Source organism: Ambystoma mexicanum, chromosome 13 (assembly GCF_040938575.1).
Source record: "Ambystoma mexicanum isolate Mex_15411 chromosome 13, UKY_AmexF1_1, whole genome shotgun sequence".
Classification (NCBI taxonomy): Eukaryota; Metazoa; Chordata; class Amphibia; order Caudata; family Ambystomatidae; genus Ambystoma; species Ambystoma mexicanum.
In genome coordinates, this window is record NC_090938.1 from 542531066 (window position 1) to 543089180 (window position 558115).

The 558115-nt window shown below is 49.1% G+C and overlaps 1 protein-coding gene across 2 annotated transcripts; it reads left to right on the forward strand.

Moving 5' to 3' along the window:
• The first annotated feature begins 122618 nt into the window (after window positions 1–122618).
• Window positions 122619–477785, forward strand: FAM171A2 (family with sequence similarity 171 member A2). Of its 2 annotated transcripts, none has more exons than XM_069634282.1 (8): window positions 122619–122965; window positions 294579–294806; window positions 398550–398642; window positions 410126–410290; window positions 424372–424548; window positions 427637–427753; window positions 446730–446856; window positions 470847–477785. In XM_069634282.1, exons 1-8 carry the CDS (start codon window positions 122845–122847, stop codon window positions 472417–472419), a joined length of 2601 nt encoding a protein of 866 aa, XP_069490383.1. In that variant the 5' UTR covers window positions 122619–122844; the 3' UTR covers window positions 472420–477785. The 2 variants fall into 2 exon arrangements, with proteins under 2 accessions (XP_069490383.1, XP_069490384.1); XM_069634283.1 differs by lacking the exon at window positions 122619–122965 and adding an exon at window positions 212120–212238.
• Window positions 477786–558115: the final 80330 nt, after the last annotated feature.

Sequence of the window (558115 nt, forward strand, 5' to 3'; positions counted from 1 at the left end):
AGTTCAGCATGTTGCACTGGGGTCCCATCTGCCCTTCGAAACCCTCTCCGCCCCCACCGGGCTAGACCTCCGTGTACTGTTGTCGTCATGTAGGCTGAATCTGTATATATTGTTACTGGCCATCCTTTAGCTGCATGTAATGCCTCTATTAAGGCGATAAGTTCTGCTGCTTGGGCTGAGAAATGGGACGGAAGGCGATACTGCACTAGTACTTCATATTCACCTTCTTCTAGCCTTACTACTGCTAGTCCCACATGTTTCTCTCCTGTGTCCATGTCAATCGACGCTGACCCACCCACAAAGTACACCTCTCCCTCGCTCAGGGCATTTTCACACACCACCGTGCCCTCCCCCGTTTCTCCTGTGTATGTTGCGTTCTTGCATGTCCTCTAGTGTGCATGGTTCTGTGATGAATGTCACCGGGTTTACTGTCCTGTACCTTACCAGGTGAATATTGGCACTGGACAATATTATCTCATAGGCAGTTGCTCGCTGTGTGGTCAGTGTGCTTTTTGATCTTTCAAGTATTGCAAATAACGAGTGTTCCACAAACAACGTGACAGGGCACCCCATTACTATTGTGGCACTTTTCTCAATTGCGAACGCGGCGGCAGCGAGAGACTCCTCACACGCGAAGTGGCCTTGCATCACTGCATCTAATGTGCCACTATAGTAAGCCAATGGTTTGTGTCCTAGGGAAGTCTTTTGTGTCAGTACAGCTGTCATAAGAGTTCCCTTACAATGTGAGAACAGGTAAAATTTGCGCTCATAATCAGGATTGGCGAGTACTGGGGCACTCGAGATCAGCTCTTTTAGCGACCCAAACGACCCAAACGAGTCACTCATTTCTTCTGACCACTCTATTTTCCTGTTCTCTTGCTGGGCCTCTTTGAGTGCTTGCAGTAATGGTCTGGTATAGGCTGCATAATCTAGTATCCATGCTCTACAATAGTTACACATTCCCAAGAATTTCTGCATCTCCTTCACTGTTGTTGGTTCTCTCACTGACCTTATTGCTTCTACTCTGTCAGGTATTATTCTTTTCCCGTCTTTTGATATCAGCTGTCCCAGGTACAGCACTTCTGACTGACAGTAGTGTAGCTTTCCCTTGTCCACCTTGTACTCTTTATTCGCCAGCAGTATCAAAAGTGTTACTGAGTCTTTTCTGCACGTCTCTTCACTCTGTGCGCAGACGAGCAAATCGTCTACGTACTGAATTATCGTGCTTTCAACTGATAAATTACCCAGGTCTTCGTGTAGTATGCGGTTGAATATGCTTGGACTTTCACAGTACCCCTGAGGTAGCCTGCAATGCTCGTATCTCTTTCCCCCTAATGTGAATGCTGTCAGGTATCTGCTTTCTTCTGCCAAGGGGATGGAGAAGAATGCATTTTTCAAATCAACCACTGTGAAATGTGATGCCGTTTTTGGGATGCTGCATAGTATCGAAGCAGGGTTCGGGACCAAAGGGACTCTTTCTGTATGATGTCATTTACGGGGCGTAAATCTTGGATTATCCTCCAAGCCCCTCCCTTTGCTTTTTTGATCGGGTAGATACAGGTGTTACATGGGGAGTTTGAAGGCACTTTTATCCCCTGTGCTAGCAATGCATTTATTGTCTCTTTTATCCCTTCCTCAGCTTCGCGGGACAATGGGTATTGTTTCACTCGGGGCACAATTGCACCTGGTTTGAGTTTTATTACCACTGGTGTCACTACATGCAACAAACCTACATCATGGGGGCCTGTTGTCCACAAATTGTTTGGCACCAGTCGCATGTCATCATCAAAAAAGGACGGTGGCGTTCCCACCACTGCCATCAACTGGACGGGTACTTATCTTGTCTGAATCAAAATGTCACAGGGCATTGCTATTTCCATTATTATCTCGCCATCATTTTCCGCATCAGAAAAGAGATCCTCATCAGATAAGTCTCGTAGGGCAATATTAGCATTGATGCACAGTACAGTGCGCCATTCACACCCATCTATGTCCATCCCAATCACTGCAATCCTTTTTGCTGATACCTGTACAGCATGCAGGTCTAAGGATACCACTGACCCTGGTGCTATGTCTGGGCGCACTATTGGGTGGAAGATAAATTCTGCAGGTATTTTCCACTCCAACTACTTAGGAACTACTTGGGCCGGCGTTTTTAAGCCTTCGATGAACATTCTTTCGTCCACTGGCATGCCACGTATTTCCGGTGCCCTTGTCCGAGCCTGCACCACCAGCATTACGCGTAATGGGCATATTCCTGGTGTTCAGCACACTATCCCTCTTTCTGTAAATTATATTGTCATGTTAAGCTTTCTAAGAAGGTCCCTTCCGAGCAGGTTTATTGGCGATTGTTCATAATACAGTAAGGGTGTCTTTACCGTTTTACCCCCCACTGTCACATCCAAATCTTCTGTGCAAGGAACTTCAATTACAGACCCAGAGAACCCCGGCGTCTCTAACTTCCGGTTAGATAACGGAAACCGGCCCTCACGAATACATAATTTCTCCGCTCCCGAATCCACCATGAATATGAACTGCTTGTCTCCTATCTGCGCCCCTACCAATGGTTCCTCCGCTGCATCGTAGGTTGTAGATAGAACAGGACACGCAAGTGTTCTCTGTGGGCTGTCCTATGCTGGTTGTCTCGTTGTCCCCCCCTGGCTGAAGACACTTCCTGAAACTACTGACACACCACTATAGGGGTCTGGGGCTGGTGCTCCATTGGCATTCGTTGTGAAAGGGTTGCCTGGGGTGTAATGCATAATGTCGTTGTTTTGTGGTTGATTCTGTGTTCTGTAGTGATGCGCTTGCCTTTGCTCTGGGTACCCCTGCTCTTGTTCCCTCTGTTGTCGCCCCATTGGAAGACCATATGGGCTTCCCGGGTGAGGGTTGCCATAGTATTCTATCTCTGGAAATCCGTTGTTTGATCTACTCCTGCACTCTCTGGAAAAGTGCCCCCACCTCCCGCAGTTCCAACAGCTTCCCTGCGCACCTCTGGGACCTTGCCATCCATTTCCTCCCATTCCCCCGTACCCTTGTCCACCCCCTCTGCGACCCCTGTACCCACCTCATCCCCCTCGAGGGGCCCAATCTTGCCACTGCGGACCTCCACTCTGCTCCTGCTCGTTCCACTGTCGTTGCCCTGCTCCTGCCCAATTCGTTGCCATCCTCCCCTGTATTGCTACCAGCCCCTCCTCCTCCTCTTCTCCCTCCCTGCTGTGTGGGAGCGCGGCTACTGCTGCAGCGACCTTCACCAGTTTTGTTTGTACTAACTTTGCCTCGTCTGCAATCTTTTTTGCGCTATCTCCTTTTCCCTCTCTTTTATTCGTTTACAGTGGTGAACTATTATGCTCTGTATTTCGGGCCACCCTTTTGCTTCAATACCTGCAATTTTGTCAAGTGCCTTTTGTACCTCTTTAGGGAGCCCCCTCTTTATTATGAAGTAAAATAATGATGTTGATTGATACCAGGGCGTGCCCGTTTCCGCTCTCCACATCTCCTGGAACCGAAAAATGTAATCCATAGCATCTTCCCCATCGTTCATCGTACATTGCATGACAGACTGCAAATCTGGGGTGTCTGGGAATGTTTCTCTTAATGCGTCCCACACCCTTGCACGTACTGTGTTAAAAGAGGACCCATCATGGCGATTGCAGTCTAACATTACTCCCGGGAAGCCAGCCTTTACCCATACTCTGTCAGCTTGATCCCCGACTGCTGATACTAGCAGACTTTTCACATCACCTATGGCTAGAGGTACCCCGGCTGTGTGTTTCTCAAATGCGTATATCCACTTGCTTGCCCCTCCTGATAGCAGTGGTAATAACTTTAACAGATTGGCCTTATCCATCTGAGCCCAGGGTATGCAATTCGGCCTCCCTCCTCCCCTGTGTATTAGTGGGAGTTGTAACCTCCTCTTTGTTGTCTTAATTGCACTCCCCTTCATTCCGTTCTTTCCTAGTGACGCCATTTTCCCCAACCTATTCCTTAGTCATCCTGTCCACTCTTCTTCCCTGAACATGCGCCATCCAACCCCTCACTTCCTCCTCCCATTGCCATGCTTAATCTTTCACTTTCCTCTAAGTCCTCTTCTATATCACACAATAGCTCCTCTCTACCTCCTGTGGTCCTTATCTCATCGTCAGTGTGCTCCTCCCTCTCCTCTAGTTCAATTATTCGGGCCGGTTCTTCTTGTATCCTAAACAATATCTCCCCCTTCTTCCATCCTTCCTCAATGGTTTTATCATGACTCTGTGCTCTTGATGTGAGCTCTGACCTAGCAGCATTAGTCGCAGTCTGTTCACATATGCTTTTTATCCTCGAGAGCTCGTCTTTTGCTACAGAGAGCCTGGACTCTAGGTCTTCTGTTAGTTTCTCTATGTTCACTATTGGTGTACTTACCTGGTCACGCTCTCTATGACTCTCATACGGTGGGGGTGCTGTTGGCCCTCGAGTCGTAGTGACTGTTGTTGGGGGTACATATGTTGGGTCACTGTATCCTTCTGCGGGCACTGGCTTATTTAGTATTGGGTACAACCTAGTTACCTCTACCGGTGGCTCCCCTTCCGGCAACACCTTGTCGTCTTTTGGTATCAGTAATGGATTGTCAGTGGTGGATGGCAGATCAGTACCTAACTCCCTTTTCTTAGGTGGGGGTACTTCTTCAAACAATCTCCATAGGTCTAATATTTCTCTCCTATTATGTAGCTGCTTTCCCTTGTATTTCAAATAAATGCATGTAGCTACCATATCTAGGACACTCTTGTCAAACGATCCCCCTTCTGGCCATATTTGGGGTAACCCTTCCCCCTTTAGCTCTGTAATCCACTGATCGTGATATTTCTTAATGCGTTCAGCATACCGAGGTAGATTCTTACAAATATGGGCTAATGGTGTTTCTGTCCCCATAGTTAGTGGCTGCTCGATACGGATGTATATCTATATATATATACCTTTATATAGATGTGTCACCAGATATATCTGAGTATTTGTGTATCACTGCGTGTGGGGACCTGCGTGTGCTTCCGCCACCTGAACAATATAAGAATTGCTGCGCACAGCCTTTTTTCTGTATACTTTTAGGGGGGCACATACAAAAGCAAAGCACCCTTCGTACACCACCAATATCTTCAGCAAATGTATCTAAAGAAAAAACAGTCGCCTTACTGCATTGCGCTTTTCCTTGTAAAATTTCTTCTGGTCGCACTTACCATGACCAGACCATAATTATGCACTTATGACCACTCTTATACATTCAACGTGACAAATATGTTCTGGCACATGTGATGCGTACACACCCATAGACAATACTCTATTCACGGCTCAATTTGTAATCCCTTTCCTCCCTTACTAGCTGTCCCTTTCTTTCTTAATCTGATATTAATTTGTCTTGTAGTTTTGATATACACTCGTCTTTCTACTTACATTATTATTATTTTTTTTTTGTACTAACCCTGTTTTTTCCCCGTAAACCCAGAGAGAAGAATAGAAAGAATAGCAGTCCCTAATATATTCACTGTGTCTCCTTTTTACCAGACACCTTTATCTTATTTTCACTTCCTCATATATTCCCAGTACTAGTCAAGATAGCACTATGCGGCGCCGCCTTCTACCCCCTCGCGGAGCTAGGTTCCCGTCTCTTTATCTCTTTTCACCTCTTGATCCTAATGGCCATATGCAAAGAAAAAGTAAAGAAAGTCTAGAGTGGTTCTTAGTAGTCCCAAAGTGTCCCCTTTCAAACAACCTCGTTCTCTGTCCTGTTTTCCTCCCCTGCTCCCTTTATGGTCACTCGCACTTAATACTCACGTGCCTGTCTTGAACCGAGAGTCTCCAAACTGGGTCCGTCCAGGCAATGTTGCCGTACGCTCAACGGTTAGCCCCGGCTCTGGCGAGCGGTACTCAAAGGGGATTTTTCAACCGGGATCCCGTACCCTCTCTCTGTTGAGTGCGCACTTCTGAGCGTACCGGTCGCCGTTGGCGGGCAGCCTTCCGGAGCCGGCGCACCGTGCGTATCCCTTTTCGACCGGAGATTTTCGTGCCAAAGGGGACGGTAGGGATATATATGTTAAGGAAAAATAATCATCACGCTGTCGGGGTCACCACTGAAGGCGAGCGTCCCCCCAGATAGCACTATCCTCCCCACAATGGGAGACAATAATGGACTCTCCCAAGATGGGAATAAGGCTAAGACAAAGTGCGGGTGAGCTTAAATGGGAGTTTATAAATCAGATTAGGGCATGCAAAGGACTCTGCAAACTTCGAGAGCGCTCTGTCTGACAATCGCAAAGACAGGCGTATATATTTACAAAATGCGTCATAAAAACTTACACACTATAGGGGGCACAAGTTCGTGGGGATTGGGTGGCGACAACTAACTATAGGTGCATCTGTGATGTGGTTTGCCGTGGTTGGTGGACGTCACTGGTTATCCACGTGGGCCGGAACGGGCCGGGCAGGTCAACTGGGCTCATCCGGGCGGTGTTGTTGTGCCAGCCGTGACCAGTGTCAGTGATGAACGTCTTCCTTGGCTTTCTGCCCTAAGGCCACGCATACCGCATTCAGTCAATATTACAATATTATCTTCCCCGGTAAATCTTCCAATAGGTTATTCTACAGGTTAATGCAATACAGGAGGAATGCACCTAGAGTGGAGTCTTTTTGGTGATACATCAATACATGGTTACCATCGTCCTGTTGACCGGGTACCATAGGTCGCGAGGTTGGGTCTCAGGGCAAGGGGCGGGCTGTCCAAGTTATCATGTCCCGTTAGAAGTCATTATAAATGTGTTCCTGCAGTGTTGCTATAATATTGGGTGTCCTAATTTTACAGGGGCCATTAACCTGGGGTGAGCTGGTGGGTCGTGGAGCCTAAGAAAGGGCGCCTTCGGGCCTGCGTTTATGGCTGGGGTTTACTGCTGGGTTGTAAATAATTCAGGTGGCCGGCCGTGGCCCTGGGAGCTGCGGGGGAACATGAATGTTTGAAGCAGCTCCAGCCGAATTGGGGGAGGTAAAGCAGAGCAGCACAGGCCTCTGCTTTCCGTCTGGCAGGCTTCACAGGGGAGGATGGGGGAATAGCCTTGGATATGCCCACAAAGGTATTTTCCTCATGTGTTGCAGATTAAGTGGAAGAGGCATAAATATTCATATAATGTACAATACTCATTGAGTCTTTTCAAAGCTTATGTTTTCTACATTGTTAGTGCCTTTTACATGGCCATTTCGAATGCGTTACCTATATGTTACGTATTTAACAACCACAGCATTTTGTTACATTTCTATACATGCGCGGTAAGCGAGGTAGTAGTAAGGTTGGTGGAGCACGCAGGAACAACTGGCCAATGAGACTGATGGTAGTGGCATATGGTGAGCTTGGACATACATATTGTGCATTTTCGTGCACCATTTACATGAGCTCCCAATGGGGTTGAATTTGTCTTCCTTTGCACTCTAGCAGCATTAGTTCAGTTATGGCATGGGACCTTGGGGTGCATTCTTCTCGGCGAAACATGTAACATGAAAACCCCGGGACACTCTTACCATTTGCACATAGCTACGGGAATGTGGGTACTTCAACCAGAATGTCATATAAACACACATTCTGCCGTCATCATGGAGGTTACATGTTTTAGTCAAAAAGGTCATGGAGAGAAGAGTTTCATCACAGGTAGTCTGTTCATTAGTATTTGGGGGCTCTGCTTTTGTCGGGGGACCATTTTACAGTTCTTTTCCACCCCGGCCCTGCTGGCCGGGTCATACTGAGAACAATGATACACTGCGGAAGGTGGAATGTTACAGTGTTTGCATCTAGCACTAGCTCATGTCCGTCTGTTCGTGGGAACGGGCTCTCAGCGGATCTGCCAGGGAGCTGCGGCTGCAGGGACAAGTGAGACAATCCAGGGGGGAGGTCCGTGCTGTGGTGTACAGGGCTCATGCCATTTTGATTTCACAAAATGGTTTCCAGGGCCTAGCTAAATACAGCATGTTTGGTCAATGTCTTCAGCCAGTGGTCCACCTGCCACCTGGGCCCTGGTGGCAGGGGGAACCCCCGAAGAGTGAAGGCAAGCGTCCCCACACAGCACGATCCTCCCCGCAATGAGAGACAATGAAGGACTCTCCCAAAATGGGAATAAGGCCAAGACAGAGTGCGGGTGAGCGTAAATGGGAGTTTATCAATCAGAATAGGGCATGCAAAGGACTCTGCAAACTCCGAGAGCGCTCTGTCTGACAATCGCAAAGACAGGCGTATATATTTACAAAAAACGTCAGAAGAACCTACACACTATAGGGGGCACAAGTTCATGGGGATTGGGTGGCGACGACTAACTATAGGTGCTGCTGCGATGTGGTTGGCTCTGGCTGGCAGACGTCACTGGGCAGCCTCGTGGGTTGGGCTGGGCCTGGCAGGGTGGCAGAGTTCATCCAGGCGGTGTTGTGGGGCCATCGCGGCCAGTGGCAGAGATGAATGTCTTCTCCTGACTTATTAGCCCTAGGCCATGCACACCGCAGTCATTCTGGCATATTGGTATTATCTTCTTTAGTAAATCTTTCAATAGGTTATACAACAGGTTAATGCAACACAGGAGGAATGTACATTGTGAGGGGTCTGGAGGTAATACGTCAGGACATGGTTACCAGTGTCCTGTTGACCGGGGCCATAGGTCGAGGGGCTAAGCTTCGGGGCCTGGGACGGGCGGTACATGTCTTTCTGCCTTGTTAGAAGTTGTTATGGATGTTCCGCTGTGTGTTGTCAAAGTGTTGGGTGTCCTGATTGCACAGGGCCATAAGTCTGAGATGGTCCGGTGGGTTGTGAGGTTTACGAGGGGGCGCGTGTGTTCAGGCAGAGGTTTACTGCTGTGCTGTAAATAATGCAGGTGGCGGGTGGTGGCCTTGGGTGCTACAGAGGGGGTTACAAGTCTTTCAAGCGGCTCCAGTCTAGTTGGGGGAGGTAACGCAGCGCGGCGCGGTCTCTGCTCTCATGCCTTGGCAGCCTTCGCAGGGTGGGAGGGGGAATGGCCTTGCAGGTATTTCACAAAGGTATCTCCCTCGTGTGTTGCCGATTTAGGTAAAGACATCACAAACATTTGAACACTCTATAATACTTATTTAAAACATTACAAAACATGCATTTAAACTTTGCTGGGTGTGTCTTGATTATACCCAGTCTGAGTACCTTATTCATACATTATGTTTTAACACGTGCAGTATTTAGTTATATGCATATATATTTGCAGTAAATGAGGTAGAGTTAGGGTTGGTGGAGAACATAGAAAGTAACCCGCCACTTGTTCGTGACGGTGGTGGCGCATGTGGGGCCTAGACATGCACACATGACATGCGCCTTCTCATGCATTCTTCACATGGGCCCTTTGTATGGTTACATTCGTTTTCTTGTGTCCTCTAGCAGCATTAGTTCAGTTATGGCACGAGCCCATGGGGTGTAAGTTTTCCCTTCGTACACGTAACAAACAGATTCCTGGTGCGTGCCGTTATTATTAGTACCCAACTGCAATGGTATATGCTCACCATCGCTTATATCATGGGGGCATGATCTCTTGTAATTATACATCTTAATATAAGGGATTTTATGAGAGAAAAGCATCCTTTGCAAGTAGTCTCAACATTAATATACAAAGATTGCCTGGCAAATAACGACCATTTTACTGTTCTTTTCATTTGCCTAGGCCTGCTGGCCGGGTCATGCTGGGAGCGATGATACACTGCGGGAGGTGAATTGTTACAATGTTAGTGCATTACACTAGCTCATGTCCGTCTTGTTCGTGGGAACGTGCTCGCAGCGGATCTGCCAGGGTGCTGCGGCAACAAGGATGACTGAAACCCTCCAAGGGTGGGGGCCGCGCTACAGTGCGCTGAGCTCACACCATCTTTACCAGACAAAATGGTTTCTAGGCCTAGCTAAATTTTAATACGTGTGGGCAATTAATACGTGCGGGCAATGTCTCCAGTGGGTGAACCCTCCACCACCTGGGCCCGGGTGGCATGAGGGGACGCCCAAAGGAGCCATAGTCCTCACCTGGGGAGAAAGCGTAGGCGAGGGGGGGTCTCTTGGACCAGTCCTCCCCTACATTTTCCCCCCTTTCGTTACTAAAGTAACAAATTCTTTAAATCTTCTATCCTCCTACATTCTGCCTCGTCCATCACCGCCTCATCCCATGCAGGAGTTCCTTTGATGGGCATCCATGCTCTGCACACCCCCCTTAAACTCTCACCTCTCCGGGCATATTCATCTGGGGTACACATTAGATATATGCACCCACCATCTCCTTCCAAATCTACCCAAACTTCCTCATACCATTCTAGTATACGGGGCTCTTTGATGGTGGTGTGCCACAACTTATCTACAATATCTTTATCGTGGTATATAGGCACCAGTTGGTACCTGGGCGAGTTATCTATCCCTGTTTGTACTTGTGCTTCTTGCATCGTTTTTATTGTACCGTGTGAGTTGCCCATTGTCACCATCATCATTGCACCATTTGGTACTGCGTTAGCACAAACTCGAAGACCCACCTGGCACAGGCAAAAAAGTAGGAGGAGGAACACAACAGCTGGCATTAAAAATTTCACAGTTGTTCCAAGCCATGAGGGAACCCAGGAGAAGATGTTGTCGAACCATGTACTCGCTTCTGCTCCGCCTTCCATTTTCATTTTTTCTCCTAGGTTGTGGACTGCTTCGATCACATGGGATAGGGAGCCTTTCTCTGCGTCTTCAGAAGGTACGAAAGTGCAGCAGGCACTTCCTATTTTTCGGCAAACACCACCGTCCATCGCCGTCAACAGGTCCAAGACATACCTGTTTTGCATGGTCATTAGTCGTAAAGCTCTTAGTTCCACTTTAATTATGTTGAATCCTTCTTCAGTGTCGTTTGCCAGCTGAATCAATTCCCAGCGTGTTATCTGGAGCCATTTTGCGTTTGCCCTTGCTTGGACACTTGAGACAAGTGAGGCAAAAAATGTTTCTGCTGAGCTGAATAATCGATACTTGTCTGGGATCTGAGCCAATAGTTCTGATGATGCCTTTGATATGTAATTTGATGCTCGTTTGTTACGGGTCAGCACTTCTCCCTTGCTTCCAGAAGACAGGACATACATTTGTGTCTCTGCAGTTGGTTGAGCCACACTGTGCATGCGTTCCTGTGTCCCTTCAATGTGGCTTTCTGGTATCACCATTAGGGCTGAGTGCAGAGTGGCCATTGAGCAGCTGCCACTCCATGACTGGGGGAGGTGTAGGTATGCCTGGTTGCCGCACACCCAGTACGTGTCCATCAGGGCCGCTGTCCCTTTCCTTAGGTCTGGGATGGTGAGGCTCTTGTTGCAGTTCTTGTTTGTTCCCATGGGGGTTCTCCCTTCTCCTTTAAAGCACAGTTTGTAGTCCATTTCGCTTTGCAGTTTGAACGGTTTTTCAATGGCAGTTACCCAAGTTAGTTTTGAAATGTGTTCTCTCCATACTGGTGTACATGTTTCCTCTATCCACTGCAATTTATCCGGTGCCACACCTCTTAGTGCTTCCGCTTTGCACAGTACTTCTTCATCCTTCCGCTTGTTGTCGGAAAAAAGTGTCCCTTCTATTACAAAAAATGGTTCTTTCAAACATACCACTCCTGCCGTTTTTGGGTAACACGTTTTCTCGTTCTGCAGCATTTGAAGAGTCACATCGTGTGCCTGGAAGGTGTTCTTAATTCTGCACAACGTGAGATGAAGGAGACATTGGGCATCCACAATAGGCAACTCTTTGGGTAGCAACACTTTGGGTGTACCTGATGCATGGGGGATGAGGGAACAGACATAACAGCTCTCGTTTGTAGTCTGTTTAGCGGTGGCACTCATGTCTGCATACCACTTATTTGTTTAATGGGGTGTCGTGGGTCTTCCATCTTATCTAGACCTAGCCCATAGTATTCATCATACTTCCTCCTCCCTGCTTCTCTCTTGCGTCTGTTGTTCTTGTTACTCCTGTAGTATTTCCCAACCCCCTGGGCAGTGGACCAACTAGACCCCCCTTTCTCATTCCCGCCCCCCTTGGCCCATTCATCATATAATATTTCGTGCATTGCTAGTAGCTTATCGTCTTCTTTCCTGACGTTATCTGGCAGATTGTTTTTTGGGATGGGGGCAAGCTGGCTGGTGGGGGTGTTATACAACCATGATATGGCAGACGGGTTTCGGTCATTAAGACTGTGGGCATTGTAATTGGATACCCCTGGTGGAGACACTGTGTTGCTCTGCATTCCACCATGTGGCTTTTCTCTTTGTGAGGTTACAACACTGGATGGTGTGGTATGATACCCCCACACAAGTTTAGTTCCGTCCCATATCAAAAAATCACCTTCCCTGGTATTGACCCCTGCAGTTGCATTGGGCCCGGTGGTACTGTTAATTGGTCCAGTAGTGTTGTTACTCCCTCCCCCCTCGTACATCTCGATAGAGATGAACGCTATAAACCAATATGTAACCAAGCCAAACATTATCATAAAAAACAATGTGATGCATACTGATAATCCACACTCATACGAATATCTACATCTCTCATATACTAATTCTCTCATTCTACTAATTCTATCCGTTGCAGGCTGCCCGTTAGATGCCATGGAAGCTCCTGTTTTGAGATATAAAAGTGCATTAAGTGCATGCATGTAAACGTTTTGCTGGCACCATCTGTGCCAATACATTTGACGGGGAATGGAAGCGGGTGGGGATGTGGGGGAGGGGTATTCACAGACAAGGGTATATACACGTTATAATATTATTATTTCATTAATTACATACCATTCAACAAGATAAAAAAAAGAAAGCACACACACACACAATTTTTTTTTTTTTTTTTTTGTGATATCCTTGTCAGTCATTATTCCATTCAAGTCCAGTGCTGACATACACACACACGCAAGTCGTTATTTAGCCATCCTACTCATTTGCATCATTTGCTGTTGTCTGTGCCTCCTCATCTATCTCCTCTTGTACATTGCTGTATGCTTTTCGTACGTCGGTCAAATGCACCCAGTACCTCAATCCTTTCACCTTCACTGCCGTGGGTGTGCAAAATATTACTTCGTAGGGGCCATGGAATCGTGGTGCATTCCACCGACGCACAAAACTTCTAACATAAATTGAGTCACCTGGCATCAGCTGTAGCTGTTGCTCTGGTTCCATGACAGATCCTGTTACGTTTCCCTCTTCTCTAGTGAAGGGTGGGGACAGTTGTTTTGATATGGCGCGCGCTGCTCTTGTCAATTTTCGTAAATAGTCTGTAAATTCGTCTCCCAATATTGCGGCACTTCTGTGAGCATCTGAGTGTTCGCGCAGTGGGGAGTGTGCTGTGTTCATTCTCCTCCCAGTCACGATTTCGTGCGGGGACAAATGGTGGTCTTTGCTTGGCTGATTTCTTAGTTCAAATAGCGCCAGGGGTAGACAGTAAATCCAATTTTTCTTCAATGAGAAGCATAGTTTTGATAACCTGCCTTTTAACAGGCCGTTCATCTTTTCCACTACGCCATTACTTTGGGGATGATAAATCGAACATAATTTATGTTTTATACCTAGTAATGTGGTCACTTCCTTGAAGAGTTCATTCACAAAGTGAGAGCCGTTGTCTGAGCGAATCACGTCACAAATTCCCCAGCGCGAGAACACCTCCATTACTAGGAACTTGGCGGCGCTTTTGGCATCAGGTCGCGCGCAAGGTCCCGCTTCCACCCACCTTGAAAATGGGCACACCACCACGATCATGTACCGCGAGCCATTACACCTTTCCCCCATGTCTGCATAATCTATATGTAGTTCTCTGAAGGGGCCGATGGGTTTTGGAATTGTTCCCCGGAGTGTGCGTAATGTCATTCCTGAGTTGTATATTTGGCATGTTGTACATTCCAGTGCTAATCGAGACACATGCTCCTGGAGACAGGGCACAAACCATTCTTCCTGTATTTCTGCTGCGATGTGTTGTTTGGTATTATGTGCAGGGAAGTGTAGCTGTTGGAATGCTACTTCTAGTAACTGTAGTGGCATTACCACTTTTCCTGAGTTATTTTGCCGCCATAATAGGTCTGTTCCTGATTGGCTGCATCCCCGTTTTGTCCACGTTAATTTTTCTTCTGCACTAGCTCCTTCCTGCAATTCTAGTATTTGTGATAAGGACATCATGTTGTACCCTTCTGACAGTTCTTCGGTTGTTGTGTTCTTGATCATGAACTCACCTGTGTCGTATTTCTGAAAATAGGAAGCCTCCTTGGCGGCAGCGTCCGCTGCCGCGTTCCCTAAAGACACAACGTCTGTGTTGGATGTATGGGCCTGGCACTTCACTATTGCTACAGCAGTAGGGTTTTGTAGGGCCTCAATTAATTCTTTTAACAATTCTGCATGCTGCACTGGTGTTCCATCTGCCCTTCTGAATCCCCTACGGCCCCATCTTGCTAGACCTCCATGTACTGTTGTCGTCATGTAAGCTGAGTCTGTGTATATTGTTACTGCACAGCCTTTTGCTGCATGTAGTGCTTCTATGAGCGCAATTAGTTCTGCTGCCTGTGCAGAGTAATGCGACGGGAGACGGTACTGTACTAATGTTTCAAACTCACCTTCCTCTAATCTCACTACCGCCATGCCAACGTGTTTTTCTCCCGTGTCCATATCAATTGATGCGGACCCATCCACAAAGTACACTTCCCCCTCGCTGAGAGCGTTTTCACACACCACTGTGTCCTCCCCTCCTTCTCCTGTGTGGGTTGCGCAGTCGTGATTTTGCATATCCTCTAATGTGCATGCTTCTGTAATGAATGTGGCGGGGTTCACTGTTTTACATCTCACTATGTGGATGTTGGCGCTGGACAATATGATCTCGTATGCTGTTGCCCGCTGTGTGGTCAGTGTGCTTTTCGATCTTTCAAGTATTGCAAATAATGAGTGTTCCACAAACAATGTCACAGGGCATCCCATTACTATTGTGGCACTTTTCTCAATCGCGAATGCGGCTGCTGCGAGCGATTGTTCGCACGCGAAATGACCCTGCATCACGGCATCCAAAGTACCACTATAGTACGCCAGGGGCTTGTGTCCTAAGGATGTTTTTTGTGTCAGTACTGCTGTCATAAGTGTTCCTTTGCAATGGGAAAATAGGTAAAATTCGTGTCCATAATCAGGGTTTGCTAGTACTGGAGCGCTTGAAATTAGCTCTTTCAGTGATTGAAACGATATGCTCATTTCTTCTGACCATTTTATTTTTCCATTCTCCTGTTGTGCTTCTTTGAGTGCTTGTAGGAGGGGCCTGGTGTATGCCGCATAGTCTAGTATCCATGCTTGGCAATAATTGCACATCCCCAAAAATTTCTGCATGTCTTTCACTGTCGTGGGCTCTCCTACTGACCTTATTGCCTCCACCCTGTCAGGAATTATTCTCTTTCCATCTTTTGATATGAGCTGTCCCAGGTATAGGACCTCAGTCAGGCAATACTGTAGCTTCTCCTTGTCTACCTTGTATCCTTTGTTGGCTAGTAAAGTCAGGAGTGTTGTTGAATCTTTTCTACATGTTGCTTCGTCTTGTGCACACACCAATAAATCATCAACGTACTGAATAATCGTACTCTCTACTGATAGGTTTCCCAAGTCTTCATGCAATATGCGGTTGAATATGCTCGGGCTCTCACAGTATCCCTGTGGCAGTCTGCAGTGTTGATATCTTTTTCCCCCCAGTGTGAACGCTGTAAGATATCTTCTCTCTTCTGCCAGGGGTATTGAGAAAAATGCGTTTTTCAAGTCCACTACTGTAAAATGTGATGCTGCTTTTGGGATACTGCATAGTATTGATGCAGGGTTCGGGACTAGAGGGAACTCTTTCTGTATTACATCATTGAGGGGGCGTAAGTCCTGTATCATCCTCCAAGACCCCCCTTTCGCTTTTTTGATTGGATAAATACATGTGTTACATGGTGAGTTTGAAGGCACTATTATCCCTTGTACTAGTAGTGCATTTATCGTTTCTTTTATCCCTTCTTCAGCCTCACGGGACAATGGATACTGTTTGACTCGGGGTAAGATAGCTCCTTGTTTTAGTTTTATTATCACAGGTTGTACTCCATGCAACAGCCCTACATCATGGGGGCCAGTTGTCCATAATTTGTTTGGTACTAGCCTCATGTCGTCATCAAAAAATGACAGTGGTGTTCCTACCACTGCCATCAATTGGACGGGGATCTCTCTGGCTTGGATCAAAATGTCACAGGGCATCGCTATTTCCATTACTATCTCACCATCTGCTTCTGTGTCTGAAAAGAGATCCTCATCTGTTACCTCGCGTAGGGCGAGGTTGGCGTTTGTACACAGCACGGTGCGCCACTCACATCCTTCTCTGTCCATTCCAATAACAGCGATCCGTTTCGTTGATACCTGCACAGCGTGCAAATCCAACGACACCACTGATCCTGGTGCTGCATTTGGACACACTATGGGGCGGAAGAGGAATTCTGCTGGAATCCTCCAATCCATGCTTTTTAGCTCTGGAACTATAAGGGCCAAAGTCTTTAGCCCTTCAATAAACATCTCTTCATTTTGTGGCAGCCCTCGTATTTCCTGTGTGGTTGTGTAGGCTTGCACTACCAACATTGCACGCAAGGGGCATATCCCGGGTGTAGAACACACTATTCCTCCTTCGGTAAATGATATGGTCATGTTAAGTTTACTCATAAGGTCCCTCCCCAGCAAATTTATCGGGGACTGTTCATAATACAGTAAGGGTGCCTTTACAGTCCTGCCCCCTACGGTTACATCCAAAACTTCTGTGTAAGGAACTTCAATTACAGCCCCAGAGAACCCCTGCGTCTCTAACTTCCTGTTAGATAACGGGAACCGGCCCTCCCTGACACATGATTTCTCCGCTCCCGAATCAACCATGAATACAAATTGCCTGTCTCCTATCTGCGCCCCTACCAATGGTTCCTCTGCTGCACTGTGGGTGGTAGATAGAACTGGACACGCAAGTGTTCTCTGTGGGCTGTCCTATGCGGGGTGTCTCATCGCCCCCCCTTCATTGAATACGTTACCTGAGACCACTGACATGCCGTTGTAAGGTGCTGGTGCGGGGGCCCCGTTTGCTGCTGTCGCGAAAGGGTTGCCTGGTGTGTATTGCATGCTGTCGTTGTTAGGCATGTTTTGTGGGTGGTTCTGTGTTCTATACTGGGGTCCCTGTTGCTGGCCGGCATTACCTTGGCTTGGGTTTCTTAATTGTTGTTGCCCCATTGGGAGGACATATGGGCTTCCCGGGTGGGGATGGCCATATTGTTCTACCTCTTGGAACCCGTTATTGGGTCTGCTTCTGCACTCTCTAGAATAGTGCCCCCATCGCCCGCAGTTCCAGCAACTTCCTTGTGCACCTCTAGGGCCCTGCCATCCATTTCCTCCCATTCCCCCATACCCCGTTCCGCCTCCTCTTCAGCCCCTGTACCCACCTCTTCCCCCTCGAGGGGTCCACTCTTGCCACTGCGGACCTCCACCTTGCTCTTGCTCATTCCACTGCCGCTGTCCTGTTCCCGCCCAATAAGTTGCCATCCTTCCTTGTATTGCTATCAGCCCCTCCTCCTCGTCATCTCCCTCCCTGCTGTGTGGGAGTGTAGCTACTGCTGCTGCGACCTTCACCAATTTTGTCTGTACTAACTTTGCTTCGTCTGCCAACCTTTTCTGTGCCACCTCCTTCTCCCTCTCCTTTATCCTTTTACAATGGTGTATTATTATGCTTTGGATTTCTGGCCATCCCTTCGCTTCAATGCCTGCAATCTTGTCGAGCGCTTTCTGCACTTCCTTGGGGAGCCCTCTTTTTATAATGAAGTAAAATAAAGATGTCGATTGATACCAGGGCGTGCCCGTCTCCGCTCTCCACATCTCTTGAACCCGAAAAATATAATCCATAGCCTCCTCCCCCTCATTCATGGTACATTGCATCACCGACTGCAAGTCCGGCGTATCTGGGAATGTTTCGCGCAAGGCGTCCCACACCCTAGCCCGCACTGTGTTGAAGGAGGCCCCATCATGGCGGTCACAATCTAACGTAACTCCTGGGAAACCGGCTTTAACCCATACTCTTTCAGCCTGATCGCCCACCGCTGATACAAGCAGACTTTTCACATCTCCTACAGCTAGGGGTACCCCAGCAGTATGTTTTTCAAAGGCGTATATCCACTTACTTGCCCCTCCTGATAACGGGGGCAATAGCTTTAATAAGTTGGCTTTGTCCATTTGTGCCCATGGGATATAGTTAGGTCTCCCTCCTCCTCTGTGTATCAACGGAAGCTGTAGCTTTCCTTTCTGTATAGCACCCGGACCCGATTTGGATGCTGATGTTTCTAGTGATGCCATTTTTCCCACTCTGTTCCTTAGTCGTCCCGACCACTCGTCGTCCAGTGTTCTCACTGAACATGTGCCATCCCCTCCTTCGCTTCCCCCTCCCATAGCCATGCTCAACCTGTCACTTTCTTCTAACTCGTCCCTTATGTCGCATAGTAATTCCTCTCTATCCCCCATAGGCCTTTCATCATTGTCAGGATCTCCCTCATGTGCCTCTATTTCAACTATTCGGGTTGGTTCTTCCTCAATTCTGAACAGTATCTCGCCTTTCTTCCACCCCTCTTCGGGTCTTCTTGTCTCGCCTGGCGCTCTAGACGTGCGCCCTGATCTAGTCGCATTAAGTGCTGTTTGTCCGCACATGTCTTTTATCTTTGAGAGCTCATCTTTTGCTATTGAGAGTCTTGACTGTAAATCATCTGTGAGTTTCTCTATGTCCACCCTTTGTGTACTCGCCTGGCCTCGCTCCCTTGTACTTTCATATGGTGAGGGTGCAGTGGGCCTGTGGGGTGTAGTAGTTGTCGGGGGAGGTACATACGTTGGATCACTGTATCCTTCTGCGGGTACAGGTTTTTTCAGTATCGGGTACAAACTTATTACCTCTATTGGTGGCGCTACACTTGGCAATTCTTTGATATCTTTCTGTATCATCAGTGGATTGTCTGTAGTGGATGGGAGGTCAGCATTTAATGCTGGTGCTTTAGGCGGTGGTACCTCTTCAAATAACCTCCAGAGATCTATTATTTCCCTCCTATTTTGCAACTGTTTTCCTTTATATTTCAAGAAAACGCATGTGACCACCATATCCAGAACGCTTTTATCAAATGACCCTCCCTCTGGCCATATCTGGGGTAGCCCCTCTCCCTTCAACTCAGTTACCCATTGGTCGTGATATTTCTTAATCCGCTCCGCGTACCCTGGAAGACTTTTACAAATATGTGATAAGGGTGTTTCAGCCCCCATTTCTGCGCTCTCCTAATGCTTATTTGTCTCTGTGTGTCTGCAACTACAATATGAATGTAGTATCAATATTATTTTTCGTATTCTACTTCACATTCAATGTTATACTCGGTTGGGCTCTCCCTCCCTAGACTGCACAATACGAAACTCACTGTACACAGTTTCTACTTTGTTCTCTTTGGAGGACACATACAAGAGCAACCCATCATTTATTTTGACAATAGCAACCCGGAAATGGAAAAAAAGTACCCACTCACGTCACTGTATCAACGTTGCCTTCAAAAAGTTTTATCCGGTCACACTTACCATGACCGTTTGACAATTATACATTTATAGCCGTGTTACACATTCGCAACCTCAAATTGTCCCCTGACACATACGAGGTGCACATACCTCTTGGTAACACTCAGTACACCATTCATGCTGCCCTCCCTTTCCTCCCTAGCCGGCTGTCCCTGTCTGTCTTATTTAGATAGATTAATGCGCATATTCATATATTTATATGTTTTAACCTGCTCTCCCCCTTCTAGTAGGCCCCCTTTTCTCTTACTTTCATCCCAAGTTCGTGCTAATCTTGGTTTTTATTCTCCCCCTACCCTTAAAGAAAAAGAAAAGAAAGAAGTAATAGCGATCACTAATATATTCTCAGTGCCCCCTTTTGCTGAACACTTTTAACTTATATTTCACTTCGTCATATATTCCCAGCACTAGTCAATATAGCACTATGCGGCGCCGCCTTCCACCCCCTTTCGGAGCTAGGTTCCCGTCACTTCTATCTCTTATTCACCTCGTAATCCTAATGGCCATATGCGAAGAAAAAGAAAGGAAATTTTAGAATAATCTTTAGTATACCTTCGTACCCCTTTTTCGTTCCCTGTCCTGCACTGCTCTCCCTCCTCCCTTTACAATCGCTCACACTCAGTACTCACGTGCCCGTCTTGAACCGATAGTCTCCGAAACTGGGTCCGTCCAGGCAGTGTCGCCGTCAGCTCAACAGTCAGCCCCGGCTCCGGCGAGCGGTACTCAAAGGGGATTTTTCAACCGGGATCCCGTACCCTTTCTCTATTGAGTGCGCACTTCTTAGTGTACCGGTCGCCGTTGGCGGGCAGCCTCCCGGAGCCGGCTCACCGTGCGTATCCCTTTTCGACCGGAGATTCTCGTGCCAAAAGGGGACGGTTATAACGAGTTTAGGAAGAAATAATATCACGCTATCGGGGTCGCCACTGAAGGCAAGCGTCCCCACACAGCACGATCCTCCCCGCAATGAGAGACAATGAAGGACTCTCCCAAAATGGGAATAAGGCCAAGACAGAGTGCGGGTGAGCGTAAATGGGAGTTTATCAATCAGAATAGTGCATGCAAAGGACTCTGCAAACTCCGAGAGCGCTCTGTCTGACAATCGCAAAGACAGGCGTATATATTTACAAAAAACGTCAGAAGAACCTACACACTATAGGGGGCACAAGTTCATGGGGATTGGGTGGCGACGACTAACTATAGGTGCTGCAGTGATGTGGTTGGCTCTGGCTGGCAGACGTCACTGGGCAGCCTCGTGGGTTGGGCTGGGCCTGGCAGGGTGGCAGAGTTCATCCAGGCGGTGTTGTGGGGCCATCGCGGCCAGTGGCAGAGATGAATGTCTTCTCCTGACTTATTAGCCCTAGGCCATGCACACCGCAGTCATTCTGGCATATTGGTATTATCTTCTTTAGTAAATCTTTCAATAGGTTATACAACAGGTTAATGCAACACAGGAGGAATGTACCTTGTGAGGGGTCTGGAGGTAATACGTCAGGACATGGTTACCAGTGTCCTGTTGACCGGGGCCATAGGTCGAGGGGCTAAGCTTCGGGGCCTGGGACGGGCGGTACATGTCTTTCTGCCTTGTTAGAAGTTGTTATGGATGTTCCGCTGTGTGTTGTCAAAGTGTTGGGTGTCCTGATTGCACAGGGCCATAAGTCTGAGATGGTCCGGTGGGTTGTGAGGTTTACGAGGGGGCGCGTGTGTTCAGGCAGAGGTTTACTGCTGTGCTGTAAATAATGCAGGTGGCGGGTGGTGGCCTTGGGTGCTACAGAGGGGGTTACAAGTCTTTCAAGCAGCCCCAGTCTAGTTGGGGGAGGTAACGCAGCGCGGCGCGGTCTCTGCTCTCATGCCTTGGCAGCCTTCGCAGGGTGGGAGGGGGAATGGCCTTGCACGTATTTCACAAAGGTATCTCCCTCGTGTGTTGCCGATTTAGGTAAAGACATCACAAACATTTGAACACTCTATAATACTTATTTAAAACATTACAAAACATGCATTTAAACTTTGCTGGGTGTGTCTTGATTATACCCAGTCTGAGTACCTTATTCATACATTATGTTTTAACACGTGCATTATTTAGTTATATGCATATATATTTGCAGTAAATGAGGTAGAGTTAGGGTTGGTGGAGAACATAGAAAGTAACCCGCCACTTGTTCGTGACGGTGGTGGCGCATGTGGGGCCTAGACATGCACACATGACATGCGCCTTCTCATGCATTCTTCACATGGGCCCTTTGTATGGTTACATTCGTTTTCTTGTGTCCTCTAGCAGCATTAGTTCAGTTATGGCACAAGCCCATGGGGTGTAAGTTTTCCAGTCGTACACGTAACAAACAGATTCCTGGTGCGTGCCGTTATTATTAGTACCCAACTGCAATGGTATATGCTCACCATCGCTTATATCATGGGGGCATGATCTCTTGTAATTATACATCTTAATATAAGGGATTTTATGAGAGAAAAGCATCCTTTGCAAGTAGTCTCAACATTAATATACAAAGATTGCCTGGCATATAACGACCATTTTACTGTTCTTTTCATTTGCCTAGGCCTGCTGGCCGGGTCATGCTGGGAGCGATGATACACTGCGGGAGGTGAATTGTTACAATGTTAGTGGATTACACTAGCTCATGTCCGTCTTGTTCGTGGGAACGTGCTCGCAGCGGATCTGCCAGGGTGCTGCGGCAACAAGGATGACTGAAACCCTCCTAGGGTGGGGGCCGCGCTACAGTGCGCTGAGCTCACACCATCTTTACCAGACAAAATGGTTTCTAGGCCTAGCTAAATTTTAATACGTGTGGGCAATTAATACGTGCGGGCAATGTCTCCAGTGGGTGAACCCTCCACCACCTGGGCCCGGGTGGCATGAGGGGACGCCCAAAGGAGCCATAGTCCTCACCTGGGGAGAAAGCGTAGGCGAGGGGGGGTCTCTTGGACCAGTCCTCCCCTACAAGAGCCATGGACTTTGCAAGGGGGAGAGCCTGCAGGGGAGGGGGGTCTCTTGGACCAATCCTCCCATACAATTGTGTGGTGTCATAATGCTTGTGGGGCTCTGCTCAGCAGCTGGGATGCTGGATTGTGTGGTGTCATAATGCTCGTGGGGCTCCGCTCAGCAGCTGGGATGCTGCATTGTGTGGTGTCATAATGCTCGTGGGGCTCCGCTTAGCACCAGGGATGCTGGATGGTGTGGTGTCATAATGCCTGTGGGGCTCGACTCAGCACCAGGGATGCGTGATTGTGTGGTGTCATAATGCCCGTGGGGCTCCGCATAGCACCTGGGATGCTGGATTGAGTGGTGTCATAATGCCGGCGGTGCTCCGCTCAGCACCTGGGATGCTGGATTGTGTGGTGTCACAATGCCAATGGGGCTCCGCTCAGCACTTGGGTTGTTTGATTGTGTTGTGTCATAAATCACCCGCGGCTTTGTTTGGCACCTGGGATACTGGATTGTGTGGTGTCATAATGCCTGTGGGGTTCAGCTCAGCACCTGCGATGCTGGATTGTGTGGTTTCATAATGCTCTTGGGGGTCCTCTCAGCAGCTGGGATGGTGGATTGTATGGTGTCATAATGCTCGTGGGGCTCCGCTCAGCAGCTGGGATGCTGGATTGTGTGGGGTCATAATGCTTGGGGGCTCCGCTTAGCACCAGGGATGCTGGATTGTGTGGTGTCATAATGCCTGTGGGGCTCCGCTCAGCACCTGGGATGCTATATTTTGTGGTGTTATAATGCCCGTGGGGCTCTGCTCAGCATCAGGCATGCTGGATTGTGTGGTGTAATAATGCCTGTGGGGCTCCGCTCAGCACCTTGGATGCAGGATTGTGTGGTGTCATAATGCCCGTGGGGCTCCGCTCAGCATCTAGGATGCAGGATTGTGTGGTGTCATAATGCCCGTGGGGCTCTGCTCAGCACCTGGAATGCTGGATTGTGTGGTGTCATAATGCCCTTGGGGCTCTGCTCAGCACCTGGGATGCTGGATTGTGTGTTGTCATAATGAAAATGGTGCTCCGCTCAGCACCTGGGATGCTGGATTGTGTAGTGTCATAATGCCTGCGGAGCTCCGCTCAGCACCCGGGATGCCTTATTGTGCTTTGTCATAATTATCGTGGGGCTCGGCTCAGCACCTATGTTGTTCGATTGTGTGGTGTCATAATGCTCGTGGGGCTTCGCTTAGCACCTGGGTTGTTTGATTTTGTGATGTCATAATGCTCGTGTGGCTCCAGTCAGCACCTGGGGTGCTTGTTGTGTGGTGTCATAATACTCATGGGGCTCCACTCAGCACCTTGAATGCTGGATTGTGTGGTGTCGTAATGCATGCAGGTCTACTTTCAGCACATGCGATGCTTGATTGTGTGATCTCATAATACATGCGAGGACAAGCTCTGCACTTTTTGATTAAGTGAAGTCATAACGCTAGTGGGGCTCCGCTCAGTAGTTGGGATGGTGGATTGTGTGCTGTCATAAAGCTTGTTGGGCTCCGCTCAGCACCTGGGTTGTTTGATTGTCATAATGCATGCAGGTCTACTTTCAGCATATGGGATGCTTGATTGTGTGATCACATAATGCACGCAAGGAGACGCTCTGCACCTGCGCTGTTTGATTAAGTGATGTCATAATGCTCGTGGGGCTCCACTCAGCAGCTGTGATGCTGGATTGTGTGGTGTCATAATGCTCACGGAGCTCCGCTCAGCAGCTGGGATGCTTGATTTTGTGGTGTCATAATGCCCGTGGGGTTCCACTCAGCACCCGAGATGCTGGATTGTGTGGTGTCATAATGCCCGTGGGGCTCCGCTCAGCACCTGGGATCCTGGATTGTTTGGTGTCATAATGCCTGTGGGGCTCCACTCAGCATTTGGGACGTGGGATTGTGTGGTGTCATAATGCCCGTGGTGCTCCGCTCAGCATTTGGGACGTGGGATTGTGTGGTGTCATAATGCTAGTGGGGCTCCGCTCAGCACCTGGGTTGCTCGATTGTGTGGTGTCATAATTCTTGTGGGGCTTCGCTTAGCACCTGGGTTGTTTGATTGTGTGATGTCATAATGCTTGTGGGGCTCCGGTCAGCACCTTGGGTGCTTGTTGTGCTGTGTAATAATGCTTGTGGGGCTCTACTCAGCAGCTGGGATGCTGGATTGTGTGGTGTCATAATGCCTGTGGGGCTCCACTCAGCATTTGGGACGTGGGATTGTGTGGTGTCATAATGCTAGTGGGGCTCCGCTCAGCACCTGGGTTGCTCGATTGTGTGGTGTCATAATTCTTGTGGGGCTTCGCTTAGCACCTGGGTTGTTTGATTGTGTGATGTCATAATGCTTGTGGGGCTCCGGTCAGCACCTTGGGTGCTTGTTGTGCTGTGTAATAATGCTTGTGGGGCTCTACTCAGCAGCTGGGATGCTGGATTGTGTGGTGTCATAATGCTCATGGGGCTCCGCTCAGCACCTGGGTTGTTTGATTCTGTTGTGTCATAATGCATGCAGGTCTACGTTCAGCATCTGGGATGCTTGATTGTGTGATCTCATAATGCACGTGAGAACACGCTCTGCACCTGCTCTGTTTGATTAACTGATGTCATAATGCTCGTGGGGCTCCACTCAGCAGCTGGGCTGCTGGATTGTGTGGTGTCATAATGCTCGTGGGGCTTCTCTTAGCACCAGGGATGCTGGATTGTGTGGTGTCATTATGCCCATGGTGCTCCGCTCAGCACCTGGGATGCTGGATGTTGTCGTGTCATAATACTTGTGGGGCTCCGCTCAGCACCTGGGTTGTTCGATTGTGTGGTGTCATAATGCTTGTGGGGCTTCGCTTAGCACCTGGGTTGTTTGATTGTGTGATGTCATAATGCTTGTGGGGCTCCGGTCAGCACCTGGGTGCTTGTTGTGCTGTGCTGTGTAATAATGCTTATGGGGCTCTGCTCAGCAGCTGGGATGCTGGATTGTGTGGTGTCATAATGCTCATGGGGCTCCGCTCAGCACCTGGGTTGTTTGATTCTGTTGTGTCATAATGCATGCAGGTCTACGTTCAGCATCTGGGATGCTTCATTGTGTGATCTCATAATGCACGCAAGGACACGCTCTGCACCTTCTCTGTTTGATTAATTGATGTCATAATGCTCGTGGGGCTCCGCCAAGCAGCTGGGATGCTGGATTGTGTGGTGTCATAATGCTCGTGGGGCTCCTCTTAGCACCAGGGATGCTGGATTGTGTGGTGTCATAATTCCCGTGGGGCTCTGCTCAGCACCTGTGATGCTGGATTGTGTGGTGTCATTATGCCCGTGGTGCTCCGCTCAGCACCTGGTATACTGGATTTTGTTGTGTCATAATACTTGTTGGGCTCCGCTCAGCACCTGGGATGCTGGATTGTGTGGTGTCATAATGCCCGTAGGGCTCCGCTCAGCACCTGGGAGGCTGGATTGTGTGGTGTCAGAATGCTTGTGGGGCTCCGCTCAGCACCTTGGGTGCTTGTTGCGTGGTGTCATAATGCTCGTGAGGCTCGGCTCAGCACCCCGGATGCTGGATTGTGTGGTGTGATAATGCATGCAGGTCTACTTTCAGCACATGGGATGCTTGACTGTGTGATCTCAAAATGCACCCGAGGACACGCTCTGCACCTGCGCTGTTTGATTAAGTGATGTCATAATGCTCGTGGGGCTTCTCTTAGCACCTGGGTTGTTTGATTGTGTGATGTCATAATGCTTGTGGGCTTCGCTTAGCACTGGGGTTGTTTCATTAAGTGATCTCATAATGTTTGTGGGGCTCAGCTCAGCAGCTGGGATGCTGGATTGGTTCGGTGTCATAATGCCTGTGGGGCTCCGCTCAGCAGCTGGGATGCTGGATTTTGTGGTGTCATAATGCTCATGGGGCTCTGCTCAGCAGCTGGGTTGTTTCGTTGTGTGGTGTCATAATGCATGCAGGTCTACTTTCAGCACATGGGATGCTTGATTGTGTGATCTCATAATGCACGCAAGGACACAATCTGCACCTGCGCTCTTTGATTAAGTGATGTCATAATACTCGTGGGGCTCCGCTTAGCACCAGGGATGCTGGATTGTGTGGTGTCATAATGCCAGTGGGGCTCCGCTCAGCAGCTGAGATGCTGGATTGTGTGGTATCGTAATGTCCGTGAGGCTCCGCTCAGCACCTGGTATGCTGGATTGTTTGGTGTCATAATGCCCGTGGGGCTCTGTTCAGCACCTGGGATGCGGGATTGTGTGGTGTCACAATGCTAGTGGGGCTCCACTCAGCACCTGGGTTGTTCGATTGTGTGGTGCCATAATGCTTGTTGGGCTTCGCTTAGCACCTGGGATGTTTGATTGTGTGATGTCATAATGCTTGTGGGGCTCCGGTCAGCACTTGGGGTGCTTGTTGTGTTGTGTCAGAATGCTTGTGGGGCTCCTCTCAGCAGCTGGGATGCTGGATTGTGTCGTGTCATAATGCTCATGGGGCTCCGCTCAGCACCTCGGTTGTTTGATTCTGTGGTGTCATAATGCATGCAGGTCTACTTTCAGCACCTGGGATGTTTGATTGTGTGATCTCATAATGCACGCGAGGACACGCTCTGCACCTGCTCTGTTTGATTAAGTGATGTCATAATGCTCGTGGGGATCCGATCAGCAGCTGGGATGCTGGATTGTGTGGTGTCATAATGATCGTGGGGCTCCGCTGAGCAGCTGGGATGCTGGATTGTGTGGTGTCATAATGCCCATGGGGCTCCGCTCAGCACCTGGGATGCTGAATTGTGTGGTGTCATAATGCCCGTGGGGCTCTGCTCAGCACCTGGGATGCTGGATTGTGTGGTGTCATAATGATCGTGGGGCTCTGCTCAGCAGCTGGGTTGTTTGATTGTGTGATGTCATAATGCTCGTGGGGCTTCGCTTAGCACCTGGGTTGTTTGATTGTATTGATGTCATAACGCTCGTGGTGCTCCGGTCAGCACCTGGATTGCTTGTTATGTGGTGTCAGAATGCTCGTGGGGCTCCGCTCAGCACCTCCGATGCTGGATTTTGTGGTGTCATAATGCATGCAGGTCTACTTTCAGCACATGGGATGCTTGACTGTGTGATCTCAAAATGCACGAGAGGACACGTTCTGCACCTGGGTTGTTTGATTGTGTGATGTCATAATGCTCATGGGCTTCGTGTAGCACCTGGTTTGTTTGAATAAGTGATGTCATAATGCTTGTGGGGCTCCGCTCAGCAGCTGAGATGTTGGATTGTGTGGTGTCATAATGCCTGTGTGGCTCTACTCAGCCCCAGGATGCTGGATTATGTGGTGTCATAATGCTCGTTGGGCTCCGTTTAGCACCAGGGATGCTGGATTGTGTGGTGTAATAATGCTTGTGGGGCTCCGCTCAGCACCTGGGTTGTTTGATTGTGTGATATCATAATGCTTGTGGGTCTCTGGTCAGCTCCTGGGGTGCTTGTTGTGTGTTGTCATAATGCTTGTGGGGCTCCCCTTAGCAGCTGGGTTGTTTGATTTTGTGATGTCACAATGCTCGTGGGGCTCCAGTCAGCACCTGGGGAGCTTGTTGTGTGGTGTCATAATGCTTGTGGGGCTCCGCTCAGCAGCTTGGATGCTGGATTGTGTGGTGTCATAATACTTGTGGAGCTTCGCTCAGCACCTGGATTGTTTGGGCTGTGTGGTGTCATAATGCATGCAGGTCTACTTTCAGCACATGCAATGCTTGATTGTGTGATCTCATAATGCACGCAAGGACACACTCTGCATCTGCGCTGTTTGATTAAGTGATGTCATAATGCTCGTGGGGCTCGTCTCAGCAGCTTGGATGCTGGATTGTGTGGTGTCATACTGCTCGTGGGGCTCGATCAGCAGCTGGGTTGTGTGATTGTATGGTGTCATAAATCACCCGGGGCTTTGTTCAGCACCTGGGATGTTTGATTGTGTGATCTCATGATGCACTCAATTCTTCTCTCAGCACCTGTGTGGAATGTTTGTATGATGTTATAATGCTCGTGGGAGTACTTGGAATACTTTGCGTGACGTCATAACGCACAAGATGTGTGATTGTGTGATGTTGTACCGCCTGGGATGCTAAGCTCAGCACATGGATATTTGTTTGTATGATGTCATAGTGCATGCGGGGCTCCGCTCAGCACCTAGGATGCTGGATTGTGTGGTGCCATAATGGTTGTGGGGTTCCGCTCAGTGCCTGGGATGCTGGATTGTGTGGTGTCATAATGCCTGTGGGGCTCAGCTCAGCACCTGAGTTGTTTGATTGTGTGGTGTCATAATTCATGCTGGTCTACTTTCAGCACATGCAATGCTTGATTGTGTGATCTCATAATGCACGCAAGGACACGCTCTGCACATGCGCTTTTTGATTAATTGATGTCATAACACTAGTGGGGCTCCGCTCAGCAGCTGGAATGCTGGATTGTGTGGTGTCATAATGCTCATGGGGCTCCGCTCAGCACCTGGGTTGTTTGATTCTGTGGTGTCATAATGCATGCAGGTCTACTTTCAGCACCTGGGATGTTTGATTGTGTGATCTCATAATGCACGCGAGGACACGCTCTGCACCTGCTCTGTTTGATTAAGTGATGTCATAATGCTCGTGGGGCTCCGATCAGCAGCTGGGATGCTGGATTGTTTGGTGTCATAATGATCGTGGGGCTCCGCTGAGCAGCTGGGATGCTGGATTGTGTGGTGTCATAATGCCCATGGGGCTCCGCTCAGCACCTGGGATGCTGGATTGTGTGGTGTCATAATGATCGTGGGGCTCTGCTCAGCACCTGGGATGTTTGATTGTGTGATGTCATAATGCTCGTGGTGCTCCGGTCAGCACCTGGATTGCTTCTTATGTGGTGTCAGAATGCTCGTGGGGCTCCGCTCAGCACCTCGGATGCTGGATTTTGTGGTGTCATAATGCATGCAGGTCTACTTTCAGCACATGGGATGCTTGACTGTGTGATCTCAAAATGCATGAGAGGACACGTTCTGCACCTGCGCTGTTTGATTAAGTGATGTCATAATGTTCTTGGGGCTTCTCTTAGCACCTGGGTTGTTTGATTGTGTGATGTCATAATGCTCATGGGCTTCGTGTAGCACCTGGTTTGTTTGATTAAGTGATGTCATAATGCTTGTGGGGCTCCGCTCAGCAGCTGAGATGTTGGATTGTATGGTTTCATAATGCCTGTGGGGCTCTACTCAGCCCCAGGATGCTGGATTATGTGGTGTCATAATGCTCGTTGGGCTCCGTTTAGCACCAGGGATGCTGGATTGTGTGGTGTAATAATGCCTGTGGGGCTCCGCTCAGAAACTGGGATGCTGGATTGTGTGGTGTAATAATGCCCGTGGGGCTCCACTCAGCAACTGGGATGCTGGATTGTCTGGTGTCATAATGCCCGTGGGGCTCCGCTCAGCACCAGGGATGCTGGATTGTGTGGTGTCATAATGCCCGTCGGGCTCCGCTCAGCACCTGGGATGCTGGATTGTGTGGTGTCATAATGCCTGTGGGGCTCCGCTAACCACCTGGGATGCTGGATTGTGTGGTGTCATAATGCCTGTGGGGCTCCACTCAGCACCTGGGATGCTGGATTGTGTGGTGTCATAATGCCCGTGGTGCTCTGGTCAGCACCTGGGGTGCTTTTTGTGCAGTGTCAGAATGCTCATGGGGCTCCGCTCAGCACCTCGGATGCTGGATTGTGTGGCATCATAATGCCCATGGGGCTCCGCTCAGCACCTGGGATGCTGGATTGTATGGTGTCATGATGCCCGTGGGGCTCTGCTCAGTACCTGGGATGCTGGATTGTGTGGTGTAATAATGCCCGTGGGGCTCCGCTCAGAAACTGGGATGCTTGATTGTGTGGTGTAATAATGCCCGTGGGGCTCCACTCAGCAACTGGGATGCTGGATTGTCTGGTGTCATAATGCCCGTGGGGCTCCGCTCAGCACCAGGGATGCTGGATTGTGTGGTGTCATAATGCCCGTCGGGCTCCGCTCAGCACCTGGGATGCTGGATTATGTGGTGTCATAATGCTCGTTGGGCTCCGTTTAGCACCAGGGATGCTGGATTGTGTGGTGTAATAATGCCCGTGGGGCTCCGCTCAGAAACTGGGATGCTGGATTGTGTGGTGTAATAATGCCCGTGGGGCTCCACTCAGCAACTGGGATGCTGGATTGTCTGGTGTCATAATGCCCGTGGGGCTCCGCTCAGCACCAGGGATGCTGGATTGTGTGGTGTCATAATGCCCGTCGGGCTCCGCTCAGCACCTGGGATGCTGGATTGTGTGGTGTCATAATGCCTGTGGGGCTCCGCTAACCACCTGGGATGCTGGATTGTGTGGTGTCATAATGCCTGTGGGGCTCCACTCAGCACCTGGGATGCTGGATTGTGTGGTGTCATAATGCCCGTGGTGCTCTGGTCAGCACCTGGGGTGCTTTTTGTGCAGTGTCAGAATGCTCATGGGGCTCCGCTCAGCACCTCGGATGCTGGATTGTGTGGCATCATAATGCCCATGGGGCTCCGCTCAGCACCTGGGATGCTGGATTGTATGGTGTCATGATGCCCGTGGGGCTCCGCTCAGTACCTGGGATGCTGGATTATGTGGTGTCATAATGCCCGTGGGGCTCCGCTCAGCAGCTGGGTTTTTTGATTGTGTGATGTCATAATGCTCCTGGGGCTTCGCTTAGCACCTGGGTTGTTTGATTGTATGATGTCATAATGCTCGTGGCACTCTGGTCAGCACCTCGGATGCTGGATTTTGTGGTGTCATAATGCATGCAGGTCTACCTTCAGCAGATAGGATGCTAGACTGTGTAATCTCAAAATGCATGCGAGGACACGCTCTGCACCTGCGCTGTTTGATCAAGCATGTCATAATGTTCTTGGGGCTTCGCTTAGCACCTGGGTTGTTTGATTGTGTGATGTCATAATGCTCATGGGCTTCGTGTAGCACCTGGTTTGTTTGATTAAGTGATGTCATAATGCTTGTGGGGCTCCGCTCAGCAGCTGAGATGTTGGATTGTATGGTTTCATAATGCCTGTGGGGCTCTACTCAGCCCCAGGATGCTGGATTATGTGGGGCGGGGATGTTGGATCTTGTGGTGTAATAATGCCCGTGGGGCTCCGCTCAGCAGCTGGGATGCTGGAATGTGTGGTGTCATAATGCTCGTGGGGCTCCGGTCAGCACATGGGTTGCTTGTTGTGTGGTGTCATAATGCTTGTGGGGCTCCTCTCCGCAGCTGTGATGCTGGATTGTGTGGGGTCATAATGCTTGTGGGGCTCAGGCCAGCACCTGGGGTGCTTGTTGTGTGGTGTCATAATGCATGCAGGTCTACATTCAGCACATGCGATGCTTGATTGTGTGATCTCATAATGCACACGAGGACACGCTCCGCACCTGCGCTGGTTGTTTAAGTGATGTCACAATGCTCGTGGGGCTCCAGTCAGCACCTGGGGTGCTTGTTGTGTGGTGTCATAATGCTTGTGGGGCTCCGCTCAGCAGCTTGGATGCTGGATTGTGTGGTGTCATAATACTTGTGGAGCTTCGCTCAGCACCTGGATTGTTTGGGCTGTGTGGTGTCATAATGCATGCAGGTCTACTTTCAGCACATGCAATGCTTGATTGTGTGATCTCATAATGCACGCAAGGACACACTCTGCATCTGCGCTGTTTGATTAAGTGATGTCATAATGCTCGTGGGGCTCGTCTCAGCAGCTTGGATGCCGGATTGTGTGGTGTCATACTGCTCGTGGGGCTCGATCAGCAGCTGGGTTGTGTGATTGTATGGTGTCATAAATCACCCGGGGCTTTGTTCAGCACCTGGGATGTTTGATTGTGTGATCTCATGATGCACTCAATTCTTCTCTCAGCACCTGTGTGGAATGTTTGTATGATGTTATAATGCTCGTGGGAGTACTTGGAATACTTTGCGTGACGTCATAACGCACAAGATGTGTGATTGTGTGATGTTGTACCGCCTGGGATGCTAAGCTCAGCACATGGATATTTGTTTGTATGATGTCATAGTGCATGCGGGGCTCCGCTCAGCACCTAGGATGCCGGATTGTGTGGTGCCATAATGGTTGTGGGGTTCCGCTCAGTGCCTGGGATCCTGGATTTTGTGGTGTCATAATGCTCATGGGGCTCAGCTCAGCACCTGGGTTGTTTGATTGTGTGGTGTCATAATTCATGCTGGTCTACTTTCAGCACATGCAATGCTTGATTGTATGATCTCATAATGCACGCAAGGACACGCTCTGCACATGCGCTTTTTGATTAATTGATGTCATAAGACTAGTGGGGCTCCGCTCAGCAGCTGGAATGCTGGATTGTGTGGTGTCATAATGCTCGTGGGGCTCCGGTCAGCACCTGGTGTGCTTGTTGTGTGGTGTCATAATGCTTGTGGGGCTCGGCTCCGCAGCTGGGATGCTGGATTGTGTGGTGTCATAATGCTTGTGGGGCTCCGGCCAGGACCTGGGGTGCTTGTTGTGTGGTGTCATAATGCTTGTGGGGCTCCGCTCAGCAGCTGGGATGCTGGATTGCGTGGTGTCATAATGCTTGTGGGGCTCCGGTCAGCACCTGGGTTGCTTGTTGTGTGGTGTCATAATGCTTGTGGGGCTCCGCTCCGCAGCTGGGATGCTGGATTGTGTGGTGTCATAATGCTTGTGGGGCTCAGGCCAGCACCTGGGGTGCTTGTTGTGTGGTGTCATAATGCTTGTGGGGCTCCGCTCAGCAGCTGGGATGCTGGATTGCGTGGTGTCATAATGCTCGTGGGGCTCCGGTCAGCACCTCGGGTGCTTGTTGTGTGGTGTCATAATGCTCGTGGGGCTCCGCTCAGCACCTGGGTTGTTTGATTGTGTGATGTCATAATGCTTGTGGGGCTCTGGTCAGCTCCTGGGGTGCTTGTTGTGTGTTGTCATAATGCTTGTGGGGCTCGCCTCAGCAGCTGGGTTGTTTGATTGTGTGATGTCATAATGCTTGTGGGGCTCTGGTCAGCTCCTGGGGTGCTTGTTGTGTGTTGTCATAATGCCTGTGGGGCTCGCCTCAGCAGATGGGTTGTTTGATTGTGTGATGTCACAATGCTCGTGGTGCTCTGGTCAGCACCTGGGGTGCTTGTTGTGTGCTGTCATAATGTTTGTGGGGCTCGGTGCAGCAGCTTGGATGCTGGATTGTGTGGTGTCATAATACTTGTGGAGATTCGCTCAGCACCTGGGTTGCTTGAATGTGTGGTGTCATAATGCATGCAGGTCTACTTTCAGCACATGCAATGCTTGATTATGTGATCTCATAATGCACGCAAGGACACACTCTGCACCTGCGCTGTTTGATTAAGTGATGTCATAATGCTTGTGGGGCTCGTCTCAGCAGCTTGAATGCTGGATTGTGTGGTGTCATACTGCTCGTGCGGCTCGATCAGCAGCTGGGTTGTTTGATTGTGTGATGTCATAATGCTTGTGGGGCTCTGGTCAGCTCCTGGGGTGCTTGTGTGTTGTCATAATGCTTGTGGGGCTCGCCTCAGCAGCTGGGTTATTTGATTGTGTGATGTCATAATGCTTGTGGGGCTCTGGTCAGCTCCTGGGGTGCTTGTTGTGTGTTGTCATAATGCCTATGGGGCTCGCCTCAGCAGCTGGGTTGTTTGATTGTGTGATGTCACAATGCTCATGGGGTTCCGCTCAGTGCCTGGGATGCTGGATTGTGTGGTGTCATAATGCCTGTGGGGCTCTGGCCAGCACCTGGGTTGCTTGAATGTGTGGTGTCATAATGCATGCAGGTCTACTTTCAGCACATGCAATGCTTGATTATGTGATCTCATAATGCACGCAAGGACACACTCTGCACCTGCGCTGTTTGATTAAGTGATATCATAATGCTTGTGGGGCTCGTCTCAGCAGCTTGGATGCTGGATTGTGTGGTGTCATACTGCTCGTGGGGCTCGATCAGCAGCTGGGTGGTGTGATTGTGTGGTGTCATAAATCACCCGGGGCTTTGTTCAGCACCTAGGATGTTTGGTGGTGTGATCTCATAATGCACTCAGTTCTTCTCTCAGCACCTGTGTGGGATCTTTGTATGATATTATAATGCTCGTGTGTGGGTGCGATTTCTCGCCGTCACCATAATCAGTACAAAAGGGACCCTATAAAAACTCAAACAGAAAAGAGTTGAGTAATCATTGCTTTATTAACACACAAGCATTCGCGAATGGGCCACAAGTTCAACCGTCTCGCAAAGCAAGTCGTCAAAGTGCCGCCCTTTGCCCTGCACATCGTGGTCCTTTTATACCCATCTGTTTTACATTGTCATACATTGCTGCACATAGATTATGTCCACCACAAGGCGGTTCCTCCCAGTCATGACTTTGCAACAACGGTCAACAGTTCAACATCTGCTATTGTGGTTTCCTGTTATCTGTTATTCGCTCTCTCTCGTGCCCCTCTGTGTCCTTATCTCTGTGCACGAGGCTGTGCTTACTCATTCCTTCCCCACCCGTAATCTGCAGATAGTTTTAGCAGGCTCAGCATGCTTCGACATACAGTGACCAAACACAATTCTTCTGTTAAAAACAAGTTCTTGCCAGGTCAGCAGGTCTTAAATGCCGCTGTATAAAGAGAAGGCCTCTTCTTTTAACAAAAGGGTACATTCTTTTAACACATATGGTGATTAGTACAAACTCCAAGTGTGAGCACAACATTACATATGTATGCGTACCTTCAATCCACCCTTTGCTCACACTTGAGCATCAATTTAGGCATTTCTTTCCTCTTACCTTCTGTGTTTGAGGAGCATACACTTATCCGTTCAGGGACTAAACCAGCATACACGGGTGTAGACATAGTTCAGTATATGGCTCAGTATACAGCGTATATCAGTTGCAACCTAGCGATATAGCAATATCCCCTATTTAAAGCACCAGTGTCCTTATTACTCTAATAGTGGTAGGTCTCACTGAAAACCTTCCTCCGATCTGTCCCACGTCTCGTAGTGCCTGTCCCAGGAGGGGAACGCCGAAGGCCCTTCAGGCTACAAGCCCGTCGTCTTCAGTAAGGCACAATTCTGCTAAAACCAACAAGAGAGTCCAAATGTTCATCTCCCTAATGATCAAAGTTCAAAACAGTGTCCTTACACGTTGCTTGGCACATACACGTCACGGGATCGGAGACGATGGGCACACCTACTAATGGCGTCTGGCAGTACTGTTGCAACCTGGGGTTGGTTGGCTCCCTTTTCTGGATTCACGTGGTACCAGTGCGATTTGCCATCAACTTTTACCGCAGTTTGTGTTGCGAGGAGCACCTGAAACGGGCCCCTCCATCTGGGTTGCAGTCCGCTGGTGCGATCGAAGGCTTTTATAACAACCCAGTCACCGGGCTGCACGTCGTGACCTTCTCCTATCAGAGGAGATGGAGCTACTGCGTTCACCTGTGCATTAATAGAAATCAGTCTATTAGTTAACCCAATACAGTACTGTTGTAATGCAGGCCATGCTTGCTCAGACAATCTCTTAGGTGATATGGGGGTCCCAATACTTGGTGGGCGCCCCATAACAATTTCGAAAGGAGATAAACCATGTGTACGCTTAGGCATAGTACGCATACTCAATAATGCAATAGGCAATGCATCCGGCCATTTCAGTCCCGTTTCAGCACAAGCCTTTGCCAGTTTGTTCTTCAGTACACCACCTCAAAAGGGCAGGTGAGTAACTTACTGTGGCCCGCCGGGGCCGGTACACCTTTCCCCACATTATATAAAACACATATTTCACATTGTTTTGCCCATTGGCGACAATACATTCCCAATCTTTTGTTGTACCACACAGTACTTAAAACTTCTTCCATAGTTCTTGCGTTAACGTGGGTTGGACCATGAGCCACGCTCACTATCACAGGTAAGTATGCGTCAGGTAGTACCCAGGTGTTCGTTTTGGTATGTGCCCATAGCCCATCTACCGTCTCCTCATATTGATCATCCTTGTGCCAAGATAGTCTTTCTTCAATGGTTGCATCTGCTTGGATTTCCTTTACGCGCTCCTTCGTCCCTTCCATAGTCACATCCCTCCCCACTATGAGCTGTCGGGCTTCCCACCGAGTGTCCCTTGTGGCAGCTAGTTTAGCCATCTGGTCAGCCAAAGAATTTCCCTGCGTGACATAATCCAGTGTTTTTTTATGCGCTGAGCACTTCACTACGGCCACCATTTTGGGCAGCGTAAGGGCTTGCAATAATTCAGCAATCAATCGGGCATGTTTAATAGTATCACCTTGGGAGGTTAAAAACCCACGCTCTCCCCAGAGTTTACCAAAACTGGAAACCACCCCATGAGCGTAGGCTGAATCAGTATAAATTGTCACTTTCATACCGCTGCTTAACACTAATGCTCTCGTTAGCGCAATTAATTCTGCTGCCTGGGCCGATTTTTCACACACTTTCCCACTCTCAATCAACCGTTCCCCTGTAGTTACTGCATACCCTGCTGTTGTCTCCCCATTTGGCAGTTTGAAACAGGAACCATCACAGAATAATATACCCTCATTATCAACCAGCGGGGTGTCTTGCAGGTCTGCTCTACCCTTAGTGTGTTCTTCCATTTGAATCACACAATCATGCCTAATGTCATCAGGTGAGGTGGGCAAAGGAAGCAGTGTCGCTGGATTCAAAGTGTTACACCGTTCAATTTTTACATTACTGGCAAACAGGATCATCTCATACTGTGTGAGTCTAGCTGTAGTCAAATGCTGTGTATGCACTCTATTCAGAAGAACATCTACCGTATGTGGAACCTTTACTGTTACTTCACTCCCTAGGATGATACCTGCACTTTGTTTTAGGGCTGTCGCTGCTGCAGCTACTGCTCTCATGCATGGGGGTAGGCCTCGAGCTACTGAGTCCAGAGTGCTAGAAAAATATGCACATGGTCTCTGTTTACCCCCTTGTTCCTGTGTCAAGACTGACACAGCGCAACCTTCCTGTTCATCAACAAAAAGGCAAAATCTCTTAGTATAATCAAGTGTGCCTAAGGCCGGTGCGTGTCATAGAACATCTTTCATAGCTGTCAGGGCTTTTTCCATCTCAGGTGTCCATTCTAATGGGCCGTTTTCTTGTACTTCTTTTAAGGCTTTTAGCATGGGCTGGATCAATACAGAGAATTCAGGAATCCAGTGCCTACAGTAGGATAAAACACCAATTATCCTTCGGAGACCCTTTGCCGTGTCTGGACCTTTTATGGACTGTATCAAAGCAATGCGATCAGTAGACAGGGTTCGCCCCTCTTCGGACAGCTCAAAGCCTAAATAATGGACCTTTTGTTTTACATACTGCATTTTGGCTAGGGCTACCTTGTGCTTATTCTCTGCTAAGTGCATTAGCACCAATCTGGTCACATAATGGTATTCCTCTTCGGTGGCTGCACATAATAGCAAATCATCAACATATTGTATCAGAGCAGTGTTAGCGGGTAGGGCTAGGTTATCCATCTGTGTTTTTAGTGCTTGGCTGAATATGGCAGGACTTTCTGTATATCCCTGCGGGGCTCTAGTAAATCGATACTGTCTATCTCGAAGAGTGAAACTAAACAGGTACCTGCTTTCTTCGGCAATAGGAATGCTGAAGAAGGCATTTTTCAAATCAATTACCGTAAATCATTTCGCTGTTTTGGGAATTAAAGTGAGTACACTTGAAATATTAGGGACAACTGGATATCTGGGTTCTACTATTTTGTTTATCTCCCTCAAATCAATAATGAAACGATAGGGTACCGCTTCATCACCTTTCTTGTGTACTGGAAGGATCGGAGAGTTACAAGGGCTATCATTTGTTGGCTCTACCACCCCTAATCGTATCATGTCCTGTACTATTTGATATAGTGCCTCCTCTCCCTCGTGTGATATGCGATATTGTTTTATCCTGGGCAACCTGGCACCGGGCTTTAGTTTGATTACTACTGGGGAAACATCCAACACTCCTACATCATTCCCATGAGTGGCCCATAGTTCATTCGGGATGTCTTGGAGTTCCGGGGGCAGGGTTTGCATTACTCCTATCATACTCATAGGTTTGCTTATGGTCATTCTCACTCCCTGGGGGGAGCAATATATTGTGGCCCCTAGCGTTTTTAATGCATCAATACCTAACAAGTTTTCTGGGCAGTGATTGGTCAATAGCCACCCATTCTCCCATTTTACCCCATGAAGTTCCGCTTCTACTATTTCACTTACAGGAGTCTTTATTGGATTTCCCCCAAATCCAACTGATACCTTGCTTTTATCCGATAATGGGACAGCGGGGACGGCTCTGATATTCACGGAACTGTTTCCAGCTCCCGTGTCTACCAGACATCTCAAGTTTCGGTGGGGGCCGATCCTAATAGAGGCATAAGGCCCCCTTTGGTCTATAGGAACCTGCACCACTCCCGCTATCTCATTCCGGCATCCTCAGGACATATCGCTTGTGTTATCCTGAAAATCATCGTTATAGTATACCCCTTCTCCACATTCTTCACCCTGGCATACACCTTGCACTTGTGTCGTTTGTTGTGGCTGATACAGTAGATTGGGGGGGAGGCGGGGCCGGCCAGGGAACATCCCCTCTTGCTTGTCCGTCAAAGGCATTGGGTTGAGGGGGTTTAAACATTCTATTGTCTTGGTTGCCGTACCCACCAGTCCTATTTCCTGGGGCAAATGTTGTCTGTGAAGGGGGCCGTACGCCCCTTCCTCTCCCACCACTCTGGGGACACTGGGATTTCCAGTGTCCGGGTCTCTTGCAGAAGGCACATACATCTTGGGGTAGCCCATCCCTCCTCCCATATAGCGCACCTCCTTGCACTGTACCTCTTCCTGTCCCTTGGCCCCCTATCATGTTGCTACTATAGCCCTGTGACGGGCCGTTATAATTGTAGTTATACCTGCCTTGGGCCCTTGATGCAACTGTTGCATCAACACTTTGGTTTTTAGATCCTTCTCTTGTCGTGCCTTTTGTTGTCCCTTCACTCTTTCCCCTCTTTCGTAATACCTAGCCATTTCGAGGAGATCCCGGGGGTTTCTAGTCATCCATGTACTTTCTGCCCTCCTAATGTTCTCCTGAATTGGCCCGTGGAGCCCCTCTACAAAGTTTGTGGCAAAGTACCGTTGGCCCGTTTCAGACCCTATCTCTAGCCCACTGTGCGCTTTGAATGCTGCTTCATAACGCAGAAAGTACTGTGCTACTTCCTCACTTGCACCCTGTATCACAGCGGACAGTTTCTCCACATTCACATCAAATGGGGGTAACACCTTTTCTAGAGCCCTCAGGACTGCCATGCCATGCCCCCTTAGGGGTTCAGGATATTCCTCATGCAGTTTTCTATTTTTGCTCGCATCCATTACATCTTTCCATTTTATTGTTTCATTGTCTTTGGCACGAAAGGGGGTCCATATTTCTTCTGGGACAATGGCTAACAATATGTTATCTACATCCTCTACGGTAAATAACCCTGGTCTGAATAACTTTCCTACTTCTTTGTAGAATCCTGCCGGGTCTATACGGGGGTCGGGGATGGACTTGGTGATATGCATTAATTCAATTCGGGATAAAGGGACATACACATAGGTGCGCATCATGTTACCAGTGGCTGCCTCTATGGTGGGTTGGCACTCTCTCATTGGCATTAATAGTAACTTTTCCATGTCTGTTTGTTCACTTACAAGGGCCTGCGCTGGTGGCGAAACAGAGGATTGATGACTAAGAGCTTTCTCTTTTATTTTTTTATAATCTTTTAATAGTTTCTCCACCTTAGCCATCCTCCATTCTTCCGCCCCTGAATCATCCACTCTTATATTAGATAGCAGTTTCTTATCCAATTCCGTCCTAATCCTATTCCACTGGGACACATACCTAGGCTCCTTTTCCTCTTCTATATCAGCCACCCTAATAAGAAGATATTTAATTACGTTTACTTGTATAGGCCAGCCAAGGCCCTCCATCAGACTCACCAGGGTGGACATGGACTGCGAGTGTATGGATGCTATCATACGATTAGCTATGTTTTGGCCCGCCTGGTCTGCATCTTTGAGTTTAGCCTCTCTTTCCCTCACCTCTCTTTCCCATGCCCTCTTTTCCTTCTCCCATTCAACACCGCCCCTTATGACTTCTGCTATTATGTCGGACATACATCCCCATAACTGAACACTGGACGCAGTCACTGGTAGTAACGCGACAGCGTCCTGATATGCTGAGGGCAGATCCGCAGTACTCTGTCCTCTCAATTTACAGTTACCCTCATGAAAGGTATATAGTTTAGTGGCCACTGTCCTAAATTCCAAAGGTGTCAAACGCCCCAATTGGTCCCGTAGGCTGTCATTGAGGGGTGTGCCATACAGCCCGGTCATAAGGATTTGCAAGTCTCCATCTCTATCCTTTTCTACAGTAGTCGTTCTCCTATGGTCTATCAACCTATCTGGGTCTCCATACTTCATTGGGAATTCCACCCTTTCACCCTCACTGTCTGCCTGTGGAGCTGTAGCTCCTGGAAACAATAATTCAGTCGTTGTTTGTTCTGCTTCTAGCCCTATCACATCTTCATATCGAGGCACCGGCACGGCAGGATACATACCCCCACTGTTCTTAATCATCATATGTCTATCCAACTGATCTAGCCTCTCACCCTTCTCTTTTATCTCTAGATCATGTCATTTTTGATTTACTGTTCTCTTCTGCTCCTTTGCTTTTTGTTTATTCTGAGCATTGCGCCTGAGCATTGCTTCTACCCTCCATAGTCGTATAGCCTCAAACTGTGCGGGTCTGACCCATCTTTTTACTAATTCTATTTCTACTTTGGATATGCGGTCCACATCAAAGGACCCGGTGTCTGGCCATTTATGCTCAATCAAATCTTTTGTGTATTCGGACCATTCTTTTAAGAACAATGTTGAATTCAATCCATGTTTAATCAACATATCAAATGCAGGGGTTCCTTCAAGGGGGGCATAGTGTCTCTTGCCTATACCTCCCTTGTGGGAAGCCGTTTGACCCATCTTGGCGGTATACCGCAATTGCCTAAAACACTCACCTTTCCCAAATATGCACCTATTGGCTAACAATAATAATACATCCTCCTGGCGTATCTAACATATCATATCATCATTTCAACATTACTTCTTCATAGACGGACTTACCACCGTCCTCTTCACAAACCCTGAATCATTATTTCCTTATTCCATCATGCATCCGTCCATACCACTTATCTTAAGGGTCCCGCCAGAGTGTTCCGGACCCGAAGGGCGACAGCCTGCTGTTCCACCGCCAACGGAGCCGGAAAAACAAGGATGACGCGTTGGTTGCAATCAAAGGTGCGGATTCAGTTGTTGGGGCCCCGTGATCAATTCCTTCTCCGGTTCCGCCGCGGCGTTCCTCACCCAGTGACGGACTGTCGCTCCTTCGCGTCCCACTTCTGACACCAAAATTGTGGGTGCGATTTCTCGCCGTCACCATAATCAGTACAAAAGGGACCCTATAAAAACTCAAACAGAAAAGAGTTGAGTAATCATTGCTTTATTAACACACAAGCATTCGCGAATGGGCCACAAGTTCAACCGTCTCGCAAAGCAAGTCGTCAAAGTGCCGCCCTTTGCCCTGCACATCGTGGTCCTTTTATACCCATCTGTTTTACATTGTCATACATTGCTGCACATAGATTATGTCCACCACAAGGCGGTTCCTCCCAGTCATGACTTTGCATCAACGGTCAACAGTTAAACATCTGCTATTGTGGTTTCCTGTTATCTGTTATTCGCTCTCTCTCGTGCCCCTCTGTGTCCTTATCTCTGTGCACGAGGCTGTGCTTACTCATTCCTTCCCCACCCGTAATCTGCAGATAGTTTTAGCAGGCTCAGCATGCTTCGACATACAGTGACCAAACACAATTCTTCTGTTAAAAACAAGTTCTTGCCAGGTCAGCAGGTCTTAAATGCCGCTGTATAAAGAGAAGGCCTCTTCTTTTAACAAAAGGGTACATTCTTTTAACACATATGGTGATTAGTACAAACTCCAAGTGTGAGCACAACATTACATATGTATGCGTACCTTCACGTGGGAGTACTTGGAATACTTTGCGTGATGTCATAACGCACAAGATGTGTGATTGTGTGATGTTGTACCGCCTGGGATGCTAAGCTCAGCACCTGGATATTTGTTTGTATGATGCCATAGTGCATGCGGGGCTCCGCTCAGCGCCCAGGATGCTGGATTGTGTGGTGTCATAATGCTCGTGGGGCTCCGCGCAGCAGCTGGGATGCTGGATTGGTTCGGTGTCATAATGCTTGTGGGGCTCCGCTCAGCAGCTGGGATGCTGGATTGTGTGCGGTCATAATGCTTGGGGGCTCCGCTTAGCACCAGGGATGCTGGATTGTGTGGTGTCATAATGCCCATGGGGCTCCGCTCAGCACCTGGGATGCTATATTTTGTGGTGTCATAATGCCCGTGGGGCTATGCTCAGCACCAGGCATGCTGGATAGTGTGGTGTATTTATACCCGTGGGGCTCCGCTCAGCACCTGAGATGCAGGATTGTGTGGTGTCGTAATGCCTGTGGGGCTCCGCTCAGCATCTAGGATGCAGGGTTGTGTGGTGTCATAATGCCCGTGGGGCTCTGCTCAGCACCTGGGATGCTGGATTGTGTGATGTCATAATGCCTGTGGGGCTCCACTCAGCACCTGGGATGCTTGATTGTGTGGTGTCATAATGCCCGTGGGGCTCCGTTCAGCACCTGGGATGCTGGATTGTGTGGTGTCATAATGCCTGTGGGGCTCAGCTCAGCACCTGAGTTGTTTGATTGTGTGGTGTCATAATTCATGCTGGTCTACTTTCAGCACATGCAATGCTTGATTGTGTGATCTCATAATGCATGTGAGGGTACACTCTGCACCTGCGCTTTTTGATTAATTGATGTCATAACGCTAGTGGGGCTCCGCTCAGCAGCTGGGATGCTGGATTGTGTGGTGTCATAATGCTCGTGGGGCTGTGCTCAGCACCTGGGTTGTTTGATTGTGTGGTGTCATCGTGCATGCAGGTCTACTCTCAGCACATTGGATGCTTCATTGTGTGATCTCATAATGCACGCAAGGACATGCTCTGCACCTGACTGATTGATTAAGTGATGTCATAATGCCTGTGGGGCTCTGCTCAGCACCTGAGATGCAGGATTGTATGGTGTCATAATGCTAGAGGGGCTCCGCTCAGCACCTGGGTTGTTCGATTGTGTGGTGTCATAATGCTCATGGGGCTTCGCTCAGCTCTTGGGTTGTTTGATTCTGTGGTGTCATAATGCATGCAGGTCTACTTTCAGCACCTGGGATGCTTGATTGTGTGATCTCATAATGCACGCGAGGACATGCTCTGCACCTGCTCTGGTTGATTAACGGATGTCATAATGCTCGTGGGGCTCCGCTCAGCACCAGGGATGCTGGATTGTGTGGTGTCATAATGCCTGTGGGGCTCCGCTCATCACCAGGGATGCGTGATTGTGTGGTGTCACAATGCCCGTGGAGCTCCGCTTAGCACCTGGGATGCAGGATTGTGTGGTGTCATAATCCCGGTGGTGCTCCGCTTAGCACCTGGGATGCTGGATTGTGTGGTGTCATAATGCCTGTGGGGCTCCGCTCAGCACCAGTGATGCGTGATTGTGTAGTGTCACAATGCCCGTGGAGCTCCGCTTAGCACCTGGGATGCTGGATTGTGTGGTGTCATAATCCCGGTGGTGCTCCGCTTAGCACCTGGGATGCTGGATTGTGTGGTGTCATAATGCCTGTGGTGCTCTGCTCAGCACCTGGGATGCTGGATTGTGTGGTTTCACAATGCCCGTGGTGCTCCGCTCAGCACCTGGGATACTGGTTTGTGTGGTGTCATAATGCCTGTGAGGCTCAGCTCAGCACCTGCGATGCTGGATTGTGTGGTGCCATAATGCTCTTGGGGGTCCAATCAGCAGCTGGGATGGTGGATTGTATTGTGTCATAATGCTCGTGGGGCTCTGCTCAGCAGCTGGGATGCTGGATTGGTTCGGTGTCATAATGCTTGTGGGGCTCCGCTCAGCAGCTGGGATGTTCGATTGTGTGCGGTCATAATGCTTGGGGGCTCCGCTTAGCACCGGGGATGCTGGATTGTGTGGTGTCATAATGGCCATGGGGCTCCGCTCAGCACCTGGGATGCTGTATTTTGTGGTGTCATAATGCCCGTGGGGCTCCGCTCAGCATCTAGGATGCAGGATTGTGTGGTGTCATAATGCCCGTGTGGCTCTGCTGAGCACCTGGGATGCTGGATTGTGTGGTGTCATAATGCCCTTGGGGCTCTGCTCAGCACCTGGGATGCTGGATTGTGTGGTGTCACAATGCCCATGGTGCTCTGCTCAGCACCTGGGATGCTGGATTGTGTGGTGTCATAATGCCTGCGGGGCTCCGCTCGGCACCTCGGATGCTTTATTGTGTTTTGTCATAATGCTCGTGGGTCTCAGCTCAGCCCCTGTGTTGTTCGATTGTATGGTGTCATAATGCTCGTGGGGCTTCGCTTAGCACCTGGGTTGTTTGATTGTGTGATTTCGTAATGCTTGTGTGACTCCGGTCAGAACCTGGGGTGCTTGTTGTGTGGCGTCATAATACTCGTGGGGCTCCACTCAGCACTTCGAATGCTGGATTGTGTGGTGTCTTAATGCATGCAGGTCTACTTTCAGCACATGCGATGCTTGATTGTGTGATCTCATAATGCATGCGAGGAAACGCTCTGCACTTTTTGATTAAGTGATGTCATAACGCTAGTGGGGCTCCGCTCAGTAGCTGGGATGCTGGATTGTGTGGTGTCATAATGCTCGTCGGGCTCCGCTCAGCCCCTGGGTTGTTTGATTGTGTGGTGTCATAATGCATGCAGGTCTACTTTCAGCACATGGGATGCTTGATTGTGTGATCTCATAATGCACGCAAGGACACGCTCTGCACCTGCGCTGTTTGATTAAGTGATGTCATAATGCTCGTCGGGCTCCGCTCAGCAGCTGGGATGCTGGATAGTGTGCTGTCATAATGCTCATGGGGCCCCAATCAGCAGCTGGGATGCTGGATTGTGTGGTGTCATAATGCCCGTGGGGCTCTGCTCAGCACCCGAGATGCAGGATTGTGTGGTGTCATAATGCTTGCGGGGCTCCGCTCAGCACCTGGGTTGTTCGATTGTGTGATGTCATAATGCTTGTGGGGCTTCGCTTAGCACCTGGGTTGTTTGATTGTGTGATGTCATAATGCTTGTGGTGCTCCGGTCAGCACCTGGGGTGCTTGTTGTGCTCTGTAATAATGCCTGTGGGGTTCCGCTCAGCACCTGGGATGCTGGATTGTTTGGTGTCATAATACCCGTGGGGCTCCACTCAGCATTTGGGATGCAGGATTGTGTGGTGTCATAATGCTTGTGGGGCTTCGCTTAGCACCTGGGTTGTTTGATTGTGTGATGTCATAATGCTTGTGGGGCTCCGGTCAGCACCTGGGGTGCTTGTTGTGCTGTGTAATAATGCCTGTGGGGCTCCGCTCAGCAGCTGGGATGCTGGATTGTGTGGTGTCATAATGCTCATGGGGCTCCGCTCAGCACCTGGGTTGTTTGATTCTGTGGTGTCATAATGCATGCAGGTCTACGTTCAGCATCTGGGATGCTTGATTGTGTGATCTCATAATGCACGCGAGGACACGCTCTGCACCTGCTCTGTTTGATTAACTGATGTCGTAATGCTTGTGGGACTCCGCTCAGCAGGTGGGATGCTGGATTGTGCGGTGTCATAATGCTCGTGGGGCTCCGCTTAGCACCAGGGATGATAGATTGCGTGATGTCATAATGCCCGTGGGGCTCTGCTCAGCACCTGTGATGCTGGATTGTGTGGTGTCATAAAGCCTGTGGTGCTCCGCTCAGCACCTGGGATGCTGGATTTTGTCATGTCATAATGCTCGTGGTGCTCCGCTCAGCACCTCGGATGCTGGATTGTGTGGTGTGATAATCCATGCAGGTCTACTTTCAGCACATGGGATGCTTAACTGTGTGATCTCAAAATGCACGCGAGAACATGCTCTGCACCTGCGCTGTTTGATTAAGTGATGTCAAAATGCTCACGGGGCTTCTCTTAGCATCTGGGTTGTTTGATTGTGTGATGTCATAATGCTTGTGGGCTTCGCTTACCACTGGGGTTGTTTGATTAAGTGATGTCATAATGCTTGTGGGGCTCCGCTCAGCAGCTGGGATGCTGGATTGGTTCAGTGTCATAATGCCTGTGGGGCTCCGCTCAGCAGCTGGGATGCTGGATTTTGTGATGCCATAATGCTCATGGGGCTCAGCTCAGCACCTGGGTTGTTTCATTGTGTCGTGTCATAATGCATGCAGGTCTACTTTCAGCACATGGGATGCTTGATTGCGTGATCTCATAATGCACGCAAGCACATGCTCTGCACCTGAGCTGTTTGATTAAGTGATGTCATAATGCTCGTGGGGCTCCGCTTAGCACCAGGGATGCTGGATTATGTGGTGTCATAATGCCCGTGGGGCTCCTCTCAGCAGCTGAGATGCTGGATTGTGTGGTGTGATAATGCCCGTGGGGCTCCGCTCAGCACCTGGGATGCTGGATTGTTTGGTGCCATAATGCTAGTGGGGTTCCGCTCAGCACCTGGGTTGTTCGATTGTGTGGTGCCATAATGCTCGTTGGGTTTCGCTTAGCAACTGGGTTGTTTGATTGTGTGATGTCATAATGCTTGTGGGGCTCCGTTCCACACCTGGGGTGCTTGTTGTGTTGTATCATAATTCTTCTGGTGCTCCACTCAGCAGCTGGGATGCTGGATTGTGTGGTGTCATAATGCTCATCGGGCTCCGCTCAGCACCTGGGTTGTTTGATTCTGTGGTGTTATAATGCACGCAGGTCTACATTCAGCACCTGGGTTGCTTGATTGTGTGATCTCATAATGCACGCGAGGACAGGCTCTGCACCTGCTTTGTTTGATTAACTGATGTCATAATGCTCGTGGCGCTCCGCTCAGCAGCTGGGATCCTGGATTGTGTGGTGTCATAATGCTCTTGGGGCTCCGCTTAGCACCTGGGATGCTGGACTGTGTGGTGTCATGATGCACGTGGGGCTCCGCTCAGCACCTGCGATGCTGGATTATGTGGTGTCATAATGCCCGTGGGGCTCCGCTCAGCAGCTGGAATGCTGGATTGTGTGATGTCATAATGCTAGTGGTGCTCCGCTCAGCAACTGCGTTGTTCGATTGTGTGGTGCCGTAATGCTTGTGGGGCTTCGCTTAACACCTGGGTTGTTTGATTGTGTGATGTCATAATGCTTGTGGTGCTCCGGTCAGTACCTAGGGTGCTTGTTCTGTTGTGTCATAATGCTTGTGGGGCTCCTCTCAGCAGCTGGGATGCTGGATTGTGTGGTGTCATAATGCTCATTGGGTTCCGCTCAGCACCTGGGTTGTTTGATTCTGTGGTGTCATAATGCATGCAGGTCTACTTTCTGCACCTGGGATGCTTGATTGTGTGATCTCATAATGCACGCGAGGACACGCTCTGAACCTGCTCTGTTTGATTAACTGATGTCATAATGCTCGTGAGGCTCCGCTCAGCAGCTGGGATGCTGGATTGTGTGGTGTCATAATGCTCGTGGGGCTCCGCTTAGCACTAGGGATGCTGGATTGTGTGGTGTCATAATGGCCATGGGGCTCCGCTCAGCAGCTGGGATGCTGGATTGTGTTGTGTCATAATGCTCGTGGGACTCCGCTCAGCACCTGGCATGCTTATTGTGTGGTGTCATAATGCTTGTGAGGCTCCACTAAGCACCTCAAATGCGGGATTGTGTTGTGTGATAATGCATGCAGGTCTACTTTCAGCACATGGGATGCTTGACTGTGTGATCTCAAAATGCACGCAAGGAAGCGCTCTGCACCTGCGCTGTTTGATTAAGTGATGTCATAATGCTCGTGGGGCTTCTCTTAGCACCTGGGTTGTTTGATTGCGTGATGTCATAATGCTCGTGGGCTTCGCTTAGCACCAGGGTTTTTTGTTTAAGTGATGTCATAATGCTTGTGGGGCTCTGCTCAGTAGCTGGGATGCTGGATTGGTTCGGTGTCATAATGCCTGTGGGGCTCCGCTCAGCAGATGGGATGCTGGATTGTGTCGTGGCATAATGCTCATGTGGCTCAGCTCAGCACCTGGGTTGTTTCATTGTGTCGTGTCATAATGCATGCAGGTCTACTTTCAGCACATGCAATGCTTGATTGTGTGATCTCATAATGCACGCGAGGACACGCTCTGCACCTGCGCTTTTTGATTAAGTGAGGTCATAATGCTAGTGGGGCTCCGCTCAGCAGCTGGGATGCTGGATTGTGTGGTGTCATAATGCTCGTGGGGCTCCGCTCAGCAGCTGGGATGCTGGATTGTGTGGTGTCATAATGCACGTGGGGCTCCGCGCAGCAGCTGGAATGCTGGATTGTGTGATGTCATAAAGCTCGTGGGGCTTCACTTAGCGCCTGGTTTGTTTGATCGTATGATGTCATAATGCTCGTGGGGCTCTGGTCAGAACCTGGGGTGCATGTTGTGTGGTGTCATAATGCTCGAGAGGCTCCGCTCAGCACCTCAGATGCTGGATTGTGTGGTGTCATAATGCATGCAGGTCTACTTTCAGCACATGGGATGCTTGACTGTGTGATCTCAAAATGCACGCGAGGACACGCCCTGCAACTGTGCTGTTTGATTAAGTGATGTCATAATGTTCGTGGGGCTTTTCTTAGCACCTAGGTTGTTTGATTGTTGGATGTCATAATACTTATGGGCTTCGCTTAGCACCTAGGTTGTTTGATTAAGTGATGTCATAATGCTTGTGGGGCTCCGCTCAGCAGCTGGGATGTTGGATTGTGTAGTGTCATAATGCCCGTGGGGATCCGCTCAGCAGCTGGGATACTGGATTGTGTGGTGTCATAATGCTCGTGGGGCTCCGCTCAGCAGCTGAGTTGTTTGATTGTGTGATGTCATAATGCTTGTGGGGCTCTGGTCAGCACCTGGGGTGCTTGTTGTGTGGTGTCATAATGCTTGTTGGGCTCCGCTCAGCAGCTGGGATGCTGGAGTGTGTGGTGTCATAATGCTTGTGGGGCTCCTGTCAGTACCTGGGGTGCTTGTTGTGTGGTGTCATAATGCTTGTGGGGCTCCGCTCAGCAGCTGGGATGCTGGGGTGTGTGGTGTCATAATGCTTGTGGGGCTCCTGTCAGCACCTGGGGTGCTTGTTGTGTGGTGTCATAATGCCCATGGGGCTCCGCTCAGCACATGGGATGCTGGATTGTCTGGCGTCATAATGCCTGTGGTGCTCCACTCAGCATCTGGGATGCTGGATTTTGTGGTGTCATAATGCCCGTGGGGCTCCGTTCAGCACCAGGGATGCTGGATTATGTGGTGTCATAATGCCCGTGGGGCTCCGCTCAGCACCTGGGATGCTGGATTGTTTGGTGCCATAATGCTAGTGGGGTTCCGCTCAGCGCCTGGGTTGTTCGATTGTGTGGTGCCATAATGCTCGTTGGGTTTCGCTTAGCAACTGGGTTGTTTGATTGTGTGATGTCATAATGCTTGTGGGGCTCCGTTCAGCACCTGGGGTGCTTGTTGTGTTGTATCATAATGCTTCTGGTGCTCCACTCAGCAGCTGGTTTGCTGGATTGTGTGGTGTCATAATGCTCATCGGGCTCCGCTCAGCACCTGGGTTGTTTGATTCTGTGGTGTTATAATGCACGCAGGTCTACATTCAGCACCTGGGTTGCTTGATTGTGTGATCTCATAATGCACGCGAGGACAGGCTCTGCACCTGCTTTGTTTGATTAACTGATGTCATAATGCTCGTGGTGCTCCGCTCAGCAGCTGGGATCCTGGATTGTGTGGTGTCATAATGCTCTTGGGGCTCCGCTTAGCACCTGGGATGCTGGACTGTTTGGTGTCATGATGCACGTGGGGCTCCGCTCAGCACCTGAGATGCTGGATTATGTGGTGTCATAATGCCCGTGGGGCTCCGCTCAGCAGCTGGAATGCTGGATTGTGTGATGTCATAATGCTAGTGGTGCTCCGCTCAGCAACTGCGTTGTTCGATTGTGTGGTGCCGTAATGCTTGTGGGGCTTCGCTTAACACCTGGGTTGTTTGATTGTGTGATGTCATAATGCATGCAGGTCTACTTTCTGCACCTGGGATGCTTGATTGTGTGATCTCATAATGCACGCGAGGACACGCTCTGAACCTGCTCTGTTTGATTAACTGATGTCATAATGCTCGTGAGGCTCTGCTCAGCAGCAGGATGCTGGATTGTGTGGTGTCATAATGCTCGCCGGGCTCCGCTCAGCAGCTGGGATGCTGGATTGTGTGGTGTCATAATGCTCGTGGGGCTCCGCTTAGCACTAGGGATGCTGGATTGTGTGGTGTCATAATGCCCATGGGGCTCCGCTCAGCAGCTGGGATGCTGGATTTTGTGATGTCATAATGCCCGTGGGGCTGCGCTCAGCACCTGGGATTCTGGATTGTGTGGTGTCATAATGCCCGTGGGGCTCCGCTCAGCACCTGGGATGCTGGATTGTGTTGTGTCATAATGCTCGTGGGACTCCGCTCAGCACCTGGCATGCTTATTGTGTGGTGTCATAATGCTTGTGAGGCTCCACTAAGCACCTCAAATGCGGGATTGTGTTGTGTGATAATGCATGCAGGTCTACTTTCAGCACATGGGATGCTTGACTGTGTGATCTCAAAATGCACGCAAGGAAGCGCTCTGCACCTGCGCTGTTTGATTAAGTGATGTCATAATGCTTGTGGGGCTTCTCTTAGCACCTGGGTTGTTTGATTGCGTGATGTCATAATGCTCGTGGGCTTCGCTTAGCACCAGGGTTTTTTCTTTAAGTGATGTCATAATGCTTGTGGGGCTCTGCTCAGTAGCTGGGATGCTGGATTGGTTCGGTGTCATAATGCCTGTGGGGCTCCGCTCAGCAGCTGGGATGCTGGATTGTGTCGTGGCATAATGCTCATGTGGCTCAGCTCAGCACCTGGGTTGTTTCATTGTGTCGTGTCATAATGCATGCAGGTCTACTTTCAGCACATGCAATGCTTGATTGTGTGATCTCATAATGCACCCGAGGACACGCTCTGCACCTGCGCTTTTTGATTAAGTGATGTCATAATGCTAGTGGGGCTCCGCTCAGCCGCTGGGATGCTGGATTGTGTGGTGTCATAATGCTCGTGGGGCTCCGCTCAGCAGCTGGGATGCTGGATTGTGTGGTGTCATAATGCACGTGGGGCTCCGTGCAGCAGCTGGGATGCTGGATTGTGTGATGTCATAAAGCTCGTGGGGCTTCACTTAGCGCCTGGTTTGTTTGATTGTATGATGTCATAATGCTCGTGGGGCTCTGCTCAGCACCTGTGATGCTGGATTGTGTGGTGTCATAAAGCCCGTGGTGCTCCGCTCAGCACCTGGGATGCTGGATTTTGTCATGTCATAATGCTCGTGGGGCTCCGATCAGCACCTGGGATGCTGGATTGTGTGGTGTCATAATGCCTGTGGGGCTCCGCTCAGCACCTCGGATGCTGGATTGTGTGGTGTGATAATCCATGCAGGTCTACTTTCAGCACATGGGATACTTGACTGTGTGATCTCAAAATGCACGCGAGAACATGCTCTGCACCTCGCTGTTTGATTAAGTGATGTCAAAATGCTCACGGGGCTTCTCTTAGCATCTGGGTTGTTTGATTGTGTGATGTCATAATGCTTGTGGGGCTCCGCTCAGCAGCTGGGATGCTGGATTGGTTCAGTGTCATAATGCCTGTGGGGCTCCGCTCAGCAGCTGGGATGCTGGATTTTGTGATGCCATAATGCTCATGGGGCTCAGCTCAGCACCTGGTTTGTTTCATTGTGTGGTGTCATAATGCATGCAGGTCTACTTTCAGCACATGGGATGCTTGATTGCGTGATCTCATAATGCACGCAAGCACATGCTCTGCACCTGAGCTGTTTGATTAAGTGATGTCATAATGCTTGTGGGGCTCCGCTTAGCACCAGGGATGCTGGATTGTGTGGTGTCATAATGCCCGTGGGGCTCCTCTCAGCAGCTGAGATGCTGGATTGTGTGGTGTGATAATGCCCGTGGGGCTCCGCTCAGCACCTGGGATGCTGGATTGTTTGGTGCCATAATGCTAGTGGGGTTCCGCTCAGCACCTGGGTTGTTCGATTGTGTGGTGCCATAATGCTCGTTGGGTTTCGCTTAGCAACTGGGTTGTTTGATTGCGTGATGTCTTAATGCTTGTGGGGCTCCGTTCAGCACCTGGGGTGCTTGTTTTGTTGTATCATAATGCTTCTGGTGCTCCACTCAGCAGCTGGGATGCTGGATTGTGTGGTGTCATAATGCATGCAGGTCTACATTCAGCACCTGGGTTGCTTGATTGTGTGATCTCATAATGCACGCGAGGACAGGCTCTGCACCTGCTTTGTTTGATTAACTGATGTCATAATGCTCGTGGTGCTCCGCTCAGCAGCTGGGATCCTGGATTGTGTGGTGTCATAATGCTCTTGGGGCTCCGCTTAGCACCTGGGATGCTGGACTGTGTGGTGTCATGATGCACGTGGGGCTCCGCTCAGCACCTGAGATGCTGGATTATGTGGTGTCATAATGCCCGTGGGGCTCCGCTCAGCAGCTGGAATGCTGGATTGTGTGATGTCATAATGCTAGTGGTGCTCCGCTCAGCAACTACGTTGTTCGATTGTGTGGTGCCGTAATGCTTGTGGGGCTTCGCTTAACACCTGGGTTGTTTGATTGTGTGATGTCATAATGCTCGTGGGGCTCCGCTTAGTACCAGGGATGCTGGATTGTGTGGTGTCATAATGCCCGTGGGGCTCCTCTCAGCAGCTGAGATGCTGGATTGTGTGGTGTGATAATGCCCGTGGGGCTCCGCTCAGCACCTGGGATGCTGGATTGTTTGGTGCCATAATGCTAGTGGGGTTCCGCTCAGCGCCTGGGTTGTTCGATTGTGTGGTGCCATAATGCTCGTTGGGTTTCGCTTAGCAACTGGGTTGTTTGATTGTGTGATGTCATAATGCTTGTGGGGCTCCGTTCAGCACCTGGGGTGCTTGTTGTGTTGTATCATAATGCTTCTGGTGCTCCACTCAGCAGCTGGGATGCTGGATTGTGTGGTGTCATAATGCTCATCGGGCTCCGCTCAGCACCTGGGTTGTTTGATTCTGTGGTGTTATAATGCACGCAGGTCTACATTCAGCACCTGGGTTGCTTGATTGTGTGATCTCATAATGCACGCGAGGACAGGCTCTGCACCTGCTTTGTTTGATTAACTGATGTCATAATGCTCGTGGTGCTCCGCTCAGCAGCTGGGATCCTGGATTGTGTGGTGTCATAATGCTCTTGGGGCTCCGCTTAGCACCTGGGATGCTGGACTGTTTGGTGTCATGATGCACGTGGGGCTCCGCTCAGCACCTGAGATGCTGGATTATGTGGTGTCATAATGCCCGTGGGGCTCCGCTCAGCAGCTGGAATGCTGGATTGTGTGATGTCATAATGCTAGTGGTGCTCCGCTCAGCAACTGCGTTGTTCGATTGTGTGGTGCCGTAATGCTTGTGGGGCTTCGCTTAACACCTGGGTTGTTTGATTGTGTGATGTCATAATGCATGCAGGTCTACTTTCTGCACCTGGGATGCTTGATTGTGTGATCTCATAATGCACGCGAGGACACGCTCTGAACCTGCTCTGTTTGATTAACTGATGTCATAATGCTCGTGAGGCTCTGCTCAGCAGCAGGATGCTGGATTGTGTGGTGTCATAATGCTCGCCGGGCTCCGCTCAGCAGCTGGGATGCTGGATTGTGTGGTGTCATAATGCTCGTGGGGCTCCGCTTAGCACTAGGGATGCTGGATTGTGTGGTGTCATAATGCCCATGGGGCTCCGCTCAGCAGCTGGGATGCTGGATTTTGTGATGTCATAATGCCCGTGGGGCTGCGCTCAGCACCTGGGATTCTGGATTGTGTGGTGTCATAATGCCCGTGGGGCTCCGCTCAGCACCTGGGATGCTGGATTGTGTTGTGTCATAATGCTCGTGGGACTCCGCTCAGCACCTGGCATGCTTATTGTGTGGTGTCATAATGCTTGTGAGGCTCCACTAAGCACCTCAAATGCGGGATTGTGTTGTGTGATAATGCATGCAGGTCTACTTTCAGCACATGGGATGCTTGACTGTGTGATCTCAAAATGCACGCAAGAAAGCGCTCTGCACCTGCGCTGTTTGATTAAGTGATGTCATAATGCTTGTGGGGCTTCTCTTAGCACCTGGGTTGTTTGATTGCGTGATGTCATAATGCTCGTGGGCTTCGCTTAGCACCAGGGATTTTTCTTTAAGTGATGTCATAATGCTTGTGGGGCTCTGCTCAGTAGCTGGGATGCTGGATTGGTTCGGTGTCATAATGCCTGTGGGGCTCCGCTCAGCAGCTGGGATGCTGGATTGTGTCGTGGCATAATGCTCATGTGGCTCAGCTCAGCACCTGGGTTGTTTCATTGTGTCGTGTCATAATGCATGCAGTTCTACTTTCAGCACATGCAATGCTTGATTGTGTGATCTCATAATGCACCCGAGGACACGCTCTGCACCTGCGCTTTTTGATTAAGTGATGTCATAATGCTAGTGGGGCTCCGCTCAGCCGCTGGGATGCTGGATTGTGTGGTGTCATAATGCTCGTGGGGCTCCGCTCAGCAGCTGGGATGCTGGATTGTGTGGTGTCATAATGCACGTGGGGCTCCGTGCAGCAGCTGGGATGCTGGATTGTGTGATGTCATAAAGCTCGTGGGGCTTCACTTAGCGCCTGGTTTGTTTGATTGTATGATGTCATAATGCTTGTGGGGCTCTGGTCAGAACCTGGGGTGCATGTTGTGTAGTGTCATAATGCTCGAGAGGCTCCGCTCAGCACCTCAGATGCTGGATTGTGTGGTGTCATAATGCATGCAGGTCTACTTTCAGCACGTAGGATGCTTGACTGTGTGATCTCAAAATGCACGCGAGGACACGCCCTGCAACTGTGCTGTTTGATTAAGTGATGTCATAATGTTCGTGGGGCTTTTCTTAGCACCTAGGTTGTTTGATTGTGGGATGTCATAATACTTATGGGCTTCGCTTAGCACCTAGGTTGTTTGATTAAGTGATGTCATAATGCTTGTGGGGCTCCGCTCAGCAGCTGGGATGTTGGATTGTGTAGTGTCATAATGCCCGTGGGGATCCGCTCAGCAGCTGGGATACTGGATTGTGTGGTGTCATAATGCTCGTGGGGCTCCGCTCATCAGCTGAGTTGTTTGATTGTGTGATGTCATAATGCTTGTGGGGCTCCGGTCAGCACCTGGTGTGCTTGTTGTGTGGTGTCATAATGCTTGTTGGGCTCCGCTCAGCAGCTGAGATGCTGGAGTGTGTGGTGTCATAATGCTTGTGGGGCTCCTGTCAGCACCTGGGGTGCTTGTTGTGTGGTGTCATAATGCTTGTGGGGCTCCGCTCAGCAGCTAGGATGCTGGAGTGTGTGGTGTCATAATGCTTGTGAGGCTCCTGTCAGCACCTGGGGTGCTTGTTGTGTGGTGTCATAATGCCCATGGGGCTCCGCTCAGCACATGGGATGCTGGATTGTCTGGTGTCATAATGCCTGTGGTGCTCCGCTCAGCATCTGGGATGCTGGATTTTGTGGTGTCATAATGCCCGTGGGGCTCCGTTCAGCACCAGGGATGCTGGATTGTGTGGTGTCATAATGCCCGTGGGGCTCCGCTCAGCACCTGGGATGCTGGATTGTGTGGTGTCATAATGCTCATGGGACTCCACTCAGCACCTGACATGCTTATTGTGTGGTGTCATAATGCTCGTGAGGATCCACTCAGCACCTTGAATGCGGGATTGTGTTGTGTGATAATGCATGCAGGTCTACTTTGAGCACATGGGATGTTTGACTGTGTGATCTCAAAATGCACGCAAGGACAAGCTCTGCACCTGTGCTGTTTGATTAAGTGATGTCAAAATGCTGTGGGGCTTCTCTTAGCACCTGGGTTGTTTGATTGTGTGATGTCATAATGCTCGTGGGCTTCGCTTAGCACCGGGGTTGTTTGATTAAGTGATGCCATAATGCTTGTGGGGCTCCGCTCAGCATCTGGGATGCTGGATTGTGTGGTGTCATAATGCCCGTGGGGCTCAGCTCAGCACCTGGGTTGTTTGATTGTGTGGTGCCTAATTCATGCTGGTCTACTTTCAGCACATGCAATGCTTGATTGTGTGATCTCATAATGCACGCAAGGACACGCTCTGCACCTGTGCTTTTTGATTAATTGATGTCATAACGCTAGTGGGGCTCCGCTCAGCACCTGAGTTGTTTGATTGTGTGGTGTCATCATGCATGCAGGTCTACTTTCAGCACATGGGATGCTTCATTGTGTGATCTCATAATGCACGCAAGGACACGCTCTGCACCTGCGCTGCTTGATTAAGTGATGTCATAATGCTCATGGGGCTCGGCTCAGCAACAGGGATGCTGGACTGTGTGGTGTCATGATGCACGTGGGGCTCCGCTCAGCACCTGAGATGCTGGATTATGTGGTGTCATAATGCCCGTGGGGCTCCACTCAGCAGCTGGAATGCTGGATTGTGTGATGTCATAATGCTAGTGGTGCTCCGCTCAGCAACTGCGTTGTTCGATTGTGTGGTGCCGTAATGCTTGTGGGGCTTCGCTTAACACCTGGGTTGTTTGATTGTGTGATGTCATAATGCTCGTGGGGCTCCGCTTAGCACCAGGGATGCTGGATTGTGTGGTGTCATAATGCCCGTGGGGCTCCTCTCAGCAGCTGAGATGCTGGATTGTGTGGTGTGATAATGACCGTGGGGCTCCGCTCAGCACCTGGGATGCTGGATTGTTTGGTGCCATAATGCTAGTGGGGTTCCGCTCAGCGCCTGGGTTGTTCGATTGTGTGGTGCCATAATGCTCGTTGGGTTTCGCTTAGCAACTGGGTTGTTTGATTGTGTGATGTCATAATGCTTGTGGGGCTCCGTTCAGCACCTGGGGTGCTTGTTGTGTTGTATCATAATGCTTCTGGTGCTCCACTCAGCAGCTGGGATGCTGGATTGTGTGGTGTCATAATGCTCATCGGGCTCCGCTCAGCACCTGGGTTGTTTGATTCTGTGGTGTTATAATGCATGCAGGTCTACATTCAGCACCTGGGTTGCTTGATTGTGTGATCTCATAATGCACGCGAGGACAGGCTCTGCACCTGCTTTGTTTGATTAACTGATGTCATAATGCTCGTGGTGCTCCGCTCAGCAGCTGGGATCCTGGATTGTGTGGTGTCATAATGCTCTTGGGGCTCCGCTTAGCACCTGGGATGCTGGACTGTGTGGTGTCATGATGCACGTGGGGCTCCGCTCAGCACCTGAGATGCTGGATTATGTGGTGTCATAATGCCCGTGGGACTCCGCTCAGCAGCTGGAATGCTGGATTGTGTGATGTCATAATGCTAGTGGTGCTCCGCTCAGCAACTGCGTTGTTCGATTGTGTGGTGCCGTAATGCTTTTGGGGCTTCGCTTAACACCTGGGTTGTTTGATTGTGTGATGTCATAATGCATTCAGGTCTACTTTCTGCAACTGGGATGCTTGATTGTGTGATCTCATAATGCACGCGAGGACATGCTCTGAACCTGCTCTGTTTGATTAACTGATGTCATAATGCTCGTGAGGCTCTGCTCAGCAGCAGGATGCTGGATTGTGTGGTGTCATAATGCTCGACGGGCTCCGCTCAGCAGCTGGGATGCTGGATTGTGTGGTGTCATAATGCTCGTGGGGCTCCGCTTAGCACTAGGGATGCTGGATTGTGTGGTGTCATAATGCCCATGGGGCTCCGCTCAGCAGCTGGGATGCTGGATTTTGTGATGTCATAATACCCGTGGGGCTGCGCTCAGCACCTGGGATTCTGGATTGTGTGGTGTCATAATGCCCGTGGGGCTCCGCTCAGCACCTGGGATGCTGGATTGTGTTGTGTCATAATGCTCGTGGGACTCCGCTCAGCACCTGGCATGCTTATTGTGTGGTGTCATAATGCTTGTGAGGCTCCACTAAGCACCTCAAATGCGGGATTGTGTTGTGTGATAATGCATGCAGGTCTATTTTCAGCACATGGGATGCTTGACTGTGTGATCTCAAAATGCACGCAAGGAAGCGCTCTGCACCTGCGCTGTTTGATTAAGTGATGTCATAATGCTTGTGGGGCTTCTCTTAGCACCTGGGTTGTTTGATTGCGTGATGTCATAATGCTCGTGGGCTTCGCTTAGCACCAGGGTTTTTTCTTTAAGTGATGTCATAATGCTTGTGGGGCTCTGCTCAGTAGCTGGGATGCTGGATTGGTTCGGTGTCATAATGCCTGTGGGGCTCCGCTCAGCAGCTGGGATGCTGGATTGTGTCGTGGCATAATGCTCATGTGGCTCAGCTCAGCACCTGGGTTGTTTCATTGTGTCGTGTCATAATGCATGCAGTTCTACTTTCAGCACATGCAATGCTTGATTGTGTGATCTCATAATGCACCCGAGGACACGCTCTGCACCTGCGCTTTTTGATTAAGTGATGTCATAATGCTAGTGGGGCTCCGCTCAGCCGCTGGTATGCTGGATTGTGTGGTGTCATAATGCTCGTGGGGCTCCGCTCAGCAGCTGGGATGCTGGATTGTGTGGTGTCATAATGCACGTGGGGCTCCGTGCAGCAGCTGGGATGCTGGATTGTGTGATGTCATAAAGCTCGTGGGGCTTCACTTAGCGCCTGGTTTGTTTGATTGTATGATGTCATAATGCTCGTGGGGCTCTGGTCAGAACCTGGGGTGCATGTTGTGTGGTGTCATAATGCTCGAGAGGCTCCGCTCAGCACCTCAGATGCTGGATTGTGTGGTGTCATAATGCATGCAGGTCTACTTTCAGCACATAGGATGCTTGACTGTGTGATCTCAAAATGCACGCGGGGACACGCCCTGCAACTGTGCTGTTTGATTAAGTGATGTCATAATGTTCGTGGGGCTTTTCTTAGCACCTAGGTTGTTTTATTGTGGGATGTCATAATACTTATGGGCTTCGCTTAGCACCTAGGTTGTTTGATTAAGTGATGTCATAATGCTTGTGGGGCTCCGCTCAGCAGCTGGGATGCTGGATTGTGTAGTGTCATAATGCCCGTGGGGATCCGCTCAGCAGCTGGGATACTGGATTGTGTGGTGTCATAATGCTCGTGGGGCTCCGCTCAGCAGCTGAGTTGTTTGATTGTGTGATGTCATAATGCTTGTGGGGCTCCGGTCAGCACCTGGGGTGCTTGTTGTGTGGTGTCATAATGCTTGTTGGGCTCCGCTCAGCAGCTGGGATGCTGGAGTGTGTGGTGTCATAATGCTTGTGAGGCTCCTGTCAGCACCTGGGGTGCTTGTTGTGTGGTGTCATAATGCCCATGGGGCTCCGCTCAGCACATGGGATGCTGGATTGTCTGGTGTCATAATGCCTGTGGTGCTCCGCTCAGCATCTGGGATGATGGATTTTGTGGTGTCATAATGCCCGTGGGGCTCCGTTCAGCACCAGGGATGCAGGATTGTGTGGTGTCATAATGCTTGCGGGGCTCCGCTCAGCACCTGGGTTGTTCGATTGTGTGATGTCATAATGCTTGTGGGGCTTCGCTTAGCACCTGGGTTGTTTGATTGTGTGATGTCATAATGCTTGTGGGGCTCCGGTCAGCACCTGGGGTGCTTGTTGTGCTGTGTAATAATGCCTGTGGGGCTCCGCTCAGCAGCTGGGATGCTGGATTGTGTGGTGTCATAATGCTCATGGGGCTCCGATCAGCACCTGGGTTGTTTGATTCTGTGGTGTCATAATGCATGCAGGTCTACGTTCAGCATCTGGGATGCTTGATTGTGTGATCTCATAATGCACGCGAGGACACGCTCTGCACCTGCTCTGTTTGATTAACTGATGTCATAATGCTCGTGAGGCTCTGCTCAGCAGCAGGATGCTGGATTGTGTGGTGTCATAATGCTCGACGGGCTCCGCTCAGCAGCTGGGATGCTGGATTGTGTGGTGTCATAATGCTCGTGGGGCTCCGCTTAGCACTAGGGATGCTGGATTGTGTGGTGTCATAATGCCCATGGGGCTCCGCTCAGCAGCTGGGATGCTGGATTTTGTGATGTCATAATACCCGTGGGGCTGCGCTCAGCACCTGGGATTCTGGATTGTGTGGTGTCATAATGCCCGTGGGGCTCCGCTCAGCACCTGGGATGCTGGATTGTGTTGTGTCATAATGCTCGTGGGACTCCGCTCAGCACCTGGCATGCTTATTGTGTGGTGTCATAATGCTTGTGAGGCTCCACTAAGCACCTCAAATGCGGGATTGTGTTGTGTGATAATGCATGCAGGTCTATTTTCAGCACATGGGATGCTTGACTGTGTGATCTCAAAATGCACGCAAGGAAGCGCTCTGCACCTGCGCTGTTTGATTAAGTGATGTCATAATGCTTGTGGGGCTTCTCTTAGCACCTGGGTTGTTTGATTGCGTGATGTCATAATGCTCGTGGGCTTCGCTTAGCACCAGGGTTTTTTCTTTAAGTGATGTCATAATGCTTGTGGGGCTCTGCTCAGTAGCTGGGATGCTGGATTGGTTCGGTGTCATAATGCCTGTGGGGCTCCGCTCAGCAGCTGGGATGCTGGATTGTGTCGTGGCATAATGCTCATGTGGCTCAGCTCAGCACCTGGGTTGTTTCATTGTGTCGTGTCATAATGCATGCAGTTCTACTTTCAGCACATGCAATGCTTGATTGTGTGATCTCATAATGCACCCGAGGACACGCTCTGCACCTGCGCTTTTTGATTAAGTGATGTCATAATGCTAGTGGGGCTCCGCTCAGCCGCTGGTATGCTGGATTGTGTGGTGTCATAATGCTCGTGGGGCTCCGCTCAGCAGCTGGGATGCTGGATTGTGTGGTGTCATAATGCACGTGGGGCTCCGTGCAGCAGCTGGGATGCTGGATTGTGTGATGTCATAAAGCTCGTGGGGCTTCACTTAGCGCCTGGTTTGTTTGATTGTATGATGTCATAATGCTCGTGGGGCTCTGGTCAGAACCTGGGGTGCATGTTGTGTGGTGTCATAATGCTCGAGAGGCTCCGCTCAGCACCTCAGATGCTGGATTGTGTGGTGTCATAATGCATGCAGGTCTACTTTCAGCACATAGGATGCTTGACTGTGTGATCTCAAAATGCACGCGGGGACACGCCCTGCAACTGTGCTGTTTGATTAAGTGATGTCATAATGTTCGTGGGGCTTTTCTTAGCACCTAGGTTGTTTTATTGTGGGATGTCATAATACTTATGGGCTTCGCTTAGCACCTAGGTTGTTTGATTAAGTGATGTCATAATGCTTGTGGGGCTCCGCTCAGCAGCTGGGATGCTGGATTGTGTAGTGTCATAATGCCCGTGGGGATCCGCTCAGCAGCTGGGATACTGGATTGTGTGGTGTCATAATGCTCGTGGGGCTCCGCTCAGCAGCTGAGTTGTTTGATTGTGTGATGTCATAATGCTTGTGGGGCTCCGGTCAGCACCTGGGGTGCTTGTTGTGTGGTGTCATAATGCTTGTTGGGCTCCGCTCAGCAGCTGGGATGCTGGAGTGTGTGGTGTCATAATGCTTGTGAGGCTCCTGTCAGCACCTGGGGTGCTTGTTGTGTGGTGTCATAATGCCCATGGGGCTCCGCTCAGCACATGGGATGCTGGATTGTCTGGTGTCATAATGCCTGTGGTGCTCCGCTCAGCATCTGGGATGCTGGATTTTGTGGTGTCATAATGCCCGTGGGGCTCCGTTCAGCACCAGGGATGCAGGATTGTGTGGTGTCATAATGCTTGCGGGGCTCCGCTCAGCACCTGGGTTGTTCGATTGTGTGATGTCATAATGCTTGTGGGGCTTCGCTTAGCACCTGGGTTGTTTGATTGTGTGATGTCATAATGCTTGTGGGGCTCCGGTCAGCACCTGGGGTGCTTGTTGTGCTGTGTAATAATGCCTGTGGGGCTCCGCTCAGCAGCTGGGATGCTGGATTGTGTGGTGTCATAATGCTCATGGGGCTCCGCTCAGCACCTGGATTGTTTGATTCTGTGGTGTCATAATGCATGCAGGTCTACGTTCAGCATCTGGGATGCTTGATTGTGTGATCTCATAATGCACGCGAGGACACGCTCTGCACCTGCTCTGTTTGATTAACTGATGTCGTAATGCTTGTGGGACTCCGCTCAGCAGGTGGGATGCTGGATTGTGCGGTGTCATAATGCTCGTGGGGCTCCGCTTAGCACCAGGGATGATAGATTGCGTGATGTCATAATGCCCGTGGGGCTCTGCTCAGCACCTGTGATGCTGGATTGTGTGGTGTCATAAAGCCCGTGGTGCTCCGCTCAGCACCTGGGATGCTGGATTTTGTCATGTCATAATGCTCGTGGGGCTCCGCTCAGCACCTCGGATGCTGGATTGTGTGGTGTGATAATCCATGCAGGTCTACTTTCAGCACATGGGATGCTTAACTGTGTGATCTCAAAATGCACGCGAGAACATGCTCTGCGCCTGCGCTGTTTGATTAAGTGATGTCAAAATGCTCACGGGGCTTCTCTTAGCATCTGGGTTGTTTGATTGTGTGATGTCATAATGCTTGTGGGCTTCGCTTACCACTGGGGTTGTTTGATTAAGTGATGTCATAATGCTTGTGGGGCTCCGCTCAGCAGCTGGGATGCTGGATTGGTTCAGTGTCATAATGCCTGTGGGGCTCCGCTCAGCAGCTGGGATGCTGGATTTTGTGATGCCATAATGCTCATGGGGCTCAGCTCAGCACCTGGGTTGTTTCATTGTGTGGTGTCATAATGCATGCAGGTCTACTTAAAGCACATGCGTTGCTTGATTGTGTGATCTCCTAATGCACGCTAGGACACGCTCTGCATCTGCGCTTTTTGATTAAGTGATGTCATAACGCTAGTGGGGCTCTGCTCAGCAGCTGGGATGCTGGATTGTGTGGTGTCATAATGCTCGTGGGGCTCCGCTCAGCACCTGGGATGCTGGATTGTGTGGTGTCATAATGCTCTTGGGGCTCCGCTTAGCACCAGGGATGCTGGATTGTGTCGTGTCATAATGCTCATGGGGCTCAGCTCAGCACCTGGGTTGTTTGATTATGTGGTGTCATAATGCATGCAAGTCTACTTTCAGCACATGGGATGCTTGATTGCGTGATCTCATAATGCACGCAAGCACATGCTCTGCACCGGAGCTGTTTGATTAAGTGATGTCATAATGCTCGTGGGGCTCCGCTTAGCACCAGGGATGCTGGATTGTGTGGTGTCATAATGCCCGTGGGGCTCCTCTCAGCAGCTGAGATGCTGGATTGTGTGGTGTGATAATGCCCCTGGGGCTCCGCTCAGCACCTGGGATGCTGGATTGTTTGGTGCCATAATGCTAGTGGGGTTCCGCTCAGCACCTGGGTTGTTCGATTGTGTGGTGCCATAATGCTCGTTGGGTTTCGCTTAGCAACTGGGTTGTTTGATTGTGTGATGTCATAATGCTTGTGGGGCTCCGTTCCACACCTGGGGTGCTTGTTGTGTTGTATCATAATGCTTCTGGTGCTCCACTCAGCAGCTGGGATGCTGGATTGTGTGGTGTCATAATGCTCATCGGGCTCCGCTCAGCACCTGGGTTGTTTGATTCTGTGGTGTTATAATGCACGCAGGTCTACATTCAGCACCTGGGTTGCTTGATTGTGTGATTTCATAATGCACGCGAGGACAGGCTCTGCACCTGCTTTGTTTGATTAACTGATGTCATAATGCTCGTGGCGCTCCACTCAGCAGCTGGGATCCTGGATTGTGTGGTGTCATAATGCTCTTGGGGCTCCGCTTAGCACCTGGGATGCTGGACTGTGTGGTGTCATGATGGACGTGGGGCTCCGCTCAGCACCTGAGATGCTGGATTATGTGGTGTCATAATGCATGCAGGTCTACTTTGAGCACATGGGATGCTTGACTGTGTGATCTCAAAATGCACGCAAGGACAAGCTCTGCACCTGCACTGTTTGATTAAGTGATGTCATAATGCTGTGGGGCTTCTCTTAGCACCTGGCTTGTTTGATTGTGTGATGTCATAATGCTCGTGGGCTTCGCTTAGCACCGGGGTTGTTTGATTAAGTGATGCCATAATGCTTGTGGGGCTCTGTTCAGTAGCTGGGATGCTGGATTGGTTCGGTGTCATAATGCCTGTGGGGCTCCGCTCAGCATCTGGGATGCTGGATTGTGTGGTGTCTTAATGCCCGTGGGACTCAGCTCAGCACCTGGGTTGTTTGATTGTGTGGTGTCATAATTCATGCTGGTCTACTTTCAGCACATGCAATGCTTGATTGTGTGATCTCATAATGCACGCAAGGACACGCTCTGCACCTGTGCTTTTTGATTAATTGATGTCATAACGCTAGTGGGGCTCCGCTCAGCACCTGAGTTGTTTGATTGTGTGGTGTCATCATGCATGCAGGTCTACTTTCAGCACATGGGATGCTTCATTGTGTGATCTCATAATGCACGCAAGGACACGCTCTGCACCTGCGCTGTTTGATTAAGTGATGTCATAATGCTCATGGGGCTCGGCTCAGCAACAGGGATGCTGGATTGTGTGGTGTCATAATGCCTGTCGGGCTCTGCTCAGCACCTGGGATGCAGGATTGTATGGTGTCATAATGCTAGTGGTGCTCCGCTCAGCACCTGGGTTGTTCGATTGTGTGGTGCCATAATGCTTGTGGGGCTTCACTTAGCACCTGGGTTGTTTGATTGTGTGATGTCATAATGCTTGTGGGGCTCTCGTCAGCACCAGGGGTGCCTGTTGTGTTGTGTCATAATGCTTGTGGGGCTCCGCTCAGCAGCTGGGATGCTGGATTGTGTGGTGTCATAATGCATGCAGGTCTACTTTCAGCACCTGGGATGCTTGATTGTGTGATCTCATAATGCACGCAAGGACACGCTCTGCACCTGCTCTGTTTTATTAACAGATGTCATAATGCTCGTGGGGCTCCGCTCAGCAGCTGGGATTCTGGATTCTGTGGTGTCATAATGCATGCAGGTCTACGTTCAGCATCTGGGATGCTTGATTGTGTGATCTCATAATGCACGCGAGGACACGCTCTGCACCTGCTCTGTTTGATTAACTGATGTCGTAATGCTCGTGGGGCTCCGCTCAGCAGGTGGGATGCTGGATTGTGCGGTGTCATAAATCTCGTGGGGCTCCGCTTAGCACCAGGGATGATAGATTGTGTGATGTCATTATGCCTGTGGGGCTCTGCTCAGCACCTGTGATGCTGGATTGTGTGGTGTCATAAAGCCCGTGGTGCTCCGCTCAGCACCTGGGATGCTGGATTTTGTCATGTCATAATGCTCGTGGGGCTCCGCTCAGCACCTGGGATGCTGGATTGTGTGGTGTCATAATGCCTGTGGGGCTCCACTCAGCACCTCGGATGCTGGATTGTGTGGTGTGATATTCCATGCAGGTCTACTTTCAGCACATGGGATGCTTGACTGTGTGATCTTAAAATGCACGCGAGAACATGCTCTGCACCTCGCTGTTTGATTAAGTGATGTCAAAATGCTCACGGGGCTTCTCTTAGCATCTGGGTTGTTTGATTGTGTGATGTCATAATGCCTGTGGGCTTCGGTTAGCACTGGGGTTGTTTGATTAAGTGATGTCATAATGCTTGTGGGGCTCCGCTCAGCAGCTGGGATGCTGGATTGGTTCAGTGTCATAATGCCTGTGGGGCTCCGCTCAGCAGCTGGGATGCTGGATTTTGTGATGCCATAATGCTCATGGGGCTCAGCTCAGCACCTGGGTTGTTTCATTGTGTGGTGTCATAATGCATGCAGGTCTACTTTCAGCACATGGGATGCTTGATTGCGTGATCTCATAATGCACGCAAGCACATGCTCTGCACCTGAGCTGTTTGATTAAGTGATGTCATAATGCTTGTGGGGCTCCGCTTAGCACCAGGGATGCTGGATTGTGTGGTGTCATAATGCCCGTGGGGCTCCTCTCAGCAGCTGAGATGCTGGATTGTGTGGTGTGATAATGCCCGTGGGGCTCCGCTCAGCACCTGGGATGCTGGATTGTTTGGTGCCATAATGCTAGTGGGGTTCCGCTCAGCACCTGGGTTGTTCGATTGTGTGGTGCCATAATGCTCGTTGGGTTTCGCTTAGCAACTGGGTTGTTTGATTGCGTGATGTCATAATGCTTGTGGGGCTCCGTTCAGCACCTGGGGTGCTTGTTTTGTTGTATCATAATGCTTCTGGTGCTCCACTCAGCAGCTGGGATGCTGGATTGTGTGGTGTCATAATGCATGCAGGTCTACATTCAGCACCTGGGTTGCTTGATAGTGTGATCTCATAATGCACGCGAGGACAGGCTCTGCACCTGCTTTGTTTGATTAACTGATGTCATAATGCTCAGGGTGCTCCGCTCAGCAGCTGGGATCCTGGATTGTGTGGTGTCATAATGCTCTTGGGGCTCCGCTTAGCACCTGGGATGCTGGACTGTGTGGTGTCATGATGCACGTGGGGCTCCGCTCAGCACCTGAGATGCTGGATTATGTGGTGTCATAATGCCCGTGGGGCTCCGCTCAGCAGCTGGAATGCTGGATTGTGTGATGTCATAATGCTAGTGGTGCTCCGCTCAGCAACTACGTTGTTCGATTGTGTGGTGCCGTAATGCTTTTGGGGCTTCGCTTAACACCTGGGTTGTTTGATTGTGTGATGTCATAATGCTCGTGGGGCTCCGCTTAGTACCAGGGATGCTGGATTGTGTGGTGTCATAATGCCCGTGGGGCTCCTCTCAGCAGCTGAGATGCTGGATTGTGTGGTGTGATAATGCCCGTGGGGCTCCGCTCAGCACCTGGGATGCTGGATTGTTTGGTGCCATAATGCTAGTGGGGTTCCGCTCAGCGCCTGGGTTGTTCGATTGTGTGGTGCCATAATGCTCGTTGGGTTTCGCTTAGCAACTGGGTTGTTTGATTGTGTGATGTCATAATGCTTGTGGGGCTCCGTTCAGCACCTGGGGTGCTTGTTGTGTTGTATCATAATGCTTCTGGTGCTCCACTCAGCAGCTGGGATGCTGGATTGTGTGGTGTCATAATGCTCATCGGGCTCCGCTCAGCACCTGGGTTGTTTGATTCTGTGGTGTTATAATGCATGCAGGTCTACATTCAGCACCTGGGTTGCTTGATTGTGTGATCTCATAATGCACGCGAGGACAGGCTCTGCACCTGCTTTGTTTGATTAACTGATGTCATAATGCTCGTGGTGCTCCGCTCAGCAGCTGGGATCCTGGATTGTGTGGTGTCATAATGCTCTTGGGGCTCCGCTTAGCACCTGGGATGCTGGACTGTTTGGTGTCATGATGCACGTGGGGCTCCGCTCAGCACCTGAGATGCTGGAATATGTGGTGTCATAATGCCCGTGGGGCTCCGCTCAGCAGCTGGAATGCTGGATTGTGTGATGTCATAATGCTAGTGGTGCTCCGCTCAGCAACTGCGTTGTTCGATTGTGTGGTGCCGTAATGCTTGTGGGGCTTCGCTTAACACCTGGGTTGTTTGATTGTGTGATGTCATAATGCATGCAGGTCTACTTTCTGCACCTGGGATGCTTGATTGTGTGATCTCATAATGCACGCGAGGACACGCTCTGAACCTGCTCTGTTTGATTAACTGATGTCATAATGCTCTTGAGGCTCTGCTCAGCAGTAGGATGCTGGATTGTGTGGTGTCATAATGCTCGCCGGGATCCGCTCAGCAGCTGGGATGCTGGATTGTGTGGTGTCATAATGCTCGTGGGGCTCCGCTTAGCATTTGGGATGCTGGATTGTGTGGTGTCATAATGCCCATGGGGCTCCGCTCAGCAGCTGGGATGCTGGATTTTGTGATGTCATAATGCCCGTGGGGCTGCGCTCAGCACCTGGGATTCTGGATTGTGTGGTGTCATAATGCCCGTGGGGCTCCGCTCAGCACCTGGGATGCTGGATTGTGTTGTGTCATAATGCTCGTGGGGCTCCGCTCAGCACCTGGCATGCTTATTGTGTGGTGTCATAATGCTTGTGAGGCTCCACTAAGCACCTCAAATGCGGGATTGTGTTGTGTGATAATGCATGCAGGTCTACTTTCAGCACATGGGATGCTTGACTGTGTGATCTCAAAATGCACGCAAGGAAGCGCTCTGCACCTGCGCTGTTTGATTAAGTGATGTCATAATGCTTGTGGGGCTTCTCTTAGCACCTGGGTTGTTTGATTGCGTGATGTCATAATGCTCGTGGGCTTCGCTTAGCACCAGGGTTTTTTCTTTAAGTGATGTCATAATGCTTGTGGGGCTCTGCTCAGTAGCTGGGATGCTGGATTGGTTCGGTGTCATAATGCCTGTGGGGCTCCGCTCAGCAGCTGGGATGCTGGATTGTGTCGTGGCATAATGCTCATGTGGCTCAGCTCAGCACCTGGGTTGTTTCATTGTGTCGTGTCATAATGCATGCAGGTCTACCTTCAGCACATGCAATGCTTGATTGTGTGATCTCATAATGCACCCGAGGACACGCTCTGCACCTGCGCTTTTTGATTAAGTGATGTCATAATGCTAGTGGGGCTCCGCTCAGCCGCTGGGATGCTGGATTGTGTGGTGTCATAATGCTCGTGGGGCTCTGCTCAGCAGCTGGGATGCTGGATTGTGTGGTGTCATAATGCACGTGGGGCTCCGTGCAGCAGCTGGGATGCTGGATTGTGTGATGTCATAAAGCTCGTGGGGCTTCTCTTAGCGCCTGGTTTGTTTGATTGTATGATGTCATAATGCTCGTGGGGCTCTGCTCAGCACCTGTGATGCTGGATTGTGTGGTGTCATAAAGCCCGTGGTGCTCCGCTCAGCACCTGGGATGCTGGATTTTGTCATGTCCTAATGCTCGTGGTGCTCCGCTCAGCACCGGGGATGCTGGATTGTGTGGTGTCATAATGCCTGTGGGGCTCCGCTCAGCACCTCGGATGCTGGATTGTGTGGTGTGATAATCCATGCAGGTCTACTTTCAGCACATGGGATGCTTGACTGTGTGATCTCAAAATGCACGCGAGAACATGCTCTGCACCTCGCTGTTTGATTAAGTGATGTCAAAATGCTCACGGGGCTTCTCTTAGCATCTGGGTTGTTTGATTGTGTGATGTCATAATGCCTGTGGGCTTCGCTTAGCACTGGGGTTGTTTGATTAAGTGATGTCATAATGCTTGTGGGGCTCCGCTCAGCAGCTGGGATGCTGGATTGGTTCAGTGTCATAATGCCTGTGGGGCTCCGCTCAGCAGCTGGGATGCTGGATTTTGTGATGCCATAATGCTCATGGGGCTCAGCTCAGCACCTGGGTTGTTTCATTGTGTGGTGTCATAATGCATGCAGGTCTACTTTCAGCACATGGGATGCTTGATTGCGTGATCTCATAATGCACGCAAGCACATGCTCTGCACCTGAGCTGTTTGATTAAGTGATGTCATAATGCTTGTGGGGCTCCGCTTAGCACCAGGGATGCTGGATTGTGTGGTGTCATAATGCCCGTGGGGCTCCTCTCAGCAGCTGAGATGCTGGATTGTGTGGTGTGATAATGCCCGTGGGGCTCCGCTCAGCACCTGGGATGCTGGATTGTTTGGTGCCATAATGCTAGTGGGGTTCCGCTCAGCACCTGGGTTGTTCGATTGTGTGGTGCCATAATGCTCGTTGGGTTTCGCTTAACAACTGGGTTGTTTGATTGCGTGATGTCATAATGCTTGTGGGGCTCCGTTCAGCACCTGGGGTGCTTGTTTTGTTGTATCATAATGCTTCTGGTGCTCCACTCAGCAGCTGGGATGCTGGATTGTGTGGTGTCATAATGCATGCAGGTCTACATTCAGCACCTGGGTTGCTTGATTGTGTGATCTCATAATGCACGCGAGGACAGGCTCTGCACCTGCTTTGTTTGATTAACTGATGTCATAATGCTCGTGGTGCTCCGCTCAGCAGCTGGGATCCTGGATTGTGTGGTGTCATAATGCTCTTGGGGCTCCGCTTAGCACCTGGGATGCTGGACTGTGTGGTGTCATGATGCACGTGGGGCTCCGCTCAGCACCTGAGATGCTGGATTATGTGGTGTCATAATGCCCGTGGGGCTCCGCTCAGCAGCTTGAATGCTGGATTGTGTGATGTCATAATGCTAGTGGTGCTCCGCTCAGCAACTACGTTGTTCGATTGTGTGGTGCCGTAATGCTTGTGGGGCTTCGCTTAACACCTGGGTTGTTTGATTGTGTGATGTCATAATGCTTGTGGGGCTCCGCTTAGTACCAGGGATGCTGGATTGTGTGGTGTCATAATGCCCGTGGGGCTCCTCTCAGCAGCTGAGATGCTGGATTGTGTGGTGTGATAATGCCCGTGGGGCTCCGCTCAGCACCTGGGATGCTGGATTGTTTGGTGCCATAATGCTAGTGGGGTTCCGCTCAGCGCCTGGGTTGTTCGATTGTGTGGTGCCATAATGCTCGTTGGGTTTCGCTTAGCAACTGGGTTGTTTGATTGTGTGATGTCATAATGCTTGTGGGGCTCCGTTCAGCACCTGGGGTGCTTGTTGTGTTGTATCATAATGCTTCTGGTGCTCCACTCAGCAGCTGGGATGCTGGATTGTGTGGTGTCATAATGCTCATCGCGCTCCGCTCAGCACCTTGGTTGTTTGATTCTGTGGTGTTATAATGCACGCAGGTCTACATTCAGCACCTGGGTTGCTTGATTGTGTGATCTCATAATGCACGCGAGGACAGGCTCTGCACCTGCTTTGTTTGATTAACTGATGTCATAATGCTCGTGGTGCTCCGCTCAGCAGCTGGGATCCTGGATTGTGTGGTGTCATAATGCTCTTGGGGCTCCGCTTAGCACCTGGGATGCTGGACTGTTTGGTGTCATGATGCACGTGGGGCTCCGCTCAGCACCTGAGATGCTGGATTATGTGGTGTCATAATGCCCGTGGGGCTCCGCTCAGCAGCTGGAATGCTGGATTGTGTGATGTCATAATGCTAGTGGTGCTCCGCTCAGCAACTGCGTTGTTCGATTGTGTGGTGCCGTAATGCTTGTGGGGCTTCGCTTAACACCTGGGTTGTTTGATTGTGTGATGTCATAATGCATGCAGGTCTACTTTCTGCACCTGGGATGCTTGATTGTGTGATCTCATAATGCACGCGAGGACACGCTCTGAACCTGCTCTGTTTGATTAACTGATGTCATAATGCTCGTGAGGCTCTGCTCAGCAGCAGGATGCTGGATTGTGTGGTGTCATAATGCTCGCCGGGCTCCGCTCAGCAGCTGGGATGCTGGATTGTGTGGTGTCATAATGCTCGTGGGGCTCCGCTTAGCACTAGGGATGCTGGATTGTGTGGTGTCATAATGCCCATGGGGCTCCGCTCAACAGCTGGGATGCTGGATTTTGTGATGTCATAATGCCCGTGGGGCTGCGCTCAGCACCTGGGATTCTGGATTGTGTGGTGTCATAATGCCCGTGGGGCTCCGCTCAGCACCTGGGATGCTGGATTGTGTTGTGTCATAATGCTCGTGGGACTCCGCTCAGCACCTGGCATGCTTATTGTGTGGTGTCATAATGCTTGTGAGGCTCCACTAAGCACCTCAAATGCGGGATTGTGTTGTGTGATAATGCATGCAGGTCTACTTTCAGCACATGGGATGCTTGACTGTGTGATCTCAAAATGCACGCAAGGAAGCGCTCTGCACCTGCGCTGTTTGATTAAGTGATGTCATAATGCTTGTGGGGCTTCTCTTAGCACCTGGGTTGTTTGATTGCGTGATGTCATAATGCTCGTGGGCTTCGCTTAGCACCAGGGTTTTTTCTTTAAGTGATGTCATAATGCTTGTGGGGCTCTGCTCAGTAGCTGGGATGCTGGATTGGTTCGGTGTCATAATGCCTGTCGGGCTCCGCTCAGCAGCTGGGATGCTGGATTGTGTCGTGGCATAATGCTCATGTGGCTCAGCTCAGCACCTGGGTTGTTTCATTGTGTCGTGTCATAATGCATGCAGGTCAACTTTCAGCACATGCAATGCTTGATTGTGTGATCTCATAATGCACGCGAGGACACGCTCTGCACCTGCGCTTTTTGATTAAGTGAGGTCATAATGCTAGTGGGGCTCCGCTCAGCAGCTGGGATGCTGGATTGTGTGGTGTCATAATGCTCCTGGGGCTCCACTCAGCATCTGGGATGCTGGATTGTGTGGTGTCATAATGCACGTGGGGCTCCGCGCAGCAGCTGGAATGCTGGATTGTGTGATGTCATAATGCTTGTGGTGCTTCTCTTAGCACCTGGGTTGTTTGATTGCGTGATGTCATAATGCTCGTGGGCTTCGCTTAGCACCAGGGTTTTTTCTTTAAGTGATGTCATAATGCTTGTGGGGCTCTGCTCAGTAGCTGGGATGCTGGATTGGTTCGGTGTCATAATGCCTGTCGGGCTCCGCTCAGCAGCTGGGATGCTGGATTGTGTGGTGTCATAATGCTCGTGGGGCTCCGCTCAGCAGCTGGGATGCTGGATTGTGTGGTGTCATAATGCACGTGGGGCTCCGCTCAGCAGCTGGGATGCTGGATTGTGTGGTGTCATAATGCACGTGGGGCTCCGTGCAGCAGCTGGGATGCTGGATTGTGTGATGTCATAAAGCTCGTGGGGCTTCACTTAGCGCCTGGTTTGTTTGATTGTATGATGTCATAATGCTCGTGGGGCTCTGGTCAGAACCTGGGGTGCATGTTGTGTAGTGTCATAATGCTCGAGAGGCTCCGCTCAGCACCTCAGATGCTGGATTGTGTGGTGTCATAATGCATGCAGGTCTACTTTCAGCACATAGGATGCTTGACTGTGTGATCTCAAAATGCACGCGAGGACACGCCCTGCAACTGTGCTGTTTGATTAAGTGATGTCATAATGTTCGTGGGGCTTTTCTTAGCACCAAGGTTGTTTGATTGTGGGATGTCATAATACTTATGGGCTTCGCTTAGCACCTAGGTTGTTTGATTAAGTGATGTCATAATGCTTGTGGGGCTCCGCTCAGCAGCTGGGATGTTGGATTGTGTAGTGTCATAATGCCCGTGGGGATCCGCTCAGCAGCTGGGATACTGAATTGTGTGGTGTCATAATGCTCGTGGGGCTCCGCTCAGCAGCTGAGTTGTTTGATTGTGTGATGTCATAATGCTTGTGGGGCTCCGGTCAGCACCTGGGGTGCTTGTTGTGTGGTGTCATAATGCTTGTTGGGCTCCGCTCAGCAGCTGGGATGCTGGAGTGTGTGGTGTCATAATGCTTGTGGGGCTCCTGTCAGCACCTGGGGTGCTTGTTGTGTGGTGTCATAATGCATGTGGGGCTCCGCTCAGCAGCTAGGATGCTGGAGTGTGTGGTGTCATAATGCTTGTGAGGCTCCTGTCAGCACCTGGGGTGCTTGTTGTGTGGTGTCATAATGCCCATGGGGCTCCGCTCAGCACTTGGGATGCTGGATTGTCTGGTGTCATAATGCCTGTGGTGCTCCGCTCAGCATCTGGGATGCTGGATTTTGTGGTGTCATAATGCCCGTGGGGCTCCGTTCAGCACCAGGGATGCTGGATTGTGTGGTGTCATAATGCCCGTGGGGCTCCGCTCAGCACCTGGGATGCTGGATTGTGTGGTGTCATAATGCTCGTGGGACTCCACTCAGCACCTGACATGCTTATTGTGTGGTGTCATAATGCTCGTGAGGATCCACTCAGCACCTTGAATGCGGGATTGTGTTGTGTGATAATGCATGCAGGTCTACTTTGAGCACATGGGATGTTTGACTGTGTGATCTCAAAATGCACGCAAGGACAAGCTCTGCACCTGTGCTGTTTGATTAAGTGATGTCAAAATGCTGTGGGGCTTCTCTTAGCACCTGGGTTGTTTGATTGTGTGATGTCATAATGCTCGTGGGCTTCGCTTAGCACCGGGGTTGTTTGATTAAATGATGCCATAATGCTTGTGGGGCTCCGTTCAGTAGCTGGGATGCTGGATTGGTTCGGTGTCATAATGCCTGTGGGGCTCCGCTCAGCATCTGGGATGCTGGATTGTGTGGTGTCATAATGCCCGTGGGGCTCAGCTCAGCACCTGGGTTGTTTGATTGTGTGGTGCCTAATTCATGCTGGTCTACTTTCAGCACATGCAATGCTTGATTGTGTGATCTCATAATGCACGCAAGGACACGCTCTGCACCTGTGCTTTTTGATTAATTGATGTCATAACGCTAGTGGGGCTCCGCTCAGCACCTGAGTTGTTTGATTGTGTGGTGTCATCATGCATGCAGGTCTACTTTCAGCACATGGGATGCTTCATTGTGTGATCTCATAATGCACGCAAGGACACGCTCTGCACCTGCGCTGCTTGATTAAGTGATGTCATAATGCTCATGGGGCTCGGCTCAGCAACAGGGATGCTGGACTGTGTGGTGTCATGATGCACGTGGGGCTCCGCTCAGCACCTGAGATGCTGGATTATGTGGTGTCATAATGCCCGTGGGGCTCCGCTCAGCAGCTGGAATGCTGGATTGTGTGATGTCATAATGCTAGTGGTGCTCCGCTCAGCAACTGCGTTGTTCGATTGTGTGGTGCCGTAATGCTTGTGGGGCTTCGCTTAACACCTGGGTTGTTTGATTGTGTGATGTCATAATGCTCGTGGGGCTCCGCTTAGCACCAGGGATGCTGGATTGTGTGGTGTCATAATGCCCGTGGGGCTCCTCTCAGCAGCTGAGATGCTGGATTGTGTGGTGTGATAATGCCCGTGGGACTCCGCTCAGCACCTGGGATGCTGGATTGTTTGGTGCCATAATGCTAGTGGGGTTCCGCTCAGCGCCTGGGTTGTTCGATTGTGTGGTGCCATAATGCTCGTTGGGTTTCGCTTAGCAACTGGGTTGTTTGATTGTGTGATGTCATAATGCTTGTGGGGCTCCGTTCAGCACCTGGGGTGCTTGTTGTGTTGTATCATAATGCTTCTGGTGCTCCACTCAGTAGCTGGGATGCTGGATTGTGTGGTGTCATAATGCTCATCGGGCTCCGCTCAGCACCTGGGTTGTTTGATTCTGTGGTGTTATAATGCATGCAGGTCTACATTCAGCACCTGGGTTGCTTGATTGTGTGATCTCATAATGCACGCGAGGACAGGCTCTGCACCTGCTTTGTTTGATTAACTGATGTCATAATGCTCGTGGTGCTCCGCTCAGCAGCTGGGATCCTGGATTGTGTGGTGTCATAATGCTCTTGGGGCTCCGCTTAGCACCTGGGATGCTGGACTGTGTGGTGTCATGATGCACGTGGGGCTCCGCTCAGCACCTGAGATGCTGGATTATGTGGTGTCATAATGCCCGTGGGACTCCGCTCAGCAGCTGGAATGCTGGATTGTGTGATGTCATAATGCTAGTGGTGCTCCGCTCAGCAACTGCGTTGTTCGATTGTGTGGTGCCGTAATGCTTTTGGGGCTTCGCTTAACACCTGGGTTGTTTGATTGTGTGATGTCATAATGCATTCAGGTCTACTTTCTGCAACTGGGATGCTTGATTGTGTGATCTCATAATGCACGCGAGGACATGCTCTGAACCTGCTCTGTTTGATTAACTGATGTCATAATGCTCGTGAGGCTCTGCTCAGCAGCAGGATGCTGGATTGTGTGGTGTCATAATGCTCGACGGGCTCCGCTCAGCAGCTGGGATGCTGGATTGTGTGGTGTCATAATGCTCGTGGGGCTCCGCTTAGCACTAGGGATGCTGGATTGTGTGGTGTCATAATGCCCATGGGGCTCCGCTCAGCAGCTGGGATGCTGGATTTTGTGATGTCATAATACCCGTGGGGCTGCGCTCAGCACCTGGGATTCTGGATTGTGTGGTGTCATAATGCCCGTGGGGCTCCGCTCAGCACCTGGGATGCTGGATTGTGTTGTGTCATAATGCTCGTGGGACTCCGCTCAGCACCTGGCATGCTTATTGTGTGGTGTCATAATGCTTGTGAGGCTCCACTAAGCACCTCAAATGCGGGATTGTGTTGTGTGATAATGCATGCAGGTCTATTTTCAGCACATGGGATGCTTGACTGTGTGATCTCAAAATGCACGCAAGGAAGCGCTCTGCACCTGCGCTGTTTGATTAAGTGATGTCATAATGCTTGTGGGGCTTCTCTTAGCACCTGGGTTGTTTGATTGCGTGATGTCATAATGCTCGTGGGCTTCGCTTAGCACCAGGGTTTTTTCTTTAAGTGATGTCATAATGCTTGTGGGGCTCTGCTCAGTAGCTGGGATGCTGGATTGGTTCGGTGTCATAATGCCTGTGGGGCTCCGCTCAGCAGCTGGGATGCTGGATTGTGTCGTGGCATAATGCTCATGTGGCTCAGCTCAGCACCTGGGTTGTTTCATTGTGTCGTGTCATAATGCATGCAGTTCTACTTTCAGCACATGCAATGCTTGATTGTGTGATCTCATAATGCACCCGAGGACACGCTCTGCACCTGCGCTTTTTGATTAAGTGATGTCATAATGCTAGTGGGGCTCCGCTCAGCCGCTGGTATGCTGGATTGTGTGGTGTCATAATGCTCGTGGGGCTCCGCTCAGCAGCTGGGATGCTGGATTGTGTGGTGTCATAATGCACGTGGGGCTCCGTGCAGCAGCTGGGATGCTGGATTGTGTGATGTCATAAAGCTCGTGGGGCTTCACTTAGCGCCTGGTTTGTTTGATTGTATGATGTCATAATGCTCGTGGGGCTCTGGTCAGAACCTGGGGTGCATGTTGTGTGGTGTCATAATGCTCGAGAGGCTCCGCTCAGCACCTCAGATGCTGGATTGTGTGGTGTCATAATGCATGCAGGTCTACTTTCAGCACATAGGATGCTTGACTGTGTGATCTCAAAATGCACGCGGGGACACGCCCTGCAACTGTGCTGTTTGATTAAGTGATGTCATAATGTTCGTGGGGCTTTTCTTAGCACCTAGGTTGTTTTATTGTGGGATGTCATAATACTTATGGGCTTCGCTTAGCACCTAGGTTGTTTGATTAAGTGATGTCATAATGCTTGTGGGGCTCCGCTCAGCAGCTGGGATGCTGGATTGTGTAGTGTCATAATGCCCGTGGGGATCCGCTCAGCAGCTGGGATACTGGATTGTGTGGTGTCATAATGCTCGTGGGGCTCCGCTCAGCAGCTGAGTTGTTTGATTGTGTGATGTCATAATGCTTGTGGGGCTCCGGTCAGCACCTGGGGTGCTTGTTGTGTGGTGTCATAATGCTTGTTGGGCTCCGCTCAGCAGCTGGGATGCTGGAGTGTGTGGTGTCATAATGCTTGTGAGGCTCCTGTCAGCACCTGGGGTGCTTGTTGTGTGGTGTCATAATGCCCATGGGGCTCCGCTCAGCACATGGGATGCTGGATTGTCTGGTGTCATAATGCCTGTGGTGCTCCGCTCAGCATCTGGGATGCTGGATTTTGTGGTGTCATAATGCCCGTGGGGCTCCGTTCAGCACCAGGGATGCAGGATTGTGTGGTGTCATAATGCTTGCGGGGCTCCGCTCAGCACCTGGGTTGTTCGATTGTGTGATGTCATAATGCTTGTGGGGCTTCGCTTAGCACCTGGGTTGTTTGATTGTGTGATGTCATAATGCTTGTGGGGCTCCGGTCAGCACCTGGGGTGCTTGTTGTGCTGTGTAATAATGCCTGTGGGGCTCCGCTCAGCAGCTGGGATGCTGGATTGTGTGGTGTCATAATGCTCATGGGGCTCCGCTCAGCACCTGGGTTGTTTGATTCTGTGGTGTCATAATGCATGCAGGTCTACGTTCAGCATCTGGGATGCTTGATTGTGTGATCTCATAATGCACGCGAGGACACGCTCTGCACCTGCTCTGTTTGATTAACTGATGTCGTAATGCTTGTGGGACTCCGCTCAGCAGGTGGGATGCTGGATTGTGCGGTGTCATAATGCTCGTGGGGCTCCGCTTAGCACCAGGGATGATAGATTGCGTGATGTCATAATGCCCGTGGGGCTCTGCTCAGCACCTGTGATGCTGGATTGTGTGGTGTCATAAAGCCCGTGGTGCTCCGCTCAGCACCTGGGATGCTGGATTTTGTCATGTCATAATGCTCGTGGGGCTCCGCTCAGCACCTCGGATGCTGGATTGTGTGGTGTGATAATCCATGCAGGTCTACTTTCAGCACATGGGATGCTTAACTGTGTGATCTCAAAATGCACGCGAGAACATGCTCTGCGCCTGCGCTGTTTGATTAAGTGATGTCAAAATGCTCACGGGGCTTCTCTTAGCATCTGGGTTGTTTGATTGTGTGATGTCATAATGCTTGTGGGCTTCGCTTACCACTGGGGTTGTTTGATTAAGTGATGTCATAATGCTTGTGGGGCTCCGCTCAGCAGCTGGGATGCTGGATTGGTTCAGTGTCATAATGCCTGTGGGGCTCCGCTCAGCAGCTGGGATGCTGGATTTTGTGATGCCATAATGCTCATGGGGCTCAGCTCAGCACCTGGGTTGTTTCATTGTGTGGTGTCATAATGCATGCAGGTCTACTTAAAGCACATGCGTTGCTTGATTGTGTGATCTCCTAATGCACGCTAGGACACGCTCTGCATCTGCGCTTTTTGATTAAGTGATGTCATAACGCTAGTGGGGCTCTGCTCAGCAGCTGGGATGCTGGATTGTGTGGTGTCATAATGCTCGTGGGGCTCCGCTCAGCACCTGGGATGCTGGATTGTGTGGTGTCATAATGCTCTTGGGGCTCCGCTTAGCACCAGGGATGCTGGATTGTGTCGTGTCATAATGCTCATGGGGCTCAGCTCAGCACCTGGGTTGTTTGATTATGTGGTGTCATAATGCATGCAAGTCTACTTTCAGCACATGGGATGCTTGATTGCGTGATCTCATAATGCACGCAAGCACATGCTCTGCACCGGAGCTGTTTGATTAAGTGATGTCATAATGCTCGTGGGGCTCCGCTTAGCACCAGGGATGCTGGATTGTGTGGTGTCATAATGCCCGTGGGGCTCCTCTCAGCAGCTGAGATGCTGGAATGTGTGGTGTGATAATGCCCCTGGGGCTCCGCTCAGCACCTGGGATGCTGGATTGTTTGGTGCCATAATGCTAGTGGGGTTCCGCTCAGCACCTGGGTTGTTCGATTGTGTGGTGCCATAATGCTCGTTGGGTTTCGCTTAGCAACTGGGTTGTTTGATTGTGTGATGTCATAATGCTTGTGGGGCTCCGTTCCACACCTGGGGTGCTTGTTGTGTTGTATCATAATGCTTCTGGTGCTCCACTCAGCAGCTGGGATGCTGGATTGTGTGGTGTCATAATGCTCATCGGGCTCCGCTCAGCACCTGGGTTGTTTGATTCTGTGGTGTTATAATGCACGCAGGTCTACATTCAGCACCTGGGTTGCTTGATTGTGTGATCTCATAATGCACGCGAGGACAGGCTCTGCACCTGCTTTGTTTGATTAACTGATGTCATAATGCTCGTGGCGCTCCACTCAGCAGCTGGGATCCTGGATTGTGTGGTGTCATAATGCTCTTGGGGCTCCGCTTAGCACCTGGGATGCTGGACTGTGTGGTGTCATGATGCACGTGGGGCTCCGCTCAGCACCTGAGATGCTGGATTATGTGGTGTCATAATGCATGCAGGTCTACTTTGAGCACATGGGATGCTTGACTGTGTGATCTCAAAATGCACGCAAGGACAAGCTCTGCACCTGCACTGTTTGATTAAGTGATGTCATAATGCTGTGGGGCTTCTCTTAGCACCTGGCTTGTTTGATTGTGTGATGTCATAATGCTCGTGGGCTTCGCTTAGCACCGGGGTTGTTTGATTAAGTGATGCCATAATGCTTGTGGGGCTCTGTTCAGTAGCTGGGATGCTGGATTGGTTCGGTGTCATAATGCCTGTGGGGCTCCGCTCAGCATCTGGGATGCTGGATTGTGTGGTGTCTTAATGCCCGTGGGACTCAGCTCAGCACCTGGGTTGTTTGATTGTGTGGTGTCATAATTCATGCTGGTCTACTTTCAGCACATGCAATGCTTGATTGTGTGATCTCATAATGCACGCAAGGACACGCTCTGCACCTGTGCTTTTTGATTAATTGATGTCATAACGCTAGTGGGGCTCCGCTCAGCACCTGAGTTGTTTGATTGTGTGGTGTCATCATGCATGCAGGTCTACTTTCAGCACATGGGATGCTTCATTGTGTGATCTCATAATGCACGCAAGGACACGCTCTGCACCTGCGCTGTTTGATTAAGTGATGTCATAATGCTCATGGGGCTCGGCTCAGCAACAGGGATGCTGGATTGTGTGGTGTCATAATGCCTGTCGGGCTCTGCTCAGCACCTGGGATGCAGGATTGTATGGTGTCATAATGCTAGTGGTGCTCCGCTCAGCACCTGGGTTGTTCGATTGTGTGGTGCCATAATGCTTGTGGGGCTTCACTTAGCACCTGGGTTGTTTGATTGTGTGATGTCATAATGCTTGTGGGGCTCTCGTCAGCACCAGGGGTGCCTGTTGTGTTGTGTCATAATGCTTGTGGGGCTCCGCTCAGCAGCTGGGATGCTGGATTGTGTGGTGTCATAATGCATGCAGGTCTACTTTCAGCACCTGGGATGCTTGATTGTGTGATCTCATAATGCACGCAAGGACACGCTCTGCACCTGCTCTGTTTTATTAACAGATGTCATAATGCTCGTGGGGCTCCGCTCAGCAGCTGGGATTCTGGATTCTGTGGTGTCATAATGCATGCAGGTCTACGTTCAGCATCTGGGATGCTTGATTGTGTGATCTCATAATGCACGCGAGGACACGCTCTGCACCTGCTCTGTTTGATTAACTGATGTCGTAATGCTCGTGGGGCTCCGCTCAGCAGGTGGGATGCTGGATTGTGCGGTGTCATAAATCTCGTGGGGCTCCGCTTAGCACCAGGGATGATAGATTGTGTGATGTCATTATGCCTGTGGGGCTCTGCTCAGCACCTGTGATGCTGGATTGTGTGGTGTCATAAAGCCCGTGGTGCTCCGCTCAGCACCTGGGATGCTGGATTTTGTCATGTCATAATGCTCGTGGGGCTCCGCTCAGCACCTGGGATGCTGGATTGTGTGGTGTCATAATGCCTGTGGGGCTCCACTCAGCACCTCGGATGCTGGATTGTGTGGTGTGATAATCCATGCAGGTCTACTTTCAGCACATGGGATGCTTGACTGTGTGATCTTAAAATGCACGCGAGAACATGCTCTGCACCTCGCTGTTTGATTAAGTGATGTCAAAATGCTCACGGGGCTTCTCTTAGCATCTGGGTTGTTTGATTGTGTGATGTCATAATGCCTGTGGGCTTCGGTTAGCACTGGGGTTGTTTGATTAAGTGATGTCATAATGCTTGTGGGGCTCCGCTCAGCAGCTGGGATGCTGGATTGGTTCAGTGTCATAATGCCTGTGGGGCTCCGCTCAGCAGCTGGGATGCTGGATTTTGTGATGCCATAATGCTCATGGGGCTCAGCTCAGCACCTGGGTTGTTTCATTGTGTGGTGTCATAATGCATGCAGGTCTACTTTCAGCACATGGGATGCTTGATTGCGTGATCTCATAATGCACGCAAGCACATGCTCTGCACCTGAGCTGTTTGATTAAGTGATGTCATAATGCTTGTGGGGCTCCGCTTAGCACCAGGGATGCTGGATTGTGTGGTGTCATAATGCCTGTGGGGCTCCTCTCAGCAGCTGAGATGCTGGATTGTGTGGTGTGATAATGCCCGTGGGGCTCCGCTCAGCACCTGGGATGCTGGATTGTTTGGTGCCATAATGCTAGTGGGGTTCCGCTCAGCACCTGGGTTGTTCGATTGTGTGGTGCCATAATGCTCGTTGGGTTTCGCTTAGCAACTGGGTTGTTTGATTGCGTGATGTCATAATGCTTGTGGGGCTCCGTTCAGCACCTGGGGTGCTTGTTTTGTTGTATCATAATGCTTCTGGTGCTCCACTCAGCAGCTGGGATGCTGGATTGTGTGGTGTCATAATGCATGCAGGTCTACATTCAGCACCTGGGTTGCTTGATAGTGTGATCTCATAATGCACGCGAGGACAGGCTCTGCACCTGCTTTGTTTGATTAACTGATGTCATAATGCTCGTGGTGCTCCGCTCAGCAGCTGGGATCCTGGATTGTGTGGTGTCATAATGCTCTTGGGGCTCCGCTTAGCACCTGGGATGCTGGACTGTGTGGTGTCATGATGCACGTGGGGCTCCGCTCAGCACCTGAGATGCTGGATTATGTGGTGTCATAATGCCCGTGGGGCTCCGCTCAGCAGCTGGAATGCTGGATTGTGTGATGTCATAATGCTAGTGGTGCTCCGCTCAGCAACTACGTTGTTCGATTGTGTGGTGCCGTAATGCTTTTGGGGCTTCGCTTAACACCTGGGTTGTTTGATTGTGTGATGTCATAATGATCGTGGGGCTCCGCTTAGTACCAGGGATGCTGGATTGTGTGGTGTCATAATGCCCGTGGGGCTCCTCTCAGCAGCTGAGATGCTGGATTGTGTGGTGTGATAATGCCCGTGGGGCTCCGCTCAGCACCTGGGATGCTGGATTGTTTGGTGCCATAATGCTAGTGGGGTTCCGCTCAGCGCCTGGGTTGTTCGATTGTGTGGTGCCATAATGCTCGTTGGGTTTCGCTTAGCAACTGGGTTGTTTGATTGTGTGATGTCATAATGCTTGTGGGGCTCCGTTCAGCACCTGGGGTGCTTGTTGTGTTGTATCATAATGCTTCTGGTGCTCCACTCAGCAGCTGGGATGCTGGATTGTGTGGTGTCATAATGCTCATCGGGCTCCGCTCAGCACCTGGGTTGTTTGATTCTGTGGTGTTATAATGCATGCAGGTCTACATTCAGCACCTGGGTTGCTTGATTGTGTGATCTCATAATGCACGCGAGGACAGGCTCTGCACCTGCTTTGTTTGATTAACTGATGTCATAATGCTCGTGGTGCTCCGCTCAGCAGCTGGGATCCTGGATTGTGTGGTGTCATAATGCTCTTGGGGCTCCGCTTAGCACCTGGGATGCTGGACTGTTTGGTGTCATGATGCACGTGGGGCTCCGCTCAGCACCTGAGATGCTGGAATATGTGGTGTCATAATGCCCGTGGGGCTCCGCTCAGCAGCTGGAATGCTGGATTGTGTGATGTCATAATGCTAGTGGTGCTCCGCTCAGCAACTGCGTTGTTCGATTGTGTGGTGCCGTAATGCTTGTGGGGCTTCGCTTAACACCTGGGTTGTTTGATTGTGTGATGTCATAATGCATGCAGGTCTACTTTCTGCACCTGGGATGCTTGATTGTGTGATCTCATAATGCACGCGAGGACACGCTCTGAACCTGCTCTGTTTGATTAACTGATGTCATAATGCTCGTGAGGCTCTGCTCAGCAGTAGGATGCTGGATTGTGTGGTGTCATAATGCTCGCCGGGCTCCGCTCAGCAGCTGGGATGCTGGATTGTGTGGTGTCATAATGCTCGTGGGGCTCCGCTTAGCATTTGGGATGCTGGATTGTGTGGTGTCATAATGCCCATGGGGCTCCGCTCAGCAGCTGGGATGCTGGATTTTGTGATGTCATAATGCCCGTGGGGCTGCGCTCAGCACCTGGGATTCTGGATTGTGTGGTGTCATAATGCCCGTGGGGCTCCGCTCAGCACCTGGGATGCTGGATTGTGTTGTGTCATAATGCTCGTGGGGCTCCGCTCAGCACCTGGCATGCTTATTGTGTGGTGTCATAATGCTTGTGAGGCTCCACTAAGCACCTCAAATGCGGGATTGTGTTGTGTGATAATGCATGCAGGTCTACTTTCAGCACATGGGATGCTTGACTGTGTGATCTCAAAATGCACGCAAGGAAGCGCTCTGCACCTGCGCTGTTTGATTAAGTGATGTCATAATGCTTGTGGGGCTTCTCTTAGCACCTGGGTTGTTTGATTGCGTGATGTCATAATGCTCGTGGGCTTCGCTTAGCACCAGGGTTTTTTCTTTAAGTGATGTCATAATGCTTGTGGGGCTCTGCTCAGTAGCTGGGATGCTGGATTGGTTCGGTGTCATAATGCCTGTGGGGCTCCGCTCAGCAGCTGGGATGCTGGATTGTGTCGTGGCATAATGCTCATGTGGCTCAGCTCAGCACCTGGGTTGTTTCATTGTGTCGTGTCATAATGCATGCAGGTCTACCTTCAGCACATGCAATGCTTGATTGTGTGATCTCATAATGCACCCGAGGACACGCTCTGCACCTGCGCTTTTTGATTAAGTGATGTCATAATGCTAGTGGGGCTCCGCTCAGCCGCTGGGATGCTGGATTGTGTGGTGTCATAATGCTCGTGGGGCTCTGCTCAGCAGCTGGGATGCTGGATTGTGTGGTGTCATAATGCACGTGGGGCTCCGTGCAGCAGCTGGGATGCTGGATTGTGTGATGTCATAAAGCTCGTGGGGCTTCACTTAGCGCCTGGTTTGTTTGATTGTATGATGTCATAATGCTCGTGGGGCTCTGCTCAGCACCTGTGATGCTGGATTGTGTGGTGTCATAAAGCCCGTGGTGCTCCGCTCAGCACCTGGGATGCTGGATTTTGTCATGTCCTAATGCTCGTGGTGCTCCGCTCAGCACCTGGGATGCTGGATTGTGTGGTGTCATAATGCCTGTGGGGCTCCGCTCAGCACCTCGGATGCTGGATTGTGTGGTGTGATAATCCATGCAGGTCTACTTTCAGCACATGGGATGCTTGACTGTGTGATCTCAAAATGCACGCGAGAACATGCTCTGCACCTCGCTGTTTGATTAAGTGATGTCAAAATGCTCACGGGGCTTCTCTTAGCATCTGGGTTGTTTGATTGTGTGATGTCATAATGCCTGTGGGCTTCGCTTAGCACTGGGGTTGTTTGATTAAGTGATGTCATAATGCTTGTGGGGCTCCGCTCAGCAGCTGGGATGCTGGATTGGTTCAGTGTCATAATGCCTGTGGGGCTCCGCTCAGCAGCTGGGATGCTGGATTTTGTGATGCCATAATGCTCATGGGGCTCAGCTCAGCACCTGGGTTGTTTCATTGTGTGGTGTCATAATGCATGCAGGTCTACTTTCAGCACATGGGATGCTTGATTGCGTGATCTCATAATGCACGCAAGCACATGCTCTGCACCTGAGCTGTTTGATTAAGTGATGTCATAATGCTTGTGGGGCTCCGCTTAGCACCAGGGATGCTGGATTGTGTGGTGTCATAATGCCCGTGGGGCTCCTCTCAGCAGCTGAGATGCTGGATTGTGTGGTGTGATAATGCCCGTGGGGCTCCGCTCAGCACCTGGGATGCTGGATTGTTTGGTGCCATAATGCTAGTGGGGTTCCGCTCAGCACCTGGGTTGTTCGATTGTGTGGTGCCATAATGCTCGTTGGGTTTCGCTTAACAACTGGGTTGTTTGATTGCGTGATGTCATAATGCTTGTGGGGCTCCGTTCAGCACCTGGGGTGCTTGTTTTGTTGTATCATAATGCTTCTGGTGCTCCTCTCAGCAGCTGGGATGCTGGATTGTGTGGTGTCATAATGCATGCAGGTCTACATTCAGCACCTGGGTTGCTTGATTGTGTGATCTCATAATGCACGCGAGGACAGGCTCTGCACCTGCTTTGTTTGATTAACTGATGTCATAATGCTCGTGGTGCTCCGCTCAGCAGCTGGGATCCTGGATTGTGTGGTGTCATAATGCTCTTGGGGCTCCGCTTAGCACCTGGGATGCTGGACTGTGTGGTGTCATGATGCACGTGGGGCTCCGCTCAGCACCTGAGATGCTGGATTATGTGGTGTCATAATGCCCGTGGGGCTCCGCTCAGCAGCTGGAATGCTGGATTGTGTGATGTCATAATGCTAGTGGTGCTCCGCTCAGCAACTACGTTGTTCGATTGTGTGGTGCCGTAATGCTTGTGGGGCTTCGCTTAACACCTGGGTTGTTTGATTGTGTGATGTCATAATGCTCGTGGGGCTCCGCTTAGTACCAGGGATGCTGGATTGTGTGGTGTCATAATGCCCGTGGGGCTCCTCTCAGCAGCTGAGATGCTGGATTGTGTGGTGTGATAATGCCCGTGGGGCTCCGCTCAGCACCTGGGATGCTGGATTGTTTGGTGCCATAATGCTAGTGGGGTTCCGCTCAGCGCCTGGGTTGTTCGATTGTGTGGTGCCATAATGCTCGTTGGGTTTCGCTTAGCAACTGGGTTGTTTGATTGTGTGATGTCATAATGCTTGTGGGGCTCCGTTCAGCACCTGGGGTGCTTGTTGTGTTGTATCATAATGCTTCTGGTGCTCCACTCAGCAGCTGGGATGCTGGATTGTGTGGTGTCATAATGCTCATCGGGCTCCGCTCAGCACCTTGGTTGTTTGATTCTGTGGTGTTATAATGCACGCAGGTCTACATTCAACACCTGGGTTGCTTGATTGTGTGATCTCATAATGCACGCGAGGACAGGCTCTGCACCTGCTTTGTTTGATTAACTGATGTCATAATGCTCGTGGTGCTCCGCTCAGCAGCTGGGATCCTGGATTGTGTGGTGTCATAATGCTCTTGGGGCTCCGCTTAGCACCTGGGATGCTGGACTGTTTGGTGTCATGATGCACGTGGGGCTCCGCTCAGCACCTGAGATGCTGGATTATGTGGTGTCATAATGCCCGTGGGGCTCCGCTCAGCAGCTGGAATGCTGGATTGTGTGATGTCATAATGCTAGTGGTGCTCCGCTCAGCAACTGCGTTGTTCGATTGTGTGGTGCCGTAATGCTTGTGGGGCTTCGCTTAACACCTGGGTTGTTTGATTGTGTGATGTCATAATGCATGCAGGTCTACTTTCTGCACCTGGGATGCTTGATTGTGTGATCTCATAATGCACGCGAGGACACGCTCTGAACCTGCTCTGTTTGATTAACTGATGTCATAATGCTCGTGAGGCTCTGCTCAGCAGCAGGATGCTGGATTGTGTGGTGTCATAATGCTCGCCGGGCTCCGCTCAGCAGCTGGGATGCTGGATTGTGTGGTGTCATAATGCTCGTGGGGCTCCGCTTAGCACTAGGGATGCTGGATTGTGTGGTGTCATAATGCCCATGGGGCTCCGCTCAACAGCTGGGATGCTGGATTTTGTGATGTCATAATGCCCGTGGGGCTGCGCTCAGCACCTGGGATTCTGGATTGTGTGGTGTCATAATGCCCGTGGGGCTCCGCTCAGCACCTGGGATGCTGGATTGTGTTGTGTCATAATGCTCGTGGGACTCCGCTCAGCACCTGGCATGCTTATTGTGTGGTGTCATAATGCTTGTGAGGCTCCACTAAGCACCTCAAATGCGGGATTGTGTTGTGTGATAATGCATGCAGGTCTACTTTCAGCACATGGGATGCTTGACTGTGTGATCTCAAAATGCACGCAAGGAAGCGCTCTGCACCTGCGCTGTTTGATTAAGTGATGTCATAATGCTTGTGGGGCTTCTCTTAGCACCTGGGTTGTTTGATTGCGTGATGTCATAATGCTCGTGGGCTTCGCTTAGCACCAGGGTTTTTTCTTTAAGTGATGTCATAATGCTTGTGGGGCTCTGCTCAGTAGCTGGGATGCTGGATTGGTTCGGTGTCATAATGCCTGTCGGGCTCCGCTCAGCAGCTGGGATGCTGGATTGTGTCGTGGCATAATGCTCATGTGGCTCAGCTCAGCACCTGGGTTGTTTCATTGTGTCGTGTCATAATGCATGCAGGTCAACTTTCAGCACATGCAATGCTTGATTGTGTGATCTCATAATGCACGCGAGGACACGCTCTGCACCTGCGCTTTTTGATTAAGTGAGGTCATAATGCTAGTGGGGCTCCGCTCAGCAGCTGGGATGCTGGATTGTGTGGTGTCATAATGCTCCTGGGGCTCCGCTCAGCAGCTGGGATGCTGGATTGTGTGGTGTCATAATGCACGTGGGGCTCCGCGCAGCAGCTGGAATGCTGGATTGTGTGATGTCATAATGCTTGTGGTGCTTCTCTTAGCACCTGGGTTGTTTGATTGCGTGATGTCATAATGCTCGTGGGCTTCGCTTAGCACCAGGGTTTTTTCTTTAAGTGATGTCATAATGCTTGTGGGGCTCTGCTCAGTAGCTGGGATGCTGGATTGGTTCGGTGTCATAATGCCTGTCGGGCTCCGCTCAGCAGCTGGGATGCTGGATTGTGTGGTGTCATAATGCTCGTGGGGCTCCGCTCAGCAGCTGGGATGCTGGATTGTGTGGTGTCATAATGCACGTGGGGCTCCGCTCAGCAGCTGGGATGCTGGATTGTGTGGTGTCATAATGCACGTGGGGCTCCGTGCAGCAGCTGGGATGCTGGATTGTGTGATGTCATAAAGCTCGTGGGGCTTCACTTAGCGCCTGGTTTGTTTGATTGTATGATGTCATAATGCTCGTGGGGCTCTGGTCAGAACCTGGGGTGCATGTTGTGTAGTGTCATAATGCTCGAGAGGCTCCGCTCAGCACCTCAGATGCTGGATTGTGTGGTGTCATAATGCATGCAGGTCTACTTTCAGCACATAGGATGCTTGACTGTGTGATCTCAAAATGCACGCGAGGACACGCCCTGCAACTGTGCTGTTTGATTAAGTGATGTCATAATGTTCGTGGGGCTTTTCTTAGCACCAAGGTTGTTTGATTGTGGGATGTCATAATACTTATGGGCTTCGCTTAGCACCTAGGTTGTTTGATTAAGTGATGTCATAATGCTTGTGGGGCTCCGCTCAGCAGCTGGGATGTTGGATTGTGTAGTGTCATAATGCCCGTGGGGATCCGCTCAGCAGCTGGGATACTGGATTGTGTGGTGTCATAATGCTCGTGGGGCTCCGCTCAGCAGCTGAGTTGTTTGATTGTGTGATGTCATAATGCTTGTGGGGCTCCGGTCAGCACCTGGGGTGCTTGTTGTGTGGTGTCATAATGCTTGTTGGGCTCCGCTCAGCAGCTGGGATGCTGGAGTGTGTGGTGTCATAATGCTTGTGGGGCTCCTGTCAGCACCTGGGGTGCTTGTTGTGTGGTGTCATAATGCTTGTGGGGCTCCGCTCAGCAGCTAGGATGCTGGAGTGTGTGGTGTCATAATGCTTGTGAGGCTCCTGTCAGCACCTGGGGTGCTTGTTGTGTGGTGTCATAATGCCCATGGGGCTCCGCTCAGCACTTGGGATGCTGGATTGTCTGGTGTCATAATGCCTGTGGTGCTCCGCTCAGCATCTGGGATGCTGGATTTTGTGGTCTCATAATGCCCGTGGGGCTCCGTTCAGCACCAGGGATGCTGGATTGTGTGGTGTCATAATGCCCGTGGGGCTCCGCTCAGCACCTGGGATGCTGGATTGTGTGGTGTCATAATGCTCGTGGGACTCCACTCAGCACCTGACATGCTTATTGTGTGGTGTCATAATGCTCGTGAGGATCCACTCAGCACCTTGAATGCGGGATTGTGTTGTGTGATAATGCATGCAGGTCTACTTTGAGCACATGGGATGTTTGACTGTGTGATCTCAAAATGCACGCAAGGACAAGCTCTGCACCTGTGCTGTTTGATTAAGTGATGTCAAAATGCTGTGGGGCTTCTCTTAGCACCTGGGTTGTTTGATTGTGTGATGTCATAATGCTCGTGGGCTTCGCTTAGCACCGGGGTTGTTTGATTAAATGATGCCATAATGCTTGTGGGGCTCCGTTCAGTAGCTGGGATGCTGGATTGGTTCGGTGTCATAATGCCTGTGGGGCTCCGCTCAGCATCTGGGATGCTGGATTGTGTGGTGTCATAATGCCCGTGGGGCTCAGCTCAGCACCTGGGTTGTTTGATTGTGTGGTGCCTAATTCATGCTGGTCTACTTTCAGCACATGCAATGCTTGATTGTGTGATCTCATAATGCACGCAAGGACACGCTCTGCACCTGTGCTTTTTGATTAATTGATGTCATAACGCTAGTGGGGCTCCGCTCAGCACCTGAGTTGTTTGATTGTGTGGTGTCATCATGCATGCAGGTCTACTTTCAGCACATGGGATGCTTCATTGTGTGATCTCATAATGCACGCGAGGACACGCTCTGCACCTGCGCTGCTTGATTAAGTGATGTCATAATGCTCATGGGGCTCGGCTCAGCAACAGGGATGCTGGACTGTGTGGTGTCATGATGCACGTGGGGCTCCGCTCAGCACCTGAGATGCTGGATTATGTGGTGTCATAATGCCCGTGGGGCTCCGCTCAGCAGCTGGAATGCTGGATTGTGTGATGTCATAATGCTAGTGGTGCTCCGCTCAGCAACTGCGTTGTTCGATTGTGTGGTGCCGTAATGCTTGTGGGGCTTTGCTTAACACCTGGGTTGTTTGATTGTGTGATGTCATAATGCTCGTGGTGCTCCGCTTAGCACCAGGGATGCTGGATTGTGTGGTGTCATAATGCCCGTGGGGCTCCTCTCAGCAGCTGAGATGCTGGATTGTGTGGTGTGATAATGCCCGTGGGACTCCGCTCAGCACCTGGGATGCTGGATTGTTTGGTGCCATAATGCTAGTGGGGTTCCGCTCAGCGCCTGGGTTGTTCGATTGTGTGGTGCCATAATGCTCGTTGGGTTTCGCTTAGCAACTGGGTTGTTTGATTGTGTGATGTCATAATGCTTGTGGGGCTCCGTTCAGCACCTGGGGTGCTTGTTGTGTTGTATCATAATGCTTCTGGTGCTCCACTCAGTAGCTGGGATGCTGGATTGTGTGGTGTCATAATGCTCATCGGGCTCCGCTCAGCACCTGGGTTGTTTGATTCTGTGGTGTTATAATGCATGCAGGTCTACATTCAGCACCTGGGTTGCTTGATTGTGTGATCTCATAATGCACGCGAGGACAGGCTCTGCACCTGCTTTGTTTGATTAACTGATGTCATAATGCTCGTGGTGCTCCGCTCAGCAGCTGGGATCCTGGATTGTGTGGTGTCATAATGCTCTTGGGGCTCCGCTTAGCACCTGGGATGCTGGACTGTGTGGTGTCATGATGCACGTGGGGCTCCGCTCAGCACCTGAGATGCTGGATTATGTGGTGTCATAATGCCCGTGGGACTCCGCTCAGAAGCTGGAATGCTGGATTGTGTGATGTCATAATGCTAGTGGTGCTCCGCTCAGCAACTGCATTGTTCGATTGTGTGGTGCCGTAATGCTTGTCGGGCTTCGCTTAACACCTGGGTTGTTTGATTGTGTGATGTCATAATGCATTCAGGTCTACTTTCTGCACCTGGGATGCTTGATTGTGTGATCTCATAATGCACGCGAGGACATGCTCTGAACCTGCTCTGTTTGATTAACTGATGTCATAATGCTCGTGAGGCTCTGCTCAGCAGCAGGATGCTGGATTGTGTGGTGTCATAATGCTCGACGGGCTCCGCTCAGCAGCTGGGATGCTGGATTGTGTGGTGTCATAATGCTCGTGGGGCTCCGCTTAGCACTAGGGATGCTGGATTGTGTGGTGTCATAATGCCCATGGGGCTCCGCTCAGCAGCTGGGATGCTGGATTTTGTGATGTCATAATGCCCGTGGGGCTGCGCTCAGCACCTGGGATTCTGGATTGTGTGGTGTCATAATGCCCGTGGGGCTCCGCTCAGCACCTGGGATGCTGGATTGTGTTGTGTCATAATGCTTGTGGGACTCCGCTCAGCACCTGGCATGCTTATTGTGTGGTGTCATAATGCTTGTGAGGCTCCACTAAGCACCTCAAATGCGGGATTGTGTTGTGTGATAATGCATGCAGGTCTATTTTCAGCACATGGGATGCTTGACTGTGTGATCTCAAAATGCACGCAAGGAAGCGCTCTGCACCTGCGCTGTTTGATTAAGTGATGTCATAATGCTTGTGGGGCTTCTCTTAGCACCTGGGTTGTTTGATTGCGTGATGTCATAATGCTCGTGGGCTTCGCTTAGCACCAGGGTTTTTTCTTTAAGTGATGTCATAATGCTTGTGGGGCTCTGCTCAGTAGCTGGGATGCTGGATTGGTTCGGTGTCATAATGCCTGTGGGGCTCCGCTCAGCAGCTGGGATGCTGGATTGTGTCGTGGCATAATGCTCATGTGGCTCAGCTCAGCACCTGGGTTGTTTCATTGTGTCGTGTCATAATGCATGCAGTTCTACTTTCAGCACATGCAATGCTTGATTGTGTGATCTCATAATGCACCCGAGGACACGCTCTGCACCTGCGCTTTTTGATTAAGTGATGTCATAATGCTAGTGGGGCTCCGCTCAGCCGCTGGGATGCTGGATTGTGTGGTGTCATAATGCTCGTGGGGCTCCGCTCAGCAGCTGGGATGCTGGATTGTGTGGTGTCATAATGCACGTGGGGCTCCGTGCAGCAGCTGGGATGCTGGATTGTGTGATGTCATAAAGCTCGTGGGGCTTCACTTAGCGCCTGGTTTGCTTGATTGTATGATGTCATAATGCTCGTGGGGCTCTGGTCAGAACCTGGGGTGCATGTTGTGTGGTGTCATAATGCTCGAGAGGCTCCGCTCAGCACCTCAGATGCTGGATTGTGTGGTGTCATAATGCATGCAGGTCTACTTTCAGCACATAGGATGCTTGACTGTGTGATCTCAAAATGCACGCGGGGACACGCCCTGCAACTGTGCTGTTTGATTAAGTGATGTCATAATGTTCGTGGGGCTTTTCTTAGCACCTAGGTTGTTTTATTGTGGGATGTCATAATACTTATGGGCTTCGCTTAGCACCTAGGTTGTTTGATTAAGTGATGTGATAATGCTTGTGGGGCTCCGCTCAGCAGCTGGGATGCTGGATTGTGTAGCGTCATAATGCCCGTGGGGATCCGCTCAGCAGCTGGGATACTGGATTGTGTGGTGTCATAATGCTCGTGGGGCTCCGCTCAGCAGCTGAGTTGTTTGATTGTGTGATGTCATAATGCTTGTGGGGCTCCGGTCAGCACCTGGGGTGCTTGTTGTGTGGTGTCATAATGCTTGTTGGGCTCCGCTCAGCAGCTGGGATGCTGGAGTGTGTGGTGTCATAATGCTTGTGAGGCTCCTGTCAGCACCTGGGGTGCTTGTTGTGTGGTGTCATAATGCCCATGGGGCTCCGCTCAGCACATGGGATGCTGGATTGTCTGGTGTCATAATGCCTGTGGTGCTCCGCTCAGCATCTGGGATGCTGGATTTTGTGGTGTCATAATGCCCGTGGGGCTCCGTTCAGCACCAGGGATGCTGGATTGTGTGGTGTCATAATGCCCGTGGGGCTCCGCTCAGCACCTGGGATGCTGGATTGTGTGGTCTCATAATGCTCGTGGGACTCCACTCAGCACCTGACATGCTTATTGTGTGGTGTCATAATGCTCGTGAGGATCCACTCAGCACCTTGAATGCGGCATTGTGTTGTGTGATAATGCATGCAGGTCTACTTTGAGCACATGGGATGCTTGACTGTGTGATCTCAAAATGCACGCAAGGACAAGCTCTGCACCTGCGCTGTTTGATTAAGTGATGTCAAAATGCTGTGGGGCTTCTCTTAGCACCTGGGTTGTTTGATTGTGTGATGTCATAATGCTCGTGGGCTTTGCTTAGCACCGGGGTTGTTTGATTAAGTGATGCCATAATGCTTGTGGGGCTCCGTTCAGTAGCTGGGATGCTGGATTGGTTCGGTGTCATAATGCCTGTGGGGCTCCGCTCAGCATCTGGGATGCTGGATTGTGTGTTGTCATAATGCCCGTGGGGCTCAGCTCAGCACCTGGGTTGTTTGATTGTGTGGTGCCTAATTCATGCTGGTCTACTTTCAGCACATGCAATGCTTGATTGTGTGATCTCATAATGCACGCAAGGACACGCTCTGCACCTGTGCTTTTTGATTAATTGATGTCATAACGCTAGTGGGGCTCCGCTCAGCACCTGAGTTGTTTGATTGTGTGGTGTCATCATGCATGCAGGTCTACTTTCAGCACATGGGATGCTTCATTGTGTGATCTCATAATGCACGCAAGGACACGCTCTGCACCTGCGCTGCTTGATTAAGTGATGTCATAATGCTCATGGGGCTCGGCTCAGCAACAGGGATGCTGGATTGTGTAGTGTCATAATGCCTGTGGGGCTCTGCTCAGCACCTGGGATGCATGATTGTATGGTGTCATAATGCTAGTGGTGCTCCGCTCAGCACCTGGGTTGTTCGATTGTGTGGTGCCATAATGCTTGTGGGGCTTCACTTAGCACCTGGGTTGTTTGATTGTGTGATATCATAATGCTTGTGGGGCTCTCATCAGCACCAGGGGTGCCTGTTGTGTTGTGTCATAATGCTTGTGGGGCTCCGCTCAGCAGCTGGGATGCTGGATTGTGTGGTGTCATAATGCATGCAGGTCTACTTTCAGCACCTGGGATGCTTGATTGTGTGATCTCATAATGCACGCGAGGACACGCTCTGCACCTGCTGTGTTTGATTAACAGATGTCATAATGCTCGTGGGGCTCCGCTCAGCAGCTGGGATTCTGGATTGTGTGGTGTCATAATGCATGCAGGTCTACGTTCAGCATCTGGGATGCTTGATTGTGTGATCTCATAATGCACGCGAGGACACGCTCTGCACCTGCTCTGTTTGATTAACTGATGTCGTAATGCTCGTGGGGCTCCGCTCAGCAGGTGGGATGCTGGATTGTGCGGTGTCATAATGCTCGTGGGGCTCCACTTAGCACCTGGGATGCTGGATTGTGTGGCGCCATAATGCCCGTGGTGCTCCGCTCAGCACCTGGGATGCTGGATTGTGTGGTGTCATGATGCCTGTGGGGCTCAGCTCAGCACCTGCCATGCTGGATTGTGTGGTGTCATAATGCTCTTGGAGGTCCACTCAGCAGCTGGGATGGTGATTTGTATGGTGTCATAATGCTCGTGGCGCTCCGCTCAGCAGCTGGGATGCTGGATTGGTTCGGTTTCATAATGCTCGTGGGGCTCCGCTCAGCACCTGGAATGCAGGATTGTATGGTGTAATAATGCTAGTGGGGCTCTGCTCAGCACCTGGGTTGTTCGATTGTGTGGTGCCATAATGCTTGTGGGGCTTCGCTTAGCACCTGGGTTGTTTGATTGTGTGATGTCATAATGCTTGTGGGGCTCTGGTCAGCACCAGGGGTGCCTGTTGTGTTGTGTCATAATGCTTGTGGAGCTCCGCTCAGTAGCTGGGATGCTGGATTGTGTGGTGTCATAATGCTCATGGGGCTCCGCTCAGCACCTGGGTTGTTTGATTCTGTGGTGTCATAATGCATGCAGGTCTACTTTCAGCACCTGGGATGCTTGATTGTGTGATCTCATAATGCACGCGAGGACACGCTCTGCACCTGCTCTGTTTGATTAACAGATGTCATAATGCTCGTGGGGCTCCGCTCAGCAGCTGGGATTCTGGATTGTGTGGTGTCATAATGCTCTTGGAGGTCCACTCAGCAGCTGGGATGGTGATTTGTATGGTGTCATAATGCTTGTGGGGCTCCGCTCAGCAGCTGGGATGCTGGATTGGTTTGGTGTCATAATGCTCGTGGGGCTCCGCTCAGCAGCTGGGATGCTGGATTTTGTGGTGGCATAATGCTTGAGGGCTCCGCTTAGCACCAGGTATGCTGGATTGTGTGGTATCATAATGCCTGTGGGGCTCCGCTCAGCACCTGGGATGCTATATTTTGTGGTGTCATAATGCCTGTGGGGCTCTGCTCAGCACCTGGGATGCTGGATTGTGTGGTGTCATAATGCCCATGGTGCTGCGCTCAGCACCTGGGATGCTGGATTGTGCGGTGTCATAATGCCTGCGGGGCTCCGCTCAGCACCTGCCATGCTGGATTGTGTGGTGTCATAATGCTCTTGGAGGTCCACTCAGCAGCTGGGAGGGTGATTTGTATGGTGTCATAATGCTCATGGGGCTCCGCTCAGCAGCTGGGATGCAGGATTGTATGGTGTCATAATGCTAGTGGGGCTCCGCTCAGCACCTGGGTTGTTCGATTGTGTGGTGCCATAATGCTTGTGGGGCTTCGCTTAGCACCTGGGTTATTTGATTGTGTGATGTCATAATGCTTGTGGGGCTCTGGTCAGCACCAGGGGTGCCTGTTGTGTTGTGTCATAATGCTTGTGGAGCTCCGCTCAGCAGCTGGGATGCTGGATTGTGTGGTGTCATAATGCTCATGGGGCTCCACTCAGCACCTGGGTTGTTTGATTCTGTGGTGTCATAATGCATGCAGGTCTACTTTCAGCACCTGGGATGCTTGATTGTGTGATCTCATAATGTACGGGAGGACACGCTCTGCACCTGCTCTGTTTGATTAACAGATGTCATAATGCTCGTGGGGCTCCGCTCAGCAGCTGGGATTCTGGATTGTGTGGTGTCATAATGCTCTTGGAGGTCCACTCAGCAGCTGGGATGGTGATTTGTATGGTGTCATAATGCTTGTGGGGCTCCGCTCAGTAGCTGGGATGCGGGATTGGTTCGGTGTCATAATGCCTGTCGGGCTCCGCTCAGCAGCTGGGATGCTGGATTGTGTCGTGTCATAATGCTCATGGGGCTCAGCTCAGCAACTGGGTTGTTTCATTGTGTCGTGTCATGATGCATGCAGGTCTACTTTCAGCACATGCGATGCTTGATTGTGTGATCTCATAGTGCACGCGAGGACACGCTCTGCACCTGCGCTTTTTGATTAAGTGATTTCATAACGCTAGTGGGGCTCCGCTCAGCAGCAGGGATGCTGGATTGTGTGGTGTCAAAATGCTCGTGAGGCTCCGCTCAGCACCTCGTTTGTTTGATTGTGTGGTGTCATAATGCATGCAGGTCTACTTTCAGCACATGGGATGCTTGATTGTGTGATCTCATAATGCATGCAAGGACACGCTTTGCACCTGCGCTGTTTGATTAAGTGATGTCATAATGCTCGTGGGGCTCCGCTCAGCAGCTGGGATGCTGGATTGTGTGGTGTCATATTGCTCGTGAGGCTCTGCTCAGCAGCTGGGTTGTTTAATTGTGTGATGTCATAATGCTCGTGGGGCTTCACTTAGCACCTGGTTTGTTTGATTGTATGATGTCATAATGCTCGTGGGGCTCTGGTCAGCACCTCGGGTGCATGTTGTGTGGTGTCATAGTGCTCAAGAGGCTCCGCTCAGCACCTCGGATGCTGGATTGTGTGGTGTCATAATGCATGCCGGTCTACTTTCAGCACATGGGATGCTTGACTGTCTGATCTCAAAATGCACGCGAGGACACGCCCTGCACCTGTGCTGTTTGATTAAGTGATATCATAATGTTCGTGAGGCTTTTCTTAGCACCTGTGTTGTTTGATTGTGGGATGTCATAATGCCTGTGGGCTTCGCTTAGCACCTAGGTTGTTTGATTAAGTGATGTCATAATGCTTGTGGGGCTCCGCTCAGCAGCTGGGATGTTGGATTGTATGGTGTCATGCCTGTGGGGATCCGCTCAGCAGCTGGGATACTGGATTGTGTGGTGTCATAATGCTTGTGGGGCTCCGCTCAGCACCTGAGTTGTTTGATTGTGTGATGTCATAATGCTCGTGGGGCTCTGGCCAGCACCTGGGTTGCTTGTTGTGTGGTGTCATAATGCTTGTGGGGCTCCGCTCAGCAGCTGGGATGCTGGAGTGTGTGGTGTCATAATGCTTGTGGGGCTCCTGTCAGCTCCTGGGGTGTTTGTTGTGTGGTGTCATAATGCTTGTGGGGCTCCGCTCAGCAGCTGGGATGCTGGAGTGTGTGTTGTCGTAATGCTCGTGGGGCTCCGGCCAGCACCTGGGGTGCTTGTTGTATGGTGTCATAATGCATGCAGGTCTACTTTCAGCACATGGGATGCTTGATTGTGTGATCTCACAATGCACACGAGGACACGCTCTGCACCTGTGCTGTTTGATTAAGTGATGTCATAACGCTCGTGGAGCTCCGCTCAGCTGCTGGAATGCTGGATTGTGTGGTGTCATACTGCTTGTGGAGCTCCACTCAGCACCTGGGTTGTTTGATTATGTGATGTCATAATGCTCGAGGGGCTCCGCTCAGCAGCTGGGATGCTGGATTGTGTGGTGTCATAATGCTCGTGGAGCTCTGCTCAGCACCTGGGTTGTTGGATTGTGTGGTGTCATAATGCATGCAGGTCTACTTTCAGCACATGGGATGCTTGATTATGTGATCTCATAATGCACGCGAGGACACGCTCTGCACCTGCGCTGTTTGATTAAGTGGTGTCATAATGCTTGTGGGCCTCCTCTCAGCAGCTGGTACGCTGGATTGTGTGGTGTCATTCTGCTCGTGGGGCTCACTCAGCAGCTGGGTAGTGTGATTGTGTGTTGTCATAAATCACCGGGAGCTTTGTTGAACACCTGGGATGTTTCATTGTGTGATCTCATAATGCACTCAATTCTTCTCTCAGCACTTGTGTGGGATGTTTGTATGATGTTATAATGCTAGTGGGGCTGAATGCTTTGTGTGACGTCATAACGCACAAGATGTGTGATTGTGTGATGTTGTACCGCCTGGGATGCTAAGCTCAGCACCTGGATATTTGTTTGTGTGATGTCTTAGTGCACGCGGGGCTCTGCTCAGCGCCTAGGATGCTGGATTGTGTGGTGCCAAAATGTTCGTGGGGTTCCACTCAGCGCCTGGGATGCTGGATTATGTGGTGTCATAGTGCCTGTGGGACTCCGCTCAGCACCTGGGATGGTGGATTGTGTGGTGTCATAATGCCCGTGGGACTCCACTCAGCACCTATGATGCTCGATTTTGTGGTGCCATAATGCTCGTGGGCCTCCACTCAGCGCCTAGGATGCTGAATTGTATGGTGTCATAATGCTCGTGGGGCTCCGCTTAGCACCAGGGATGCTGGATTTAGTGGTGTCAAAGTGCACGCAAGGCTATGCTCAGTGCCTAGGGTGTTTGATTGTGTGGGTGACGTCACAAGGCACGCAATGCTGGCCGTAGCACCTGGAATGCTGCCTTTCGCTGTGTCATAGAGCCCTCGAGAGTCCCCTCAGCAGTTCTAATTTGTTTTGATTGTGTGATGTTATGATGTACGCAGGCAAACTCTGAACCTTTCCGTATAAATTAGAGCATAGGTATGCCACCTGCGGCTCTCCAGTCTGGTTTTGGACTAGAACTCCCTTGATCACACACCAGTGGCTATGTTGGCTAGGGCTAAAGGGAGTTGGCGTCCAGATCATCGGTACAGCCAAAGGTTGCAGGTCCCTGCATTGGAGTATCTGTTGGATGTCATCACGCTGCAAGAATACATCACTGACCTTCGATTGTGTGATGCCCCTGGGCGCGTGAGGCCTCACCGTGTGCCACAGATGGCTTTGAGTGATGTCATAATCAACGTGAGGCTACCCTGCCCTCTTCCATGAACAGCTGGAATGTGGGATGTCACATTTGTTTTGGTCGAGTATCTTTATCGCCTTGTTTACGACACTACCCCTTGCCAATGATAGGATGTGAACACGTGACAACCAATGCTGGTGCAGTCACACCCTCGGCTATCGCTTCGTGGTAAATTACACACGAATGATGCTCTTTGCGTATGGGTACAAACATGCTATGGCTGAAAGTATAATTTCTGGATATGGTTGGACCTGTACCTTTCGTGAACGGGTATTTGCGGGTATTGGAGCGTGCAGCGGCAGCGCCAAATAGGGGGCCGTTAAACCAATGGAATTAAGAGTATGCACTACTTTTAGCATGGAGTGGTGACGGGATGGGTCTGCTGGTGGTATTCCCAGGGTCTTCCACTAGAGGGGGCTCGTTCTCTATCATGCAGCGCACAGCACATATTACCGATACTAAAACTGTTAAGAACATTTAACCTAAGGAGGGGCGCGTGGACCGTACGTCGCTGAGCGCAGGGTTGCATTGATAATGAAAATACCCCTTACACACGTGTAAAGTGCTCTTTTCACCTACAGATTGAGGGGATGGGAGGGGCTCCTGTCACTGTGTGTGGTCGCCGCAGCGTTCTCCTTGAACTCGTGTCTGCTCTCTGCTGCGCAGCGCCGAGCGCAGTGCTCTATTTACTAACACCAGTGAAAAGGCACTCTATGACTGCATATGTCTGCGTGCAGCAAAGGCCTGCGAGGTAGCCATGCCGGCGACCTCCCGTGGACCGTGTCCGTTCTCTTCCGTACAGGGCCGAGCACAATACTTTATTTACCCTTTTATCAAAATGAGCAGGTGACGCAAAGTGGAACTTGCGCCTGTGACTTGGGGAAGAGGGAGCCCTGTGTGTGGCTATCGCACTTCCACCGAGAGGCTGCTGGCATCTGCTGAGCAGCGCCGGAGTACGTACTTGATCAATGTTAATAACAGTTTTGATCAGTAACGTAAAGGGTGCGTGCTTCTGCCTGGAGTATGGGGTTACGGATATTGAAGGGACAGGGATGCCTATCTGCTGCACAGCGCCGAGTATAATTCTGTTGCTGTATTAATAGTACCAATTATGCCTGGTGCTTCTGCCTAAAGTATAGCGCTTCGCATACTCCAGTCTCACTGAAGCGAAGGTGCTGATTCTATGCTGCACAGAAGAACCGAGTATAGCTCGGTCACTGTATCACTGCTAATGAGGGGTATTAGTCGGTAATACCTAGCACACAGGAGGCCACACGTGAGCTTCCAGCTAACACACGAGCACAAGGAACCCACCGTTATATACACAAGAATCATACAGGCCAGCACTCGCTGTATCACCGAAAAGCGAACTGTCCCTGAATGTAGCGCATTGCCCTACTGAACAGTGGCGTGCTGCTTGCCTAGGAAAGGGATAGTAGAAGCTACATCTTGCTATGAACCCGGAGATCGAACCTATGTTGCTTCGTGTCGTCTTGCTTCCAAGGCGAGCACGTTGCCCCTGAGCTATCCTCCCGAGCGATCTTGCTCCTCAGCCAGGATGTACACTTCGAGTCATGTTGTACTCTTACAGACTGGGACTGGAAAGTACATGGACCAGAGAGAGAATCTGGCGCTCACGAGCGAGCATTATAGAGAATGTGTTTTGCACACAAAAAAATGTAAGACATTAAAAACGGAAAAGCAGGGGGTAGATTACAAACGTTATTGATCCCCAACTCATCAGTTAAAAAGAGAAGGAGATGTTTACTGTCTCAAGAAAAAAGTGGGGGTATCTGAACATAGGACGGTACACCCTCTTATGGCCGACCGGTTTCAGCGTCAACAAGCAATTCGTTTTAAGTCGGATTCTTCAGGACCGACATTACTTTTTCTATGTTGTCTAGTTATACGTTATACTCCCTAGTACATCTGGGGGCAATTCATTCATTTAGTGTCTAATTTCAGTTTGTTCTTCATTTACTTTCTTTATAATGTGTTTTGCATTTACTGTGATTTCTTTTTTCTTGCTTACGCGCCCTGCAGATGGTAAGATAGCTCAGCGGTAACGTGCTCGCCTTGGAAACAAGATAACACGAAGCAACATAGGTTCGATCCTCGGGTCCGCGCTTAGAAACTTCTGGGTATTAAGCTCATTATAAATACGCAACAAAGACATATTCCTGTAACGGCGCCTCGATGCTCCCGGGCTGTGTTCGTGCTTTAAAAATTCAAATAAATAAATAAAAATGCAGATATTCCAATTCACCTCTTCACGGTGCCTGCACCTGAACAGAGTCTAATTGCTGCAGGGTATCATCTGCATTTCCCCTGCTTTGTGTATTCGCTGAAGGAATTATCTCCCCAGATCTACAACGATACCAAGTGAGTATAGCTAGAGACTATTGTATTAGGTATGCCAGTGCGGACTGGGGTTCACACTACGTAGTCGCTTTTCAGAGCAGCCAGGGCCCAACCAACCCTCCCGGCATACAAACGGAGGACTCAGCCAAGGGAAAGTTAGAACTGTCCTTTATTTTCCATAACAGACAGGGATCCTACAGGAGGACTAGAATTCTCCAGCAATCACAAGCTCCTAAACCCGTGTCAGGGGCTTTTGTTACGGTCTGACATCACAAAACAGGACTGTTCCAAAAAAAACGAAGAGCATGCATGATTGGTTTGTGGTGGTATCACCTATAGCCGGCACATATAGAGGTTATCTGGCTGGACCTTGCACATCAGCAAGGAGATCACCTGAACCTGCCCCAGAAACTATCTATTACATTGTTGCAGGGTCGCAGGATTACCATTGGCCCTTGCCCTTTGCCATCCACCCCTGAATTTATGTTCCCTGATTGGCTGGAGCTGATCTCCCCAGGCCTGGGACCCAGCTCTGTTCTCAGCGCTCTGAGCACCTTCTCACGGTGGTGAGAAAGACTATACGCCCCCATTGTTGCAATCAATATTACCACTTTGCCTTACAGAGTGCCTGCGGGGTTGCAACGTTGTAAAATAATACATGTATCACTTTGTGTCGGTTTTGCTAGGAACTGATCCTCTTCCCACTACGAGTAAAGGGCCATTGTTCGACTTGGCTGCACCACGTGAGTGAAGACCACAAAATTGAGCTTTCGGGTCTGCAATTAGTGAGGATTTATTCTGTTATTTGCAGGTGACTCCTTGTCTCTGGGCTTAGGAATGTTCTGCTGGTCTCTGACCTTGGTTGCGAGCCTGGCCTGGTGCTATGTGAACCCTATTTCTGCTTTGCTTCCTCTCTCGGTCTGGGGCCTGTGGCTTCATGTAATTCTACTATAATTGTGCTATAATTTCTATACATCTATATTGCATTGGTTTCCTTATGGGTTAGTGGTAATAGGTCCTTTCATGTTCCTTATACAATCCTGTAGTTCTATATGGTTAGTTGCAACAAGCCTCTGCAAGCTTGCTCTGCATCTCTTGTTTCCTTCTGTTTCTGAATTTCTGCATTTGGATAATGAGAGAAAATAATAAAGGCTTACAATAGTATTTATACATATCTGTCCTCTATCTACAGAACTGTGTAAGCATGTTCTTCGTGTGAGTGCATGTGTGTGTGTCCATGTAACTTCATGCAGGGATGAAAGTTTGCTTCATGGCTAACGTGGCTATGTCGTGGTGTTTCTAACAACGTCAGCACAGTCAGATAATTGTCATTAGTCAATCATGTCCATCGAGGCACCTGGATCCATGATCAGTATTGGGGCACCTGTATCCATAATGACGTAAGCTGGATAAGGTTTGAATGGTTGTTTGAGAGAATATCTGTTTGCATATGTATCTGTCACTGGCCCTCCTGGGCACTGTCCAAACAGTGACTGGCATCTTGCATCTCTGACTCTTCGGGCTGTCATGCTTATAGGGGTCAAGAGGGGCATTCCAGGGACCCGCTCTTCAGTCCCCCTTCTGGTCGACTTGTCGACCAAACCCCTAAACCTAGCCACTGTTGCATTTGGTAGCCATATCTTCATTATTCCTCCAAGATATTCATAGTAATTTGCATGGTCATTGAAACTCCATGTCATGTAACTGCAGTCAGCTTCTGGATTGCACCATACCCATTGTGACCAGTACCTCTTGTTGTCCACGGGATCATCGTATTTCATCATCTCGGTCGGGAATAGTGGGCACTCCATTATCTTTGTCCTTACTTTTTGTTTCTCTCCTCTACTATCTTATCTTCTTCACCGTTTGTATTTATCTCCATAATTTCTTTCATCCCTATTGTCTTCTCTGTCGTCTTGTGGCATTGTGTTATGCAGATCTTTATCACACATAGTCCTACCAGTACTATTATTAGTGCTCCTAGTAATACTTTCAGTCCGTCTGCCATCCATGTTGGCATCCATGAGAATATACACGACAGACAGCTTTGATCTCTTCCTGTTCCTTTGGCTTCCTCCTCCATTTTGGTGTGCATTTTAGACAATCTTGTTACTGCTTCACTTAGTGTGCCATTTGTTTCATTGTTTGCGGGCGCGAATGTACAACCGGAACTCCCGATCTTGGTGCAAACTTCTCCTTCCATTGCTGTGGGAAGGTCTAGAACATATCTATTCTGGAATGCCATCATCCTTACTGCTCGGAGCTCTTCTTTTATTGCATTAAAGTCATTTACAGTCAAATTTATTGTCTGCATCAACTCCCATCTCGTGATATGAAACCATTTTGCATTTGTGTATGCATGTGTGTATGTCTGTACAGCTAGAACCACTGAGTCAAAGAACATCTCTGTACTACTGAACATTCTAAGTTCAGGTGGCACATCATCCAGTGGTACTTCTGATGCTGATGAGAAGTAATTCTCTCTTTTCACTTTATTCACTTCCACTGACCTCTTCTTTCTTCTTGCAGTCTCCATCTTAAGGAAATCTATTGTCCATCTTACGGAATTCTTCTGTTTTGATGTCCTTCTGTGGTAGTACTAGTGCCAGTGCTTTGATGTGTACCAACGAACATACTCCTCCCCAGCTGGGTGGCAGCTTCTCGTACACCTTGGATCTGCACGTCCAATAGTAATTCTTTAACACTGCTGTTCCAACCTTTCTTGCTGGATGCTTTTCTGTGTACTTGCACTCTTTGTTGTCTCCAACCTTTACTGCACCATCCTTCTGGAAACATAATGCTGGTTTCTTCATCGGTATTATGGACATTGGTCCAGCTTCATTATCCACCTAGGTCAGTAATTTGTACTTGCATCCCATTCTTTCAGGCATTTATCATGTTCTGCTTCTCCTGTGTTTACTGGAGCTTGTAGGAGCGTGTATGCTTTACTGCCTACTACTCCCTTCACCCGTCCTTCAGCTGTGTACACTTGGCCATACACAAGCATCTGCGGTCGTTCCCAACATCCTGGCTCTCCTCCTATTTCTTTAGGTTCCTTCTTTTGACATGGTAATTCTTTCAGTTTTATAATTTCTGTCTCTCCTTTCTGTGGGCCGTTCCGTTATTTATTCTATAGCCTGGTCTAATTGCCAATAACTGTTCAACATGTCAAGTGTCTTCACATAACTATCTTCATAGAGGAATGTTGTCTTGGACATCCATCTCAATGTTGCTGTTGTCCCTTGGAATCTTCCTCGGGTTGTACACATGGACATGCACATAGGGCATTGTGCTCTGGCTGCTGCTATTTCAGTTGCCACAAACGTTCTGGAGGCACTCATGAAATAGGGCACTATTGAGCAGACGTAGCAGCTCTCCCCAGTGGTTTGTTTACCTACTTCAGTAATGTGCTTATAGAACATGTTTTTAGATACTCGTGCAGTATCAGTGAGATTGAGATCCCCCCCCCATGTCTGCATCTGGATCTGCACTGCGTTCACCTCTCTTTACTGTACCTACAGTGCTGACCTTTCCACCTGACATGGTCACTCCATCTGCTGGAGTCGGGGTTGGGTTAGTAGTTGGGTTAGCGGTATCTCATCATTTTTTCAAAAACTTATTTTCAAAACACCATTTTGTCGAAAACATTTAGCCAAATTTTTGTTTCGAATGTATTATTTTTTTATTTTATATGGTTTTCTTTTTGGTTTCGTAAGTTTAAAAAAAGTGTTTACAAAAAGGGGGTTTGGGGGGAAACCCCCTGATTTAAAAAATAAAATAAAAAAAATAAACATTCGAAAAAATAAATTCAGCAAAATTGTGTCGAGAAAATGACATTCAAAAATATGCCATTCGAGAAAATCACTATAAACCGGATACAGCAGTATTCCTAGCAATATATGGTACCAGTCAAAAGATAAGGGTGAAAATACTACATGAGAATAAGACACAATAATAATTATTTTAAAAATGCCCTCATCTCTTACATTTTATGGATCCTTGCGTAGTTTGAAGGTATCAGTTGCCCACCTGAAATGCGCAAAAACAAGAGTTACTGTGTTAGCATTTTATTAATTCAAGCCCTGCAAATGAAATAGTCAGCCATAGCAAGAAGGAATAGCTGTTCCCACATAGGTTTTATACTGGGGTCATGGAGTGTGACAGTACTGATGGATTTCCTCTTTCCAGGTGGGGATATACTTGGGACAAATAAGCTTTGAAGAAACAGAAATATACATTCGGATGGTGTCGCCTTGTGATATGATATGATATTTTATTTATATAGCGCTCATACACAAGTGTTTCAGAGTGCGACCAAACAAACGGAGGGGAACAAGGGAGAACAAAAACAGCGACCTTACAAGGCCAAGCAACATTTAGAATGTGCAAGTTAAGGGAAAAGGGGAACAGTGTGTGGTAGGGGGAGAAGTGGAAAGTGCGGAACAGAGGAGAGAACAGCATAAATAATAAGTGCAATAAAATAAATAAATAAAAGCAGTGAAAAGGGGTAGTGCAGCCAGCAAGTGGCAAGTGCATGATTAGACAGATAGTGTACATCTGGTAAGTGCAGAAGAATGGGGGACTCTATGGGTACAGATACAGATCCCAGTGCAAGTGGTGGCCCGGAGGCAGTGCAGGAGGGAGGCAGGGTGAGCAAGTACCTGGGCCCGAAGGCCAGAGGGTGGCCAAGTGCACGGTGCAGAGAGAGAGAAACAGATCAGCAGGGGGGAAGAGGGACAAAGGCAGAAGCGAAGAGGAAGGACTTGAGGTGCTTCCGGAAGCAGAGATGGTTCTCCTCAAGTTTCAGGGAGGCTGGGAGGCTGTTCCAAAGGGAGGCCCCAGCCGAAGACAGAGATCTGCCCCCAGCTCGTTTCTTTCAAAAACGACTGACTCTTAGGGAGTTAGAAGTAGAGGAGCGAAGGGCTCAAGAGGGGAGGTATTTACGGAGGGATATTCGAAGGTATTTTGGACCCAGGCCCCAGAAAGCGTTGTGGACAGTGCAGAGGGTTTTAAATGTAATGCTTGCATCCACTGGGAGCCAATGAGGGGTTTCAGAGCTTGAGAGATACAATCCCAGAGCTTGAGGCCAAGGACAAGTCTCACAGCCCTGTTCTGGATTAGTTGTAAAGGGCAGAGAGTAGAGGCAGGTAGATTTAGAAAGAGGCTGTTACAGTAGTCCAACCTAGAGAGAACCAGAGCTTGGGAGACAGTGAGCTTCTGAGGGAAGGAGAGGAAAGGCAGAGTACCTCTAAGAAGGTGCAATAAGAAGTTTGACTTTTTAGAGACGTCAGAGATGTGTGCTGAGAAGGAAAGTGTGGGGTCAAAGATTAACTCAAGGTTCCTAGTCTCGCAGGTAGAGGTTGGAGGAGGGCCAAGGGAGGCAGGCTAGAGAGTGATGGGAAAGGATGGTGAAGGTGTACCAATGAGGAGGATCTCAGTCTTGTTGGCATTTAGACAAAGATCGTCGGCAGCTCAACAATTTTGATTGGCGATTAGGCAATCAGAGATGAGGGAAGCCTGAAAATGAGTTGGGTGTCATCAGCATAGCACTGGAGGTATGGGCAGAAAATGGAAATGCAGTAGGCAAGGGTTGCTAGGTATTGGTTGAAAAGCCAGGGCGAGAGTTTAGACCCCTGGGGAACATCACAGGTAGAGAGGGAGATAGAGGATAGGAAGGACCCAAGTTGTACCTGGGAGGGTTGATCAGAAAGGAAAGAGGTCAGCCAGGCCGGAGCCTGATCAGTGGTACCCAGGTTGTCACGGAGATGATTGAGCAAGATGGTATGGTTGACCATGTCGAAAGCAGAGGAGAGATCGGGTGAGGACGGAGGGAATGTTAGAGTCAAGGTTGGAGAGCAGGTCTTCACGGATGTTCAGGAGAGCAGTTTCCATGCTTCTGGCAGCTCTGAATCCAGATTGGAGGTGGTGGAATGAGGCCACAGAGTCCGAATGAAGGTTAAGCTGGGAGATGGGCAGCTTTTCCAGGAGCTTCCCCAAAAAGGGAGTAATGGAAATTGGGTGATAGTTAGCCAGACAAGAGGGATCCGCTGTGGGTTTCCTGAGGAGGGGATGCACAAGGGAGTCCTTCAGAGAGAAGGGAAAAGATCTAGAGGCAAAAGAATGTTTACAGAAATCGGCAAGGGCTGGAGCAAGGGTAACAATGTAGTCTGAATGGTTTCAGAGGAACAGGGATGGACCTGTTTTGATGAGGCTTTCATAGATCGGACTTGTCTAGCAACCTCATCCATGGCCAAAAGAGGAAAGGATGAGAAAGAGGGAAGGGGGTTGCTAAGGGAGGTTCAGCAAGCCGGGACGGAGAGGGGAGAGGAGGGGGGTGGAGGAGAGGGTGGACAAGATGTCCTGGATTTTGGAAATAAAGTGAGAGGCAAGGGAATTGCAAAGAGGCTGGGAGGCGAGAGGAGAGGTGGAGACTGCAGCAGGGTTGGCCAGCTCCTTGCAAATTTTAGGGTTCAGCCGAGTTGTTAGGTGACGCAGAGACACAAACTTGAATGTGGCCTCTCTTCTTGGAGCGGACAGTGAGACAGTATTGCCTTAGGAGCAGGCGGCAGGCCAGTTTGTCAGAGGATGAGCAGGAATCCCTCCATTTCCTCTCAGCCGCCCTACACTTGCGTTTAGGTGTGGCTAGGTCAGAGTCATACCAGGAATTACACTTGGCTTTGGACCTCAAACTGATCCTCATGACAGGGGCAAGAACATCAAGAGTAGTAGAAATAGAGGAGTAGAGCAGGGACAGGGCTGTGTCAGGGTGTGAGTCAGCCTGAAGTGGGGAATGGGGGGGAGAAGGTAGCAGCAAAATCCTCGATTGACACACGCTTCATGGGCCAGATGTTTGAGAAGGTAGGTGGCAATCTTGGGGAAGGCTTCGCTTGGGGGGAGGAGATGGACAGATGAGAGGAGAGGAGACAGTGATCACTCCAGGAGAGAGAGTAGTGGTGAGGGGAGTAGAGAGGGGGAGGCCAGGAGATATCAAGACATCAAGTGTGTGACCAGCAGAGTGAGTCAGGCCTTAGCGGTGGATAGATAGGGAGAGTGAATTGCAGAAGTTGCGAAAGAGCACAGATGAGGAACAGGGAGAATCAAGATGGATGTTGAGATCACCAAGGATCACCAAGGAGGAGGAGTTGAGTGGTTAAGGCCAGGAGGGAGGAGGAGAGGTCTGCCCACTCAGAGAGAAAAGAGGTAATTTGACCATGGGGCCGGTAGAGAGTGGCAACAGTGAGAGAGTGGCAGGAGAGAGAGAGCCTGCAGACAAGGCATTCGAAAGAAGAGTATATCTGAGTGGGGATGATAGAGGCAGGAATCCACTCAGCGAGATCAGGGCTACACCCCCTCTAGGCCGGTTGGATCTGGGGCAGAGAGGATTTTGTAGCCATCAGGGAGGAGAGTGTCAAACCTTGTGACAGAGCTGGTCATGAACCAAGTCTCGGTAAGACCGAGGACATCAAGGTCATGTTCTTCTAGGAGGTGACAGATGTCAGAGGAGTTTTTGAGAGCAGAGCGAGAGTTGAGAGTGGCAAGATGAAGAAGGTTGGCAGCCTTAAAAACCTTGCGGGAGGGGTACAAATCAGGGGTTTGTGCTGCAGAGATTTGGAGAGAGCTTGAGATGGGGCACAGGTGGCAGAAAAGGAGGGCAAGGAAGCCATGGGAGGAGATTAGGGGACAACTGGAGATGAGAGGAAGTTGATGAGGCGAGGGAACCATCTATCAAAGACTAGCAGATTAGCATGAGGGCCTTGCACCATAACAGTGCGATTCTGGTAGACATTAATGATGACTCTGGAGGAGTCAAAGAAATCCATGAGGACTTCCCAGTGGGTGCACCCATTAATGGGAGAGGAGGAGACATGACAGATCACAGAGATCATATGAGGGGTCCATAGATCAGGTGAAGGAATGAAAAAGAGAATGTTAGTGAGGGTTTGTCTGGCAGAGGCACTGGAATAGGTATCAGCGATGGGGAGATCTGGGTTGGAAGCCAAGATATCTTTTTGAATTTCTTCTTACCAGACTTAGTGAGAAGGGAAGGATAGTTAATAGAGAAGCAGTTAGAGTAGATGGAAGAAACAGATAACGCCATGAGCAACTAGAGAAAGGATGGCAGTAGGAGAAATATGCAAGAAAAGCGGTAAAGAAAGGTCACTGGGCTAGCAGGTTACAATTGAGGGCCAAAAGTAATGTGAAAAACAACCCAAATTTCAATTACAAAACACACCCAGATTTGACTTTCAAAAACAACCCAAATTTCAATTACAAAAATACACCCAGATTTGACTTTCAAAAACAACCCAAATTTCAATTACAAAAACACACCCAGATTTGACTTTCAAAAACAACCCACATTTCAATTACAGAAATTGTGCTATTGGACCACCTGTCAAATTGGACAAATTGGCCTTGGAAGGTTTCGGGGTGAGGATCACGGGGAAGCATGAAAAAATGCAATAATAACAATGAAATAATAACAATCCCACTCTCAAGATTAATGCTGTCGGTGTGCAAAAAGAAAAATAACAAACGGACAGTGTTCCCTCACTCTGGATGTGTAGGAAGTCCTTTCCCTATCTCTCCTGCTCTGGAACATAGTCATAGGGTGTCCTCTGGTGGGTTGTGATTGTTAGAGGCAATTGTTTTCTGCTTCTGCTTGTGAATCGCTGGCCCTTTCATTGTTGGTGCTAGGAGAGGCCACCACTTTGTAGGGCTTGATGTCCCATATGTGATTCCAAGTGTTTTTCCCTTCAAGTTTCACAGCTCGCTCAGTGACCAACTCGACGGTGTAATGTCCAGTAAAACGTGGCTTGTCCCACTTTCTGGAAAATTTCCTTAGCAGGACTGGTCCCCCGGGAACAGCAGTGGCTGCTTTAGAAGGTCCTCTGTGTTGTTGTTCTCTTCTCTTGCTTCAGGCCTCTCCCGTTGTCCCTGAACTTGACGAGAAATAAAAGAGGTACTAGCCATCAAGGAAGCAGTGTATTCATAAGTTTCCTGACCGAATACATCAGACATTTTTTCCGCGTCTTTCAATGCCCTAGTGGGAGGAGCCAGGGGAAATTGCATGCACCATCCTGTCACCACCTCATGTGGGGTTAAATGGTGGTCAGACCCTGGTTTATTGTGCATTGTGACTAATGCTAATGGAAGACAGTGAAGCCAACTTTTATTGAGGGCCTTTTAAATTTTGACGATGCCTTCTTTTAGCAGGTTTTTGAGGCGCTCACACACCCTGTTTGCTTGCAGGTGATAGGCACAAGAAAATGTGTCTTGTATTCCTAACAAGGTCGTGATGTGTGGGAACATCTCATTGGCAAATTGAGGGCCATTGTCATACCGCAGGACCTCACACACAGCCCATCGTGGGAAGATTTCTCGAACTTGGAATATCGCCGTTCTAAGGGCATCAGGATGGGAAAAAAGACTGGCTTTCATCCATCGGGAAAACGGGCATACAGCCACTATCATGTAGCAGTACCCTTGGCATACTTGTATCATGTCGACATTGTCGACGTGTAGGTGTTGGAGTGGACCCATTGGGCGAGGTATGGCTCCTCTCACTACCCTTAATGTATGACCTGCAGTAAATTGTTTACAAACTAGAAAATTAGTCATGAATTCAGCCACGTGTTCCACCAAATTGGGACAGAACCAATCCTCTCTAATATGAGCAGCAATGTAAAGGAGGAGCCAAATACCTCTACCAGAAGTCCTGCCCCCGTTTTGCCTATATGTTCGGAACCAGAAATTGTGACAAGCAAAATACCAGTAATGATGCCTACATCAAAGAAAAACTTTGAGACAAAGTATCCATTCAGAAAACCTTATTTCATGTATCCTCAGAGAGCTGACGGTCTCTTAGGGGAGATCCCTGAGAAGAGTGATCAAAGAAGCGAGTATATGGACCTTATAGAAACTAATGACAATGTAAAGAATTGCAAAGACTTTAGCACATGGAATGAAGATTGCATGCGTGAAAAGCACTGAAGAAAATGCAAGCCATTTTATAAATGTACAGATGCTGTAACACAAGTAGACTAAGTAATCATGAAGGCTGGCTATACGTAGTGAATAGATTGTAGGCGGTGCCGCCATTATGTAGAATCTGGATATTTGATGTTGCAACTTTAGCAAGCTAGGACCCATTTCGAAAAAAGGCTAAAAGTGTGGTGCAGCAGAAGATAAACAGCTGATGATCATGGAAGAAGCGAGAAGACTTTCTGGCCCAGTGTCAAGGGTTGGGGCAGCCAAGAACTGGTAATCTATCATGGAAAGATACAGAGAACGTGATGAGCGAGATGAGCTCCTTGTTAAGTTGCGAAGAAAAGACATCATGAGTGCCAAGTTATATTCATCTAATATTATTCAATGCAGAAACTGATCTCAAACACAGTCTCCTGTCATGTGGGATGGATGGAAATATAAAATTGGCAAGCTACACCGGGACTTGAAGATAAGAGCATGCTCGCACTCCCTTCTATTCTCAGGAGCAGTGATACTTTGCAAGGCCAAGTTCAAAGACAATTCAAATAGCAGAAGGCATGAGTGATGATGGATGATGGGCTAATTGGGTGGAAAGACATGGTCAAATCCACCCACTGACACCTGGGGCACCAGCTTGCATGCTGCTAGTGAGTGGAATATTCCAGAATGGTGCAAGTGTGCCAACCAGTTATAGAGGGCCACGTAGCAAAGAGCCCTATAGTTTGAAAGCTAATGAGACGTTGTGTATTTGATGACAATGAAGATGACTTGCACTAGGGGTGGGCATAGTTGTCCGCCTGACTATAGAGACCCAATCACAATCCAATCTCTCCTAGAAAGTATACCTAGATGTTCCCCTTTAGCCAACCACAATCCCAAGTAGGTTTTCTTGGTTTGTCATGTAGCATGACGTCATGTATGATGAGTTTTTACTATAAAGGTGTATTTTTTCATGTGATGCTTTGAGATTATGCTGTGCGACATCCATTGATGTCTGTTGTATTCCCTGTTTGAGACAATTGAGATTCAAACAGATTGAGTCGGTTCTTTTATTTGGTGTAAGAGTGATTTCTGCATACCCATACATCTAATAAAGTGCTTTCTCAATTAAACGGCTATAAGGGTTCAGCAAGCACCTCCTTCCCTATATGGGTAGGATGGTGTAATTGTGTCAGTGCAGTGTGCAATAATGAAAATGGCATTACCACTTTTCCTGTGTTATTTTGCCACCTTAAGGCGTCTGTCAGAGACACTATACATCCCCCCCTTAATCCTTAACTCTTTTTATTCCTTGCATGCAGCTCCCTGAAATTCCATAATCGATGTTGCTGGTAATGTGGTATGTCCTTCTTTTAGTATTATTGTTCATGCATAATTGCGCGCTGGCGAAGAAGCATCAATTTCTAAAATGTCATCCAAGTAGGTGGTGCGTTTTGCTTCTGCATCAGGTGCCTCGTTACCCCTAGAGATGGGGTCCTCCACCATCGTGTGTGCTTGGCACTTCGCCACTGCTACGCGCTGTGTGTACTGGAGTGTCTCTATCAGTCTGCCCAATAGGAGTGTGTGCTGCACCAGTGACCCATCAGCACGTCTGAAGCCCCTTGTGACAGCCCAGAATGCACTGTGGATGTCACGTAGGCTGAATCCAAATACACTGTCACTTCCTTTCCTTTGCTGTACTCCAATGCTAATATTAAAGCTACTAATTCTGCTGCTTGTGCTGATAAATGTGATGGTAGACGTGTGCTTGTCACCACCTCGCTCATCCCGTCCTCTCTCAATCTCACTACTGCTGTGCCAGTATGTCTTTCCCCAGTCGTTTCGTCAATTGTTCATGACCCGTCAATATAAAGCATGTCTCCCCCCTCAAGGGTGTTCTCCTTAGTGTCACTAAATTCTTCTATATTTGCTGTGCAGTTGTGCACATAATCGCCTTCCTTTACGGGGCTGGCAATGAAAGTCGGTTGACAAGTCTGCATCTCACTATCTTGAGAGCTGAATTTGACAGTAACACCTTGTACCCTGATGCTCTCTGTGTTGTCAATGTACTTTTGGGTCTTTCGAATATTGTGAAGAGAGCATGCTCCACATAAAGCGTGGTGCTGCTTTCAATGGTAATACTTGCTGATTTGTCTACTGCAAATGAAACAGCAACACATGCCTGTTTGCATGCACACTGTCCTATCATTACTGGGTCTAATCTCCGACTGTAATATGCTAGAGGCGTGTGCCACATGCTCGTCTTTTGTGTCAGCCCTGCAGTCATAACCACTCAATTTGAGTGTGAGAATAAGACAAATTCACGTTGATAGTCTGGTATCCCTAACACTGGAGCTATGCATATTGCTTCTTTCAGCTCATCAAATGCCTCAGGCATCTCTGTTGTCTATTGTAACGTTCCATCTCCTCTTTGTGATTCTGTTAGTGCACCCAATAAGGGCCTAGGGTAAGTGCTGTATTCAAATACCCATGCCCTACAGTAATTACATAGTCCTTGAAACTGCTGCATTTGTCTTATGGTTGTGGGCTTTGCTGTCTTGCTTATTGCTTCTGCCCTTCCTGGTGTCACATTTCGCCCATCTTGGGATATCAGTTGTCCAATGTCCAACACTTCTTTCTGGCAATAATGTAATTTGGCCTTGTCTACCTTGTATCCCTTGTCTGCTAGTACTGCCAACATGTGAAGAGTCACCTCTACACTATGTCTCTGTTTTGCTGCAGATCAATATGTCTTCTACGTACTGTATAACTGTGCACTCTAATTTCACGTTTGAAGTACTCTGTTGAATATAGAAGGTGATTTGCAGTACCCTTGAGGAAGTATTGTATGTTTCCACCTCTTATTTCTATATAGAAATGAAGTTAAGTCTTGTAAATCTGGGTGTAGTGGTATAGAGAAGAAAGCAATTTTCAAATCTATGACTGTGACGTAGGTAGCTTCCGTTGGATTGCTACACAAAATTGTCGCTGGATCCGGAACTAAAGAAAACTCTGCTTCTACAATATGGTTCTGAGGGCGCAAGTCCTGTATAAAACGCCATGACCCCACTTGTCGCCTTTTTGACAGGGTACACCTCTGTGTTGCACAGGGATTCTGATGGCACTAGGATGTCTTGCTTCACTAATAATAATTTAATAATTTAGCATTCATATAGCGCGACAAACCCTCAGGTATCTGAGCGCTGCTTATTATTACCCACGGTCTGTGGTGCTCACTAGTGCTGCTATTGTCTCATAGATACCCTTGTCTGCCTCCCTCGACAGGGGATATTGCTTAGCTCATGGTAAAATGGCTCCTGACTTCAGCTTTATTGTCACTGCTCCTATCCCTTTCAGAAGCCCCACATCATAGGGACTTGTGGTCCATAAGATACTGGGGGCCTTTGTCAAATCTTCCTCGAGAAATGTCAGTGGTGCTTTGCGCATCATCGCCATTCTCTGTGGTACCTCTCTGTAATGTATTCTCACCCAGTATGCAATGCTGATTTCGAACACTATCTCGGGATCGGATCGGCTGTCTTTGAATAATCATTTCTACACTGTTCTTCGGCCTCACCACAAATCAATATGCCATCGTATGTGTTTGAAATGTAGATGTTACTAAGGGCAGCCAATTTGTGTACTCTACTCTGCGACAAGAACAAATAGTTCAGGAACGAAAGGAGTGTTGGTCATTGTGCTAATGACTCTGTGCTAGTAAACAGAGCCATACAAGCATTGACATATTTAATTTAACCCTTAAGTGCCAGGCTATTATGCAAGTCTATGCAAAAAGGATAAGCATACTCGTCCTTGGTGAACTCTATGATTTAATAAGAGTCTAACAGAATCTTCACACTTGATCTGGTCTTACTAGGCTTTTCTGAATGAACTAAACTAGCTTTACAACTGTCAACACAGTTCTATTAAGAGGGAGATGTGCTAGGTGTGTGGCTTAAAAACTGGTGAACATATGACTGTGCCAGCCACACGCTGCATCTAGATCGTCTACATGGGAGCACTCCGCATAAGCACTTCTCCTCAGCCGTGGCCTTTTGCCTGGCCCCTGTGGCATGACCGCTGGCTGGTGACTGTGTCCTGTTGTTGTCTTCCCTGTGCTGGATGCCCCTCTGTTACAATGAGAGTGGCACTATTCAAAATCTAGCATGTGTTTAAGGCTCAGTGAATCGGCAGCCTGCATCTCAGCGCACCCCATACTGTTGGGTACCAGGAAAAAAAGCGGGCCGTGCACAGCATTAGAATGTTTCGCTGTGTAGCTGCGGAGTGCTCCTGACTGCAGAGCCGGTGGTGCCATGTGCCAGCCAGCCCAATGGCACATATGCATGCCTGCATGTGAGCTGAACAAGTTAATTGCCCCTGGCGCCATAGCTGGCAGGCTCGAGCCATTCATCCAGCTGTGGCAGTTGTGGTGGTGACAGCGCCGTGTCATGCAGTGTGCGTGTAGGGCCAGTATGCGCACCCAGCAGTGTCATGCCCCATCTCTTCGTTGCTCAGAATACCATAGGCAACTAGCACACATGCACGCGCGGCTCATCTCCTTCATGAAGAACAATGATGCGCGCCCGATGCACAGACATGTGGCCCGGGAACACCAGTGTTGCTTGGCGTGTGACTAGGACTGACTGACAGTTAACATTGAAACGCCATATCGCAATAAGTCAACCTGGGGCCTTGGCAGGGAGGATGTGGTCCTTGCTGTGTGTATCCCATCGCACTTAGGGGTGAGCGACACATGCTTTATAGTGCCGAATACAGTGCTGTTACAACAATGATACCTGCGATATGTAATATATTAGGGGGTGCACGCCTAGAGCGCATGGGCAGGGCGGGGTGCTCGGGATGTTAGCCAACACGGTGCCCTGGGGCGGGTGATTGTTAACCATGGTACAGCGCCGAGTGCAGTGCCATTCCAATAATGATATGATACTATGGATAGATAATATATTGTTTTTTTATTTTTTTTTAGATTGGAAGAAATGGCAGGGACGACTCACATGGTCGGGCAGAAGCATGAAACTGTCCCAGACACCAATGAAAAAGAAGCCCGCAGTTCTACATGGATATTCATTCCTTTAGTCACAGACTGTTTGAATAGTACCCAAGGGGGTGCTTTGTGTTAAAATGTAAGCAAATTGTGATATTTAAAGAATATTTATTCAGCAACAATGGTCAAAATTACTAACAGCTCAATGGTCAAAATCTAACTGCATAGTAAAGTAACTCATCAAACTGGCCCACATTGGCCAAAAAGGTGGCCCATTTTAAATGGCCTACACTAGCCTTTTTGCATTTTGGATACATGCATTGCCCTATTGCCCTGTAGGCCAGTCTGAGCCTAGCGGCTCATCCATAATGGTGAGGAGGCGCCCACCCAGTGGCCCCCGCACCCATTATAGAGGAGCCAGCCCAGTGAAACAATGAGCACTCCCTCAGCTGTTATTTTCAGCTGAGGGAGGGCTCCTGGCCTGGCTGAACTATCAAAGGGAAACACTATTTCCCTTCGACAGTTCTGTTCAGTGCCCCAGCCGCACATGCTCACTGAGCCATGCAAGGCTGGTGCGTTTTGCTTTGCCAGCATTGCATAGCTCATTGGAAATGCTGGCTGGGGCACTGCATGTCTGTATGTGCGAGGCAGAGCTCCTGCGCCTCCTCGCACATACGGACCGAGCAGCCCGGAGCGGGGCATTTCAGCACCCAAGCGCAGGCCTCTGCAGAAGGTACGTTTGTGTTCATTTTTTTAATTTAAACATGTGTATGGATGAGTGTATGCTTGTGTTATGAGTAAGTGTAGGGTGATGGATGCTTGTGTGAATGATAGAGTGTTTGCTGTATGAATGTGTGTGTATGTTTGTTTGTTTTGGTCCAATGAGCTGATTTTGGCAAGTGGTGGATAGAAGGGGAAGGAAGTTTGTACAACAAATGCATTTTAAAAATGCCTAAATGCCTTTGTTGCACAATCCCCCTACCCACCTGCCAAAATCAGCTCTCCTTCTGAGGCGCTGTGGAGCCCAGGGAACATGGATGGTATTTTTTTTACTGGATTTCTATCATAGATGTCCAGTCACAAATACCATGCTTTCCCCCCTTTGCACCCCTGCGCCTTGCATACACACATAATCATGTTGATTGTGTTAGGCCCAGTGGGGCCCAGGGGACAGGGATGGTATTTTCTACTGGACATCTATCATAGATGTCCAGTAGAAAATGTCATGCCTGGCCCCTGGGCCCCCCAGCACCAATTGCAAACTGTTTGGCTATTTACCCATTTCTTTTTTTATAGTATGCTATACAATGCAACATTTTAACCCGAAGACCCCTAACCCCCTCTTGATTGGTTCAGGCTCCCTCACTGCACTCGGTCGCTTAGGCATTTTTGGGGGAAATAGTTATGCCCCTCCACTTCAAAAATTCACCAGCCGCCACTGGCCCTGGGACTGTGTTGGGAACGGGATGGGGGGAACCCAGGGACTGTGGTGGGAGCAGGATGGGCGGAAACCATGGGATAGTGGTGGGAGCAGGGTGGGGAAAGCCCATGGTGTGTGATGGGGTGTGGAGACCCCAGGGCCTGGGTAGGAATGGGATGAGGTAGACCAGCGATTGTGATGGGAGCAGGTTGGGGAGCCCAGGGACTATACTGGGAGTAGGATGTGGTGACAGCACGCAATAGTGGTGACAGCCCAGGAAGATAGCTCAGCGACAACATGCTCATCTTGGAAGTAAGACAACACAAAGCAACACAGGTTCGATCCCCGGGTCCACGCTTAGAAACCTCTGGGTCTTAAGCGCATTATCAATAACCTATCATATCATACATACTGTCCATTTTGCATTTTTGGGGGGTCCCGGCCTGCCCAAATTTTGCTCCAGGGGGGCCCCAGCCAAAAGAGTTTGAAGACCACTGGTCTAGAGCATGGGCAGGGCGGGGTGCTCGGGATGTTGGCTAACACGGTGCCCTGGGGCGGGTGTTTGTTAAGCATGCTACAGCGCCGTGTACAGTGACATTCCAATCATGATATGATAGATAAAATATTGGGGGTGTAAGTCTAGACCATGGGCCGGGCGGGATGCTCGTGGTGTTGGCTAACACGGTTCCCTGGGGCAGGTTTTTGTTAACCGTGGTACAGCGCAGAGCACAGTGCCATTCCAATCATGATACTATGCCACAGAGGTGGACTTGCCTACAGGGAACTCTGGCTCAAGGCCTCTGCACCCTGGGCAGGGGTGGACTTGACAGGGAACTCTGGAGATTCCCGGTAGGCCTCTGCACCCTGGGCAAGGGTGGACTGGCTTATAGGGAACTCTGGAGATTTCCAAGTAGGTCTCTGCACCCTGGGCAGGGGTTCTGCACCCTGGCCCATGTACAGGAGGGTGTAAGCCTAGAGCAGAGGGTGGGCGTTAGTCAACCGTGGTACAGCGCCGAGCACAGTGCCATTCCAATCATGATACTATGGATAGATAATATATAGGGGTTGTAGTACGCCTAGAGTATGGGCAGGACGGGCGTTAACTGTTGTACAGCGCCTAGTACAGTGCCATTCAAATCATGATACTATGGATAGATAATATATAGGGGTTGTAGTACGCCTAGAGCATGGGCTGGGCGGGCGTTAACTGTCGTACAGTGCCTAGTACAGTGCCATTCCAATCATGATACTATGGATCGATAATATATAGGGGTTGTAGTACGCCTAGAGTATGGGCAGGATGGGCGTTAACTGTCGTACAGCGCCTAGTACAGTGCCATTCCAATCATGATACTATGGATAGATAATATATAGGGGTTATAGTACGCCTAGAGCATGTGCTGGGCGGGCGTTAACTGTCGTACAGCGCCAAGTACAGTGCCATTCCAATCATGATACTATGGATAGATAATATATAGGGGGTGTACGCCTAGAGCATGGGCTGGGCGGGCGTTAACTGTCGTACAGCGCCTAGTACAGTGCCATTCCAATCATGATACTATGGATCGATAATATATAGGGGTTGTAGTACGCCTAGAGTATGGGCAGGACGGGCGTTAACTGTCGTACAGCGCCTAGTACAGTGCCATTCCAATCATGATACTATGGATAGATAATATATAGGGGTTGTAGTACGCCTAGAGCATGGGCTGGGCAGGCGTTAATTGTCGTACAGCGCCTAGTACAGTGCCATTCCAATCATGATACTATGGATAGATAATATATAGGGGGTGTAAGTCTAGAGCATGGGCTAGGCGGGCGTTACCTGTCGTACAGCGCCTAGTACAGTGCCATTCCAATCATGATACTATAGATAGATAATATATAGGGGGTGTAAGTCTAGAGCATGGGCTGAGCGGGCGTTAACTGTCGTACAGCACCTAGTACAGTGCCATTCCAATCATGATACTATGGATCGATAATATATAGGGGTTGTAGTACGCCTAGAGCATGTGCAGGGCGGGCGTTAACTGTCGTACAGCACCTAGTACAGTGCCATTCCAATCATGATACTATGGATAGATAATATATAGGGGGTGTACGCCTAGAGCATGGGCTGAGCGGGCGTTAACTGTCGTACAGCGCCTAGTACAGTGCCATTCCAATCATGATACTATGGATCGATAATATATAGGGGTTGTAGTACGCCTAGAGTATGGGCAGGACGGGCGTTAACTGTCGTACAGCGCCTAGTACAGTGCCATTCCAATCATAATACTATGGATAGATAATATATAGGGGTTGTAGTACGCCTAGAGCATGGGCTGGGCGGGCGTTAATTGTCGTACAGCACCTAGTACAGTGCCATTCCAATCATGATCCTATGGATAGATAATATATAGGGGGTGTAAGTCTAGAGCATGGGCTGGGCGGGCGTTAACTCTCGTACAGCGCCTAGTGCATTGCCATTCTAATCATGATACTATAGATAGATAATATATAGGGGGTGTAAGTCTAGAGCATGGGCTAGGCGGGCGTTAACTGTCGTACAGCGCCTAGTGCAGTGCCATTCCAATCATGATACTATAGATAGATAATATATAGGGGGTGTAAGTCTAGAGCATGGGCTGGGCGGGCGTTAACTGTCGTACAGCGCCTAGTACAGTGCCATTCCAATCATGATACTATAGATAGATAATACATGGGGGTGTAAGTCTCTAGAGCATGGGCTGGGCGGGCGTTAACTGTCGTACAGCGCCGAATACAGTGCCATTCCAATCATGATACTATGGATAGATAATATATAGGGGGTGTAAGTCTCTAGAGCATGGGCTGGGCGGGCGTTAACTGTCGTACAGCGCCTAGTACAGTGCCATTCCAATCATGATACTATGGATAGATAATATATAGGGGGTGTAAGTCTAGAGCATGGGCTGGGCGGGCGTTAACTCTCGTACAGCGCCTAGTGCAGTGCCATTCTAATCATGATACTATAGATAGATAATATATAGGGGGTGTAAGTCTAGAGCATGGGCTAGGCGGGCGTTAACTGTCGTACAGCGCCTAGTACAGTGCCATTCCAATCATGATACCATAGATAGATAATACATGGGGGTGTAAGTTTCTAGAGCATGGGCTGAGCGGGCGTTAACTGTCGTACAGCGCCTAGTGCAGTGCCATTCCAATCATGATACTATAGATAGATAATATATAGGGGGTGTAAGTCTAGAGCATGGTCTGAGCGGGCGTTAACTGTCGTACAGCGCCTAGTGCAGTGCCATTCCAATCATGATACTATAGATAGATAATATATAGGGGGTGTAAGTCTAGAGAATGGGCTGGGCGGGCGTTAACTGTCGTACAGCGCCTAGTACAGTGCCATTCCAATCATGATACTATAGATAGATAATACATGGGGGTGTAAGTCTCTAGAGCATGGGCTGGGCGGGCGTTAACTGTCGTACAGCGCCGAATACAGTGCCATTCCAATCATGATACTATAGATAGATAATATATAGGGGGTGTAAGTCTAGAGCATGGGCTGAGCGGGCGTTAACTGTCGTACAGCGCCTAGTGCAGTGCCATTCCAATCATGATACTATAGATAGATAATATATAGGGGGTGTAAGTCTAGAGCATGGGCTGGGCGGGCGTTAACTGTCGTACAGCGCCTAGTGCAGTGCCATTCCAATCATGATACTATAGATAGATAATATATAGGGGGTGTAAGTCTCTAGAGCATGGGCTGGGCGGGCGTTAACTGTCGTACAGCGCCTAGCTAGTACAGTACTTTACTGATGGATAATATACAGAGGGGTGGTCCCGGCTGTGGCGATCCCACTGTCTTCCTTGAGATGGAGCTGGTTCCCAGCTCAAGGATGGCTGGATGTAAAGAGGGGGGCGGGGGGGTTGAACAATCGCCGTGTAACCGGATCTGCGCTGAGCCGCCGAGAGAGGGAGGCGGCTTGCTGCCTGTCCCCCAGTCTGCCCCCCGTCCGTCTGTCTACCCCAGCAGCGCCTGAGGTCCGGGTGCCGGCGCCCCCTTTCTCCAGCACTACCTCCCTGTGAACCCCACCATGCTCGGCTGAGCAGCGTCCAGCGGGGGCGCACAGGGGCTCCGAGGATGCCAGCCCGGGGGGGCACGGTCGGCTCCCTTCCCGCCCTCCTCCTCCCCCTCCTCCTCCTGCTGGGCATCACCGGGCAGGGCGGGGGCCGGTCCCTGGCGGATCCTCCGAGCCCCCAAGGTGAGTGTGAAACCAGGGGGCTGTGGGGGAGGGGCGGCCCATTGTCTCTCTCCCATGATGTGTGCACATGGATGCACGGCTCGCCTGGGGGGGGGGGGGGGGGCGGTATAGCGGCCCGGGTGCCCTTGTCTTTCCGCTCTGCTGCATTTGAATGTGTTAAATGGCGGAATGTTTATGTGTGGGGAGGGGGCTCCCTGTTCTCTTGCCTCTCCCCATGTTGTACATCGTTAGAGGCGGCGTGTGGGCATCACACCTGGCCCAGGGTTGGCACAGTGGGGCATTCGCACTGACGGCTGGTCCTACAGCACTGGGGAGGGCGGTTCCGTGCACCTTTCCTGCGGCTGCTTATTGTATGCAGAGTCACCCCCCCCCCACCCTCACGCCCGCACCTTCGCTGTCGGTGGGGGTGACTGCCCCACCCCCTCCCTAGGGCTCGTTCATTCATAGATCTGGGTCCGACTCCAGCGGGTACCCCCAATCCCCCAGCGAATTGGGGGAGGGGCGTGCAGGTTTCCTATTGTGCACTGTAGTCTCCAGCTTTGTCTTGGTTGTGCACATTAGCCTCAGACCCAAAAGAGGATGTGTGTGTGTGTGTGGGGGGTGAGGGGGGCTTTGGGAATTAGGTGTTTGTCTGCCGTCGAAATCCAGGCAGCACTTTAAAGGATGGGAGGGGCGGTAGGCCCAGCATTGGGGGCGGGTGTCGTGCACCAATACAGGGGGGTGGGATCGTGGGGTTCCTTGGAACCGATGTAGACACTGCCTGTTATCGCTGCCTCTTGTGTGTTGGGTCTGTTATGGTGTTTGGGTTGGTGGGCGAGTGTTTGTTATCTCAATGGGGACTGTGTAGGACACAAGGTGGCAGCCGGGGGTGGGGGTGCAGTGTGCCGCGTCTGTTACATGTGGGTGGGCTGGAGAGTTTGGCAGTTCGGATAGGGGTGGTTGGTGAGGGGCTGTGTGTAACCTGGAGCGGGGGGCTACTTCTTTCAATTCGATGGGCTGGACAGCGCCAGCGGTTGGGTTGAGGGTGCTGGGGAGTAAAACACTGAGTGGGGGGTCTCTTTGCTGTCTGTTGCAGCGAGTTTAGGGGACAAGAGGGAATCGGCATGTCTCTATCCGTGGCTGAACCGCATCATACACCCCGTGGAACAGTCTAATGTCTAGTCTACATATCAGCGGCTTGCCTGTCTCTTCCTTACTTGCCTGTCTGTTTTGCGTAGCTGGGACATGACTCTATTTTTTTAAGCTGGTGGCTGTCCATTCCATGTTGTTGTGGCCTGTCTACTGCGATTCTGCTCACTATCTCTTTTAGGCAGCTGTGGACGTTCTAGTATACCTGCCTGCAAGTTGACTATTCTACTGTGTTGTTGTTAGTCTATTTCATGAAGCTCACCACTGTGTATTGTATGGGTCTGTGGACCTTTTAGCATACCGCCTGCAAGTTATCTATTCTACTGTGTTGTTGTTAGCCTATTTCATGAAGCAGATGGCAGTGTATTCTGTGCAGATTTTGGCTTTCTAGTATACCTGCACGAACGTGGTCTGTTCAGCTGTGTTGTTGTTAGCCTATTTCATGAAGCAGGGGGCAGTGTAATGTATGTAGCCCTGGACCTTTTAGTATACCTGCCTGCAAGGTGTCTATTCTACTGTGTTGCTGTTAGTCTATTTCATGAAGCTCATGACTGTGTATTCTATGTAGCCGTGGGCTTTCTAGTATGCCTGCCTGCACGTTGACTATTCTACCGTGTTGTTGTTAACCTATTTCATGAAGCAGAGGGCCGTGTATTCTATGTAGCCGTGGATCTTTTAGTATACCTGCCTGCAAGTTGCCTATTCTATTGTGTTGTTGTGTGTCTATTTCATGAACCCCAGGGCTGTGTAATCTTTCTAACTATAGACTTTCTAGTATACCTGTCTGCACGTTTTCTGTTCTACTTTGTAGTTGTTAGCCTATTTCGTGAAATGAAGCAGAGGGAGGTGTTTTCTGTGTAGCTGTGGGCTTTCTAGTATACCTGGCTGCGAGTTGTCTGTTCTACTGTGTTGTTGTTAGCCTATTTCGTGAAATGAGGTAGAGGGCAGTGTATTCGGTATAGCTGTGGACTTTCTAGTATACCTGGCTGCGAGTTGTCTGCTCTATCATGGTGTTGTTAGCCCATTTCACGAAGCAGAGGGAGTTGTTTTCTGTGTAGCTGTGGGCTTTCTAGTATACCTGGCTGCGAGTTGTCTGTTCTACTGTGTTGTGGTTAGCCTATTTCGTGAAATGAAGTAGAGGGCAGTGTATTCGGTATAGCTGTGGACTTTCTAGTATACCTGGCTGCGAGTTGTCTGCTCTATTATGGTGTTGTTAGCCCATTTCACGAAGCAGAGGGAGTTGTTTTCTGTGTAGCTGTGGGCTTTCTAGTATACCTGGCTGCGAGTTGTCTGTTCTACTGTGTTGTTGTTAGCCCATTTCGTGAAATGAAGTAGAGGGCAGTGTATTCGGTATAGCTGTGGACTTTCTAGTATACCTGGCTGCGAGTTGTCTGTTCTACTGTGTTGTTGTTAGCCTATTTCGTGAAATGAAGTAGAGGGCAGTGTATTCGGTATAGCTGTGGACTTTCTAGTATACCTGGCTGCGAGTTGTCTGTTCTACTGTGTTGTTGTTAGCCTATTTCGTGAAATGAAGTAGAGGGCAGTGTATTCGGTATAGCTGTGGACTTTCTAGTATACCTGGCTGTGAGTTGTCTGCTCTATCATGGTGTTGTTAGCCCATTTCACGAAGCAGAGGGAGTTGTTTTCTGTGTAGCTGTGGGCTTTCTAGTATACCTGGCTGCGAGTTGTCTGTTCTACTGTGTTGTTGTTAGCCTATTTCGTGAAATGAAGTAGAGGGCAGTGTATTCGGTATAGCTGTGGACTTTCTAGTATACCTGGCTGCGAGTTGTCTGCTCTATCATGGTGTTGTTAGCCCATTTCACGAAGCAGAGGGAGTTGTTTTCTGTGTAGCTGTGGGCTTTCTAGTATACCTGGCTGCGAGTTGTCTGTTCTACTGTGTTGTTGTTAGCCTATTTCGTGAAATGAAGTAGAGGGCAGTGTATTCGGTATAGCTGTGGACTTTCTAGTATACCTGGCTGCGAGTTGTCTGTTCTACTGTGTTGTTGTTAGCCTATTTCGTGAAATGAAGTAGAGGGCAGTGTATTCGGTATAGCTGTGGACTTTCTAGTATACCTGGCTGCGAGTTGTCTGCTCTATCATGGTGTTGTTAGCCCATTTCACGAAGCAGAGGGAGTTGTTTTCTGTGTAGCTGTGGGCTTTCTAGTATACCTGGCTGCGAGTTGTCTGTTCTACTGTGTTGTTGTTAGCCTATTTCGTGAAATGAAGTAGAGGGCAGTGTATTCGGTATAGCTGTGGACTTTCTAGTATACCTGGCTGTGAGTTGTCTGCTCTATCATGGTGTTGTTAGCCCATTTCACGAAGCAGAGGGAGTTGTTTTCTGTGTAGCTGTGGGCTTTCTAGTATACCTGGCTGCGAGTTGTCTGTTCTTCTGTGTTGTTGTTAGTCTATTTCCTGAATCTCAGGGCCGCCTCTTCTATGCAGCTGTGTACTCCCTAGTATATATACCTGCCTGCGAGCTGCCGATTCTACAGTTTTGTTGGGTGTCTAATTCATGAAACGCGGGGTTCTCTGTTCTGTGTAGTTGAGTGCTACATGCCCTGTTTTGCCATGGGCCTTTGAGTCCGTGCACGTGCGAGTGAGCAGTGTATCCTATATAACTGCGGGCTGTCTGGTCGGCGTCGGGGGCGCTCTTATGGGCTGTGCACTCTGTTCTTCCGAACCCACCAATCCTGCCTAGTTTGGGGAGTGTCTCTGTTCTATGTACCTGCCGGCAATCTAACCTGTATTTGCGAGCTGTCCAGTCTATGCACCCGTGAGCTGTCTAGTCTATAGTATCTGCGGTCTCTCTATTCTATGCACACCCAGGCTGCCTACTCTGTGTATTTGCGGGCTGTCTAATCTAAGCTACCTGTCGTCTACCTGGTCTCCGTACCCTTGGGCAGTCTTCTCGTTCATTTATTTGCGTTCTACTAGGTCGATGCAGCCGTGGGGTGACTATTCTATGTAGACACAGGGTGTCTATTTTCTGGATGTCTCGTCTATGTAGTTGCTTGCTGTCTGTTGTTTGCAGCGGCAGGCTATGTAGTCCAGGAAGCCGAGGGCCTGTCTATGCTGTGAAGTTTAGGACTCTGTGTGTGCCATCACATCGTTGCCTGTTTTAGTGTCAGGCTGTGGTGTGTTTACTCTGTGAAGTTGTGGGCTCGCTGTACTCGGAAGCTACAGGGCGTCTATAGATGTAGCTGTGGGCTGTCTGTAAAGGTGCCTGTAAATTCAGAAAGCCGAGGCTGTCTGCCCTGTGATGGTGTGGGCGGTCTTTTCCGAGTAGCGCAGGGCTGTCTACTCAGCAAAGCTGCGTCTTGTCTTGTCCATGAAGCTCTTTGCTGTCTGCTCTACGACGTTGCTGGTGCTCTACGAACGCCGCCAGGCCCCTGCCGTGCAGGTTGGGACCATCATGCATCACGCTGGTATTGTGTTTTCAACATGTGCAAGCATGTTGCTTTCTTAGGCTTACCATTTGCTATCGTTATTAATTCCCCAAATGATGTCACTCGTGTGACGTATGCAAGATAATTCACAAGTATGATGTCATTATGGATTGAAAATTACGCTCTGCTGGCACAATAACAGCAACCGAGCCTGGTAGATATAGAATGAGAATGTGTAGCGGGTATCAGAATACTATGGCCCTCATTACGGGGTTGCCGGAAAACCCGCCGATAGATGACGGGTGACCGGCAAACCCCCATAACACCCCTTCCACCGCCTGATATCCTGGTGCAACGGGATATCACAAGCGGCAGCGGTAAGGGTTACTAACGGTGCTGGCGCTTCAGTGGGAGACATGCCGTAGGGGCCTGAAAAGCCAGCAGGTCAGGCCTGCCGGGGGATCCGTGGGCCCTACCGGCATTCTCGTAGTAATTCGGCCCTATGACTCTATATTGCAATCAAGGAGAGGGCTTCTAAAGACATTTGACCTCTTAGTAAGCAAATGTTGATGACCCTCGAGATGGCATTAAAGGACCATAGGTAAGCGTTGTAGACTCAGCCCAAGGGCTGTACCGGGAGTTGTGGGCCTGCGCTCAGCCTTTAAGGAGGTCTCCAGGGGCTAACACCACATATGGCCTGAGAGCGGGCTCTACAAAGTTATTATGCACCGCACACATGTGGTCTGGACGGGGAGTAATACAAAGAAGAGAGCCTGGTTATTCCCTGGTTAGTTCCCAGCAACCACATAGAGCGATAATGAGGAAGGAGAGCCGGGGCGTCATAAACAGCTGGCCCGCATCTGCCAGGTGCAGTCTGGCAGAGTAATGGAGGCGGTCCAGGGACAGTTAGGAGGAGGGGCCGGCCCACGTGTGCCAAGTGTGGCCTGTCGAAGATTGCGTGCGGTGGCAGAGGGCATAGCCATCTGCCCCTCACCCCATCAAGGTAAGGAGTAAGGGACTGGGGATGGTGGATTTCTGGTGCCCGGGCCGAATCTGTCAGGTGCAGCCCAGGAGAGAAGGTGAGAAGGAGGGTGGCAGGGCTCTCACTGCGGCACTCCCGTGAGGAGAAGTGGCACGCTTGGAGCCCTGCCGGTGGCTGTGACTGGGGGAGTCACAGGGTTCCATCTCTTATTTGTCCATATCTGGTGTGGGCCTTTTGTTTGATTTCCAAGCCATACCGGCTTGGCCTATAGGGCAAATTGCCCGATCCAAAAACACCAAATGGTAGTGTGGGCCATTTTTGAGGGTGAAAGGGGGCCACTTTATGGGCCCATGTGAGCCGGTTTGATAAGTTACTTCACCATGCAGCTAGTAGTTTTAATCAGTATTACTGAATTCATATTCTTAAAAATGCACGATCTGCATCACATTAGAACAAAAACCTCCCCCCTGGGTTCTACTCAAACAGTGTCACAAAAGGAATGAATTGCCATTTGCAACTGTGGGCCACTCTTTCATTGGTGCCCAAGACCATTTCATGCACCAGTCCGACCCTACTTGTACCGGCCAGAAATTGGCCAATGGGGGAGTGCCACGCCACTTCCCGGGGTCCTAATACACATTGCACTTTATGTATTCTTATGCTACGTATAAAAGTAAAGGCTTTCCATCAAATGTTGTTTGTAATTCATCTGAATTATGTAATTCCTGAGAATTTACATTTTTAAAGCACTACTTTCTGTGCTCTCCCAATAACCAGTGATGGAAATGGAAACCATTTGAAGGGGATCCCACAAGGGCCGTGGTGGGGGCGGAGTTTGGAGGAGGGGCAGAGTTCCAAGGAGGTTCAGAGGGGGCAGAGCTGACAGTTGAACTCCGATCAAAGGATATTTGAAATTGTTTAAAAGTGGCGTCCTTTCTTTCATGGCTTGAAAACTACACAAACCATAGTAAGATACGCACTTGCGTACATTACTATGGTTTGTGTACTTTTCAAGTCACCCTCTCAAGACTAAAAATACCAGAATCTATTTGGGAAAGGCAATGATCACTGAGTCCCAATGTTTGCGGCTCGAAAATGTAATCTGTTCTGTGTGCACAGTGTGTGCTTTACCGAACCCGTGAATCTAGGGGCTCTGTGAACATTGCTCCACTAAACTCCACTAAATCCCTACTATTGGGAGACCTGAACCTTGGCCTCAATGGCCCAAAGGACAAACAGGCTAAACCTCTTGCCAAAGTGCTTCAGGACCTGGGTTTCAAACAACAAATCTCTAACCCCGCTCACTCCAAAGGACGCCCCCTAGACTTGGCAGCGGACCATAACTGCAACATTGGCATCAGCTCCATCACCCCATGTCCCTGGACGGACCACCACCTTATCCACTTCTCCATTCCCGGCACCCCAAAAACCATCACACCCATCACACCAGCGCCATCTGCCTGGGCTAGGAGCGCACGCAAACTAACTAAAAACAATATCCTTTCACTCCTAGAGATCGCAGCCCTCATTACTCGTTCTCCAAGGATCCCACTGCTCTGGCAGAACTCTACAATCATACAATCAAAGAAGCAATCGAAACGATTGCCCCTCTTGAAAAAAAGAAAACTAAAAGAAAAATGCACGCCAACTCCTGCTTCACGACGGAACTCAAAGAATAACGCTCCCTCAAATGCATAGCACTCAAAAACTGGCAATCTAACACTCAGGACATCACCCTACTGGCCTACAAGAAACTTGCCACCCAGTACAAAGAAGACATTACAGCAGCAAAATCCACCTCTTACAACACTAGAATGTCTTATGCCAAATCTGAATCGAAAGAGCTATTTGCCATATTTAAAGAACTAGCCACCCCAAACGCTAGCACCCAGGATATCGTAAAAGATTAATCCTGGTGTACGAGCATCCAGGAAGCTAGGTTCAATAAAATTGAACTTTTACAGACTAAAATCAAATCCCACCTTGCGGCCCTGCCCAAATCTGATCTGCCCACGCCACCATCCAATAACACTCACGTCACGCATAAAAACACGCTTTTTACCTTCAGAAATGTGTCTGAATCTGAAGTACTAGCCATCTTGAAAAGCCTGAAACCATTGAACTGTAAGGGTGATGTCTGCCTGGCAAATCTCATCAAAGATTGCGTAGACACACTAACACCTTTCCTGACAGCATTTATTAATGCCTCTTTTGCCTCTAGCACTGTCCCTTCATGCCTGAAAGAGGTCTGGGTTTGTCCTTTACTGAAGAAACCATTCTTAGACCCGGGTTCACCAAACAACTACAGACCCATCACCACCGTGCCCTTTCTTCTAAAAATCTTGGACAAAGTGGCATTCATTCAAATCCAACTCTTCCTAGAATCGAACAACAGCCTAGGGAAGAGGCAATCAGGTTTCCGCCTGGGTCACGGAACCGAAACTGCACTATTAGACCTAAAGAACGAACTAGGTGAAATAATGGATGAAGGAAAGCCTGAGCTTCTCCTCCTTCTTGACCTGTCTGCAGCGTTCGATCTGGTGAACCAATCGACACTCTGCAGACAGCTTATTAACTCAGCCCAATTCTCCCAAGAGGCCACGTGCTGGATTGCATCATTCCTTCAAGGGAGAGTCATGAAGGTATTCTCAGAGCAGGCCTGCACAGCTCCCACCACCATACACTGCAGTGTCCCACAGGGCTCCCGCACTTCCTCCACACTGTATAACCTCTTTACCTTACCACTTTTCAACGATCTAGACATTCTTGCCATAGCATACACAAACTATGCCGATCATACCCAAGTTCTCCTTCCCCTAACCGGCTCATATAAATCAGACACAGAATCACATTGCAAAATCTACGCCATCATCCAAGCTTGGATGGCAGCCAACAGATTATGCCTCAACAGGGATAAAACTGAGCTCCTTTTAGTAGGCCCCAAGGAAATCCTCAGCAAGCTTGACAAACAATACAACTCCTTTATCATTGACGGCCCCACGATTCAGCAGTCAAAACCCTTGGGGTATACATTGATTCCACGCTCTCAATGACGCGCCAAGTCAGCACCATTGCGTCCTCAGCCTCCCTCACAACTAAACTAATAAATGCGGTCAAAACATACTTATCCGAGACAAACTGCCTCTCCATAGCCAGAGCCACCATCATAGCCAAATTAGACTACTGTAACGTCCTATTTGCCGGCACCTCTTCCAAAAATGTGAACCGCCTTCAAGTCATTCAGTCAATGAGCTATGGGCTGCTCTCAGTATTCCCAAAAGAGAGCACATTGCCAGTGCCAGACAAAAGGCTCATTGGCTTCCAGTCAAAGAAAGGATACTATTCAAAACCATGTCCATAACCCACAAATGCCTCTAACTCACAGCCCCGCCCCATACCTGGCAGAAAGAATTACCAGAGTCACATCCTCCAGACCTATCGGGACTCACCACTCCAACCAGCTTAAAGTCCCCACCATCAAAAGAGCCAAAGCAGGAGGGACTTGCTTCACGTTCCTTGCCCCGAAGCACTAGAACGCCCTCCCCAATACCTTGTGAAATTAAACATCCTATCTAGCATTCCGCAAATCGTTCAAAACCGAGCTCTTCAACTAGCTCACACAGCACTCTTGGCCCATTCTCTCTCCCTGCATCCACGAGGCGGTCTCTCGCCGCCTCTATCTCTTTGTTTCAATTGCCACCTTTTTGTCATTGTATTGCTCACGTGTCTGGCAAAAGGTTCAATATAACCAAGACCCTCAGACAGGTGCCCCTGTCTTTTTTGCTTTGTAACTAAGTAAGCAATACTGTAACAGCGCCACGATGCCCCAGGGCCGCTTTGTGCGCTTTATGAATTCAATAAATAAATAAATAAATTGCGTTTTCCAAATGGATTTTGCTCTGTGTGCCCAGGGCATTTCTGCTCTGTCACAGGATCTTTGACCCTCGGCGAACATAGGGGTTGTCCTCGGCAGGGGAGTAGCCAGCATTGCGAGAGAGGGGGGGCGAGCTAGAAAAAAAGTCCCGCTACTTTTACCCCCAAATACAGTGCACGCAATTGCATACTGTCTCATTTGCGCCCCAATCTACTTTTTTGGTGACATTAGTGGCAGACGGCATTTTAACAAATAACAAAAATAAATGAAACTGCAGAATTATTACAGATGCAGGAAACTCATCTATAGAGGGCTCTGTCCAGGTGCTCTGGGGCAAAATGCATGCCAACCTCCTAATTTGCAGATGGATTGCACCAACAGAAGTGACTTGACAGAAAAGGACATTGCAAGGAGCATCATCAGTCTTTGATACATAGTGTCACCGTGGAATGGCTTTAGAATAAGTTGCCACAAGTAAGCCAAGTGGCAAATAACTTTCTGCTGAAAAATATCTAAATTGCACTATTATTATATATGGAGCAACTCTATAGTCATAAGCTTTTTTTAATAATAGCATGATATATTAACATAAGCTATGAAGTCAATCAGAATCACTTGCAGAGCTGCAGGCAAGACACTGGGCCTCATTACGAGTCAGGAGGTAGGGGATACCGGGCACCGGTAAGGAGACCGGTGCCGGTAATCCCCTACCGCCCTATTCCGAGGTCCCTTGGCGGGGACCGTAAGGAACGTGTGGTCGGACCACACGTCCCTTACGGGTCCCGCTAAGGGACCCCAGGGCTCAAATAACGGGCTTGCAAGTCGCGAGCCCGTTATTTGCGCCCTCCCCATTTCCATTGAGCCCTATGGGGGCTCAAATGGGAATGGGGAATGGTTGGTGCAATGGGGACTTACCGGTCCCACCAGGGTCGGACTAGACCGGTAAGTCCCCATTGCACCACACCGGACTCTGTCCCGTTATTGGTGGCAGTCATGGCGCAAACAGCGCCATGACTACCACCAATCTCGTAACGAGGCCCACAGTGTGATTAAATGATTTGCCCAGGATCACACACTTTAGTTAAATAAACATCTTCCCACGTTTAGTTGATATACGTATTTACTAAGGTTTCGCTTTGCATTTCATGTGCTTAAATAATACTTTATTTATAGCAATACCTTAGAAGCAAACCACATTACATAGTGAACTAGCCTTTCATAGTAAACTAAACATTATATACATTGTCATAGAAATAAGTTGAGCAATAGGAGTATGGCTTTAGTTTTATTCTCCCCCTCCTGCATTAAAAGTGAGTCTAACAAATGCCCCTTGGGTTTTAAAGCCATAGTCATTATTTCATTAATTTCATAAAGCATGCAACATTATGCACACTTATCACTCACATTCACATTTCTAAAGACCAGGGTCCCATCAGTGCCTAATGGCTCACATTCTAACGATCCTCTAACACAGAGCAACGTGAGAGCCCCTCTGCTGCCCAGAGCTCCTCGGGACTTTGTCCTGGCAGCGGGACGCCGCTCCCGTGCACAAAGGGGAAGGCGTCCTGCTGCCAGGACAATGAGCGTGCTGAGCAGGAATTGCTCAGCACACATTGCCCTGCCAGTGGTGCACCTTCCCCGTTGGGCACTCATTGAGGCGCCCAACGGGAGAGGCGCCCCGCTGACAAACGTCCCGCAGCTGTTCCCCCTCGGTATGCCACTGGGCCTGTAATGTGTGCACAGTGCGCTTGCATAGAGCAGATTAGATCACGTGGGAGAGCGCACTCTGCACAGTTGTTTGGCAGGGCTGGGGCAGAGGTAAGCCGGATCATGAGATGCCGGATCTCAGACCGGGCGAGAGCCGGCCCATTAGCCAGCGCTGCCAATAGCCCCATGCAGTTACAGGGAGGAGTCCGATTGTGGGCAGGTCTAACCCGCTCAGGCCGTACCCTGTCCACGCCACTAGAAGGCGATATGGTGAAGTTACAACCGGGGGCCCGTGTTTCTAAGTGCGGCTTAGAAACTTGAATGAAAAATGGTATTCTTCTAACTAAAGGGCATGGTCTCCCTGTGAACCAAAGGGCAAATAGCGCATAAGGTTAAAACCTAACTCTGCTGGCTAGTATTGCCCCACTTGCATCTCTCCCCTTGTTTCATATCCCCAGGTGTTGTCGGCTACAATGAATCACACACAAGCCTTGAGTTTGGAATTATGACTTTATTGCGCCAACCAAATGCATAAAGCCCACAGTTGTTTCACTGTGGTATAACTAGGCCAACTCTGTACAAATGGTGGCAGAGACGGGGCGAGTTCAGGGGCGTAGTGGTGCTCTCATGGGAGGAGCGCTGGGGCCGCGGTGTCTCCCGCGCTCAGAATGCCTGTCCATGGTGCTGCCTTGCTCTCTCCCGGTAAGTCTCGCGAGAGGTCGGGCTTCCGACTTCTCGCCTTTTCAGTCCCTACACCTGGTTCTGTACCAGGCTGTCTTCAAGTTCGAAAACGGGCATTGTTTCTCCTTGGAGCTTGTGCATTATAAAACACACCGAAAAAGGATCTGAACTCTAAAACACTTTAAATAATTATAGTGAATCATGGTGGCCCCTGACATCATATTGGCGTAAGCACCGATGACATCATCTATCTATCACCCGCACAGTGCAAACGCCAGCCGGCAAGTCTGAATCTTGCGGCTGGGTGACTCAGCCCCTCATCCATCCGAGGTCTATAAATGGAGCACCCCTTAATTGGGTAATATTAACACCAGTTATTACATTGCCTAGAAGTGCGAAGAATCGGACATGAAGCGCTATAGAGGAAAACAAACCAGTATCTCTCTCACTAGGCACAACATCGACAAATGGCCTCCATTCTCCTAACGGGTTCCTTCTGTTGAGCTGAACTTCCCCGGCACATAACTCTCCCAAAAGAGTTCCTGCTGGTTCTGCGGCCAGAGGATTGGTCCAGGGACATTCCGACATTTACCACAACGAAGAAAGCAGCTGCGCTCATGAAAGTCAAATCACTGTGTTTTATCACCTGGGCTGCCAACATTCCAAGAGTTTACTTGCAAGCCCGGAAGGAGCAAAGGTTTCCACGCTTTAATGCCCTTCATCAGGACCAAAGAAATGGAAATGTGGCTCATTCCACAGGGGCAAATGGCAGCGGGCGAGTGAACAGTAGTCGGATATAAGAGTGTCTGAGGGGTCTGGATGATGATTTATGATTTAGGAAAGCCTTGAAGATTTGACTGTTTGACCAATAACTCAGTCCTTCATGGTGTTCTCCTTTAACAGATATTGCCATGAAGCCACAATGCTAGCTATTTGTGCACTGTACAAATATCTTCATTATAATAATAATTTAGCATTTATATAGCGCTACAAACCCTCCAGTATCTCAGTCCACGGTGTGGTGCTCATTTATCGACCTCAGAAGGATGAAAGGCTGAGTTTGGCCCCGCCGGGATTCAAACCTGCAACGGCAGGCTCTGCACAGATGTCCAAGCGAGCACTCTACTCGCTGTGCTGCTATCGGACCAGCTTTTATAACATAACATACCATAACATAATTTAACATCATATACAGTGTTTTCCTATTCCTATTAGCACCCTAGACAGTAGCTTCGACCAATCAGATGGCCTAGGGCGAGGGCATGATGCTCCGTAACCGCCCGCATTCCTCTAGACCAGCCTGTCCCTCTCCCTCATATGCCACTCTCGAACTTTCCTCATCTCCCTGTGGCCCCTCTGGAATGCATGCCACCACACCCACGCAACTCCTTGCTTGCCTTCAGATGCCATCATCTCTGGCCCCCGCCTGCCCGGCATAATGTCCTTTTGTGATTTCCTGGAGACCATTTTAGGTTTGTATTTTTTTCAATGGGAAATTGGTGTGCGTGCAAAGGACACGACCGGTTGCCACAAGCGCATATTGGTACCCAGGCAAAGGCCCCAGGGTGCTAACAGCTACCATCCCAGTGTTTTCATGGGCAGACAAGGCCGCTATCTGAGCCCTCCCCATGGCCTTCCACGTGAGCGGGCCTACCATAGGTTCACACTTGCGGGCCCATACCGGCCATGTCTACCCCCGAATGAGGAAGTGATGCCTTAATTCTTTCCTTTGAGGAAAGTTCACGTTTTTTATATAGTGCTCCCTCAATGGAAAGTGCAAAGGCATTATGGTAAATGACATTCTGATATCCAATATTGAAGGTCATTTAGGGTTATTTAGAGTCTTTCTACAGTGGAAAATGTTGGGATTACTTACTGGTAATCTCCATTACTCCTAGTCCTACTCTTCCTCATCCCAGGATGGACGTACATCCGCTCCCATCCCTGGAAGGGGAAGGGGCCCGTGGCAAAGCTTGATATTAACTGAGGCCTTATGGGCAGGGCAGAGGTTCTACCTCTGGAGGAGGGGTCGAGTGAAGAGGAAAGAAGCTTGGAAAGGGTTGTGGAGGGAGGCAGAGCCTCTCAACACTAAGTACTGGGACAAGGAAGAGGGACATGGAGGTAATTCAAATTCATCAGGGTTCGTTCATAATCTTTGTAGAACGTGTATGTGTGTTCATAGTTTGTTCATAGTGTTTCCTCTGTGGAAAGTGAATGGACGTTCAGAGTTAATTTATAGTCTTTCCTGTGTGGAAAGTGAATGTCAATTCAGAGTTCATTTATAGTCTTTCCTCTGTGGAAAGTGAATGTCCTTGCATAGTTCATTCCTAGTCTTTCCTATGTGAAAAGTGAATGTCTGTTCATAATGTATTCCTAGTCTTTCCTTTGTGGCAAGTGAATGTGCATTCCTAGTTTTTTTAATAGTCTTTCCTCTGTGGAAAGTGAATGTCTGTTCAGAATGTATTCCTAGACTTTCCTCTGTGGAAATTGAATGTCCTTGCAAGAGTTCATTTATAGTCTTTCCTCTGTGGAAAGTGAATGTCCGTTCAGAGTTCATTTATAGTCTTTCCTCTGTGGAAAGTGAATGTCCTTGCATAGTTCATTCCTAGTCTTAACTATGTGAAAAGTGAATCTCTGTTCAGAATGTATTCCTAGTCTTTCCTCTGTGGGAAGTGAATGTCTGTTCAAAATGTATTCCTAGTCTTTCCTCTGTGGGAAGTGAATGTGCATTGATCGTTTTTTAAAGTCTTTCCTCTGTGGAAAGTGAATGTCTGTTCAGAATGTATTCCTCATCTTTCCTCTGTGGGAAGTGAATGTGCATTCATAGTTTTTTTAATAGTCTTTCCTCTGTGGAAAGTGAATGTCTGTTCAGAATGTATTCCTAGACTTTCCTCTGTGGAAATTGAATGTCCTTGCACGAGTTCATTTATAGTCTTTCCTCTGTGGAAAGTGAATGTCCGTTCAGAGTTCATTTATAGTCTTTCCTCTGTGGAAAGTGAATGTCCTTGCATAGTTCATTCCTAATCTTAACTATGTGAAAAGTGAATGTCTGTTCAGAATGTATTCCTAGTCTTTCCTCTGTGGGAAGTGAATATCTGTTCAAAATGTATTCCTAGTCTTTCCTCTGTGGGAAGTGAATGTGCATTGATAGTTTTTTTAAGTCTTTCCTCTGTGGAAAGTGAATGTCTGTTCAGAATGTATTCCTCGTCTTTCCTCTGTGGGAAGTGAATGTGCATTCATAGTTTTTTTCCTAGTCTTTCCTCTGTGGAAAGTGAATGTCTGTTCAAAATGAATTCCTAGTCTTTCCTCTGTGGGAAGTGAATGTCTGTCCAGAATGTATTCCTAAGTGAATGTGCATTCATAGTTTTTTTTATAGTCTTTCCTCAGTGGCCTATTCAGAAGATATTAATAGTCTTTCCTTTGTGGAAAGTGAACGTGCATGCCTAGTTTTTTTTATAGTCTTTCCTCTGTGGAAAGTGAATGTCTGTTCAGAATTCATTAATAGCTAGCTAGCTTCGTGGAAAGTGCTGTGTATTTAGTGTTCTTAAATAGACTGTCGAGCACTGAATGTGCTCAGGCATTCGGAGTTCCTTCGTAATTTTCCTCTGTGGAAAGTGCCTGTGGATTTCAAACTCTTTCGTAGTTTTTCCTCAGTGGAAAATGCACGTGGATTTGTGTATTAAAGTGATAAAATGATCATTATATTAGGAAAGCATGGGGGGGCGAGGTCACTGGAGTTTCTCTGCCCCACCACATGCACGCATTCTGTGTCAGAGGGCAGTAGCTGTATGCTGTGTTTAATGTGTGTGAAGCCGATGGCATACGTGCCAACATAATGTTAATGTTAATTGACATGTACCGCACACTATCACCACCGGAGTGGTCCCCTGGCGGCTCTGAAAGAGGAGGGGAGGTTGAGTTAGTGGGAGGAAGCATGAAAAGTGCAAGAGCGCAGTGATGTGCTGTTGGCGGCCTCAGCCCGGTGGGTCCGTTGGCTGGGCCTGGGGTGTTTGCGGCCGGTAATCGTTGTGTACTGTTGTGTAAGGCTAAGTGTGTTTTTGTTTTGTTGTTGCAATGTAGTGAAGTTTGTGCTGTAGGTTTTGGTTGTGTTTGGTTTGGAGTTTGAGAGGTGTATGCAGAAAGGGAAATTGTTAGTAGGGTAGGTTAGTTTGCGTCTCTATCCTGAATTGAAGCGCTCGGCTTGCGTAGTCTCCCCTGTTGCGGCTCTGTCCTGATCTGGGTCTGACTGGCATACAGGTTCCATACTCCTCTAGTCCCCGCCTCTAACATGCTCTCTCCTAGCTCTCCTTATCCTCCATTTAGACTCTAGTGGCCAGTGCATCTGCCAAAGACAACCTCTCAGGTAGTGGGGAGATTGTCAATGTCTCGATAATTCCACACCAATGTGGTACCTGGCGGTAATTAAATCAAGGGGCGGGTGAAAGTGTTGGTGCATTCAGGAGATGATAGCCCAGTCCTAGTTTTAACCTTTCATTATGAGACTTGTAGTTCCTGATTTCCCCCATTATAAATCCAGGACTACAACTCCCAGAATGCAAAGTTAAAACCAAGACTGGGCGGAATGTTGACATTCATTTACTAGCGCTAAGAAGTCATTAATGATTTATCTGCCCTCTTCAAAAAGCCATAACACAAGCAGCCAATGGCTATTTCATCCATTTGTGTGCCTGTAATGCAGAAGCTCCAGTGGGTGAAGTAAGTAAAGTTAACAGATAACTGTACTTTGCCAGTGGCCAATGCAGGGGTCTTCCGATGCCAAGGCTTGTATGGAGTGTGAATCTAGTCCATAGCCGGCGCGGGGTTCACCGTGAAAAGGAAAATGGTGAGAAGGCGAAGTGGAGGGTGGGACAACAGTGAGTGCAGGTTCGGACGTTCTTCGTGGTGGATCAAGCGAGAGGTTTCGCTGAGTAAGTAGCTTGACCCTAGTGAGACACTGCTTGTTGGGTGTTTTTGGCATGTTTGTGTACTTCTTTAAAGTGGAAGTGACGTGCATGCGGTTATGTGTTGGGCTCGAGAAGCGCCAATTGGTTGGGCGCAAGCTCCTCGCGGCCTGTTCACTCTCCTCATGAAGAGCGCGGAGATGAGAGCCTTTTAGTGACTACACCAACTGCCAAATGAAGATGTGGTGTGGTGCATGTGGTTATGTCAGGGTGTCGAGATGGGCCGGCTGCTTGGGTGCAGACTCCTCGTGGCCTATTCACTCGCCCCATGAAGAGCGCAGGGATGGGAGTCTTTTAGTGACTACAGCAAGGGCCAATTGGAGATGTGGTGAGGTGCATGTGGTTATGTGTTGGGCTCGAGAAGCGCCCATTGGTTGGGCGCAAGCTCCTTGCGGCCTGTTCACTCTCCTCATGAAGAGCGCAGGGATGGGAGCCTTTTAGTGACTACAGCAAGGGCCAATTGGAGATGTGGTGTGGTGAGGTGCATGTGGTTATGTGTTGGGCTCGAGAAGCGCCCATAGGTTGGGCGCAAGCTCCTTGTGGCCTGTTCACTTGCCTCATGAAGAGCGCAGGGATTCGAGCCTTTTAGTGACTACAGCAAGGGCCAATTGGAGATGTGGTGTGGTGAGGTGCATGTGGTTATGTCATGGTCTCGCGATGGGCCGGCTGCTTGGGTGCAAGCTCCTCATGGCCTCTTCTCCCTCCATCATGAAGCTGGAGGGATGGGGTCCATTGAGTGCAGTGGCATTTAAACCAAGTCATACCAAACCCTCCCCCCATGAGTACAAATATTGTTTCTCTCCCCCTCCCCCCAAAGGATGTCCAGGTGGAGCCTTGGCTCTTAAAAATATGAACACAATTTCTGCTGCTTATATTTCCTATTAAAAGCAGTCACCTTAATCCTTTTTTTATATTAAAAACAGTGATCTTAATTCCTTTTTAACGAGTCTGGGCCCCCCTATCCTTCGCCCCCTCCTTCAGGGGGGCCAATCCCCCAGTTTGAAGGCCAGTGGCTGTTCTCCTTGTAATACTGCAAGTGTCGGGTGAAGATGTGGGGAGAGTTCTCGGGCCTTTTGTTTCCGTGCAATCAATGGAAGCCACGAGAACACAGGTGTGTGCTCTAAACTTCATTGTACTTTTACCCATTGAAAGTTGAGGATGAGCGATAAAGCACCCCAGTGTGCATAGCGATTGGATCGGCTCCGCTTCCAGGTGCAGTGCACGAGGCTGTCGTGCTGCTTTTGGACCTAACAGCATTTTGTTGGCTTGAATCCCATTGTTGCCTAATCATTTGATGTTGCCCATAATTCGATGGCTGCTGTGCAGTGCCAGAGTATTGCATGCTTGCAACTCGACCCAGATACACAAGTGGATCTGGACATCGATTGCCTATGACCTTTTTGGAAATAAATATTTCATCCCCTGTAAATCAGAACAACAGTACCACGGGTCCCAAGTCCAATCCACAGTAGCTGCACCCACTCCAGGTCTTCAGGATAACCACTGACTAGGTAAATAACTCCCATTTACTTACACTACATTTCCCTTGTATTTTGGCGGGTATTCTTAAAACATGGAGTGGATTCAGCTATTGAGTCGCACGTGTACTCTCTGTCCAGCCAGCCTCTGGAATCGCTTAATGGCGGTCCTATTCTCAGCTATTCGATGCACTGTTTGGGTTCTGAGAGGCCAGCAAAGATAAAACATGGCGGAGCACAACATACCTCACATGATTCCCAGCCCCTCTTTATGTTTCTACTTAAAGTAGACTCTCAGAGGCATACACAGGAGCAGGGGCGTTGCTAGGGGGGGGGGGGCTAAGGGGGCTATAGCCCCTGATCTTTTGGTTGTAGCCCCGGATAGAATCTCAGGAGCTACAGCCAAAAGACTAGCTAGCCCCCACTCCCAACAGTTCCCACAACAGCTTAGCCCCTGGTCTTTTCCAGACCTAGCAACTCCCCTGCACAGGAGGCAGCGTTTAGCCACACCTGTGAACCACAGTCTTGACAAAATAATGGAGGCCTGGAACTCTGATCCCGGTGCAGCTAAGATATTGGATTTATGCAGAGTGTACATTCCATATAGAGCGCATGCGGGGATCTCACGCGTCACGAGGAACATGTCACTTTTCTGAAAGTTATAAGGCACCACTCGCAACAATCGCAGCAGGCTTTTCCAAATTCCCCATTACTTTTCCTCTCATGTTTACCGAATTGGTTCCCTTTTGAAAAACCTGTTTTAAAACATTTTAACATGGTTTTCTTCAACTTAAAGCTGTGAAAAAAGCCCTTGTTCTTTTCAATGGGATTTTTTTCAATTATCCTTAATAATACGCATGGCAAATTTCAAAAGGAGTGGTTACATTGTGACAGAAATAATGGCAAAGAATTTGCGTTGACTTTTACACTACAAATATTGGCTAACATAACGTTGACGTTGGTAAAAATCCATATATCTCACAGATATTCTGCATTCTGCGAGTCTTTAAAGGTAGGCATTCGCATGTCCAATTTCTGCCAATTCCAGGCTGATTTAGTATATTTCTGTTTGACGCTTTGAGCCAATCAAAGACCAGTGTCATCTTTGACGCAAGCCGGCTTCCTAGAGATCAAATACGAGGTGATGTAATGCTGCCTTTTACCCCATATACTCCTCGCTCGCGTTAAATCCCCCCTGGTTTTGTAGTTTTGAAATCGCAGTTTGAATTGCTTAATTATTTGCAAAAATGGGTATTGATCTGGAAATCCCCACGGGCTTGAAATCAATAATAGTGTTGTCTTTTAATACTGATTATGTACCTAGTACCTCTAAGCCAGTGCTGCGCTCTCCGATGTAAATAGTTACAAATAAAAAATTAAGAACAAAAATTGTGTTCGGTAATTGAAGTCAACTGGCAAAACTCCCCAGGGTGAGAGTACTGCGCGCAAGTGGCGGCAGGCTCTTCCTCGCGTCCAGCCTCACTGCACAGTGGATATGTAGAACATTTCAGAACAACGTGCTTCAAGTCGTCATATTTGCTGTCTTTCAGTCCTGACTCTTGACTTCACATCACTTTGCATGCTGGGAGTTCTAGGTCCATATTTTGCATCTTACGTAAAGGCCTACAGGTTCCAGGAGTCAGCTTCACTGGTGGTGATATGCCACTTGACCGCTATGGACTTTACATATCATCATTTATGTATGTTTTCAACTTGATTTTTCATGAGTTTTGAGACCATGCTATTAATGAGGCAATATGCCCCGAGGTAGCGTGCGGACCCTGTTGGTAACGGCGCGCCGCAGGGCATATCGCCATTAGCAACCGTGTAGTTAACTACGCGGGTGCTAATGGCGTTTAAAAAAAAAACAGATACCTTTTCTGCACGGCCCGGCGCTGCATCCTGGTTCACAGAGTCCATTTTCAATGTTGATGGCATTGAAAACGGACTTTGGCAACGACAGCACTGCATGGCACCGGGCCACGCAGTAAAGGTAAGTTTCATATATTTTTTTTCTTTTTAAAGACACCATTGGCACCCGTGTAGGAGACTACGCGGGTACTAGGAGCTCAGCGGGTAAGGGGAGCAGGGAAGGGAAGGTGGGTGCTGGCGCTCCAGGATGCTTGGAACGTGGGCATGTACCATACAATACATCCTACGTTCCGAGCATCCTGATTGGCCAGCGCCCCCTCCCAGGGTGCTAATGATCAATAAACTGCGCAAATAAAAATGAGAGCCAACCAATTGGTGCACGGATTTTGTGAGTGTCCCCAGTCAAAGAAGGCAGTCAAATATTTTGTATTGTCAGAACAAATATGGCTGTGCTTCATGGATTTCAGTTTATGATCTTAAACCCGATGGATTATTAGCCTGTAGGTGGAAGTTATGCCTGGTACTAGACAGCGCTGTCCCATTCTCCAAAAAGATACACTCTGCAGCTCTCTACAATTTGCAGACAGTGCTACTCCATGAACATTTACAGTGTTGCATGTCTCTTCAAAGACACTGGCCCTCATTCCGAGGTTGGTGGTCGTCATGGCGCTATTTGCCCCATGTTTGCCACCAATAACGGGTCCGGCACCGGTATAGTTCAAAGGGGATTTACCGGTGTAGTCCGACCTTTGCGGGACCGGTAAGTCCCCATTGAATATGTCATTCCCCATTCCCATTTGAGCCCCCATAGGGCTCAATAGGAATGGGGAGGGTGCAAATAACGGGCTCGCGAATGGCAAGGCTGTTATTTGCGCCCTGGTCCCTTAACGGGTCCCGTCCAGAACGGCTGGTCAGACCAGCCGTTACTGGTGGGACCCGCCAAGGGACCTTGTAGAACGGCGGTAAGGGATTACCGGCACCGGTCTCCTTACCGGTGCCCGGTATCCCTTACCGCCCATCTTGGAATGACCCCCACTGTGTTGCAGTGTCTACAACAGACAGTGCCCTCTGATAGCATTGCAGTTGTGGCATCCACCCACGCATTACGCCGCCGCCTCTTCTGCGCAAATCTCTGTGGCGTGTTAGCCGCTCCGAAAAGTGAAAAGAGGCAGCTACCCTCTCGGCTTTTAAGATAATGATCTTAAATCTGGACAGTCCCTGTGATGGACACTATCTCCGGGAGACATTGCCTCTGCAGTGGCGCGACCCCTGCAATATCTCTCTGTCTCTCTATCTCTATTTTCTTTTTTTATTTATTGAATATTTGTACGGCGCCTATACAGCAAATGGTGTTTCAAGGCGCTATCTCTCCATCTCTCGGTCGGCCTATCTATCTCTCCATCTAAATCCCTACATCACTATCCATGTTATCTCTTTTCTGAATCGTTATCAATCAATCCCCAGGTGCTTCAAGTTTGCGACTTGGGAAATAGAACCCAGCAGACTTGAAGGTTTTCCTGCAATTAACCCCTGCACTGCCACCTGCTGGCTGCACTTCTTGTTTTTTTTATGTTTCCGATCCTATGTCCGGCACTTGCTCCTCCTCCCCTTCCCACGGCACTTGCGCGATCTCAATGTCACTGGGCCTAGTAAGATCGTTGTCTTGTCCCCCTTTGTTCCTCTCCACTGCCTCGTCGAGCCTTGAAACACATGTGTATAGGCACGCTATAAATAAAATATCATATCATATCATAACACACATACATTATTCACCTTCCCTAGGTTCCCTGGGAAATAGTTGCACAGTTGTGCAGTAGCTCGGAGGCGGCCGTCAGCACGGGTCTGTTTAACATTTAGTACTATCAAAAATGGTTGCTTACTGGATCACACATTTCATGAGATGTGGTACATTGTTAGCCTCTCTTCAGGATAACTTGGCACATTCCCGTTGAGGGCCTTGTGCGCTTATACCATAACAACCGCCGGAGAACCTGTGTCCTTTGAGGTCTACCTGAACCCTTCTCTACAAGTAGATAATTTGGCATTTAGTTGTCCCAGCAAAGAAGGTATTACCATGATCAGGTGCACTCCTACAGCAGGTCCAGCGGTTCGTAGTACAATGTTCCTCTGCTTAGAATTTACTAATTCACCTTAGTAGGTTCTGGCAGCATCGCAATGGTTTAGTTATGACTTTTTCTCGAGTTTCCATGGAAAGCCAGCCCTCCAATTGACCCTTAGGGCCTGATTCACGGAGGCGTTTTATAATGGCACAATCCCATAGGAAAACACTCTGTGAATCAGGCCCTTAGGCACCGAGAGGACTCCCAAAAGAGACCACCGAGAGGTTGGAAACCCAGGATCATCTTGTGAGCACTCCCAATGCCAGGACCTGGCATCCCCTGATTACGTGGCAGTGGGACAGTGCAGTATACACTGCCAGGGGAGACAGTGATATAAAGTCCAAGATGATGTGATGCAAAACTATCACCAATTGCACAGAAGGCAGGATTCGGCAGAAGGAGGCTCTTCACAGAAGCAGAAGTCATGCTGGAAGGCAGGGCAACGAGGCAACTGGCAATAAAGAGACAAGCAGGCACAATAATGGAAAGAGCAATAGCGGCCAAGCACAGTGCCATGCAAAAGTGCGCAGGCAAGAGGAAAGAGGAAGGGAGACATACTTCACAGGGACTGGATTGAATTGGGTCCAATGTGCTTTGAACTGAAGGGAGCGTTGAGATGCACTCAGCAGCTGTCAACAGGCCACAAGACATCTGCTGGTGTACTGTGCACGGTACATTTTCACCATGGCAAACAACAACCCCTGGCCAATGGTGTGTGCCTGGTGTCTGTGGTGAACATGGCGTCCCTCAAATGGCCAGCAATGCTGTTCTGTGTTTGGAATTGTCTTGGGACAGCATCCCCAGCAGGGGAAGAAGGACCAAGATTGGACTGCCTGCGTGGGTAGACATGACAAGTAAAAATCTCATTGAATGGGATGCCATGTGGCAGGCAAGACACATGTGAAAAGTGCAAGGAAACACCCCCATCACTACCATCACCATGTGTCACAGCACGAGCCGATAAGTTCTGTAACAGCTGAAGGTGACGAATCAGGCCTTTAGGCTCAGCCAGGTAGAGCGCATTGCAATAGTCCAGCTGACTAATCACAAGAGAGGAAACAACAACAGGATGCAGATGTGTAGGTAGAAAGGGCAAAACCTTATGTAATACCTTCAATAGGAAATGCCGAGATTTGCGCACTGTGATAACCCGCGAGGCCACAGAAAGAGATCATGTCATGTTAATGTTTAAAGTATTTGTACCGCGCACCGTCACCACCGGATTGGTCCCCAGGCGCTCTGGTGGATCTGAAAAAGGGGCAGAGTGGTGGGTTAGTAGGGTGTAGTGGGAACAGGAGGTTGGACATAGTGTTTTCATGTCTTGTTGGCAGCTACAGTTCAGTTTGCACTGTTCGCTGAGCTTAAGTGCGCTTTTCAGGTCGGCGCACCTTCCCGTTGTGCTGTTGTGGCAAGTTGTGTGTTGTTTGTCTTTTATTGCAATGTGGTGAAGTGCTTGTGGATTGCTGTGCAGAGAAATGGTTGTGTCAATTTCTGTATGAGAATTTGTCTGCGGAAAGTTGAGATTTTCAGAGTTGGGCTAGCGAGTTTCTTTTTTCCTTTTCATTTAACCTCTTTAACTTTGGATATCTGCTCTCAACATCCATGATTATCCTGTGTGTTTGGTATTGTAGTTTGTCCGCCTAGTTGGCAGTCACGTTGAGGAGTTGATACCGTAAACTTAGACCAACTAGCCTCAGTCCGTGGGTAGGACAAATCCACTATCTGAGGACACATCGACTGATCCAGAAGAATCGGATCACGAATATCCTCAATCTTAGTCGGAATAAACCTAGCCATAGCGCCACAACATAACTGGGAGGGAGCTACTGTAGATAAAAACCGGGCAGTGTCCCAAGGGGCAGTCTAGCTACGATGCCCCAGAATACACTCTGCCCAAATATATTACATGGGGCATTCTTTCAATGGGTGTCCCAGAATACACTCTATCCATGTCCCAAAGGGCATTCTAGCTTTGTGTGTCCCAGGGTACATTCTGTCTAAGTATGCCCCACAGGGCATTTTAGTTATTGGTGTTCCAGAATACATTCAGCCTGACTATGTCCCAGGGGGGCATTCTAGGCAGTATTACCCGAATTGTTCGAATACAATTGAACGAATGACACAATTGACCGAATTACAGTGGTCCTAATTGACCTTCTGTACAATTGGCAGTTTGGTTATTTTTATATATATAGTGGGTTGATGTGGGTTTATAATAATATAAGGGGATTGGATGAGGGATTGGGGGGTTTTGGATTGGGTGGGGGGTTGCAGGGGGTTTCCCCCACAAATATATCCTAATTGACCTTTCAAATTCGGTCAATTGTGCAGAAGGTCAATTGTGATTCGGTAAATTCATATACAACCATTCTAGGCATGGGTGTCTCAGAACACATGCTGTATATGTGTGTCCCAAGGGACATTCTAGCTATGAGTGTCCCAGCAAACACTCTGACGAAATGTTTCAAACGAGGCATTATATCTGTGTCCCATTGTGCATTTTAGCTATGGTGTCCTACAATACATTCTGCCTGAGTGTGTCCCAGGGGATATTCTAGCTATGGGATTCCCAGAATGCATTCTAAGTCTGCGCCAGGGGGCCTTCTAGCTACGAGTGTCCCAGAATACAGTCTGTCCAAGTGTGTCACAGAGGACATTCCAGCAATGGGTGTCCCATACTGCATTCTGTCTATTGTGTCCCAGAATACTTCTATCTGTGTCCCAAAGGGCATTTTAGCTATGGGTGTCCCACAATACATTCTGCCTGAGTGGGTCCCAAGGGACTTTCTAGCTATGGGTGTCCCAGAATGCATTCTAAGTCTGTGCCAGGGGGCCATCTAGCTTTGAGTGTCCCAGAATACAGCCTGTCCAAGCGTGTCGCAGGGGGCATTCTAGCAATGGGTGTCCCATACGGCATTCTGTATATTGTGTCCCAGAATACTTCTATCTGTGTCCCAAAGAGCATTTTAGGTATGGCTGTCCCACAATACATTCTGCCTGAGTGTGTCCCAGGGGATATTCTAGCTATGGGTGTCCCAGAATGCATTCTAAGTCTGTGCCATGGGGCTTCTAGCTACGAGTGACTCAGAATACAATCTGTCCAAGCGTGTAACAGGGGGCATTCTAGCAATGGGTGTCCCATGGTGCATTCTGTCCATTGCGTCCCAGAATACTTCTATCTGTGTCCCAAAGGGCATTTTAGCTATGAGTGTCCCACAATACATTCTGCCTGAGTGGGTCCCAGGGGACATTCTAGCTATGGGTGTCCCAGAATGCATTCTAAGTCTGTGCCAGGGGGCCATCTAGCTATGAGTGTCCCAGAATACAGCCTGTCCAAGCGTGTCACAGGGGGCATTCTAGCAATGTGTGTACCATGGTGCATTCTGTCCATTGTGTCCCAGAATACTTCTATCTGTGTCTATCTGTGTCCCAAAGAGCATTTTAGGTATGGCTGTCCCACAATACATTCTGCCTGAGTGTGTACCAGGGGATATTCTAGCTATGGGTGTCCCAGAATGCATTCTAAGTCTGTGCCGGGGGGGGGGGGGGGCTTCTAGCTACGAGTGACCCAGAATACAGTCTGTCCAAGTGTGTCACAGGGGGCATTCTAGCAATGGGTGTCCCATGGTGCATTCTGTCCATTGTGTCCCAGAATACTTCTATCTGTGTCTATCTGTGTCCCAAAGAGCATTTTAGGTATGGCTGTCCCACAATACATTCTGCCTGAGTGTGTACCAGGGGATATTCTAGCTATGGGTGTCCCAGAATGCATTCTAAGTCTGTGCCAGGGGGGGCTTCTAGCTACGAGTGACCCAGAATACAGTCTGTCCAAGTGTGTCACAGGGGGCATTCTAGCAATGGGTGTCCCTTGGTGCATTCTGTCCATTGTGTCCCAGAATACTTCTATCTGTGTCCCAAAGGGCAATTTAGCAATGGGTGTCCCACAATACATTCTGCCTGATTGGGTCCCAGGGGACATTCTATCTACGAGTGTCCCAGAATGCAGTCTGTCCATGGGGGGAACAGGTGACATTTTTAGTTTGGGCTATTAGTGGAAAGAGCCGCCTATAAGCCGAAACTAATGAATGAGAGTACAGATAGGGAGACATGTCATATGAGTAGGGATAGAAAGCTTGACAGTGTTCTGTTATTTGCCCACCTAATGACTGCCCATTGCAATGCTGATCCCTATGGCCATGCCCCCCCAGTTCCTGCGTCTCCCCGCCCAAAACACTTCTTTATGGGAACTCTGTGAGCTCGCTTTATTCAAACCTTACCATCAAACTTTGCACTCAAAGTGCCTGCCAGTGTTTTTTCAAAGCAGTCTTCTTAGAGTTAATTACTCTATTGGAGCTGTAAACTATACATATGTCAAATATTTAAACTAGATCTGCCTTCAGCCACTTGGTTTGTGAACACTGTGTGTGTCCTTCATTAAAGTCCTGCTAAAAACAAGGATTGCCAAAGCCAACTATTTTGGCTTGTGTGCAGGTACTGGGCATTTGCCAGGCACTGCTATTAGGTACCCAGGTACTGGCACCATTTTTGCACCTGTTACCAGCAACGGCCAGTTAATACCAATACAGCAGTGCCTTTCCCATGCCTATACAAATGCCCAAACTGTTGGCATTGCCAATGCTTGTTTCATTCCATGTGGGCGGGCCCTTGGGTATATTCTATTTGGGGAGGCACAAGAGCTAAACCTGTGTGTTTTTCGAGTTGATCCTTAGGATACAACTATTCAATTATGTTGAATTAAAAAAGTCCCAAAGCTTTACTGTGGTTTGGCTGCCTATCCTCTGTACATATGCTGCACGGCCTTCAAGTCATCCTGGCCCTCTTCCACTTGAGGACCCCGCCCTTCAGAATCCCCCCCCCCGCACTCCCTCCCGGCTCTCGACACGCACTTGGAAGTGTCTCTGGGTCCCCCTGGGTCTTACCAGAGGAGCCTGCATCTGGCCCCGATATGCATCATGCATCGAGGCCACATGATGGAAGTGGGGTCCCTCCCAGACTGGGGGGGGGCAGCGAGCGGAGAGAGGAGGTTCATAAGGGGAGGTAGTGGCAATAGGAAAGGGGGTTCATCTTTCAGGGGGTCATTTTACAGAGAAAGCGTTCTGTACGGGGGTGGGGTCTTTCCATAGATGAGGCATGGTGTAGAGGGAGGGGAGTTTCCATAGCGGGCGCCAAACCTCCGTAGGCGGGGTGTTCTACAGGCAGAGGGGGTCTTTCCATTGTGATTCACTCTATGGAGGAGACATTCTGTAGAGGGAGGGGTCTGCAACCATTGGCACTCCAGATTGGTTGGACTACAATTCCTGTAAGCCCTAACCAGCATAGTCAATGGGAGTCATTGTCCAAAACGTCTGGCGAGCCAAAGGTTGCAGACCCCTGCTGTAGGGTCTTTCCATAGAGGGACGGGCCTTCCATAGATGGGACATTCTATGGAGGGTGGGTGACTTTCCTTAGATGGGGAATTTCGTGGAGGGAGGGTGACTTTCCATAGATAGGACATTCATTGAAGGGAGGGTGATTTTCCATGCATGGGGCATTCTGTGGCGGGATAGTGACTTTCCATAGATGGAGCATTCCGTGGAGGGAAGGTGACTTTCCATACATGGGGCATTCCGTGGAGGCATTGCGACTTTCCATAGATGGGGCATTCTGTGGAGGGAAGGTGACTTTCCATAGATGGGGCATTCCGTAGAGGGAGGGTGACTTTCCATAGATTGGGCATTCTGTCGAGGGAAGGTGACTTTCCATAGATGGGGCATTCCGTAGAGGGAGGGTGACTTTCCATAGATGTGGCATTCATGGAGGAAGGGTGACTTTCCATAGACGGGGCATTCCGTGGAGGGAAGGTGACTTTCCATAGATGGGGCATTCTATGGAGGGAGGGTGACTTTCCATAGATGGGGCATTCCGTGGAGGGAAGGTGACTTTCCATAGATGGGGCATTCCGTGGAGGGAAGGTGACTTTCCATAGATGGGGCATTCCGTGGAGGGAAGGTGACTTTCCATAGATGGGGCATTCTGTGGAGGGGTATTATGTAGCAGGGGGGGGACTTTCTCCGTAGGGTGGTTGTTTTTCCATAGAGGAGGCATTCTGAAGAGGAGACATTTGTATAAAGGGAATGGAGTCATTCTTTAGATGGTTCGTTCTATAGATGGGGCATTATATAAAGGGGGGAGGCTCTTTCCACAGGGGTTACGTTCTCCAAAAGTATTTTATAAAAGGAAGCGGGTCTTGCTCTAGAGCAGTCATTCTATGGAGGGGCTATTATGCATAGGGACACTCTCCGAAGTTCTATAAAGGGAACGGCCCTTTTATTTAGCGAGGGCGTTCTATAGTGGGACACTAAGTCTTAAGATATGGAGGGGGGCAGCAGGCATTCTGTAGATGAAAGGTTCTTTCTAGCGGGTGAGGTGTTCTATAGAGGGGGGGTAGGCTATGGGGGCCATAGTGAGGATGGGACTTTATATAAAGGAGGGAATCTATAGAGGAGGGGGTTCTTTTTTTATAGAGGCCGTATTCTATGGGAGTGTGTATTCTATAAGGAAGTACTCTAGAAGCTAGAGGCTTTTCTCCAGGGGGAGGGGGGTCTTTATACAGATGTAGCTTTCCCAGAGGAGGATTCTGCAGCCGTGGGGTCTACTCAGTGAATGAGTCATCTTAAAACCCCCAACCCAAGGGGGGGCAATTAAGCACATTAATGCAAATGAAATTCCCACAGGGGAGAGGGCTGGATTGCCATACAGGCCTTTATGTGAGCATGTGTTCATTCTGAACTATATAGAGAGAAGAGGGGTTTGTTTGAAGAGAGCTATGTGGAGCCTTTGTTTATTTAAGGTGGGCACCCAGGTTTCTGCAGGAGTCCTCGGGGCAACACGATGGTGCTTTAGTGGTGCGAGGCGCCGGGCAGGCTGATACTTCACTTGCTAGTCCTAGGAGTGGGAGTGAAGGATATGATGGAGTGGGACCTGGAGTGAGCGATGTGGAGAAGTGTGGGCTAACTTGAGGGATGCAGAGGAGTGAGTGATGTGGGAGAGTGGGCACTCTGGATATGGGGGAGTCGGGGAGGCAGTGAGGGAGATGGAGGAGTGGGAGATAGATGAAGGGGTATGGAGTGAGGGATATGAGGAGTGGTAGATCGAGTGAGCGCTAAGGACAAGTGTGAGCTAACTTGAGAGATGTGGAGGAGTGGGTGCCGGGCTAAGTAATGTGGAAGAGTGGGGGCTGGAGTGAGCGATGTGGACAAGTGTGGGCTAACTTGAGGGATGCAGAGGAGTGAGTGATGTGGGAGAGTGGGCACTCTGGATATGGAGGAGTCGGAGAGGCAGTGAGGGAGATGGAGGAGATAGATTAAGGGGTATGGAGTGAGGGATATGAGGAGTGGTAGATCGAGTGAGCGCTAAGGACAAGTGTGAGCTAACTTGAGAGATGTGGAGGAGTGAGTGCCGGGCTAAGTCATGTGGAAGAGTGGGGGCTGGAGTGAGCGATGTGGAGAAGTGTGGGCTAACTTGAGGGATGCAGAGGAGTGAGTGATGTGGGAGAGTGGGCACTCTGGATATGGAGGAGTCGGAGAGGCAGTGAGGGAGATGGAGGAGTGGGAGATAGATTAAGGGGTATGGAGTGAGGGATATGAGGAGTGGTAGATCGAGTGAGCGCTAAGGACAAGTGTGAGCTAACTTGAGAGATGTGGAGGAGTGAGTGCTGGGTTAAGTCATGTGGAAGAGTGGGGGCTGGAGTGAGTGATGTGGACAAGTGGGAGCCGGATTAGCGGATATGGAGGAGTGGGAGCTGGAGTAAGGGATGGGGGAGAGTGGGAGCTCGAGTGAGGGATATAGAGGAGTGGGAGCTGGAGTGAGGCATATGGAGTAGTGGGAGCTGGAGAAAGGGATGTGGGGGAATGGGAGCTGGAGTAAGGGATGTGGATGAGTGAGAGCTGGTAAGGGATGTGGAGGAGTGGGAGCTGGAGTAAGGGATGTACAGGAGTGGGAGTTGGAGTGAGGGATATGGAGGAGTGGGAGATGGAGTGAGGGATATAGAGGAGTGGGAGCTGGAGTGAGGGATATAGAGGAGTGGGAGATGGAGTGAGGGATATGGATGAGTGGGAGCTGGTAAGGGATGTGGAGGATTGGGAGCTGGATTAAGGGATGTGGGGGAGTGGAAGCTGGAGTAAGGGATATCCAGGAGAGGAAGATGGCGTGAGGGGCATGATGGAGCGTGAGCTGGAGGGAAGGCTATGAAGGAGTGGGAGCTGGAGTGAGAGACATGCGGAAGTAGGAGCTGGAGTGAGTCTTATAAAGAAGTGGGGGAGCTGTAAAGAGCGGGGTGGATGTGGGGAGCTAGAGTGGGGAGTATTGAGCTGCTGGAGCTGGAGTGAGGAACACTGAGGTGCTGCAACTAGGAGTGACATGGAAGCTAAGGTGAGGGATATAGAGGAGTGGGAGCTGGTAAGGGATGTGGAGGATTGGGAGCTGGAGTAAGGGATGCACACGAGTGGGAGCTGGATTAGGGGATATAGAGGAGTGGGAGCTGGAGTGAGGGATATGGATGAGTGGGAGCTGGTAAGGGATGTGGAGGATTGGGAGCTGGAGTAAGGGATATCCAGGAGAGGAAGATGGCGTGAGGGGCGTGAAGGAGCGTGAGCTGGAGTGAGGGATATGGAGGAGTGGAAGCTGGAGTGAGTCTTATAAAGAAGAGGGGGAGCTGTAAAGAGCGTGGTGGATGTTGGGAGCTAGAGTGGGGAGTATTGAGCAGCTGGAGCTGGAGTGAGGAACACTGAGGTGCTGCAACTAGGAGTGGCATGGAAGCTGAGGTGAGGGATATTGAGGTGCTGATGCTGGAAAGGGTGATGTAGATTATAGAGGGTCTGAAGTGAAGGGCGTGGGGGTGTGGGAGCTGGAGTGGGGGATATCCGGGAGATGAAGATGGCGTGGGGGGCGCGAAGGAGCGTGACCTGGAGGATAGGATATAGAACAGTGACTGCCCATCCACCTTTTCTAGTAACTGAAGACGATGGGGTTGTTTAGGGACGCCTCGGTCTTTTGTAAGGGGCTGCTGTTAGGTACGTGTGATAAGGGCGCCCCATCCACATATTAGCGACTGAACATGCATGATTGCCCCTCCCCCATCCGCGTGTTAGTGAGTTGACAGTGATGTCTGCCCCTGCCCATCCACTGGTTAGAGAATAGGCAGGCACTTCTGCGCCTCCCTCCTCCGCTTGTTAGTGAGTTGGCGGGTAGGGCTCGCCCACCCTCGTCCTTTTGCCCCTGGCCCATCCACGTGTTAGTGATTGACAGGTGTTGCTGCCTCTCCCCACCCCACCTACCTGTTAGTAAAGAAGTGGGTATCGCCGCCCCTCCCCCAGCAACTTGGGCGAGCTGCGCTATACAAGAATGAAAATAAATAAATAAATTAACGTGTTAGTGAATAGGCAGATATCTCTGCCCCTCCCCAAGTCCCTTGCTTTTGGATTCACATGTATGAACCCCCCCCACTCCCCAGCTCATAGCTGCTTGCTAGTGAAGAGACCCTTAATAGGCCCCCCTCTCCTATTGGTTCATTGCGTGTGCGTGCCCCCCTTCTTACCTATATTCTAGTCATTTTGAAAAGACAGCCGTTGCTCTCTCGCACCCCTCGAGTCACCTATCAGCGAACACGTGTTCAATTCCTGATAAAGAACAGACATGCCTCCATTCTGGGGTGCGCGCCCTGAGCTCACCCAGAGCCATGGCCTTCCTTGCTGTCTCTCGCTTTCCCCTGTAGATGGGCGCCCCTTGATCCCTCACTTAGCAATTCCTCGCCCCTTCCACAACTTCCTTGCTGCACCATGCTGGCAGTCCCAGCTGAGAGGCCCAATGCTGAATGTGCATGCAGACTGAAGGGCCTTCGAAGGCAGTGGACCAGGTTTGATGCCCAACTGATGGGCAGTGCCGGAGAAGGGTATACTACATTCTTCGCAATCCAGCTGGCACAGAATAATGCACGCTATTTAAAATCTGTACTGATGTGGAAACACCTGAACTAATTACTTGTTCCCCCACTCTTGACCAGAACTTCAACACAAACTGACACCCCACTTGTTTTTAGCTCGTTTATTTAGTACGCCTTTATACTGTACCAAATCACCACCCAGTAGTCTGAGCACTTAGGCCTCTCTGTGGAGTGTCATACTGTACTCCAGCCAGGGGTATCCAGACCCTAATCTTCTAGAGTGAAAAATAATGAGCGAGGGGAGGATGAGAGGATGGGAAATTGAAAAAAAGATGCTACAAACACAGGGGAGGCAGCAGGGGAAGAAGGTTTTGTGATAGCTTGGGTGTGTGGCAGGTAGACTGTGGTTCTGCAAAAGGGAGGAGACAGATTTAGATCCACTGTTCAAGCTTTGTGCTATTCCTCCTGGATTGGGGCAATGCCCTCCTCGAAGGTCTTCTGTCGTCCTCCCTTGTTTACCTGAGAAGTGTCCTACACGCGACTGCACGCCTCATCAAGGGTCTATGGAGATACAACCACATCACCCTGCCCCTCATCGACCTTCACTGGCTCCCACTGCATGCACAAATCACCTTCAAGTCTTGCTGCATCTTCTATAAACTGGGCTTCCCACTTCAGATTTAACATGAATGGGATCAATGGGTAATTTTGTTTTTCACACCCTGCACACACACATGGAAGCTGGGTGTTGGGGGTTAATTTCTTTGACAAATCTTTATGAATATACCGGCTCACAACACACTGGGAAAAGATTGTTGGTTTCAAATGTCAACAATACAGATTCCATGAATTAAATTGGGGAATTAATTGATTTACTTTGTAAATATACTAAGGATCTACACAGGCAAACAGGGGATTTTCAATGGGGAAATAAATAAAACAATGCTGAAAGAATCCACGGCCTACACAATCTATGGTGTTTTGTTTGGGTAGGTCTACTTACAGGAGAGGTCTGGACTGGGCATCAGGGAGCATCAGAACACACTGCTGGGACAGCCTGAGGCCAGTCAAGGATTTCCTCTGAGTCCTCCAAGAGTCCTAATCTGTATCTATGTCTCCTGCCTCCACTCCAAAATGATGCCTTTCTCTGCTGGGATGTTCTCGCCAGATTTCGGCAGCAGGTCCACTCATGTAGGAGAAGTCCAGCTCTGAGGTAAGATAGCTTAGTTATAGGGTAAATGACATCACTTACTTGTCATAATTCCCTCAACAGGGAACGGTGGAGTGTCACTACCCCCTCCCACCCGTGTGCTAATAGGACAAGGGAATGGGGGAGTGCTTTGGAACAGCTAGGGGAGGAGAGAACTTCATCATCCCACTTTGACAGATGGGCTCGGTCTGCATTAAAACTTAGAAATCTCACCACATGGCAAGTACCTTTAATGTTCACATCTTGACATGTATGAATACATTGGTTAGCACTACATTTGAATGCGAGTCAAATGAGACTAGTTATGAGTCTGCACGTCATTCCTGTGCAGAGACACAGGTTTTCTTCATTCAACACGGAACTATATCAGTGAAAAATATGGCACTTTACGGGCGTCATACTAAATATAATTGGCATGCTTTATCAACTTTTCGCATCTCTGGTAAACACAAGGAGGGCCACATCACATTTTCATTAATAACTTTAGTTGTGTTTATCCCACCAAAATCGTTTTAGCATGGTTTGAAGGGGTCAACTGTCACTTTTAATAAAATCCTAGAATGACGGTTGTGCGATGTATGCTGTCAATTGTACATGATAAAAACATTTCTCCCATTTGAAATGAATATACAGCTTCACTCCTCATCTGCTGGGCCCCCACCCTCCTGGAACACATGGCATCAGCAGAGGGATCTGCGTTTAGATTTTGCCTCCCCTTCAAGGGCTAATGGCCACTTATCTGACTTTCACTGCATTTCCCATCTAAGAGTATATTATTTCTTGTATTTAGGCTTGTATCTTTAAGAAATGGTTCTGATTGATGATGACACCCAGGCCAGATCTTCAGGGCAGCAAGGGAAAGAATGCTGGGGTCAGTTTCATTTCTGAAGAACTGAACTTTCATGTGCTCAGCCTCAAATTTCCTTTTAAACTCACATTTTACTTTTAAATAAGCTCTTAGAAGGGACACAGTTTCAGCATATATATACGTGCTACTACTAAGTTATCCCTTGCATACAGCTGTGAGAGAAGAACATCATATTCACACTTTTAGTGGTTTTGGTGAACATTTTGCTTTGCAGATTGTCATTTTGTAGGAAACACGTAATTACATTTTGTTTATTTTACACATGAAATGAACCCTGTTTCACTGCAGCTGCTGAACATGAAATGGCCCAAAATGTCGCCCTCACAACTGCAATGGCTGAAATGCCCGACTTTCTTTTTTTTTAAATACCCCCTTTACACCACATATATATGTGGGGGGGTATGGGATATTATAGTAATATGGGGGGACTGCAGGCGGTCTCCCCCTGCACTATGTGGTGTAAAAGGGGTTTCATTAAAACCATTTTTTTTAAAAAAGTCAGTATTTTCATCCGTCGCAATTATATGTGGTCGCACTGATCACATAGATCCGCTGAACACAATTCTGACATCCCATTGAGGGTTCTGTTGGCTGCTGGGTCATGGAATATCATTGCAGCTCTCCGTGGATATGTCAAATATTTCCACATGTCTTTCCTTTATGAAAAGTATTGTGCACATTTTAGCATCTTGAAGTTTTTAGGCCCACCTTCTATCCTTTTTACTTGTGTTCCATAGGCCTTATGTTGGACATAATTTCTGCGCTGGCCTTTAATTTAGGAGCATGCACACCAATGATTCTGGCCTCTTGATTTCTGGCATCCAGGGGATATTTCACCCCACACCTTGCACTCCTTCCAGGCATCCTCTTTTTATGGGACAGTCTTCCCTCAGGACATGCAGTTTCTACTTCTTTATCACAGCCTCTTTCTTCCAAGCCCACGTTGGCCCATTCTGCACATGTTTCTGCTGCACAATATGAAGGATCAAAATTTATTGAGTCTGCAGCAAGCGCTTTTCTAGTGTCCAACACCATTTGTTGGGCCTGGAGGATGCCCATTCCTCTTGTCTGAAGGTAATTAGATAATGGGGTTGTAGAATGAGATATTCAGAGATGTAACTGGGCTGTGAGCACTGTTTGGAATTTGCACAAAGCCTCGAAAATGTTTAAAGCTTGGTAACCGACATTTGAATTGAATTTGTCCATATTTGAACCAATATTATTGAGTGCTACAACCACATTAATGAACATTGCTTTGTCCAGGTTATTAAAGGAGCGAAAATATTTCCGTAGTGCTGCATCCTTTGCCCACCACCTTGTTTCTCCTATTATTTGGGCTGTGCAGCCTTCCATATACAGCTCATGCCACACATCTATCCTTTTGTAGGACACCAGGAAAAACAACAGAGCAGGAGTTTAACAGGCCTAACAAATACGTGGATTCATTTGATCCTTGTGTCCCCTCTAAAAGTACAAGATTTAATAGATGTGCATAGCACCAGGCATGTATTTGACATGGGGATACCTTACTGATCCAGGTTGTGAGACCATTGTACTGGCCCTGCTTATTTGATGAACCATTTGTTGAATTTCCAATGCACTTGCTTAGGTCAGGACCATTATCTTTAATAGCACTCTGCACCAAGTCAAACAGACCCTTTTCCAGCAGACAAAGTGCAGTTGGTTACTGCTAGCAGGTGTCCATGTACAGTGTCTGTAACATATCTAATAATTATAGAGCACTGATCATTGACTCTCACTTTGTGAGAGTATATCTGGATTGAAAATAGCCCTGCTTCCTTTATTTCTTGACTGCTTACCTTTTTTTTAATCAGTTTGGAAATGTCTTCAATCACATACCCAACTTTAGTCTTTGACATGAAGGTCAAAGAAGCACCCTGCTCTTGCTCAGTTTTCTTTTTGGATTTGGTTTGAATGGCCTCAATATATTCCTTTAGCGGTCAGTCATATTTACTTAGGAGCAGCTGGATTTCAAGGAAGTTGCCATGATCCAGCTCTTCGTTATACAGCTCAAACATGGAGTCTGTTTCCCACGAAAGCAGAGGCCCCTTTTCCCTATAATCTTTACCATGCCAATAACATGCTCCAATATGTCTCTCCTTTTTCAGATTTGCTCACTTCGAGCAAACTTCTGTTGGCTTATGTCGACCCCTGAAAATGAATCTGTGCACCTCTGATGACCTTGGCATGCCTCATGTTCAATAATGCACTGGTATATATATTACCAGTTTGTCATCCCACGGATGAAGCATCGTTCTCTTCACATTTAGCAAACGGCAAACAAACTGTGCAAAAAAAGGCCTTTTGTATTTCAGAGTAACTTAACCAATGCCATCTTTCCTCCAAAACTCTGCTTTAATTTGTTTATGTTTGGGAGGTTGAATTGGCTGGTGCTGAAAGAAATGGGAAATTTGATCTGATTTTGGACGTTGAAACAAATAATCTGCCATCTTTCCCTCGTCTGTGCCCCACACCTCAGTTCCCTGAGTCTTCTGTATGTAGTAAAGCAGATCACGATTCTTCTGAATGACTAGTACCTGCCACCTCCTCTGGGGGGATGATGATGTCTCCACTTCCTCCTTTGGGGCATCTTCAATTGTTTGTGACAGACTGGTGGTGCCACTTCCTGACAGATCCTCTAGCTGGATGCCCTCTACTATTTCTGACAGATTGCCACGTGGCTTTTTGATGGTCTGAAATGGAAACACATTTTCAATTTTTTTATTTTCTATCGAAATTCTTCCTCAATCTGCTTTTTCTTCTTGTCTCATAGCTTTTCAGCTCCTCCTTTTCTTTGTTTGGGATCCATTCCGGCCAAAAGATAACAGTACCTTAATGGGACTCACTCTTGTGTATGTCATAGTCAGTCCAAGCAACTTGGCCATAGAGGAAACCTAGCCTGGCTGTCGGACTGTATGTCCTAGAGATAGCCCATGCAAAGATCCCACCTAGCTGCCATGGCAACTTGCAATACCATAAGAAAAAACAAGTGCGTTCAGGCATTTGACTGATCTCTACCGTGGGTCAGTGGGTCAGTCTAGATGACTTTTACTGTATGCCTCCGACAGTGCCATTAAAGCAGACTTTCCATAAAAAGCCAATACTCTTCTCTGTGACTGTGTAACAGAGCCAGGTCACTCAGCAAACAGCACCAAATACATATTGTGAACTGATGTCCCAGCAAAACAAAAAGAGGGAGAGGACTGGCCAGTAAGTAACCTCCGACCTCCAAAAAGGGAACACCTACTTGGGTCGATAACATGCTGAGTGTTACAGTAATCAACTTGAGCACAATGATGGCTCAAAAAAAAATGGGTGCATTAATGCTATTTCTCCTGCTGGCCTGTGCATTGTATTATGGTTTGAAGTATGAGGGAAAAAATAACCTAAGAAGATAAAGCTGTATTATGTTGTCCACACATAACATTTTCTCAAATTGATCAAATGCAAATAATGCCATGCAGTATTGCATACATTTATAGCAAGTGTATTCCTGTTGCATGCCCACACAGTTGACATTTCTGCGACCATTCTAGTACCCCTTGCCGCTTGTGTCCCCGCTTTGGTGCCCCGCAACAGTAATCCAGGTTTTTCTTACATGTGGGGCGCAGGGCAGGCACAAATTATGGCTGGATGGATTATGCATCCCTCCCAAGAACACAACCTGACCAGATTGGAAAAAGTGGACGATTGATTGCCCAACTCTAATCTAGGCCTGGAAGATCAGGATAGGAATTCTGGCTGGTCAGTGGTCCAATCACACTCACCTGGGGTGATAGCGGGTGGGCAGACATGCCGACAAAATCAAATGTGTGCAAAACAGGACCACCTTACATCGCACTGCATTACAGGTACACAAGTAACTACTAGCGGTTGCCTACCCACCTCAATTCTGGGCTTCTCTCGCTGTTGGTGGCTGGAGTGGATAACAGAGGCTTTGCCTCGCTGAGAAACACATGAAAAAGAATACAACTATAGAATCACTCACAGTATATATTGTATACATACATATACATACAGCTCAGGGATGATTGTCACAAAGATATAATAAGCAGGGTGTAAATAAAGCCCCCAGGTAGCAGGCATCCTCCAAAAAATAGGTGCTACCCCTGCGGCTGCAGAACGAAGAGCTACTACTGCACAACATTACATTCCAGAAATCTACTCAACATGTAAACTATAACTATTCCACAATTAAATGAGTCTTCATACTGCAGCATGCCTTCAGGGTAATGAGAAAACCAACACAGCAAGCAGAATGCATACATCTGACCACACCACACAGCTGCATGCAGGCTCCCACTTCCGCCCATCCTATAATTTAACTTCTTCTATAGTGTGCTTCATGCTCACACCTGATTACTCCTGATTTTAAGTGCTGTAGAAGCAGGTGCTAATATTCCAATGAATGGCGGCCAGTATATGAACCACCTCAGAAAGATAGAAGGCCAAATGATCCAGTTTGTTTCAAACAAAGGCATCACAGCCTGACACACAGTGCCCCATCCCCCCGTGCAGGAATCTTCAACCGCTCACCCTCACACAGGCACAGTATGCTCATTAAAGGCAGCAACAGAGGGCGCCCCCTGCCAGTGCCACTCGAAATAAGCAGACCGTATCTACCGCTTGTAAACAGTGAGCTAATTAAAGGTTAGCACGGCACACACAATGTCCCCTTCCACCACAACCGTGTAGAAATTTCCATTTCTGCATACAGTCCGCCAATAACAGGTTGTCACTTGTCGCGCAGCCAACAGTTTGGCCTATTGTTATTAGGCATTGGAAATGCATTTGCAAGGCACTGCCGTAGTTCTAAGTGGCCATCAATGGTAGCATCTGCAAAATGGTGTACGTATCTGAGCAAATCATATCAGTGCCTGGCAAAAGCCTAATTCTTATAAACAAGCTAAATTTGCCGGTGTTTATTTTTAACAGGACTTCAGTGAAGTGCACGCAAAGTGCTTATAAATCGAGTGGCTGAAGGCAGACCTAGTTAAGACATTTCTTATTACATCAGTAGGGGTTGCAATGGTGGGGACCTATGGGACTTCAGAATGGGGAGGAACTAAAACCCATAATTAGGTGGGATTATGAGATATAAACATCACCACCGGCAGTACGCGCAATTCAGTTTGGCAATATTAGCAATGCCAGTACCACCAAACTAATATCAAGTCCCAGGCCCTATATACATTTTCTGGTTTTTGACCCAACCCATGAAACTCGCAGTAACAGAAAAGATAACGATAAAAACACAAACACCTAACATGACAACTCCAAAAAAAGGAGGTTCCCCCCACACGTGTTGGACAGTTCCAAATTTGATAAAATTATAATGCACAAGCTGCTTTTTGATTCTATTTTGTTGCAGTTTTTATAGTCTCAGTTTGACTTTATGACTTTTTTTCTATTTTTTATCCGACATGCTTGCCACCCGTTATTAGTAAAACTGTTTCAAAGCACCCAGAGGGCAACAGGGAGGGGACAGGGGCAGGTAGACAGTGCATTACAACAAGGATAAATAATTGAATTAATAGTACAAACAAATAATGAGAATAAGAGGGAGGGGAGACAAACCTACTATGCCTTGTGAGTGTTCAGAATGTGCAAGTGCAGAGGGGATGGGGATAAGGGATAAGTGCTGTGGTGCTCATGGAGAAGTGCTCAGGGTGAAGTGCTAAGAAGAGAAGAAGGTAAGTGCAACCTCCCGTGGAAGAGTGAGCCTAAGTAAGTGCAGTAAATAGACAGCGGCTGGGATGAGACATGCGGCGGGTCAGGGCCCCGAGGATACATCAGTACATCAGGGCCCTGCATATCAGTCACGCTACTGTATGATGAGCAGGGAAGAGAGGACGAGAAGGAAGAGGTAAAGAGAAAGGTCTTGAGGCTTTTTCGGAGGGAGACGGAGGCTATTCCACAGGAGGGAGCCCGCCGAGGAAAGTGATCAACCACCAGCTCCCTATTTAGAAAACCCCTTCACTCGCAGGGAGTTGGTGTCAGAGGAACGCACCAGTCTAGAAGGGGAGTATTTGGATAGGAAGTGTTGAAGATAGCGTGGTCCCCGTACCCAGATAGCCTTGTGGATGATACAGAGGGATTTGAATTTAATCCGTGCTGAGGCAGGGAGCCAGTGAAGGCTTTGTAGGGCAGGAGAGATGCGGTCCGTGGGCTTGAGGCCAAGGATAAGTCTCGCTGTCCTATTCTATTTCCTTTCAGAGCTGATTTTGCCACACGTATGCTTCATGGGCACCATTTCTCCGCTCCTTACTTCCTGTCAATGTCGTGACCCACAAATTCCACGGGATTAGGAAATGCTACCTCTTGGTGGGGGTTTGTTACCCGATTTCCGCCTTCTTCTCGAACCCATAACAGTTGCAGTAATGTCAAATGTTATGCCCATTGATGCTCCATGGATGAGGTTGGGGCTCTAACCTTTATGGGGTGGCACTGCTGTCCCCGGTCAGTGTAAGGTTGGTCGCCAGAGTTTCCCACTTTAGCAGATACTCAAACCTTGCTTGTTTTTTTGAGGGTTTAGAGTTTCTGTGCTGAGATTGCTGGTGGCTGGTCTCACTTGCCTATTGTTGTAGAGGAGGCTCCAGATATGAAGGGCAGCTGGCTGACTGGGGGGGGGTGTCTGGTGAAGAGTCTGTTAAACTCTCAGTAGTTCAAATGCAAATAGCCTGTTGATCCCTGTGTAAAGTACTGAAATTATGACTGTTGCTCTGGAGAAGAGGTCTGAAACTGGTGGCTCTTCAGATAACTCCCATGATGCCTCACTAATATTGAGGCTAGGATACCTCTCTCGCACAAGATAACCCATGCTGGCTTCTGGGTCCCAGCCCCCACTAGATGAACCGTGGTGGGCGGTGGGCGGCGGGCTGTTGCCGGGCCTTGCTTCATACTGTGCCCGGTCTCAGAGGAAGGAACGCAAAGGACACGCCAGCTTCCGCTTACCCTATGGGGTTCCCATGAGCTGAGGGAGCGCGTTCCGTGAGAGGGAGCAGACTCTGAAGCACCATAGGGTTCTGCCACTGCCGCTCACTTTTGGGGGATTATCCTCCCCCCAGCCTAGGTGCGCCTGCTCCAGCGCAGAAACCTGAGAGTTGCTACGAGATGGCAAGAAGAGCTCATCCAAGGCTTTTTGCCTTGGCATCTTGCGGCGTCATTGGGATCCCAGGTCTGGTGCCTATGGTGGGAAAGCACCTTGGGTGAGGAACAGGGCCCATAGAGTTATTGGGTCTGCGCATCGCCTGAGCACACAGGAAAGCTGAAGCTTGAAGCTGAGGAGTGAGAACATTGGCTCACCTGGAATAACCTACATCGGGAGGATAACTCAGGGGAAACGTGCTCGCCTTGGAAGCAAGACGACACGGAGCAACACAAGTTTGGTCCCTGGGGTCCGCGCTTAGAAACCTCTGGGTATTAGACGCATTATAAATAACCTATCATATCATCCAAGCATTTTGTTAAATTTGGGGAGGACTGCAGTTCACTTTTCTGCGTCACACACAGCCCGCTCTGGCCGGGTTGCAATAGAAACATTCTGCCATGAAAAACACCCTGCTGGATGGGCTGCCCTAGCCAACCGTGACAGAGCAGACTCACTGTAGCAAATTAAATTTGTATTGCTATTTGCTGGGGCAAACCTAGCTCAAGAGCAGGAGAGTGATTTACAAGAGGGCTGGGCTTTAAGTAGCACAGTTGAGTGGAAGCTATACCGCCACTAACACGCAGGTGATTTTCCAAAGCCATAACCGGATGGAGTGGTAAAGCAGCAAGTATTTGGTAATGCGGCCTGTTTTACCAAAGACCACCCATTTGAGCAGCTGTGTAACCTTCAATGATGCTCATAGACTAATTCTAACACACACCTGAACCTGAAGGGCCTCCCAATTAGCAGATGTGGTTAGCGCCCCAATCAAAGGTGCTTACTCTGTTCCCCTGTACAGGATGAATGGATGACTTAGCCCAACTGTGATCTGCACATGTGATCAACAGCCTACACACAGACCTAGGAAACAGGCGCATAGCCCACTGGGCTGCCTTACCAGTCAATAGGCCTCATTCCGAGTCGGGCGGTCTGGTAAAAAAGTGCTGGTATCCGTGCCGGTAACGGTACGTACCAAATGCCAGTATCCTGGCGGCTCTACCGCTAGGACACCGGCATACTCAGAATGAGGCCCAATGTTCCTTGGAGGGAACACCACATCTGAACTTCCTTGTCTCCTGCTTTGCCCGCTTTCAGGGTGAGGGGTTTGAGAGACCAGGTCCTATCTTCGGTTGAAGCCAGCAATGCCTACCCGCACTTTAACAATTGGCAGTTTCCCCAAAATGCTGATCACTCTGGCCATTCCCATCCATGTCCTGCCTCTCACTGCCCAAGACAGAGTGCTAGCCTGTGCGGCGGCAGCGCCCCGGGTGGTTTAAGAAATATGTGCCGCCCCCATTCCCGCGTGCCCCTACTCAATGCGGGGGGACATTTTTTTTTATCTCCTTGCTCCGTCACCAGGGAGTTAATCACTGGAATAGGGCGCTCATGATAACTCCATCCAGCAAGGGATGATCGAAAATAGCTAATGCCTCAATGGGGCAATCCAGCCCTTCAAGCGTTACCTTTTGTGCATGCATGCAGCCTGGGTACTTTCCCTACGCATTCTACAAATGTTTTTCAAAAGCCTGGCCATGACCCTGAACACAGAGCTATTTCCCCCTTCCCAGGTGGAAGAAAAGTGCACATAATCCTCATTACCTACTTCACCTCTTTGGGAAGATCCTGCCATCACTGGAGCCAGGTCAGATATTTGAGCTAGTACGCCCTCTAGTTTTATCATCCTATTATGGGCTGGGAGGATAGCTCAAGGATAACTTGTTTGTCCTGGAAGCAAGACACTGCAGAGCAGCACATGTTCAAATCCCTGTCCGCGCTTAGCGGCTGGTCTCCGGCATTAAGTGCGTTATAAAAGATGAATTAATAACTACGGCTTTATGCAAGCCTCTCAACAAAATCTACTAAATTCTTGCAACTGGTCCAAAACAAAGCTGCGGCGGTGACCCTGGGACTCAAAGCACGAGACTTAGGGGCCGATTCATGGAACAAACGTGCGCCGAAAATCTACGCGCAAGTAGGCGCAAGCAGGCGCAAGCAGGCGCAAGCGGAAAAAAACAGGCGCACGCGCACGCGCGCGATTCATGGAAGTCCCTGCGCGTGTTCACCGCGCGATGTGCGCCAAACCCGTGCATGGCGCACAAGTCACTGCAACATCGCGAAAGGCGTGCGCGACGGTGCGCGACGCGCACAGTGAAAGCGCACAACCTCAGCGCACACAGCAGAAAGTGGGCGGGACATGGGGCGTAACGCGCGGAATGGGGAACAACACGCGAAAATAAGGGCGTAACTGGGGATGCACTGCACGGAAGCAGAGGTAACGCCCACACGCACACGAACCACACGTATTCATGGAATGGAATAGGGCAAACCCACGCACAGGCAAAGCCGCGCACAAGCTGAAACACGTCCGCCACACGAAGGCAGGCGGTAGAGTCCCAGCGCATCAAAAAAGTGGCGCCGCGGGAAGTAAAATACGCGATTGAGCGGGGTACGTGTATTCCGGGGGTGCGCGGGAAGTTACACACGCGAATGAGCGGGCTACGTGTATTCCGGGGGTGCGCGGGAAGTGACACACGCGATTGAGCGGGGTACGTGTATTTCGGGGGTGCGCGGGAAGTTCCACACGCGATTTGGCCGGGTACGTGGATTACATGGGTGCGCGGGAAGTTCCACACGCGATTGAGCGTGGTACGTGTATTTCGGGGGTGCGCGGGAAGTGACACACGCGATTTGGCCGGGTACGTGGATATCAGGGGTGCGCGGGAAGTTCCACACGCGATAGAGCGGGGTACGTGTATTTCGGGGGTGCGCGGGAAGTTCCACACGCGATTCGGCCTGGTACGTGGATTTCGGGGGTGCGCGGGAAGTTCCACACGCGATTCGGCCTGGTACGTGGATTTCGGGGGTGCGCGGGAAGTTCCACACGCGATTCGGCCTGGTACGTGGATTTCGGGGGTGCGCGGGAAGTTCCACACGCGATTTGGGCGGGTACGTGGATTTCAGGGGTGCGCGGGAAGTTCCACACGCGATTGAGCGGGGTACGTGTATTTCGGGGGTGTGCGGGAAGTTCCACACGCGATTTGGCCGGGTACGTGGATATCAGGGGTGCGCGGGAAGTTCCACACGCGATTTGGCCGGGTACGTGGATTTCGGGGGTGCGCGGGAAGTTCCATAGCGATTTGGCCGGGTACGTGTATTTCGGGGGTGCGCGGGAAGTTCCACACGCGATTTGGCCGGGTACGTGGATATCAGGGGTGCGCGGGAAGTTCCACACGCGATTGAGCGGGGTACGTGTATTCCGGGGGTGCGCGGGAAGTTACACACGTGAATGAGCGGGCTACGTGTATTCCGGGGGTGCGCGGGAAGTGACACACGCGATTGAGCGGGGTACGTGTATTTCGGGGGTGCGCGGGAAGTTCCACACGCGATTTGGCCGGGTACGTGGATTACATGGGTGCGCGGGAAGTTCCACACGCGATTGAGCGTGGTACGTGTATTTCGGGGGTGCGCGGGAAGTTCCACACGCGATTTGGCCGGGTACGTGGATATCAGGGGTGCGCGGGAAGTTCCACACGCGATAGAGCGGGGTACGTGTATTTCGGGGGTGCGCGGGAAGTTCCACACGCGATTCGGCCTGGTACGTGGATTTCGGGGGTGCGCGGGAAGTTCCACACGCGATTCGGCCTGGTACGTGGATTTCGGGGGTGCGCGGGAAGTTCCACACGCGATTCGGCCTGGTACGTGGATTTCGGGGGTGCGCGGGAAGTTCCACACGCGATTTGGGCGGGTACGTGGATTTCAGGGGTGCGCGGGAAGTTCCACACGCGATTGAGCGGGGTACGTGTATTTCGGGGGTGCGCGGGAAGTGACACACGCGATTTGGCCGGGTACGTGGATATCAGGGGTGCGCGGGAAGTTCCACACGCGATTGAGCGGGGTACGTGTATTTCGGGGGTGCGCGGGGAGCAGCACACGTGAATTGCACGTGTGGGTCCTCCCAGGTGTACCCTCTACACCCTCCACGGCCCCTGCAGGTGGCTCACACCACAGGGGCCTACCCAGCACATGACCTGCAGGCACCCCATCCACCATGGCCATGCCCACCAGCCAACCCACATATCAACTAGCACTACTGCCCACCAACGCATGTCCCCCTGCACCCCCAGCCACCAGGGGCAGCCTCCAGCAGGCCCCCACCCATGTCTCCCCCCACCCCCCACCCCCCAGCAGTGCAGGGGCAGCCTCAAACAGGCCCCCACTCATGTCCCCCTGCACCCCCACCCCCTAGCATCCAGGGGCACCCTCCACCAGGCCCCCACTCATGTCTCCCACCCCCCAGCACTGTGGGGCACCTGCCAGCAGGCCCCCACCCATGTCTCCCACCACCCCCACCCCCCCAGCATCCAGGGGCACCCTCCACCAGGCCCCCACACATGTCTCCCAGCACCCCCACCCCCTAGCATCCAGGGGCACCCTCCACCAGGCCCCCACTCATGTCTCCCACCCCCCAGCACTGTGGGGCACCTGCCAGCAGGCCCCCACCCATGTCTCCCACCACCCCCACCCCCCCAGCATCCAGGGGCACCCTCCACCAGGCCCCCACACATGTCTCCCAGCACCCCCACCCCCTAGCATCCAGGGGCACCCTCCACCAGGCCCCCACACATGTCTCCCAGCACACCCACCCCCCAGCATCCAGGGGCACCCTCCACCAGGCCCCCACTCATGTCTCCCACCACCCCCACCCCCCCAGCATCCAGGGGCACCCTCCACCAGGCCCCCACTCATGTCTCCCACCACCCCCACCCCCCAGCCACCAGGGGCACCCTCCACCAGGCCCCCACTCATGTCTCCCCCCACCCCCACCCCCCAGCAGTGCAGGGGCAGCCTCAAACAGGCCCCCACTCATGTCTCCCAACACCCCCACCCCCCCAGCATCCAGGTGCACCCTCCACCAGGCCCCCACTCATGTCTCCCACCCCCCAGCACTGTGGGGCACCTGCCAGCAGGCCCCCACCCATGTCCAACTCATGTTCCCCACCCAACATGTCATCACAGTCCAGATCCCTGGTCTCTATGGTCAGCCCCCAAATGCAAAACACCCACCCGAGTATTGCATCCACCCACTCATAATCTGCAATTACATCACAGAACACCAATTGCAAGTTCCAAAACAAACACATGTCCCTCACATACACCCAATGGGTGTCAGTGAATCTCAAAACACATAACATGAAATGCATGAAAACAATGAGACACCACACATTGAAGTGCAACAAATAAATAATGTATTAAAGGAAAGATGAATAGAAACAAAAATGAAGAAACTGAAATGTGAATGGAAAAAAATGAAAAGAAGCATGTCCGTCCAAAAAAAAGAAAAAATCAAAGAATATAGAAATCCAAAGTAATGTACTACAAAGTCAATGTCCACCAAACAAAATCCAATGTGAAAAAAATACATAAGCCATTGATCCATGGATAAATCAAAAAAAAAAATATGTACAAGTCCACAACTATGTACAAAGCAAGAAGCCAGGGTCCATCATCCCAACAAAATAAAGGAAACCTAACTAACTACACTAACTAATAAAAAAAACTATATACAAAAATGTGGCCAATGTCCAAAAGGTCCAAATGAAATAAAAACAAAAATTAAACTTAACACTACCTACATAACTATGTACAAGGGCAGCGGGCTAGTTCCACGGCTCACTTCTGGATGTGCCGGGCCAGGGCATCATCGAACTCCTCCTCTATGTCCCGGAGGCGGTCCACCTCCATGGCCCCGAGGGTCCGCAGGGCCGTCGACGTGTCCACCTCCAAAGCCCTGCGGATTGCCTCGAGGCACTCGACCCGCCTCAGGGCCCTCTGCATGGAGTTCTCCGCCCTGACCATTGAGAGCCGTGCCTCTTCCGCCCGCTGCCGCTCCGCATCTATGGCGTGGCCCAACCGCTGCCACACGGAAGACACTTTTTGTCCTGGGTCCTCCTGCCCTCCGGCCGATGCCTGCCCCTCCGATGTCGAAGGCCCCGAGCCTTCATGGCTCCCACCATGGAGCTGCTGCTGCTGTGCCTCTGCCCCTGCACTGCCTCCTGCTGCCTGCACATCCTCCGCCGGCTGGGGTGCAGTCGTTGACGTGGCCACCCCTGCTGGACGTCCGACTCCCGACTGTGGCAGGGATGCCTCCTCCACCAGCCTGGCCGCACCGTCAGAGGCAGCTCCACAGGGCACCCAGGTGACTGATGGGTGGGAAGATGGCACAGAGGACGACTGGCGCGTAGGGGGTCCAGCTGAGGAGGGGGTCGTGGCAAGCCCCATCAGACGGAGGAATCCGGCCTGGGTGACCTGTCCCAGCAGGCTGACGTGGTCAACGAGCCATTCGAGATGACCTGCAGTCTCTTCATGAAAAGACTGCAGGTCGCCTCGCATGGCCCGTTGACGCAACGCCACTCCAGCCAGGACAGGCTCAACCCGGGCCTGGATAGCCACGTCCGCAGGCAGGGGAAGGCCAGTTGACGTCAGCTCATCCCCTGCCTGAAAACTGGTCTGGACATGGGCATCCCTGCTGGTGCAAGATGATGCAGGGACAGGATCAGAGACAGGATTGCACACAGGCACCTCCGCGGCGGCCTGTGCTGCCTCCTGTCCCTGGTCCTGCACTGCACCACTAGCACCAGTGGGATCCCCACCCCCAGACCCCGTCTCCGGTGCTTGCACGGCCTCCTCCTCCACCAAACCCCCCACCAACCTGGATGACTCTGTGCCATCTTCCCCCGTTGGGCCCTGTGGGGTCCCAGCTGCCCCTTCTGCTGCCGAGGAGTCCAACTGCAACCTCCGCCTCTTGGACCTCCCCCCGGCAGCTGCGGCCTGGGACGCGGCACCGGACTCCTCACTCCCCGACGAGATGACAACCTGGGAGGGGAGCCGGGCCTTGCGTCTCCGGCTGGCGGTCGGATCCCCGCCGCTGTGCTCCACAGCACCTTCTCCGCCCTCTTCATCAGTTGACGCTGCAGACAGGGAGAAACAAAACACAGGCATCAGGGCACTGTACAATGTACACATACACACATGACAGTTGTACATGAGTGGCATTGGCAAACCTCTGACATGTCATCACAATCCCCAACACACATGTCATTACAACTTGCACACACGAGCCATACCACAGCCATGTTGCAACTGCCAACACCATCCATACACATACAACAGCATCAGCAGGCAAAGGTGAGCCAGACATCACATGCAACACAGGAAGTGCACCACACATGTACACACACCACCACACTTGCATGCATGTGTACACCTCTGCTAAGTGTCGCAGTGTTCAGACGGGCATCCATGTCACATCTGCCAATCAGGCTTCCACATACCGCTGTCACATGCATCCATGTTGCATCACTGTTGCACCCTTGTCAAATACACACACATGCACATGTACACAGCGCTGATACAATCAGCTGAAAACAACATACATGCGTGACATCACGGACATGTCTACTCACATACACATTCATACAGACTTGTGTGCCCACACAACTGCATTTGGCATGCAAGCCCACACACACAGGCACCATCCAAGTCTCACACATTACAGCCCTCGCATGTGTCAGCCCCACGGCCCTGTACACCCGCACCCATATTCGACCCCATACAAACAGATGTGCAACCTGCACACTACTGAACAATCACCACACGCACTGCTCACAATCAGGATGCATGTACACTCACCGCTCAACTCCAGACGGGTCTGCCTCTCAAGGACCTGGACGTGGAGCGCTGGGGATATGTGTTCCAGGACCCTCATCTGTTCTTCCGACAAGTGGCCCCGGCGCCCCTTGGCATCCGCTGCCTTCAAGAGGCGCCGGGCCTTGGTCAGGGTCCTGGACCTGAAGTCCTCCCAGCGCTTCTTGACATGTTGGAAGTCGCGGACTGCCACCCCCTCCGCGTTGATGGCAGTCACGATGTCAGTCCAGATCCGAGTCCGTCCTTCCTTGTCGGCGCGGCAACTTCCGAAGAGGGCATCATACTGGCCCAGGACTTGCTCCACCAGGACACCAACTTCGGTGGCACTGAAGCTGGTGCCCCTCTGCCTCTCTGGCCGGGGGTTGTCAGTGGTCACAGATGGAGTTGGCCCCGACATGACAACCCCAGAGGCAGGAGTGGGTGGGCAACTGGGTCCTGGGGCTGGGCTGTGGAGCGATGGAATCCCAGTCGGGAGTCTTTGGTTCCAGCAGGGGTGGTCACACCAACAGCACCCCTGGCTGATGTGCAGGCAGCAAATGGCAGGGCACGTGGGCAGCAGGCAGTCAGGCAGCAGCAGATGGCAGGTGGGAGCGTGCTCGGGGCTCTGGGGGGCAGTAGTTCGGCCTTCTGGGCAGGAGCGTGGTCTTCCGTGTGCTTACGCGTGGCCAGCTTGATACGGAGTGATTAGGCACGTGAAAATTCTGCACGTCAGCGTGTAATTCGAGGAAAGGCCCTTAGCGCGTAAGCGCGTCTGCACGCATACGCATTTTCATTGGACCAAAGGCCCTCAGCGCGTGAGCGCGTCTGTGACGTGACGTGCGAGGGAGTATCCCTCATTGCACGTGATGACAGTACACACGTGGATCCCAACCAATCGCGTGTGAAAGTTCACGGGACCCCGAAACACACGTACCCAGGCCAATCGCGTGTGGAACTTCCCGCGCACCCCGAAACACACGTACCTAGGCCAATCGCGTGTGGAAATACCCGCGCACCCCGAAACACACGTACCCAGGCCAATCGCGTGTGGAACTTCCCGCGCACCCCGAAACACACGTACCTAGGCCAATCGCGTGTGGAAATACCCGCGCACCCCGAAACACACGTACCCAGGCCAATCGCGTGTGGAACTTCCCGCGCACCCCGAAACACGTACCCAGGCCAATCGCGTGTGGAACTTCCCGCGCACCCCGAAACACACGTACCTAGGCCAATCGCGTGTGGAAATACCCGCGCACCCCGAAACACACGTACCCAGGCCAATCGCGTGTGGAACTTCCCGCGCACCCCGAAACACGTACCCAGGCCAATCGCGTGTGGAACTTCCCGCGCACCCCGAAACACACGTACCTAGGCCAATCGCGTGTGGAAATACCCGCGCACCCCGAAACACACGTACCCAGGCCAATCGCGTGTGGAACTTCCCGCGCACCCCGAAACACGTACCCAGGCCAATCGCGTGTGGAACTTCCCGCGCACCCCGAAACACACGTACCTAGGCCAATCGCGTGTGGAACTAGCCGCGCACCCCGAAACACACGTACCCAGGCCAATCGCGTGTACGCTCGCTCCCCTCCGATCACACGCGATGACACCAGAATACGGGAAACCAACGAGTCCGCCCACACGGAGGCGTCCCGCGCACAGCATAAAAGTGCGCGCAAACAACAAACGCGTATATACAGCGACGATGAATGCCCCATTTGTTGCTGCAGTGATTGTGGGACACCGCAGGAGGAGGAGAATAGCCAGGCCACGCATTTTTGCACCACGGACAGGCCTTTTTGGGATGCCTGACGACCAGGTCTACGGCAGGTATAGGTTTCCACCCCATATCATCCTAGACCTGGTCAGGGAGTGGGAAGATGACCTCACATCCCCCACCCTTTGCTCCCAAGCATTGAGCCCCTTGGAGAAGCTGCTCAATGTCTTGCATTTCTTGGCCACTGGGTCGTTTCAGCGGACCACTGCCATAGTGGGGGGGGTCTCACAGGCCACGCAGTCACGCTGCCTACACCAGGTACTGGCAATCATGACAGCGCGCCCCTCAGTCCGCAGGCACATATACATGCCCAGAACACCCGCAGAAAGGCAGGCCGTTGTCCTGGATTTTTTCAGGGTGGCACACTTCCCCAAAGTGCTCGGTGCCATAGATTGCACCCATGTGGCCCTACGTCCACCTAGGGCCACTGAGCACATATACCGAAACCGCAAGCACTGGCATTCCATCAATGTACAGGTGGTATGCGATGCAAAGGGAATCATCACCTCTGTGTATGCAAACTACCCTGGCTCCACCCATGACAGTTTCATATACAGAATGTCCGCCCTGAGCCGGGCCCTGGAAGCTGGGCAGCATGGCGACACATGGCTCCTAGGTGAGTACAAATGCCCTTGCACATGCATGCAAGTCACACACAGACAAATATACCAACCCCAATAATCTGAACAATTATCACCTCCCCAGGGGACAGTGCCTACCCTCTGAGCAACCACATGATGACGCCAATCCGGAACCCCACCACACCACCCCAGGTAAGATACAACGCTGCCCATATTGCAACCAGGGGCATAGTGGAGCGCACATTCGGAGTGCTCAAGTCACGTTTCCGCTCCCTTGACCGCTCTGGTGGGCAACTACTCTATGCACCAGCAGTTGTGTGCAGGATCATTGTGGCAGCATGTGTCCTGCACAATGTTGCAACACGGCAGGGCGTCCCGGTGGACATGGTGGTGCCCCCACATCCCCAACCACAGGCACAGGCGCTGCCCATGGGAGGGGACAGGGCACGTGGCGAGGTAGCCCGGACCCAGCTTGTGGCCACATTTTTCACCTAAACTCCCACCCCTGCGGAGTGCACACAGGCCTGGCACATACAAGGTGACAATCGATGATGACAAAGTGACAGTCAACTGTCACAACCCTACCACCCTGAGATAGTTGCCATGGAAGTGCCACATCGTCTGCATCCCTAGCTACTTAAACACAAGCTATCCTGTGCAACCAAAATGCACACATATGACATGTGACATGACATGAGCCATACACAAGTATTACAAGGCACAATGAGGCGGGGGGGGGGGGAACAAGGGAACACAGAGAATGGTACTACTAGGCCAGGTGTCATTGTGATTGTGCAAGTGCAGGGGTAGGGGGAAGGGAAAAGTGCAAGGGTGGGGGGGAGTCCAGTACAGGGGAAGTAGGCCAAACAATTATACATAGGTCGCCTGGTGGCAACTGCTAAGGTAAGTGCAGACGAGTGCTGGGAAGGGAGGGCTGTAGGGATAGAGAGACAGTACTGCAGTGCAGGGGTTGCCAGGGTGGCAGTGCAAGTGGACAGTGGCTGGCCCAGGGACCGAGGTTGGTGAGAGTGGCCCAGTTGCAGCTCCTGTGCAGTTCCAGTGAATAATTCTGCAAGGGAGAGGCAGAGAGTAAGCAGAAGCAAAGAGGAAGGTCCTGAGGTGCTTCCTGAACTGGAGATGGTTCCCCTCAAGTTCAAGTCAGGAAGTCTGTTTGAGGGGGAGGGCCCTGCTGCGGAGAGAAACCTACCCCCAGCTAGTTGCTCTGAGAAGCGGATGACCTGGACATGCAAGGTGTGCATCACACACACCTGCAAAACAGGCCATGGCCATCACTGTCATGACAGTCAAACCCTCCCAAACATCAACATGACATGGCAAGCAATACCCATACACCCACCCAGTAACGATAAGGTACACATTTCCATGTCCTAAATGTACAGTGGCATCGGACAATGATGCCTGACCCGGAATCCGATGAAATGACAGACCAACAAAATGTCCCACCAAAAATTAGTCGATTCCAAATGCATTACAACAGTCGTAGACGTAACATCACAATGAATGCCTGGCTATATGCACATGATGCATTGCTAAATGAACACTGCAGCTCATGTGTGCAATGTCCTACTCCTGCATCACACTGCTCAGCGCACAGCACAGTGAACAGCCATTGTGTGTGATGCACACCCTGAGCATCACATCTAAGTGACAGACTACATCAAACATCAAATTAGGCATGTACTCGAACCATAATCGGTCACAGACCATGTGCTGGCGGGACACAGTGGCCACCAGAAGGCAAACAGTGTACACGTGGATATGCAAGGGTGGGAGTACATGGAGTGCATCCGAGTGCAAGTGTGTGGTTCTGCAAGGACATGCACTCCACATATGCATGTGCACTCAAGTGACCATCAGTGTTCCCTACACATCACATGTGAACATCCACCATGTGTACACCCCAGCATGTCAAACCACTACTATCCCCTCGCACCTGAAAGGAAAACACAACACATGAACAGGCATTGATCAGCAGAACACAACATGTACATAGGACAACAACATTACAATGTCAGAGTTCCCATCACACTGCAGGGCAACGCAACTATCAACAACAACCCCCCCCCCTCGCAAATGACCATGACCCACAGAACAACTGCACCTGGGTCATGGAGCCTCCAACCCTCATTCCCACCTGGCCACAGGATCACCTTTACCCTTCGTGTCCATCTCCCACCTTGTGTGTAAAGAGATGCCTGAACCCTCAGAATCCACACTCATTTCCAAATTCACATAATCCAAGGCATGAAAAGGAACCCAAACACCCTCCAGTAGATGACTTGACATAGCAGTACGTCTCAAAGGCCAAGTACTACCACAATGATGCAACAACCAAGGTAGCACAGCAAAACAATGTCACGACTGGATGTGAGACATGTGTGGTACATGACATAGGATGATGCACCATGAATGGATGTGTACTGGCACAGATCCCCTGTACAGGCGCTGGAGTCTCATGGAACAACCACCCACACCATGTCCCGGGTGCCTGCAAGGTCAAACTCACACAGGCCCCTGAGATCCTGGTGGGGAAAGAGGTTCAGGGACATGCAGTCTGGACAGGTGTAGACACACTGGATGACTGGAATGCGTGGCAGGTGAGGGGAGCAGGAATGACACATGAAACCAGGGAATGCACGAAAATGTACAACCTGCATGAACACATGCACAATACAAACAAACTTGGACATCATTGTCATGGCCTTCTGTAGTCCAGGCTCAGGAGTGGTACGAACCAACCACCCCCTCTAGGGTTTTGGCGCCTGCAAGTTCGGGGCTTACACAGGCATCCGCAACCCCAGTGGGGAAAGAGGGTCAGGGAACATTGCTTGGATAGGCATGGGAAGCAGGAACACCGGGTAGAGGGTACAGGTTTCGAAATTGCATAGGATCAAGGGTGATTAGGGTTAAAAACATACCAAATAGGACCACACATACATCCATGCATCAGTACACTCCCCAGCAAGCCTATGCAGGGCAGTTTGTAAGAAAATACAACAAGACACTTAGCTCTGGTTTTGAGTGCTGGCCTCCTGCCTGCGCACTCTCAGGTCCGGTTACAGGAGCACTGCAATGCTGCAAAGAGAGACACAGTCAGCAACCAGTACATGCCAATTGCACAAATACACAACACAAAACATGCCCCATAACAACATACACCTCTACAAACAGAAAATCTGTGCTCCATGCTTCGTACCCATATATAATATCAACCCTGTGACGGGTCATTCACAGTCAATGCAGTAAGTCAGCCGCTGGTGGGTGCGTGGCAAATGGAACACCACTGTGTCACAATTCACACAACATGCAATGTTCCCTGGGTAAGCAGACAGACCCATATGGCAAGCCATGACTACAGATCAAGTTGCGTACCACCATGACCAAAAGAAAGTTGCCAGTGCATTTATCATGAAGTACGTGGAATAGACATGCACTGCACCCGAGTATGTCCCTTGCTGTATGTCCCTGTGAGCTGCCCCTTTCCATGTCTTGGAAGGCTACATGGTTGATACAAGTGCCTCAATGAACCCTGGTGTACCGCAGGGTATGTGCCACTGCCCCCGCATGTGTCCCAGACAACCCTACTATCAACAGCCATCAGTCCACAAACACATCTGAGCTGCATTCTGTGCTTCAACACCAATATTTGTCTAAGCTCACCCTCAGTGCTGTGACTAAGCCTGCACGTGCAACTCGCCTGGTGCAAGCTTTGCTGTCTCGTGGCCCCCCTGTGATGCTCACCTTGCCTGGAGTTGCTTGGAACATGTCAGCAGTTCTAGGATGTGGGTCTGCAATCACTGTGGCTCTGCTTGTGCACACATGTGCATGTGGGCACCAACAAACGGGTCAGGAATTAGGTCGTCCAATGGGCCATGTCTGCTGGCAAAGGTGCTCTGATGCCTCATCCCCCTGCAGAAAGTGCATGAAACACATGATTAATGCATCAAAGTGATCTGTGTGTGTCTCATCAGGCATCTCATTACTTGACCATGTCAGAGAGTCACATCACAAATCACACCATCAGTCCGTCTTTCACCTCCAAAGTGTGGAACACTATCTACAGCATGATTTGCAACAAGCACGTGTACAGGAAAGATATGAAACATAATACACAATGCATAGCAATCAATGTCCACATTAATCATGACACGCCCCATCTAGCAAAAGCTGAACAGTGGACAATTACACCTAAATCATCCCCACTAGGGGTGTCAACACAAGTCAAAAAGCACCAGACATGCCACAGATATGACAGTCCAAAGCCCTTGTGTAAAATTCTGTTACACCGAACCATCCTTGCGAGCCCATGGATAAGGGAGGCAGGAGTGGCATATGTGAGTCAAGGAACCCAAGCAGCAAACACATACACAAGACAACCATGAAGGGCCCAGCTGGAACAGACAGTGGATGCCTTCAAAAACCACAAGGCACCGCACTGTCACATGTAAGCACAATAGACTACAAATTTTAAACTAACTCAACTATTAACTAATTACACTAACTAAGGAAAACCTACATTACCTATTTAAACTAACTATCAAACAGAAACTTAACTAACTAAACTAGAAGAAAAATCAAAAATGGCCACATACGACCCGGGGGGGAGGGGAGGCACCCAGGAGGGGGGAGGTACAGGGTGCTGCTCAACATCCACATGCGATGATGCTGAGCCAAAAAAAAATACCTCCATGGGCTCAACGCCTTCACAGCACGACCTATGTGGGAGATAGATGGTCGTCCGAGTCTGGCTCATCCTGGAAAGGAGGACGTGGCACAGTAGCCTGGCCACGCCTAGCCGCAGCTTGCCCCTCGTCGGCAGCAAGTCTGCCGGACAGGTGAGCCTGGTTCTGTGTGGCGATGTTACATAGGTCTGCATGCAGGACCTCACGTGATACACGTGCTTCCTCTTGCAAGGTAGCACGTGTAACACGGAGTTCCTCCTGCAAGTCCTGGCTGGACAACCGCTGCACCTCCCGGCAAGCCTGTAGCTCAGCCGAGATGGTGCGCTCAAGCTGTGCAAACCTCTCCTCTGCCCGCTGCCTCTGGGACATCATAAGGACACCCAGAGTGGATCTGAGGGAGGCATACTCCTCCCTCAGGGCATCCATGTGCGCCTCTGCGTGAGCAGCAATTGCTTGACGCAGAGACGACATTTCAGCCTGGCGTGCCCTGTCTGAGGCCGCCATGCCCAGCCTGAGTGAGCGGGCCGTGGACCGTGCCGCCTGCTGCTGGAGTAGCACCTGCCGAGCAGGGGGGAGCACAGATCGGGCCACACGCTCCATGCTGTCAGCGATGTTCTCCATTGCTGCCCCCTGACGTTCTGAATTGGCAGTCATGTCTTGCTCCCACTCAGTATACAGCGGTTGCGCGCGGCGACCGCGTTGCCGGGCTTGACCCCTGCGGGACCCAAGGACCGGGGGTCCTCGCTGTGTTGGCACCGCCTGCGGCTGCACGACTACATGCCCCCGTCGACGTGATGTCCCAGGCACATCAGTGACTGGTGTGGAGGGTGACCCTGCGTCCCGATCCACCACGGGCGGAGGAACCAAGACTGTCTGATCCCTCAGTGCAGGGGTCGCAGACAGAGGAGTGTCCACATCAGAATCACTCACCCCTGACACATGGACTTGATGGTCATCCAACTCAACATGGACGTCAGAGTCGTCATCAAGGCTGGACTCATAGACAGCCAGAGACAGGATGGACTGCAGCACTTGGGGGTTTTCGTGGCCTACCACCCCACGACCCCCACTAGTGCCGGGTTGATGTGGTCTTACCAACCCTGTGTCTGGCATGACAACACCATCCTCTGCATCCATTGCGTCATCACCTGAAAAATAGAGAGGAAAGGGTCAGTACACATGTCAGAAGCACACAACACACACACACACACCGACAGCAAAGGCATCTGGCAGACATGTGACACACAACATATGACCATGCATGCATGCTGGGTCTACTTAGAATAGCTTCTGTGATCAGACCTGTTGAAAGGTGGCAGTTTGCATGGAAGTGGGTCTATGCAGTGCAGAAAATGTGTAAGCCACTCACTACCTACATGTACAAGCACTCCATGGTGTGTGCCAGGAAATGTGAAGGCAGTGCAATGTCAAAATCAGACATCACGTGCATTGTGTATTCAATGTGTACCATGTCTAGAAGGCAAGCACCCCTCCACCCCAGTACCAAAGCAGGGATGCCTAGCATGGTATCAAAAGGCTGAGCATACACCTGTGTATTGACAAGCAGTGTTGACTGGCATCAACAGCTTAATGTGATTTCAATTACAACACTGCAAATGATGCTGGGACAGTGGGCAGGACACATGATGGAAGATCCGGAGGCCGGCCACGTGTGTAGAAGACACGACAGGAGTTGGACAGAGTCATTGGCCATTGAACAGGCTGAGGCCTGTGAGCCACACAGATTGTCAGAGCCTAAACATGTGTGCAACGCAGGACTGAGCCACAGTTGACATGGGGAGGCCGATAATATGGCAGGCAATGTATGTAACCAAGGACTCATATTACAGTGATCATCCAGTCAAGGACACATAGGGGCATGTGTGCAATGCACATGGAGCATGAATGGGCACTCATGTCCCTGCGGGACATCTGAGCCATGCACAGTACAAGTGGGATGCCCTGCATCGAGTACTAAGGCTGTACCACACGGCATATGTCTGGCAGTTTCTAAGCTGGAAGTTAGCATCTACACAGGACACATGAACATGAAACTACACATTGGCAAGAATGTAGCAGACCAGTGCAAAGGTGGAACTGGGGTGCAGAGTGGCGGAGGAGGGGCAAGGGGGCATGGCCACATGGAGTCCCGCATGCAGGCAGAGGAGACATGCATGACGGTGGCATTGCATTACTTACACATCAGAACCATGTACAGGTCACATGTAGCAGCAATCATGCACAACACATCCCACATGTGAAACACACACGTCCTCAACAACTACGCATCAACACTCACTGGACTGGGCATCAAAGTCCAGCATCTCTCCCACACCTTCGACCAATTCTGGTGGTATGAACTCCGCAACGAGAGCCTCATGCGGAGTGAGTTCTTCCTCCTCTGGTGCAGGCCCACCGCCAGTCACCAGAGTCAAGTTGTAATTTGAGGCACGCTTGGCCTTAGTGCTGCGCTTGATGTCATTCCAGCGCTTTTTGCACTCCTGCGCCGTGCGCACCTCATGGCCGAATGAACTGACATGTTCCGCCACATGCTTCCAGTGGGTGTCACGTTGGGCAGCCGTAGTCTGACTATTGGCACCCACTAGCATGTCACGGCTGTGTCCCCGCACGTAGTCCACGAGGAAGTCCAGTTCCTGCTTACAGAAAGGCTTCTTCCTCGACGTGCAGGAGGTCGTGGCTGTGTGTGGGGTCCCAGCCTGTGCTGCAGATGCAACCTTCCTCCTCTTGGACTGTGGCGCAGACCCTGGCTGGCTAATGCCGCCCTGACCAGTATGGCCAGTGGGTTGGGTGGATTGAGCCGAGGGAGTGGCAGGTGGAGGGATGACCAAAGGCCTGACTTGTGTCAGTGGCAGCTGGGTGCCCACTAATGGACCCTGCGCAGCAACATCAGCTGTGGCAGGGTCATTGACCGCAACGGTCCTGGTTGGCAGACTCACAACCGGGGTGCTGTTGGGTGCATCTGCCCCTGCACTTGCCAACACCCGGCTGTTCGGGGCAGCAGATGACATGACTGCCCCAGGGACACGTGTCTTGGTCTGAGCAGCCCGGCCTGCCCCAATGGTTTCCCCCCTGGCCTGTTGGAGATCTACCAAGGGCTCTTCAAGTGCCAACGCAGCCTGCGCTGGCAGACCCTGAGCCTGGGTGGCGGTGTCCACAACTGCACCTGCAGCTACCGCTACCCTTGGGCCCGTGGCAGTCGATGTAACGGACTGCCGGGTCATACGGGTGCCAGTGCCAGATGCAGGAGCTGCATCCCCCTGAACCACAGGGGGTGGTGGCATGGCTGCACCGACACATGGCACAACATTGTGCTCAAGTGGCGCACCCCTGCCTCTTCCCCCTCTGTGGCTGCCCTGGACACCCTGGAGTCCCCCTACTCCCTGGTCACCACGGCCACGTCCCCGACCACGCCCGCCACGAGGAGGACGCCCAGCTGAGGCGCCCCTCACCTTTGGTAGCCTCCCTACCATGGCACAGATGTTATAGTGCTGGCACAGATGGAGTGGTGCCAATGGGAGGTGTACAGCACAATTGACCTGGGCAATTGGGGTGAAGGGGGTGGGAAGCAAGATGTTAACAGCCCCCCTGCACCTGCAAGGCTGTATGTGACCCCGGTGATGTGTTGACGGGTCACGCAACGCTCAGGCACCCCAAAACTGCAGTAAAACCGTGCACGCAACCCTGCAGCCTACGTGCGTGGATTAAACCTCCCGCAGTACGCGGTGGCACCCAGTAACACGTATAACGCGTACGCGTGGGACACGCAGGCTACGATGACATCGAAAATGGGTGCGATACACAGGGGCACCCGCAGTGGGAAAAGGAGCGTTTGCGACTCACCGTCTGACTAGCGCGATGCAGAAAAACACGCGTAGCCAATACCCCCGCCAAAAGAAGAGATACGTCCTTGAGAGCTGTGAAGTAGATGGCGCGCGAAACAACTGGAAGCAGCAACACACGTCGGTCTCCACGATAGGCACGTACAGCGAACTGCTGGGCCCGCTCACCTTTAACCCGTGCTGAGGGAAAACGCACGCGCGCGTCAAGTCACATGCGGACGTGCACTTTTTCACGTTTGATTACGCGCATTACACGCGGACGTGCAGTTTTTCACGCGCGCACGCTTATGCATGGGCCCTTTCCTCCTATTACACGCGGACGTGCAGTTTTTCACGCGCGCTTACGCGCATTACACGCAGCGTGCAGATTTTTCACGTGCCTAATCACTCCGTATGAAGCTGGCCACGCGAAAACGCACGGAAGACCACGCTCCTGCCCAGAAGGACACTTCACTGGCCCCCAGTGCCCCAAGCAGCCTCCCACATGCCATCTGCTGCTGCCTGCCTGCCTGCCTGCTGCCACCGTGCCCTGCCATTTGGTGCCTGCACATCAGCCATCTGCAGGGGTCCAGTTGCTGTGTCCACCCCTGCTGGTACAGAAGAGTCCCGACTCAAATGACATCGCTCCACAGCCCAGCCCCAGGACCCAGTTGGTCACCCACTCCTGCCCCTGGGGTTGCCATGTGGAGCACATCCACATCTGACACCAGTTGCAACCCCCGGCCAGAGGGGCAGAGGGGCAGAGGGGCACCAGCTTCACTGCCACCGAAGTTGGTGTCCTGGTGGAGCAAGTCCTGGGGCAGTATGATGCCCTCTTCGGATCGTCCCGCGCCAAGAGGGAAGGACGGGAGAGGACGCGGAGGGGGTGGCAACCCGCACCATCCAGAAGGTCAAGAAGCGCTGGGAGGACTTGAGGTCAAGGACCCTCATGAAGGCCCGGCGCCTTGTGGAGGGGGGCCGGGGCCGCATGAGTTCCATCCAGTTGAGGGTCCTGGAACGCATACACCCAGCGCTCCACGCCCAGGTCCTTGAGAGGGAGACCCGTCTGGAGTTGAGCGGTAAGTGGCCAAGCATTGCTGTGTGAGACAGGGCATGTTGCAGTGTGCTGGTTGTCTGATACCTGCCTGTATGTGTGACATAGGCCATGTACGCATGTATGTGTGCAGGGACATCATGGTAATGCATGTGCGACCTGTAATGTGTGAACCGCATGGTTGTTGCATGTGTTTGAATGTGACATGGGGAGCCCTGTGCAGATTGCACACATGACAGCATGGAAGTCTCTGTTCCTGGACATGGGTGGGGGCCTGGTGGAGGCTGCCCCTGGTGGCTGGGGGGTGGGGGTGCTGGGAGACATGGGTGGGGGCCTGGTGGAGGATGCCCCTGGTGGCTGGGGGGGGGTGGTGCTGGGAGACATGGGTGGGGGCCTGGTGGAGGCTGCCCCTGGTGGCTGGGGGGTGGGGGTGCTGGGAGACATGGGTGGGGGCCTGGTGGAGGATGCCCCTGGTGGCTGGGGGGGGGTGGTGCTGGGAGACATGGGTGGGGGCCTGGTGGAGGCTGCCCCTGGTGGCTGGGGGGTGGGGGTGCTGGGAGACATGGGTGGGGGCCTGGTGGAGGCTGCCCCTGGTGGCTGGGGGGTGGGGGTGCTGGGAGACATGGGTGGGGGCCTGGTGGAGGATGCCCCTGGTGGCTGGGGGGGGGTGGTGCTGGGAGACATGGGTGGGGGCCTGGTGGAGGCTGCCCCTGGTGGCTGGGGGGTGGGGGTGCTGGGAGACATGGGTGGGGGCCTGGTGGAGGCTGCCCCTGGTGGCTGGGGGGGTGGGGGTGCTGGGAGACATGAGTCGGACATGGGTGGGGGCCTGGTGGAGGCTGCCCCTGGTGGCTGGGGGGTGGTGGTGCTGGGAGACATGGGTGGGGGCCTGGTGGAGGCTGCCCCTGGTGGCTGGGGGGTGGGGGTGCTGGGAGACATGGGTGGGGGCCTGGTGGAGGCTGCCCCTGGTGGCTGGGGGGGTGGGGGTGCTGGGAGACATGAGTCGGACATGGGTGGGGGCCTGGTGGAGGCTGCCCCTGGTGGCTGGGGGGTGGGTGTGCTGGGAGACATGGGTGGGGGCCTGGTGGAGGCTGCCCCTGGTGGCTGGGGGGTGGGGGTGCTGGGAGACATGGGTGGGTGCCAGGTGGAGGGTGCCCCTGGATGCTAGGGGGTGGGGGTGCAGGGGGACATATGTGTGGGGGCCTGGTGGAGGCTGCCCCTGGTGGCTGGGGGGTGGGGGTGGTGGGAGACATGTGTGGGGGCCTGGTGGAGGCTGCCCCTGGTGGCTGGGGGCTGGTGGTGCTGGGAGACATGGGTGGGGGCCTGGTGGAGGCTGCCCCTGGTGGCTGGGGGGGTGGGGGTGCTGGGAGACATGAGTCGGACATGGGTGGGGGCCTGGTGGAGGCTGCCCCTGGTGGCTGGGGGGTGGGTGTGCTGGGAGACATGCGTGGGGGCCTGGTGGAGGCTGCCCCTGGTGGCTGGGGGGTGGGGGTGCTGGGAGACATGGGTGGGGGCCTGGTGGAGGCTGCCCCTGGTGGCTGGGGGGGTGGGGGTGCTGGGAGACATGGGTGGGGGCCTGGTGGAGGCTGCCCCTGGTGGCTGGGGGGTGGGGGTGCTGGGAGACATGGGTGGGGGCCTGGTGGAGGATGCCCCTGGTGGCTGGGGGGGGGTGGTGCTGGGAGACATGGGTGGGGGCCTGGTGGAGGCTGCCCCTGGTGGCTGGGGGGTGGGGGTGCTGGGAGACATGGGTGGGGGCCTGGTGGAGGCTGCCCCTGGTGGCTGGGGGGTGGGGGTGCTGGGAGACATGGGTGGGGGCCTGGTGGAGGATGCCCCTGGTGGCTGGGGGGGGGTGGTGCTGGGAGACATGGGTGGGGGCCTGGTGGAGGCTGCCCCTGGTGGCTGTGGGGTGGGGGTGCTGGGAGACATGGGTGGGGGCCTGGTGGAGGCTGCCCCTGGTGGCTGGGGGGGTGGGGGTGCTGGGAGACATGAGTCGGACATGGGTGGGGGCCTGGTGGAGGCTGCCCCTGGTGGCTGGGGGGTGGTGGTGCTGGGAGACATGGGTGGGGGCCTGGTGGAGGCTGCCCCTGGTGGCTGGGGGGTGGGGGTGCTGGGAGACATGGGTGGGGGCCTGGTGGAGGCTGCCCCTGGTGGCTGGGGGGGTGGGGGTGCTGGGAGACATGAGTCGGACATGGGTGGGGGCCTGGTGGAGGCTGCCCCTGGTGGCTGGGGGGTGGGTGTGCTGGGAGACATGGGTGGGGGCCTGGTGGAGGCTGCCCCTGGTGGCTGGGGGGTGGGTGTGCTGGGAGACATGCGTGGGGGCCTGGTGGAGGCTGCCCCTGGTGGCTGGGGGGTGGGGGTGCTGGGAGACATGGGTGGGGGCCTGGTGGAGGCTGCCCCTGGTGGCTGGGGGGTGGGTGTGCTGGGAGACATGGGTGGGGGCCTGGTGGAGGCTGCCCCTGGTGGCTGGGGGGGTGGGGGTGCTGGGAGACATGAGTCAGACATGGGTGGGGGCCTGGTGGAGGCTGCCCCTGGTGGCTGGGGGGTGGTGGTGCTGTGAGATGTGTGGGGGCCTGGTGGAGGCTGGCCCTGGTGGCTGGGGGTGGGGGTGCTGGGAGACATGAGTCGGACATGGGTGGGGGCCTGGTGGAGGCTGCCCCTGGTGGCTGGGGGGTGGGGGTGCTGGGAGACATGAGTCGGACATGGGTGGGGGCCTGGTGGAGGCTGCCCCTGGTGGCTGGTGACTGGGGGTGGTGGGAGACATGGGTGGGGGCCTGGTGGAGGCTGCCCCTGCACTGCTGGGGGGTGGGGGTGCAGGGGGACATGAGTGGGGGCCTGCTGGGGGGTGGGGGTGCAAGGGGACAAGTGGGTTGGCTGGGGGGCATGCCCATGGTGGATGGGCTGCCTGCGGGACATGACCAGGGGTGCAGGGTAGTCCCCTGTGGTGTGGGCTGCCTGCAGAGGTCGTGGAGGGGGTAGAGGGGAGACCTGGGAGGACCCACACTGGCAATTCACCTCTTCAACTTCCCGCACACCTACGTAATACACTGCCCCACTCGCCCAGGCCCAATCGCGTGTAGAATTTCTCGCGCACCCCTGAAATCCACGTACCCAGGCCAATCGCGTGTAGATTTTCTCGCGCACCCCTGTAATACACGTACCCAGGCTAATCGCGTGTAGAATTTCTCGCGCACCCCTGTAATACACGTACCCAGGCCAATCGCGTGTAGAATTTCTCGCGCACCCCTGAAATCCACGTACCCAGGCCAATCGCGTGTAGAATTTCTCGCGCACCCCTGAAATCCACGTACCCAGGCCAATCGCGTGTAGATTTTCTCGCGCACCCCTGTAATACACGTACCCAGGCTAATCGCGTGTAGAATTTCTCGCGCACCCCTGTAATACACGTACCCAGGCCAATCGCGTGTAGAATTTCTCGCGCACCCCTGAAATCCACGTACCCAGGCCAATCGCGTGTAGATTTTCTCGCGCACCCCTGTAATACACGTACCCAGGCTAATCGCGTGTAGAATTTCTAGCGCACCCCTGAAATCCACGTACCCAGGCCAATCGCGTGTAGATTTTCTCGCGCACCCCTGTAATACACGTACCCAGGCCTATCGCGTGTGGGGACACCCGCACACCCCTGAAATACACGCTCCCCGCACTGCGTTTGCTGCTGCCCTTTGCGCTGGGTTGGGGATTTTGATGGCTTTTTCCTGCGCAAGGGGCGTTCTTGGGGGCGTAACTGACGCTGCTGCAGGGTCGCTGCGCCACTCTGCGCCACGGCTGGTTGTGGATGTTGGAATCCATGAATACGCTGTGCGCCTGTATGTGTTTCGGCGCACGCGGCTGGCGCAGCCTACGGCACGCGCACACTGTGCGCCAGCCGCGTGCGCCACTTGTGCGCCGAATTCTATGAATTGGCCCCATTGGCCCCTAAATATGATCAACACTCAAGTCCCTCCGCTGACTACCCACGGAACACAAGGTCATTTCATGAACCTCTGCATGACCCAATGTGCCTACTGGTCCAAAGGAGACCTGAATGCATGCCCATACACTCCCCCACAGATAGCTCAGCAGGTTAAGTGCCTATTGCTGAAATATATGTATGTGCCATCTGCAGGTAACAGCTTCAAGGCCCACTCAGCCTTTTAGCCTTCCGAGATCGTTGAATGAGTACCAGTGTGGATTGGGTAATAATAATGGTATATAAATATTCTATGTAAAGAGTTTTGGTGAAAGTGTTATATAAATAACAGAATTACAGATCACACTTGGGAGATGTATTTCCACCCTCTGTACTAAGAAACCACACTTAGCAAGGTGCTGCTTTCTGCTATGGTCCCCCCTTATATCAGGCCTTTTGTTCAGCTATGAAGACATCCTCTCATTAATCAGTACCCCATCAGGTGTGTGCGTGTGGTTACCTCTGCCGCTGCATTGTGTTGGGCGGGTGTTTGTCTGTACCAGTGCTTTTGGGAGGGGAGGGGGTGCCTCTGCTGGTGCATTGGGGGTCCTGAGATATACCACCAGTGCTTTGGAGGGCGCTGTGGGTTCCTCTCCTGGTGTGGTGTATGTTCCCCTGCTTTGGTGGACATGGGTTCCAGTTTGCTGCGTTCACCCAGTACAGTATTCAAATATTCAGTGGGTGAAAGCAGTAACACAATACACTGAATCGAACAGATTTATTAAGTAATTTATTTGTACATTTGTAAAGTGCCTAGACCCTGAGGAATCACGGCGTTGTCGCAAACCAATTACATGATACAAACAGCTTCAATAGAGGAGTGTCATACCGCTCCTGACACACCAGCGCATTAACAGTACAGATTAGAGCGGTAGTCATTGGTTGTGTCCTAGAAGCACTGCTAGGCAAATAGCCAGGTTTTCACGGCCTTGCTGAAGGCCCAATAGGAGTCTTCTGCTCTTAGATCTGGGGGGAGGGCGTTCCATTGGTTCGAGGCCATCGATGGGAAGCTCAGTCCACTTCCTTTGGCTCCTTTTACTTTGGGGAGGACTAGCCGATTTGCGTGGTGGGACCTTACCGGTGTGCTGGATTAAGATTTTTTGATTTTCTTAGCCAGATATTGTGGGGCTGTGTTGCTCAGGCATCTGTGGGTAATTGACAAACGTTTGAAGATTATACTTTCCTTGATGGGGAGCCAGTGCACCTTTTTTCTGGCGGCTGAGATATGCTGTCTTTTGGGAATATTTAGAGCAGCTCGGAGAGAGTTATTTTGAATAATCTGTAGCTTATTTATGTTCCGTTTGGAAGTCCCAGCAAAGAGGGCATTACAATAATCCAGTCTTGCCCCCGTGATGCTCTTGCAATGGTTGGGCACCTCTCAGGTGACAGGACTTGTCTTGCTGAAGTATAGGGCATGTATCGCTGGTGATGCTTATTCTGCTCTCCTAATTTTAAATAGCTGTCCCACCTCCCAGCAACTGGTCTCACATTTGATAAAACATGGGTATGTGTGATGATCAGGTGTCTCCTACCGTAGAACAGAAAGTTGTGACTATTATCGCATGCTATCGCATTGTCTGGATCAAAATATTCATTGGGCCTCATCACAAGTTTGGTGGTATCTCAGTGGTAAATCCACCAAATGGAATTACCGTTATTGCCACTTGGTCTGGCAGAATTACCGCCAGAATACAAGTGGTGGTAGGTGGTGTTACTCCCCATTAATTGGAGTCCATGAGACTTCATGGGGATTTCAATGGGATTACCACCATCGGTTGGGTTGTAAAGGTGGCAGTTTACCTCTGGCTCTTAACTGGAGGCGAATCTTCCTCTATGCCAAATTAATAGCTGGGCATTGCGGTAATGCAGAGGTAGTGGAATTACCACCACATTACCGCAGATTTTTACAACACAGCTCAAATTGTAATGAGGCCAAGTATGTGGCACCCCCAACACCCTCGCTTAGATTAGACTAGACGGAAATGTCTCATCGGCCCCATTTTCCTGTCTTACGATAGTGGGGGTATGTCATCTCCAATCTCTTGGGATAGTAGAGTTGAGTTAGGCATGTCCTCCCCTTCCTGCCATTCTTTCATATCTCTATGTCTCTCTATCTCTCCATCTCCATCCCTCTCTCTCTCTCACTCTCTCTCCCTTGGAGCCTTCCTTCATCTTTTATCACTTTCTGTTTTCCCTCTGCCCCCCATTTCCCTCTTTTTCTTTCCCTCCTTCTTTATTTCTCTTTCTCTCTGTTTCACTCTTTTTCACTCTCTTTTATTCGTTTTGCAAAAGGAAACGGGCATGGGCCTCGCTTTCAGCACTCTTCTCCCCACCTCTCTTATAAGGGGCCTCTAATGATGCATGGGGCCCTTTTCAAATTGATATATGATGGCCCTTTACCTACAGACGTGTGGTGCATACATTATCATAGAGATTTTTACGAATGCAAACTCCAAACGGTCATGCCCTGGTTTTCTTATTGAGGCTGCATAATACAAGCCCCACCTTGAACTGCATGCCTTTTAAAGAAGTCTGCCTGTACGTGGCAAGCATTGGCAAGCACACATTGAAAGCGGCACAGCCTTTAGTTTGTAGAGACTGATGCGTTCTTTGAGAACATGTACATACCATCAGCCCCACCCTGTGGCTTCATACTGTGGGAAAATCCTAGATAAAGCAATGGAGGGAGGGGGTGAGTAGCTGCAGATTATCACATTATAGGTTTATTGGCCACTGCATATCAGAACAAAGAAATGCAGCTAGCGGGGAGCCCCCTCCCTTCCTCCCCCATCTTCTCTTTCTCACCCCCTTCCCAGCCCCCTCCCTTCCTCTCCCCATCTTCTCTTTCTCGCCCCTTCCCGGCCCCCTCCCTTCCTCTCCCCATCTTCTCTTTCCTGCCCCATTCCCAGCCCCTCCGTTCCTCTCCCCATCTTCTCTTTCCTGCCTCATTGCCAGCCCCCTCCCTTCCTCTCCCCATCTTCTCTTTCTCGCCCCTTCCCAGCCGCTCCCTTCCTCTCCCCATCTTCTCTTTCCCGCCCTCTTCCTTGCCCCCTCCCTTCATCTCCCCATCTTCTCTTTCTCGAACCCTTCCCTGCCCCCCTCCCTTCCTTTCCCCATCTTCTCTTTCCTGCCCCATTCCAAGCCACCTGCCTTCCTCTGCCCATCTTCTCTTTCTCGCCCTTTCCCAGCCCCCTTCCTTCCTCTCCCCATCTTCTTTTTCGCCCCTTCCCAGCCCCCTTCCTTCCTCTCCCCATCTTCTCTTTTTCGCCCCTTCCCAGCCCCCTTCCTTCCTCTCCCCATCTTCTCTTTCTCGCCCCTTCCCAGCCCCCTTCCTTCCTCTCCCCATCTTCTCTTTCTCGCCCCTTCCCAGCCCCCTTCCTTCCTCTCCCCATCTTCTCTTTCTCGCCCCTTCCCAGTCCCCTTCCTTCCTCTCCCCATCTTCTCTTTCTCGCCCCTTCCCAGCCCCCTCTCTTCCTCTCCCCACAGTGGTGGAAATGGAAAAAATGTGGTGGGGGATCCCACAAGTGCCAGGGTGGGGGAGGAGTTGGGGGGGGCAATGGGGGCGTGGTCTAGAGGGGGCGGGGTTGGTAGTGGCCATCCGGTCAGATAAAAAAAAAAGCGCCCACAAAGGCAACATTGCCTTTTACCGCCGGCCAGGGCTTTTAGTGGGACGGGGCCTGCCGGGGCTCAGCCCCAACAGGCTCCGAAATTTCGATTTGAGGCAGGGCCCTGTGGGGCCCAATAATCTCCCCTGCCAGCCCCGGCCACTACACGAAAAGGATTTTTTTCTGAAGCCTGAAGCTCTCCCTCGTGTGCGAAAGCTTCAGGCTCCAGAAAAAAATGCCTTTCAGCCATAATGGTGGCGTCGCACCTGCGAGGCATCCCTTTAATCAAATGATGCACGTGGGCCGGCGCCACCATTATGGAGAAAACGTGAGGCCCCTGGAAGCAGAGGCCTTGCTTTCTAAATACTGAAGCTCCTGCGGATTTGCGGGAGTTTCATTCTTAAGGAAAAGGGCCTCTGCTTCCAGTGGCCTCACCCTTTCAGCCTTAATGGTGACACTCCCCCTATTCAGCTGGCAAGGGGCAGCGCCACCATTAAGGCTGAATAGGCGAGGCCCTGTCCCCTGCCAGGCAAGCCTATAGAAAATAAATGCAGAGATCAACACCCTCTCCCCTTAGGGAGAGGGTGTTGATCACTACAAAAGGCTGCCTGGCAAGGGTGCCAGTGGCCCATTGAGCCGGGTCTCCTCGGGGGAGCGTGGCCTAACGGGCCAGCAGGACCCCTGCAGTTAGGCCAGGCCCTCTTGATGAGGCCTGGCTCATTTGTTGTGCCAAAAAAAGAAAACGAAAAAAAAAAAACGCCCGCGAGGGGAGCATTGGCTTTTATGCTGCTCTGGCACTGGTGTGTAAAGCACAATGCTCGCTACACGTACAACTGACTCCTTTCAGTTGTACATGTAGCGAGCATTGTGAATTACACACCAGTGCCAAAGCCGCGGTAAACGGCATTGCTGCCGTCGCGGATTATTTTTTTTTCTTTTTTCCAGCGTGGTTCATGGGCTTGGGGGGCTGACTCTGGCCGGATCCCGAGATCCGGCTCCACATCTGGTGCCGGATCTCGGATCCGCCGAGAGCCGGCCCAATGACCAGCACTGTCCCCCCATCTTCTCTTTCTCTCCCCTTCCCAGCCCCTCTCTTCCTCTTCCCATCTTCTCTTTCTCGCCCCTTCCCAGCCCCCTTCCTTCCTCTCCCCATCTTCTCTTTCTCGCCCCTTCCCAGCCCCCTCTCTTCCTCTCCCCATCTTCTCTTTCTCGCCCCTTCCCAGCCCCCTCTCTTCCTCTCCCCATCTTCTCTTTCACGCCCCTTCCCAGCCCCTCTCTTCCTCTTCCCATCTTCTCTTTCTCGCCCCTTCCCAGCCCCCTTCCTTCCTCTCCCCATCTTCTCTTTCTCGCCCCTTCCCAGCCCCCTCTCTTCCTCTCCCCATCTTCTCTTTCTCGCCCCTTCTCAGCCCCCTCTCTTCCTCTCCCCATCTTCTCTTTCTCGCCCCTTCCCAGCCCCTCTCTTCCTCTTCCCATCTTCTCTTTCTCACCCCTTCCCAGCCCCCTTCCTTCCTCTCCCCATCTTCTTTCTCGCCCCTTCCCAGCCCCCTCCCTTCCTCTCCCCATCTTCTCTTTCTCGCCCCTTCCCAGCCCCTCTCTTCCTCTCCCCATCTTCTTTCTCGCCCCTTCCCAGCCCCCTCCCTTCCTCTCCCCATCTTCTCTTTCTCGCCCCTTCCCAGTCCCTCTCTTCCTCTCCCCATCTTCTCTTTCTCGCCCCTTCCCAGCCCCCTCTCTTGCTCTCCCCATCTTCTCTTTCTCGCCCCTTCCCAGCCCCTCTCTTCCTCTCCCCATCTTCTCTTTCTCGCCCCTTCCCAGCCCCCTCTCTTGCTCTCCCCATCTTCTCTTTCTCGCCCCTTCCCAGCCCCCTCTCTTCCTCTCCCCATCTTCTCTTTCTCGCCCCTTCCCAGCCCCTCTCTTCCTCTTCCCATCTTCTCTTTCACGCCCCTTCCCAGCCCCTCTCTTCCTCTTCCCATCTTCTCTTTCTCGCCCCTTCCCAGCCCCCTTTCTTCCTCTCCCCATCTTCTCTTTCTCGCCCCTTCCCAGCCCCCTCTCTTCCTCTCCCCATCTTCTCTTTCTCGCCCCTTCCCAGCCCCCTCTCTTCCTCTCCCCATCTTCTCTTTCTCGCCCCTTCCCAGCCCCTCTCTTCCTCTTCCCATCTTCTCTTTCTCACCCCTTCCCAGCCCCCTTCCTTCCTCTCCCCATCTTCTTTCTCGCCCCTTCCCAGCCCCCTCCCTTCCTCTCCCCATCTTCTCTTTCTGGCCCCTTCCCAGCCCCTCTCTTCCTCTCCCCATCTTCTTTCTCGCCCCTTCCCAGCCCCCTCCCTTCCTCTCCCCATCTTCTCTTTCTCGCCCCTTCCCAGCCCCTCTCTTCCTCTCCCCATCTTCTTTCTCACCCCTTCCCAGCCCCCTCCCTTCCTCTCCCCATCTTCTCTTTCTCGCCCCTTCCCAGCCCCTCTCTTCCTCTCCCCATCTTCTCTTTCTCGCCCCTTCCCAGCCCCCTTCCTTCCTCTCCCCATCTTCTCTTTCTCGCCCCTTCCCAGCCCCCTCTCTTCCTCTCCCCATCTTCTCTTTCTCGCCCCTTCCCAGCCCCCTCTCTTGCTCTCCCCATCTTCTCTTTCTCGCCCCCTTCCCAGCCCCTCTCTTCCTTCCCCCATTATCAGAATAGGCAGCCTACGCTCGCTTTCCTTCCATTCTCCTGTTTACATTTCCCCTTAGGGAGAGGGTGTTGATCACTACAAAAGGCTGCCTGGCAAGGGTGCCAGTGGCCCATTGAGCCGGGTCTCCTCGGGGGAGCGTAGCCTAACGGGCCAGCAGGACCCCTGCAGTTAGGCCAGGCCCTCTTGATGAGGCCTGGCTCATTTGTTGTGCCAAAAAAAGAAAACGAAAAAAAAAAAACGCCCGCGAGGGGAGCATTGGCTTTTATGCTGCTCTGGCACTGGTGTGTAAAGCACAATGCTCGCTACACGTACAACTGACTCCTTTCAGTTGTACATGTAGCGAGCATTGTGAATTACACACCAGTGCCAAAGCCGCGGTAAACGGCATTGCTGCCGTCGCGGATTATTTTTTTTTCTTTTTTCCAGCGTGGTTCATGGGCTTGGGGGGCTGACTCTGGCCGGATCCCGAGATCCGGCTCCACATCTGGTGCCGGATCTCGGATCCGCCGAGAGCCGGCCCAATGACCAGCACTGTCCCCCCATCTTCTCTTTCTCTCCCCTTCCCAGCCCCTCTCTTCCTCTTCCCATCTTCTCTTTCTCGCCCCTTCCCAGCCCCCTTCCTTCCTCTCCCCATCTTCTCTTTCTCGCCCCTTCCCAGCCCCCTCTCTTCCTCTCCCCATCTTCTCTTTCTCGCCCCTTCCCAGCCCCCTCTCTTCCTCTCCCCATCTTCTCTTTCACGCCCCTTCCCAGCCCCTCTCTTCCTCTTCCCATCTTCTCTTTCTCGCCCCTTCCCAGCCCCCTTCCTTCCTCTCCCCATCTTCTCTTTCTCGCCCCTTCCCAGCCCCCTCTCTTCCTCTCCCCATCTTCTCTTTCTCGCCCCTTCTCAGCCCCCTCTCTTCCTCTCCCCATCTTCTCTTTCTCGCCCCTTCCCAGCCCCTCTCTTCCTCTTCCCATCTTCTCTTTCTCACCCCTTCCCAGCCCCCTTCCTTCCTCTCCCCATCTTCTTTCTCGCCCCTTCCCAGCCCCCTCCCTTCCTCTCCCCATCTTCTCTTTCTCGCCCCTTCCCAGCCCCTCTCTTCCTCTCCCCATCTTCTTTCTCGCCCCTTCCCAGCCCCCTCCCTTCCTCTCCCCATCTTCTCTTTCTCGCCCCTTCCCAGTCCCTCTCTTCCTCTCCCCATCTTCTCTTTCTCGCCCCTTCCCAGCCCCCTCTCTTGCTCTCCCCATCTTCTCTTTCTCGCCCCTTCCCAGCCCCTCTCTTCCTCTCCCCATCTTCTCTTTCTCGCCCCTTCCCAGCCCCCTCTCTTGCTCTCCCCATCTTCTCTTTCTCGCCCCTTCCCAGCCCCCTCTCTTCCTCTCCCCATCTTCTCTTTCTCGCCCCTTCCAGCTCTCTTCCTCTTCCCATCTTCTCTTTCACGCCCCTTCCCAGCCCCTCTCTTCCTCTTCCCATCTTCTCTTTCTCGCCCCTTCCCAGCCCCCTTCCTTCCTCTCCCCATCTTCTCTATCTCACCCCTTCCCAGCCCCCTCTCTTCCTCTCCCCATCTTCTCTTTCTCGCCCCTTCCCAGCCCTCTCTCTTCCTCTCCCCATCTTCTCTTTCTCGCCCCGTCCCAGCCCCTCTCTTCCTCTTCCCATCTTCTCTTTCTCACCCCTTCCCAGCCCCCTTCCTTCCTCTCCCCATCTTCTTTCTCGCCCCTTCCCAGCCCCCTCCCTTCCTCTCCCCATCTTCTCTTTCTCGCCCCTTCCCAGCCCCTCTCTTCCTCTCCCCATCTTCTTTCTCGCCCCTTCCCAGCCCCCTCCCTTCCTCTCCCCATCTTCTCTTTCTCGCCCCTTCCCAGCCCCTCTCTTCCTCTCCCCATCTTCTTTCTCGCCCCTTCCCAGCCCCCTCCCTTCCTCTCCCCATCTTCTCTTTCTCGCCCCTTCCCAGCCCCTCTCTTCCTCTCCCCATCTTCTCTTTCTCGCCCCTTCCCAGCCCCCTTCCTTCCTCTCCCCATCTTCTCTTTCTCGCCCCTTCCCAGCCCCCTCTCTTCCTCTCCCCATCTTCTCTTTTTCGCCCCTTCCCAGCCCCCTCTCTTCCTCTGCCCATCTTCTCTTTCTCGCCCCTTCCCAGCCCCTCTCTTCCTCTCCCCATCTTCTCTTTCTCGCCCCTTCCCAGCCCCCTCTCTTGCTCTCCCCATCTTCTCTTTCTCTCCCCTTCCCAGCCCCTTCCTTCCTCTCCCCATCTTCTCTTTCTCGCCCCTTCCCAGCCCCCTCTCTTCCTCTCCCCATCTTCTCTTTTTCGCCCCTTCCCAGCCCCCTCTCTTCCTCTGCCCATCTTCTCTTTCTCGCCCCTTCCCAGCCCCTCTCTTCCTCTCCCCATCTTCTCTTTCTCGCCCCTTCCCAGCCCCCTCTCTTGCTCTCCCCATCTTCTCTTTCTCGCCCCCTTCCCAGCCCCTCTCTTCCTTCCCCCATTATCAGAATAGGCAGCCTTCGCTCGCTTTCCTTCCATTCTCCTGTTTACATTTCCCCGCAGCTCGGTAACCCCATGAGCCGCACCCAAAGTGATCCCAGAGCAGGCACTAACACGTTTTTTGGGAGTCTTCCATCCGACTAAGAGCACTGAGGCCATCCCCACGTGGGTGGGGGTGTGCACCCTGGGGTCCTTGTGTGGATTTTCTTCTGCCTGCTATGTTTGGCTCGACGCAGGCCCCGCCCAGGAGCGCGCAGGTCTATCATAGGCCCGCGCCCGCAGAAAGAGATGCTTTGGCATTTCTCAGAACTCTGGAAAAGACTCCCACATTTGCACTCTGTTCACAGGGCTCAAGTCGACGGTACACACGGGTGGACGGAGTCGCTCACTTTTATCATACCCCAACTTTTTTCAGAGGGCGTCCTGATATGCTAATTTCTGGTGACACCACATTCAATTGGTATGTTAATGTGCCCCCACCCCCCCACACTTTACTTTGCATGTCTCTGGATGATCACTGAAGAGGCTTCATGTGTTCGCTCTGGTTTCCTGGGCCCATTGGTCTGAGCTATCACTTTGGGACTTGAACCCTGAAGTCCAGTGATAGAAGTGTACCAAAAAAGTAGCGGAACTGTGACTGCGGCAGGGGAGAGAGTAGAAAGTAGGGGCAGCGTGCAACATATTTTTCAAGGGTTGCAGCCATGCTGGTTGGCAGCCGATTGAGTTGAAATAGATGTCAGTTTAGCTGTAACTGATATTCAGTGGTAAAGAGAAGAAGTATGTTTTAACTTCATAAAGAACAGTTCTAGAATGGTGAAAATGGTTGCAAAAAGTAGTGGAGCTGTTAACAGTAAAAAATAAAAGTAGTGGTACACCGATCTCAACTGTTCCCGCTGCCTTCGACCACTGCTGAAGTCTCATACCAAGTGTGACGGACATGCTTCTAGGGGCCTGGGACCGTGCTACATTGAGACCTTGCCTTGGCCTCAAGCCCAAGGACTGCACCTCTTGCGCCCTAAAATCTCACCACTGGCTCCCAGTGGCTGCAAAGATCAAATTCAAGACCCTCTGCATCATCCACAAGGCTGTCTGAGGCCTGGGACCACGCTGCATCCAACTTTCTTTCCCTAAATACCCCCTTGCTAGAGTCCTTTGGTCCTCTAGCTCCAACTCTCTGCAGGCCCAATGGTTCTCCAAGCAGAGAGCGGGGGGGTAGATCTCTTCCTTCTGCAGGAGTCTGCCTCTGGAATGGGCTCCCCACCCCTCTCAGACTTGAGCTGGATCTGCTTAAATTCCGGAAGCTTCTCAAGACCTTCCTTTTCTCTTCCTCCTTCCCTCTCCCCCTTCCTTGCTAAAGCCCCCTGCTACTGCGACTGGCCACCTGGTCCCTTCTGAGCCATACAGTCTGCCTCAGCATTTCCCTGCTAGCTCTTGCCTTCGGCTGCCCTTCCCTGACTAGATTACTGAGTCTGGTTCATCCCCCTCCTTGCACTAGCCCACCCCTATCCCATTGCCCTGCACACTTGCCCTACTGCCCCCCAGCACTTACCCCCAAGCACCGACCCATCCTCAGCACCCCCTTCCACCACCTGCCTCCGGGCACCCTTCACTGACTAGACCACGGAGTCAGGTTCACCCCCCTCCTCGCACTTGTCCACCCTCATCCCTTCCCCGCACACTTGCCCTCCTGGCTCCCTCCCAGCACTTACCCCCCAGCATTCACCCAGCCCCTGGGACCCACTCCCTCCTGCATCCTCCCTCCTTCTCCCCGTACCTTGCCCTTGACCTGCCCCTCCACTTCATTTCCTGTTTGCACCTGCAGGATCCAAATGTCACAAGGCCTAGTAGGACTGTTTATTGTTGTTTATCCTCCTTGTCCCCCCCCCCTTTTCTTGTGGTGCCTGGAAACACTCTCTGCTGCATAGGCGCCATGCAAATGTTCAATAAATAAATAAAATAAAAATGCTGGCTGCTCCCGCCAGCGATCTGCAAGTGGGTCGTATGTATTATTGGAGAGTGGAGGAGTTGGTGGCAATCACTTGTTGAGACAATACTAATCGCACGTGCTCTCTTGAATACCACATGGTGCAATCCTAACATCAGAGGAGAGCAGCCCAAGTCTAGACCAGCATCGCCCTCCCTGCCCTGCAATGCTACTTTCGTGCTCAAGGGGTCATCCTCCAAGGTCACACCCTGATACTAGTCTATTGGTTGGCTTGCTTTAAGTCCAGCGACAAGGGAAGGTCACTTCAAACATCAATAGCTTCATTGCTATAAGATCAAGATCTGGTCTTTCACAGGTTGGGGCTGTCTGAAAACCCGCCCACTCCAGCGTGGAGTAGAATAGCCTCCACCATAATTCCACCAAATGGGTCTCTGATTAGGTAGAATGTTAGGTTGTTGATATTTGTATTGCGCCTGGTATGACCTCGAAGCGCTGTTGTGGAGGAACGCCCTTCGGAAGACTGTGGTCCGAGCAGACATGTGCTCAGCACAGGAGCTGTGCAATGTGTGCAAACATTGATTGACAAGTCGGCGATAAGCAGCAGTAACTATGTTGCGCAATTTACATGCCTTGCATATTGCAAAGGCATATGGAAGAGTGCTGTGTCAGTGACTAGGTGACGGCTGCACCAAATGTTTCATGGAACTCAACTGTATTCTATGATTTGCCGCACGATAGAGGGCAGGGATGATGTAAGAAGCCTCTCAATCCCCAGGACATCTGTCTACAGGTGAGGGCTCTGCTGTACTTTATGTACAGGAAGCCTGCCTAAAAGGTTAATAGGCAGTTGACATGCAATTTGCATGCAGAAAAGTGATGTAAGACGCAGACCACCTTAGTGAGCCCTCTTGTCTGTACAATTCTTGGTAGAGTAGAAATGCTGGGTTGGCTTTGGGCGTGATAAAGATAATGCATAGTAGTCTATGGAAGATCGTCGTCTGTGCCATTATCAGTCTCCTGGAGTGCCGGTCCTCTTGAGAGACACCACTCACTGATCCCTCTTGATCCTCCACCTACATGAGTCCCCTGGGTGTCAGGTTCCTGCTTTGGAGGGTTCTGGCAACCTAGTCTATATTGCTAGGCCGGTAGGAGGGCTGATGGATGGGTTGTCTCGGTTGTGCGAGGGGATGGGGTGCTGCAAAATAGAAGGGTGGAAGAGGCTGACAAGGGGTCGTTTGTTGTGGTAGGTAATAGGCCCAGATTACATGTGCAGAGGCGCAGGGGGGAAGAGCCATGTTGTGCGTACTTTCCTGAAGGCGATGTGGTCCATAATGTGGCAGATGTATACAGGGAGAGAGTTCCAAATTGTGGGTGCTTGTACTGAGAAGGAGGGCCCCCCTATACAAGTTGATTTGCTCACTGGAATTACAAGTAGAAGTGATGTGCCCTTCTAATCTGAGGTTTGTGTTTGGACTGTAGAGAGTACATTTTTGCTGCAGTTATTCAGGTCCTTCATTGTAGAAGGCTTGATGAGTGATGCACATCGCCTTGAAGGAAGCATGCCTCCTGACTGGAAGCCAGTGGAGAACTCGGAGAGTGGGAGAGATGTGTTCTCTAGCACCTAATGCTAGGAGGAGTCCTGCGGCAGTATTTTGCAGCTGCAAGGCAGGAGCTCCGAAGTATAGTGCATTGGCATAGTCTAGGCGTGAAAAGATGGTTGCAGAAATAGTGGTGACTGTTTGGAAAGGTAAGGAAAGGAAAAATGCTGCAACCACCGAGTTGATGTGGTGTGACAGAGTCAGGTTCGAGTCCATAATGCAACCGAGATTTCTTCCTGTGTTGGAAGTGTGGGGAGGCCTAGAGAGGGGGTGGAGGGAGTGGGTTGAGGGAAAGGGGAGGTTTTTTCACATAGCATGATCTCGGTTTTGTCTGGGTGTCTAGAAGATGATTGGCCGTCATCCAGCCCTGAAATCTCTTAATTGACTCCCAGTGGCTGCAAGGATTAAGTTCAAGACCCTCTGCATTGTCCACAAGTTTGTCTGGGGCCTGGGCCCACAATACCTTCAACTCTCCCATCAGGAATACCTTCCTACTCGAGCTATTCGCTCTTCCATCTCCAACTCCCTTAGGGTCAGTCGCTTCTCCAAGCAACTAGTTGGCAGTAGATCTCTTTCTTCAGCTGGGGCCTCCCTCTGGAACAGCCTCCCTGCCTATCTGAAACTTGAGGCGAACCATCTTCGGTTCTGGAAGCACTTCAAGACCTTCCTCTTTGCGTCTGCCTTCTCTCTTCCTCTCCTCTGCTGATCTATGTCTGCTGTTGCAACTGGGCACCTAGTTACCCCCTGAAACTGAGCCCAGGTCCCCTGACCACCCAGCTGCATACCCGCACTGCCTCTTGGCAACCCTTGCACTTGGGACTGGATCTGCAACCCTACAGTCCCCTTACCTGCACTTATTAGACACCTGTTGTCTGCGATTAACTCTTGCACTTGTCACTTGCTGGCCACACTACTTGGCTGTATCCCTTGTTCAGCACTTTCCACTCCTCCCCGGCCCCCTGCACTCTCCCCCTTCACTCTCCCCCTTCCCTCTGCCCTACACTTGTGTGATCTCAATGTCACTGGGCCTAGTAAGATTGTTGTCTTGTCCTCTCTTGTACCCCTCCCTCGCCTTGTCGTGCCTTGAAACACTTGTGGATAGGCACGCTATAAATAAAATATCATATAATCATATTATATCATAAGGCCTATTTGGAATTTTGAAGATGAAGGGAAGAAGAGGGGAGAGATTGAATTTTGAAGATTTGTTGGGACGAGAGGGGAGAGAGAGGCACCTTGTACCCTGTGGAGGACTGGCCGAGGTACCAAAGAGAAAGGAGGCAAATTAACAATTTGTGATCTATTGGAAAGGAAGGAGGGTATCCATTTCAGAGCTATATCCCTGACGCCTAGAGTGTGTAGTCTCTTGGCCAAGATGGAGTGGTCTATGGTATTGAATGATGCTAAGAGGTCGAAGAGGAGTAGGGCAGCACATCCATCAGAGTTGGTCTGTCTTTTTAGATAGTCTCAGATGGAAACTATGGAGGATTCTCTTTCTCCTAATGATCTTATTGATCTGAAGCCTGATTGAGCATCATCCAGGATCTTGTTGGATTCTAATAGGCATTGTTGCAAAAAAGCTGCTGGGTCAACTAGTTTGGCTTTCAAGTGGTTATTCGAGATGGGTCTATAGTTGGATGGATCAAGAGGGTCTAGGGAGGCCTTTCTTACGAGGTGCTTAATGAAGGAGGTCTTAAATTCTGCTAGGAAGATGCCAGAAGTAAGTGAAAAGCTGGTGATGGATTGTGCGAGATTTCCTGCACAGGGGAATGTCAAGGTTTCTTTTAGCAGGGAGAGGAGGCAGGGGTCTCTTGGGCAGCCTCATGGAGGGCTAAGTGATAGTAGTTTGAGGAATTCTGGGGGAGAGGGGAGAGAAGGAGCCGAAAAGTGGAAGGGCAGGTGGAGGTTCTGTTACCAGGGAAGAGATGGTGTCTGTGGTGGGGGCGTGGTCGGGATTTTAGAGAGAATAGAGGTTTGTGTCTCTAGGGCTTTGTTGTGGAAGTGATCTGAGGGAGAGTCACAGAGGGATTGTCCCAGGAGAATAGCTCAGCGGCAACGTGCTTGCCTTGGAAACAGGACGACACGAAGCAACAAAGGTTCGATCCCCGGGTCTGCCCTTAGAAACCTCTGGGTATTAAGCACGTTATAAATACACAACTAAGACATATTCGGTAACAGCGCCTCGATGCCCCCTGGCTGTGTGAGCGCTTTAAAAATGTTAAATAAAAAATAAAATAAAATTGTGTGTGGTGGGGTGAGTTGGTGGAGCATGCAGAGGCATTTAATTCAGCAATAAGCTTCATGAGTTCTCTGGATGGGTCTATGGCTTTGGGGATTTTGTTCCTGTAGTAGGATGTTTTGGCTTTGAAGATTTCTGCATGACAGAGCTTGAGCTGAGAGGCGTAGGCTAGTCTGTTTGGTGAAGATGGGTCTGAACGCCATGTACACTCAAGGTTTTCAGTTTTTTGAGGGGTGGGGTGAACCATCTGGGGCAGTGGCATTTTCTGTTTGAGAAGGATCTAACCTGCAAGAGGGAGTTAGGTGCTTCTGAGAGACAGAAATCAAAGTTAGAGATGATGACCTGAGCCAGGGCAAGAGGAATGTTATGTCATGTGCTGGGGTTGCCCCTCCTGGATAATATCGCTATTAGCACCTGTGAGTTCCCGGTGGAGAATGAGGGTTGTTGACTGGGCTTCCACCCTACCATGATGGACACAGATCATGCAAGTCCTCTTTGTCCAACTGTAATGAAGACTGCCAGTCTGTGTGTGACATGGGACTCAGAAAGAGAATGTTTCCCCTCTTTTAGTTTTGGCTATTGTGTGGCCCTTTAGCGCCACATATATGCTGACACAATTGCACTGGAGTACATATAAGAGGACCTGGGATGTGAGGAGGGACACAGAGGCTGTGGGGATCGTTTGGCTATTTACCCACCCATTGAAAATGCTAATCCCCGTGGCCATTCCCACCCACTGCCTGTCCCTTCACACTCTCCTTGGATCTCTTTGTGCTAGCTCTGTCATAAAGTAATGCAAAAAAAAACTCTGTGTTGCATAGGGCCTGCCAGTATTGTTAATACAGAATCCACTGATAGGTAATAACTTCATTTCCACTGTAAATAAGTTCTTGGTGTAATACAAATGTCTTAAAGAAGTGTTCCTTCAACCTCTTTATTTACAAGCAATGTGTGTGTCCTTGCATATGCTCCTTGCACCGATGTTCTGGTAAAAAAAAACACTGGCAAAGCCAACAATGTTGGCATCGGTGTAGGTTTGTTTCCTAGGCACTGACATCACATTGATTATTGATTTATATAGCGCACCAAACCCGGGGTTATCTGGGATGCCTAGGTAGTCGCACCATTTCCCAGCTGTTGCCATCTTGTGGGCAGGCAGTACCATTGTGGCAGTGCCTCGCAAATGTCTATCCCATGCCTATACAAAAGCCCCAACTTTTGACTTTGCCAATGTTCGCATTTTAAGCTAGTGGTGCGGATGGCACAGCGGCCATCAGCAAACCCATAATGCTGCCTTGTACCAGAACATACAGTTTGTGTTCCAAGCTCTCTAATTGGCTAGCTCCCCAACAAATATGATAATTTAGCTTATATCGTAATCTATAATTTTATTCTAGAACTACCGGTATTTGGAGTCCTATACATGATATAGTGATGTTTGGAAAGGGGTCAGCACTTGCTCATTCATGGTTTGAATCTTTTCTTTCAGGTCGGTAGCAGCAGGTTAAATTGGGAGGCTGGGTGTCCGACCCTCTGGCCCGCACGTGTGGAGTGCCACGGGGGTCTTCTTCATCTCCCTTATCACTTCACCTATATCTCCATCCTTTGATGGATATCTTGAGTAAACACAAGGTATATTTTCAGTCCTATGCTGACGACATTGAGGTGTACGTTAACAAAGGTAATCTAGAAGAGTCATTCCTCAGAGTTAAGGACTGTTTGGATGAGGTCAGTAATTGGATGTCATCTACTTGGTTGCAGCTCAATGCCAATCAAACCAAGGTGGTGGTGTTCGGCTCTAAACACCATCTCGTATCTGGCAATTGCCCCCACCGACCCCATTTTCTGGGAACTAACCTGACTTTTGCTGCCAAGATTACAAATCTGGGCTTCATCTGGCGGGAGAATCTTAGTAGTGAGGCTCTGGGGAGCGCTAAGGTGCAGTCCATGCTTTATAATCTTCTTCTCGTGCATCAGGTCTTGCCCTTTGTGCCATCAAATAAAAGGCGGCAGTGGTCGGAGTACTGGTTAACGTCCAACTAGATGACTGTAACAGCCTACTTGCTGGTATTCCAGCTAAAGAATGTCAACGTCTACAGGGGGCACAAAATGGTGCAGTGAGACTGGTGGTGGGGGCGAAGAAGTCTGTTCATATTTCTGGATTCTGTCGATCCCTGGCTATCTGTGGGGGACAGAACTGACTTCAAAGTTCTCTGTCTCAAATTTAAATGTTTAAACAACTTGCCTGACTCACCCGCTCCGGTCCGAGGACAAACTGTTAATGTGAAATCTATCGTACTCCTGTGTGTCCAGGGGAGACCTGAGATTTTAAGTCAACGGACCCAAAATATGGGACAGACTACCTTTAGAAATTCAGACAGCTAAATCGTTGGCTTTTCCGAAAAGCGTAAAAGACCATTTTATTCAAATGAATCCAGTTGTGAGCTTGAGATCTTCGACATTTCTGGATTCTGGTTGTTGCCCGTTCTTTATTTTAGTTTTTCTGTTCTGTTGATGACTTTTGATGTTCCATCTGCGCCCAAATACGATTTGGTTTGTCAGGGGTGCGATATAAATGAATCAAAATCATAATCGATATTTTGCTTTGTTCCTCTCTGTCTATGTGGGTGAGAGCTGTGTAGTCAGGTGTGTGTTTGCTAAATTCACCCCAACCATTGCTAACAGCTGTGTGACCAGAGGAAAAAAAACAGATATCTTGACGTGTTGGTTGTGGGTGGAGGAGGATGCTGCGGTTTTGCAAAAGCAGCTGTTAAAAAAGGAAATAATTCCATTGTACTAACATCATAAATAAGCGCTTTATAAAAACTGTACAATGTTAATTTCTAATGATTACTTACACTATATATTTTAGTCATAATGCAAATGTTACACGTGTGTGAGAAAAGCACATTATCAAAACCTAGAATAACTATATACATTATTTTCCATTCCAAGATGGGCATTCTGGTACACTCCTGCCTTATATTTTCAAAAAACCCTTATGAGATATGAGAAAGGTGAAGGAGACAAATAACATTAGGGAGGTTTCCAGCCTGCTTTGCATAAAATCAAAGAGCATTTTGGGAAATAAAAATGACCACACACTTTATATTTATTAAATATTTCTGTGATAAAGGGTTTTGTTCTTGAATCACCAAGTATGTCGTACACACTGGGCTTGTCGCTGATTTCACTTTCACACTACTCACCCTAACCTTGAAATGGATGTAACATTGAACCATGCATACTGATCTGACAGCCTCAGGGCCTGATTCTTAAGTGGGTGTTCATTACTGATAAGCAATTAAAACCAATTCTGAAGGTGGCTCATTTTTCAGAAGTTGGACTGAATGCACCACTTTCAGAATATGGGTGCCGGTTGCTAGAAAGGGCTGAAAACCAACCGAGCAACCGGCACTTTCGTTATATGTCCTTTTAAATGGGTATTCTTGTGGCACTCCTCCAATTTCGTAAGTGCGTGAAATTGGCAGCGAAGTACGGTACCAAATTGGTGTCATACAGGAGGACTGCCACAAGAAGAGACTGCTCATGGTGACGGGTTAGTACTTTTAAGTATTGTCCCCTGTGCTAAAACCCCTCACACCTTACCTTGCACAGAGCCCACTCTACTGCACTGTGTTCCTGATAGCCTTTAAAAAAAAAAACATTGACAATGCACACTCAAGTGCAGTGAGGTGCTGTTGTGATGTTTAAAATAAATGTGGGCCATTTAAGGTATTACCCACTTGAAATCTTACAATTACCCCACAATGCCAGGACTTTAGAGCTTTCCCCCCTGGTTCTGCTCTCGGCAACAGTTTAGTTAAATAATGAATCCCTCGTTATTTAACAAAAGTGCTGCCGAGATTCGCTAATCCGCCCGTTACCGCAAGAAACAGGCAGATTGGCAGCAGAGCAGTATCGAGCTCTGTGAAGACGCCCAGGCACACATAAGAATAGCAGTGGCGCCTGTGCATCAAGAAATGGCGCAGTGGGTCGTGCTATTGAGCACGCTCACTGCGCCCAAATGAGAATCGAGGCCTGAGTGTTTTGAAGAGAAGGGTCAATTGGGTTTGGCATCGGGCACTCCATTGGGATCCATGGGTCTTTTCTTTTCCATAGCAGAATTCCTTGTCCATGCACACACTAGTCACACCTATATACAGTGAAGACTTGTCCTTTTCCAGCACACAGTCCTACACCCTCGCAAAAGGCAGCTCATGTTGTTCAGTCCACCAGCCAATCACAAGGCGGTCCTTTTGTGTTCAGCTGCTCACTGCGTGCATGCCTCGCTGGCGTCCTCTGCCTAGCAACAGCCTCTGTTCGCTCATTCAAAGCAGGCGGCGGCTTCTCTACAGATGTGGCAGGCCCTGCTCCCTTTTCCGCAGCACCGCGGGAGTCGGTGGAAGATTCTCGAAAGGAGACTTTCTACGACTGATGAAGGACAATTAAAATGTATGTTAAAAGCTGAAAAAACAGTCTTCTTTAGACTGGTCTGCTTGTGCTGCAAGGTGCTTTCACAGTGGGAGCACTCACATTGTCTAGGCAGTGATCGCCAGATGTCTACAGCTGTGGCGCTGAGTCAGCATCTTATTCCACCGCACCCCAGTGTCTGAAGGGCAGCGATCCCCTCACTTTGCAAGGTGGGTGAACAGAGGGCAGGGCCGCGCATTACCCCATTTCCTGCTCGCTTGGAAATGGCAATAGGTTGATGGGGCAGTAGTTAGTTGTGGTTAAAGGGTAGAGCATTTGCTCGTTTTGGCATTTTATGTAGTGCCTGCATGCTCCCCTCTGGCTGCTACTGTGCACTCTGAGACACTGCAGCGTGCTCCAAAGGTAGACGAATGACAGTAGTCAGTGCACTGCAATGACACGAGCTACCATCAGTGCACCGCAAGGCCTTTTCCGGGCCCTCTGGCTTAGGACCCTCACATGGCCCGTGAGTGGCCAACAAGTTTGTGAATGCCCTTAAATGAACTGTTCTATGATGGTCTGGATGTGTGCATACTGCTAAATTTAACTACAGTAAAATCACTTTTAAGAGGGTCCTAATATAGTCGTCTAACCAATCTTGTCTGCAAATGAAAACCATCTAATCTGTAGAAGGGATGCTTTACGGAAGTTGGTCCCCAAATGAGAAATAGGATTGTGAAATGCTACTTACCAACTAATCTGGCAACATAATTGAAAAAGGCTAAGTACTGGTAAAAATAGCGGGAGCCTTGGAGAATTCACTCGTCTCAATGCTAAAGTAAAAATAGAACATGTATAAAGTCGAGTAAACAAATATGGTTGAAAGAGAATGAACCAAGAGAACTCTTCGTGTGCTTATTTGCTTAATGTGTGCATACTGCACATGTGCGAGCAGAGGATAGGATGTGGGCGTGTGTGGAAATAGTGCTGATGGGTCACGGGGTGTGGCGTTTTTAATTGCATCATTTTCTTGGGTCAATAACAGGATTTTGGCTCCCATTCAGACTAGGGAGAATGGTGTGGAAAGCAGCGTGATCCCTGGCTGTCCCATCCTGCTCTGGGTACAAGCAGGGCTTTAAGTGGGCCAGGGGTAAAGGGGACAAAGCTCTGGAAATTGTGTTTCAGACTGGGCCCTGTCGGGGCCCCTTAAGTCCCCTGCTAGCCCTAGCCCTGGCCCGCCAGGGTGGTAGGAGGCAAGGCTGCTTTTGTATAGTCTGAAGCTCCAGCGTGTAAGCTAAAAAAAAAGCCTTGCCTTGTCATTGTGTCACCGACCTCTCTGCATCTCTAACAAAAGAGTCTTTGGAGGATAGCTCAAGGGCAACGCACTTGCCTTGGAAGCAAGCCAGCATGGAACAACATGGGTTCAATGCCCGGGTCCATGCTTAGAAACCTCTGGGTGCAAAGTGTGTTATAAATAACCAATTACAATTACAAAAGGGGTTTCTGTTAGGGCAGTTTTTCTAAAGTCCACTTAGGTTAAGACTTTCTAAAACTATTGTAATATCTTGGTACCTGAAGTAACACCCGGACCAGCATGTAAGATATATGTAGGTTTATTGTATGTTAGTTGCCAGGAACAACATCGGCATGTCCCACCAAGCCAGCATAGTTCTCAACTGTAAACCTTAGAACCAGCTTTCAGAGCATAACATCCCCAACACTCCACACACTCTGACATCACTACATTCCATACAGCAGTGATGTCACCCCCTCACCTCAGATACACATTACAACTATCCCATTGGTGTAAATAGCCCCAACTTCTACTATAATTCTGTACTTCTCAAAGTTTTAGTAGTATGGCAAAGCAGTCAGGCTTATCTTAGGAGGGAGATGTGGGTTGTAGGTAAGTACAAAGAGCATAGTATATAGATAGGCCCAAAGAAACACTTATACACTCGTAGTTACATCCAAATAGGACTTTATTTAATATATGTACACACAAGGCACAGATATATCTGTTAGATAATGTAAGTACTAGTTTAACTAATAACCACAATATAAAACAAATGCAATACTTCAGGTGAGTAAAACTACAATGTAAAGATGTATTGATGAATACAATTCAAGGGTAAGTGAAATTACTATTATAGTCACTTCAAATATTCCGTTGTAGGAATAAAAATGTATAAACAACACCAACATTAGCAGGTAAGTACTTTTCAAGACTCGTATTACTTTTCTGAGGCCTTGAGGCTTTAGCGATCCATCCCTATCTAGGTGTGAGTTCTTCAAAGTCCGATTGGAGAGGAAACGGGTAAGGCACAGCTGTAGAAGAGGCAAGGTTCCAAAAGATACTTCAGTATAAGTAAGCATAGAGCTTTTGTTAGTCAAAAAGAGTTCAGGGACCTCAGGAAGGCTACTGGTATGCGCACACACTTTAGGGCTGGGCGACTGTGTATGGCCGAACATCCAAAAACACCAGCAACAAAGGAGCGACAGAATGACTCAAGGTAAGTATTACCACGAGTCCCACAGTTCCTGAGGAGTGATGAAGAAGTTGCAGCCAGAGGCCTTCACAATGCAGCAGTGGTAGATCCGGTCACCTGTTCCTTGGTCGTGGTGATGAAAAGAGGGACCCTGGAAGGGATGTCACAGCAGCAGTTGAGAAAGGCCTCCCAGCAAAGGATTCTTCACGCTCCAACATCGATCAGTGGTTTTGGTGCCTTTTCATAGACTCCACAGAAGAACGGTTTTCGTCTGAACGATTCATCTCACTTGCTCGGTCCTTCACTCTGGTGAGGGGACTTTGTGGAGTGGGATCTTGCCTCTGGAGTCTGGAAGGAGTTACCAAAGTTTTGGGGGAGTTTGTTTATGGCATGATGATGCCAAAAAAATCATTGAAAACACACAAGAGGACACCGTCCACCCATGTGTTCCCTAGATTTGAGCCCTGACTATTCCACCAGAGGGTAGGCTTACAATTGCCAATATGCAGGACCTTCATTGGGCCAAGCGGGTGTGGTCTTTTGGTGCATGCTTAAATTCCTCACTTCTCCCGTGGTGTGGGTTTAGGTCTCAATGTGTGAACCTGTTTTGATCTCCTGATGTGCATGTGTTTTGCTCTGATGTGTGCAGTTTGCTCTTCTGTTGAATGTGCTTCGATCTCCTAGTGTATGTGTAGCTCTACCGATATGTGTTCAGGTGTCCTGGTGTATGTGTGGACCGGACCCCATTATATGTTCGGATGTCCCTGTCCGTGTTCAGACCAGTCTGAGCTCCTGGTGTGTTTGGCACCCAGAGTGTGTGTTTGGACCTCAAGTGCATATGGAATCTCTGGTACATAGTTGGATCCCTCAGCGTGTGTCAGGATCCCCTAGGGTCTGTTTAGATCTCCTACTGTGCATTGGATCTCTCTGTGGGTATGGTGATACAATGTCTTATGGTCTCCTGGCTTGGTTCAGATCTCCTTGATTGTATTTGGATATCCTGGTGTGTGTTTGGATCTCCCAGTGACTTCCTTGCCTTTGTGCAGATCTCAGAGAGCACGTTTTCAATCTCTTTGATTTTCTGTGGTGTGTTCTGATCTCCCACTGCGCGCGCACGCGTATGTGTATGTGTGTGTGTGTGTGTGCGCGTGCGTGTGCGCACTCAAGCCCATCAGTGTGTACAGGCCCGTTTCTTGGCCCGGGCGAGGCAGGCAGCTTCCCGGGGCGCAATTGCCCCGGTTCCTGGAACCTGTGGAGGGAATGAAATTCCCCAGTTTTTGGGGTGGCGCATCGCTGTGGGGGAATGTTCCGCAGGTCAGGCACTGGCGCTGCCCCTTCCAACTGTAATATCACGTAGTACACAAGTACTACGTGACATTACACAAGTCAGAGACTCCCTCTGACCACTTTCGCGCCACTTGGGGTGGGGTGGGGGCATAAGCACAACAATGAAAACACTTCGGGTCCCCCTGCATCTAAGACCGACCCCTCCTATCACAATGCCGGCAGGAAACTGCTAATGGTGGGCCATTAGTCATTGAATGGTTTGTGCTGGCATTGTGATGGGAGGGGAGGTGCAGTGGGCTGTGGGGAGTGGGCGTGCTTTGCAGGGACGCACTGTGGGCCCCAACACGGTACAAACGGAGACCCATTTGGGCCCATGGTACATCCCTGCAAGCCCAGAAAATGGCCAAAATAATAGGTTGAAGCGGCGCTATTCCTTTCATGCTGCTTCTTTTCCAAACTATATATCAATTACAATTTAAACCACTTCCATGGCACTGGCGATGAGTTACCTCATTATGCTGATAATAGTTGTGGCCAGTGTTGCTGAGTAAATATTCTTTAAGCCACGACCCGGTTTATTTATTTATTTATGCAATGTTTGTCGGGTACATGGACACGGATAATGTATTTATTTATGCAATGTTTATCGGATACCTGTATCAGACAAACATTGCATAAATAAATAAATAAATATATAGGTACCCGATAAACATTGCATGAATAAATAAATAATCCAGGTCCCTGTATCCTTATAACAAGTCAACAGTCAGACTTTACTGTATCAAAGCTTCCCATTCAAATAATTTTAAAGTGATTGTTTATTGGGTTCAGGTGCCTCCTTGTCATTGCTCCTTTGGCTTAGATTGCCTCCAAACCCCTTTCAGCATCTTGTGTTCGTTGTTGGTTGTATATTCTGCATCCTGTGCCATATTCATGGTCTCTTGGTGTGTCCAGTCCTGATTGTCTGGAGCCAAAATGGGACTGGTTGCAAATGGCAATTCATTCCTTGTGTGAGGGACTGTTTGACTTTGGGTAGGAGTCCCTTAATGGTGTAGTTTGGGAGTGGCGCGTGGAGTGCGGTGGGAGTGGCGCACATGGTGCGGTGGGAGTGGCATGCGGGATGGGGTGTGGGCGGGGGGGGCGCATTCCTAGTGTTTCGCCCTTGGCACCAAATGGACTAGAAACTGCCCGGAGTGTGTGTTTGGATTCCTCTGTTTGTGTGAGTCCCTCAGAGTGTTTGCATCATGATTTGTGTGTTTCGATCCCTTGCTACTAGTTTTTATCCCCTATAGTGTGCGTAGGTCCTCTTTGTGTATTCTGACCCCCTGGGATCTGGAAGTCTCCGGGTGTGGATGCAGGGCTCTTGGGGTGTGTGTTCAGATCTCCCGGTGCTCGCGTGGTCCTCTGGGCAGCGCACCGCCTCTCTCTGGTCTTTTATGTAAACTGGGTTCCTTGGACCAGAGTGAGCTCGTGCTGTTGCCTCCTTGTGGCTGTTGCTTAGCGACGCGGCAGATTTCGCCTCTCGGCAGACAGCAGCAATGGACGGCTTCAGCTCCACAGGCAACTTCCGGGGAGAATCGAGCACTTCAAATGCTCCCCTGAAAGGCTCAAGGTATGTTTTTTCTGACCCTCTCCCCCGCAAACATATTTACATGGCCTGGCTTACCCATCTCCTGTACTAGCACGTCACCCCCTTGACTATTCTCACCCACCGTCCAGCACCTCACCTAATCACCCTTTACTTTGGCTTCCGATCCCCGCCTCAGCCTATTCAGTTCACCCTGCTCCCCTCCTTTGTAATCTCAGAAGAGGTGCTATACCAGCTCTCCTGATCACCTTAACCAATACCACTTCTCCCCCCTTCCCCCCTCCACACAACCTACAGTGTCTTCCAGGGGTGTTGCTAGGTCTGGAAAAGATATTTTCTATCCAGGGCTACAGCCAAAAGACCCGGGGCTAGAGCCCAGCCAACTACCCCTTCTCCAACCTCCCCCCCCCCATTCCCGACTCCACTCCCCCAGTCCCGCAACGCCTCTGGTGTCTTTTCTTCCTCGTTCTGGATGCATCATGTCTCCCACTGAATGACATTGTTGAACAGCTCGTGCCACCGGAAGAGATCTGCATTGGTTTTTATGCAAGCGCAGCCCGGAGACAGGGGTGGGACCAAGCGTTTCTGGCATCACTGTGCAGCCTGCACTCAGGGGTTCAAATCCCTGCACCGCTGACGCTGCCTTTCTTCCTTCTGAGGACCATACATTGAGTGCCATTGAGCTTGGTAATGTTAACAACTCTTGTTACAGCTCTTAAAAGCTGGGAAATTCTGGTATTAAGCACTATGTGAAAGTGTGATAATATTAATGTGGGGAGCATCTCCTTTTATGATTCTAGGGGACTTCGTCAGCTTTTAAGGTGCCTCTTGCACAAGGCAATGTTTCTACTTCACGCACTGGGGGCGGGGGCTCTTCTTTCTGGCACCAATGGACTTTTTCACAAATCGAGGAGCTATATGCATTCAGCAATATTCCTCTTTCTGCATTTGAACGACTTCTTTGTGACGTTTCTCTTTCACAAGTCAAAGGGCTTCTTTGATATGTCAGTGTTCCTCTTTCATGAGCCAATAGGGCTCTTCACGAATGGTGGGGCCTCTTTCATAAGGCAGTGCTCCTATTTCATGCCTCGAGGAGCCTCTTTCGGAGGCAATGCGTCTCTTTCACGAGAGGAAGAGTCACCTTGACACACAGTGTTCCTCTTCCGCAAATTGTTGGGCCTTGCGTGGGGAAATGTTCCTCTTTCACAAATCGCGGGGCCCAGTTTTCAAGGGAATAGTCCTCTTTCTATGTTCACAGGGCCTCTTTCACCAGGATATGCTCCTGCTTCCGAAAGAAAGGGGCTGGGCGGCGGTTTCACGCGTGCCGTTGTGTTTGCTTCCTTGTCGCCAGTGTTATGTCCCCGATTCCGGCCGAGGCGTCGGTGGGAAGCAGGGAGGGTAGGCCCGGACAGCTAGGCCTCGCTGCGCAGCTCCCGCGGGAGCAGTAATGACACAGACACTCTTGTGTTGTTGTCCTGCCCCGGAACTGCCTCCGCGGAGCGGAGGCGGGGCTTTTATTAGAACGCCTTGTGTCACTGCGTAGTGGGACGCAAGGCGGATATAACAGTCAGGGAGCGGGCGGGGGGTCGCTTTCAGAAGGTGATGTCCTTCTTTCACAAGGCGAGGGTGGGGTCCTCGTCACAACGCCAGAGGCCACTTTCACCATCTAACGACTATTATTCCACGAGCCTCCCTCTGGTTTTATTGCAGGATTTAGAATGCGTTTCTTGTCCCCCTGACACAAGCCTCACCACAGTGTATGTACATGTGTGGTTTGTAGCGTTCTTTTAAAGTGCTCAATACCACCTTGCAGTTGATTCCAAGCACTACTGTGGAGAAAACAAGAAAGGAAGGGGGGTGGGTTATATCTTGGATGGCAGGGGAGGTGCGATTGGAAGAGAAATTAGGGAAGTTGGATTTATTTATTTATTTATTTATTTATTTATTTATTTATTTATTTATTTATGTTGTGCTAAATGACAGATCCTCCAGCTGCTAAGTGCTGGGCCGGTGGTCGAAGCCACGTGACATGGCATCGTCGTGTTCCTAAGGCGCGCCTGTTGCCCCTGAGCCGGCCTCTGCCATGGAGTTGAAAGTTAGGGAGCAATGCGAGATGGGGGCTAACTTCCGGACACTGTCCGCAGAAAGCCCCCACCCCGTTCCCTGGAATGTTCCTGTGCATTTGCTCAGAAAGTCCGGGGCAAATGTGAGTGAGAGTGGCATCTGTGCCAACCAGGGGCGCCTCCAAGGGGTGGCCAAGGGGGGCCACGGCCACCCTTATAAAAGCACGGGCCCCCCCACCGGCCCATTCATTTATGTATGTTTGTTTTGGTGTGCCACCCCAAGAATTCAAGTGTGGCCACCCCTATGAAAAATGTCTGGGGGCGCCACTGGTGCCAACCCCCAGCAGAGCGAAGCGTGTAAAGCCAAGATGCCAGCTGCTCACATCAGAGGCGTGTGGGCCCTCCGCGCAGCAACCAGAACATCGGCCCATCCCCACCGTCTGCCATTCCACAGACCCCAAATCCTCGCCCACACGCCTCGGACCTCCAGTCTCAGCCACGGCTGTGCCTCCTTCCTCGCTAGCCGCCTCGCCCACGAATGTCGCCCGCTTGGCCCCAACCTAGATAGCCAGCCCGCTGCTGCTCTCCTCTTGCCTGCTTTAGCTTGGCACCAGCCCCCGTCGCTTGGGCAGTTCAGGGGAAGGGTGAGGGTCCCATCTGTTTCATGGCTAAGATGAGAAGAAGCCTGTGACATCCACAGGTAGAAGAGGCAAAGAAGCAGGAAGAGGCTTCCAAAGGAGGGGAGGTGCTCGTTAGTGCTGCTTATTTTAACAACACTCAATTTATCAGCATCATAAAGACGAATGAATGGTTGTGTCAGTGCTAGTGGGAACCAAGACTTTTGCTGCATGTTATGCACAGATGTCTGAAACGAGGGCCCAACTCGCTAGGCTATCTTACCATGCCTCTCATCGCCGTCTATGGTTTTGCGCAGGGGCGTAGACAGGGTGGGGAAAGGGTGGGCAAAGCCCACCCAAATCTGTAAATACAGATGTTAATGCCATTGTGTGGCAAAGGGGGTGCCCAACTACATTAGCTTCAGGCCCCACTTTTTAGACAATCCTGGCTACGTCTCTAGTTTTGCGGCTTCAAAAACTGTGCCACTAACCACGCAATGACGACTGGTGTACGCCCCGCTTCTCTTGTCAGTAGCCACACCGCTCCTGATTTCATAGGGTTTCTGCGCAAATCTAAAGGGCGGCTTCAGGGCTGGTAGACAATGGAAAGTGCAGTTGTTTTCACATTATGATTCGGACATCACATATGAATTTGGCTTTCACGTCCCGGTGAGGGGGTGGCGGACATGGCCGAGCCATGGTATCCCTGAGCAAAGCTGTGGACCTTTCCTGGCCATGTCCGCTTACCCACTGCGGCGTGAAAGCCATTCTCACCCTGGGGTTCAATCGAGGTGCGAATGGCTTTCTTTTTTTCCTCTGGAGATGGGCTGACGTAAGCGACACCAATCTCAGAAGGAAAACAAAGAAAAAGAAAAAAGAAGCCAAGATGGCCGCCACATACAGAACGCGGACTAAGTCCTTTTCCATTTCTATGTTGGCCAGAGCGGGAGGTGCCCCGGACCGGAGCTTAAAACTCAGTTCCTACGGGTAAGTGGGGAGGGAAGGAGGGGCTGGGGAAGAGGTTTGTGTTTGATTTGGGGGGTGGGGGAGTAAGGAGGCAACAGGGAGAGGCTCCCTATTGCCTCCCCACATTAAAAAAAAATGGCACCACCTGCGGAATAGCCGCAGGAGGCGGGCACAGAGGGTCGGAACATGTATATTCTCACCCGCTGTTCCAGCCATCTGATTGGCTAATGGAACGTCCTGGGTGTGAATGCTATTTTCTGGCTTCTTGTTCTGTATTTAGAATGCACAAATGTTTACTTTGGGGCAATTTGAATTTCTCTCCCTTGATCACAAGTGCAATTGCTTTATAAACCTGTTCCCTGAACGCTCTCAGAGATGAACACATCTCCACTTTTCCTGCACGTTTTATGCGTTCTTTAAGGACATTGTAAAACTCTATTCGTTGACACTGTGTGCACCCAGGCCAGACTCCTCTGCCTTGTGAAGGAACAATCTGCTTCAGCTGTATAAAAGCATCCTGAACATGAGGTCCAGCTTCTCTTTCAAACTTGGGGCCCAAAACCGGTTAGACGACTAAAGGCAGAACACTTTTAGGATTGCTTAGTGCCCATTTGCTTTTTTGAAAAACAAGCCACATATGTTCTGCGAAGCAGGTGCCGAGCTAACACCTGAGCAAGCAGGGGAAGAGTGCAGAGACCGAGCTCGTGAATGCTGGGCTAGAGGGCACCTTCAGGGCGGGAGAGAAGTTGAGGCCCATCCCTGGGAAAATGCTCTAGGATGTGATATGCACTCCCATGGACGGTGCATTGGGGCTCAAGGAGGAGTGGTGGGGCCCTGAGATGGATTTAGCATTCTGGGATGTAGAGTAACTATCGGAGGACAGAGACCATGTTTTGGACAGTCTTACGGTAAGATGGAGGACCGAGGAAGCCTGACACCCATCTGCATGTTATGTTGCCTGGGAAAGTTATAATCCCCTCGTGAGGGATATCTGAGAAAGGAGGTTATCTTACATCAGGAGGGTGTAAAGTAAGACAGATTCATCCATGGGAATGGCCCCCGAAGAGGCCCCCTGGTTATAGTGACGCCCCAAGCATTGGGTGCTTGTCAGCCGACAGTCCTCTCATGAGGCCCTGAAGAGCCCAGGCATCTCTGGAGGCCCTTAAAAACCAGACTTGAAGACAAATAGACAAAAAAGCAGCGTTCCCTTCAGACTCGAATACGCTCTGCAGTAACAACCCACGAGACTTGATATAAACTACGACAAGCAAAGGCAATGCTTTATACTTTTGGATTATCAGACTTCTGGGGAAAACCAGCAAAGAACACAGCCGGGGATCCTGCCAATCGCCAGGTGCCCTCGTCTCCACGCAGCAGTACCTAAAGTAGTCTCCAGGAAGGGTCCCTCGAGGAGAGTGGGACTGAAGGGAACAGAGGAGCAGTGCACCATACAGTAAGCAAACGCCACAGTGAGGCTGAGCCACTGCACTGCTAGATGTACCCCTTTGCAGCCCGCCTCCCCATCTACAGGGCGCCTGCCCCAGGGGAGGGACCTGGACACCTCGGCTAATTGTCCTATGGGACAGGACATCACCTGGACACCTCGGCTAATTGTCCTATGGGACAGGACATCATCTGTTCTGTTCCAGGCTTGCTTAAGGCCCACTGTCTTGCTTACTTGCCTTGCTCCCTCTGCCAAGTGTACCTGGTCATGCACAGCCACCAAGAGGGTCCTGAAGGTATAGATCCCAGATAGTTTATATCATGTTCAGTTCAGATTGCTGGCATGATATAGTTCATTTTAGAGCAACGCATAGGCTCGAGAGAGACCATGGTCCACTCTGTGTCACTTTGAAGGTCTCGGAGTTCTCAGCAGATGTGCAAAATCTATAGCTCGTTAACAAAACTTCAATTTTGACTCACAATATTAAAGTGGGCTTATTTTACTACAGGGAATGTAGTTCCCAACATGTATGAGGTATTCATCCGAGTTTTGAAGTAATATTTTCATGTGGATTTTAGCGTTGCCCCTAAATTGTTGTGAGAATTCATTGTAAATATACTTAATCCTTTTTTTTAGTAAGACATTGTAAAACATTTGGTAGGGCAATTACTCACACCAGCAGCTGGTGTGACCCAGGATGTCAAGGCAGTAAGTCAAGGTTAGATCAATGTTTGAAACTGGAGAAAGATCATTGCAACTTGATCACATCCTTGCGTAGAGTCCATGGATTTGAAAGTAAAGAAGAAAAAATCCCCTGAGAATAAAAAATGGGAAGCCTTATTATACGGTTGTTCATTAAATGATATGCCGACATTCTGGCAAATAGTCCAAAGACAGGACGTTGGCGTTTATACCACGTCAGATGCCTTATAGCCTGTGAGATGCGATAAAAGAACACCCTTAACTCGTATAACAAGCCGTGGGCCGATAAGACGTTGGATCAGGAAGAGATCGTTCCATTCCTAGGGTTGATATCTCCGCCACTCAATAGCACACTGATTGAAAGTGAGATGTCTATATCCACCGAATATGTATTAAGGCTCGGCGAATCGATACATTTACCAAATTAGCTTTTTAAATGAGAGCCCGGTGTTTGGATTACACTTTTTATACTTTTTTAAATAACATCACATATAACGATTAGATCCCTAGTAGATGGCGAGGAGCCAAAATAATGCCCATACATAAGAAGGGGCAGAAATGACGTAGCTATCGTCCCATCCTTATTGCACACCAGTGCTAAGATATCTGGAAAGGCTCTACTCCAATGTCGTAGATCTTGGGTGCAAAGCAATCAGATATTATCTGACCTTCAAGCTGGTGTCCCGCTAGGAGTAAGTACCAGCGATTAGGCATGCTGCCTCTTTTTGTTATACCAGAAATATGTAGAGCTTTGTAGGCAATCACTTTAGTTGGTATTTGTTGATTTGCATCCATTATCTGATGCTGTCCCTCGTACTGAACTATGGCATCAATTAGCCATCATGGGAGTTTTGCCCGATTTAGTAGCAGTAACTCGTATCCTATAAAGCATTACAAAATTCAAAACATTGTCTGGGAGCCCCTCTCCCGAGAACCCACACGGCCAAATAACCTGTTCTCTGGGAAGGAGCTCACTCGGCAGGGCCTACAGCCACGTTTAGCTGACTGCACCTTTCAAAAAGGGGAAATATTACAATAGCTTTGCGATGGTGCGATAAGGGCCAAGGGGGGAATGTACTAATCCTTTTACAGTATCAAGGGGCGTATGATAAGACTGTGTGCCAGCACCCCTTCTATTCTGCTTGTACCTTCACACTAAAGGCAGTTAGTATGGATGCCCCCCCCACCCCCCCCCGGCACTAGGAGGTGAAAAGGTTGAGATCTGTTTCTTGGCAATGGTCCTATTTTGATTGGCCAGACGCTTATGGGCCTTCTATGTGGCTTCAGGGTGCTATGTGAAAATGTCACCAGGAAAAGGTTGCCAGTGAGAAATAATTGTATTTCCTGATCCCGAAAAAGCCTTCCCCCAACATATTCTAGGACTGGTGCTATTTACTATTTTAAACTACAGCCCTAGAATATTTAGGGAAAATGCTTGATTTCCTTCAGGGTGCACATTTGGTTAAATGTCGCAACCTTTTGCATAGCGACAATATCAATGGCTACCGTTTCAAGACCTTTGGTGACATCTGTGATGATTTGGGCTTGGAGATTAATGTGTCAAAAACCAAGAATATGGTTTGGTCGAGTAAGAAGCTGCAGGAGCGGAGACGAAGTCACAGAGGCGTCTCTGCAGAGCCTGTTACTTCTTGATCATCTGGTAGTGCGTGTAAACTGCAAAGGTTGCCGAAAAGTGGCTTAGCCCTGCCCAGATATGGCGGCGCTTTAACGTCGTCCTCGGATAGATCTAGTGGGAAGGCAACCAGTTCCACCTTACCGATTTATCGTGCAGAAGCCCGGGCCACAACACTCCATGGAGCAGACATTATTTAGCAAAAAGAGAAAGCAAGCTTACAACTATAATTCATATTACCAAGGAGTCCCCTCAGCTTTCCACTCTGGTTGGGGCTTGGCCTTAGAGGTATTGTTTATGAAGCCTTTACCAAACTGGCATAGAGTTTGGCATCACCAAAATCTTACCATTTAGCAGGGCCCTAAATAATGTAATCAGTCAACAAGACTCAACCTACTCCCTGTAAATATATTCGCCAGATAGCCTCCGATTTGCGACTACCTGTGCTATGGCAACATGCACGGTTCCCCAGTAGGGGGCGCTGCCTACACAATCTGAAATATCTTGACATTTGAAGAATGGTATTATGGGCCCGATTCATGGAATTTGTTGCCATGTTCAAAGTGACTTTGCACTGCCAACACAGACCCTGATTCATGGAACCGTGCAAAGTGTATTTTTACAGTAAAGTTTTTGTACTGCAAAAAGGACTATGCACTGACATTGCACTGCAAGAATTCCATGGGCCCTATGTGTGCAAGATTGTGTTGGTGCGTTCATCTGATGTCATTTCGAGCTATTTATTTAAACAGAAAATCTGACTGAAAAAGTCTGTGAACGATACTTGGACAGAATAGGCGAGTTTGATGGGGAAAGTATTTACGAAGTTCTGATTGGGAATTTTCCGGCTGGCTGCTGTTATCAGGAAGTGGTCAAATTCACCATTGTGTGATTGTCTTTCCTCGTTACATGGAGGTAAAAAGGACAAAACGTTTCACATTATTTAGAAATATTTCTATAAGAGCATCTTTATTCTCAAGAGGCTGTGCTATTTTGTTGTCACCGCACTGAAAGCAATTCCTTGTGAGGGAGTTCACGATTTTTGCTGACAGGACGGAGAATCAAAATGAAAGGCGGATCAGAAACGACTGCTGCAATTAATTAGATTATCAAAAGAGCTGGAACAGAAAAGCGAACTTGACGTTGGAAGATGGTATCAATCAATGTACTCAGCTCTTTTTTTCCAAATCTAATGGGCTTATTCTAAATTCTGTTTACATCACATTGCTATTTCATTTTAATGTTTTGTTATATGTAGTGTTTATATAAAAAGGCCCAATTTGTTGTTATGATGTGTTGAGTGAATTTTGTATATAACTTAACATCTCTTTTAGTCCATCATTGGTCTAACAATGCCTTACCGTGTGGTAGGGTGATTTTATTACCTTATGCAACAATTGTACATGTGTTTTATTTATTCCTTTTTTCTGTGGGGTTTTTATGGGGTTATCTTGAAATAAGACTATTAACAGCAAAAGTGTCCACCCAAGAGATCAAGCGGGATCGGATATCCACCCCTCTGTTTCTTATGGACTGCCGCCCATTTTCCCTTACTACCACTTGGGGTGGCAGCTGGGATCCACTGGCAAGAATGCCCCCACCAAAATGATCGAAAGAAAAAGACATACGTGCCCTGGTCAGGTGTAAAAAAGTCACACATCCACAAAACCTGTACGCATGCACTCACTCCATTCTCAATCACCTGACATGTAACACCACACTCCAACTGACATGCAACACCACACTACTACTAACCCAGTCTCCCCATCATCTGACATGCAGCACCACACTCCAGCTAACCCAATCCCCCATCATCTGACACGCAACACCACACTCCAACTAACCCAGTTTCCCCATCATCTGACATGCAACACCGCACTCCAACTACCCCAATCTTCCCATCATCTGACATGCAACACCACACTCCAACTAACCCAATCTCCCCATTATCTGACATGCAATACCACACTCCAACTAACCCAATCTCCCCATTATCTGACATGCAACACCACACTCCAACTAACCACAAACTCCCAATCATCTGACGTGCAACACCACACTCCAGCTAACCCAATCTCCCCATCATCTGACATGCAACACCACACTCCCAACTAACCCAGTCTCCCCATCATCTGACATGCAACACCACACTCCAACTAACCCATTCTCCCCATCCTCTGACATGCAACATCACACTGCAACTAACTAAATCTCCCCAACATCTGACATGCAACACCGCACTCCAACCAACCCAATCTCCCCTTCACCTGACATGCAACACCACACTCCAACTAACCCAATCTCCCCATCATCTGACATGCAACTTCACACTTAACTAACCCAATCTCCCCATCATCTGACATGCAACACCACACTCCAACTAACCCAGTCTCCCCATCATCTGACATGCAACACCACACTCCAACTAACCCAGTCTCCCCATCATCTGACATGCAACACCACACTCCAATTAACCCAGTCTCCCCATCATCTGACATGCAACACCACACTCCAACTAACCCAGTCTCCCCATCATCTGACATGCAACACCACACTCCAACTAACCCAAACTCCCAATCATCTGACATTCAACACCACACTCCAACTAACCCAATCTCAGCATCCAGGCATATATGGGGAACCCTTTTCTTGCTCTTACTAGGGTCAATCCCTGGCTCCTCTGATCAGAGTGGCTTTCCTTGTCCTCAGGTTTTAGAAGTATGTGTATTTGAAGGGCAATATAGAGAGGTAGAAAAGCAGCCATGAGTCCTGTTTGGCAGGGCCTGATGGCGCAGAAAAGCAGATAGGTAGGAATCTTCCAACCCAGGTCTGAGATGGCAGGTATGTTACAGTGGGAGCTTACATTGTACGAAGGAAGGGGAGAGTGGGGGTACTGTGTGTGGACACGAGAGAGCAGAGGCGGCAACATCATGGTATCTTGTGTATCATCATGTATCATGCTACACAACCCGGAGGCACCTTGAAAACACGATGTCGAAGATAAGAGAGAAGTACCGCTCGAACAAAGGGGCAAGAGTGATAAGACGGCAACATTGCTTGGTTGGGAGAGGGATGACAAGAGTGTACTGGGTGGCGGCGGTATGAGAGTGGAAAGGAGGCAGTGGGAGAGATAAGGAGGCAGCATATGTTCTGTCCTTTGCCTCTATTTCTAGCATTCTAGGGCTGCTTCAAAGCACTAGAGGGATCAGGAGGGAGGGAATAATTTAGAAGCGAGGGGAGAAAGAAGCAGGAGAGAGCAGGAGACAACCTGATGTTATGTTGCTTGTTTGGGGAAAGTTTAAGGCAGACTCAAAATACTGAAAATAAAGGCTGGAAGGGGGTAGGGATAGTAGGAAAGTGTGAAAAAGTGTAATTTTTGTATACTGCACTTCATGCCGGACTCCAGCCTCTAGGCGCAGAACCGGGTATGGGTTGTTGCTCCTTGCCGCTGCCTTGCTTCCAAGACAAGCGTCTTGCGCCTGGGCTATCCTTCCGTGTCACTGATCCTGGAAAGTGAGAGAGGAAAAGGTGAGGATGGATGAGAAACCAAGCCTGGCTTTGAGCTGGGAGTCAGGATAGGGAGGAACGAAGGATGACTAGGGAAGAGGTTTGGGGAGAAATCCAATGGTGACAGTGAAGAGTGCAGGCTTGACAGTGAGTGAGTTTAAGTGTGATGTTTTATGTCTTATGTGTGACTTTTCATTGCAAACTGTGCAAATCAGTTATTTCTATGGACTGTTGTTCATTTAGGAAATTAAGATTTGTATTGCTTCCTTGGACATGGATGGGGATAGCTGCTTTCATTGAGTGGTTACCGCTAGTTATGGGGTTCCTGTAGCTTCCCAACAAAATACATCATTCTTGCTTTACTCTGTAGGTTTCTATAGAGACTTCTTGCTTAATTTAAGATTCATTTAAAATGTGGTTTGGTACTTCACATATACGCTTTAATAAACACAAACAGCTGCATTGTCGCATGAAACAACACAATGAAATGGAGACAGTGAAATAGATACAAGTCCCGGCAGCTCATTCACTTGACTAACATGTGTGAACCTGGGCAAATCACTTAATCTCACACGAGCCCAATTTCCCTTTCTCCAATTAAGATCACCAAAAGTGATTCAGATAAGTTTGCACTATAAGTATGACAGGCATTGGGCGACTGAGTTTGCACTTGGCGATAATCACAGCGGCGGGCATATGAGGCTGTTGCTTCCAAATAATGACCATACACAGCGCATGAGGCATAACCTGCTATAAGGTGACACTATAGGGCACATGAGGTTGCACATGACATGTCATAGCAGAGCCTGGCATGTGAGGCAGTATTTAGCAAATTATGGCTACACCAGCCATGTAAGGTTTGAGCATTTTTAATATGACAGTCACTGGCCATATGAGACAATACTGGAATAAGAAAGCAGTGCCCCTGGCCAAAGATGGTTCTGCTGGGTTCGCCCCCTGCATATAATGACTGCACCCATTATATATTGGGACAGCAGCACCCTCTAGGGAGGATAGCTCAGGGGCAACGTGCTCGCCTTGGAAACAAGACAACACGGAGCAACACAGGTTCAAGCCTCGGTCCGCACTTAGAAACCTCTGGGTATTAAGCGCGTTATAAAGAACAAATCATGGTTGAAAACTGCAATAGCATTTCTTTCGGACTAGTACCATTTTTCTATTTTATTAATCTTACATTTATTGCAGCTTTTTTTTTACTTTTGCACTGTCACTTCCTGTGATGTCACCCCAGCAAAAGTCACATGAAATAACTTGCTGTAATGTTGTCAAGGTCAATGGTCACGTGATGTCATTTCTTGTGATGTCACTGGGCACGTGATGGCCCTTCCGTAACCACTGGCATTTTGGTGAATGGACGTTCCTGAGGAGAGGATCCCCATTCACCACCTTCCCCCATTGCACCTGCACACAGACTCTTCTTGTGCACCCCCACCCTCCCCAAAAACTAGCAATGCATCTGCCAACCAAATAATCTCATGCAGCCGGTGGGCAGGTGTGTGAACATGGGGTAGGTACGGTGGACCTTCAGAAGCGTGGGGATTCCTTGGCCCACATCATCTGGCTCGGTGGCTTAGGAATGTGTGTGATAGGGGATTCAGTGGGTTGAAAAAAAGTAAAACATTACAGGTTTGCTGTGAGTTTCCTCGCTTGGCACTTATCTATTCAGCAGTGTAATCATGGGCCCTTTCTGTAATTCAACAATGGGTTGGGGAGGGGGGCAGGGGGGGTTATATTGCAGTGATGGCCATATACTGTTTTACCATGATGTGCATATTCCACACTACAGTGGCCATATTCAGTCGTATAGTGATGGGACTATTATATAGAACAATGATTGACACCATCTACGGTACAATGATGTTTATCTTCAACTGTACAATGATGGGAATATTCTGTACAACAATGATTGCCACCTTCCGTGGTCCAATGATGGGCATCTTCAGTCATCCACAGATGTGGATATTCTGTAGACGAATGATTGGGCTTCTTCAGTCATCCACAGATGTGGATATTCTGTAGAAGAATGATTGACACCTTCTGCAGTCCAATGATGGGCATCTTCATTCATCCACTGATGTGAATATTCAGTAGACAAATGATTGACACCTTCTGCGGTCCAATGATGGACATCTTCAGTCATCAACTGATGTGGATATCCTGTAGAAGAATGATTGACACCTTCCGCGGTCTAATGATGGGCATCTTCAGTCATCCACTGATGTGAATATTCTGTAGACAAATTATTGACACCTTCTGCGATTCAATATGGGCACCTTCAGTCATCCACTGATGTGAATATTCTGAAGAAGAGTGATTGACACCTTCTGCGGTCCAATGATGGGCAGCTTCAGTCACCCACTGATGTGAATATTCTGAAGAAGAGTGATTGACACCTTCTGCGGTCCAATGATGGACATCTTCAGTCATCAACTGATGTGGATATTCTGTAGAAGAATGATTGACACCTTCCGCTGTCTAATGTTGGGCATCTTCATTCATCCACTGATGTGAATATTCTGTAGACAAATTATTGACACCTTCTGCGGTTCAAATATGGGCACCTTCAGTCATCCACTGATGTGAATATTCTGAAGAAGAGTGATTGACACCTTCTGCGGTCCAATGATGGGCAGCTTCAGTCACCCACTGATGTGAATATTCTGTAGAAGAATGATTGATACCTTCCACGGTCCAATGATGGGCATCTTCAGTCGTCCACTGATGTGGATATTCTGTAGACGAATGATTGACACCTTCTGCGGTCCAATGATGGGCATCTTCAGTCATCCACTGATGTGGATATTCTGTAGATGAATGATTGACACCTTCTGCGGTCCAATGATGGACATCTTCAGTCATCAACTGATGTGGATATTCTGTAGAAGAATGATTGACACCTTCCGCTGTCTAATGTTGGGCATCTTCATTCATCCACTGATGTGAATATTCTGTAGACAAATTATTGACACCTTCTGCGGTTCAAATATGGGCACCTTCAGTCATCCACTGATGTGAATATTCTGAAGAAGAGTGATTGACACCTTCTGCGGTCCAATGATGGGCAGCTTCAGTCACCCACTGATGTGAATATTCTGTAGAAGAATGATTGATACCTTCCACGGTCCAATGATGGGCATCTTCAGTCGTCCACTGATGTGGATATTCTGTAGATGAATGATTGACACCTTCTGCGGTCCAATGATGGGCATCTTCAGTCATCCACTGATGTGGATATTCTGTAGATGAATGATTGACACCTTCCGCGGTCCAATGATGGGCATCTTCTGTCAACCACTGAGGTGGATATTTTGTAGAAGAATGATTGACACCTTTGGCGGTCCAATGATGGTCATATTCTGTATTTCAATGATGATCTGCAACATGTGGCTCTACAGATGCACTGAACGCCGAACACCATGATCCCTCCCCATTGGCCATGCAGGCTAGGGCTAATGGGAGCTGTTCTTCAACACATCTGGAGAGTCAAAGGTTGCAGGCATCTGAGTGGCATGATGGTGGCCCTACTCTCTATTGCAATTATGAGAATTATCTATAGTACAATGATGGCTTTATTCTATAGTATAATTAGGGGTTTACTCTTTGAAGCTATAGTCATATTCTATAGTACAATGTGGCTCCTTTGTTGTAGGACAATGATTTAAGAATTGTGTAGTATAATGGTGCCACTGATTTGTAGTTCAACGTTGCTTATCATTTTGTGTAATAGAAGGAGGGTCATATCGTCAGTAGTCCCATTTTGGGACTTGTCAGTTGTAAAATGAGAGACTTAGTTTGGGGTACATTAATGGATATATTCATATCTACACTGATAGTCATATGTTGTTGTACAGTGGTTGGTATAGTCTGCAGTACAATGGCGATCATAGTATGTAGTACAATATAGGAAATATCCTGCAATGCAACATATTCTGCAACATAGTATTGGGTTTATCCGGCGATACAGTGCCTGTCATAATCTGGGGGACACCAACTGGAATAATGGGTCGGAAAATGATGGACATATTCTGCATTATAGAGGGGGTCAGATGTTTTAATGCAATGACAGTATGTTCTATAATATCACGATGGCATTTGTGGTGACCTCTCATTTCAATCATTCATATAATTTAAAGGTTTCTTTGACACATGGTGTGTGCCCGGCAGTCTGGTTCTTGCAAGTAGGCCTGGTCGCTGAGCACAGTTCGGTTAGCCGAGCTTGCAACCAAGCTTACACAATCAACTACCAGTTGCCAAGAGCTGGCATTTGACTTCAGTCTCTTTTTCCAGTTGAATTTGGACTTCAGTTTCTAGTAGATGATCATTTGTTTCAGTGGCACCTTCAGTAGCTGGTCTGGATCTTCAGCTTCAAATCCCACAGCATAATTGACTTCTAACCCCTCCATTAACATATTTATCCAAATGAATATTTCTCAAGTGTAAAGGAGCAGCAGGGACACTCTTAGCAGCCACCCCGATTATCAGCAAGAGGGTACTTGGGTCCTAAAAAAAAACCCTGTTGCGAGAATGGAAGCCTGAACCATGGGGCAAAGTTTACTGTCTTCATTATCAATCAAAATGATAGGACTTGCAACTGGAAAATACGATTCCACTGGCTATCGATTCCACTGGCTCTCATCCTCCAAACATGTATCACTTTGTTTTTAACCATTTTAACCACTGGTGACGTCACAACCCAAGTTACATCACAGGAAACCTATCAGGGAATTGAATTGGTTAATCAAGGAAAACTACATATACAATCTAGATGGGTTAGTCTGGTTATTGGATCACCATGTCTGGTGGCTCCTCCTAGTTACCACCTCTTAATGTCAGGAATACAAAGTTGCAGGTTGCCCTTAAGGTAATTACCCATGCAACATAGTGTTTTTAACGTGAAAGGCAGTCAGGGATTGGGCAAAACAGGTCTTCTCAGTCATGGGAGCTTGGACAACTACTAGGCCAAGTGAAACTCTACAAGGTTGGGAGCGATCCCAAAGGTGCTGTGTGTTCCCAGCAAGTTGCCATCTCTGATCGCCTACGCCCTGAGACAGAACATTCAGCTTTAAACATGTTTAATGGTTGTACCTTTCCACCTTTGGTTCGATGGGAACAGCTTTCCCCCATCCACCTCAAATAATCGGGCTCCCTCTTATGATTTCAGGTCACGTGTATAGGGACCACGAAATGGAGCTCATCTGCTTGTAATTATGAGGATTTGATGCTGCATCCCTCGCAGGTGCTTTATCGCCTTGGCTAATTGGAAACTTTCCATCTCTACTTTGCCTTGGCAGAGCTCTGTGCAGCGTCTGTGCTGGGAGCCCTGTCTGCATGCTTTGACTGGATCTGTCTCTCAGCCTTTCCCCATTCACTTCAATGCACTAATGGCTTCCATCTTTGTTTTTACTGGCGTCCATATTAGTTGCAATTAAGCATGAGCAAGCTTGGTATACATAATCTTAGGCGTCCTGCTGTTTCCGCTTAACAAAAGATATATATCTGTGTGAGTCATAAGCATGTGTTTTGCATCTATCTGCAATAAACTATCATGTAGCTTTGTGCATGGATGCCTATATGTTTCATGTTGAACGTATCTGTGTCATGGTGTCAGTGGTGACGGCGATATCAGTGATGTCAGTAATGGCGTCATCGACCTTTTCGAGGTTATAGTCAGTCAACTGGTTTGATCGAGGACAACTGCATTTCCTTCACATTGTCAATTGGGTATGGCTTAAATGGCCGTGTGATTGAATAGCGTTTCCCACATCTGCGATACATCAACGATGGTGTGGAAGGGCCCAGGAGTGATGTGCATCTCTCGTTTCTTTGTCTTTGAGCTGAACGTTGGGTGGGGGTCGTGAGGGCCACACTTGGCTCCCCTCTTCACCAGTCTCGTTCTCCCTGTTATTTGGAATATAGATTTCAAATCCCACAATGCAAAGTTTTTGCACTTGAATGTTTTTGCAGTCCCATTCTCAGAGGTGTTGGGACTATAGACAACACTGCTTTACTTTGACTGGCCCCCAACTTTTTTATTTATTTATTGGATATTTGTAAGGCGCCTATACAACAAATGGTGTTTCAAGGCGGCACAAGACAAAAAATGGGGTGGGGGGAACAAGGAACAAAATAACAATAACTGTCTTACTAGGCCTTGTGACATTTGGATCATGCAAGTGCAGTAACAAGTGCGAGGGAGAGGGGGGAATGCAGGTCTGCTCAAATGCAAAGTGCTAGTGTGGGAAGGGAAGTGCAGGGTAAAGAGGAGAAAGTGCAAGTGAGCGGGGGGGCTATGGGGACTAGGCCACAGAGGCTAGCCGAGGCGGCGAAGAGGGCCATGGGGCTAGGTGAGTGCTAAGGGGAGGTCAGGAGGGCAAGTGCCAGGGATTGCATGGGATGAAGGGGGTGAGGGTCCACATGCTAAGTGCGAGGAGGGGGTGGACTAGGCGGGGGGCTGGTGCCCTGTAGAACTGAGAGGGAACCACGCAGACAGTGACTGCAGCAGACTGGGTTGTTAGCAGGAGAGGGGGAGAGGGAAGGAAGAAGAGAAAAGGAGAATCTTGAGCTTCCGGAAACTTAAAGAGATCCGGCGCAAGTCTGAGAAGGGCAGGGAGACCATTCCAGAGGGAGGCTGCAGCGGAGGAAAGAGATCTCCCCCCCCCTAGTCTCTGCTTGGAGAAGTGTCTTATCTGCATAGAGTTGGGGCTAGTAGACCGAAGGGCTCTAGCAGGGAGGTAATTTGGGAGAGAGAGTAAGATGTAGTGGGGTCCCAGGCCCCAGAAAGCCTTGTGGATGATGCAGAGGGTCTCAAACTTCATCCTAGCAGTAACCAGGAGCCAGTGGGGAGATTTTAGGGCTGGAGAGATGCAGTCCCTGGGCTTGAGGTCAAGGAAAGGTCTTGCAGCCCAATTCTGGATAAGTTGAAGGGGGCGAAGGGAGGATGAAGGAAGATTGAGGAAGAGGCTGGTGCAGTTGTCCAGCCTAGAGAACACCGGAGCTCTGGAGACATTGAGTTTCTGGGGGAAGGTGAGGAAAGGGAGAATGCCTCTGAGGAGTTGCCGCTGGTTATGGGCCTTCTTGGCAAGGTCTGCGATGTGAGGAGAGAAGTAGAGAGAAGAATCAAAGATGACACCAAGGTATTTTCCCTCACAAGAGTGTGAGAGAAGGGGAGCATAGAGGGCAGCCAGAAGGTAGGAGGGAAGGAGGTAGCTGGGGTCCCAATGAGAAGGTCCCTCAGGGGTATTGGAAAGATAGACTTCAAGGCCCACAAGTCAACACTTCTCCATTTTCTTTGACTCTTCACACAACCTCTGCCTCAGGGGTTTTGGAAATATGGCCTTCAGCTGCCACCAGCCAACACTGTTACCAGTGAGTGATTGGGCCTCAGAATCACCCCATGGACTGGCTCTCAGGAGTGCCACTGCTCCACATTGAGGGACGCTCTCAACTGGACTGGCCGTTCCTTCCCCTCCTGGGCCTGAAATGTAGACTCCTTGCTTTCTCTTTCTCAAATGGGGCAGCTCTGCATTGCTGGCCCAGGTCCCTCTTCACATTCTACTCACCACTTCTCCATATGGGTCGTCCTTTCTATTCTCCGCATATGCACAGTGATTGTGAGTCTTTGCCTGGGTACTAGTAGTTCTCTCGCTCCCCTTGGCCTCCAGTGTATGGCTGTGCATTTCTCGGATGGGGGTTGACCAGTAGCCTCGTTGCACCTGCCAACTTGCAACTGCTGACTGCTTTAGTCTGAGGCCAAGGCGTGTATTCCTCCTCTTTCTTGCCTCCACAGACACCTCACTACTGTTTTACCGTGGTCCTCGCGCAGCTTAGTAGCTTCTGGTGTTCGCCAGACTAGTCCTTTTCCTGCCTACAGCCGCTTCACCTCTCTGTCTCTCTTCCCACGTGATTTTCCCGTGACAGGTTTCACCAGTTCTAGGGTCCTTCACCACACATAACAGGTAGTAGTACAATGATGGTCCTACTCGGCAGCATAGTGGTGGTTTTACATCATTGGGCTGGATTTTGGGCCTCATTCCAAGTTTGCCGGTATTCCGATGGTAAATCCACCAGAATACCACCAGGTAAATCCGCCAGAATACCACCAAACAGAATTACAGTTACAATCACTTGGTCTGCCGGAATTACCGGCAGATTACATGTGCCGTTAAGGGTGGTAAATCCCCATTCCAAAATGTCCTATAGGGCTCCATTGGTGGCTCCATTGGGGGGGGGGGGTTGTCGCAATTACCGGCATTGCTGGTAATAAAGGCAGTTCTTCGCCAGAAGGGGACAGATTCACCACCAGCTCTTACTGGAGGTAAATCCGTAACCTGACAAAGTTGGAGTTAGCCGGTCAGGTAAAAGTGCCAGTCAAGGTTCTGGCCGGCACTTTTACCGTGTACCAGCCAACTCGGAAGAGGCTCCTTGTGTCCCCGGATCTTGGAACCGGGAAAACCATTTACACCCTTCAAGGGTTTTTATTTTTATTTGCTTGTGTTGCCAAAGTCGGGGTTCGAGCACACGTCGAGAGACCTCTGGACTGGACTACTTGAACGTATGCTCATGATGTGTGCGATTGCACTCCGCAAACAAGTATATGAAACACTCCTCTTCTCTTGGATTATTCTCCAGGTGTTACTAAATTAGTAATGTCTTGAAATGGAAATATGTATTTATGGGGTTGGGGCACTTGGAAAAATCTCCCTCGTTCACCACATTCGCAGTGTGATGCCTCTGGACTGCTGTGTAGGACCCCTGTGGTTCTAGTCTAGTCAGCTGAACGGAGACTGGACGCTTCTGAGATAGTTATTCATATTACTTTCTTATTGATAGAGTAAGTATAAAACATATTCTGCTCCCTGACCTGTGAGACGTTAGTTAAGCATTGGCAACAGGAGACAAATATAAACTGCCCCAACGCCAACCACCTCGCCCCCCCACATTGTTTGAAGACCACTGATCTAAGGCGAGCTTCAGTGCTCACATGTTGGCCGCCTTGGCTGTGAGGGCGCGCGTCTGTGTTTATTGTGCGCGAGGCGGGTGGGGAGGAGTATGGGAGGCTCTGGGTTAAGGGGGAGGTGCCAGGCAGCCCCGCTATGACCCTGGCCTCCTTTGTTTTCTCAGCTTCCTCTGGCTCAGCCTCGAGTGCGAGTCGGAAGGAAACCAGCCGGGATGGCATAAGTTATCAGGCTGTGACTGGACTGACCTAGAATATACACAGGGTAACAACGCAGCCCCACACAGAGAAGAAGCGAGCAGACACACAGAGATACACTGCACACCCACACAGAGAAAAAGAGGGAGGAATGAGGAGAAACCACAGACAAACAGGGAAGAGAGTGAGACACACAGAGAAACACCACAGCCCCAAACATAGAAGAAGCGAGCGAGACACACTGCAGACCCACACAGGGAAAAAGAGAGAGGAATGAGGAGAAACCACAGACACACAGGGAAGAGAGTGAGGCACACAGAGCAACACCGCAGACCCACACAGAGAAGAAGCGAGCGAGACACACAGAGACACACTGCAGACCCAAACAGGGAAAAAGAGAGAGGAATGAGGAGAAACCACAGACACACAGGGAAGAGAGTGAGACACACAGAGAAACACCGCAGACCCAAACAGGGAAAAAGAGAGAGGAATGAGGAGAAACCACAGACACACAGGGAAGAGAGTGAGACACACAGAAAAACACTGCAGACCCACACATAGAAGAAGCGAGCGAGACACACAGAGACACACTGCAGACCCACATAGGGAAAAGGAGAGAGGAATGAGGAGAAACCACAGACACACAGGGAAGAGAGTGAGACACACAGAGAAACACTGCAGCCCCACACAGAGAAGAAGCGAGCAGACACACAGAGACACACTGCAGACCCACACAGGGAAAAAGAGAGAGGAATGAGGAGAAACCACAGACACAATGGGAGGAGAGTGAGAGACACAGAGAAGCACTGCAGACCCACACAGGGAAAAGGGAGAGGAATGAGGAGAAACCACAGACACAAAGGGAAGAGAGTGAGACACACAGAGACACACTGCAGACCCAAACAGGGAAAAGAGAGAGGAATGAGGAGAAACCACAGACACACAGGGAAGAGAGTGAGACACACAGAAAAACACTGCAGACCCACACAGAGAAGAAGCGAGCGAGACACACAGAGACACACTGCAGACCCACACAGGGAAAAAGAGAGAGGAATGAGGAGAAACCACATACACAAAGGGAAGAGGCTGAGACACACAGAGACACACTGCAGACCCAAACAGGGAAAAAGAGAGAGGAATGAGGAGAAACCACAGACACACAGGGAAGAGAGTGAGACACACAGAGACACACTGCAGACCCAAACAAGGAAAAAGAGAGAGGAATGAGGAGAAACCACAGACACACAGGGAAGAGAGTGAGACACACAGAAAAACACTGCAGACCCACACAGAGAAGAAGCGAGCGAGACACACAGAGATACGCTGCACACCCACACAGAGAAAAAGAGGGAGGAATGAGGAGAAACCACAGACACACAGGGAAGAGAGTGAGACACACAGAGAAACACCACAGCCCCAAACAGAGAAGAAGCGAGCGAGACACACAGAGACACACTGCAGACCCAAACAGGGAAAAAGAAAGAGGAATGAGGAGAAACCACAGACACACAGGGAAGAGAGTGAGACACACAGAGAAACACTGCAGACCCACACAGAGAAGAAGCCAGCGAGACACACAGAGACACACTGCAGACCCAAACAGGGAAAAAGAGAGAGGAATGAGGAGAAACCACAGACACACAGGGAAGAGAGTGAGACACACAGAGAAACACTGCAGCCCCACACAGAGAAGAAGCGAGCAGACACACAGAGACACACTGCAGACCCACACAGGGAAAAAGAGAGAGGAATGAGGAGAAACCACAGACACAATGGGAGGAGAGTGAGAGACACAGAGAAGCACTGCAGACCCACACAGGGAAAAGGGAGAGGAATGAGGAGAAACCACAGACACAAAGGGAAGAGAGTGAGACACACAGAGACACACTGCAGACCCAAACAGGGAAAAGAGAGAGGAATGAGGAGAAACCACAGACACACAGGGAAGAGAGTGAGACACACAGAAAAACACTGCAGACCCACACAGAGAAGAAGCGAGCGAGACACACAGAGACACACTGCAGACCCACACAGGGAAAAAGAGAGAGGAATGAGGAGAAACCACATACACAAAGGGAAGAGGCTGAGACACACAGAGACACACTGCAGACCCAAACAGGGAAAAAGAGAGAGGAATGAGGAGAAACCACAGACACACAGGGAAGAGAGTGAGACACACAGAGACACACTGCAGACCCAAACAAGGAAAAAGAGAGAGGAATGAGGAGAAACCACAGACACACAGGGAAGAGAGTGAGACACACAGAAAAACACTGCAGACCCACACAGAGAAGAAGCGAGCGAGACACACAGAGATACGCTGCACACCCACACAGAGAAAAAGAGGGAGGAATGAGGAGAAACCACAGACACACAGGGAAGAGAGTGAGACACACAGAGAAACACCACAGCCCCAAACAGAGAAGAAGCGAGCGAGACACACAGAGACACACTGCAGACCCAAACAGGGAAAAAGAAAGAGGAATGAGGAGAAACCACAGACACACAGGGAAGAGAGTGAGACACACAGAGAAACACTGCAGACCCACACAGAGAAGAAGCCAGCGAGACACACAGAGACACACTGCAGACCCAAACAGGGAAAAAGAGAGAGGAATGAGGAGAAACCACAGACACACAGGGAAGAGAGTGAGACACACAGAAAAACACCGCAGACCCACACATAGCAGAAGCGAGCGAGACACACAGAGACACACTGCAGACCCACATAGGGAAAAAGAGAGAGGAATGAGGAGAAACCACAGACACACAGGGAAGAGAGTGAGACACACAGAGAAACACTGCAGCCCCACACAGAGAAGAAGCGAGCAGACACACAGAGACACACTGCAGACCCACACAGGGAAAAAGAGAGAGGAATGAGGAGAAACCACAGACACAATGAGAGGAGAGTGAGACACACAGAGAAACACTGCAGACCCACACAGGGAAAAGGGAGAGGAATGAGGAGAAACCACAGACACAAAGGGAAGAGAGTGAGACACACAGAGACACACTGCAGACCCAAACAGGGAAAAAGAGAGAGGAATGAGGAGAAACCACAGACACACAGGGAAGAGAGTGAGACACACAGAGACACACTGCAGACTCAAACAGGGAAAGAGAGGAATGAGAAGAAACCACAGACACACAGGGAAGAGGGTGATACACACAGAAAAACACAGCAGACCCACACAGAGAAGAAGCGAGCAAGACACACAGAGACACACTGCAGACCCACACAGTGAAAAGAGAGAGGAATGAGGAGAAACCACAGACACACAGGGAAGAGAGTGAGACACACAGAGAAATACTGCAGCCCCACACAGAGAAGAAGCGAGCAGACACACAGAGATACACTGCAGACCCACACAGGGAAAAAGAGAGAGGAATGAGGAGAAACCACAGACACACAGGGAAGAGAGTGAGACACACACAGAAACACTGCAGACCCACACAGAGAAGAAGTGAGCGAGACACACAGAGACACACTGCAGACCCACACAGGGAAAAAGAAAGAGGAATGAGGAGAAACCACAGACACACAGGGAAGAGAGTGAGACACACAGAGAAACACTGCAGACCCACACAGAGAAGAAGTGAGTGAGACACACAGAGACACACTGCAGACCCACACAGGGAAAAAGAGAGAGGAATGAGGAGAAACCCCAGACACACAGGGAAGAGAACGAGACACACAGATAAACACTACAGACCCACACAGAGAAGAAGTGAGCGAGACACACAGAGAAACACTGCAGACCCACACACGGAAAAAGAGCGAGGAATGAGGAGAAACCACAGACACACAGGGAAGAGAGTGAGACACACAGAGAAACACTGCAGACCCACACAGAGAAGAAGCGAGCGAGACACACAGAGAAACACTGCAGTCCCACACACGGAAAAAGAGCGAGGAATGAGGAGAAACCACAGACACACAGGGAAGAGAGTGAGACACATAGAGAAGCACTGCAGATCCACACAGGGAAAAAGAGCGAGGAATGAGGTGAAACCACAGACACACAAGGAAGAGAGCGAGACACACAGAGAAACAGTGCAGAACCACACAGGGAAAAAGTGCGAGGAATAAGGAGAAACCACAGACACACAGGGAAGAGAGCACGACACACAGAGAAACACCGCAGACCCACACAGAGAAGAAGCCAGCAAGACACACAGAGACACACTGCAGACCCAAACAGGGAAAAAGTGCGAGGAATAAGGAGAAACCACAGACACACAGGGAAGAGAGCACGACACACATAGAAACACTGCAGATCCACACAGGGAAAAAGAGCAAGGAATGAGGAGAAACCACAGACACATAGGGAAGAGAGCGAGACACGCAGAGAAACACTGCAGACCCACACAGGGAAAAAGAGAGAGGAATGAGGAGAAACCACAGACACACAGGGAAACACAAAATACCCACGCCTTCTTTGGCTGTTTCCACCAATTTTATGACCCTGTATCCCCCAACCCGGTTTCCTCCTGTTTGTATTGTATTGTTCTACATGCGCCCTAAGGCCTACGGGCATGTGGCTCGATAAATAAGAATTTTAATAATAAATAAGCGAGAGGGAGAGAACAGAGACCGCATGCATACAGAGATAATCCAGACACACACAAAGAAAAAGAGCGGGCGGGATGGAGAGACCAGAGACACACAAGGACTGCTGAGCCACACCGGGCAAAGAAGCAGAAATTACAAGAAAGGTGAAGACTACACGGAAACACACCACGCGCTCACAAAGCAAAAAGAGAGCAATTGAGGGGAAAGGAGAGACACGACATTGAACGAGATAGACCCACAGAGAGGAAAAGAGGTAGAACACGGAGATACTACAGACACAGTGGGAAACACCGCAGACTCACACAGGGAGTCTCGAGCCTGAGAGAGAGTGTGGCGAGACCACAGACAGACAGGACAACACTGCCGACCCACCCAGGATAAAGTGAGACAGAAAGGGAGAGAGTGGACAGACCACAGGGATACACAGTAGACACACACAGTAAAGGAGATAAATTAGACCACAGACACACAGGGAAACCTGGCAACACCGCAGATCCACTCAGGCCAAAAGAGAGACAGGGTTGAGAGACCACAGGCCCACAGGGAAACATCGCAGACATACACGGGGAAGAAGAAAGCGAGTAATGAGGATAGACCACAGACACACAGGGAAACACAAAAGACAAAAAGGAGAGGGAGAGCTAGAGAACAATGAGACCAAAGGAATACAGGGATATTCTGCATACCCACACATGAAAAAAAGCGCAATGAGGAGCGTGGGGAGACCACAGACACATGGAAACACTACAGACCAACACAGGGGAAAAGGGAGCAAAGGGTGGAGAGACTACAGACACACATGGAAATACAGCAGACACACACAGAGAGAAAAAGGGAGCGATAGGGAGAGAGTGGCGTGACCACAGACACACAGGGAAACACCACTAACCAACACAGGGGGAAAAGACCGAGGGGAGGGGGAATGGCGAGACCACAAACACAAATGGAAACAAACACACACACAAGGAAAAAGGGAGGAAGCGAGTGGAGAGACCACAGACACACAAGAAACACCACAGACCAACAAAAGGAAAAAAGAGCGAGTGGGAGCAGAGAGATCACAGACACAGTAAGAAAAGGAGAGCAATGGAGAGTGCAAAGACCAAACACACAGGAAAACACTATAGCCCCACAGAAGGAAAAATAGAGCGGGAGGGAGAATGCGAAGAGATCACTGGCCACTGGCACACTGACGCACAGAAGAAAAAAAGAGAGCAAGAGGGCGGCAGTAGAATGTCTACATGTACACAGGGAAACATTGCAGACCACACAGTAAAAAGCAAGCAAAATGAAGAGAGCAGGGAGACCACAGACACACAGAGAAAACCATAGACCCACACAGGGACAAAGAGAGCAAGAGGATGGAGTGGGGAGACTGCAGACCCACGCAGGGAGAAGTGAGCAAACGGAAGAGAGCAGAGAGACCACAGACACACAGGGGAACACAGCAGACCACACAGTAAAAAGCGAGCAAAATGAAGAGAGCAGGGAGATCAAAGACACACAGGGAAAACCCTAGACTCACACAGGGACAAAGAGAGCAAGAGGGTTGAGTGGAGAGACTGCAGCCCCACCCAGATAAAATGTGAGAAAACAGAAGAGAGCAGAGAGACCACAGACACACAGGGGAACATAGCAGAAACACACACATATACACTCATGAAAGAAGATGGAGTGGGTGGAGAGAAAGCAGACACACAGGGAGCACCAGAGAGCAACACAGGGAAAAAGAGATCGACAGGGGGGAGTGGTGAGACCACAGACGCACAGGGAAACAAAAAAAAACACACCTGGAAAAATAGAGCGGGGGTGCAGAGACCACAGATTCTCAAGGAATCACTACACACTCACACAAGGGGAAAAAGCAAACGAGAGAGCGTGAAGAGATCGCAGGCACACAGGTAAACACAGCAGACTGACAAACATAAAAAGAGGTCGAAAGAGTAGAGACACGCATGGAAACACTGCAGACTCACACAAGGCAAGAGGGAGAGAGCAGAGGGACCATGGACAGAGGGAAACACTACAGACAGACACAGGGAAAAAAAGAACCAGCCGGGTGATGACTGGGGGGAGCACAGATACACACAGGAAGAAAGAGAACCAGATGAGGGCAGCAGAGAGACAACAGGCGAATAGGGAAACGCAGCACACACAGGAAAAAAGAGAGGGTGCGGGGGGGGGCAGAGAGACCAACGACGCGCAGGGAAACTATGCAGACCCACATAGGGAACACGAGAGGGAGCTGGAAAGAGTGGCGATACCACAGACACACAGGGAACCACTACAGAAAAACACAAGGAATAAAGATCAAGAAGAGTGAATAGAGAGACCACAGACACACAGGGAGACACCAAAAACCCACACTGGGAAAAAGAGAGCGAGGGAGAACACAGACACATGGAAACACTGCAGACTCACACAGGGGGAAAAGAGAATGAAAGAGAGACACCACATACCCACAGAGGAAAACACAGAGTAAGGAGGTTGGAGTGACGAGACCACAGACACACAGAGACAGAATGCACACCCACACAAGGAAAAGAGAGTGAGAGGGTGGAGGGCAGCATAACAGCCACATAGGGAAGCACTGCAGACTCACACTGGGAACAAGAGAGATGGGGCGCAGACAGAGAGACCACAGACACACAGAGAAAGACCACTGGCCCGCAAATGGCAAAATAGAAGGAGTTGGAGAGAACGGAGAGACTACAGACACACAGTGAAACAACGCAGATCCACACAGATTTTTTTAAAACAGCGATGACGGGGGAGTGGGAAGATCCTAGGCACACAGGGAAACAGTGTAGGCACTCACAGGAAAATAGAAAGCAAGAAGGGGAGAGCAGAGAGACGACAGACACACAGAGAGACAGCACAGACCCAGGCAGGGAAAAATAGGACAAGAGCAGGAAGTGGCGAGACAACAGAGAGACAACGAAAAACTACAGACCCATACAGGGGAAAAAGTGAGCAAGTGCAGGGTGCGGAGAGAAGAAAGAAAGAAAGAAAGAAAGAAAGAAAGAAAGAAAGAAAGAAAGAAAGAAAGAAAGAAAGAAAGAATGAAAGAAAGAAAGAAAGAAAGAGAGAAGGAAGGAAGGAAGGAAGGAAGGAAGGAAGGAAGGAAGGAAGGAAGGAAGGAAGGAAGGAAGGAAGGAAGGAAGGAAGGAAGGAAGGAAGGAAGGAAGGAAGGAAGGAAGGAAGGAAGGAAGGAAGGAAGGAAGGAAGGAAGGAAGGAAGGAAGGAATCAATCATTAGAGAGGCGTGGACTGGCCTACAGTGAACTCTGGCCATTTCCCTGTGGGCCTCTGCACTATGGGCCTCTTTTATGTGGTTCTTCTTGAGGTTGGGCTTGCTCACACATATAGGGCTACTATGAGAAACATTTCCATAGTCACTTTTGGTTCCCAGTCCACGCATGGAAGCACCACAGCAATACAAGCAGGAAAGGATCAGAGGAAACAACCGAGAGAGAAACCCCACTGACGGAAACACACACATACTTGAAATATATAAGACCTATAGAAGTCTATACACATGCACACGATGGCATCACACACAAAGACTACTTCAGTAACATAGTGAAACTGTATGCTTATGCACGCGCACACACACAGTGACAAGCACGGCATAAACACTCCAGAGAGACACTACACCCCACAGAAAAGCAAAAGCTGAACGCAGAGAGGTCACACACTCTTGGGTTGCAGCTTCATTCATCTCTGCTTTTCACCTTGCTTTGCAGCAATTTATAATTTATTTACAATTAGTTATTTATAACACACTTAATACCCAGAGGTTTCTAAGCAAAGACTCGCGGATCGAACCTGTGTTGCTCCGCATCTTCTTGTTTCTGAGGCGAGCGCTTTGCCCCTGAGCTATCCTCCCGAGACAGGTTTGCGGGGTGCACTCTATAAATCGGCTCCCTAATAACAAAGGCTCCCGGTTTTATGGTATTTATTTTTGCACCATTTCCGTCTGTATTTATCCGTATTTATGTTTGGGCATTATTTCGGTATTTACCCGCATTTATGTGTTGCTATGCCAAACCCGTATTGTTCCACGTGCTTGTCTGGGAGCACGTGGGTGCTATTATCACGGGACGCTGCTAGTGCTGCGTTCTGAGCTGCGTATCTGCAGCCCGGGAAACAACTTGCAAATGACATCCCTTCCCTTTTCAACCTTCCTGTTCTGTTGCGTTGCACGGCCATGCATGTTTGACAACCTAAAAACTCAACCAAGAGACACGCCTTTCCGATTGTATCCATTTTTTGCAAATAAACACTGAAAAGAAAAAGAGTGATTTCCGTCTGTACTTATGCGTTCAAATCAGTAAAAACGGAAAACAGAGAGCCCTACTCCCACATAAAGGCACTCCGTGTTCTTCCCGGTCTTGCTCCAGTCTCTCTATCCCTCCATCATGGTTCCTTCATGTCTTCTCCTCCCATCTTTAGCTTCTTGCCTCCACTTTTCTACTTCTCTGCTGTCCAAGCCCTCCCCCTCTTTGTTCATTTCTCCAACGCCCTTCCACATCCAGGGCGGAAGAAGTCCTAAAAAAGTGTTGGTGAGGGGCTCGTGCTCACAGGAAGTGAACATATCTCGTTAGAGAGGTCACAGGAAAAATGATCACTTGCATTTAAGACAATCACCAGCACCCAAAAAATACCCGAGAGGTGAGATGTTCCTCTAACGTGGATGGGAAAGTATAAAAGGTGTGAACCTTTTAATCCTAACAACTTGTATTTAAAAAAAAAAAACAGTCTGAAAAATCCTGAATGTTATTTGATGCCACTTTGGTGTGTTCTTGTGGGTGTGAGGTCTGGGGATCACAGTTTGTCCTTGACTCATGCCTTGACTGGTATATACATAGCTTCCCCTCTTCCCTCGTACTTCTTTCTTGAAACGCCATCTATCCATCCCTTCTGCTTGCTGGCTCGCCCCATTCCTCGACTCTCCGCCATGCCCAGCCCTCTCTCTCTCCTCCCTGGCTGTTTCTATCCCTCTCCGACTTGTCTTCTTTGAGGGGTTCTCTTTCGATCTTCCTCCCTCCCTGCCCTTCCTCTCCCTGCCCTCCGACTCCTCTTCTCTTGCTCTCTCATTCCTTCTTCTCCCTCTCTTCGCTACCTCTGCCTGCTCGTTTCTCTCTATCACACACTCCTCCCCACTGCATCCCTCTACCTTCAGCTCTCCGTCCACCCCTCTCTCGTCCCCCTTTAGTCTCATCTCCGCCCTCTCTTAGGACACTCTGTAGCGGTTTCTTTTTTCTCTTCCAGCTTTTCTTGTCCTAGCTCTCCATCCATTCTTCTCTCTCCCCCACCATCCCTTTCTCTCACCCTTCCTCTCCACCTTGTGTTCCTGATCCACCCTTCTTTCTCCCCTCGCCCATCCTTTCCTCTCGCACTGTGCCCACCCTCCTAGCCCCATTATTCGCCCATATCCTTTCTGTCTTTGAAATCCTCTCCAGAGTCACTTTCGTGCCATGCCAGGCCACACCGGCCATGCCAACACCTTCTCTCCGCCTCCCTGCTCCTTCCCCAGCACCCCCATATGTTTTTCTTTCACGCTACCCCTTCTCCTTCCTTCAGCTCCATTCTTTCCCCCTCAACACACCTTACCCTCCTTTTCCACTTTAATGTTCTCTTTCTGCATCCTTCTTAATCGTCTCTCTCCCCTCCTCAGCCACCATCTCTCCGTCTCTGTCCAATCCGCCTCTTTTGTCTCTCCCAATCACTCCCCCTCTCTCCCACTGCCACACGTTTGTCTTTCCCTCTCTCCATTTTATCTTCTTTTCTTTCCCCTCCACCCATGTATTCCCTGTTTCTCCATCCCCTCGTCCCTCTCCTCCTTCCCATACCTTTCCCGGTCTTTTCTCGATCTCTTTCCGCCTCCCACTCATTCTTTATCCCCTCCTTATCCGTAATTCCTCAGCCTTCGGCTCCTTCTCTGCTGGTCTCTTGGCCCAGGCTGCAAGGATCCTGTGGGTCTATTGTGCAGCTGGGGTCGGGCGGGGGGCTGCGCCTTGAAGTCATTGCTTCAGGGAGTCAGGGGAGTTGCTAGGTCTGGAAAAGACCTGGGCTAAGCTGATGTCGGAACTGTCGGGACTGGGGGCTAGCTAGTCTTTTGGCTGTAGCTCCTGAGATTCTACCCGGGGCTACAACCAAAAGATCAGGGGCTATAGCCCCCTTAACCCCCCCTAGCAACGCCCCTGCAGGGAGTGGTCGCCCAAGACCGCAGAGGAGTGTGTGTGCCAGAGCCCGCAGTGCACGCGCCTCTCATGTGTTCTCCGTGTGGTTCATCCGCTGGCACGTGTTTCTCCTCCTCTGACAGGGATGTTTTGCAGCCATTCGTTCTTTTGTCTGTGATTGGTTGTCTCGATTCGCTCTTTCTAAGAGCACTCGTTTTACTGTTTTCTCTTTTTGATTTAAGCTTTATCTCATACTTGCCAACATTCAATGACCAAAAAGGTGTAGCATTTTTCAAGTTTCAAAAATAATAATTTGCATAACAATGACATCACAGGAAAATACAAAACATACATTGTTGGCACCATTGAAGCATTCCAAAATAAACAACCCATCAAAAAGCACAACATGGAAAGATGTTCAAATGTTAAAAATGTATAATTCTGAATTGTAGATTAACACCAAATTCATTTACACAGAAGGTAATCACACAGAGCTGGCAGGCAACGTGTGCCACTGCTCTGTAGTAGCAACCTGGGCAATACCTGTCCTGCAGTGCAAGTTGAACACTGAATGACATGGCGTCTGATACCCCCCTCAGTGTGATAGGCAGATGCTGTCTGGTGGTGTTACACTCTGCCTTCACTGGTGGCTCACCTAAGGGCTGTACTGGCAAGAGAGCAGGAGAAAGTCACTTAGTTGTCAGGTCAGTGGATTGGTCTGAGCCCAATCAAAGTAATCACAAACCAGCCCACTCTACAGACAGACTAATTCAAAGCTCTCAACCATTTGTGTCGCAAAGGCGGGTGAAAACACCCGATTTTATTTTTGGCGGGTGAGAGGCCCATTGAAATGAATGGGCGTGCAGGAGGCTTGGCGGGTGAGTCAGCTGTTTACAAGGCGGGTGACACCCGCCAAAAGCGTGTGAGTTGAGAGGTATGCTAATTAATATGTTGCATGCTTTGTCCTGCAGCCTGCCCTAGAGTCACATAAATTACACGCCGCTGTAAAAAGCAGTGGGATCTGTCACCCAGATCTGTAGGTGGTAGGACTGCTTAAAAAGCAGTAGCCTACTGCCTAAATTTGTAGGGTTCGCAAGAATGCAATGTGTGTCCTGTCTGCAGTGCCTCACAAACACTGTCTGAGACGAGCCCTGGGGAATGCGAGAGTTTGCTTGTTTAGTGCTCACTGTAAACGGAACTATTTTAAGGCGCTTGGTACAAATGGGGTGGGAATTTGGTACTGGTGAATGGTGCACTATTATAGGGTGACCAGATTAAAAATGTGTTTATTAAAAAACGGAACAGGCCATAGACATAGAAGTAAGACTACAGTAAAGCACAAACAGGACTCAGATAAAACTGTAGTCCTACTTCTATGTCGCTGGCCTGTTGCCAGGGGTGTGTTCCAGGCACACTCCTCTCATTGATGGAGAGCAATCAGGGAGGGGAAGGGGAAGGAAATGGGGGCATGAAAAGCCTTCACATATAGGAAGAGTTGCGCCGGGACCCCGATTTCAGGATTTCTGATTCGGATTCCATCAAAAACCAGGACCGCAGCAACCCGCCAATCCAATCCTGGGACGGGGTTCATCAAATTAAAAAAACTCTCGAGACCCTGGAACAGAGGGCGATTTTCCAAGACTGTCCCAGGAAAACCGAGGCGTCTAGTCACCCTATCTATTGAGAGCACTGGGGCCCCAACTCTTCTACAGCAGTTCAAGCTTCTTGCACTGGCCGGAAGTGTGAGCTTCTCACATTGCCCTCCAAGGCAAGTGTGAGCTTCCACACAGCAATCAAGTGCAAGCTTCTCGCATGACATTCTTAGACTGGACACCAGTGCAAGCTTCTCACACTCAGGTGTTCCACACTGTATGCAGATGGAAGATTCTCAAACTGCCGCCACTGCACACTTCTCATACTGTCCTGCAGTGATGCAAGCGTCACAAAGAGCCCACCAGTGTGAGCTTCTGCCGATACCACCAAAAGTAGCCCACACGCAGCCCATCAGTACACCCTCCTTAAACTGGCCACCAGTGTGAATTCCTTCAAGTGCTTACCTGTGTGAGCTTCCAACACTGCCCACTAGTTCAAGCGTCCAGCACTGTCCACGAATGCAAGCATCCAACACCGCCCACCAGCGCAAAGGTCTCACGCTATTCACTGCTGAATAGCAGTGAATATTAGTGAGTCATATCATTGACCGACACTTCACATGATTGTGAGTGACAGAGGCGTGGCGCCACGCATTTTCATTCTAGTATTTGTTAGGAGCCTGGGAATGGGGGGACAAAAATCGCACACAGGCAGTGGTAGATGTGTACCAAAAATAGTAGTGCAACTGTGACCCCGGTGCGGGACAGGATAGGCAGGAGGGGAGCCACGTGCAACACATTTTTCAAGGGTTGCACCTAATGCTAGTTGACAATTGAGTTGAAACAGATTCCAGTTTCCCTGTAACTGCTATTGGGTGGTAAGGGGGAGATGTGTGCTTTAACTTCACAAAGATAAGAACGGTCCCGGAATGGTGAAAATGGTTGCAAAAAGTAGTGGAACTGTTAACGGTAAAAAATAAAAGTAGTGGAACCCCACTCCCGTCCATTTCCGCTCACTGGACACGGGGCGCTGATACTAGACCTGGGACCGGCACTGGTCTCACAGTCAGAGCTGGTATCATAGTGTCAGGCAGTCCTCATGCCCTCTCCAAAAGGCTATCGGCCTGTTCTATTGTTGGACATGACAAGGACATCCTCTGTGGTGAGGGGACACTTCCTGGTGCTGCTCCTCGAGCGGGGAATAGCCAGTTTCCTTTGCTGTGTTTTTATTTCCTTTCTGCACAGGAAGTGGCACCGGCGGGGGGGGGGGGGAATCCGGTGAGATAGGTTCTAGAGAAGGAGAGAGATAACATGAAATAGAATATTCAGCTTACTGTAATTTTGAGCCTGCAAGAAAATGAGAACATTGTCAAGGCACACAATGTGGTACTTTACCCATCTGCCGCGCATTTGTATTACTCTGGACAAAGCAGTGTTCATTCACATCAAGGAATTCTCTCTCCAAGAGATTCTCTTAAACCGGGACCCTCAATACCTACTTAAAAATGAAATTCTGTGAGTGGAGTGGCTACAAACTACCATTGTAATTAAGCATACATTCCATAACGGTATACATTAATACTTCAATATTTGTTTTTTTTGCCTAAAATCTCAATTCCCCTATATCATGCGCGTTTCGATTGGACGCCCTATGCAGGCATTGCTTGCCTTTAAACCACTTCATCCTGTGGATTTGAAATGTAGAATCCATCGGCGTGTTGAACTGGGGCGTTCAAGTCGATGGGTTGTAACACCATGTGCTGCTGTAACCCTGTTCTTACTCAAGCCCATTAACTGCTGCAATGCAGTCCATTGATGTGACAGAACGCCACCTGAAAAGGGCAGGAAAGGCTAATCTTTTTAAATTTGTATTACTATAAAACGATGCAGGTAATTCTGTTTCTAAAAGGGATGTCTGATAACCAGACCCCCCCATTCATAAATGCCCCCTGCGAAAATGATAGTGCATAGCTGTGCCTTTGCTGGGACAGCCTCTGGCTCTCTCAGCAACAGCTCTGTAGTAGCACAAAGCAGGTGCAGCGGTCAAACGTGCATCCCTCTCCACTGCTGGGACACAAAGTCGCTGCAAGCACAGATGCACCTCTAATCTATATGACATTTTTTGTGTAATTTAGCAAGTTTTGTGACAGGTAAACCTGCAAATGAACGCCATGCCTAGGTTGGCGTGGCGGCTGCTAGAGTCCCACAGCTATCAATCTACAGCAATGTGGTAGCGCACTAGAGTCAGCTCTGTGCACAGGACTGCAGCTATGAACAGGACGGGTGTGTGTATTAGTGTCTAGTCTGACTGTTTCAGCTACAGTCATATCGAGCAATGGCCAGGAGGCTGCTCCTCGGATTCTCCTGGAGAAAGGGAAACACCTTTCCACAGAACACCTCCCCCCAGGACAGAGCAACTTCCCCCAGGAGGTCTCCTGGGAACTAGGGCCTCAAAGGCCACAATGACATAACAAAGTCATTCTCACACTAGTAATTAAGGCATGAGCTCCTCCCTGTGTTCAAATACTCATTAAGCAAATTATTATGAAATATGAATGTACTTTAATTCAAATTCTTGAGAACACACATGAAAATTACACATTAAAAATGTAGGCTTAGTAAACATCAACTATTTTCGTAATTGTGTGTGTTAGTAAAGCATGAAATGATTTGGTCATTTAGTAACATATTATTTCAGACATGCGTCTTCAGTAACATAATACTTCATAGATGTGCCGACTGCATAACCATCAACTTCGCCCTAACAAGGGTTTTTTCAAGGCAAAGTATTCCAACATTCAAAAACGAAAATCCAAAGAATCAGTGTAAGTAATAATTCCTAAAGTTCAAAGTAAATTACGTGTAGTCGCGAGCTTGGGGAAAGAAAATTCCACATAGGTATCACGCCATTACATAGACAGAAATAACCAGTAATGAAATAAAAAAATTACATTCAAAGTAAAAAATTAAAAATATGAAAAATAAGAACAGAAACCAATAAATGGGAGACACAAGCGATAGAAATCTGTTATTCCAATGACTTGCAACCACCAGCGAACATTGCGGCGGCCATCTTTTTTTAATTTTCATTTTCTTCACTCAGGGTATTAGCTGCATGGCCCTCTTGACTTTCCCTTGTTTTTGGTGAACATGGGGTACATAAAGGCTGTTTTCGTGGCCGTGGATGGGCTGGAAGGCCACTAGTAGCCCGTACCGCATGGTCTTCCAGCCCATTTCAAAAACGTTTAAAATTGTTCCTTCCATGCACCACTGTGAACACTTCTATGCTCAGAATCGGCCACAAAAAGTGTTTTCAATCCATTGCTAACACGTTATGTTATGTTACATTTGTATAGCGCCTCCTGCCATGGCCATGCCACCAGGTAATGAAGGGATTTTCTCTCAGAGTGCAAAGGACGTGTGCAAAGGTCATGGCAACAATTATCAGAACTGATAATAGTTTGTTTTATATCGGTCTTCTTAACATTCTTCACATCACTGGTGTTAATACACGTTTTTACCCAGAAAGAAAAACGATTTGGCCCTTCCTGGGCTTGAATGTGCAAACTATATTGTGAACATAGACCTCAGCACCAAACAACTAACACACTGAGCTATCTGCCCTCTGGGTGAACATGAGCTGTGTAGATGTTGCTGGCTAGTGGCTGGCCCTCTGTTTACAATGACTGTATTTTGTATTGCTTATTTATAAAGCGCTTATACACAGGTGAAGTGCTTCAAAGCGCTTTCAATGTGGGAAGGTAACAAGGGAATACAGTAATCATTCTTAGGCCTTGAAGATTCCGAATGATCTAAACAGAAAAACTAGCATACTAGGCCTGACGACATTTTTCCAAGTGCAAGTGCATGAAGTGGTACAGATGAGACCAAGCTCGGGAGGGGGAGGCGGAAGACGTGGCGGGGGGGGCGGCAGGACAGACGAACTAACTGGTCCTAGTACATTTAGGTCATGCGTGCATACAGACAGAGGTGCAGAGACTGGGGGTGAGGGGTCTGGAGGGAACAAAGAGTCCAGTCCAGCAGGGCCCTGGATTAAGTGCAGAGACGTTGCCCCGTGAGCGTAAGCTGAAAGTGCAGTAATGCTGAAACAAAGTGCAGCGGCCCGGAGGCCTGAGGGGGAAGGTGCTGCTGAAAATTACACAGGCCCTTTTGCAGAGGCATTGCTAGGGGGGGGGGCAGAGGGGGCTATAACCCCGGGTCTTTTGGTTATAGCCCCGGATTGAAGCTCAGGTGCTACAGCCAAAAGGCTAGCTAGCCCCAAGTCCCGCCAGTCTGGACATTAGCTTAGCCCCTGATCTTTCCCAGAGCTAGCAACACCCCTGCCCTTTCTTGGTGCTTATGGGTGTTTTCAATGGTTGTGTTTCTGTTGAGGCAGCCCTTGGCTTGAGTGGGAAGTGGGGGAGAAGACCAGCCGTGGAGTCGTTGGTGCTGCTGGCCCACTGGGCCCACAGCCGAGCTGTTTAATGGCCGGTCTGCCCCTGACTGCACCCAATCTAGCGTAGGTCGATTCATGCTGGCCATGGGAGCAGGTAGGGCTTAGACAGCCAACTCATCCTTTTCATATTTTCCGGAAGCCTTCCTGAAGGCGGCAGGTGACGCCATGTCCAGGTCATCAGGAGTAAGCCACAGGGGGAGGGGAGTCACTCAACCGGAACTGGCAGGTCATTCATCCTGGTGACACAGCCTGGGAAGGAGGCGGACCCTCTGCTTTACTGACCAACCCCATTCAGCCCATCTTTCTCTGCCCCCTCCCCTCCACCACACATTCATGGCCCTTTAACATATTTTTTTTGCACTCCCTCGATTTAAACATCCCTTTTTTCTCTCAACCCCATTTCTGTTACCCCTCGTTCTCTCTGCCCTCCACTTCCGCCTCACTCTTTCTCTCTAAAGACTCCCTCGCCCACCTCCCTCTTGCTGGAGCGCCCTTTGCTCCCCTTGGTGTGTGTCTCTCTCTTCTCCTTTGTCTCTTCCTCTCTCTGTCACTCTCTCTTCCTCCGTCTCCATACTATAGCCGCCCCCTAACCCTCCCGCATCCTCACCCATTCCCCTCTTTCTTGCCCCCTTTAACTACATCCCAGATCTTGGTTTTGGGGCGGGGCGTGGGACAGGAAGGGGTTTGAATGAGGTCGTTACCAGGGTAACAGGAAGTCGGTCAGGGAGGGAGACGTCCGAGGCGCCCCCAGGCAGGCCTTGTTGGCGTAAATCAGCGGCCTGTGGGGACGCAAGGGCAAGAGGAGGATACCAGATAAACAGCAGCCACACCGGGCCTGGAATACAGGTCTGTATGTGTTACATATTTGGGCTTTGTAAAGAGCCGTACAATAACTGGCCTTGCTGCGCCCGACTGGGCTTCCGGTAGAACGACGTTTGAAACGTAGCGTGCATTGCATTCGCCATGACAGAGTGTTTGCCGCATTAAGCGAACGTGGAGAGAAGCCTGTCCAGTAATGGCATTTGAATAACAGACTACAGGTACATGCTATGTGTGGGGTACTGCATGTGCCAGGCTGAATTTGTGCCATGTGTTGTCTTAGTTACAGGTAGAAGGCTCTGCTCATGGTTACAGGGAGCGAGGGCCTGCCAAGGTGCAGTAGTGAGTACATAGGTGAATACATGATAATAAGGACACCAAACAGGGATTACTTTGTCCCGGACCCCAATGATGTGCGGGCTGGCAAGGCGGCCTGGATCTCCTGTCAGGTTTGGAAGAGTGGGCGGGGCAGAGAGAAAGGTTTAGTCATTGACAGGATGGTCACCAATAGGAAGGAAGGGGGCGGGGCATGTGTTTAGTTGAGCCCTGCCTCCCCCTAACTCATACAGGTGTGTTCCTCATCTTTATCAAGGACCCCATTGATGTGCGGGCTGGCAAGGCGGCCTGGATCTCCTGTCAGGTTTGGAAGAGTGGGCGGGGCAGAGAGAAAGGTTTAGTCATTGACAGGATGGTCACCAATAGGAAGGAAGGGGGCAGGCATGTGATTAGTTGAGCCCTGCCTCCCCCTAACTCATACAGGTGTGTTCCTCATCTTTGTCCAGGACCCCATTTATGTGCGGGCTGGCAAGGCGGCCTGGATCTCCTGTCAGGTTTGGAAGAGTGGGCGGGGCAGAGAGAAAGGTTTAGTCATTGACAGGATGGTCACCAATAGGAAGGAAGGGGGCGGGGCATGTGTTTAGTTGAGCCCTGCCTCCCTCTAACTCACATAGGCGTGTTCCCCATCCCTGCCCTTCCTTTGTCAGTTTCATTTCTTTCATTTTCCAGGATCCATAGAATGTCTGTATCCTTTGGCTCCACCGCTGGATGCTCGTTGGTTTCCTCGAGAAAGTACTTGTTACTCCCCAGCCTCCCCTTCTTGGATATAACTTAATGTCATGACCCCTTGTTCTACGAACACGTTTGCCAGACAGTTGCCAGTCTCTTGTCGACTCTGTATTGTGTTTGGCCCTCATTTTCCAAGTATGAAAACAGGTGTCAAACTGGGCGCAAAAGGTTGTTGTAACATTCCTGGGCGTTTTTCATTGCTTTAACAGGAGGCGCATGGAGCGGAATAACTGCTTCCGCTTTCCACCTACGCTGCGCCTGTCAAAACCTCATGTTTTCCCACCCAGATGTCATCCTATTGTGGTGGAAAAGCGTTGGATTCCCATGCAATCTTTCTGTTTTTACCACCGAACCCTGGTAGATCCCTTTGGAATCCTTTGCAAATGCCTCCCAGAAGGAGTTAGAACTTAAACTTTAGGCACACAATGGGCCTCATTACGACCCAGGCGGTAAGGGGTTTACGGCAGCGTAAACAGTGCCCACCCTTACCGCCTGAGTACGAGGTCCCTTAGCGCCATGGCGGATTTAATACCTGCTTTTAGCAGGTGTTAAAATCCATGGCGCTAAGGGACCATGTTGTTAATTACGCCACCATAATTTACGGTGGCGTAATTAACGCCTTCCCCACTCCCATTATGCCCTATGGGGGCAAAAATGGGAATGGGGAAGGGTAAATGGGGATTGGGGACTTACCGCCCCGCCAAGGTTGGAATGGGGCGGTAAGTCCGCCATCCACCATGGCGGAGTTGGGAACTTAGCGGCATGGACCATGGTGCTAATAGCGCCATGGTCCTCCGCCAAGGTCGTAATGAGGCCCAATGTGTGAAACTGGTCATCGCCAGGTTTAACGCTTTTCCTGGCACTTTGCAGTGCTAAGGACCTTAGCAGTCAACACCTAACACACTGAGCTTTCGGTATCAGGTAATATTATCCCCATAAATAATCTCGCCGGACATATAGTCGCAGGGAAACGGCATAGGCGACACTATTTATGGGGACAATATATGGGGTAAATTGGGATGGGGGTATCAGGGGTGTCCCCCGCTCCCTTTAAAGAAATATGGGGTTTGCAGGGGTGTCCCCAGTAGGTTGGTTCCATACTGCAAAATCGCCGCAAAAAAAACTAGAATGGCGCCATTTTTGCGGGGCTATTATCACATGGAACCGAGCTTTCTGCCCTCTGGATACGACCAAGTTGCACAGCAGTGGAAAAGTACGCGGTTCCTTCCATGCATTTGCACTTTATTTTGCAAATGAGGCTCTTCATTTAAATGTCTCTGTTCCCCCAGAGCTTCACTACTGAGGGCTACACCTGAGGGCCATGAATTTACTGGCATGCATGCGAGAGCCCCAAACAAAGCCACGGAAAGCTCCAAACAGTTGCCCACCTACACATAAACACACCCCCAATTGCCCCAAGGGGCAAATCACATCATTTATTTTATTTTTGCATTTATCGCAGCGCGCAAAGCCCGCAGGCAGCTAGGTGATAGTTGCAGACATTCATCCCAGCGGACCCTCGCACTGTTCTACACACACCTTCACTCTCCGCACCTTGCCTGACGATAGCCCCCAACAATCGTCCCCATTTGCCTTCTCTCTCGCTCCTCCGCAGCAGTAAGAAGCTGCCTTCCTGGTGTATAAGCACTATACATGGAGCTAGGATGGTGAGGTCTCTCCTCTTCCTGCTAAGCGCCACGGAGGGCCCTTATGTGTCGGTAATCAACCTAGATCACAGTGTCTTTCCTTTCCCCTGTCAGTGCAATGAAGAACTCTTAGAACTTTATATTTATTTATTTGCATTTTTAAAGCGCTCACAATCGAGGCACTGTTACAGAATTTTGTTGTTTTGGTCTTAGTTGCATATTTATAACGCACGTAAATAACCAGAGGTTTCTAAGCGCAGACCCGGGGATTGAACCTGTGCTGCTTCGTGTAGTCTTGCTTCCAAGGCGAGCACGTTGCCACTGAGCTATCCTCCCGGGACAATAGGCGTTATACAAGCAAGTTACTGAAAGCCAAACGGTGCCTCATAACCAGAGGCTTCTAAACCTGTGTTGCTTCGTGTAGTCTTGCTTCCAAGGCGAGCACGTTGCCACTGAGCTATCCTCCCGGGACAATAGGCGTTATACAAGCAAGTTACTGAAAGCCAAACGGTGCCTCATATCCCCTTCTCCCTTTGAACGGTTGGATTTGTATTTTAAAGCATTCATTATTTCAGCCTTTTTTCTTCCCCTTCTGCCTGGGTGGCCTCTGGAACTGGACACCATTCTCCAGTGAGGCCTTGTAGGTAGCGGGCTCCATGGGAACACGCCATCTTTTTATACTGGTCACCCAGCTTGCAGCTTTGCAATTGGGCCCCATTATACCCTTTGCTCCCCGTGTGCAGGCCTGTCCCTAGGGGCAGGCAACAGCCCAAGGCACAGATGGGGGCAGCAGTGCAGCAGGGGCAGCCTGTAAGTCTCCCACCTGGGAGAGCGGCGAGCCTTTGCATTGTAAGATCATTGTAAGGGCAGCAGTGCAGCAGGGATGGCCTGTAAGTCTCCCACCTAGGAGAGCAGCAAGCCTTCGCATTGTAAGATCAGGGCAGCAGTGCAGCAGGGACGGCCTTTAAGTCTCGCACCTGAGAGAGCGGCGAGCCTTCGCATTGTAAGATCAGGGAAGCAGTGCAGCAGGGGCAGCCTCTAAGTCTCCCACCTGGGAGAGCGGCGAACCTTTGCATTGTAAGATCAGGACAGCAGTGCAGCAGGGACGGCCTGTAAGTCTCCCACCTGGGAGAGCAGCGAGCCTTCGCATTGTAAGATCAGGGCAGCAGTGCAACAGGAACGGCCTTTAAGTCTCGCACCTAGGAGAGCAGCGAGCCTTTGCATTGTAAGATCAGGGCAGCAGTGCAGCAGGAGCAGCCTCTAAGTCTCCCACCTGGGAGACCGGCAAGCCTTTGCATTGTAAGATCAGGGCAGCATTGCAGCAGGGACTGCCTGTAAGTCTCCCACCTGGGAGAGCGGCAAGCCTTTGCTTTGTAAGATCAGGGCAGCAGTGCAGCACGGACAGCCTGTAAGTCTCCCACCTGGGAGAATGGCGAGCCTTTGCATTGTAAGATCAGGGCAGCAGTGCAGCAGGGACAGCCTGTAAGTCTCCCACCTGGGAGAGAAGCACGCCTTTGCATTGTAAAATCAGGGCAGCAGTGCAGCAGGGATGGCCTTTAAGACTCCCACTTGGGAGAGCAGCCAGCCTTTACATTGTAAGATCAGGGCAGCAGTGCAGCAGGGGCAGCCTGTAAGCTCCCACCTGGGAGAGCAGCAAGCCTTTACATTTTAAGATTAGGGCAGCAGTGCAGCAGGGGCGGCCTGTAAGTCTCCCACCTGGGAGAGCGGCGAGCCTTTGCATTGTAAGATCATTGTAAGGGCAGCAGTGCAGCAGGGACGGCCTGTAAGTCTCCCACCTGGGAGAGCAGCAAGCCTTCGCATTGTAAGATCAGGGCAGCAGTGCAGCAGGGACGGCCTTTAAGTCTTGCACCTGGGAGAGCGGTGAGCCTTTGCATTGTAAGATCAGGGCAGCAGTGCAGCAGGGTCAGCCTGTAAGTCTCCCACCTGGGAGAGCGGCGAGCCTTTGCATTGTAAGATCAGGGCAGCAGTGCAGCAGGGATGGCCTGTAAGTCTCCCACCTGGGAGAGCAGCAAGCCTTCGCATTGTAAGATCAGGGCACCAGTGCAGCAGGGACGGCCTTTAAGTCTCCCACCTGGGAGAGCGGCGAGCCTTTGCTTTGTAAGATCAGGGCAGCAGTGCAGCACGGACAGCCTGTAAGTCTCCCACCTGGGAGAGCAGCGAGCCTTTGCATTGTAAGATCAGGGCAGCAGTGCAGCCGGGACGGCCTTTAAGACTCCCACTTGGGAGAGCAGCCAGCCTTTGCATTGTAAGATCAGGGCAGCAGTGCAGCAGAGGCAGCCTGTAAGCTCCCACCTGGGAGAGCAGCGAGCCTTTGCATTGTAAGATCATTGTAAGGGCAGCAGTGCAGCAGGGACGGCCTGTAAGTCTCCCACCTGGGAGAGCAGCAAGCCTTCGCATTGTAAGATCAGGGCAGCAGTGCAGCAGGGACGGCCTTTAAGACTCCCACTTGGGAGAGCAGCCAGCCTTTGCATTGTAAGATCAGGGCAGCAGTGCAGCAGGGGCAGCCTGTAAGCTCCCACCTGGGAGAGCAGCGAGCCTTTGCATTTTAAGATCAGTGCAGCAGCGGCGGCCTGTAATTCTCCCACCTGGGAGAGCAGCGAGCCTTTGCATTTTAAGATCAGGGCAGTAGTGCAGCAGGGAGGGCCTTTAAGTCTCCCACCTGGGAGAACAGTGAACCTTAGCATTGTAAGATCAGGGCAGCAGTGCAGCAGGGGCAGCCTGTAAGTCTCCCACCTGGGAGAGCAGGGATCCTTTGCATTCTAAGATCAGGGCAGCAGAGCAGCAGGGACGGCCTTTAAGTCTCGCACCTGGGAGAGCAGCGAGCCTTTGCATTGTAAGATAAGGACAGCAGTGCAGCAGGGACGGCCTTTAAGACTCCCACCTGGGAGAGCAGCGAGTCTTTGCATTGTAAGATCAGGACAGCTGTGCAGCAGGGACAGCCTGTAAGTCTCCCACCAGGGAGAGCAGCGAGCCTTTGCATTGTAAGATCAGGGCAGCAGTGCAGCAGGGGTGGCCTGTAAGTCTCGCACCTGGGAGAGCAGCGAGCCTTTGCATTGTAAGATCAGGGCAGCAGTGCAGCAGGGGCGGCCTGTAAGTCTCCCACCTGGGTGAGCAGCGATCCTTTGCATTGTAAGATCAGGGCAGCAGTGCAGCAGGGGCAGCCTGTAAGTCTCGCACCTGGGAGAGCAGCGAGCCTTTGCATTGTAAGATCAGGGCAGCTTTGCAGCAGGGGCGGCCTGTAAGTCTCCCACCTGGGAGAGCAGCGAGCCTTTGCATTGTAAGATCAGGGCAGCAGTGCAGCAGGGGAAGCCTGTAAGTCTCCCACCTGGGAGAGCAGGGAGCATTTGCATTGTAAGATCAGGGCAGCAGTGCAGCAGGGGCGGCCTGTAAGTCTCCCACCTGGGAGAGCAGCGAGCCTTTGCATTGTAAGATCAGGGCAGCAGTGCAGCAGGGGCAGCCTGTAAGTCTCCCACCTGGGAGAGCAGGGAGCCTTCGCATTGTAAGATCAGGGCAGCAGTGCAGCAGGGACGGCCTTTAAGACTCCCACTTGGGAGAGCAGCCAGCCTTTGCATTGTAAGATCAGGGCAGCAGTGCAGCAGGGGCAGCCTGTAAGCTCCCACCTGGGAGAGCAGCGAGCCTTTGCATTTTAAGATCAGTGCAGCAGCGGCGGCCTGTAATTCTCCCACCTGGGAGAGCAGCGAGCCTTTGCATTTTAAGATCAGGGCAGTAGTGCAGCAGGGAGGGCCTTTAAGTCTCCCACCTGGGAGAACAGTGAACCTTAGCATTGTAAGATCAGGGCAGCAGTGCAGCAGGGGCAGCCTGTAAGTCTCCCACCTGGGAGAGCAGGGATCCTTTGCATTCTAAGATCAGGGCAGCAGTGCAGCAGGGACGGCCTTTAAGTCTCGCACCTGGGAGAGCAGCGAGCCTTTGCATTGTAAGATAAGGACAGCAGTGCAGCAGGGACGGCCTTTAAGACTCCCACCTGGGAGAGCAGCGAGTCTTTGCATTGTAAGATCAGGACAGCTGTGCAGCAGGGACAGCCTGTAAGTCTCCCACCAGGGAGAGCAGCGAGCCTTTGCATTGTAAGATCAGGGCAGCAGTGCAGCAGGGGTGGCCTGTAAGTCTCGCACCTGGGAGAGCAGCGAGCCTTTGCATTGTAAGATCAGGGCAGCAGTGCAGCAGGGGCGGCCTGTAAGTCTCCCACCTGGGTGAGCAGCGATCCTTTGCATTGTAAGATCAGGGCAGCAGTGCAGCAGGGGCAGCCTGTAAGTCTCGCACCTGGGAGAGCAGCGAGCCTTTGCATTGTAAGATCAGGGCAGCAGTGCAGCAGGGACGGCCTTTAAGACTACCACCTGGGGGAGCGGCGAACATTTGCAATGTAAGATCAGGAGCGGCCAGAAGTGGGGATGATAGCCAGCCTCGCCCCTGTACATCTACCCCCCCCCCATGATGCAGCTAATGGCTTCGCCTTCATCATCTGCTTTTTAAAGCCCCCCCTCCTTCTCTTCGTGAAACGATGCCCCCCTGAACTGCCTCACAACCTTGGACGGTGTGATAGATGCCCCATAGGGACACTGGCACCGTGCCATAATGGAGGGTTGGGGTTCATGGTGGGCTTGATTCTGGTATCTTAATGAAGGGCAAAAGACTGCCTGCGGGGCTAGGAGGGTACGTGGCGAGGGCTGGGAGGCATACGCGCACGGCCAAAGGATGGCATAATGTATGAGGAGGCGGGTAGGGCCGGGCATTCACTTATGCTCTTGCAGTGGGGAAAAGGCTCATTTTCTTGCACCTGTGATGTTTTAGGGCGATCAGATGAGTGACTCCACGCCACCTGGACACCGCTGGGAATATCACTGGTTTCTGAAATGTCAATGAGGATGAACCCCAAAAAACACTACATCACCCAGAATGCATTTTCTGTTACACGCACGCGCAGGGCTGGAGAACAAGCGTTCAGCTGACTTAGAGTTACCATGACAAATTATTCTCTTTACTGGGAGGCCAAAGAGTAAGTAGGTGAAAGGGGAATATTAGTGCCCAATCTCTTTGCTGCTGCAAAGACAGAGGATGCCGGAGTTGGACACATGGGAGGGTAATGGTTTAAAGCTTAAGAGAAACACTGCCTTTGCAGAGGCACTCGTGCCGGGGCAGTTTCTGTGTGTTATTTGCTGTGAAATAATTGTGTGTGTAAAGTTAGAAAAGAAGCATTGCCAAAGCCAAAGGGGTTGATTTGTGGGTAGAAACCTTGCCTTTATTGCCACTGCAGGTATTGAGGTCCCATGCCCGTGTACCCTCACAATGTGCCTAGTGTTACAATGTCATACCCAAGTTTCCATACGTGTCTAGGTTTTGCTAGCATGGGTTCACATGCAACATATTCAAGGTATACTTATCATGCAGTCAGGTACATATATCATTGGCAGGCAGCCACACACATGTACTAGGTAGCCTTTGCCATCAGACACTAGCAACTCACACACAATGTACTAGGTATTTATTCTTGCATCAGGTAACAACAAAACGGTGATTTGTATAGCGCTTCGTGCAGATGGACTGCTTCTAAGTTCTGTAATAATCGGTGTTATCACCCACTGAAGGCACTGGATTCCTCGCCCTCAGGAGATTAAAGGGCCCAGCCTGCACAGCTAGGGGTAGAGTTTATGGCAGAGCATCATCCTATTCCTGAAATGGGCACACCATTTGGCTGCTAGTGCCATCACATGCCTAAGTAGTCGTGCCATGTTCTAGATATTGCCATCCTATATACAGGTACTCTCTCTATATGGCAGACTTTATTTATTTATTTGTTTATTGTGAACTGGTTTACGAAAATGTAGCCGCACGCACGTGTCTACCATGTAGGGCGTAATTTGGCATTCGGTGCTCATGCGCACAGACCATTTGGGAGCTATTGTTCCTGTGGCAACATGGCTGCTTCGCCTCAAAGCCTACCTGCTTTCGCCTTCTCCAATAGCGCTTTGAAGCAGCTTCCAGGTACTCTTTGTTAGCTAACCTTGCTTACCATAGCTGGACATTGACAGCTTTTTCCCAAGGACCCCTCTTCCACTCTTCTCTGGGAGCAATTGGGGCGGCCTCTAAGCGCTGTGTTCACCAACTCCAGAGCGCTACGGTCTCCCGCTACACTTGCAAGTGAGAGCGACATGGTTGGAACAATTACCAAGAGTGCCCTGCCTTCAGATAATAATCAACATAAACATGGACAATGAACATACTTTAACATTGCTGTTTCGTCACTATTTCGTCACGGAGACGTGTCCATGTTTCTTTTGGCTGCGTTGATCCTCAGTTCCGCCCTCCACGCCCCACTTCCGCCCCCTTGGTGACATAATAATAGCAGGAATCGCTGTGAGAGTAGTGTTCAGGCGGCTCCTCTGCGGCAGGCTGAATGAGTGGCAAATAGCACAGGGTATTATTAGCCCACTGTATCTATCTCTGAGGGGCGAAAGGCTGCCTGCTCACTTTGGGGTTAGAACTGGAAGCTTCTTTTAGATATCAGCAGTAAGGGATCAACCCTCTGAGCTATCTGACCGCTATATAACCCCCCTTCTCTACCAGCTCCACTACATGGTCGCCAAGTGGTCGGCGGTGGACCAATGCCGCCTCATATACACACGCTCCTGTCAGCCGTGCCGTGCACCAGTCCTCTCTGACACCTGGCCATCACCCCCGGGAAGAGAGTGAGGGCCAGAGGGCAGAGCAGCGCCCCAGTGCCAGTATCCGCTCTTGTTTGGATTCTGTTACCATGTTCAGGGGAGCTGTGGCACATGGGTTGGGTGCCCTGAGGTCATTCCACAAAGCACAAACTCCCAGTAAACATTTCTCCTGCCATATGTCCAGCCAAATAGTTGGGTGCGGTCCGTGAGTGCTCGCTCGAATGCTTGGGCTACGCAGCGCCCTTAAACAGCATCTGTTTGCATGGGCCCCTCAAGGGCGGGGGCAGCACATATCAGGAAGTCCTGTCTCTCCAGGCATGGACCTTTCCGCGTTGATTCCAACCGCCCTCACTTGCAGGCCTATGCGCCCAATCGATACAACAAAACTGCAAGTGGTATTGGCTGACAAGCCAGGAGTGGACGCCTTGTCTCGGGAGGATAGCTCAGGAGCAACGTGCTCGCCTTGGAAGTAAGACGACATGGAACAACACAGGTTCGATCCCCGGGTCTGCGCTTAGAAACCTCTGGGTATTAAGCGTGTTATAAATAACCTACCATATCATACATGTGGCCTTGTTGATCTGGGGTAGGTAGCAACTGTGCAAAATCACTGTGGAGGAGAGTGGTGGGTAGCTGGGGCTGCATTGAGGGTCTCTGGTAAACCCAGTAACCCTTTGCATAGCTGGCCAGCAGTGCCCTTACAGATAATTCCTCTATTCCCTCTACTTCAAGCGCCCACGACTCCCTAAAAGATCTTCAGACTAATGAATAGTCTTTATAGCAGAGACGTGGCCGGGAGAAAAGCTCAGGGGCAACGAGTTTGTCTTGGAATCAAGATAGCGCAAAGTGACACAGGTTCAAATCCCTGTACCGTGCTTAGAGACTGGTCTCTGGTATTTAGGTGCTATACAAAATGAGAGAAGATCCTGGAACATATAGTCTTCTTCCAGTAATGTTGCAAACATTTTAACTAAGCCTCAAATACCAACTAAGGGGTTATTATCCTGGGGTAATTGCCCGTCTCCAAGTTATTGCTCGAGGTGAAGCTGAGTGCTATACACTGTGAAAGAGTCGTTATCTCAAGTAATAATGGCCCCTGCCGAGTTCTGTGAGGCTAACCGTAAATGGAGCTGTGCAATTAAAAAGGAAAGCGCTTTAATTGTGAGGAAGACATTGGGCCTCATTACGAGTTTGGCGGTAGCCGTGCCCTTAATAGGGAATGGGGATGGTCCGGGTCCGGGTTCCCTGATCTCTGGCAAAGGGGCCCTCAGTATGGAAATGGGGTGATTTCGGGGGTTCCCAATGCCTAATCATAACAGTGGCATGAAGCCCTCTGTGTGGTGTGTGTGTTCAACAGTGTGCATGTGTACTATTATTATGGTTAGCTGTGTTGTTGGAATTTGGGAGGTGCTCCCACCTGTGTATTACCTTCCATGTGATTGCATGTTGGGCGTATTGTGGTGGTTGTTCCATGTGTGACCATTATGGCTGTTTTGGAGGCCTTTCGTGCTGGGTTGGCCATTAGGTGTTGTGTTTTGCCTTGCTACGACCTGCAGAGGAGCTGGCCTGTGCACTGTTTACTCATTGTGAGAGTGCAGCTTGTCTCTGCTCTCTTGCTGCTGTGAGGACCCACAGAGCTTTCCTGTCCCGTCTACGCGCTCTCCTTTAGATTTGGCGATAAGGTGGTGCTTGGGTAGCACCTATAAGCCATAACTATTACACTGTAGTACACTTAGGAGGGGGCTGGAACGTGCGGAGGAACACACAGCTTGGGGCGTTGTTTGATTATTTGCCCACCCATTGCTTGCCCATGCTGATCCCTATGATTATTACCACCGCCTATCTGCCCCACTCCACCCAAAGCACATTCTCCTGCTGGCATCTCTCAGAGTTGGCTACATCAAGCAGTAACATCAAACATTAACCTGGCTGTTATTTCTAAGCAGTCTGCTGAGAGTTAATGGTTTCATTCTAGCTGTAAATGTGCCAGAGGTGTAATTAAAAATATCTTACCCAAGTGTGTCTTCAGCCACTTGATTTATATCTCTTCCTTGCACTGAAGTCCTGTGGACTGTAAGCAGTGACCAAGCCAACAGTTTTGGCCTGTGCATAGCTATTGGTCATTTGCCAGGCACTGTTGTCATATGCGATGTAAGCACACCATGTTCCAGCTGTTGACACCTATGGGCAGCTATCACTGTTATGGCGGTGCCTGGCAAATTCCTATCCTTTGCCTACACAAAAGCCCACACTGTTGACTTGGGCAATGCTTGTTTATTCATTTGTCGTGGATAAGTGAGTGAAGCGATACTCTAACCGCTATCACCAAAAGTAGATCCTGAAAAGGGCACATTGCCTAATGCACATTGATTTATTGTTTGGGCTATTAGGCGGCGCTACGGCGCCACCTATAAGACAAAACGATTGCGTTAGAGTACAGCTAGGTAGGAGATGACATGTGAGGAGGGACACAAATCGTGTAAGTGTTGTTTGGTTATTTACCCACCCATTGACTGCCCATGGCAATGCTAATCCCTATGGCCATTGCCACCCACTGCTTGCCCTTCCCCGCCCAAAAAACATCCTCCTGTGAACTCTTTGAGCTCACACTATCAAGCAGTCAAATCAAACTTTAGCCTGCCAGTGTTATTTCTAAGCAGTCTACTGGGAGTTAGCAGCTAATTTGCAGCATGTACATTACACACATTGAAAATGACATGAGTTGAAAGCCAAGGCTCGGAGTGAATGATCCAGGAGTGATGTGAAGTGCAGAAACTGGGCACTAATCTGTAATCGTGAACAGGTTTATTCCAATTCAGCATGTCCTCCTGAGCAGTTACTTGGCATGCAGGTTACTACTGTGTGGTGGACAAAATAACGTGTGTTGCTGCCGGCCAAGTGAATCTAACCCAAGGGGACAGGGACACTCCCATTTACTAAAAGGCTGTGGCGTTGCCTTGCTGTCACTTCATGTCCTCTGACGTCACTTCCCTTGGTGTTGCCCTCCTGTACGCTAATTACTACCCCATTTATTCTTTGAGCACTTGTTATGCTAAGTCACTGGGAATTATACCACACACCGCTGCTATTTGCATGATCTGCAGGCGCTCTGGTGAATCTGAAAGAAAGGGGAGCGGGCTAGATGTATGGGGAGTGAAGAGGAGGGGAAATAAAGAGGTTAGGAGTATAGGGAGAGAAGAGGAGGGGAAATAAAGTGGCTAGGAGTATGGGGAGAGAAGAGGAGGGGAAATAAAGAGGCTAGGAGTATGGGGAGAGAAGAGGAGGGGAAATAAAGAGGCTAGGAGTATGGGGAGAGAAGAGGAGGGGAAATAAAGTGGCTAGGTGGGTGGGGAGAGAAGAGGGGGGGAAAAAAGAGGCTAGGTGTGTGGGGAGAGAAGAGGAGGGGAAATAAAGAGGCTAGGTGTATGGGTAGTGAAGGGGAAATAAAGAAGCTAGGTGTGTGGGGAGAGAAGAGGAGGGGAAATAAAGAGGCTAGGTGTATGGGGAGAGAAGAGGAGGGGAAATAAAGAGGCTAGGTGTGTGGGGAGAGAAGAGGAGGGGAAATAAAGAGGCTAGGTGTATGGGGAGCGAAGAGGAGGGGAAATAAAGAGGCTAGGTGTATGGGGAGAGAAGAGGAGGGGAAGGGGAATAAAGAGGCGAGGTGTATGGGGAGAGAAGAGGAGGGGAAATAAAGAGGCTAGGTGTATGGGGAGAGAAGAGGAGGGGAAATAAAGAGACTAGGTGTGTGGGGAGAGAAGAGGAGGGGAAATAAAGAGGCTAGGTGTATGGGGAGAGAAGAGGAGGGGAAATAAAGAGGCTAGGTGTATGGGAAGAGAAGAGGAGGGGAAATAAAGAGGCTAGGTGTATGGGGAGAGAAGAGGAGGGGAAATAAAGAGGCTAGGTGAATGGGGAGAAAAGAGGAGGGGAAATAAAGAGGCTAGGTGTATGGGGAGAGAAGAGGAGGGGAAATAAAGAGGCTAGGTGTATGGGGAGAGAAGAGGAGGGAATATAAAGAGGCTAGGTGTATGGGGAGTGAAGAGGAGGGGAAATAAAGATGCTAGGTGTATGCGGAGAGAAGAGGAGGGGAAGTAAAGAGGCTAGGTGTATGGGGAGTGAAGAGGAGGGGAAATAAAGAGGCTAGGTGTATGGGGAGAGAAGAGGAGGGGAAATAAAGAGGCTAGGTGTATGGGGAGAGAAGAGGAGGGGAAATAAAGAGGCTAGGTGTATGGGGAGAGAAGAGGAGGGGAAACAAAGAGGCTAGGTGTATGGGGAGAGAAGAGGAAGGGAAATAAAGAGGCTAGGTGTATGGGGAGTGAAGAGGAGGGGAAATAAAGAGGTCAGGTGTATGGGGAATGAAGAGGAGGGGAAATAAAGGAACTAGGTGTATGGGGAGAGAAGAGGAGGGGAAATAAAGAAGCTAGGTGTGTGGGGAGAGAAGAGGAGGGGAAATAAAGAGGCTAGGTGTATGGGGAGAGAAGAGGAGGGGAAATAAAGAGGCTAGGTGAATGGGGAGAAAAGAGGAGGGGAAATAAAGAGGCTAGGTGTATGGGTAGTGAAGGGGAAATAAAGAAGCTAGGTGTGTGGGGAGAGAAGAGGAGGGGAAAAAAGAGGCTAGGTGTGTGGGGAGAGAAGAGGAGGGTAAATAAAGAGGCTAGGTGTATGGGGAGTGAAGAGGAGGGGAAATAAAGAGGCTAGGTGTATGGGGAGAGAAGAGGAAGGGAAATAAAGAGGCTAGGTGTATGGGGAGTGAAGAGGAGGGGAAATAAAGAGGTCAGGTGTATGGGGAATGAAGAGGAGGGGAAATAAAGGAACTAGGTGTATGGGGAGAGAAGAGGAGGGGAAATAAAGAAGCTAGGTGTGTGGGGAGAGAAGAGGAGGGGAAATAAAGAGGCTAGGTGTATTGGGAGGGAAGAGGAGGGGAAATAAAGAGGCTAGGTGTATGGGGAGTGAGGAGGAGGGGAAATAAAGAGGCTAGGTGTTTGGGGAGAGAAGAGGAAGGGAAATAAAGAGGCTAGGTGTATGGGGAGAGAAGAGGAGGGGAAATAAAGAGGCTAGGTGTATGGGGAGAGAAGAGGAGGGGAAATAAAGAGGCTAGGTGTATGGGGAGAGAAGAGGGGGGAAATAAAGAGGCTAGGTGTGTGGGGAGAGAAGAGGAGGGGAAATAAAGAGGCTAGGTGTATGGGGAGAGAAGAGGAGGGGAAATAAAGAGGCTAGGTGTATGGGTAGTGAGGAGGAGGGGAAAGAAAGAGGCTAGGTGTATGGGGAGAGAAGAGGAGGGGAAATAAAGAGGCTAGGTGTATGGGGAGAGAAGAGGAGGGGAAATAAAGAGACTAGGTGTGTGGGGAGAGAAGAGGAGGGGAAATAAAGAGGCTAGGTGTATGGGGAGAGAAGAGGAGGGGAAATAAAGAGGCTAGGTGTATGGGAAGAGAAGAGGAGGGGAAATAAAGAGGCTAGGTGTATGGGGAGAGAAGAGGAGGGGAAATAAAGAGGCTAGGTGAATGGGGAGAAAAGAGGAGGGGAAATAAAGAGGCTAGGTGTATGGGGAGAGAAGAGGAGGGGAAATAAAGAGGCTAGGTGTATGGGGAGAGAAGAGGAGGGAATATAAAGAGGCTAGGTGTATGGGGAGTGAAGAGGAGGGGAAATAAAGATGCTAGGTGTATGCGGAGAGAAGAGGAGGGGAAGTAAAGAGGCTAGGTGTATGGGGAGTGAAGAGGAGGGGAAATAAAGAGGCTAGGTGTATGGGTAGTGAAGGGGAAATAAAGAAGCTAGGTGTGTGGGGAGAGAAGAGGAGGGGAAAAAAGAGGCTAGGTGTGTGGGGAGAGAAGAGGAGGGTAAATAAAGAGGCTAGGTGTATGGGGAGTGAAGAGGAGGGGAAATAAAGAGGCTAGGTGTATGGGGAGAGAAGAGGAAGGGAAATAAAGAGGCTAGGTGTATGGGGAGTGAAGAGGAGGGGAAATAAAGAGGTCAGGTGTATGGGGAATGAAGAGGAGGGGAAATAAAGGAACTAGGTGTATGGGGAGAGAAGAGGAGGGGAAATAAAGAAGCTAGGTGTGTGGGGAGAGAAGAGGAGGGGAAATAAAGAGGCTAGGTGTATTGGGAGAGAAGAGGAGGGGAAATAAAGAGGCTAGGTGTATGGGGAGTGAGGAGGAGGGGAAATAAAGAGGCTAGGTGTTTGGGGAGAGAAGAGGAGGGGAAATAAAGAGGCTAGGTGTATGGGGAGAGAAGAGGAGGGGAAATAAAGAGGCTAGGTGTATGGGGAGAGAAGAGGAGGGGAAATAAAGAGGCTAGGTGTATGGGGAGAGAAGAGGGGGGAAATAAAGAGGCTAGGTGTGTGGGGAGAGAAGAGGAGGGGAAATAAAGAGGCTAGGTGTATGGGGAGAGAAGAGGAGGGGAAATAAAGAGGCTAGGTGTATGGGGAGTGAGGAGGAGGGGAAAGAAAGAGGCTAGGTGTATGGGGAGAGAAGAGGAGGGGAAATAAAGAGGCTAGGTGTATGGGGAGAGAAGAGGAGGGGAAATAAAGAGACTAGGTGTGTGGGGAGAGAAGAGGAGGGGAAATAAAGAGGCTAGGTGTATGGGGAGAGAAGAGGAGGGGAAATAAAGAGGCTAGGTGTATGGGAAGAGAAGAGGAGGGGAAATAAAGAGGCTAGGTGTATGGGGAGAGAAGAGGAGGGGAAATAAAGAGGCTAGGTGAATGGGGAGAAAAGAGGAGGGGAAATAAAGAGGCTAGGTGTATGGGGAGAGAAGAGGAGGGGAAATAAAGAGGCTAGGTGTATGGGGAGAGAAGAGGAGGGAATATAAAGAGGCTAGGTGTATGGGGAGTGAAGAGGAGGGGAAATAAAGATGCTAGGTGTATGCGGAGAGAAGAGGAGGGGAAGTAAAGAGGCTAGGTGTATGGGGAGTGAAGAGGAGGGGAAATAAAGAGGCTAGGTGTATGGGGAGAGAAGAGGAGGGAAATAAAGAGGCTAGGTGTATGGGGAGAGAAGAGGAGGGGAAATAAAGAGGCTAGGTGTATGGGGAGAGAAGAGGAGGGGAAACAAAGAGGCTAGGTGTATGGGGAGAGAAGAGGAAGGGAAATAAAGAGGCTAGGTGTATGGGGAGTGAAGAGGAGGGGAAATAAAGAGGTCAGGTGTATGGGGAATGAAGAGGAGGGGAAATAAAGGAACTAGGTGTATGGGGAGAGAAGAGGAGGGGAAATAAAGAAGCTAGGTGTGTGGGGAGAGAAGAGGAGGGGAAATAAAGAGGCTAGGTGTATGGGGAGAGAAGAGGAGGGGAAATAAAGAGGCTAGGTGAATGGGGAGAAAAGAGGAGGGGAAATAAAGAGGCTAGGTGTATGGGTAGTGAAGGGGAAATAAAGAAGCTAGGTGTGTGGGGAGAGAAGAGGAGGGGAAAAAAGAGGCTAGGTGTGTGGGGAGAGAAGAGGTGGGTAAATAAAGAGGCTAGGTGTATGGGGAGTGAAGAGGAGGGGAAATAAAGAGGCTAGGTGTATGGGGAGAGAAGAGGAAGGGAAATAAAGAGGCTAGGTGTATGGGGAGTGAAGAGGAGGGGAAATAAAGAGGTCAGGTGTATGGGGAATGAAGAGGAGGGGAAATAAAGGAACTAGGTGTATGGGGAGAGAAGAGGAGGGGAAATAAAGAAGCTAGGTGTGTGGGGAGAGAAGAGGAGGGGAAATAAAGAGGCTAGGTGTATGGGGAGAGAAGAGGAGGGGAAATAAAGAGGCTAGGTGTATGGGGAGTGAGGAGGAGGGGAAATAAAGAGGCTAGGTGTTTGGGGAGAGAAGAGGAGGGGAAATAAAGAGGCTAGGTGTATGGGGAGAGAAGAGGAGGGGAAATAAAGAGGCTAGGTGTATGGGGAGAGAATAGGAGGGGAAATAAAGAGGCTAGGTGTATGGGGAGAGAAGAGGGGGGAAATAAAGAGGCTAGGTGTGTGGGGAGAGAAGAGGAGGGGAAATAAAGAGGCTAGGTGTATGGGGAGAGAAGAGGTGGGGAAATAAAGAGGCTAGGTGTGTGGGGAGAGAAGAGGAGGGGAAATAAAGAGGCTAGGTGTATGGGGAGTGAAGAGGAGGTGAAATAAAGAGGCTAGGTGTATGGGAGAGAAGAGGAGGGGAAGGGGAATAAAGAGGCGAGGTGTATGGGGAGAGAAGAGGAGGGGAAATAAAGAGGCTAGGTGTATGGGGAGAGAAGAGGAGGGGAAATAAAGAGACTAGGTGTGTGGGGAGAGAAGAGGAGGGGAAATAAAGAGGCTAGGTGTATGGGGAGAGAAGAGGAGGGGAAATAAAGAGGCTAGGTGTATGGGGAGAGAAGAAGAGGGGAAATAAAGAGGCTAGGTGTATGGGGAGAGAAGAGGAGGGGAAATAAAGAGGCTAGGTGAATGGGGAGAAAAGGGGAGGGGAAATAAAGAGGCTAGGTGTATGGGGAGAGAAGAGGAGGGGAAATAAAGAGGCTAGGTGTATGGGGAGAGAAGAGGAGGGGAAATAAAGAGGCTAGGTGTATGGGGAGAGAAGAGGAGGGGAAACAAAGAGGCTAGGTGTATGGGGAGAGAAGAGGAGGGGAAACAAAGAGGCTAGGTGTATGGGGAGAGAAGAGGAGTGCTAGGTGTATGGGGAGAAAAGAGGGGAAATAAAGGCAGGATCATTTTGCTGCTGTGTTGATGCGTGCATGCACGTTGTTCGGAAATACTTGAGTACTTTGTGTGTGGGTCTGTGCCTGGCACATCGTTGTGCACACTTCAGTGGTAACAAGCAGTCAGTCCGGACTTGGTTCTGTCCATTCTCCTGTTCTTGTTTAAAATGCAGTCTCCCTGTGAAGACCCACAGCCGTGGGTGTTTCTTTGCAGTTTAGAGACATTTTTGTCTTTTATCTCTGGCCATGGGATTTGCTCTGGTGAAGACTTGCAGCATTGGGGTTTGGATGTATAGGGATGGTGGAGTGCCCGTCAGAGGGATTCATCCTATGTGGACACTGGATGTTGGATGATTTGTGCTGGCTTTTCATATACATGGCAGGTGCTCCCGCGCCGTCCCATTGTTGGGTGATCCTTAGCTTTTATGTCGATGGTGGTGCTCCCGACATGTTTGTTCATCCGTTGAAGACTTGCAGTGCCTGATTTTCCTTGGCTCCTTATATATGTACGGTGGTGTTCCTATCTACGGTCTTCGTCGTTGGAGGACAACTCTGGTTCTATCTAACTAGGACCAGCGCAGGAGTCACGGCACTAGGTTACTGATGGCTCTCCTCTAGAGCTGGGCGATGGCTATATCTAACTAGGGCCATATCAGGTGTCCTGGGACGTGATTCATGCAGACTCTCCTCTAGATCTGGCCGATGGCTCTGGCTATATCTAACTAGGACCAGCGCAGGTGTCCTGGGACTTGATTCATGCAGACTCTCCTCTAGATCTGGCCGATGGCTCTGGCTATATCTAACTTGGACCAGCGCAGGTGTCCTGAGACGTGATTCATGCAAACTGTCCTCTAGATCTGGGTGATGGCTCTGGCTATATTTAACTTGGACCAGATCAGGTGTCCTGGGACTTGATTCATGCAGACTCTCCTCTAGATCTGGGCGATGGCTCTGGCTATATCTAACTAGGACCAGCGCAGGAGACATGGCACTAGGTTACCAATGGCTCTCCTCTAGATCTGGGCAATGGCTATGGCTATATCTAACTAGGGCCAGATCAGGTGTCCTGGGACGTGATTCATGCAGACTGTCCTCTAGATCTGGGCAATGGCTCTGGCTTTATCTAACTCAGACCAGCGCAGGTGTCCTGAGACGTGATTCACGCAGACTGTCCTCTAGATCTGGGTGATGGCTCTGGCTATATCTAACGAGGACCAGCGCAGGTGTCCTGGCACTAGGTTACTGATGGCTCTCCTCTAGATCTGGGTGATGGCTCTGGCTTTATCTAACTCGGACCAGCGCAGGTGTCCTGAGATGTGATTCATGCAGACTGTCCTCTAGATCTAGGTGTTGGCTCTGGTTATATCTAACGAGGACCAGCGCAGGTGTCCTGGCACTAGGTTACTGATGGCTCTCCTCTAGATCTGGGTGATGGCTCTTGCTATAGCTAACGAGGATCAGCGCAGGAGTCCTGGCACTAGGTTACTGATGGCTCTCCTCTAGATCTGGACGATGGCTCTGGCTATATCTAACTAGGACCAGCACAGGTGTCCCTGCACTAGGTTACTGATGGCTCTCCTCTAGATCTGGACGATGGCTCTGGCTATATCTAACTAGGACCAGCGCAGGAGTCACGGCACTAGGTTACTGATGGCTCTCCTCTAGAGCTGGGCGATGGCTATATCTAACTAGGGCCAGATCAGGTGTCCTGGGACGTGATTCATGCAGACCGTCCTCTAGATCTGGGCAATGGCTCTGGCTTTATCTAACTCGGACCAGCGCAGGTGTCCTGAGACGTGATTCATGCAGACTGTCCTCTAGATCTGGGTGATGGCTCTGGCTATTTCTAACGAGGACCAGCGCAGGTGTCCTCGCACTAGGTTACTGATGGCTCTCCTCTAGATCTGGGCGATGGCTCTGGCTATATCTAACTAGGACCAGCGCAGGTGTCCTGGGACTTGATTCATGCAGACTCTCCTCTAGATCTGGCCGATGGCTCTGGCTATATCTAACTAGGACCAGCGCAGGAGACATGGCACTAGGTTACCAATGGCTCTCCTCTAGATCTGGGCAATGGCTCTGGCTATATCTAACTAGGGCCAGATCAGGTGTCCTGGGACGTGATTCATGCAGACTGTCCTCTAGATCTGGGCAATGGCTCTGGCTTTATCTAACTCGGAACAGCGCAGGTGTCCTGAGACGTGATTCACGCAGACTGTCCTCTAGATGTGGGTGATGGCTCTGGCTATTTCTAACGAGGACCAGCGCAGGTGTCCTGGTTACTGATGGCTCTCCTCTAGATCTGGGTGATGGCTCTGGCTTTATCTAACTCGGACCAGCACAGGTGTCCTGAGATGTGATTTATGCAGACTGTCCTCTAGATCTGGGTGTTGGCTCTGGCTATATCTAACTAGGACCAGCGCAGGAGTCCTGGCACTAGGTTACTGATGGCTCTCCTCTAGATCTGGACGATGGCTCTGGCTATATCTAACTAGGACCAGCGCAGGAGTCCTGGCACTAGGTTACTGATGGCTCTCCTCTAGATCTGGACGATGGCTCTGGCTATATCTAACTAGGACCAGCGCAGGTGTCCTCGCACTAGGTTACTGATGGCTCTCCTCTAGATCTGGGCGATGGCTCTGGCTTTATCTAACTCAGACCAGCGCAGGTGTCCTGAGACGTGATTCACGCAGACTGTCCTCTAGATCTGGGTGATGGCTCTGGCTATATCTAACGAGGACCAGCGCAGGTGTCCTGGCACTAGGTTACTGATGGCTCTCCTCTAGATCTGGGTGATGGCTCTGGCTTTATCTAACTCGGACCAGCGCAGGTGTCCTGAGATGTGATTCATGCAGACTGTCCTCTAGATCTAGGTGTTGGCTCTGGTTATATCTAACGAGGACCAGCGCAGGTGTCCTGGCACTAGGTTACTGATGGCTCTCCTCTAGATCTGGGTGATGGCTCTTGCTATAGCTAACGAGGATCAGCGCAGGAGTCCTGGCACTAGGTTACTGATGGCTCTCCTCTAGATCTGGACGATGGCTCTGGCTATATCTAACTAGGACCAGCACAGGTGTCCCTGCACTAGGTTACTGATGGCTCTCCTCTAGATCTGGACGATGGCTCTGGCTATATCTAACTAGGACCAGCGCAGGAGTCACGGCACTAGGTTACTGATGGCTCTCCTCTAGAGCTGGGCGATGGCTATATCTAACTAGGGCCAGATCAGGTGTCCTGGGACGTGATTCATGCAGACCGTCCTCTAGATCTGGGCAATGGCTCTGGCTTTATCTAACTCGGACCAGCGCAGGTGTCCTGAGACGTGATTCATGCAGACTGTCCTCTAGATCTGGGTGATGGCTCTGGCTATTTCTAACGAGGACCAGCGCAGGTGTCCTCGCACTAGGTTACTGATGGCTCTCCTCTAGATCTGGGCGATGGCTCTGGCTATATCTAACTAGGACCAGCGCAGGTGTCCTGGGACTTGATTCATGCAGACTCTCCTCTAGATCTGGCCGATGGCTCTGGCTATATCTAACTAGGACCAGCGCAGGAGACATGGCACTAGGTTACCAATGGCTCTCCTCTAGATCTGGGCAATGGCTCTGGCTATATCTAACTAGGGCCAGATCGGGTGTCCTGGGACGTGATTCATGCAGACTGTCCTCTAGATCTGGGCAATGGCTCTGGCTTTATCTAACTCGGAACAGCGCAGGTGTCCTGAGACGTGATTCACGCAGACTGTCCTCTAGATGTGGGTGATGGCTCTGGCTATTTCTAACGAGGACCAGCGCAGGTGTCCTGGTTACTGATGGCTCTCCTCTAGATCTGGGTGATGGCTCTGGCTTTATCTAACTCGGACCAGCACAGGTGTCCTGAGATGTGATTTATGCAGACTGTCCTCTAGATCTGGGTGTTGGCTCTGGCTATATCTAACTAGGACCAGCGCAGGAGTCCTGGCACTAGGTTACTGATGGCTCTCCTCTAGATCTGGACGATGGCTCTGGCTATATCTAACTAGGACCAGCGCAGGAGTCCTGGCACTAGGTTACTGATGGCTCTCCTCTAGATCTGGACGATGGCTCTGGCTATATCTAACTAGGACCAGCGCAGGAGTCACGGCACTAGGTTACCGATGGCTCTCCTCTAGAGCTGGGCGATGGCTATATCTAACTAGGGCCAGATCAGGTGTCCGGGGACGTGATTCATGCAGACTGTCCTCTAGATCTGGGCAATGGCTCTGGCTTTATCTAACTCGGACCAGCGCAGGTGTACTGAGACGTGATTCATGCAGACTGTCCTCTAGATCTGGGTGATGGCTCTAGCTATATCTAACGAGGACCAGCGCAGGTGTCCTCGCACTAGGTTACTGATGGCTCTCCTCTAGATCTGGGCGATGGCTCTGGCTATATCTAACTAGGACCAGCGCAGGTGTCCTGGGACTTGATTCATGCAGACTCTCCTCTAGATCTGGCCGATGGCTCTGGCAATATCTAACTTGGACCAGCGCAGGTGTCCTGCGACGTGATTCATGCAGACTGTCCTCTAGATCTGGGTGATGGCTCTGGCTATATTTAACTTGGACCAGCACAGGTGGATTCATGCAGACTCTCCTCTAGATCTGGGCGATGGCTCTGGCTATATCTAACTAGGACCAGCGCAGGAGACATGGCACTAGGTTACCAATGGCTCTCCTCTAGAAATGGGCAATGGCTCTGGCTATATCTAACTAGGGCCAGATCAGGTGTCCTGGGACGTGATTCATGCAGACTGTCCTCTAGATCTGGGCAATGGCTCTGGCTTTATCTAACTCGGACCAGCGCAGGTATCCTGAGACGTGATTCACACAGACTGTCCTCTAGATCTGGGTGATGGCTCTGGCTATTTCTAACGAGGACCAGCGCAGGTGTCCTGGCACTAGGTTACTGATGGCTCTCCTCTAGATCTGGGTGATGGCTCTGGTTTTATCTAACTCGGACCAGCACAGGTGTCCTGAGATGTGATTCATGCAGACTGTCCTCTAGATCTGGGTGTTGGCTCTGGCTATATCTAACTAGGACCAGCGCAGGAGTCCTGGCACTAGGTTACTGATGGCTCTCCTCTAGATCTGGACGATGGCTCTGGCTATATCTAACTAGGACCAGCGCAGGAGTCCTGGCACTAGGTTACTGATGGCTCTCCTCTAGAGCTGGGCGATGGCTATATCTAACTAGGGCCAGATCAGGTGTCCGGGGACGTGATTCATGCAGACTGTCCTCTAGATCTGGGCAATGGCTCTGGCTTTATCTAACTCGGACCAGCGCAGGTGTCCTGAGACGTGATTCATGCAGACTGTCCTCTAGATCTGGGTGATGGCTCTGGCTATATCTAACGAGGACCAGCGCAGGTGTCCTCGCACTGGGTTACTGATGGCTCTCCTCTAGATCTGGGCGATGGCTCTGGCTATATCTAACTAGGACCAGCTCAGGTGTCCTGGGACTTGATTCATGCAGACTCTCCTCTAGATCTGGCCGATGGCTCTGGCAATATCTAACTTGGACCAGCGCAGGTGTCCTGCGACGTGATTCATGCAAACTGTCCTCTAGATCTGGGTGATGGCTCTGGCTATATCTAACGAGGACCAGCGCAGGTGTCCTGGCACTAGGTTACTGATGGCTCTCCTCTAGCTCTGGCCGATGGCTCTGACTATACCAAATTAGGACCAAAAAACACAAACTTTTTGGACCGTTAGGTTTTCGTACCTGGCCAGCGCACGTGTCCTGGGACGTGATTCATGCTCCTCTAGATCCGGGTGATGGCTCTGGTTATATCCAACTAGGACCAGCGCAGGTGTCATGGCACTAGGTTACTGATGGCTCTCCTCTAGAGCTGGGCGATGGCTTTGGCTATATCTAACTAGGGCCAGATCAGGTGTCCTGGGATGTGATTCATGCAGACTGTCCGCTAGATCTGGGCAATGGCTCTGGCTTTATCTAACTCGGACCAGCGCAGGTGTCCTGAGACGTGATTCATGCAGACTGTCCTCTAGATCTGGGTGATGGCTCTGGCTATATCTAACGAGGACCAGCGCAGGTGTCCTGGCACTAGGTTACTGATGGCTCTCCTCTAGCTCTGGCCGATAGCTCTGGCTATACCAAACTAGGACCAAAAAACACACACTTTTTGGACCGTTAGGTTTTTGTACCTGACCAGCGCATGTGTCCTGGGACGTGATTCATGCTCCTCTAGATCCGGGTGATGTCTCTGGATATATCTAACTTGGACCAGCACCGGTGTCCTGGGACTTGATTCATGCAGACTCTCCTCTAGACCTGGGCAATGGCTCTGGCTATATCTAACTAGGACCAGCGCAGGAGTCATGGCACTAGGTTACTGATGGCTCTCCTCTAGATCTGGGTGATGGGTCTGGCTATATCTAACTCGGACCAGCGCAGGTGTCCTGGGACGTGATTCATCCTGACTCTCCTCTAGATCCGGGTGATGGCTCTGGCTAAATCTACCGACCACTAGCTCAGGAGTCATGGCACTAGGTTACTGATGGCTCTCCTCTAGATCTGGGCGATGGCTCTGGCTATATCTAACTAGGACCAGCGCAGGTGTCCTGGGACATGATTCATGCAGAATCTCCTCTAGACCTGCGCAATGGCTCTGGCTACATCTAACTAGGACCAATGCAGGAGTCATGGCACTAGGTTACTCATGGCTCTCCTCTAGATTCGGGTGATGGCTCTGGTATATCTACCGAGCACCAGCGCAGGTGTCATGGCACTAGGTTACTGATGGCTCTCCTCTAGATCTGGGTGAAGGCTCTGGCTATATCTAACTAGGACCAGCGCAGGTGTCCTAGGACGTGATTTATGCTTCTCTAGATCAGGGTGATGGCTCTGGCGTGATCTAACTTGGACCAGCGTAGGTGTCCTGGGTCTTGATTAATGCAGACTCTCCTCTAAATCCAGGTGATGGCTCTGTCTATATCTAACTAAGACCAGCGCAGGTGTCCTGGGACTTGATTCATGCAGACTCTCCTCAAGATCTGGGTGATGGCTCTGGCTATATCTAACTAGGACCAGCTCAGGTGTCCTCAGACTTGAATCATGCAGCCTCTCCTCTAGATCTGGGTGATGGCTCTGGCTATATCTAACTAGGACCAGGGCAGGTGTCCTGGGACTTGATTCATGCAGACTCTCCTCTAGATCGGGGTGATGGCTCTGGCTATATCTAACTAGGACCAGGGCAGGTGTCCTGGGACTTGAGTCATGCAGACTCTGCTCTAGATCTGGGCGATGGCTCTGGCTATATCTAACTAGGACCAGCTCAGGTGTCCTGGCACTAGGTTACTGATGGCTCTCCTCTAGATCTGGGCGAAGGCTCTGGCTATATCTAACTACGACCAGAGCAGGTGTCCTTGGACTTGATTCATGCAGACTCTCCTCTAGATCTGTGCGATGGATCTGGCTATATCTAACTAGGAGTTAGTGCAGGGTTCCTGGGACGAGGTTCACACAGACTGTCCTCTAATTTTGGGTCATGACTCTGGCTTCATTATCTAACTAGGAGCCAACGCAGGTTTCTAGGGTCATGAATCCTCTTCTGTAGGCCTGTGCGATGGCTTTGGATTTGTATCCTAAAAACTAGAAGCCAGTGTAGGCGTCTTGGCACTAGGTTATTGCTGGCTCTCCTCTAGGTTTGGGTGATGTCTCTGGCTTTATTTTTTAACTAGGAGCCAGCACAGGTGGCTTGCCACTAGGTTATTGTAGGCTCTTCTCTAGGGTTGAGAGATAATACTGGCTTTGTTATCTACCTAGGAGCTAGTTCAGGTGTCTCTAGGTCAAGGAGATGACTCTTGCTTTGTTATCTAACTGGGAGCCAGTGCAGATGTCTTGGCACTAGGCTTGTGCATTCTCTTCTGTAGGCCTGGGTGATGGCTTTGGCTTTGTTTCCTAAAAACTAGGAGCCAGTGTAGGTGTCATGGCACTAGGTTACCAATGGATCTCCTCTAGGGTTGGGTGATGGCTCTGGCTTTGGTTTCTAACTAGGTGCCAGCACAGGTGTCTTGCCACTATGTCAATGCAGGCTCTTCCATAGGTCAGGGCGAGGATTCTAGCTTTGTTATCTAACTAGGAGCCAGCTGATGACTTGGGACTAGGTTCTTGCAGGCTCTCAGGCGCTTGGTGGTGACTCTAGCTATGATATCTAACAAGGAGCCAGTGCAGGCAATTGGCACCAGGCTTGCACATTCTCTTCAGTCGGTCTGGATGATGGTGTTGGTTTTGTTTCATAAAAACTAGGAGCCAGTGTAGGTGTTTTAGCACTATGTTACTACTGGTTCTGGACTCTGGCTGTGTTATCTAACTCTGAGCCAGTGCAAGTGTCTTGGCACTGGGCTCATTAATTATCTTCTGTAGGTCCGGGTGATGACTTTGGCTTTGTTTCTTAACAACTAGGAGCCAGCGCAGGTGTCCTGGGACTACGTTTACGCAGGATCTCCTTTAGGTTGGGTGATATGGCTCTGGCTATATCTAACTAGGAGCCAGCACAGGATTCTTGGCACTAGGTTATTGCTGGCTCTCCTCTATGCCTGGGGGATGACTCTGGCCTTGTTATCTAACTCGAAACCAGCGCAGATCTCCCAGGACTAGGTTCATGTAGTATCTCTTCTAGGTCCGGTAGATGGCTCTGGCCTTGTTATCTAACTCGAAGCCAGCGCAGGTGTCCCGGGACTAGGTTCATGTAGTATCTCCTCTAGGTCCGGGAGATGGCTCTGGCCTTGTTATCTAACTCGAAGCCAGCGCAGGTGTCCCGGGACTAGGTTCATGTAGTCTCTCCTCTAGGTCGGGGAGATGGCCCTGGCCTTGTTATCTAACTCGAAGCCAGCGCAGGTGTCTCGGGACTAGGTTCATGTAGTCTCTCCTCTAGGTCGGGGAGATGGCTCTGGCCTTGTTGTCTAACTCGAAGCCAGCGCAGGTGTCTCGGGACTAGGTTCATGTAGTCTCTCCTCTAGGTCGGGGAGATGGCTCTGGCCTTGTTGTCTAACTCGAAGCCAGCGCAGGTGTCTCGGGACTAGGTTCATGTAGTCTCTCCTCTAGGTCGGGGAGATGGCTCTGGCCTTGTTGTCTAACTCGAAGCCAGCGCAGGTGTCCCGGGACTAGGTTCATGTAGTCTCTCCTCTAGGTCGGGGAGATGGCCCTGGCCTTGTTATCTAACTCGAAGCCAGCGCAGGTGTCTCGGGACTAGGTTCATGTAGTCTCTCCTCTAGGTCGGGTAGATGGCCCTGGCCTTGTTGTCTAACTCGAAGCCAGCGCAGGTGTCTCGGGACTAGGTTCATGTAGTCTCTCCTCTAGGTCCGGGAGATGGCTCTGGCCTTGTTATCTAACTCGAAGCCAGCGCAGATCTCCCGGGACTAGGTTCATGTAGTCTCTCCTCTAGGTCGGGGAGATCGCCCTGGCCTTGTTATCTAACTCGAAGCCAGCGCAGGTGTCCCGGGACTAGGTTCATGTAGTCTCTCCTCTAGGTCGGGGAGATGGCCCTGGCCTTGTTATCTAACTCGAAGCCAGCGCAGGTGTCCCGGGACTAGGTTCATGTAGTCTCTCCTCTAGGTCGGGGAGATGGCCCTGGCCTTGTTGTCTAACTCGAAGCCAGCGCAGGTGTCTCGGGACTAGGTTCATGTATGTTGCTCATAACCAAGGGGTGCCTGAGATAGACCTGCGCGCTTTATGAAGAAAGGCAGATCTGCTAGGTGGACAAACAGGTGGCTAGAAAGATGTATTGAGTGACTGAAACGGACATCTTTTTGGAAGGCCGGATGGGTAGCAGGAGAGTGCAGCAGGGCTGATGATTCTTTTGTTGTATTCACTTTTACATCTGACACGGACACACACATTCATTCAGCTTTCATGTGTAGTGGTGTCAAAGCGCCTTTCCTTGCCCTCTCAAAGCGTCCATCCTTCTCTGAGATTTTAGGGTTGAAGAGAGTAAGATGGTTATTTGGTTTAACCCAGAGTGGTGGTTTTCCTGTTATCTGTAGGCCCCAGATAGGAATTCTGGACCTGTAGATGTATGGTGCCAGGGAGTTTCATGGGACTGGCGTTGCCTCTGGCCATCACAAACAAGCTCCTTGAACCAGTAGCCCAGTGGCTTTGATCGGCTGCTAGCCACTTGATTTAAGACCATCTGCACGGAAGCCAGTTCAGCAGGCCTCTGCCAGCTTGCTTTCCGCCTCGGAGAACCAGTCCTCCCATGGCCATAACCTTGTGTTAAGGCTTGGCTGCGCATGCGCAGGAGTCTCCAGAAGAGGGCCAGTATAAATAATGCATTCCATTACACTGCGCTCGTATACTGCAGACAGGACTCGATGAATATTGATCTTTAGACATATCCCTAAACGAAGAGCAAACAAATATTACCGGTATCCTCATCTGAAAAGGTTTTGCCTTTCGGGCTAAAGAGATTTAACCTGTATTCCAGCAAGGAGCGGACTGGGTACTGCTGGGTGCAAGGGAGGGGAATAGCAGTCAGATAACATTAAAACAAATACCTACTTCCTTTTCAACGCCATCAATTATTTTTCATGCTGACATTTCTGGGGATTCCAGCTACGATACACCCCAAGTCCAGGAGAGAGTGAGGAAGGGGTGAAGGAAGGAAAGAAGGAGGGAGGAATTGAGGGATGGGAGGGAAAGAGGGAGTGAGGGAGGAGAGGGAGGAAGGGTATGGTAGCTCTCGCCTAATTCTTCTATAAATACATTTAAAACACACTCTAGTTCTGTTGAATATTCAGTTTTGTGGGTATCTTCATTTCCTTCTTGTTTAATATTTCCAATTCTATGTCCTAAGCACGCCCACCGCGCTGTTACATAATGTATTCTTCTTTAATTTTTCTTTTGTTTATTGGACGTTTCCATAATGTATTTCACTGTGATGTGCTTAGTTCCCCCGTTAGCAGGATGGTTAGCAGGTCTTTTGCGTTTCTACTTGTATGTGCTTGAACAGGCAAGCGCTTTAGCCAGCAGTGCACGATACAAAAGGGCAGTAGCAGAGATCGGGGCAATCCCATGTCTGGTGCTTCACTAAAAGGGGAAAGGGGACACGTAACCGGTGATACAGCAGCCCTGCAGATCAGGGGTGTATCCGCAATGTTTACTCTCTAAAAATGGGCAAATGCTTCCAAAAAATAAAAATAGGGAGAACAAATACTTGTACATTTGTCTGCCATGCATAAGTACCATTCAGGATGAAGGGAGTGGTTGGGTGAAGAGGTGCCTCTTCTGTGGACTTCCAGAGTTCAGGGACGTCATTTGGGGGTGACCAGGGGTTGCAGCTGCACCACCTGTGGTCTCCCTTGCGACCCCTATATTAAAATGTTAAAGAAATATTTGTTAAATCATGTTTTTTTCTTTTAAATGGCAGCTCTTTGGCTGAGGTCTGTGTCCCTCTAAGAGCCTATGTAACTTGTTCTACATTTGAGGCTTCCCAGTTCCTCTCTGTCCGATTTGCATTGTTAAAATAATAGCGGCGCACACCATTCCAAGATGGTCGACCCGCGTGCATATAATATACCGACGTCCGCTAACGGATGTTAACGTCACTTCCAGTGCAAATTATGGAAATAGCTTGTGAACGAAGCCCCAGTTAAGCTGATCACGGCGAGAGGCTGACTGTCACTGTACCCATTATGGCAGGCATTAATTCATCGTTTCCCCTGTCTAAGAAGCACTTTGGTTCTCCACGTTTAATTCGATCTGACTGAAAGCGTAGTTTCCTCCCTGAACGACTTTTTGCTTTTCCTATTTTCTGTATTTACCCTGACAGCTATTTTAATCATACTCTTATCCACTCAATAATGCACTGATGTTTAGTAATTTAAAAGGCCCCAATATCTTGAGGTCCAGAAACTCCCCATGGCACTTTAATCGTGATTGCAGAGCAGATGATGATAATCAGCTGGTCTTAAAACAAATGTCCAAAATGTGTCCACATGTTCCATATAATGATTCACAGAAGGTGTTTTTTACATCCTGATTTTGGTTTGCATACTGGGACTTGTAGTACTGTTTTTTGTCCTTATAAACACTGGACTACACATACCAGAATGCAAATAAAAAACATGCATTGGCAATTCCAACAGTTTGGGCTTTTGTGCAGGCATGGGAAAGCCACTTGCCAGGTGCTGCCATAGTGGTATTAACTGGTCATTGATAGTAGCAGGTGCAAAATGGTGCGTGTACACCGCGCAGTGCAAATGTTAACGTTCATGTTAAAGGTTTTTATACCGCGCGCAGGTGCCACTTGCATGGCATCTTGGCGCTCTGGCGGTTCTTTGAAAAAAAAGAAGGCGGGAGAAAGAGCAAGGGAGTTGTGATGTGCTGTTGTCAGCTTCAGTTTGGATGTACCGTTCACTGATCCTGGGTGCGAGATTCAGGAGGCGGACGTCACTTGATGTTGTGCACAGTTGTGTGTGCTATGTCTTGTTGTTGCAGTGTTGTGAAGTGTGTGCGGTTTGCTGTGCTGAAGAGTTCTGGTTGTTTTAGTGCAGTATGTGAGAGGTGTATGCAGCAGGTTGATTGTTTGTAACAGTTTGGGTTGTTAGTGGCCGTGGCTGATCTTCAGATTTTCCGGTTTATTAGTTGTATCTTCCCTTCTTCCGTGTGCCCTTTCTAGTTGTATCAGTAAATTCTTCTCTGGATGAAGGGTTCCAGCGCTACTTTGCTACTTAGTGTGTTTCCTGAATTCTGAGTGCAGTCCCTATTTCTGACTAGATGCCATTCCTAGCCCAGGGAGTGATCAGCTGTGTAGTGAGTTCTTTAACTGGATTCCCTTGGGGGTTAAGTTCTAGTAGGGGCGTTGTTAGTGTTTGGTCCAGTTCCCTCTTGTTGTCCTTACTCGTGGCATGCCTAGAGGTGACCCTCCCTTTCCCATTTCCATCCCTTGGCTTTCCTTGGCCTACTTCCCTGGCCCTAGCATTCCTGCCTTATCACCCTCTCTTTTCCGGGTCTCTATGTTGGCCAGGGAGGTGGGTGGGGTGTTTTTGTTTCCATTCCTAACCCTCAATCTAGATTTTCCTGGTTACTTCTCTTTTTTCCCGTGCATGGTTGATTGGGAGGTATGCGGACGTCATTCAGTTGGCTATGTTGTGCTCGGAGTTGAAGAGCCAGATTTTCAGCAATTTCCTGAATTTTGTATGGCCCTCCACGGTTCAAATTTCCCTCGGAATGGAGTTCCATAGATTCGTGGCTAAGCAGGAGAATGCTGAGCTGCCCAGTTTTTTCGGTTCCATGTGATAATATCCCCGCAAAAATGTTGCCATACAAGACTAGTGATAATATTACCTGATACCGTTTTTTCTTCCAGTACCATTTGGGTTCAAGACGAATGTCGTTGCAGGATCTGCGGGTTCTAGCTGGTTTGTAGATGGAGATTTTTCTGGGGACAAAGTCTGCTCCTTGGCCGTGTATTGCTCTGTGTGTTATGCACAGGGCTTTGAAGGAGCCAATGTAGCATCCGGAGCGCTGGTGTGATATGATCTCTTCTGCTTAGTTTGAGGAGTTGAGGAGTCTGACTGTGTATACTTATGCACAAGCCAAATCGGTTGGCTTTGCCAATGCTTCTTTTTAGAACGTCAGTGAAGGATACACATAGTGGTTCTAAAGCGAGAGGCTGAAGGCAGGCCTTGGTTAGACATTTTTTTAAACCAGGTCTGCCTTCCACCAGCATTGCGTTTACAGATCCAATTAAGTCATGAACTCTCAGACGACTGCTTTGAAAAAATACTGGCAGGCACTTCGATTGCAAAGGTTGATGGTAACGCTTGATTAAAGTGAGCTCAAAGAGTTCCCATGAGGAGGTGTTTTGGATGGGGAGGGGCAGGAACTGGGTGGGGCCAAGGGGTACATGAGGGGGAGACACGCCAGGCGTGGCTAAGTGCTGGTCGCAGGTTGCTGGCCCTAATCTGGGTTTTTTAAGAGGTGGAAAAGGGTGTCATGATTCCGCGACTCCCTAAGGCTCAGGAAAGCACCTGAACCAAGAAACTGGCCGTGTGGCGCTGGCATAGGCTTTTGCATGCCTTTGGCCCCTTCCAAGATGGCCCCCAGGTTGAACCTAACAATGGAATTCAACATGGCACCTAGAGGGCCACCGTGTTGGTTTACATGGTGGTTCTGGGTGGGCCCAGGTCTATATAAACCCCGCCCTGGGCCACACTCAGTGCTTAGCGTTTTCTTTGGCTGCTAGCGTGACGCTTGCCTGTCACGGAGCGCCTTGTCCTGCACTTCGAGTCAAAGCGTCTGCATCCAGTTCTGCATGACGTGTCAAGATCCAAACCTGCAGACTCGGGAATCAGGAACTGCACTAGGAGAGTCAAGGCTCAGGAAAAAGGAACAGCACTATGTGAGCCAAGATCCAGCATCAACCGGCACGTGCGCAGACCGCGGAACACCTCCGACTCTGCTTCTGGTCTCCCGCTGGTGTTCCACGCGTTTCTGCATCCCGCGTTCCACCACATCTGCAAGGACATTAAAAAACACAGAGTCAACAGTGTTCTGAAGATACGCTTATCCCTCCTACCACCCGAGCATACTGACCTGGCCTGAAATCGCCCAGTGAGCACCCGCGCCGACCGTCATTGAGCCACCGCACCTGGGGGAGATAAAGACACAGAAATCATTAACACAGGATTGAAAGTCAGACATTAATAACAAGTGGATAATCAAAACACGTGGAGGAACAATAAAACTGACCCAACGAGGGTGTGAGGGTGCCGCAGCGGGCCTGGGTACCCTAAGAAAACACCACTCTAGAGAGAACTGGGAGTCAGAAAAAGTCTCAGTGAAGTTACAGAACTGAACTGGTACCAGTCCCAGTGAAGGAACTGGGAAAGGACTCACTGCACCAGTGAAGGAACTGGGAAGGGACTCACCGCACCAGTGAAGGAACTGGACTTTTGGTGAAAGAAGAGCGCTCCTGAACATCCAGATCACTCCTGCTGCTCTGACTACTGGGTGTTCTAGCCTGCAGTGGGCAGAGTGGGGGGAGTGTTTTGGGCCACATCCGAAGGCATCCACAGAATGGACCCGAACCCGCCGACAGCCTGGACCTGGCACTCCTGCAGGACCCCAGAGGTAAGCGTTACAAAACGCTAAGCCCACGTTTCTGCTCTGCCTGAGTGCCATGGCTTCAGAGGTGGACCAGTTGGCTCTCCTGCTGGGTGAATTGAGAGCCGAGGTGCATGCAGCACGCTCAGAGACAAATACTGTCCAGAAGGAGTTGGTAGTGAACCGAGACAGAACCGAGGAACTGGCAAGACGCCTTACCAGTACTCGAGCAGGAGAAACCCCATTGCCAGGCGTAGCGAATGGAGCAGTGGCAGCAACCCCTCAGATACAGGTAACCACTCCTGTTACCGTCCCTTTGGCCCCACCGGAAAGATTCATGGGTGACCCACTGAAGTATGGAGTCTTCATGACTCAATGTCGGCTCCACTTTATATGCCGACCAGGTGCGTTCCCGACAGATCAAACTAAAGTCGCCTTCGTCCTATCCTACCTTGGGGGGCATGTCGCTAGTTGATCGGTTCCGTTGGTTGATTGAGACGACCCGGTTCTGCATAACTTTGTACAGTTCCAGCAAGAGATGGAGAAGCTCTTCTCCCGTCGCACCCAGGGACATGCCTTGGACGCTGAATTGTTAGGTCTTCGACAGGGCTCTCAAGACCTTCTGGCTTACATTACCCCATTTAATCGCCTGGTGGCTGAGACCAACTGGCCAAAAGACAAGAGGACCACTCTGTTCTATCGAGGTCTACGAAACGAGTTGAAGGACGTTCTTGCACAGGTCATGAACCCGCCCGATCGCTGTGCTGAGTATATAGACCTGGTAGTCCAGCTTGACCACCGCCTGCAGGAGAGGAGATCCGACCGAGCCCATTTTGACAATCGACCCTTATACGTCCGCCCCCGGGAGCCTCCCCGGACCGCTGATAATGCACCAGAACCCATGCAGTTGGGGAGTATTCGCGGGCCACTGGCCAAGGAAGAAAGGGAACGACGCAGGAAGCAACAACTGTGTCTGCACTGTGGCAAAGCAGGACATTTCTTGAAAGACTGTCCGAATAAGGTAGCACAAATGTCTTTGGGAGCTATGGAAACTACAGCAGCAACCACAGCAGGAGTCGTCGGAAAACTATCAAGCTCGGCAAGAGTAGAGACCGGCTTGTCAGGACAGGAAGAGGCGTCAGCGGTCTCGCATTTAACAACAGCAGTCATCCTATTATGCCCTGAACAGTCACAGCGGATGCACGCCTTGGAGGCATACATCGACTGCGGAGCAGTAGGTAACTACATGGACATCACCTTGGCCCAACGGATAGGGGTGCCTACCCAAAGAAGAGAAAAGGCAGCTACAGTATTGTCCGTGGATGGAACTCAGTTGACTTCGGGGCCGGTGACCCTCTGTACTGGTACTGTTGTTATGCTATGCCATGACGGTCATCGGGAGAACATAGCCTTTGATCTTATTAATGCTCCCCAGTTCCAGATAATCCTGGGAATGCCTTGGCTGGTATATCACAATCCAGCCCTAGATTGGCGAAAGCATACAGTGAGGTTCTCACCCGAATGTGCTCAAACCTGTTATTCAACTTTAGTTATGATTCACAAGGAACCTTCGTCGACGGTACAGACACCTTGGGGTCGTAGGGCATCTGCCTCCTGAGTACAGCAATTTTCAAGACGTCTTCCACAAGGAACAGGCCAATACATTGCCGCCTCATAGACCCTACGACTCTCAAATCGATCTGATCCCTGGAGCTCCATTACCATGCAGTCGTATCTATGCCCTCATTGAGAAGGAAAATTAGCACCTGCGCGAATACCTGGACCAATACCTAGCCAATGCGTTCATTCGCCCTTCCAAATCCCCCGTTTCATCAGCCCTCTTCGTGGTCCCCAAGAAGGAGGGAGACCTGAGAACCTGCATAGAGTGCAAAGGGCTTAATAAGATCACTGTAAAAAAACGGTATCATTTACCCCTGATTCCAGTACTCCTGGACAAAGTGAAAGGAGCAAAGATCTACACGAAACTCGACCTGCGGGGAGCCTACCACTTGGTTTGCGTTAAGGCTGAAGACGGCCTTCTGCATCAAGTTCGGACTGTTCGAGTACACTGTCATGCCCTTTGGGCTATGCAACGCTCCAGCAGCCTTTCAGTATTTTATGACAGATGTACTAAGAGAACTCCTGGACGTCTGCGCTATGGTCTACATAGACGACATTCTGATATATTCCGGAACCTACGAGGAGCATGTAAAACACGTAAGCGCAGTCCTGACTAAATTACGTCAATACCACATGTTTGCAAAACTTGAAAAATGCGCTTTTCACATCACCACGGTGGAGTTCCTAGGATATATACTCAGCCCCAGGGTATCCAAATGGACAAACGCAAGGTGGAAGCAATTCTGCAATGGCCATCGCCTACTTCGATCAAGACAGTCCAGAGCTTTCTAGGCTTTGTGAACTTCTACCGGAGGTTCATTGTGGACGTTTCAGAAGTAGTCCATCCAATAACATCACTGCTCAGGAAAAATCATAGCTTTCAATGGACTGAAGAAGCCGAGAAGGCTTTCCAAGAACTAAAAACTCGATTTACCACAGCGCCAATACTCCGTCATCCAAATCCAGACCTTCCGTTTCTGGTTGAGACAGACGCCTCCAATGTAGCAATGGGGGCAATATTGTCCCAGAGGGATCCAGACACCAACTGATTACATCAAGTTGCCTTTTGGTCAAGGAAGTTCAATCCTGCAGAACTAAACTATGCAGTAACCAATAAAGGAACTCCTTGCCATAAAGGCAGCCTTCAAAGTGTGGTGACACCATCTTCTAGGAGCACGACATCCAGTTGCTGTATTTACTGCCCATCGCAACCTGCAATTTCTACGGACAGCCAGGGCGCAAACGCCACGACATTTGCGATGGGCCCAGTTCTTCTCAGAGTACGATTGTACAGTGAGTTATTGTCCTGGAGTAAAAAATGGAAAAGCAGATGCGTTATCACGGATCGGTTGGAATACCGAAAAAGAAGACGCTTACGCATCTCCTCTTCCGCAGCCCATCATACCAAAAGAGAAACTCATTGGATTAATGAGTGACCACCAGACCACACTGGAAAAGCTGCATGAAGAAATCAAAGAAGCTCTGACCCCAATACAAATACAGGCATGGGCCGCTCTAGGACCACAACGCACTGTTGTTAACAGCCTGCCGTATTACCGAGGGCGCCTTTATTTGCCATATCACGAAATGCGAGAACTAATCATGGAAACCTATCACAACGCTCTTATTGCGGGCCATCCTGGCATAGCCAAAACCAGGGCCAGGATTCAACGATATTTCTGGTGTCCAACCTGGCGGAAAGACATTGTGCAACATGTAAAGTCTTGCAGTATTTGTGCCAGGAACAAAGCTTCCAGATCAAAGCCTCAAGGATTGCTTCGTCCGTTATCAATCCCACCGACCCCATGGTACACGATATCTTTAGATTTCATCACAGACCTACCTCCCTGTGGAGGTTACAATACCATATTGGTCGTAGTGGATCTTCTGAGTAAAATGGCACACTTCATTGCTCTGAAAGGAATACCTACTGCAGGACAGTTAGCTCAAACCTTCCTGACCAACATTGTCAGATCACACAGGTTTCCTTCTGTGGTAATTTCGGACCGAAGGAGCCAGTTCGTGGCCAAATTTTGGAGAGCATGCTGTGCTAAGGCTCAAATCGAAGTCTGTCTATCCACTAGCCATCATCCACAGACTGATGGACAGACTGAAAGGACAAATCAATCACTTGAACAGTACCTACGGTGCATGCTTGCCCAAATGGATCAGAACTGGAAGGAGTTACTATGGGCCGCAGAATATGCTTATAACAACACAATCCACAGTTCCACCGGCATGTCACCTTTTTTTTCCCTTTATGGGCGGGATCCACTGACTTCAACCTTGGATCCACCAGAGGTTTTTGACCCGCCATCCGTAACGACCCTGTATACCAACATTAAAGAAACCTTGAAAAAGGCTAAGCAAGCTCTTCAGGTAGCTAAAGCCAACCAGAACCGCTTTGTAGACAGGAAAAGGACACCCGAACCCCAGTACCAGATTGGAGACAAGGTATGGCTGTCTACAAAGCACATACAGCTAAAGGGACCCAGGAAATTTCACCCGAAGTACATTGGTCCTTAAATGATAAAGAACATTATTAACCCTGTGGCCATGGAACTGGATTTACCACCTGTGCTTCGTATACATCCAGTATTTCATGTCTCATTGTTGAAACCGGTCCATCCAGGAACCCGAGACACTCTTGAAAGACCTCCGCCTATGATAGTGCAGGGAGAAGCGGAATACGAGGTCAGAAGAATTCTGGACTCTAAAATTGTCTGCAAGAAACTTTACTACCTGGTAGACTGGAAGGGCTATGGAGTACTGGACCGAACCTGGGAACCTGTGGAACATCTGCATGCACCTCGCTTGGTGGCTCGTTACCATAAGAAACATCCAGAACGACCCCGCCCGGGAGTGGCTCTCCTTGGGGGGGGCTTTGAGGGGGAGTGCTGTCATGATTCTGGGACTCCCTAAGGCTCAGGAAAGCACCTGGACCGAGAAACTGGCCGTGTGGCGCAGGCATAGGCTTTTGCATGCCTTTGGCCCCTTCCAAGATGGCCCCCAGGTTGAACCTAACAATGGGATTCAACATGTCCCCTAGAGGGCCACCGTGTTGGTTTACATGGTGTTCTAGGGGTTCTGGGTGGGCCCAGGGCTATATAAACCCTGCCCTGGGCCACACCCAGTGCTTAGCGTTTTCTTTGGCTGCTAGCGTGGCGCTTGCCTGTCACGGAGCGCCTTGTCCTGCACTTCGAGTCAAAGCATCTGCATCCAGTTCTGCATGACGTGTCAAGATCCAAACCTGCAGCCTCAGGAATCAGGAACTGCACTACGAGAGTCGAGGCTCAGGAAAAAGGAACGGCACTACGTGAGTCAAGATCCAGCATCAACCGGCACATGCGCGGACCGCGGAACACCTCCGACTCTGCTTCTGGTCTCCCGCGGGTGTTCCACGTGTCTCTGCATACCGCGTTCCGCCGCATCTGCAAGGACATTAAAAAACAGAGTCAACGGTGTTCAGAAGGTACGCTTATCCCTCCCACCACCCGCGCATACTTACCTGGCCTGATATCGCCCAGTGAGCACCCACGCCGACTGTCATTGAGCCACCGCACCTGGGGGAGATAAAGACACAGAAATCATTAACACAGGATTGAAAGTCAGACATTATTAACACGTGGATAATCAAAACACGTGGAGGAACAATACAACTGACCCAAGGAGGGTGTGAGGGTGCCACAGCGGGCCTGGATACCCTAAGAAAACACCACTAAAGAGGAACTGGGAGTCAGCAAAAGTCTCAGTGAAGTAACTGAACTGAACTGGTACCAGTCCCACTGAAGGAACTGGGAAAGGGCTCACCGCACCAGTGAAGGAACTAGGAAGGGACTCACTGCACCAGTGAAGGAACTGGACTTTTGGTGAAAGAAGAGCGCTCCTGAACATCCAGATCACTCCTGCTGCTCTGACTACTGGGTGTTCTAGCCTGCAGTGGGCAGAGTGGGGGGAGTGTTTTGGGCCACATCCAAAGGCATCCACAGACCGGACCCGAACCTGCTGACAGCCCAGACCTGGCACTCCTGCAGGGCCCCAGAGGTAAGGGTTACAGAGGGGGTCTGACTGAGATGGGGTCTCCGATTGCAGGTGTCCTGTTGAACTATGTGTCTGATGTGAACCTCAGCAGTGCACAGGCTCTGATTACACATGGTGACTCCTGCTCAGTAATCATATTTTTCTTAATGTACTGAGGAACAATGCTATGTGATGCCACTTCCTGTTTTGTCAAGGGGTGAAAGGTTGTGTGCATCACTTCCTGTGAGGCCACACGGGGGTGGGGGTCAAATGACATCACTTCCTCTGATGTCATCAGACGTCAAGGGTCGTGTGATGTCACTTCCGTGACCCCTGGCATTTTGGTGAAAGGACATCCCTGCCAGAGGTCCTTCCTTATGATATGATGTGCCATTTTTAACGTGCCTGTACACAATTGTTTCTAGGCGCTACAAGACAAGGGAGGGAAGACAGAGTGAAGACAAGACAAACAAGCCTAATGGGCCTTGTGTCATTTGGATTGTGCAAGTGCGACAATGAGAAGTGCAGGGGGAAAGGAGAGGGAGAAGTGCAAGGGAGAGGATAGGGGAAGTGTGATCAGGGCAGCTTGGCTCTGAGTAAGTGCAGCCAGGGCAGCTCGGCTCTGGGTAAGTGCAATGAGACAGGGGGCTGTAGGGGGTACAGTTACAGCCCCTAAGTGCGCAGCAGGGCAGGAGGCAGTGCAAGAAAGACTGGTCAGGGAGGAGCCTTGTACCCTGTGAGACTCTGAGGGTAACAGGCAACCAGTCAGCGTGGCAGACAGGTAAGTTAGCAAAGAAGCGAGAGAGAGAAGGCAGAGGAGTGTCTTGAGCTGCTTCCGGAACATCAGGTGGTCCGGCTCAAGTCTGAGCGGGACCGGAAAGGCCCTTGGATAGATGGAGTCTTTTGAGGATAGTTGTGAAGTCAGGGAGAGAGATTGTGATCTATTTCCTGGGGGAGAGTTTGTTCCATAGGTGCAGTGCGAGGAGGGTAAAGGAGTGGATGGGCAAGGCACTGCAGGGCTGGAAAGGAACAGTGCGATTCATTTGGATTTCAGATTGCAGGCTGCCAGGAAGAGATTTGGGGAGATTCACTTTGCCAGGTGTGGGAGTCGAGGGGAATCCATGGACAGAAGGAGGACTTTGGTAAAGAATGTCTGTTCGAATGAGAGCCAGCCTGGGTGGAGTTGCTGGGCAGGTGTGGGGGAGGAGGGTGGGAGGGTGTAGAGAGTGTGCATCAAAAGGGTGAGGATTTAGTCGAACAGGGTAATGAAGGAGAGCGAACACCCAAAAGGAGGCTAGAGCAGTAGTTCAGGCCGCTGAGCACTAGAGAGGAAGTTAAGGCTTTAGGAGAGTGGTACATGAGGTGTGGGTACATTTTCCAGATCTTGAGCTGGTCCCTGCAGGAGTGTCAGTTCCCTGCCAAAAAGGACTGCAAGGTTGTGATCCTTAGGCGCAAGGTGAGTATTACAGGAGATGGAAAAGAGCCGCTCCCATAGATAAAAGAAAATCCAGTCTAGGGCTGAGTGGCAGATGCGGGTGATAAAGAGGGTGGGTGGAACCTGATGGGATGTGTTGGGGGCGGGAGGGTGGAGAGGGCGGTCAACAGTGTTGAAGGCAGCAGAGAGTTACAGGGGTATGGGGAATGTGGAGAGTTCGATGTGGTGGGCAGAAACAAGGAAGTATGAGAAGTGAGTGAATGCTGTTTTCATGGAGTGCCTGCTGTGGAAACCTGATGGCAGTGGGTCGCAGAAGCTGTTTGTATCGAGTGGCTTGAAGTAGTGCGGGCTGAGAGTGACAGGTCGATGGTTGCCAGCAGTATCCCATCTGCAGGAGGCTTTTTGAGGATGGATGGGATTTTAGCAGTCTTTTAGCTTGCGTGGCAGGTCCCAGGTGAAAAAGGTTGAAGAGAGAGGAAAAGTAGAAGCAGGTCAGAGTTCCTAGTGCCTTGATCCTCTGCAGGAGAAGTGGTTCCCAGGAGCTCAGCATACCCCAGCAGGTCTGAGGATTGGAGTCATTTCAGAGAGGGTGTTGGGAGGAAATGACCGGGGGGAAGATGGAGAAGAAGCAGGTTGTGATGGGGTGAAAGAGGAGAGGGATGAGAAGGTGGTTAGGGTGTCTCCGCGTTTACGATTTATGGGGAGTAGGGGAAAAGTAATTGTCTGAGAGTGATGACGCGATGGCGCTGGGGCAAAGGGGGCCAAGCACGGCATGTGGGGTGGAGGAATGTTTCCGGCATATGACTCAAGGTTCATTTAGCATAGTAGACCACACTGCGACTCTCCTGATGTGTTGGGCTATAACTCCCATGATTTCTCACCGTTTACTACGGCAGCTGGGGCTCTTGGGAGTTCTAGTGAAACACATGGAGCGCCAATGGCTGGAGACCCCTTTTGTTTTTGCAGAGGCAAGGGCAGTTGGCAGGAAAGTGCGGGATTCATTGTATGTGGCAAGAGGAGCAGGAATTTGGCACTTTTGGTTGAGGGGTTATAAGAGCAAGAGGGACAGTGTTTTTCAAATGGGGAGGTAAGTCCTCAATTGAAGTCCACAGAGGCGTACTCGGCAGAGCTTGCGTTGGGTGGAGAGGGGGCAGGAAGGGAGGACCTGCTTCCAGGTGGGTAGCCATGGAGTTGGGTATGCGTTCGCAGGGTGGTAGGAGGAGGGGAATCGAGACAGAAGAGTAAGCGAAGATGGGAATGCTCACATGGAATATGTGGTGAAAAAATGATGCTTTAAAAAAATGGATTGTTATATGTTATAGGTGAATAACTGTTTTACATACAATACATTTAATTTATTTATGTATTTATTGGATATTTGTAAGGCGCTTATACGACAAATGTTGTTTCAAGGTGCCACAAGATAAAAAAGGGGGGCAGGACAAGGGAGAAGATAACAATAACGGTCCTACTAGGCCTAGTGACATTTGGATCATGCAAGTGCAGGAACAAGAAGTGCGAGGGAGCGGGAGAGTGCCGGTCTGCGTGAATGCAAAGTGCTCGCGTGGGAAGGGAAGTGCAGGGTAAAGAGGAGAACATGCAAGTGAAAGCAGGGGTGGAGGAGGGGGAGAGACAGAGGGCAAGTGCCAGGGATTGCATGGGGTGCAAGGGGTGAGGGTCCACATGCTAAGTGCGAGGAGGGGGGCGGAGTGGGTGGGGGGGCTGGTGCCCAGTAAAACTCAGAGCAACCAGGCAGCCAGTCACTGAGCCAGATGGGGGTGTTAGCAGGGGCGGGGGAGAGGGAAGGAAGAAGAGAAAAGGAGGAGCTTCGGGAACTTAAGGAGATCCGGTTCAAGTCTGAGAGGGGCAGAGAGACCATTCCAGAGGGAGGCTGCTGCGGAGGAGGAGATCTCCCCCCTTAGTCTCTGCTTGGAGAAGCGTCTTATCTGCAGAGAGTTGGAGTTAGAGGACCGGAGGGCTCTAGCAGGCAGGTGTTTAGGGAGATAATATGCTATAGCTTGTTTTCTTCTTTTTTATAAAAAAAGAAACATATAAAACATCAAAATCTTGTAGACATAGTACCTCTATTAGGTAAACTGGTAATAGCTTTCAAGACCTTATTGGTTCCTTGCTCGGGCAATTATCACTAAGGATGAAACATTTCAAGAACACAAAGGTCCCCAACTCTGGCAACGGTGCAAATAACTGTGCACGGAAGAGACCTAATCCTTAAGCTGGAACGTGTGTTAGTCTATTAAAGGTATCCTCTCTGCCAATCTCATGTATTTTGGGGCCTTTCTTTTTTTTCTTTGTTAAAGCTGTACTTTTCGTTTGCATGATACAGTATTCCAATCACTTCATGATATCATATTTCATCTAATGTTCAGTTTGACCTGTTTCAATAAAATGTGGGTGGCCATGTTTAATATAGCATTTGAAAGGGCATTTCCCAACAAATTCAGAATTATGGCTACTTGTGAAAGAAAGGGACTTAACTCGCTCTATTCTTCTCCACATCGTTCCCAATTTCTATATCTACATCATCAAACTACTGTTCAGTCAGCCGGACAAACACCCACAGCGAGGCCATGCATTACTACAAGACGATGCAAGGAAATGGTTTGCACCGGTGCCCGCTAACTCCTCCTCCTCCTCCTCCTCCTCCTCCTCCTCCTCCTCCAGAAGATCCTGGATGGAATACTTTACGGTTGAACATGCACAGCCTAAACCTTCATTCACCTGCACAATAGTCTATTCATTCAATTAAACACCACATTGTAATTGATGGGATTTCTTTCTTCTTGTCTTCATGGGTGACCTCTTGCTCCCCGCAGCTTCCCCTTTCCCCCGAGGCCTTTTCCCCAATAGAGATTTTTTTTTTAAAGTGGTGTACTCCTTTAAAGAAGCAGCCATGTTTCAAGGCAAAACCTATGGCTGTCAACGGACAGGACTTGTGTTCTTAAAGCTGTGTGTGTGTGTGGACTTTTTCTAGCAGTTCTAGTGGTCAAAGTGGGCGGGAGCATTTGGGAGCAGTGCTCCTCTACTTTTTTAAATTAAGTTTTACAGTTCCTATACTTTTATTGGAAAAAGAAACTGTTCCCGAATCATTTTGTTTTAAAATAAAAGTTGAAACTTGGGTGTCGGTCAGGGACGTCATTTGGGGGTCGCCAGGGGTCGCAGTTGCGACCCCTGAGGTCTCTCTTGCTACCCCTGTGATCTCCCTTGCTACCCCTAAAAAAACAAGATGTTTAAAATGTTCATTTGTGTAACTTTTTTTTGTAATTTAAGTTCCTGTGCTGTGGCCAGTGTCATGTGGCTCTTTATTTCTGGAGTATGACTTATAGTAGTGTACTTAGGAACAATATGTGATGTCCCTTCCTGTTTTGTCAAGGGGTGAAAGGTTGGGTTCCATCGCTTTCTGTGATGTCACTTTGAGGTGGGGGGGTCAAATTACATCACTTCCTGTGATGTCAACAGAGGTCAAAGGTCATGTGATGTCACTTCTGCTACCCCAGGCATTTTGGTGAAATGACGTCCCTGGCTTCAGTGCACTGCCCTGAACGTTCCCTTAAACAGCAAGCGCATGTCTTTGGGGGTTAATATTGTGTGTGGGAGGGGCATGGGGTTTGTAAGGAGCAGGAGCAGACCAGTAGGGAACATAGCTCCACTACTTCTTTTTCGTACCCGTCGTCGACCACTGCAGTTCAGGTTTGTACAAAATCCATCCACCACTCACATTAAATCAAGAAAAGTGGATTGGAATCTGTGTGATCTTGAACCGCTGGGTCCTCTGAAGAAGCCCAAACTGGACGCTACTATGAAGTAATAATGAACTGCTTTAAAGGCACTGGTGTCCCTCCAGCTAAACCTGGGAGTTTGGGGTGTCTCAAAAGACTGTCCAAAGACAGCCCTAAAAGCATTCTGCCTGCAAGTCCCCTTTAACTCTTTATTCTCGCTGGAAGAATTCTCTTCTCTTATTGGATGAGCCATACTCTCCTGGAGCTGATTACGGCCCATGGTCGGTCGAAACTTAATATGCTCCTTCTATTTCTATTTCTATTTCAAGGAAGGATCTTGGAGGCGCTTCTACCCAAAGGTTTCTCTGCGCTCAGATAACCGTAAAGACCAAAACATACAAGATGTGAATGGCTGATGTATTCTCATTGGATCTACTCTACTCTATTAGGTAGAGTAGAGTAGACACTTGACCTCTCATTGGATTCCCCCATGGTCCTGTAATTAGACAACCACTGCTGTGTCAGCAAAATAATCTTGAAAGGGATGACCCCAAGCCAGTCTAATACCCTTTCCACTATTTGGTCGCCTTGCTCTCTGATTGGACAGCCTCTGCATGTTTACTGAATGCCCTCTTTATTGTATGGATATTTAATTTGCTTGATAATCTCTACGCTCTACATTGACTCCACTTTCTTTTCTTTTTGCAGAAATTCTCATTAAGGTTCAGGTGTACGAAAACAGTGACCTTTCTCCGTTGGCCCAGTCCGCTGTGGAAATTTATGGAAGCCAGGCACCGTTGGCGTCGGGAGTCACAGACCATGAGGGCATGGCCATGCTGACCATTGGCTACCGCTTGGGCACGTGGATTCTTGTCACCGCAGCCAAGAGAGGCTTCGTCACAAACTCAATACCCTGGCGAGTGGACAAGCTACCATGTAAGGAACCCTGCCTCACTTGTTCTGTTTCCACCTTGTAAATGCAAGAGAGTGAAGTATGATATGATATGATGGGTTATTTATAACGCGCTTAATACCCAGAGGTTTCTAAGCACGGACCCGGGAATCTAACCTGTGTTGCTGCGTGTCGTCTTGCTTGCAAGGCGAGCACGTTGCCGCTGAGGATCCTCCCGAGACAAGTAGGGACAGACTTAGCTGCACAGCACATTGTTTGATATAATAGGAATAAATATATTCATGACAACATTTTGCAGCACATGGGAGGGAGATTCTACTACAGAAAGGCCGGGAGGATAACTCAGTGACAATGCATTTTTCTTGGAAGCAAGACAACGCAGAGTAGCACCAGTTTGAATCCCTGTCCGTGCATTTTATTTTATTAAAGGTTAATTAATTAATTAGAAAGCTGGAGAATTGGATTGCATTGGGCTACACATTATTTTAGGAAGGAGATATTTAAAAAAAAAAGTAACATTTTTTATTTAAAAATCAGGAAACACACCGAAATTGGAAGCGTTGGCATGTCTCTAGATAGAAAAAGAAAATGCAGTGGGCCTTGCGATCTCAAATGGTTGAAAAGATAGAAATAGTACAGTAACAAAGATCTTCCCCGTTTGAGGTACATCTGGTGGCCATCTTGGATAAGGGTAATTCCATTCCCTGAAATGTGGCCATACTTTCATTGTGTGAGGAACTTTGTTTGAAAGCACATATGGTACAGTTTAATTTGTTGGCCTGTCTTTTGTCTTGGTGTGAGACAGAGACTGTCGTTGGAGTGCTAAATATACGGGATAGACCATAATTGCTCATTTGCACCCCCAACATCCTGTCCAATGTTGGGGGTGCAGTAGACTTGTGTGGTCATAGAGCTAAAAGGAAGCGCATGGTGTCACCATCTGTTGGCCATACTGAATGAAAGCATTTGACAATTCATTGAAGTTCAAATTCCACATGAATTACAGCCGCACACCCAACACGCTAATTAAATCATCCAGGCAATTGCAAATATTTTAATTTTAGTGCTACAATAATTATAGCAACATGAACAAATGACAATGGCTTTACTCACTATCAAACAAAAAGCATCTGATTTCAGGAATGGTTTGAATGAAAATGTATCCACAAATATCCTTATTTCAAACTTGTGCTCTCCCAGTCCATTCAAAGATGGCCCCCGTGTGCAACACACTCGGGGTCTTGCTTTTTTCTATTCGGGTGTTTTTTATCTGTATTCATGTGTGTGGATTTGTATGCCTGCCACTAAATATCAGAAAACTAAAACCAGCTTTGAAGTAGGTGTAGCAGCGCCACTGCACTCATGACACATTCGAGAAATCGCGCAGGACAGCTGCAAAATCCCACTGACTGTTAAGGGTGGGGACCATTGTGACGTCGGACCGAGCAGACAAAACAACCATTTTAAGACGTGTTTCAGTCTATTTATACTATCGCTAAAATGTAAACTTGAATAGAACGGGTTGACGAGATAAACAAGGAAACAACAGCAAGAACATCCAGATAAAAAGGAAGCAAAACAACGTCAGGCAAAGTTGCTAATATCAAACAAAATTAGACTACAAATTCAAAATGAAGACGAAAGAAAAAGGGAAAATACAGGACAAGTTCAGGGTAGAAACTCATTAAATAAAAGGTATGTCTCTCCCGTCGAATGCAAAACTAATTGTCGCCTACGCCAGAGCTCTAGAGTTTCACTCGCCATGTGTGACTAGGCCATTCAGTCCTGTTTTTTCCTAGAATTCTGGGACTTGTAGTTTTCCTAAATTTAAAATGGGAAAGAAAACCCTACAAGAACACAGGACTGGGTGGCCTTGTCACACACACAGCAAGAGGAAACTTGAGCGATCTACCTACACCTGCGCTCAACATAATAAGATTTCACATTTTTACATGGCACTTCATGTCCAATTCCCCATGTATCTAAGGGCTGTAATAATGGGTGTTAATTTTACCCAGTAATAGTTCTCTTAGATGCAAACTAGGAAATCAGGATGGGTGGGTGTTTTTGCCACTATAGGTTCAGGTTCAAGGGGGTAGAATTGCAGGGGTTGGCAGGGGCAGGAGGGAGGGTCGGGGGATCTGAGGATGATCCATCAGGAAGCAGGAGCCTAAAGTGTAAGTCACAGGCTATTGGTTTTATAATATTTATTTTTCAGATATTTCCGGTTGTATTTTTCCATGTTCATTTTTTACACACATCTGTATTTTTCCACTGTTCTTTTTTCGGTTAAAAAGGTAAAGCCAAAACTTGTATTTTTACACATGTATTTTTGATTGAAGTATAAACAACTTCCACATTGCCAGTAACACAGCTGTAGCATTAGGTCAGTTCAGTTCTGGAAATGGAAAAGATTTACTGTGGGGAGCCCCCTCCTTGGCAGGGGAGGGATTAGGGCAGTGGGGCAGGGCCAAGGGACGTGGTCCCAGGCCAGTTCACACAATACATTATTGCCCTCATTAGGAGTATGCAGGCCTGGAAAAAGTGCAGGTATTTCTGTATGCCGGCACGTTTCCGGACCGGCATACTCCAAGTTTGCCAGTGGGGGTTGATTGACTTACCTCCAGCCAGGAGCTGGAGTTAAATCAGGCCCCTACCAGCAAAAAACAGCTGGTATTTCCAGCTATACCGGGATATCATGTGCCGGTAACGGTAGGTCCGTTTCCTGGTATCACGCCAGAATTAGCAGCGGGATACCGGGAAGCCCACAAAGACCCCCTATCCCTTCATGGAACCCAATCCTATCTATTTGCATAAAAGCAAAGAGCATTTTGGGAAAAGAAGAATGCCCACCGTTTCCAATTTGAAGCATGTATGTCATTGGGTTTCAGGGGGGGGGTCTCTCCCTCTCTCTCTCTCTCTCCCTCCCTCCCTCCCTCTCTCTCTCTCTCTCCCTCCGTCCCTCTCCCTCTCCCTCCCTCACTCCCTCTCCCTCTCCCTCTCCTTCTCCCTCCCTCTCTCTCTCTGTCTCTCTCTCTCTCTCCCTCGCTCTCCCTCTCCCCCTCCCTCTCCCTCTCCCCCTCTCTCTCTCTCTCTCTCTCTCTCTCGGGGTTTCCTGCACTTATTTATGTATTGTGCATTTGTAAAGCACTTTTCCTTCAAGAAATTGTGTTTCAAAACCCTAGCCCTGCTCCTCGAGACAGAGCAGGGATCAGGCCTATTTCTTACCCTTGGTCAGTCACCAGCAAGGTGCCCACTCTTCAGTGAGCTTGTTTCTCATTCGCTGGTTGCAGTGCCTGTCATGCCCAGCCTAGTGTGAACGTGCTATCTAGTGCCCAGCCTAGTGTGAACTGTACTATCCTCTGCGCTGGTCTTGGAAGCAAGGCCACGCTGAGCAACAGAGGTTTGAATCCCGGATCCGTGCTTAGAAACCCAACCGGGATATGGTATTGGGGCACATGATAAAAAAGCAATGTAATAAATAAATAAATAAAATAGTGGGGTGCTGTCCTCTTTTCTGCATACTGAAGCATGGCAACATAGTTACCACCCTTGCCATAGTCATGATGCCCACCCTTGCCTACATTTTTTCTCTTTTGTTCCTGCATCGTACAACTAAATTCAGACAAGAAAGCTATCTATCTCCTGCGTTTAACATGAAACATTGAACATTGGGAGCGCTACATGTAAACTGCCCGCCCCAGCCCTCCCAGGCTTGCCAAAGCGGCAGCATGTCACCAAGTCTCCGTATTTGTCAGTAGGCCGGGCAGGCATCTCCATTATATGCGGCATTGCACGCGCGGCTCTGCTTCGGCGTCAGGCTGTGCTTAAAGGGAGCACTGGCGTGGTTTGCGTCTTGAAGTGCGCACCTCCGCAATGGTGGATCGCCAGCGGCCTGGGTTGCTGGAGTAGACTCCTCGGCTTCCATGCTTCCCTGTGAAATTGCGTTAGGAGCTTGCTTGAGTGGCGGGCTACATGTGTGGACATGCTAAATCAGTGTGGCGGCATCCCATTCACTGACCCCTTTGTCCAGACACAAATGGCCACACCATTTTCGGTCCTTTCCTTCTTGCTGTCCAGCGAGGCAGTACCTGGGTGTCCCTTGAACTTGGCTGCGGTGGAGATCTGCAGGGGCGTTGCTAGGGGGGGCCAAGGGGGCTATAGCCCCTCATCTTTTGGTTATAGCCCCGGATAGAATCTCAGGAGCTACAGCCAAAAGGCTAGCTAGCCACCAGTCCCAACAGTTCTGACATCAGCTTAGCCCGGGTCTTTTCCAGACCTAGCAACTCCCCTGGAGATTGTTGGGGGTCCTGACCCACGTTTAAGCTATCCTGCTACAACATTTGGTGCTGTGGGCTTAGAAAATTCAAGATGGCGGAAAACCCACATGTGTGCCGAAATCCAGGAAAGCTGCGCAGTTTGTGCGCCCACCAAAATGGTTGCCTCACTTGCCACCCACCAGTGCGAGAATGAAAGGCCGGGTTGCCATGAGGGAAATGGGTTGTCAAAGGAGAAACAGTAGCGCCGGTTAGCTTCAAAGCGCTTTAAAATCACCATTGGACTACCCGCACAGTAGTCTGAAACCATTGGGAATGGCAATGCTGATTGCCAAATGCAACATAGAAGTGTGGGGAATTCATTTCTTAAATCCCAAAAATGAGTGCAGTACCAGTACTCACCACTATCCAAAAGCCGGCGTTTTAAAACCACTCTGTGTGTTTTTCTGAAGGCAAGCAAAATGCCTATTTCAAACCTTGCAACATGTGCAAAATATTCACTGAACACCAGCAGACATTTGGCAGAATGGAGTTTTGTGTGCCTACAAAATCTGGGAAATGAAGAGCCCAAAAACAATGCTTATAACAAAAATGCTATGGAGTCAGCAGCTTAAGCCTAACTGCAACTGGATTTAAAACCACCAAAATCGAAAATGTTAAATTAAATGAGTGACCTATGTTTGGTGTCACATGCCTTTGTAACTGTTGAAATGTCATAGTTTTGCACTTAGAATCAGCATTCTAGCTGCATGTGTAAAATTACAAGTTATTTTAAAAGCAACAAAAATTTAGCTGAAGGTCTGGCTTAAGGAACTTGATTTTGCCTAGCAACTACCCATCAGGAGTGAAACTTGAGTCACCACTGTGTTCCCAGGCCAACCTTCCTTTTGCTGCCCAGGCTAAGGATATGCCATCTATCTGATAATTGAATTTCCTGTGCTCTGCCAGAGAGTGAACAAAGCCCTCTCCACTCAGGCAAAGGTTTTTTATTACAGACGTCGTAAAAAGTGGCTTCCTCCTGGAGAAGCTGGGAGGAGCACTGCCTGTGAGAAGCAAGCTGGCTTGGCAGAAACTGGAAAGACTGGTTTCTGTACCATGTGACCTGAAAAGACACACCCCTGCAGCAAGGATATGGTTTTATAAAAAGGGGGATAATTCATAGAGCGGACATGTGAAAATTTTATAAATGATACCATAATTCTTGTGATTTTTCTGCCCACAGTTTAAGACGTGGTAGGAACCGGTGGTATGTTCAGGGGGGTTTTAGCGGAAAAGTGGATATTACTCTAAATGTGTGCATGTTAAAAATCTGAAACTTCATCAGTTAATGTCCCTACCCCCTGCACACATGTATGTAAAGTTGGGTCCATGTCGGAAATTGAAAAAGCAGTTAAAAAGTCAATTATGTACACTCTTTGAATGCAAGCTCCGAGAATGAGCAGATTTGGACATAGACATGGCTAAATTCAGCCACACCATGTATATGTAATTTTAAACAAATGTGTACCTGTGCAAATATGTTTTTAGGTCAGATATAGATTGTGTGTAAAGTTGACAGGGGTGGGTTCTCTGTATCATAAACAGACCTCATCCTGATGACACTTCATTTCATTCCCCCAATCAAGTAAGAAATGGAAGTTTGACCAATTAGAAGCTGAGAGAGAGGTAGAGTCAGTGATGCTAGAACACACCCACATTCTAAACACATAAAAGCAGACAGACAGGACAGATAGGAGATTCATTTTTCATCTGCCGCTGAAAGCTCTGCCGGAAAAATCCATACTTACCTCCATCAAACTCCAGAAAGCCAAACTAGAGACTTCAATCTATCCAGAGCAGAGAGACCCAAAGAACCGGTGCCTAGCAGAGACCAGACCCCTGTGAGCAGTTCCAGAGGCCAGGCGCTGTGAGCAGAACCCGGAAAGACCTGACCAGACTGTTGACCAGATCGTGACAAAGCCGCTTTCCGGTTCAAAATCTCTTGTGAGTACTTAGCAAAACTCAGAACACATCTCTTAGTTTAAATTCATCTAATTCAATCTATTTAACCTAAGTAGAACTGCCTCCTAGCTGTCACCTGTCATTCTAGCTGCAAAAATTTGTCACTTGTCATTTTGAAAAAGTGTGCGTTTAAAATTTACAAAACCAAAAACGACCTTTACTAAATTACTCATATCTCCGCAACCGTTTGGGCTAGAGACTTGCAATAACTTTCATTTGGAAGCTGAGATCCCAGGCTTTTCTAGGACCCCAAAACGGTAGAGATAGTCCTTGCGGTTCCTTTGTAATAGCGCTCGGCGCATCCGCGAATTTTACAGCGATTTGCAATTTCTTCACATGTAAAAACTGCTGCTGTTTGCTTTCCATTGGCCAGAAATTCGTTTAACCTGCTAACTATCCCTGCATCATTGCTAGTGTGAGCCTGGACTAATATTAACTAGATACCACTCACCCTGAACCTCTATAAGGGAATTAAAAGCAAATTTAGCATATTTCTCATTCATTGCCAGCACATATCCAAGCATTGCCTGTGTTTTCAAAACTCCTATCTGTTTTCTGTAAGCTTGCTGGGATTGAACTGAATTACAGTTGATTGCATTTCTGAGGACTGTGTGTTTTCCTTCCATTTCCTTGCATTGCATAAAGAGGGGGGGAGGGAATAGCCCGAGAAAAGTGATTACATTGTCTGGTTGAATCATATTGCGTATTTTCTGTACTGCATTCATTGAATATTGCATCCACCTGAGCTACATAAAGCATCCTCTACCACATTATACTTGTGTTCCTATTTACCAGTGTGCTACCTTATCCATTTCAGGTCAACTCATTAGTCATTATAAAGAAGTGTGCTAGTGCCAGATACTCCGTTGTTAATATTTACCATATCAGATTAAGTGTGATATTCAATTATTAATTTATTATAAAGTGTGATATATATATTTTAATTTATCAAATAAACCTTTTAACCTTGCAAAACAGAACTACTTCTTGGCTCAGTGGGGTCAGGGGGATTCCAAGAGAGGGGTGTTATACAAGGGTAGTCATCCAGGGCGCATGAACTGGACCTAAAGATATATCAATAAGGGTTTTCATTCAGTATTCTAGACTAGGCGTTAACTTGGCTGTAGTGCTGAATTGAATCCTCTTACAAAGTGGGGGCTCGAGCCGAGACGTTGGGTTAGATTTACCATTTGTGCAGATTAATACAGTGTGCTAACTGACGGGATACATATATCCGGTCGGATCACCACGCTGCATTACGCTGTGAAGCATTCCTCAAAAGGGACACTCCAAGAAAAGTTCTGTTCTGCAAAAATAAATTACTAACTTCTGTAAGTCAGGACAGAGACCAATCTCTAGAATGACGACCTTAGTAGACATGAAAATAGCCAGAGAGCACCTCTTGCATAAGCTATTTGTGAGAGGTGAATGGACCGAACAGGGCCAGGATGTGTGGTTGCAGGCCATCACACAACAGGTCACTGAAACAGGGTCAGATATATATAGAGATCAGGGTCCCTTACATGTGGCCCTGAGTGAACTATATATGGCTCCTAAAGCCAAAGAGGAACACAATAAGATCGCCAGGATAGCAGCATACCTGTACCTATATATGGGAGACATGCAGGATAGATGTGCTGAAAGCCAAAATCTGGCAAATAGGCAACAGATGGCATTACAGAAGGTCCAATCTGATCTGGACTCTTCTGAGCAGAGGCTGCAGAGGAGCCAGGAGTCAGAAAATGACAGCAGACTGTACATTACTAAAATAAAGGAGGATATGGATGTGCTGCAAAAGGAAAAGTCAGAACAGGATACCAGATTTCTGGCCTTGCAGAAGGAACACCAAGAAGGTTTGGACTCCCTACTGCAAAGCCAGAAAAAGCTGGAGCAACAGTTAGACTTTAACAGGGCATGCACGGAGCAGGTAGCCACCCTGCAAAGTCATCTAGATAGAGTGAAGGTAGAGAGCAACAAGCTGATCTTGAAAGACCTGGATACCCAGGCAGAGTTTGATGAAGAACGCCAGAAAGCTGGTGCCTTTCAAAGGCAGAGGGACGACCTGGCGGCACAAATGCAGGCTCTTAGTCAGGAAAGAGACGCCTTAGGCCAGGAAGTCTGCCATTTAAAAAGGAAAATGGAAGAAAATCACCTGGCCCACCAGGGGCTGGGTGACCTCCAAAAAGAAAACCAGAACTTGGTAGAGCACACCAGAAGGGTGGAGGATGCTCTAGCAAGAAAGGAGCAGGCCAATAGGGACACAGCTCAGGAGGTAACCCTCCTGCAGCAAAGACTGGCCCAGTTCTCCAGGACCAACCAGGAAGCACAGAGGGAAAATGAGGCCCTCTGTCAACACAATGATAGGCTCCAACAGCAGGTAGCGATGCGGGAGAAACTGATAGAGTCGAGTAAGGCCTTAACAGAGGAACTGAAAGCACAAATGCAGGCTCTTGCATTGCAACAGGGAGCAGGGGCGGATAGAGATGAGGTCCGCTGGGAAAGAGAGACTCCTGACCATAACCGCAGGAGCCCTAACACCAGGGGCCTTCATCTTCCCCAGTCCCTGGACTCTACCACCCCCGTGTCCCCTGGCGCACATGAGCACAGGGCCACAGGGATGGCAGATTACTATCCAGCTAAGAGTATGGGGCTCATAGGCCAGTACCATCCAGGAATGGAGGGGTGGGCATCCGGGTATGGGCACCCAAGTACAATACAGTTCAGTGGGGAACCCCAGGAGAGTAGGCCCATTAAGGGCATCCTGAAAACCTCTGCCCAGTTAGGTCAGTGGAGGGGGTACCCATCAAATCCTGACAGCAAGGAGGAATCTGAAGACTCCTCTGAACTGCGCAGGACACAGGAGACCAGGTCCCCACATTCTGCCAGCCATTCCCAGGCTCGCAGAATCCGGGAAAACCTGGAAGAACAGACGGGAACCTCTGGGAGCAGTGCCTCTGAGTCCGACGAAGAATGGACAAGGGTTACCCGAACCAAAAAGGCCAATAAGGCAAAAAGGGCCTTGCTCAAGGACCCCTTAAAGCAGATTAAGGCGATCAGGAGCGTCATCACGCCTTACCATAAGAACGCTAAGTATTCTGTTTGGGAGCACTTAGAGTTGTTTGAACAAATGATGGAGACTTTCCATTTGAAGGACAGCCAAAGCTGCATTCAATATGTAAAGTGGACCTTCTCCCCGGAATACTCCAGTTTCTTTGCGGGGCTGGAGGACCAAAATCATTTAAGATGGTCCACCTATAAGGCGGCCATCCTGAAACATTTTTCTGTTCACAGAAATCCTCAAGAGGCTCGCAAGGCAGCCTACAATTTGCAATGTGGGGAGGATCAGGCCCCACAAGAATTTGTGCAGGAGTTAAAGCGGGCTTTTGCACAGACCACAAGAAGGGTGCGCACGGATAGCCGTGAATTTATAAACACGTTTTTCCATGCCTTGCCCAAATATATCATGACCCAGCTCGTGAGGGATTTTCACGAGAAAAGATCTTTAGACTGGGTCATTGAACAGGCTACCCGCATCTATGAGGTGCAGAAGCCCATAGAAAATAAAAGCAATGCCCAGAAAAACCCCAAAGCCAACAGCACCCCTGCTGCTGCCAAGGTGGCAGAGGTAAAGGTCACCCCCGTTTTGGATTTGGAGATGGGGGGGCCTAAAAACCTACCTGCACCTAATAATGCTAGGCCCAGAAGGTCCTCGGGCCAGTCGCAGACAGGGAGCCAGGGAGGCAGCCCCACAAATGGGGTCCCTCGCTCTCCTGACTATGTAAGTCCTCGCTACAAAGGTAATCGACCCATCCTGGGTTATGTGTGGACTCCTCCAGCCCAAGGGGGGGGATCCAGACAAGCACCTAACCCAGGGAACTTCCCTCCAAACTTCCCACAGGAGGGCAGAAATTTACCAAACCCTGGGCAGAACTTTTTCCCCAGATATCCTCCCGACTTTCAGCCCCAAAACCATCCATCCTTCTTTCCCCAATTCCCTGAGCCCAGACCACTGAATCCGGGAGAGGGGAGGCCAAGGGTGGAGGGGTACCCAAATCTTCCCAACCCGGGGTATTACCAGAGGAGGGACAGCTACCCTTCCCGGGATCAGCCCAGGGGAGAAAACAGGGCCCCGTATCAGCCTGAGCGGGTTTCCCAGTTAGAGCGCCAGGTTCAAAACATGGCGCGGGACCTGGGTCACATACTGAGGGCTCAGCAGAACCCTCAGATGGGCGTGCCGGCGCAGAACGCACCCAACTCTGGACCTGGTGCTCCAGAACAATGACGGGGGCAGCACCCCGATAACTCACCGGTTCCCAGGGAGGAGGCACAAAGGGAAGGGGGGTGTAAAGCCTTGGAGGAAGCTTCCTTCCTCACTTGTAAACAGCCCCTGGAAACCCAGGAACCGGAAACAAAATCTCTTGCCCCTGAAAGTCTGCCTCCTAAGGAGCAGAGGGGGGGTAGGAGAAACAAAAGACCCAAACAGACTCAGTTTGAGGAGGAGGTACAGATCTTCCAATTTGAGGGAGAGGGATCCTCAGAGGATCCTGGGAAAAGGATCTTCTCCTTCAGAGAGGGGGGAACTCCTCCCAAAGAAAAATGGGTCCCTAGGGATGCAAATCCAGACTGGGGAGATGTGGAGACTGAGCTACCGCCGCCCACCATCTCATCCCAGAACCAACAGCAAGAAAATCCCCTGGTTCAAACCCATCCTGGCGACTGCCTCCAAAAAAAGGGGGGGCGGCCCAGAAACGGAGCCAGGGGAACCCACAATGGCTCTGATCTCCAGTTGCCAACTCTTTCTTTCAGATTCCCAAGGCTCTCCACAGAATTCTGCCCAAAATTCTTCTCTCGCGATGTCCAAAACCAGAAAATTTGCCCACCAGTTGTCCAAAAATGTACATTATCTGTGCCCCCTTGAGGAGAAGGAGGGAAGATATTATGCCCCGGTACAAGTACAGGGACAGGGTACAATTTTGGCACTGGTGGACACTGGATCTCAAGCTACCCTTCTGTCCAGAAGGGCCTTTGATGAACTGAATGCAGGAAGGGGAGAGAATTACCAAATTCCTCTCACCTCACTTCCTGGACAACTACAGAACTTTGACGGGAAGGAAATTCCCGTTGAGGGGACTGCAGACTTGGACATTAAAATTGGGCGACACAAGTTGAAACACCCGGTCATAGTTGTGACCCCAGAGGGCACCCCTTGTTTACTAGGGAATGACCTCCTGAGAAGGTTGTCACCCCTAATAGATTGCGTAAACAAGGTCCTCTGGACCCAGACTAGCCGACCAATAAAATTAAAACAGAGTGTCAACCATGTTAGTTTAAACGGCACATGCCACATGGTTGAACAAAAATCTGACCAAGTAGAATTTCACTTCCAGAATAGCCAAATTCCAGACGTGACAGTAATAGCAGTAGGACAACAGACTGGTGATGGGGGGTCCTCTCTATTTCTGAAAATCAACCTTCCTTCCAGTCTAAAGTGGTACTCCACGCTGGAAGGAAACACTCTGAGATTCTATACCAATCCACAATCTGAAACTCCCACTCCTATCGTCCAGAAAGATGTGAAATCAGCTCAAAGCCTGGCTGCTATTCAGCAAATTTGAGAGCAGTTGTTCATCCCTGTTCAGTTAAATGATGGGAAGGACTCTGTTCTCGCTCGAGTGTGTGTGAACAACGGTAAGAGCTTCATCAGCGAAGCCATGTTTCGCCAACTCCCAAAAGATCCAGCCATTCCCACCTTCAAACTGATAGACAAATGGGAAATGGACCTGGAAGCACCTAATTCCAAACATCTCCTGCCAAGCAGGTGTATGCTCAAAATCTCCATTGGCAACAAGAGCATAGTCCACAATTGTTGGGTCGTGCGAGACGTCCCTGCCGCCTTTTACTTAGGCAGTGACATTCTCAATCGCTTTGCCATTAGTTTGGACCTAATAAACTTCAAAGCTTGGTCCCGATTAGCGGATAATCCCATGGGCTTTGATGATCCAGAAAAAGCATTTAGGTCAGCTCAATTGCTACCTTATGCAGTTGAAATTCAGGTTAAAGAGGAAGTCACCATCCCAGAAAGGACCCGACAATTCTCCCTGGAAGTGAAAGTTAAAAGGGGACAAGAGTTGAAAAACCCTGATGCTTACATACATCTAAATGCTTCTCTCCAACAGCAAGGGTTGGGGGTAAACCCAACTCCATTAGTCAACATAGAACATGACACCATTCCAATAGAGGTGGATAACAGCGACTTAAAGAGTATTACTCTAGCCGCAGGCACCATTATTGGAATGGCGGTTGATGACCGACATTTCTCCATTGATCTTGTAAATGAACTGTTAGGACCAATCCCCAAGGACTGTTTTGACAGTGACAGTGAGGACCATACAACACCAGACAGGATTTTTACCCGGCATGGGGGGAACTTCCTGGTGTACACTTCCTGCCCCTATGGTAAGGAAGATGTGACGTGTGACTTCAGGAGGGATGAGGTGATTTTCCAGGTACATGAGGGCTGCCTTGCCCACCTGAAGCCTCCGGTCCAAATCAGCACTCTGACCAGGGACTTCTCCACCCAGCTGGAGGAGGCCGCGGAGATAGCCCAACCAGAAGTCTTTCCAGGCTTCAGGCAGATGGTGGAAGAGAGAGTCAACCTAGCTGATGCCTGTGTGACTCTGGAACAAAAGCAAAAGTTGAAACAAGTTTTCTTGGATTTCCAAGATCTCTTTGCGGTAGACTCATATGACTGTGGCCGCACTGACATCCACACAACAACAATCCCCACGGACCCTGGCATGACTCCTGTATTTGTGAAGCAATATCGTTTGCCTCTCGCATCAATGGAGTCCCTTACTGAAATAATTAAGAACCTTGAGTCCCGGGGAATAATCCGTCCAGTCCACAGCACCTTCAATAATCCGGTGCTGGGAATATTGAAGCCAAACGGCCAGTGGAGACTCTGCGCTGACCTCAGGGAGCTCAACAAACGGGTCCACACTTCCCGATGGCCTCTTCCCTACATTGACCAAGGGCTGGCCCAGATTCAGGGGTCACAGGTATTCACTACAATAGACCTGACCAATGGATACTGGACCGTGCCTGTCAGTAGGGAGGACCAATACAAGCTGGCTTTTACCTTTGGGGGCCAGCAGTACACATGGACCCGGACTCCCTTCGGATACCTTAACTCCGGTAATGAGTTCAATATTTTCCTACATAAGGCCATGCCCGACCTGGGTACGAGGGGTAACCTGGCTTATGTAGATGATGTCCTCATCAAAAGCTCAACTGTTGAGGGACACATAGCGGAGATCCGTTATGTTCTGACCCAGTTGAGGGCCGCCGGAGCAAAACTTTCCTTTCAGAAAGCACAGTGGTGTAGAACCCGTGTTAATTTCTTGGGGCATGAGATTACTCCTCAGGGTCTCTGTCCCCAGGAAAAGAAAGTGGAAGCACTTCAGAAACTGAAAGACCCCACAACTCTGCGGGAACTAAGGAGCCTCCTTGGACTGACTAATTACAGCAGAAAGTTCATTGAGGGCTACGCGGAGATCACCAGACCCCTGATTCATCTCCTGAAGGGGGGGGTCAAGTGGGAATGGGGTCCAGAACAAGCCGAGGCAGTAAAACAACTCAAAAGAAGCCTCTCACAAGCGCCTTGCCTAGCTTACCCTGTCAGAAACAAGGAGTTCTTCCTGGAGACGGGGTTCTCTAATACGTGCTTGACGGCAGTATTATATCAAAAGCATGACAAGGTCAATAAAGTAGTCTCCTATGCGAGCAAAACTTTATCCTCTGTGGAGGAAAAATTCAACGATTGTGAGAAGGCACTCCTGGCAACGGTGTGGGCATTGAAGAATTACCGCCCGTTTATCCAGGGGGAACACATCATAGTGGAGACTCCACACCAGCCTCTGCAATATCTCCAAAGTGACAGAATCCGGGCCGGAAATGTGAGTAATTCCCGAATTACTTCCTGGATTCTGTCAATGCAAGGCTTTCCTGTGGAGGTCAGATATGGCCAAAACAAGAAGAGTCCCCTCGCGCAAGGTCTGGCTGACTTGCATGATTGTGCCAGAGAAAACTGTCTCGAGGACGAAAGTCTAAAAATCAAGGACAACATGGAGGCATACCTTAATTCCCCACACAAAGTCTTTGAAGAAGACAAGTGTGAGGGAATGCCCACTGTGTATGTGGATGGATGCTCTTACCATGTTGACAACAACGGGGAGAAAGAACTGGTGGCCGGCGTAGGGAATGCATGGGTGAATGAGTCCCCAGAACCCTCCGCTGGATACAAAATTGGTCCCCGAAGTAGTCAGGTGGCAGAATTGATGGCTGTGCATCAGGCCATCCGCTCTGCTGTCCAGCATCACCTCCACGAACTGGTCATAATCACAGATTCGGATTATGTACGGAACGGGTTCGTGGAGCACCTGGTTAATTGGAAAACCAGAGGCATGTTATGTGCTAACAACAAACCCTTGAAACATGGGAAGTTGATCCAAAACATTGATGATCTGGTCACCTCGAATGAGATGACCATCTATTGGAAAAAGATCAAGGGTCATTCCAAAGTAGAGGGACCAGACAAAACTGGAAATGACTTAGCTGATCAGCTGGCCAAAACCGGGGCCATCCAAGGGGATCTAATTGAGATTGAGTCCCTGTTGGGGGAAATCCAGGTCACCGCTATCACTAGGTCCCAGACAAATGCTCACAACGACCTCTCAATTGCACAATGGAGTAAGGAGACCCCTGATGCTGATTTGATTACTGCTCAGAAGGGGGATCCAATAATTGGTAAATTTTACCAGCACCTTGAGGACCCTGAGAACTTTCCCCTGACGGATACCGATTACATTGGGAAAGAGGACCTAAGAGTGTTGATGAAATGTCCAAAAATGTTCCGAATCCAAGACGGTTTGCTGGTAAGGAACTCCAAAGCTGGCCACGATCAGTGGGTGGTTCCTACCTCATTCCGAAGCCTGATGTTAAGTCACGCCCATGATGCGGCCACCGCCGGTCATAGGGGGTTTCACACAACATTGGAAATCTTAAGAGAGGTTGCATACTGGCCACACATGGGCCAGGACCTCAACCAATATTTGAAGGGTTGTCTTGTGTGTGCACAATTTCAGCCATCATCCCTCACGCACCGGGCGCCTTTACAAAAGAGGGGAATGACACTGCCATGGTCAGATTTACAAATCGACTTTGTAGGCCCTGTGATTCGCTCGGCTAGGGGGAATAAGTACATGTTGACTGTGACATGCTTGTTTACCAAGTGGGTGGAATGTCTCCCAGCCCCAAACTGCAAGGCAGAAACTGCAGCTGCCTTGATGATTAACCACATCTTTTCCCGTTTTGGTCTACCTCAAAGGATTGAGTCGGACAGAGGTAGCCACTTCACCAGTGAAGTAATGACAAAGATGTGGGAGATACTGGGGGTCAAGAGAAAGCTGCATATTGCTTATAGACCAGCTTCTTCTGGGGCAGTAGAGAGATATAACCGGACAATTGTGAGCATATTAAAAAAGTTTGTGGCAGATTCTGGGCCAAGTTGGGATATCCGATTACCTCTGGTCCTAATGGCCATCAGATCTACCCCTTCATCTGCAACCAAAATGTCACCATTTGAGTTGATGACTGGGCGCAAGATGGTGCTTCCCCAGCATTTGCTCTACAGGACCCAAGAGCAGACACTGATAAATGCCTCCACTACTCATGAGTATGTAGAGAATTTAAGGAAACACCTCCAACATGCTTTTGCTTATGCTCAGCGGAATCTAGAAAGATCGGCTGATAGCATGAAGACCCATTATGACCTGAAAACTTCCAGGAAGGAATATCAGGTGGGAGACCGGGTCTATCTATACAACTTCCAAAGGAACCAGGCCAAGCAGCGCAAATTTTTGCCTACATGGAAGGGACCCCTTGAGATCGTCGATAAGATCTCCCCTGTGGCCTACAAGATCCGCATCCCCAAAGGCGGTTCGGTAGAGGGGGAAGACAAGTGGGTCCACATAAACCAGTTGAAATGTTGCCATCCCAGGCACACTCTGCAACAACTGGAGGAATCCTCTGGAATCCTAGCGGGTACTGTATCAGACTAATTCAGTTCCAACCATAAAACATACCACATCTAGTCTCGAAATTATTGTGAGTGCATGAAACTGTCTCTTAGTTATATATTTGTTTTTTCAAAATAAGAATGTAATGTTTCGTTATGATAAAATGCATATGCTGCCCCACTATCTCAACAGTGGTGGAAAAAATCGCCTATGAGTAGATATTGCCGCTTTTGCTTTATCATCCTAGGAGAGATGAAACCATGAAGGATGACCAAGAAGGACGATCCGGAGACCGGGAACGGAGATCCAATGGGCCCAGTGGACCGCCCAATATTCACATCAGGACCGGCGAGGAGAACCCATCGATCAGTACCGGATGGAGAAGAAGATGCTGAACTGTGCCATCTACAGAAGAGGAAGAAGATTATGCGGACAGACCTGTGCATGGGTCAAAACCCTTGTGCACGCGACTCCCCATCGTCTCAAAGTCAAGGGGCAGTCACGTGGGGGGGACTTGTTGGGGGTCCTGACCCACGTTTAAGCTATCCTGCTACAACATTTGGTGCTGTGGGCTTAGAAAATTCAAGATGGCGGAAAACCCACATGTGTGCCGAAATCCAGGAAAGCTGCGCAGTTTGTGCGCCCACCAAAATGGTTGCCTCACTTGCCACCCACCAGTGCGAGAATGAAAGGCCGGGTTGCCATGAGGGAAATGGGTTGTCAAAGGAGAAACAGTAGCGCCGGTTAGCTTCAAAGCGCTTTAAAATCACCATTGGACTACCCGCACAGTAGTCTGAAACCATTGGGAATGGCAATGCTGATTGCCAAATGCAACATAGAAGTGTGGGGAATTCATTTCTTAAATCCCAAAAATGAGTGCAGTACCAGTACTCACCACTATCCAAAAGCCGGCGTTTTAAAACCACTCTGTGTGTTTTTCTGAAGGCAAGCAAAATGCCTATTTCAAACCTTGCAACATGTGCAAAATATTCACTGAACACCAGCAGACATTTGGCAGAATGGAGTTTTGTGTGCCTACAAAATCTGGGAAATGAAGAGCCCAAAAACAATGCTTATAACAAAAATGCTATGGAGTCAGCAGCTTAAGCCTAACTGCAACTGGATTTAAAACCACCAAAATCGAAAATGTTAAATTAAATGAGTGACCTATGTTTGGTGTCACATGCCTTTGTAACTGTTGAAATGTCATAGTTTTGCACTTAGAATCAGCATTCTAGCTGCATGTGTAAAATTACAAGTTATTTTAAAAGCAACAAAAAGTTAGCTGAAGGTCTGGCTTAAGGAACTTGATTTTGCCTAGCAACTACCCATCAGGAGTGAAACTTGAGTCACCACTGTGTTCCCAGGCCAACCTTCCTTTTGCTGCCCAGGCTAAGGATATGCCATCTATCTGATAATTGAATTTCCTGTGCTCTGCCAGAGAGTGAACAAAGCCCTCTCCACTCAGGCAAAGGTTTTTTATTACAGACGTCGTAAAAAGTGGCTTCCTCCTGGAGAAGCTGGGAGGAGCACTGCCTGTGAGAAGCAAGCTGGCTTGGCAGAAACTGGAAAGACTGGTTTCTGTACCATGTGACCTGAAAAGACACACCCCTGCAGCAAGGATATGGTTTTATAAAAAGGGGGATAATTCATAGAGCGGACATGTGAAAATTTTATAAATGATACCATAATTCTTGTGATTTTTCTGCCCACAGTTTAAGACGTGGTAGGAACCGGTGGTATGTTCAGGGGGGTTTTAGCGGAAAAGTGGATATTACTCTAAATGTGTGCATGTTAAAAATCTGAAACTTCATCAGTTAATGTCCCTACCCCCTGCACACATGTATGTAAAGTTGGGTCCATGTCGGAAATTGAAAAAGCAGTTAAAAAGTCAATTATGTACACTCTTTGAATGCAAGCTCCGAGAATGAGCAGATTTGGACATAGACATGGCTAAATTCAGCCACACCATGTATATGTAATTTTAAACAAATGTGTACCTGTGCAAATATGTTTTTAGGTCAGATATAGATTGTGTGTAAAGTTGACAGGGGTGGGTTCTCTGTATCATAAACAGACCTCATCCTGATGACACTTCATTTCATTCCCCCAATCAAGTAAGAAATGGAAGTTTGACCAATTAGAAGCTGAGAGAGAGGTAGGGTCAGTGATGCTAGAACACACCCACATTCTAAACACATAAAAGCAGACAGACAGGACAGATAGGAGATTCATTTTTCATCTGCCGCTGAAAGCTCTGCCGGAAAAATCCATACTTACCTCCATCAAACTCCAGAAAGCCAAACTAGAGACTTCAATCTATCCAGAGCAGAGAGACCCAAAGAACCGGTGCCTAGCAGAGACCAGACCCCTGTGAGCAGTTCCAGAGGCCAGGCGCTGTGAGCAGAACCCGGAAAGACCTGACCAGACTGTTGACCAGATCGTGACAAAGCCGCTTTCCGGTTCAAAATCTCTTGTGAGTACTTAGCAAAACTCAGAACACATCTCTTAGTTTAAATTCATCTAATTCAATCTATTTAACCTAAGTAGAACTGCCTCCTAGCTGTCACCTGTCATTCTAGCTGCAAAAATTTGTCACTTGTCATTTTGAAAAAGTGTGCGTTTAAAATTTACAAAACCAAAAACGACCTTTACTAAATTACTCATATCTCCGCAACCGTTTGGGCTAGAGACTTGCAATAACTTTCATTTGGAAGCTGAGATCCCAGGCTTTTCTAGGACCCCAAAACGGTAGAGATAGTCCTTGCGGTTCCTTTGTAATAGCGCTCGGCGCATCCGCGAATTTTACCGCGATTTGCAATTTCTTCACATGTAAAAACTGCTGCTGTTTGCTTTCCATTGGCCAGAAATTCGTTTAACCTGCTAACTATCCCTGCATCATTGCTAGTGTGAGCCTGGACTAATATTAACTAGATACCACTCACCCTGAACCTCTATAAGGGAATTAAAAGCAAATTTAGCATATTTCTCATTCATTGCCAGCACATATCCAAGCATTGCCTGTGTTTTCAAAACTCCTATCTGTTTTCTGTAAGCTTGCTGGGATTGAACTGAATTACAGTTGATTGCATTTCTGAGGACTGTGTGTTTTCCTTCCATTTCCTTGCATTGCATAAAGAGGGGGGGAGGGAATAGCCCGAGAAAAGTGATTACATTGTCTGGTTGAATCATATTGCGTATTTTCTGTACTGCATTCATTGAATATTGCATCCACCTGAGCTACATAAAGCATCCTCTACCACATTATACTTGTGTTCCTATTTACCAGTGTGCTACCTTATCCATTTCAGGTCAACTCATTAGTCATTATAAAGAAGTGTGCTAGTGCCAGATACTCCGTTGTTAATATTTACCATATCAGATTAAGTGTGATATTCAATTATTAATTTATTATAAAGTGTGATATATATATTTTAATTTATCAAATAAACCTTTTAACCTTGCAAAACAGAACTACTTCTTGGCTCAGTGGGGTCAGGGGGATTCCAAGAGAGGGGTGTTATACAAGGGTAGTCATCCAGGACGCATGAACTGGACCTAAAGATATATCAATAAGGGTTTTCATTCAGTATTCTAGACTAGGCGTTAACTTGGCTGTAGTGCTGAATTGAATCCTCTTACAAGATCTGATATTGCAGGCTTCACGGTTACCCCGCCTCTCTGCGGGATGGAGTTGGGGCCCCGTGCCCTGATGGGTCTGCCGCACCTTGCTCTTCTTCTCTCTCATCCCGTTGGTTCCGGAGCTGGTACTGTCTCTAGCGATTGTCCATCTCGTTCAGATCCGCCATCCCAGTGGTCCCATTCCTTCTGGGTCTGGGTTCCTGCCACCGCTGTCCCTTCAGCCTTTCAAAGGCCATGAAGTTTCCAGTGACTTCTCTTGCCAGGGCATTCTCCGTACCATAGTGCCTTTCTTTTATGTTTCCTTAAGTAGAGCTGTTCACATGCTCTACTTAATTTGCCTTTTGTGTGTCATATTCTCATGGTGAGTATCTAGCCAAACCTTTGGCTGTGCCTTTACGGTCTTCTCCCCGCTCCCGTCATCATTTCTTGGTCTGATCCTCCTTTCAACAGCGTGGAAATCGGTGGGTGGAGTCGACCATGTACTGTTGGTTTGAATGGTTGATGTCACCAGGCTCCTAGCATGAGAGTTGCGAGAACATGCCCTGTGGGAGGGTGTCACATTGGTCATCATTTCCGGGCAGTCTGTGGGTTTCCATGTTGCAGTCCTGTCTCCTTTTGGCTGGGATGGAGATTGGGTTATCCAGTGTCCTTGTAGCTCCTTCATCACTAAACCTGGGACCAGATGAGTGTGATCTACCAGTGCAAGCCCACATAACACATGGCTCAAAAGATGTGATTTCAATCTTTATCTCTGCTCAGTCGAGATTGGGCCAAATGCCCACGCAGGCTCGGACTAGCTCATAGGACAATAGACCCATGGGCGAACCAAAAATGCAAACTGATGGTGTGGGCCAGTGTTTTGGGTCAAAGTGGCCAGTTGTTTTGGCCAATGTGTGCCAGTTTGATGATTTACCTCTCTATGCGTCTAATAGTTTTGACCAGTTTTGCCAAATAAATATTCTTTAAAATGTACAATTTGCATCACAATGTGTCAAAAACCTCCCCCTTGGGTACTATTCAAACAGCGTCACAAAAGGAATGACTTCCCATTTGCAACTGTGGGCCACTTTTTCGTTGGTGCTCGAGAGAATTTGATGCCCCATCCGACCCTGTGCCCATGGATACCAGGTGGCTATCAAAAAAGGTGCTCCTATCTTGCAAGTGTCTCAGCAAACGTTGTCAGGAATGGTTGGGGCAATCGATGCCCGGACTGTTGGTAAGACCTGCCCTGCCATCTGTAACGCTTGGGAGCGCTCCCATCACACGTTACTCCCCAGAGGCCTGCGTGCAGTGTTTCCTTTCTGGGGCTAACATTGTACGCGCCTTGGTATCTGCGGGCATGTGCCCTCTTTGTGCTGAGTGTGTGACCATCCAAGTCTGCCGCCCCCCGTCCCGTGCTGTGGTGTCTATGGGCCCACCCCACTGCAGGTACGTGCATATTCACGTGGCCAGGGGCACGTGTTTAGAAAGATGTTGGGCTCAAGTGATGGGATGTGGCAGCACAACTGCACACGTGCACCCAAGCCACGAGGCCTAACCAAAGGGCAGACAAAAGCCCTCTTTTTCTGCATTACAAATGTGTGCAAATCCGGGGCTTTTCCTGTGCACTTTAAAGTGCATGTCGTATTCAGAAATAAGATGTTTAAAATGCACAGAAAACAAAGATATTCCACTGCAGAGATTTGAAACAGGTGCATGGAAATGCGCAGTGCGGGGCAGTGCATTTTTTTTTGTTTTTAAATATAAAAGCAGAAGTATATACTGCTGCTGTCCAACTTGCATTTCTATCTCTCAAACGGGGATAAAAATGCTTTGTTCTTTTGCTTTTTAGCATTTCAACGCGGCTGGCCCTTTAAGGACCTTTCACTGTGAAGCGCACTCTGGGAGCCAATCATACTTTACTGTCGGGAGGATGTAAGCAAAGGGGTGGCCAGCTCATTGTTGAGCTCCTGTCCAGCCTCCACGATTGCGCAAGTCACCTTTGCGAATAAGGCGACCTGCACATTTCTATAACTGACCCAAATAAATCAAAAAGTGCATCCTCTGTGCTTTTTTCATTTGCTTGCGTTTTTTTCTGAATTGGGCCCCATGTGTTTTAACAGAGCTGGGGGAAAATGCCATTCTTGTATTTGTATTTATTTTATTTTATTTTATTTTTATAGCGCAAACCAGGCCCGGAGGCTACCGGGCGCATATCTTAGGACAACGGTTACAGGCACAGTATTACATTGCAAAGGACATTTAAATGAGCAGAGGATTACAATTACAATAAATAATGGACAAAGACAGTGCATACATAATCACATTGTTTAGCGTGACAATTGGTCGTCTGAGGTGATTAGCCAAAGTTTAGCTTTGTGTTTGAATAGGTTCAAGGAAGGCAGGTTTCTAATCGTGAGAGGCAGCGAGTTCCACAGTTTGGCTGCCAAAACTGGGAAGCTAGCCCCACCGGCTGTTTGGCGCTTGTATCTAGGGATTAGTAGGCTCTGGTTGTGGGTAGATCTTAGTGACCGAGGTGGGGTATATTGAGTAAACCGAGAGGATAGGTAGGAAGGGGCTTGGTTATTCAAGCATTTGTAGGTCAGGGCAAGAGATTTTAGGGAAATCCTTTGGGAGACTGTCAGCCAGCGAAGGTTTTTCCTTGCCTTGGAGCTGTTGAGGGGTTTCATCATCCAGGGCTGTTTATCCTTTGCATTCTGGGAACTGCAGAGTTCATTTTTCAGTGACAGTGCATTTGTAGAATGTCTAGAATGCAGAAACACAGGACTGGGCAAGTGAAAGCCTTTCATTGTTTACCAGACGCATGAGTTGCAATGACTTGACCAGATTGGGCAGGGTGTCAGAGGGCACCGAGTCAGTCTTCACAGCTGCTGACACCAGAGACCAGCAGGGGGGCCCGTGTGCCTCGTCTTCACTGCACACCCTTCTGATCCTCTGAGAGGCATGCCTAAATAAAAAGTAAATGAAACACGCGAAGAAGCCAGCAACCCAATTTACAAAGGAAAGGGGGAAGTTCAGAGATGCTGATGTGCAGTTTTCCCACCAGCACTTGACCAAAATGCCCAAATGTACGTAAGTGTGCAAACATAAATTGTCTTGGAGCAATGGGCGCAGTAAAACAAAAAGTCCACAGCAATTGCATTATAAGTACACAACTGAAGGAGACCACAACCAGAGAAGACGACTTTTGGCCGAGAGTGCCGGCTTAATACCCAGTGATTTCTAAGCGCGGACCCGCCGGGGATCGAACCTGTGTTGCTCTGTGTCGTCTTGCTTCCAAGGCGAGCATGTTACCCCCCCCCCCCCCGAGCTATCCTCACATAGCCTGCATCTCTGTGATATCTTCGTGTTCTGGCATTCCTCTCTCTGTGCCCTCACCAGGGTGATGGATTGCTGTCTACGGCTGAATCTGGCATATGCGGGGAGCTGGCTGTGCTTATCCTATTGCCACTATACGTGGCATATGGCGGCAGTCCTCAGACATATTAATCTGCTGCCCTTGGCACAGAGGCGTTGCTAGGGGGGGCTAAGGGGGCTATAGCCCCTGGTCTTTTGGCTGTAGCCCCGGATAGAATCTCAGGAGCTACAGCCAAAAAACTAGCTAGCCCCCAGTCCTAACAGTCCCGACATCAGCTTAGCCCCGGCTCTTTTCCAGACCTAGCAACACCCCTCCCTTAGCATATCATGGTAGTGCCTGTGCCTAGGAAGCAGCACCTTGCATATGAGGATTACATGTGGCATGTGGGGCTTTAGCTGGCATAAGGTGCTACTACCTGAGCACGCGCACTTGCAAATGGCATACGATAGACAGACCTGGGCCGACGTGGCTGTATTTAGCATATGGAAACTATAGCTGGCATGTGAAGCAGTCCTTGTCCTATGATGCAGGTAACATGCCACATAAGGCTGTACCGGCAGGGAAGGCAGTACCTGTAGCCTAGGAGGGCATAGCAAAGCTGCACCCTGGGCATATCAAGCCAGCACAATACACATAACAACATGTTTTGCATTAGTAGCACTGTATTCTATTTAACCTACACAGATTAGAGTGTGACCATGAGTGGTGTCCCTTCCACTCATGCCACCGGGCTCAAGGGTTATATGACATGGCTTCCGGTGATGTCATTAGCTGTATGATGTCAGCCCACTGTTCCTGGCATCGGTGGGGAGAATTGATGTCCCTGACACGATGGCGCTTTGTTCTAAAGATGGATGCAGGAGGGACTGGAATAAGGTGTTGGGGGCAGGACGGGTCTCCCAGCAACCCTGCTGGATTACTGCCATTGGTCGTGGGTATGCAGTCTGCTATTGAGAATGGATGCAGTGTTTTTAGCGAGAGTGCCTGGCCTCTGGTCGGTGGTGCTTCCATTGTTGCCACTGATGGTGGTGGATCTTTTTTTGCCTAGGTAGGATGGCATCTGTCACGTTTAAACCTGCCATCCATCAATTCATGGTGGTGGAATGCAGAGTATCATTGGAGTAGGAGGCACATGCTTGTGATGTCACTTCCCATTATGTCACTTTCCATGACATCATATGGGTCCAGGGTTATGCCATAAGGCACTCCCCCTCCCACTGTGAATTTTAAAGTTGCCACCATTGGAAAGTGAGTTGTCAGTGTGTTGGTGGTGCCTCATGCCTGAACCATTTAGTTATCACTTCCCTATAAATGCATAAAATGTAGTAGCAGTGATCATTGTGTGCTTGGCTCATTTGACCCGGATGCCCTGAAATAATTGCCCATGCCCAATTTGAGCCCAACCCATAGCACACCTTGGTGGTGCTTGAGAGTGTAGATGTAATTGCTTGTGGCTCTCAGAGGCTAACTTCTGAGTTCAGCATTGCTTCTGTTTCAAGCACAATAAGAGAACCTGGTCAGTGCAGGGCCTCACACTATGGTCTTTCATATATCTGTCTAAAGAGTCTCCTTGAGATCAGCCAGCATAGCATTTTAAAAATGAAGCCATTATTGTTAGATGCGAGTAGACACAGCAGTGAATGGGTAATTTGGAGCGACTCTTGTCTGTGGCGGCCTCGCCCTTAAGAAGTGTGTATGTTGGGTGGTTAGAAAAGGGAGGAGTGCATAACAAGCTGTATGTTGCCTGAAACAATGGCAAAAAGCAGATGAACGTATCATCTATTTCCTATCACTGTGTCTGTAAGCATTGATAGTAAAGTTGTAAAACCCAGAGATTGGTTCAGACTCACATTCCTTTGCATGCGGGTCTTTATAAACCTCTATTCAGGATGGTGAAAATAAAACTACAATTATTCTAATTTTGTTCAACATGTTATTTTAACACATTGTATTGCTGGTTTATTATGTGATTTGTGTACTTTTCAAGTCCTCTCTATAAAACAGCGTATTGCCTTAGCTCTTGAAACCCACACATTAACAAATATGTTTTGCAACTGGTCCTAGAAAAATATGTGATCCAGTGCCTATTGCAAACTGGACTCAAATCCCAGTTTCACCAGCTAACCAAATCATGTGATCCTTGGCAAATCATGTAATCTCACTTACCTTATCTGACAAATTAGGAGTCAATAGAAGTGATTCACTTTGCACGTTATTAAAAAAAAAAAATCTCACTCATCTTCGGCTTGACTATAGTGTTGCATTGACGAAGGCGACATGCATGGCTTGTGGATAGTGACATTTTTGTCTTTGTTGCTTCCCATAGACTCGCATAAAGAAATCTTTTCTGCTGCCAAATGTGTGGGCCGACTAGAGGCTCTTAGTTACATTTCCAGTTGATGTTGCTGATTATGAGGGCACCTGTAGTGGACTGATGAAAACATATAAACTGTCTTTAATAGATCAAAATTGACTATTGGCTCTTGATATACTTTCAAGTTGAACAAAATGATCAAAACAGTAGATTACCCAGCAGCAACAAACCCTTTTACAGAAAGCAAAATGGAGAAGTGTGCACTTTTTGAGACAGTAATCATGTACATGATATAACAAAAGTTAATTGTTTTTCTTTGCTTTGATTACTTACTACTTTTAAGTACTTTAATTGCAAGCTAATGAAACCAGCTTTTTTTGTATTGTATTGTTTTTATAATGTTAGGACGTTTGTTTGTTTGTTTGTTTGTTTGTTTATTTATTTGTATTGCGCGCCAGACCCAAGGGTAACCGGGCGCAGTGAACAGAATATACGAAGCTTACAATGTTGCATAGAAATTACAGTGTTACAGCAAATTACAATGTTACATAATTAAAAATTTACAATAGTGATAAGTCTTTGATGGTACATATATACATTCAGATAAGTAACATAACACAAATTAAAGTCTTTCAAACCTTACATGTTGTTGTCAGTGAGGTGTTTGATAAGATTTGTTCTAAAGTGAGGGAAAGGTTGGTCTGATCTAAGGTTGTGTGGCAGGGCATTCCACCATTTAGCGGCTACCACAGGGAAGCTTGTGCCACCAATTTTAGCAAGTTCAGATCTTGGAATTTCCAGACAGTTGGAGTTGGGAGTTCTTGTAGGTCTGCTAGAGATTTTTCTTCTTATTTTGTCCGTCAGGTAAATGGGGGCAGCGTTGTTGAGGGCTTTGTGCGTCAAGGAGAGCATTTTTAGGTGAATTTTATTGTCGTTGGAGAGCCATTTGTATTGTTGTCTAGTGGAGGAGATATGTTCCCTTTTGTTTATGCTTAAGGCGGCTCTAACAGTGTTGTTTTGTAGGATTTGTAGCCTTTTGGTGATAGTTTTGTTAGCGCCGCTGTAAAGGGCATTGCAATAATCGAGTCGTGATAGTATTAAGGCTCTCGCTAGGATCATGCAACTGTTGTTAGATAAGAAAGGTTTACCTGCTCTTATTAATTTGCAGGTATAGGCTGTCGTGGAAGCTAAGGAGTTAACTTGTTTGGCAAAAGACATGGTGGAGTCGAGATAGAATCCTAGTGTTTTCACTTCACTCGAAACCTTGATGCTATTGCCATCTATGTTAAACGTGGAATAGTCCTTGCCTAGTTTGTTGATATTGGCCTGCATGCCCAGAATGATCAGCTCAGTCTTATCATCATTCAGGCAGAGGCCATGTGATGCCATCCATGCCTGAATGATGAGGTACACCCTATTCACCAACTCCCTGTCCTTGCTGTGATCCCCAGAAAGCGGGAGGAGATTCTGTGTATCATCTGCATAGTTAGTGTAGATGATACCTAGAAGGTCCGGATCGTCGAAGAGGGGTTTAGTGAATATGCTGTACAGGGTTGGTAACATACAGGAGCCTTGAGGGACGCCGCACATGATTGGAAGAGGGTCGGCTGCTGCCGAGGGGGAGAAGACTCTCATTGTTCTCTCACTCAGAAAGGATTCAATCCATTTGGTGGCATGCGTGGAGAAGAGTGCAGCAGTGTCTAAGTGTTTGCAGAGGACCCTGTGATCCACAGATCAAAAGCAGCTGAGAGATCAAGTAAGAGGAGGAGTGCCGTCTTACCTTGATCTCTCAGTTCGTCTATTTGGGTCTTTAGATCAGTGAGTGCTGTTTCAGTACCGTGGAGTGGACGGAAACCAGATTGTCTGGCTCCCAGTAGATTGTTTAATTGTGTCTTTGAATTTGTGTATAGGCAACCTTGTCTAGTATCTTCAGTAGGAAAGGTACGGTGGTGATGGGCCGATAATTAGTGGGGATGGGGGGGTCAAGAGTCTGCTTCTTGAGAAGTGGGAGCACCCATGATTGTTTTAAGTTCGCCGGGATATTACCTGTGGCGAAGGATGAGTTGATCAATTTTGAAATGAACGGTGAAAGGTCTCTGGCAGCGTCTTTTATTAGTTGTGCTGGGAAGATGTCACCTTTGCAGTTCGACGGTTTGAGGGAAAGAATGATTTTCTCTACCTCTAGGATGGTAGTTTTTGTGAAGGAGAATTTGTTGGTTGGGTCGTTAATGGTGTTGTTAAGTGGCGGCTTGTTTGTGAGGTTTAGGGAATCTTTTTTTAGTTGGATTTTGTTTTGCAGTGTGGTGATTTTATTTGCTAAGGCTGTTTGGATATCTATGCACCAGGTCTGGTCTTTGATGCTGGTATCAGGTGTGGCAATGGGGGACCCAAGTTCTTTCAAGATGGAGAAGAGTTCCTTCATACTTGAGTTGGCATTGGCAATGCGAACATTGTAGGAATTACGTTTCGCTAGACAGATTTCATTTTTATAATGCCGAGAGATATTAGTTAAGTTAGCTTTATTCTCTTCGGTTGGACATAATTTCCAGTTGGATTCGCATTTTCTTTTGTTTAGTCGCAAGGCCTTAAGTTCTGGCGTGAACCACTTGTTTACATGTGCCTTGGGTTTGCTTGTTCGCATTTTGAGAGGGGCGACTATGTCCATAGTGGTGCGCATGATGTTGTTGAATTCGTTGACCAATGCACTAAGGTCGAGGGTGTCTGGCAGTGCATTTAAGGTAGGAAGGATCAGGGGAATAATATTATCCGCTGTAATATTCTTTTTGTTTCTTGTAGGGCATGGTGGAACTGGTTTGGTGGTTAGTAAATTAAAGGACACCAAGGAGTGGTCTGTCCAGGAGAGGGGCGTAATAGAGGATACTGTGGCTGAGCAGTTGGAATCAGCAATCCAGTCAAGTATTCTACCCTTTGCATGTGTGGGGGTGCTAACTTTTTGGGTAAGTCCCAAGGTGTGAAGGGTATTGGCAATAGTGGAAGCATGGGCATCTGCTTGGTCATTGAAGCCAAGGTTAAAGTCCCCTAATATCAGCAATTGGGAAGTAGTTTTGGTATTGTTGGACAGAAGGCTGTGCAGGTCCTCCTCGAAGGTTCCAAGTGGACCCGGTGGTCTGTAAATTAGGTGCATTGAAAGAGTTATGGGAATTTTGGCAGTGAGAGTTTCACAGGATTGCATAGTTGTGGTAGGGACTAGGCGTAGTGATAAGTTTATTTTGGATATAATGGGGACTCTGCCTCCGCGGGAGCCTTCTCGGTCCTGCCTAGATATGGTGTAACCGTCAGGAATGGCCAACATGAGCGATGGGCCTGCCGCATTGTGTAGCCAGGTCTCAGTTATAGCAATAAAGTCTAGATTGGCTTCTGTGATTAAGTCAGCTAGGTCAATGGCGTGTGCCACCAGGGATCTTACATTAAGGAGTGCTCCCTTGAGGGAGTGTCCTTTAGGGTCCATTTTGGTTATGGCCGAGTTGGATGAGTTGGTATTTGTCTTAAGCATGTTTATATTCACTGATGGGGGGATTGAGGGGGTGCAGTGCATATTCTAATGTGTTGGTCTTTTGTTGTGCGTTTTATAGTGGGGAGGGATCTTTAAGAGGTTCATAGAGTTTAGTAAGTCTGGTGCGTAATTTAAGGTTTCTCTCGTGAGTTGGGGTCAGCTGAGAGGTGTAGACTAGTTGGCCTGGCATGGCCTGGTGCGCGGGGCTGATGTGGCCAGGGTAGTTATGTGTCTTGGGTGTGGTGAGTAGGAGAGGAGGCGTGAAAGCTGGCTTGCAAGGGGGAACTTCAGTGTGGCTGTTCTTAGGGGAGGCGTGCAGTGTGGCCATAATCATTAGAAGGTAAATGTTGAGTGAGCTAGACATAGTGCGGAGCTATTCCTATTAGCTAGTAATGCCACTTGGTGTGTGTGGACTAGGATAACTGGTCGTCAAGGTACTAAATGTTGGTAACTGTGTCTAAGGCTGTGCGGCTAGATCTGTAAGGTCTAGGCACCATTCACTAGTAGGGGCACAAGTATATGAGGCATGAATGGGAAGTGTCTAGGGTACAAAGCATGGGAGGCACCTAAATACGCCTGTTCCAACAGGGCTAAAATATAGAGGCTAAGGGCACCTAGATATGGCAATCAAACAGTGACTATAATGCATAGCGTGTGAGGCTAGGACATAGCACAAATCACATGTGGTCTATTAGCGACCATAAGGCACAACACATGTCAAATGTGGTCTATTGGCGACCATAAGGCACAACACAAGGCAAGTGTGGTCTGTTAGTGATCCTGAGGTGCAGCACAGGGTGCAGTGTGGCAGCATCTATAGTATATGGGCAGGGTTAGGCAACGCCTGGGTTCGGAGAGCACTTAAGCCAATAAGCCAAAGGGCGGCCACTGAATATAGGATTGAGCCTAGCGCTGCAAAGCTAGAGTGTCATGTATGAGGCAATCTAAAGGCACAAGCTAGTAGGTGCAAAATTAGGCAATACCTATGTGCTAAGGCTGGTAGCAATTGTGGACGAACAAACTCAAGTTCAAGTTATGAGGCACAACACGCATGGCGTGTGTTCTGCTCGGCTGGACGCAAGCAGTGAGGCCTTAAAGCATTAGGTGCTACGGATGAAAGGCGTGCACGGTGGACGCATAGAAAGAACGCCGTAATACAAAGTTAATAGTATAGGTTAATGGCGCTTGCAGGATTACCTTGCAATGCACGTAGACAGACACCGCTGGTTGGCGGACAGGAAGGGCACTGGAAACGTGGTTGCAGCAATTTGAAGATAGGGACGTCGCCTGGCGCTGGTAGCGCTCGGTCAGCTCAGTCAGAGCCTTCTCACGAGGGCCGGCGATTCGTGGCAGGTATGAGACGAGGTACCTGGCCAATCAGCTTACGCCTACCAGCTGTGGGGAAGCAGGCAGAAGAAAGGACAAGGTGCCTTGGTGGCGGCAGCCATCTTAGAGATTGGAACCCCTCGTGTGTTCCAATGGTGGGGGTGCAGTTTTCCCTGGAATATGGGCACCTGCATGAGAATCGAATCTGGATGGCACGCTGAATGAAAAGAGACAGCTTCCCACGGCGGATTCCAGAATTTAGATAAAGTGAAGCACGAGGGGCACACAGCAGCTGGTAATATGCTGGTGGCCTACCTCTGCATCCTGGGCACATTGCTGGGGGGGAGGCTGCTCCTGCAGCCTGCCGCATCGCTGGGGAGCTCCTGCTCCTTCGGTGGTGAATGGTGGGACGTGGTACAGGGTTTTCAAGATGGGGTGGGGGGATTGGTGGCACATTATATTGTTTTACCCTTGGCGCTATATTGTGTGACACCGGAAGGGCATTTATGGGCGCGCCCCTGCATGTGCACGCTCGCGCTTCTCACACTCTCAGATACACCTTCACTCGTATACTCTATCTAATAAAAGATACTGGTGCGCCCTCTAGTGGCAAGGCTTTAGAATAGATAGAATAGAACACGTCAGGAATTGAAACGGGATTATCGATTGGACCCAAATGGCCTTAATGTAAATCAGCTCACAGGGGGGGGGGGACGGAGGGGTGCATGCTTCTTTTCGGGGGCAGAGCAGGGTTGGTTAGTGCTGTGTCCCCCCTCCACAGCCGCTTCGCCACCTGCCCGCCCTCACCCCTGCAGGGCCTCGTCAGGCTTTACATTCTGTGCCATTTGCCCTTTTATTTATACAGCCGGCTACAGATGTCTCGCGCAAGCCAGGGTCTGGGAAGGTTTATTTTCAGCTAGAACAGCTGGAAGTGACAATCCGAGGTCAGCGGGGTTTGGCCAGAGGCCAGAGGAATTCACAGCCACGTGCCCAGAGCGGTCTCCCTATTAAAGCACGTGTGCTCTGCCCTCCCCGCCTCGTGCTCCTCTGGGGCCAGAGCGCGCGATCTCCATCCAGCTCGACCCGGATCTCACAGTTCATTCCAATCCATTGGCTCGATGTCTCTCACGCTGCAGCCCGAGTCCGCCCACACTGGTGACGCTGCGTTCCTTCCTTCCTCTCCCCCCTAGACCCCACTAAACCGGAGCCCCTTCTCTGATGCACTCCCTTTATGTAGTCACAGTAATATACCCGTGGGCTCATCCTTACATGCTATGCTACGCCTCCCAGGGACCCATCCCCACTGACCATATCCCTGGGTGGCGCAAACCCACACCCTATGCCTCCAGGGGCCCACTTCACATGCTGTGCCCTGATGGGTCCATCCTCTTATGCTGTGCCGCCGGGGGGAACCATCTGCACACGCTATGCGCCCAGAGGACCTACGCCTATACACACACCCTGCCTCCTGGGGCTGTCCTTCGATGCTTTCCCTTCTATTAACACTTTGTCATACACTATGCCTCCTGAGGACCTACGCCTATACACACACCCTCCCTCCTGGGGCTGTCCTTCGATGCTTTCCCTTCTATTAACACTTTGTCATACACTATGCTGAGGACCTATGCTTACACACACCCTGCCTCCTGGGGCTGTCCTTTGGTGCTTTCCCTTCTATTGGCCCTTTATCATACACTATGCCGCCTGCGGACCTATGCTTATACACAGCTTGTCTCCTGGGGCTATACAAAGATACTTTCCCTTCTATTGACCCTTTGGCATACACTATGCATCCAGAGGACCTATGCTTTTACACACCCTGCCTCCTGGGCTGTCCTTAGAAGATTTCCCTTCTATTGACCCTTTGGCATACACTATGCCTCCTGAGGACCTATGCTTAGATACACCATACCACTGGGACTGTCCTTAGATGCTTTCATTTCTATTGACCCTTTGTCACACACTATGCTTAGGACCTATGCTTGTTCACACACATTGCCTCCTGGGGCTATCCTTAGATGCATTCACTTCAATTCACCCTTTGGCATAAGGATCTATGCGTATGCACAAACTCTGCCCCCTGGGGCTGTCCTTAGATGCCTTACCATCTATTGACCCTTTGGCATACACTATGCCTCCTGAGGACCCATGCTTAGACCCACTCTGCCTCCTGGGGCTGGCCTTCGGTGCCTTCCCTTCTATTGACCCTTTGGCATACACTATGCTGAGGACCTATGCTTACACACACCTTGCCTCCTGGGGCTGTCCTTAGAAGATTTCCTTTATACTGACCCTTTGGCATACACTATGCTGAGGACCTATGCTTACACACACCCTGCCTCCTGGGGCTGTCCTTCGATGCTTTCCCTTCTATTGACCCTTTGGCATATACTATGCTGAGGACCTATGCTTACACACACCCTGCCTCCTGGGGCTGCCCTTCGATGCTTTCCCTTCTATTGACCCTTTGGCATACATTATGCCTCCTGAGGACCCATGCTTAGACCCACTCTGCCTCCTGGAGCTGTCCTTCGGTGCCTTCCCTTCTATTGACCCTTTGGCATACACTATGCTGAGGACCTATGCTTACACACACCTTGCCTCCTGGGGCTGTCCTTCGATGCTTTCCCTTCTATTGACCCTTTGGCATACACTATGCCTCCTGAGGACCCATGCTTAGACCCAATCTGCCTCCTGGGTCTATCCTTGGGTGCTTTCTCTTCTATTGACCCTTTGGCATACACTATGCCTCCTGAGGACCTATGCTTAGACCCACTCTGCCTCCTGGGGCTATCCTTAGAAGATTTCCCTTATACTGACCCTTTGGCATACACTATGCCTCCCAAGGACCTATGCTTATACACACCCTGCCTCCTGGGGCTATCCTTAGAAGATTTCCCTTATACTGACCCTTTGGCATAAATTATGCCTCCCGAGGACCTATGCTTATACACACCCTGCCTCCTGGGGCTATCCTTAGAAGATTTCCCTTATACTGACCCTTTGGCATACACTATGCCTCCTGAGGACCCATGCTTAGACCCAATCTGCCTCCTGGGGCTATCCTTGTGTGCTTTCCCTTCTATTGACCCTTTGGCATACACTATTCCTCCTGAGGACCTATGCTTAGACCCACTCTGCCTCCTGGGGCTATCCTTAGAAGATTTCCCTTATACTGACCCTTTGGCATACACTATGCCTCCCGAGGACCTCTGCTTATACACACCCTGCCTCCTGGGGCTATCCTTAGAAGATCTGTCCTTCGGTGCCTTCCCTTCTATTGACCCTTTGGCATACACTATGCTGAGGACCTATGCTTACACACACCCTGCCACCTGGGGCTGTCCTTCAATGCTTTCCCTTCTATTGACCCTTTGGCATACACTATGCCTCCTGAGGACCCATGCTTAGACCCAATCTGCCTCCTGGGTCTATCCTTGGGTACTCTCTCTTCTATTGACCCTTTGGCATATACTATGCCTCCTGAGGACCTATGCTTAGACCCACTCTGCCTCCTGGGGCTATCCTTAGAAGATTTCCCTTATACTGACCCTTTGGCATACACTATGCCTCCCGAGGACCTATGCTTATACACACCCTGCCTCCTGGGGCTATCCTTAGAAGATTTCCCTTATACTGACCCTTTGGCATACATTATGCCTCCCGAGGACCTATGCTTATACACACCCTGCCTCCTGGGGCTATCCTTAGAAGATTTCCCTTATACTGACCCTTTGGCATACACTATGCCTCCCGAGGACCTATGCTTATACACACCCTGCCTCCTGGGGCTATCCTTAGAAGATTTCCCTTATACTGACCCTTTGGCATACATTATGCCTCCCGAGGACCTATGCTTATACACACCCTGCCTCCTGGGGCTATCCTTAGAAGATTTCCCTTATACTGACCCTTTGCCATACACTATGCCTCCTGAGGACCCATGCTTAGACCCAATCTGCCTCCTGGGGCTATCCTTAGAAGATTTCCCTTATACTGACCCTTTGGCATACACTATGCCTCCCGAGGACCTCTGCTTATACACACCCTGCCTCCTGGGGCTATCCTTAGAAGATTTCCCTTCTATTAACCCTTTGGCCTACACTATGCCTCCTGAGGACCTATGCTTACACACACCCTGCCTCCTGGGGCTATCCTTAGAAGATTTCCCTTCTATTAACCCTTTGGCCTACACTATGCCTCCTGAGGACCTATGCTTATACACACCTTGTCTCCTGGGGCTATCCTTAGAAGATTTCCCTTATACTGACCCTTTGGCATACACTATGCCTACGGAGGACCTATGCTTATATACACTATGCCTCCTGGGGGACTCTCACAAAGCAGTCAAGAATCAGACATAAGCCTGACGTCACACATGTTTTTCAACACTTCTTTATTCGTTTTTATTTATGGTATACACTGTTTATATCAAATCTTTTTTATTGAATGCCCATATATCGAATATTTTATAGTGAAAACCCTTATAGTGAAAACATGGGGATGGGCGCTCAGGATCCCAAGTAAATCATAAAGAATGCCACAAACAATATCGCCCACAGGTCTTCTTGGCATTTCTGTCCCCTTGCATCTTCTCTTAATCTCGTCCTGCTCTTTCTCCCGGCCCTCATGCTTCTCCTACATCTCCTCGCTGCGTTGCTTTTGGTTTGTACCTCCACCCATCACAAGCTTCCCCTTGCATCTTCTCTTAATCTCGTCCTGCTCTTTCTCCCGGCCCTCATGCTTCTCCTACATCTCCTCGCTGCGTTGCTTTTGGTTTGTACCTCAACCCATCACAAGCTTCCCCTTGCATCTTCTCTTAATCTCGTCCTGCTCTTTCTCCCGGCCCTCATGCTTCTCCTGCATCTCCTCGCTGCGTTGCTTTTGGTTTGTACCTCCACCCATCACAAGCTTCCCCTTGCATCTTCTCTTAATCTCGTCCTGTTCTTTCTCCCGGCCCTCATGCTTCTCCTGCATCTCCTCGCTGCGTTGCTTTTGGTTTATACCTCCACCCATCACAAGCTTCCCCTTGCATCTTCTCTTAATCTCGTCCTGCTCTTTCTCCCGGCCCTCATGCTTCTCCTGCATCTCCTCGCTGCGATGCTTTTGGTTTGTACCTCCACCCATCACAAGCTTCCCCTTGCATCTTCTCTTAATCTCGTCCTGCTCTTTCTCCCGGCCCTTATGCTTCTCCTGCATCTCCTCGCTGCGTTGCTTTTGGTTTGTACCTCCACCCATCACAAGCTTCCCCTTGCATCTTCTCTTAATCTCGTCCTGCTCTTTCTCCCGGCCCTCATGCTTCTCCTACATCTCCTCGCTGCGTTGCTTTTGGTTTGTACCTCAACCCATCACAAGCTTCCCCTTGCATCTTCTCTTAATCTCGTCCTGCTCTTTCTCCCGGCCCTCATGCTTCTCCTGCATCTCCTCGCTGCGTTGCTTTTGGTTTGTACCTCCACCCATCACAAGCTTCCCCTTGCATCTTCTCTTAATCTCGTCCTGTTCTTTCTCCCGGCCCTCATGCTTCTCCTGCATCTCCTCGCTGCGTTGCTTTTGGTTTATACCTCCACCCATCACAAGCTTCCCCTTGCATCTTCTCTTAATCTCGTCCTGCTCTTTCTCCCGGCCCTCATGCTTCTCCTGCATCTCCTCGCTGCGATGCTTTTGGTTTGTACCTCCACCCATCACAAGCTTCCCCTTGCATCTTCTCTTAATCTCGTCCTGCTCTTTCTCCCGGCCCTCATGCTTCTCCTGCATCTCCTCGCTGCGTTGCTTTTGGTTTGTACCTCCACCCATCACAAGCTTCCCCTTGCATCTTCTCTTAATCTCGTCCTGCTCTTTCTCCCGGCCCTCATGCTTCTCCTGCATCTCCTCGCTGCGTTGCTTTTGGTTTGTACCTCCACCCATCACAAGCTTCCCCTTGCATCTTCTCTTAATCTCGTCCTGCTCTTTCTCCCGGCCCTCATGCTTCTCCTGCATCTCCTCGCTGCGTTGCTTTTGGTTTGTACCTCCACCCATCACAAGCTTCCCCTTGCATCTTCTCTTAATCTCGTCCTGCTCTTTCTCCCAACCCTCATGCTTCTCCTGCATCTCCTCGCTGCGTTGCTTTTGGTTTGTACCTCAACCCATCACAAGCTTCCCCTTGCATCTTCTCTTAATCTCGTCCTGCTCTTTCTCCCGGCCCTCATGCTTCTCCTGCATCTCCTCGCTGCGTTGCTTTTGGTTTGTACCTCCACCCATCACAAGCTTCCCCTTGCATCTTCTCTTAATCTCGTCCTGCTCTTTCTCCCGGCCCTCATGCTTCTCCTGCATCTCCTCGCTGCGTTGCTTTTGGTTTGTACCTCCACCTATCACAAGCTTCCCCTTGCATCTTCTCTTAATCTCGTCCTGCTCTTTCTCCCTGTCCTCATGCTTCTCCTGCATCTCCTCGCTGCGTTGCTTTTGGTTTGTACCTCAACCCATCACAAGCTTCCCCTTGCATCTTCTCTTAATCTCGTCCTGCTCGTTCTCCCGGCCCTCATGCTTCTCCTACATCTCCTCGCTGCGTTGCTTTTGGTTTGTACCTCCACCCATCACAAGCTTCCCCTTGCATCTTCTCTTAATCTCGTCCTGCTCTTTCTCCCTGTCCTCATGCTTCTCGTACATCTCCTCGCTGCATTGCTTTTGGTTTGTACCGCCACCGATCACAAGCTTCCCCTTGCATCTTCTCTTAATCTCGTCCTGCTCTTTCTCCCGGCCCTCATGCATCTCCTGCAACTCCTCGCTGCATTGCTTTTGGTTTGTACCGCCACCGATCACAAGGTTCCCCTTGCATCTTCTCTTAATCTCGTCCTGCTCTTTCTCCCGGCCCTCATGCGTCTCCTGCATCTCCTCGCTGCGTTGCTTTTGGTTTGTACCTCCACCCATCACAAGCTTCCCCTTGCATCTTCTCTTAATCTCGTCCTGCTCTTTCTCCCAGCCCTCATGCTTCTCCTGCATCTCCTCGCTGCGTTGCTTCTGGTTTGTACCGCCACCCATCACAAGCTTCCCCTTGCATCTTCTCTTAATCTCGTCCTGCTCTTTCTCCCTGTCCTCCTGCTTCTCCTGCATCTCCTCGCTGCATTGCTTTCGGTTTGTACCGCCACCCATCACAAGCTTCCCCTTGCATCTTCTCTTAATCTCGTCCTGCTCTTTCTCCCGGCCCTTATGTTTCTCCTGCATCTCTTCGCTGTGTTGCTTTTGGTTTGTACCTCCACCATCACAAACTTCCCCTTGCATCTTCTCTTAATCTCATCCTGCTCTTTCTCCCTGCACTCATGCTTCTCCTTCATCTCCTTGCTGCGTTGCTTTCAGTTTGTACCTCCACCCATCACAAGCTTCCCCTTGCATCTTCTCTCAATCTCTTCCTGCTCCTCTGACTCCCCTCCTCATGTTCCTTTCTTACTCCTCATATGGCTCTCTCTCTCTCTCTACAGCCCCCTGGGGCCCTCTTTCTCCCCAGCCTACTGAAGCCCTCTCCAGCTTCCTGGGTCTTTCTCTCCCCACACCCTATCTCCTTCTCACCGAAGCCTCCGAAGCCCATCTCTCATCCAGCCTCTTGCCTCCTGCTTCAACTTCTTCTGCCTTCTTTGCCAATCGTCCCCAAATGAACTCCTTCCCCAGACTCTGACCCCCGTCTACCATTCGAAAACCCTTGCTCCAACTTGCATCCTCACTTTGTCCTACGTGGACTCAGGTCGGTCTCCCTTTGCAACTGGTATGGAGATTGGGTGATGGCCCTCTCCCTTGGGGTGAGTTAGAGTTTTGATGTGGGGCTTGGGGTTGGTAATCCCTCCCCATGGCCTGTCCTCCCTCTGCTTGATACACCATGTCCTTGCCTTTGGGGGCAACTCCCTTAACCTAACAGGCTGTAGGTTTATGTTTGTAGAGATCTCGTAAGGTGATTGCTCAAGCTGTCTTTCTGTCACGCTCCACCCCACTGAGGTTCTGTGGTACAAGCATATAAGAGCATGTTCCATCATTTTACTTGGATTTCCGCACTCGTGCAAGAACAGGCGCTACCTTCTCCGCAGCTCATGACCGGTGTCCTGAAAGAGACCATCTAAAGTGATAATGTGACTAGTCCCTGCCTCCCGCGTGTGGCATGGGGAGTAGTCAGAGACTCCTCCCTTCATTGCCCCCATGCCCAGCATCACCTGCCTTGTGGTGGCACTGGCACCCTGGACTACCACACCATCCACCAGCAAGGTTAGGCACGGAACTTCACCATAGGACCGACCCTTCTACACCATGTCTCCTCGGGCCCCACACTCATGCACAATGCCTTGTGGGGACCCGCACTCATGCAGTATGTTTCCACGGCACCCGTCTGCACACACTATGCCTCTTGTTGCTATCCTCGGCACAGTAAAAGAGGGGATGGCTGGAATGTTTAGAATAAATCTTAACCTCTGGCATTGCTCTGGGCAACTCTCCAGACCATCATTCTTCATCTGCCAATCCTTTACAGAAAGGGGAAAGACCATATATAAATCAGGCTGCCCCCACCCCAAATGGGACAGTCCAGCCCGAACAGTATGGTCACAACCCTTCTGCACGAGACTACAAACAACATCAGACATGTTTCAGCCTCACTGGGCGTCATCCCTGAGGTGTAGCTTGGGTCCCTATGCCCCGCAGGGACGGGACCCATGTCTGGGAATACCCGTCCCACTCAGGGGGAATTCCGCACAGCAAAAGATGGGATAGCTGGACATCTTAACCTCTGGCATTGCTCTGGACAACCCTCTAGACCACTGTTCGTCACCTGCCAAGCCGTTACGGGAAGGGGAAAGACCACTGTGCTTCCAGGGGACCCACCTCACACAGCTTCCTTCGTACCTGCCAGAACTTATGTGGGCCCATCCTCACACACTGTACCTCCTGGGGACCCACCTCACACAGCCTACTCTCTGCATTCTATCTTTTCTGTGGGCCCAGTCTGCCACACTAAGCTCCCTGGTGACCTACCCTCACGCACATTACACTTTCCGAGGACTCCCCTGTTATGGGCTTCTCCCGCACTCGTTCGCGCGCATTCATGCTAATGATATGCAGAGCCCTTGATAACGTTAACCTTCTTTATTCCCCTTTACATCTTGACTCCCCGTTCCCTTCCTTTGTCCCTCCCCTTCCGCCCTCCTCCTGCCTTGGTGTGTGTGTCTTTTCTTAAAGGGGCTGTGTCCCTTTTTCTTCACGTACAACACCTCCCCCGTGCTTAACATGAAAGTTAGGATCACATTTGCTCGATGAGTCTCACCGGTCTCCTCACTGACCTGTGGGGTCTGCCTGGGGACTCTCTGCTCTCGCCAATTGCTTCAACTGAGGGTCTGCATCGTCTTCATCTCCTAGGTCCTCGGCAGCTATTTCTGGTGCTTCTGGATCATCGAGATACAGCCTTTTGAAGAATGATGCATTCCTGGTAATATCCCCTGGTTCTCCAGTTGCAGTTATCATGGGTCCTTTTATGGCCGTGATGATCCGAGGTTCTGTATTATAGCGGGTGTCCGTTTTCTTTCTCTGGATTTGTCGTACCAGGATGGTTTGTCCTACTTCTAGCTGGGTGTCTCTTGCCTTCCTCTTTTTGTCAGCCCATTCTTTGGCTTTCTTCTTCTTTTCAGCATCCCGTTCCCTTATGGCTGCATCTTCTGCTGGTGTGTAGTCTTCCCACTGGGGGATGCGTGTTCGGGGTCGGTATCTCACCATTAGTTCGGCAGGTGGTTTTCCTGTTGCATCATGCTGGGTCTTCCTGTAACTTCTGAGCATGCTGCAGATGGCTTGTGCTTGAGGTACCTGCTCAGCTAGGGCTTTCTGCCTGGTTAATGTAATGGTGACCATGAACCGTTCAACCATTCCTTTGGCTTGGGGCCAGAGTGGTGTGACCTTCTGATGATGGAAGCCAAGGTGGTCTGCGAGTTTGGCAAATTTGCGTCCTTGGAACGGGGATTCATTGTCTGTCTTGACGATGTTGGGGATGCCCCATTCACTGAATAGTTCATCTATGATGGGTGCTGTTTCAGAGAATGATGTCGACGGTGTTTGCTTGATGAAAGGGAACCTTGAGTATTCATCGATGATTACATGCAGGTATCCTCCTTCTTCGAGGGTTCCATAGAAGTCCATTGCAACCTTTTGCCAGGGCCTCGCTGGAAGTGCTGTTGGTTGTAGGGGGTTTGGGGTTGATCCCTTTGCTGCTAGTTGGCAGGGTTTGCAGTGTGCCATCATGTCTTCCACTACGGTGTCCATGTAGGGGAACCAAATGTGATTTCTTAGGATCTTTTTTGTATTGTCAATCCTCCTATGGCCCTCATGGGCTAGTGTTACTAGCGTCTTCCGTAGATCTTTTGGAGCCACTAACCTGCTTCCACGTAGCAGTATGCCTTGATCTGTGGCTACCAGTTCCTTGTGTATTTTGGCTAGTCGGTATAGGTCTTTCTTGTCTGCCCCCTCCCTTCCGTTTCTTCTTTCCTGGCACTCTCGCCATTTGTTGGAGCAGGTGAGGCGTATGGCGGCTTTGATTGTCGGGTCGGCCCTGCTTCTTGCTACGAATGTGGCCGCTGATATTGTTGGTGGCATGGCATTGGAGGATAGATAAGAGATGTATTCTTCGGCCTCATGGGCTAGGGCATCGTCACTTTTATCAGTGGGTGCCTGGACAGGTAGTCCACTGGGTTGGCCTCTCCTCCAGGCTTCTGGACGATCACATAGTCATATTCTTGTAGTCTTATCCCCCAGCGCTCAATTTGGGGAGGCATTTTTGTTTTGGGATTCCCAAATATTGAGAGGAGTGCTTGATGGTCTGTTACGAGGGTGAATTTTCGGCCAATTACAAAGTGGTATTCTTCGGCCTCATGGGCTAGGGCATCGTCACTTTTATCAGTGGGTGCCTGGACAGGTAGTCCACTGGGTTGGCCTCTCCTCCAGGCTTCTGGACGATCACATAGTCATATTCTTGTAGTCTTATCCCCCAGCGCTCAATTTGGGGAGGCATTTTTGTTTTGGGATTCCCAAATATTGAGAGGAGTGCTTGATGGTCTGTTACGAGGGTGAATTTTCGGCCAATTACAAAGTGGTAAAACCTTTCTCAGGCCCATACTGCTGCAAGGCTTTCCCGCTGGGCTTGAGAATAAGCTCTCTCGGTGTGGGCTATGGCGCAGCTGGCGTAGGCCACTGCTGCATGTTGTGCGTTGTCCTTGGTGTCGGTCTGGGCTAGGATGGCTCAGAGACCAACTGGGCTGGCATCCACCGTGATGATGGTGTGCCACTCTGGATGGAAGTATGCTAGCTTGCGGTGGTTGGTGAGGTTCTCCTTTATGGTTGTGAATGCCGCCTGGCAATGTGGGTCCCAGAAGAATGGTTGGTCCTTTTTTAGGAGGATTCGAAGTGGGTCAGTGATCGTGGCGTAATTTGGGAGGTAGCATGCACAGTATCCTGCCATCCCTAGGAAGGAGCGCAGTGCCGCAGTTGTCGTGGGGGCCTGGATATCAGTTATTGCTTTTATCTTGTCTGGGTCGGCTTTTGTACCTCTGTCTGAAAATATATGTCCAAAGAATCTGAGGCTGGTCTTATTGATGTCACATTTGGGTCCATTCAGAGTTAGTCCTGCTTCTTGGAGGATCTTGCAGACAGATATGCAGGCTCAATCATGTTGTTCCTGGTCCCTCCCGAAGATCAGAATATCATCGCTGTAGTTTAAAGCGTTCCCTTCGGATGATATTAAGAGTCTGATTTTCTCTTGAAAGGTGTCTGTGGCGGAAGATGTGCCGAAGTTGAGCCGTTTATATCGAAAGAGCCCATTGTGTGTCGCGAAGGTGGTGATGGCTCTCGAGGCCGGGTCTAGAACGAGCTGGTGGTAGCCCTGATTGAGATCTAGTTTTGAAAAATGCGTTCCTTGGTTCAGCCTGATAAGCATGTCCTGTAGGCTTGGACCTGGGTGCCTCTCTCTTTGGATGGCGGTGTTGGGGATGCGCATATCGACGCATATATGTAGGCATCCATTGACCTTGGGCACTATTACTATGGGGGATACCCATGGTGTTGGTCCTTCTGCTTTTTCAATGATATCATTGAGGAGGAGGAGTTGGATCTCTTTTGGAACTTGTGCCTGGAGGTGGAAGCCCACCTTGCGGGAGTGTTGTGGCACTGGTGTGATCTCAGGGTCAATGTGCAGTCTGACAACAGAGTCTTTGAGCATACCTACTCCTTCAAACAGTTTGGGGAATTGAGCCTTGAGACCCTCTTTCATGAGGGGTCGGCACGTTATTGACATGATGGCTTCGCGTTCTGACGGGAGTCCCCTTATTACTTCAGATTGGTCGTATTGTAGGTCAATAAGTGCTAGGGCTCTGGCCGTTTGGTAGCTGAGGAGGCAGCAGCCTACAGAGGGACTCCTTATGACGTGAATTGTGGAGGTTACTGTGAGGTCGCGATGTGTCAAGTCACTTTGGAATTGTCCTTTGGATGTCATGGGCAGGGCCGCTCCCCACTGGAAGATGTGCATTTTGGATTTCCGCAGAGGGTAGAGGGTGGCAATGTCATGGTATAGTTCTTCATGACGTTTACCACCGCTCCGGTGTCAACGACGAATTGGTTCCTGGCGTCCCCCATCTGTATAGTAACTCTGGGGGCTAGCGTGTCCTCGATGTCGACACTGAGGAGTCGGACGTATTCCCTGTCGTATCCGTCCTGTAGGTATTGGGGTTGTTGAATCTACTCTTGCTGATATCTTGGCGGGGAGTTAGCGTAGGGATCTATGTCAGAGGAAAGGATAAGAAGTGGCTGTCTTGCTTGTGAGGTGGCAGGGGGTCCTTCGTGTATATTCTCTCTTGTGCTGGCATTTGCACTGGGCCATGTTGGCGGATGTCGTAGAGCTCATGATCTTTCCTGTCGGGTTAAATTTGTAGTCCTTCCAGCACTCTCACTGTGTTTGGGCGTTGGTAGATGGACATGGGGTAGGTCACCCCTCTTTCGACGGGGCGTTGGTCATGTTGTTCTCTGTTTGTCTCTGGTGTGCAGCTCGCAGTCTGTTGTTGGTTTGTGTTCCCTTCGGGGAGCTGTTCCTTGCACATCGCTTGAAAGTGGTTTTCCTGCCCACATCATAGACATTGTTGGCTAATAGCAGGGCATGGTCCACTGTGTGGGTATACAAACCCGCAGCGGTAGCATCGACGGTCGCTCTGTGTTCGTTGTGAAGAGTATCGTGGATTTGATCTGTTTTGCGAGTTTGGGTATCGGGTGTAAGGGTTTACGGCTGCGATGATGTCACCCTTTTTGGGGTTTTCAATGGCCGCCGCCTGGACGTCAATTCTTTTGTATACCCTGGCCAAGTCCAGTACTTCTCTGAGGGAAAGAGGCTTTTTTAGAAGATGTTTCCTGAACATTGAGGATCTGCACCCTTCTATTATGTGCAGTCTGATTGCTTCATCGTCGTTGAAGTTGGCGAAGTCGCAATTGGTGATTTTTCTTTGAAGGCGGATGACGAATTCCCCTATTGATTCATGAGGGAATTGAGCACATTGATTGAAAGTATATCGCTCATAGACACAATTGGGTGTTATGACAAGTTTCTCGTTGATGGCTTCTAGAAGTTTCAGGTAGGTGGCACGGTCTTGTGGAGGAATCATGCGTATTATGTTTTTGATTTCTCTCCCTGCGACGTTGATAAAGATACTGATTATGTTGGGGGGTGCTTGCGTACCAATGGCACCTACAAAGTCCTCAAATTCTTTGACCCATTCTTCCCACCGCTGGCCCTGGTCGTGGTGCGGGTTAAGCGTGAATGGCATGGGCCTTCTCTTTAGGCTGGCATGTGAGGAGAGGCCTCCTGGCAGTGGTGGCGGGGCATTAGCGTCGGCTGCAGTTGGAGCAGACATGGCGATGCTGCTGGGTGTTTAGTGTGTGGTCAGGCACCGCAGTGCAAATTTAGCAGTGCACAGGTGCGTGTGCGCACACTTTTGGATGGTAACATTTCTTGTCACCTTTAGCTGGGGGCAGGGTGCTCTTTATTGCTGCCTGTGAATGCAGTATGAAGTTGGGGTAGGTCCCTCTGTGCAGGGTCACCACTGGGATGTTAGTTATTCACTTTGCATCAATGTCGTGTCACACCATGGGAAACACTGGGTTGCGTGTCCGTGGCTGTTTGCTTTAATTGTTAGTCACTTAATGGGAGACACAGGGTTCCGTGTCTGTGGCTGTTACTTGTCTTTCCTCCTCCCGCTGGTGCCGCTACCTGGTTGCGGAAGGATACACGACGGTCCGTGCTGGCTCTTCTGCAGGGCTGGAGCCTCGCGGTCAGTGGGGTCAGCACTCCGCAAGCTGTCACTCTATCCGCACCGATGCAGCGTATCACCACTTTGGCCAGACGCGAGGGCCTGTGGATGCCATCGGGCACATGGGCCCACACAGGCTCACAGTGTCTGTTGGGCTCTTGGGCCCCTTCCCAACACTTTCACTTCAGGGTTTACAGGCCCACGTTGCCTCCCGGGTTCACGGGCCTATGACCTGGCCCCACCTCTGCTGGGCTCACAGGCTCGCGTCGGGCACACGGGTCCTTCTCTGCAGGGCTCACGGGCCCTCGTAGTTTGCCGGACTCACAGGTCCTCGTCTTGGCCCCACCTCTGCTGGGCTCACGGGCCCACATCGACTGCTGGGCGCACGGGCCTCCTTATTCACTTCTCCTGTGCAGGGCTCACAGGCCCACCGTTACTGCGATAGAGCGAGGGCCCGTATTAGCTTCGTCGCCAGTTGTTATGGGCTTCTCCCGCACTCATTCGCGCGCATTCATGCTAATGATACGCAGAGCCCTTGGTAACGTTAACCTTCTTTATTCCCCTTTACGTCTTGACTCCCTGTTCCCTTCCCTTTTCCCTCCCCTTCCGCCCTCCTCCCGCCTTGGTGTGTGTGTGTGTCTTTTCTTAAAGGGGCTGTGTCCCTTTTTCTTCACGTACAACATCCCCTCACGCACTATGCTTTCCGGGGTCTCACCTCGCACAGCCTCCTCTGTACATTCTATTGCTTCTGTGGTCCAAAGCTCACACACTACGCCTTTTGGAGACTTACCCCACACACTATGCCACTTGGGACCTACCCTTGCACACACTATGCTTTCTGGCGACCCACATCACCCACCATGCTCCCCTCTTCACACACTATGTTTTCCGGGAACCCACCTCACACAGCCTCCTTTGTACATGCTATTGGTTCTGTAAGCCCATCCTTACACACTATGCCTCCTGGGGACCCACCTCACAAAGCATACTCTGTGAATGCTGTCCTTTCTGTGGGCTCAGTCTCCCCCACTATGCTACCAGGGAACTTTTCCAGACACATTATGCTTTCCGAGGACCCACCTCACACACTATGCTCCCCTGAAACACTCCTCATATGCTATGCTTTCCAGAAGCCCACCTCACACAGCCTCCTCTGTACATGCTATTGGTTCTGTAAGCCCATCCTTACACACTATGCCTCCCGCGGACCCACCTCACACAGCCTCCTCTGTACATGCTATTGGTTCTGTAAGCCCATCCTTACACACTATGCCTCCTGAGGACCCACCTCACACAGCCTCCTCTGTACATGCTGTCCTTTCTGTGTGCCCATCCTCTCACTCTATGACTCCAGGGAACCCATCCTCACGACCACTCTATTCCTCTGTTGGTCATCCCTTCCACGGGTCCACCCTTACACTTTATCACCACTGTGCTATGACTCATCGTCACATGTGTTTCCCTGTAGGGCTGAGGCCGCTTGAGAAATGAAGACAAGGCCACTTTCTTGTTGAGTGCTGCTGGCCGCCTGCCATTCCCTTCAGTCTCAGTTCCAGCCTTTTAATAAGTCTCCCTCATTCCCCCGCTCTCCCGCCGCACTCCCCCGCCTTTCTGCCCAACACTTGTGCTTCCCTAGGGAAAAAAGTGAACCCCCCCTCTTTGGAGGGAAGCCATGCCAGTGCTTAGCAGCTCCTCTCTCCAGCACTTGGCTGACATGCAGCGAGCACACACACACACACCTCTGCACCTCAACAGGATGGAAGATAAGACCCCGCCTCGTCCTTTGGGGATGTTACCCCTCTTTCTGCGTTTATGTCATTCCCACAGTGAATGTCAGTTTTCCCCCCATCAGAAGCTATCACCCTAACTCCTCGCCCCTGCTTTGATGTCAGCCCTCTTCTCCATAGGATGAGTCAAGCACCCACCGATCAGTGGATGTCACCCCTGAGTGGATGTCATCCCTGAGTGTCCGGTAGCTCTCTCAGTGGATAGCACACGCTCAGAGCAGGTCACTCCTTGAGTGAGTGCCACTTGCTTGGATCCCATTCCCATCAGTCAATATCAGCCTCATTCAAGTTCAGAGCCACTCCCAGTGGCTGAAGGAATCCCTTTACTGGATGTCAGTTACCGCCTGCCCCATTGTATATCACATATCCTAGTACATGAGAGCGCTTCCAAGGATATTACTACACTCAGTGTATACCAGTGCCCCCCTCCCCCCAACCAGTGGTGACCTGTCACTGCCACTATGGACGGGGGCCCCCTCCCATCGCCTGAGTGGCAGGCTGCTTCCTCCCATCAGTGGCAGGCAGCACAGTGCCCTGTGTGCTTTATCTGTTTATCCGAACGGGGGACTGTGGGGCCTGCCTCTGAACAGGGGCGCACCCCCCGCTGTACATTTTTTTTCGTATGTAGTGCATAGTAATGGGAACATAGAGGTGGAGGCTGCTGGAGGCAGACTGGCCTACATCCATGTAGGAAAGTCTATCCATGTAATAACACTTACCTTTGCTTTACAATTGATTCACAGTTCATGTGCATCAAGGATAAAGCAAACATGATAAGTGTTAATAACACTTATATTGGCAGTCACAAGGAAGGTATACAGGTATAATTTGTACAGCCTACAGTATAGATGCAGGACACTGATCAATAGACATATGAGAAAGGCACACATACCCCAGCATAGCATCACATGGATGGTACATATACCAGAGCACATGACTAATGCATGTAGAAGGCAAAAGGAAGGGTACCCATCCCTAGCATGGATAATGGGCACAGATTAGGAGCCGTGTGAAAAGCATATGTGCTTTAACAAATGTACAGGGCGTGGATTGGAAGCTAGGAGAAAGGTATGCATAGGCCTGTCATATAGATGCAGTACACAGATTAGCATTCTCACAGAATGTACAGGTTACATGCCTAAGCGTGCATACTGGGGACGGATTAGAAGCAAGGAGGAAGGAACAAAACCCATAGAATAGATAGAGGGTACGGATTAGAAGTTACTAGGAAGGTGCACGTATCCAAAAATAGACTGGGCATCATCAAGAGTTGGGCGCTAGCCCTTAAATGCAGCAGTACTGGAGTTACTGACGCATTTAAGGGTCTGCCCAATCATGAGTATGGCGTTTTTACCTCCAGCTCAGAGGTGGGGGTAAATATGCCAGAAAAATCCTGATTTCCGGTGCAATTATCGCGCTGTAATACTGTTGGCGGTAATTTCACCAAAAATTAATGGGGAATAATCTTTACCGCCCAACCCGTGATCTGGCGGTAATACCGCCGGACAGGTGGGCAGTAACGAAAATAAAGTTGGGCGGTATCCCAGTGGGGTTACCGCCTAACTCGTGATGAGGCCCACTAAAATCAGAAGAGGGCCATGGTTTTCAAGTGGTGTTGCCATGAGTGAACTAAGAAATGATTTTCTAGTGAGCAAAATAGAAGTGATATCTGAAGGAACACTATGGTTAGTGAAAGCACAGTCTGGGGACATTTAGGGACTTTTGGAAGATTAGTCACTATGAGACTGAATGAGGTGCTGAATATCACACACTTTAAAGTGGAGATGCTGGGCTTTGAGCCCAATCTTGTACTGTGTGTGTTTAACCACATTGTTTCCCAGTCCTTATCCTAGAACAAGGTGCAATTATTTGTGCATATTTGATACTGAAGATCTGGAATAGCATGATCTTTCCGCTTTTTTTCTACATTGTCGGATTGCTTGAGCTCATTTGGAGCCCACCACAAAACCGCACACCCCCAAATTGCCAATAGAACACACTCTATATCCAACTTTACCTCCGCGCTTCAAGAAATAAATTCCAGCCAACATGCACTTGCTGAACTAACACTACCCACATATGTTCTGTCTTTAAACCCCACTAACCCAGAGAGTTGTCCTTTTCCCTTAAAAGCATGCGCCCCCAAACAGCACGATCCTCCCCGCAATGAGAGACAATGAAGGACTCTCCCAAGATGGGAATAAGGCTAAGACAGAGTGCGGGTGAGCGTAAATGGGAGTTTATCAATCAGAATTGGGCATGCAAAGAACTCTGCAAACTCCGAGAGCGCTCTGTCTGACAATAGCAAAGACAGGCGTATATATTTACAAAAAAAGTCATCAAAACCTACATACTATAGGGGGCACAAGTTCATTGGGATTGGGTGGCGACGACTAACTATAGGTGCTGCTGCGGTGTGGTTGGTCTTGGCTGGAGGACGTCACTGGTCACCCTCGTGGGTTGGGCTGGGCCTGGCAGGTCGGCTTGAGTTCATCCGGACGGTGTTGGTGTGTCGAGGCGGCCTGTGGCAGAGATGAATGCCTTTTCTGACTTACTTGCCCTCTGCCATGCACACTGCAGTCATTCAGTCATTTACAGTTTTATTCTCTTTAGTAAATCTTTTAATAGGTTAATGCAACACAGGAGGAATGCACCTTGTGAGGGATCTGGAGATAATATAGCGTGGCCTGGTTACTTGTGATCTGTTGACCGGGACGATAGGTCGAGGGGCTAAGCTTCGGGGACTGGGGCGGGTGGTACATGTCTTTCTGTCTTGTTAGAAGTGATTATGGATGTTTCGCTGTGTGTTGTCAAAGTGTTGGGTGTCCTGATTGCACAGGGCCATAAGTCTGAGACAGTCTGGTGGGTTGTGGGGTTTATGAGGGGGCGCTTGAGTTTAAACTGAGGTTTACTGCTGTGCTGTAAATAATGCAGGTGGCTGGCCGCGGCCTTGGGTGCTGGTGTGGGGCTACAAGTCTTTGAAGCGACTCCAGTCAGGTCGGGGGAGGCGTGATAGCGCAGAGCGGGGCTCTGTTCTCCTGTCTTGGCAGCCTTCTGAGGGAGGGAGGGGGATACATCGAGACCTTGTACGCTTTCACAAAGGTATCTCCCTCGTGCGTTACGGAATATAAGTAAAGACATCGCAATCATTTGAATACTTTCTATAATACTTATTTAAAATCACTTTGAAACATGCATTTAATCTTTGCTGGGTGCGTTTCGATTATACCCAGTTTGAGCATCATACTTGTACATTAGACTCTAGCAGCTACAGTGTTTCAGTTACATGCATATACATTCGTAGTAAATGAGGTAGTGGTTAGATAAGTGGAGTACATAGAAAACGAACCGCCACTGTGCGTGACGGTGGTGGCATATGAGAGGCTCAGACATTCACACATGATACGTGCACTCTCGCGCATTCTTTTCATGGGTTCATAGTATAGTTGCATCCGCTTTCTCGTGTACTCTAGCAGCATTAGCTTTAGCTATGGCGCGAAACCACGTGAGGTAGGCTGCCCAGTAATACACGCAACGAACAGATCCCTGGAGCGTTCCTTTATCATTGGCATCCACCAGTGATGGTGCGAGCTCGCCATAGCTTATATCATGGGAGCATACTCTCTCATTTTAATACATTCTACAGGTATTTGTATTTTGTGGAAGAAAGAAATAATGCAAGAGGTCTTGACATTAATATATACATATATATAAAGACTGTCTTCCATCAGAGGACCTTTTACTGTTCTTCCCATTGTCCAGGCCTGCTGGCCGGGTCAGGCTGATAGTGATGGTACACTGCGGGAGGTGAACTGCTACAATGTTGGCGTATTGCGCTAGCTCATGTCCGTCTTTTTCGTGGGAACGTGCTCGCAGCGGATCTGCCAGGGTGCTGCGGCAACAGGGATGTTCTCCAAGGGTGGGGGCCGCGCTACAGTGCGCTGAGCTCACACCATTTTTACCGGGCAAAGAATGGTTTTTGGGCCTAGCTAAATTTGTGTTGTGATCAATACATGTGGGCATTCGATACGTGTGGGCGATGTCTCCAGTGGGCGGGCCCTCCACCACCTGGGCCCGGGTGGCATGAGGGAACGCCCAATGGGCCATAGCCCTCACCTGGGGAAGAAACGCAGGCGAGAGGGGTCTCCTGGACCAGCCCTCCCCTACATTTCCCCCCTTTCGTTACTTAAGTAACGAATTCTTTAACTCCTCTATCCTTCTACATTCTGCTTCATCCATCACCGCCTCATCCCATGCAGGAGTTCCTTTGATAGGCATCCATGCTCTGCACACCCCCCTTAAACTCTCACCTCTCCTGGCGTATTCATCTGGAGTACACGTAAGATATATGCACCCACCATCTCCTTCCAAATCCACCCACACTTCCTCGTACCATTCTAGTATGCGGGGCTCTTTGATGGTGGTGTGCCAAAGCTTATCTACAATATCCTTGTCGTGGTACATGGGCACCAGTTGGTACCTGGGTGTGTTGTCTACCCCTGTTTGCACTTGTGCTTCTTGCACCGTTTTTATTGTACCGTGTGAGTTGCCCATTGTCACCATCATCATTGCACCATTTGGTACTGCGTTAGCACAGACTCGAAGACCCACCTGGCATAGGCAGAAAATCAAAAGGAGGAACACCACAGCTGGCATCAAAAACTTCATCGTTGTTCCAAGCCATGAGGGGACCCAGGAGAAGAGGTTATCGAACCATGTACTATCTACTGCTCCGCCTTCCATCTTCATTTTTTCTCCTAGGTTATGGACTGCTTCGATCACATGGGACAGGGAGCCGTTCTCTGCGTCTTCAGAAGGTACGAAAGTGCAGCAGGCACTTCCTATTTTTCGGCAAACACCGCCGTCCATCGCCGTCAACAGGTCCAGGACATACCTGTTCTGCATGGTCATCAGTCGCAAGGCTCTTAGTTCGACCTTTATTATGTTAAAACCTTCTTCGGTGTCGTTCGCCAGCTGAATTAATTCCCAGCGGGTTATCTGGAGCCATTTTGCGTTAGCCCTTGCTTGGACACTTGATACGAGCGAGGCAAAAAATGTTTCTGCTGAGCTGAATAATCGATATTTGTCTGGGATCTGGGCCAATAGTTCTGATGATTCCTCTGATATATAGTTTGATGCTCGTCTGTTGCGGGTCAGCACCTTTTCCTTGCTTCCAGAAGACAGGACATAGATTTGTGACTCTGAAGTTGGTTGGGCCATACTCTGCTGCATGCGCTCCTGTGTCCTTTCGCTCCCCTCGATGTGGCTTTCTGGTATCACCATCAGAGCTGAGTGCAGAGAGGCCATTGAGCAGCTGCCACTCCACGACGGGGGGAGGTGTAGGTATGCCTGTTTTCCACATACCCAATACGTGTCCATAAGGGCCGCAGTCCCTTTTCGTAGGTCTGGGATAGTGAGGGTTTTGTTGCATTTCCTGTTCGTCCCCATGGACGTTCTCCCCTCTCCTTTGAAACATAGTTCATAGTCTATTTCACTCTGCAACTTGAAAGGCTTTTCGATGGGCGTAACCCAGGTTAGTTTTGAAATGTGTTCTCTCCATACGGGTGTGCATGTTTCTTCTATCCATTGCAATTTCTCCGGTGCCACACCCCTCAGTGCTTCAGCTTTACACATTACTTCTTCATTCTTCCACTTGTTATCAGAAAAAAGTGTCCCTTCGATTGCAAAAAATGGTTCTCTCAGACATACAACCCCTGACGGTTTCGGGTAGCACGTTTTCTCGTTCTGCAGCATTTGAAAAGTTACTTCATGTGCCTGGAAGGTGTTCTTAATTCTGCACAACGTGAGATGAAGGAGACATTGGGCATCTATAATCGGCAACTCTTTGGGTAACAGTACCTTGGGTGTACCTGATGCGTGAGGGATGAGGGAGCAAACATAACAGCTCTCGTTTGTTGTTTGTCTAGCTGTGGCACTCATGTCTGCATACCACTTATTTGTTTGGTGGGGGTGTCGCGGGTCTTCCATCTTATCTAGACCTAGCCCGTAGTACTCATCATACTTCCTCCCTCCTGCTTCCCTCTTCCGTCTATTGTTCTTGTTCCTCATATACTTCCCAATTCCCTGGGCTAGAGACAAACTAGACCCCCCTTTCTCATTCCCGCCCCCCTTCACCCAGTCATCATATAATATTTCATGTGTTTCTCTCATTCTTTGATTCTCTATGGCCGTGGGGGCAGGTTGGCTGGTGGGGGTATTATACAACCAGGATATGGCAGAAGGATTTCGGTCGTCTAAGCTGTGAGCATTGTAATTAGACATCTCAGGTGGGGACAGTGTGTTGTTTTGTCTTTCACCCTTTGGCCCTCCATCGTGTGAGATGACAACATTGGATAACGTAGTATAGTAGCCCCACACAAGTTTAGTTCCATCCCATATCAAAAAATCACCTTCCCTTGTAGTTGCATTGACACTTGCAGTTGTATTGGTCCCAGTAGTTGTGTTACTCCCTCCCCCCTCGTTCATCTCGATAGAGATGAACGCTATGAACCAGTATGTAACCAGACCAAATAATAATGTAAAGAACAATATAATGCACGCAGATAGTCCACATTCATACGAATATATACATTTCACAGTTAACCATTCTCTAAGTCTAGTAAATCTGTCCGTTGCAGGCCGCCCGTTAGATGCCATGGAAGCTCCTGTTTTAAGATATAAAAGTGCATTGAGTGCATACATGTAAACATTTTTGTTGGCACCATCAGTGCCAGTATACATATGACGGGGAATGGAAGCGGGTGGGGATACGGGGAGAGGTATTCACAGACAAGGGTGTATACAAGCTCATAGTTTGGCATTTTATTCAATATATATATACATACATATTCACACTCAACAAGATGAAAGTTAAAACAAAATTTATCAGTTGTGCATTTCTTAAAATTCAATACCAGCACATACACGCAAGTTCATATTCAGTCATTCTGTTCAGTTGCAGCGTTTTCTGTTGTCTGTGCCTCCTCATCTACCTCCTCTTGTACGTTGCTATATGCCTTCCGTACATCGGTCAAGTGCACCCAGTACCTCAACCCTTTGACCTTTACCGCTGTAGGCGTGCAAAATATTACTTCATATGGGCCATGGAATCGTGGTGCATTCCACCGACGCACAAAACTTCTGACATATATCCAGTCGCCGGGCATTAGCTGTAGTTGTTGCCCTGGCTCCGTGTCAGCGCCTGTTGCGTTTCCCTCTTCTCTAGTGAAGGGTGGGGACAATTGCTTTGCTATCACGCGCGCTGCCCTTGTTAGTTTCTTTAAATAGTCTGTGAACTCATCTCCCAATATCGCGGCGCTTCTGTGAGCGTCTGAGTGTTCGCGCAGTGGTGAATGTGCTGTGTTCATCCGTCTCCCAGTCACGATCTCGTGCGGGGACAAATGGTGGTCTTTGCTTGGCTGGTTTCGTAACTCGAATAGCGCAAGCGGTAGGCAGTAAATCCAATTCTTTTTTAATGAAAAGCATAGTTTTGATAACCTGCCCTTCAACAGTCCGTTCATCTTTTCCACTATGCCGTTACTTTGAGGATGATAAATTGAGCATAATTTGTGTTTTATTCCCAACAATGTAGTCACTTCCTTAAAAAGCTCATTCACAGAATGAGTGCCATTGTCTGAGCGGATCACGTCACAAATTCCCCAGCGTGGGAATACCTCCCTTACTAGGAACTTGGCGGCGCTTTTGGCATCGAGGCGCGCGCAGGGTCCTGCTTCCACCCACCTTGAAAATGGGCACACGACCACAATCATGTATCGTGCACCATTACACCTTTCCCCCATATCTGCATAATCTATGTGTAGTTCCTTGAATGGGCCAATGGGCTTAGGGATTGTTCCCCGGAGAGTACGTAATGTCATCCCTGAATTGTATATTTGGCATGTTGTACATTCCATTGCCAATCGAGACACATGCTCCTGGAGACAGGGTACGAACCATTCTTCCTGTATTTCTGCTGCGATGTGTTGTTTGGTGTTATGTGCAGGGAAGTGTAGCTGTTGGAATGCAATCTCTAGTAGCTGAATTGGCATTACCACCTTCCCTGAGTTATTTTGCCTCCACAGCAGGTTTGTTCCTGACTTGCTGCACCCTCGCTTTGTCCACAACAGTTTTTCCTCTGCACTGGCTCCTTCCTGTAATTCTATTATTTGTGGTATGGGCATGGCATTATATCCCTCTGTGGGCTCTTCGTTTGTTTTGTCCTTGAGCATGTATTCACCTGTGTCATTTTTCTGAAAATAGGAAGCCTCCTTGGCGGCAGCGTCCGCTGCCGCGTTCCCTAAAGACACAACATCTGTGTTGGACGTATGTGCTTGGCATTTGACTATGGCTACTGCAGTGGGGTTTTGCAGGGCCTCAATTAACTCTTTTAACAATTCTGCATGCTGTACAGGTGTTCCATCCGCCCTCCTAAAGCCCCTCCGCCCCATCTCGCTAGGCCTCCATGTACTGTCGTTGTCATGTAAGCTGAGTCTGTGTATATCGTCACTGCACAACCCTTTGCTGCATGTAGTGCTTCTATTAGCGCAATCAGTTCTGCTGCCTGCGCGGAGTAATGTGATGGGAGACGATATTGTACCAGTGTTTCATACTCACCGTCTTCTAACCTCACCACTGCCATGCCAACGTGTTTTTCTCCCGTGTCCGTGTCAATAGATGCGGACCCATCTACAAAGTACACTTCCCCTTCGCTTAGAGCGTTCTCACACACCACTGTCTCCTCCCCACTTCCTCCTGTGTAGGTTGCGCAATCGTGGTTCTGCATGTCTTCGAGTGTGCACGCTTCTGTAATGAATGTGGCGGGGTTCACTGTCTTGCATCTCACTATATGGATGTTGGCACTGGACAGTATAATCTCGTAGGCAGTTGCCCGCTGTGTGGTCAGTGTGCTTTTTGATCTCTCGAGTATGGCAAATAATGAATGTTCCACAAACAATGTCACAGAGCAGCCCATTACTATTGTGGCACTTTTCTCAATCGCAAACGCGGCTGCAGCGAGTGATTGCTCGCACGCGAAATGGCCCTGCATCACGGCATCTAAAGTGCCACTATAGTAAGCCAATGGCTTGTGTCCTAAGGATGTTTTTTGTGTCAGGACTGCTGTCATCAGTGTTTCCTTGCAGTGTGAGAATAGGTAAAACTCGCGTCCATAATCAGGGTTTGCGAGTACTGGGGCGCTTGAAATCAACCCTTTTAGTGCTTGGAAGGAGGAACTCATCTCTTCCGTCCATTCCACCTTCCTGTTCTCCTGTTGGGCCACCTTTAGTGCATGTAATAAGGGCCTGGTGTATGCTGCATAATCTAATATCCATGCTCGGCAGTAATTGCACATTCCCAAAAATTTCTGCATGTCTTTTACTGTTGTGGGTTCTTGTACTGATCTTATGGCTTCTACCCTGTCTGGTATTATTCTTTTCCCATCTCTCGAAATCAGCTGTCCTAGGTACAGGACCTCTGTCAGACAGTATTGTAGCTTTCCCTTGTCCACTTTGTACCCCTTGTTGGCCAGCAAAGTCAATAATGTTATTGAATCTTTTCTGCATGTCTCTTCGTTTCGTGCGCAGACTAGTAAATCATCTACGTACTGAATAATGGTGCTCTCAACTGATAGGTTTCCTAAGTCTTCATGTAATACGCGATTGAAGATGCTCGGGCTCTCGCAGTAACCCTGTGGCAATCTGCAATGTTCATACCTTTTACCCCCCAGTGTGAAGGCGGTAAGGTATCTACTCTCTTCAGCCAGGGGAATAGAGAAAAATGCGTTTTTCAAATCCACTACTGTGAAATGTGATGCCTCCTTCGGGATGCTGCACAGTATTGATGCGGGGTTCGGGACTAGAGGGAACTCCTTCTGAATTACATCATTGAGGGGGCGTAAGTCCTGTATCATCCTCCAAGACCCCCCTTTTGCTTTTTTGATCGGATAAATACACGTGTTACATGGGGAGTTTGAAGGCACTATTATCCCTTGTGTCAGTAGGGCATTTATTGTCTCTTTTATCCCTTCTTCAGCTTCACGAGACAGAGGATACTGTTTAACTCGTGGTAAAATTGCTCCTTGCTTTAACTTTATTACCACAGGCTGTACTCCATGCAACAGCCCCACATCATGGGGGCCTGTTGTCCATAAGTTGTTTGGTACGAGCCTCATGTCGTCATCAAAAAACGACGGTGGTGCTCCTACCACTGTCATCAAGTGGACGGGAGTCTCCCTTGCTTGTATTAAAATATCACAGGGCATCGCTATTTCCATCACTATTTCACCATCCCCTTCTGAATCTGAGAAGAGATCCTCATCTGTTACCTCTGGCAGGGCGATGTTGGCGTTTGTGCATAGCACTGTGCGCCACTCACACCCTTCCTCGTCCACTCTGATCACAGCTATTCTTTTTGCTGACACTTGCACAGCGTGCAAATCTAACGATACCACTGACCCTGGTGCTGCGTTGGGGCATACTATGGGGCGGAAGAGGAACTCCGCCGGGATCCTCCAGTCCATGCTTCTCAGCTCGGGAATTATGAGGGCCAGAGTCTTCAGCCCTTTGATAAACATTTCCTCATTTTGTGGCAGTCCTCGTATTTCCTGCGTGGTTGTGTAGGCTTGCACTACCAGCATTGCACGCAAGGGGCATATCCCGGGTGTGGAACACACTATCCCTCTCTCGGTAAATGATATGGTCATGTTGAGTTTGCTCAGGAGATCCCTCCCTAGCAAGTTAATTGGGGAATGTTCGTAATATAATAAGGGTGCCTTCACTGTCTTACCCCCCACTGTCACATCCAAAGCTTCTGTGTAAGGAACTTCAACTACAGCCCCAGAGAACCCCTGCGTCTCTAACTTCCTGTTAGATAACGGGAATCGGCCCTCTCTGATACATGATTTCTCCGCTCCCGAATCAACCATGAATATAAACTGCTTGTCTCCTATCTGCGCCCCTACCAATGGTTCCTCTGCTGCATTGTAGGTGGTGGATAGAACTGGACATGCAAGTGTTCTCTGTGGGCTGTCCTATGCGGGCTATCTCGTCGCCCCTCCCTCAGTAAAGACATTTCCGGAAACTACCGACATGCCGCTGTAAGGCGCTGGCGCGGGGGCCCCGTTTGCTGTTGTCGCGAAAGGGTTACCTGGCGTGTATTGCATACTGTCATTGTTTTGGGGGTGGTTCTGTGTCCTATACTGGTGTCCTTGTTGCTGGCCCGTGGTACCCTGGCCGGGGTTTCTTAATTGCTGCTGTCCCATTGGGAGACCATATGGGCTTCCCGGGTGTGGATGACCATAAGTCTCCCCCTCCTGGAACCCATTGTTTGCTCTACTTCTGCACTCCCTGGAGTAATGTCCCCATCGTCCACAGTTCCAGCAACTCCCTTGGGGGCCCCTGGGACCCTGCCATCCATTTCCTCCCATTCCTCCATACCCCTGTCCACCTCCTCTCCGGCCCCTGTACCCACCTCGTCCCCCTCGAGGGGTCCACTCTTGCCACTGTGGGCTTCCACCTTGCTCTTGCTCAGTCCACTGCCGCTGTGCTAGTCCTGCCCAATTAGTTGCTACCCTTCCTTGGAGTGCTATCAGCCCCTTCTCCTCCTCATCTCCCTCCCTACTGTGTGGGAGCGCGGCTACTGCTGCTGCAACCTTCACTAACTTTGACTGTACTAACTTCGCCTCGTCTGCCAATCTTTTCTGCGCCACCTCCTTCTCCCTCTCCTTGATTCTTTTACAATGGTGTACTATTATGCTTTGAATTTCTGGCCATCCCTTTGCTTCAATACCTGCTATCTTGTCAAGCGCCTTCTGCACTTCCTTTGGGAGCCCTCTCTTTATAATGAAATAGAATAAAGATGTCGATTGATACCAGGGCGTGCCCGTTTCTGCTCTCCACATCTCTTGGACCCGAAAAATGTAATCCATAGCCTCTTCCCCGTCATTCATTGTACACTGCATCACTGACTGCAAGTCCGGTGTGTCAGGGAATGTTTCGCGTAAGGCATCCCACACCCTGGCACGCACCGTGTTAAAGGATGCCCCATCATGGCGGTCGCAGTCTAACGTTACTCCCGGGAAACCGGCTTTAACCCATACCCTTTCAGCCTGGTCACCTACCGCTGATACGAGTAGACTTTTCACATCTCCTATGGCTAGGGGTACCCCGGCAGTATGTTTCTCAAAGGCATATATCCACTTACTTGCCCCTCCTGACAAGGGGAGCAACAGCTTCAATAAATTGGCCTTATCCATCTGTGCCCATGGGATATAGTTAGGCCTCCCTCCTCCCCTGTGTATCAATGGGAGCTGTAGCCTTCCTTTTGTCGTTCCGTCCGGACCCGTTTGATCTGTTGATGTCCCTAGTGATGCCATTTTTCCCACTCTGTTCCTTAGTCGCCCCGTCCACTCATCGTCCAGGGTTCTCAGTGAACACGTACCTTCCCCCCCTTCGCTTCCCCCTCCTATCGCCATACTCAACCTGTCGCTTTCTTCTACCTCGTCCCTTATGTCACACAGCAACTCCTCTCTAATTCCCCCCCTTCTTTCTTCGCTTGCAATATCTCCCTCTCCGGGCCCTACTTCTATTATTCGCGTTGGTTCTTCCTCAATTCTGAACAAAATCTCGCCCTTTTTCCACCCCTCTTCGGGCTTTCTATTTTCACCTTGCGCTCTGGACGTACGCCCTGATCTAGTTGCATCTAGTGCTGTTCGTTCACATATGTCTTTTATCCTCGAGAGCTCATCCTTTGCTATCGTCAGTCTCGATTCTAAATCATCTGTGAGCTTCTCTATATCCACCCTTCGTGCGCCTGCCTGGGCTCGCTCCCTCGTGCTTTCGTACGGCGGAGGTGCCGTGGGCCGAAGGGGTGTGGTATCTCTCGGGGGAGGTATGTAAGTGGGATCACTGTACCCCTCTGCGGGCACAGGCTTCTTTATTATCGGGTACAAACTTATTACTTCTACTGGTGGCGCTACACTTGAGCCTTCTTTGACATCTTTTTGTATTAGCAGTGGATTGTCTGTGGTGGACGGGAGATCAGGATTTACTGCTGATGTCTTAGGCGGTGGTACCTCTTCAAATAACCTCCAGAGATCTAATATTTCCCTCCTATTTTGCAGCTGCTTTCCTTTGTATTTTAGATAAATGCATGTGGCCACCGTATCCAGGACACTTTTATCAAACGACCCTCCCTCGGGCCAAATCTGAGGTAACCCCTCCCCCTTCAGCTCGGTCACCCATTGGTCGTGATATTTTTTAATCCGCTCCATGTATCCCGGGAGATTCTTACAAATATGTGATAAGGGTGTTTCAGCCCCCATCTCTGTGCCCTCCTAGTGCTGATGTGCCTCGTGTGTTTGCAACTACAATGTGAATGTAGTATCAATATTATTCTTTATATTTTACTTCACATTCAATGTTGGGTCCCTTTGGGCTCTCCCCCTCCCTGACTGCTCAATACAAAAACTGGCCGTACACAATATCTATTATGTTCTTTTTGAGGGGCACATACAAGAGCAACCCATCCTTTGGTTTGACAATGTCAGACTGGAAATCAAAAAGGTACTCACTCACTCCACTATATTGGCGTTGTCTGAAGAGAGAAAAAACTTTTATCCGACCACACTTATTATGACCATTTAACTATTATGCACTTATAATCGTTCACACATTCACAACGTCAAAATCTCCTCTAGCACGTACGAGGTGCACACACCTCTTGGCACCATTCACCATTCAAGCTGCCCTCCCTTTCCTCCCTAGCCGGCTGTCCCTAATCGCCTTATTTGAGTATCTAGATGCCCATATGTATATAGATATTAACCCGTTTTCCCCTCCTTCTAATAGGACTCTTTTTCTCTCACTGTCTCCCTAAGTCTGTGCTAATCACAGTTCTTTATTCGCCCCCCCCTACCCTTAAAGAAAAGGAAAAAAAGTAATAGCGGTCACTAATGTACTCTCAGTGTCCCCTTTTGCTGAACACTTTTATTTTATACTCCACTTCTTCATATATTCCCAGTACTAGTTGAGATAGCACTATGCGGCGCCGCCTTCCACCCCCTTTCGGAGCTAGGTTCCCGTCACTTTTATCTCTTATTCACCTCTTAATCCTAATGGCCATATGCAAAGAAAAAAGCAAGGAAAATTTAAGATGATCTTTAGTAGATCTGCGTACCCCCTCTTCGTTCCTTGTCCTACACTTCACTCCCCGCTCCCTTTAAGATCGCTCGCACTCAGTACTCACGTGCCCGTCTTGAACCGATATTCTCCGAAACTGGGTCCGTCCAGGCAGTGTCGCCATCAGCTCAACGGTCAGCCCCGGCTCCGGCGAGCGGTACTCAAAGGGGATTTTTCAACCGGGATCCCGTACCCCCTCTCTATTGAGTGCGCACTTCTTAGTGTACCGGTCGCCGTTGGCGGGCAGCCTCCCGGAGCCGGCTCACCGTGCGTATCCCTTTTCGACCGGAGATTCTCGTGCCAAACGGGGACGGTTATAAGGAGTTTAGGAAAAACTAAAAATCACGCTATCGGGGTCACCACTGAAAGCATGCGCCCCCAAACAGCACGATCCTCCCCGCAATGAGAGACAATGAAGGACTCTCCCAAGATGGGAATAAGGCTAAGACAGAGTGCGGGTGAGCGTAAATGGGAGTTTATCAATCAGAATTGGGCATGCAAAGAACTCTGCAAACTCCGAGAGCGCTCTGTCTGACAATAGCAAAGACAGGCGTATATATTTACAAAAAACGTCATCAAAACCTACATACTATAGGGGGCACAAGTTCATTGGGATTGGGTGGCGACGACTAACTATAGGTGCTGCTGCGGTGTGGTTGGTCTTGGCTGGAGGACGTCACTGGTCACCCTCGTGGGTTGGGCTGCGCCTGGCAGGTCGGCTTGAGTTCATCCGGACGGTGTTGGTGTGTCGAGGCGGCCTGTGGCAGAGATGAATGCCTTTTCTGACTTACTTGCCCTCTGCCATGCACACTGCAGTCATTCAGTCATTTACAGTTTTATTCTCTTTAGTAAATCTTTTAATAGGTTAATGCAACACAGGAGGAATGCACCTTGTGAGGGATCTGGAGATAATATAGCGTGGCCTGGTTACTTGTGATCTGTTGACCGGGACCATAGGTCGAGGGGCTAAGCTTCGGGGACTGGGGCGGGTGGTACATGTCTTTCTGTCTTGTTAGAAGTGATTATGGATGTTTCGCTGTGTGTTGTCAAAGTGTTGGGTGTCCTGATTGCACAGGGCCATAAGTCTGAGACAGTCTGGTGGGTTGTGGGGTTTATGAGGGGGCGCTTGAGTTTAAACTGAGGTTTACTGCTGTGATGTAAATAATGCAGGTGGCTGGCCGCGGCCTTGGGTGCTGGTGTGGGGCTACAAGTCTTTGAAGCGACTCCAGTCAGGTCGGGGGAGGCGTGATAGCGCAGAGCGGGGCTCTGTTCTCCTGTCTTGGCAGCCTTCTGAGGGAGGGAGGGGGATACATCGAGACCTTGTACGCTTTCACAAAGGTATCTCCCTCCTGCGTTGCGGAATATAAGTAAAGACATCGCAATCATTTGAATACTTTCTATAATACTTATTTAAAATCACTTCGAAACATGCATTTAATCTTTGCTGGGTGCGTTTCGATTATACCCAGTTTGAGCATCATACTTGTACATTAGACTCTAGCAGCTACAGTGTTTCAGTTACATGCATATACATTCGTAGTAAATGAGGTAGTGGTTAGATAAGTGGAGTACATAGAAAACGAACCGCCACTGTGCGTGATGGTGGTGGCATATGAGGGGCTCAGACATTCACACATGATACGTGCACTCTCGCGCATTCTTTTCATGGGTTCATAGTATAGTTGCATCCGCTTTCTCGTGTACTCTAGCAGCATTAGCTTTAGCTATGGCGCGAAACCACGTGAGGTAGGCTGCCCAGTAATACACGCAACAAACAGATCCCTGGAGCGTTCCTTTATCATTGGCATCCACCAGTGATGGTGCGAGCTCGCCATAGCTTATATCATGGGAGCATACTCTCTCATTTTAATACATTCTACAGGTATTTGTATTTTGTGGAAGAAAGAAATAATGCAAGAGGTCTTGACATTAATATATACATATATATAAAGACTGTCTTCCATCAGAGGACCTTTTACTGTTCTTCCCATTGTCCAGGCCTGCTGGCCGGGTCAGGCTGATAGTGATGGTACACTGCGGGAGGTGAACTGCTACAATGTTGGCGTATTGCGCTAGCTCATGTCCGTCTTGTTCGTGGGAACGTGCTCGCAGCGGATCTGCCAGGGTGCTGCGGCAACAGGGATGTTCTCCAAGGGTGGGGGCCGCGCTACAGTGCGCTGAGCTCACACCATTTTTACCGGGCAAAGAATGGTTTTTGGGCCTAGCTAAATTTGTGTTGTGATCAATACATGTGGGCATTCGATACGTGTGGGCGATGTCTCCAGTGGGCGGGCCCTCCACCACCTGGGCCCGGGTGGCATGAGGGAACGCCCAATGGGCCATAGCCCTCACCTGGGGAAGAAACGCAGGCGAGAGGGGTCTCCTGGACCAGCCCTCCCCTACACCCTCTAACCCCAATCCTCCCCGTCCCCCTGCCAATGTCTTTTCCTGCTACAGACTCGGGTTTGGTAAAGCGGGCATGAAGTCGCGGTGCCCAACGTCCACTACAATGGAAACTGGCGCAGTACAAATGATTATGACACTACATTACATGTAAGCGGAAGTCTACACATACCATCATCCCAACGGAAGCGAGCCGAAGCAAGGTCCCCTGGGCTTCACTACTGTGTCTACAAGAATGAACACATGAAAAGTGTCAGCTGATATAGTGAATGTTTGACGCAGACCTGCAGATATGGAAAAGTACATTGGAAATTCCAGAAAAGGCTCGTTTTTTTAGATCAAATGAATAGACCTGAAAACAAGGGTGCCAGAGGCCTGTGCCATTGGTTCGTCTGTTTCCCGTCTAGGGCCCCCTTCTACTTAAACAGCCTTAATGCAAGGAAAGAGCAGGCAAAGGGCTTCTTCGGATGCCACCAGACTATGAGGAGGCAAAATGTTTCTCCAGAGCCATTATGATACCGTACAATGAGATAAGATGGTTTGCCAGGATCACACTGTCATCTGAGGCTAAGCCGGGATATGCGGCCCCATTGTGTCGAGTTGGGAATGGATAACGAGCCACCGCAGCAGACTGGCGCATTTTGCTGTTCGTCGGTGTGCTACTTTTTTTTCTTACTGCTAACATTAGGAGGGAATAAGCTCCCGACCTGCACCTTGCTGGTGCTGTGTTGGTTTTAATATCCAGCGCTTTCTGGCGCAGGTGCGCTGCTTTGTAGCGCAGTAGGGCCCTCATTACGACCCTGGCGGATTTTTTCCGCCATCGACGGACTTTCCGGCCATGGCGTAAAGTCCGTTTACGCCATGGCGGATGGTGGACTTACCGCCCCATTCCGAGGTCGGCGGGGCGGTAAGTCCCCATTGACCCATTTACCCTTCCCCATTCCCATTTCGGCCCCATAGGGTATAATGGGAGTGGGGAAGGAGTTAATTACGCCACCGTAAATTACGGTGGCGTAATTAACACCAAGGTCCCATAGCGCCATGGATTTCTCCGCCCGCAAAAAGCGGGCGGAAAAATGACCATGGCGCTTTGGGAACTCGTAGTTGGCGGTAAGGGGTCGGCGCAGCTAACGCTGGCGTAGACCCCTTACCGCCAGGGTCCTAATGAGGCCCTAGGTGTTTATCACCACAGTTTATAGACTCGACTGTACCACCGTAAGAAAGGAAAGGCTGGGTCGGCCATGCCAGGATGTGATGCTCTGATCTGGCAGGAAGAATACAGATCTCTGCAACAAGTGCGTAACATACTGAGCTATCTTCTTAATAGTCACGATACACAAATTTATCAAAAGGAATTTTAACTTTGGTTACTGAATGTGATCAATGTATACCCTAAAAAAAAGGTCAAAACGATGCCAAGCTGTGCTAGAGTGAACGAACGCACTTCACGTACTGCAGACAACGTAAAACAGATTATTGGATTACAAGCTCAGGTCAGAGTTTCAACTGTCAACAACAGCAGGGAGCAGGCAGCCAGGTGGGGGCTGCTCCAAGGTGGGTGGGGGGGGGATTGGGCACATGCCGCTTTTGTCCACTTATTAGGACACCTCTGGCCGCTTAGTGGAGGACGTCTTCCCTGGCGTCTCCCTTTCTGGTGTCTTGCAGCCCCCCCCACCCTTCCAGTGGCTCTTGGGCCGCGCCCCTCAGAGGCCCCACCGCATTTGGACCTCCCCCGCTTGCAAACTCCCTTCACACTTGGCTTGCTCCATCACCAAGGCATTTTTCCCGAACTGCCCCTCGCCCCCCCCAACGCCTACCCCTGTGTCTCCACCACCCCTGCTTCTCCCCCCACCCGTTTCATTACGTCCCCCACACCATGTGCTGTTAGGCTGAGTAGTGTAGGCTCGCTTTGCTCCTCTTACCAGGTCCCTACCTAAATAATAAAGCACAGACCAATTATGTTCATGGAAAAGTTGTAGGCAGTAGGCATTTTTATTTTCTTACAGAAAATACAACACAACAAATATCAATACACTGCCATATGCTTTTGGGCACCTTTTGTCCAGTTTCAAAGCTGCCCAAGGCTCCTCCCGAGTCTTTGTTACCCCTCGGCCTTCGTTCCTGGGCACATGCCGCCTACGACGTGTCTTGGACCGTGTACCGAAAGAGTACTCAGTGTTCCCACTTCTGCGTGCTCCCTCTTTTTGGACCGTGTACCGAAAGAGTACTCGGCGTTCCGGCTCCTGCCTGCTTCCTTCTTCTTCCGTTATCCTTGTAGGGTGGGTTGGGTGGCAAACGTTTTTACTTCCCCTTGACCAGGCAATAAAAGCCTACCAGAGAAAGGTGAGCTCTTTACCTGGTTTGTGCCGCCTCTCCTTTCCTGGCTTACTTATACCCCCCCAGACCTTTTGTTCCTTCTTGGGGGCTGGGTGCCCCCCCTAGCCCCTTGCTGTTATATTTCGCACCTTCCCCAGGTGCTGTTTCCTGCCCTTTCCTGGACTTTTGTTTCTTTTGGCGCCATTGGGATGCCCCTCCCTACTGCTTTTGCGCCGTTTCCCCCCACCCCGCGCCTAAACTCCCAGGCCCTCTATCGGCCCGCATTTCATGCGGCCCGGGGCCTGGGGCATAGGCTGTGTAGTGTGGGCTCGCTTTGCTCCTCTTACTAGATCCCTACCTAAATAATAAATCACAGACCAATTATGTTCATGGAAAAGTTGTAGGCCGTAGGCATTTTATTTTCTTACAGAAAATACAACACAACAAAAATCAATACACTGCCATATGCTTTTGGGCACCTTCTGTCCAGTTTCGAAGTTGCCCAAGGCTCCTCCCGAGTCCTTGTTACCCCTGGGCCTTCGTTCCTGGGCACATGCCGCCACACCTGAGCGGGTGCTATTCGCGCCCGTTCAGGTCCCCCCCAAAAGCACTCTACCTACAACCCCGTTCCTGGAGTGCCCTAAAAATGTTGTCGGAAAAAAACCCCATCCCCTTGCTTGATAGGTACACCCCATCCTGGTGAAACATTTCCGGATTGTTCTGTTGTAGGCCATGTTTTATGAAGTGTAGCCCTGTGCTCTTGCAGTACTTTTCCACTGATTTATTTAATTTCTTTCTGGCTATCTCGATTGCGTGCCTCCTCTGTGGCCCGTACCAGACCCTTCTTGGTATTATTTCCAACATGAAAATCTCAGTTTTCCACCAACTGTGAGCTATGCTGTGTAGCGACTCGCAAATGGTCCTCTGTAACTTACCCCTATTTGTGCTCACCAGGTCGTTCCCCCCGAGGTGTATAACCAGGTACTCGGGGGGGTCCCTGAAACCTATCAGGTCCGACAGCCTGTCGTGAATGTCCTCCCAATGCATCCCCGGGAGGCCCCACCAGGATGTGATTGTGTTTTTGAAATGCAGTCCTTGCTTCACTTCCTCCAGCCACCTGCCTGCCCGGGTCACAAAGGAGTGCCCCACTATCCATGCCGATTTGTAGGGCCCAGTCTCTATGGAAACGGGGGAGATAAGCGTTTATATCAATTCCTCCCTTATGTATTTTTTAAAACATTGCGACTTCCACCCCCCAATCCTTTTCACTGCCTTTGCTCCCAGGCCCCCCGCCCATGCAGAGGTTGCCGCCCCTATCCTGAATGAGTGTGTTCCAAATTCGTCTGGATCCCATCCTGCTTTGGCCACCGCCTGTTTTAATACCGCCTGAAACTGGTACCTGCTGAGTGCGCTGCCGTCCCTATGCATTAATAGCTGCCCGTCGACCTCTGGTCGGAGATCTAGGAATTCTTGGGTGATGCATCTGGGACAGTGGTCCCTCTCTTTGATGCAATTGAGGTCTATTGCTCTCCCCTTCCCCGTTTGGTCTGTTTTAGATTTCCTTAACATTATAGACATCCCCTTGCTTCCCATACTAATATCCCTCCTTGCCAGGCCATTTCCTGCCACTGTATTGCTGACCACCAGCTCCCCTACCCTGAAAGCCCCATAATATGCCAACGCGAACGCTGCCCTGAACAGCGCAGTTTCGTATATGCTGCTGCATGTATCTCGGAACACTTTTAACAAAATTATTAACTTCCTAAAGTTCACTGGCCTTCTGCTATCTGGTTTCTTCCCCTCTAATTTAGGCCATCCTCTCATAGCATATTTTATTCTAGTGCTGTCGGTTGGATCCGGTATGCCCGCCACTTTTGTGGTGTATGCCACCGCCGCTAGGTGTGCCGCTGCCCAGCTTTTCTTTCTCCCTTTGGCAAATGCCCCTTCCAGAAATTCACACATTTTTTCTGTTGAAATTTTCCACACATCTTGCACACCTGTTTCCACCAACACATCTTTTACATGCTTTTCGTACTGCTTACCCGTTTTGTACGTTAGGGCGTTCCCGGTCAGTTTGTCAATGACCCGTTCCGTTCTCCGTGTTTCTCCCACTTCTTTAGAGTCGACCTTGTAGCCAAAAGTTCTTTCCTTTCTAGTGCTTTCAACGGGACCCATGCCTTCTGCGGCGTGGGCGTTCTTTCCCTGTTGGCGTCCGGTCTCAGATCCCTGAATCTCTCGCACTGAAAACGAGAGATTGCATCAGCCACCACGTTTGCTTCTCCAGTGATGTGCCTCGCCTGTATGCATGTATTCATTTTTAGGCTTTCCAGGGTGATTGCCCGCATTAATTCCAACACTATTGGGCATGACGCACTCCCTTTATTTAACACGTGCACCACCGCCATGTTATCCGACCATACTGCCAACTCTTTGTTTCCTAGCTCTTCCACCCATGCGCACAACGCGACCCTGATTGGGAAGAGTTCCAGCAGCGTTATGTTTTTTGTCCATTCCGCCACAGGCCATGTTTTTGGCCATTTGCCTGCACACCACTGACTCCCCAGTATTGCGCCAAAACCAAGGCCACCTGCTGCATCGGTGAACAACACCCTTTTCCCTTCCTCGTTTATGGGTGAGCGCCATATCACTGACCCATTGAAATACCTCAGGAATTCTGCCCACACTTCCAGATCTCTCTTGATTCCTCCCCCTATCCTGACTCTGTGGTGCCCCATTGTAGCCCCTCTTGTTTTCAGCTCAATGCTTCTCTGGAACGCCTTCCCCTGTGGTATGACTCTCCCTGCGAAGTTCAGCTTTCCTGCCAGCGCTTGCAATTCTCTCACTGTCACTTTGTTTCTTCCCTGTAGTTCCTTTATTGTCTTCAGCAGATCCGTCACCTTGTCATCCGGGATCCGGCACACCCCCAGGCTTGAGTCAATTTCTATCCCTAGGAATTGGATAATCTGTGTTGGGCCCATTGTTTTCTCCCCCGCCAGCGGAAAACCCCAATCGCTTGTTATCTCCACAAATTTATCCAGGGTTGCTTTGCATAGCTTTGAACCTTTGGGCCCTACGAATAAAACGTCCTCCAGGTAATGTACCATCCTGGCCTCCCTCATCTCTTCTGTGACTGCCCATTGTAAAAATGAACTTACCCTCTCAAAATATGCACATGAGATGGCGCACCCCATCGGGAGACACTTGTCGATGAAGTATTCCCCCTCCCAATGCATACACAACCAACTCTGAGATTTGCTGTTGACTGGCAACAGCCGGAATGCTGATTTAATGTCTGCTTTTACCATCCATGCGCCTCTTCCTGCCTTCCTGACTAGTTCTACCGCCTCCTCGAAATCTGAGTATGATACTGTTGCAGCGCTCTGTGCAATACCGTCATTCACCGAGGCCCCCGGGGGGTATGATAGGTGGTGGATTAGCCTGTATTCCCCTTCTTCCTTTTTTGGCACCAACCCCAGTGGAGAGCATATAAATTCTTCAAATGGTAAGGCTGTAAAAGGTCCCTCAACCCTACCCAGTTCTACCTCTTTTCGGATTTTATTGGTCACTATATCCCTATTCTCAGTAGCAGACTTCAGGTTTTTGGGAATGTCCTGCGTTCCTCGCCCGGTAAACGGGATGTTACAACTTTCTCTAAAACCTTGCCTGATCACATTTGCTGCTTTTTGGTCTGGGTATTTCTGGAGCCACCCTTCCATCCTCTCAATTTTTACTGGTGTGGCCTCCTTCCCGCCCCAGTTCTTATTTCTGCATCTCATCGTTCCTGCCGCTTGGAGCTGCGGCCCTTGTGCACTTGGAGCTGCTGTGGTCACCCTTACATCTCTCGCACTTGTGGCTGTACTTGCACTTCCATCCCCAGCTACAGGGTACTCCCTTCTCAAAATTCCGACATTGCCCTGGTTCTGCCCGCGTTGCCCCCGTGCTCCCACTGCCTTCACCCTGCGTGGTTGGGGGCAGGCTGCTCTGCCACCCTCTCTGTGACCCATAGTTCCTGCTCCGAAAATTTTGGTCTCTATTTCTGTCATAGCTGTGCTCATATCTCCTGTTATTGTATCTATAATCAGCTTTGTACTCATTCTGCCAATACTGCCTCCTCTGCTGCCCTCCTTTGCTTCGCTCCTTGGAATCCCATTTCTCCTTCAGAACATTAAATATGTAGAGATTCAAATTCTCCTCATCCCATCCCGTATCCGGAAAGCAGTCCATCTTCTTTCTGAACTCGTGATCATACTCCTGCCATGCGTCTCCCCCGAATGCCGCGTGTACTTTCAGCACCCTCTGCTGATACGCAACTAATGCTACCCCGTCTTCTGGGAATTTCTGTAATATAATTGTAGACATTATATTAAAGGCCGCCATCCAGTTGTCAAAATTCCTTACTACTGGCCCCCTTTTTAGTAGGCTTTTCTCATCCTCCTTAATGTCCTCCAGTGCCACATTCATCCCCCTCTTTTGACAATCTAGCAATGTGTAAATATCAATTAATTCCTTTCTCCATATTTTTTCCTTTACTTTGTCATTTATATACCAAGCCATTGCCTTCATTGACCTGCCCTGTGCATCTTTACCAATGGTTGGTCTGCCATACTTGGTCATGATTGGTCCCCCAACCTCCGTCGCTACCATTGGTGGTACCGCCCCCTACGGCGGGTCCCCCGCCACTGGTGCCCCTGTTGGCACCACCGGTTGTGGGTTGGGCCCTTGCGGTGCCCATCCTGTGTTTGGCTCTACTGGTGCCCCCTGTGGCGCTGGGATCGGGGTTTCCCTGGGTTCTTCCCCTATCCCCCCTGCCCCTCTCCACTTCGCCCTGCTCACCACCCCTCTCCATTTTACCCAGGGCAATGGAAAGGCAACTGTTTGTGGTCTCGATGTCCCACAGCAGGCTTCTTTATGCTTCCCTCCCATTTTTAATCACCCACCATTTGCACCTATTAAGAAACCACTTCTAGCTGCTCACTGCTGCTGTGTCTGCAGCCATCAAACCTTTACTCTACACTTTAATGTGCTTCCATTCAAAACAATAGCACGCAAGCCAGAGCGGGGTTCCTTGACTTTGGAATGTCTCTGGTCGCTGAGAACAGCTGATCCATGTGGGGCAGTGTATTAGAGCGGCTCAGCAGGGGTGCAGGCTCTTTGTTTTCCTGGATTCGGGGTCTGTGGAGAAATTTTCTGGCATAATCCGACTCCCTTTTAGCACTACGGGCACACACAATGGAGGAGGGCCAGCCTATGCAGCCCTTTCCAGCGTTTGTGATCACTCATCGGGACTCATTACAAGTTTGCCTGTGCTCAGGCGGTAAATCTGCCAGAATACCAACAAACGGAATTACCGATACTGCCACTTGGTCAGACAGTATTATCTCCGGCGGTAATGCCGCCAGTTTACAAGCGGTGGTTTGGCTGTGTAAATGCCCATTTTTGCCGGCATTACCTGCGGCTGTACCACAGATCTTTAGAGGTAAAGTGGGGGAGTTACCTGCAGCTTGAAGCCTTTTGTGGGGCTGGTTTATACCGCCACGGTGGCTGCTTCAGCCATGCTGATGGGGTCAGGGCGCCTCCCAACACATTGAGAATGTTGCAGGCAGTTGGGCGCACTCTGCAGTGAGCTGCTCCGTGCTTAATAGCCGGGCTGTTTCTAAGGTTTCACAGATATGCCTGCATTTAGGTAACTGATGATAAAAGTGAAGTAATAATGCTTATGCCGCTCATTTAAGGGAATGTCTCCAGGAAGATCAGCTTTCAAGAAACCAGGGGCCAGCCTTGCTCTAAAGCAGCTGGTCTGGCCGGATCTATACGGTCACTGCCTGCCCGAAAATACCGCAAATGGAAATTCCGAATGCAAAAATGCGGGCGCAAAGTGATCACGTAGCTTGCACATCTTGTCTCGAGAGGATAGCTCAGGGGCAACGTGCTCACCTTGGAAGCAAGACGGCACGGAGCAACACAGGTTCAATCCCGGGGTCCGCGCTTAGAAACCTCTGGGTATTATGCGTGTTATAAATAACCTATCGTATCATATATCTATGGTACAATGGCACAATCCTGGCCTTGCGACTGCGGGGGACTCCCGGCAACCCCCAAACACCTCATCAGTGTAAGCAGGGCGTGGGACACCCCCGCAACCCCTGATCCGCTTGTGCGGTATAACAGGAATTCGACATTTTCGTATATTCAGTATTTTGTAGTGATGCTGTCTGGCCCACGGGATTGAGGCCTAACATAGGTCATGTTACTATTGTTCGCCGCTCATGCGTCGCCTCAAAACACTTGGGTGGAAGCGGCATTGCAGCAGAAAACTCAGACACCGCCCCGCAAGATGTGACGTGGGGCCAGTGTGATTCCTACCGCCTATAGAAGCACGAAGACCTGACGGAGGGGGCTGGAAGGACACATTAAAAGTACATTCTCGGCGATCACCCAAACGCCCCTTAGGAGTGTCCATGAAATATGCCTAAACGTTTCATTAAGTGTTCTCTTTCACTAATGCCCTACGTTCCCAAGTACCAACATATATGCTGGCCACACCTTCCTTTTTCCAGTCAACATGCATGTCTGGTACACCTTCATATGCCCAGGATGGACCTTATGCTCCAATGTGCACCAACATATGCCAGCAACACCTCCAAATGAGGCCATTTTAAATACAAATAACTTTTGGTGCTCACTACCACCGTGTTGATGCTTCATAGCATTGTAACATGCAATAGCACACGCATGACCACTCATGTGCTGTGGGAGGATGAACAGCAGAGATGTCTCTGACATATTTCAAACATAGGCACTGGAGCACCCGGGCAGCATGCAAAGGACAGCGGGCGCAGAATTAATGATAATGGCATAACATATATGCCACCTGTAGGCTGCACAAAGATCTCAGCAGATCTGCATGGGGACCTGGCGAACTACATGTGTGTGAGGCTGCTCCAGTGGTCGAAGTGAGCGGGAACGGTTGGGGCACAGTTCCAGTACTTATTTTGGTACACTTCTACCACTGGCTTGGTCCCATGGGAGGGACTCACTCCAACATCAGTGGTAAATGTGTTATGTTTCACTGCGCAGCAGTAACTTGCATGTGAAGCAGAATAGCACAACCCCAGAAACATGCAGAGTTCTAAGAGCTGTGAAGCTTTTCTCCCCTAACCTCACTAGTCAGAAGCATGTCCAGTGAAGCTTGCAAGTCATATTCTGCAGTCCGAGCTTTTTTTAACATGTAATTTTGCCTTGTACAGTACTTTTAGTTTTTGCACATCAAAAAGGTAGGATTATAAGTAACAGAAATGTAATATGAAAGCCAGGCAGTCAGGACTGACTGAGTTAACAACTGGTATGAGACAACTTGAGTTACCTGCAATTGCATTGCAGGGTACACTAGCTTCAAACACTAGCTTCAAGGTATAAAATGAATGTGTGAGAAAGTCACCTGCTTGCAGTCATTTTTGGCACAGACTTGCAGCTTATTTTGAAGGATATGTGGATTGAAAAGCCAACTAGATGTCTTGAAATACTTATGTACCATATCAGCGATAATGACACGACATTAAAATTCAACAGAATCCGCAAATTGTCAGAGCATAGTGTCTCTCCCTTAATTGATTTATCACTGATTAAGGTGTCATCCAGAGCCTGTATTACGAGAGCGCTTGTTGAAATAAAGAGGCTGTGTGAAAAAAGGCAAAATAATTGTATCTAATTTTTAGGGCAAGCTGGGTGTGCAATATCGCCAAACCCTGTGATGACTCTGCCCGGGGTCATCTTGTGATGCTTCTGTCCATTTTATTTTAGTGTGGGGGGGGGCTTCTGCTCCCTCACAAGCCAGTGCTCAGTGATGCCCTCATAGGTGAAGCCGAGGGATGGAGACCACCTAATGTTCTGTTATATTACACGCGCCGCTTGCTTATGCTCAACAGGTAGAATGCTGCCCATTGTGTTAAGACTGATCCTGTACTCTTGAAATAATGGGCGCTTCCATCTTCTCACTATCTACACAAGAAAGAATAGGCCTCCATTCAAAATTGTCAAGTGATTTCTCATTTCCAACCAAGCTCAAAGTAGCCCTGAACATGTAGCTGGCCTTGAGAAAGCACAGGGAGTGCACGAAGCACGCGTCAGCATTTTGTATTTAGAAAATAAACTTGCACCAATGAAACTCTACCGTATGTAGTCGTGAGATCTTTTGGAACTGAATGTGGCAGTGCTAAAAGAATATACTTCTCATCCACTGCCCCTAATCCTCGGCCCTTGTCCGCCCCCACAGACTCTTTTTCCATCCGGCCCTCTGTATCACTGTCCCCTTTTCTGTCTACTCTAGTGTCATCCACTCTATGTTACCCTCACTGCTAGCAGGCGCACTGTAACCACGAACCGCAGCCAGTCTGTTTCTCTTCTCTCTTCCTTGTCTTACCTCCCCATTGTATTTTATCTCATGCAACCAGTGGAAACAATGTAACTAAGTAAGCCTTCTTGTAACAGCGCCACGATGCCCTTGGACTGCTTGTGCGCTATATAAATGTAAAAAATAAATAAATAAATAAATAACTGTGAATCCAAGAGCCCAAGAGCCTGAAAACTGGATCTTCAGTTGTACTTATGGACGTGAAGCATCTCGAACAGATTATGAATGAAGTCTTGCGGAATGTATTGAAAATTCCTCATGTGCACATCACTTTCACTCCTATGGTCAGAAAGTGGCCCTATGCTGACTGGGTATATACCTGCATCCTCAATCGCATCTATTTAACTTAGCTTTAAGATACCCAGGAGCATAATGTACCCTAGTTCCAATTCGCATGCCAACCCGTTAGGGTGGTTTACCAGTAACATGTCATATGTGTTGCTTGTATAGAGCATTCAGTGGTCTTAAAGCAAAGGTTTGTTAATGCCCGAGTCGGTCAGTCTTTGGTCATGGTCACGTCGCCCTAATCATGTCAAAAATCGACTATGCAAAAAGCCTCTAACTTGGAATACCAGAATACCTCCTAAAGAAACTGCAACGGATCCAAAATGCAGCAGCAAGACTACTCCTCAAACTATCCAGAAGAGACCACATCACTCCAGCCCTAAAAACACTACACTGGCTCCCAGTAAAACAATGCATAACCTTCAAAACAATGTGCATAACGCACAGGGCAATCAGCGGACAAGGATCAGAATTCCTACAAAAGAAAATAACAGTCTACAAACCAACGAGACCCCTCCGATCAAGCAACAAAATCCACCTGGAACTCAAACCATACCTTAAGAAAAAACTTGGAGACACCTCCTTCTACCACTTAGCCGCAAAAACCTGGAACAACATCCCAAAAGAAATAAGAAACACTGAAGATCACCTATAATTCAGGAAATCACTAAAAACCTGGCTCTTCAACACCACAGATTAAACCTTGAAACCAAAACCGGAAAAAGGACGAGTAATCCGGAAAGGACACGGACATCCCTGACCCGAGAGGGTAGCTCCCACGGCACCTGGACGGGTGACACAGGATAGGTTGGAACACAGGCGGCACGCGCAGAGACTGGATCAACTATCCCAGACAATCCCACCAACACTTTCGCCCGCCCCTGAGTTACCGCCAGGTACCACAGTAGCGCGGAATTGTCAAGATACTGGCAATCACAACACTACCTGAGAGGCTGACATAGGCAGGTGCACCGGCCAGAGGAGTATGAGGGGAGGATAAGGGGAGCTATGAAAGAGCATGTTAGAGGTGGGGGCCAGAGGAGTAAGAAACCTTGTATACCAGTCGGACCCAGATCAGGGCAGAGCCGCATCAGGGGAGACTAAGCAAGCCGAGCGCCTTAATTCAGGATAGAGACGCAAATTAACCAACCCTACTAACAATTTCCCTTTCTGCATACACCTCTCAAACTCCAAACAAAACACAACCAAAACTTACAGCACAACAAACCGCACAAACTTCACTACATTGCAACATCAAAACAAAAACACCCATAGTCTTGCACAACATTACACGACGACTACCGGCCGCAAACACCCCAGGCCCAGCCAACGGACCCACCGGGCTGAGGCCGCCAACGCACATCACTGCTCTCTTGCACTTTTCCTGCTTCCTCCCACTAACTCAACCTCCCTCCTCTTTCAGAGCCGCCAGAGCGCCAAGGGACCACTACGGTGGTGATAGTGCGCGGTACAAAGTACAAATGTCCTTTAACATTAACATTAACATTGTTGCACCATATTTCCCAAACAATTTGGCAAATATTTTAATTCGCAGAGCCAGTGGTGGACCTGGCCGTCTACACCAGGGGTCTGCAACCTTTGTCTCTCCAGATGGTCTGGACTACAACTCCTGTCATCCCTAGCCAGTAGTGAGGAATCATGGGAGTTATAGTCCAAAACATCTAGAGAGCAGCAGTTTGCAGACCCCTGGTCTACACCATTGGCTTCTTTAGGCTGGTTACACTGGCACTCTGCTGCTCTTAGCCTCTCTCCCAGTCACCACAGTGACTTCCTTCTGCTCAACCCCACGAAGCCGCATGCTATTCTGCACTATTAACACTTGCATCATTCAAGCTTATTTTTATGTTGAACTACGTTTAAATCTCCATGTAGGGAAAATGTGCTTTAAAGTACAGCATCTGCACCCGTCTTTCCAAATGCCCTTGGGCAGAGAACACCAACCCCTACTTACAGGGGTTGGTCGTGCCTGCCACTTTCACCCCCACCGTGCAATATGAAGCCACGCCCAGGACCAGTTTTGGCTCCCAGTCCACCCCTGCCCACAACAAGGTGGATTAGCATTCTATTTTGAAAAGCATATTTGTGCCAGCACCACACAGCCTCATAGCAAATATTGATGTGCATTCCACACCTGCGACAGCGAGACACAATTCTACTTCAAAATAAGAGCCAAGGTGACCCAAGACCCAATTGGCTCTAACCATGCGATCACAAAACGTAGACATTTATTACAGTGCTTAAAAAATCCATGCAATGGTGTAACACAATACTGAACATAATCACAATTCTGAAAGCAAAACTCCTGCCATCAGATCCGACCCTTCCCACCCATCCATCCGCAAGAAACTCAAAATTGGTAGAAATGTCCCACATGCACTCCCACCACCAGTACTCCTGGTTCCCTCCGCACTCTGTGTTTATGATCCAACTGTACACACTGCACATACTAGATACTGCTTGCAATGCACTCCTTGTAGTTACTGCCTGAACTGTTTATGTAAAAAGATAGTGTTTTTCATGTGTTGTCCAGCGCCCAGATACCTACGGGTCTGGCGCGCTTTACAAATGCTAAATAAATAAATAAATAAAAATAAAACAAACAACATCAATCGGGGAAAATCCAGGCGAAAAAAGTAGGTCTTACAGCGCGTCCGGAGTAGCCGTTTAACCCACCGTTGAAGGATTTTTTCCCCATACCTTCATATTGGAACAGGAGAAGGGTTATCGGACATGCCCACCTGTGTACTTTGCAGTCCCTGGCGCCACCCTGCGGGCTACCTCCTCGGTGTGGATCACCTTTCTGAAGGACGTTTAAATCACATAGTGCTTCTGCTGGGAAGACAAGGGACCCTCTAGGGGATTGGCCCCTCCATAGGGGCCCGAGGGATGTCCAGGGGGGCAAAGGGGGAGGGGGTGCAAGCGCTTTAAAAGTGATTAAGATGACTGTTTGTAATATAAAAAAAGGATGAAGGTGACTGCTTTTTATAGAAAATCTAAGTGGAAAATCTGCTTATATTTTAAAGATCCTGTTCCTCTCTCCCCCCCCCCCCCGGACATCCTAGGGGGGCTAACACCTAGGTGGGGGCCCAGAAGCAATATTTGTACTCGATGGGGGAGGGGCTTGGTATGAAAAAGTTCGAATACCCCTGCTCTAGGTCAAGGGCGCACAAGTGATTTAGCTGCAAGGCCTAATTCGGTGTACCCTACAAGCCTCACGCGGTGGGCTGGACTGTCCATGTGCCCAAGCGGGTGCCATGTGGTCGGTGAGCGAATATGAAAAAAGAAAACTGTCATTTTGAGGTGTTCATTGTATTTGTTGCTCTTTATTTTAACTGTAAAAAGAATATTACATATTTTATATTTATAGCATTTCCTGAGAAAATGCCTTATATTTCCTAGAAACATAACAGACACGTGAATGGACTACAGAAGAAGTAAGGCAGTAGTAAGCAAAACATGAACGATGAGCCCAGTTCAATAACACAGCTAGTTCCCATGCCGCCATTGTGACACACATTACGTACCAATCGCCAATTGCTGAGTAGACAGTTTTAAGGGAACAGTAGATAGGTTGCCAGGTATGAGCGTGTGCCAGCAGGACATACGTGTGTCTTTCGCCTTATAATAGCTGTGACACTTTCCCTACATTATGGAAGTGAAATCATGTTTTTAAATAATGATGTGTTATTTATATAGCGCTTTTGCCCAAGTGCTTTACATACAACATATTTACATATAAAATAACCCACCAGATGTTGATACTCATCTACCTCGGAAGGGTGAAATGCTGAGCTGGCCTTCCAGGGAGTTGAACCTACAACCTGCAGATACCACACACAGATTGTAGTAGCAAGTGCTCAACCCGTTGAGCTACCTTCCCGGCTATAAATAAAAGTAAAACTGCACTTAGCAGAACACAAAGAAAAAAGAGGGCTACAGAAGCTTTTTGTTCCTGACATGGCACATCTTCAGAGCTCACACAACACCCAGGTTAGGTGCTTTGGGGATGATGAGCTTGGACGCCTCCCCTAATTCGAGAGCGAGTGAGCCCCCACACTGTCCAGACTGCCTTTGGAGAGCAAGGACCCAAGGTCCTTGACCCGTGAACACTCCACCCCTTTATACATAAATACAGCCAGACGCCCCATTTTATCTTGGCCCATCACTGCACAGGCAGGGAGAAAGAATGAAGACCGGTTTTAGGCGTGAAAGATGCAGGCTAAACTTCATCATGTGACCCCGCAGGGCCATACATCATGCTAAGGACATATGCCGCGCACCCTTGCTCTAGCTACCTCGGTGTGACCCTGGACAGCAAACTCAACTGGAGAAGCCATATCGAGAATACTCAGCAGAAGGCAACAGGAATGATGGCAGTGCTGTACCCACTCCTGAAGAGCAAGTCCATGCCCCTCCGGACAAAGATCAACGTCTACAAGGCGATCATCAGAACTACCCTGACGTACGCTTCCCCAGTATGGATGACCCGCCATGAGCGGCACCGGAAGAGTCTTCAGATAGTCCAGAACAAGGCCCTGGAGATATCGCCTGGAGCTCGATTCTCCACAAGGATAGCTGACCTTCACAGGGAACTGGACATCAAGAGGTTGGACGAACATCTAGCGAAGCTGAGTAAGAACTTCTTCCAAGGACTGGATCAGAACCCAAACCCACTGATCAGAAGACTCACGGCCACCACTGCAAACCCCTTTGACCGCTACCCGCGGCCCATCACTGCGAAGACCCTGTGAAACCAGCCCTACTATGACAAGTCCACACAGACCATGAAGAATCCTAACCCACGACTACACACGTAATTTACGGTACCGTTATTAGCACCTTCCCCATTCCCATTGAGCCCTATGGGGGCTCAAATGGGAATGGGGAAGGGCCCTGGTGAATGGGGAATTACCGGTCCCTCCAACCTTGGAATGACCGGTAATTACTCCATTCACCAGGGCGGAGTCGGAACGATTTTGGAGGCAGCCATGCCGCAAATAGCGGTGTGGTTACCTCCAAAGTCGGAATGAGGCCCATTGTCTGTCTGGGTCCTCCAGCTCTCCCTGGAGTCAGAGGCCCTTCCAGATCAAACTCCACGGTAGTCTCTTTTTTGGATTTCTTCACAGTAGCAATCACAGCCGTGCTTTCTGGTATCAAGCTAGTAGAGTGAAATAGGGTGGCCAACTCTTTGATAGTATTTCGCGGGACACTTGCCCTCAATGCAGTGATGACGTCACAACGTCTTTCACGTTTGGCCCGCCCCTTTTTAATTTACATGTTTTTAATGGATCTTAATTCCTGGCTTAATTGAAATACAAATGGTTTGTCCTTGGGAGGTGATGGTCACGTTTTTTAACTGCAAACATGACCATCAAGACCCCAGGAAGAAAGCATTAGCATTAGAATTAAGCCAGGTCGATCTGTAGGCTCAAAAGGAGCCAGGGCTGCAGAGCTGCCTGGGGAAAGAAAGCAGCAGGCAGGCTGTGGAAATGGCCACTTCAGTTTGCAGAGTCCCGCACAGCCACTCTGCAAACTGCAAGACAGCGTCCCTAATTGCGGGACAAACCCGTGAAATCCGGGACAGTTGGCCACCTAGGGTGAAGGTGCCCTGCCAGCTCGTCGGCCCTCCTCACCCCTTAAGCAAGGGGCCCTCTGCCAAACGCTGTGCAGTACTGACCTTACCTCTGGAATCAGGTCTGCTGTATTAAATCCCCATAGGGCACTAAATATACCCTACATATTACAATCAGAGATTCAAAATAGAGTGCAAAAAAAGCTAGCCACAGTGTGCAATAGAGCCCTTAAAAACGCCTGGCCCTAAAATGGCTGCTAACAGGGATGGACAGCAATCCTGCCATACAACACCCAGGGTCTGCCTCTGCCTCTCATAGCCAAACCTGCATCTCTGCACAGCCATAGCAGCACTTCTGCCCCACATATAGGGTGCACTGGAGTGTGCCAACATGAAACTTGAGTACATGACTGGTGCCACGCCAACTCATGGCGAATCACTAGGGTGACCAGCCTATTCTTTTTTTAAAACAGGACAGGTCATAGACATAGAAGTAGGACTACGATAAAACGGCAGTCCTACTTCTATGTCGCTGGCCTGTTGCAGGGAGGGGGTGTGCTCACAGGCGCACTCCTCTCATTGGAGGAGAGCACCAAGGAGGGGAAGGAGGAGGAAATGGGGGTGTGAAAAGCATTAACGCCCCCATTTACGTGCAGGAAGAGTCGCTCTGGGACCGGATTTTGGGATTTTGAAACCGGATCCCGGCAAAAACAGGGACCGTAGCAGCCTGCCTTCCAATCCCCAATTCCCTGGACCCCAGGACGGATGGTGATTTCCCCAGACTGTCCTGAGAAAACCGGGATGTCTGGTCACTCTACGAATCACACACACCAGATAATAGAGAGCAGCCGCTTCCAAACTGGGCTTTGTTACTATTATCACGTTTTTACGTAGTGGGTAATCCAGGATTTCTCCTGCTCCTAGGCTCAGCAATTGCAGGGGCTATAATAAATGGGAGACTGTAAGTTTCGTATGAATGTTTGCAGCTTATTTTTTTAAATCGTGTCAGGGGTTGCTGTTGGTACTCTTGCTCAGAGGAGATTTGCCTAGCATTTCGGTGCTGGCCTGCCCTTGTGGGTGGGACAAAGACTGACCTACAAATGGAATTTCTCCTCTGTGAAAGGTACAGTGAGCTAAAACGTGGTTGTAGACCCTCCCGGGTGGGCACCTTCCTATAGAGAAGGTTGTTTGGCCGTGTTCGTTCTCGGTAGAGGGGCTCCCAGACTTTTTTGTGTATTTTCTTCAAGTGAGCTGTGATCTGACATCTTGCACACCTCTTATCTCACACACAGGTGGAGGATCTCACCTGCCCTTCAGTCAGTTTACTCAACCAGCAAGCCACTTACACGCCCATACACTTCAATGGGCTCCCACTCGCCAAAAGTAAGATCAGTTGTTTTCACCCACCCTGGGGGCACACAAGTTTGATAGATATGTGTCTTGCATCGAATAATATAACAAATCAACGAACCAGGTGCAATAGATGATTACAGCCGTACAGTGACATCACAAGTTCCCCTAACATTTCCAGCACCATCTTCATTCTGTGATAGATTGGAAGAATTGGTGCTAAGCTGGAGAGATGTTTGTTTCCATGGGAGGATCTCCTTGATACAGGAGAAGGGTAAAGGCCCTAATTAAAAAGAAATACAGCAACAGTGGAAAAGAAAAAAAGAGGGAGAAGACATAAAGAAAATTGAAATGTAGCGAGACTAGAGCTAGAAAGATGGACAGAAAATTATGGAAAATTAAATGAGACGTGATTGTAGAACAGGACATATGGAGGGGAATAGAGATGTAAAGACGAACAAACTGAAGAAAAAACATATACTAAAGAGTGACATAAAGGGGGAAGTGGGGAAAGGACACAAGATAAAGTGGTGATCAAATTTGAAGGGAACGAAAATGACAAAACGGCGTTAGAAGAGAGGATAAAACGCAAAGAGACAATACAAAAAATTAAAAGGATGTGGAAAGAAACAGATAAACTTGTTTTTTTGAATGGGGTAACCATCCCCAACTGTATGCAAAAAGTTCCTGGTTCCTGCAAGGGTATTCAGAGTTCTGTGATTTAATAAAGGTGCTCTGCCTGTGGTCTCATGGCCTATATGGTCACGGAATAATTCCTCTGTGACTTCCAATTTCCTTACTACATACAATACTGATTTTCCATACTAGCGTTATAGAAAGTCAAAATTCTATTAAAGACATGGCGGCAAAGAATTATGCTCTTTTCCCTTTACTACATTCTCGAGCAGCATTATAAAAACAACAGTGAACATAAATAAACACAAAAAAGAAAAAACTACATTTCCCAATAAAAGAGTCTTATAGTCCATTTATGATAGGATATGTATTGGAACATGTGATCGTTTCCACCAATCTCCTCTCTACTAGTCCATAACCTCAGCTTCATTTCGCTGACCTCTTTCTTTGCCTCGAGAATTTAAAATTGTGTGCCCCAACCAGTAGATGCTGAAACATAAGGATCTCTTCCCCCTGCCTTTCTCAGGATCCTCCTACCTTAGTCTCTTCCTGTCGAATAATCAAATAACAAGGCTGAGTCTAGCTATGATAGGGTGGGCAATCGTTTGGACACAATTCCTTGTAATAACAATATTGCTTAAGCATAACGTCCATATATCACTTACAATTCATACAACGAGTGATTGGGTGGGATAATCCTTTGCCCATGTGTCTTGTTTAGAATCTTGGATTTCTAGAACGCTAGTATGGAAAAATCAGTATTCTATGTCAAGACCGGAGGCTTGGATTATGCTTGTTCAAAGCTTTCTCTTCACCAACGTAGACACTTGATCTATCCGGTCCTTGAATGTAGACTTGTTCAACAAGTCTGCTGCCTTTAAAATGTCCTCTAAGCGTGCTCCAGCGTTATATGCTTTAGACACCATTGCTTCTCTAACTGAAATGGGCCCCATAGGTCCCGATGTCAATAACCGCCTGTAGCATACTCCATTTAAGCCACCTAGCCAGGATTGCCACAGACACTGCAGCAAATGGTCTCCTTAAAGCGATCAACAATTGAGTCACCCCTGCCGGTCTAATACTGCCTGTCATAGCTTCATAAGTCTTCAGACAATGTCCCGGACATAGCTTGGGTTGATCTGGGAAAGCTGTGTATGAAATGGTTTTGATACCTGCCTTAGTTCTCTTGTTAACATAAAACGTGACCCTGCTAGTGCTCTAACATCCAACACCCTTTTTCATGATATGAGGGAAAGCAGTGTAGCAAGTTTAGCTGATAACGCCTTCCTTGAAAGCTGATCATTGTCTGGCCAGTTAATAAACAAATTCAGGATGACATTTACGTCCCATGTTTGAGAGTACTTCATACAAACATACTTTGTTGGATTCAAAAGCCTTACCCCTCTAAGGAGTCTGCATACTAGCGGGTGTTCCCATACTGGCATGCCCTCTATCTTAGGGTGTCCTACTGATGTGGCTGATCTAAAGGTTTTATTTGCCCTGAGCTGTCAAGGATGCGAAAAAATTCACTACCTGAATTATGTTTTCTCTAGAGGGATGCATGTGTTGTACCACACACCAGCTATTCCATCGTGACCAAGCTGACCATTAGGCTTTCGTGGTACCTAGTGCCCATGCCTATTCAATTAATTTCTGAGTGTCTTCCGGAAGTTCTGGCCTCTGCCAGGCTCCCCGGAAACCGCCAAGGCTATCAGTCTTAGGTTGCCCTCTTCTATCAGGGGATGAATCTCACCCACTGGTCCCTGAATTATCGCAGCAGTAATAGTGGCTTGTCGGTTGATAATTCTAGAAAGTTCGGGAACCATACTTGACTCTTGCAGTCTGGGGTCACCAGAACCAAAGTTACCTGCTGTCTTCTGACTTGAGCTTCCGTTCTCGGAATCATTGCGAACGGTGGAAACGCATACTCTCTATCTGCCCCCACTTCTGTAGAAAGCGTCCATTGCTTCCGCTGCTGGGTCCGGCCTCCAGCTGAAAAAACGCATTAGCTGAGTATTCAGCCTAGATGCGAACAGATCCTTCCTGCATGGACCTCTCAGATTCATTAGGGTCTGAAATATTGTCCTGTCTAATTGCCAATCGCTGACGTCTCTCAGGTGTCTGGAATTCCAGTCTGCCACCTTGTTCTGAAGGCCTGGGAAATATTCAGCTGTAACACTGATCCTGTCCTGTAGGCACATGTGCCAATAATCTTTTGCTAGCTCTGTGAGCATCTTGGACTTTGTCCTCTCCAACCTGTTTATGTATCATACTGCGGAGACGTCCATTTTCAGTAAAACACAACAGTTCACTCTGTCTTGGGTCTAACACCTCACCGCGAAGGTCTCCGCCATCAACTGTAGGCAGTTGATGTGGAGCACTAGCTCCTTCTCTGACCAACTGCCTCCTGTGATCATCTCACCACAGCGGGCTCCCCAGCCCCATTGGCTGGCGTCCGATTCTATGATGAGGTGCGGGAATGAGCCAAATATAGCTCTCCCGTTCCAAGATTCCATGTGCTTGAACCACCATCATAACTCTGTCCTCGCATCCGTGGAGATCGGTACTCTCTGTTCGTAAGATAAACCTCTCCGGAGGTGTTGGATTTGTAGGCATTGCATTGCCCTGTAATATAATGGCCTGAGAAAAATCGCCTGAATGGATGAGGCCAGTCTCCCAGTGTAGCTTTAATCTATTGCAATGTTTGAAAATTACTTTTTAACTGTTTTTTGTTTCCCCTTTCGAGCGCTGATATTCCACACCACAGGACGCCTCTCACGGAAGTGACACAGTAGAGGCGCCGGAATCACAATCCCATCGTGCCGCTGTGCCTTCCGTGAGAAGGCGCCCTCTCCAGAGTTGGGCCTTGCACTGGCGGACCCTTGCAAAGGCCCATCGTGCCTGCAGACCCTCCGCGGTACACAGAAATGCTCCGTCAATGGACCTGCTGAGCCAGTATAAGCTGTTCACACGCGCAGGCATGTTGTCTAATCCAAATCAGTAAATAGTTAAATGAACACTTCTACACACACACACATCAAAGAGAGTAAAGTGAAATAGTAACTGCTTAACTGCTACCCGAGCAGCATAGAAAGAGGAAAGACAAGGAAATGAAGTTGAGGTCATGGACTAGTAGAGAGGAGATTGGTGGAAATGATCAGATGTCCCAATGCATATCTTATCATAAATGTACTACAAAAAGACTCTCTCTTTTATTGGGAAATGTAGTTTTTTCTTTTTTGTGTTGATTTATGCTCATTGTTGGTTTTATAATGCTGCTCGAGAATGAAAGAAAAAAGAGCATAATTCGAGCCTCTGGTCTTGACATAGAATTACCGGCCCTTTCTGCCATATTGGCCAATGACTAGCACTCCTGCATCAACCTCCGAAGGATGAAGAGCTGAGTCGACCATGCTATGATTCGAACTTGTAATTGCAGGTTGCGCACAGATCTCTGAATGCAGCTGCTGCGCTTATCACGCTGATCTACCACTACAGAAAAGGAGTGCCAAAGGCAGGCCTGTCATTGGAGCAAACATTGATTGCAACGGGCTATATTGGTATCAGACAACAACAAAAATTGGACAACCCATAAATCCCAGGTTACGTTAGGGCTGAGTAGCAAATCTAGACCTGGTGCTTTCTTTGCACGTTGAGGCCTGTAAAATGTTATTTGTGATGTGAAACGCCAAATATAAGGTCCAGAATACAAAGAAAAGAACAAGAGTGGAACAACTGCATAGCCTCTCACTGGAAAATGTGATCAGCTGGAAATAAGCAGCTGTGCAAAAAAAGTCCATGAAAAAACGCCAAACTGCCCTAAGGTAAAAAGCCTGAACAACTGAAGCAGACGGATATGGGTTATTTGACCTAAAAAAAAACTTGACCTACTGGCCATTTGAGCTAATTAGTTTGTACCTAATTTTTTTTTTATTCCTGCGGACTACTGCAAATGGAGACCTCCGAACCTCCTCAAATGCGGGGGAGCACCCCTGCGCCCCCCCCGACTGCCACCCACCTTACCCCACACCACAACTATTTTTTTATTGAAGGGTACCATTTCACCTACCGAATGTGGTCATAAAGTTGCAGTCAAATGGGAGTAGGTCAAATTGGACAATACCGAACAAGAGGACATCACGAAACATGAGCCAAAAAGCCCATGGCTGGAAAGTCTGTTAGGGAGAATTCTCTGTTTAGGCTGAATTTCCCTACCTAGTGAGTCCCCCAGCAGCTTTGCTGGATTGCTGGGGTTTATTTTTTTTCTCCTGCCAAGAGTGAGACTCTTTTACCCTCACTCTTGGGCATGTTGAAGTGTGTTTTCTTGGTTAAACCTGGTGTTGAATGGGCTATGGGGTCTTTTACTCCATAGGGCCTCATATATTTTTGTGATGTGGGTTACACAGCACCCTCTGTGCCGTAACCCAGGGGTGTCCTAGGGACTCCCCAACATAGACTCCATACCCTGGGACTGACTACTGTCTCCCAGGGCATGTAAAGTCACCAAAGACTTTACTAGTCTTAAATCCTGAACAGAACCAGTACAAACCATCATATTGTGGACGTACTGGCTGGGGCAATTCGATTGCCCCAGGGTCTGTTAGTCGAGGGGGCACGTCTCCGTCCCCCCTGATCGAGTTTTGGCTGGTGGCAGTGGAAACTACGTTTTATATTCGACCGCGAATATTTTCCTATGGGATTTCCCATTGTTTTAGGCTAACACATTTAATTATTTATTTACAGTAGCCTTAAACATACCGCCGGTTTATATATTTATTATTATAACTCCGGTTGGGATTTTTTTTGCCAAAACTTGATGCTAAAATGGCGTTGGCATTCGCCTCTGTAACTCTGACCCAAAGTGGAGCCCTTTGTCCCACTTTTGGCGGGCTTCTCCACAGAAGCCCTCCAAAGTGGTGCCACTCTGTCTGGGGTACTTAGGAGGGGTGGAGGGGGATTTAGGCACCCTGGACTGAGTTACCTAGGTAACTCAAGTCGCACTCCGTCCTGATTGGCCCAAGTGGTGAGCCGGCCGGCTCACCACTTAGCATGTTTGAGTGACAGCTAGGCTGGGTGAATGGGGGTTTGCTGCATAAAAGAAGGGCTTTGGGGACTGGAACTTCAGAAGTCGCCACAGGACCTAAGAATCCAACGAGGGACGAGCTGAGCTGATCTGCTACGACGACACCGCCGGTGGAGCCCTGCTGAACCATCTCACCACTTTTCCCGACGACCGAGGAGAACTCTTAACGGAGTGGCTCCTTCCCTTGACTGGTGGGGACAACCAGTTTTCACCTTCTTTCCGCTCTTCGAGGTATCTCGTGGCCGCCTTGCCAGTGCCAAGCACCCCGGCAACCGGAATACCCACCACTTTTACCCCAACCGCGAAAGTCGGTACAACCCTTTAACCGGAGGACTCCGCGGCTGGTTTCTTCCCGGGCAGTGCAACGACCTTCTTCTTCTGCTCTTCAGCGAGATCTTCTTCTCCCCTGACCGACGTCGAGCCTTGCTGCCACTGCCTGGAACAACTGCCCCCGCTGGAGGATCCTTTCCGTTAAGGTACCGTGTTCCGCCTGGCTTCCCTTGCCACCGACTGTACGGGGTAGTTTTAGCCCCCGGCTTTCGATCCTGGGATTGCCTGGGACACTTTGGCTAAACTTTCTAAGCCTCTCTAACTCTTTTCCGAACTCTTTTGCAAGACTCTGAATCCCTACCAACTGTGTGATCTTGGGCACGTTTTCGCTCTGTCTGCTCTAAGAGTGGGCCCTGCTTAGTGACTTTTGCTCACCTGTGACTTTGTGCTTCTTTGAGCTTACAAAAAGTGTTCTTAACCTTAGAGTGGTGTGTTTATCCTAATTCTGCTCCTTCTCCCTCCCTTCTTTTTACCTACTAGAGTGTCATCTAACGTTAAGCGCTCACCTCTGTTTGAATTATGTGGTGTTAACCTAGAGTTGTCTAGATAGGAATAAGGATTGGGACTGCTTTCCATATAACTGTGTTTAGAGTGTTTTACTATATTTTGCTAGAGTGTTTTCAACTTATGTGTTCTTGGAAATAAATAACTATATACTTTTGAAACCAAGCTCTGGTCAGTGTTTGCTTGTGCTATTGTGTCTGAGTACATATTGTGTATACTTTGCATACTGCCTAACTCTTCTTGAGGGAAGTCTGACTGCTCAGCCACAGCTACCAGGTAAATCTGGGTGGTGCGGACTGCTACCAAGTGGGTTTACTGCTATAGCTGTAGTCTTAAATCTTTTGCAGTGTTCCCCAAGGGAACTGCACAGGTTTCTGCCTAACACTGGTGGCAGCGGTGGGATTTGTATTGAGTATACATTTTATCGTGCTTTAGATACCTTAGTGCAACTAACCACAAAGCTTAGCACTGTAAAAGTAATCCTCTAACATGTCAGTTATAGAAAGCTATAGTCAAGAGTCCCTTGCAGCCAAAACTGCTGATTGTTTAAGAGTGCTCTGTAAACATAAGGATCTCCTGACTAAGGGCAAGAAAATGGAGCTGATTGAAAGATTGTTAGCTAACCAAAGTCTGGGTGATGGTTCAGAGGAACCTACCACTCCAGCAACTGTAGATGACAGTATTGAAGTTAACATGGAGCAAAATGTTGATGATTCTGAGGAAGAGTCAGAAGAGGAGGGTGAGGCTGTTGTGACTGTCTCCCCTAGGCCTCTGCCTGCTCTACCTGCTGTACCTACTGGACCTTTACCAGGTCCCACATTTAGTCCTCAGTACTTTGAACTGGAGAAAATGAAACTAGAATTGGAGTATAAGAAACTTAATGCTCAAACTGACAAAGAACTAAGGCTAAGGGAAATGGAGCTCAAGTATGACTTAGAAATGAAGAAATTATCTGTTGAGAATGCTTCTCTCTCTGGCTCCTCTAGAAGTTCCAGTCCTAAAAGAGCCCGGATGCCTAAATAATTGGTTGGTATGTATGAGCCTAAGTTGGATGTGTTGGATTGGTTGTCTCTGTTTGAATATAATCATGGGCTCCAGAACATCACAGGAAATGACTTACTCCCCTGGTTGTTCTCTAGGCTTCCCCCTGTTGCAACTGATGTGGTAATGGAGATGGGGGAGGAGGATAAGAAGGACTATGAATGTGTGAAGCTAGCTTTAATAGCTAGGTTTGGGAAGACCCCTTCCCAGTATCTTAAGAGGTTTAGGAGCCTCAAAAAGCATGATGGTACCCCTTGGGCTACCTGGGTGAGTGAAGGGTTGAAAAACTTAGAGGGATGGATTAAGGGTTACAAGGTGAACACTTATGAAGGTATGAAGAATTTGTTTATGTTGGAGACTATTTATGATGCCTGCTCTCCTGAGCTCAGACAACACTTGGCTGATTCCAGGGAATTAGATTCCCGGAGACTAGCTAAGGCTGCTGACTTGTGGGTTGCCAACAGGGCCACTCACAAGGATTCTGGGGTAACTCAGAAGAAGGATGGGGAGAAACAGCCTAAAAAGGACTCCAAAGAGAATTCTAATACTACAAATTCCAAAGAGGGCCCCAAACAAAACTATAAGGGTAAGCCACAAGGGAAACCAAATCAGGCTAGTGTACCTTCTGGTCCCAGACCAGAAGGAGGTCAGAACAAGCCTCCATTCCAGCGAGCCTTTGGCTCATGCTTTGTTTGTAAGGCTACTGACCATGTGAAAGGAGATCCCAGATGTAAGGGTAAACCTTCAGGGGTCCAGCTTGCCTCCTTAGCCTTCGCTCCAGAAGAGGAAGTACATATGGCAAGTGGAAACTTTCTACTACTAGCTGATGAACCCACTGGAGTCTCAGCTAGTGTTTCTTTAGTCTCTCTGGGGTTGTGGGAACAACAGAATTTAGATGTCTATAACTCTATCCCAGATAATACTAAAGAGTATTATAAGGACAGTGTCCAGGTGAATGGTCAGGAGACTCCTGCCATTAGGGACACTGGAGCCAGCATAACTGTGGTGGATGAATCATTTTTCAAGGCAGAGGATGTTGCTAAGGCACCCAAATGCCTCACCAAGTTAGCTGGTGGGCCTGTGCAGATGTGTCCCCAGTTACCAGTTCTCATCCAATGTAATGATATGGCTGTAAAAATACCTGTCAGTGTACAATGTGAAGTGCTAGGTAGGGTTCTGTTGGGTAATGACCTCAAAGCTCTTGGAGTTGTGTCACATACCCCCAGACCACCTAGCAAAAGGTTACAGGAGCTCACAAAACCTGCCAGAGAGAAAACCCTGCGAGGGTTATCTCAGGAGATGATGACAGAAATCACTCCTCTCCCACTGGAGCAACTTACTGCAGTAACTACCAGATCAGGAGCAAAGGGGCAACCCAAGACTCCTAGGAAAAAGCCAGCAGCAAGCACTCCAGTGCTTCCAACAAGGACTTCCCCTAGGTTGTCCAAAGTTACACCTGTAACTCCACCTCCAGCTGAGGCTGAGAGGGAGGTACAACCCTGTGTGGTTGAGCTAGACTCTGAGGAAGAGCTAGAAGGAGGCCCCAACCTTATTGGAGATTTGGACCCTGAGGACCATCCTGAGCTGCAGTCTTTACTGGCAGAAGGTGGGCCTAGCAGGGCAGCTTTTCGTAAGGGGCAAAGAGAATGTCCAACTCTGGAAGGTCTCCGCCACCAGGCAGCTTCTCAGGCTGATGGGCAAGAGCCTGGGAAGTATAGGTTACACTGGGAAGATGGCCTCTTCTACAGTGAACCGACTGAGTCTGAACCTGGAGACTACAAACGCCTTGTAGTCCCACAAGAGAACAGACAACAGTTCTTACAACTAGCCCATGAGATACCTTTGGCTGGTCACTTGAGTTTCAAGAAGACCAAGGAAAGGCTCTCTCTCTACTTTTATTGGCCAAAGATGGGGGCTGAGGTAGATAGATATTGTAAGAGCTGCCACACCTGCCAGACTTCTGGTAAGGTTGGTTCCAAGAATGTGGCACCTTTAGTGCCTCTCCCAGTTGTGGGAGTCCCATTTGAGAGGGTAGGGATTGACATTGTTGGTCCCCTTGATCCCCCAACCTCCTCAGGCAACAGGTTTATCCTTGTTGTAGTAGACCATGCTACTAGGTACCCTGAGGCAATTCCTATGAGGACTGTTACAGCTCCGGCTGTGGCTAAGGCCCTCCTTGGTATTTTTACCAGGGTTGGGTTTCCTAAGGAGGTAATCTCTGACAGGGGGTCAAACTTTATGTCCCACTACATGAAAGCCATGTGGAAAACCTGTGGAGTTACCTACAAGTTCTCAACCGCATACCACCCTCAGACAAACGGGTTGGTTGAAAGGTTTAACAGAACCATGAAGAGCATGATAGGTGCTTTAGAAGAACCCCTTAAGAAAAAGTGGGACCTTCTACTGCCATGCCTTCTCTTTGCTTATAGAGAAGTCCCTCAGGAGGGAGTAGGTTATTCTCCCTTTGAGCTTCTCTATGGCCATCCAGTCAGAGGTCCATTGGCCCTGATTAAGGAGGGATTGGAAGGTGCTCCTCCCCTCAAGCCAGTCAGAGTGACTGACTATGTGATAGGTCTCTGGAGGAGAATGTCACACATGATGGCAGAAGCAAGTGACAACTTGAAAGCTGGTCAAGCTCTGGTCAAACATTGGCACGACCAGAAGGCTAACATGGTTGAGTTTACTCAAGACCAGCTAGTTCTAGTTATGCTCCCGACAAGGCAGAGGGCCTTGCAAGACAAATGGATGGGACCCTTCAAGATTGTGGGAAAACTTGGAGAGGTCAACTATCTGGTGGATCTGGGCAGACCCAGGGAAGCTCCTAGAGTCTTCCACACCAACCGACTAAAAGCATACATCTCCAGACCTGATGTAGGAGCCTTGCTTCTAGCTTCAGCTGCAGAGGAAGAAGAGAGTGAATCCCTCCCTGATCTCCTCAGAGGTGTGCCTTTAGATGAAAAAGTTGAAGGAGTCAATCTCTCTTCAGACCTGACACCTGAGCAACAAGAGGAGTGCAAATCTATGTTAAATCAGTTTGCCTCCCTGTTCTCACTGTCACCAGGCTTGACCCCTTGGGGCCAGCATGAGATACTCACTGGTGACTGTCTGCCAGTCAAAAGCAGAGGATACAGAATGTCAGAACATATCAGAACCCACATCAAAGGAGAGGTCAAGAAGATGCTTGATCTCGGGGTAATAGAGCCCTCTACTACTCCATGGTCTAGCCCAGTTGTGTTAGTACCAAAGGCAGGATCCAAAGACTTGAGATTCTGTGTGGACTATAGAGCTCTAAATGCAGTCACCAAGACTGATGCCCACCCTTTGCCCAGGACAGATGAGTTGGTGGATAAACTTGGTGCAGCCAAGTACCTCAGCACCTTTGACCTGACGTCAGGCTATTGGCAAATAGCCCTGACAGACCATGCCAAGGAGAAAACTGCATTTTCAACCCCAGTTGGCTTGTACCAGTTTAAGGTCATGCCTTTTGGACTAAAAAATGCACCTGCCACATTCCAAAGGATGGTGAACCAAGTTCTAGCTGGGATGGAAGACTTCTGCATGGCATACTTGGATGACATTGCAGTCTTCAGCCACTCCTGGGAGGAGCATGTGAACCACCTAGGACATGTGTTGCAGGCCCTTGAACAGGCCCATTTGACAATCAAAGCCAGTAAGTGCCAGATTGGTCAAAGTAAGGTGGTCTACCTTGGACATGAGGTAGGAGGTGGAGAAATAAGGCCTTTGCTCAGCAAGATTGAAGCTGTGCAAAATTGGACAACACCAACTACTCAAACCCAAGTGAGAGCTTTCCTAGGCCTCACTGGGTATTACAGGAATTTCATTGAGAACTATGGGACCATAGCTTCTCCACTGAATGTAATCTCCTCTCCCAAATTCCCTAAAAAGGTAAAATGGAATGAGGAGTGCAATCAGGCCTTTGAAAAACTGAAGAGAGCTCTTTGCCAAGCTCCAGTGTTAAGAGCTCCTGACTACCACCAAACTTTCATTGTACAAACTGATGCTTCCAATGTAGGTATAGGTGCAGTTCTAAGCCAACTGAATGAGAAGGGTAGGGAGCACCCCATTTGCTTCATCAGTAGGAAACTGAAGGATCCTGAGACAAGGTGGGCAACTATCGAAAGAGAATGCTTTGCTATTGTGTGGGCACTGAAGAAGTTTAGGCCATACTTGTATGGTTCTACTTTTGTTATTCAGACTGACCACCAACCCTTGAGATGGTTAATGCAAATGAAAGGGGAAAATCCAAAACTATTGAGATGGTCAATCTGCCTGCAAGGGTTTGATTTCACCATTGAGCACAGGTCAGGGTGTCACCATCAAAATGCTGATGGACTCTCTAGGATGTATATCATCGACTAGAGGTATGAGGTTCATCCAGGAGTGGATTAAATCCTCCTGTCCCTTAGTCTGGGGGGGCGAGTGTTAGGGAGAATTCTCTGTTTAGGCTGAATTTCCCTACCTAGTGAGTCCCCCAGCAGCTTTGCTGGATTGCTGGGGTTTATTTTCTTTCTCCTGCCAAGAGTGAGACTCTTTTACCCTCACTCTTGGGCATGTTGAAGTGTGTTTTCTTGGTTAAACCTGGTGTTGAATGGGCTATGGGGTCTTTTACTCCATAGGGCCTCATATATTTTTGTGATGTGGGTTACACAGCACCCTCTGTGCCGTAACCCAGGGGTGTCCTAGGGACTCCCCAACATAGACTCCATACCCTGGGACTGACTACTGTCTCCCAGGGCATGTAAAGTCACCAAAGACTTTACTAGTCTTAAATCCTGAACAGAACCAGTACAAACCATCATATTGTGGACGTACTGGCTGGGGCAATTCGATTGCCCCAGGGTCTGTTAGTCGAGGGGGCACGTCTCCGTCCCCCCTGATCGAGTTTTGGCTGGTGGCAGTGGAAACTACGTTTTATATTCGACCGCGAATATTTTCCTATGGGATTTCCCATTGTTTTAGGCTAACACATTTAATTATTTATTTACAGTAGCCTTAAACATACCGCCGGTTTATATATTTATTATTATAACTCCGGTTGGGATTTTTTTGCCAAAACTTGATGCTAAAATGGCGTTGGCATTCGCCTCTGTAACTCTGACCCAAAGTGGAGCCCTTTGTCCCACTTTTGGCGGGCTTCTCCACAGAAGCCCTCCAAAGTGGTGCCACTCTGTCTGGGGTACTTAGGAGGGGTGGAGGGGGATTTAGGCACCCTGGACTGAGTTACCTAGGTAACTCAAGTCGCACTCCGTCCTGATTGGCCCAAGTGGTGAGCCGGCCGGCTCACCACTTAGCATGTTTGAGTGACAGCTAGGCTGGGTTAATGGGGGTTTGCTGCATAAAAGCAGGGCTTTGGGGACTGGAACTTCAGAAGTCGCCACAGGACCTAAGAATCCAACGAGGGACGAGCTGAGCTGATCTGCTACGACGACACCGCCGGTGGAGCCCTGCTGAACCATCTCACCACTTTTCCCGACGACCGAGGAGAACTCTTAACGGAGTGGCTCCTTCCCTTGACTGGTGGGGACAACCAGTTTTCACCTTCTTTCCGCTCTTCGAGGTATCTCGTGGCCGCCTTGCCAGTGCCAAGCACCCCGGCAACCGGAATACCCACCACTTTTACCCCAACCGCGAAAGTCGGTACAACCCTTTAACCGGAGGACTCCGCGGCTGGTTTCTTCCCGGGCAGTGCAACGACCTTCTTCTTCTGCTCTTCAGCGAGATCTTCTTCTCCCCTGACCGACGTCGAGCCTTGCTGCCACTGCCTGGAACAACTGCCCCCGCTGGAGGATCATTTCCGTTAAGGTACCGTGTTCCGCCTGGCTTCCCTTGCCACCGACTGTACGGTGTAGTTTTAGCCCCCGGATTTCGATCCTGGGATTGCCTGGGACACTTTGGCTAAACTTTCTAAGCCTCTCTAACTCTTTTCCGAACTCTTTTGCAAGACTCTGAATCCCTACCAACTGTGTGATCTTGGGCACGTTTTCGCTCTGTCTGCTCTAAGAGTGGGCCCTGCTTAGTGACTTTTGCTCACCTGTGACTTTGTGCTTCTTTGAGCTTACAAAAAGTGTTCTTAACCTTAGAGTGGTGTGTTTATCCTAATTCTTCTCCTTCTCCCTCCCTTCTTTTTACCTACTAGAGTGTCATCTAACGTTAAGCGCTCACCTCTGTTTGAATTATGTGGTGTTAACCTAGAGTTGTCTAGATAGGAATAAGGATTGGGACTGCTTTCCATATAACTGTGTTTAGAGTGTTTTACTATATTTTGCTAGAGTGTTTTCAACTTATGTGTTCTTGGAAATAAATAACTATATACTTTTGAAACCAAGCTCTGGTCAGTGTTTGCTTGTGCTATTGTGTCTGAGTACATATTGTGTATACTTTGCATACTGCCTAACTCTTCTTGAGGGAAGTCTGACTGCTCAGCCACAGCTACCAGGTAAATCTGGGTGGTGCGGACTGCTACCAAGTGGGTTTACTGCTATACCTGTAGTCTTAAATCTTTTGCAGTGTTCCCCAAGGGAACTGCACAGGTTTCTGCCTAACAGCCTGGACACTGAAAAATAGGTGTTTAATTGAAGCAACACGTACTACGTCACTTAGGAGTCGCCAGAGATCGCAACTGCAACCTCTGAGGTCTCCCTTGCAACCTCTGTGGTCACCCTTACGACCTCTAGGAAAAAAAAAGAAAACCTTTTTTTTTGTAATGCAAGCTCATGGGCTGTGGCCAGCACCATGTGGCTCTTTAGTTCTGGAGTGGCTGGCTTTCTTGTTCAGGCCCCTTAAAAAAAGAAAAAAAAAGAAGAAAAGGAGGGCCACAAGTCTAACACTTTCAGCAGTGACCCTAAATAAGAAAGAATGGGAATACCAAATAATGTGTCTTTCTGGAATTCTATACAATAATTGCTAGACTCATTAAAGGTTTATTTCAGGCACACTTCAGGGGGTGAGTCAATGATTTAGTCTGTTCTTAAACGCCTCAACTCAGCCTTTCATCCTTCTGAGGTCGATAAATGAGTACCAACACAGGTTGGATGACATTGGGTGTGTATTTTTTTCTATATAAAATGCTTAAGCGCAAGTGCTATATAATAACACATCATTATCATTTGGTTTTGGACGTCTGATTACATTCACAGTAATTTGGTAATATGAACCTATAGACACTGATCTTAACGATACATATGGCGATCCATTCTTGTATGAAATGTACATCACATTATAATGATATCATAACCATATTTTTTGTAGCGTACAATGCTATGTGATAGCACTCCCTGTTTCTCAACGGGTGAAAGGTCGCATTCCATCGCACCCCGCGATATCACTTCGGGGTGGGGTCAAATGACATCACTTCCTGTGATGTCACTAGGGGTCAAGGGTTGTGTGATGTCACTTCCGCTATCCCTGGCATTTTGGTGAAATGACGTCCCTGTACCATGTATTGCCTTCTGCGTTCATAGCACAGCTCTGTTCATCTCTATTTATTTGTTATAATTTGAGTTACTAATATAACATATGATGGCGTGTATAGAATCTTATTATAACATTGTTGCTTTTATGGTATTATGCTGAAATAAATCATTACTGGCTGACTGAGGGTGGACAGGTATTAGGCCACCCCGTTTTAACTCCCACGCTTCCGTTTATTAAATGATTGTTATATGCATGCTAGTCCAGTCCTGTTTTTAATTTAGTTATACAAAGGTAGCGGGCGCCCCTCTCTCGCAAGAACAGACATGATAACCTGTTCAGTGGTTATTAACCACTTGAGAGTTCGCAGCCACTGCTTTTACTCACTGTGCCTTTCACAGATGGGAAATATCCATTTGCATATCAGTCTTTGTCCTGCCCAGGGGCAGTCCAGCACCGAAATACAATGGCAACTCCAATCTGAACGAGAGTACCACCAGCAACCCCATACACGTGTTTCACCCTTGTTGGGGATCATCAGTGAGGTGAAGCTGATGCCTCTCTAAGCACAGTGAGAGGGAGACCACGTCTGGTTGCCCCCAGGAGACCTAGGGTTACCAATCCCAGGTTCCTTAAAAAATAGTTATACAAAGGTAGCGGGCGCCCCTCTCTCGCAAGAACAGACATGATAACCTGTTCAGTGGTTATTAACCACTTGAGAGTTCGCAGCCACTGCTTTTACTCACTGTGCCTTTCACAGATGGGAAATATCCATTTGCATATCAGTCTTTGTCCTGCCCAGGGGCAGTCCAGCACCGAAATACAATGGCAACTCCAATCTGAACGAGAGTACCACCAGCAACCCCATACACGTGTTTCACCCTTGTTGGGGATCATCAGTGAGGTGAAGCTGATGCCTCTCTAAGCACAGTGAGAGGGAGACCACGTCTGGTTGCCCCCAGTAGACCTAGGGTTACCAATCCCAGGTTCCTTAAAAAATAGTTATGCAAAGGTAGCGGGCGCCCCTCTCTCGCAAGAACAGACATGATAACCTGTTCAGTGGTTATTAACCACTTGAGAGTTCGCAGCCACTGCTTTTACTCACTGTGCCTTTCACAGATGGGAAATATCCATTTGCATATCAGTCTTTGTCCTGCCCTGGGGCAGTCCAGCACCGAAATACAATGGCAACTCCAATCTGAACGAGAGTACCACCAGCAACCCCATACACGTGTTTCACCCTTGTTGGGGATCATCAGTGGGCAGGACAAAGACTGATATGCAAATGGATATTTCCCATCTGTGAAAGGCACAGTGAGTGAAAGCAGTGGCTGCGAACTCTCAAGTGGTTAATAACCACTGAACAGGTTATCATGTCTGTTCTTGCGAGAGAGGGGCGCCCGCTACCTTTGTTAAACTATTTGTTAAGGAACCTGGGATTGGTAACCCTAGGTCTCCTGGGGGCAACCAGACGTGGTCTCCCTCTCACTGTGCTTAGAGAGGCATCAGCTTCACCTCACTGATGATCCCCAACAAGGGTGAAACACGTGTATGGGGTTGCTGGTGGTACTCTCGTTCAGATTGGAATTGCCATTGTATTTCGGTGCTGGACTGCCCCTGGGCAGGACAAAGACTGATATGCAAATGGATATTTCCCATCTGTGAAAGGCACAGTGAGTGAAAGCAGTGGCTGCAAACTCTCAAGTGGTTAATAACCACTGAACAGGTTATCATGTCTGTTCTTGCGAGAGAGGGGCGCCCGCTACCTTTGTTAAACTATTTGTTAAGGAACCTGGGATTGGTAACCCTAGGTCTCCTGGGGGCAACCAGACGTGGTCTCCCTCTCACTGTGCTTAGAGAGGCATCAGCTTCACCTCACTGATGATCCCCAACAAGGGTGAAACACGTGTATGGGGTTGCTGGTGGTACTCTCGTTCAGATTGGAATTGCCATTGTATTTCGGTGCTGGACTGCCCCTGGGCAGGACAAAGACTGATATGCAAATGGATATTTCCCATCTGTGAAAGGCACAGTGAGTGAAAGCAGTGGCTGCGAACTCTCAAGTGGTTAATAACCACTGAACAGGTTATCATGTCTGTTCTTGCGAGAGAGGGGCGCCCGCTACCTTTGTTAAACTATTTGTTAAGGAACCTGGGATTGGTAACCCTAGGTCTCCTGGGGGCAACCAGACGTGGTCTCCCTCTCACTGTGCTTAGAGAGGCATCAGCTTCACCTCACTGATGATCCCCAACAAGGGTGAAACACGTGTATGGGGTTGCTGGTGGTACTCTCGTTCAGATTGGAATTGCCATTGTATTTCGGTGCTGGACTGCCCCTGGGCAGGACAAAGACTGATATGCAAATGGATATTTCCCATCTGTGAAAGGCACAGTGAGTGAAAGCAGTGGCTGCGAACTCTCAAGTGGTTAATAACCACTGAACAGGTTATCATGTCTGTTCTTGCGAGAGAGGGGCGCCCGCTACCTTTGTTAAACTATTTGTTAAGGAACCTGGGATTGGTAACCCTAGGTCTCCTGGGGGCAACCAGACGTGGTCTCCCTCTCACTGTGCTTAGAGAGGCATCAGCTTCACCTCACTGATGATCCCCAACAAGGGTGAAACACGTGTATGGGGTTGCTGGTGGTACTCTCGTTCAGATTGGAATTGCCATTGTATTTCGGTGCTGGACTGCCCCTGGGCAGGACAAAGACTGATATGCAAATGGATATTTCCCATCTGTGAAAGGCGCAGTGAGTGAAAGCAGTGGCTGCGAACTCTCAAGTGGTTAATAACCACTGAACAGGTTATCATGTCTGTTCTTGCGAGAGAGGGGCGCCCGCTACCTTTGTTAAACTATTTGTTAAGGAACCTGGGATTGGTAACCCTAGGTCTCCTGGGGGCAACCAGACGTGGTCTCCCTCTCACTGTGCTTAGAGAGGCATCAGCTTCACCTCACTGATGATCCCCAACAAGGGTGAAACACGTGTATGGGGTTGCTGGTGGTACTCTCGTTCAGATTGGAATTGCCATTGTATTTCGGTGCTGGACTGCCCCTGGGCAGGACAAAGACTGATATGCAAATGGATATTTCCCATCTGTGAAAGGCACAGTGAGTGAAAGCAGTGGCTGCGAACTCTCAAGTGGTTAATAACCACTGAACAGGTTATCATGTCTGTTCTTGCGAGAGAGGGGCGCCCGCTACCTTTGTTAAACTATTTGTTAAGGAACCTGGGATTGGTAACCCTAGGTCTCCTGGGGGCAACCAGACGTGGTCTTCCTCTCACTGTGCTTAGAGAGGCATCAGCTTCACCTCACTGATGATCCCCAACAAGGGTGAAACACGTGTATGGGGTTGCTGGTGGTACTCTCGTTCAGATTGGAATTGCCATTGTATTTCGGTGCTGGACTGCCCCTGGGCAGGACAAAGACTGATATGCAAATGGATATTTCCCATCTGTGAAAGGCACAGTGAGTGAAAGCAGTGGCTGCGAACTCTCAAGTGGTTAATAACCACTGAACAGGTTATCATGTCTGTTCTTGCGAGAGAGGGGCGCCCGCTACCTTTGTTAAACTATTTGTTAAGGAACCTGGGATTGGTAACCCTAGGTCTCCTGGGGGCAACCAGACGTGGTCTCCCTCTCACTGTGCTTAGAGAGGCATCAGCTTCACCTCACTGATGATCCCCAACAAGGGTGAAACACGTGTATGGGGTTGCTGGTGGTACTCTCGTTCAGATTGGAATTGCCATTGTATTTCGGTGCTGGACTGCCCCTGGGCAGGACAAAGACTGATATGCAAATGGATATTTCCCATCTGTGAAAGGCACAGTGAGTGAAAGCAGTGGCTGCGAACTCTCAAGTGGTTAATAACCACTGAACAGGTTATAATGTCTGTTCTTGCGAGAGAGGGGCGCCCGCTACCTTTGTTAAACTATTTGTTAAGGAACCTGGGATTGGTAACCCTAGGTCTCCTGGGGGCAACCAGACGTGGTCTCCCTCTCACTGTGCTTAGAGAGGCATCAGCTTCACCTCACTGATGATCCCCAACAAGGGTGAAACACGTGTATGGGGTTGCTGGTGGTACTCTCGTTCAGATTGGAATTGCCATTGTATTTCGGTGCTGGACTGCCCCTGGGCAGGACAAAGACTGATATGCAAATGGATATTTCCCATCTGTGAAAGGCACAGTGAGTGAAAGCAGTGGCTGCGAACTCTCAAGTGGTTAATAACCACTGAACAGGTTATCATGTCTGTTCTTGCGAGAGAGGGGCGCCCGCTACCTTTGTTAAACTATTTGTTAAGGAACCTGGGATTGGTAACCCTAGGTCTCCTGGGGGCAACCAGACGTGGTCTCCCTCTCACTGTGCTTAGAGAGGCATCAGCTTCACCTCACTGATGATCCCCAACAAGGGTGAAACACGTGTATGGGGTTGCTGGTGGTACTCTCGTTCAGATTGGAATTGCCATTGTATTTCGGTGCTGGACTGCCCCTGGGCAGGACAAAGACTGATATGCAAATGGATATTTCCCATCTGTGAAAGGCACAGTGAGTGAAAGCAGTGGCTGCGAACTCTCAAGTGGTTAATAACCACTGAACAGGTTATCATGTCTGTTCTTGCGAGAGAGGGGCGCCCGCTACCTTTGTTAAACTATTTGTTAAGGAACCTGGGATTGGTAACCCTAGGTCTCCTGGGGGCAACCAGACGTGGTCTTCCTCTCACTGTGCTTAGAGAGGCATCAGCTTCACCTCACTGATGATCCCCAACAAGGGTGAAACACGTGTATGGGGTTGCTGGTGGTACTCTCGTTCAGATTGGAATTGCCATTGTATTTCGGTGCTGGACTGCCCCTGGGCAGGACAAAGACTGATATGCAAATGGATATTTCCCATCTGTGAAAGGCACAGTGAGTGAAAGCAGTGGCTGCGAACTCTCAAGTGGTTAATAACCACTGAACAGGTTATCATGTCTGTTCTTGCGAGAGAGGGGCGCCCGCTGCCTTTGTTAAACTATTTGTTAAGGAACCTGGGATTGGTAACCCTAGGTCTCCTGGGGGCAACCAGACGTGGTCTCCCTCTCACTGTGCTTAGAGAGGCATCAGCTTCACCTCACTGATGATCCCCAACAAGGGTGAAACACGTGTATGGGGTTGCTGGTGGTACTCTCGTTCAGATTGGAATTGCCATTGTATTTCGGTGCTGGACTGCCCCTGGGCAGGACAAAGACTGATATGCAAATGGATATTTCCCATCTGTGAAAGGCACAGTGAGTGAAAGCAGTGGCTGCGAACTCTCAAGTGGTTAATAACCACTGAACAGGTTATAATGTCTGTTCTTGCGAGAGAGGGGCGCCCGCTACCTTTGTTAAACTATTTGTTAAGGAACCTGGGATTGGTAACCCTAGGTCTCCTGGGGGCAACCAGACATGGTCTCCCTCTCACTGTGCTTAGAGAGGCATCAGCTTCACCTCACTGATGATCCCCAACAAGGGTGAAACACGTGTATGGGGTTGCTGGTGGTACTCTCGTTCAGATTGGAATTGCCATTGTATTTCGGTGCTGGACTGCCCCTGGGCAGGACAAAGACTGATATGCAAATGGATATTTCCCATCTGTGAAAGGCACAGTGAGTGAAAGCAGTGGCTGCGAACTCTCAAGTGGTTAATAACCACTGAACAGGTTATCATGTCTGTTCTTGCGAGAGAGGGGCGCCCGCTACCTTTGTTAAACTATTTGTTAAGGAACCTGGGATTGGTAACCCTAGGTCTCCTGGGGGCAACCAGACGTGGTCTCCCTCTCACTGTGCTTAGAGAGGCATCAGCTTCACCTCACTGATGATCCCCAACAAGGGTGAAACACGTGTATGGGGTTGCTGGTGGTACTCTCGTTCAGATTGGAATTGCCATTGCATTTCGGTGCTGGACTGCCCCTGGGCAGGACAAAGACTGATATGCAAATGGATATTTCCCATCTGTGAAAGGCACAGTGAGTAAAAGCAGTGGCTGCGAACTCTCAAGTGGTTAATAACCACTGAACAGGTTATCAGGCCTTGTTCTGTCGAGAGAGGGGCGCCCGCTACCTTTGTTAAACTATTTGTTAAGGAACCTGGGATTGGTAACCCTAGGTCTCCTGGGGGCAACCAGACGTGGTCTCCCTCTCACTGTGCTTAGAGAGGCATCAGCTTCACCTCACTGATGATCCCCAACAAGGGTGAAACACGTGTATGGGGTTGCTGGTGGTACTCTCGTTCAGATTGGAATTGCCATTGCATTTCGGTGCTGGACTGCCCCTGGGCAGGACAAAGACTGATATGCAAATGGATATTTCCCATCTGTGAAAGGCACAGTGAGTGAAAGCAGTGGCTGCGAACTCTCAAGTGGTTAATAACCACTGAACAGGTTATAATGTCTGTTCTTGCGAGAGAGGGGCGCCCGCTACCTTTGTTAAACTGTTTATAATTTAGGCAATTAGGTGGAACTTGAGCGCCATCTATGAGCTAAAGCTGTTGCATTCGAGTACAGATAGGGAGAAATGGCACATGAGGAGGGACGCACAGTTTGTAGGCGTTGTTTGGTTATTTGTCCACACATTGACTGCCCTGGGCCATGCCATCTCCACCCAGTTCCTGCCCCTTCCCACCCAAAACACCTCCTCGTGGGAATTCGTTGAGCTCTCTTTAATCAAGCCTTCCCATCAAACTGTGCATTGTAAGTACCTGCCAGTGTTTTTGAAGCAGTATTCCGAGAATGAATGGCTTAATAGGATCTGTAAACCTGCTGCTGGTGTAATAAAAATGACTAACCAGGTCTGCCTTCAGCTACTCGATTTATAAGCACTGTGCATGTACTGACTGAAGTCCTGTTAAAAAAAAACAGCATTGGTAACGCCAACAGTTTTGGCTTGTGCACAAGTATTGGGCATTTCTCAGGCACTGCTATTAGATGCCCATGGAGTACTGGCACCATTGTGCATCAATATCCAGTTAACCCCCTACCGCAGTGCCAGCCAAATACCTTTCCCATGCCTACACAAAAGCCCAAACTGTGTTGGCATTGCCAGTGCTTGTTTTCTTTACATTCTGGGACTCTTAGCCCTGGAATTCCCACTAATAAATCCAGGACAAAAAGGTCCCAGAATGCAATTAAAAAACTGGACTGGATTCGCTCTGCTGAAATGAATGGGGCATGTTGACCTGCATACTGTCCACAAGGTTTTTAGGTGAATGCCTTCAACTGAAGCCACCGCAACACTACATCTCCAAGAAATCCCGCTTGAAATGTTGTGTGCGGTTGTTGACATGTCGAGTGGGCCGAGTTAGGTTGCTTTTCCTTGCTACCATGTGTTACCTCACGTTTTCCTGGTGCAGCCTGTCTCTTTAGTGGGGTGCTGGGCCCCCGCGTCTACTTCACACCTGCTCAGCCCTCTGTGATGGAACCGCATTCCACACTCTTGGACTCTCATTCCAGCGTAAGTGACGCTAGGCCCCTCCTGCCCCTCCCCCGCCAGTGACGGGGCGATGGCGCAGGGGGTGACAGCTGTGAGAGGGTGGCAGCAGAGAATGGGGGCAGCCCCTCAATTGTGCTTATGTCGGCCTGGTCTCCGGGGAGTGAGCTGACCCTCTGTTTTCTCTTCCGCAGTGTACGCCTCCGTCAGCCTGTACCTGGTCCCCGAGAGGCCCGCCACCCTAATCCTGTACGAAGACGTCGTGCAGATATTGCTGGGGTCCCCAGGTAAGTGACGGCCGCCCTGCGGGTTCTGACTGGGGCGTTGGGCGGGTTGCATTGGGAAGGCGAGGCGGGGTCGGTGGGAATGGCAGGGTTTGGTAGGGCCCGCGGCCTGCACACGGGGTTAAGAATGGGTTCAGTGTCCTGACGCCTCAAAACATAGGCCACAAGGTGGTGACGAGCTTGTCTATGGCGCTTGAGGCGGATAATGGGACTGCTGTGCTGCGAGGCCTGTACACGGGGCTTACAACGGATCCCGCGCGCATAGCCTTAGAAGGGGGTGAACCGCGCGTAGGGTCAGAAGAGGGAGGCTGCGTGTCTCTAGAGGAGTGTCTGCCACCCCATCCCCCAGCAGGGGGCTCGAAGGATGCCGGGGGAGGGCCAAGGTGGAGGGCGGGGGTCCTCAGGTTGAGGGGGCAGCAAGAATAGTTTTACTTACGTGGGGACTCTGCAACATGTGCCCGTGGTCCCCGATATGGGGGGGGGAGGGGCTCAGCGTAAACCCGTTTGAATATCATTGCTCTAGAATCAGAGGATATTGGACCTGCGTCCAGCACACAGGCCACTAGGGGGAAACACGCCTGTGTCTAGGCTCTGAGGAGGGTAACAGTCCTGCTGCTGACACATGAGCTAAGAATGGCCGTTGACATTGAACGTGGAGACGTGGTTGTCTGAGATGCATGAATTGACAAATATGGAGAGAGTGATGTATAGGAGACTTGGTACATTGGCTTTATTTGAGAAAATATGGGGTAGATTTTTGCAGTTGTTTTAAATTGACATTATAGTTGTTTGGTGGGGGGGTAATTGAGAGATGTATTTGAGATGTTGGCGATTTAGGGTATTGTATATCTCGCTGTGTACATAGTACTGTGTAAAATGTTGTGCTTTTCTTGTGTTTTTTCCATGTGTTATTTGATATACGCTGATTGTATTGGGATTTGTTATGGATGTTGTGTAAATAAAGTTTAAAAAAAAAAGAATGGCCGTGGGGCCCGCGCTGAAGGCCAGGAGGGGTTGCCAGACTTGCACACGGGGCTTCGACTTCAGGATCCCGCAGGTAGGGTCAGAAGGGGGCGGGGAGGGGGGATACACCCTCTAAAAGATTCCTAATTGTATGATAGGTCCGCTGCCTGCATACATATTTAGGAGGAGTGGAGAGACCTGCACAAAGGTCCAGGGGGGTGTTCAAATGCCCTTGCTTAGAGTTTAGACAGTGCTGCTTTAGGCAGGATCTCCAATATGGGGCCAGGGGGCATCTGAAGGGGTCCAAATGAGTGTGGTGTGGGGTCAGGCCTCCACATGGGGTCAGGAGGTGAGAGGCTCACACTTGGGGCCTGAGGGGGGAGTGGATCAAGCCCATGGGGTTGGGAGATGGGAGGGGATTGCACAGTTTGTCACAGGAGGGGATTGCCTTTGTGTGGGGTCAATAGTCTGAACTTGGGGTTAAGAGGCCCCGTATGTGGCCAGGGAGTTGGGAGGCGCCATCAGGCAGGAATGAGGTTGGATGGAGGAGCTCTGTCCTGAGTCAGGTAGGAGTATTCAGAGGTCATGGAAAGGCTCCTGTTGCAATCTCGTGCCTGGCCTTCCTGGCTGCCCACACTGCACGGTGGCAGCAGGCGCCTAGAGGCCCCAGGCAGTGGGTCTAGCTCCGTGAGGTCCTGCCGACCTCATTCTCCGGCCTTCTCAAATCAATCCGTGCTCGTGCGACGGAATCCACCCACATCTAAGGGGGGTGGGTCCTGAGAGCGTCCTCTGCCCCGGTGCCCCCCTGCAGTGAGAAAGTGATTCAGTTTCCAGTCAATCATCAATTCTCCATGAATGCAGACTAGCTCTGCCTGGGAGGTACGGTCACTCCTGTGCAAAGAAAGTGGAAATCAATCTTTCTTTCTTTCTTTATTTCTTTCTTTCGTTCTTTCTTTCGTTCTTTCTTTCTTTTCCCCACTGTGTTCTTATCGCCCTTTCTCGTCCTGACTTCTCCCTCCCTCCCTCCCTCCCTCCCTCCCTCCCTCCCTCCCTCCCTCCCTCCCTCCCTCCCTTCCTTCCTTCCTTCCTTCCTTCCTTCCTTCCTTCCTTCCTTCCTTCCTTCCTTCCTTCCTTCCTTCCTTCCTTCCTTCCTTCCTTCCTTCCTTCCTTCCTTCCTTCCTTCCTTCCTTCCTTCCTTCCTTCCTTCCTTCCTTCCTTCCTTCCTTCCTTCCTTCCTTCCTTCCTTCCTTCCTTCCTTCCTTCCTTCCTTCCTTCCTTCCTTCCTTCCTTCCTTCCTTCCTTCCTTCCTTCCTTCCTTCCTTCCTTCCTTCCTTCCTCCCCTCCTTCCCTCCCTCCTCTTGGCAGCTGGCCTGGAATGTGCTATTTAGATCCAGTGTAAGTGCAACTGTTGGCCACAGCCCTCCACAGAGACCCCCAGCAGATGTTTCTGCTAACAGGCATAAAAGCAAATTGCCGAAGGATCAGTAATACATTTAGAGAAGCTTAAATCTGTTAAAAAAAACATTTAGAAAAGCAAATTCTCTCCAATGCTGTCCCTGCAGTGCTCTTCCCACCCTTCACCCTTCCCAGTCGCTCTTCCACTCGATCACTTTTTTGTGGCTATAGTCGTACTCTTCTCATTTTATCTCTCAGAGGAACCTTTCCCGACTTCTCTCCCTCTCTGTCCTATGTGATTTCTCCATCGTGTCCACCTCTTTCCACGTCCCGCTTCTCTTCTTATCCGTCTCTCCACTGTACATTCTTTCACTGGGACAGAACCTTGCCCGTCACCAGCTTGAATATCATGTGATCACCACTGGCACTCACACACACACACACACCACTGGCACACACACACCACTGGCACAAACACACACACCACTGGCACAAACACACACATCACTGGCACAAACACACACCAATGGCACACACACACACACACACACACACACACCACTGGCACACACACACGCACACACACACCACTGGCACACACACACGCACACACACACCACTAGCACAAACACACACACCACTGGCACAAACACACAACCACACACACACACGCACACACACACACACCCACTGGCACACACACACACCACTGGCACAAACACACACATCACTGGCACAAACACACACATCACTGGCACAAACACACACACACACCAATGGAACACACTCACACACACACCACTGACACACACACGCACACACACACCACTAGCACAAACACACACACCACTGGCACAAACACACACACACACACCACTGGCACACACACACACACACACACACACACACACCACTGGCACAAACACACAAACACACACACACACACGCACACACACACACACACACACACACACACCCACTGGCACACACACACCACTAGCACAAACACACACACCACTAGCACAAACACACACACCACTGGCACACGCACACACACACACACACACACACACTGAGCACTGCCGGAAGGCTCTGCGGGTATCAACCAGTGACAGGCTGACTCAAGCGCCTTTGGAGTTGGATGCAAGCCAACTGGCTCTGTCTGGCTCCATCGAAAGTCAGCGTCCGGCTCTGCCGTCCCATCGCCCTGTACCACTCTTACTTTCAGTTGGGCACCACCTTGGAAGCCTCCTGTGCCAAAGCAGAAAATAAACAATCTGGGGGCCATTATGCGTTGTCAAAGAGTGGATCCTACCCCAAGATGGCGCTGCAGCAGAGAGAACCTTGTGCAACCTGCTCATTCCGCTAGGAATCCTCCCTCGGTTGCTCCTGCTGCACACAATCAGGCTGTTACTTTAAGTAGTAATGTCCGGTCTCGACTATTGCACCAACCAATCACAGAGAGCCCAGAACAACCTCTCAACCTTTTGAGTGGCTCTGCTGGGTGGAACCGAAACTATTGAAATGTATGGATTGGAATGAAGCTGACTCCATTGCAGGTGTCACCAGCCAAAGGCGTGTGAGTTGAGAAGGATGCCTTCGGCAGCCTAGGACAGGCCCAGGGGGGCGATGCCTGAAGGGCTGCCTACATAAGCCAACATTGGCCTGTTTCCTGGTGTGACTCAAGCAGCTTGTGAAAAAAACACAAATTCGGCACAGGGAAGGGTGCTCAGTCAATCAGGTGGCTGAAATTGTGGGCGAGAACTGTCAGTGGACCACCCACATTCTACCAGTCACCTGAGACCCTTCCCCTGGGTGGTGCCATTTTTTGTAGGTACCTTGAACCCCCCTCCCCATGCCATTTCAATGCCCTGCCCTCCCCAGCAGCAAATAACCCCCCACTCTAATTACCTGCTGGAGCTCCCGCTCAGGCGCTCTTTCCCGTTTTGGGCTGTCACCATAGTAACGGAAAGGGGACCTGGTCCTTTTTTATGGATGCAGCCATCTTTATTTTCATGGGCAATTGGCTCGTCTCCCTTGAAAAGGAAGAAAAACTATTCACAATCCGGGCCGAGCCCCTGGTGCGAATAGCTATCACCCCCTTGCAGGGGGTGTACCGGGCCCCTAAAGGCATTCGTCCCTCACCAAGGCTATTGCTTCAAGGCCTGCCTAGGCTCCAGCTGGTGGACTCTTTTGGTCCCGAGGACAATTTTTTTTTTCGCCCCAGTCCGTTTTGATGTGCTTAAACTCAAGTAGCATAGCCAGGAAATCCCTACCCTCGCTACCAAATAAAGAGCTTTGGGGTTTCAAAGCTCTATATCTGATCCACAAAGCACTTCATTTCCTCTCCCCAGTGGGCCCCATCCATACCAGCTGACTAGAAACTTAAGGTCGGAGCCCAAAATGAAATATAAGTGTATCAGACACAGATTCCTGCCATCCAAGGCGCCACGCTCTGGAGCCCTCTCCCTCTGTGTGTTTGACCTTGAACCAGACTGCATGATGTTCTGAAGAGCATGGAACACCCATAAATGCCACTCAGCTCATGGAGATCATTAATGACCAGGTATTCCACCAATCAGAATGTCCGAAGTGCAGTCAATAACTACTGGTATTAACTGTATTCTGAACATTATGTCTTCAAAAACATAAAGGGAAACAACAATGCAATTTGCACGCATTTTTTTTTTAAATAACACTCGCCTCCATTGCAGCATTCAATTCAATGTGCCAAAGAGATAATTAAAACATGAGAAAGGGCGTTTGCTTTCTTATGGAGAAAGCGCTAACTTTACATCACACCTAATGCATTCTTATATTAAACCAGTTCCAATTGTAAAATGCTTAACGTTTAAAGATAGCTTTGTTATTCATATACCACAAAAATAAAAACACATTTAATTTACTAACTCAGCATGTCTATTTACCCACTATTAAACTAACGTCTTTTTTACTTTACCACCAAAACTTGCTAGTACCACCATGTGCTAACGGCCCTCTAGAGCTCTGGTGCTCCCATAGGATAACGACCCTTGCACAGTTTGTGGGCCCCAGCAGTCATTATCCTGTGTGAAAGAGCCCCCCCTCAGTCTATAAAGCTATAGTAATCTCTCTGACTTCATCCCTAACAAGTTCCCCACTCCCCATAAACTTTGCTCCACCGCCCCATCTCACCTGGAAAAGTGCTGTGATGCCCTTGTCTAAGGGCACAGTCGCTTTGCAAAACTCTGTTAGAAAATATTTTTAAAAATGATTCCTACACCCACTTACTTTTATGTTCCCAACAAATCTTTCAGCCATTCTTACACTTCTTGCTTTTCGCCCTCACTCTGAATTTTCTGCCTCTCATTTTCTCATGGACGCTTTCTGCATCTTCTCACCCTCAATTAGCCCCAATCACTCAAAATCTCTCTGCTGCTCTTGTCATATTCTTTCTTTTGCACACCTTTATTTTTCCCTTTATCTTTGTGTCTTGTTCCCCACTGGATTATTTCTTTCACTATTTTGCAACTTGTCTCTTTTCTTCTTTTATTTTTTCCTCCCTCCTTGTGTACTTTCATTCTCCTGTTTCACAACTTGTTTTTCTCCTATGGCTCACCATCTTATTCCTTTGCCTTGTGTTTCCTTCCTCACTTTCTAAATGTTTTCTCTTATTTCACAAATCATTCTTTCCTTTGCTCTCTGTGTTTTCTCGTTTCTCTTTCACGCCTTGTTTGTGCTCTTCGTTTTCCTACCTTCTCTTTTATTTCTTGCTTTCTCCGCCTTTTGCCGTTTCATTTTCTGTCTTGAAATCTCCACGTTCACTGTCATTTCACACAAGCTTTTCTCTCTGGCTTTTCCCACCCTCTCTGTTACACTTTCTTCTTTGTTTTCCCTATCTATCTCATGTTCTCTCTCCTTCCACACATCTTTTTCTCTCTTGCTTTCTGCTCCTCCTTTTCCAGTTGTGCCCCTTCTCTTTATCTGCTGTTAGGTAAAATTGCACGTATTTTACCTCTATATTTGTGGACCATCACAAACTTTTTGCTTTTGTTTCAGCCTCCTGACCTGACTTTTGCCAGTGGAGTGCAGCCTTCAGCTGCACTCCACTGGGCTTTTGCTGATTGTTATGGGGAAACTGACATGTCCTTCAGACAGTCAATACTGGGAAACTTTGTTTCTCTTAGTCTTATGACTTAGTTGCCACTTTTGGCAACTGTATTTCATTGCGCAAAGTATATTACAGTACCGTGCAATGGGGGCCTTGCATTTTCGGGCCCAAGACATCCACTAACGTTTTTTTTGGTAACTGGACAATGTGCCTAGGAGTAGACCGGTGGGAGCAGAAGACTTGTCATGTATTTTTATGGCCGTGCAACAAGGTCTTTTGTCATTTCATTTGTCCATTTTGTCAGTTGGCATTCCTCATGATCTTTGTGACCCTGGAGTCCTTATTTGGGCATGCATTCACCCGTAAAAGCCGCCGCTTTTCGCGGACTAATGCATGTCAGTAATGTGGGAACCCAGGAAGTGGGCTATGACTGTCTGGTCCCAATCCACACTACTGGTGCCAGGATGTCTGGTGTGCACGAGGGCATGAGAGCTGCAGTGATCCTTGATTGGAACACTGATGGTGTGCCGAGTGGGGCAGATCTCCTCAATGGCCAGCTGGGTGCGAGCGCTTACTGGACTTGTGGATATGAGAAGGGGTCCTGAATGCAGACCTGCAGATCATCAATAGGTCCGAATCGACCTATACATAGAGCCAAGTATCCAGAAGAGCCGAGCAGACCAAAGGACTATCCAGAACCATGCAGAAGAAAGTTGGCACCCTGAGCCTGCTGTTGTCCAGGTAGAGCCCTGTTCTGTACTCGATCTATGAAGACCTGCAAGGGTGCTTCAACCGCTTGGAGTAGTGGGACCAAACACTCTCGAATTCTTCTTGTTGCCCTGCAAAAGAGCCTTCTCGGAAGTGCCCCTGGCACTCCAGTGGAGTGACCAGGTCGAACCTTAGCAGCTGCGAGGTAGCATTGTCTTATGTAGTTTTACGCAAGCTTTGGGGAAATTGTAGTTCGCACTGCAAAGCATCTTCTTGCCAAATTTCTTTATCCCAGCTGCCTTGGGCAGCGAGAGAGAAGCATGAGTCGGACCGCAAGACTTTAGTGCTCCTGCGACACTGTGCGACAGTGGCCGTCGTTGCTGGGGACTTTCCCACCTTTCTGTAAGTGTCCTGAGACCAGCTGCATCAGTGCTTTCTTTGTTCTGCAATCAAGGCGAGCGATTCAGCTCCTGTTGTAAGCCGCATCTGCACCCGCAGCGCCTGTGCACTTTGAAGCTTAACCAAGAGTGGGATTTCATACTCCAGGTGACCCTCTCCAGAGCTGCCGCGGTTGGACCCAGAGTGAGCTACGGCTGGTGAGGAATCATACCACTTATCAGTGGCCCCTAGTTCATCCATTGCATTTTTATGCACAAAGGATCCCATGTGGTCCTTGCCTTGGCTTGGGTGGCCTCTGCTTCCTAAAGTGGTACAAATGTTGGGAATAGCTCTGTTCTCCGCAGCAGATCCTCCCCTGACTCTCAAACCCATTTTCTACACTTCAGAATCCTCTCCCTAATTTTTCCACCCTCTTGAATATTGTACTTTGTGTGTTTATGCACGACTGAGCGCTTTTACGTGCTCATCTAACATTGAGCACAAGGCTCTAATCTTCGTAGGGCTGGATTTATAAAGTTAGAGTTATGCATCTCTGGAGTTTGCCAATGTGATAAAGTTTGTCTGCTTTCCCTCCTTACTGGTTTCGGCAGGATTCCGCACTTTACCGCATTGACTAAATGTGACTGTACATATATTTTACATAGAGTTTGTTTAAGTAGTGATATTACTGTGTTTTTCTTTATTCACTTGTGTCAATTCCTTGGCCTAATGAATTGTATATTTTCTATATACTACTAAGGGTAATTCTTGTCGTCCTACTGTCCCAAAATAACCAAAGCCAGAGAAAACATCATTAACTGCCAGACCACAAATACCTCAGTCAAGACCCTCCTTCTAGAACATAACATTAAGACAGAAGTCCCTAAATTTCAATTTCAACCCATCACAGTCGACACAATGAAGAAAACACTATCCACTATGAGGTGTACCTCGTGCTTAGAAAATGTTCTTCCCCCTAAGCTCATTCTTGAAAACCCTGATATCTTTGGTCCCTTTCTCACAAGAATGGTAAATGCCTCATTCAGAGATCACACTGTACCCAACACCATCAAAACGGTTACGGTCACCCCCCTACCAAAAAAAACAGACCTCAATCAACAGGACCCTGCCAACCTCAGGCCCATCACAAATTGCAATTTTCTGCTGAAAATTATGGATAAAATAGCTACTGACCAACTTCAAAGCTACATAGATGAAAACAACCTACTTCATCCACAACAATCCGGGTTTAGATCCAGTCACAGCACCGAGTCGGCATTATTGGACCTCCAAACTGAAATGCTCTCCATTTTGGACAAAGGCAAGTCGGGGCTGCTGATACTGCTAGACCTTTCAGCGGCGTTTGACTTGCTAGACCATGTCAAACTCCGCGAGGCCCTTGAAAAATCAGGCAATTGTTCAAAGGGAGCCATTGAATGGATCGCCTCTTTTCTGCAAAACAGACAATCTAAGATTGTTTGGGGAGACAAAACATCTAGCGCTAAGCTAGTCGACTGCGGGGTCCCTCAGGGAGCCAGTTTCTCCCCACTACTTTTTAATCTCTATATGCGATGCCTATGCACTATGTTATCACAGATGGGCATATTTTTTACCAACTTCGCTGACGACACCCAATTGGTGTTTGAACTCAGCGGGAACCATCAAATAGACAACGATAAGCTTACTCTCCTTTACAACACCATCGAATACTGGATGAAAGAAAACTGGATGTGCCTAAACGGCTCTAAGACCGAGCTCATGATCTTCGGATCCACACAAGCCAGAAGGAAATTGAGCCCTGCCTTTAATTCATTTACCATCAAAAACATCCAGATCCCAATATCTGTAAAAGTAAAGACCCTAGGTGTGTATCTTCAAGCCTCTCTTGGCGCTGAAGCACACACAAACTACCTTAAAAAAAACTGTCAATATCACCAAATCCTCCTTAGAAAGATCAGGCCACTGTTAGACCAAAAGAATAGTACCATCATTGCTAGGGCCACTATACTATCTAGATTGGACTAAGGAAACTCCCTACTCTTGGGAGCCAACAGCAAGTGCCTGAAAAGATGTCAAATCATCCAAAACAACGCTATCAGAACGATCACTGGAAAATCATGGAGAGAACACATCTCCGGAGAAAGGAAAGCCCTCCACTGGTTGGCTATGGAGGAGAGAATCTCCTTCAAGTCTCTCACCATAGTACATCGCTGTCTCTATGGCACAGCCCCGGCCTATCTCAAGAAACAGTTTAAATGGTATGAACCATCCAGGAGCCTTAGATCATCTAATATAGGCAAACTTCAAACCATTATCACTAAAAAACAACATGGCCTTGGCAAGGCCTTCCCGACAATAGTCATCGGTAAATGGAATGACCTACCCACTTCACTAAAACTTGAGCCTAACTATCTCATCTTCAGGAAAAAACTGAAAACCTTTCTTTTTAAGTAAATCCTAGAAACACATTGTATCTTACTGAGTTAATTTAGGCCTCTCCCGACTAGTCCCGTCTTCTTCCTTTTGTTGTCCTGTCTATGTGTCAGCGCTCTGATGCCCGCGGGCTTTAGCGCTATATAAACAAATAAATAAATAAAAAAAAAAAAAATACTGTGTGTGCTCATCCAAGACCTCAGATCACCCCCACTACCCCTGAGACTTAGCCTTGGCTGCTCTCCAAGCTACCTGGAATTGTCCTGGCTAAATTCCCAGAAATGTTCCCTGTTTCACTAGCCTGAGTGGCCTCCTAAACTTCTGTTCACCAGAGCAAAGTTTAGAAATCCATTCTAACATCCACCTTCTCTGTCATGTCACGCCATATCTTACTCTTTCATACTGCTCACATATCTTCTCCCTTGTTCCAAGCATTGTGTTCCCTCTCTTTTTTTCTCCCATCTTTTTATTCAGGTTTCACACATTGTCTTCTCTTTTTCACTTTCTTCGTATTTTCTCTGGCAAAACGCCTTGTCTACCATGCCACACCTTATTTACCCTCTTCCTGTCCCAGGGAATTGTTTTCTTTCATTTTTTCCCATCGTTTCCCTCGTGTCACACCTCATTTAGCCTTTTCTTGCTCTCTCCCTCTTTGGTTTGATTTCAATCCTTCATGTTTCATCTGACCTTTCATAACCTCTCTCTTTTTCTTGTTTGGCTCTTGTTTTTCTCTCTCGCTTTTGCCATCTTTGCTTATTTCACATTCTGCTCTCCTTGGAGCGGTCCATTCCAATCATTTGATGAATGTTGAACAATCCTTGGTCACTCATTTATTTCCGAGGCAACCATTACCAATCGTTTTGTAGTGAAGATGTATTTTATAAAAGGTACAGCGTTCCAGGAACGCAACCTTCTGTAGCGCACGCAGATTTCATCTCTTTCTTCCTTCTACCCCACCCGTCCTTCCTCTACTCCCTATTCTTCTTGCCCCCTGCGCTCTGACGTGGTCCTGCAAGTAGCACATTAAAGAAAGAAATAAGTAAGACATCAAATTACATGTGTCAGATCCCTGTGTGTGGGCAGGGTCGGACTGGGACATAAAATCAGGCCAGGCGCAATGAAAAAGGGGTCCACAATCACAAATTGAAATGGACTAACTTTCAGAACAGATTAAATACTTGCCAAGGGGGAATGCTGTTAAAATATATTTAAAGTAGTGCATTTGAAGAATATTTTCTTTGCAACATTGGTTAAAACTATTGTAGTAACTTATGAAACTGGCCCACTCTGGCTAAAAGGTGTCCGATTCTAGCACAAAAAAACGGTTGCACACTGGAATCATGGGCCAGTCCGAGCTTGTGTGTGGGGCACCACTGGGTCGATGCCAAGCCGCAGTCTGAGTAGTAACAGTTCTGGATCATGCAGGTCCAGGGGTGCATGGCTCCAGAACTTGATCCCAAACCCGTGGGCTGCAGAGACCTCTCACCCTGACTTGCTCTTGCCTGCTTGCCCTTTCCAGGTGCCAGAAACCAGCCGTGGGTCCAGTTTCAGAGGAAGTCTGTCCGCCTGCCCAGGAGCTCCACCTACAGCCAGCTGTCCGCCTCGCTGACCACCGGCAACAATGAGCAGGAGCTTCGGGGCTTCCCAGCCTTCATAGGGAGCGAGAGTAACGCCACCGGAGGGGGTAAGTGCTGAGGAGGGCGGAAGTAAGGAGAACTGGAGGGACGGGTTCATGCGAAATGATGGCAAACCAGATGGCGACAACGGGTTGGTGGGAGAAGGGGAGCGGGGACAGATAATGGCACACGAGAGGTAAAAGAGAAGGTGTACAGTGGGTGAGCAAGAAGGGAATAACATAGACAGGGCCTGCTCACGAGTTGGGCATTAGCCTTTAAATGTGGCAGTAATGGTATTACCTCTGCATTTGAGGGCTGGCCCTATCACAAGTCTGACTTATTTACCCCCAGCTCTCAGCTGGGGGTAAATTAGCTGAAAAAATTTCCTTTTCGGCACAATTACCGCCAGCAGTATTACCACACAGTAATTGCGCCGGAAATTCCCCTTTGGCTCCAATGGGGATTAACAGCACCCAACCCGTAATCCAGCAGTAATACTGGTGTACGGGTGGGCGCTAACACTAATATAGGTGGGCAGTATTGCAGCCGGGGTACCACCCCACTCGTGATCAGGCCCACGGAGGAGAAGAAAGAACATTTATTAGAGGAGAATGTTAAGTTGCCTTACTTTCACAATGGTCGCTAGACTGAGGAGGGCCTTAAAAGCCTAATGCATCGAAGTCAGCGCCAAAGGAAAAGTCTAGATCGGCAGAGTCAACGAGACTACCTAAGGCAGGCATAACCAACTTGTGACCGGCCAGATATTTTGGCCTCCAACTTCCATGGTCCCCCACCACTGACTGTGGTGCATGGGGATGATGGGAGTTGTAGGCCAAAACATCTTGAGGGTGGCAGACAGGTTACCCCTGTATTGAGGTCACCAAAACAACTCACCTCCCTCGGCCGGTCGACCAGGCTCAAGGTTTGTCTTTGGGTGGTCAGTTATGAATCGAGTGCAGTTTAAGCAAAATACAAAGGAATGATAGACTTGCAAGACAAATACACTTAAAATACAAGCAAGTTATTACATAACATAAGTCACCCATGAAAGACGGCAAGAGAGGGACAAAGAGCCAGACATGGTGGGTTAAGAGGAGGGGAGAACTTTCCTCGTGGCGCAGAGGAAGTCGGGAGGGTAAGAGATTTGTCTACAGGAAGTTCACAATTCGAGCTCCTTTCGATCCTAAACATATCACCCTTCTATTTATACAGTTTTTTCATGGATTCTGATTGCGCAACCCTAGCCAATGTGGCAACAGACCGAGTACATCCAATAGTGGAGAGGACAGCGCTGCGCCAAGAGCCAGGAACACATGTTTTCAGACACTAATGAAAAGCCTCAGAAAACGGAGTAATCCCACACACACACGTCTGACAGGCATCACACGGCGAAACGCAATGAGGAACTAGACGCGGGCTGATCCCAGAAAGCCTGCCCATGCTTGTGGCTGATTGGCCGATACTGACACGTGCCCAGTGCTAACACTCTGTGAAGCGGGAAAGTGTCCTCCTTGCGGGCAAGTGTCTGGAGAATTGTATTTGCATTTATTAGAGTTTGGGGGAACGCTTCGCCCCCCAGAACTGGCTGTTCCCAGGGACGAGAGCTTTACATTGTTAGGGGTTTAAAAGTCGTAATGGCAAGTGGAGCAGTTGTGGAAGAAGGAACGTTGTTGCATAGAATAAGCATAATGCCTATTGATAGAAAAGTTGCAGAGAAAAATGTACAGTAATGTACATTATTTAAGGCGTGTGCGGTGGTAGATAAACATGGGTATCCGTGGGTGGTACTGATGTTGGAAGATGGCAGGGGTGTCTCCTTAAAGCATATTAAAAGCACTGGAGAGCTGTGATATTTTTTATTTCTGGGGAATAGTGTGTTCCAGTGGAAGGGTGGCAGGGATGATATGGAGTCGAAGCAAGAAGCAACACGGCATTGATGTGGTCGAGGCTGGGGGCGGGCGATGGGGGGTGGTAGGAGTCAGAGTTTGAGTAGTTCTTGAGTGCAAACGGTGAGACTAGCGGGGATGGAGTTAGCTGGGTGTGGAGTGGATCAGTACACGAATAGGCTCATAAACGAGGAGGATGACGAATTTGAAGATGGATTGACAGCGCAGAGTTCGAAACTGCTGGGAGCTACTTAGCTCCTGCTACTAAACTAGTTGAGCCCGGTTACCTTGGCACCAACAGCTACCAGGAACTACCTTTAGTTCCCCATGCTAAAGGGTGCCTTACAAACATAACTATGTGACATTCGCTTTGGGGATTTGGTAATGTGTGCACAGAAGTAATGGGACACATCTAGAACACATTTAAAGGCAATCACCCAAAAAGACCATATATAAAATCCCAAATGGGAGATTTGGCCAAATTTCGGCAGTTCGAAAATTCCGAACAGCCAAAAAGTTCGACTAAATCCCCCATTCAGCTGCAAGGGTGTCCCCCGCACCTGTGTTCACTATACTGTGATTGGTGGGTGTGGGGGTGTCTCCCACAGCCGTTCCCATAAAAAATTTGTATAAACCATTTTTCAAAATAAATGTAATGGACCTTACGCCGCTGGTTCCCGATCACGGAAGTGAAAGGGAACAGTTGTCGGAGGGTCACAGTGAGTCAGCGGCACACAGCGAAGTGTGCCGCCGCAAGGTAAGTAGGGTGCTGGGGGCAAGGGCATACTCTGAAATGTTCTGGGGAGAGAAGACCAAAAATTATATTCGGAAAAATAACTTTCGGTCTTTTCTCCCTCGAACATTTCAGCCACGGTATTTCAACCCAAATCCATTTAAAGCACAGTAGATCATACATAATGGACAAAAAACTGAAATTTGCATCTCATTTCAAAGTTAGATGTGTGGGAGGCTATGTACTAGCTTCTGGTACCCCAGGGGTAGCTCACGCCTACTGGCTAATACCCAATAACCAGGTGCTCGTTTTAGCTCCTGCTCATCAAATCGCAATTTGGAATCCTGAGCACCACCGTGCAGCAAGGAGGCAGTAGGAGGAGGCCGGGGCTGGGTGGAGATCTGCGAAGTTTGTAGCGTGAGGGAGCAGCAAAGTTGAGTACTTTGAAGGAAAGGAGTAGACTATAGCAGTATGATTGAGGACACGTTGCCAGGGTTCCATGGAGCAATAAGAAGGTTGCGGGCAGATTTTCTCCTCCTATCCGCTGTGGCTTCTCTAGGTCATGATTGCAGAAGCCTAAAACCACTGTCAGAGGAGCAGGAGGCTGCAATCCTTGGGGGAAGACGGGAGGGCACAAGGTGGAAGGCAATGGGGTGTGGTAGTAGGGGCAGGCAATAGAGGAGTGGCGGTAGATTACTTCGGTATTGGAAGGGTAGAGCATGAGCCACCAAAGAGGCGCCCAGTGGCGGGTGGCAGACAATGAAGATCCCTATTGCAAGAGAGATGCAGAGGAAAGGGAAGAGGTGAGAATGGGTGACTGCTGAAAGGGCTTTGGGTGTCTCTAATGCAAAAAGGTCCAGAAGAGCATTAGCAGTCTGATGACGGGAGCCAGCTCATTGGTTGGTGCGCTTGAGAGGCCTATGGGGGTGACCTTTGCAGAACTGGAGCGCCCACTGGAGACAAAATGCCTCATTACAAGTATGGCGGTAAGGCAACACCGGCGCTGATATCGCTACTGGCACCGTTGCTACTGTACCGCAATACTAGGAGTTCTGCTCGCGGGTGCCGTTGCAGTCACCAGGTCTGACCTGGTGGCCGTACCGGCACCCGAAAGCAGAACATGATGGTAGCGTACCGGTACTACCACCCTGCCCATTCCCATTGAGCCCTATGGGGCTGAAATGGGAATGGGATGTACCAGGCCCGGCACCCGCAAAAGGGGAATTACCGGGTCCGGCTGGGCCAGAATAGCCCGGTAATTGCCATTTGCGGGTGCCGGACCCGGATGCGAGTTTGGAGGTAGCCTTGCCGGTAAATCCGGCAAAGCTACCTCCAACCTCATAATGAGGCCAATGTGTTTTCTGTAACCATCAGCTCAGGTTCCCCCAAAGCCTCTAGAACTGCATGCATGCTAGCTTCTAGATTTACTGTGAGAGGTTGAGGGACAGGGGGGAGATGAAGGGGCCAGTGCTAAGGTGCAGCTTTAGCCCCTGCTGGAAATGAAGTCATAGGAAACAGGCAACATGTCCCAAACAAACCAAACCAAAACCAAGGAACTCGGACGTGCCTGAGCTTCAAAATCACCCCTGTTTAGACCTGACAAAAAACTGTTATCCTCCATCCATTTGATCGTTAATGCTCCGAAGGCATGAACTAAGGTAAAGGGACTTACCATTAAAAATGTTAATCGCACTTTCTTTGGCGACACATAGCTCTGAAATGGTCCCTTGTGAGGGTTGGTTGATTGATAGTTTATTTGTATAGCGCCTATACACCCATGTGTTTCAAAGCGCTTCAGATGTTCTGACGGTGCTAACCATTTATATCATGTGGTTCTGTATTCTAGCACAGAATTGTAGTTTGTGCCCTCTACATTAAAGACACAACTACAATTAAAAGGGGGCAAAGTGATTGTAGCATAAAAGCCAGGACTGACATAGCATCTGGCACCCGACAGGGACCAGCTTGAGATGCCTGTAAACTCACTGCTGTGTTATACCTTTGTGATAAAGTGACATGTACTTAGTCATTGTTGTTCACAGGCGTGCAGCTTTTTATTATGCGTCATGGAAACACAAGTCGCAGCACGACAAAAAAATAATTTAATGGAGGCTACGGAAATCAAGTAATAAAGAAAAACGCCCTCCCTTTTGCTTCGAAATCTTGTTTCTACTCTTGCGGCTTTGAGCCACAAACATAAGACTTGCAGCATTTCTCAGGGCGTTCAGACTTGACCTTTTCCTCGTGTCTCTTAGTTTCTGGAGCAGTGCTTATTCTGCACGTTCAGTGCAAAGAAACCACTTCTGATGTTTGTTAATCTGCTTAGAATCACATGCTGTGCATAGGTCCGACATCCAGTGGTCACTGCGGAGTATTGCATTTTGTTTTTCGTAGTCGAAAAGGGGACGTCGACAAGGCGTGTCTGTAACACTATCCCTATAGTGACGTGCGTTGTACCCATAATCCCTCACGCGTCGAGGTCCCTCAGATTGTTTTTTTCCGCCCAGCTTCTGGTCGCCTTACGCGGAGCTCCTAGAGAGACATTGCAAATACTTACTACGGACCGCAGTCCTTAATTTTACTTATTATATTGTTAAAGATCCCTCCCCTCGACGTTAGCTGTGAAGCTGTTCCTCCGCCGAGCAAGTTTTCGAAGGAGGGGAAGAGACGGAGGAGATCCTTCGGCGCTGCCGAACACGTGGCCTGGCCTCGCCGGCCAACATACAGTAGGGAGAGTGGGGATTCGAACTTTAATCTTCTCTTTGAGAATGTCTTTCTTTCTCCCCTATCTTTCCCTTGGGGTTGTTATCACCAGTTATTATTGCCTCAGCTATGGAGAGGACACCTTTTAAGTTTTGCCCACGCTGTAGGGGCAAATACACTTGGAAGGACAAACACAAGCTCTGTAATCGTTGCTTGCCCCTCGATCATAAGGAGGACAGCTGCGCGGCCTGTAAGCTCTTGAAACCAAGAACTCTTAAAGAACGCAAAGTTAAGAGGTGGGCGGACTACGCTATGTCGAAGTCGGTTTCCTCACCTGCCACCGCTGTTACAGAAAGTGACGAGGAGGGTGATAACTCGACGTCCGTTACGGAAGTCATTAACCCCCAGAAGCAGCGTTCGCGCTCCTCGACATCCGTCCCCGGCCCCGACGGGCTCGGCTCACGCCCTGCTCATGGGGATGAACACCCCGACGACAAGGACGCCCACAGACCCCATAGGCCTAGGCACACAACCCACGGCTCTTCTTCGTCGAAGACGAAGGATCCATCAGCGCCGAAGGGGACGCAGGGCACTCCGGCGTCTACCTCAGACCGTAAGGGTCTCAAGCCCCACCCGCAAACGCAGTCGCGACCAGCGATTGGGCTTTCATCAAACACGGGCGCTACCCCAAAATCATCCGACGTAACGCTCCATAGAGCGGCCGTCGAGGAACAACGCGTAACGCAGGCAACGTCGACACCAGAGTCCTCTACTGACAACCTCGTTGTCGAGAGCCTGGCGAGAATTGTTTCCGAAGACAAACGTAAGCGGACGACGAAACAAACGTCGAATACTGCACAAAAAGCTATGGAAACGCCGAAAAAGCACAAGAGTAGCCAGGAACTTCCCCCTTCATCTAAGGGCACTTCTGAACTACCGGAGGGCTTTTCAGAGGGCGACGGAAACCTTTCTTCGACGTTGTGGGAGCGTTCTAAGCGTTTTGAAGGTGAAAACACTGATTTCCCCCCTCTAGACTATTCAGGGGTCCCCCATGAGACCCTTGAAAGACTCCATTCTTGTATGGAGAAAATGGAAAGGTTTTTGGGATACCAAAACCCACCCACACCCAAAAGACCAAGAGAATGGCCCCAGGATGACCCTAGGGTCAAGATTCCTAGGCTGTTTCCCCCTTCTACAGACGTATATGACCTCACTGAAGAGGAGCAATACCTCCAGGAAGATGAGGAGTGTTTGGGTGGAGAGGAAGAACATGAGGAAGAGGGGTTTGAAGAAGATCCTTACACTAGTGCAGGAGCTTTCGAAGAAGATACAGCTACCTCGCAGCCCTGGCAATCCCCATCAGTGCAGCCTTGGCAATCCCCATCAGTGCACTCAGACCCTGATGTCTTTCACCCTTCTCCTCCCAAGGATTCACCTATTGGAAACACCTCTCCCCTAGATGACCAACCTTCACTTAATGCACTATTGCGCAAGGCAGGGGAGACTCTTCCTGACATAGGGCCTCATTACACAGAAGGCGGTGATCCAGGGTGCTATTAGCATTAGCTATTAGCACCCTGGACCATGCCGGTAAATTACCGGCACCGCCTTGGCGGAAAGGGGATTTACCGCCCCATTCCAAGGTTGGTGGGGCGGTAAATCCCCCTTCCGCCATTGCCCTTCCCCATTCCCATTTCTGCCCCATAGGGCTCTATGGGAATGGGGAAGGCGCTAATTACGGCAACGCAATTTTGCGGTGCCGTAATTAGCTCCGAGGTCCCTTAGCGGGTTGGTTTTTAACGCCTGCAAAAAGCAGGCGTTAAAGCACCAACCCGCTAAGGGACCTCGTAGGAAGGCGGTAATGGTTAACGGTCACCGTTACCATTAACGGTGGCCGTTAACCATTACCGCCTTCCGTGTAATGAGGCCCATAGACTTTGTAGAGAAAGTTATTAAACAAAAAGCCCCTGTTAGTCAGTCTATTCCGCTCCTGGCTTCTATAAAGAGAAGAATAACTCCTTCCCTTTCCAATCCTGCCTTAGTCAGAGGGGTCAACCCTCGGATAGAAAAGCTCTTCAGCCCTTCGTCCTCTGACCCTTTGTACATCAGAGGCTATTCTATTCCGGACTCCCTCGTAGTTACTAATACAAGGAAAAGAGCAGGGGTACCACTATCCACTAGTGAGGCACCACCTGACAAAGAGGGCAAAAAGCTCTATGCACTTGGGAAGAGAATCACGACGTCCGCCGCCTTTTCAACTAGGATTGCAAATAACAATTCCCTACTAGCTAGCTACGCAGATGCACAGTGGAGCAAGCTGCGCAGCGAAGCAGAGGACGCACCAGAACCCCTGCGTTCACGCCTGTTAGCTACAATCTCAGAGGGAACTCTTGTAAACCAGGGCATCGTAAAGAACTCCTTAGATGCCGCAGAGACGGCTGGCCGTTCCCTGGTTCAGGGAATACTTCTCAAACGCCATGTCTGGCTGCGCAATTCGGGATTTAAGCCGGAAACCCAGGCTTCCCTGATAAATAAGCCCATAGAACAAACACATCTGTTTGGGAAAGCAGTTGATGAGGCCCTAGAACATGCGAAGAAAGAGTTTGATACCATCAAAACTCTTGACCAAATTTCTAGGCCCCCTAACAGACGCGGCTATGGCAAAACCAACAGCAATTTTACTCTGCTACCAACTGGCCCTCTAACCAGGGTAACAACACCCAGTTCAGTCAAAGAGGCCAACGCCGTGGCAGAGGAAGAGGTTGCGGCTCCAGCCCCAAAGGTTCCACGCCCAATACCAACAAATGACCCGAAGATTCGGGTCCCCTCCATTGCATCACCGGTCGGGGGCCGGCTAACATCGTTCCTTTCAGCATGGGAGGGAATATCGTCAGACCGCTGGGTATTATCCACCATAGCCCACGGATACTGCATCGAATTCAACGGTTCCCCGAAGTACAGACCCCCACGGAACCGACGCATGACACTGGAACACCTCACCATTCTTCTTCAAGAAGTAGAAGAGCTACTGAAAAAAGAAGCTATAGAGGCTGTCCCCCTATCTCAGGTAACAGAAGGTATTTATTCAGTGTACTTCCTTGTACCCAAAAAGGACTTAACCATGCGCCCTGTATTAGATCTGCGCCCAGCGAACAAGTTTGTCAAACCCCAAAGGTTTCGTATGGTGACCTTGCAGGAAGTAATCCCACTGTTATCACAAGGGGATTACATGACAACACTAGACATGAAAGATGCATACTTTCATATTTTAATGTTGCCAGCGCACAGAAAATACCTCAGGTTCAAGATAGAGAACAAACACTACCAGTTCAGAGTACTACCCTTCGGGATAGCATCTGCACCAAGGGTATTCACGAAAGTACTGGCAGTGGCAGCGGCCCACCTGCGCAGGTTATCCATCCCGGTATACCCTTACCTCGACGACTGGCTCATAACAGGGGATTCTTACGAAACATGCCTCTCCAATACGCAAAAGACTGTAGACCTTTTGTTCCAACTGGGCTTCTCCATCAACGAAAAGAAGTCCAGCTTAGACCCCAGCCAAATCAAACAATTCCTAGGGGCTCTAATTCGAACAAAGGACGGCCTCGTCTTCCTCTCCAACGAGAGGGTCCAAAACATGCTGTTTCAGATCCCCCATTATGTGGCAGGTCGAGAGGTGACGGTACGCAAAGCAATGCGCTTGCTAGGGATGATGGCGTCATGTATTTATTTGGTACCTCACGCGCGCCTGCGCATGTGCCCAATGCAAGAGTGGCTCAACAGCCAGTGGTGTCAGGCCAGCGGACAATGGGACGATCTAGTGGTGGTCTCGCAGGCCTTGATTCTCTCGCTACGGTGGTGGACAAAAGAAAACCTGTTATTAGGGAAAACTTTTGCCACACCCGCAGTGGAAGCCACTCTAACCACAGACGTATCCCTTACAGGATGGGGGGCTCACCTATCCCATCAGACTGCTCACGGAGCGTGGACTCCGAGCTTAGCATCCAAGCATATAAACCTGCTGGAACTACTAGCGGTGTTCAAAGCACTGAAAGCCTTTCAGGAACACCTACAAGGAAAGACAGTGATGGTCCTCACAGACAGCACCACAGCCATGTACTACCTCAACAAGCAAGAGGGCACTCACTCTCCAGGACTGTCCAAGCTGTCCCAGAACATCTGGAAGTGGGCTCTCAAACACAACATGTTCCTACTATCACAACATGTACCAGGGGAACTCAATCTGCTAGCAGACAAACTCAGCAGAGACTTCCCCCTGCCCGTAGAGTATGAATGGCGGTTACAAGAAGACATCGTCTTCAACGTCTTCACACAGTGGGGTTTCCCAGAAATAGACCTGTTCGCAACTCTGGAAAACTCTCAATGCCAAGATTACGCCTCCAGGTACCCCCAGAACCAGTCCAAGGGGAACGGTCTATCGATTCCATGGTCAGGGAAATTTGTTTACGCTTTTCCCCGACTCCCCTTCTCAACAAGATAGTGCACAAGATGCACCAGGAACAAGTTACCATGATACTGGTGGCCCCTATGTGGGCCCGACAGCCATGGTTCGCTCACTTGTTGAAGATGTCTCTATCTCCTCCAGTGAGACTGCCCTGCCCGTACAACATGCTGTCACAAGACAGGGGCAGGACACTGCACCCATGCCCTCAGACCATGAACTTAGCAGCCTGGCTCCTGAGGTCATAGAATTTGGACATTTACAACTTCCACAGAGGTGCATGGACATCCTCAGAGAGGCCAGAAAGCCTAACACTCGTCACTGCTATTCTAGCAAATGGAAAAGATTTGTCATCTGGTGTAGAGGGAAGAGTATCAACCCCGTTGACTGCTCTCCCACACAAATTATTCTGTGCCTGACCCATTTACTGGACTCGGGTCTAGTATTCAATTCTATTAAAGTACACCTGGCAGCGCTTTCGGCTTACACCACTTCACAACTCAAAGTATCGTGGTGGAAGATCCCAGTAATCAAAGCCTTCATGGAAGGGGTAAAGAGAATACACCCTCCAATAGCAAACCCAGCTCCTGGCTGGGATCTAAATGTGGTACTCACCAGGCTCATGGGGTCACCCTTTGAACCCATGCACAAGGCAACTCTTAAAGATCTCACTCTTAAGACTGCTTTCCTAATCGCTATTACCTCCATTAGGAGAGTAAGTGAACTACAGGCCCTTTTGGTTTTAGACCCCTTTGTAACAGTTCACAAAGATAAAGTGGTTCTACGCACACACCCAAGGTTCGCACCGAAATTCATCTCCAAATTTCATGTCAACCAGTCTATAGAACTACCAACGTTCTTTCAAAATCCTTCAAATCTAGGAGAAAAAAGCCTGCATACACTTGATGTGCGCAGAGCTGTCATGTTTTACATGGAAAGAACTAGTACACTGAGAAAGACTAATCAGTTCTTTGTCTCGGTGGCAGCAGGAAGAGAAGGAGATGCAGTTTCAAAATCCACTATATCTAGATGGATTGTACAATGCATCACTCTCTGTTAGACTCTTGCTAAGAGAGAACTACCCTTCAAGCCAAGAGCACACTCTACTCGAGGCACTGGGGCATCCATTGCAAATGTTCCCCTTGAGTCCATCTGCAAAGCGGCAACCTGGAGTTCTGTACACACCTTTACAAAACACTACTGTCTAGGTGCCCACTCTAGATCTGATTCCCAGGTGGGACAAGCAGTATTAAGACATCTTTTCTCTACTGTTCCTTCTCACAACCCACCTCCAACTCCGGGTACTGCTCGCTAGTCTATGCACAGCATGTGATTCTAAGCAGATTAACAAACATCAGAAGACAATGCATTACTTACCGTAAAAGCATTTCTGATGGTTGTATCTGCTTAGATTCACATGCGCCCACCCTTCCTCCCCGCTCGGATGGAAGGAACATAGACATCCTTTTCTATATCTCTCTCTTTTCTGTACTCACTCACGTCTAGAAGGCTCCCTCAGGGCAGAAAAATACAAACAGAGGGACCTCGACGCGTGAGGGATTATGGGTACAACGCACGTCACTATAGGGATAGTGTTACAGACACGCCTTGTCGACGTCCCCGTTTCAACTACGAAAAACAAAATGCAATACTCTGCAGTGAGCACTGGATGTCGGACCTATGCACAGCATGTGAATCTAAGCAGATACAACAATCAGAAATGCTTTTACGGTAAGTAATGCATTGTCATCTTGGTGTATATGCAGACTTGAACACCAGGGTCGGCCTGGGGCATAAAGTTGGCCTGGGCACCAATGAAAAAGTGGTCCACAGCCGCAAATGGCAATTAATTCCTTTTTTGACCGACTGAGAAGTACCTAAGGGGGATTTTTATGGTAAAATGTGTAGCAAATTGTACATTTTAAACAACATTTCTTTAGTAGCTCTGATCAAAACTCGTAGCTGCACAGTGAAGTAACTCATCAAATTGGCCCACTGTGACCAACAATCTGGCCACACACTGGCATGTCGGCCTGCACTTTCGGGCCCTGCCCTATGGGACAGTGCGTGCGGTTGAACACTACATGACATAACAGGGGAGCAAGGGATCTGGAGAGGGAGAGCAAGACCTGCGAATGGGGAGTGGAGAACAGCAATAGGATTTTGGCAGGGAACAAAATGGCCGAATGAAAATTCCAGAAAGAGGGTGAGGGAGGGACATGGGCTGGCTACACAAAGAGCGTAAGTGTGATATGAAGACAGAGTTATGTTGTGTTAAAGGGTCTTGTACTGTGCACTGTCGCCAGTTGCGTGGTCTCTTGGCGCTCTGGTGGATCTGCAATGGGAGGGGTTTGGGGGTTTGTTAGTGGGGTGGAGAGCAGGGACGTCATTTGTGGGTCGCCAGGGGTCCCCTTGCTAACCCTCTGGTCGCCCTTGCTACCCCTAAAACATTTTTTTTTAACATTTTTTTATTGAAGCTCCTGTGCTGTGGCCAGTGCCATGTGACTCTTTGTTTCTGGAGTGGCTGGATTTCTTGTTCAGGCCTCTTAAAAATTTTTTTTAAAAAACTGGGATTTCTACACAGTGACTAGGAACAACAAATTATTTGTAGTTCTCGAATTCTATACAATAATTGCTAGACTCATTAAAAGTTTATTTCAGGCACACTTCAGGGGGTGAGTCACTGATTTAGTCTGTTCTTATACACCTCAAATTCACAATGCAGACAAAAACTTCCAAAAAGCATTTAGAGTAGAATAAGCATCCATTTCGCACTATCTGCCTGATTCATGGAATTATTTGCGTGAAAAACGCAGATTTGCGCGTCTTCCTGCCCGAAAATCCCCATACTTCAAACAGGGATTTTCGGGCAGAAAGGCGCGCAAATCTGCATTTTTCACGCAAATAATTCCATGAATCAGGCCTTATGTGTTTTGCTTTTCGCAAGTTTCAGTTATAGCATGTTTTTTCTGCCATTGTCTATGTTACGATCATAACAAGACACTCCATCTCAGTGTCCTCGGTCACTTGACTAAATCCTTGTGCCTAAACGCTTGTGTACAATGTAGAAATGTTTGACCATAGCACAAAAGGTGGCCCCTGATATCATTGTTCCACAATTAATGCTTTGTTATAATGTGTCTATCTGTCCGCTCTCCCTGGTATGCTGTTCAGGATGTTTGTTTGCATGTATGAGGTAACGGGCGCCCAGAGTATGGGATGCCGTGTGAGTGCGCTGCTTTCCCTGCGCTACTCTAAATTCTTTAATATACAGCTATGAACCCTCCCAATGGTATGTATTTTAATTTGACAACCTCTGAAGCCTGAAAAGTAGATCCACACAGACTTGGCATGAAGCCACCTTTGTGTCAGACCTGCAGATGAACTGGCCTGCTGTTAAATCTCAGTCACTGGGGTAATACTATCCAGTACAGGGGGTAATTTACTTTTTTGACTTTGACAACATTCGGACATGTAATTGCTAATTTTACTATAGCCGGTAAAACAGCCATACCCAGTAATATAGCTCCGTAGGTTGAGCGCTCAGTGCTGCGATGTGTGTGTGATCGGCAGGTTGCAGGTTCGAATCCCGGCAAGGCCAACTCCGGCTTTCATTCTTCTGAGGTTTATAAATAAATACCAACACAGATAGTGTGATATTGTATGTATATTTCTTCTATGGCGTAAGTGCTATATAATAACACATCATCATTTGGCCTTGGACGTCAGCTTGGATTCACATCAATTTGGTAATATGGGCCTAGGCACACTGATATTAATGATACATATGAGGTTCCATTCTTGTATGGAATGTTTATCACATTACAGTGATATCGGAACAATATTTTTCGTAGTGTACAAGGGAACAATGCTATGTGATGCCACTTCCTGTTTTGTCAAGGGGTGAAAGGTCGTGTTGCATTGCTTCCTCTGATGTCACTTTGGGGTGTGGTCAAATTGCATCACTTCCTGTGATGTCATCGGAGGTCAAGGGTCATGTGATATCACTTCTCCTACCCCTGGTATTTTGGTGAAATGACGTCCCTGTTTCAGAGAGGCAAGAGCAAGAGAGCTTTGATGTGCTGTTGGCAGCAGCAGTTCAGAGAAACCGGTCACTGAGCGTTGGTGCGCTTTCGGTCGGTAGCCGTCATGTTGTGTTGAGGTTTGGTTGTGTCTGGTTTGGTTTCATGTTGGGTGAGGGAGAAAGGGAGAGACAGACAATTCCAGTGGTAATGAATGAAATACGCTGAGAAGTTGTTTTTGAAAAGGGAGGGTGACGGAGGGTTGGGACTTCTGGAAAGAAAAGCGCCCGTCATTCCTCCTCATCCCGCTAATGATGGCCCTCACTTTTTTCATCCTCAGCGAACAGCAGCTGGGTGGAGCTGGTCCCCATTGCCGCAGCCAGCGTCCACCTCTTCACCGGCAACGGGACTGAGGTCCAGCTCTCCGGCCCAGTCCACCTGTCCATCCCTCTAGCCGGCGACATGGGGCCCCTGACTCCCGGCAGCACGCCAGCGTGGAGGTTCGATGCCAAGAGCGGTATGGAACCCGAGGTTCTGAGCTAAGTGACGGGGCTTGGGTGGGAAGGGGGGGGTGGGAAGGGGGCGGGAGGGGGGGTGGGAAGAAGGAGTGTGAAAGGTTAAAGGTAAGAATGCTGTCACAGCAGGAGCCTACAGATTACTTTGGTTGTCCATTACCAGAACTGCTTTGGGGGTACAGCAGCAGGTAAGTGTCTCTGAGCAGTGTGACCTCTGCATGGCCCCATGACTACAGGGGGTGCTGCAGTAGATAAGTGACTGGGTCCCTGAACAGTGTGACCTGCCAGGTGGCCTGGGCCTGCAGAGAGTGCAGAGGTAGGCAAGCGCCATGGTCCCTTAGCACTGTCCCCACTGGAGGAGGACTGGGACCGCAGGGGGTGCCCCAGTAGCTAAGTGCAAGGGTGCCTAAGTTATGTGATCTCTGCAGCCCTGGGACTACAAGAGTGGGGTGTGCAGGGGGTGTGCTGCCGTAGGCATGTGCCATGGTCCTTCAGCTGTGTGACCACTGGAGGAGGACTGGGGCCGCAGGGGGTGCTGCAGTAGCTAAGTGCCAGGGTGCCTAAGTTATGGGACTTCTGCAGCCCTGGGACTAGAGGAGTGGGGTGTGCGGAGGGGAGGGGGGGTTGCTGCCGTAGGCATGTGCCATGGTCCCTCCGCTGTGTGACCACTGAAGCAGGACTGGGGCCGCAGGGGGTGCTACAGTAGATAAGTGCAAGGGTGCCTAAGTTATGGGACTTATGCAGCCCTGGGACTAGAGGAGTGGGGTGTGCGGAGGGGAGGGGGGGGTTGCTGCCGTAGGCATGTGCCATGGTCCCTCCGCTGTGTGACCACTGAAGCAGGACTGGGGCCGCAGGGGGTGCTACAGTAGATAAGTGCAAGGGTGCCTAAATGATGTGACCTTTGCAGAGCCCTGGAATTACTGGGGTGCTGCTGTAAGCAAGGTACAGGGTCCCTGACAACGTGACCTGTCGGGAGACCTGGGCCTGCAGAGAGTGCTGCAGTAGGCAAGTGGCAGGCTTATGTGGCCTCTGCAGTCCTGGGACTAGGGGAGGGGTGTTGCTGTAGGCAAGGGACAGGGACCCTGACAACGTGACCTGTCGGGAGACCTGGGCCTGCAGAGAGTGCTGCAGTAGGCAAGTGCCAGGCTTATGTGGCCTCTGCAGTCCTGGGACTAGGGGAGGGGTGTTGCTGTAGGCAAGGGACAGGGTCCCTGTGCAGCAGACCGGGGTCCCTAGATTATGTGACCTCTGCAGCTCTGGGAGTAAAGGGGGGAGGGGTGCAATGTCGGCAAGAAGAGACGGGGTCCCTGAACAGCGTGACCTGTGCATGAGATCTGGGCCTTCCGAGGGTGCTGCCGTAGGCAAGTGCCGAGGTCCCTTAGCTGTGTGGCCTCTGCAGAGCCCTGGGCTACGGGGTGTGCTGCTGCTGCTAGCAAGGGAGAGCGTCCCTGGATAGTGTGGTTTGTGCAGGTGAGCGTGGCTTGTAGAGGGCGCTGCGATGGTCAAGGTCCCTTAGCTGTGTGACCACTGCATAAAGTGTAGTTGAATGACAGAGCTGTGTGAGGAGCCATAGCCCGTGGCTGTCTGTAGGGGGCGCTGCAAGCAAGGGCAGTGTGGGTAGCATTGGCATAGTTCTGAAGCAGCCGTCTTGTCTGGGATCGCTCGGGCGCAGCAGGTAAATTCAGCAGAAGAGGGTGTTCTAGGCCATGGCTGAGACATTGCTTGTAAGATGGGGGTGGCGCATGGGGGAGGGGTTCTCCCACATCCAGTCTTAGGACAATACACGTTTAATTACAAATGACTGCGAGTGTAGAGCACCCATATCAATAATGCTCACTGTGTTCATCAATTATGGTATTTTTCTCCTTTCTGTGTTCATTTTCGTCAATGCTGCGAAGTTACGGTAATCCCCCCCTCCCCTCCTCCTGCCGCTCTCCCTGGCGGCGACGATGATCTTCCAGAGGAACTGTAGCATAGGACCTGCTGTCTGCACACAGACCACTGCTGCATTTGCTTTGGCCACTAGGCTAGCTTGCCTTGGATGCAGTGGTTCTCGTTGCTGGCCCTCGTCGCCTTCTACGCATTATTTGGCAGGCCTGCATTCTTTATGAGTGTGGCTTTGGTCCCAAGTTCCCAGGATGCATTGGGGAGGAGGAGGAGCGTGCGGGCCCAGAGAGCATGGGATTTGGCTAATGGGACCTTCTCTGGCGCCGTCCTCTCGCATCATGCTCCTCTCGCGGGATTTGACTGTGCGGGAAACCAGGCCTTTGAAGGGCAGGTGGGGCTCCTCGTGGAGAAGCGGGAGCTGCGGCCCTGCCTCCCCTCGCCCCCGTGCCCGAGATCGTAAAACGTAGAGGGGGATATTCCAGGCAGTAATAAGCTTTAAAAGCTGTGGACGGCGGCGGCAGTAATGGCTGCTCTGCAGTGGTGCATGTACAGGATTAATCTGTCCCCGTGGGCCCTCCTCCAGCAGCTCAATACTCCAGCGCCCCCTGAGACTAAACAGGTTCAGGGTTAACCCTTCCTCGCCCGTCCGCTGCATGGAGGTCTGCTCTCGCGTCCCGGGAATCTGTTTGCACTTGCTGATATTGGATGTCTCTCCCTCTTTCTCACTTTCTTCTTTTTTTCTCACTTTGTCCCATGCCTATGCTTTCTCTTTTCTCCTCTTTCTACTCCTTTTGTTGCTCTCTCCCTTTTCTCTCTCCTCTTTCTTTCATTCTTTCACCCTCTCATCTTTCTGTCTTCATTCCTTCCAAGCTTTTTTTCCCTCCTTCAACTTGCACTTCACCCCTCTATTCTTTTTCAACCTTTTTTCCCTCCCGCACTGCATTCCTCCTGCATCTTGCTCTGTTTCATCGCTTCTACTCCCTTTCCGGCACCTTCCCCACCTTATTCGTTCGTCACCTTTCTTCCCTCATCCCCACCCATTCCTGAATCACTGCTGCCCCACTTCTTCCATGCCCTCTTGCCTCCTTTCCTTTTATGATTCCCTGCTTTCTGCGCCCGCCCTCCTGTTTCCCCATCTGGTTCCTGGCTTGCTTTCCCTCCTACCTTTCTTTCCTCCTTCTCTTCCTCCCCTCCATGCTCTAGGTGTGTGGATCCGCAATGGGACCGGCCTCATTAGGAGAGAAGGGCGACAGCTGTACTGGACTCTGGTCTCGCCGCAGCTGGGATACTGGGCTGCAGCAGTGCCATCGCCAACAACAGGTGAGATGCGGCAGGGCACGTTCTGGCTGAAGTCTGAGCAGGGGAGGTGTGGCAGAGCACGAGAGGCTACCTTCCCCGACACGGAACTAGTGAGCTGGTGCATGAACGTGTCGGGCAGGAGGAATTACCCCACCCTCTCACCACAGCTGGAAGGAGGTCTTGCAAACAAGGGAGATGTGGCATGGCAAGTAGCGTAAAGCCACAGACAAGAGAAGTGTGGAGCAGAGCCGTTGCTGTGGGGGGCTGAGGGGGCTATAGCCCCGGGTCTTTTGGTTGTAGCCCGAGTAAAAACTCAGGTGCTACAACCAAAAGTCTAGCTAGCTCTGAATCCCAACAGTCCTGACATTGGCCTAGCCCCAGATCTTTTCCAGACCTAGCAACACCCCTGGTGTGGAGTGAAGCCGCCTAACAGCTAAGGTGCAGCAAGACAGAATGTGGTTTGATGTGGCATGCATGTGAAGTGAGTCCTCAGCAGTAGGGATGCGGCTGAGTAAATGGAAAGAAGCTGCCCAACTGGTGAGGTGTCTTGTGTGGCAGAGCACAAGAGCGATTCTCTGTGGCAGTGGTCAAGTCCTAACAAAAAGTGCCGGGACTCATTAACAAATTGATCTGAATGGACGTATCTGGCATTTCAAGACTTTCACCAACTGCCTGACAAAATGGGTGGTATACAGTTTTAAATGTCCGTGCGGACAGATATATACTGGTAAAACAAAAAGTTCAATCAAACAACGCATATGTGAACATCGATCAGCCGTAAGAAATGAAACTGCAGATAAACCTTTGGTGGCCCATTTTAAAGAAGACAAACACACACATAATGATATTTACTGGTTTGTCCTTCAAATAATGAGAGCCCACCCTCGGGGTGGTGACAGAGATCTAGCCCTTAAAAAGCTAGAACAAAAACGGATCTATGACGTGGATATTGTAAAGACGGGACTCAACTCTTTTCATCATCAAGAATGGGAAACAAACACATGCTGAAGTTTCTTGTATAAGGGACATGCCAGGGGCACCTCCCCCCAGAAGCTCAATGTCTCCAGAGCTCTGGTCCTCTCAAGGCTTGACTACTGTAACAACCTCTTCCTCAATCTGCCTCTCTCTTCGCTCCATGCTCTTCAACTAATCCAGAATAGGGCTGCAAGATGTATCCCTGGCCTCAAGCCCTGGGACAGTATCTCTCCAGCTCTAAAATTTCCACACTGGCTCCCGGTTACTGCAAGGACAAAATTCAAGACCCTTTGCATCATCCACAAGGCTGTCTGGGGCCTGGGACCATTCTACCTGCAACCCTCTCTCACTAAATACTCTCCTTGCAGATCCCTTTAATAGTATTGCCCCAAGTCTCTGCTGATCAAACGCTTCTCCAAGCAGAGAGTGGTTGGCAGTTCTCTCCTCAGCTTGCTCCCTCCTATGGAAGAGCCTCCCTTTCACCGTCTGGAACTGGACCACCTCAGGTTCTACAAACAACTCAAGACCTTTCTCTTCTCCTCCTTCCCTCTCCCCCTCCCTTGCTAACCATTGCCTCTGTTGCTGAGAGTGGCGGCCTGGTCCCTCAAGAGTCAAATAGGGTCCTGGCCTTCTGACCAATTGTCCCCAGAACACCCCTACACTGCCCTCTGGGACCACACCCACCTGCCACGTGGGTGCATCCGATATGCACTTACCTTTGGCCAGTAGACCTACCTCGCCTGGGATGTTTCCGCCCATGCACTTACCTGTTGCTTCCCCAATGGGCACATCTGGCACTTCCTCCCCTAGGGGACCCGGATAGCACTTACCCCCACCCTATCCCCCCTTTCTTTTCTTTCTCTGCACTTGCACGCTCCTAATGTCACAAGGCCTAGTAGGACTGCTTTCCTTTCTATTTACTCGTTGACACTTTCATTGTTTATTTCCTCCCTTGTTCCCTTCCATTATGCCTTGTGGCGCTTTGAAACACTGTCTTGCAGTATAAGCGCCTTATAAATATCCAATAAAATAAATAAATAAATACAAATAATGGGCAAGGTGAGTGTCCATAAACAGGAATGGACAAAAACGTAACCCCTCGGATTGGATAGGCATGAACAATGGGAATGTTAGAATTTTATATTCGACTGCAGAAAAGCAACATTTTTTCAAAGTTCACAAAACAAACGCATTACATAAGAGATGCTCCAGATAATAACTTGGGAGCACATTTTAGCTGTCAAGAAACCAGTAACAACCTATTCAGTAAACAGTTAATTTCAAGAATGACCACAGCAGAGACCCTGGTGGAATCAAATCGGTAGGGATAGCCCCCGCGCAATTACGTATTGGAAGTGGAAATAGAGAAGAGGCAATCACGTATAGGAAGTGGAAATAAGAAGGGGCAATCACGTATAGGAAGTGGAAATAGAGAAGGGGCAATCAACTATAGGAAGTGGAAATAGAGAAGGGGAAATTACGTATAAAGAGTGGAAACAGAGAAGGGGAAATTACGTATAAAGAGTGGAAACAGAGAAGGGGCCCTTAGAAAGTGTGAAACAAGTCTAATATTGAAGTATCACTCTGCGTTCCCAGAGGGCTAAATACTTACGAAGGGTAACATTTATTCTCACAGTAAAATGAATCCTTATTTTACTTTCCCTCACCTTCTTGTACCCTCTAAGAGACATATTTGTGATGTGTGCCTTCTTTCCAGCCTCTATGGCAACCTCTTGAGATGTAGTTTAAAGAAATTGACATTTCATGAAAACGATTCTACATCTCCTTCTAACAGGAAGTTGTGTATGAGAATATGATGAATTACATTATAAAAAAAGAAATTAAATTGTTGTGATGAAATGATTGAAATTTGATCAGATGCTGACCAAAACAGATCTAAATATAGTATATTTTGGTTCTATTTCTATTGAGGGCAAAACAAAGTGCATGATGGTCATAGTGGTTTCAGTAGTCGGAGAAGGATTCTACATGTATTTAAATGCAGAAGGAAATGGAATTCCTGGTACATTGTCACTTTGTGCCCATGGTTGAACCAAGGTAGTCAGAAAACCTTTGGGCTCCAGCATTAATGTTATGATGTTTAAATCAATGGTTTAGCAAAGGAAAATATGTGGCAATGCTCCTCCAACTTACCTGCAATATTGGGCAGTCGCATAACCCACTGCATACACTGCAGAAGAGGGCTGCAGTTATGGTGTGCCATTGCTCGCAAAATGCCTAAATGTACATATTTCTTAGCATGCCCCTGGTTTTGCAGTTCCATGTGATTTTTTTCAAATATTAAAGGCTGTGTTTCAAAAAGATAGTTTCTTTGGGTTGATTTGGTGAGGGCTTCCATCTTCGTAAATATCACTTTACAGTGGGTTCAGTCCTCTGACCCCCACTCCCATGCTAACCCCACCGCCCTCAACCTTTTAATCAGTTCTTTTCACCTCCCAAATCCTCCTTTCTTCAAACAAACACAAACACACGCACTTATTCACCCACCCATCCCCTCCCTGCCACGCAAATAACACTGCCCACAGACACACTCTTTGGTTCATCTGTCATAGGTAAGAGACCATCAATAAATCAGTGTGGCAAGGGAGGGGAGTCTAAGATGTGCATCCCGGATGAGCCCCCATGTCTACCCCTCCGGTCCAATTCAAGAAGACACCTTTGGCAAACTCAAGTGTCGGAGTGGAAGCAGAGCCTGCAAGGGTACGCTTAGGCTGTGTTACAGCATATGTGAACTATTGTGGATTCTGACATATGATTTCATAATGTACATTTCTCAAGTCTTACTTCTAACCCACATCAGTGTGTGATATCATTATATCTGTGTACATGGCTGGTAGATCCTGGCCCTTTCCTTTCCCAAAGCTCAGATACTGGAGTTGATATAGGTCTGAAATAGCAGGACCAGAAAGGAAATGAACAACACTGTAAGAGCAATGGAAGAGCATGCAGCATGGCACAACAGTGCCCTTTTTTGCATTGTGCAATTGGGATTAGGCACGTAACGTGTCAAAACGTCCATTCTACAAACAAGGAAGCAAAAGGTACTTGGGGATGAGTAGTAAGTGGGGAGAAGTGGGTTGGGGAGGTTGGCAAATGGCCCTGGGAGTGGAGGGGGATAGGGAGAGTGGGTAGGGGGAAGGATGGTGGTTCAAGGGATCTAACCCGGATAATGGGAGAGGGGAACTAGGAGTGTGGGAGCGGAAGGACATTGATTTCACGGGTGTCCCCCAGAGAGTGAGGAGGGTTGAGGGGAGGTAGGAAGGGTGACAGCCAGTGTGAGAGATCCATTTCGGAACTCTTGTTGCACAGAAAACAGGTCACCTCAGGACATACAGTCAGCCACCACAGCTCATTATCACAGTTCCCTATCTATTGCTGAGCTGATGAGAAGCGGAGAAGGTGTGCAAAACATGGTACCTTACATGCTGTGCTTGGAATTAGCCGCCATAAGCATGGGGGCAGTGAAGCAAGATCCATCAACGTCCTTCTCCCCCGCCTGCTGCCCCTCCTTCCCAGCCTCCAAACATTCCCCTCCATCATAAGTAGATACACACATGTGCGCGGCAGGGGTACAACAGTTACACTTAGAAAGACTGCTCTAAATCTTCACTCCACATTGCGTTTGCATATTAAAAAATAATGAGGCAAAGCCAAGTGTTCGGTAGAGAGTATTAAGTTAATTTTCAGCATCATTAGTCCTTTTACTGAAGGCTTTATTTATCAAAGTGACCAGTTTTCAAAGACTGACTTTGGACATGAGTGGTAAAATTGAAAGAATCGCCCAGATCAAGGTCAAAGCTATTACCAGAAATGTTGTAATATAGTCTTAAAAAACTTAATTTGAATAGTGTCAGAAAAAAACTGTGAGATCAGTGGGGCCCCTGGAAGAAGTATTGGTGCTGTTTAATCAGAAGGAAAAGAAAACCAAACGCAGAGTGACGGTCAGCATCCTGGCTAGACTTTCTGGGGATAAGAACGCAAGAAAATAACCCACTGGAAGAAGGCTTGTGTTTTGATCTCAATTGGATAACTAGGACATAGAGAGACAGGGGTTAGTCCCAGAATAGCACTACCTGTATGTCAGCAAGTCTGCGGAAGAATTACCTTTTTGTTGAATAGTCATATATGGATTTCGCCTCAATGCCCCATGCTTATGACAACTAATTCCAAGCACAGTGTATAAGGTACCATGTTTTGCAGATCTTCTCTGCTTCTCATCAGCTCAGGCGTAGATAAGTGACTGTGATAATGAGCTGTGGTGGCCGACTGTATGTCCTGAGGTGATCTGTTCTTTGTGCAACAGGCATTCCAAAATGGACCCCTCACAATAGCTGTCACCCTTCCTACCTCCCCGCATCCCTTCTCACTCTCTGGGGGATACCCCCAAAATCCCCGTCCCCCCCCTTGAACCCTAGTTCCCCTCTCCCATTATCCAGTGTACAACCTTGGAACCCCCATTACTCCCCTTACCCACTCGCCCTACCCCCTCCACTGCCAAGGCCATTTGCCCACCTCCCCAACCCACATCTCCCCATTTACTACTCCCCAATTACCTTTTGCTTTCTTGTTTGTGCAATGGGTGTTTTGACACGTTACATGCGTAATGTCAATTGCACAATACAAAAAGGGCACTGTTGTGCCATGCTGCATGCTCTTCCATTGCTCTTACAGTGTTGTTCATTTCCTTTCTAGTCCTGCTATTTCAGACCTACATCAGCTCCTGGATCTGAGTTTTTGGAAAGGAAAGGGCCAGGACCTACCACCCATGCACACAGAAATAATGATATCACACACTAATGTGGGTTAGAAGTAAGACTTGAGAAATGTACATTATGAAATCATATGTCAGAATCCACAATAGTTCACATATGCTATAACACAGCCTAAGTGTACCTTTGCAGGCTCTGCTTTCCAGTCTGACACTTGAGCTTTTCAAAGGTGCCTTCATGAAGTGAACAGGAGAGGTAGACATGGGGGCTCAACCGGGATGTATAGCTGAGACTCCCCTGCCTTCCCACATTGATTTTGTAACGGTCTCTTAAGTGTGACAGATGAACCAAAGAGGTGCAGTTTCCTTATGACGACAGACGTGCACCACCCCACCTTTTGCTCCCTGATAAAAATATCTTCCTTGAACCGCCTGCCCGCCCTCTATTGGGGCCTATATAGCTTCATGTGGGTTCCTGCCTATGAGTATTATCTCTCTGGAACCTTCCTAACAAAAAGCCATGGATGGGAGCGCCTCGCAAGTCCAAACAGCACAATTTGGGTACTCATTGTTTGAAAGCTCAAGCTATGGAGTTACTCGATTTCAGAAATGGCTACTAAGTGCGTTATCCAGTGATGAAGTTGCCTGGGAAAAGGTTGCCAGGGGGCAGCATTTCCCCAAATGTGCACTCCCAAGATAATTAAGTACTGGCCCCAAATATTCTAGCAATGGAGTTAAAATAGTAAATAATACCGTCCTAGAATATATTGGGGGAAGACATTTAGGGGTTCAGGGAAAGAAATCACCTATCTGGTGGCTTTTTCCCAGTGGACATTTTCACTATACATTTCCCCGAGTGCTGCATAGAGACTCAGTGAGTACTGATTCTGAACAGCAACGAATCCAACCTCGGTCCCTCAGGCACTTCTCCGCGCAAGATTGTGCAGAGAAGCACCATTTAAAAAAAATGTATTTATTGATTTTATAAACACAAGCATAAGGAAGAAACCAGTACTGAGGTGTCCAACAGCACAGTAATAGGACAAGGATATATTGCACAAGAAGGTTATACACATATCTCTACAAACTAGGATCTATAAATTGTCACAGTCCACAAGAGATGTCGTAATAGAAACCTATGTCAAGTATTGCATATACGGGCCCCAAATATCTGGGGGGGCGAGCATGTAATGGCATAGTAGGTACAAATGCAACATCCAGATCGTGGCAGTATGCTATGTCTTCCATCCAATCTTCAATCTGAGGCAGTGGCCCCCTCCGCAGAGTAGAAAATATATAGAACCTTTCCGTAGGGGCAATAGCAGTGAATGGGGTGCAGGGGGGAAACACGGCCCGAGGAAATGTCTGCCCATCTCCCTAAAGCCTGTCACGAGCACACAGAAGACCTATGATAGGAGGTTAAATACAGTACCAGCCATTGCACTTCTTCCCAAGTCCAATTAGGGAATCAGCAGGTTGAAAAAATTACAGCATTTTTTAAAAACATTCCTCAAGGAAGCTAACTCCTATTCTTTAAAAAAACAAATACATGTAAACGAAGCAAATGGCCTTCATATGATTCGAAGACGAATAAAAGAAAGAAATACATGATTTTGTAGCAAATAACTGTTTTTGGTGAAAGCTAGATGTCGAATCCATACTCTTAAATCCGACATCTTGCAATGCAATGAGTGTACTTTGTGCACAGGAAACGGAAATGAAGTTGTGTTCTCACCTGGGCCAGGCCGTACAGTTGCCATGTTTTGCATCACCCCCTGGTTGTTTTGCTTGACCGCTTCTGCTATGCAGAAAGAGTATGCAATTAAGGTTACAGGGAATATGCGTTTCCATCTTCATACCCCCAGGGTACGCCGTTCGAAAAGCTCTCCCTGCTAGCTAGCAGTGTTGGGCCCCGTCAAGAAATATGCACGATAGCTCCAACGTTAAGAGATTTGAGTTTGGGTGTTGAGGACAGGGTGTTCAGACATCAGACAGATGTATGGATGCTAGGACGAGATGTGTTCGTTGTCTGGTCTGAGAGGCTATACAGCTTCACGGAAGGTTCCGGTGCCAACAGGGGTTGCCGTGCCCAGAGGTGGTCGGTGCATTACCTGTCTAAATACATTTAAAGGTTTAGGAGAAGGTTCAGGTGTGAGGGGGAGGTTCAGGTGTGAGGAGGAGGTTCAGGTGTGAGGAGGAGGTTCAGGTGTGAAGATGAGGCTCGGGTTCTAAGAAGGGGTTCAAGTGTTTGGAGAGGGTGCTTTAGTTGTCTGGAGGAGTATAAACCTTCAGACGGATGCTCAGTTGTTAGCGGAAGGTTCTGGTGCTAGAAGGATACTCCGGTCCTAAGAGGAGGAATGTAAAGCTTCAGGAAGAGCTGCAGATGCAGGGAGAGGTGCAGGCACTATAAGGAGGTCCAGATGCTTAAGGGTAGGCGGAGAGGCTTCAGCAGAGATTCAGATGCCGAGGAGGCGATTTAGATGCTTGGAGGAGGCACTGGGGCTTGTAGGAGGTTTGGAGGTGGAGGGGCTAGGGGGAGGTGCGGGTGCGAGGAGGAGATCCAGGGAGTAGGATGAGGTAAATTATTTGCTTCAGGGAATTATAAAGCCTTAGGAGGTTCAGGTGCTGGGGGGAGGTTCAGAGGCTTAGATGGGTGCTCAGGTGCTATTCAGAGTTGTGGCTACGAGGAGGAGGGACCGATGCGAGCAGGAGGTCCAGGATGGATGTCCAGTACTGTTATGCACCTACTGACGACTATGTTTATGTAATGCTCAATAAACAGATTATAGAAAAAAAGAAGAATCCGGTGTCGCAAGGAGATTCACGCATTGAGAAATGGTTTAGGAGTTAGTAAGAGGTTCAAGCTTTGGGACGGGAGGGATAGGCATTGATAGAACGGGAGGGATAGGCCTTGAGAGGTGGTGCAGGTGAGTGAGGAGGTTACATCAGGTGGAGGGATTCTTTTAGTAACTGTATTTTGGTCTATGTAGGACGTTTTATTGGTATTCATATGCATACAAAACCTTAGCGCTCACTCACAAATGTCTTTCCAACACAGCGCCCAAATACTTGACTTGCAAATTCACTAGAAACCTATCCAATAGACCTACTAGATCGACACAATCACACTGCCTCAACGTTCCCGGATGTAAACTAGTAAAAGCTGGAGGCAGTAGCTCCCCTGTCTTGCCAGCTAAATCCTGGAACTCCCTGCCGGCAGCCTTAAGAGCTGAACCATCCTACGATTGTTTTAGGAGAAATGTCAAATCTTGGCTCCTATCTCAGGAGGCACCTTAAATGTCCACTCCCTTCTAGTAACCTGTATATATTCTGCAAGCATTTGTATTTATCTTGTATTTTCTTTCTTCAGCTGTATTGTACCTTATCTGCCTGTCGTGTAACTAAATGTAGCCTATGCAATGCGCCCAGATACCTCAGGGTTAGGTGCGCTGTACAAATAATAAATACATGAATAAATATGAGACTTAAGCATCAGGTGCTTTGCTGTAATGCACACGATTTAGGCATTCAGCTGAGAATTGGGGATTGTGCGAAGTTTATGGTCTCGGAAGAAGATTTTGGTCTTGGTAGGCGACTTCAACATTGGCAGGAACATTGACAAAAGGTTTAACCTTTGATATGATGCTTAAACAGGTAGAATAGGAGTTTTCTGTGGAATTCGAACGTTTTGGTGAAGATAGAAGGTTTCAATGGATGTGGGATGTTCCAATGAGGAGCCTGGACGCATATGGCATTCTGTGAAAGCTATGACGTCAGTAAAAGGCTTTACTATTGACAGATTGTGTATTTCATTCTGAAGTTTGTGCAGCGGGAGAAGGTTTCTTGTTATTGGGAGGAGGCTTTTGTATAAGGTTTCACTGCTCGTAGGAGGTCTGGGTGTCTAGTTTTAATTTTGGTAGGTGATTTTGTGCCAGAAATAGATTCTGGGGAACATTGTTTTATTGGCATAAGCTTTTGGCATCAAGTAGAGGCTGTGAAATAGGTGTAATATTATTATAGTTGGAAGCATATATAGACAACAGGTTTAGATGTGTTTAAAAGGTTTTGATGTAGGATGGAGTATGCAGGTAGGAGTCTGTGCTTCAGGCGGGGGTCTGTGTCTTTTAGGCATCTGTAACTTGGGTAGGGGTCTCTGACGTGACTTAGGTCGGGGCCTGTGATTTAGGTAGGTCCCTTTGATGTAGTCAATAATATTTAATACATTTGACTGTCTTTTGTCGGAAGTAGGTGGACCTGCTGTACATGGGGGATTTTGAGGTAGAAAGTGTTTTTTTGTGTAGGTACAGTCTTTAATGTAGGTGGCAGTCTTTGATTTAAGTCGCAGCCTTTGATGTCAATAGGAGATTTTAATGAAGGCAGCAGTATTTGATATAGGTAGCAGTCTTTTGTGTAGAAACAAGAATTTGCTGCAGACACACAGGTTTGCTGTTTTATTAGGTCTTGTGGTGTAGGGGAGCAAGGTTTGGCATAGATAGGAGGTTGTAGTGTACGTAACAAAGGTTTGCTGTGTATTATATCTTTTGGTGGTTTTAGTCAGGGTCGTACTGGGCCAGAAAATTGTCTCGGGCATCAATGAAAAAGTGGCCCACAGTTGCAAATGGCTATTCATTCCTTTTGCGACACTGTTTGAATAGTAACCAAGGGGGAGTTCTTTTGATACAGTGTGATGCAAATTGTGCATTTCTAAGAACATTTATTCAGCAACACTGGTCAAAGCGACTAGCCGCAAAGTGAATTAGCTCATCAAAGTGGCCCAAATTGGCCAAAAAAGTGGCCCACGTTGACCCACAAAACTGGCCCACACCAGCATTTTGTGTTTTTGGTTCGGCCATGGGCCTATTGCCCTATTGGCCAGTCTGAGCCTGGTTTTGGTATACTGGCATTGTCAATGTACCCTTATCAGCTTGAGTCGTGGGAAATGTTGCACATGCGTGTGTCTAGTTCATTGCCTTTCAGTGCTCGAGTGGAGTTGGGGAAACAATCCCGTAGCCGCGGCAGACTTGACCACTCCACCCAATCCCAAGCAACGTGGTCTCCATGTCCTCAAAGAGCTTCCTCCAGACAAAGCAGTCTGCGTGTCTGTGTGGAAGTTCCCTGAGGGTGTAGCAGGCTCCTGTCTGTGTGGGAAGTTCCCCGGAGGGAGGTGCAGTCTCTGTGTCTATTGGAAGCTCCCCCAGGTTAGAGCAGTCTTGATGTCTGTGTAGAAGAGCCCCTTGGGCCCTCAACACTCTGTGATCAGAATATGGCGGGAGTTAGCGGCCCTGTGAGACCTTGAGTGGCAGCGAGGACATTATAAGCCGCCAACACACTGGGGAGGCAGAGATGCTGGCAAAGAGACCTGAAAATAAGATAAGATATACAGGAGACCATAACACGGGGACATGGAGATAACGATACACTGAGAGGAAGGGTTAATGGCAGCAAAGAAAGACACATCGAGAACTGCACACACAGTAGAAAGGAGAAGAGGAGTTCAGAGACATTGAGGGAGTGCTGGTCCACTTAACCCTCTTATGCCGTTCAATATGTCACTATGCTCTCGCCTGTCCTTCTGATTTCACTATGCTCTCCCAAGTCTCCCTCTGGCGTCATTTTGCCCTCTCGCTCTGATGTCACTATTTGAGCCCATGCGCACCCGTGTCCCCACCTGATGTCACTGTGCTCGTCGATGCCCCTCTTTGAGGACATTGCGCTCTCCCACGGTGCTCTCCCATGTCTCAGCCTGATGTCACTGGGGCCGCTCGTGACCCCTGACCACAAAAGTGATGGGTGGAAGGTTTCGAATTAATCTAAACCACTGGCAATTGCTCTGGGCCAACCTTCCACACCACCGTTTTTTAGCCCGTCTGCGCCATTGCAAAAGGGGACCAGCCATGTGCAAATCAGTCAGCAGCTGCCGCCACCGAAGTTAGCAGCCCAGCCCGAACTGCTAGGCCAGGTCCCCTCTGCACAGTACACCAAGCAACCCCAGACATGTTTCGGCCTTGTTGGACCTCCTCAGTGAGGTGCAGCCTGGTTCCCTGTGGCGCAGCGAGCAAGAGACCCACGTCTGGGCATACCCTCTCTCACAAGGAGAAACAAACTGACCACAAAAGTGATGGGTGGAAGGTTTCGAATTAATCTAAACCACTGGCAATTGCTCTGGGCCAACCTTCCACACCACCGTTTTTTAGCCCGTCTGCGCCATTGCAAAAGGGGACCAGCCATGTGCAAATCAATCAGCAGCTGCCGCCACCGAAGGTAGCAGCCCAGCCCGAACTGCTAGGCCAGGTCCCCTCTGCACAGAAAACCAAGCAACCCCAGACATGTTTCGGCCTTGTTGGACCTCCTCAGTGAGGTGCAGCCTGGTTCCCTGTGGCGCAGCGAGCAAGGGACCCACGTCTGGGCATACCCTCTCTCACAAGGAGAAACAAAACTGACCACAAAAGTGATGGGTGGAAGGTTTCGAATTCATCTAAACCACTGGCAATTGCTCTGGGCCAACCTTCCACACCACCGTTTTTTAGCCCGTCTGCGCCATTGCAAAAGGGGACCAGCCATGTGCAAATCAGTCAGCAGCTGCCGCCACCGAAGGTAGCAGCCCAGCCCGAACTGCTAGGCCAGGTCCCCTCTGCTCAGAAAACCAAGCAACCCCAGACATGTTTCGGCCTTGTTGGACCTCCTCAGTGAGGTGCAGCCTGGTTCCCTGTGGCGCAGCGAGCAAGGGACCCACGTCTGGGCATACCCTCTCTCACAAGGAGAAACTAACTGACCGCAAAAGTGATGGGTGGAAGGTTTCGAATTAATCTAAACCACTGGCAATTGCTCTGGGCCAACCTTCCACACCACCATTTTTTAGCCCGTCTGCACTATTGCAAAAGGGGACCAGCCATGTGCAAATCAGTCAGCAGCTGCCGCCACCGAAGGTAGCAGCCCAGCCCGAACTGCTAGGCCAGGTCCCCTATGCACAGAAAACCAAGCACCCCCAGACATGTTTCGGCCTTGTTGGACCTCCTCAGTGAGGTGCAGCCTGGTTCCCTGTGGCGCAGCGAGCAAGGGACCCACGTCTGGGCATACCCTCTCTCACAAGGAGAAACAAACTGACCACAAAAGTGATGGGTGGAAGGTTTCGAATTAATCTAAACCACTGGCAATTGCTCTGGGCCAACCTTCCACACCACCGTTTTTTAGCCCGTCTGCGCCATTGCAAAAGGGGACCAGCCATGTGCAAATCAGTCAGCAGCTGCCGCCACCGAAGGTAGCAGCCCAGCCCGAACTGCTAGGCCAGGTCCCCTCTGCACAGAAAACCAAGCAACCCCAGACATGTTTCGGCCTTGTTGGACCTCCTCAGTGAGGTGCAGCCTGGTTCCCTGTGGCGCAGCGAGCAAGGGACCCACGTCTGGGCATACCCTCTCTCACAAGGAGAAACAAACTGACCACAAAAGTGATGGGTGGAAGGTTTCGAATTAATCTAAACCACTGGCAATTGCTCTGGGCCAACCTTCCACACCACCGTTTTTTAGCCCGTCTGCGCCATTGCTAAAGGGGACCAGCCATGTGCAAATCAGTCAGCAGCTGCCGCCACCGAAGGTAGCAGCCCAGCCCGAACTGCTAGGCCAGGTCCCCTCTGCACAGAAAACCAAGCAACCCCAGACATGTTTCGGCCTTGTTGGACCTCCTCAGTGAGGTGCAGCCTGGTTCCCTGTGGCGCAGCGAGCAAGGGACCCACGCCTGGGCATACCCTCTCTCACAAGGAGAAACAAACTGACCACAAAAGTGATGGGTGGAAGGTTTCGAATTAATCTAAACCACTGGCAATTGCTCTGGGCCAACCTTCCACACCACTGTTTTTTAGCCCGTCTGCGCCATTGCAAAAGGGGACCAGCCATGTGCAAATCAGTCAGCAGCTGCCGCCACCGAAGGTAGCAGCCCAGCCCGAACTGCTAGACCAGGTCCCCTCTGCACAGAAAACCAAGCAACCCCAGACATGTTTCGGCCTTGTTGGACCTCCTCAGTGAGGTGCAGCCTGGTTCCCTGTGGCGCAGCGAGCAAGGGACCCACGTCTGGGCATACCCTCTCTCACAAGGAGAAACAAACTGACCACAAAAGTGATGGGTGGAAGGTTTCAAATTCATCTAAACCACTGGCAATTGCTCTGGGCCAACCTTCCACACCACCGTTTTTTAGCCCGTCTGCGCCATTGCAAAAGGGGACCAGCCATGTGCAAATCAGTCAGCAGCTGCCGCCACCGAAGGTAGCAGCCCAGCCCGAACTGCTAGGCCAGGTCCCCTCTGCACAGAAAACCTAGCAACCCCAGACATGTTTCGGCCTTGTTGGACCTCCTCAGTGAGGTGCAGCCTGGTTCCCTGTGGCGCAGCGAGCAAGGGACCCACGTCTGGGCATACCCTCTCTCACAAGGAGAAACAAACTGACCACAAAAGTGATGGGTGGAAGGTTTCGAATTAATCTAAACCACTGGCAATTGATCTGGGCCAAACTTCCACACCACCGTTTTTTAGCCCGTCTGCGCCATTGCAAAAGGGGACCAGCCATGTGCAAATCAGTCAGCAGCTGCCGCCACCGAAGGTAGCAGCCCAGCCCGAACTGCTAGGCCAGGTCCCCTCTGCACAGAAAACCAAGCAACCCCAGACATGTTTCGGCCTTGTTGGACCTCCTCAGTGAGGTGCAGCCTGGTTCCCTGTGGCGCAGCAAGCAAGGGACCCACGTCTGGGCATACCCTCTCTCACAAGGAGAAACAAACTGACCACAAAAGTGATGGGTGGAAGGTTTCGAATTAATCTAAACCACTGGCAATTGCTCTGGCCAACCTTCCACACCACCGTTTTTTAGCCCGTCTGCGCCATTGCAAAAGGGGACCAGCCATGTGCAAATCAGTCAGCAGCTGCCGCCACCGAAGGTAGCAGCCCAGCCCGAACTGCTAGGCCAGGTCCCCTCTGCACAGAAAACCAAGCAACCCCAGACATGTTTCGGCCTTGTTGGACCTCCTCAGTGAGGTGCAGCCTGGTTCCCTGTGGCGCAGCGAGCAAGGGACCCACGTCTGGGCATACCCTCTCTCACAAGGAGAAACAAACTGACCACAAAAGTGATGGGTGGAAGGTTTCGAATTAATCTAAACCACTGGCAATTGCTCTGGGCCAACCTTCTACACCACCGTTTTTTAGCCCGTCTGCGCCATTGCAAAAGGGGACCAGCCATGTGCAAATCAGTCAGCAGCTTCCGCCACCGAAGGTAGCAGCCCAGTCCGAACTGCTAGGCCAGGTCCCCTCTGCACAGAAAACCAAACAACCCCAGACATGTTTCGGCCTTGTTGGACCTCCTCAGTGAGGTGCAGCCTGGTTCCCTGTGGCACAGCGAGCAAGGGACCCATTCTGATGTCACTGGACTCTTCTGTGTCTCTCTCTCCAGTTTGTTGTTTCCCTCCGCTCTCTGGCTCGTGTGGATGTGCCCTCCCATGTCTCATGTTACCATTCTCCCACATTTCTTTCCCCATCAAAGATCGGGAGGGTAACTCAAGGGCAACACGTTTGTCTTGGAAGCAAGACAACGCATAGCAACACCGGTTGATTCCCCGTCTCGAGCTTAGAAACCATCCCCGGAATTAAGTGTGCTATAAAAGAACAATTATTATAAATCAATGTGCTCTTTGGGATTCTGCCATGAAGTCACTGTGGTCTTCTGTGTCTCCCACCGATCTGACTGTGCATTCTATGCCCCCCTCTGTCATTTTCCACTCCCATGTCACCCGCTGATGTCACTGTGTCCTCCCATGTCTCAATCTGACGTCCCTGTGCACTCACTGTTTCCCTCTGATGTCATTACACACTCCCATTTCACCCTCTGGCTTTTCTGTGCTCTCCCATGTCCCCTTCCGATGTCACTGTGTACCCCATGTCACACCCTGATGTTACTGTGGTCTCCAGTATCCCCCGGCCCCTTGCGGCTCCGCTCTGTTCTCCCCTGTATCAAAGGAGTGTGTGAGCCCCTCTACTGAGAACAGACATGGGTCAAATACCCTGTTGTATGGAATTGCTTCCCCTCAGGAGGGTCTACAAGCACGTTTTAGCTCACTGCACCCTTCACAGAGGAGAAATATTGTTTGCATATCGGTCTTTGTCCCACCCACAAGGGCAGTCCAGCACCGAAATGCCAGGCAATTCTCCTCTGATGAAGAGTACCAACAGCAACCCTAGATGCGTGTTTCGGCCTAGTCTGGCCTCATCAGCGAGGTGAAGCTGAGCTTCTATAAGACACAGTGAGCTAAAGGTCCACGTCTGGATTACCCAGGGTTACTTAGGGTGAAACCCTATGTTTTACAAAGTTACGGAGTGGGGAAGCCCCTCTACTGAGAACAAACATGGGTCAAAAACCCTGTTCTATGGAATGTCTTCCACTTAGAAGGGTCTACAGCCTCCTTTGAGCTCACTCCACCCTTCACAGAGGAGAAATATCAATTTGCATATCAGTCTTGGTCCCACCTACAAGGGCAGTCCAGCACCAATATGCTATGGCAATTCTCCTCTGAACAAGAGTACCATCAGCAACCCCAGACACGTGTTTCGGCCTTGTTGTGCCTCCTCAGTGAGGTGAAGCTGAGCTCCTCTAAGACACAGTGAGCAAAGGGTCCATGTCTGGATTACCCTGGGTTACTTAGATGTCTCCCTCTGATGCCACTTTGCCCTCCTATGTCACCCTATGAGGTCCCTCTGCTCTCCATGTCACCCTCTAATGTCATTTTTTTCGAAATTGTCTTTATTTATTGTGAAACTGGTTGCACAATTCAGCGTTACACAAAATAAACAAAAGTACATAATTAACAATCACATAAAATAGCAATTTGATCATCAATACCTGATTTAATAACACAATCTAATCATTCATTTGGATAATTATTCTGTTTCATTGAGTAAAACATTTTTTTTTTAAAACCATTTAAAGCAACAAATGAGAGATGGAAAGACTCACTGTGTTCTGTACACCTAATCACTACTAGTAATAGTTGCTATTGTCAAACTGGTCACCACTCCATCCGCATGCTGGAGGATGAAGTCACCCACATTCAGCTGAGAGGCGTTGTGTGCCTGGCCGCTAATGGGTAACTTGCTCCGTCCTTGCAACCGCTGAACCCTCCACCATAATGGGCCTCATTCCAAGTATGGAGGTAGTCATGGCGCTATCTGTGCCATGACTACCTCCCATACCGGGTCCAGGTCCAACCTAATTCAATGGGGACTTACCGGTCCATTCCGACCCTGGAGGGACTGGTAAGTCCCCATTGAAAAATCCATTCCCCATTCCCATTTGAGCCCCGTAGGGCTCAATGGGAATGAGGAAGTACCTAATAACGGTACCGCAAGTTGCGGTACCGTTATTAGCTCTCTGGTCCCTTAGCGGCTCCCGCTAAGGGCGCCTGGTAAAACCATGCGCCCATTGCGGGACCCGCTAAGGGACCTCGGAATAGGGCGCAAAGGGATTACCGGCACCGATGTCCTTAACGGTGCCCGGTATCCCTTTGCGCCCACCTCGGAATGAGGCCCAATGTGTCTCCTTGCCTCCAGCATTCCCCCCTTGCACAGTTCCCTATTTCCCCTTCACCCACAGCTGCTCTACTCTACAAAAGTCACCTATCAACAGGGCGTCTAATGTGTACCTCAAAAACGGACCCGCCAGTATGCATTCGGGAACTTCTTGGGGTGCATAGGCAAGACACCAAAAGGCTTATCCAAGAGGCACAGGCTCTTATGTCATGTCAATGATCTTACTCCATCTCTTGTCACTAACCAATCCTGTCTGAAAGGCCCGTCTTTCACCCCCTATGGGATGCACCACTAGAGCTTCCCCTGTCTGATTACAGCCGGATAGGACTGAGCCTGCACTCCCTCTCAAATGTATCAATGTCTAAAGCGAATTCTGCTTCAAAGTACCGTTCATATATATAAAAAAAATCCAACTGGAGGGTCCAACAAAATGTCCAATATGGTGTTTACATGTTCCAATCCAGATACCATCTGAACGATAGCAGCCCCGGTTCGAATCTCAGGGCGGCTATCGGCAAACAATCGGGCGAATGTAAAACTCTTTGCCAAATCTTTCCTAGTCTATGTCCTTGTGACAGTGCAGAGTTCCACGCTCACAACAATGCTGGTAGAGCTTTTATTTGATAAAACTCTGTCAACTGAAGTATTGAAAAGCATCAGTACTTCTGATTAACCTTTTTCATTTGGCTGTCAATGTAAGTGCTTTAGCAGGAATACGAGCACATGAAACCCCCTACTCTCTTCCATGTCACCCTTTGACAGCCCTGCGCATTCCATGTCACCCTCTGATGGCACTGTACCCTCCCGTGCCACCCTCTGATGGCACTGTACACTCCATGATGCCCTCTGATGTCATTTTACACTCCCATGTCGCCATTTGATGTCATCATTCTCTTCCACGCCTCCCATTGATGTCGCTGGGCACTCCCATGTCTCACTATGATGTCACGGTGCTCTCCCATGTCTCCCCCTAATGTCACTGTGCTCGTCTATGTCTTGCTCATGTTGATGCACCCCCTGCTTCTCATGCCTCTCCCCTGCCACTGTGCTCTGCCCTTTATCCCCATACTACTGCACTCTCCCATAATTTGCTCATGTCGGTTTGCTCCTTCCTGCCTCTCTTTTGTTGTCTGCTTTTCTGTGCCTCTCTCATGTCACTGTGCTCATTCCTGCCTCTCCTTTGTTGTCGTGCTTTTCTGTGCCTCTCTCGTGTCACTGTTCTCCATCCTGCCTCTTTTGTCGTGCTTTTCTGTGCCTCTCTCGTGTGACTCTGCTCATTCCTGCCTCTCTTTTGTTGTCGTGCTTTTCTGTGCCTCTCTCGTGTCACTCTGCTCATTCCTGCCTCTCTTTTGTTGTCGTGCTTTTTCTGTGCCTCTCTCGTGTCACTCTGCTCCTTCCTGCCTCTCCTTTGTTGTCGTGCTTTTCTGTGCCTCTCTCGTGTCACTGTGCTCCATCCTGCCTCTCTTTTGTCGTGCTTTTCTGTGCCTCTCTCGTGTCACTCTGCTCATTCCTGCCTCTCTTTTGTTGTCGTGCTTTTCTGTGCCTCTCTCGTGTCACTGTGCTAGCCAGAGACACACTCTTGTCACCATAATCTGCCGGACCTCTCTAATGACTCTGATCTCTGGCCACTCTGTTGTAGCTCAGGCCTTTGTCCCATCTCTGTGCTCTCCCACGTGCCAGCTTTGTAGATGTGCCTCCTGCCCCTTTCACTGAGTTTTACTTTTGGTTTTCTCTCCAGGGTTCCTGGGCATCGGACCAGGGATGAAGGACTTCACCGCCTACCACACCATCTTCCTCCTCACCATCCTGGGGGCTCTGACAATGCTGGTGCTTATCCTCCTCTGCCTCCTCATCTACTACTGCAGGTGAGTCAGCTCCACAGAAGCGCTTTGAAACACTTTGTGTGTGTATAGGCGCTATATAAATAAAACATCACATCATACCGTTTCTCTTCCCTCCGCCGTGCCTACAGCTCCACTGCTGCAGTGCTTACTCATTTCTTGCACTGCTCATGCCATGTCCTTTGCAGTGCCCACCTCCGTCAGTGCTTATCCTTCGCCCCCTGCATGCCCAGCATTCCTGCAGAGTCATCCCGTCCCTATCAGTGCCCATCCTTCCACTCCTGCAGTACCCACCCTAACTCTCCATTGTGCCCGCCGCCCTTGTATTGTCCATCTTTCACTCCTGCCTTTTCCTTTGCAAGAATTGCCCCATGTGCAGTGATTAGTGACAGTCAGGGCACTCCATGCTACACATGCGGCCTGGTACCGGATATAACCATGACTACCATTTTCCTGCACCATGTTCCTGCACCAGTTCCTGCACCAGTTCCTGCACCAGTCCCTGAAGAGGCTGTGATCAGCAATGCCATGCTGGGCCGGAGGAATTTAAATTCAGAGCGGAGATCAAGCGCCCCACCCGTGGAACCTTTAGCGTGGTGCAAAGTGACTTTGCACCGGCAACAAACACCCTAATTCACAGAGCGGTGCAGAGTGTATTTTTGCAGTGCGAAGTGACTTTGCACCACTTTTGCACCATTGCAAAGTGACTTTGCACTGCAGAAATACACGTTGCACCACTCTGTGAACCAGGGCGTTGGTTGGCAGAGCAAAGTCCTTGTGCGCCACGCTAAAGGTTCCGTGAATCAGGCCCGAAGGGTTTTTATCCTAGCTTCCCTTCTGCCGCTAGACTACTCAAGCTTTAATACTCTACGGCGATTCCACTCCAGAAGAAAAGGTAGGATGCGTCCCCAGATTGCGGTGGTCCACCAGATAGGTTTTTCCACAAGAGCTGCGACAGCGCAGGACAACGGAAGAGGCTTGAGGGTGAGGCTGACCGTGGGCTGTTAGAAGATATGTCCACTCTGTAGTCGGCCAAGGAGGCAGGAAAGCTGGCATCGCCCAGCACACTCCAGCCAATGGCTTTCTTCCTGTCACTGAGCAATCTGCCAACCTGCCGGCAGAAGGGTTCCTTTCTAGGATCGGATTAGACCTTGCTGGCCTACACCCAGCGCAACCCTTTATGCAGAAGAAACGCGTCGGAACGTGCGCGGCCGGGGTCACAGAATTGTAGCAGGGCTGCGGTAAACAAATGTACTGTTACGTTCCGCCCTGCGTCCCGCTGCGCGGTGACGCAGGGCGTCCTAATAAAAGCCCCGCCCCCGCGTTCGGGAGGCAGTTCCGGGGCAGACCCAACATCAGCGTGGGTGTGCATTCTTTCCAGCTCCTGCTGGAGCTGCGCCACAGGCCGCGCGGCCTCTCTGATCAACGCCAGCCCCCGCGCGTAGGCCGCGGCCCGCGAACATAACAATGGCGACGAGGAGAGACGAACCTCAGGAAAGGCTCGGTGCTCGGAGAGCACAATAACACCACACAGCCATCGGCTAAATTTTTGGACACCCGGTGGGGGTGCCATCACACACGTGACCCCCCCACCCAAAAAAAAAAAAAAAAACAAAATTTTTTTTTTTTGTCTACCTCATCCATTCATGCTCTCTGCCACCAAGTCCACTTTTCTTCACTCCAGAATCGAGAAAACCAGATGGCATCGAACTTCCAACACAAGGGAGCAGCATCACGGCGGGTAGGGAAGGCCAGGCCCTGAGTCGTAACACGGTGCCTGGATACGGCGGCACCTCCAAGGTAGGCCCAACGTCGCTGCATGGGTGGCCGTCAGAGACCACTACGACAACACGGATCAGGTCCACGCCAACATGGCGGCCGGCGCATCCACGCCTGGGCCCTCCACGCCGTCCAGAATTGCAGCAAACCTGTCCATGACGCCACCTCCACCTCGAACACAAGGCACTTCGTCGACACTGGTCCAGCCGTTTGACCCTTTCACGGATCCGTCGTCATGCGGTCCCAGATGGCAGCTGTGGATCCAGAAGTTCGAGATGGCGATGGAGTGCAAAGAGATCACTGCGCCCAGGAAACTGAAGGCACACCTTCTACTCAGCGTGGGTGACGAGGTACTGCGCATTTTCAATTCCCTCAACGTTGATGATGGCCTGGATGGGTACCGAAGCGCGAAAGACGCCCTCACCGATCACTTCCTCCCTCAACTAAACCCAGACTATGAGACGTTTCTCTTCTGCACCACCTTACAGGCAGCGGAGGAAACCCTTGATGCATACCACACCCGCCTGAGAAAGTTAGCCATGTCCTGTGAATTCACGAACGTGGAGAAGGAAATCAGGAGGCAGATCATCAACGGGATTCATTCGGAAAAATTGAGGCGCCTGATACTTAGTGAGAAGGGTATTCCCCTACAGCGGATCCTTGAACTAGGACGTCAGAGGGAACTGGCACACACCAGAGCGGCCAACATGGAGGCCACACTACACAGGCTGCAACCTGCTCTGAACACAGCTATGGTGGCCCGCGTCACCAACAAACAACCCTCGAGAGATGACAACAGTGGTGGATACGGCCAAAACAGGTGGCAACCGCGCGGTCCGGGATCCACAGAGTGTGGCTGGTGCGGTGGCCCACGACATGGCCGTCGCAACTGTCCTGCTCAAGGCACCACATGTGGAGCATGTGGCCGGAAGGACCATTACGCGAAGGTATGCCGATCGACGGACACCCCCATACAGCCCCCGCAGAACCAGCCGGAGAAGGCTGCGACTAAGAAAAAGAAGCAAGCCAGTGCCAGAAGGGTCGCAGTGGCCAGCTCTTCCACGGAGGATGAAGGGGATGATATCTCGGCGATGCTGCAGGCCCCCTCCAAGGACACAGACAGGAAAGGAAGGAAGGTATACATGGTGTCTGCACTATGCCAAGACCGAGGACCTCGCAGAAAAGCCGCCCGAAGGCGCAAATGCATGGTATCCATCCAAAACCAGTGCATTCTGATGACCATCGACACAGGCGCTTCGGTGAACGTCATGCCTGAAAGCATTTTCCTGACCCTAAGTCCTACACCAGAGCTGAAAAGCACCGACACTCTGTTGTATGCATACGGCTGTCGAAAGCCCCTGCTGGTCATTGGCAGGTTCCGCACCACGCTGGAACATGGAAAAAACAGACTATGGTCCAAAGTCTATGTGGTGAAGGCAGGTGTTGAGAGCCTCCTGAGCGGGGACGCAGCGGAGGATCTGGGGGTGGTCCAATTCATCGGCCATGTCAACGATGAAAAGGAAGTGGAGCAGATGCTGAACCAGTACCCTGACCTGCAAGAAGGCATAGGCTGTCTGAAAGGCAAAACCATCAAACTTCATATTGATGAGACAGTGCAGCCGAAAGCCGTCCGGCACCGGAGAACGCCTTTCCACATGAGAGAACAAGTGGAGCAGGAACTCAAGGCCCTGGAAGAAGCAGGTATCATTGAGGAAGTCACAGGGCCCACACCCTGGGTCTCTCCCATGGTGGTAACACGGAAGCCCAAGCAGCCTGGAAAGGTACGGATCTGCATAGACATGCGCCTCCCCAACACCGCCATCAAAAGGGAACGCCACATAACCCCAACAATCGACGAGATTGTGGCTGACCTCACAGGGTCGAGCATATTTTCAAAGATTGATCTAAAGGCGGGGTATCACCAACTCAGACTCCACAGAGACTCTCGATACATAACAACGTTCTCTACACATTTGGGGCTACGGAGATACAAACGCCTGAGTTTTGGAATATCGTCTGCCGCGGAGGTGTTCCAGCAGACCATCCAAGAGGTCATCAGGGGCATCCCCGGTGTCCTCAACGTGAGCGATGATATTCTAATTCACGCCCCAGACAAAGAAACACACGTCAAGAGGCTTCACGCCCTACTGGGCCGACTACAAGAGGTTGGGCTCACAATACACCGGGAAAAGTGCGAGTTCCTCAAATCCGAGATCACTTTCTTCGGCTACAAGTTTGGCAGCACAGGCATCTCACCTGACCCGCAGAAGGTCGCAGACATCCAGGCGGCAAGCCCACCGATGACCCCCACGGAAGTGCGCAGTTTCTTAGGCATGGCCACCTACTGCGGGAGGTTCATCCGAAACCTGGCCACACTATCTGAGCCGCTGCGGGAACTCACGAAGGCCAACGTCAAGTGGGAATGGGGGCCAACATGCCAGGACGTGTTCGAGAGCATCAAGGACTCCCTCTCAGCTGACACCAAGATGGCCTACTACAACACTGAACTGCCCACAGAGCTATTCGTAGATGCCAGCCCCGTAGGGCTCGGAGCCATCTTAATGCAAGTCACGAGAGAAGGGGAGAAGAGACCGATTGCGTATGCGTCGAGAGCCCTCACAGAGACCGAACAAAGGTACTCACACATCGAAAAAGAGGCCATTGCCGTGCTGTGGGGGTGCCGACACTTTCACCTCTACCTCTATGGGCGTCATTTCACAACAATCACGGACCACAAGCCCCTGCTACCAATCTTCATGGGAACATCTGCACACCCTCCGGCCCGAATCACCAAGTGGTTACTGCACCTCCAGCAATATGACTTTAATCTCGTCTATCAACCAGGCAGTGGAAACCCAGCGGACTATCTCTCCAGGCATCCGCGAGAGGCCACTCAACAAGAGATCCAAGTGGCGGCAGAAACAGAGGAACACATATGCCAAGTAGTGCGCGCAATGAGACCCAAGGCGGTGAGCATCGAGGAGATCGAGGCGGAAACGCACCAGGACCCGTGTTGTGACTTAGTGAAAAATGCCATCCTTTCCGGTGATTGGAAGACTTTCATGAGACACACACACACAACAGAACAGCGGAAGCAAAAGGGTTTCTGTCCGGCATATTCACAGTGCGGCAAGACTTGTCAGTCACGGAAGGTGGACTGTTGCTACGGGGAAACCGCATAGTGATACCTCTCAAACTACAGGACAGGATAGTGGCCCTAGCACATGAAGGACACCAAGGACTGGTGAGGACGAAAGCCCGCATTCGGCACCGAGTATGGTTTCCCCAGATCGAGGAGCGGGTCGAGACACTCGTTGCCACATGCCTACCCTGTCAGATCACGGGGGCCCCGCCAGACCCGGAACCTATCATATCAGCAGAACGGGGCCGCTCTCGCTGGGAGGCCATCAGCATTGACTTCTGCAAGCTCCGAGAAGGCCTCCACCTGTTGGTGGCAGTCGATGATCACTCTCGATACCCGGAAGTCGAGGTAGTTGAGTCCACAGCAGCGGAAGTGGTAATTCCGGCACTAGAGAAAATGTTCGCGACTCACGGACTACCTATCTCAATCAAAAGCGACAATGGGCCGCCGTTTACAGGGGAGGATTTCAAAAAGTATCTACAGGAACTCAATGTGAAGTATCATCACATCACTCCAAGACACCCCCAGGCAAACGGGGATGTAGAGCGATTTATGAGGACTATCAATAAGGTGCTCAGAGTATCTAAGGCCAACGCCAGCCCCTGGAAGGTTGACCTCTTCCGATTCCTCCGAAATTACCGGGTCACGCCTCACAGCACAACCGGCATTCCGCCAGCGGACCTCATGTTCGGCACCGTCATCAGATCCTCAATCCCGCATCACCCAAGCAGAACCCCGGACACAGTGAACGAGGAACGCACAGAGAGAAGGAGAAGGGATGCCAACGAACACATGAGTGGCAAGCGGAGAGCGAGGCCGTCCCATCATCAAGTGGGTGACCAGGTCATCATGCTACGAAACCCCTCCAAGTCTAAACTGGACACCAGGTACGAGGAACTTCCATGGACCGTCAGCAACCGGCATGGAACCATGGTGACGGTAACACGGGGAAGCCGCCAAGTGACGAGGAATGCGTCATGGTTCAAGGCCGTACCACGTACACTGTGGACCGACAAGGAGGGCCACTGTGAAGGCGAGGACACTCCTCCCAGTGAAGAAGAGCCGGAGGCCATCCCTGAGGACAACGGAGCGAGGGATGGAGACTGGGAGCCGGTGAATGAACCCGGCCTCGAGGACCCGAACCGCGAAGATGGAACAGAGCCGGAAGCAAGGGGGGGTGACCCCCGCGAAGGACGATACAGACTGAGAACAACAACAAGACCGCCAGCTAAGCTAAGTGACTATGTGTGGTAGATGGTACACTGGTGCCCTGAACCCTACTAGCGGGGCGGCTGAGTGTTGAAGACGGACAGTTGTTGTTGGACCTCGCAGTTGTTTGGCAGTTATAGTTATGTGTGTTGTTTTGTAATAAAGGAGGAATGTTACGTTCCGCCCTGCGTCCAGCTGCGCGGTGACGCAGGGCGTCCTAATAAAAGCCCCGCCCCCGCGTTCGGGAGGCAGTTCCGGGGCAGACCCAACATCAGCGTGGGTGTGCATTCTTTCCAGCTCCTGCTGGAGCTGCGCCACAGGCCGCGCGGCCTCTTTGATCAACGCCAGCCCCCGCGCGTAGGCCGCGGCCCGCGAACATAACATGTACCTGGTCCCGGCCATGTTAACATTGGACTATTCCTTTTCATTAGTTAGGTTGCACCGCACAATCCTTCGAGAAATCTGCTTGGTGTCTCCAGAGTGCCACGCTGTGGGCCTGGGGCGCCGGTGATTCTCAAGTAGGTCACAGCCGCAGCTGCACCCTCGTGTGAGCCCTGCGACGCTCTTGCTCGTGATAAATGAAACCGGGCCACCAGCTGGAGTCTCTTTCCACTCTCCACTCGCACTTGCTCTTCTACTGTGGCCACTCCTCCTTTTCCCAGAGTGCCTCTCCTTTTCTGTAATGCCCACTCCTCGTCGCCTGTGCTGCCCTGGCCTCTTGTCCTTTGGCTTCCACCAGCAGTTTCCCTATCTCCTTGCTTGAGGTGCTCAGCCCTCCTCTGTTGCGCTGGCCACCACTGCCCGTCTCCTGCATTACCCATCGCTCTTCTCTCACAATTCCAATCCATTGTTTACTGCAGTCAGGCCCAGCGGCAAAAAATGCCCCCCCGCCCCGTGTGCCCCTGGTTATGAGAGGGGGCCGGTGAGGGCACCACACTTTTCAATAGGCGCCAGTGTGAAAGCATCATCGCCGCATTGTTACTAAATGCGCTCCACTCCCGAGAGCCGTGCCTTCTCCCACACCGCCAGCTCGGGGAGACCTTGAAAGACTCCCCCGACGTGGCGTGGCGGGGGTCTATGGGCATTGGGCACCCCGGGTAGATGCTCGGACGGCCCTGACCTAAGGCCAGCCCTGTCTGCAGTGCCGACCTCTCTTCTCTTGTAACTCTCGCCCTTGTGCCCTACAGCGCCGGCCTCGCATCCCCTGCACATCTTCTGCCCGCTGCCATGCATGGCCTAGTCGTCCCCTGCTGTGCCAACCATCATGTCTTGCATCCCTATGGCGCCACTTCGACAGTGCTGACCCCTCCCTTTCTCCAATAGCCACACTTCCCTCCTACACGCACGCACGCACGCTCGCACACATATATGTAGGTCCTACCCTTCCTTCAGCACCGACAAACTGCTTCTTTCGCGCCCACCCTGTGTTGCTTGCATTGGGCACGCCTCATCCAGTGCAACGCCTTCTCCTGCCTGGCACTGCCCGCCCCTTCTCCTCCGGTATTGTAGCTTCTTCTCTCATACAGGGCCCCACGCTTCTGTCCACAGTGACTTTCCCAACTCCAGTGCATACCTCCCCTCCTCTGCATTTCTCCACCCCCTCTCCTAAGCGGCAATGCCCATTCAACAGAGCACCCCCCTACTGCAGGGACCACCCCTCCACTCCTGCAGAGCCCATGCCCTGCAGTGCGCGCCCCATGTCTCTCACCTCCTCCAGTGCCCACCGCCTCTCCTGCAGTTCTTACACATCCTCATCATCAGTGTCGACCCATGCATTTCTGTGATGCCCAACCCTCTTTCCCTGACGTGCCCATAATACATCACTGCAGTGCCCATCGCTCCTCTCCTGAACTGATGCATTCTGCCCTCCTGGAATGCCCACACCCGTCCTCCTCCAATGCCCACACACGTCCTCCTGCAATGCCCACTCCCCTCTCCTGCAATGCCCACTCCCCCTCCTGCAATGCCCACACCCGTCCTCCTGCAATGCCCACACACGTCATCCTGCAATGCCCACTCCCCTCTCCTGCAATGCCCACTCCCCCTCCTGCAATGCCCACACCCGCCCTCCTCTCTTGCAGGGCATTTCCGTTCATCTCTAAGCAACCATGTCTTTCAGTGACCTCTGCCCTCCAATGACACCGCTTTGCCTTCAAATACCAGCTCTTATAAACAATGCTCTCTCGTTCTTGGGAATCCCTCCATTTTAGTGACCTCACCTTATGTCCCACAATGCTCTTCGTCGTAAGCCCTGCTCCCTTTCAGCCTCCCATCTATTCTCTCTGCCCAACCTCAGCGGCCTCTGCTGGCTAACATTCTTCCTCTGATGCCCTTCCTTTAAGTGGCCTCTGCCTCTAACACCCTTGCAGTGACCTCTGCTCTCTAGCACCCTCCTTTTCAGGTCCCAATGCTATCCTTTCAGGGATCTCTTTGCCTTAATACAGGGATCGGCTACCCCAGGGATCGGCTACCATTGGCTCTTAAGACGTGTTGGACTGCAACTCCCATCAGCACCAGCCAGCATAGTCAATGGTGAGGTAACATGATATTTGTAGTCCAAAACATCTAGGATCCAAATGACCGTTAAGTGACCTCTATGCCCTCTATTCCAGTAATATCTGCCCTCACTCTCAGTGACACATCTTTTAATTCTCCCTTTTACAGTGACCTGCGGCACTTAGAATCTCAAACTACTTCGCCTCACTATAAGGCAGGCTGAGCGCAAATGGCGGCTGCCATATGACCCCAACCTAAAATTACATTATAAAACATGTGCCTCTGCATACTCTGCAGCCATTCTATCTGCAAAAAGAGCTTTCTTTACTCAGAAAATAGAATCTGCCATTTGTCAACCTAGATCACTTTTTACAGTGGTGAGATCTCTGCCTTCAGCATTTAGATCGACTCCTGTAGCTGCGCCCACTCATTTTTGTGACCTTTTGGCTCAATCTTTTATCACGAAGATCGATACAGCACGTACCAATATAGCGAAGGCCACCACGCTAACTACTACTGACCGGCATACTGTGCCTGTACCACGCTCTTCTATGAGCCAGACAGTACTCAAGGGTTGGTCTACTTTTTCATTGTTTACAGAGTCCGACGTTCTTTCTGCTATCCATCGTATTAAGTCTGGATCTCCTTCAGATCCTATTCCTCTGATCATCATAAAAGATATTTCTACTGACTTACTCGCTGAGATTACCGGCACAGTCAATAACTCTTGTCAAACTGGCACTTTTCTAAGGCTGCCACGATGATCCCTCTGCTTAAGAAACCCTCTCTTGATCCTTTGGTGCCTTCTAATTACCATCCTATTTCACTTCTTCCGTTTCTTATGAAACTCTTTAAAGTCTCGTGTCTCCCCTTTGTTGTCATCTTATATGGAATCCACGCAGCTTTTTGATCCGGCCCAATATGGTTTCAGGCCAGGTCGGGGGACCGAGAGTGTTCTGGTCTCGGTTCTTGACGATATGGCCAGGTTGGTTGATACAGGAGGGGTGGGTGCCCTGATTTTATTAGATCTGTCAGCGGCATTTGATACCTTTGACCACCCATTCCTGCTTGACCGCCTGGCCCAAGTCGTAATCTTGGGCCACGTTCACACCTGTTTTTCCTCCTTCCTGGCAGAGAGAACTCAGACTCTTTCACTTCCTCCATTTCTTTCTGCTATTTTTGCACTTCTTTGTGGTGTCCCCCAAGGTTTCGCCTTATCCCGATTCTCTTCAATATTTACATCTGACCCCTTGTGTGTCTTATCTGCTCCTTCGTTGTCAGGTGCTACTCGTATTCCAACGGCTCTCAGATATGGATCCGCTTAGATCTAGATCAGACTGATGTCGTGCCTGCGGGAGTTCTGGCCGCTGTGGGGGAGTGGATGAACCACAACTGGTTGAAGTTGAACGGGGATAAGATGGAGGTGCTGGTGGTGGGCTGGCCACCTGATCCTTCACTATGGGTGTCTTTTTTCTAGCCTTCTTCCCTGGGTCCCCTTCCTGTGCCGACTGACAAGGTGCGGAATCTGGGGGTAATAATCTCAGTCACCCAAGTTGCCACTGTTTGTAAAGCAGGGCATTTTCACCTTAGAATCCTGAGGAAGGTTCTACCTTTGCTACCCCCTCATCTCCATTCTGCACTAGTGGCTGCCCTTGTGCTTAGTCAGCTCGACTACTGTAACTCTCTGTATCTATATCAACCTAAGGGTCTTATTCAGCGGCTTCAACAACTACACCACTGCCTCTCCCTATGTTGCCCATATATCCCCTGTGTTACGCTCGCTACACTGGTTGCTGGTTGCCCAGCGCATTGTTGGTTTTAAAGCTCTATGCCTGGTCCACCGTGCTCTACATGTTCAAGGTGCCAAATATGTTTGTGACAAGTTCTCCCGCTACCTTCCCACATGTTCCTTGCGCTCGGTCACAGCTGGCCTTTTTGTTGTTCCTGTGTTTCGACACTGTCGTATTGGTGGTCGTGCTTTTTCTGTGGCTGCAGCTCTGCTATGGAATGGCCTTCCCCTGTTTATGAAAAACTTGGAAAACCGCCTTAGCTTGAGAAAGGCCTTGAAAACTTATCTGTTTTAGTAGTTGTCTGTAGGTTAGGCTGCTCTCTCTCCTTCCGACAGTGCCATGATGCCCTTGGGTGAACGAGCACTTTATAAATCTCCTTAACATAACATAACTTAACATCTGACCCCTAAAACAACCCTTTAACTGCTAATGTTCTTCATTTCAGGGATACCAGACTTTTAATACGCCCTTCCCCATGTCAGTGACTGTGCCGACACTGGTAAAATGGCCACTGGATGTGTCCTGTTAGTGGTCTAGTCCCTCATGTCAGTCCTTTCAGCGATGTTGCTCTTCTACTGCCCCCTCTTTCAGTCACCTCAGTTCCCCAAGAGGCCCCTATTTTCATTGGGCTTCATCTTCTAAGGCCCTCTAATGTGGTCACATGTGCCTTTTAGTATCCTCCCCTTCACTGACTTTTGGCCTGTAATACTCTCTCGAAAGTTCCCCATATGTTCCTCTTTTCTCTGTGCCTCCAAAACGTTGTATAGACCTCTTTCCTCTCTGCGTCCTTCTCTCTACCCTGATCACTCACCTCTTACTTATCTGTTAGCCTTCTTTCCTTTCCTTTCACCCTGGTCCCACCTCGCTCCTTCTCTGCTTTTGCATGTCCCGTGATCCCTTGCACCCTCCCTCTCTTCTTTCATCCTTCCCTCTTATCATTCTGACTTCCTCCTTATTCCCCACTTTTACTTTCGAACATTATCCATTTCCTTTTCCCACCTTTCCTATCCTTCCTCGTCCTTTATTCTGTAAATCAGCTCCTGCTTCCCTGTATCCCCACCTGCATCACTCTGTGCCACCCCCCCTCAGTCCCTAGTTCAAGCCTCTTTGCATTCTTTCCTGCCTCCTTCACTATTGACCCCTCCACGCCGCCTTTCTCAGGTTCCCTCTTTCCTGTTTCTGTCCTACTCTCCTTCTCTCCTTCCTCCTGCTTGGCCTTTCTCATTCCCAACTCTTGTCCCTCCCTAGTTATTATCGTCTAGGCCATGCCTATGCTGGACAGTTTAGGTGCATCACATATGGATGCTATACTGGAAGTGTGTCAGATCCCATGCCCCTCCCTCTTCATTTACGACTCGATTCATATTAATGCAGCATCAAGCAGGGCCATGTCTGGCCAAGTGCCCTTCCTGGCTCTCAGGGTAAGGGGTGCTGTGACCACGGGAGCCTGGCACTGCCAACTGCTAACCCGCTCCCCCCATACCCTATACTATTTGCTTGTCAGGGACTTGATTCCAAAAATGGGCTCTGCCATTGTAGGGGCCCGAACATATTCTGCCAAAGGCTTACCAGGCTGGTGTTCCGGCATGAGCCCCACATCCATGTAAACCTATGGATGGGTGGTGCCATGACTCAAGAACTCAGGAACACCAGGAAGAGCAAGGCTCTGCTGTGTGGCAGAAAAACGAAGCAAGTATAGTGCTGACCACAGATAACAGCAGTTCGGTTGTAGAAGCTGCGCGAGGAACGGGAGAGGCCCACCTTGCCACCCAAGGACAGCACGAGTATCCTAACAAACCGATCCCAATCCCTGAATATTTATCCTACCCACCTGAAAATGATCCACAAGTGGAGGTCGGGCTATACAGGGAGAGGTCCCAAAAATGGAAGGGAAGAGCCGGCAGAAGGGTGTGGGAGTCTGGTTGTGGAGGAGGAGCTTTCAGGAGGCGCGAGAAGCTACACGCAGGAGGCTGGAGTGCGGGTGGGTGGAGGAGAGAGGGGGGTTTGGAGGAGAGGATGTGCTTTGGAGTGAGAGAGAGAGAAGGTTGTGGAAGAAAACAGGAGAAGGCGGAGACACGAGAAACAGGAAGATACAAGGAAACCTCAGAAGGAGGTGGGGAGTTGTCAGGAGAAGAAACGGGAGGATTTGTTTGGGGTGTCAGAAGGAAGAGAAGAGATATCAGAAGGAGGTACAACCGTGTTAAAATCTGTCTAGCTCAGCAGAGGAACATCCGAGGGGTAATAAGCGAGCGGGGGGATGGAGGTGAAATATCAGGAGAGAACAGGTAGTAAGTCGTCTAGCAGAGATCCTACAAGTCAAGAGGTGACGGAGTCAGCAGTGGAGTCGAGAGGGAGCGGGAAGATCCTGCCTATGGAAGCACAGGCTTAAGCCGCACAGGGTGAGCTACATGCCCGCACACCACTGCGGTGGGTGGCAGGTGGAACAAGCATGTGGCAAATCAACCAGGTCACGATAGGAGCTCAGAGTAAGAAAGAGGAAGAGGAGAGGGTCCTAGATGCACAAGACTGTTGTGGAGGCAGGAGGAGTTTAGCAAGAAGGGGGGAGGGGTTGTGTGGGAGGAGGTGTGGTCAACCCCTAGACAAACGCTAAAGAAACCTCCCTCAAAACCAGCCAACCAATCAGAACCCAGAGAGGGACTTTGGTACTAGGTTTGACAACCACCAGCCTCTTTCTAAAGGTCACCTGGAGCCTGACATCATGCGACACCCGAGCAGGACCCCAGAGAAGAAAGCAAGCAGAGAAGAAAACAGCTGCCCATGGAAAATTGGAGAACAGTGCTGATAACTCGTCAGCTACCACATAAATCCCGTTGCTGTCTGGAAAACCTCAAAGGATACTGGTGTTGGTGTAACCTCTGGATGTAACTTCAGTAGCGTGCCCTTGCCTCGTAGAGGGTATTCTCTAGGGCGAAGAGATACATTAACACATGGTCATCTTGATTGGCCTCCTCTAAACCAATTAGAATGCAGCCTCTCTCTTTTTTGACCTCGTTCCAAAGATTCTGACCCAAGCAGCGGCCTAACAGTCAGCCTGATATGCACCATTTTATTTTAGCACCCTTTCTGGAGCGTTGGCTTCCCCTCGGCCAATCAGGATGCAAGAGTTCTGAGCACCCTTCATCCGGCAGCTGCTGCCCCTAGGCCAATCAGGATGCAAGAGTTCTGAGCACCCTTCTTCCGGCAGCTGCTGCCCCTGGGCCAATCAGGATACAGGAGTTCTGAGCACCCTTCATCCAGCAGTTGCCTGGGAATCCGGCTCGCCTGTGTGCAGCCAAAGCTCTTTCTCTCCCCTGCCCGCCTGTGCTTACCGCTCAGTCTGCCCACAGGTGCCCTCCCACTCTCTGCCCAGGCAGCTGCCCGCTGCATTCCACCTCGCTTTCTCCAGGCTCGGGTAGCTCGTCCATCTATCACCCGCACTCTGCTTGCCCACGTGTGATGGCCCAGCCCGTGCTCACACTCCCTGGTTGCTTTCTTCATGGCGCCCCTTTTCTGGGGTGATGAGTCACATTGAAAACCCTGCCCAGCTGAGTCACTGCAGACAATATTTCCCTTTCCTTTCTGGCTGCAGAGTGAGGTCTTCTTTACGTGTCTTGGCTACAACCATCAGGGGTGGACTGGCCTGTAGAGATCACTGGAGATTTCCTGGTAGGCCTCTGCACCCGGGGTCTCTTTTGTGTGGTATTTCCAAATTTTCCCATAGGAAAATGGTTGGCTTGCTGAAAAATGGGTAATATGGAGCCACTTTGAAAATTATTTCCAGGGCCACTTTTTGTTCCCTGTCCACCCCTGACACCCACACCTGCGCTGGGGGCCAAAGGCCTTATCACTCTCTGGGGATAGGAATACCATCCATTGGGTGAATCTCTGTCCTCTGTTAATGGCCCTCTATGTGTTGAAGGCTGTGAAGTCGGGCTTTCATGGAACCCGCCCCCATCGGGACTTAATGCAAAACCGTTTTACTACAAAACGCTATGGCCTTATTGTTCTCATGAGTGGTCATTACCCCTGGGATAATGCCCTTCCCCAACATATTGCCCTTTCTTAATGCAGTAACTCGGGAGTGGGCATTTTTCCACAGTATTGTCCCCACCCAAGTTCGATAGGTTTTAATTAATTAACTAAAGTCCAATTTGCTTCTAAGTGGTGCTCGCATCATTAGATCTGTGCTAAATATGGGGTCTCTGGGGGCCATGGCTAGGTAGGTAAATGACCTACGAAAAGAAAAGTGTTCCAGGGACTCTTAGGCCGTTATAGCTTGTAACTTTCTGCCTGCCTCAATGATGCCGAGAGACTGGCTGTCTTCTTTCTTGCTGATAGAATGTATCCATCAGCTATGAATTTTGGATATCAAGGCTTGAGCCTCATTACTCCATCTTCTCGGGTTGAGTGTGCAGTCGTGGGTTAGGATTCTTCATGGTCTATGTGGACTTGTCACAGTAGGGCTGGTTTCACGGGCTCTTTGCCGTGATGGGCTTTGCAGTGGTGGCCGTGAGTCTTCTGATCAGAGGGTTCGGGTTCTGATCCAGTCCTTGGCAGAAGTTCTTACTCAGCTTCGCCAGATGTTCATCCAACCTCCCGATGTCCAGGTCTCTGTGAAGGTCAGCTATCCCTGGGAAGATTCTTGCCGAGAGGCGTAGCTAGGATTGTCTAGAAAAGTGGGCCTGAAGCTAATTCAGCTGGGCCCACCACAGTGACATTAACATCTGTAATTTCTCACGCCGCACTGCTGAGTGGGCATTCACAGATTTTGGGTGGGCCTTGCCCTGCCTATGCCTCAGAGTAGCCAGACTTTATGCATCTGAGGGTCACATTGTTACTCTAGCCGTATACACAGTGGGCTCTGGGTGAATTGAGATATTACATACTGGTAATTGACTCCTCAGAGGTCACAGAGAGTTTTGGGCTGGAATCCCAGCTCCTTTCTGCCCATTATCCCATTTCCCCTCCACAGATCCTGCCCCCCACTCATTTACAGCGATGCAAGAAAACATAGTTTGGGTTCTGTTGTGCTCATGTGGGATATCAAGAGGTGCCAAGAATGGGAGTTGCAGACTTCGCGATACGTGACACTGAGTACTTGGGCAACTACAGTCATAAGGATCTGTCATTTGTATAGCACTTTCGCCAAACCGCTCTGCATAGAACATTTACATGCAGTTATCACCCAGCCGCAGTTGGTACGCACTTATCGACCTCGGAAGGTTGAAAGGCAGAGTTGGTCTTGTCACGATTCGAACCTGTGACCTGCAAATCACACACAGATCGCAGCAGCAAGGGCTCAACCTGCTGAGCTATCTTACCTGCTGTGGTTTGGCAAACGGGGGAACGACGGATATGGGGTACTCCTGCAGTGAGAGGCAAATGGTACAATAACATAATAATATAATATGACATTGATATATATCACTTCATGCTGGATTCCTCCCACTTCTAAATCACTGTACCACTAGATATTAATATGACCTAATGTGATGATATCAAAGTAAAATGTTCTGAAAGATGAAGGGCTGAGTGGGCTCTGCTGGGATTCAGTCTTGCTAAGACCAAGCTTCCCAGGACTGAGGTGAGCGCTTATCTCATGAGTTATCCACCCTGGCATGGAGAATTGGACAGACAGAACATAGATTAAAAAAGGGAATGGCTGGGTATAGTGAGGGACAAACTGCAATGATGAAAATTCGATTACCTGAGGAGTGTGAGGCACAGAGGTCCAATGCAAGAGTGGGGACTATTGGGAAAGTGGGCGCAGGGGCCAAACAAAGCGAAAATAAAGTGTGGCAGATACTGCGAAAAGGGACAAATGGACCAATGACGAACAGCTGGAACTGCCCAGCAGAATGAGAACCAAATGGAGCAACACAGATGAGGGGTCTTTCTGTGGAGGGCAGAGGCTAATAGAACAATGAAGAAGAGCCAGGGCGGTGCTGTAGAAGAGGAGACAGTAACCAAGCATTGACCAAGGAAGAGGAAATTTGCCGATGGTGGGTGCGAAGTAGAGAAATAATGAAGAGCGGCTGGCGAAGAGCATCGAAAAATCATGACGAGTGGGACTGCCGGGTAGAGTGAAGAGACACACAAAGCAATGACGAGGAGCAAGGGCTGTTGGAGACAGGCAAAGAGCAACGAGGAAGAGTGGGATTGCTGGGTAGAGTGAAGAGACACACAAAGCAATGATGAGGAGCAAGGGCTGCTGGCGATAGGCAAAGAGCAACGAGGAAGAGTGGGACTGCCGGCTAGAGTGAAGAGACACACGAGGAAGAGTGTGACTGCTGGGTAGAGTGAAGAGACATACAAAGCAATGATGAGGAGCAAGGACTGCTGGAGACAGGCAAAGAGCAACGAGGAAGAGTGGGACTGCCGGGTAGAGTGAAGAGACACACAAAGCAATGACGAGGAGCAAGGGCTGCTGGAGACAGGCAAAGAGCAACGAGGAAGAGTGGGATTGCTGGGTAGAGTGAAGAGACACACAAAGCAATGACGAGGAGCAAGGGCTGCTGGCGATAGGCAAAGAGCAACGAGGAAGAGTGGGACTGCCGGGTAGAGTGAAGAGACACACGAGGAAGAGTGTGACTGCTGGGTAGAGTGAAGAGACATACAAAGCAATGATGAGGAGCAAGGACTGCTGGAGATAGGCAAAGAGCAACGAGGAAGAGTGGGATTGCTGGGTAGAGTGAAGAGACACACAAAGTAATGACGAGGAGCAAGGACTGCTGGAGACAGGCAAAGAGCAACGAGGAAGAGTGGGATTGCTGGGTAGAGTGAAGAGACATACAAAGCAATGATGAGGAGCAAGGACTGCTGGAGACAGGCAAAGAGCAACGAGGAAGAGTGGGACTGCTGGGTAGAGTGAAGAGACACAGGAGGAAGAGTGGGACTGCTGGGTAGAGTGAAGAGACACACGAAGAAGAGTGGGACTGCTGGGTAGAGTGAAGAGACATACAAAGCAATGATGAGGAGCAAGGACTGCTGGAGACAGGCAAAGAGCAACGAGGAAGAGTGGGACTGCTGGGTAGAGTGAAGAGACATACAAAGCAATGATGAGCAGCAAGGACTGCTGGAGACAGGCAAAGAGCAACGAGGAAGAGTGGGACTGCCGGGTAGAGTGAAGAGACACACAAAGCAATGACGAGGAGCAAGGGCTGCTGGAGACAGGCAAAGAGCAACGAGGAAGAGTGGGATTGCTGGGTAGAGTGAAGAGACACACAAAGCAATGACGAGGAGCAAGGGCTGCTGGCGATAGGCAAAGAGCAACGAGGAAGAGTGGGACTGCCGGGTAGAGTGAAGAGACACACGAGGAAGAGTGTGACTGCTGGGTAGAGTGAAGAGACATACAAAGCAATGATGAGGAGCAAGGACTGCTGGAGATAGGCAAAGAGCAACGAGGAAGAGTGGGATTGCTGGGTAGAGTGAAGAGACACACAAAGTAATGACGAGGAGCAAGGGCTGCTGGAGACAGGCAAAGAGCAACGAGGAAGAGTGGGATTGCTGGGTAGAGTGAAGAGACATACAAAGCAATGATGAGGAGCAAGGACTGCTGGAGACAGGCAAAGAGCAACGAGGAAGAGTGGGACTGCCGGGTAGAGTGAAGAGACACACGAGGAAGAGTGTGACTGCTGGGTAGAGTGAAGAGACATACAAAGCAATGATGAGGAGCAAGGACTGCTGGAGACAGGCAAACCACAATGCGGAAGAGCGTGGAATGATGGGTAAGGGTTAGAGCCTACCTTAACTGCCTGATTTGAAGGGGAGCTTTAAGGTTAATATCCATCTTTTCATTTTTATGAATTACTTGGTGCAAAGAATTATGTAATCCCATAAAATATCTGTTTTAGAGATAAAGTATGATCATACTCACCTCAAAAATATTCCCACTATAGAATTTGACTGAAAAATAAGTTTACTTCCAACTTAAAAAAGGGGGAATAAAATACTGCCACTTCAAAATCTTACCTGCAGGCCCGAGTGAACCAATGTATTGTTGATAAAAGCAAAATCCCAAAATACAAGTAGCTAAAGGGCGAGTATTTGCATAGAATTGCATAGAGCTCAGCATTTAAGGGGTTACACCTTTCGGAGTAAAGCCGTCCCCAGTTTCTGGAGGAGATGAAGAATTGAAGGAGCAAGTCTGGGAGAAGCAGGCAAGGAATTCCAGCGGTGAGGCCTTTCCACAGAAAATGCCCGATTAGAAGGCTATGCTTTCCTGGGCCGAGGAATATCATAGCAAGCCACAGGCCTGATACGGGTGGACAGAGGTCTGCCAATGGACGCCCATTTTTCGGCCGGATTGGAAGTCTGATTCACCAGAAAGTCTTTGAAGGCCAGACAGTTGAGCTTAATGCGGACACGTGACTCCAGGCAGGCAGTGTAGCTCGTGAGGCACCGGGGATATGTAATTCTACTGCACCCATTGCCACCGAAGTAGTCTCCTGGCATGGAGCCCTGTCCAAATGGATAAGGAGCATTGTGCCTACTCTTTGGTTTCCAGACCTTGGTCTTTGTTAGGAATATGAGGGAGTGAGTTTCAGAGGGAGTTGGGGGATACGCGGGTGAGCGTTCTAGTTCACTGATCAGGTGGGCAGCGCATTAAGGCAGTGCCTTTAAAGGCAGAAGTGAAAGTACTGTTGGGAAAGGGGGAGCTGTATGGGGGGCAATGCAGAAGACCAGGAACTGCTAAAGAGGATGATAGTCAAACGGCGAAATGAGGAAGAGCTTGACCTACTCAGGCGGGAGAACTTAACGCAGTGTCAAATCATTGAATTTAGGAAATGGCGAGGAGCTCTTTGTTTCTGAAAAAAGGAAAACAAGCAATCATTCATCTCGATGGCACGTTACCCGTCATAGGCTAAGATATGTTGTTTTGCGGTTGACACTCAGATGACATGTTTCAGTGTTATGCAGATGACACTCGGCTCTCTTTCAGGCTCCCCTCACCCTCTTCTCCTCTCTCGCTGATTCCTGACCGTCTATCCGTGATTCAGGATTGGTGCGCCTCCAACTATCTCTGCCTTAATGCCAGTAAGATTGAGATCCTTCTCATTGGGACGCCTGCTCCCGCTTTCCCTCTCTCACTCGGGCTGCCTTCCTTGGGCCCTCTTCCTTCACCTTCCTGTGAGGCAAAAAACAATGGTGCCATCTTCGACTCCACGCCCTCGTTCTCACCTCACATCACAGACCTTGCCAAGAAGGCCCACTACCAGCTGCACCTCCTCAGAGATATTCTTCCTTTTCTCACTTTCCCCCAGAGGCTCACTGTCTCCAGAGCCCTGTTTGTCTCTAGGCTGGACTACTGCAATAACCTCTTTCTCAATTTAATTTGCCTTCCTCTACTCTCCGTCCTCTGCAACTAATCCAGAACAGAGACCTCTTCTGACGAGACTCATCCTTGACCTTAAGCCTAGGGACCATATCTCCCCAGCCCTGAAATCTCTCTACTGGCTCCCGGTGTCTTCAAGGATCAAGTTCAAGACCCTCCGCATCGCCACAAGGCTTTCTGGGGCCGGGGCCCACACCACATCCAACTCTCTCTTCCAAAACACCTTCCTTCTTGAGCCCTTTGCTCAGCCACCTCTAACTCTCGTTGGGTCAGACGCTTCTCCAGGCAGAGCATGGGGGTAGATGTCTCTCCACTGCAGGTGCCTCCCTCTGGAATAGCCTCCCTGCCCCTCTCAAACTTGAGCCGGACCACCTGAAGTTCTGGAAGCAGCTCACTCAAGACATTCCTTTTCTTCTCTGCTTTCTCTCTCTCTCTCCCCTACTGACCTACCTGTCTACTGGGCTGACTGGTGGCCTGGCTACCCTCAGAGTCCCACTGGGACCAGGCTCCTCCACAAGCAGTCGCCCCTACACTGGGCCCACCGCACACTTAGGGGCTGTAATTGTAACCCTACAGCCCCCTGCCTCCTTGCACTTACCCAGATCGGCGCTGCCCTGGCTGCACTTATTCAGAGCAATGCTGTCCTGATTGCACTCCCATTTCCCCTCTCCCTGGCACTTTGCGTTATCACACTGACATGATCTGAATGACACAAGGTCTAGTAAGATTGTTTGTTTTGTCCTCCCTACCTTGTCTTGTTGCGCCTAGAAACACTTGTCATAAATGACTTATCATATAATTTTCAATCTTTTAATAAGAAATGGGGGCCTACATTGGTCTGACGGCTTACTAATCAAAATGTGCCCCTTTAGATGTTTTGGACCACAACTCCCATGATCCTTCACCACTTACTAGCCTATCTATAACATCTGGAAGGCCACATAATGAGTAACCCAGTGTTAGCCAAGCAAAGGTACCACCCTTATAGGATTGCTTGCTGCCTGTTTGCATTTTTTCCAAGAACAAACTGCACTTTTCTTTTGACTAACACCATGCACCCTAGCTTTGGTAACTTGTGAAAAAATAGATGTTTTAAGAATACAAGAACTCCTCCAGGGAGGCAGTTTAGGAAGACAGGGGGCCTCATTACACGGTATGAGGTAAGGGTATACCGGTACCGGTAAGGGCACCGGTACCGGTAAACCCTTACTGCCTTACTACGAGGTCCCTTTGCCAGACCCGACCTCAACGGCTGGTTTTACCAGCCGTTAAGGAACGGGCCTGCAAAAGGACCTTGGTGCTAATTACGGTACGGCAATTTGCGGTACCATAATTACCTCCTTCCCCATTCCCATTGAGCCGTATGGGGGCAAAAATGGGAATGGGGAAGTGCCTTGGTGAATGGGGAATTACCGGCCCCGCTCACCTTGGAGTAGGGCGGTAATTCCGCCATCCACCAAGGCGGACACAGTAAAATACCGGCTAATAGCGCCATGGTTACCGCATACCGTGTAATGAGGCCCAGGAAGTTTAGCTGGAAAGAGAAGGTAGGAATGCACAGACAGCCCAGACGTGGAAAACCTATTTTGAATTGTTTGACATAATGGGCCTCATTATGAGTCGGGCAGATTTAACATTACCGCCGGTGAAGCCTCGAAAATGCTGCCCACATTCTCACCCCCTGTCCTGTCTCCATTTTCTTTTTTTTTTAAATCATATACAGAATGAAAATTGCTTGTGCTTTTCCTCTGTTCTGGAAAAAAAGTTTAAAACATTTTGTGGATGTTAACAGTTCTCCTCCAACTCTCAGATGGAGTTAGAAATTGTCACTCCTGTTACCTCCATTGGTATGCCAAAGGTATTTCCCTACACAACTCACAACTCACAACAGTCAAAATGTCAGTATTTGGCAAAAATAGCTAGAGGTAACACTAGTGGAAGACAGAAACAGCTCAGAATTGGCAGGATGGTAAAAAAAAGGACTGTTTTTACAGTTCCTGCCGAACTCATAACGAGGCCCTATGGTTGGACTCTCTGAGACATTTCCATACCTCGGGGTTTGTGTTGCTTTTGGGGAAATCTTGGGGTAACATCAACCATTTGCGATTTTTACTGTATTTCTGGAGGGCATGAGAGGGCGTCTCTGGTGCAGAATGGGGGAACTTAACATTGCCCGGTAGGAAGGTTGGATTATTGCATGGCAGTATTGTCCCACGGAGCCACACTGTGTCCGCCTTCCCCTCCCTAACCAGTAAATCTCTCTCTGCCTACTACCATCTGTACCCATAGTATAATAGTTTACCTTTCTAATTGTATCCGTATTATTGCACCCTATGACTGCATCCCCGTTGTACAGCTCTGCCTTGCTCCCCAGCTACGTTTACACTATAGCGAATCCAGCACAAACATACATACACGATTTGATGCACGTGCATTCATTTCAGGATGATGATTGGTTCAAGCCAACATGCTCAGAGATGCTCTGTTAAGGTCACATAGGGCCTCATTATGCATGTGCCAGTCAGTAAAAATGACAGAAAAAATGCAGGTAATACCGTATCCTGCATTTTTACCGGACTGGCACGCTCTGAGGTTACCGGTTAGGGCAGTGAACTATCGGCAGGCCTGTTTTGCTGGAGTTCAGGCCCCTACCAGCAAAGAATTGCCCCAATCACTGGCACTGGCGATTGTGGCTAACCCATTCCATGGAGTCCTATGGGAACTTACCGCCATTGCCGGCACCCGTAACACCGGGATATCGGGCACTGATAATGGTAAGGCGAGTTTGCCACTAACCCACTGGTAGTACAGGCGGGTTAGTGGCAAACTCGTAATGAGGCCCATAGAATTGGGCTGTGTGGATATAATGAAAGCACGCATTAGAAAGCAGAGTGATAGAGGAGAGCCGGTGTTACTGAAGAGAGAGGACTGAATGCTGTTAGGGAGGCACGAGGACAGAGGGAGCACAGGAGAGGAGTCCACAGGAAAAGCAGGAACGGGCTACAGAAAAAGGCAGTATGAGGGAACTGCGTCTTATGGTTAACTGGGTCAAAGGATAGGTATACGAGGTAATGTAGGAGCGGGAGGGGAGCAAACTCATGGGTCCAGTGATGAGGGTATGGGGGATCACAGGAACTGCTGGAGAGTGGGGTTAGGAACTCCCGTGCAGAAGATAGGGAGACTGCGACAGAAGCAACTGCTCTGCAACGATGAGAGAGCAAGCCAAAATATAGTAAGGCAATATTGAAAGGAACTACTGGACATCTGGGGGGATGATGGTGAGTAAGAACTCATGGGGCAAATTTCAGGAAGGCATTGATTTTTGAGGAGTAGCTGGGCAGTAGGGGAGGATGAGGGAGGGAAGGCACTCCTAGCTCAAAGGCTGGGAGGACCATGAAAGAAGGAACTGCTGGGCTGCATGGAAAGAGAATGGATCCCAAAAAATCATGGGTCCAATTCAAGAGGCGGGGGCGCGACTGACTTGGGGGGAGCAAACTCTTGGCAGTAGCGGAAGAGGAGTGAAAGTTGGAACCCATGATATGATATAGCACGCCTACACACAAGTGTTTCAAGGCAAGACGAAGCAAGGGAGGGGAAACAGAGGGAAGACAGAGGCAGCGATCCTGCTAGGCCCGGTAACATTGAGATCGCACAAGTGCAGGGGAAGATCGCGCAAGTGCAAGGGAAGATTGCGCAATTGCAAGTGCATGGATCCAGTAAAGGGAAAACAGAAGCAGTAGGTACCGCTGGGTAGCAGACAAAGAGGACAAAGATCAGGGCTCACAAGTCAAATTATGAGGATACATGGATAAGAGGAACTGCTGGGTTGCAGGCATTGAGGAAGGGCAGTAACATACCCTGAGAGTTATATTTGTTGAGCGCATGTTAGGGAGCATTGCAGTGCTGTAGAAAGATAGCAGATGTGTATTGTTGCCCAACTCAAGAGTAGCAATGCATTGTTCCTATGACAGCCAGACAGCGATGCAAGGATTACTGAGGAGTAGTGGGAAGGGGATGGGGAGCAGGAACCTATATCTCAAATGACTGCAAGACAGTAGCATAAGGAACCACTGGGCAGCTGTGATGATGCGGTCAAGCCGGGGCTCCTGAGTCAAATGGTGGGGGTGATCATATCTGCAGGGTGATTTAAGGATTTGGGGAGAATGGGAACGAGAGGGTTAATGGGGAAATGCAAAACAGACTGAGAAACAATGAATGAGCAAATGGCTGCTAATGCTGAACCTCTTTTGTGTTTTTGTTTCAGGAGGCGGTGCCTGAAGCCCCGGCAGCAGCACAGGAAACTGCAGATGACGTCCAACTTGGATGGCTCCAAGCGAGACCAAGCCACCTCGATGTCCCAGATCAACCTGATCAGCAACAGCCACATTGAGACTTCCTCGAATGGCGACACAGATGTGCACACGCCCATCATGAAATCTGCGTTCTCCTCGTCGCGGGAGTTCGAGAGCTCCAGGGAGGAGTTCTTCAAGCAGACGCCCTGTCAGAAGCTGAGGCACACCAGCAAGGCCTCCAACGACACCATGAGCCACCGGACCGGCTCCAACGACGAGTACCCAAGGCAAGTGGAGAGCTTTGCCCTGAAAGCGGCACGGTCCATGGATGTCCCGGGCGCCCTTGAGCCACCTGAGCTGGAGGACTATAAGCGCAGCTACAGCTCTATGGTGTCCCATGGACGCATGGAGGACAAGAGCACGGAGACCCAAAGGAGGAATGGCAGGAATGAGAACAAGGGGTATGCACGGGATACGCCCTCTCCACCTCCGCTTCCGCCTCCCTTCGAGCATTTCATGGGACATAAAGTGGATGGAAAACCACCTGATTACATGATGTCTCAGTCTGTTGACCACCTGGCGCGCCCCACTTCCTTGAACCAAGCGGGTCAACTGATCTTCTGTGGCTCCATTGACCACATGAAAGAGAACATGTACAGAAATGTTATGCCAACACTCGTGATCCCTGCCCACTACATGAGGATGGCATCGGAGCAGTCTATGGCAGAAAACCAGCAGGAGCATGAGGGCATGCCAGTTCAGTCCGGAATGCCAATGCCCCACCAGTTTGGCCCCCAGGACCAGCAGCAACGGCAGCAGTTACTTCAGCAACAGCATCACCATTATCAGCAGATGCAGCAGTCCAATCAGTCCTCCGATGACCCAGAAGGCAAAGGGTGGAGCACACACCCCTCCTCTGTCAGTGGCTCTGTCACCATCCCAGTTCTCCTCAATGAGTCAACGATGGCCCAGCTAAACGGGGAAATTCAGGCCTTGACGGAAAAGAAGCTCCTCGAACTTGGGGTAAAACCCCAGTCAAGAGCATGGTTCGTGTCATTGGATGGGCGCTCTAATTCTCAAGTTCGTCACTCCTACATTGACCTTCAGACCAGTGCGCGAAACCGCAGGACTGACACCAGTCAGGATTCAGGCGTGGATGTTAATGAGGCCAAACCGGTGAAGAGGATAAAAGAGGAACGTGAGAGGCCGAGTGCGCCCAACATGGCCTACTCCAAGCTGGTCTTCACGGATGACACCGAACAGAGCAGCAGCGAGAGCAGGACAGCCATCTGCTCCCCTGAGGACAACTCCCTGACGCCCCTGCTGGATGAGAACCCCGATCACCGGGCCACTATCCCCAGGAGGGGTCGGAGCCGGGGTGACAGTTCGAGAAGCAGCAACAGCGAACTCCGGCGAGACTCAATGACTAGTCCGGACGAGGACATGAACGACCAGTCCGAGGGTGGCGACGAGCAGGGCGGGGACAGGAAGAGCCCATGGCAGAAGCGAGAAGAGCGGCCACTGATGGTCTTCAACACAAAGTAGCTCTTCTGAGTGTCTCACTTGAATTCCTGCCAAGACCTGTGCTCGGTGATGCACGCACCCCCTCTGGGAAGGACACAATGAAGGACAAGCCATCGCAAGGGATAAGAGCACAGGCTCCACACGGAACTTGCAGATAGACTCTTTTTATGTTAAATGAAAGTACAAAGACACTGACTCCACAACTCTAACTCGTGTGCAGTGCAAAGCCACCAAGACCTGTTTGGACCAGTCTCAGTGGTCTTCCTCATTGCCAAAGGAAGTGCTGTCTCTGGCCGCTGAAGACTTGGAAACACTCTATCCCTCCTTCCCCAATCACACGTTTTTGTTGGGTCCTCTCCTTTACTGTTTTCCATTCCCTTCATCCTGGCTACCCCTCATCTTTTGATTCGTTTCTCCAACCCAATCCTCCACCACAGAGTGTTAGAGAGGTGAGATGTGCACACGAATAGACCTTGCCTAAGAGACCAGTGTGTAGTTGGCAAAATAAAGTCCAGCAGGGATGGGCCAGACAGAGATACAATCTTCTGAAACTCTGAGTCTGAAAAGTGCATACCCTGGTTCAGAATGGGCCGCCCATTGGCTGGCCAGAAGACCAATCCGGCATTGACACCTGGCCAGTATGCCGCTGCTTAGAGGTGGAATGCGTGCACAGGCCGATGCACCTAAACTTGATGTAAAAGCTATATGGGCTGTATCATAGTGAAATATGGAGTGCAATTTAATGGCTCGACTCGGTGTAAATAAAATGACTGGGCAGAGCCTTTATGAAGAGTCAGAAAGCCAATGTGACCCCGACCAGGCACTTTGCATGCAAGTAAAACAAACTTCCCACACCTGCAGCCATTGCTGGCTGCGGAGGGTGGTGCTGGTCTTTCAGTCATGTGTTTGTGTCCCTCAAATTCATCCCTCCTCCCTCACATCTGCAAAGTGTTCAATGAAAGGATCACACACATGTTGCAATCCTGGAGGAGCAGCTGAGCAGTCCCCAAAATGAGTTCTCTACAAGCACTGAACGGCTCCATTGCCTGGAGCCAGCATCTAAAGTCTACGGGCCAACAATGCTGCATGAACCTGGTCTCCTTACGGAGCACGCGTCAGTGGCGCGCTGTCTGATTTCAGGTACCAAACCGGTGACATCTAAAAGATGGTATAAACCTACCCTCTGGTCCGCCTCTGACCATTAAACTGCTGAATTGCACCTTTCAGAGTGTAGATTCAATGACAAGATACATGCATTTTCAAAAGAGGAACAGAAAGACAAAAGCAGGTGTCCACCACAGGTTCTTAGGTTCAGTGTGCAGCTGATTCCTAGTTTATGGCCATACACATTGCGAGCACGGTTGAAAATGAGGATACACCATTCCAGTTCCCATGCCTGAGGTACCGTCAACGTCTCCAAGGCCAGTTACCGTCAACGCCTACAAGACCAGTGAAGGTTGAGACCATTAGGAGCCCCCTTTAACTCTTAAGTTAGTGATGATCGAAAGACCAGCCAATGGGTGGCAGCAATGCTCGATAGTGGGGTCTCTTGCGAAGCGATGCAACTGTCTGGGAACAAAAGGCACCTCTGATTCCAAGCAGAAGAAACAAAGGCCCTGGGCATTCTGAAGGAGTCTGCAAAGGGGGAACAGTGGCCCTAGAAATGCCTCACACTACGAGCGCCTTGAGACTGGGGGGAAAGGGCAATACGGCCACTGAAGCACAACTGGTACCCTTTACTGGAGAGGTTTGAGTGCTCATCCACGACGTGGAAACGAAGAGGGGCTCTGCCCGTGCGCCCCACATTCACAAGACCTTCCTGATGGGCAGAAGAAGTTGATGAAATGCTCTTAGTTGTGTGATCCCAAAAGGCTTATTTCACTTGTCTGGACAATGGTGAAGACATCCGGGGTGAGGGGTGAAGATATTTGGACATATGGGGAGGGGGTGGGGGAGCCATCTGCCTCTTCCCTGACTCGCCAACTCTCCACCAACAGCAGCCGCCTTGCGGAAGTCCCGCCCTGTATGCAGCCAGCATCCTGCCAATTCACCAGACCCTATGAGACTGCAAACGGAACCCAATGCACTCCTTCTGGTACCAAATCGCAGTGTAGCAAAGCACAAAGGCCGGCCCACCACCGCCTCCCCGGTGACGCGGGTCATCTGACTGCAATCATTAGGACAGAGGCATCCAGGCAGCAGGAATACAAGATGCCTGAGGACAGTGATGGGGCCAGGGCGGATGGATACACTTTAACAGAACAATGAACGGACTGTTCCCACACAGTGTCGAAGGACAGTGTACAAATGCTCAATGGGCGGGGGTGGGGCGGGACTGTGCCGAATTCTCTTAAGCCTTCTTTTCTATATATGTCACTGTACTGCCAAATGAACTTTTTTTGTATCTCGCGGAAAGACACTCTCCGCTCTTCTACTCGATCATGTGACTTGCCATGTGATTTCTTTAGTAACAGAAGTACCCTGGGTGATTTTTTGGGTTGCTCTGTCTATCTCGCTTTGCCTCCTCCCCAAGTGCCTTCTGTCCCCGGGTCTCCCTGCAGGGTGGGGTACAGGTGGGGATAGTGTCTTAGAAATGTCTTTGGTGGCACGTTGCGCATGCCTTTACATAAATGGGTGCGGCCGTAAGGTCATGCATCTTATGGTCGGCATGCAACATCTTCCCCATGTGAATTCTCAGAGACGGTTTAGAGCAGTGCTCTGTAACCTTTGGCTCTCCAGATTGCTTGGACTACAGCTCCCATCAGCCCTAGCCAGCAAATTCAATGATGTGCAACCATAGAAATTGCAGTCCAAACCATCTGGAAAACTGCAGGTTGCAGACCCTTGGTTGGAGTGTCTTCAAATTGACTTACCATCTCTTACAAGATGTGCCAGCAGCACTCCAGACTGAAATACTCACCTCCCTCAGGAGCCCATGTCCTACCTAAGCTCAAATGACCTTACCTGCAATATCCCTATGTCCACCAGAGTATGAATTTAGGATTAGAGAGATCACTGTGTCACAAGCTCTACGCCTCGTAGGCCTGGCTCCAATTCTGCTTCAGGGCGTCATGACTAAAAGCAAATGTCCTAGTGTTATCTAAGTAACTTATGCCCCTGCCGCCATGTTCCTTCCCTGTCTATTGTATTCCCTTAACGAGAGGGAGGACTGGTTGACTGGATTGGATTGTCAACGAGCGAGAATACCCGTGCTCGATTGAACAAACCACTGTGTTCACCCCTAAACTAGATTAAGAGGCATGGTACCGCGCAGTCCTAGCTGTTTCCCGTCCATCATTCTGGAACACCCCCTCCCTCACCCCAGGGACTGAAGGCAACCGCAAGTGTACATATCCCTTGTCTGTATGGGCAGCGACACAAAGAAGACCGTTGAAATGTAAGCCTTGACTTGTGTGCAGGCAGTATAAACCAGTTCCAAGAATTGTCTCCAACCTTTTCTTTTGTCTTTTTTTTTCCCTCCACTCAGGGCATGGAAAAAAAGTCACCCCCTAAAAACTGACCCCACCCCTCACGACAAGGGGCCCCACAGCTGCCTAGAACAGAAGATGGAGTGAGGTGAACCCTTTTGGGGGTTGTGGGGAAGAAGGAGGAGGGGCTGCAGTGACTGAAGCCGCCCTCTTCCATGAGCCTCCACAACCCAGTAAGGGAGTTGCGTGGGGGGGGGACCCCCATACTCTACTGTTTCTCCCGCCTTTTCCTCCTCACGTTTGCCCACATCTATGAAACGTTTGAACCACTCGTGCCCTCTTGTGCACCTGCATCCATTTTAGTCGTGTTCACGTGGGTGTACTCGTTTGTGACCACTGTTTGGTGTATCATCGACTCTTTGTCTGCAGGGGGTGCACTATATGGGGTCCAGAGGCTGTCGACGCATCTTCATCCTACAGCAGTGAAGACACGGCCACTGGTCTCACATGTCCGTCCTGGCCATGGGCGGCATTGCAATCGAAATGTACTGTGTGTATGTTCTCCCGGAAGTGGGAGGGACAGTTTTTTTAAGATGGTGCAGTTGTGCACAACAAACGCCCGGCCCCTTCCCCATTCTAATTGGCAGTTCACTACCTTATACAATGCGAATTGTGTGATGTTGGGTGGTATACGTGATGTGTTGGGCAGTATCCTAGGAGTGGTGACCCATATCCAAAAAACAGATGGGACGTACTGTGTGTGTGTATGTGTCTGTGTCTGTGTGTGTACATTGTGTCCCTGGCATTTCTTGAGCAAACATGGCTTCTTCCATTGTGTGTAGGCAAAAGCTCTCGTCGGCCATGTCTACTAGCATAAGTCTGCAAGCGACGTGGGACTTGGAGCTGCATACGCACAGCAGTCCAGGTGAGACCGTCCCGTCTCCTTGCCCGTTCTTTGCCCTCTACTCCATTATTCGGGGGGGTTGACAGCGCTTATGGGCTTCCTTATAAGTTTGCCAGTCCGGAAACTACGAGTTGTGCTCGCGTGTGCCACAGAAAGGCACCCGCGAGCATAGCATGTCGGATGCACCGGCACTGTTATAAGCGTTGCTGGTGCAGGGCCGAATGGGAATGGGGAGCATCTTTTTTCCGACGCCTGCAAGGTCCGGCAGGGCTGTAATGACCCAGTAATTGCCCATTCGCGGGTGCCGGACATTTTTGGAAGTTTGGCGGCAGTCTGCCGATTTTACCAGCAAAGGCTACCGCCAAACTTCTATTGAGGTTCTATGAATATAATAACAGGTCATGGGGAGTACATTCAGACTATGCTGTCAAACAATCACCAACTCGACTCCCCCAAAAGCTGTGGAAGTGGAACCCGTTTCTTTTATTGTTTGGGAGTTGGTGGGGGGGAGGCGATGGGAGCGTGCCAGGAGAGCCTTTTGCCATATCTTACATGTTGAGATTGTTGTCACACCATTCTAATGTGCTGTATACAACTGCACAAGAGGAAAGAACCCCTGAACATGATGTAGTCGGGCACAGGGTGTGCTGTTCTGGGCGGCAGCTCTAGTGACTAGCCGTGCTCCGAACACTGGACTTTCTCATAAGGGTCCGGACAAAGCTCTTCCCAAAATCAAAGATTCAGCTTTGGTCGAACACTTGGATTCATCTGGAAAAAGCGAAAGCTGACATCCGTCAAATGCGGCTGCAGATTAAAAACCATCTTTTCTTCTGGCGCTGGCACTGGAACTGAACTCAAACTGTTCCCTTATTGATAACTTGCATTTTTCAGGGTTTACATCCTTAACTACATAAAATATGCTGATAAAATACAGAAATCAAAGCAACATGGAAGGAAAAAAATGTCCAAGTGATTTGTATTGCTTTTTTCATGTGTTTATCAAGTGTGGAGGCAGAATTGTGAATAAAAAATTGTTGGCTCTGCCTTGAACCAAACACCATCTTACCTACATACAGAGCGTTCCACTTGTCAACTGTGTAGAGCCCACCCACTTTTCGTTTGCCATTCTAGGTCTTCTAGTCCTGCATTTAGAATGGGAAAAGCAAAACTACAAATCCCAGAATGCAAAGAACTGGAAGGAGATACTAAGGGCCTCATTCACAGAGCGTTTCCCTGTGGGATTGTGCCATTATAAAACACTTCTGTGAATCCGGGCCAACATATGGCGCTGTTAGCTACACATTACTTAAGCCGTATGACTTTGTTGTAAGTTGCTTCGCCCAGTCGTGCCATCATCTCCTGGTAAAAGTCAGAATTGCCATGAATGTTTGACATGAACAAAAATGGGTCTATGTCCACAAGTCGATTGCCGCAGACCGATGTTGTGGAAGGGTACCATTTCTAGGGTGCACCGCCACAAGCTCACCTCCCTGAGTTTGCTGCACAGCACCCTCGCTCCTCTTCCCCCCCCAGTGCCTTGAGTGGCAATGGAAAATTAGCCAGGTCTCATCAAAGGAATGTGGCATAACGGCAGGGGGGCAGGAGGGAGTCACCTGCCGGATCATTAGGCTCAGCCCCCTTGACGAGCCCTGGCTCAATGGGCTACAGGCACCCCCGCCAGGAAGCCTTTTGTAGACATCAGGGGGGGGGGGAGAGAGTGCTGGTCTCTGCATTTATTTGCTAAAGGCTTGTCTGGCAGGGGACAGAGCCTCACCTTTTCAGCTTTAATGGTGGCACTGTGCCTCGCCAGGCATCATGCCTGGGGAGGTGCAGCATCACCATTGAGGCTGAAAAGGTGAGCTCACTGGAACCAAGTCCTTTTTTCCTAAAGCCTGAAACTCCCAAGAATGAGTGGGAGCTTCAGGCTTTAGGAAAAAAAAAAGCCTCTGCTTCCAGCGGCCTCTCATTTCTCTCCAAAATGGTGGCACCAGCCCATGGGCATCTCTTGCTTGAAGTGTTGCTTCACAGGTGCGCCAACACCATTATGGATCAAAGGCATTTTTTTTCTGTAGCCTGAAGCTCTTGCACATGAGCGACAGCTTCAGGCTTTTGAAAAAAGCCTTCTCCTTTAGTGGCTGAGGCTGCCAGGGGAGATTGGTGAGCCCTGGCAGGGCCCCGCCTCAAAACGAGATTTCTGAGCCTGCCGGGGCTCGGCCCCGGTCCACTTAAAGCACTCCTTCCCCCACATCCCACAACATTCCCGGCCTGCTCCTTGACACTTCTCTTGCTCCACTCCTCACTACTCCACATCCCGATACCACCTGGGAGGCGCGCATTGCTCGAATGGTCGTCAACCCGCACATGACTATCTTTTGTGGGTTGGCCTACTCACAGGTGGTCTCCAGACCTCAAACTACAAAATAATAATATTCGATGTGAGTGTCTGCAGTTACAGCGTTTTTCTTTGGAACAATGCTGCGTGTCAAGCCAGGTGCTGGGGAATCCGCTACGAGGAGTGATCCCATTTCCTGATCCCAAAATGGGAGTTCTACGTTGTTTTATTGAAGTGAATTACTTAGTTGTAATTAACATAGATTCAGTTACTTTGATTTTGTTATTCTTTTTTAAAACATTTTAAATAACAGGGACCCCCTCACCCACCTCCCACCCACCCGCTACCGTTTCCACCAACGCGTATACCCCTTACCCCAAATAAACATGTATCAATTACTTCACCACGAAGTAACCACATCAAAGTAAGTCAAAGCACCTGAACATCAAAATGGGGACAGGAAAAGTGGGCTCCCACCACTGAAATGGGCACCTCTCATGCCCACCATCATGGGTGTCGCCAGGTATGGAAAAGATCTGGGGCTACGGTAATGTCGGAACTGGCATGACTCGGGGCTAGCTAGTCTTTTGGTTGCAGTCCCTGAGCTTCTATCAGAGGCTACAACCAAAAGACCAGGGGCTATAGACGCCTCAGTGCTCCCCCCCTGCCCCCAGCAACGCCTCTGCCCACCACAGAACACCATCAGAGAAAGGTATTAATACCGTACACACTTGCACTGGTGCAAACATTCTGCAATGTCGTTCTGTCATCAGAAAAAGGGTTAATTAGTGGCCACCGGAGACATCGTCAGAAAAGTGGCTAACGTGTGGGGGTGGCCAAGGAAGGGTGTCATCTGAAAAGTGGTTAAGTAGTGGCTGGAGTCACAGCAATGCGTCTTCGGAGAAGTGGCTAACGTGTGGGAGTGGCCAAGTGAGGGTGTCATCTGAAAAGTGGTTAAGGAGTGGCTGAGGTCACAGCAATGCGTCTTCGGAGAAGTGGCTAACGTGTGGGGGTGGCCAAGGGAGGGTGTCATCTGAAAAGTGGTTAAGGAGTGGCTGAGGTCACCGCAATGCATCTTCGGAGAAGTGGCTAACGTGTGGGGTGGCCAAGTGAGGGTGTCATCTGAAAAGTGGTTAAGGAGTGGCTGAGGTCACCACAACGCGTCTTCGGAGAAGTGGCTAACGTGTGGGGGGTGGCCAAGTGAGGGTGTCATCTGAAAAGTGGTTAAGGAGTGGCTGAGGTCACTGCAATGCGTCATCGGAGGAGTGGCTAACGTGTGGGTGTGGCCAAGTGAGGGTGTCATCTGAAAATTGGTTAAGGAGTGGCTGAGGTCACCGCAACGCGTCTTCGGAGAAGTGGTTAATGTGTGGGGGTGGCCAAGTGAAGGTTTTCTGACTGTTCTCGGCCACAACGTTAACTTCTGGTTGTTAACGTAACCCAAACAGAGCGGTGCATGCATTTCGCCAGTCATCTTTCCTTTTAAATGTCTGAAAAAGTATCTTCATAGAGCGATGCCTTTCAAAAAGATGGAGAATTATAGAAATAGGCAAAAGCTGCTCAGACAAACTGCCACAGACAACTTTATTGCCAGAGCAATGGACTTCAGCGTGCATCAAACGCTGCTACCAGCTGGTAAGCAGGCAGCTAACAGGTGCATTTGAACGGGGGGGTGGGGTGCATTGAGAAACAAATGTCATTGCATGCTGCTGCCACGTATTGTGTTGCTAAATGGTACTTACCGAGCAAAACCTGAGGACGGGGTTACATTCATGCAGAAACACGAACTCCCTTTCAGACCCGTTTCTTGGCCCGAGGGAGCGGGCGAAGGTCTGGCGTGCAGAGCTAAACAGCCGAGGAGCAGGGCGTGGGAAGGGGCCCAGTCAGAAAGCTGCCTCTGAGCTTGCCAGAGAATAGTTTAAGCAGCCTGCTGGGCCGGTGGGCGCTCCTCTGTGATGTTCGGCTGGCTGCTCTCTGCTGACTTGGGGATTACTTTTTCCTTTATTACATCTACACAAACAGTTGCTTTTCTCTAAACGCATACATTTGAAAATACTGTCTTTACAAAATTCTCAGCAACTAAAGATTTAACCGCCCATTGACGGGATTGTAAGGGTGTGCAAGGGAGGGAGGGTTCCATTTACGGATCCACTTATCTGTGTACTGTTATGTTGTATAGGCCCTGTGCCAGGACCTTTTTTCCTCCCCTGCACCTAAAAAATACTAACACCTATCTTTTACTACTTATTGAAAAACACTAATACATTAACTCAGGTGTGCTCCACCTAATTCTCCATTTGCAGACTTGTGGATGACTGCCATGCACTCGGAGTATGCCAAGGAATGCAAGGTGCTCTGGAGTCACACACCCTGTGCCCCTCATTCTTTGTGTTGACAGCCTTTCAAGTGGGGCAATTTATAAGTGAAGGCTCATTTAACAAGCCATTGTTTTTACACATATGTGCTCCACATTTCAGTGTTAAAAACTGAACATGGGGCCTTTATATTCACCGGCCAGCACAAGTATCAGTTACTGATCAAACCTATGCATTCTTCCCAGAGAATTAACGTGCCACACAGAAAGAGTTTTAAACTATTTGCTTTATTTTCATGTCTCTTTATTTGACACACCAAAACGTTCTTTTTTGTATATTACTTTTTATTTACATATGGTGCATCCCTGGGAAGGTTAACTGTCATTTTCTTGCTTAAGTATTCTAGTGGCTGCTTTGGGACATGGACTAAAAGCATCCACCCAGCATCAAAGGTATTTTAATTTTCTAAACAAGTCAGCCACTGCCTAGCCCGCACACCAGATGGCAACTCAATTTCATTTATTTGCAAGAAATTCAGTCAATTGAGGCTGTTTTTCCTTGGCGAGTCCTTAGTTTTTATCTATAGTTGGCAGCACGTTAGTGCACCTCTATTGTGACCGTTAAAATAATTGAAGCATTATTTTTACTGTTGGTGTCCCTTATCCAGTGCGCCAACCGAAAACTTGTAAATTGTTGAGAAATAGATGAGTTCCACAATAATCACTAATGATCCAATCTATTGTGTCAATCTTTGTTTTTAATTGTTACTGATTCTCTCCTGATGAACCATGGTAATCAACCATGGGGAAACACGTGTAGAGAGAGAAATGAAAGCAATTGAAGTGATATTGTAACAATTAAAAACAAAGATTGACAGAATAGATTGGGTCATTAGTGATTATTGTGGAACAAATCTATTACTCAACAATTTACAAGTTTTCAGTTGGCGCACTGGAAAAGGGACACCAACAGTAAAAAGGCAACTCAATGTCACTTGGCACCTTGATTAGGAAAGCAAAAGGAGTTCATTGTGTGTCACCATGCAGACAGTGGTCCATGGCAAATCAATGCAGGTGTGCAGCAATGATTTGTGCGCTGCACAAGTCACCACCCTGTTGGTTAATGGTGTCTATGTGATGCTCCCGTATGTAACAGCACATATGCCTGTTTTTGTCAGATGTGTCCAATGTCCATACAAGAGCACACTGGAACATTTTGTATATGTGGCTTCGATGAATATGCCATACTGTGTCCACACCTAATCACATAAAGCAATCAAAGACAGTGCCTAAAGTTGTACATACACTGGGCCAAACACCCTTTCTACACTAACACACCATGGTTTTCACCAGCTGCAAGTCAGCACCAATAAGAGATGCTAATGCCAGCCCTGTTAGATAAAGCATGGCTCTTTTTGCAGAAATAACGCCTGAGGCCTGAGTAATGGCGAGGAAGTAGTGGCTGAGGAACTGTGGACCCTTTACCATGCATTTGAAGCCTTTTCTTTTTTTAACACTTCATCAGCTTATTACTGGTAAGACTCAGGTTTGTAAAAGGTACAATCTTCTGTGTAGCCTTTCTGTGCATTCGTTATTGGGTATCTCGTGTAGGGTGTCCTGTTCTGTCTAAAGATATAATTCCCAAAAGATGTTTCTGTATTGGGGACTGGGCATGCTCACACTGAGACCCAGCCCTTCCTCATCTAAAATTCTCCAGAAACAAGAAGCAAAAGAGCCTTCTACCCCATTTGAGTGACTCATGTTGCAGCCATTTTATACTTGCATCTAAAAATGTAAGCTGTTTGAATGAATATGTATGGTTCATGGTTACAAACATTTTAATGTTAGGATGAATGTTGTGAACCGTGATGTGAGCACCAAGCTATGCGTCTGTTATGAATTTAAAGATTCATACATACAATCCTTTTATCACAGTCTTGTTTATCAAATATAGAGATCTCTGGTCACTGTTATTTCCTGAAATGCTCTGTGATTTAATGCAAAACATACAGGAACCCTCATTGGTGCTATTTGTCCCCTTCACTACTCTCAGGGATATTTTGAAAGAGTACAATAAGAGAGTACCAGACTATCCATCTTGGAATGATAACCTTCTATCAGAAAATAATTCATATGGTTAGTCCAATATTGCCCCTTGGAAAATACAAGTGAGGTGGTACAAACAGAAAGCCTGCAACACAGGGCCAGTGGTCAGTGGGCCCTGAGACCCCGGCAGGCTGGTCACACTGCAGTGTGACACTACGGACAGTTTGAAACTGCATTCAGGCAAGACATTCCCTAAGAGCAGATGACAACAACAAAAAAATGACTTGGGCAGCAACAGCTGTGTTTTCACATTAGATTTCTTCTGTAAAGTACTTGAATTACAATGTAATGAAACCATCTTCATTTAAATAGGAATAATTTATTGATATTGAGGAGGCATTTTATTGCACGACACAGAGGTGTAGTTTGGGAGTGACATGTGCCAGTCGAGGAGTGGAGGTGCATTCCAGTGTTTTGCCCTGGGCACCAAGTTGCCTAGAAACTGCCCTGCTCTTATTGTATTAAAGTACCTGTATGCATTTTAAGTAGCCTTGCTCCAAAATCACACACTCTGCAATGTAAAGCAGTCGCAATTTGTGACTCACAACAACACTTATAAATAGCATCCTTCTAAAGCAGCTATATTAAGCGGCACAATGTGACTGCCTACATATGTTTGCCTAGCACTAGGGCAAGCTGTATTAAAATACATGCTCTGAACTGCTTTTACTCTCTAGGCCAGCTTTATAACAGAAGGGGCACTACTTGCTACACTATGCAAGGCTTATTATTTGTTTAATTTATTGGGCATTTATAAGGCGCTTATACAACAAGACAGTGTTTCAAAGCACCAAAAGGAAAAAGGGAGCATGGGAACACATAATCAATAAAAATGTCAGAATAAATCATAAAACAACAGCGGTCCTACTAGGCCTTGTGACATTCGGAGCGTCCAAGTGCAGAGAAAGAGAGGGGGGCAAGTGTAAATGCTGGATGGTCCCCCAGGGTTGAAGTGCCACAGGTGTCAGTTGCAGAAGCAACAGGTAAGTGCAAGGGCGGGGACGTCCCAAGTGAAGGGGGAGGTCAACCACCCACCAGGTAAGTGCAGGCCGGAGACAACACCCAGGCATGTGTAGGCCCATGGCCAGTGCAGGAGGGGGCGATGCTGGTGGCGATTGGGCAGATGGCCAGGACCCTATTGGACTCACAAGGGACCAGGCCACCAATCTCAGCGACTGTGGGATAGTTAGCAAGGGAAGGACAGAGGGAAGGAGGAGAAAAGTCTTGAGTTGTTTGCAGAACTTGAGGAGATCCGATTCAAGATGGAGAGGGAGACTGCTCCAGAGGAGGGAGCCAGCTGATGAGAGAGATCTGCCCCCAGCTCTCTGCTTGGAGAGGCATTTGACAAGCAGAGAGTTGGAGTAAGAGGATCGAAGGCAGGGCTCAAGTCGACAGTATACGCAGGTGTGCGGAGTCCCCCACCTTTTTCCAGAGGGCACCTTGATATGCTAATTTTTGGTGACGCCACATTCAATTGGTGTGTTAATGAGTCCCACCACTTCTTTTTTTAGGACTTGAACCCTGATCGAAGGGGTCTTGAAGGAGAGTATTTAGTTAAAGAGAGCTTCAAATAGTGTGGTCCTAGACCCCAAACAGCCTTATAGATGATGCAGAGGGTCTTGAATGTGACCCCTGCAGCAAATGGAAGCCAATGGAGAGACATTAGGGCTGGAGAGATACAGCACCTGGGCTTGAGGCCAAGGATAAGTTAAGTCTTGCAGCCCTATTCCGGATTAGTTGAAGAGGACGGAGGGAAGAAAGAGGTAGCGTAAAGAAGGGGCTGTTGCAGTAGTCCAGGCGGAAGAGGACCAGGGCTCAGAGACACTGAGCTTCTGGGGAAAGGTGAGGAAAGGGAGAATGCCTCTGAGGAGGTAAAGTTGAAAGTGGGCCTCCTTGGCAGGTCCAGGATGTGAGGAGTGAAGGAGAGAAGAGTGGAAGATGACCCTGAAGTTTCTGGCTTTATTGAAGGGAGGAGGAGAGCCCATAGAAGGTGACCAGAGTGTGGGGGGAAGCCGGGAACAGGTGTTCCGATAGAAAAAATCTCAGTCTTACTGGCCTTAAGACTGAGGTCATTGGAAGTGCACATGACTGAATAGCAGACAGGCAGTCAGGGATGATAGAGGAGGATATGAAGAGGAGGAGGGGAGCTTGAAGGAGAGTTGAGTGTCATCTGCGTTACTAAGGAGTGTGGAAGCCCCTCTACTAAGCATGAACATGGGCCAAATTCCTCGTTCTATGGAATTTCTTCCACTCAGGGGGGTCTACAACCACGTTTTAGCTCACTGCACCCTTCACAGAGGAGAAATATCCATTTGCATATCGGTCTTTGACCCACCCACAAGGGCAGTGCAGCACCGGAATGCCGGGCAATTCTCCTCTGAACAAGAGTGCCATCAGCAACCCCTTTCTAAGACACAATGAGCCAGGGCCCCACGTCTGAATTATCCTGGGTTATGAAGGGTGAAACCCAAAGTTTTACAATATTACAAAAGGAGTGTGGGAGCCCCTCTACTGAGAACGAACGTGGGTCAAAGAGATATTGTCCTTCATGGTTCTGGACGAACAGGGAGACACCTGTTTGGATAAGATCTTCATAGAGCGGACTACTCTAGTCACCTCATCCGTTGACATAGGAGAGAAGGAAGAGAGAGTGGGTGGGGCTGGGCGCGGGTGAGAGGCCAAGGGAGGCAAGAGATTGGGGTGGGTGGGTGGAGGAGGGAGAGGAACAAAGAGAGGTCAGAATGTCCTGAGTTTTAGAGGTGAAATGGGTGGCCTGTGTAGTACAGAGGGCCTGAGAAGGAAGCGGTGAGGTAGAGACTGCAGATGGATTGGCTAGTTCCTTTCGGATTTTGAAGAGTTCAGCCGTGTTTTTAGTGGCTCCAGAGATGCGGGCCTGAATGTGGATCCTTGTTTTGGAGCGGATGGAGGGACGGTATTGCCTTTGGAGCAGGCGACAGGCCAATTTATCAGAGGATGAGCCCAAGGCCTTCCACTTCCATTCAGCAACTCTACACTTGCGTTTCAGAGCGGCTAGATTGGAGTTGTACCAACTGTTATGCATGGAGGCAGGTTTCAGGCGGATCCTCAGGACAGGGGCAAGAATGTCAAGAGTGTTAGTAATAGGGAGATGAAGATTGTCAAGGACCGAGTCAGTGGTAGAGTCAACAGGTGGGAAGGAGGAGGGATGAAGGTAGAGGCAAATGCAGCAACTGACACTCACTTCATTGGTCGGATGACTGCAAAGGAGGCTGGCAATGCTGGGGGAGGCTCGGTTAGGGGGCCGAGAGGTCCAAGGTGGGAAGAGAGGATGGAGTGGTCAGACCAGGAGGGAGGGGTAGAGAAAGGGTTGGAGAACAGAAAGATCAGCGTGAATGAGGGCATCAAGAGTGTGTCCGGCAGAGTGGGTAGGGCCGGATGGGAGAATAGTGAGGGAGAGAGATATACAGAGATCACGGGAGAGTGTGGAGGCAGTGACAGTAGAGTCAAGGTGGATGTTGAAGTCTCCATGGAGGAGGAGTTTAGAGGGAGAAGTCAAAAGAGCGTAGGTGAAGTCTGCCCATTCCGAGACGAAGAGAGTGAAGGGCCGGCGGTCTGTAGATAGCGGCATGGGGAGAGAGAGGGATGGGGAGACACCACGCTTGCAGACAAGGCTATCAAAGGAGGAATAGAGCTGGTGGGTATGAGAGAGGTGGGGACCCACTCTGGGAAGATCAGGGCTACTTCACCACCAAGTTGCTTGGGCTGAGTCTTTGAGGGGATCTTGTAGCCATCAGGGAGGAGGGAGTCGAAAGCATTGACTGAGCTGGCACTAAACTATGCCTCAGTGAGAGCGTGTACATCGAAATCAAAGTCTTCAAGAAGGAGACAGATATCTGAAGAGTGTTTGACAGTAGATCCAGCATTTAGAGTGGCTAATGTAGCCGGTGATCACCTTTGAAGGTTTTCCAAAGAGGGGTACGGGGGTGGTACACCCATCGGAGGTGGGGAAGGAGGTGTAGAGAGAGAGGGAGGAGGGGCAGCCGGAGAAGGTAGGAAGTTGATGAAGGCTGGCAGGCGCTGGTCAAAGTGAAAATGATTGGGTTGAGGAACCTGGCCCATGAAAGTGCCATTCTGATAGAGTTAATGATGCGCTTAGAGGATGAGAAGTGTGCCAAGACTACATCCCATCTAATGCCACCAATAATGGGTGAAGAGGAAACAGGGGAGAGGGCAGCGGTCAGGTGGGAGGTCCGTAGGTCTGAAGAGGGGACAGAGAAGAGGACATCAGTGATAGTCTGTCTGGAATTAGCACTGACATAGGTGTCAGCAATAGTAGGCCAGGGTAGAGGCCAAGAAATGTTTTTTAAAATAAATTCTTCCAGACATCGTGAGAGAGGAGGGATAGGTGATAGAGTAACAGTTAGAAAAGATGGGAGGGATTGAGGAGGCTTGTGGATCTATAATAGATTCAAGCTGCAAAAACGAAAACTACTTACTTGTAGGGATTTAACAGCTTGGCATCCAGGTAATGATATGATATGATATGGCATTTATAACGTGCCTATATAGTGTCTAAGGTGCAACGTTGCAAGGGAGGGGAACAAACGGAGGACGGACAACCATCCTACTAGGCCAGGTGTCATTCAAATCATGCAAGTGCGTGCGAAGGGGCAGGGAAAGTGCAAAAGAAGATAACAATAAATAAGTAACGACCAGCGTGTGGCAAGTCAATGGGTAAGTGCATACATCAGGTGTCAAGGGCTGGTAGGGGGACTGTAGGGATACAGAAACAGTCCCTAAGTGCTGGGGTTGCCAGGTGGGCAGTGCAGGTGTGTGACGCTGGCGGGGGAGCGACCTGGGCCTGAGATCAGAGGGTTTCCAGGTAGCAACTGCAGTTCCAGTTACAGCCAGGAGGTCAGCAGAGGAGAGGAGGAGAAAAAGCAGAAGTAAAGAGAAAGGTTTTGAGGTGCTTCCGGAGCCGGAGATGGTTCTCCTCAAGTTTAAGGGAGGCAGGGAGGCTGTTCCAGAGGGAGACACAAGCCGAGGAAAGAGATCTACCACCAACTAGTTGCTTGGAGAAGCGAGTGACCTGGAGTTAGTTGGTGGCGGATGAGTGAAGAGCTCGAGAAGTAAAGATATTTAGGAAGAGAGAGTTGAAGGTATTGAGGCCCCAGGTCTCAGAAGGCCTTGTGGACGGTGCAGGGGGTTTTGAACTTAATCCTTGCAGCCACTGGGAGCCAGTGCAGAGATTTCATTCCTGGAGAGATACGATCCCTGGGCTTGAGGCCAAGGACAAGTCTTGCAGTCCTGTTCTGGATAAGTTGCAGAGGGCGGAGAGTAGACGCATGCAGATTTAGAAAGAGGCTGTTGCAATAGTCTAGCCTAGAGAGAACCAGAGCTCTGGAGAAAGTGAGCTTCTGGGAGGAGAGGAAAGGGTGAATACCTCTGAGGAGGTGCAGCTGGTAGTGTGACTTCTTAGAGACGTCGGAGATGTGAGGAGAGAAGGAGAGTGTGGAGTCGAAGATGACCCCGAGGTTTTTAGCCTTGCAGGTGGGAGCAGGAAGAGGGCCAAGAGAGGCCGGCCACAGAGCTATAGGGAAGGAGGGAGCGAGTGAGCTGATGAGAATCTCAGTCTTACTGGCATTAAGGCAGAGGTCTTTGGTGGCACACCACTCCTGTCAGAGATGAGGGAAGGAGAGGAGGAGCCCGAGGGTAGCCTGAAAATGAGTTGGGTGTCATCCGCATAGCACTGAAAGTTGGGGCAGAGAGCGGCAATGCAGTGGGCAAGGAGTGCCAGGTATTGGTTGAACAGCCAGGGAGAGAGGTTAGATCCCTGGGGGACATCACAGGTAGAGAAAAAGATAGCGGAGAGGAAGGACCTAAGTTGGACCTGGGAGGTTCGGTCATAGAGGAAAGAAGTCAGCCACGCCAAAGCCTGACCAGTGATACCCAGGTTATCACGGAGACGGTTGAGCGGGATGGCATGGTTGACAGTGTCAAAGACAGAAGAGAGATCAAATAAGATGAGGACGCAAGGGGTGTTAGAGTCAAGGTTGGAGAGCAGGTCTTCACGGATGTTCAGGAGAGCAGGTTCCATGCTTCTGGCAGCTGTGAAGCCAGACTGATGGTCATGAAGACAACCAACAGATTCAGTGTGGAGATTAAGCTGAGAGATGGCCAGTTTCTCCAGGAGCTTGCCCAGGAATGCAGTGATGGAGATTGGGCGATAGTTAGCCGGGCAGGAGGGGTCGGCAGAGGGTTTCTTAAGAAGAGGGTGCACAAGGGAGTGCTTCGGGGGAGGGGGGAGACTCCAGAGGTGAAGGAGTGATTGCTGAAATCCGCCAGGGCAGGAGCCAGGGAGTCGATGTGGTCCTTGATAGTTCTGGAGGAACAAGGGTGAACCTGTTTCGACAAGACTTTCATAGATCGGACTTGTCTGGAAACCTCCTCTGCGGAGAACAGGGGAAATGCAGAGAAGGTGGGAGGGACTAACAAAGATGCAGTGATTGGCAGACAAAACAATCTGAAAAGGCTGCCAAGTGGGGGGTGGTCGAGAGGTGGTAAGGTGACGATACAAAGGTGGACTTCAATTAAGAGGCCATGTTGTTTTTTAAAATATGTATTGAAGCATGATCTCAAAATAACCGCTAGGTGGCAGAATTGTTAAACGAATCTGATACTACAACAAAAGTCGAGGCTCACAACTATTTGTAAAGTTTCTTTTTAGGGTAATTTTTTATCATTTTTGTCCATGAAAATGTCTCTGTTGTAAAGAGAGACAGTTGATTGCCAAGTGGCATGAAAGACTGGTTTAACATGCTTATCGGATTATATGGGCTACGATGGTTTCAGCAAATGTCGTTACGTTATGTTGCGTCATGCTTACTACTATGACTCCTGCATGCCACTAGTATTCTCTCGTAGCGCTATGAGGCGTCTGGGATGTGCGATGTGCTTCACCCGTGACCCAGTGCAACGTGAACAGGTTCACAGCATGAACAAAAGAAACCAGAACACGTGCGTTGATTAATGGTGTCAAACCATAAATATCCTGTTCAGGTAGACATACCGCAACTTAAGCACATTAAAACAAAGAACAAAGCGACACCCTGCGATGCATATCCGCTCGCTACACACAGGACAGCAGAAACATGATACAACACAGCATAGCAGGTTGTCAACAGGGCACATGCAGTCTAAATCGCAAATATAACAAAAGCTTACAGTAAACACAACACAACACTGCCAAATAAGCACCATGAACAAAATGGAATGCAGAATACCATACACATAGCATAACTTCAATGGAAACACGCCAGAACACACATGTAACATTGACAAGACATAAGTGTGACACACCAAATGTACCTCAGGACAGTGATAGTTGCAATAGACGCATACACATCAAGACAAAATAGCACGACACACATAGCCGAAATACAGCACGAGCTGAATAATGCAGGGGTGGATCTCAACGCGCCTGGTTCCCTGTGGAACTCCAAGAGGATCCATTATCCCCACCGCGTCTCGACCCGGGGATCTCGCACCCGATCTCAACATCGCGATCCATCAATATACACAACAGAATGGCAGGATCAAATGCCCGCACTACACACACCAGCAGAGACATCTCCCCACCAGGCTGCCAGGCGCCTGTCTACCTGAAGCCCAAACCCCAAAAAAGACAGAACCGATCCTCCTTGGGGAACCCCTCCAAGCGAATCCAGGCCTGGTGGCAGAAAGGATCCTCGCCATGTGCGCCAAATCCCTCGTGATCTTCACCGACAGTGGCGTCCCACACACGCCATGCATTGCCAAGAAAATCCAGCCAGCCTGGTGCAAACTCTGCCAGCCCAACCATTCCCTCCCTCCCTCAAGAGACCCCAAAGCCATCTCCCACCTCGATGGTGATAACCAGTGCTGTCATTGGGCCGAAACGTCTCCAGGGATCCCGGATCCGGCCCCCGATCCCGGGGAATCACTTCCGAAGGCTGTGGTGCATTGGTGCGGGGCCGGGGTGTGAATCGTGGTCACAAGATGACTTGAGGGTCTGAGCTGGAGTGCATTCGGCTCTGTTCCAGGTGCTCATGAATCATCTTCTGAGGGGCGGAGAGGCCAATGTTTATGGGGGTGACTAGAGTAACCGCTCTCTCCGCCCCTATTACCGGAGGGCAAGGCAGCCCCAAGAGTCAAGAGACCTCGAGATTAGGATGAAATATGTGCCCAAAGGAGAAATCAAGCTTTACCCTGCCAGGCGCCCAGGTGACAGAACATAATGCAGGGACAACCAGTGGGCCCTCTTGCTCCTGCCCTTCCAACAAGCCCTGGCCACACCCCCTGCCCACAGGTGACCTTGCTCGTTAACCCTCTCCTGACTATTTCCGTCTGTTGCCTCACGGTGATGCCCCTTATTGCACAGCGCCTCGCTGCTTCCGGGCCAGGTGGGCGCTGTATACACCCTGAACATAAAAGTGACAGAAACCCAACAGAACATATCGTAAAAAGGGCAGGCACAAAGTAATATCTACAGCATAACCACAACACAGCTTAAGTTTAGCATACATATAGCAAAACACAGTCACATATACATAAGAGGAACACGTGATAACGCAGCCGCCATGGACCTACCCAGGGTAGCCAACCCGTCTACCCCCAGATGTTTCGGCCTACAACTTCCATGATGTTGCCCCACTGACGCTGCGGGCTGGGGCTGATGGGAGTTGTAGGCCAATTCATCTGGAGGGTGGCCACCAATGCATTTCAAAAGTAGAACCTTTCCTTGAAACCTAAAGTAAACCTTTGCATTTGCATAATGCCTCCTCGGACCACTTGTAAAACAAATAGCAATGCATACAAATTCTCTTATCGTGATGGTGAATACCTAGACATTACGGGACTAACCAACATCAGTGTATTATGTGTCGCACTTGCACGGGTGCCAACATGACCGCGTGACGTTTACACAGGTGTGTATTACAATTACCACTATTCCACTTCAGTGCTTTATCATGATCACATCTTTACTCATCGCTTGGGTATGGACAATTTTTGAAAAAGAGCGTTACATGACTTCAAAACTCTTTGTAGCTGTGTAGTGTTTGAACGGCTAAATCCTATCTACACGTTTCTTTCCCTATGATGATGTGAGACATTCTTCATGATGTGGAGAGTTGAGCTCCATTCATAGGGTTTCATTGGTAGACGCATAAACAACTGTTTCTTTTCTGTATGCGAAAATGGAGCCTAGAACAGCATGCTCCCTGATTTCATGCTCAATCTCCTAATTTGCTCAACTTTTTCGAACTCTTTGTTCAAAGTTTCTCATGCTTTTCTTGCTTATCTGCAGCAAAACCATTGCTGTAGGCTACTCCCACCATGATTCGGCTTGCACTTCAAATCACTTCCAATCTAAGTATGCACACAGACGGTCTTGGTAGGCAGGCATTGCTCAGTATTGGCCAGTCCTTTCTGGGTGGTTAGTCCCTGAGTGCGCGACCTCTGGCGGGCCAAGCCCCCAAATTCATCTTCCAAAGAGGAAACATCTGGAACCATTCATTAGGTTATAACACCTATTATTGCAGCACTTTAAAGCATGAGGAATCCAGAATGGAGCATGAGGAATCCAGAATGAAGTGCTTTATAGAAATGAGATATTAAAATAGTTAGTATTATTATTGTTAAAGGCAGATGTTTTCCGCCAAAGGTCTAGTCATATCTTTCTCTACTTGCAGGTGGTGAAAGATCAGCAAATTGGAATGTCTTATCAGATAGAGGCTGCAATATTGGAATAATCCAAATCCTGTACTTAAAACTAGGGGCCAAGGGAATACTATTGTTTCTCAAGGGTGTCCTTAGAACTTGGGAATGTGAAGGACACCCTTGAAATCAGCGGCCTATAACAGCTGGGTTAACCTAGCTGCACCATGTCCTTGAGGTGTTTGACTACACCTCCCACGACCCCCCTTTACTGACTATGCTGGCGAGAGCTGATGGGAGTCGTAGTCCAGAACATTTGGAGGCCTAGCGATTGCAGACACCTGCCTTAAGACGTCCCGAGTGGAGCAAGGCGAACCCCTCATTTAAAGTATGGTTAAAGTGGGCCCTAATGGAGGAACAGCTGCAGCATAGGCATTTGTGTCTGTCCATGCTGCGCCACTGCCTGCTTCCAGCATTGTAACTGGTCGATGCAGTGTAGAAAGAGCCAGTGTCACGCTACGCTGAATAGCTGCCTGCTCACTAAGTGGGGGTGCTGTCTGCATCAACTTAAGGGCCAGTGCAAAGAAAAGCTGCAAGGAAGTACGCAGTGCTTCATTTGTAAAAAAAAAGAAGTGCTGGGGCTCAAATATTTTCTAGCACGCACACGACACGTCAGGATGGGCAGCTCCCCACCCACTGTGGCCACCGCCCACGGCTGCTCGCCATTCCGTCAACATATATGGGGTTAAAGCTGAAACTCCCACTGGCTTAGTGTGGTTGACGGATGTACTCATTACGGCAGATGTGTGATTTACAAATACCAATCAACATACACATCAAATAACATACTTTTCTTGACATGAGACACATGTTTAAGTGTGTCTTTAAACCCAATCATCATTGACATTGTGCTCTAATTCTATAGGTGTTTATTATGTGGCTGGCAGTTAAAATAATAAAGTTACCAAAATACCACATCACAATCAAACTGAGTCTTAGACAATAAGTGCCTTGGCTCAGAAATAATTGCCTGGGCTGGGCCCTGGCAAACATCACCACAAATGAAGCACTGGGAGTATGTCCCTCATGCAGTGTTGCAGCTTATCAGACAGGTTCCCACAGCACCTTTGTACTCCTGCTCTCGTGGACAGCTCTGCTTTTTTGCTCATCAAGTATTTAATGAAGACTGGCGACCACACAGCATGTATTCCTTTCTGACTGAGAGGGCTATGGCTGTTCCAGGGCACAGGCAGGGACTTCATTTTGGGGGTTTCCAGGGGTCGCGCCTGCGACCCCTGAGGTCTCCCTTGCTACCTCTAAACATTTAAAAAATGTGTGTGTGTGTGTATATATATATATATATATTACACGGCCACAGTAGTGGCCGTGTAGTCATGGTTAGGTTGCTGTTTCCATAGGAAGAGCACTTTTTGAGCGGCTTATAACTCCGCTGCGCCTGGACGAATCCTCACCAAACTTTGCAAAAAAGTATATGGCCCACTCTGAATATTTTTGCAAAGTTTGGTGAGGTTTGGTCCAGGGTGGGGGATGGGGGGGGTCCCAAAACGTCTTTTTGCCCAAAGGCCATGCACCCAAGACTGAAGTCATAAGTAGTGGGGTTATAAGTGAATATGGGTGTGGTGTAATGCGGTAGTTGTGTGCACGTCCTAGCATCTTGGCTGCATGGCTGCAGACGATGGTCCCAAAACTTAACTTATAAGTAGTTAATTTACAAGGACCATGGTTTTGATATGCCGCGATGGTTGTGGGTAGAAACTATACTGTTTGTACCTTGGTCGTAAGGCGTAGGTGGTAGGGTACACAATCAAGATGCAAGGGCCAGCCTCCAGCCACTGCAGCATATTAGTACCATAGATTAGACGTGTAGGTTCACATGTGTTCAAAATGACTGCCAAAATACTTACTCCTTACTTTGTTCAGAATCCATATATGTGTTAAATGACTTTAGTTTTGGCGGAAGTATCCTTTTTGTAATTTCTGTGATAAAAGGAAAAAGTATGTTAGTCTTTGCATTTTATGAAAACTTACTACATTGCATAATAGACAGTTGACCTTTTTTTACACTCATATTTAGTTTACAAACCAGTGTACTGTGCATTCTGCTCAGTTTCTGTGTTTGCTTTTCTAATCCTTGGGTCTGGGGAACAAAATCCATGCTGGATTAAAAAAACCCTTCATTTGCTATGATACGAACTACTTCCTTGTTTCCTTTGAGTGTTTCCTTCATCTTTCTGAATAATGTTATGTTTGTTGCCTTGCTGGCGATTTGTAACAATAGTTAGATACCTGTAGGTGTATTCTAACTGTGCATTTGTTCTTACAGTTCTGTGATATTCATTTATTTGTGTCGTTGTTATATCCTCTTGAGCATTTAGATACCTGTTGGCGTATTTTAACTGTTTGTAGTCTTTTCCATAATTTGTTGGTAGTCTTGAAGTACACTTTATTTATTAAATTTTGCCTTTAAGAAGATTAAATATGCATTTGTAAGATTAGCTGGCAATCTCTGCTTTAGAGTAATGGTGCTATCATTACATTCGAACCATCCACATTTCTTTTTAATGTATGAAGTGTAGTGACCTGCATTGGTTGTAGCTCCTGCATGGTAGATTATACCTACTGTTGTAAAAGTTTGCAGTTGTTTTTGGTACCATCTGCATAATAACGTAGAAGCATAAGTATTATGTAGGCACTATGCGATTGTATCGGTAAGGTGGAGCGATTGTCTAAATTGCAAATAGTACATAATCTGCCATGGTTTGCATTCTGTACAAGTTGCTGAAATGGAATGAATTCACAATTAGGTATGGAAACATACACAAATCACTCATTTGGGATTTGTTCCTTTATCACATTGTTACAGAGAGTGCATGTATGTTTCCACATGTACGATATCTGGAAGATTTCATTTACAGGTATGCTTTTGTTTTCCATTACTAGTAATAAGTACATTAGACATTCTTGTGGATCTTCTTGTGAGTTCATAGTGAATCTCACCATTCCAGCACAGTCGTCCAATTCTTGCCTTATTCCATGAACACTGTATGTGTTGTCAAGATTGTTTGTTGCATTTCTATGAAGCACTAACATTTGCAAACATAATTGGTCTGTACTGTATAAGTAAATATTGTTAACAATTGGTGGCAATTGAAATAGAATATTCATTGCTACATTTGCATAGTAATTTACCCCAGTTTAATTTGAAAATTTGAATGGACCAGCTAGTTCTGTATCCGAGTGCATTTTTCGGAGTTTCTGTTACTTCTTTGAAGACGTACCTGGTTTACATTCCCTAATAGGTTCTTCTTTGTTTGTGGTAATTGATGAAGCTTTAGCTTCTTTTGTTTTCTTTGAGGGACTTGCTGTTGGATTCTGTTGCATTTCTGTTTGATTTAGTTTTCTTTTACCACGTTTCACTTTATCTGGAAAAGGATATTATTTCAGATGGGGGGTGTACAATGAATGCAGTCTATTGTACTCTAGAATGCAAGGAATATTAGCTTTGACTTTACTTGCATCAAAGTTCATTAGCAATAGACCTTCAAGTGTACGTAAGCATGATAATGCTACGTAGCTCATGCCTTCTTTAAAGACTGTGTTTCCTATATCTATCAATGCTTTGCTAGGGTAAGACCTTGGGATTTGTGAATGGTAACTGCATATGCAAGAGTTAGAGAAAATTGCTCTCTACGTACATATATGTCTTTGAAGAGAAGGAATCGAGCAATTGAGCGTCCTATCCTTTTCACTTCTGAAAGTTTATCAAAGCTAATATTGACAAACTGAATGTTGCTGTCACGTGGGTATGATTGAAAGCCAAGAACTGTACCCAGTGCTCCATTAACTAGTCCTTGCTCGACGTCAAGGTTACGTTTAAGCATTACTCTACAATTTAAGGATAATTTTAATATTTTTTCCAACCCAGCTGTGTTGGAGATTGAATTTTCTAAACTATTTAGTCTTGTTGTGGCTTGCTCACACATGAGTACTGTCATACCATGTACTTCTGCTTTGTCTGTGGCGCTAATTTCAATTATTGGCTGCATTTCTTTATTTAACATGGTTTCATTAAATTTGAAACAGCTTGCAAGAGTTGGCATTAAGGCCATACAACTGACATTTTTGTGTGCAATGTGTTCCATAACATCAGTTGCACATGCATTATCGTCATAAAGTTCATGAATGTGCCGGTTGTTCAATACTGCTTGTGCTTCTTGCGATAGTACACCAACTCTAATAATTTTTAAGATGTTGGCATAAGTGAGATCTGCAGATTGCTGCATGTTCTCTGTTCATTCTCTGTATTGGAAATGTTGCCAAAGGTTGACATTCCCTACACTGCCAACAGTTTTACGGCAGGGTTTGTGGCCTAAGGTTTTAAAAATAGGTTCACCTTTCACTGGTGTTAATTGTAGAAGATCTCTGAAAACGATAATGTGTTTCCCTGCAAAGAGTTCTTCGTTGTTGCTTTTAAGTACTTCTTGCAATCTGAGGGGAATCAAAGCCAACATTAGGTTGGAGACCATGCTCACTTCATCTATTAGTAGCATTTTCATTTGTTTTAATACTCTGCGTACTCCCATTGCAGCTTCTGCAGAAAGTTTGTAATAGTCTAATTTATTTTGATGCTCGACTGGAAGCAGTAGTAATCGGTATAAAGTGACACCCCCTAAGTTGTAGGCAGCTAAACCTGTGGCGGCCGTTACAACAGCTGACAGTTTGTTGTTTGTCAATTGTTGAAGGAACTTGCTGATGATTTTGATTAAGAATGTTTTTCCTGATCCAGCTTCATCACTCATTTTGGTACATTCTTTATTTTCGTGTTGAATACCATGTACAATTTCTTTTGTTACGTCTTCACAAATGGTGCGCTGATCTTTGTTAAGTTTTGCTTGTTGTACAGTTAAGTCTTCTGTATCTTCTTGATACTGATACATGGTGTTTTCTACTTCTGCCATAGCTACATCTGCCTCATTTGCTACTAGTGGTTGTCCTAGTGGTTCTTGACCTCCTGTTACAGAAGGTTGACTACTGTCGGAAGAGTCCTTATTTAGTTGGGCCTGAAGTTCCTCTTCCTGTTGCTGCTCATTGTGTAACATTGTTTTGTACTGCGTAAAGTTCACATCGGTGATAGCGCTTTCATTTGCTTTAAACGCATCTTCATAGCAGTCATAGTTATCTAGTATGTCTTCCTATTTTCTCCATGGTTTAAAAAGCTGTAACAGAGACATGTAATATAGTCTTTCTGTTGAGGAGTTTTTAATGATAATTTGACATTATTAATTAAGCTTTGTTTGGTAAGTTTCACTAAGCTCCCTTCACAATCGGTCACTCTATATCTACCTTTGCTTTCATCGGGTTTTATATTATTTTTGTATGCAATGTTTTGAGCTATGTGGTATATGCACATGCTTTGCAAAGTGCTACTCCTGTTTGGATAGTATGTGTAGAGTAAATTGATTTTTGGAATGTCTTGGCTGTTGGGATGATTTCTGGCAATTGTTTCTATGTCCTCATATGATTTCAGAACTCTTTTTCTAGATTTAGCAGGACCAAGACTGAGCCATACTATGTTGTCTGATTTTCCATACAAAGCAGTACCAGTTAAATGATCTGCTGCTTCATAGGCGCCACATTCTCTATGAGAGAGCATTTTTATGCCTAGGCTGCACAATTTCTGTGATAGTGTTTTGTCTGATGCCAGGTCATCCCACAGGTCTTGTAGCTCTGTTTTCTTCTGCTTTTGTTAAGTAGGCTGTAACATATCATGCAACAGCAGTAGAATTGTCTGCAATGCACTGCACATCTATGTTTGCATTCCATAAGAGGGCAATGATTGCATTGTAATCATTGATATAGTTTGATTATTCTAATCTTTTTATGTAATACGTGTCCTTAGGTGATTTACCTTTAACACTATGTTGAACTGAAGACATGAAGTTGTTTACTTCACCTGTTTCTGTAACTGGTCTAGGGAAACCAAAGCGGCATTTGGTGTAGTATTTACCTTTGTTTTTGTATTTGCTGCGACAATATTTGCCACATTTGTGTCTTTGAAATTGTAAAATCTGCCCATGCAGCTCACTATGTGTCTGTTGTGAAGGGATTTCACAAGTGCCATATTTTTGGATAAACTGCAAAACAGTGCTATCACTGTCGTGACCAAATTTAGGTGCACCTTTGACCATAACAGCATGTGAATATGTGGTGCTCGTCTCGCTTGATATTCTTTTCTCCAAAAGAAGTGTTGCACTTCTCCAAGGGGAGGAACAGTTTTATTGCAAATAAAGTGTAGCATGGCAATGAAACGATGATGGAAATATCTTGACACATTAACTGGATCTAAAGAGCAAAGTTCTCCAGGTGTTAATATATCTATGTTGCTTTTGTTGCTGTTTGCTATGCGTAGGAACTCATGTAAATCTTCGCATGCATATTCTGCACAACTTAGTGTATCAAACCAAGTCGATGGTCCAAGGTTTCTGATCATACAACGCATGTCTCTGTTCCGTCGGAACCAGTATTGCTTTGTAACACGCATGTTTGCAAACAAATTTGTTATACTTGATTGTAAAACCTCATCTTTTTCCTGTACTTTTTGTATTAACTGCGTAGCTGACATATTTTGAAAGTGGGTTCCAGATTTCAAAATGTGTGCAACTCCGTAACATAGCGTTGCTAATTCACTTTCATAGAGTAGGTGGAATATGTATTCCACATTTTGTCTAAATCTGGGATCTTGTGAATGCATTCGTAATGAGCGGTATTCTGATGCCCTAATCTGAGTGGGTCTATCATCGTATCTTCTACCTTTGCCAGTAGGAAATAGCAGTGGAAAAGCACATGCTTCTATACTTTTTTCCCATATACTCATTGATGAACCTTTGGTTTGCTGCATTTGGTAAGTTTCTAGTGCATCATCTATGCTTTCATTGGAATGCAATGGATGAATTGTGTATTGGTCCAAAAGAGTGGATACTGTAGCAGGATCCAGAAGTTTGAATTGTCCAGTTTCTGATGGCTCTTGAATTATTTCCATTGTTTCCCTTAAGCTTTCTTCAATATTTATTTCCTTGTAATACTCGTTATTGTCTTTTAGATATTGCAATGCTTGTCTAACTTTATGTAAGTCCACCAGTTGTTGCCAATTTTATTTTGTCTTTTGTTGGTACACCATTTACCAAGACTATTAAAGAATGCTCTATTGAACGTTGCACTCCTAGAGTGTGTACATTTTCAGTTAGATCTAATGGCAAATAAACTACTTTGCCACAAATGCCATTCACCAATTCAGAGGGAGGTAATTTTGCTGTTTTTGGATGAAGGCGTATAATTGCTTGAAATGGGTGAACTGTTTGAATTATGATGCTCTCATACAAATTGAGTTGTTGCAGGATTTTTGGTAGGGGGAACAATTCCAAATTATTGATAATAGCACGTGAAGGAGTGTGGTTGTTCTCTAATTTTGTAGTACAGTAACTGCAACATATTAGGCGTTCAGTTAGTTCATATTTGTTGATTGGAATCTTTTTGTACAGCCAACCACTGTAGCGGCGCATGGTCCATGAATACAGTGAACGTCTGGCAAAATAGATAATATCTTAGAGTTTCTACGGCCCATTTGATGGCTCAACACACTTTTTCCACCATTGAGTATGATTCCTCATGGGGTAGGAGTTTTCGACTAATAAAGGCGATGGCATATAGGTCCTCTTCAACACCTTGTGAGAGTACTGCACCCAATCCAGAACCAGAGGCGTCAGTCTGTAGGTAGAATTCTTTCTTGAAGTCCAGACAACACAGGAATGGTAAGACTGAGATTGAATTTTCTAAATTATTAAACACCCTAAGAACATCCTTGTCAGAATGGATGTCTTTCTTGTAGGTACTTTTCAATACTTCTGTCAAGGGTGCTGTAACTGAAGAAAACAGAGGTATAAACCTCCTATAATAGCCCACAAACCCCAAAAAGGCCCGGATCTGTTTCCGGTTGCTGGGCATTGGTAGTTTCAGAATAGCTTCCACCTTTTCTAGCTGGGGTCGAATTTTCCCATCTCCCACTAGATATCCCAGATACCGTGTCTGTTGGGCTCCAATGGTCGTTTTTCTTGGATTGATTTTCAAGCCGGCTGTGTCCAATTCTTTTATGACTTTTTCTAGATGTTCAAGATGTTCTTTCCAGCTATTGCTGAACACTATAATGTCATCTAAGTAGGCTGAAGAATAATCACTATGAGAAGAGCAGGACTTGGTTCATCAATGCCTGGAACGTGGCTGGAGCTCCGTGAAGACCACAAGACAGGACTGTAAATTGGTACAACCCCGATGGGGTGGAGAAAGCAGTTTTGATCTTGTCTTCTTTTCTTAATGGTATCTGCCAGTAACCCTTAGTGAGATCTATAGTGGTCAGATATTGAGCTGCGCCAAGCCGTTCCAATAATTCGTCCATACGAGGCATGGGATACGCCTGGTAGGTGGAAATCTCATTAAGTTTTCGATAGTCCATACAAAACTGAGTCGTGCCATCCGGTTTGGGCACCAATACTATTGGGGTTGACCAGTGACTTGTTGATTTTTCAATTACTCCCAATTTCAACATCTCTTCAACGTCCGCCTGCACTACTGCCCATTTGGTTTCAGGAAGTCTGTAAGGTCTTATTCTAACAAATTGGTTTGGTAGTGTCTCAATCCGATGTTCTGCCAGTGAGGTTCTGCCCGGAAAAAAGGAGAAAACTTCACCTAAAGGGGTAAGAAACTCCTGTAATTCTTTCTTTTTCTCTTCCGTTAACTCAGGACCCCATTGCACAGTCTGTAGTGCGGAGGGTTCTGTTTCGCTGTTCTGTACATCTTGATTCCCCATATTTATTCCTCTCGGATTGTACTTGGCTCTTTCCATTCTTTCAGGAGGTTGACGTGATAGTTCTTGGTTCTTTCCCTCCTGCCTGGTTGTTTTATTAAGTAATTAACAGGTCCAAGTACTGCTACCACTGTATTTCGGCCCCTCCACTGGGCCAACATCTTATTGTACGATGTGGGTAATAACACCGGTACCTTATCCCCTTTCTGGAATGAAGGTACCCTGGTATTACGATTGTAATACTTTTCTTGAGTCACTTGCGAACGTCCAAGATTTTCTCTGGCCATTTCCCTTAGTTTTGTTAGGTTTTCCCGAAGATTTATAACATAGTCAGTAAATTGGGTTTCTTCCTCCTGGTCTTCCCATTCACTGTGGGCTATGTCCAGCACTGTTCGAGGTTTGTGCCCGAACAACAGCTCAAACACGGAGAACCCGGTGGATGACTGTGGGGTGTCTCTTAATACCATGAGTACCCATGGTAGTACTTTGTCCCAATCAGTGCCCATGGGTTCGGTTACCTTTTTTAACATTTGCTTGATAGTCTTATTATACCGTTCTACCAGACCATCTGTCTGTGGATGGTAGATTGTTGTGTGGATCTGTCTTATGTTTAGTTGTTGACACACCTTCCGCATCGCCCCTGATACAAAGTTTCTCCCTTGGTCGGTGACTATTTCAGCGGGTAGTCCCACTCGACAAAAAAAAAGTACCAACAGATTACATACCTGTGTTGTACTTGTTCCTCTCATGGGAAAGGCTTCGGGGTATCGCGTTGCGTAGTCCACAATAACTAAAACATATTGGTGACCATGGCTATTAGGTTCTAATGGTCCCACTATGTTCATCCCAATTTGGGAAAATGGCTCCTTTATCAAGGGCATAGGTTGAAAAGGGGCTTTGGGAGGCATTCGTCCATTGATACGGGTTCCTGAGGAGATGTTGTGAAAGAGCACAAAACCCCTTTGCACTCCGCCACTATATTCACAAGTGTCTCTGTCTCTGTCTGTCTCTCTCTCTCTCTCTCTGTCACTCACTCTCTCTGTCTCGGTCACTCTCTCTGTCTCTCTCTCCCTCTCTCTCTCTCTCTCTTGCCCTCTTCCCTTCCCCCACCCGCCACCCCCCAATAGCAAGCAAAGGGCAGAATGAGGCAGCGCTGGTGGGTGTTTGCCACCCTAGGCAAAGTGACACCGGGCTGCCACCAAGGGCGTCATTTCACCAAACTGCCAAACTGAGTAGCGGAAGTGACATCGCACAAACGTTGACCGCTGATGACATTACAGGAAGTGATGATATCTGATTTCACCCCAAAGTGACACCACAAGAAGTGACGGAACACAACCTTTCACCCCTTTACAAAACAGGAAGTGGCATCACATTGCATAGTTTTTAAGTACACTATTCAAAATATGGTTACGCATCACTGTAAAGTGATATACATTGCATACAAGAATGGATTACCATATGTATCATTAATATCAGTGCGTATAGACCCATGTTACCAAATTACTGTGAATGCAAGCAGACATCCAAGACCAAACGATAATGATGTGTTATTATATAGAACTTACGCTTAAGTGCTTCATATAGACCAAATATACATACAATATCATCCAACCTGTGTTGATACTCATTTATCAACCGCAGCAGGAAGAAAGGCTGAGTTGACCTTACTGGATGTCGAACCTGCAACCTGCAGATCAGACACACATTGCAGCATGTTACTGGCTATAGCTACCAGAAAACCAGCCACTCCAGAAACAAAGAGGCACATGCTGCTGGCCACAGCCCAAGACCCTCAATAAAAAATAAAAAGAGCTTTTTTTTTTTAAAGAATTCTTTTAGGGCTAGCAAGGGAGAACATGGGGGTAACAAGGGCGACCTCTTTGACCCCCTGGCAACCCCTAAATGACATCGCTGGTTGCCACCACTTTCCCGGCAGAACAAGCAACATTTGCTGCTCCAATGAACAATTTGATGCCCTTGAGCTAGTGGTGTCCAGGCGTCAATGGGTGTTATTTTAGGTGGGGGGCCAAGGGTGTTTGACCCCCCCCCAACTTTTGTTGCGCACCATTTTGTCCCCCTCATTTGGCAGGGGCCCCTTTCCTTTCGAAAGTTACTCCACTGCAGGCGGCCTAGAATTGCCTTGTACTGAACTGTCCAGGGTGAGACAGACTATTGTTCCATTAATGTTAAATGAACATCTTTGGAATTTCAGCCTGTATACTATTCTTATAAATGTTTCAATACAAAAAAGAACAGGGAGAATCCAGTTCTGGCTGCAAAGGTGGTCTATGTAATAGGTGGCTCGCCCGCAGGAGAGTGGGTCAGGTCACCTGCCATTGTTGGCGATCAGTGGCTGCTTCACATTGGAAGCCAAGCTCTGGTTCTCTCTAGGTTGGACTATTGTAACAGCCTCTTTCTAAATCTACCTGCCTCTACTCTTGTCCTCTGCAACTAATCCAGAACAGGACTGTGAGACTTGTCCTTGGCCTCAAGCCCTGGGATCGTATCTCTCCAGCTCTGAAATCTCTCCATTGGCTCCCAGTGGATGCAAGGATTAAATTTAAAACCCTCTGCATTGTCCACAAGGCTTTCTGGGGCCTCGGTCCAAAATACATTCAGCTATCCCTCCACAAATACCTCCCCTCTCGAGCTCTTCGCTCCTCTACCTCTAACTCCCTCAGGATTAGCCGTTTCTCAAAGAAACAAGCCGGCGGTAGCCTCCCTGCCACTCTAAAACTTGAGGAGAACCATCTCCGATTCCAGAAGCACCTCAAGACCTTCCTCTTTGCATCTGCCTTTGCTCCCCCTCTACCTTGCTGATCTGCTCTCTTGGCAGTGTGTATCTGGCCACCCTCCGTCCCCTTGGCCCAGTTACCTGCTCACCCTCCCACCCTTCTGCACTGCCTCCCGGCCACCCCTTGCACTGGGGACTGTATCTGTACCCATACAGTCCCCCATAGCTCCATTTTCTTCTTTTTATGCACTTATCAGACTTACCCAGTTCTGCTGCCGTAAACACAGCACTTGCCAATTGCTGGCTGCACTACCCCTGTTTATTGCTCCATTATATATTTTATTTGTATTTATTATTATTTATCTGTTTATCCTCTGCTCTGCACTTTCCTCTCTCCCCCTTCCATGCACTTTTCCCCTTTCCCTTTCCCATGCATTTGCACGATCTGAATGTCACTGGGCCTAGTAAGATTGTTGTTTTGTTCTCCCTGTTGCCCTTCCTTTCCTTGTCACGCTCTGAAACACTTGTGTACGAGCGCGATACAAAATCATATAATATCATAAGAGTGGAAGTGAGCGTCATTCAGACAGTTTTTCTGAAGTCCCACTAAGGGTTTAGTAAAACCATTCAACTGAGGCAGTACAAGACTCCACTCTTAGTATAAGGCTGTACAACCCAAGTTTAGGGTAGCGTAGACAGAGCAGCCAGGCTCATTTTAGGAGGGCGAGAGGGCTGTAGAATCAGTACAAAGGAATTGCAATACAAATGGCCCAAAGAAACACTGAAACACTATGTAGTGTAAAAAATGAATGGTTTATTTAAATACAAGTAGGCCCAGATAAATCTTGAGGGGAAATATGCACTATCACAGATCATATAAACACATTATAGAAAAACACAACACTATTCTGGAAGGTACACAGACAAAAGCATATAACCTTATTTGGAACAACTAACAGGAGCTCTAGGGAAGTCAAACCAATAGTTACTTTTTAGATTACTTTCAGTAATATAAGGGTAGTAGACCGTAGCAGTTGTACTGTGACGATCAGCAAGAAATCACATAGTAATATCAACTGGACAATATATTTTTCTGATCTAGTGAAACACAGATTCTAGGAATAGTTAAACTGTTAAATTACGTCCTGATGGCTCACATGAATTCATGATTCGCAGACCAAAATTGGCCAATTTACGAAGTCTGTGTCTGAAAAAACTCATATGACAATGCCTAAGGACGAATCCATTACAGAACTGGTCCTGGACCACACTAATTTTATTATTACTAATGTCATGAAACCATCTCAGAGAGAACCAAGAGATGCACTTCGAAACAACGTTCTTGCATAGCTTCGAGCAAGATCTGGGCCAGGGGTAGTTCGATGATGCGATCTAAAGTTCCTGCGTAGACTAGAACTCGATGATTGGTGTGCCCAGCAGAACAGGGATTGCATACTGATGGGTGTGGTACCAGCAATTTGCCCCCCTTTTTGAGCCTGTGTAAATACCTGCCCATGGGATCCTCGAACCTTGGACTTGTAGTTTGACATCTAATTCTTATCTGAAAACCTGAAATGATCGTCATATTGGGATTAGAAAGTGGAGAGAGCACCAGGAACAGTTGTTTACCGTGCCAAGCTTCTCCTTAGATGTTTGGTATTAGTAAAGTCAGCCGACGGTAGGTAGGGATCCTCAAATGCCCCAGTTGAAAATTGCAAGTGTTTGTGTTGGATTCCTACACAAATGGTGCTTTACACATTACCTAGGTGCTCCCTTTGTTTAAACAATGAATGATGTAGTCCACTCATTTTGGTTTGATACCATTTAGAAGTTTATTCATCACTCTGGGTGCCGACATATGTTTCGACCATTACAAGGTCTTTATCAAGGCTAAGTATACATTTGTTCCGATATTCGTCATCATATCCAAACATGCATCATGAAAAAGTGCCAAGTGATTAAGTGAATGGTGACTGTAGCCTTGATAAAGCCCTTGTAATGGTCGAAACACGGGTTGGCACCCACAGTGATGAAAAACTTCTAAATGGTATCAAACCAAAATGAGTGGACTAAATCATTTTTTTAAGCAAAGGGAGTACCTAATTAATGTGTAATGCGCCATTTTTGCAGGAATCCAACACAAACTCTTACTGGGTTTACCCTTGAGTGTTTCACCCTGTTGTTTCCCCTCCTTTTGTGTATTTTGGTATTTATGTATGCCTTGTTTGTAAGTTATTTTTTTCTTTGTAGCGCTCCGTGGCCTACAGGCAAGTAGCAGATTAAAAGAATTCAAATAAATAAATAAACCTGTAACTCCGATTCAGGATAACACAGTTATTGTAGGTGAGTTGGACTTTGGGGTGTAATATTCAATTACAGTTGCTGGGGTGTAATAGTCAATTACAGTTGCTTTTCAGTTCACAGACTAAGGGAAGAAATAACTCTAACTTGTTTTAGGATAACACAGTTATACTCAAGGTAAGTAAAACCTATACACTTTTTTCCAGGAGCTATATGCAACTTAAAGGCAGTTATAAGCCCAAGACTGTTTTTGCGTCGGTCTAAAACAGACCAGGGAAAGCAAAACCCAGTGTTACACTTTATGAATGACTCACGCTATTCTAGGTAGGTAAAATCTAATACAGACTTATTCTGGACAGGCTAACAGCAAGTCTTTTGAAGCAAGACCCAGTTGGGGACACTCATACATCTATCCTAACAGGAATAGTGAAGTGAAACCAACAGCATTACTTTTGGGAAGAGGTACAGCCAATTTACAGGCAAGTTAAATAACCTTACATCTACTTTCTATTAGAAAGAAAGATGTTACATATACTTTTCAGAATGGCAGGACATTGCTAAGGCAAGTAATAACCGTACATATAGTTTTCAGAATGGCAGAACATTTAAGGTAAGTAATACTTTTTGTAACTGTTCACTCTCAGAGTTACAGTTACCAACCAACTTCTTTTGCAATTAAGTCACTTTTAAACATGTATTCTCTTTTCTAGGCAAAAGGCTCAATCCTTAGAAGTCTTTCCCTCATTCTTGGAGCATGAGTGTTCTCAGTGGCAGAAGGGGGGTCACTAGGGTCTAGTGTCCAACAGGCAGGTCAGGATAGGTTCTTAATTAGCAAATGTCGGAGTTCCTAAGGAATACTGTTAGAGCGAGTAAGTACTTTACTTTAGAGTTAGTTGAGGGTCCAGGGTCTTCACAGAAGACACCCTAGGGCAGTGGGCTTCAAACATTTTTGGCCTGGGCTCCCCCTGAGCAAAGTTTGGGCAGGCCGGGCCCCCCTAAAAGTGCCAGATGGACAGTATGTAGAAATCGCTATGAACTTTTATGTGCCCAACACCGCACCCTACTCCCAGTACAGACCCTGGGCTCTCCCCACCCTACTCCCACCACTATCCCAGTGCTGCTGCCCATCCTGCTCCCACCACAGTCCCATAACACAAGGATACACATCCATACACATTTAAATGAAAAATAAATCGCCATAAACGTACCTTCTGCAGGGGCCTGCACATGGCTGCTAAAATGCCCCGCTCCAGGTTGCTCTGCCCGTATGTGCGAGCAGGCGCAGGGGCTCCCCCCTCGTACATACATACACGCAGTGCCCCAGCCAGCATTTCCAATGAGCTATGCAAGGCTGGCGAAGCAAAACACCCCCAGCGTTGCATGGCTCAGTGATCATGTGCAACTGGGGAAATGAACTATCAAAGGCAAACAGTGTTTCCCTTCGACAGTTCAGCCAGCCCAGGATCACTCCCTCAGCTAGAAAAAGCAGCTGAGGGAGTGCTCAGTGTTTCGCTGGGCTGGCTCCTCGGCTCCTCCATAATGGGTGAGGTGGCCAGTGGGTGGATGCCCCCTCACCCATTATGGATGTGTTGGCAGGCTTGGACTGACCTATAGGGCAGTAGAGCGATGACCGTACCAAAAATGCAAAATGCTAATGTAGGCCAGTCAAAATGGGACACTTTTTTGGCCAATGTGGGCCAGTTTGAGGAGTTACTTCACTATGCAGCTAGTAGTTTTGACCATTGTTGCTGAATAAATATTCTTTAAATATCACAATTTGTTTACATTTATAATAAAAAACAACCCCTTGGGTTCTATTCAAACAGTCTGTGACTAAAGGACTGAATATGCATTTGCAACTGCTGGACATTTTTTCATTGGTGCCTAAGACAGTTTTATGGTCCAGTCTGACCATGTGAGCTGCCCCTTCCATTTCCTCCAATCTAAAAAAAGAAAGAATAAATAATATATATATTTTTCTTACATTTCATGCTGGGCTCTCGCGCTCCCCCTTGAAGGCTACCTCTGCCCTAGGGGGATTCCAGCAGTGGACCTGGGTGAACTGGACGAGAGGCTTCCCAATCACAGAAAACACCCCGAAATGACACAGGAATCACAAGAGACTTAAGGTAAGTAAATATCCATGGTTGCGCTGGTTGCTCCGCTTATCTAGGGTGAGGGGATAGTACAGAGAATTTGCCCTATCGCTAGACTATTGTACACACCTTGAGATATGACTCATATGGTTTTTCTTAAAGGCTCATGACATATTTGTCGTAGCATGTGTCGTCTGCCTTCCAAATGAATTTATATATTTTTTATTAAGCTTCTTTGTTCGGCAGATATTTTTAAAAAATAGCTCAGAGTGGTTGAAGGGCAAGGAAGATTAGGACTACATTTGAATTCAATAATTAAAATTTTAAGCAAACTGACCAGAGATTTTGTTGTGTGAAAATCTGAATGGGGAAGTCTCAAGGTATGAAACCCTAAACAGTCCAAGACGTGTGTGTGTTTAAGTAAATACCCAAGTCAGCACAGTACCTCAGCACAGAAGAAGATTTTGCAGCTGGAGGAGTTCAGGATCTGCAGCCAAAAACCTGGCCGTTGAATTCCTTCATTAAGAACACAGAAGACAGGACACTCGAAGGACTTTTGCAGCAAGGATCATGGGGAAGGCTCTAGGCGGGGTGTTCCTTGGGGCTGGATGCGGCTCTGTGTATTTGGTGCCTTTTTCAGGAGCACAGAAGAAGACAGAATATCGCTGGTTGGATTGTCGTTGTTTGCAAGGTCCATCACTCTAGTGAGGGGACTTTTCAGAATGGAATTGTGCCTCTGAAGATGCAGCAGGATGCCCACGAACTTTCAGCGAGATTTGGAGTTCAGAAGACCGTGCCCCACAAAATGGCTCATGGTCCCAGGGTATTGGGGTGTTGCAGCCCTGTAAGGTGGCAGCATGGCATGGTATGGTATGGCTCAAAATGCAGGTCTTCATGAGTCTAGTGGGTCTCACCAGGCACTGGTCAGAGCCTTGTCCCCAGGTCAATTGGAAGGAAGGGCTACAGCAGGCACTGGTTACACAGCAGGCTCTCCAGTCGCTGCAAATAATCTCAGCTGTGGTTTCTTCATATTCCTCTTTGGTTTTGGTTCCAGTGGTTGACTACCTCTTCAGCTTCTAGGATCAGACTTTTATGTAGGAACCCAGCCAATCCAACAGCCTTGCAACATTCAAACTTGGGGGTTTGGCAATCCTTACAGGGCAGCTGCCTCCCAGTTTGAACTGGAATCTCACAGTCAGGCTGGAAGACAAAAGGCTGCAGAGTTTTGGACTCCTCCCTCGCTACCTGGCTTCACAGACACCCTGGAGCCTGGGCAGGGAGTCCACAGGACTCCCGCCGAAGATAAAAATCACACAAAGGAAATTCCCACCCTGGATGTCAGGAGAAGGAACAAGAAAGGACAAGGAACACTAAAATGACAAAAAAAACATTATAGGGGCATTTTGGTAAAATGAGCACCCATGGGTGCCTTTACCAGGCTGTTCAAACAGCCCACGGTAAAGGTGCACTGAATTAATAAAAGGTATCACGGCCACCAGCCAGTAAAGGCAAGCTTGTCCCTGTAACAGAATTGTTATAGTTTTAGTGTGAAAGTTTAAGTGTGCAATTGTATCTCCCCAGCACTCCACAGAAGGTGGAGTGTGCTGATTTCACCTAATAAAATGTAAAAGGGATCCAAAGATCCTTTCAACCCTTGAGAACTCTAGTTCTCATAAAGTTATCCAGAGAAAGTTAAAAGGGGAGCCCCTAGGGCAAACCAGCAACACTAGGCACCTATTGCCAAAAAGTTGTCAGAGAGCATAACTTTTAAAAGACACTATGAAGAGTCTTAAGAATGACACCCATAAGAAGAGTAAAAGCCTTTGTGAGTGTGGAAAACTATTCCTACTCACTGAGGTATAGGAAAAAATTATCTACCTGCCCAGCAAAATGTTCTGGGATTGACACAGGTCAGGAAGATTTATAATTAATATGAAAATCTTACCTAACAAGCATGCCGTCACCAACAGCAGATTGGTCTGCAGAGGTGTCCTCACCAGCAATACGTTTCGCTTCTGTGGACAACTATCACCAGTCGTCTGCCAGGCTAGCAATGTGAGAATGCCCTCTGTGGTACCAGAGGGAACACCCCAGGTCCATGCACCTGCATCCCATACAGGCCTTTGTCGGGGCGTTTCCCACAGAACTGACGCACATGCAGACTGCAGGGATGAGTACATTCTCTCTGATGAACACCCACTTTTCAGCACCAAGGTTACCTGCAAATAAAGTGTGATGATATAAAAGTCTGATGGTAGGTCCAGCTACGTTTGTAAGCCCTAAAAAACAAATGCAAAACGTATGAAAATGAAATGGTAAATTACAAAGTGAAGACAGGCAATAATATATGTGCCAGTGCATACCAAACGACCCAGAGTCTCTGCCCACAGAAAGACGGACATTTCCTTGCATTGGTTTTTCCTTGCCCCCCCCCCCCCATTCATCAAATCCAGAGCTCCTCACCAGGCTTCACCTGCAGAAAAGATGGAGTTTCCTGAACCTGCAGCAGATAAACCACTGCATCCTGATGAAGTTCAATGTTTCGGCAGTTTCAGACGAGTTTTTCTTCAGCAAATGTGTGCAGAATTTGTCGTAAAAATAAAAAAAACCTGTATGTTGTTCCTTTATACTTTGTTTAAAGTTCTTTTTTTAGTTGTCTTAATTTATGTTTTCCTATAATTGGATAGCTCATTCACTCTCCATCGCTCTAGCGTGTGCATGTAAGGGGGAAGGAAGGAGAGTGTACAGGGTTGAACTGTAAAAAAGAAAAGTAGACACCAAATAAACAGTGCCACACATTTGCAAAGTTCAATTTTGAGATTTTCAGGAAAACTGTTTGTAGGTGCATTGGGAGCATTTTTCGGACAATTTGTGACAATGTGCACTTTAAAACTCAGTGCGCATAAATCCTGGAAAGTCTGCGTGCCGAGAACGACTCTGCGTGGCCCTACGCACAAAATTACCAATATGTGCTCTGTGCATTAATGGATTCAAATGCACCTTTTAACCCGACCCACGAGGAATGCCAACACCACGCCCCCCGCAAAGCATAACCATAGACCAATCATTTTGCAAATCTCAGTGTCCATCACTGACCAGCATTCAGCACCCCGGGGACACTGCGCAAGGTCCCACATAACTAACGGGGGAACCCAAGCCAATATGCACAAGGTCCTACGTACCTAATGGCTGCATCCCTGCCAATCTGCGCAAGGTCCCATGCAACTAACAACTGTTCCAATGCAATGCTGCAAACCCTCCACCCTTCTCCCAAAGCACTCAAACTGCTGCCATATACCCTTGCTGCACTGCAGTACCGTTAAGCCCAGACAGCACCCCCAGGCAGCCCCTCAGGTCCTGACACCACCCAACAGTCCCCTCACTTCTGACACCACACCTAAGCAGCCCCCAGGTCCTGACACCACTGACCAGCCCCCTCACCTCCAACACAACCCCCAGGCAGCCCCCAGATCCTGGCACAACCCACCAACCCCCCTCACCTCCAACACCACCCCCAGGTCCTGACACCACCCACCAATCCCCCCCTCACCTCTGACACCAGCCCCAGGCAGCCCTGACACCACCCACTAGTTCCCATCACCTCAAACACCACCCCAGCCCAGCCCAGACCTGCCACATAACACAGCTACACAGCTACCAGTCCAATTTAGACCAACAACTTACCTCAACTACACTAGCCTGCCAGCAACATGAAGCACATCGGCCGCATAGCCACCCCTCAACTGAACAACTGGGGGCACTGATGCAAAATACATTTCCATAGCTCATCACAGGACAGATGTGCAGCGTGACATGAGAGCGCTCACTGGGTGGTAGATGATGTGCGTAGGTGGGTGGTCATGCATCGGGAGGGAGACACCTACCGAATAACGACTGCACAAGTGATGAGTGTGTCCCACACCTCCACATTGAGGCCCCCAACCCATGTGACAGTTGCATAACAAATGCATACCAAAACCAAAGTAAACCAAATACATCACATGAACAAAGAGACACCAACATTATGAAAAACTGCTACATGGATGGGGAAATGTCCAAGGGCAAAAATTAACAGATGTCAAAAAAGAAAATCCACATACTCAACTATATACATTGGCAGCAGGCTCAATAGTCTCTCATCCCCACCTCCAGGGCAGTCACATTCATTGTCCTCCACATGGAGGCGGGCCACCGTTCTTTCCTGGATGGCTTGTAGGCTCTCCAACCTCCTCATCTCTACCTCCTCCTCTTGCCTGCAGGCCTCCTCTAGAATGGTAGCCAGGGTCCTTCTCTCCACCACCTCTGCCCTGGCCATAGCTACCTGTTGCCTCTCTGCCATCAGCTTCATTCGGAGGGCCATTCGGATGCACAACATTTGCAGGATCTCCTGCGTGTCTCCTGCCAGGTGACTGAACTGTCCTGCCTGGCTTCCTTGCCTCCGCAATGTTGTTACGACCTACGAGGATTGCCTCTGTGCATTCCTAATGTGCTGCTGCCTGGCCGAGCGTACAATGTGCAGGTACTCCTGCCGTCTGGATGTTGTAATTTGGGGGGTATAGTACCAGCACTGTCCTGAGGTGCCAGCTGTCCCACTGATGCCTGTTCCTGTGTTGGTGCCTGGGAAGATACAGTGGCCACCCTTTTGTAGTTGCCAGGACTTCCACCGGAGGCAGTGATGTGCTTGCCACCGGACTGGGCGGTGTGGGTGGGATTGGAGTAGAGGAGGCAGTGATGGGAACTGGCAAGGAAGACCTACCAAAGGATGACTGTGGCACAAAGGAGGTAGTGGAGGAGGAGGCAGATGAATGTGCCAGCACACAGAGACGACCTGAGAGTAGCATATGTGCCAGCTGGCCCAGGTAGAGGCACATCGATTCATGATGCTGTGAGAGCTCGGAACGAATAGCTCTCACATCATAAAAAATCAAGGCCGTCCGCCTTGCAATACCAGCCAGTAGGGCATATAACATCTCTGGGGTGACCTCCCTGGCCCCACGGGGGTGGGGAGGGCATGGTCTGGATGGAGGCATCCACAACGGGGGCCATTGCTTCAGCACATGGAGCAGGGACAAGAGGTTGCGCAGCTCCCTCCACGGTGCACATCCTCCTTTCTCTGGACCAGGGGTGCAGCCTGAACACCCTCCTGGATGCCACCACCAGACCCCATGTGCTGACCTTAATCCGCCCATTCCTTCACCACCTCCATCTCCCTGGATGACTCCAGAGAGCCTTCCTCCATGGATGGCCCCTCTGTTCCTGCACCCTTGTCCACATCCACTGAGGAGTGCCCCACCACAACTACCTCCTAGGACGTACTCCCAGCAGCTCTGCCAGATGTTCCTGCCACTACGCATACAAATGTCACTATACAATGTCTGATGCCAGATATGCCCAGCATTGGCATGAGGCATCAAGGTTCTGCGTCTCACAGCACACACAAGCTGCAAACAGGATGTGGCATCTACAAACATGCATGCATGTCACACACATATGCCGTAGAGCATTGCTCCACATGGGTACTCACCAGCAGCTTCCAGATGACTTCTCCAGGCCAAGATCTGGGAGTGAAGGTTCGGATAGAACCTCTCAAGAACCTGCAGCTCTACCTGGGTGAACCAGTTGCAGCCTGCATGGTACACCTCTACGGTGGAATCCCTGGTGAGGGCTGCCACCACCTTGGAATGGCTAGGGGCCTTGAGGTCGTCCCAACATTTCTAGACCGTGGTCTTTGTGCGGTCTGCCACCCCCTCCACGTTGATGGCAGCCGTGATGTCATCCCAGATCTACAGCCTTGCGTTGTTGCCCAGCTGCGTTAAAGAGGGCATCATAGGTGCCCATGACCCGATCTACCAGGATGCTAACTTTGGTGGAGGTGAAGTTGGCAGCCCTCAGCCTCAACATGGGGGTGCTGCACTCAGAGGATGTAGATGGGGCAGGCATGGCACCCCAAGGCAGGTATGGCTTTCCTGGATCTTGAGTAGTTGCTGTGGAGCTGTGGTGATGTTGGCAGGTGGAAGTCCAAAGTACAGAAGGCATGGCCACATGCTCAACACAGGAGCACAGGCAAAGGTAGGACAGCTGGCACTCCAAGACAGTGCTGGTTGCAAGCAGGCACCAGCAGATTACGAGTGACTGAGGCAAAGCAGGGCCAGAGAAGGCAAAAACAGCAGTTTGCAGGCAGGATGAACTGCGGTGTGCGTCTCTCGCACCCGTAGTAGCCGATTAACAGAGTAAAGGCCCTTAATGCCCAAGTTACATCCAATGTGCAGGGACGCTGTGCACCTATGTGGCATGCCTACATGGCTCACACCAATGACAGTGTAATATAAGTTGTGCGACGTGCATCACTGATTGTGCACGTAAAGGTATGAGTATAGCATACATATTTAGGGGTGCTGAGCAAGTTGTTCACTTCAGGTAACGGGTACCACATTTATTTTGGGGAGGGTGCCTCTGCACATACCCGCATGGATTTGTGTACCTTTTGAGGCCTACGGTGTGTCGCATATGCAATTTGTGAGTTATGGGGTGCCTCTGCATATTGGGTACAGTATTTTCTGCTTTTTGGAAGCTTTCTGGTATCGCGTATCCAATTTTTGATTTTAGGGATGCCTCTGCGTACCGCGTACCGTGCTTTTTGATTTTGGGGTACATTGGAGCCATGCTGGACCACACATCTACATCGCACATCATGTAGAATATTCCATTCCTCATTTTGCCCAGCACAATATCTTGGTGTGCCTTCCATTTATCCTTTACACCTGAAACATGAGTGGAACGGTCCCAAGAGGGAAGGCATCAGACATGGTTAGGGACGTGGTGAGGACACATATGTCCCAGTCCCAGGAGGACGTGGTGGGCCCCAGGCTACAGGTGACCCGGCACCTGTATGCCAAAATGGTTGCAGACAGACAGGTGAAGCACCACCACATAGGGCCCCTCAGGCCCAGAAGGGACGGCCTGCAGAGCAGGAAGGGCAGCTGACACTGTATGAAGAGGCCACAAGTCAATTCATCTCACTTGGGCAGGTGCAAGAGTGGGAAGCCGGGAGAAGTATGAGGACACATCTGGTGAGTGGCATTTCTTGTGCATCAGATGTTTTGCCAATCATTTATGACCCACCATATATGTTTAGTGGTGCTTCTGGCTGCAGTTGTATAACTTCCTTTGGGAATGGATGTTTGCTAATGTTTATACTTATATGTCACATGGCCTTCATTCTGGGAGTATCCTGTCTGGTGGACATGTGTGGCACCTGTTCATGCGACAGTACATATCACTGTCTGCTGGCCTACACAGCAGTGACAGTACAAGCAGGCCTGGTATCAATGTCAATAACATGTGCAAATAGCAAGACCCCATGATGCCCCCCCCCTGACAGGGACACATCATCCACAGGGTACTCCTCTATGCCATGGCCAATTAATGCATCACCTACATGTACTATTGTATGGTACTTTCTTGCGGCCAGTCACTATTCATTGCTCAACAGGTATATGCGAAGGAAAAAAAAAAAAAAAAAGAAAAGTTTAATCTGCGCTCGTAGCGCGTTGTTGTGCCTGCTCTCCCCCTCCCCTCCCACTTCCTGGTTCTCCTCTCCCTCCCGCCTCCCTGCCCGCCCACCGCCCCCCTCTGGTTGGCTTCTGCCTGCCTCCCTTCTGGGCTACTCGGCGCCTGCTCCCCCTGCTCGCTTCTTGTGTAGCTGAGCGTGGGAGAGCGGTCGCCGGTGGCCCCGAGGGAACTGCAGGCCTGGAAGCCCTGCCTCGGCATCCGTGAGTAGATTTTGTTTGTTTTTTAAATTAAAAAAAAAAAAGAAAAGTTTAATCTGCGCTCGTAGCGCGTTGTTGTGCCTGCTCTCCCCCTCCCCTCCCACTTCCTGGTTCTCCTCTCCCTCCCGCCTCCCTGCCCGCCCACCCCCCATCTGATTGGCTTCTGCCTGCCTCCCTTCTGGGCTACTCGGCGCCCGCTCCCCCTGCTCGCTTCCTTGTGTAGCTGAGCGTGGGAGAGCGGTCGCCGGTGGCCCCGAGGGAACTGCAGGCCTGGAAGCCCTGCCTCGGCATCCGTGAGTAGATTGTGTTTGTTTTTTAAATTAAAAAAAAAAAAAAAAGTTTAATCTGCGCTCGTAGCGCGTTGTTGTGCCTGCTCTTCCCCTCCCCTCCCACTTCCTGGTTCTCCTCTCCCTCGCCTCCCTGCCTGCCCACACCCCCCCTCCCCTTCCTCTCCTCCCTCTTCCTATAACTACACCCTTTGGGGCAGCCCTCTGCCCGGCAGCCCCCTGCCGCTAAGGGCCCCAAGGCCAAGGGCCACTCCTTCAGTTGCGGCTCCCTGTGTGTCTGCAGGTGTCCGCAGGGGACGCAAGGCGCCTGTACTTTGCCATTTCCACCTTCGCGCGGCCCACCCCACCTTACACCTGGTCTCTTCCTTCGCATGGTGTCTTCACCTCACTGTGTTCCACAGTTGAGGTATACTTGGGTTTTTTCTCCCCTCGCAGGATTCTCTAACTTAAGTGGCCTCTGTACCTAATACTCATTTACTGTTCTGAAATGTGGTAAACTTGGGCTTGCCGCTCACGTCCTGCCTGCGTGCTTCTCGTATCGTCTGTCTTCCCGCCCCCACACTCCCTCCTACTCCATGGTGCTCTCTATCTCGCCTATCTTCTCTAACTGCTTCTCTATTGACTATCCTGCTCTCCTCACTAAATCTGGTAGGAAAAAGTTTAAAAACAACATCCTGGTCTCCAACCCAGGCCTCCCTATCGCTGACACCTACACTAGTGCCTGCTCTAAGGAAACTCTCACTGACATCCTCTTTTTCGTGCCTTCACCTGACCTATGGACCCTTCATATGGTTTCTGTGCTCTCTCCTTTTTCCTCTTCTCCCATTAATGGTGGCACCCGTTGGGATGTCCTCTTGGCCCCCTTCCGCTCCTCTAAGGCCATCATTAATGTCTACGCTAATGGGACCGTCTTGGTCCAAGGCCCTCAGGCCAACCTTCACCTCTTTGATAGACGCTTCCCTCGCCTCATCAACTTCCTTTCCTCCCCTGCTGTCCCCCCCCTGTCTTCGGCTACCTTGCCTCTACCCTCCCTCCCTGCCCCCTCTCGCACTCCCACTTCACCTCCTTCTTCTACACCTCCGCAGGGCGTACCTCTGATCTATACCCCTCCCCGGAAGTCCTTTAAGGATGGCAACCTTCTCCACTTTGCCACTCTTAACTCTCGCTCTGCCATTAAGCATTCCTCCGATATCTGTCGCCTTCTTGAGGAACTGGACCTTGACGTCCTCGGTCTCACTGAGACATGGTTCACAGCCAGCTCTGTCACGAGCTTTGACACACTCCTACCTGAAGGTTACAAGATCCTCTCTGTGCCCAGGCCCAACCGTGCAGGGGGGGGTGTTGCCCTTATCTTCCCCGAGTGGATTCCTGCCACTGTCACTCCTACGCAGACCTACTCCTCTTTTGAATGTCTTGTCTGCCGACTCTCTCTCTCCTAGCCATTCCCTTACCGTGGCTACTATCTATCGGCCACCTGGTCAAATGTCCTCCTTCCTCTCTGAATGGGCTGACCTCTCCTCCTCACTCCTGTCCTCTACCACTCAACTCCTCTTTCTTGGTGACTTCAACATCCACCTCGATGCCTCCTGTCCCCCCACTGGACTCTTTCGTGACCTCTGCGACTCTCTCTCACTCTCTATTCTCCCGTCTGGGCCTACTCATTCTGCAGGGCACACTCTTGATGCTCTGATCTCTTCTGACCTTCCCCTCTCTGTCCCTCTCTCCACTCCTCTCTCCTGGAGTGATCACTTTCTCCTATCCTCCCACCTCACCCTCCCTACCCCACAGGCAAAGCCACCCTCATCATTGCCACCTACCTTCTCGGTCATCTGACCCATGAAGCGCGTGTCAGTTGCGGCTTTCGCTGCCACCTTCTCGCCCCTCCCTCCCCCTTCGGCTGACTCCCACCCTGACAGAGCCCTCTCCTCTGCTATATCTGATACTCTTGATATCCTTGCCCCTGTCATGAAAATCCGCCTGAAGCCCAAAGCTAAATGTAACTCCTGGTATGATTCGGATCTCGTCACCCTAAAACGCAAGTGCAGGGTGGCAGAGAGGAAATGGCGTGCTTCATGTTCATCCTCTGACAAACAGGCCTGCCGCCTGCTCCAAAGGCTATACCGTCTCTCTGTTCTCACCAAGAAGAGAGCCCTTATCCAAGCCCGCATCTCTGCGGCATCTAACAACTCGGCTGAACTCTTTAAAATCTGCAAGGAGCTTGCCAACCCTGCTGCAGTCTCTACCTCTCCTGTCCCCTCCCAGGCCCTCTGCACTGCACTGGCCTCCCACTTCATCTCTAAAACTCAGGACATCCTGTCCTCACTCTCCTCCTATCACCTCCCCCCCTCTCTTCCCTGCTCTTCCTCTGGCCCTTCTGCAGCCACCCCTCCTCCCTCCTTCTCTGCCTTTCCCCTTTTTTCTGCTGACGAGGTTTCCAGACAAGTCCGATCTATGAAAGTCTTGTCTAAACAGATTCACCCCTGTTCCTCCAAAACTATCAAGGACCACATCGACTCCCTGGCTCCTGCCCTGGCTGACTTTTGCAACCACTCCTTTGCCTCTGGAGTCTTCCCATCCCCCCTCAAGCACTCCCTTGTGCACCCTCTCCTTAAGAAACCCTCTGCCGACCCCTCCTGTCCGGCTAACTATCGCCCAATCTCCATCACTCCCTTCCTGGGCAAGCTCCTGGAGAAACTGGCCATCTCCCAGCTTAACCTCCATGCTGAAGCTGTTGATAGTCTCCATGACCATCAATCTGGCTTCAGAGCGGCCAGAAGCACGGAAACTGCTCTCCTGAACATCTGTGAGGACCTGCTCTTGAACCTCGACTCCAACACTCCGTGTGTTCTCATTCTGCTCGATCTCTCTTCTGCCTTTGACAATGTCAACCATGCCATCCTGCTCAACCGGCTCCGTGATAACCTGGGTATCACTGGTCAGGCTCTGGCGTGGCTGACCTCTTTCCTTTCCAATCGGCCCTCCCAGGTCCAACTTGGGTCCTTCCTCTCTGACATCTTTTTCTCCACCTGTGGCGTTCCCCAGGGATCTAATCTCTCTCCCTGGCTGTTCAACCAGTATCTGGCACTCCTTGCCCACCGCATCGCTGCCCTCTGCCCCAACTTTCAGTGCTATGCGGACGATACCCAGCTCATTTTCAAGCTACCCTCAGCCTCCTCCTCTCCCTCCCTCATCTCTGACTGTCTGTCTGCTATCCAGGAATGGTGTGCTGCCAATGACCTCTGCCTTAATGCTAGTAAGACTGAGATCCTACTCATCGGCACACCCACTCCCTCCTTCCCTGCAGCTCTCTGGCCGGCCTCTCTTGGCCCTCTTCCTGCAAGGCAAAAAACCTTGGGGTCATCTTCGACTCCACACTCTCCTTCTCTCCTCATATATCTGACGTCTCTAAGAAGTCACATTACCAGCTGCACCTCCTCAGAGGTATTCTTCCCTTCCTCTCCTTCCCCCAGAAGCTCACTGTCTCCCGAGCCCCGGTTCTCTCGAAGCTGGACTACTGTAACAGCCTCTATCTTAATCTGCCTGCCTCCACTCTACGCCCTCTGCAACTCATCCAGAACAGAACTGCGAGACTTGTCCTTGGCCTCAAGCCCAGGGACAGTATCTCTCCAGGACTGAAATCTCTACACTGGCTCCCAGTGGCTGCGAGGATTAAGTAAAAAACCCTCTGCATTGTCCACAAGGCCTTCTGGGGCCTGGGGCCTAAATACCTTCAACTCTCTCTTCCTAAATATCTTCCTTCCCGAGCCCTACGCTCCTCCGTCTCCAACTCCCTCAGGGTCAGCTGCTTCTCGAAGCAACGAGCTGGGGGTAGATCTCTCTCCGCGGCAGGGGCCTCCCTCTGGAACAGCCTTCCTGCCTCCCTAAAACTTGAGGAGAACCATCTCCGGTTCCTGAAGCACCTCAAAACCTTCCTCTTCACTTCTGCTTTCTCTCTCCCTCTCCCCTGCTAAATTCTTCACCAATACTGCACTGATTCTGCAATCTGGGCCACTCTCACCGATCTCGGTCCTGGGCCCAGTCACTCTTCACTTGCACTGCCTCCCTGGCAACCCCTGCACTGCGGGACTGTCTCTGTATCACTACAGCCCCCCACCCCCCAGCACTTATCTGCACTTACCTTGCACTTGCCACCAGCTGGCCCTATTTATTTATTATTTTATTTCTATTGTACTTATTTGTACTGCACTCCCCCCCTCCCCCTTCCCCTTGCACTTTTTCCCTTCCCCCTACCCCTGCACTTGCGCGGTCTGAATGACACCTGGCCTAGTAGGATCGTTGTCTGTCTTCCCCTTGTTCCCCCCTCCCTGCCTCGTCGCGCCTTGAAACACTTGTGTATAGGCGCATTACAAATGCCATATCATATCATGTTGACCAATCACATCATTTGATGCTGAGATGCATGTTCAAATTGTCATCTGCTCTCATGGGATGCCTTGTCATGATGCATATCAGAGCTGTTGGTCATGCCACCCTGTGGTGTGTCTAGAATGACTGTGCATCAGTGCCCACAGACCACTGCCCCGAGTAGCAGGCATGATGTTGATTCAATTACACTTGCATAGTATAAGGGGTTACACCATACTCTACATGGTGTACAATATCTCATGTTGGGACATCATGCAGAGGTTGCCATTCTTGCAATCTGAAAATCATATGTCCCTAGCCAGCCCATGTGAACAGTAACATACAATGATCATGCCAACAAGTGCATCTGTCTGCATACCATTACATGTATGTGCATGGTAGTAGTTCAAACATGTTCATCCACTTGAAATCAGAAGCACCTCTCTGGCCCGAAAGGCCTCTATTTGTCCATCAGTTGATACATGACAGACACATGCCTTCTAAATCCCAAAATTCTGCTGTACACTTGCACAGATATTGGCCGGTCTGTGTACTTGAGACATGCATACGTGTCCACACTTGCGTCATCTGTCTGATGAGGAAAGACATGCCAGCTACATCGCCCACTCAGATGTGGCATGATGGCCCTGTTGCACCTTGTGCAATGTGAGATGTAGGTCCGGAGATGCAGGTTCACAGTCCAAGCATGCACGGTCATGAACAATGACCCATCATCTTGGGATGATGTTCATAAACAGGGACTTATTCGCAAACAATGACACCTATCCTGGAGGCATTACTGTAGGGAATGATTGCTGCACCTATTTGCTACTCCTGGACCTTGTAAGGGCATATTTGTATGTCCGACAAAGATGGCTGAGGATATGTCACATGGGCTCTACATTTGCACAGAGACAGCCTCCTCAGCATCAAGGGGTACTAGGCTGGCACAAAGGAAGGTACACAGGTACAATTACGCCAGGTTATTAATTGGTCTTCTCTAGAAGGGCTATATTGGCGGAAGACGCAAGCTCTCCCAAAATCATTCCCAATAGCAAGAATTCGATTCGAATTGGGACTCCAGTCCATCCAATTCATAGTTTCATGGAAGCAGATGGATCTTTACAGAAAAATAATCTCGGATGACAAGATTCCGTCATTGGAAATACTAAAAGAAAAAGAACAAGCTCTGCAAACTTCAGCTCTTTTGAAATGGACTACAGACATTAAAAGAAAAATGCAACTAGATGAAATAACAGAAGAAATGTTGATCAAAAGACCTCAGCAGGCGAAACGAAAACTAAAAGCCAACGATTGGATAAAAACTATAGAGATCCAAACAAGTTACAAACGTTATCTTAAATGTGAAAATGAGGTAAGAGCTCTCAATGAACTACCCCACTATCTAATTCCATTTCCAGACAGAATGATTTGTGATCTATTTTTATGATTTCGATTGGTCTATTTAGCGATGATAGATAAAACATCCCTTGTATCCCCGAATTGTAGATTCTGCAAAGAAGTGAAAGCAATAGAAACCTTATTTCACCTGATTATGGTCTGTCCAGCGTTGAAAGAAAAAAGACAACTGTTCAAAAAATCGATGACGACAGAAGAAAGATGGGCAAACTTGCTACAAGGAAAGGATCAATGGCTCATCATTACAGTAATTAAATTCTGGATGGAGATTACAAAAGAGACTTAATGGACTAAAATAAATGAAATGTATAAATCAAATGAAAGTGAGAGAGAATCATAAATGAAAAGTTTGTAAAACCAAACAAAACATTTTTTTAAAAAAATTAAAACAAATTACGCCACACAATTACCCAAAATAATACACTGAAAAACTGAAAAATATAAACCTTTCTCAAGTTAAGCATATTGAAAATATACATAGATATTCATAAAATAAATATATATTAGTTATGTAGGTACTCCAAGTGGACATAACAAACAGTAAACATACATAGTACATGCATGAAAACAGTACATTGTCCTAAGACATTGATCAACCTTATATTAAAATGTAAGTCCACTACCGAGTGATAGGCACGTTACACATAGTGACAAGGGGGTGTGGGGGGGCAGGGGCAGCCTTTAGAAGATACAGTAATAAGAATCAAAATTGGATCACAATTGCCTAAAACACAGTCCTGGTATTTCTAGGCTTCTAGTACATAGTGTTTGGGAAATGCAAATGAGCATCTCACAGTCAATGTAGTGGCGGGTGGCGGGACGGGGGGTATTCTAACGGTTCTACGTTATTTCGCCGCGGTATTTTTCATCGCGGGTTTTTTCATCACTTTTTTTTTTTGGGGGGGGAAGTTAACCCCCAAGCCCCCCCCTTTTTTTTGTATTCCCTTACACCCACAACCATATATTTAATTTTTTAACCCCCCCCAAAAAAAACGAGGTTTTTTTCGAAATAAAAAAGGCGATGAAAAAACACGTGATGAAAAATACCGCGGTGAAATGCGTGTATACCATTCTAACATGCAGTTAGATAGCAAATAGCAACCAACGTTACACTTAAAAGGGCAAAAAGATACCCTGTGACTAAAATAGTTATGGTGTAATCAAGCACCGCATTAACAGATGTGTAACACATGGCGTTAAATGTACATTCAAAATCGCAGGTACAAGCTAAAATCCTAGTCTTTGGCCTCAAACTCACTGGATGCGAGAGAAATGTCCAGGGCAGTCCTTTTGCAAGCGTTTCAGGTGAGTAGAATGCTCCCCATAGAGATAAACAGGACAAAGTCAGCGGGCAACCTATATGCCTGGGTAAAAGGCAGGTAACTTCCTGCTCCGCCTCACAGGCGTAGATTTGGCAGCAAATAAATCGCTGGAAACGAGGGAGGAGATCATTAGGAAGAGCTTTGGAAGCAAGTTCAAGAACCCGCAGAGCCAGAGGGGCGATTCAGCACAGCAAGGGTCAACCCCAATGATATCATAGGATATGGCAGGTATTACGCGCCTACACAAGTGTGTCAGTCAGTAGGAACATGCGGTTTAAGACGGCCTGCAAAAAGCTTTTAACGTAGACTACAGAGAAGCCCAGAAGTGAACATCTAGAATAACCCACAAACCCAGGCCCAGAGGTGGGTGCACGCGGGGCTGCTTCCTGAAAAGTTGAATCAGGAAGCCCCAAACATCCGGTGAGAGTGCAAGTCTTGGTTACAGGTGCAGCTCCCAGGATCTGAATAGCCAGGGACTTGAGCTCTGGTCCAATGACGACCCGCATGACAGAAAACGGGAACAATTGCGGCTCCGAGGATTGGTCCCTCAAGCCAAATGCACAAGAAGCTGTGAAAAGTGGGAGAACCTGGGACTGCAGGTTCCAGTGGCTGGATGAACAAAGGAGGCCAGTCCTCCCACAGAAGACAGCAGGGGTGGCGCTGGGAACCAAAAGAGACCCTGGAAATAATGTTCAAAGTGGCCCCATATTGCACATTTTCAGCAAGCCCCACCCTTTTCCTATTGGATAATTTGGAATATAATGGGTTACCACACAACAGAGGCCCAGGGTGCAGAGGCCTCCTGGAAAATCTCTAGAGTTCCCTATAGGCCAGTCCACCCCTGTCTTGAAGACGGTAGAGGAAGGTCAGGAAGAGCAGAAGAGGGGGGTATTGGAGTTGTACTACGTTTCCAGGCAATAACCACCAACGCCAAGGCAGGATGACCAAGGAGGAAAAACGGGAAGTCGACCCAGCCAATGGGGAACCGACAGAAGCATGGGGGGGGGAGCCTGGGAAAGACATCAAATAGCCAGAAAGTGTAACCAGAGATAATCTCAGGGAACAGGATCCGGCCAGTATGACCAGACCTGCTCCTTAAAATGCAGCAATAGCTCAACAATGGTGGGAACCTCAAGCAGGAAAGCATGGGGCCTGCCCTCCACAGGAAAGCCAGCAGGGCTGATTATAGGTGTAGGGTCTCTAGCATATGTGTACACACAAACAAACACACACACACACACACACACGTGCAAGCTGGCCTTGGCCAGCCCACCAAATTCCAATCGCATTAAGAGGTTAAAAACAAAGGGGTAGGCAGCCAGTGTGTCAGGCAGGCCTCTAAATCCACCAATCACACGAGACCACCCTCACAGAGGAGGTGAGATGGTTCAGGGCAAGGAACTGGTCTACACCAGTTCAACTCACTGGGTCAGATACCTGACCTGGCAGGGCACAAAAAGAGCCCACAGGAACACAATGGTCAATTTAAGCCTGCCTCATGGTTTCCCCGAACCAAGATAGCTCCTTAAACACAATGGCAGAAGGGGGGGGGGGTGCGGGGGAGTACCATGGCTACCAAAAAGGTACATCAGGTGAACAATGCAGTAAACTGCTTGAACCCCTGATGAAGCCAAAACGAAATTGCCTCTGCCACAAGCCTACTCCCAAAAACAAGTGTAGGGTGATACAATCCCCCTAGGGGCAAAACAGGGGGCTTAAAAAGCCCCACTGTCCTAGTTTCCTTATGGGCAACCCTGGGACCACCATATACTCTAAGTGAAAAGGGTTGCAGTGGCAGGGGGCTTCAGTAGAAGTCCCCCTGGCCACAAAACTAGATATTAAAAAAAATAAGAACTGAACAAACATATTAAGCACATCCTAAAAGGACCTACAGACTACTCAAATATAAAATTCCCTCTCAAAAGCCCCCCACCGCACACAGATGTGGTATAGTAACACCCTGCATCAATGTGACCCTGCTGCCAGCACTTAGGTTCCTAATTCTGTGTGTAGCTTAGAAGGAACACGCTGTGGCCACAGTGTCCTGAGTGGAATGGGGCGACGCTCTGCAGAAGGCTGCAGGCTGGCGGCTGAGATGGAGAACGATAAACGTGGATATCAGGGTTGATGGCAAGAGCACGCATGTGTCGATTGTTTGCACTTTACGCGTGTCAGAGTGCATGCTGTATGCGCTTAATGGGATTTGCCGTGAACGTTTTTAGATAAGACGCCGTTTTCTATTTCTACACTAGGTGGCAATAGTGTACTGCTTTAAATGTCATAAGCAATTTCTCATTTATGACCTATGGTAAATAAAAGTTATAAAAATTTGATAGCCTAGTGGTTAGGGCTTTGGTCTCGGGTCCTGCAGGCCAGGGTTCAAGGTGAGCATCAAGACTCTTTTTTCTTTTATTAAAAATAATGTATTGCACGCCGAAACATGCTGGTGCCAAAACATCCCCGCTCCGGACTGGTAGTGCGAAACAGGCCATGCTAAACAGGCACATACACTATTTTAACGCTTACACTGAATACAATTTAAAAAACGGCTTTTGTCCCTGATACGCCTGAACACAGAAGCAGTTCCTACATCTGTCTTGATTTACACGTAGTGCCTTTAGTTCTAGTTGTTAGAACCGCGAGTTTCCTCTAGGAGTCAGTCATAGAAAGTTGCCATGTGTGGGAAGTAGCCCTAACACTACATGCCAATGCTGCCCCCCTTTTAAGTCAGGTGTGCCCAAAGTTCATTCAAACTCCTGTCCAATGAATATATATGCCGCGTTGCCACCGTAAAACAATGCCATACTGGTAACAGTGTTAGATGCACATAGAGGGGAGAGTGATAACCAGAGGGGCAGAGTGAGTGCTGGAACAGGAAAGCGCGTGCTGTATTTGCTGCAACGGGAGAACCGGCAGTGCCTCTTGAATGTGTGAGGTCGTATCTAACGTTTGTAAAACCCAATCCCTTAACCTTACTCGTGCACACTGTGGGAAATGTTTTCATGTATTTGATGGCCCCCAAAAGGAGGTATAGTCTGTAAGGTAGAAATATCAGAAGTGTTTTTTTTAGAGAAGCTTATTGGTGAGTTGAGCAGATGTTCCGTCTTGCCTCAGGAGGATAGCTCAGGGGCAACAAGCAAGACGTCGCAGGGCAACACAGGTTCGATCCCTGGGGTCCACGCTTAGAAACCTCTGGGTATTAAGCGTGTTATAAATAACCAATTACAACTTTCATCTTTTTTTTTTTTTAAAGTAATGCTTCTATCAGGCTTTCTTCCTTGCTTTGGCACCACACACTCAGGATCTGCTACTAACATTCCGAACGAGCGCCATAAGCAATTCAAAAACTGATGGGTTGCACTGGCAGCAGTGGGTCCAGCCACGTGATTTTATCTGTCTCCAACACACCTGTGCCCAGGGGGTGGCATCATTTCAGGGTGTTTTCTAGTGCTCCAGCGAAAGACTGTTAGATGCACTAAAGGCCAGAACATGGACAGACTTACAACCTTCTAAGAAATGCCATTAATCTGCGTTTTATGAAGGTGGAGGCATCAGGGGGAGGGAGGACGAGGAGGGTATATTATACCTAAAAAGGCAGGAGAGTTCTAGGAAGAAGTGGGTTTGTTGTGGGGAATCTCTGCACACAACGGAATCAGGTTGCATATGTATTCTAGCAGCGCACCCCCCTCGGGATACCTTATTGACCACGTTGCTGGTGGGAGTAATTCTAAAACATCTATCCCAGAAGGGATTTAAGGTCAGAAGCAGACTCTGTATTTATGATACAAATTGTCAACTATCAAAGCAATATTAGATGGTTAGACCGCTATTAAAATGTATGCTACGGCATGAGCTGGGTACGTTCATGGCAGAGTAGCGGGCAATGACGCAGCCTAAACTGCTTCCACTGGCAAGAACTCACATATGATGATAGATTTGCTTCTAGTGTGTTTTCTGGGCTGGCCTGTGTGCAGTTTTGCATTCCTAATAAGATATAAAGAAGGAGTTACACTCAGGTTAAATGGTGGTTTGTAGGCGTACCCTAAATAAAGGGTGCTGCGTAAACAGGAGATCAAGCCTTTCCTAGCGCAGCATTCACACTCTTAGTAAAATTGATTTAGTGGAAGAAAAGGGTAGATTTATTCTTCAAACTTTTCATAAATTCCATGTCAATTCAGGGATTTCTTTTGCAGTCCATGTTTTGTGCAAACCCCACTATCAAGCACTGAGACAAACAAAAAGCGGTCTCCAGCCTCGCAATGATTATTAAAACAAATAATGAGATGCACCAAAGCAAAAGTACAATCTCTTAGCTAAAATCAAGAATTAAATTGGGATACAATGGGCCTCATTACGAGGCTGGCGGTAGCAATTCCTGTAATACAGGCACAATGGGCAATTACCGGGTCATGACAACCTTGCTGGACCCAGTATTTGCCTATTCCTGGGTGCCGGAAAAAAATCTTCCCCATTCCCATTTGAGCCCTTAGGGCTCAATGGGAATGGGGAGGTGGATTAAGAATGGTGCCGGTGCATCCGACATGCTCTGCTCGCGGGTGCCGTTACGGCCTCCAGGTCAGACCTGGTGGCCGCAATCGCACCCGCGAGCATAACTCGTAGTTTGCCGGTCCGGGAACTACGGTACCGACATGCTTACCGGTACCGTAGATCCCGGACCGGCAAACTTATAATGAGGCCCAATGTATTTATGTTTTTTCAATAAAGAATGGAAAACGCTTCACTCCAGTACACACAGTGTCCGCGTTTCTTAAACAGTTACCATTATGGCGTGTATAGTATCAGATGCACATCAGAACTGCACTTGCATGTTCTGAATGCTCACAAGGCATAGTAGGTTCAGCAGTCCCTCCCCCCTCTGTATTTCTTGTATTTAATTATACTGCTATTCCATGGTCCCTCCCAGCTGTCCGGTGTGCGCTTTGAAACAGAATGTATTTCCTGTATAAGCACCTAACAAGCAAACAATAAATAAAATAAATAAATGCTACGTAACAAATCATGGTTTCGTTCGGGAAGCCATATGAACAACGTCCAATGGTAGTGTTGCGTATCATGTAAGCATACTCTTGCTGGTTTAGCTTTAATACAAAAAATACTTTGCACATACTACAAGTGTATCATTGAAATGTACAAATTGACGGCATGCTCTAATGCATAGTGCACACCTTCTTGCTAATGCCACCTCACTGAATGGTCGACATGCCTGCTACATTCTAAACACAGGCCTAGAATTACCCGAATGCACTGCAAAGAAAAAACAGGGCTATGCTACTATCTACCAAATGGAATGGAGCATATTTTCATGGATGGACTGAAGTACGCAAAAACCATGGGACAGAAACACACATTGGCACAAGCAGTGAGACGTGCCCCTTCCAATTTCTGTATTCTCTGCTTTCTGATTGTGTCGGATTACCTCCTTACCCCTATCTGAGATTAAAGTAGCAGTTTCCTCCACCATTTTTGTATGGCAAAATCATCAAGAAACTTTTTTCTAGCACATATAATTATTTAATTGCGGAAGTCTTAACTTATCCCAAGAAAGACTGAGATTTGCTTGGACAACAGGAAGATTCCCTCCAGACTATTTTTGCTGTAGAATTACATTAAATTACAGCAGTGTGGGAGACAGCCTCTTTTTGTTGGAGACTCCCGCGAGTTGCGGGAGACTTGGTTGGCGGGTATGCTGACAGCAGGTGGTAAAGCCTGACAACACCGGGCGTCTGAATCTGGAATCAACTTCTGTATTCTCTTTGGGCAGAAGCTGAGTTTACAGGCTGAAAAAAGCTTTTTAAAATTGTTTTGTTCTGGGCATAGATTGATCTCCGTGTTTCTCACTATATTGGTTGTTCATACACTGTTTTCCGTTCCAGCAGCAACAGTTGGTCACCGGCCGGTTGAAAGTGCTTTATTGCCTTACGGTTGTTGGTGCTATACAGACTTATATTAATGCTACATATGGTGATCCATTCTTGTATGAAATGTTTTTCATATTGCAGTGATATTGTAACCATATTTTTCTTAGTGTACTGGAGCAATCCTATGTGATACCACTTCCTGTTTTGTCAAGGGGTGAAAGGTCATGTGCCATCACTTCCTGTGATGTCACTTGGGGTGGTGGACAAATGAAAATGACATCACCTCTGGTGATGTCATGAGAGGTCAAGGGTCATATGAGGTCACTTCCACTACCACTGGCATATTGGTGAAATTGCGTCCCTGGGTGGGAGTTGCTGCTACTCCCCTGTAATGGAGTCAGCTTTCGTGCCAGGGGACTGGGGATGCTGAAGAGGCAATTTCATTATAATTGATACATATTTAGTGATGGCTCTAGATCTTTTCGTTGGAGGAGAGTGAATATTTTCTCTGAATATGTGTGAACTACGAGGAGTAACGAGGGAGCCTGAGGATATGTCAGAGGGTTAGGGAGAGTTTTCCCCCCACAAGAATTTATTTTTTAAGATAGTTAAAAGGTGAGTTGAAAAGGTGAATTTTACACCAACACTTCTTATTAAAAACTTGTAAAAAGCCATACAATTCACAAATGGCTGCGTGAATAAAATCTATGAATACCAGACCGCAAATAGTACCTAGGGCCATGGAATGACATCTCATGATGCCTGTACCCACAATATATGCTTCACATTTCCACAGTAATGCAAGTGTTTTTTGTGCCTATGTCTATGATCTAGACCACCTTTGCCTTGTAAAACACCCATGTTGCCTGTGACCAAACATATGGCAATAGTGCCACTGTGAAACACTGCCATGATGATGTTCAGTCCACAATATATACCATCCCTGCTACTGTAAAGCACATGCTCATGATGCCTGTGTCTATGATAAATACCAGCACAACCCTGTAAAACATTTTTCATGCTACCTTTGTCAAATTATATGCTAGTAGTAGTAAAACACTTTAATTATGGTGCCTAGAGTATACTCCAGTATGTCACTGTAAATTGTATTCATGGTGTGGGTCCCTCACGTTCTTGGCACCAGTGCGCAGCTCAAACAGACAAAAAACACACATGCTCATTAAAACTCTTGCGTGCACACACATTGTATTGACCACATGCAGACACACAACTCATTTTGCCCCTTTTTTAAGAAATACATTTACCTTTTCAGTGTGGTGAGGCCTATTATCCCTGGTCGAGGCACCAGCCAGTCCAAACCAGTAAAGCTGGGCCTAGAGACCCAAGCTACTCCTCACTGATGAGCACCAACAAGGGCAACACATGTTTGGGGATGCTTGTGGTCTCGTGCAGAAGGGATGTGACCTAGGAGTCTGGGCTGGACTGCCCCTTTTGGGGTGGGGCCAAGCCTGATTTGCATATGGTCTTTCCCCTTCTGTAATGGCTTGGCAGGCGAAGAACGATGGTCTGGAGGGTTGCCCCGAGCAATGCCAGTGGTTAAGATTCAGTCTAAACCTTCCAGCCATCACCTCTTTGTTTTTGCCAAACCAGTAAAGCAGGCAGCAGAAGGTGGAACATGGGACCAAGGGAAGCTTCTACATCCTGCCCAGGTATGTTTGCAGGTGCAGATACGATTGCGCATTTATAGAAAGTAAATGGATACAAATAAAAGAGATGGGCAGAGATTTGGTAACTCAGCACCAACGTCCTCTATGCTCCAGCCCCTATGAAAGTTAAGGACCTGGAGATTGCCAAAGGTGAGGAGGAGCATGTCACAAAGCTCCACTGACCATGCTCGGGTTGCATGCATTGCAGTTTGCAAAAGTGCTTGCGACTGCCCTGCATGCAATTGCAAACTTCAATGTCAAAGCAAGTCAGTGGCTAAGCAGGTGGTAGGGTGTGGTGCACACCGGGACACATGGAAGGCGCTTGGATGGTTGACCACCCTCTTTCCCCTGTGCTCCGGCAGTGCTCCTCTGACAGGCCCCACGCTGCCCCTTTAACAAGAAAGGCAAACCCTCCCATCAAGGCATGCCTAAGGACTTCCTGGTGTTAGTTCATGGTGCATGTCCAGCTGCATTGCACCATCTTTGAATATAGATCAGACTTTGAGGTGTCAGTAGGCCATTAGAAGGGAGGGCTGCGGTAACTGGCGGCAAAGTGTGGGCCCTGTTTTTGTGCACGAGCATGGCATACCTTGAAAACGCATGATTTACTCAACATTGACAACAACATAAACATTTTACATAACCTGGAGTGTACACCAAGAACTGCTTCAGACAACTTGGAAACACTCTTATAATCCACACTGAGGCCTACCTATACAGATTTGTCCAACTTAGCATTACAACTAAGCAACCCCTCCCCCCCCTTTGCTCCTTCTACACCTATGTGTGTGTCACATACTGCACCTCTTGCAGATCCCGAAGCGCCAAAAGACAATAAACTGGCAGAAGTTGTGTTATGCAAGACCCAATAACAACATAACTACAGGGCATAGCACATGCTTTTACTCATTCTACTGTGGGGAAGAGCTCTGCCCGGCCCAAGGTACTCAGATGACTGTTCATGGCCGTTCTCTTGCAGTCCACCCGCTTTATTAGAATCTCTGGCGAGTATAAAATACATATATCCTCCTGTTAAAGCAAGTGACAGGTAACTGTTGCGGGGTCAGGGCTGGGCTGCAATAAACCAATTCTAGGAGACAACATGAGGGGACCATTGCAGAGGAGCTTGAGGACACTCGTCTTTCCCTAGAAAACATGGCATCTGACCCATTGCAACAGAGGCATTTCATGAACAGCGTGGACTCCCAACCCTTGCTTGATAAGACACATTGAGCTCACTTTCTATGTCCCGGGGCGGTAAAGTGAGGCATAAAACCAAGGCTTACGCCTTGAATGCCTCACTTTACTGATCCGGGACATCGGTCCTATTTTGCAGTGGGAGATGAGAGGGGAAGTAGGCTTCCTCCACTTCCCGCCTGCAAAACCACTCAGATTTATTAAGGCGGCATTTGCACTTTTGTGAAATGGAGTGGAAAACCGAGGTGTAATGCGATTACGCCCCATTTTACACTTCACTTTTGCATTCCGCTTTACAATCATTGAAAATTGCACGGAGTGGACCTAACAGCATGCACGTGCTAATGTTGGTGAACCTCTGCATGCAATTTTCACTTTGTAAGAAATATAGCCCAGTGAGATTAAATTATCTGTCCAGGATAATATACTTTCGTTAAACTGTTAAAACGGTATTTGAACCACTCAGAAGTGTAGGCACTGCAACACATACCTTCTGAACTCCAGGTGGTGCAAATAAAAAATGTTCACTTTTCAATAACTACACAACTACTGAATTATAGAGCTTGCTTGCAAAGTGCACAAATCAGCAATCTGACAATATATACCTACTCACATTACGCCAAGTGGGATTACAGCTCTATTTTCCACACCCTGAATGAAAGACTATATATGCAGAATGTAGCGTTGAATGCCCGAAACTCTGTTTTATAGCAAATGCCATGAATATACACTAAACTTTAAAAAGACGTGTTGCTTGCCTCACTCTAGTTGTCTTGGAAGAAGGCACCGAATGTGTAGTTAAACGGGGCTCTGCTTCTACGTTTTAGATGCAAAAGCCTTGTTACCCTGTTATGTGCTGATAAGAGAAAGGTGTTGACTAAGTCATTGTCAGGGCCTGGGTAAAGGGGCAGCGCCGCAGCCCTGCAGCACAGCAGTACCTGGTAGACACGCTGTTAATCGCCCCGGAGGCAGCAAGGCCTGGCACTGTAGGAATTGTACAACTCTTGCAGTCTCTATATTCTGGGCGGCTATTTTGGCCCATAAAGGACCAAGATAAAAGGTGCAACACGTGTTGCAATTGTTGCAACTGGAGAGACGCTAAGTGTCTGTGGCCTGGCTGTGAGTGTTATAGCCTCTCTGGGGCTTCTACCTGGATTATAATAAATAACAACCAGTTACCGGTCATATCTAGTTGAAACATCAGCATGAAGAAACCATGGCTCGGGCCGGCTTTAAGGGGAGACAGGCGGGGGGATCGCCCAGGGCACCACTGCTTCTGAGTTACACAAGGGGCGCTGCCACGGGTGGCTCCGCCATGGGGGGCAGCTGGCACAGCCCTCACTTTTGTGAGGGCTGGGCCCGGCCTGAATGCGAATGGGGTTGCGGCATTGCTGGAAGGCAGGTGGCCCACCTCTGGCATGTTGCAGGTGGGCCCCACCTCAGCCCTCACCCCGACTAACATCAGGGTGGGGACTGGGCTGGGCAGCATGCGGGAAGGAGGCGCTGCGCCTTCGGCTCCCATGCTGCGTCCTCCTACAGGAAGCAGGGTGCAGTGACACAGCGCACAGAAGCTACAGCCAGAGGTAATCAGGTAAGAAAGAAAGTGCTGTGCGTTCCTGTTTGTGTGTGTAAGTGTAATCAATGTCTGCATTTTGCATGTGTGCGGTCTGTGTCGGATGTTTGTAGATGGTATATGGGTGAATGAGCATCAATATAAGTGTGTGTGTGTGTGTGTGTGTGTGTATATATATATATATATATATATATATGTTCTGGGTGGGTCAATGTGAGAGAAGGTGCGTGGGTGAATGGGTATGCATAGGATTTTGTGTGTGAGCGAATATTCTGGGTGAGTGGGTGGGTGTCTGTTTGGAGAATGCATGATGAGTGGAGGTTTATGGGTGACTGACAGGTGAGTTAATGAGTATGAATGTGACTGTCAACATTCTGGGTGGGTGGGTGCCTATGTAGTGGGTGCTCATGGCAAGAATGCAGTCCGCAGGACAGGTGAGTGAATGGGTATGAACGTCATTTGTGTGTGTGAATTGGGTGTGTGGTTGCCTGTGAAGAGAATGCAGTGTGAATAAATGCGAGAGACGGTGTATGAATGAATGACAGGTGAGTGAATGGGTATTCATGTGGGGGAGGGGGAGGGGGAGAGGGAGAGAGAGAGAGAGAGAGAGAGAGAGAGAGAGAGAGAGAGAGAGAGAGAGAGAGAGAGAGAGAGAGAGAGAGAGAGAGAGAGAGAGAGAGAGAGAGAGAGAGAGAGAGAGAGAGAGAGAGAGAGAGAGAGAGAGAGAGAGAGAGTGTGTGTGTGTGTGTGTGTGTGTGTGTGTAAGTCCTGGGTGGATGCACATTTGGAAAACGCAATGGGAATGTTCTGGCTAAATGTGCAAGTGAATGTGAGAGAAAGTGTATAGGTGAGTTACTGGTGGGTGAATTGGTATGAATTTGATTGTGTGCATGCCATGTTTTACTGGCATTGTCGGGCAAAGCCACCTTGAGTGAAATTATGTGATTAGACTATGCATGTTGATGCAGCCAGTCTAGCAATTGCTTACTGCAGCATGATATCTTGTTCTGGGCATCTATTATAAAGCAAGCATGATTAGTGTTATTATGTGGCTAGATTGACTTTTTGGTGCAGCCAGTCTAGCCATTTCCTACTGTGGAATGACATTTCTTTACTCTGAATCTATGAGAAAGCAAGCATAAGTGTCCTTCTGTGGCTAGACTGGCATTTTGGTACAACCAGTCTAACCACCATTTCTTACCATCTCATTTAGTTCTGGGCATCTATGATAAAACAAGCATGAGAAACATTGCATGACTAGAATGGCATTCTGGTGCAGCCATTCTAGAAATTTCTTACTGTAGCATGACTTTTTTTTTTACTGAGCATTTATGACAAAGCAAGCTTGATAAGTGTTAATATGTTGCTGGACTGGCATTTTGGTCCAGCCAGTGTAGCCATTTATTTGTCATGTCATTTTGTAACAGACATCTATGAGAAAGCATGCAAGCATGAGAAGTGTTATTACCAGACTAGACTGGGATTTTGGTGCAACCAGTGTAACCATTTCTTGCTGTGGCATCACATTTCTTACTGGGCATCTATGATAAAGTAAGCATTGTAAGTGTTATTACATGGCTAGACTGGCATTCTGCTGCAGCCAGTCTAGCTTTTTCTTAATGTGGCATGACTGTTTTTACTGAGCATTTATGATAAAGCAAGGATGATAAGCATTCTTGCATGTCTAGACTGGCCTACATTGGATCGGTTGTAGGTGAAAATGTCCCCAGCAAAATGCTGTCTTAAAAAATGTAGTCATTCAATACAATCAATGCAAAGCGTGAAAATCTTGCCAGTAATAAGATCGACAAAGAACTATTTTTCAATGCACAAACGTACAAGGCTGTTAACCTAAGAATGAACCAAACATTTAATAAAACCTCCACAGCCACCCTAACGCCGCTCCTTAACCTTCCCGTAATTCTAATTACTACCCTGATCTCTTATAGAACACTAACCCTTCAGCGCACTAAAGCAGTTTATTTGCATGTTACTCCACACAAAATCAATGGAAAAGGAACAGAGAACTTAATTCCAACCTCATAACCAGCTTGCCACAAATGACATAGCCCGTTCTGTGACCCAAACCCTTGCTCTACTCCCAACCTTAGCCTTACCCTAACTGCAAATCGAATGCTTACTTTGCACTAACCACTAAGTTTATCCTAACCTATGCCAACACCCCCAGCCCTCCCCAACTTCCCTATCCCTTTCTTTAACACTTACCCAAACCATTACTCTATTAACCCTAGCCCAACCATAACCCCTATCCTAACACTTACCCCAACACTTAATCTACCCTAACTAACCAAACCCCACCATCACCAGCCCTGCAGCATCTACTCTGACCCTACCTCTTACCATTATTCTAACCGATACATTTACTCTAACCCTTACCCCTATCCTTATCCTAACCACAATTCTAACCCTAAACCAGGCAACCACAATCCCACAAACCCTCCTTAACCTTTACAATTACCCTTGCAGCACTACATTGTTGGCTACTTTTCAGCTGAATTTTTTTACTACATTTTGCTTAGCAACTTTTTCACTGCAGCGGCATTTTCACCAGGACTATTTAAAGGACCACATGTTTGCTGGCAACATTTTCACTGGATGCCCCATTTGGCAGCCACCAGCCGTAGTCATTGAAATACTTGTTTAGTGGTGCCCACCCTTGGAATGGAAAGCCTAGCTACCATTTATGGCAGATGTTCAGATCACCAGGACTTGAATGGTGCATTGGGCGGTGGACAAACAGTTACTTCCTTTCCTTGCAGACGGCCTGCTGTGCAGACTGACTTCATTGCTGTCCCGGGGGAAGGGCATGCATGTGGAATAGGTGATACTCTGGCAAGGCCCTGCCGTGGGATTATGCCTTTTCTGGACGTCTGAAGAAGATTAATTAAGGGAATTATATGGGCTCTCCCTTGCCCCAATATCTACATCATCAATAATGCTGATTATGGATTGACACAGCACACCTTAAAAGAGGGGGGGCAGGGCACAGAAACAGGAAATGGGGATGGCAGGCATTCCATCACCTCATATATACAGTGTCAATAAGGCAATCTTGTCTCAACGTGTGTCTATGCACAAAAATAGCAATGCCCCAAGGAAGAAGGGGTGCCAAGTTGGAACGTTTGAATGCATGATTTAAATAAATGTTGCTTTGCCTGAAGGAAAACATCGTCTATTATATTTAATAAGGCAGCTTCCAAGTGCTTTTTCACAATGGCTTCTTTGTAACTAGCTAAGTATATGTTTTAGTGTTTGCTCACCTGGACACCAACACATGCTGAACAAGACTAGTGGATAATTCATTTGCATGCAATTGGCCAAAGGTGGAGTGAGCAGTTGTGGCGGCAGGACCAGCATTTGGGAGTTTTAAGATAAACGGTTAAGCGGGAGTGGGGGGTGTCAAGGGGTGGTGGTAAGGTGCTATTTGAGGAGGCCAGTCTTGACCATGTGATCCTGGCCAGAGGTGGGTGACCGCGTCGCAAGAGCATCATGGGAAGAGTGGTTCTGTGTATGAAGAACCAATTGCACTGACAACCGCATGCTTACCAGGAGGACACTTTGTGTTGCCAGGCAGAAGGGGTGAGAACAGGGGTAGAAGGTGGGGCCAGCCATGTCTGAATCCTTTAAGGGGAACCCCAGACACAGCAGCACCACAGTGAGATTGCTAGTATCACGGACTGCGACAGCTCCTGGCTTGGGAGGGCTTAAACCCTTCCACATTGAGGAAGTTGCTGGCAGAAGGCAGCAGTGATGCTCAGCAGAGAAAGGGGTGCTACCACAAGAGCCCGTCAAAGTCCTCACCTGGGAGAGTAGAGCATTTATGTTTAAACAATCATTACCGTGGCAGAGAACAAGAGCCTGCCCAGGTGCGCAAGTCACTAGGATGATTCTTAGGTGGGAAAACACAACGTTCACTCGCCCAATGCAATACGATAGGTTGAATTGGACTGGCAAGAGGGTCACCAGGCTGAGCCTGGTCACTTGGGGTATTAGGACAGGGGGGATTGCGCAATGCACACCTTATTTTAGTTATGTGAAGGGAAACGCTGTTGAATGTAAATCGATGCTATCTGGAACTCAAGGTGCGGGGGAGAGAACAATCCTGGGAAACGGACTGCACATATAATCAAAACGAAAGGAAGTTCCCAAAGTCAGGGACACAACAGGCCAAACTATCCAATGCAAATATGAAAGTATAATTCGAGAAAATGTAATACATTCAAAGAAAATGTATATTCCACATCATCACAAGACGACTTTTTAAGGTCAGCTTATTGTCACAAATCAATGTGATTTAATAAAACACCCAACGCGTTTCGAGATCATTATCTCTTCATCAGGGGTACAATTCTTTAAAGTATCTGATAATAATACCCAACCTGCACAAGTTTGGGTATTAAGAAATCACTGCAGACCACCTGTGCCGGTTGTAGAATTATAGCTGGAAGGCAGGTTAGTGACTATTGCCCCGAAAACAATCTTTGTAACCATGTAAATACGCAAATCTTATCCTAAGCCCAACCGTCCCTAAAAAGAGGAATCGCTTATCAGCCAATCATTCCGGTGCATATACACGTATGTTTTCTGTTGACACACGATGGATGTCACTACTGCCATGGCCATGTCAAAGACCGTAAATGCTAAACACAAAACTTCATATTATTGCATTTCTCGAGCCACGAACATTTATCCATGTCCAAGGAGAGATTAAATCAAGTAGACGTCATCAAGGTCCATTGGACTTGGACTGTCGGACATATTCGCTGGGTAGAAAATGTGAGGTGGTGGGGATTCAGGCTAGTACTGAGTTCTCCAGACTAGTGCATCGCAAAAGCATGCAAGAACCAGCCTACAACTGCTCGAATCAGGATGTGCGCTGCAAAACCCTTATCAGCAGGCGCTTTCCTATTTCTGTAAGCAAGTCTGTGGAGATTGGGTGAGCACATGAAGAGAAGTAACAAGGGAAAGGGGGGAGGGAGAACCCAAATCCATGCCAGACAACAGAGGCGGTCTTCAGTTGAGGCAGATCTCAGGACCTTGCTATGTTAATGGTTAAAGGTTTTTTTACCACGGACAGGTCAAAAAATAAAAAGCTGCTTCTCAATCGTCATGGATCGTCTGGAGAAAGCCAGTGCCGTGCGCAAGTTTGCTGCAAGGAGGACAAGGCAAAGATGTATTTTCATGCAAGACTAAATGTGAGAATATCGTTGTGAAATAAACCTTGCAGCTGAGAAAAAAAGAGATTTGTTCTGGGAAACTAGAGAGTGGCTGAAGCAAAGACCCCGCTAGGAGAAGAGTTCCCTAGCACATCAAAAATATTACGCCTCAAACACGAGAACAGGGGGTAGCACTGTGATTCATCTCACCATGCATAAGAAGTGTTTATGTCCTGATGAAGGCCCACATGAAAACGTAATCCTTTTCCTAATAGGGGTAGGGCCAGATATAATTAGGCTTTGGACAGGGGACATATGTTTGGTTTCTTTGGATGACTGACAAGCACTTGCAATTTAGTTTCTTAGGCAGGGAAAATCCCCTTATCGATAGAGATAGAGATAGATAGGCCTTTTCTTATTTGATTAGTGCAGACTCCTTCTGGTTCGCCAAACATGGTGGCACTTGTGGGATGTCCACAAACTGATAGAAGTTGGGTACCCGTGCTATACACCAAGTCCAACCCCAGGATCACTGCTCCCACAGTAGCAAACCCACAGTTAAAAGGATTTGATTCATATAGTCTAGAGGATATCACAATCCCAGCCAATAAGAGATGTTTAATATCTACCGGGCATGGTATTTCCCCTCCACCAGACTTGTATGTCCATTTAGTCTCAAAGTCAGGACTCACCTAGTAGTATGCCCTCGATGTCATGGCTGGTGTAATAGACCCAGACTATAGGGGATAAATCAAAGTGCTTATGCATAATCACGGGCCTAACCTTTATACGGTCAAGGATGGAGATATCATAGTACAAGGAATTCTAGAGGACATACTTTTCCAATCCCTGTCAAGAGATTGGACTACTAAGAGGAACAGAAATGGGCTCTCAAGGGTTTGGTGAAGCTGACCTCCACAGGCAAGAGACAGAACCAGTGGAAACAGAAAATATCAACTCACCTACGCAACCTTGCCTTTTCACAACAGAATGATCCTACCCTTACGGGGGACATTGGCAGAATAACGTCTTAAGAAACTAGACGCAGTCAAACTGGACCCTTTTTCTTCCTCAAAAAGAGGTTACTATGTAGAGGGGACCTTGGGAGGGATGGTTTTCCCTGAAACCAATTAGTAGTTCCTGGACACCACTGGAGAACAGTGCTGAAGCTGGCCCATTCACATTTGACACAGCCCACCAAGGAGTTGGAATAAGACAAAGCCAGGTGATCCCAAGGTTTTACTGTCCAGGAGTATTTGCGGATGTAAAGAGCCATGTCTTGACTGTGACATAGATAAAAAAAAACTACTCTGCTAGCACAGGCTCCCTTACACAACCTCTACCAATCTTTGAGGTATCCTTTTTACGCATAGCAATGGACATCATCAGGCCTTTAGAAACATCGAAACCTGGGAACAAATTCATTTTGATTATTGCGGACTGTGGTACTCAGTATTCAGAAGCATTCCCCCTTAGGAATAGCACAAGTCAGCAAATCCTAAAATATATTAACATTCCTTCCCCGAGGAGAATTCCCCAACTAAACCCTCACAAACCAAAGCACTACCTTTATGTCCAAGATTTTGCAAGAGGTGAAAGAAATACTCCACATTAAAACCTTGCATACATCAGTATATCACCCTCAGACCGATGGATTGGTAGAAAGGTTCATTGAAACCTTAAAAATGATATTAACTAAGTTAGTAGAGGCAGATGGGCATTATTAGGATGACATTATTCCCTGGCCTCTCTTCGCAGTCAGAAAAACAACTCAAGCATCTCTAGTCTACTCCCTTTTTGAGCTATTATACGGAAAGGGAACCTCGAGACGTATTCAACATGTTGAATGATACCTGGGAAGAAAGAAGAAGCCACTTTGCCCATCTCCGAAACAGCACAAAAATGTAAAAGCTCATATGACTGCTGTCAGTGAGATTGTGAAAAAACATCTAGGCAAAGCCCAAGAACATCAGAAGACTTTACATGGCAAGCAAGCAGTAGACCGATCCTCCTCCATGGGTGAATCCATCTTAGTTCTCCTTTCCATCTCAAAGAATAAGATCTCTAAATGTCATGGTCCCTATAGAATTCTAGAGAGAAAAGGTTCCTTGAATTATTTATGTGCCAACCAGACAGACTTAAAAAGACACAAAAGAATCACAAACCTATTAAAAGAATGGAATGTAGACCAAGTAGAGGAAACTATAGTGGCCATGGCCATTCTCCTTACTGATTCAGGCCTACAGAATCAGTTAATCCCTAAACATCACCACTCTACTAACAAGAAAGCCTCAATGATTTATTAAGACAGCTTTCAAAGGTCTTTTCTGAACAACCCGGAAGAGTGAGTGGTACTTTCTATTTAATTCGAACACTCTCTGGACAACCAGTAACCCCGAAACCTTACCAGAGGCCAGAAGAAAAAGCACAAAGGCCAGAATCAATTAAATGCTCAATGCTGATATCATTGAGCCATCCTAAAGCCCCATGTCTTCTCCCATCATTTTAGTGGCCAAACCACAGAACACCTGGAGGTTTTGTATCCATTTCCTGAAGCTTAATTTTCTTACCACCTTCGATAATTACCCCATTCCCAGAATCAATTAGCTCATTGAGAAGTTGGGGTCATCTAAATACATTTAAATCCTTGACTTGTATCCTGGCAATCCTCCTCCTTGACTTAATATTGGCAGGTGCCGTTAAATCTGTCCAACTGATGAAAATTGCCTTTTCTAAACCTTATGGTTTATTCTAAATTAAGGTACTTCCTTCTGGCCTGCATGGGGCTCCTGCTACATTCCAGAGGCTTATGGACAAAATCATAAGACCCTAACTTCTCTGGCGCATATTTGGACAACATAAGATTACATGGCAAATCGCCACACTGTACACACAGCCACCAGACCACTAAGATCTCCACAAGTTCAATCACTTGCTATTCCCAGATTCAAATTACAAAATGCAGGAGGGCCGAGGTTCCCAGAGCATCTAAACTGTGGAATACACTCCCAAATCTTCTCAGAACTGAAACACATTACTCATTTAAGAATAAAGCCAAATCTTGGCTCACTGAGCAAGACCTAGCCACCACATACGTCGAATGTAAATACTAACTCACGATACTGCCTACATTGAGTAGACTTGCATAGCAGGATAGTACTGTAATATATGTTCTGTATTTACATTCACTACCTTGCTTCTACCTTGTGACTGTACCCTAAGACTTGTAACTTGCGATTGTCAACCTTGTAACTTAACCTGGAATCATGTAAGAAATGCGCCCAGATGCCCCTGGGCAGGGTGTGCAATACAAATAAAACAAATACAAATAGTAAGCCCTGGTCTGAAAACGTGCGCCACTTAGATGTGATATCACATGTCCTTCAGAGTGCAGGGTTAAAAGCAAATCCTAAAAAATGCCATCTGGCCAAGGCGGCTGTCAAAAATCTGGGCTCCATTATAGGAAATGGATTAATCAAACCTCAAGTGGAAAAAGTCAAAGCTGTACAGCAAACACCCGTACCTAGAACTAAAAGAGACCTTCAAGCTCTCCTAGGGTTGACGGTCTACTAACGAAGGTTTACTCCTAATTACTCGACTATGACCGCCACTCTTATGGACAAATTGAAGAACTTGCAATCCCAGAAACTTGTCTGGGAGAAAAAAGAACAGTTTCAAGGACTAAAACAAATACTGTGCCAGGAAGCAGTACTAAAAATGGCAGTATTTAATAAAGAATTCATCCTTCAGACGGTTGCTTATAAGGTCAGATTGGGGGCAGTGTTATCCCAAGAACACGGTGGAATGAAACACCCCATATTATACACCAGGCAAAAACTCTTTCCACAGGAACAATCATATGCCACAGTAAAACTAAAGGCATTGGCCATCAAATGGGCAATATTAATTCTACACTATTTGACAGGGCGGAAATCCGGTTTGTGATGGACCACTCACACCTAACCTGGATGAGCCTTAGGAAAGATTCTAATGCTCGAATAATGAGAAGATTTCTGGACTTACAACCCTTTTGTTTTACAGTAGGACACTGAAGAGGTGAAGAACAGGGAAATGTGGACCTCTTAAGCTGCTTCCCTCTTACAGTAAAAGGGGGAGCCACTAACTTATTGGGAGGGTTATGTGACAAATCTAGGGTGTTCTGCCCTTCTCTCCAGGGGGGAGCCACCCCCTTTGAGGCTAGGGAGGTGAGCCCACTGAGCAAGACCTTCCATAGGGTCTGGGCAAGAGGGCTTCCACCTCTCTTGGGGATAAGGACTCACATTCCAATATGAAACTCCCTAGGAGAGAAACACCATCAGCTTATATGGGAATTAATATGCCTACAATTACTGCTGTATCGCTGTCAACAACCAGGTATATAATTCCCATCTCCTTGGCTTTAGGCAATGCTGGATTTCACCTAATCAACAAAGAGAAACTAAACACCCCCTTAAGAGTCGGCAGCAAACCTAGAGGTGAAGAACCTTAACAAGAGGCAGAGAGAACCTTGCACAGAGGGGAGCCTCTGAAGAAGGAATGTCGTGGGGGGCAGAGCCTTGCTGGGCCATGGAGCCAGCAGCAGTGTGAGAGAATCTAAGTAGCAGAGATGAACACCGGAAGGCCGAAGAGAGCAGTGGAGCAACCGCTGCAGGGACGTGGTCGAGGTGACCATCCTGGTTGGTGGCATAACCACAGGGTTTCCATGGTGGGCTGAGCCCACAAACAAATGCAGATCCGAGTGCATTGGGAGGCATGAGCCCTCCGCTCTGCCAGTGTGCATGGAGACTGCTGAGGTGGGCAAGTTGAGAAACAGACTCAGAGACCGGAGAGCAAAACCAGGGGAAGCCACCTGATGAAAAAGCAATCCCTAGGAACCAGCCCAATGCTGAAGAAGGTAGAAGAGTGGCCGAGGGAAGGAGGAGGCAACTGGAAACAAGTGAAATAACTGTGGGTTATGGGAGCCCAAGAAAGCCAAAGCGCCAACATTGGTGAGAGCCACAAGTGTTGTCAAGTATAAGGCAGTATAAAGACCTGGAGATCCCTAAATCCCTAATTAATAGAATAGATTCTGGAGGATTCAACCTATTAAAGGAGAAAGCTCAATAAAAGCATATAAGGAATATGGGAAAAGATACAATAAGGATCCCTACGTGTAAAGATGTTAAGACTTTAAATGAATACCACGAATTACAGAATCTCTTGAAGAGTGGGCAAGGAGGATTAAGGACCTTTCTTTATTGACTTCAAATAAAACCCTTTTTTCATTGGAACTAAGAACTCTACCCTGAGGCGAAGGCCACAGAGTTCGGCCAAAGGAAGTCTTAACCAGAAGCAGAGTGCTCTGGTCTTTAAGTTCTTGTTCTAATGGTGGTAGGGCCAGATAGAATTAGGTTTTGGACTGAGGACATATTTCAGTTTTCTTTGGATGACTGACAAGCACCTGTCGTTTAGTTTCTTAGCGATGGGGATAGATAGCCCTTTCCTTATTTGATTTAATAAAGAACCATTTGATAATGCCCTCAGTTCGTCTGACTTTCTCATTTTTTTAAAACTCTTTTTATTAGTGTATAGAGCATCCAATGGGATTTGAATGGGAATGGGGAGTCATTTTTTTCCAGCACCCCGCAATGGGGACCTACCGGGGCATTATAGCCCCGGCAGTCCTGGTAATTCCCTCTTGCCGGGTGCCAGAAAATATTACTCCCCATTCCCATTCAAATCCCATTGGACTCAATGGGAATGGGGAGGACGGATGTACCGGCACCATTCGTGAATGGTGCCGGTGCATCCGTCAAGGTTTGCGAGCGGGTGCCATTCCGCCTGCCAGGTCAGACCTGGTGGGCGGAAAGTCACCCGTTCGCAGACCTCGGAGATTCCGGCATCGTTGTTACCAGACCGGCACACTCATAAGGTGGCCTACATCACATACCCTGGTGATGCCATACTACCTACAGATGGACATATTACTACAAGCCAATACACCAGCATTGCCATTGCTTCAAGGGGGTCTGTCATCTCATTGAAAGGAATGGCAGAACATCACCTGCAAAAGGGCTTTCCATGGCTCCAATGTTTTAATAGGTTCCCTGAGACCTCTTTTCAAGGCTCTGTACCACTCCACTGATTCAGCTGTAGACCATTTCTCCATGCCTCCCCACCATGACTTATAAAGTGGAGCAGTTTCTGATTTCCACGACATGGCAGTCCTCCTTTTTGCCAATATGCAGTTTATTTCCATCCATTTTACCACATCTCTAACCTTCTCAGGGCAGGGGTCGATGGCAACCACACACTCAGCAGAGGTCCAACTGTATCTACTTATACCAATCTCCTTTAACATCCGTCTTATCTGTTGCCAAAAAGTATGAACAAATGGACACTTGCAAAAGATATGTAGGAAATCTGCAGGTTCATTGCCACGCCATGGGCAGTTGGGGGTCGTCTATTAAATCTTGCCATTCTATGCGGGCTCATGTAGGTTCTATATAATACATTTAATTATAGTAGTTGGACGAGTTTACAGAAACCTGTTTATGAAACATCAATGAGCAAACCCATTGCTTATCTTCCAGTTCACATGATGACTTGGGCCGCAATACTCGAACACTCGCTCCCAAAATCAGATTGTGATGTATCCTGGACACTGGTTTCCAGCCATTTTCCGGCCATCTTGCCTTTGCAGTTTTGGGAAGCATCATATCTAAGATAATCGATTGTGTAATCCATAATCTTCAACTACTTATGAGAATTCTCTGAACACACCGTTTTTCAAAACATGCAACAAGGGCAAGTTCCTCCCCCTTCCTAAAAATGTGAACGTCATGTGTATCTAAACTCATACTCGTGGACAAGGGGATGTGCAAGGAATATCCATTTCTTGATCCGTGGATCTTTGTTAATCTATCCCATTGTTCCCCTTCTAGAGTTAAGAGATGCGGTCTATCCTGTGAAAATCCCTCAGCAATCCACAGGCATCCTTAAGTATAACCAGCTTTCTGGGCCCATGCATCATAGTGGCCTCCAGTGTCATATTGTCTGCCAACCACCATGTTATGTACTGTGATTGAGCAGCAAGGTAATATAATTCGCCCCATGGAAGCTGTACCCGCAGCCCATCCAAAGTCTTCAAATCTTAAGCGTAATGTTCCTAATGCAACTCTGTCTCTTGTGGCCCCACAGAAACCCCTTAAGAGAGTCCAAGGTCCCAAAAAAGAACACTGGATAAGGAACATGATATTGGTGAAGAAATATAAGCAGGGCAATACCACCATTTTAATTAATGCTACTCTTCCTATCACTGAAAGCATCAGTCGGCTCCAAAAGTCCATTGACTTACTTATCCCATCAAGAGTCCTGACCGTGTTGTGTGTGCGTGTACTTATCCTGGTGCCAGATGCTTACACCTAGATATCTAAGTGGACTTTTCTGATTCCAATAACCGGGGGGTCATTAATGCCATATGTACACATCGTTGCTACTGGGAAGAGACACGACTTTTCTCTACTGAAAGAAATGCCTGACATTTTAGCGAAGTTGTCTCATACTTCAAGCACCAGGGGAAGACTATGTGCTGGCTCCTCAATACATAGACAGTCATCAGCATTCAGAGAAACAAGATGACACATCCCATCAACCAGTACACCTGCCTCTTCGAATCCTTTTCGTAGAATTATGGCCAACGGTTCCAACGTCAAATTGAATAGCTTTGGTGATAATAGGCATCCCTGTCTGGTGACTAAGTATATGTTCCGTGAAGGGGAAATATGTCTACCTGTACCCGCTCTAGCCCCAGGCTAAGAATAAATCAATTTCACCCACCTAGAGAGCCTTTCACCAATACCAACCTCTCTAGGACTGCGTACGTCCATTGCCAGTAGACAGTCAAAGGTTTTTATAATGTCAAGAGACGCAACTGCATATCTAGCGCCATGTGCCTGTGTCCTATCAAGAATGTATTATAGTCCTATTAAATTCAACAGGTTATTCCTTCAGGAACAAACCTAGTCTGATCCAGATGTATTAGGGAGTCAATGACTTGCTTAAGCCGTCCAGCCAATAGTGTGGTAAGAATCTAAAAGTCCTGGTTCAACATCAATAATGGTCTGTAGAAGTCACACAAATGTTGTGGTTTCCCAGGTTTGAGCACCAGGACAATTATAGACTCACATGCTGGTCGGTAGGTGTCCATCTTCGAAAGCCTCCTCGTACAATTTGGGCAGTGTGGGCACTAAGATGTTACCATATGATTTATTAAATTTGGATGGCAATCCATCTCCCCGGATTAAGAGACTTAATTACCCTCTGTAACTCCTCCTTAGCTATAGGTGCCTCTAACATGGCTGCCTGCTCTTTGTTCACTCAAGGAAGGTCTACTTGGGACAATGTAAAGTCGACTTTGTCGATTTCAACAGACTCGTGTGCACCATATAGTGACTGGTAGTATCTACTGAAGAGGTAGTTGATTTCAGTTTGGGACCTCCAAGTTTCCCCACATTCATCAGTGATCAGGTCTGGGTCTCTCATTTTTGCAAAGCCACGCCAACGATCTCTTGACTTTTCCCCTTCACCATGTATTCGAGACACAAACACACCATAAGCACAGTTTCTAAGTCTCTCCCATGTCGCAGTGCATTGCAGTCAAAGCAACAATAAATCAGCCTCACTAGACTCTGCACATGGGCTTAGTCCTTCTAGGTCTCGTATGCTATCTTCTAACCCACCTAACTAACATCAGGCATTTCTGAATACCTCCTGCCTTGGTAATTGCCTCCCCCCTCACAACAACCTTAAGTGCTTCCCACATCGTACCCCACTGAACCACACTCACAACATTGACATCAAGATATTCTATGATCACGTCTTCCAGGTGCCCTTGAAAGATTTCTTCCGACAACGCAGTTGTGGGCCTACGCCATGTCAGAATCAGGGTGGTGGTGCCCCTCGGCATCCAAGTAACAGTCAGCGGGGAGTGGTCAGAGATCGTTATGCCAGCATATACAGCCTCTGAGAACTCATGCGGGAACTCTTCCGCCTATGAACTGATAATCAATCCCAGTGTGAACTCCATGCGATGTAGAATAGTAAGAGTAACCCCTGCTGTTCCCATTAATCCTCCTCCAAATATTTACGATAGGTGCGCCAACAGAGTATTAAGGAGTTTGGCGGCCATTGAGGGTTTCCCAAACTTGTCGTCTGACCTATCCAGTCTGGGGTTCAATGTACAATTGAAATCACCCCTTTTGCCCCCAAATCCAAAAGGTTCCTTTGAAATGTGTCAGTCTCCCATACATTCAGCAAAAAAGAAAATAGAAGCTGCATGATTCGGGGCACATGAGTTCACGACGCATACCTCCCTGTGTTCGACATAGCCATGTACAACAGCCAGCCTACTCAATCATCCGATACATTTTTTATCAGTTTATAGGGTACTGACCCCGCTATCCACACTAGTACTCTCCTTGCATAAGCAGAGTTTTGGGAGCCATACCCAGGCACACCCCATTTAGCAATAATTCTCTCAAGGTCATTTCCCACCAAGTGCGATTTTTATAGTAGTGCAATTGAGACCTTCTTCCTATGCAAATATGAGGTAAGCCTTCTCAAATAAGTAAACATCCCCCGGATATTCCAAGTCCCAACATTAAGAGTAGCCATTGCACGCAAGTGCATGCATCCTTCCACCTACCTCTCAATCCGTTCCCACAGAGTAATATCCCTTCACATAGTGAGCCCCTTCCTGCACCAACTCTCATCTGTAGCCACCTTAGTAGCCTCCCACACCCCACAAGGCTTCCCCGTCCCCAATTGCACCCACTTCCATCCATGTGTGTCATTCACAGTCCTAAAAGAATACAAAGAAACCACCAAACCATAACAATAGCAACCAGTTGGGTGAATTGTACAGCACAGTTTGAGCCATCCTGCCCTTCAAGAGCGATGTACCTTCGATAGTCAGCAGGTGTGGGGGATCCCACAGTAGCAGTACTCCCCCAGGGTACCTTCACCTCTGGTTCGTTGGGTGCGCACTTCAGCCTATGATTAATGAATGGTCTTCTGTGAGAGTCCGTGCAGTGCCTCAGAGAATAAACCAACCTTTAAACACTGTGAATCCACAGGCTGCGATTCAGCTGTTCCATCAATGGGAGGGGTCCCCTGTTTTTTTAATGTGTTGCAATCTTTAAGAAGGGAAACCCATTTCAGTCCTTCAAGTGATCATTGTTACTAGTAGCCAGACCGGACGCGAGGCCACAAACATCCACCCATTTATTTGTGTCTCCAGGGCTTTCAAAAAACAAGATTTTCCCTTTGCAGATCACCTTGAGTTTTGCCTGGCACACAAGCATGTACCTGAGAGGCCCAGACTGCGCAGCCTCTCCTTAGTTGGGACAACATTTCTTTGTTTCTGGACCCGAGGAGTATAATCCGATTTGCGGTTCCTAATTTCCACTTGTACTGCATTGTAGCGCAGGGACAGTTTGCATGACATTGGTTCATGGAAGGCACATCTACCTCACATATCGCAATGACGAAATACTCTACCTGCTTGAGACCTTAAATCGCTGGTTTAGCCCACTCAGTTTGCGGATGATTGTGCGTACAATCCTGCCAGCGTAACCCCACTGGCCTGGTGTAAATTGAAGGCGATAGGCGTATCCACCCCATATCACAGGGATTTCCCACTCTGGAACTGTATACCGTCCTTGCCTCACGTTGGCAGCTTCTAGGAGTAACTGGGTGCAGTGTGGATTCAGTTCACTGGGGAACAAGTATTTTATATCTGCCAGTGATAGAACTACACTTTTGCATGGCAAATCTTCTAAATGACCTCAATACCTAGGCCTGCGTAGAGCATAGGAAGATATGGAATGAGTTCCCGCTGGAACCTGAGAATGACGTGGTCCTGGGTTATATGTCGACTGCGAGTGGCAGCCAAGGCCTGGTCTCATCTTTATACGGGCTAGTCCAAGACCGGCTGCCAGTACCGTCCACTAATGCTCGTTCCAAGTGGGCAGGCGACATGCAAATAGACATTACACATTGAGTGCTGGGCAGATATGTACGCACAGACATGCAATCTATTATACCATTTGCAAATCAGACTCGTCCAATTGAAAGTGCTGCATCGGGACCATTACACGCCGGCTAGACTATAACTGTGTTCACAAGCTGGGATGGGCAACTGTCCTAAAAGCGGCATGGCTGAGGCCAAGTATATTCATATGATACGGGAATGGCCAATACTCCTATCATTTTGGAAAGATGTATGCATGGTATTGTCTGAAATGATGGTAAGAATATGATAGCCTCTTCGATGCAATGTTTAGTCCATGCATTGGAACCCACTGTAGGTCATATGCGGAAATGTGTTCGCCTAGGTGTCTTGCTTGCCAAGCGATGCATTCTGCTGCGACGGAGGATCATTGGCTACGCTATGTCACCTGGGCTAACTGTATGGAAGAACAATGGGCCCTTATGCAACCTGCTAAATCTCACCCAAAGGACACATAGGGACCAATGAAAGCGCATATCTTTTTTTGTGCCTGGCCATCTGAAGACACCACTCTTGACTTGCAAGTGTGCTGAACACGGGCCGCATCTTGGCTTATGGCCAGGCCACGACTAAACCACCTGCCATTTGTTTCTCGTGTTACTTGTGAACTCTTCCTGGGGTTGTCCACGAATTAAAAAAAAAAATGAAGAGAATTTATTTAGTAAAAAACAATCAAAATTCCTACTTGCTTTTTGCTCCCCTCAACCCTCTACTGTAACTAATACCCTTATCGGACCCCACACCTATATTTTTTTAAAAAATGTACCAACATTTCAAACATAATCGACCAAAACAATGTGGTCATTTCGTCCTATTTTTTGGGGGGCTTCGGTCATTTCTACAGATACCCTTGCTGTGACTATGACATGTGATATTGCTTTGTAATGTGCAATGCCAAGTGCTTTAATAAAAACGTTTGGAGAAAAAAAAAGAAAATAACTTCTGTCCCTGAAATGGAGGATCTGTGCAATGCTGGGCCTAGAAAGGCCCCCTGGCTGCAGTCAGCACATCAGGGATCTATTCACCCTTTCAATTGTGAACCCGTTATAGGTTTTCAGGGCCTATATCCTGAAGGAGCATATTTTCATTAGTGTGTGTGTGGTCACTCCCCTCTTCCGGAAGCCCCATAATGCACACGTTTGGCCAGGATCTCCACCTCCGCAGTTCGCTGTTCCAAAACCTTATTTCTGTATGTGACTTCCTCCATCGTCGTCTTCAGGGCTTTTGATGTTTCCACAGCGGTGGATAGCTGCTCCTCTGTGTTGGGGGCTCTTGCTGACAGTGAGCGCACATCTTGCCTAATAGATTGACATCCATTTTTATTTCGACAATCTTGTATTCAATTGACGACAAAGCACAGCAATCACTGCCAGAACCATATCTTCCTGGTCTGACAGGCGAGGATGCTTCTTGATCTGCCCTTCTACAGTGTGTAATGGGGGGTCTTGCGCTCCTCTGGGCACAAAAGAAGCCATAATGCCTCCCTCTGGCCCACTTTAGTTTTCGCGTCCAACATTGGTGTGGCATGGCTTACTGGGACCAGTCCTCGCGTCACTCACCCAGGCTAAGATATATTTTATGGTGGTAGCTCTAAACATAGTACTCAGGCTAGTCACATCAGCTGCTACAGGGTTCGCAATCCCCCTGATCAGGGTACTCTCTCACTGTGGACCCCTAAAGTGCCCAGAGTTGTGCCTGCACACCTCCTTCAACCTTTAGTGTCTGCCGCTGAGCTGCTCCCAGCAGGCCCTTCATCAGCGGTAGGATGCAATCACCAGACTCCCTGATTCACACTGATCGCTGTGGCTTTTCCATGTACCATATAGCGAAGGACACCTCTCCTCTGGGCTACAAGCAAAGGTGCCTTACCGCACTCTCCTCACAGCGTGCCCTTTCATAGCCGGCTACCCCTTTGGACACACTGTTCCGTCCAAAACTTCGGCTCGCTGGGCGGGGAACCCGGCAGAATCTCCGGCAGAGGACCGCTACATCACTGGTGCCCTGGAGCTCAGCTTGCTCTAGTTCATCCCTCTTGGTTAATCAGTGGCCATGTTGCGGGAGAGCATTGCGTTCTGAACATCTAGTAAAAAAAATAGCAGATTGCAGCATCCATACAATGCCAATTTTGGCCAATGTGTAGCTTCACTCATCCGATGCAATCTATGTAAAAAGCAGATCCCTATCGCACCATTAAGGATCTAACGCAGGATGGTTCTCAGGAGCTCCAAACAGTCACCACGCCAGTGTCCGACTCCTTCGGGTTCACCACAAAGGCTATGATAAGTTTGCGAAACTGTGTAAGGCTCATCAACACAAAGAGCTTGAATTCTGTCAAATCTTTGGTGGAAATAGTGGCCACTGTGGTAGGTCAGGAGCAGGAAACAGACTCCGATTAAACATTTTACAGGTATGTTTGTTAAAGAATATGAATAAAGCTTATCCCTATTGTACAAGGCGTCCCTTTCTAACAAAACTAGCTAAGGTGCTCATCAGTCAGTGAATCTTCATAACTGAAACTGTCCACCACTCGACTCTAACCTAAGTAACCCTACCACTGTTCTTCAATTAAAATCCAGAGAATGTCTCACTTCTCCCGAGGTTGGTTGACTTCTCATTCAGCCACTGTTCAATACATTGGGCCTCATTACACGGTAGGCGCTAAGGGATTACCGGTACTGGTAAGGTCACCGGTGCCGGTAATCCCTTAGCGCCCTACTACGGGGTCCCTCAGCGGGTCCCGTCCTTAACGCCTGGTCTGACTGCGTGTCTTGCCTCTGCTGATCTCTGGAGTCAAGTATGTCTCTCTTTGAAACTCACAGGCTGTTTATTTCACCAGCCTCCACCCCTTTGTATATTGATGTAGCCATGGGGCTTCCCTTGTGCAAGTAGCTGTTCCTTTTTCTCTTTCAGTTGTGGACTCTTCTCCCCCACACATTTTCTTCGTCCCAGTAGAATTAGAGCTTAAAAGGAGGTTTTCATTTTCATGTTGGCAATAACACATATTGTCCTTCTCTTCACAGGTGTTATCTTTAAGGTTCGAAGAGGTTACTTTGGCAGATTCCGTAGGGAGTTCCTCCTGGGAATGAGAGTCATTGTCCGCAAAGGGGGAGTCTCTACCCCTCAGGAGGGTATTGCATAGTGGGCTCACCTCCCTAGCCTTAGGGGGGGGCTCCCCTTCAGGGAGAAGGGACAAATTCCTGCGATTAGTCAGACCACTAGGAACGCATCTTTCCCCATAAAATGCTGCAAATCTGCGTCAGATACAAATGGGTTGGGGAGGAGGGGCATTACTTTTGCTAATGCAGTGTTACCCTCCCAGAATGGAGAGTTTCCCAACTGAGGGCTAACATTTCTTCAAATACTCTAAAAAGTCTTTGTACACTGGATGGGAAAAAAAGATTCCTGTTAGTTATTTGTATATGCTCTAATTGCTAAGACAAGTACTCGAAAGGAAGAAAATTGAAAACCCAATCTTGCCAGACAATATGATAGAGTAGCATCTCTTGGTTGCAGGAAGTTGGGTCTGAACCCCTCACCAGGCAACATATGCGGAATCTGTACCAATTTAATCAATATTATTATTTTTTTATTCAGTTTTTATTGATTTTTAAATTGTACATCAAACATTGCCAAGAAGTTGTGCAACATTTAAATCAGTGAATTATAACAGTTTTATGATGTGTCATGAGTTAACGTGGCCATATTGCATTGTTGCATTATGTGTTGGATTTTCCCCCTGACCCTCGCGTCCCCACACCCTCATTTACCACCTCAGGTTCTTTTTAATTGTCACATTGTCAAATGGCATTCTCTCACTTGTCTCATCATTGCAAGTACCTGGCGCACTTCGCATTACATTGTTATCCTACTGCGGGCATTGCTAAAAATAATTTAGTCTTATTGCACATTGACGGCTTTGCACACATTGTATGAGGTAACATATTTGGAGCGAAATTCTGTCCATTCCATGTCGATGGAAGTACGATCCCCATGGAAGGCTGCAGTTAAGTTGTCCACTCGGTATATGTTTCGACTTACATTGATCCATTCAGTCTTTGTTGGGAGAGTTCCCCTTTTCCAAGGGGCAGTGCGGCACGCTCTCGTGGCCAAGAGCAGGCCGTGGATCATTCCGGGCAATTTGCAGACATCATCTAGTTCTACCAGACCAAATAAGATCATAAGTGGTAATTTCTCCCTTTCCTCTCCATCCAGCTCTTTGATCCAGCTAAAGACTTCATCCCAGTACGCCTGTACAGCCGCGCACCTCCACCACACGTGCCAGTAATCCGCTTTATTTCTGCACCCACGCCAACAATTAGGGCTTGCTCCTCGATACATCTTAGGAAGTTTGGCCAGGGCGTATTGCCATCTGTAAAGTAGTTTAATACCGTGTTTTTTTTTTGTATTGACATGCTATGGACATTTGTGCAGTTCTCCTACATATCTGGAGCCAGGCGTGTGGTGAAAGATCCCATCCCACGTCAGCTTCCCAGTTAGTTTTCAATTTATACGATGGGGATTTATTCACTTCTACTAGGGCTGTATACATAGCACTTATGAGACCCCTGGTGCCCGGACTAGAGTCTAGGATTCTTTCAAACGGAGTGAGTGCTCTCTGTAGTTTGTCTTTCCAGACATCTCTGGTCATAACCCCTTTCAATTGTAGATATTGGAATATTGAGAGTGGGCCTATCCCGAGTGCCTCTTCAAGCTCTTGTATGGTTATAAAGGTGTCATTTTTCCATAGCTGTCCGGCTCGCCTTCGAACCAGGTTGGGAACCTTTCTGGGTTCGGGATGGCATCTCGGATTCCCGGTACCCACAAGTGTCCCAGAGGTGAAAGCCATGTTGTGATCCCTTCCCCCTGTCTCCACACAGACCACAGGGTCCCGAGTATGGGGTGCTCCCTTATTCTCATGAGTAAGTTTTTTTCTAGGTACCCATAGCCATTCCCCAACATTGGAGGAATGGAGATGGTGGTTGTCTATGCCCACCCACTGTAAATCTGCACATTGTCTAAGGTGTGGAATCAAAATTCTCAGTTGAGTGGCCCTGTAGTACAGCTGTATATCCGGGAGGCCGACCCCTCCACTGTCCTTGCGGAGGCGGAGTAGTACTCTGGGCTTTTTATTCAGCTACAAGAAGTATAGCAGGGATTTTCTAGTGGTTTATCACTAGGGAGTTGAATGGGAAGCATTTGAAATAAGTAGAGTATTTTTGGCAGGATCACCATCTTGATGGCGTTCAACTGACCCATCCATGAAATCGTGAGTTTAGACCATCTCTCAATGTCCTTTTCTATCACTGACATCAGAGGGGGGACGTTTGCCTCGTATAGGTCTTTCAGCTCTCTGGTGACATTAATGCCTAGGTATTGCAGTCTGTCTAGACTAATTATCATACCCAGAGGCGTAAAACGTTCCAAATCGGCATCCCTGCTTTTGTCTATCGGAAGAATGCCGATTTCCCAGTATTTATTTTGAGTCCCGCTAGACGGCCATACGTTTCTATTTTCTCTATTGCTGCTGGGATGGACTTTAGGGGGTTTGTTACGTGTAGGAGTATGTCACCAGCATATAGGCCCAATTTATATTCTTGTTCCCCAACTGTAATTCCCTCCACCCTCATATCCTGTCCCAGTTTCTGGGCAAGCGGTTCAAGAGGATCGCAGACAATGAGCAACCCTCCCTTGTTTCGCTTTTCAATTCAAACCACCTGGAATAGCCTCCACTCAACGCTACAGCGGTCCTCGGGGATGAGTATATCTCCTTAAACCTCAGCAGGGCTTTGGTCCCAGGCCTATTCTTATGAAAACCCTGTCCAGAAAGTCCCAGGCCACCCTGTCGAATGCTTTCTCTGCGTCTATCGAAAGGAGTGTAGGGTCTCCCATCACCTTCTGCGCTTCATTTATCAGGTGGAGCGTCTTTCTCATTGTGTCCGCCCCTTGTCATCCCATTACAAAGCCGACTTGGTCGGGATGTATCAGTCTCGGTAGGTGTAGCTCCAATCTGGCCGCAATGACTCTAGCATATATTTTAGCATCTATATTGAGGCGATATGAGCCACAATTTCTAGGGTCCCTACCCTCTTTCGTTATAACTGTAAGGAGGGCCTGTACGAACGATGGGTGCACCTTTCCGGTTTCAAACATGTCGTTAAAAAGGGTCACTAGGAAGGGGGTGAGGAGCGTGAAAAATGTTTTAAAGAATCCTGGGGTGAAGCCGTTATCCCCCGGAGCCTTCCCTATCTTAAGACATTTGATGGCTTCCTGCACCTCAGCCCCATTTGAAAGGTGTGTCAAAAGCTTTGGCTTCTACTTTGGATAGTGAGGGGAGGCAAGCCTCCTTAAGGTAGGCATTGATGCTCTGTGTGGGGGGAGATACGGCATTAGTATATAAAATTTCATAGAAGGTAGCAAATGCATCCCCGAATCCCTTCTTCAGTGGTTTCCGTTGTGCTCGAATGGGTAAGGTCTGTCCTCTCTATTGTGTCAACCCACTTCTTCGATCTGTTTCCACAGCCGGGCCGCCAGGATGGCATCAGCCTTATCCCCTTTTCATAGAATTTCTGTTTCAAAAATTGCAGGCTCTGAGCTATTTTCCCCACTTCGAGCACCTTCAGCTCTTCCCTAAGCTCTTTGGCTTTGGAGAGATGGTTAGACCTGTAATCAGGGGAAGTCTGTGAGAGCTTCTCGGCTGTACCTATCTGCTCCCTGAGGCCCTTTTCTACGAGAGAGCATTCTATTAGTTTCCGGGCCCCTTCTCTGGTGAGGACACCTCTCCACGTGGCCTTGGCTACCTCCCAGACCGATACCATTTTAACTTGTCCTGTGTCATTGGTAATAAAGAATTGTTTAATCTCAGTCTCTATCTCTTCCCTGAAGACTGAGTCTTTCCAAAGGGATTCATTGCATCTCCATTTCAAATTCTGGGATGCAAGACCATCCCAATTCTAGTCTGCTGAAACCATATCATGGTCTGACCACACGATGGAGTGGATGCCTGTGCTATTAAGTATTTCTAACAGACCACCCAATATGAATATATAATCGATTCTCGTGAGGGTGCCGTGTGCGGTGGAGTGGAAAGTAAAGCCTGCGTCTAGAGGGTGGAGATAGCTCCAACTATAAATGAGGCTGTATAACTGTAGGGTCGTTTTTATTTCAGCTACTTGTGTCTGCGGTGGGTTTGTGAAACCAGATTGTATGTAGAAGCCTGGTTTTTTTTTATCATTACAGAATCATTA

Bases quoted from the DNA above. Each gene is read 5' to 3' on its own strand.
- FAM171A2 (XM_069634282.1), top strand. From the start codon at position 122,845: ATGCCAGCCCGGGGGGGCACGGTCGGCTCCCTTCCCGCCCTCCTCCTC. The intron at 122,966-294,578 runs GTGAGTGTGAAA...TTCTTTTTGCAG, and splicing joins GGATCCTCCGAGCCCCCAAG to AAATTCTCATTAAGGTTCAG. The intron at 398,643-410,125 runs GTAAGTGACGGC...TGCCCTTTCCAG, and splicing joins GATATTGCTGGGGTCCCCAG to GTGCCAGAAACCAGCCGTGG.